We start from the raw sequence: 502,819 nt of genomic DNA on the forward strand, positions 1-502,819 counted from the left end.
CTGGAAACCATCATTCTCAGCAAACTGTCGCAAGAACAGAAAACCAAACACCGCATGTTCTCCCTCATAGGTGGGAATTGAACAATGAGATCACTTGGACACAGGAAGGGGAACATCACACACCGGGGCGTATTGTGGGGAGGGGGGAGGGGGGAGGGATAGCATTAGGAGATATACCTAATGTAAATGATGAGTTAATGGGTGCAGCACACCAACATGGTACATGTACACACATGTAACAAACCTGCACGTTGTGCACATGTACATACCCTAGAACTTAAAGTATAATAATAATTAAAAAAAAAAAAAAAAGCAGCCAAAACCCACCAAAACCAACATGGCTACAAGAGTAACTTCTGGTACCCCTCACTGCTCATTATATGCTAATTAGAATGCATTATCATGTTAAAAGACACTCCCACCAGTGTTGTGACAGTCTGCAGATGCCATGGCAATGTCAGGAAGTTACTCTATATGGTCTAGTAAAGGGGGGAACCCTCAGTTCCAGGAATTGTCCACTCCTTTCCCTGAAAACTCATGCATAATCCACCTCTCATTTGGCATATAATCAAGAAGTAACAATAAAAATGGGCAACCAGCAACCCTGGTCCTGTTTTGTCTATGGAATTGCCATTCTTTTATTCCTTTACTTTCTTAATAAACTTGCTTTCAGTTTAGGGACTAGCCTAGAATTCTTGATTGCCCAAGATCCAAGAACTTGCTCCTGGTGTCTGGATCGGGACCCCTGTCTGGTAACAGTCTTGTCTAGGGAAAAAAAAAAACACATAAATGAACAGCATGTGGAATATGAACAAGAACATAACTATTAATAGACAGATGAAGGAGAGTGAAAACCTAAGAGAATACAATATTTGTAAATGTGTAAGAATGTTATCAAAATGCTTCTGGAAAAATGCTTAGTAAGTCCCTCACGCTCACCTGTACCAGGGGTCCATATTTCTACCTTTGGAAGTGCCTCCTGGACATGTCCACGTGGATGCCTGGCCATCCACTCAAATCCAACCTCTCTAAAAAGTGATTCTCCCCTACTTCCTTCTCACACAATTGTGTGGCCAGAGCAGCCAGACCAATGGCGCCAAACTACCCCCAAGTGTACTGATAATAAGGAATTCATGCCATTTAATTTGGGCACATTTATCTCAAGATCAAGAACGCAGGTGTAGCCCTGGGCCAGGGGAGTCAGGGTGATACAGAGAGAAGGTGGTACCTCTGGTGTGGAGGCCAAGGACTTCGGACAGTTCAGCCACATCAGGTGGGCTCTTCGTGTGAATTAGATGACCTCGATGTTGTTTTTAACGCTCATGTTGTAATACATTGAAACCCTAGCTTCAATTCTTTAAAAAGTTCTTATTAGCAAATAAATTACAGACTGAACTCCTGAATCATTTGCAGCCATTTTTTATTCCAAACATGTATGTTTTTGTAAACCTGACATTTCCCAAACAGTGCAAGTGAATCAGAAGTGATTGCTTAGACTTTAATACACGTGACATTGTGAGGCAGTACACCCTCCCCCCACCCACCAAAATTCCTCAGTGGAAATGTACATGGATGCATCAGTAAAGTTCTGGAAGTGCAGATAGCGTGGGTGCCTGCCATGCAATTAATCACTCGTAAAGCTTTTAAACTCACTCTGCCAGTCACACCGTGCACATTAGAATTAAAACAACATCAACAAAAAAAAACCTTAACACAGTCTGAAACCTAGATCATTGTGCTATAAAGCATTGCACCATGTTGGGATATTTGTTCACTTATTCCCCCCATGTGCTGAAAATTCAGAAGACATCCCAGAAGTTTCATTTTGGCCCTACTGGCTCTGTGTTCTCCCTTCAGCCATTCTGTGTTTCAGAAAATATTCTCCACTGTGTATATTATTACTCTATACATATCAAAATATCAACTAAAAGTGTGCATACTAAAGCATTTCTGAAATGATGCTCACTTTCTGCCTTTTGTCTACTAAAGGCTCCAAGTGACAATCCTTTCCAGCACCTCTAAATTTTGAGAAGTTTGAGCCAAGTATACAGTTCACCAGATGTACGTTTCACACGTAACCCAGACATAACTGCAAGCACCTGGCCATAATGCCTTACCCCAAAATAAGTCATAACCTTTCAAAAAGCCACCATGCTAGGGTTCAACGGGTAGCATACAGCACGTGGATCGTTTGGGGATCTGCTATGCTTCCGCATGGAAAACAGGATGTTCCCAGGAGTGCTGTTGGGTTTTTGTTTTAAACCTCATTGCGTTTGGCTCAAGGGCAGTAGCTACATGATTTGGCGAAGGAGGACTTCCTATTGGATCTTCTACAAAGTCTACCTTACCTCTGAGTACCCACGATGCTGACAGAGGTTTCCTGAAGAACTGCCTGAGGAAACCTCAGTGCCGAGTGATTCGGAATGGATGCCTGTCAGTTGCCACTAAGCCAGTGGACCCTGCCCCTCCTGCTAGTGTCCCCTGGTTTCTAAACTTCATGGCCTCTTCTTTGTGACAGCTCTATAGCTCACGTGGGGGATGTTCCAAACTCTCCTGGGTCCTATGTAAATTGAGCATAAGCAAAACTTTTTTTTTACAAAAGGGGCACTGTTTTACTCAATTTTTACAAAGGTCCTTTGTCATATTCAAAAAGCATTTCAGTTCTCTGAACAGTTGGTTAAAACCACATTGAAGATTCAACTAAAAGCTGAAGGAAACTTAAATAATACTGCTCAGGAGAATATCTTATAGGATTCCACAGTGAACCCATGGAAGCAGGAAGGGGTGAAAGTAGAACATACTGTAGAATTTTCAAATAATATTCTGGAGGGGTAACACAGACATAGCAATCCACCCCATCCGCTTCCCCTGAGAGCATAGAGAGGGCTTTTGAGCTGGGAAGGAGCTTGTGAACTGCCCAAGTTGAGAGAGCGCTAATGATATGCTTAACTTCTCTATCACTGCGCAAAATGGTTAACTCCCCAGTCCCTGTAGCCCCACCTGCTACTAAGCATGATCAGACCAGCAGAGGCATCATCCTTCCCCAGACAGTTTCCTGGGGAAGCTTTCAGTATCTGCTCATGGTGACGCCAAGGCTGGTTTTCTTAAAACCTGCCTTTATAAAGTCTTAGTGACCTCCTGGGTATACAGCTCCTCATGTGGGTCCACCCATGCAGAATCAAGCAGAAGCAAATAGGTCCTAGCTCTGAGACTGCCCACAGGAGTCTGCCCTTCTCAAGCGGGGCTTTGCTGGCGGGCAGAACATGGGCCTGTGAGTCACCCTTCTACACTGTCACCAACACACCTACACCCCTGGCAGGAGACAACTTAGTTGCTCTAAGTGCATGTGGTCAAAGCTGTTGATGGTGCTGTTCCAGGAATATCACCTAAGAATCCTAAATGCTTCATTAAAGAAAACATGGCATTATGAACAAGAGTCCATCAAAGGAAAGCTGCAAATGGCATCCCATTCAAAAAGTCCACGTTTCACAGACCATTGCATTTTGCCACCCTGAGGCAAAATGTCCCTGAAGTGTTCTCTGGGGGGAACCTCCAGCACCTTGCGCAGTGCCTGACACACAGCAGGGGCCTCATAAATGGCTGTTAATAAGTGACTAAAACCCACTCAAGACTGCTTTTCTTATTGCTTTTGATAAAACTCATAAATGAAACTCTGAGTGAGAGTTGGTTTCTTTGCCTCATCCTGCTCCCTGTAGCTACCTCTGTGCCTTCATCCCACAGTTGGATGCAACATCCCTGATTTCTAGGATCAGCTTGGTTCATGCCATTGACTCTTGTTTTTTTTGGTCTATTCCCATGTTCACCGGGAAGAGAAGCATGAGGTTACATTTGTAACCTCCCTGCAGCAGAGTCAACTGCATAATAAGAAGAGACCAAAAGACACACCTGCTCCATGCCAGGTTAGTACCCACCCATCACCCTCATAATTTTGCCAAAACTTTAGATATGTTTGTGAGTATTAGCCAAGTATGTGTATTAAAAATCTATCTTCCCAGAAGTTTAGTTGGGTGTCCTTTTGACAATGTTCACAGACTCCCAACATGTTAGCTTCCAGTTAAAAAAGGTGCTATAAGAGAGATCCTTGGTTTTATAGATTGTTTCATCCCCACTGGATGCCATGTGTATGTAGCTGGCACTTTGGCAGGCTGTAATAAGCCATTAAGACTCTGTTAGACCCTGTTCTTAGCCCCATGTTTCCTGTCTTATTAGATGGTTATCCATCAGTAGGAACAGCAGCCATAGTTGCTAACAGTTATTGTGTGATCACTCTGGGCCAGGTCAGTGCTGAGTATGCTACATCCATCACCTTACCGCCCTTTCAGAAAATCACACTGCACTCAAAACTAGGCAGCACAGTGCATCTGACAATATATCTACTGTCAAACAGAGAGCTTGGATACTGAAGGCCATAACTCAGCTCTCACACATGCAGGGGGTGGGGAGGGGCCATGCTCTGCTCAGATCCCTTTGCATCATTTCTTTTGCATCATTTACCTGTGTTTCCCCTGGCTGAGGATGCACCTGTGGTTTTCCTTTAGAGGACTGCCCTGAGCTACTGGAGCCATTATGCCAGTAGGAATTGAGAACAGAATGTTTACACCTCCTCTGGGTGCAGCCAGCCCCTTGATTCAGGTTGGGACACCTCTGAGGCCTAACTTTCCCTCCGGAGTTCCCCTGATCAGGCTGAGGCTAAACTCCATGGAGCTCTCCCTGAAATGACAAACCTTTGCCTGGCTTTCTCTCCTTCCTTGTCCTGCTTCCCCCACTCCCTTACTGGTATCCCCTGGGAATACTTCCTTAATAAGTTACTTGCACACAAATCCTTGTTTCAGGGACTGCTTCTTGGAAACCCAACCTAAGACATTTTTTAAAAAATGGTTAAATGGTCCTCTCTGGGAAGGAATCTGTAATCACCACTAGCTGGGACAGCCAGGGTGGTAGGGGAAATGAAGATCTCTCAACGAAAATTACCAAAAAAAGGCAATTCCTCACAGCATTCAGACCCAATTCTTTGATTAGGGGACAATGATTTAGTCCTTGTGGTGTGTGAACTCTGATGCAGGACGTCCAGGATGATACACCATTCTGAGGTTTACCAGATGACCACATGGCATTGCTCCAAGCTTTCATCCATCATCTGTGTAGAAGGAGGGTGACATGTCTGCTATATAAAGGTGATACAGAGCAGATTTCTTGCTAGGGATCAGGTTTTCCATCCAAATTCTTGTTGGGAATCTTCCAATGAACAGTACATATGAAAAGACACTTACAGTTCTTTAGCACACGTTAGCACGTGACTCCACACTTCATCGAGGCAATAAAGATGTGAAATGTTCTTAGGGGTCTTGCCACATCCACAGTTTATATGCACCACTGCCAGCCTGGTGGATTCATTACGTGAGGGTTCTTCAACTTATATCATCTGTAAGTCTTTTTAAACAGCAAGTTCCAAAGTACAGTAAGATTTTCATCCTTTAAAATTTGTATTCATGGACACATACTTCCAAGATTTTAGGCCAGATATCAGTGCTTTAGTGAATTATATAACTATTTAATAGAAATAATAAAACATCGATACAAATATAAAGACATAATCAGTATAAAAGGCTTATATTTATAAAAAATACTTTAGGTAACAGTTTTCCCCTGAGGGTTGACCATGCATGTTGCATCCATAAATATTGCTCGGCTCTGAAGCTCACTCTCCAAAGTTCAGAGTTCATCTTTAAAGGAAGTGGTGCTGGCCCCGGTCGTGTGACCTGGCCGAAGTGGCTGCCTCAGGCTGGCACCTGGGCTTGATAGAATGAAGAAGAGAACAGCATCAGTGGGGCCTCCGAAAAATCTGGAGAAGATTTTTTTCTTCCAAATATGGAAGATACAAAGATCAAGGATGACAGGCTAGTGATCAGGTCATGTGACTGGTGTGGCAGCTCACTGGTTTTTCTGGACCCAGTCCCAACTGTCTTCATTCTCTTTCCGGTTCTTCTCAGCTTCAATAATTTCTTTGTACCTTCGGCGAAAGAAGCCCATCTGAAAGGCAGAAAGAAAGAGGAGAAGCTGAGTTAGACGTGCTGAAGAATCAGCCACTGTGACCCCAAGGCAGCCTGTCCCTGGGTAGGTGTGACCTGTACTCACAGGGCTGGGGAGGCCTGGAGGACCCCTCAGATTCGAGAAAACACTGGCAAGAAAAACATCCTGTGGAGACATTTTTCAAAATGCACGGACTTCCTGCAGGTGACATTAGGTAAGCTGTTTGTTCCTTGTAAAATGCATCTGGTGTAGTGTTTTCCAGACTGTGTGCTGGGGAATACTAGTTACTGAGAGCTGTTCAAAGGTGTTTGGGAGTAAAAAAAGGTTTCGTGGCTGGGCGCAGTGGTTCACACCTGTAATCCCAGCACTTTGGGAGGCTGTGACAGGCAGATCACTTGAGGTCAGGAGTTTGAGAGCAGCCTGGCCAACATGGTGAAACTCCGTCTCTACTAAAAATACAAAAATTAGCTGGGCATGGTGGTGTGTGCCTGTAATCCCAGCTACTTAGGAGGCTGAGGCACGAGAATTGCTTGAGCCCGGGAGGTGGAGGTTGCAGTGAGCCGAGATCGTGCCATCACTGCACTCCAGCCTGGACGACAGAGTGAGACTCCATCTCAAAAAAAAAAAAAAAAAAAAAAAAAAAAGATTTCATGGTCAAATAAGTTTGGGAAATGTGGCTTTTTTTTTTTTTTTTTTAAGAGATAGTCTTAATGTACAGTGGAAAGTAAAGGATCCATTACCATTAATTCCGGTGGGGAAAAAAACAGGGACCTGACATTTCCCAAGCTTATTTGGCTTTTGATAAACCTAGTATCTTGAGAGATCTTGGCCATCTGTGGAATAATTTAATAACTACTGCTCTCACATGAGAGGCTGTTTAAAGCATCTGCAGGTCTGCATTCTACCTTGCTGTCATTTACATCTTTCTCTCAAACCTGTGGAATTTGTGTTGTCTGTGCACCACAGTCAGCAGCACATTCTCACCTAGAACGAGCGTTTCATCCTGACCCAGGATGGCAATTTCCTCTAGCTTAGTTCTGAAAAGACTCTGCCCTTTGATGTTGCATTAGGTCTTACAACTTTTCACATATGGTAAGACAAGTTTCTAGTTTTTCTCATAGTCATCACCACCAAACAGTTAAGCAATGTTTGTAGCCCAAAGCTTACCTTTCCTCCCATGCTCTGAGAGACTCGGCATTTCTCATCCTTGGCTCACTAACATTGGTGGGCTCATTGGTCAGACATTCCTCTCTGCATCTCCCCTTAAACATGGCTGACTGTATTGGGTGTACAAATACCCCAGCTCCCTCTCTCCTTGGGTGGAATAACCCTGAGGTGCATGTTCTACCAGTTTCCCCATGGAGCTTGCCTGCAGAGGTAACCAGCTTGATGACACATCTTTTATTGGCTTCCTTCTCCAACAGTTTTTCCTGAGATCACCTTCCAAATAAATGACTTGCCCTCAAATCATTGTTTCAATCCCCTTGAATAGAGGAAATGAAACAGACACACACACTTGACCTGGTGCTGGCGGGCCTGCCACACTGCAGGTTTGTGGTACCATGGTATCAACAGCTTGCAATTCCCAAGTCATATTTGAAAACCCTCAAGACTCTCTCTGCAGTCTGCTGCCAACAGTGCACACACATACAAGACGTGTCATACACAAATCATGAAGCAAACCCAGCTGTCATGGGCACATCAAATGTCTTTGTTGTCTGTGTACTTGTCCTCAGGCTTCTTCACTATGAGCCAAACATCTACGGAAGCATCACAGCCACCCTGATGGTCACAAGCTCCCCCAGGAAGGGAAGGCAGGTGGAGCTCAGGAACTGTCTGTTGCCACCATCTTTCTACCTCCCTAAAGGGGGCTTACTGGCTAAGCCAAAGATGAGAACTGTCAAGGGAGCCACCGGGTATCTTCACCCACGTTGTCAAGGAGATCCTAAGCATTCACTGTGAGTGGAGCTGATAAGGTGGTGCAGTTTGAATGACTGGGAAAGAACAGAAGCTTTCTCAGAACAACTGGCAAGAGTCTTGTGTTCTGAGCTTCAATCCTCAAGGCCAGTTTTGTAAACAGACATTGAGTTCCTGGTGATTTCAGCCCTGGAGGTTTCTTCCCAGCATAAGACCACATTCATCAGAATGCCACGTTCTGACGCCCCCACACATATACTTTTCTCTCCTCAAACCTCTTCCACCTTCTCCTCTCTGCAAGAGATGTGGAAAAGTTGCTTGGCTAGAATTTTCTGGATAATTAAGAAAAAGTCATAGTTGTCATCCCCACAGCACACCCACAGAAGGCTAGAAAAACGGACCAAGACGGAATGGAAATCTAAGAAGCTACTGCCTGAAATGTCATTCTTTTGTGATAAAGAAGTGGTTGGCCAAGAAAACATGACCAGATGTGGCTGGTCACGTGCTATGAAGGAGAACGTAATCATGAAACTGTGGCTGGACGTAACAGGGAAATAAGATTCTCTAGCACATACCTTTGGCTGCTGATGTTGCAGTGTGTCAATAATCCCAGGTCACTCAGTTGTAATTCCAGAGAAGTCCTATTTCCCTGCCATGGCACTATCAAGCAGAATCTTTTTTTCTTTTTTTTTTTCTTTTTTTTTGAGACGGAGTCTCGCTCTGTCACCCAGGCTGGAGTGCAGTGGCCAGATCTCAGCTCACTGCAAACTCCGCCTCCTGGGTTTACACCATTTTCCTGCCTCAGCCTCCCGAGTAGCTGGGACTACAGGTGCCCGCCACCTCGCCCGGCTAGTTTTTTTGTATATCAAGCAGAATCTTAATAGTTTGTCCCCTAATTATATCCTGCATTTGTCTTAGGGCTCCTTGAAGGCAGGCTTTGTGCTTTCAATCCCCAGCACTCAGCATCTCACCTGTCCTTGGTACCGGTGATAAATTGCAAAGGATGCCTCCACACCCTTTACCATGTGACTCTCCAGCTCTTCCCATCATGAGGTGGAATCTATTATTCCAGCCTTGATTCTCTGCTGAGACTAGCTTTGACAATTGGATGAGATGGAGGAGATGCTGTGTCTGTTACACACTTAGTCCCTAAGGGGCCTTGCACACTCCCAATTACTTTCTTAGAACCCTGCCCTACTTCCATACAAATGCCTATGTCTAGCCTGCTAAGAGACCAGTTTTTTTTGAAGCCCTCCCAGGCTAGCCAACTCCCAGCTGCCTGCAGAGGCACATGTAAGTCCTGCTGAGCTCCAACTGCCCCACTGAGCTCAGTCCAAATTGCCAAGCCACAGAATTGTGACCCGCATAGATGGATATTGCTTTTAAGCCGCTGAATACTGGGGTGGTTTGTCATGTAGCATAAGTTAACTGGTAAAGACTCATTTTTTTTTTTTTGCTGACTTAATGAATCAGACAGACAGCTGATAGGGCTCTAGATTTAAAGAGCATCAGTCAGTGTGTCTTGCTGAACTGGACTTTTCACTTTTTTTTTTTTTTTTGAGACAGAGTCTCACTCTGTCACCCAGGCTGGAGTGCAATGGTGCCATCTCAGCTCACTGCAACCTCTGCCTCCTAGGTTCAAGTGATTCTCCTGCCTTAGCCTCTCGAGTAGCTGAGACTGCAGGTGTGTACCACCCTGCCCAGCTAATTTTTGTATTTTTAGTAGAGACAGGGTTTCATCTTGTTGGCCAGGCTGGTCTCAAACTCCTGACATCAAGTGATTCACCCACCTCGGCCTCCCAAAGCGCTGGGATTACAGGCATGAGCCACCACGCCCGGCCTGAACCAGACTTTTCTTGTTCATCTCTAAGAACAAAAGCTGGCTCACTTTCTCATAACTATGCTAGTGTAAGGATTTGATATAGACAGTGTGTAAACAATCTGGAAAGGATTTAGAGCACCTGAACTCACTCTTACACGTGGCTTTCATGTGCTCAAGTTTTTATGTATGCCATTCTTGCTAACAATAAGGTGAAGGCACTGTCATCTCTTGCAGGCACCCAGAAGCAAGCTTCTTTCTCTCAGTGGAGTGGTGTCAGCATCAGGCCTGAAAATCACCCCCACCCACCCATGACTGAAACAGCCTTGCAAGCTCTATGCCCCACTCTAACACTGCAGGGTCTCCAGTCCTGTTCCTAACACAGCCGATGCATAATTTCTTGGATGGGAGGTCAGAGTTACCACTGATGTATGTCTTCCTTTTTTTAAGAGTCCGAAGATCATATCTTAAAACATAATGCACTCTCATGGCTAGGGAGCTGTGGGTACAGTAGTGCAGGTGCTACACTGCATTTAAGGGGCTGGGAGATGGATACCACTCACATCACAGATATCAGACGTGTAAGTTTACTATAACTGTTTTCCAACAGATGGCAGTAGAGTGTCTTATTCTCATAAAATCATGGTTTTCTGAATTTTTTCTGACAGATGGAAGTAAAGAGTCTTTAGAAAGGGGTGCTATTTACTATTACAGTTTGCACAAATGTGCCCTATAATCTAGTGGTGGCTCTGCCAAACTAATATTGTTTCTTTTTTTGGGGGGGGGGGGACGGAATCTCCCTCTGTCATCAGGCTGGAGTGCAGTGGTGAGATCTGGGCTCACTGCTACCTCCGCCTCTGAGGTTCAAGTGATTCTCCTGCATCAGCCTCTCAAGTAGCTGGAATTACAGGCCTGCACCACCATGCTCAGCTAATTTTTGTATTTTAGTAGAGACAGGTTTCACCATGTTGGCCAGGCTGGTCTCAAGCTCCTGACCTCAGGTGATCCGCCTGCCTCAGCCTCCCAAAGTGCTGGGATTACAGGTGTGAGCCACCGCGCCCAGCCTGGGAAGGTCATTTTCTGGCTTTGAGCCATAGTGTCTTCGTCTCTGCCTAAGAGATCAATGGGATTCTCAGACCTCTTCCAACCCTGAAACATCATGACAGCTTTTTTTCTGTTTTCCCCCAAGTGAATTCAGGGCTCTAGCCTGTGGGCCACATAGCTCGGTACTCAGGACTTACACTAAGAGGGAACAAGGCTTTGTCCCGTCTCAATTTTTCTCAAAGATTTTTGAGAAATTTTTTGAAAATTCAATTTTCAATTTTTAAAACTTCGTTAATTTTTTTTTTTTTTTTTTTTTTTTTTGAGACGGAGTCTCGCTCTGTCACCCAAGCTGGACTGCTGTGGCCGGATCTCAGCTCACTGCAAGCTCCGCCTCCCGGGTTCCCGCCATTCTCCTGTCTCAGCCTGCCGGGTAGCTGGGACTACAGGCGCCGCCACCTCGCCCGGCTAGTTTTTTGTAGTTTTTAGTAGAGACGGGGTTTCACCGTGTTAGCCAGGATGGTCTCGATCTCCTGACCTCGTGATCCGCCCGTCTCGGCCTCCCAAAGTGCTGGGATTACAGGCTTGAGCCACCGCGCCCGGCCTAACTTTGTTAATTTTTGAAAGAAACAAATAAAACAGAACTTAATAATATTTTAAATGATTATGAGGTCTTTGAATTCATAAAACACATGCAGTTATGTTCACTTATCTAACTTTTATAGTCTTTTGAACTATGGGATTTTAAGGTCAATTTTACCGCTGAGGAAAGTAGGCAAGGCTTGATGGAGTTGAACACGTAGCTCTCGATCAGATGTCTTGTAAGTGTCAGGACTAGGGACTAGGGACTTGGGAAGTAAGTTTAGGACTCTTAACTCATGTAACATAGCGACTGCCTGATTAGCTCATCAAGAACGGAAAAATATTCGTTCTCTAAAAATAAAAACTCAAAATAAGCAACCCATAAGAAGAAGTCACCGAAAGTAATTCGCGAGAACCAGAAAAAAGCATGTCATCTTCTAAATGCCCTAGAGGCACAGTATTATTCCCAGCAGTTCTCAATAAATGCAAGTCAGTAAATAAAGAACAGGTCTTCCCAGCTAACATTTTCTAATAGAATGTCAATTAGGAATGAGGAAGTGAAAAACGAAATTTAGCAAGGTTTTTGTCATCCCCTTGAGTAAAGATAATGACTTCAACTAAAGATAAGGGCTAAAGATAAAATATAAAAACTAAAGACTAAAGATAAAGATAACACTAAAGATAGTGACTCTGAATTTGATGATCTAACAAGTACAAATGATCCCCAAATTACCACACCTCAACTTAACAGTTTTTTGACTTTATGATGGGTTTATTGGGGTATTAAATGCATTTCGGACTTAAAATACTATAAGGAGCACCTGTAGTTCCTTTGCTTAAGAGATACATGGTCTAAATCTGTAACTCTTCATACACGTGCCAGGAAATGCACGAGCACCTTCAGCCTGCTATAGTACTTCATAGTCGGTCCTACCTATTCCATTACTGCCAGGACCCAAAGTCCCCCTATACTCGGGAAATTAGCACGTCCCAAGGTTAAGTGGGCCTCCTTCAGACATACGCACCTGCTCATGTGAGCATGCATGGGTGCCTTGGGGAAAGCTTTGAGAAGCACTGGGCAAATCTCTGTTTTTGTTGCCAGCTGAGCCCACCCCGAAGGTGCTGTGAAATGATTAACGATGGGCTAAGCTGGACGCCCAGCAGCCCCACACTCACTTCCAAGCCAATGGAGTCAATGTTTTTCTGCATTTTTTCTGGAAACTTCCAGCACTTGCTTCACCATTTGAGGGGCAAGGGGCTCAGTTAATTGTTCTGTCTGTAGCAGCAGAAACATAGAAACCCTAGAGGAGGTGATTCAAGCCAAGCTTTGCTTGGCTGGAGGCCGAAGGAGCAGTGTGCTTTCTGGTTTTTGTGTCTGCTGGTCCTGCAGCTCCAAAGAGCAGCTCCCTGAACCCTCCTAACAGACATACACAATTTTCTGACATAACCATGTATTCAAAAGCAGCCAGAAAACTCCTAGGGAAACAACAGATTGCCCCGAACAGCCCTACTTAGATGGGTGCTGCATGAGGCATGAGGCCTGACCGAGTTCTGGGGTGTCCACCCTGCAGCAGCAGCCTCTTCGTCCCCAGCCCCCTGCAGGGTGAGAGGGGCCAGTTGGACGATGCCATGGCATCTGGTCTCTTGGCGGATCCTACCCGCTCCCCGGCCTTTGGGCTGCTTCCTAGACAGTGATTCTGAGGACCTGGGACAAATTCCTTTTTTGGACTAACTCAAGACTTCATGTTTATAGTTCTTTTCAGTTACTTGACTATTTACATAGCATGTCTCTGTCTTGAGATGTCGACAGTGCAACATCAGCCCAATATTTACTCCCAAGCATAAACAAGCCCCCCCTGAATGTCATTGGCACATGGTTCTAATTGAGGCAGTGTGAAGGGGGTGTGTGCAAGCACAGGGGCATGTGTCTGTGCATTTTCTTTTTCTTTGGAGGAGAAGTGAGGACGCCCTCCCAGCCCAGTTTTTGCAGGGAAGGTGATAACCCAGCGGCCTCTGGAGGGGTTGCCAGACCTGACGCATTCTCTGAGACATTTCACAGATTGATATTCTAAGTGTTTCTGCCTTAGGTCAGAAGTAATGCTCTCAAATAAAAACCATGAGCCCAAAGCCAGTCCTAAAGCAGCAGGCTCTTGGAACAGCCCCAGCTGACACAGGGTTCGAAGCAGCCCTTTTCGGAGGGCTGGCAAACATATTCTGCAGCCTGCCTCTTTGCCACTTGAGCAAGTAGGTCCTGGGCCTCCTGGGAAGAGAGGGCCATAGGGCTGGCAAAGCAGTCTTACTTGCCTTTGCTCCAAGTCATCTCGGTTTCCAAAGGGTCAAATGGGAGAGACAGGGTCTTTGGCAGACAGCAGTGAGGGAGGATGTGGGTCTCTCTCTTTCACTGAGTGGTGGCCTGTATGTTTTGGCAAACTGGAAACAAACAAGGACAGAGCTGGGGAAGGGAGGAGGGTGTGAGGGAGGTGGAGAGAAAGACAGGGAGGGAAGAGCTTGGAGTCCTAAATAAGGGAAGGGGGGTGTCTTTCTTTGAAACACCCCATCATCTTCATTCTTTCCACAGAAACCAGGCTGGCTTATATAAGCTGAAGGTATTTCTTAAAGGTGCAAGTCACACATAAAGTTATTATCCCTCCTGCACCTCTGAACAATTTAACTTTCTCCTCCTCAACAGGCCTTTATGATTGTCTTGAAGAGGTGCCAGGCCCAGGCATCTTCCAACCCAGTCAGGAGCTGAAGGAAAGGAGAGGGGACTCATTTGGACTTTTCTTCCTTTAAAAGCGTTTCATATTTCAAAGTTTTCTTCCCGCATGGTGGTTTGGCTGGCTACTGTAATCCTCGCACATAAAGTTTAAATTATGGCTCCCAGTGTCTGCTAACATCTCAGCTTTGGGAAAGCTGATTAGGATCCATTTCAGAATTTGAAGAGCAGTCTGGTTAGCTTGGGGCCCTCATTGTGGATTTTGTGTCAGAGCCAGGGCCTGCTGCCGCCAAGTGTGAGAGGATGCCAGAGATGCCAGCGGATGGGCCTTCTCGAAGGCCGCCGGGGAGCTGCGCAGGGTCAGAGGCAGATGAGGGGCTGGGATGGCTGAGTGCATCAGCAGGGAGCCTGGAGCTCAGCTCTGAAAAAGGCACTTGCTGATCCTGTAAGGGCTTTCTGTCTTAGGTAAACAGTTAGGGCACCACAATGTATGTGTAGGTGGGGCCAGGGATTGTTAGCACAGGCCAAGTCCTGCTCACCTTCAGGGCTTTGCTGAAGCTGATTTTCCTACAAGTCTTCAAGACTAGGTGAGGACTCTGTTGTTGAGGCCAGGCACAGTGGCTCATGCCTGTAATCCCAGTACTTTGGGAGGTCAAGGTAGATGGATCCCTTGAGGCCAGGAGCTCAGGATTAGCCTGGTCAATATGGCAAAACCCCGTCTCTACTAAAAATACAAAAATTAGCCAGTCATGGTGGCGCACACCTATAATCTGAGCTACACAAGAGGCTGAGGCAGGAGAATGGCTTGAACCTGGGAGGCGGAGGTTGCAGTGAGCCAAGATTGCACCACTGCACTCCAGCCTGGGTGACAGAGTGAGACTCTGTCTCAAAAAAAAAAAAAAAAAAAGGAAAAGACTAGGTGAGGGCTGTTGCTTCTCTGTCTTTGTCCCTTTACCTAGGGCCTGCCACCTAGTAGGGACCTACTACTCTTAGCCTAGTGAAGGTACTAGCCATCTTGCGAGCATAAAGCATGTAGACCCACAGGCCTGTGTGGTGCTTTGCATGTGGCGGCATGGCCAGCTGTTCCGCTCAGCTTTCAGTACCATGTCATGATTCACGTTTATGCAACACTTTTGGGAACAACCACTTTTGGCTCAGGAGCTCAAGGCAGCAGCAAGTGACCATAGGTGGCAATGCCAAGAGCTACTCTAGAAGGACATTCAAGAGCCACAGTTCTGTAAAGGGAAGAGGACTTCAACACTGTCTCCACCAACCACTGTCTTCAAAGGCCCTTAGTGAAGTGGGTAACCTGTCAGCAGTGGCAGCTGGGTAACACTCAGTGGCTTTCCCCTTGAAAGGAATGGAGGAAGTTACATATGGAATACGGCAATAAGCCCGAAACATTAAGACCTCCCATATAAGTCAAATATGAGGCTGGAGTTTAGGCCATCAATCAACAGGTCTTTGGGTTACTGCACCATACTGTCAGTGTGATACCAAATCACTATTCACTATACATAGTGTATCATTCTTAGGTTGTAGACATGGGAATCAGAGTTGACAAGAGGTCTGCCATTGAAGTTCTAGAAATACATAGGTCTTTAAAATAATCCTACATTTCAATTGCCCTTTTAACCTCGTATAAAGTCATCACTTAGTTAGCCTTTTAAGGAAAGAAACAATTTTTCCCTAAAGAAATCCCCTCCACCAAGCCCCTTATCACATTACAACATTGCCTGAACAGACTGCACACTGTGACATAAATGCTGCACCAAGATTTTCTATTTGCCTCCTCTTCCCTAAAGGAGTTCCATTGTGATTTTATCTATGCCACTATGGGAGAGAGACGAGTTTTCATCTACTTTAAAATAGAACAAAACTTCTAGTTAGGCAAATTTTCATTTGTCATAGTGACTTTTAAGCACTCTAGGAGGCTGAGGCAGGTGGATTGCTTGAGGCCTGGAGTTCGAGACCAGCCTGGCCAACATGGTGAAACCCCGTCTCTACAAAAAATACAAAACTTAGCCAGGTGTGGTGGCGGGCACCTGTAATCCCAGCTATGCAGGACACTGAGGTAGGAGAATCTCTTGAACCCAAGAGGTGGAGGTTGCAGTGAGTCGAGATCGCGCTACTGCACTCCAGCCTGAGTGACAGAGTGAGATTCTGCCTTGTCAAAAAAAAAAAAAAAAAAAAAAGATAAAGATTTTGCCCATATTTCGAACACTATGTGCATGACAGATAAAAGATAGCCACCAAGCCTTTGCCACTCCTCCCACTGAGAAGCAGTGTCTATTTCCCCTCCCATGAACCTGAGCTGGCATATGACTACTTTCACCAACAAAGTAAATGATGCTATGCCAGCTGTGGGCTAGCATTTAAGAGAACTGGCAGCTGTCACTGTGCTCTCTTGCAGCCTAAGCCACCACATAAAAAGTCAGACCATCTGCTGGAAGAACCACATGGAGAGGCCCTGAGTCGACATGGAGAGGGAGAAGGACTTGACTGAATTCAGCCTTCCAGCTGTCCCTACCAAGGTGCCAGGCATGAGAGTGACGCTGTCTTGGACTCTGAAGACCAGCTCAGCCAGCAGGTAAATGCCACTAAGTGACCTCACTCAGTGTCATATGGGGAGGAAGAATCGCCCAGCCAAACCCTTCCTGGATCCCTGACCCAGAAATGTGTCAGATGTAATGGTTGTTTAAAGCCACTCAGTTTGGGGGCAGTTTGTGGGACCAGGAATCAGAGGTGGCTGATCATTTTGCATCTGTGGCTAGCAGTCCTTGAGATGTAAGTTTGGAGGGGCTAGAGGCAACCATCTTCCTACGGTGTGTAGGGAAACATACAGAAAGCTGGTCTGCGGTGGGAGGAGAACGATGTGGATGTGTAGCCAAGTAGAGAAAAGGGGCTTCCTTCTGTTGTCCTTCCTTCTGCTGGGCGGGGGCGACAGGGAGTGAGGCAAGCCCAGCCTTGTCTCCTAGCCTCCTCTAAGCACCACTCACTCAGAAAGCCCAATACCAAGCTCCTCCTCTTCCCAAACTAATTCGAATCTTGCCTTCCCTACCCTGATTAAGGCCATCCATCCTTTGTCTGAACTTATCTCAAGGAGATACAGCTATTCTTTTTTTCTCCCTGACCTCTCAAGTCCAACTGGTCAGCAAACCCTGCCTGTCCTACCTTGACCCATGGCAATGGCCCTGCTCTCGTCCCCGCACTGTCCCCAGATCTCTCTTTCCTTTTAGAGACAGGGTCTTGCTCTACCACCTGGTGCAGTGGTATGATCATAGCTCACTCTAACCTCAAATTCTTAGGTTTAAGCAATCCTCCGGCCTTGGCCTCCCAAAGCTCTGGGATTACAGGCATGAGCCACTGCACCCAGCCCCAGATCTCTCTCTCCACACAGATCTGGTCATGCTACCATTCTGCTCACAGACCTCCCATGCTCCGCCTTTGCCCTGGTTAGTGGTGGCCTTCACAACTGTGGCAGACGGTCTTGCTGCAGGTCAGTGACTGCCCTCCAGTGACAAGCTTTACAAGCTGCTCCGCACAAACCCTGTTTATTTTCCCACCTCTTCCTTCCCTCTGGATGGAACCTTCATCTACCCTTCTCTGCCTGGAAAACTCAAACCACACTCAAGGTCAGACTCGAATGACACCTCATTTATGAACTGTCCTCTGGCTTCTGTGTGCTAAGCACAGTGCTAAACATTTTCCCTGCATAACCTCTACATACCGAACTGGAGGTGGTGGTCTCCTTTTTACAGAGGAAGAAACTGAGGGTCACAGAAGGTAAGCAACCCCCTTAAGGCCTCATGTCAGGCAAGTGAGAGAGTCAGGATTGCTGCCCACAGCTGTCAGCCTGAAAGCTGCTCTCGTCTACCACACTGTTCTCTGTGACCTTTTTTTTTTTTGGAGACGGAGTCTTGCACTGTCACCCGGGCTGGAGTGCAGTGGCACCATCTCGGCTCACTGCAAGCTCCGCCTCCCGGGTTCCCACCATTCTCCCGCCTCAGCCTCCCGAGTAGCTGGAACTACAGGCACCTGCCACCTGGCCCGGCTAGTTTTTTGTATGTTTTAGTAGAGACGGGGTTTCACCGTGTTAGCCAGGATGGTCTCGATCTCCTGACATCATGATCCGCCCGCCTTGGCCTCCCAAAGTGCTGGGATTACAGGCGTGAGCCACCACGCCCGGCCTCTCTGTGACCTTTTAATCCTCCCCCCTCCTTGGGGGCAACGGAAGGGGACTCATGGCGCCTTCTTCTCAGTTTCCAGAGCAGTTACTGTGCAGCACTCACCACCCTCCATTACGCCTGCAGGTCTACTGTTAGGTGGTGAGGTGGTCAAGGGCAGGGAAGGGCACAGTTATTGCTGCATCCCAGTGCCTAGTCCAGGCAAAGCAAGGACTGGGGCAAAGCAAACGTTCGAGAAATGTGAGCTGAAATGAGATACTGCTCTGGGTTGACTAGCAAAGCCGTTTTGACCCAGGTGACCTCATTCAACAGCCTCCTCAAAGTTTTCTTGCCACCCGTTAGTTACGGCAAGCCCTGGTCTGGGCACACAGTGTGTCCCTGGCGGCCGTGACTGCCCTCTCCCTCCCAGTCTGTGGCAGAGGGCAGAGTGTGCCTTCTCAGATCCTGGCTCTTTGGATCCCACAGCTGGGTGACCTCAGGGTTCTGCCCACCCATGACAGCATCTCCTGCAACCATGCTTTCTTTAAACAAACACAGCAAAAGCAAGGCAAAGCAGGTGGCGGGCTGGAGGAGGCAGGGGTTGTGCAGAGGAGACGGGACACCCCTGAGGGGCAGAGCCAGTTGGGGTGGCCTGAAGGAGGGCATGCAGGGCACAAGGGGAAGTGGGGCTCGGCCACAACACTCCCTGCTCTGTGCCCTGTCTGGTTCCACACACCCAGCCATAAAGGACACAGCTTCTCTCATTTTAAGAGCCCATATAAAGGCAGAAGGAAGTCTCACACACACATACACACACGCACACCCACACCCACACACACTCAGCACCAAAACCCTCAATCAGCAAGAAACCTCGTCTTTTCAGATCGCAAACACTGAGCAGGCTTTGTTCTCCACCCACAGACCAGAGGCTGTCTCAGCAGGAAGGAGTTGGAGCTGGAGAAAAGGGAGAATTAAGAATCTATCTGGCAATGTGGATTAAATAAACAACAAATTGGCAGATTGTTTTTAAAAGGCAACATCCATTATCGGCAAACAGACATTTCTGACACACTGCTTGTGGGAGGGTGAATCAGCATGACCTTTCTAGAGGGCAATTTGCAATAGTAATAAAAGGCTTAGGCCAGGCACAGTGGCTCACACCTGTAATCTCAGCACTTTGGGAGGCTGAGGCGGGAGGATCACCTGAGGTCATGAGTTCAAGACCAGCCTGGCCAACATGGCAAAATCCCATCTCTGCTGAAAATACAAAAAAAAAAAAAAAAAAAAAAAAAAAAAAAAGCTGGGCGTGGTGACAGGCACCTGTAATCCCAGCTATTCAGGAGGCTGAGGCAGGAGACTCGCTTGAACCCAGGAGGCGGAGGTTGCAGTGAACTGAGATCACTCCACTGCACTCCAGCGTGGGCGACGAGAGTAAAACTCCATCTCAAAATAAATTAATAAATAAAATTTTAAAAAGGCTTAAAATACGCATTCCTTTTGATGGTGATTCTATTTCTAGGCTTTCATCCTAACGACATAATGAAAGAGTTGTGCAATTGGCTCTAAGGATATTTAATATGGTGCTGTTAAAAGAAGTGTAAAACCAGGAGCAACCTAAATTCCAGTATCAGGGACTGGATGAGTAGACTGCAGACACTCTACAGCTTTAAGATGTGCTGGAAACGTGCTTTGAACAATATGGAAAGATGTTCGCAGTACTGTCTTCAGGGAAAAATAGGAATATGTTTTTCCCAGATTAATAAATCAAATCCAGGCCAGGTGTGTTGGTTCACGCCTGTAATCCCAGCTTTGGGAGGCTGAGGTAGGAGGATAGCTGGAGGCCAGGAGTTCAGGACCAGTATGAGAAACATAGTGAGACCCTATGTTTACAAAAAATAAAAAAATGAGCCAGGCTTGGTGCATGCCTGTAGTCCCAGCTACTTGGGGAGCTGAGCAGGAAAATGGCTTGAGCCCAGGAGTTAGAGGCTGCAGTGAGCTATGACTGTGCCACTGTCTTCCAGCCTGGGTGACAGAACAAGACCCCACACTTTAAAAAAATGGAACCCATTGCTTTTAAATTTAGAAGTACTTCACCTGAAAATATGTTGAATATATTACTGTGAAATTTAACTAATACACTATTCAAAAATAAGTTGATGCTATGAGAATGCCTGGCCTATATCTATATATGCGGAGAAAAAGGTCAAAATGAGACAACGCTATGCTCATCACGGTTATTTCTGGGATGTGATCTCCTGGTGTTTTAAGGGTTTTTTTGGTAATTGATATGTTATCATGTTTGGTCAATAAATATATATATATATTTTTTGTAATCCCAAATAAATTAGTTGTTTTATTTTAAAATATCCATCTATAATACTCTAAGAGGCTGTTTTCACCTACATCTGAAACTTGGAATTCTAGAGAAGTATGGACTTTGGTGTCAGGAAGTTGCAGTTATAGTCCCTGGTGCTGTTTTGGAGCTGAGGACATAGTGGAAACAAGGAAGAGACAGACCTTCATCAGCTAAAGCCTCTGATACCATTACTGATGAATAGAGAGGCTCTGAAGGAAAAGGACTCCGGGTCTCTGAAAGTAGAGTGTGAGGCAAACAAATCATCCTAGACATGAGGATGAGGACACCCCTTTCTCCTTGAGAGAGTGATGCTCGAGGCAGGACAGGTCTGCACCCTGGGCCACCTCCAGATGAGCCACCATGAGGTTGGGAGAAGTTATGATGAAGCTACTCTGGATTGTAACCCATCTCAGTTACTCAAGTTTTCTGGTCAGAAATCTTCCTCTTATTCCTTAGAGGAAAAGAAGGAAGAATTGCCTTCTGATCTTTCTTCAAGCAAATGGTAAATCTCCCTCTCCTGGCAGTTGCTCCCCAGGCTTCTGTTTTGGAGTTAGGTTCTCACCATCCTATGTTAGGACTCTAAGGGACGGTAAGAGAAGACTTACTGACAGTAAGTCTTACTCTAAGGGACGGTAAGAGAAGACGGTACTGAGACTTTTGCCCTCCCTCTGAAGTGCTCCAAATCCTTAGTTGTGAATGGCCTCAAGGGGAGCCAAGATTCTACTCCCTGCCTGAAGCGTCAATGTCCTTCGCTGTACCAGTGCCATGAAGGAAGGTCTAACAGGATACTCCTTCCTCCCTGGAAAGGCAGGAGAGCTGGGCATCCATGGGTGGGGACAATCGCCAGACTCACCTTCCAGAGCAACACAGCCAGCAGCAGGAAGATGAGGATTCCCACCAACAAACTGATGGCGATGATCCAGCCCACGACGTAGCCACGGGGCTCCAGATTGTGCAGGGCCTCGAAGACCACCTAGGAGGCAACACAACAGTGAAAACATTTCCTTTATTTTTTTGAGGCAGAGTCTTGCTCTGTCACCCAGGCTGGAGTGCAATGGCGCAATCTCGGCTCACTGCAACCTCTGCCTCCCGGGTTCAAGCGATTCTCCTGCCTCAGCCTCCCAAGTAGCTGGGATTACAGGTGCCTCGCTAATGTTTTGTATTTTTAGTAGAGACAGGGTTTCACCATGTTGGCTAGGCTGGTCTCGAACTCTTGACCTCAGGTGATCCACCCACCTCAGCCTCCCAAAGTTTTGGGATTACAGGCGTGAGCCACCGCACCGGCTGAAAACGTTTCCTAAACAGAAGTGCACAGAGCATGATGGAGCCCAGCCTGGGCTTGACATTTGGAGAGAACTACAGAGAAGTATCCAGACCACTGTTACTAATAAATAAATACATAAGCTCTGCTGAACGTTTTTCTGGTTGCAAACTGATGGATTTTTCACTGGCATCTGAAAAGGCACTTGAAATCCAAGCCCTAGGTCTTGAAAGGGTTGTAATGACAACAACCCTGATTTAAATATCATGAAGTGAACAAAAGTGTTCTGAAAAACTTAGAGGACACACTATGTCCTTGATTCAGAACAGATAACAACAATGTACCTTTTGTTTTAGCTTTGAAACAAAAAACACGCGAGTGCTCTGCATGTAAGGCAGCTCTTCTTTCCAAGTGTTCAGCTCAATGTGTCACTTACAGGAATTAGTGGATTAATGCTAGTTTCCCCAGTAGACTGTGGACCCCACAAGGGGTGGGACACAGTCTGTCTTGGGTCTCATGGTAGGGCCTAGCACATTGGAGAAACTCATTCAAGAGGCTGTACCGTGGTTTCCCATGGGAGCCATAGCAATTGGAGCCCATGTCCCAATGAGGCAAGCTTTCCCAACTTTTCCTGAAACTCAGTGGTGTGCTGGAGCTGGCTCATATTAGCTCATGAGAGGCAACTGTGCATCTCTTCCTAACTCTGTACCTAGTGACATTGCAATGGCAGTTTGAAATGGGCTATGGTGGGAGTATTTGGCAAACAAATCAGGGCACCCCTACCCTCCTGCCAGAGAACTGATTGTTAAACATGTATCAGTGCTCACCTCTGATTGTCCCCTTCGGCTCTGCTTTAGCCCCACTGGTCACAGTGGAGTTTGGTTTTGCAGAATGACTGGGCACAATACTGATGCCTAGCACTGCTTATTTAACCATTTTAGGGCCTGGCTCCCACCCCTCTCTAAATTTATTGAATACTGTCTGTGTCAGTTCTGTGCTTTTTTTGCAATCTCTTGTCTAAGTCATACAACAGCCCTATGAGGTCTTCAACACCCATTTTACAGAGGGGGACATGGAGGTCCAAAAAGGATATTTGCTCTAGACTGTGTAGTTCAAATGCACAGTCACGATTTGAACCCAGCTCTTAGCCAACCCCAAACCCCCAAATCTGAGCTTGTCATCACCACACCAGAGTGCCTGATTGACAGTGGCCTTCTTTATAGGCTACCTGTCAACTGAATGAATTACTTACTGGCTCTTCCCTGGTGATAAGGAAAGAAAATGAGACCACCTCTACCTCACTGCCTCCATTCCCACAGCTGGGGTAGGAGAGAGTGTGTGTGCGCCAGGGGGATGGGGCAAATGGACACACAGGCTGCCTCCGTTTTCTCATCTGCAAGACAGGAGCAGAACAGTACCTTGCCAGAGATTGAAAAGGGGTAATGCACACAGAGCCCCCAGCATAGCATCTGTCACAGAGCCTGCCCTTGACAAATGGAGTGTTCCTGTTAGCATCACTGTCATTGCTTGTAGGGAGTTTTTTGAGGTTGTGCATGGCTGGCTACTTTTTAGTTTTTATTTTATTTTTTGAGACAGAGTTTCCCTCTGTCGCCCAGGATGGAGTGCAGTGGCGCAATCTCAGCTCATTGCAACCTCTGCATCCTGGGTTCAAGCGATTCTTGTGCCTCAGCCTCCCAAAGTTCTGGCATGAGCCACCACTCCCAGCTCTTTTTACTTTTTAAAAATTACTTACTGAAGTTGAATATACATAGAGAAAAGTATAGGTATCCTAAGTGTACAGCTCGCTGAATTTTCACATACCAAATGCTAAATGCATGTGTGTAACCAGCACCCAGATCAAGAAACAGAAGGTGACCAGCTCCCTAGAAGCTACCTTCCCCCTTCCTTCCAGTCCCCACCCCCACCAAGGATGTCTAACAGCTTGGATTAGCATCACTTGCTTTTTTGGGACCTTGCTATAAATGGAATGACACTGTATGAACTACAGTACCTAGTTTCTTTTCTTTTCTCTTTTTTTTTTTTTTGAGACGGAGTCTTGCTCCATTGCTCAGGCTGGAGTGCAGTGGCGCAATCTCGACTCACTGCAACCTCTGCCTCCTGGGTTCAAGCAATTCTCCTGTCTCAGCCTCCCAAGTAGCTGAGATTACAGGTGCCTGCCGCCACACTTGGCTGATTTTTGTATTTTTCATAGAGACAGGGTTTCACCATGTTAGCCTGGCTGGTCTCGAACTCCTGGCCTCAGATGATCCACCTGCTTCAGCCTCCCAAAGTGCTGGGATTACAGGCAAGTATCTGGTTTCTTTCTCTCACTGTTACGTTTGGGAAATTGCTCCAGGCTGTGGCATGTCCACTCTCACTGCTGTATAGTATTCCTCTGTGTGGACATGCCACTATTTATTCATGTTATTATTGATGAGCACATGGAGGTTGTTTCCAGCTTGGGGCTTTTAAAAAGAGCAATTTTCAGACAGTAGGCAATTCTCAGGAAAGAATATTTATGGGTAGGAGGTGTGGGACAGAGTGAGCTCTGAAGTTTGTCATCCTAAATCCACTATTTTCTATGTAGTTCAAACGAGCAGCTCTTATCTTTAAAGGAGACAGATTCATGTCTTTGGGTTCCTGCCCCTAAAAAGCTGTGGATCAAATCACCTCCTGCATTCAGAATCTCTCATGGTGTCTTGTACAGATGAACTGTGAGGAACTGTTAGGAAAGATGCAGAGGGAGGAGTGCTGGCTTTAATCTGGTCCCGGTGCAACCGTAGGCAATCAACTTTCTCTTCCTCTCTGAAATGGGGGTCTGATAGGGAAATGTGGCAGTTCTGTGAAAGCACCTGGGTGTGAGAAAAGTTTGCTAAACCTTATTGTTGACTATGAATCAGACTGAAACACTGAGCTCAGTGGGGTTAGCTGTAAAGCCCAGCACCCTGTGCTAACCCAGATGACTTCTTAGGGACACTGATGTCTGCATACCAGCAAAGCCACGTTGGAGGTCTGGTTTTGTGGACACAGAGGTTAAAGTAGCAGCTACAGTTTAGTCTGGCAAGTTCCACAAGAATGCCCTGTCACTTCCCCGGAATGTGGGCTTCATCTCTTATTATTTTAAGGGATGCTGTCCATCCCCTTGGATGCATGCTCCATGCTTTGGCAGAGCCTGTTCTCTCACATCACAACTCTCAAACTCATCTGTGAGTGATGAGCTGAGCGTCCTGCAGCTCTAGGAAGTCATATCTTAGATTAAAAAATAAAACTCCAAGGAAGGAACAGCAACATGGACGACATGGAGAGGCAAGAAGCACTGATGATCAGGTCCCGTCGTCACCACCAATGAGCCAGATGATCCTGGTTAAGCCTCTACACCTTTCTAAACAACTTTTCTCTCCATCCTCTTGTTTCCATCCCAGGTACTTCCTGGCTCACATCTTGTCTTCTCTCACCAGCACTATCACAGGAGGCTCGGAAAGGCCTCCTTCCTGTTAGAGTTGTTTTTCTAAGGCACAGGTCTCACCACGTCACTTTTTGGTTTACAGTGTCCATGATTTTCCTTCAGGCTGAGCATCTAATTCAGGACACCAGGGCCTTCATACTCTGGTCTCCTTCCTGCCTTTCCAGCTGCTCCCAGGGCACATATTTACATTCTAGCCAGGTAGAGGCCTCTCCTCTGTGAGACTGGTGGTCCCCAGCCTCTCTGCAGGCTGCTCTTGCCTCCTGGAATGCCCTTCCATCCTTGTCCATCTGACAAGCTAATTATTGCTCATCTAAAAATCTTCATACTTGACCAGCCTGGCCAACATGGTGAAACCTCGTCTCTACTAAAAATACAAAAATCAGCCAGGAGTGATGGCATACGTCTGTAGTCCTAGCTACTTGGGAGGCTGAGGCAGGAGAATCGCGTGAATCCAGGAGGTGGAGGTTGCAGTGAGTCAAGATGGTGCCACTGCTCTCCAGCCTGAGTGAAAGAGCAAGACTCTGTCTTAAAAAAATAAAAAATTAAAATAAAAATGTTCATACCCTTTGATCCATTAATTCTGTACTTGAAAACTTTACTCAAAGGAAAGAAATACAAAATATGGAAAAAGTTTTATGCTCAAAGATGTTCACCGCAGAATTATTTATATTGGTGCTGAATTAGCAATATCCTAAGTGTCTAACATCAGGGCAATAGATAAATAAACTATGGTCAATCACAAAATAGAATATCATAGAACTATTAAAAATGATGACAGTAAAGCTGGCTGTCAAAGCATAATTTTCAAAAAGTTAAAAACATGATTCTCATACAAATATATAGTGAATACATGGCAAAGATTTATTTACGTTGTTATTGAGGAAGTCAGCAGGGTGGCAACACTAGTTTTAAAAAGACCAGAAAAAAATGTGTAGTCACAGGAAAAAAATTACTGAAATCAGATTACTAAATCAAGTACAAAACTGGCTAATATCCTACAAGGCAGTAAACTCTAACCTTTGGGATATTTTCAGTCAAACAGAAATCATTTTTGTCTTTACTGGCAAGAGTCATTTATAAATTATCAGCCTTCTATAAGTTAATATGTAACTTCACAGAATTTGGGCCCTGGAGGGTTAGGCAGGCCTGCGGACCAGTGCTTCTCAAATTTTATTGTGTGTAAGAATCACAGGAGGAACTCTGTTAAAATGTAGATTCTGAATTAGAGTCTAGAGTGGGGCCTGAGAGCCTAGATTTCAAATAATCTCCCCTATGATGCTGATGCTGCTGGTCCGTGGACCACACTTTGAGTAGAAAGGGGTGAGGGGATGCTCTAGTATGACACTGAAAGGATACGTAATCATTTTTTTACCTGATTGCCAAATTTTAGAGACTTTTGAAAACATAGTAATAATGTGGGAAAATGATGTTTATTATGTTAATTTAAAAAATAAGAAGATGCTGGCTCATGCCTATAATCCCAGCACTCTGGGAGGCCAGGGTGGGAGGGTTGCTTGAGCCTAGGAATTCAAGATGAGCCTGGGTAACATAGTGAGACCCTATCTCTACAAAAACACAGAAATTAGCTGACCATGGTGGCGTGCACCTGTCATCCCAGCTACTTGGGAGGCTGAGGCAGGAAGATCATTTGAGCATGCGATATCGAGGCTGCAGAGAGTCGTAAGTGTGCCACTGCACTCCAGCCTGGGTGACAGAGCAAGACCTGGTCTAAACTAAACTAAACTAAACAAATAAAATAAAATAAATAGGTTGGGTGTGGTGGATCACACCTGTAATTCCAGCACTTTGGGAGGCCAAGGAGGGTGGATCACTTGAGGCCAGGAGTTCAAGCCAGCCTGGCCAACATGGTGAAACCCCCATCTCTACAAAATATACAAAAATTAGCCATGTGTGGTGGCGCATGCCCATAATCCCAGCTTCTTGGGAGGCTGAGGCAGAGAATCACTTGAATCTAGGAGGTGAAGGCTGCAGTGAGCTGAGATTGTGCCACTGCACTCCAGCCTGAGCGACACAGTGAGACTGTTTGAAAAAAAAAAATTAAAAAATAAAAAATGAGAAGATTATCTAAAACATAGAAGACTTCGGCTTTGCAGAAATATAGTAGGAATTTTTAAAGTAAATAGATGTGTTTTGATATTATGAATATTATTTCTCTTTTCTACTTTTTACTATTTTTTAAATTGAGCATTTTAAAGGCAAGTAAAACCATTTTATTTTTTTAAAGGACAGACTCTGCTCCAATATCTCCTTTCCCAAGAAGTCTGCCTTGCTCCCCATCTTCAGGGGAATTAATCATTCTCTGAGCTCTTGGAAACATAGTAATTTTCAACCTACTGTAGCATCCCAATGCATATAAGTGGAGCTTCTTAGGTAGGCAGCTAGAACCCAGCTTACTCAGCCCCCGTTTGTTTTTATTTTTTGAAGACAGGGTCTCACTCTGTTGCTTAGACTGGAGTGAAGTGGCACAATCTTGGCTTACTATAGCCTCAACCTTCTGGGCTCAAGTGATTCTCCCACCTCAGCCTCCCAAGTAGCTGGGACTACAGGCACACACCACCACACCCAACTAATTTTTATTATTTTTTTTTTGTAGAGATAGGATTTTGCCATGTTGCCCAGGTTGGTCTTGAACTTCTGGGCTGAAGTTATCTGTGTGCCTCAGCCTCCCAAAGTTCTGGGATTACAGGTGTGAGCCACTGCACCTGGCCCAGCCCCTCTTTCTAAGCCCTGTTCCTCCCTAACCTGGTCTCAGCAGCCCCTAAACCAACTCAAGGGAACCCATGGCTCCAACAAAACAGTTTTAAAACCACAGCTGGATACTTCATAGTCCCAGTTCTAGGTCCTTCTCACTCTCCAAGGTAATGATGAATCTTCCTGTCTATGGACTCCAGTAAACTGTGAATTTGTATACAATAAAGACGTGAATGCATGCATTCCTGTTACCTGAACCAAGTCATTGATTCATTATATGATTCATGAATATATAAATTAATACATTCAACATCATTTCTGCTATAAAATCAGATGAAGTATGAACACGACTTAGTCTGCAACAAAAGAGATGGTAGGATTTGAAGCTGGAGTCTCTGAGTGTGATTATTTTCCCTCTCCTTCAAAAATATACTTGCAAATGTTATATGTTATATCCTTTGGGGGAGTCCTGGCCATCCATCCATCCATCCATCCATCTGCCCATCCACCACCTGTCAATCTGTCCATCTACTCTGTCAGTCCATCCATCCATCCATCCATCCATCCATCCATCCATCCATCCATCCATCCATCCATCCAACAGATGTGTCTGTAGTATCTTCTATGTGCTAGACATTGTGGAAATTCATTGATGAATAAAACAGGCAGTCTGCCCTCACAGTAATTCCAGCTTGTAGAGACTACTAACCAATTAGACAAATAAATGCACCATTATAACTGTGGAAGGGCTACAAAGGAGAAGTTCATGATGATAAAAGATCCTCATGATAGAGGCATGGGACTGAACAGAGTTCCCTGAGGAGCCATTTGAGCTGAAGGTAAAAGGACAAGCAGAAGTTAACCAGCTAAACAAGGGAGGGAAGATCATTCCAAGGAGAGGGAACATGATATGCAACCCCCCTTTGGCATGAGTGAACTTGGCAAGGGTGAGACACTGCCATCCGCCAGTGGACTGGAGCCAACAGGATGAACAAGAAGCCACAGGAAGATGTTCATGATGTGCTTGGACAGACAGGAGCTGGAGGTCACAGTAAGATCTCCATGCTTTACCTTAAGAGGAATGGGAAGCCACTGGAGGGTTTTGAGCAGGTACACTGCAAAATGAATCTAGATCAGAAGAGATAACTGCATGTGGGAGTACAAGGAAAAAGAGCCCCATGAGAGGGCTGCAGGGGAAATGGTTTCACCAGGATAGATCCATGGTTTCAATAAGAGAGAAGGTGGTGTGAAAGGAGAAGACTGACTGAGGAGAAGTCTGCTGGTTTTGGGGGAGTGGCTGTGAGGGTCGTAGCATGCTGAGCTGGGGAAGGCAGGAGCTCTGGCCAGTGAAGGGATGGCTGATGGCCTGGTGTGGACCCTGGCTGGAGGGCTCACACACTGGATGCTGACCAACAAAACAGACGAAAATGAGGAGTATGAGGATCTGTCTCAAGGGGGCCTCTGAGGAGGACAAACGGGCCTTCGAGGCAGGTCCAGACACTGGCACCCTGCCTGCTGCTGTACAGTTTAATGCACCTGAGGTTGGCAAGCTGGTGTCAGGGAGTGGCCAGAAGCCAGCTTCCAGTCTGAGGCAGTGGGTGAACCTAAATCACACTATTTGATTCACTTCTGTGTTTCTGGAAACTCTCATGTTCTGATCAATGCAAATATGCCTACTGTAACAGCTGGCAATGCCCATGTCTCCACAAGGCCTGAGAATATGACCACAATGGCTGTACATCTTGCCCAGGCTTCTGCTGGATGGAGGGCTTCCAGAGATGGGAGACAGCTCGGTCAATATTATCCAAGAGGAGGTTCAACTCCAGACCTAGGCCAGCTAAAGGTCAATGACAAGGGCAAGATGCTCTCTGCTGTCAACATCACACACTTGTCTCAACAGAAGGAAGGAATTTATATAAAATAAGAAGTGGAAAGAGAATAACATCTGTGACAGTGAGATGACACTTCCACCTGCTTCTGATTCCATCTAATAGCCAGTGGAGGTGTGGGGGAGGGAGGAGGGAGACAGGGTGGTTGGGGCTGGAAGAAATGTTTTCAGCAGAACCATGCCTCAGATGGCTCTCAGAACTCAGCCTAGAAAGCAAGCCAGTTCAGAGGCACAGGGAGACTTACAGAGATGACATAAATGAACAAAAAATAAACTGTGCATTCGGCAAGACTGGCACTGTAAGTCTGTGCTGTGATGAACGCAGATATCAAACATACCCTGTGCCTGCCAGGTGTCACGTTTCCGAAATCCCTTGCTCTGTCAGAATTTGCAGAGGAATGAGCTGGGCTCTGCTAATTTCTGTTATTGGTAACAGATCACATTTGTAGAGTACTTACTATGCTCCAGGCACCATGCTGAGAGGTTTCCGATCTACTACTCCCCATAATCCTCACATTGCTCTTTAGAGAGAGAGGAGATGGAGCTCATTTACCTGAAGCGATGGAGAATCCTGAGGAGCCTTCATTCACCCCTTGACTGCACATCTGTGCATCTGCTTAAGGATCAGGACACAATGGGAAGAGTTCCAAAGCCAACTGACCACCAAATAGTCTGAGCATGATGTGCTCCTGAGGCCCTTAGAGCCAAGGGTCACTCCTAAAACAGAAGATCAGCTGTCTACCACCCAGGAATGCGATTCCTCCCACCTGCTCTGTGTGTGGGCTCTGGGCTACGGGACAGCACAAGCCAGAGAGGCAAGGGGTCAAGGGAGACTCAGGGCTTGCCAACAGGCAGAGCTGTGGCCAGAACTGGCTCTTTCACTGACCGGCTGTGGGACATCCGGCAGGCTTCTTCACTCCCAAAGCCTCCATTTCGTCAACAGAAAATGGAAGTCGTAGTGCCTAGTTCATAGGGGCAATGTCAGACTCACAGGAGGTAATGATAGCACATGCCCAGCACTTCATAGGAATTGGGCAGATTTGAGCACACCTCACACAATGAGGTCTTTCATCTTAAGGGGACACAGACACACACACTGAGCAGAGCACGCAGGCTTCGAGTGGAGAACATTTCCACCTGTGGCCAAGACTCAGTTCTCTGCCCAGATCCTCTTGGGTCCCCTCTCTTGCTTCGGCCTGCACAGCCCCCAGGTTTTTCATGCCTTCACTTCTAGAGGCCTGCCTTACTTTTAGAGGGTCAAGTGCCTCGGGGTTACTACCTCTGGAGCAGCCCCAACCAATGACTGGCAGATACAGGAGTGTGAGAGCCCAGCTCCCCTGCTTCCAGGTAGGACCAGCTCCGAGGTCAGGATCAGGATGAGGCTAAGATGGTCCCTGACATCTCACTCTTGCTTCCCTTCTCCTCTTTCCTATCCTGTCCCATTTATTTCCAGTCTCATTAGGAGCACCTCTCCAAATAAACTACTTACATGATGCCCTCATTTCAGGGTCTGCTTCTTGAGAATCCAGCCCAAGATACCATCTGACTTCATCTTGAATGCCTGATCCTCCTTGTCCACATGGGAAATTCCTTCAATACTTGTTCAGGGGTCACTCCTTCTGTGAAGCCTGTCTTGACCTCTTCAGTACAGATACTCTGGGCACATATGCATACAGTGCTGCAGGGGTGTGAGTGTGTGTGCACGTGTGTCTATATGTGTGTTGACCTGTTTGGGGCTGTGGAAGTCTTGAGGGTAAAAATTTCATTTTGTTCATAGTTATTGGGGGTAGAACTAGTGTCTAGTGAAAGCCTCTGATGAACTGGGTAACCTTCTGAAAATACAACTTTCCATAGCAGTGGCTTCTTTAGAGCCCAGGGGTCCAGAGAGCGGGTATGGAAGCCACCAGGAGGGAGTTCCAGGAACCTAACCCCTGAGTCAACCAAAGCACGTTTCAATTTAGAAATGGGTTCTGTTGCCTAAAAATAATGATGATGATGATAATCATGATGATGACTGGAAACTTTGATTTAGAGTAAACTAACCAGGACCTGAGGATTTGGGGAGAAAAAGGCTCATTTTTCATGTGGTTCATCTCCTTGGCCATCTCTTTATGCAATGACAGCCACTATCAACAGAGTGCCCCTGTGGATGTGTCGTGCAAGAGGCTTTGCATTGAGATGACACTGGATCCCTCCCAGTCCTCCAGGATAAGCACTCCTTACATGTGACTGGCACCGGTCACTGCACCTTCAATGAAATAGACATACTGTCCACTTGCTCTATCTCCTCTGCCACCCTGACCTCTTGCCAGGTGATAGTCACAGCCTTCTAACCAGCTCCTTATTTCCACCCTTGCCCCTACAACCCACCATCCACACAATGGCCTATCATTTTTAAAGAACATACATTGGATCATGCCATTCCCTGCTCCAAACAGAAGCTTTCAATGGCTTTCCTTTGTAATGGCCCAGTGGTGTTACCTGGGGTGGACCCTGCCTAGGTCCACCATGGTTCTCTTCACTGCTCACCAGCTTCCTGCTACCTGGTCTTTCCGTGCCTTGAAGAGGCCAAGCCTTTTGGGGCTCCATACAACTCTCCTCCCCAACTGGGATACTCTTCCTCATGCTTGGCAAGAGAATTCCTTCTCATCTGCCAGTCTCAGCTTCCTGGGAGAAACATTCCTTGACCCCCAATCTAAAGCAGGCTACTCCCTGGGGACTAACCTCAACTGGAAATAGAATCCTTGTTTGCATCCTTGCTGACTGCTGCCTCTTTGGCCAACTCCGGGAGGGCAGGCCAGGGATCATGTCTCTTTTGTTACCTATCGAGTCTCCAGTGCCTAGCACAGTGCCTGGCTCTTAGCAAGCCCTCAATAAATATTCATCAAACAAATAAGCAAATGATGACCTTTAGAAAATATGACTCATGTGTCTGGCAAACTATACCGAGAGTTTTCTCAATTCTTGATGGTCAGAGCTTAATTCTCACATGTGGGGAGGTGGGTGAGGAGAAAGAACTGCCCACCACCCACTACTGATGGCATAGGTTGGGGTGGTGTTGAACCTTCAACAACCCTCCTCTTCATCCTACGTCTCAGCATAATGTGAGGTTCAAGGGGGAAAGATTATATTGTCATATGGAACATGATTGTAACTATAATTGGTCACATAAATGATAAATAACAAGTCACAGTCTACTTCATGACAGTAAAAGCGGTAAACTTTGCCTCTAGAAGCAGTACACCAAACGAATGGTAAGTGGCATTTTTTTGGAGTAATCTTGCTTGCCATGTTGAAAGATGCCTCTCTGGTTGAGATACCAGGCTTGCATCTTTGGTGGGGAGTGTTAGGGAGTGGTGTGAAGGGGCAAGTCACATGTGGGCAGGTCTGCAGAAGTGCTGTGCCACCCTAAGCAGCAGCTGTGCACCAGCCTTTCTTCTAGGAGCTTCATGCTGGTATCACCGAACTTTCTCAGCAACTCCAGGAAGTAGAAAGGTTTCTGCCTGACTCCAGACAGAGCACAAGGTGAAGAGAAGCTAGGGACAGCTGTATCCAGTGTCCAGGACACCATGCCAGACTTCCTGCGCCTGGACACAGCCTATGGTCCTCAGGTTTCCGGATCCCTCTGATTTTCGGTCTGGTTCTCCAGTCTTCCAGTGCAATTCTGAGCACTTCCACTGGATAGCCTTCGAATCTATTCTGATTCTGCTGAAATGCAACGAGCCAGTCTTTCCGGCTGGCACCGAAGACCTCAGTCTGGTGCACGCTCCACATGGCAGCAGCTTACGGACTCATCTGTGGACTTACAAGTTTATCATGTATTCTGCTATTTGAAAATATCAAGAAAATAGCAAGAATTCTTGCACGCTTCTCATACAGACTGAGATGGGAGTTTGAGGGGATGTCTTGCAGTAACAGAGCTGATTCCATAAAGTCTTGATTTGCCTTGGGGGAGTTCCTGGCCTCAAATGATGGGGTCCTTTCTTCTTCTGTGGGCCTCAGTAACCAATTCAGGGATCAGAGAAAGCGCCTTCACCCCTCAACATCATCTGATACCTTTTTATGGCTGCCATGAAGAGAGATGAACATCTCCAGAGCCTACTCATTTTCTTCCTGAAGGCCTTCTCAGAGATAAATTCCTTTTCTTTCTGCAGGCCAGATTTCCAGGGCATGATTAACTACATTTCTCCTGTTCTTCACCTTTAGAGTTTCTGTGGGCCTCAAACAACACTTTCTGAATTTTCCCCTCTCACCCCCTACTCACTCCCCGAAAGGTAAGTAGAGTTAGGTTGAAGATGAAATTCAACATGTACTCGGCACCTCGCAATCAGCACTTTGATTCTGCAGTCACGCAGGTCTCACATGGCATTCTCAGGTTTGGGTCTGTACAGAGCCAGGTCCGGCTGTGGCTGATCCTAGACATATGCTAACACGCTCCCTGAGAAAGGCCCTGGAGCCAGTCATTAGTGAACCAGGCAAAGCCTCAAGAATCTATGCCATATTTCTAGTTATTCACCCAAATGCTCTGTAAAACACAACTTGAACCATGGCATAAGAATAAAAGATAAAAAGAATCATAGGACATGTGTGCACGCTCCGGGTGCCCCGGAGGTTTCCTGCGCCAGTGTTCCCATGTGTGGCGTAAACCTGAGGGCCTCATGTTATGAGGAGATGGGGGCTGCGGTGACTCACAGGATCAGGCATTTCAACCTAGAGAACCGAGCGGAATGGGAAATCAGCAAGATGAAGCCCTCTCCCACTCCCAGGCAGTCCTCTACCAACAGCCTCCTGTGACAGCAGATTAGTCTCTACTCAGAAATTAAGGGAGAGACTGCTCATAAAGATGACAAGCTGCTGTCATTTCTAAAAGATGTATATGTTGATTCCAAAGATCCCGTGTCTTCCGCGCAGGTAAAAGCTGCTGAAACAACACGTCAAGAGCCAAAGGAATTCAGATTGCTGAAAGGTCATCACTTTGGTATGATAAATATTAAGAGCATTCCCAAAGGCAAAATTTCCATTGTAGAAGCATTGACACTTCTCAATAATCATACATTTTTTCCAGAAACATGGACTGCTGAGAAAATAGCACAAGAATACCATTTAGAACAGAAAGATGTGAATTCCCTTCTTAAATATTTCGTTACTTTTGAAGTCAAAATCTTCCTTCCTGAAGACAAGCAAGCAATACAATCAAATGAAGCAAATCACAAAAATTTCCTATGTGTACTCCTCATCCCTCATCCTGTATATTTTCTCATTTTGGGCATATTAAATTATGTTAATTACCAAGTGTTTAATGCTCTCATTGTGAGAGCATACTCTTTTTTTTTTTTTTTTTTTTGAGACAGTCTTGCTCAGTTGCTCCACCTTCTGGGTTCATGCCATTCTCCTGCCTCAGCCTCCCAAGTAGTGGGGACTACAGGCGCCCGCCACCATGCCTGGCTAATTTTTTAAAAAAATTTTTTGGTAGAAATGGGGTTTCGTCATGTTAGCCAGAATGGTCTCGCTCTCCTGACCTCGTGATCTGCCCGCCTTGGTCTCCCAAAGTGCTAGGATCACAGGCGTGAGCCACCACGCCCGGCCGAGAGCATACTTTTAATATTTATTGAGCTCCCAGACTTTTCAAGATTGCCATAGAATTTATTTTGTTTTCTTTTAATTTGCTTTAGGCATATTTCATATGTACATGTCAGCATGTCTAATCAGCACATTTGTACTTTTATTATAAGTAAAAGAGTTAATTTGTTATTTTAGGCACATCATACTAACTCTTAAATTGGTCATATGACCCCTTGGGAAGTGTCCTGAATCCCTTATTTAAGTTTTACTTTCCAAGTTAGGTGTTTAGTTCACTCTCCATATGTGATAGTGAAAGTAAAAGCGTTCCGGACTCGTAAGACTGATGTTTTCTTGTTAGGGAAAGAGATTCAATAGCACGGTAGACCAACAGTATTTCCCAAATAAAGGCACACAGGATAAAATAACTAATCAATAGAATCTAATTAAAATTACTACCCCAGGGAATAAGAAGTATTGAGTATTTTATTTTGAGTTGGTTTTAAGTATGGAATAATCATCTTTACAGCTATAAAAAAAATTAGTGATGTTTACAAAATGTTGGGAATTTCTGCTTTGACAAACAAATAGGTAAGTCCTGTGGCCTTCAGAGAGGCAGGCAGCAGTAGAAACTTTCGAAAAAGTAACATTTCTCTGCATTTAACATGGAAATAGAAAAATTTAAAGATTAAATAAAAAAACCATGGTAAATGAAATTTGGTGATTATATATAGTTTCAGATGTTAATGCTAGTTGAGAGAAGAGAGAAAAAATATCAAGTAGAAGCAGAGGGCAGGATCATTCGAAGGGACCTGAGAAATTGCCCCTTCATCCATTTTAGCACACTTATTAGCGTGGCATGTACCAATACTAGGATCTTGAGTGAGAGGGTGTGAGTTTAGCTCTGCCTAATATATTACTGCTTGTGGGATCTTTGGGAGACTGTATCCTCTTTGAGATTGAATTTCTTCTATAAAATGAGCATAATACTACCTTACTTAAATTTAAGGGTCATCATGAAGATAAATGAAACAGTAAAGGACTACAAAGGACCAAGCAAATATGAATTATTTTTTGCAGTGGAGAAACAAGCACCTGGTGAGAATATATGACCTAAGGTTCTGTAGTTTATGACCTAACCAGGCCCAGAATGCAGTTTTGCAAATCCTAGTAGTGTGTTTTTTCTGTTGTGCCAAAAAACAGCACACCTCAGAGAAGGGAAAAAGTGTGAATTGTGGGTATATTGGGGTTATCAGTGTGCTTCTAAGGGAAGACAGGCATCACTGCTTCCCAGAGATGCCCCGGAATGATATAGAAGATACTGAAGAATTCAACGTGATGATGGAATGAGGCATTTGTAGTAATGCTGAGAACAGAAAAATGGACTAAGTGGAAAATCGTACACATGTCTTTGAATATAGATTTGTTATGTGAACAAACTACCTCGTTTATTTTTAGTTCAATACAATAATTGTTTTAAGAAAACGTGAAATAACTACTCAATATAAAATGCACTTTAAAACTCCTGTTTAAAAAAATCACAGGAATATTGCTTGATTTCTCAATCAGTTAAATTTACCACCATGCACACGTTATGTGGTTAAAAATCTGATTGTTTTCCTTTCCACTCACACCCTGCTTGATACCAATATAAGTATATTTCCTGTTCCTTCCAAGGCCATAACAATTTGGTGCCTAACCTAAAATCTTTGAAACTTTGCCTGATTTAAATTTGGTGACGAGCCTTTATGGAAATTCCCCTTCAGACTGATGGTTGACAGAGGGCCAGGCATTCAGAAGAATCACGCAGGGAAGAACGTGTTTGTTCTAAAAAGGCAAACCTTCCTACTCAGAAAAGATTTTTTTTTTTTTTCCTGCCAGGAAAATTGAGAACAACAGATTGTAGAACTTCACTGTAGCTCATGGACTGAAAAGGCAAAGTCATGGAAAGGAGGGAGAAGGGGCATTGTGGGATTCTCATGTGTGTTAATTTTTTCTTGGGAGTGCTAAAAAAAACCCTCAGCCTCTTCCCAAGAACTCTTGATAATGAAAATATCACCATAGTGCTCAAAATGGAACAGTAATTAATGGAAGTGGTATTTTGGGGGAGTACAGATGACTTGGAATCCAACGAGATGTTAAGCAACATTTTCCTGGATCCCACAGTCTAGTCCTATAATGGAAGGCAATATGCCCAGTACTTTTTTTTTTTTCATCTACACAAGGGATTCCACATGTAGAAAACCTGTTAGGTATTTCCATTAGCTTCTACTTATTAACACTGTGGTTTACCAGAACATTCTAAACCTCTCATGTTGGGCATGTATTTAATGCTATAAAACTTTTAAACCAGAACTATGACAATGAGCAGGGAACCACTTTCCTCTTTCACTTCCCAGGTGGAGGTCTGAATTAGCAGTTAAATTGCCAAAAGGCAGGGAAGAAAAGGGAAACGCCAACTCCAAATATAGGACCTTCCAGAAAAACTGACCGTAAGTAGTAAATGACCCAGCATCATTCCATTTGGTTTCTATTATTAAAATTAGTGCCTGGCCTGAGCCGACAGGTGGAGGCTGCAGTGAGCCATGACTGCACCACTGCACTCCATCCTGGGTGACAAAGCAAGACCCTGACTCCATCCTGGGTGACAAAGCCAGACCCTGTCTCCAACAAACAAACAAACGAACAAAAATAGTGCTTGGACAACTTCTCTTGTGGGTAGAGCATAAAAGTCTGCATGGAACACTCGTTCCCCTCACTGGGTAGGGAATGCCCAACCCCTCACTCGTTCAGGAATTCATATTCATCCCAGGCTCACTGATGTTATATCACCTCTTACTCACCAAAAACGGGCAGGACTGACGTTTTACTGAGGTCCCTAAGCATCATTATTATTATTCCTAAGCATCATTATTATTATTGTTTTTTCTTTGTTTGTTTGTGTTTTGAGACGGAGTTTCACTCTGTCGCCCAGGTTGGAGTGCAGTGGCACAATCTCGGCTCACTGCAACCTCTACCTCCTGGTTTCAAGTGATTCTCCAGCCTCAGTTCCTGAGTAGCTAGGTTTACAGGAGCCCACCACCACGCCTGGCTAATTTTTATATTTTTTAGTAGAGACAGGGTTTCACCATGTTGGCCAGGCTGGTCTTGAACTCCTGATCTCAGGTGATCTGCCTGCCTCGGCCCAGCATTTATTTTCTACATGAACCCTTCCCAACCAGGGTCTTGTAAGAGTGGTCTTTGGTTTGATCCCCATTCTGACATTTCGACATGTGGTGTCTCCACTGTTGTCAGAGAGTAAGTTAACAACAGTTTCTTTTTTTTTTTTTTTTTTTTTTTGAGGCAGAGTCTCGCTCTGTCGCCCAGGCTGGAGTGCAGTGGCCGGATCTCAGCTCACTGCAAGCTCCGCCTCCCGGGTTCCCGCCATTCTCCTGCCTCAGCCTCCCGAGTAGCTGGGACTACAGGCGCCCGCCACCTCGCCCGGCTCGTTTTTTTGTATTTTTTTAGTAGAGACGGGGTTTCACTGTTAGCCAGGATGGTCTCGATCTCCTGACCTCGTGATCCGCCCGTCTCGGCCTCCCAAAGTGCTGGGATTACAGGCTTGAGCCACCGCGCCCGGCCAACAACAGTTTCTAAGCACATAATCATTATAAACTTGTCACTTTTGTAAATGTGTCACAGCAACACTGACTCTTGTAAGAAAGGGTAAGTTGCCCTTGAGAGACGGTAAATTCCACAGAAGGGGATGCAGAAAGGTAGCATCACTGCATAGCTCACTGGCAAAAGAAGTGCATCGGCTGCTGTCTCCTCCTCTACTCCCCTGGGATCTTAGTGTGGGCGTCAAATACAGGATGAACCCCCCTCAACCCCCCTGCTCCTGCAAGAACAACAATCAAAGGCAATAAAATTCCAAGGCCACAGCTTTCCTCCAGCCTCTCCCACACCTCCACAATAAGCCTCATGGTTTGCCACATCCTCCCGTGTCTCGGAGGCCTTGGTGCCAACTGCACTTTATGGAGGAGAAGGGGGTGGTAAATATAGGGTTAAAGAGTAGTTACTAGGTCTTGGCAATTTGGGTGTAATCTCTTTAAGTCATTCAAACAACTTGTTTTTAAAACACCCAATGTTTGCCTGGAAACCCAGTGTTTTGGGAGGCTGAGGCAGGAGGATTGCTTGAGGCCAGGAGTTTGAGACCAGCCTGAGCAACATCGTGGGACCCCATCTTGACAAAAAAATTTAAAAAAAATTAAAAATTAGGCATGGCAGTGCGCCTGTAGTCCTAGCTACTCTAGAGGCTAAGATGAGAGAATCCCTTGAGGCCAGGTATTCAAGGCTACAGGGAGCTATGACTGTGCCACTGCACTCCAGCCTGCGTGACAGAGTGAGACCCTGTCTCTTAAAAACCAAACCAAACCAAAAACACAATATTTACCCATGGAGTAATGTGATGGGTAAGGCAGATGTGGTCTGCCTTAGGAAAGGTCTAAGAAAGACATAAATAGTCCTGGCTCCACAGTGGAAATCCAACCCTGTTGAGGCGGGGTTACTTCCAGACCATTTCCATACAATCATAGCAGGAAACGTTCACATAATGATGGCATCCTAAAGGACAATGCTATCACAAGAACAAACCACAGAAGTTCTCCAGGGGGGCCTGGAAGCCAAGGCAGGCATAGTCTCGGGTTTGCCACAAACCCAACATCTTGGCTTAGAGACTGTCTTGACCCTCAAATTCCAGCTCTAGGTCTCCAAGTCACCCAGCTTCCCTTGCCCTCTGACGAGGGCTGTCCTGGGGTGGCTGACTCACCGTCACCTCTTCTGGGTTCCCATGAGCTATTTCCACCACCCTTAGGGCAGGATCCACCTTCACCTTGGCGCGGGACATGAACTGGATGACAGATGAACTGTCCTGTGGAAGAAACAGCACAACTTACTCAAAGATTTTTCTATGATAATAGCTGGGCCTTGAGAGGGACTGGGCAGAACTGAAACTCCATGATTCCATGTAGCCCAGACAAAAATTTTATCATTGAACTAGATACCTCTCCATCCCAGGCACCCACATAAACACAGACTTTCAGGGTCTCTCTTGAGAATTCTTTGCAGCTCATGGTGGATGCTGGGAAATGATGGAGTTTGCTGGGAAATGATGGAGTAATCAACACATGCAAGCTGTGCGCTGTGGTTTCCAAGCAGTAAGAGTCAGATATTTGGATATTGATATTGACATGTTCACAAAGAGTTGAGGATAAATAAAACTGCTTAATTGTGTACAGCAAATTGAGGCCTGGCATTCCACAGAAGGCATCTGATCTACATTTTATAGGCATCTTCCTGCCTTGACCACAACCCTCAAACCCTTCATATGAGTTGCTTTTAACTTTCTTTGCTCTTAAATGAAGTTGTTTGGGAATCAAAACCATTTAACATTGAAAGAGGGTGCCTGATGGAGAGATGGGGAAGGGGGAAATATCTGGCTTATAAATTAAGGAGAAAGGGGCAGGGGTATAAGGGAGCACATCTAAGACTCAGGAATCACCCCCCAGCCAGAGGCAGGCAGAGACCTTCCTGTGGGCTCAGATTCAAAGCCACTGATCCAGATAACCAGAAAATGGCGCCAAAGCAGGGATGGAGAATGAATTTGGAAGAAGACAGGGACTGGCAAAACTGTGGCCTGGTGAGGAGCCAGAACCTCAAGCCAGTGGGACAGGTTGATCGTGGAGCAGAAGGGAAGCCTGGCTTCTGTTGTGGAAACAGATAGCAGAGAACTAGTGCATTCAACATTCTACCTGTGGGGCAGCAGGGACTCCACAGGCAAGGTGTGTTGTATATCTACCCAGCTTGCCTGTCATGCAAGGAGCTCACACTTTGATGCCACCTTTGGCTAAACTCTCAAAGAACAGGAAGATAGAGGACTCCACAGAAAACAGTTCCAAGGGTACCCTTTGCTCATCTCTGCCAATGAAACCACAAAGACCTTCCTGGGGCACACAGGTAACCCAGTCTGTATATGTGACTTGGGAGTTACACATCAATTATCATTCTTTTCTTAAAACAACCATAAAACACAATTTAAATGCTTTTGGGAAGCTTGTCATTCAAAAGAGTTAGTCCAGTTAACTCACTTTAAGCAAGCAATAATTTTAAGCAACAAATAATCTTTTACCAATTTAACAGTTTTATAAAGGTGGGGTTTTATGTGTCAGGATATGCTGTATTTTCAATTTGGAATAATAATAATAATCTTGGGCCAGACACAATGGTTAAGGCCTGTAACCCCAGCACTTTGAGAGGTTGAAGTGGGAGGATCACTTGAGGCTAGGAGGTCAAGATCAGCGTGGGGAACATCCTATCTCTACAAAAAATTTAAAAAAATTCATCTGGTATGGTAGCACGTGCCTGCAGTCCTAGCTGAGGATTAGCTGAGGCAGGAAGATCACTTGAGCCCAGGAGTTTGAGGCTGCAGTGAGCTATGATTGCACCACTGTACTCCCATCTGGGTGACAGAGCGAGATCCTGTCTCTAAAAATATTTTTTAAATAAAAAAGTTAAAATAAATAAAAATAACTTTAGATGTTAATAACGATAATGATGATGATGATGATGATGATGATGATGATGATGATGATGATAATAATTGCCAATGTTACAGGCCAAGCAGACAAGGAGTCTGGCACAGGATGGGCCCCCATGGTTGGAGAATCGGTGGAAAAAGCCTTACGGACTGGAAGAATGTTTCCAAAGAAATCCGAATCCTACGGTGATTTTAAAAGTCAGATCCTACATTTCAAATGAAAACTTGTTGAGGTCAAAACAGTAAAACCTCAAATTCCCTTGTCTGGGGCCAGATCTTGAGGTGAAAAGGAAAATAAACACGACCGTAGGCCCAGGCAAACCACAAGGCTGGCACTGCTCCACATCCTTCAGGAGGCCTGGAGCCATGCGGGCTCAACTCCCCAAGGGAGGCTGTAGCGGGCTTTGGGGTGACTGAAGCTCCAGCAGCAGCTGGGGCCCCATCTGGCTTCCAGGTCAACTTTGTTCTAAGCTTTTCTTTGCACCTGGAAATGCTCCTGGTTTCTGCTGAAAGGGCACATGGAGAATGAGCCTTGAAGGCTTCATATGATACCCTACAGCTTTCAGTTCTCTTGCCTGGGGCTCTACTGGCCTGGCTGGCCCATGGGGACAATAGTCACTGGGACATGTTCCTTGGCAAAGGGTCACCACCAGCTACCGGGATAGAAGTGCAGAAGAACCAGGCTGCAGAGCTGTGCATGGTTAAGTGCAAACAACTGAAGTGCAAGCAGCGGCCATCTGGGTTGAGGATAAAGGAAACATCAGAGTGGCTTACAGCCACCAGTGCTGTCACCAGGGCTCTGTGGATAGTGGCAAGTATCGCACAGGCAATAAAACTGTCTGCAACACCATTTGTGAAGAATACAAATGGGACAGGTAAGTATGCAGAGGCATAGCCCTCCAGCCTGGCCTGGAGACACATTTCAGGAAGGTACTTCCCTAGATGTGGGGTTTCCAGGCTCCCTCTGGAATCAGAGGATGGCCAGTGGTGTGCTAAGTCATGCCTGGTCCTCCAACACTGTCCTTTATAAAGGGAGAGGTACAAAGGGAGAAGAAAGCTCTGCGGTGTGAGTCCAACTTACCCCAAACCAGTTTCCCTCCAGAGCAAACCAGAGAAACCAGAACTATGCACAGCTCTCTTAGGGTGTGTGAGGGCTGTAACAGCTACAGATTAAAATGGAAAAACATCCCCTGATGCCTGCATCCTCTCAGGTCAGTGTGTTACCTCTGTGCCTGTTCCACAGAATGACTTTTCTAAGGCTATTCATTCACACGCGGATAGGTTTGTACAGATTAACACAGTTAGTCTTTCTAAAGAAAAATAATTGGAATCTCTGTGACTAACATGCATATTTAGTTTTATCTTCACATGTAATTATTTTTACAGCATCTTGTTGGAAGTGGCCTCTCAGCAGCTCTCATCTTAAAATAAATCATAGGAAATTTGTATGATTCTTCAAGAGCCACCAATGCACTGGTTGAGGTGTTTTTTAATGAACCACCTGTGACATACTCATAATAGCAAAGTGACCTGAAGTTCAAAAGTTGGACTAAAACAAAGTGTCATTTAAACTAGGACTCATGAGTCAAATCTGGCCCTCTGCCTGTTTTTATAAAGTTTTACTAGATCACAGCCGTGCCCATTCATTTGTTTATGGCTGCTTTCACAATACAATGGCAGAGCTGAACAGTTGCAAGAGTCTGTAGGGCCTGCAAAGCCTGAAATATTTACTACTGGCCCTTTACAGAAAAGGTTAGTCCACCTTCATCCAGAGCGAGGTCCCTAGACCTGCAGGACTGGCATCACCTGGGTGCTTGTGGCAACTGGAGAGCCTCAGACTCCACCCCAAAGGAATCTGTGTTTGAACAAGATCTCCAGGTGATTCTGATGCAAGCTAAAGCATGAGAAACTTAAATGTGCAAACAAAATCCATGGGGAATGTATTAAAATGAAGATGCTGATTTATTAAGTCTGCGGTGGAGCCCAGGATTCTGCATTTCTAACAAACTCTCAGGTGATGCTGATGCTGCTGGTCCTCAGACCACACTTTGAGTAGCAAGGGTCTGGTATTTTACCCTGGCATTGTCTACCAGCAGAATTACCAATGGCACTTGCTGGAAAAGTTTCAAAAGGGGCAGCCAGACTATTACTAAACAGTTAAACAACAACAACAACAACAACAGATGTTAGTGAGGATGCAAAGAAAAGGGAACACTTATACACTGTTAATGGGAAGGTCAATTAGTACAATCAAAAAAGCAGTATGGAGATTTCTCAAAGAACTAAAAATAGAACTGCCATTCCATCCAGCAATCACACTAATGGGTATATACCCAAAGGGAAAGAAATATTGTATAAAAAAATACCTGCACTGGTAAGTTTATTGCAGCACTATTCACAATAGCAAAGATAGGGAATCAACTTAAGTGTCCATCAATGGATGACTGGTTATAGAAAATGTGTATATATATACACACACACTATGGAATGCTACTCAGCCATAACAAAGAATTAAATTAAATTATGTCTTTTGCAGCAACATGGATAGAAATGGAGTTCATTACCCTAATAGAAATAACTCAAAAATAGTCAAATACTGCATGTTGTCCCTTATAAGTGGGAGCTAAGTAATGGGTACCCATAGGCATAAACAGTAGAATTAATAGACATTGGAGACTCCAAAATGTGGGAAGGGGGTGAAGGTTGAAAAGTTACCTATTGGGTACCATGTTCACTATTCAGGTGATGGGTACACTAAAAGCCCAGATTTCACCACGACACAATATATTCATGTAAGAAATCTGCACTTGTATCCCCGAAGTACATAAAAATAAATACAGAGTCTCTTGTAGACAGCCAAAAGGGGGGGCAGCCGGAGTGTCATGAGGACACCAAATCAAATATTTTCCTTTTTTTCCCCAAAATCAGATGTCAACAATTCAAATGCTTCTAAATTTATCCTTCAAGTGCGGTTCCTTAGGGCTTACCTTTTTCAGTATTTCTGTGTTCAGCAGCATGTAAATGTCTATAGTACGACTTTCTTCTTTAGCAAGAGCACTAAAGTTACAGTGTGCTGTTAGGCAAGAAATTCCTGGTTTTTCACAGTCCTGAGAAGAAAAGTCAGAAAAATTTCCAATGGAATTAAGAACAAAGACAAATCCACAACAATTTATAGAGTAGTGGGCTCCATGAACTTGGTGACTGAGGCAATTTCAGGCAGAGGAAATCCATAAGAAGATGCAATCATTTTTTCTTGCCACCAGAGGGCATTCAAGGGATTTCCCACCCGGTAGGAACCAGAGCAGGCCTTTAAGTCAAGCAACTGGGAGAAAACAGCTCACTAGTTAATCCTACCAAGAATTGGATGAATTCACAAAGAGAAATATATATATATATATATGTATTTTTTAAAACCACACACTTAAATTTTGCATTCTGAAAGCATTCTTATGAGTTTTGAACACAGACACGTTTCCTACATTGTGTGATTTCCACCTGTGCAAATATACTTTCATGCCTATTTATCAGGTAGGGTAAATGAGAGGGCTAAGAAGTCGCGTGACTCTTGCTCAAGGAAACACAAAAGTTACAATAGAGACGTAAATCCGGCTGGGCGTGGTGGCTTATTCTTGTAATCCCAGCACTTTGGGAGGCTGAGGTAGGGGAGTCACCTGAGATTAGGAGTTCAAGACCATTTTGGCCAATGGTGAAACCCTGTCTCTACTAAAAATACAAAAATTAGCCAGGAGTGGTGGCGGGTCCCAGCTACTGGAGAGGCTCAAACAGGAGAATTGCATGAACCCTAGAGGTGGAGACTGCAGTGAGCCAAGATCACGCCACTGCACTCCAGTCTGGACGACAGAGCAAGACTCCATCTCAAAACAAACAAACAAACAAACAAACAACCAAAAACATAAATCCCAAATTTAAGGTACAAAAGTTTTCTTTTTTATATGATAGGTTCCGAAATGCATATACATACCTTGATGATGTTTCATCTATAGGGCAAAATTTTCAGCCAGAGTCATAACTATAAAATCACTAGGTATCACTACATCTAACAATCTAAGGGCTTTAAGCAATAAATGTATCATCCTCGCTATGTTAGTAAAAAGAAAAAATCCCAACCTTTCAAGTGGCAGTCATCCTTCTCAACAGGAGAAAAGAATGAGAAAGGAAATGATAAAGGTGAGATGTGCCAGGGCTGAAATAAGGAGCTTAGAGAAATGTAACCAAAGATAATAAAAAGGAGGCTTTGGAAAAGCACTGTCATTCCATCTTCAATACCTTCACGTTTTAAAAATGCAGGTATTAACAAATATAGTAAACAGAACAAATCTGAAGTGTATGTCTTTATAATTTTTTTTTTTTTTTTTTGAGACGGAGTCTTGCTCTGTCACCCAGGCTGGAGTACAGTGGCACTATCTTGGCTAACTGCAACCTCTGCCTCCCTGATTCAAGCTATTCTCCTGCTTCAGCCTCCTGAGTAGCTGGGATTACAGGCGCCCACCATACCCGGCAAATTTTTGTATTTTTAGTAGAGACAGGATTTCAACATGTTGGCCAGGCTGGTCTCAAACTCCTGACCTCAGGTGATCCACCCCCTCAGCCTCCCAAAGTTCTGCGATTACAGGTGTGAGCCACCATGCCTGGCCTGTCTTTATAAATTTTTACATGTGTTTATACCTGGAGGACCACCACCCTGATTAGGGTGTACGACATTTCCAGCATCTAAGCAGGCTCCCTCATGCTCCATCCCATCCATATTCCTCTGAAAGTAACCACTTTCCTGACCTCTATCACCATGATTAGTTTTTGCTATTTCTGAACTTTGTATAAGTGAAATATTACAATATGTGGCTTTTGTCTCTAGCTTCTTCCACTCAATATCATGAACATAGCAGTAGCAATTTTTCATTACTGTGTAATATTCCAGTGTATGGTTATACCACAATTGCTTACTTATTCTCCTGTTGATGGATATTTGCATTGTTCTCAGCTTTCACCTATTTTAACATTTCTGTGAGCATTCTTGTTCATGTCTTCTCTGGGGGGCACAAGTACTCATTTTTCTTGGGGATATACTCAAGAGTAGAATGGCTGTGTCACAGGATACATATATGTTTTGTTTTAGTAGATACTATCAAACAGTTTCCCAAAACGTTTGCACATGAATAATCACTCTTGCTTAGACTCATACTAGTCGAAGAAACATTTTACTTTGTGCTTGGTGGGTTGCAAAGATTTATCCCTTTCCCAGGTAATAGGATTTGGAATGTAAATTTAACATTTTGATTGAAACCTCAGACTGCAAATTAGGAGTTGAACCACAGTCTGTGCCTTTATAAGTCAATTGATTAAAACCAGATTTAGGAAATAATAAATATCAAATAGAAAACCGGTGTCTTCCGAGTGAGGACCACCCATGTTACCCCAGCCACTAAGCAAATCCTTACCAAGACTTTTCTGCCAGACTTTGTGAAAAAAGCAAATATTGTGTGGAAGATATTTTCTTGTTCTTGAGGGATGATGCAGGGAGTTGGGTTTTTCTGGAAAGAGCAGTTTCCTTTCTCTTGGCCCACCTGCAAATGAAAAGAGGCCTGTCAGAGGGTCAGTCTCAAGAATGAATCATGATGCTAGAGCCCCTTATTATAGAGGCAGGAGTGGTAGAACCCCAATTTACCTTTCCTCCTTGTCCATTTTGAAGTGAACAATGGCTGAAAAGCTGAAAGGCAGAAGTTGTAGCATCAACGGGGCCAAATAATAGAAAATGGGGATCTTAGGTCCCCCAATAATTGATGAGATGACATACAACATGCAAATGAGATCTGACTAGGAAATAGGAAGACTTAAGGAGTAAAATAAGCCTTATACTCCATGGTTTTGAAAGCACACTTAAGAACATTCTTATAAGCAATCCTTGTCTGAATGAGGAAAATGAGACTCAACTTAGGAAAATGAGACTCAACTTAGGTCACCGGCCAACGGCCATGAAGTCAAGAACCCAGGTCTGGAACTTGGGACCAAGCCTGATGGATGATCTACTGCCAGAGGTTTTCAACCATTCTAGAAACCCCCCAGGGTGCTGTAAAACTCCTTAGAGGTCCTCCTAGAGAAAGGGAATGGGCAGCAAGCAGGACTGCTCTCGGTCCAACTCTAAAGCCAGAGTTTTGCTACCAAAACACTAACTGAGCAGCCTCTGCCCTGAGCCAGACGGGGACCTGCATGCTCGTCGAGGTCTTGGTGAGTGATTTGATTTTGCTTCTGACAGCAATGGCAATGGTGCTGAGTGACAGCAACATTAGAAACAAAACAATGGTGTTTAGTATTTCGTGATGGTTTCCTTAAGAACAGCACTCTTTTTGATGTTTAAATTGAGGAACTGTTGAAAAAAATGAAGTCTTCTTTATATATCATCATCATATCACACGCTTGTAGCTGAAGACTGGACAGGATGTGAGGTCAAACCAGAAAATTAATAATTAGTAATTCATAATTTAGGATTGTGCTTACAATCCCATGGCTAACCACAGGCATCTGTTAAATTGCCCTATCTATAATGCCCTTGAGTAAAATACAGTTGTTCAAGAATGTTTCACTTTTTATTCATGGTAGGGAACAAAAACTTTTTTTGCTGTTTTTTTTTTTTTAACTTTTATGTTACGTTTGGGAGTATATGTGCAGGTTTGTTATATAGGCAAACTTGTGTCATGGAGGTTTTTTGTACAGATTATTTCATCACCCAGGTACTAAGTCTATACCCAACAGTTATTTTTTGTTACTCCTCTCTCTCCTTCCAACCTCCACTCTCAAGTAGACCCCAGTATCTGTTGTTCCCTTCTTTGTGTTCATGAGTTCTCATCATTTAGCTCCCACTTATCATTGAGATCATGCAATATTTGGTTTTCTGTTCCTGTGTTAGTTTGCTAAGGATAATGGCTTCCAGTTCCATCCATGTTCCTGCAAAGGGCATGATCTCATTCTTTTTTATGGCTGCATAGAATTCCATGGTATATCTGTACAACATTTTCTTTATCCAATCTGTCTTTGATGGGTATTTAGGTTGATTCCATGTCTTTGCTATTGTGAATAGTGTTGCAATGAACATTCATGTGCATGTGTCTTTATGGTAGAATGATTAATTTTCCTTTGGGTATATATACCCAGTAATGGGATGCTGGGTCAAATGGCAGTTCTCTTTTTAGCTCTTTGAGGAATAGCCACACTGCTTTCCACAATGGTTGAGCAAATTTATACTCCCATCAACAGTGTATAAGCATTCTCTTTTCTCCAAAACCTCTCCAGCATCTGTTAATTTTTGACTTTTTTTTTTTTTTTTTTTTTTTTTTGAGATGGAGTCTTGCACTGTTGCCCAGGCTGGAGTGCAGTGGCATGATCTCGGCCCACTGCAAGCTCTGCCTCCTGGGTTCAAGTCATTCTCCTGCCTTGGCTTCCTGAGTAGCTGGGAGTACAGGCGCCCGCTACTATGCCTGGCAAAATTTTTTGTGTGTTTTTAGTAGAGTTGGGGTTTCACCGTGTTAGCCAGGATGGTCTTGATCTTCTGACCTTGTGATTTGCTCGCCTCAGCCTCCAAAAGTGCTTGAATTACAGGCGTGAGCCACTGCACTGGGCCCATTTTTGACTGTTTAGTAATAGCCGTTCTGAATGGTATGAGATGGTATCTCACTGTGGTTTTGATTTGCATTTCTGTAATGACCAGTGATATCGAGTTTTTCACATGCTGGTTGTCTGCAGGTATGTTTTATTTTTATTTTATTTTATTTTTATTATACTTTAAGTTCTAGGGTACATGTGCACAATGTGCAGGTTTGTTACATACGTATACATGTGCCATGTTGGTGTGCTGCACCCTGCAGGTATGTTTTCTTTAGAAAAGTGTCTGTTTACATCCTTTGCCTTCCTTTTAATGGAGCTGCTTTATTCTTGCAAATTTAAGTTCCTCATAGATGACAGATATTAGACCTTTGTCAGATGCATAGATTGCAAATATTTTCTTCCATTCTGTAGGTTGTCTGTTTACTCTGTTGATAGTTTCTTTTGCTGTATAGAAGCTCTTAAGTTTAATTAGATTCTATTTGTCAGTTTTTGCTACACAAATAAACTAACAATGCTAATCTATTAATAATGAATTATAAAACAAGACCACCAAAATTTGCTAAATTGATCTCTATTTTACCTTTGATCCGAATACATTCCAGGATTTACTACATATATCTGAAAATAAATAAGATGAAGTTTTATATCCTCAAGTTAAACTATTAGAAAAGAGGATGTTGCCTATAAACGTTTCTCACAGTTTGGGACTTCTTGTCCTTTAAAAGTGTCTAATATTTTGGAAATTACTTTAGTTTTTTTTTTTTTTTTTTTTTTTTTTGGAGACAGGGTCTCTGTCTCCCAGGCTGAAGTACAGTAGTAGTCCAGCTCACTGCAGCTTCAACCTCCTGGGCTCGGGTGATCCTCCTTCCTCCGCCTCCTGAGTAGCTGGGACTATAGGCACATGCCACCACACACGGCTAGTTTTAGTTTAGTTTTGTTTTTTGTTGGTTTCTTTTTTTCTTTTTTTTTTTGGTAGAGATGGAGTTTTGCCACATTACCCAGGCTGGTCTCGAACTCCTGAGCTCAAGCAATCTGTCTGCCTTGGCCTTTCAAAACCTGGAATTACAGGCATGAGCCACTGCACCCAGCCTCAATTACTTGATTTGAACCACAACCTTTGGGGAAAACACACTAGCCTGAAATGATCTCAGTCAACATCGGGACTGGATGATTTTAGAGGTCACTAGAGGGAAATAATGGGGAGCAGGTAATGAGCTTTAATGAAGATTTGATAATTATTCCTTGGGTTCAGCTGCTGAAAGTTGCGATAAATATTGGAAAGCCCATTTTAGAAAGCAATACGTAAGCTGTTGATGTGGGAAGCAGCATGAATATTCACTTGCAAGATAAATGAGGAAAACAACGCAAGTGGGCGTTGGTGTGTGCCAATCAAATTCCAGAACCAACATGGATTCAAGAAGTTCTGCATTTCAAATAAATTAGGCAAATTGTAGATGATATATTCTCGTAAACTGCTGACTAAAAATGTGGCTTAGAAATGATATCCAGCAATCTCAGAAGATGTACACTTGGATAAAATTATTTTGTGAAACATAAGAATGGAGAGTATTATAGATTAATATATCATTCTTATAAAATTTTAAGCATTCAACCACATGATTAAGTTAAACATTATAAGCAGATAGTTGATTATTTCATTCATTTCCCCTAACTTCTTTTTATTGGGGTAAATTTACAGGCATTACAATCCACAGATCTAAAGGGTGCAGTTTGATGGATGATGTCACCCAGTAACTACTACCCCCATGAAAGTACAGAACTTGTCTATCGCTCCAAAAAGTTCCCACCAGTCCCTTGCCAGTCAATTCCCACTGTCCACTCCCCCCACCTCAAAGGCAATCATAGTTCTGATTCCTATTAAGTTGGCAAAAAAAAAAAAAAAAAAAAAAAGAGGGTTAAATTTACCTAATTAGGGAAACGGGGGATATGCTATTTGAGGCTTACCCTATATTTAGGTGTATATAGTACATGTGGATGGAAAATATTTATGCTTATTGGGTGTTTGAGAATCTGAATGTATGTAGTTGTGCTCTTAATATCCATCACTTTTTCATTCGGAAGCCTGCAGGTCTCTACATTCCCTGTCTGTCTTCTGGAGTGGACATCTGCTGACAGACCACTGGAAACTGTTTTCTGCAGTCCTGTGGCACGCACATTCCTCTGCTGAGATTACGAGACCTGGCCACCCAAACACGTTTGGTATGGGTTTAGAGAAACAGAACCTCTGAGCCCTGCAGGATGCATCCGTCCCTCATTAAAAACAGGCGTGGGAGCAGAGTTCCTCCTTGCTCTGCACATCAGTGCTTCAGGCTTCCAGGCAGGGAGAGGAAGCTTGGGAGCAGAGCTCCAGCCCAGCCAGCGTCGCTAATGTGTTTCAGGTGTGAAGAGCTGGTGCTGTCATCTGGCCACAAGATGCCAGCAGAGAGGGGTGGGGAGCTGGGAAAGGCAGGGCAAACGAGTGAGAAACAGCCAAGCCTCAGTGTCAACCCCAAGGGGCAGAGTCACAGCTCAGAAGTTAGTTTCCATCTCCCGCTGGGAGTTTCTGGGGTGGCCTGTGAACAGGGTAATGGCAATGGCGTGATGTGATGCAATGTGACACCTAGTCTGCCCCTGGTGGGATCTGGAAAAGGGAATGAGGACTGAGTCTGCGGTGAATGAAAATCTTGGCCAGTTGCGCTCCGACTGTGGTTACATGGGAATCACTTCAATTGGGGAAAGCAACGTTTTTCTGGAAGGTTCAGGGTGGTCCCCTTTCAAAACGAGACTGAAGGTTGCCTGGTGCTACATAAGTCTGATTCAGACCAGCTAATCCTATTGCAGTCACACCTTCAGTCCTCAGCTAAAACTCAGGAACTCAGTACCTACTCAGGGTCATCAAGGTTGGGGGCGGCGGTCCTCTACGTGTGTTGAACAGGTACCGATGTGACAGCCATGACAATAGTACCTAACACGTGCACGGCCCTTACTGCACGCCAGGCTCTCAGTGCTTTCCACACATTAACACCAGTCCTCACAGCAGTCCCCTGAGGCAGGTGCTATTACTGTCCCCACTTTTTTTTTTTCTTAAGATGGAGTCTTGCTCTGTTACCCAGGCTGGAGTGCAGTGCTACGATCTCAGCTCACTGAAACCTCTGCCTCCTGGGTTCAAGTAATTCTCCTGTCTCAGCCTCCCAAGTAGCTGGAATTACAGGCGCATGCCACCATGCCTGGCTAAGTTTTTTTTGTATTTTTAGTAGAGATGGGGTTTCACCATATTGGTCAGGCTGGTCTTGAACTCCTGACCTCAGGGGATTCACCTGCCTCAGCCTCCCAAAGTGTTGAGATTACAGGTGTGAGCCACTGCACCCAGCCTACTGTCCCCATTTTATAGATGGAGGCAAACTGAGAGGCAACAGGAGGCCCAATGACCACCAGAGGTCCCCCAGGTAGCAGGCCACAGAACTAGGCTGGGACACACATCACACAGATGCAGACATCTGCTTGTCACCGCTTTCCTGCACTACCTCTTAGGTGGAAGCTGGATGGGGCTGGGGCAGGAGTCACAGAGGAGTAGAGGTGGACGGAAAGCTTCCTCTCCTCTTACTGTGGTCAGAGGAAGAAACCACTAGCCTGGAAACCTCAGCATTCTCCAGCCTGACCCATTTCCACCACTGTGGCAAAAAAAAAAAATGACTCCTGCTTAGACCATGGGAGATAAAAGTGCCTGCTGACTGAGAAGAGGCCTATTCTGTACGGCCTCTTGGGCTAGAAGGGGGAACAGAGCATTCTGGAATGTTGTTTCTGGAAGGCAGCTGCGAGATCATGCAGTCCTTGTGGCCTCAGCTGACAGATAAGGAAACAGAGGTCCCCGAGTTCAGTGACTTGTCCGAGGTCACGTCCGGGCCCCAGTGAAGGAGTTCTGTGGTACAGACGCTCTTGATGAATACTCAACAGTCTTGGCTTCAGCCCTAGCTCTGCCTGCTAACAGCTGTGCCAGTTTGGGTCTCCAGGGCCTCAGTTTCCTCATGTACCCATGAGGATGTTGGCCTGTGTAGTCACTCAGGTTGTCCTCAATTGCTAATTCCTCACTTCATGAACTGTCTGTGCATTTTCATTACAGCAGGGGGCTACCTTATCTCATCACACAGATAAACAATTACTGACGATCCATCCCCTACAACTCGGTTTTAACTGCCCTCTTTGCTCAAAGTCAAGGGGATATGATGCTTTTTTGTGTGTTGCAGACAACCCAAGCATCCTCGGCCAATGACCAACAATGTCATTTCCTTGGCTGGCCAAGGACTCTGTGGCCATCGCCCCCTTGCTCTTCTCTGCCCACTCACTCCTCATTTATTTCCCAGGCTATCGGAGTCCAAATGCTTCTCATGACATGGCTGCTTATCTCTCAGGGCCTCTGGGAGCTGGCAGAGGTCCATGGCTATTAGAATTTGAACAAAAGGACTTCACCAGGCACCCAAACAAGGACAGGAGGATGCAGGACATGGTGAAAACACTGTATTCTACCAAGGCTGGTACTGAGGGTTTTCTTTTGGCATCTGCCCTCCTCCTAACCCCAAAGAGGACATTGTGCAAACTGAAACCATGGTGACTGGGGAAACTGTCAGGAACCCTGGCTGCGGGAGTCCAAGGAGTGACCATCACTTGGTGGCAGAGTCTGGGTCAGCCTCAGTCAAGGGAGCTGTCATGGTCAGAAGCCACCGTGGTGCCGGGCCTCTGAGAGGATAAAGTGTCCCCTGTTCACTCTAGGGGATCTGGCAAGACCTCGCTTCATGAAGTACTGGGTTTGAAGTGTGAATCAGGGCTGATTCCATAGGTGTGATACTAAGAAAGACAGCAGATCCTTTGTTTCAAACGTTGTTGTCATCTGATCCCAGGTGGAGAAGGGAAGTCAACAGCTTTTACTCCCCAGGCTGAGGTGGTCTGATAAAGGGCTTGGAGGAAACAGGGCATTTCTATGTTGTAGGCTCGGGAGAGGGAACTCAATCAGGCACTTCTAAGAGTTGTCTGTTGACTCAGAGCAAGAGAGAGGACACAGGTTTCCCTCAACAGGGCCCAGAAGAGAGCAGCCAAACACATTCCCTCTGCCTGGGTCTGAACACTGAAGAGGTAGAAAAGTCCTCTGATCTTTCCTCTAAGTGCCATGCTCCAAGCACATCACCCTGGGAAACTGCTTATGGTCCCATCTCTACACTGAGTTCAGATATCAATGGAAATAATACTAACATTAGGCGCTGTTCTAAGAGAACGGCATATGCTGAATCCTTACGGCACCCATGTGTGGAGGGTACTACTCTGAGGAGGGTGACCATACAATTTATTGTCTCAATTGGGACATTTTTGAGGTTCAACCAGCTAGAATAGCAACACAGAGACATTTATCCGAGATGTGACAGGTAAGCTTTAACTTCTGGTCTCCTCAATTTCCACCCCTTTTTACAGATGAGGAAACTGAGGCCCAGAGAGGTTAAGTAACCTGTCATGTCTGAGAAGCACATCTCCAAAGTCCCCGCCAGGATGCTCTGTCCCACTCCATCTTCCTTGCACCAGGCTGCATAGTCGCTATTCCACATACTGAAGCCCAAACAGGCCCTGACCACCACCTCACTGTTTATCCATTCACAGCCCGTCAGAGCACAGCTCCTAATGAGATTATAAATCTTGTCTACAAATTTCTCCCTCTACCAGGCAGTCAGCCCCTCTCATGATCTGACTCAGAGGAGGTGGCATTGCAGGTGGATCTCAAAGGATAAAGAAAACTTCTCAAGGGTAAAGGGAGCAGGGAGAAAGGAATTCCAGGAAGAGAACAGCATGTGCAAAAGCATAGAGGGGCAAACTTGAGACCTGAGTCTAGAGAGCCGAGGAGTTCAATACAGGTCAGGGACTGAATGAATGCTGGGTAGCGGTGGCCAGAACCGAGGCAGGGGAGATGGGCCTGGACATGGAGGAGGGGATGTGACAAGTCTTACATGTGGCGTGGACGGAGGTAGTTACCTAGGAGGTTAGAGGAACCAAGGAAAGCTTTGAAGCAGGAGAATGTGTGAGAATGTATGATTTAGATTATGTAGATTAACATCACTCAAAATTAAAAAAATAATTTGCAGCTTTGGTATGTGATATTATTAGTTGTTTGTTTGTTTGTTTGTTTTAGACAGAGTTCTGCTCTGGTTGCCCAGGCTGGAGTGCAATGGTGCAATCTTGGCTCACTACAACCTCTGCCTTCCGGATTCAAGCGATTCTCCTGCCTCAGCCTCCCGAGTAGCTGGGATTATGGGTGTGCGCCACCATGCCCGGTTAATTTTGTATTTTTAGTAGAGATGGGGTTTCACCACGTTAGCCAGGCTGGTCTCAAACTCCTGACCTCAGATGATCCGTCTGCCTCGGCCTCCCAAAGTGCTGGGATTACAGGTGTGAGCCACCGCGCCTGGCCTATTAGTATATTTTTAACAGGCAGAAGCACAGATGCCTCTACCAGTTTGCCATTCTACCAGTATCAACCTCATCAGCTGGCTGGGGTTCCAAGGATAGGGAGGGTCACCAAACTGTCCATGGCTTGATGCCCCTTGAATGCGTGCATCACCAATAAAAGGAAAACAGAAGATCACATTAGCAGAGGAACAAACCCAGTGACAGTAGTGCTCCCCATGAGCCACGGCTGGAGTCATCCCCAATGTGGTTTCTGGGTAAAAAAAACCCTAAAAACTATGATCTAAAAGCTATGTTTGTTGAATTGGCTTGGATTAAAGGGGACCTAGGTTCATTTTGGAATAACATATGTTTCCTGTTAACTCACGTTTCTGTGTTATTCATTGACTTTATGTTCTCTGTTACATCCCTGGGCCACTTTTCCATATCGTATTACACCAATCACAGCTGATGGCAATGGGGTAAACATGACCCACCCCCTGACTTATCGCCTGCTTCTCTGAAGTCACACGCTCCTTGAGTTTGAAAACTCAGAGAATGTTTTGAATGCCTACTTTGCTAATTCAATTACCCATTGCCTACTCTGAGAACCAAGGCATCAAAAGACAGTAAGCCTCTATTCCAGCACAGGAGGCTGAACACATACCATAATGGCTGTGGTGACATTAATTTTAGGACTTCGGGGTTTGAAATAAAGATAGTACTCATATAATAACTGAGAAATGATACCAGCTGGTTGATTAGCCTGACCTAAGGTGTCTAGTTCTAGAAAGATAAATAAGATAGTTTCGTATTATCCATCTAGAAAAATGCAAACCATGATTCATAGTTGCTTACCAGCCTTAAAGGGCTCTTCAAATTATATCTCATGTTAAATCATGTTGCTATGATTTACTATTGTTTCTTCATATTGACCAAAGACTAAAATATGATAATATTAATGAATCCTAAGACAAAAACTTTCATGTATCACCATTCATTTCAAGACCCTGTACTAACGCAGACTCAGGATAACCTACAAACAGTGAATGCTCACAGGCTCTGTTCATTTACTCAGATTTTTCAATTGCAATGACACTGTTTAATATAAACCAGAGAAACAGCGATAATGATCTTAGATTGCTCCTTAATATGAACATGCCTAACTTCATGTTACTTGCACGTGCATCATCCCATTTGAAAGTAATGAGGAGTTTTCAATGGCATTCTTCGGGAGATCCTTCTGAAGAATGATGGGTTCTTTTGCTTTGTGAAAAGAGACTATGTTCATTAGTGCACCAAGTTCGGACTTTCTGACATTTTCCCCTCTGTGTAGCTAGTGGTTCCAAGGTGTTTATACAAATAGACAAAAGTCCAAAAAAAGAGAAACAGTCTGATAACCACAACAACATAAGCTAGGCTAATGTGAGGCTCTGGCTTTGGACAGTCCCTGCTAGCTTCAGTGTTCAAATAAAGAGTTCTATCTTTGAACTGAAACGGGTAAACAAAATCACACAACAGCCCACTCCAAACCTGCAGAGCTGGGGATGGAGCAGGAGGAGCAAGAAATTAAAGAATGACCTAGTATCACTCAAGCACAGAAAGGAAAAGAGAGTAACTATAGATGTCTTCTCTCTTTCTAACTGAAAACTGTCTTCTAAATAAAATACTCGCTTTCTTTAACCCTTTCCCCAACCCTTAAGGCAATCATCCCTGTGAAAAGTGGTATGGGGTCTGAAAAGGTCAGGGTGTTACTGAGATCAAACCTGAAACTGAAAATAAAGGGGCAAAGCCTCCAGACCAATGTTTCAGAGGAAAGGTTGAGTATAATCCATTACACAGTTTTGACTTCTGTATGAGGCTGCTATTAGTTCTTCAACAATTTTGCTTCTCATGATAAAAGCCAGAGGATTTCATTTCCATCAGCTTTATGGTTTGGCTAAAACAATGCCCCTGCATCCTCCCTTCCTCCCTCTTCCTTTGCGTTTGACAGGCCAACATGCTGGAAAGTCAAGAGTGCAGGCCACCACCACCAGGCTGCCCTGTAAAATGGGATGGCCTTTAATTAATTTACATGTAATCAGAGAAAGACAAGTTCCCCAGACGAAGCCCATTTCCCAGGCATGGGGATGGCCTTTTATTGGCGTTAAAGCAATACAGATGGGAAGTAGTCTCAGAGAAGCAGTGACACAAAAGAATTTCCAGATGTGGTCAGATTCTCTTAAATGAAAAAGCGATACATAAATATGTTATCTGAGCACTTGACATGCATACCAAAAATGTTTTCCTTCCACAGATAATGAAATATTTTGGAAGCAGAATGGTCTGTTGATTTGGGTAATAAATGAGTCAGTAGCCCCCATATGAGACACAACATGGTCCTTGGAATTGTATCTGCTTGTTTAAATTCTGGTTCCAGCTCTTGGACCCATCTTAAGGTAAAGAACGAAGCTCAGACCCATCTTCCCTTAAAGGCCAAAGCAGCACACCTATTGATTCACTGGGTTGTTTCTGCATTTCCTGCATATATTGCTTTATTAGTTCCCTTTTATCAAAGGGTAAATCACACTCATTTGCTGGATGCCATGATTCCTGCATCACCATCTGTCTAACCTCTTCCCCTACGTTTCTGAGAGTACATACACCAGAGCAGTGAAAAGTGAAACCTCGGTGTCATTCATTAAGTCTCAAGTTTCAAGGACTTCATGGGAGGCCTGAAATACGCTTTAGGTCATAAGTTTAGATTAAGGAGAAGTAAGTGAGGTTGGCTCCCTGACAACTGGGGAGATCATTACTTCTCAGCATCTAACAATGTTGAGGCAGTTTCTTTTGGTCTGAAGAAACTTGGGGTGTATGTCAGAAAAGTGTTTTCCTGTTTTTGTGCTTCCGAAGCACACACAATTAGTCCTTGGAAGGTTAAATGAGAACCATGTGCTTCTCAGCAATGACTGATGAGCTCTGTTTATCCTCAGTGAGACTTCCTGTTACCGACTTTGGTAACAACCCATCACTCCTGCCACGGCAGGGCTCTGTGTCATGTTGCTTTTAAGGAATGAACGCAAGCAAACTCCTCATCACCAACTTTTAACGCCTATTCATGTAGCAGACCAGAGAACACCAGGCACCTACACATCGGCATTCAACCGGCCCACACGCTGGCAACGAAGCATTAATGCTTCCAGATGTCACAGCAGCTGCGAGCACAAGACATTTGGGCTCCTTGATAAGGCCGGGCGCCTTCAGTCAGCAGGGAGACAGCACTGTGGGCTTGATTTATTCTCTCTGGCCACACAGGTTAAAGGGCAGCCTCTGAACCACACTGTGTATGGACAGCCAGGGCTGAAGCTTACCCCCACCTTCCAGAGGGTGTGTGTTGAGTGTAACTTGTGCACAGAAACACACACGCTTTCTCCCTCTAGCCAAGCTCAAATTAACCAACAGCCTAGGAACGTAACTCTTGTTCCAGAATTCAATCAGCCATCTCTCTTCTTTGAAGTGTTTGGCTTCTGTTAAGAAAAAGATTTAAGGCAAACCTAATCCTGACCCATTTCAGGAACTTGACTATTCAACTTGCATTCATACATGTGCAGAAAGAAGAAAGTGCAAAAGAAAAACAATAGAAAGTTTAGGGCCATTACTGAGATCAGCAGTGTCTGTGTGAGAGAGAGAAACTGAGGGGGAAGGAAATATGTATGCACATCCCTGACCACAGCTTGTAGGGTTGAAATTTGCTCTAAGAAGCCTTCATTTCTGATAAGTAATTCAATCTCTTATTTCAAAATTTCACCTTCCTATTCTCACATTGAAATTAAGGCAACCTCTGCCACGGGTTAAAGGAATTCGTCAAAATATTCCTACTGGGGGATCTCAAGTAGAGATGGGGGAATGTCCTGAAGCCAATCCCCAGGAGATACAAGGGGTGACTGTGCGTCTGAAGATGCCACTAACAGAGTGGAAGCAGCCATTTCTTTCGTTTATGTGAGCACTCACTATGGTCTTGGCACCAAATGTTGGAGATACACAGAGAATAAGGACCTTACCCTTTACTCTCATGGTGTTTTTAATCTCGTGGAAGAAGACTGACGATAAAAGAGTAATTTCACATAGTGACGAGTGCTACGAAGAAAACAACATACAAATGGGACACAGCGTAATGCGGGTTTGCAATTTTAGGTAAAGTGCTCAGGGAAGACTCATTGAGAAACTGAACTCTGGGCTCAGATCTGCATAATGAGAAGGAGCCAGCTATGTAAAGATTGGAAGGAACAGTGTTCTCAGCAGAGGCAGGTGCAAAGGCCTTGAGGCAGGACCACCTGCGAAGGCATCTGGTAAGGCTTGACAGAGAGGACATATGAACTGGGTCTTGAAGAATGAGTGAGCTTTCCACAGCCAGAGGGGAGGAGAAGCCACTAGCAAGGGCAGGGGGCCCAGGGAAGTGCATAGTGAGAGCCTTCAGCGGCCTTCATAGTCCAGGGAGGCTGGAAGACAAGGTCAGGGGCGAGGGGACATTGGAGAAAATGGCCTGGAAAGGTGGGTGGGAGGGAACGCGGGGTTTTGGACCTCATGGCTTTGGCCATTAAGATTACCTTAACTTTTTTTTTTACTGAGAATCTCAGGAGTGTTTCTAAGCATTATACAGATAAATTATTAGAACTAGAAGTTGGCGTAGAGAATTATTAGGGCTAAAGTTCTCAGATGGTAAACCAGGTCCTTACTGCTTGAGTGATAATGATTCGTGATGAGGAGGGGTTGGATGAAGAGGCATGGGATTTGCTGCCAGTTTTGAATTTTTATTTGGAGAATATGGAGAGAGCAAAGAGGACACTCTAGGATGGGAAAGAAACTTAAAGGAATTGTAAACTTTTTTGGAAGAGAAGGGGGAAGTCAAGGTCATAGCTCAACTTCTCTATAAGAGGGAACTAGGCAACTGTTTTTCATTTTACTAAGGAAAGGTCATGGGGCATGGAGAATTGTGGATAGTCATAACAAGGGATTTGAGGGATACCAGAATGGCTTAACAAAGAGAACTTGCTGGAAAAGTGGTCCTGTTGTACTGGGGAGACGTCTTGATTGTATTTTGTCCAAAGGTAGAAGGTTGGATCATATAGTCCCCCAAATCCACCTGTTCCTACATGAGAGAGGTTTCTAATCCTTGCTAGAAGGAACCTCTCACCCAGAAAGCTGGCTTGGTACAGTCAGCCCTTGACTTTCTACCAAAAAAAAAAAAAAAATTGAGGGTGAAGGAGGGGAAAAAAAGAGGCATGTGTTCACGATGGTGAAGAGCAGCAGAGATAAAATGTGCATTGTTCAGTTTTGTTTTGGGTGATTTGCTGGGTTGTTTAAAGTGCCAGGTCTGGCTCTTATACAAGTCTCAGCTCCAATAAGCTGGCTGCAGGGGAGACTTCTTGTTGCAATTATCGTGCAAGCATAGCTAAGTCATAAAATCCAGGACTTTTCTGATGTGAAATGTGCAGGCTTTAAAAATCAGTATCACTGTCAACTGCTGTTGCCAGCAAAATAAGTGATTCACATTGTGGCAGAAAACTCCCCCAGAGTGAAAGCTAATGAGAACACACACGGAGGCTTCTGGATGTCCAGTCGGAATCCCACACAAGGGCAGCATAGGGGCTGGCATTTCAAAGGTCAGAAATCAAATAGGCTAAAATCAAGGGGGAGAGAATTCTCAGGAAAGACACAGACTTGGCAAGGACTTCATGGGCAAAGAAGATCTCATTGCAGACTCCTGTAAGATAGCTTTGGTCCCTGCAACTTCTGAATAAAGGTCTCCGTGAAACTGCCCCTGACCACTGCATTTAAAATTACAACGTTTCCCAATCCCTATTCTCTTGCTTTTTAAATTTTTCTCCATAGCATTCACCATCACGTAATAAACTATATGCTTTACTTATTATTATCTTTCCCCACCAGAATGTAAGCTACATGAGGGCTGGAAATTACTTTTTGTCTGTTTTCCCCTCTGCAGTAGGTGCTTAGCATATGCTGGGTGCAAAGTATTTGTTCAAAGAATGAGCATGTGGATAAAAATATCCCCACAACAGCCTCTCGTGGTGAGGACTGTCATCACCATTTTACAGACAACAAAATGGGAGAGCAGAGATTTAAGTCTCATGCTTTAGACCAGGGCTTCTTAAATATGAACAGACAAAGGAATCCCCAGGGATCTTGCTGAAGTGAAGGCTCTGACTCAGCAGGCCTGGGTGGGGCCTCAGTTCTGCATGACTGTGCCTCAACTTCCAGGTGGTGCTAGAGCTGCTGGACAGCTACACACCCAGACAAAATGACAGCACAAGACCCTGCAGGTAGCTGAAGGAAATCAAAATGTTTTATCCAAAATAGGTTTCTTTGACATCGTTTGAAATGGCTGCTGCAGGGCTAGCAGACAGAGGTGGCTTTGCAAAACTATCACTTGTGGGGAAATTTTGCATCTGTAGAGAATCTCCTTGAATGCAGCCAGGCCTTCTCTTTCTAGGCCTTTCCCAGATCTAGGACAGATTTGAGTCTGACACCTTTACAAGTCTGAAAAGAAATTCACCATCTACTCTCTCTAAGGATTAAGACCTGGAAGGTTTCATCTACATAACAACGTCACCGTTGCTAGCCAAGCCTCCTTCGTTCTCTCCCTCATAACATGTCTTGCCATTAAAACCTGGTTGTGGTCATGCTCTGAGCATGCATTCTTTCTATAACCTCAAGATGGTATATAAGCTTCTGTACCTTACTAGGGGGCTGGGTCTTCATTCTGAAGCCTCCCCTGTATACAAGTTAAATAAATCTGTGTGCCTTTTCTCCTATTAATCTACCTTTTCTGAGTTGATTTTTCAGTGAAAAGGACCAAGGTTTCCACACTGTACAGTTGTGGCAGGGTGAACCCCCAAATTGGGGTTTGGCCTGGGAGGGCCAGTGGGTTTTGGCTTCCTAAGGGAAAGAATTCAAGAGGAAGCCCAGAGAGTAAAGCGAAAGCAAGTTTATTAAGAAAGTAAAGAAATAAAAGGGTGGTTACCCCATAGGTAGCACAGCCCCAAGTGCTGCTGCTTGGCTATTTTAATGGTTATTTCTTGACTAAATGCTAAAAAAGGAGTGGATTATTCATGAGTTTTACAGGAAAGGGGCTGGGAATTCTCAGAACCCAGGGTTCCTTCTGTTTTTAGACCATATAGAGTAACTTCTATGGGTTGCCATGGCATCTGTAAATTTTCATGGTGCTGGTGAACTATCGTTAGTGTCACCATCTTGATTCTGGCTGGCTTCAGCTGGCTTCTTCACCACATCCTGCTTTATCAGCGGGGTCTCTGTGACCTGTGTCTTGAGAAACAATTCCTGCTGAACTCCTATTTCATGGTGAACCCCACTGTTAAGAGTGAACATCAACTTAACCACTTACCAATTTACCTTGGCCTTCCCTCTAACTCTTCCTCGCCTCAATTTCCTCATGAAATTATTATGAAGATTAATTTGTTCTTGTAAAGTACTTGATACAGTATCTCTGCACTATGCCTATCTGTAATAAGTTAGTAAGAATTCATTACTTTTTGGTCTGAATCTAACAACTTTCTCTCAGAATCCTAACGGAACATTATTAAAGTTATGTTCTACTTTACCAAAATAGGAGAAGTCAATATTTATGCTAAGAACCATGATAATATAAACCTACCATCAGAAAATTAGAAGTTTCTCCCGGATATATCACGTAAAGGTTTTGAGACAGGTTCCTAAAAGTGGAATTGTTGGCATTCGTATTTTAAATGTTGGTAGTTATTGTCAAATTGCCTTTCACACCAGCAGTATTTGAAAGTGCTCATTTCTCTTCATCTTAACCGACAATGGATCTTAACAATTTTTTAGATTTTTGCCAGTTTAATGAGGAGAAAAACCTCATTTTAAGTTTGCATTGCTCTGATTACCAATGAGTCTAGGCATCTTTCTATATGTTTATTTGCTATTAAAATTTCTTCTTGAACTCCTGGCCTCAAGTGATCTTCCTGTTTCAGCCTCCCAAAGTGCTAGTATTACAGGCATGAGCCACCATACCCAGTCCCTAAAATTTCTTCTATGAATTTCCTGTTCATATAACTTCAACCATTTTTATAATTTTTGGTCTTTTCTGTATTATTTTGTAGAAGTAATTTATATATTATCTATTTGTTACCCATGTTGCAAATATGTTCTCCCAAATATCTTTTCCCTTATGATGTATTTTGATCACATAAAAGTTTAACGTTTTTATAGATTTAAACTTGTTAATCTTTTCTTTATAGTTTCAGGATCCTATGACTTGCTGAGGAAGAAGAGCTTCCCATCTAAATATTTTTTTTTTTTTTTTATTATACTTTAAGTTCTAGGGTACATGTGCATAACGTGCAGGTTTGTTACATATGTATACTTATGCCATGTTGGTGTGCTGCACCCATCAACTCGTCAGCACCCATCAATTCATCATTTATATAATGTATAACTCCCCAATGCAATCCCTCCCTCCTCCCCCCTCCCCCCTCCCCATGATAGGCCCCAGTGCGTGATGTTCCCCTTCCCGAGTCCAAGTGATCTCATTGTTCAGTTCCCACCTATGAGTGAGAACATGCGGTGTTTGGTTTTCTCTTCTTGTGATAGTTTGCTAAGAATGATGGTTTCCAGCTGCATCCATGTCCCTACAAAGGACGCAAACTCATCCTTTTTTATGGCTGCATAGTATTCCATGGTGTATATGTGCCACATTTTCTTAATCCAGTCTGTCACAGATGGACATTTGGGTTGATTCCAAGTCTTTGCTATTGTGAATAGTGCCGCAATAAACATACGTGTGCATGTGTCTTTGTAGTAGAATAATTTATAATCCTTTGGGTATATACCCAGTAGTGGGATGGCTGGGTCATATGGTACATCTAGTTCTAGATCCTTGAGGAATTGCCATACTGTTTTCCATAATGGTTGAACTAGTTTACAATCCCACCAACAGTGTAAAAGTGTTCCTATTTCTCCACATCCTCTCCAACACCTGTTGTTTCCTGACTTCTTAATGATTGCCATTCTAACTGGTGTGAGATGGTATCTCATTGTGGTTTTGATTTGCATTTCTCTGATGGCGAGTGATGATGAGCATTTTTTCATGTGTCTGTTGGCTGTATGAATATCTTCTTTTGAGAAATGTCTGTTCATATCCTTTCCCCACTTTTTGATGGGGTTGTTTGTTTTTTTCTCGTATATTTGTTTGAGTTCTTTGTAGATTCTGGATATTAGCCCTTTGTCAGATGAGTAGGTTGCAAAAATTTTCTCCCATTCTGTAGGTTGCCTATTCACTCTGATGGTAGTTTCTTTTGCTGTGCAGAAGCTCTTTAGTTTAATTAGATCCCATTTGTCAATTTTTGCTTTTGCTGCCGTTGCTTTTGGTGTTTTAGACATGAAGTCCTTGCCCATGCCTATGTCCTGAATGGTACTACCTAGATTTTCTTCTAGGGTTTTTATGGTATTAGGTCTAACATTTAAGTCTCTAATCCATCTTGAATTAATCTTCGTATAAGGGGTAAGGAAAGGATCCAGTTTCAGCTTTCTACTTATGGCTAGCCAATTTTCCCAGCACCATTTATTAAATAGGGAATCCTTTCCCCATTTCTTGTTTCTCTCAGGTTTGTCAAAGATCAGATGGCTGTAGATGTGCGGTATTATTTCTGAGGACTCTGTTCTGTTCCATTGGTCTATAGCTCTGTTTTGGTACCAGTACCATGCTGTTTTGGTTACTGTAGCCTTGTAGTATAGTTTGAAGTCAGGTAGCGTGACGCCTCCAGCTTTGTCCTTTTGACTTAGGATTGTCTTGGCAATGCGGGCTCTTTTTTGGTTCCATATGAACTTTAAAGCAGTTTTTTCCAATTCTGTGAAGAAACTCATTGGTAGCTTGATGGGGATGGCATTGAATCTATAAATAACCTTGGGGAGTATGGCCATTTTCACGATATTGATTCTTCCTATCCATGAGCATGGTATGATCTTCCATTTGTTTGTGTCCTCTTTTATTTCACTGAGCAGTGGTTTGTAGTTCTCCTTGAAGAGGTCCTTTACATCCCTTGTAAGCTGGATTCCTAGGTATTTTATTCTCTTTGAAGCAATTGTGAATGGAAGTTCATTCCTGATTTGGCTCTCTGCTTGTCTGTTACTGGTGTATAAGAATGCTTGTGATTTTTGCACATTAATTTTGTATCCTGAGACTTTGCTGAAGTTGCTTATCAGCTTAAGGAGATTTTGGGCTGAGACGATGGGGTTTTCTAAATATACAATCATGTCATCTGCAAACAGGGACAATTTGACTTCTTCTTTTCCTAACTGGATACCCTTGATTTCTTTCTCTTGCCTGATTGCCCTAGCCAGAACTTCCAACACTATGTTGAATAGGAGTGGTGAGAGAGGGCATCCCTGTCTTGTGCCAGTTTTCAAAGGGAATTTTTCCAGTTTTTGCCCATTCAGTATGATATTAGCTGTGGGTTTGTCATAAATGGCTCTTATTATTTTGAGATACGTTCCATCAATACCGAATTTATTGAGCGTTTTTAGCATGAAGGGCTGTTGAATTTTGTCAAAAGCCTTTTCTGCATCTATTGAGACAATCATGTGGTTCTTGTCTTTGGTTCTGTTTATATGCTGGATTACGTTTATTGATTTGCGAATGTTGAACCAGCCTTGCATCCCAGGGATGAAGCCCACTTGATCATGGTGGATAAGCTTTTTGATGTGCTGCTGAATCCGGTTTGCCAGTATTTTATTGAGAATTTTTGCATCAATGTTCATCAGGGATATTGGTCTAAAATTCTCTTTTTTTGTTGTGTCTCTGCCAGGCTTTGGTATCAGGATGATGTTGGCCTCATAAAATGAGTTAGGGAGGATTCCCTCTTTTTCTCTTGATTGGAATAGTTTCAGAAGGAATGGTACCAGCTCCTCCTTGTACCTCTGGTAGAATTCAGCTGTGAATCCATCTGGTCCTGGACTTTTTTTGGTGGGTAGGCTATTAATTATTGCCTCAATTTCAGAGCCTGCTATTGGTCTATTCAGGGATTCAACTTCTTCCTGGTTTAGCCTTGGGAGAGTGTAAGTGTCCAGGAAATTATCCATTTCTTCTAGATTTTCTAGTTGATTTGCGTAGAGGCGTTTATAGTATTCTCTGATGGTAGTTTGTATTTCTGTGGGGTCAGTGGTGATATCCCCTTTATCATTTTTTATTGCATCGATTTGATTCCTCTCTCTTTTCTTCTTTATTAGCCTTGCTAGCGGTCTGTCAATTTTGTTGATCTTTTCAAAAAACCAACTCCTGGATTCATTGATTTTTTGGAGGGTTTTTTGTGTCTCTATCTCCTTCAGTTCGGCTCTGATCTTAGTTATTTCTTGCCTTCTGCTAGCTTTTGAATGTGTTTGCTCTTGCCTCTCTAGTTCTTTTCATTGTGATGTTAGAGTGTCAATTTTAGATCTTTCCTGCTTTCTCTTGTGGGCATTTAGTGCTATAAATTTCCCTCTACACACTGCTTTAAATGTGTCCCAGAGATTCTGGTATGTTGTATCTTTGTTCTCATTGGTTTCAAAGAACATCTTTATTTCCGCTTTCATTTCGTTATGTACCCAGTAGTCATTCAGGAGCAGGTTGTTCAGTTTCCATGTAGTTGAGCGGTTTTGATTGAGTTTCTTAGTCCTGAGTTCTAGCTTGATTGCACTGTGGTCTGAGAGACAGTTTGTTATAATTTCTGTTCTTGTACATTTGCTGAGGAGTGCTTTACTTCCAATTATGTGGTCAATTTTGGAATAAGTGCGATGTGGTGCTGAGAAGAATGTATATTCTGTTGATTTGGGGTGGAGAGTTCTATAGATGTCTATTAGGTCCGCTTGGTGCAGAGATGAGTTCAATTCCTGGATATCCTTGTTAACTTTCTGTCTCGTTGATCTGTCTAATGTTGACAGTGGAGTGTTGAAGTCTCCCATTATTATTGTATGGGAGTCTAAGTCTCTTTGTAAGTCCCTAAGGACTTGCTTTATGAATCTGGGTGCTCCTGTATTGGGTGCATATATATTTAGGAGAGTTAGCTCTTCCTGTTGAATTGATCCCTTTACCATTATGTAATGGCCTTCTTTGTCTCTTTTGATCTTTGATGGTTTAAAGTCTGTTTTATCAGAGACAAGGATTGCAACCCCTGCTTTTTTTTGTTCTCCATTTGCTTGGTAGATCTTCCTCCATCCCTTTATTTTGAGCCTATGTATGTCTCTGCATGTGAGATGGGTCTCCTGAATACAGCAGACTGATGGGTCTTGACTCTTTATCCAGTTTGCCAGTCTGTGTCTTTTAATTGGAGCATTTAGTCCATTTACATTTAAGGTTAATATTGTTATGTGTGAACTTGATCCTGCCATTATGATATTAACTGGTTATTTTGCTCGTTAGTTGATGCAGTTTCTTCCTAGCCTCGATGGTCTTTACATTTTGGCATGTTTTTGCAATGGCTGGTACCGGTTGTTCCTTTCCATGTTTAGTGCTTCCTTCAGGGTCTCTTGTAAGGCAGGCCTGGTGGTGACAAAATCTCTAAGCATTTGCTTATCTGTAAAGGATTTTATTTCTCCTTCACTTATGAAACTTAGTTTGGCTGGATATGAAATTCTGGGTTTAAAATTCTTTTCTTTAAGAACGTTGAATATTGGCCCCCACTCTCTTCTGGCTTGGAGAGTTTCTGCCGAGAGATCTGCTGTTAGTCTGATGGGCTTCCCTTTGTGGGTAACCCGACCTTTCTCTCTGGCTGCCCTTAAGATTTTTTCCTTCATTTCAACTTTGGTGAATCTGGCAATTATGTGTCTTGGAGTTGCTCTTCTGGAGGAGTATCTTTGTGGCGTTCTCTGTATTTCCTGAATTTGAATGTTGGCCTGCCCTACTAGGTTGGGGAAGTTCTCCTGGATGATTTCCTGAAGAGTGTTTTCCAACTTGGTTCCATTTTCCCCCTCACTTTCAGGCACCCCAATCAGGCGTAGATTTGGTCTTTTTACATAATCCCATACTTCTTGCAGGCTTTGCTCATTTCTTTTTCTTCTTTTTTCTTTTGGTTTCTCTTCTCGCTTCATTTCATTCATTTGATCTTCAATCGCTGATACTCTTTCTTCCAGTTGATCGAGTCGGTTACTGAAGCTTGTGCATTTGTCAACGTATTTCTCGTGTCATGGTTTTCATCTCTGTCATTTCGTTTATGACCTTCTCTGCATTAATTAGTCTAGCTGTCAATTCTTCCACTCTTTTTTCAAGATTTTTAGTTTCTTTGCGCTGGGTACGTAATTCCTCCTTTAGCTCTGATAAGTTTGATGGACTGAAGCCTTCTTCTCTCCTCTCGTCCAAGTCATTCTCTGACCAGCTTTGATCCGTTGCTGGCGATGGGCTGCGTTCCTTTGCAGGGGGAGATGCGCTGTTATTTTTTGAATTTCCAGCTTTTCTGCCCTGCTTCTTCCCCATCTTTGTAGTTTTATCTGTCTCTGGTCTTTGATGGTGGTGACGTACTGATGGGGTTTTGGTATAGGTGTCCTTCCTGTTTGATAGTTTTCCTTCTGACAGTCAGAAGGACTGTCTGTTGGTCTGTTGGAGATTGCTTGAGGTCCACTCCAGACCCTGTTTGCCTGGGTATCAGCAGCAGAGGTTGCCGAAGATAGAATATTGCTGAACAGCGAGTGTACCTGTCTGATTCTTCCTTTGGAAGTTTCCTCTCAGGGGTGTACTCCACCCTGTGAGGTGTGGGGTGTCAGACTGCCCCTAGTGGGGGATTTCTCCCAGCTAGGCTACTCAGGGGTCAGGGACACACCTGAGCAGGCAGTCTGTCCGTTCTCAGATCTCAACCTCCACGTTGGGAGATCCACGGCTCTCCCCAAAGCTGTCAGACAGAGTCGTTCGCGTCTGCACCGGCTCCCGCTACTTCCCCTGTTGGTCTTCAGCTGTGCGCTGTCCCCAGAGGTGGAGACTACAGAGACAGGCAGGCTTCCTTGAGCTGCTGTGAGCTCCACCCAGTTCGAGCTTCCCAGAGGCTTTGTTTACCTACTTAAGCCTCAGGAATGGCGGGCGCCCCTCCCCCAGCCTCGCTGCTGCCTTGCGGATAGATCGCGGCAGACTGCTGTGTTAGCAGTGAGGGAGGCTTCGTGGGCGTGGGACCCTCCCAGCCAGGTGTGGGATATATTCTGGTGTGCCTGTATGCTTACAGCGCAGTATTGGGGTGGGAGTTACCCGATTTTCCAGGTGTTGTGTGTCTCAGTTCCCCTGGCTAGGAAAACGGATCCCCTTCCCCCTTGCGCTTCCAGGTGAGGCGATGCCTCGCCCTGCTTCAGCTCTCGCTGGTCGGGCTGCAGCAGCTGACCAGCACCGATTGTCCGGCACTCCCTAGTGAGATGACCCCAGTACCTCAGTTGAAAATGCAGAAATCACCGGTCTTCTGTGTCGCTCGCGCTGGGAGTTGGAGACTGGAGCTGTTCCTATTCGGCCATCTTGCTCCGCCCCTCCCATCTAAATATTATGAAAACATTCAGTTCTGCAAATACTTTTTCTTTTAACATCAAACTTTAATTCACCTGTTTTTTGTTTGTTTGTTTGTTTTTCTGTGAGGTACAGGCTTTCTCTAATTTCTTCCCAAATGGATAGCCAATTATCTTCAAATCATTTATTGAAGAGTCTATAGACTGCCACTGTTTTGGAATGATATTTCGTCAAATTTATTTTTCTGCCCCCTTTTCTCTGTCCCCTTTCTCTGCAACTCCAATTGTGTATATCTTGAAATACTTCATGGTATCCCACGAGGCACATCAAAGGCCTCTGGGGCTTCAACCATTTTGCTCATGTTTTATTCTTTTTTCCTTCTGTTCTTCAGATTGGATAATTTGTACTGTAATCCAGCTTCAAGTTCACTGATTCTGTGTCAGCTCAAATATGCTATTGAGTCCCTCTAATGAATTGTTCATTCCAGGTGTTTTACTTTTTTTTTTTTAATTGAGACAGAGTCTCACTCTTTTGCCCAGGCTGGAGTGCAGTGGTGTGATCTCGGCTCACTGCAACCTCTGCCTCCTGGGTTCAAGCGATTCTCTTGCCTCAGCTTCCTGAGTAACTGGGATTCCAGGCACATGCCACCACTTCCAGCTAATTTTTTGCATTTTTGGTAGAGACGGGGTTTCACCATGTTGGCCAGGCTGGTCTTGAACTCCTGACCTCATACCTGCCTTGGCCTCCCACAGTGCTAGGATTACAGCCATGGGCCACTGCACCCAGTCAGGTGCTTAACTTTCTTTTATTTATATATTTTTTTGAGATGGAGTCTTGCTCTGTCATTCAAGCTGGAGTGCAGTGGCACATCTCGGCTTACTGCAATCTTGCTTCCCGGGTTCAAGCGATTCTCCTGCCTCAGCCTCCTAAGTAGCTGAGATTACAGACACCTGCCACCACGACTGGCTAATTTTTGTGTATTTTTAGTACAGACAGGGTTTCACCATGTTGGCCAGGCTGGTCTCCAACTCCTGACCTCAGGTGATATGCCCAGCTCAGCCTCTCAAAGTGCTGGGATTGCAGGCGTGAGCCCCCATGCTCGGCCCATGTTTTACTTTCAATTCCAGAATTTCCTCTTGGTTCTTCTTATAATTTCCATCTATTTTATTATTCATTTATTTAATTGCCACTTATTTTAATTTATTCACCGATGTTATTACTGATATTCTCTATTTGATGAATTACTACTGTCATACTTTATTTAAACTGATTTTAGTTCTTTAAACATTTATAATAGCTGCTTTGAAGTCTGTTAAATCCAATATCTGGGTTCCTCAGAGACAGTTTTTCTTAACTTTTTTTTCTTCCTGTACAGCACATGAGAAATATATATGATATATACAGTGTCTGTGTGTGTATTTAAATTGGACATTTTAGATAATATATTGTAGCAATTCTGGATTCTTACCCCTCCCATTTCGGGGTAGTTGTTACTCTTTTTGTTTTGTTTGTTTAGTGACTCGCCTGGACAAACTCTTTGGAGTCTTGTTTTTCCTGGGGTGTGCAGCCTCTGATGTTTCTGCTGGCAAAATACATATTGCATACACACACACACACACACACACACACACACACACACACACACACACTTATCACTTGTTTTTATTTTTAAGCCTGCTTTTGTAGGGGTTGTCCTGGATCAGCCCAGCTTAGCGATCAGCAAATGACTAGTCAGAGGTTGTATGTAAACATCTTGATCTAGGAAGGATTTCACTCTCTCCTGGTGTGTCTGTGTGCCTCTGGGGAAAGCATTTGAAGATCAGGCAGTTTACAGTCAGCTTCAGCTCTTACCTTCTGTATTCACAAGTCCTCAGGGCCAATCAGTTGATTCTCTTGGATTTTTTTTTAGGGAGACAATAACAATTTTTACAATAGGGATTTTTTTTTTTTTTTTTTTTTTTTTTTTTTTTTTTTTTTTAGAATAAAGGCTATCATTTCTTTTTATTAAGGCCTCCAACACAACTAAACAGAAGAGACACTAGCAGTGACTCATGCTTGTTCCTCACTTAGCTTCAAGTTTCCTATAGGTTTCTGGCAAAGGGTCTTTGTCAAGTTAAGGAAGTCTCCTTCTATGCCTTCCTTACTGGAAATGTAATAAAATATCATAAATGTTGAATTTAATTGTTCACTTTTTAGAAGCCCTTATCAAGATTATCATTTGGTTATTTTTCATTTAATCCTTTTAATATTAATAATAATATATAATGAGTTATATTAATCAGTTTCCTCATGGAGAACCAACTTAGCAGTCCTGGATTTCATCCTATTTTACCCAGAATATATTATTCTTCTAACAGGAATCAATTTGCAATTTATTTAGAACTTTTGTATCTGTTTTCAAAATGAGTTTGGCTCACTGCTTCCTATTTTTGTGTGAGTGTGCCCACTCTCCATTTCTGGTTTCTGTACCAGGGTTATGTTAGTTTTCTAGAATGAGTTGCTTTATCTTTTTCTACTCTCTGGAACAGCTTATGTAACATAGGAATTATCCATTCCTTGAAAGCTTACTAGAACCTGCCAATATAGCTATCTGGGTCTGTGTTTTTTTTAAGGTATAAGTCTTTGTCTACTTTTACATTTTTTTTCTAAGATAATCAGTCTAGTTGGACTTTTTTTTTTTTAACCTCATGCATATTTTCTTAAGATTTTATCTTTGTGTGAATAAAATTTTAAAAAGATATTTTGTTGTTGTTTTTGTTTTTGTTTTGAGACAGGGTCTGTCATCCTGGCTGGAATACACTGGCGTGAACATGGCTCACAGCAGCCTTGACATCCTGGGCTGAAGGGATCCTCCCACCTCAGCCTCCCAAATAGCTGGAACCACAGGCTTGTGCCACCATGCCTGGCTAATTTGTTTTTTATTTTTTGTGGAGACAAGGTCTTACTTCCTTGTCTAGGCTGGTCTTGAACTCCTAGGCTCAAGGTTCTTCTTGCCTTAGCCTCCCAAAGTGCTGGGATTACAGGTGTGAGCCAACCGTGCCCAGCTCAAAAGATGTTATAATTTTTAAATCTTCATACAAGTATGGTACTTCTTTAAAAAGTATTTATAGTGTTGTTTTTTGGCATCATCACTCTTCTTTATTTCTTGTTGAAGCTTGCTGTAGGTTTGTCTATTTTTTGGACGAAAAAACAGCTTTTGATTTTGCTAATGTGGAATACTTTTGTTGTTGTTATTATTATTTTTTCTATTTCAGGATATGCTTTGTCTTTCTTTTTTTTTAATTTTTTTTTTTATTATACATTAAGTTCTAGGGTACATGTGTATAATGTGCAGGTTTGTTACATATGTATACTTGTGCCATGTTGGTGTGCTGCACCCATCAACTCGTCAGCACCCATCAATTCATCATTTATATCATGTATAACTCCCCAATGCAATCCCTCCCCTCTCCCCGCTCCCAATGATAGGCCCCGGTGTGTGATGTTCCCCTTCCCAAGTCCACGTGATCTCATTGTTCAGTTCCCACCTATGAGTGAGAACATGCGGTGTTTGGTTTTCTCTTCTTGTGATAGTTTGCTAAGAATGATGGTTTCCAGCTGCATCCATGTCCCTACAAAGGATGTAAACTCATCCTTTTTTATGGCTGCATAGTATTCCATGGTGTATATGTGCCACATTTTCTTAATCCAGTCTGTCACAGATGGACATTTGGGTTGATTCCAAGTCTTTGCTATTGTGAATAGTGCCGCAATAAACATACGTGTGCATGTGTCTTTATAGCAGCATGATTTATAATCCTTTGGGTATATACCCAGTAGTGGGATGGCTGGGTCATATGGTACACCTAGTTCTAGATCCTTGAGGAATTGCCATACTGTTTTCCATAATGGTTGAACTAGTTTACAATCCCACCAACAGTGTAAAAGTGTTCCTATTTCTCCACATCCTCTCCAGCACCTCTTGTTTCCTGACTTTTTAGTGATTGCCATTCTAACTGGTGTGAGATGGTATCTCATTGTGGTTTTGATTTGCATTTCTCTGATGGCGAGTGATGATGAGCATTTTTTCATGTGTCTGTTGGCTGTATGAATGTCTTCTTTTGAGAAATGTCTGTTCATATCCTTTGCCCACTTTTTGATGGGGTTGTTTGTTTTTTTCTTGTATATTTGTTTGAGTTCTTTGTAGATTCTGGATATCAGCCCTTTGTCAGATGAGTAGATTGCAAAAATTTTCTCCCATTCTGTAGGTTGCCTGTTCACTCTGATGGTAGTTTCTTTTGCTGTGCAGAAGCTCTTTAGTTTAATGAGATCCCATTTGTCAATTTTGGCTTTTGCTGCCGTTGCTTTTGGTGTTTTAGACATGAAGTCCTTGCCCATGCCTATGTCCTGAATGGTATTACCTAGGTTTTCTTCTAGGGTTTTTATGGTATTAGTTCTAACATTTAAGTCTCTAATCCATCTTGAATTAATCTTCATATAAGGAGTAAGGAAAGGATCCAGTTTCAGCTTTCTACTTATGGCTAGCCAATTTTCCCAGCACCATTTATTAAATAGAGAATCCTTTCCCCATTTCTTGTTTCTCTCAGGTTTGTCAAAGATCAGATGGCTGTAGATGTGTGGTATTAATTCTGAGGACTCTGTTCTGTTCCATTGGTCTATATCTCTGTTTTGGTACCAGTACCATGCTGTTTTGGTTACTGTAGCCTTGTAGTATAGTTTGAAGTCAGGTAGCATGAGGCCTCCAGCTTTGTCCTTTTGACTTAGTATTGTCTTGGCAATGCGGGCTCTTTTTTGGTTCCATATGAACTTTAAAGCAGTTTTTTCCAATTCTGTGAAGAAACTCTTTGGTAGCTTGATGGGGATGGCATTGAATCTATAAATAACCTTGGGCAGTATGGCCATGTTCACGATATTGATTCTTCCTATCCATGAGCATGGTATGTTCTTCCATTTGTTTGTGTCCTCTTTTATTTCACTGAGCAGTGGTTTGTAGTTCTCCTTAAAGAGGTCCTTTACATCCCTTGTAAGTTGGATTCCTAGGTATTTGATTCTCTTTGAAGCAATTGTGAATGGAAGTTCATTTCTGATTTGGCTCTCTGTTTGTCTGTTACTGGTGTATAAGAATGCTTGTGATTTTTGCACATTAATTTTGTATCCTGAGACTTTATTGAAGGTGCTTATCAGCTTAAGGAGATTTTGGGCTGAAACAATGGGGTTTTGTAAATATACAATCATGTCATCTGCAAACAGGGACAATTTGACTTCTTCTTTTCCTAACTGAATACCCTTGATTTCTTTCTCTTGCCTGATTGCCCTAGCCAGAACTTCCAACACTATGTTGAATAGGAGTGGTGAGAGAGGGCATCCCTGTCTTGTGCCAGTTTTCAAAGGGAATTTTTCCAGTTTTTGCCCATTCAGTATGATATTGGCTGTGGGTATGTCATAAATAGCTCTTATTATTTTGAGGTACGTTCCATCAACACCGAATTTATTGAGCGTTTTTAGCATGAAGGGCTGTTGAATTTTGTCAAAAGCCTTTTCTGCATCTATTGAGATAATCATGTGGTTCTTGTCTTTGGTTCTGTTTATATGCTGGATTACGTTTATTGATTTGCGAATGTTGAACCAGCCTTACATCCCAGGGATGAAGCCCACTTGATCATGGTGGATAAGCTTTTTGATGTGCTGCTGAATCCGATTTGCCAGTATTTTATTGAGGATTTTTGCATCGATGTTCATCAGGGATATTGGTCTAAAATTCTCTTTCTTTGTTGTGTCTCTGCCAGGCTTTGGTATCAGGATGATGTTGGCCTCATAAAATGAGTTAGGGAGGATTCCCTCTTTTTCTCTTGATTGGAATAGTTTCAGAAGGAATGGTACCAGCTCCTCCTTGTACCTCTGGTAGAATTCAGCTGTGAATCCATCTGGTCCTGGACTTTTTTTGGTTGGTAGGCTATTAATTATTGCCTCAATTTCAGAGCCTGCTATTGGTCTATTCAGGGATTCAACTTCTTCCTGGTTTAGTCTTGGAAGAGTGTAAGTGTCCAGGAAATTATCCATTTCTTCTAGATTTTCTAGTTGATTTGTGTAGAGGTGTTTATAGTATTCTCTGACGGTAGTTTGTATTTCTGTGGGGTCGGTGGTGATATCCCCTTTATCATTTTTTATTGCATCTATTTGATTCCTCTCTCTTTTCTTCTTTATTAGTCTTGCTAGCAGTCTGTCAATTTTGTTGATCTTTTCAAAAAACCAACTCCTGGGTTCATTGATTTTTTGGAGGGTTTTTTGTGTCTCTATCTCCTTCAGTTCTGCTCTGATCTTAGTTATTTCTTGCCTTCTGCTAGCTTTTGAATGTGTTTGCTTTTGCTTCTCTAGTTCTTTTAATTGTGATGTTAGAGTGTCCATTTTAGATCTTTCCAGCTTTCTCTTGTGGGCATTTAGTGCTATAAATTTCCCTCTACACACTGCTTTAAATGTGTCCCAGAGATTCTGGTATGTTGTATCTTTGTTCTCATTGGTTTCAAAGAACATCTTTATTTCTGCCTTCATTTCGTTATGTACCCAGTAGTCATTCAGGAGCAGGTTGTTCAATTTCCATGTAGTTGAGCGGTTTTGATTGAGTTTCTTCGTCCTGAGTTCTAGTTTGATTGCACTGTGGTCTGAGAGACAGTTTGTTATAATTTCTGTTCTTGTACATTTGCTGAGGAGTGCTTTACTTCCAATTATGTGGTCAATTTTGGAATAAGTGCGATGTGGTGCTGAGAAGAATGTATATTCTGTTGATTTGGGGTGGAGAGTTCTATAGATGTCTATTAGGTCTGCTTGGTGCAGAGATGAGTTCAATTCCTGGATATCCTTGTTAACTTTCTGTCTCGTTGATCTGTCTAATGTTGACAGTGGAGTGTTGAAGTCTCCCATTATTATTTTATGGGAGTCTAAGTCTCTTTGCAAGTCTCTAAGGACTTGCTTTATGAATCTGGGTGCTCCTGTATTGGGTGCATATATATTTAGGATAGTTAGCTCTTCCTGTTGAATTGATCCCTTTACCATTATGTAATGGCCTTCTTTGTCTCTTTTGATCTTTGATGGTTTAAAGTCTGTTTTATCAGAGACTAGGATTGTAACCCTTGCTTTTTTTTGTTCTCCATTTGCTTGGTAGATCTTCCTCCATCCCTTTATTTTGAGCCTATGTATGTCTCTGCATGTGAGATGGGTCTCCTGAATACAGCAGACTGATGGGTCTTGACTCTTTATCCAGTTTGCCAGTCTGTGTCTTTTAATTGGAGCATTTAGTCCATTTACATTTAAGGTTAATATTGTTATGTGTGAACTTGATCCTGCCATTATGATATTAACTGGTTATTTTGCTCGTTAGTTGATGCAGTTTCTTCCTAGCCTCGATGGTCTTTACATTTTGGCATGTTTTTGCAATGGCTGGTACCGGTTGTTCCTTTCCATGTTTAGGGCTTCCTTCAGGGTCTCTTGTAAGGCAGGCCTGGTAGTGACAAAATCTCTAAGCATTTCCTTATCTGTAAAGGATTTTATTTCTTCTTCACTTATGAAACTTAGTTTGGCTGGATATGAAATTCTGGGTTTAAAATTCTTTTCTTTAAGAATGTTGAATATTGGCCCCCACTCTCTTCTGGCTTGGAGAGTTTCTGCCAAGAGATCTGCTGTTAGTCTGATGGGCTTCCCTTTGTGGGTAACCCGACCTTTCTCTCTGGCTGCCCTTAAGATTCTTTCCTTCATTTCAACTTTGGTGAATCTGGCAATTATGTGTCTTGGAGTTGCTCTTCTGGAGGAGTATCTTTGTGGCGTTCTCTGTATTTCCTGAATTTGAATGTTGGCCTGCCCTACTAGGTTGGGGAAGTTCTCCTGGATGATATCCTGAAGAGTGTTTTCCAACTTGGTTCCATTTTCCCCCTCACTTTCAGGCACCCCAATCAGACGTAGATTTGGTCTTTTTACATAATCCCATACTTCTTGCAGGCTTTGTTCATTTCTTTTTCTTCTTTTTTCTTTCGGTTTCTCTTCTCACTTCATTTCATTCATTTGATCCTCAATCGCTGATAGTCTTTCTTCCAGTTGATCGAGTCGGTTACTGAAGCTTGTGCATTTGTCACGTATTTCTCGTGTCATGGTTTTCATCTCTGTCATTTCGTTTATGACCTTCTCTGCATTAATTAGTCTAGCTGTCAATTCTTCCACTCTTTTTTCAAGATTTTTAGTTTCTTTGCGCTGGGTACGTAATTCCTCCTTTAGCTCTGAGAAGTTTGATGGACTGAAGCCTTCTTCTCTCATCTCGTCAAAGTCATTCCCTGACCAGCTTTGATCTGTTGCTGGCGATGGGCTGCGCTCCTTTGCACGGGGAGATGCGCTCTTATTTTTTGAATTTCCAGCTTTTCTGCCCTGCTTTTTCCCCATCTTTGTGGTTTTATCTGCCTCTGGTCTTTGATGATGGTGACGTACTGATGGGGTTTTGGTATAGGTGTCCTTCCTGTTTGATAGTTTTCCTTCTAACAGTCAGGACCCTCAGCTGTAGGTCTGTTGGAGATTGCTTGAGGGCCACTCCAGACCCTGTTTGCCTGGGTATCAGCAGCAGAGGTTGCAGAAGATAGAATATTGCTGAACAGCGAGTGTACCTGTCTGATTCTTACTTTGGAAGCTTCCTCTTAGGGCTGTACTCCACCCTGTGAGGTGTGGGGTGTCAGACTGCCCCTAGTGGGGGATGTCTCCCAGTTAGGCTACTCAGGGGTCAGGGACCCACTTGAGCAGGCAGTCTGTCCCTTCTCAGATCTCAACCTCCGTGTTGGGAGATCCACTGCTCTCTTCAAAGCTGTCAGACAGAGTCGTTTCCGTCTGCAGAGGTTCCTGCTGCTTTTGTTGTTGTTGTTGTTAACTGTGCCCTCTCCCCAGAGGTGGAGTCTACAGAGACAGGCAGGTTTCCTTGAGCTGCTGTGAGCTCCACCCAGTTCGAGCTTCCCAGCGCCTCTGTTTACCTACTTAAGCCTCAGCAATGGCGGGCGCCCCTCCCCCAGCCTCGCTACTGCCTTGCGGTTGGATCGCAGACTGCTGTGTTAGCAATGAGGGAGGCTCCGTGGGCGTGGGACCCTCCTGGCCAGGTGTGGGATATATTCTTCTGGTGTGCCCGTTTGCTTAAAGCACAGTATTGGGGTGGGAGTCACCCGATTTTCCAGGTGTTGTGTGTCTCAGTTCCCCTGGCTAGGAAAAGCGATTCCCTTCCCCCTTGCGCTTCCCAGGTGAGGCGATTCCTCGCCCTTCTTCAGCTCTCGCTGGTCGGGCTGCAGCAGCTGACCAGTACCGATTGTCCAGCACTCCCTAGTGAGATGACCCCAGTACCTCAGTTGAAAATGCAGAGATCACTGGTCTTCTGTGTCGCTCGCACTGGGAGTTGGAGACTGGAGCTGTTCCTATTCGGCCATCTTGCTCCACCCCCGGGAAGCCCTGCTTTGTCTTTAATAATACCTTCAATTTACGTTCTTCGAGTTGGGTTTATTTCATTGTCCCTTGTCTAGCTTTTATGTTGTCAATTTAGTTCACTTATTTTCAGTCTCCCCTCTTTTCCAGAGGTAAGTAGTGGCATTTTCCTCTGTGCTGGTTTGGCTAAATCCCATTGGTTTTGACATGAACAACTGTTCACTGTCGTTCACTTCTAATTTGTTTGTCCCTTCAACTTTGATTTCTTTTTTATCTAAAAATTTCATTTAAATGGTGTTTAAAACTTCCCAAGTGGATTTGTTTTCGGTTGTTTGCTTGCCTAACCTTTTGTTTTTAGCTTCCAAGTTTATTGCATTGTGGTCAGAGACTGTGGCTTCTATTGCTTTGACTTTTAGAATTCTATTGATACTTATTTTTGTGTTGTTGTACATTGAATAATTTGTAAATGTTCACATCTGAAAAGAATGTGCATTCCCTTCTGTTAGGATCTCTGTTAATTACTCCATATAAATCCGTTTCTTCAGTCCTTACAATGTGAGATAGGCACTACTATTAGCTCATTTTACAGACGAGGAAAATAAGATTGGGGAGTTTAGGTAACTTCCTCAAGGTTGTCATAGCTGGTAAACAAGGGAGTAGTAATGAAAATCAGACATTCTGACTCATTCCATCTTGGTCTCTATATAAATGATCACAACTCTAGTTGCATTATTCAAATACTCATTATTTTACTCCTACTTGTGTGATGATTTTTGAGGGGAAAGCAATAAATTTTCTTGCAATGACTGTGAATGTGTCGGTTTCTTTTGGTGTTTCTGTGTCTTTCTATGTTTAAAGCTATGTCGTTGGTTACATAAAATTTCATTTATGTTACAAATTCTTAGTGGACTAAATCTTTAACACTCTGAAATATATTTTCTTTTGCCCTGTTTAATGTTTGTGGGTTTTGGACTTTAATTATACTTCATTTGCTGTTAATATTGCTATACTTGATTTCTTTGGGTTAACATTTGCACATTTGCCCCTTTTTTTTTTTTTGAATGCCTTACATTCTGGGTAACTTCGAAGGTGTATTTCTTACAAGTTATTTGGTGCTTGGATTTTTAAAATTCTAATCTGAGAGTGTCTTTCACTAGGGCATTTAATCCATTCATTATTATTTTGATTATTGAATATTAGGTTAATTACTTCCATCTTATTATACATATTTTTTTTCTTCATAAATTCTTTCCTTTTGGATTGTTTTGAATTTTATTATGTTTTAAATTCTTCTTCTTTCGTGGTTTGGATGTCTTCAATTGTTTTTTGTTGCCCTTAAAATTTTACATATTTAAATATTTATTTTATAAAAGCCTTGAGTTAACTGGTACATAAACTTGTCCCACCAAGACAAGAATCTTGACTTGCTTTCATTTCCATCTCTCTTGACTTCTAACTCTTATATTATGATCATCTGATATTTTCATTCCAGATTGCTATTTAGAAAAGGAATAAGTTTAACTGGCTTTTTTGTTCTTCTTGCAATACATTCCCAGAAAATCCAAGTTTCTAACCCATTACTTTATTCTTTTATATTTATTCTACTATATGGCTCATACTGAGGTTTCATTTGAATGATCAAAATTTTGAATTTACAAATCTCCAGTTTATTCTGTTTCATGGAAACACTGTCTTTTTGCATTGCTCTGAAGACATCAGTCTTGCTTATTGAGAAGCCTTCTGTTGGCCTTGTTACTGCACCCTCTGGTATTGGTCGTTTTGATTGCAGTTGCTGCCTCTCCACCCTGGTTGATGCTCCTCCTCTGGTGGGTGATTCTTGGAGGTCTACTCATCATCTGTCTGTCCTATCGACTGAGCCTGCTTCTGGTGATTAGGTAGTGGGCAGCATTTTCAGGAGCAGTGTGCAATTCAGCACAATGGGAAGCACATGAACCTTGGAGTCAGACAGACCTGGTTACAAACCCAGCTCTATTTTTTAGCAGCTGTGTCAGGTTGGGCAAATCTTTGAGGCTTGGTTCCTCAACTTGGGATAATGACCTTACCTGCCATAAGGATTAAATTTGACAGCACATGAAAAAGGCTATTAAAGCCTTGGGACAGCAATAAATGGTATTCATTTTTTGAGGGGGGGTCAGTTATTCAGGAGTACTTTCTTCCCTCTTTAGCCTTGGATTATATCGACTGATTTGATGGCCCCAACTTAGGAAGCTCCTCCAGGTCATCCTTGGGGAAAGCAATTCATTCCTCTATTTATGTCTAATTTTAAGCTCCTGTTATGGTCAATGACATATCAGGTGCATATTTTCTTCATAGGGATATGAACAGCCCCACTATAAATTAATTGAAGTTCCCACATCAACTGACTCATTGTGGGATACCCATCGTACATCCTGGGTAGCCCTGTCTAGTGTACGTGCATGGGGAGGGACAGTTTTATAGTTTACTAAAATATGAGTCCTGGCACCGACCTGGAATATTCTAACAGATGCTCGTATTCATGTCATATTGAAATCAATATCCTAATGGTACCCTATGGCAAAGACATTGATGTAACCCCTTAGAAAATTATCATTCATCTCTACAATTTTACCTCCTGGAAATGAGGTCAGTTCTTTAGAATCACTGCCCCATAGCAAGAACAGAACAAGCCAGAGAGGCCAATATTTTCAATTGGTTTTACAGGAGGAGGAAAGAATGGTATGACATTTATTTTATACCTCTTCTAGACTAACACTAGAGTTCTTTGAAAAACCCAGTACTTTCACCTGGAATAAAAGTTCTAGCCCTTCACTCCCTGTTAGCTATCATTTCTGACTTTTTCCCTTTTTGCATATTAACAAGAGCCAAATCCCAAAGCCTTTTCCTCCAGTGTGAGAAAGCCGCTCACAGATACCGGGTTTTAGCTCCATCAAGTGAAGCTTGCAGTGTGAGATAAAGCTCTCATCTCTTCCCTTGAACTTTCAGGCATTGTGAGTCAAACTTAACTTTGGAAAGACTACTACCCTCTTCCCTTCATGAGCCATGAAGCTTGTGACAGATGTATTATCTTGATGCAATCTTAGACCTGCGCTCAGGGGTTATGCTACATGGCTTGCCTCTGCAGAAGAATGGCAATAAAGTGAAGCGGTTCAATTTTTCAAGTCAGTTCTGAAAAACTGAGAAGAAGATATATCTTCACTTCAAAACGAAATCTCTAAGGAGCAAGTGGCCACAGCCTGCTTCCCACAAGCTGTCTGGCTCACTCTATTTTATTCCTGGAAATCAGGTGAGTTTTTTAGAATGACTGTCCAATAGAAGGAAAAAAGTAAGCTAGGGAGGTCAATAGCTACTGGTCATTGCAGCAGGCCAAGGGTGGTTTGCTGACAATGTCCATGACATATAGTTAGACTCTAGTATCAAACAGGGAGCTTGGCCTTCTCCATGCTTAAGTCAGCAGATAGGAAGGTTCAGGTCTACAGCACACACACAATGTACCCAAGAGGAGTGATTAATTTACAAACTGTCAGAGGAAATGACTGTGGTTTAGTACTCTCTGTCATTCTGCCAAAATATCTATCTGCTGTACATCTGCAGAAAGCACACAGAGTACCTACTCTTGCATATTTGTATAAGAGCGAGGCAAACAGAATGGAGAACTAGGTGTAGCTCCCAACACAGCAGATACTCATCATACACTCACACATGGTGACTGTTCCTCTATCTGGAATGTTTTCCTCTTCACCTGTTCTCTTGGTGAACTCCACATCCTCTAAGCCCTGACTTGAAGAGCTTCCTTTGTGAAGCACTGAACCTTTGTAGCATCCTTGGGCCTGGGCATGCCTCCGTTATTGCATTTGTTATATGGTATTACAATGGTATTTTATGTATCTGTTTCCTGCAAGACAGTAAGTTCTGGGGCAGATGTGGGACTTATTCCTCTTCTTGGAGCCTGGCATGTAATAGGTGCTTGCTGAGTCAGTGTTTGTGAACAAATCAAGAATGATTTGTTATTGGTAATTTTGCTATTTTAGATAAACTAGAAAGGTCTGTCACTCTTCCCCTCTATTATTTTCATGATCATTACAATCTGGCTTCCTGATGGACAGACACTAGGTCCACAGTGATCTGTTTCCTTTTTTTTCTGTGCTGTGGGAAGTCAGAGTAGGGTCCACACAACCCCAGTGGGTGGGAAGCAGTGGAAATTGATAGTCTTTCCTCAGGCCACCACTGTGGCTCTGTTTTTAAGTTAAATACAAGCACAGCAGAGGGGCTCAGAGACATTTGCTACAAGGAAAGAAGATCATGAGCCAAGGCTGGGAGTTTGGAGTGGTTACACTTCATTAGGCTCCCCATAAAAACCTCGCATATATAAGCCAGACACTCTCCACTTACAGACAGCTGGACCTCAAGAAATCCTTTGGGCAAACACAAAAGACTCTCTGATGAAAGCTAGAGGCAGGTTGGTCCTGCCCAGGGACCCCAGAAGCAGCCCAAGACTTCTAAATGAATTCTGAACCAACAGTCAAAAAACTGTGCCACACGTGGGTCCATAGGTAGGGTGACAGCCCAGAGCCCACAGGGCCAGTAAGCCTACCCTCAGTATGCTCTATGGATGATAATCACAGGCAATACAGACACCAAGGGCACTGTTAAAGAGGGAGAAACAATATAAGGGTCCCAAGGGTGTGGAAAGGAATGACAGATGAGCCTTCCCTCCATGCCTATAATCTGTTTCTGCTTCAGTCAGCTTAATATGTCCAGCTGGTGCCCAGCTGTTCGGTAGCCTGTTGGAGGCTGGGGAGTGGTGGTGGCTGAGAGTGGGGGTGGGGAGGGAATGCCACCAGGCCAAAGGGTCACCTCCTACTGCAGTACAGAGAATGAGTGCTGGTTTCTCCTAATAGGACTGAATTTCACTTGCACCAAGCCACCCAAATCCCCAGAATGAAAGCCCTGCTCCATTCAAAGTCCCAGAAGGCCAAAGTGGAAACTATCACGAGCTCTGAGTCACACCTGACCCAGTGAGCATTCTCAGGCCCTGCTGAGCAAGGGAAGGAGCCACAGGAGGCCCTCGCTGAGGGCTTGAAGGCAGAGGGTGTGCCAGCCCCAGATACTGAAAAACAAGTATCTGGGGACTCTTGCCTCTTCACTACAGCACCTCATGCACTTGCTTTTATGTTTCTACTCTTGTTGTCATTCTGGACTCAGTGGTGATCGTTTATAAGAACACAGAGAGCTTTCCTACTTGCTTAGTGAGATGTGCCAGTGAATTTACCTTTCCATACCATGAAGATGCCCACAGCCTTTGATCACAGGCTGGGCTATCCAGATGGAGACTTGGCCATCCTAGGAATTCTGTTACAGACTTTATGAAAATTCTAAATATAGTTTTGAAAATCCAAAGGATTTGTTTCTCAGGCCCAAAGAACAGAGTGCAGCCAGCTCACACCACTTAGGTATCTGAGGGTCCACTCAGCCAGACCGATAGCCAGGCAGTTCTCCAGGTCTTCAGGAAACCACTTCTAATGCCTTCCATGCAAGTCAGCTATTTGTTAGTGTAAGCCAAAATCCCTTCCAGTGGCTTTTCCTTGACTCGATGATCAGTTAAGAGGAAAAGGGGTCTCCTTGGTTTTGGGGTACCTTCAGAATCTGAGTGACTTAAATGTCTTGCTTTGGTCAATAGATGATTTTGCCCATAGGAAAAAAAAGTCCCTCTGCAACACTGCAGATGTTCATGTGAACAACTCAGAAAGCATGCTTGAGGAAGAGAACACTCCTAGCTGCTGGGGAAACGGTGGCGTGGTCAGTATGGCTAATAATATTTAAGAGGGTAGCCAGGAGCCTGTGTGGTTTGTTCACCTCATGCTGAGTTCCAACCACAGTACCTCATAGGTACATAACACTGGCGGCTTCTTCTGCTGGGTCAGCAGAGCCCACAGACAAGGGGATGCTGTGGAACCGGAATGGAACATCATGAGGCATATTAACAACTGAGTCGGCATCTCGGGAGGATTGACCTGTTCCACATTCAACATTCACATGCAACTGGTTTTCAGCCCACATGACCTAGAGGGCAGCAATGCCAGAAACTATTGTCACCATCACACAATATTTTCTGAACCTCCACCCTGTGGGCTGTGTCCTCTTCAACTCTGGGCTCAGATGTGTCACCTGCTATGGGCCTTGCTGCCCCGATTTTCAAGCTATCTATGGAGAAACTGTCCCTTTGGCTGAATGTCCTCCACGTGCCTCTATAGAGAGCAATGCTTTCACGAGCTTCTCAACATGGACTGAAGGCATTTTCCCTGTGCAAAATGCACTCAGCAAAGTGCATTCAGACATATGCAACAGCAGACAGCTGCTGGGGGTTCCCAGAGCCAGCAAAGTCCATCCCAGGAGATGGTTCGTAATCAACCCTTCCCCGCCCCCAAAGAGGTCTTCTTATGGCATTAACCAAACAGTCTCAATGTAGAAATTCAGGTATCACACGTCCCCTGGCCTCTCCAGATACGTCTCCAAAGGATAGAATGGGTTAAATTTTCTGAGCCTTCGGGGTGGATGTCAGGGTAGGGTGGAATACAAAATTTAAATGGGCTGGCTCAAAGCTGAAAGCAATAGTGAAAACAAATGGAGAACTCACCACCATTTCCTGGACGTGAAATATCTCTGCACCACCAGATGAGAGTCGATTAGGGAAAGAGATGCTGACAGATGACCCTGGAAGGGTGCTCGGGCCAGTGTTGTAGACCTGTGGGTGTGGAACACACACAGCAAGTCTCAGTGGAAAACAGCAGACCTCCATTTCCTGTCATGCAATATACATTCTAAGATTCTCTGAAATCACATACAGAAACTCTAAGGTTCGGATCTAGAAGGTCACGACTTGAAATAAAGTGAACTACTGAAAATTTCAGACAGGAAATTTAAACAAAATAGAAACACTTCTAATATGTATCTAAAAATCCCAAACTTTGAAATTACCATATTCCCTTTCAACATTTTACTGTCTTCTTCCTGCTAAAAATTATTTTTCTTTTTACACGCATAGGAATTTACTCATAGACTATTACACTTGGTGAAAACTCAGACATCATAATCTAGTCCAGTGGTTCTCAAACATTAGCATAACATCAGAATCATCTGAGGGACTTGTTAAAACACACATTGGTTGCAGGGGGTATGGAGTGGGGGTCATGCCCAGAGTTTCTGACTCAGTAGGTCTAGGGTGGGGCTGGCAGATTCACATTTATAACATGGTCCCAGGAGATGCTGACGTTGCTGGTCCAGGAACCACCCCTTGAGACACACTGATCTGGTCCAACCTCTTTCCTTTGCCAGTTTGAGGTAACTGAGGCCCTTAAAGACCAAGTGGGTCATCCCAAAACCAAGTGATTGAATATACAGAGAGAGCTGTTTTTACTACACTAGCCAGCTGATTTGGTTTCCAGGCAATCTGCAGCTCATCCCTTGCACAACTGCACCTCTCTTCTGTCTCCCCTCTGTCTCAGCATTTGGTTCTATAAAGCTTTGTCTCTCTTGTCTTAACTAGCATTTCTCCATTTTCTGTCTTCAGAAGTCAATCATTTCCTGAGAGATGAGGAAAAAGATGGAGGTCATAGAGACCAAAAAGAGCAAAGAGGGAGAAAAAAGCTGAACATGAAACTTGAGGAAGAAACAGAATATGCAGAGGAATAAAAAAGGTGAGTAGATCTCTAGAGACAGAAAGTAGATTAGTGGTTGCCTAGGACTGGGGAGCAGGAAGAATAGGGAGTAGGACAGACAGCAATGACAGCGCCCCCCAAAGATGTCCATGTTCTCATCTGTGGAACCTGTGAATGTTATGTGGCCAGGGGGAATTAAGGTTGCTAATCAGGTGACCTTAAAATAAAGAGGTTATCTTGGATTATCCAGGTAAGCATATTGTACTCACAAGGGTCATTATATAGGGAAGAGGCAGAAGTCAGATCAGAAAGAGATCCTAAGACTTGACCAGCCATTGCTGGCTTTGAAGATGGAAGGGGGCCATGAGCCAAAGAATGCAGGCAGCCCTTAGAGGCTGGAAAAGGCATGAAGTAGATTTTCCCCTGGTGCTTCTGGCAAGAACACTGGCCCCAACACTTTTGGGCCTGGCAAGGCCCATTTTGGACTTTTCTTCAGAACTATAAGATAATAAATTTGTGATGTTTTAAGCCACAAATATTGTAGTTTTTTTTATAGCAGCAACAGGAAATTAATACAAGAAGCTATGTCAATGGGTTTGGAATTTCTTTTTCTTCTTCTTCTTCTTCTTCTTTTTTTTACAGTCCAGAGGTCTTTCATTTTTTTAACACCTATTATGCCATGAATTCGTAGGGAATAGGTTCCAGCAGTTCAGGCTCCTTTCCATTGGTTCTCACAAAGTGTGCTTCTCTGGGTGGTGCAGGCTTGCGCTTCAGTTGGACCAAGGTATCTTTCTCTTTGGCTTCCTTCTTTTTTTTTTTTCCAAGACAGAGTCTTGCTCTGTTGCCCAGGCTGGACTGCAGTGGCCTGATCTTGGTTCACTGCAACTTCTGCCTCCTAGGTTCAGGCAATTCTCCGTGCCTCAGCCTCCTGAGTAGCTGGGATTATAGGCGCCTGCTACCATGCCCGGCTAATTTTTGTATTTTAGTAGGGATGGGGTTTCACCATGTTGGCCAGGTTGGTCTTGAACTCCTGACCTCAGGTGATCCGCCTGCATAGGCCTCCCAAAGTGATGGGATTACAGACGTGAGCTACTGTGCCCGGCCAGCTTCCTTCTTTTTCTGATCATTTTCCTTCACGCATTTCAGGAAGCGATCTTGGCTCTTAGAGTGCTTAATGTGCTCAATATGCACATTAATTCTCTTGGCAAGAATCTTGCCCTTAACTTGTGTTTACAACAATGCCAACAGTATGCTGGGTAACACTGTAGACTCTTTCAGTTTAGCCATGGTAATACTTGCAGAGCATTCCTTTTTGAACAGCACCCATTCCCTTAATGTCTACAATATCACCTTATAGATTCGCATACACGCAGCCAAAGAAACAACTCCATGTTTTCTAAAAAGCCTAGAGAATATATATCAGGTGCCTCTCCTCTTTCCCTTTGTGTGCGACATTTTGGCAAATTACTGGAAGATGGTGGTTCTGTTCAAAAGGCTGGAATTTCTTTTGGGGGGGGATCAAAATGTTCTAAAATTTTGCAACAACAAGGATGGAACTGGAGGTCATTATGCCAAGTGAAATTCGCCTTGGGAGGCTGAGGCAGGCAGATTGCTTGAGGCCAGGAGTTCGAGACCAGCTGGGCAATGTGGCGAAACCCCATATCTAAAACATTAGCCAGGTGTGGTGGTGTGTCCTTTTAGTCCCAGCTACTCAGGAGGCTGAGGTGGGAGGATTGCTTGAGCCCAGGAGGTTGAGGCTGCAATGAGCCGAGACTACACCACTGTACCCCAGTAGCCTGAGTGACAGTGAGACACTGTTTCAAAAAAAAAAAAAAAAAAAAAGGAAAGAAACAAGCCAGGAATAGAAAGACAAACATCACATGTTCTTATTTGTGAAAATCAAACAAAACTGAACTCCAACAATTGAACTCAAAACCAAAACAATTGAACTCCTGGAGATAGAGAGCAGAGGGATGCTAACCAGAGGCTAGGAAGGGTATTAGGGGGATGGCTGTGGTGGGGGGAGGTGGGGATGGTTAATGGATTAAAAAATTGAAAGAATAAGACCTGGTATTTGATAGCACAATATGGTGACTATAATCAATAATAATTTAATAGTACATTTTAAAGTAACTAAGAGAGTATAATTGGATTGTTTGAAACACAAAGGATTTCTTGAAGGGATGGATACCCCCATTTTACATGATGATTATGCACTGCATGCCTGTATCAAAACACCTCATGTACCCCATAAATATATACACCTACCATATACCCACAAAAATTAAAATGAAAAAATTTTAAAAATATTTTACAACTAGATGATGATGATGGTTTCACAATTGTGTAAACATATTAAAATAATTGAATTGTATGCTTTAAATGGGTGAACTTTAAGGCATGTAATCACATCTCAATAAAGATGTTATTTTTAAAAAGATGAGTAAAAGATATAAGTTTTATTTGTCAATTTAAAACTAAATGTTTAAAAAGGATGAGTAGGAGAGAGGAAGGAATGACATGCTGCTTGGTGGCCTGGGGCCTAGAGAGAGAATCCAGGGAAGCTGCAACTCTGAAGTTGAGGTCAGAAGGGCAGAGCCAACAAAAAGCCAGAAATCTTACCAGGTCTTCACACATGACAGGATGTATGAAGATCTAGCTCCAGGCAGCTCTTCCCTAGAAAACTGTGTCTTTGGTTTTCTGCAATAGTTGGTTCTGCTTCAAAGAATAAATAGATAAAAACTGATAGAGCAGAAGAGTGGTTGTTGCCAACTCCTGATTCAAAAATGAACAATATTCAACAAAACAACCTGAAGACATAGAAGAGGAAGGAATATCTGACCATAGCTGAAATAACTAACTTGAAATGAAACATGAGTGCACAGAATTAAAAAGAAACCTCCTGGCATGGCTGGGAAATCCCAGTTCAAGCATGAATGGGGGTAAGCAATGAAGAAAAAGATGCTGATTTATACTATTTCACTCATCAGAGCCAGGAGGACAGGAGAGCTTGTATCACCATCTTTATTTTTAACAAATGTCTTTATATTGGATTCTCTGAAAATGTTCATGTGCAATATCCGCATTATTTTTGGCCATTGTTTTTCAGGTGGGGAAATGCTTTAAATTTTGATGCCAAAAAAAGCCTCTCAATTGTCGACGAATTAATGTGTCTCTGTTTAAAAACTGTGATGAAATGTAGAAAGCAGGCCCAAGACTAGTATTTCTGCCTTTTTCCTGTGTGCAATGGCAGTGGAGCCTTTAAACAATTATGTACCTTGTTGAATAACCGATTTTTAAAAGCACAGAAAAATCTGTTCATATGGAAAGTCTTATGTTCTCCTTCAGGAACAATATTACTGGAATAAGGAAATACAGAAACATTTTCTCCATATTTCTGGCCGCCTCCCACAGTATTTTCACCTTCTGGTCATTGCCAACCTGGTTAGTGACCTTCCTGCAGGACAACCACAATAACAACCATTATACCAATAAATAAGTAGTCAGACAATTCTCAAGGAAAAAGTGGGATTTGCTAACACAGAAGGATCTCCTTCTAATCAAAGGCACACACTATCAATCTTTCAAGACCCAAGCCTCTCAACCCTGGATTGAATGCTGTGCACTTCCTCAGGCAATGGATCATGGAGGAGTTTATCTAAAGGACATGCCAATCACTTATTCCCCAGGGCTGGATTCTCTAGCCTGAGTCCTATTTCAGGTCAGATGTGAAGAAAACTATTTGCCTGAATACCAAACTTTAAGCTCCCTGTAAAAATCACCTTCAGAGAAACAACTGGAAGGATAAACTGCATACTCTCAGATTTCTTTCTTTCTTTTTTTTCCCAGAGGGTGATAAGAACATTTGGTATCTTCTGTGCAACCCCTGTTCTTCTTTTCCTTCTTTCAACACTCATATCCTCTTCATTACATGGTCTGTATTACTTGAACCCTTCTAAATAATTTTCTGAACTGCATCTTTAATTGCAAGATACCCCTAAAACTACAAGAGTAGGAAAGAGTATAAACAACTAAAATGAAATAAACCCATCTGGTCTTTATCTATTTCATACCCAATTATGAAAAGCAAAGGAGAAAAATAAAATCACTGAGAAGCAATTCAGAAATGCAGAGGTCCTGTTCACAGCAATCACTGTACTGTCTCAACAGCAAGCTCTAACCCCATCCTTCCCTTTTTCCCCTGTAAATCAAGAGTGGGGTGTGACAGCGGAGGCTTAGCTGGTCAGAAGGCACATCCTCTGTGAGTTGGGGACATGTGTTATGTATCATGGTTTTGGGGTCTGTTGCTGGGAGAATACTCTGGAGAGAGGAAGACCATTGTTTGTCAGAGCCCACAAATGTTTTACTGCCACATTCTCTAGACCCTCACCCTGTCATTATTTGTCATTCCCTAAGTCCACCTAGGAGAGGCCACAAGGAAAGAAAATAATTGTTATTTAGCCACAGCAGTGAATGCCAGAGTGGGAAACCATCTCTCCATGGGGAAGGATGCAAGAGGCAGAGAAGAGTTCTGGGAGGTAGAACCAGAGAGTGAGGAGATATGGACTGCAGTGTCCTATGGGTGAGCTGGGCCCATCTCCTTCACTTCACCCACACAGGGTCCAGCCAGTGCCGCCAGGTCTTGGCCCCAGCCCAGCTTCTCCCAGCTCTGGCACCTTCAGCACATCCTTTCTTGTTTGGGCCTATACTTCATGACATGAACATTATATGAAAATCAAATTTCATTGTCTATAAGGAACTAAAGTTTTGTTTCTGTGGTATCTATGGCTGCCTTTGCACTACAGAAGTATGGTTGAATAGATGCTGCAGAGGCCGAATGGTCCACAAAGCCTAAATTACCCCATGGCTCTTTTCAGAAAAAGTTTGCTGACCCCCAACTAAGAGAAGAAACAGGGTCCTTCACGATGTCCACAGTCTACACCAAGTGGACTTGCTGGAAACGATGCCTGTGTGCCCGGGTGAGCCAGCCACGGCTCAGTGAGGGAGCAGCGTGCCTCCTGAGGGGCTCACAGGGGCCCACACTGCTCTGCTTTCACAAAACTGCCCTTCCAAAAGTCTGTTCCCCTGTGGGAGGAGGAGGCTCCTGGATAAGTTGGCAAGAAAATCTCAGGAGGAAGGGACAAAGCAAATCCAAATCCTCTGAGGCAGCCCTGCCCAGAAGGTGGGGAATGATGGAGAACAGAAAGAGGTCCTCATGGGGCCATCTGGGCTAGGACATTGGCTAAGGCTCCACCACGCAAAGGACTTCTTGGGGAAAACTGGTGTTCATAATGTGGACCTTTCCTTCCAAGTCTTGAAAAGCAGAGGGGTCTGCACCGTAGAGTACCAGGCATGGAAGGGACTCATTCTGTGTGTGGTTAGAGATCACACATACACCACACGAGCCAACCACAGAAGGGTCTCTCCTGACAAGAGCCTAGCCCTCTGTAGGAGAGACATCCCACGTGCCCTTCCTTTAGCCCCAGGGACAGAGGAGGTTGCCAGGAGTGGGTACCTGAAGGGTGATATTGATGGGCTGAAAGTGACACTCCAGGTCATCCAGCTGAATGAAGTTGGCTGCATCCACGGACTCACCATATACAAAGGAGGTTGGAGACATGATTCTGAAAGAGGAAAGCATGAAATCTGTCATCCCCACCCACAGTCAAGCACCCGTGATCACTGCCATTCTGAGAAGCACACATTTGTCTCCATTTAATCCAGTGTCTTGTACCCAGTGCTTCCCTGCTGGGTCTGTTACTTCTCTCTCCCATGAACAGACATAGCCAGGCTATGCTTTCTGATAAAGCATGAATAGTAGTGTCTTCTCATCTTAGGTTACATCAATAAACTGCCACGGGTGAGCCAGCCACGGGAGAAATATGCACTGGGATTACCTTTCTGAAATGACAAGATTATCATGGCTTTGATTTTTTAAAAACTGGATTATAAAAGTATACATTTTCTGTTTTGTCATTCAAAAAATGCTTTATAGGTTGAAGAAGATGATCATAAGCTTTTAAAAAATAAATATAAATGAATTATATATTTGGCATCCTAAACTCCACTCTATGACAAATTCACTTAAAAAACTTAAATTTGTCAGCCTGCCAAGATGACTAGAAGTTAGGCATTTGAAAGCTGAGTCCATTCATTTACAGCATTTTCCCTTGGATTGCAAAGGCTACATAACAGGTGAGAAGAATTCAAGCTCAATTTGCAGCAATGCTTTCAATGTTGCTTATATGAACACATCCCTGAGAAGAAACAAAGCTCAGACTGACACTCCCAGACAAATATTGAGTTCTAGATGCTGGAGGCCACTCACTTACCTAAACACAACAACGGAAGATTTTTGAGACTAAGTCCGAATAGACAACAACTCATCCATTTTCAACGTTTAGTGCATTATTTTAGTAAGGTAGTGAGTTCCCAGCATTACCAAATGACAAGAACTGTTTTAGATTCCTGGAGAGATCAGAGGTTGACTCATTTGTTTAACTGATGGCTTCATCAGGGGCTGTTAACACCTCCCAGCAAGGTCCTCTAAGGCCTGATTACATGATCAAGTGTCTGGGGATGGTGGGGAGAATGTTTTCTCTTTGTCCCCAAGGATAGGGCTTGGTTCTGGGTATATTCTTGCTGTGCCTTTGATGAGACAAGTAAATAAATGATACAGTTAAAAATAGAGCTGTGAACAGAGGCAAAAATATGCTAATTTGCAAATATATTCCACCAGTGCCTCATGTTTAAAAAACATGACCAAAAATGCCAAGAGCTCAGGAGCAGGAATGCTTGGAGACTCATTCCACTGGCTCCCAGCAGTGTGGGCTAGTGCAGGGATTGCTCTCCCTGCAAGGGATCAACATTTCCACTGCTAGTCAAGACTACGACCCACAAGCACTTGAAAACCGAAAAATGAGAAACTGTGAACCTCCAGAAAGTTCAGCTTGCATTTAGGTCAAGGGTTCAGTGGGTCCTCATCTGATCTAAACTAATTGTGTAAATCTTTTTTCCACTATGAAAGAGGTATGCGTTCTGTTTTCTGAAGCTGGAAAGAAGCTGAGTTCTCATTTTTCCAGGCCAGGGCTTTGGCTGAAAACTGACCTGGGTTGTTTCAGGTCTCCATAGACTGCAGCCCAGGGTCCTGCTTTCCAACAATGCCAGCGGCACTCAATGGCCGTGGACTTCACCCAGATAGACGGTGTGGCTATTGGGATGGTTCCCTGCCCATTCCAGACCATTATAGACATCCTGAAGAGCCACCTCTGGCTCTGCAGAGGGAGTTAACAGAAACAAGCAAAGCCAGCGCTGACTGTGGAGCTAATCAGAAAGCAGTCCTCCTGTGAGCTAGGACTGGAGACACATCTGGTGGTAACCTCTGGCCCAGCAGCTTCCAGCTGAGATTTTAATCCCAGGATCCATGCTGCCTGTTACCATACGGCATTCTGGAGGGACTGGGGTGGATGGGAATATATGCATATAAAGGTATATGGAATGTTCAAAGAAATTATGGGGCTTAAACTCCTCATCAAACTTCTCAGGTTATCTAACAGGTGGGTGGGTAGGTGGGACAGAGGAGAAAATAAGGAGGGAGGAGGGTATGAGTTACTGCAGCTAAAGCTTCATCCTGCTTTTCAAGGCTGGGAGGAAGTGGAGGTGGCACAGCCTCTGGCTCCTGGCTGGCTATACATGCAAATATGAGAAGCACAGTGTTCCACCGGAGGGCACCCCTGTGTTGTGGCAACCCAGGACCAGGCTACTCACCCGGTGATGGACGTGTCCACCTCGTGCATCAGCGGCACCATCAGCACGAGGGTGTTGTCATGCAGGGATTCAGAGCGCTCCATGTTGCCACTGTGCAGGGAGAAGAGAATGAATGAATGCTGGCCAACACTAGCTATCTGGCAGTGGGCTTTCTCTGTTCCACTTTAGAGCTGAATCTCTACATTCTCCAAGGGCAGGTGGCACCTCATTGTCCTCAGTCTGTTTCTGGTCCCTGTACGTATCTATCAAGGGCACTCTATTGTCTTGGCTATGTTCCCCACAAAGACGTGATTGTAAGTAGTTTATTCGGGAGGTGGCCCCAGGAAACACCAGTAGGAGTGGAGAGTGGAGAAGGGCGACAGCGAAGGAAAGAAGACAATAAAGGCAAGCCATGCAGGAGGGTCGTGCTGTCAGCAGCCAGGGCCCAGTCTCCTGGGGACTCTGTGAGGCAGAGTCAGTCTTCCTAGCTGAGGGCACGGGAGCCAGGCCTTTATCCACTGACTCCTGAGAGGAGTTGCTGCTGTGCTGGGGGCGGGGGCGGGGGCGGGGCAGAATGAACCCCCTGGCAGCTGCCTGTCAGGCAAGTGAGTGAGCTCTGGCCAGAGAAAGCCTCAGCAAGGGTGGCTGGTGCTGGGAGCTGGAATCTGCCCGGTTTGTGGATAGTTTGGAAAGGGTGAGGGCTGAGGGGTTATGGGCATGGCACCCATTGTATGTGCTACTTCTATAAGTGCCTGTTCCACGAACAATGGACCAATGAAGTTACGGCACTTCAGCCAGGAAGGGGTTGCTAGACTTCAGCAGCTATGTCTCACCTGAAGGGACTGCCCATCATCCATGGACAGCCAAGCCCAGGAAAGAGGCCCTGACCAAACCGACCACCGTAAACATCATGGAAGCTCTCGCCATAGACCTTGGCTATAGCAGGTCTATGGGGGTAGATCAGGCATCGATATTTTTTAAAGCTCCCCAGGTGATTCTAATATGCATCCACATAAGGCCTCCCACTCTGGGTGAGAAAGCACAGAAGGGGGATTCTTGTGAGATCATTTTGGAAAGGTGAACATGAGGGAACTGATGCTGTTAAGCGGCTACTATGTGCCAGGCACTATGCCGGGCATTTCTCAGCATGGCCCTACTGAGACCTCAGAGCAACCCCAGAGGGAGATGGAGCACCCACCTTTGACGGGTGAGGAGCAGCTCAGATAGGCTGGGTAACTGCCCAAAGCCCCCTGCAAATCAGAGCTGAGATTCCAATCAGCTCAGTCAGACTTGAAACCCGGGCTCTCTCAGCTGTGACTCCCACGCCTGATGCCAGATTTGGGGGCAAGAAGGAGGAGGGGCAAAAGAAGAAGGGAGGAGAAGGAACAGGAGGAGGAGAGAGAAGACCTAGTTTCTCTTAATTACCTTACTAAATTTCTAATATGAATTGTGATCATTATTCCTTGGGAAAATGCGTGGCTCTTGGGTACATGTTCTTGAACCTACATTCACAGTTGGTTCCCAAGTTCACCCTGCATGGGCAGAACAAGAGTCCCCCAGACCTGCTGAGGCTGGGCTCAGCTCATCCTGACTGTTCCCCACCATGCCGTTCCCTGAACATCTGCTGAGTTCCTGTCTGCTCTGTGCCCTCTCTCTGCCCTCTCCAAGCCCTGCCCCACTGCCTTCCTCTCTCACCCAGCAAGTGCTGAATGGCAACAGCACTGAAATAGCTCTCACATCCCCTCTCCTTCTCCCTCCTATTGTTCTGAAACAATGGTGCTGTGTGACGCTGACCCCACAGGGCCACAGTCTCTGCCCTGGCTCCTCATCTGTCTTCCTACATGGGGTGACATCAGTCCCTCATGGGCAGCCACAGTTTGCAAAAGCAGCAGGATCAGGTACCCACACAGCCTGACTTCCTTGTCCTTCCTTTCCCAAGGGGTGATAAAAGCCTTGGGATCACTGCTGTGGGCAGGCCAAAGGCGACTCCCCTGTGGATGGGTTGACACCATCCTGGCCTGCTCCCGCCCCCACCCAGCATCCTGCCAGGTCTTGCCCTGCCCTTTGTTTGGCCGGCTGAGGCCCAACCGTCTCATCTGTCATCGTGTGACTGCTCCAGAATGAGCTAAGTTGAAAAGTTGAGATAAAGACGTCAAACATCAAAAGGCTTCCCGTCATTCCAAAAGCTCATGAGCTGGGATACTTTTCAGTGGTCTGCAAAAGCCAGGCTGGTGGCTGCTGAGAGGATAGGTCTCAAGAAACTGCTCAGTCTCAACGGTATGTCCCCCTAAATCTACAAGCCGGCAAAGAGCCCTTCAAAGGGTGGTGATGGAAGAAAGGAACGACTGAGATTTTAACTGTAGTTTTCAAGATAAGGGGCTTTAAGGGTCTTTCCATCATAGCAGGGAGTCAAGTGCTGTGTGTGGGTGCCCTCTGGGGCAGTCAGACCATATCTTCACCAATGCCTGAAAAGAAATGAGTGTCTGAAATATTCTGGTGTGTGTTTAAAAGATAATATCGTCATCTTAACATTTGTGATTTGAGAAATTAGAAATTTTTATATTATCGAAGCTACAGATCCTAGGGCTTCCTGAAGCTATGCAGCACTGTTAATGTACATGGGGGGTGTTCTTGAATTGAGTAGGTTACTGTCATTTTCTCCTGTGCCCAGCATTTAGGACTGAACCTGGTAAATAGAAGGTACACAATAAATATTTGCTGAGTGAAAATGTGCCCAGAACAGAGTAAGGGATTATAAACAGTGGTTCTTAGCCTTGGCTGCTCATTAGAATCATTTGGTGAGCCCTTTTGAACACTCCATTGCCCAGGTCTCACCCCAGGCAGAGGAAGGGTCAGGGTCTCTGGGGGTAGATCAGGCATCCATATTTTTGAAAGCTCCCCAGGCGATTCTAATATGCATCCCAAACCGGAGCACTGCTGCTGTGTGGACATGTTATTCTAACAAATGAACCTTTCACAATTGCAATACTGGCTCCCTGCCCTCTCTGACTGTTATGATTAGCCCTGAATGAGGTGGAGGCAGGAAGTGTCTTCTTTTTTGACAAGGGAAATCTCCTCCATGTCACATTCCTTTCCAGGCACACAGGCTGCCTCAGGTGTGGAAGGACCAAGAGAGTACGTTGATGGGTCTGCCCAGCAAAGGCGAGTGTTCTGTGGATCCAAGAAATGGCAAGAGAATGAGAATTTTCAGGTTCGAATGGGCATCTGCTGCCCCTCATCAAATTCATCAGCCTCATGCTCTGGGGTCAAGCTGTTGCACTGTGCCACTCCCCTTTTCAAAAACTTTCACTGGCTCCTCAGTGCCATCAGGATATAGTTCAGATTTTCTAGGTGACCTTTGTCCCCCATGGTCTAGCCCAGGTTCCTCTTTCAGCCCTGCCTCCCACTGTGCTTGTGTGTTCCCCATCCTTCTGAGAAGGTGCACAAACCCCCAGTACACCCCGTGCCCACCACCTACACAGGTGTAACAGGGCTTCTTGCCCCATGGACAGCCTCACTGCCATGTTCATGTTGCTTCAGCCTGAAAACAGATTCCTCTGTTTAAATGCTACCTGCTGACTGAAACGCTTCTGGATTTTATGCAATGGGAATGAAATCTGCCCTCTCTATGCTTTGCATAAGTTTCTATTAGCTCATGGTCATGTTTTACGTGAATGTAAATTACGTGATCTTGAAAATAGTGTGAATAGAAAATAACTAAGTCTTGTGGACCAGTAAAAAGAAGGGGCTAAAAAGACATTATTGGAATAATTGGCATAATCAGAACATAAACTGCAGATTAGCTAATAGCATAGTGTCAATATTCAATTTCCTGAATGTGATAACTATATTACAGTTTCTTAAAAGAACAGCCTCATTCTTGGGAATGCACACTGAAGTATTTATGAATCAAGAAGCATGATTTCTGCAACTTTCACATGGCTAAGAAAAAAAATTATATAGAAAGAGGATGATAAAATAGATGAGACAAAATGTTAACACTGAGTGAATCTCAGTAAAGGATATATAGGAATTCCTTGCACGATTTTTGTAACACTTCTGTTAAGTTTAAGATCATTTCCAAGTGAAAATGAAAAGGTTGCCTTGGGTGTCCAATCATCACCCCAATCAAAGCTTGTGTCTCTCTGTTCACCCACCTGAACGCCCCTCCCTCCACTGGAGCCGCCAGCCAAGTGCTACCTAGATGCTGCTTCAAGGCATGGTGGATCTGCCCTGGAGAAGGCATCTGGTAACTCCCCAGAGGCCCCCACAGGCACCTGTGGCTATCCTGGAGAGGGGCAGGCACATGCTCCTGAGGGGAGAAGCTGCCAGCCCACGATCCCCTTTCCTATCCATCCACTTGGCTTCCAGGTTAAGCCCTCTCTTGAGTAGCATCTCTTGGGACCTCTGTCAACAGGCCTGGCCAGGCCCTCAGGCTGCAGGTGCCCTGCCCACTCCATCAAGGGATATAGCGCCATGTCCAAAAGCAGCAGCGGGCCCAGTCTGACAATTTGCAGAGGACATCTGTCTGATCTGGGAAATACACAGCTGAGTGGGAACTGACCTTGGACTAAAGCCTCTCCCCCCTGGGCCTGTCTCTCCTCAGCTGTAGAATCATCACCTTGGAGTGGCTGATGCCCAGTTCCTCTCAGCTCAGTCTGCAGCGGTGGCTATGCAAGCAGCACTAGGCAACCACCATCCCCAAGAGATCCAATTCCACTTAGTGGCTCAAGGCTTTATCACTGAGTAACCATTTCTTCCTCCTCAGCATCCTGGGATTCATCAAAGCTTAACCAGGACACGTCCTTTCCTGGTCCCATAAATCTCTTATCTTTGAAAAAAGTGTTTAAACCCCCCTTACCTCTGAGCAGTAACAATGAAGCTGAGAACTTCCTCTTCCCCAGACAGGTGGCTTGTATCAAAGATCACGCTGAATTCATACTAGGGGAAAAGGAAGTGGTATCTGGCATCAGCAGGCATTCCAAACTTAAACTGTTCTCTTCCATCTTCTGCAGTTGACGACCTCTGGAAGCTCATTTGCATGATAAGCTTTATGTTTTATGCATAGCTTTCTGACTATCAGGCCAAAGGCACAGTCTTAACAGTAAAACCAAGCCTGATACATACTCTGGCCAGAGACCTGCTGCTCCTGGTTCAGCCCCCGAGGCTCTCTTTAGGAAGTGATGCATTTACACTCTTAAACCGGGACTTACTAAGTTTCACTCACATCCCATCTTTTCAATTTCTGCCACATCTGCAAATTACATCACCTGGGATATTTGCTTCATAGTATTACTGTCTTACTCTTTTAGTTTAAAGATTATTTTAAAAGAACAATTTATATCACTATCATAGATGGGAATCCAGGATCACTTGCCAAAAAGAGAGGGTAGCTGTAAAAATGAATACAATGAAAACAGAGCAACGTTGAATTCTGTTGCCTGTGGAAGCCTTTGAGCCTAAGGTCTACTCCATCTTTGCTGAAAAGGGAGATTCGCTGGTGATAGAGAAGTGTTAAAGATATGCTAGCAGGATTGGAAATGTTCTCCTGATCTGTGTGGCTAGGATTAAAAGACTGTTGAAAAGTTTTGTGAGCTGAATGTTTGTGTCTCCCCCACCCACCACTCCTCAAATTAATATGTGGAAGGCCTAACCCCCTATGTGATGGTATGTGGAGGTGGGGTCTTTGGAAGGTAATCAGGTTTAGATGAGGTCATGAGGGTGAGGCCTCCATGATGGAATTAGTGCACTCAGAAGAGAACACAAAGATCTCTCTCTCTCTCTCCATGCACACACACCAAGGAAAAGCCAGATGGGCATACATAGAGAAGGCGTTATTTATAAATCAGGAAGAGAGCTCTCGCCAGGAACTGAATCTGCTGGGACCTTGACCTTGAACTTCTCAACCTTAAGAACTATGAGAAATACATGTCTATTGTTTAAACCACCCAGCCCAGGGTAATTTGTTATAGATGACTAAACTGACTAAGACAAAAAGGGTCACTGTTAGGGTCAATGTTGTTCAGTGCTGTGTCCACGTATTGCCCAGGATAATCTCATGAACCATCTAAAATTATCGAGTGTACCCCTTAGTGGTGAACATCCTGTGATTTGGGGGGCACTGCCCTAAGTAAATGGTGTTCATCATATACATGTCAGGCATGTGTGAGAATGTGGGAGGAACCCTTGGGTAGGGGTTATAAGACCAGGTTCTACCACAAATTGTGTGATCTTGGCTAAAATACTGTCTCTGCATTTCAATAAAAAGAGGAGGTTGGACAAAATGGTTCTTAAATTTTATCAAACTCTGAAAGCCTACAACTTATATAATATCTAAACCTTTGGGTTCCATTATGGTGAATTCTAGGCAGTGGTCTAACATTTGCAACACTGGATTCTACTGAATGCTTCCTGAAAGCAATGGACATTGGTTCATTACAATGGACCATCATCTACAGTGAACACGGACATCTCTTTCTAGACAGAAATTTCTGTTACTGTGGGACTTGTCAGCTTACAGTGGGGTGGGGGGCAGGCACAGAGACAGGGCAGGAAGAGGACAAGAAGGAAGGGAGAGGCAAGGTCTTGCCTGGTGTAGAGTTAGCACTGGGAGGAGACCTGAATTCAATTAAACACACTAAAGAGCAAAGTGAGATGACAGGCAAAAGAATTGGGTGAGAAGCTAAAATCAGGGATGGAGGCCTGGAAGAACAGAACGTCAGAAACTGGGCAGGCTGTGAGAGACAGAAACATATGGCCATCCAAGGTAAGCCAAGTATAGTCATGAAGCTTAGCAGGTGGCCTGGAGCCTGAGGACCCTCAGGGTTGGAAGGACATGGGAATGCACACTGGGCTGCAGACACGGGGAGCCCCATCTCTGCTAGGTGACTTGTTGGGCTTTCTCCAGGGAATCACCCTCTGCTCCCATGCCCCCAATACCCAGGTTTAGTCAGTCTTGGTACAGGTCCCAGCATCTGTATGTGGGAGGAAAGTGGTGGCATTACCAGCTGGGAAAACAACCAACATTCCAATGTTCACATTTCTGTGGGCTCTATCACGATTTTGAGGGTTTTAACAAATGTTGGCTGGGCTCAGTGGCTCATGCCTGTAATTCCAGCACTTTGGGAGGCCGAGGCAGGTGGAGTTCACTTAAGTTTAGGAGTTCAAGACCAGCCTGGCCAACGTGGTGAAACCCCGTCTCTACTAAAAATACAAAAAAAAAAAAAAAAAAAAAATTAGCTGGGCATGGTGGTGGGCACCTGTAATCTCAGCTACTAGGGAAGCTGAGGCAGGAGAATCACTTGAACCCGGGAGGCGGAGGCTGCAGTGAGCCAAGATTGCACCACTGCACTCAAGCCTGGGCAACAGAGAGAGACTCCCTTTCAAAAGCAAACAAACAAAAATTTGACAAAAGTTAACTCTCTACTAGAGAGAGAAACACACATCTTAGGTATGATATGTGATATAGGCTGGAGTTTAAAATGAAATGGAAACTGTCACAAGTTTTTCAATTAAGCCTATTATCTGTTACTCAAAAGATTTTATTTAAATTTGTGTGCGGAGGTGCCACATACATTACCAGAGGCAATAGTGTCCATGGATTGGGGTCGTCCTTCTTTATCTCCACCCTCACCCTACCTGGAGTCTAATGGGACTTGGCCTGTACTCTGTCAGCCACATGTAATCCATTTTCCAAGGGCAGTCACTTATTGAGGCTTCCCTCCTCCTGGGGTGAATGTGGACAGAATGAGGAAGACAGGCAGAAAAAAATCCGAGGAGTCATGGGCGTAAGAGTCACTGTGGTTTTGCCAAGATCACACAGTTTGTGGTAGAACCTGGTCCTATAACTCCTACCCAGGGGTTCCTCCCACATTCCCACATGTGCCTGACATGTATATGGTGAACACCATTTGTTTGGGGCACTGTTTCCCAAATCACAGGATGTTCACACTGGGAGTGGTACACCAAGATTATTTTAGGTGGTTCATGAGATTATCTTGAGTGATACATGAACACAGCACTGAACAACACTGACCCTAAAGTGAGAAAGTTATTACCTTTTTGCCCTAGTCAGTTTGGGATTCCATCACAAATTACCCTAGCCTGGGTGGTTTAAACATTAATTTCTCACAGTTCTGAAGGCTGCAAAGTCCAAAATCGAGGTGCATTCAATGGGGCTTTTATGGGTCCAAGTGATTTGCTAAGAAATGACCAAGTCTTCTCCCTCACCATAACATTCTCACCATTGGTTTACAAAACAGCTACTAGATACTGGGACCAAAGAGCCTTGGAGATTAAAATGATCTGATTGTACAACCCAGGTAGGACAAAAGGATGAAGCTTTCGCTTTTTTTTTTTTTTTTTGAGACAGAGTCTCGCTCTGTCGCCCAGGCTGGAGTGCAGTGGCATGATCTTGGCTCACTGCAACCTCTGCCTCCCAGGTTCAAGTGATTCTCCTGCCTCAGCCTCCTGAGTAGCTAGGACGACAGGCGCGTGCCACCATGCCCAGCAAATTTTTTGTATTTTTAGTAGAGATAGAGTTTCACTACGTTAGCCAGGATGGTCTTGATCTCCTGACCTCATGATCCACTTGCCTTAGCCTCCCAAAGTGCTGGGATTACAGGCATGAGCCACCACGCCCGGCCAGCTTTCACTTTTTTAAGGGAAAAAAGGTAGACAAAGGAATATGAGATTTCCTTCAAATCATGGCAGGGAAAACAGCTTCCATTTCCAAAGGCAGACTTGGTCTTTTAGATTCTAGTTTTGGCTCCAACCACCAAATCTTTCTACCTATGTTTGTATCTCCTTACAATGATGGCACATACTAGAATGTTCCAAGAATGTCTGAAGATTCTGTAGTACACTATTTGAACTTAGAAAATCTGTCTCCACACCAATACCAAAGTGACTTAACTTCTTTACTCTTTCTAAAAATAAAGTGGGATACAGGTATTTGTGTTTTGGGAATTTTGAGAGGTCTCTTCAGAAAACTGTGAGCACCCAAGGGAGTAACAGAGTCAGGACTAGAGGTGACAGACCACATCTTCTCCTGTGTTGCCTAGGGGACTCAAAGAGGCACAGAAAGTCCCAGAAAAAAAATTATTTTAGGAAGCCCAACTAAATGGCACTTGCCAAAGTGCAGAGGCCATGGTGTGTCCTTCACTTTCACATTTGGGGTACATCATGTGCATCAAAGAGAAAGACCACGTGGCGCAGCCCCTCTGGAGTATACCCCGGTGTACACTGCCAGCGAAAGGAGTGTGGCAGGGCTTCAGTGGCCACCCCAGCTGCTATGGGAGGCAGGGGGGTGGGAGGACTCCTCACCTCAGGGAGGCAGTGGCGGAATCAGTGGCTGGTGGGAAGGGCTGGGGGCCTGCTGCCGAGGAACGGTCCCGTCTGTGTCCCTTACCTTTGACTTTGATCTCATGAAAGGAAATCCCACGCTGCATTTGAGGAAGTCCGATTCCAGCAGCTCACAGGAGATGCCCATCTCCTCCTGAAAGAAAAAGCACCAACAGATGGGTCAGCTGCACGAAAGGCAGGTGTGCAGGAGCAGGCTCCAAGGGGCAATCGAGTCCTTCGGAGCAGTGCTCAGACGGTAGGCACTGGTAGGACGAGGTGCCCTGACCAGACCGTCTCCAGACCCCTTCTAGCTGCCCACCTTTCCCATGGGTTCCTGGGGAAGACAGGTAAGAGGACAAAACCGGCCGGGCACGGTGGCTCATGCCTGTAATTCCAGCACTTTGAGAGGCCGAGACGGGTGGATCATGAGGTCAGGAGATCGAGACCATCCTGGCTAACACTGTGAAACCCCGTCTCTACTAAAAATACAAAAAATTAGCTGGGCGTGGTGGCGGGCGCCTGTAGTCCTGGCTACACGGGAGGCTGAGGCAGGAGAATGGTGTGAACCCGGGAGGTGGAGCTTACAGTGAGTGGAGATAGCACCACTGCACTCCAGCCTGGGCGACAAAACCACTCTTTATCCCTAACTAATGCTTTGGGTTCAAACCCTAGGGTGGTCCTGGTGAGGTGGGCTGGACCATGGGTGAACTGGAGACCTCCTAAAGTTTGGATGAAAACACAACCCTGTCATCTTCCTGGCCCCTTTCTCCTAAGCCCACACCCTAATCCTGCCTTTTCAGATCTTGGTGGTTTAGGAAAGACAAACTCTAAGAAAATCGCCCTAAGAAAAGAGAGGGTTTCTTCCTAAAACCTGAAACAGTGAGGGCTGGGCTGTCCACAGGCAAGTCTCCCCAGGGTGTGGGGAGGGTACAAGGGTGAGGAGAGGTTTCCAAGCGTAGCCAGCTTTGGCTGGACTCTGCCCACAGTGGCTTGAGAGAACCAGAAGAGAAAGGCTGTAGGGAACTGCTGTCTTTCCACCTGGGCACATGGCTTCCAACCAAGGTGAAAGGAAAGCCAAGAGGCTCTTCACAAGCCACAGGACTTCTCAGAGTCACTGAAAGCAAATCAAGACTTCCAAGTGGAAACAGCATGTTTACAGATTTTGGAGGAGAAGGTACAGAGGTCCTCCAGTTTCCAAGACTCCCATCTCAGCTCAGACTAACATTTCAAGGCATGTGGACAGGTGGATGAAAAATATTTTTATTGTGTGTCCAACTGGTAAAAACATATGAGCATTTACCATAATATATCTACTTAAACTATCCAATTATATATATCTTTTATTCTAATACATTATGAACATTATCAAAAGCACCAAAAATAAAGGTGATAAAAGGTAAATAATCTATGGGGCTAGAAATCAAGACAGTAATTGTGGAGTAAGTGGAAGGAAGGAAGTTCTGAGTGCAGGTTACACAGGTTTGATCCTTTTGTGAAAGTTCATTGAGCTGGGAACTTAATAACTTGTATATTTTTGTTTGTTTGTTAAACATCAATACACCCTTACTTAGGAAATAGCAATGAAACAAAACCCCCAAAAGCCCAAATACAATTAAACAAAAGATAAGAGATATACAAATATAAAACTAAACTCTAATATATCTTTTTAGCATCCAGTCTCGGATATAACTGATCTCAATGATGATTAGTTTTCTAACAGCTCTCTGTGCTTTTAGCAAGTGTTATTCGCACAGAGACCCGGGATCACCTGCGTTAGTATCACCTTGGGAGCCTCTTTAAAAATGCAGATTCCTGGACAACACTCTAATTGCATTGCATGAGTCTTTTCTGAGTAGACACAGAGACTGCAGGGTCTGGAATGAGCATTTTCAATACATAGTGAGCGATAAAATTCATGATTTCGCCGGGTAATGATGTTTGGTAGCTGCTGCTATGAGCTTTCCTCCCCCTTCAGTCCATTCGGCTGGCTGCCAGAGGAAGCTTCTTAAAATACGTCTCTCCCCAGTGCAAACAGAATAAAGTCTCAAATCTTAATCCCAGCTTCCATTTTGGCCCTTCCTTTTCTGTTGTTGTTCTTCCACCCCTGCCCCATGGCACATATACTCTACTATTCTACACACACCCTGCCTGCTCTTACGTCCACACCTCCATTTAAGTTGTCCTCACTGTCAAGGAGCACCTTTCCTCAGCCCTTCCTCTGAGGTTTTCTTCCTCCGTCTTCGTCTTGTCCCCCAACACTCAGGGATGGAAGCTCATGTATGTAATATGCGAATGGCACAGAATTCAGAACAGGTACTGAGCACGCACTGAGTAGCTGAGCTATCGTATCACACACATTTCAGCACTGAGGGAACTGGTCTGAAAGATGTTAGTCACTGTCCTTGTAGAGCTCAGAGTTCAGAAGGGGTGGGGACCTCCCAGCAGAGACACAGATATTTACATGGCTGTGTGATGGCAAGTGTGAGGGCTGCTCTTAGAACCTAGAGAACAGGCATTGGCAATTTCAAAAAGGAAAACCAGGGAATAATTTCTCAAATGCTATTCCAAGAACTGCATGGCATTAATGATTCACCATAGGTGGCCTTTCACTACCATATTCTTCCCCATATTCCTCCTGCCAGAAGCAACACCCACAATTGTCCCAAGTAGATACTACCCTAAATCCTGGCTAATCGGCCTGTTGACATCAGAGGCATCAGGCCAAAGTCTTATACGACTTTAGTTCTCTTGGTTTCCTGGGGACGGTCCTGGTTCATGTTTGTCATTCTGGTATTATTACTCTAAAGAGTGTCCCAGGATAAACAAATATATATATATATATATATGTAATATATATGTATAATATATAAAATATATATGTATAATATACAATATATATTTATTTTATATACACATATATATTACATGCTTATCTAACTCTGTTCCCAATTTCTCTTGTAATGCCCAATACTCCACTGGGAATTCCTTTCAAACCAGGAGAGAAGGTTTAGTTTTAAGTCAAAGGCCTATCTGTTCTTGAAGTAAACATTTATTGATCGGGCGCTGTGGCTCACACCTGTAATCCCAGCACTTTGGGAGGCCGAGGCAGGCAGATCACGAGGTCAAGAGACTGAGACCAGCCTGGCCAACATGGTGAAACCCTGTCTCTACTACAAATACAAAAATTAGTTGCACGTGGTGGTGCATATCTGTAGTCCCAGCTACAGTACCTGTAGTACCAGTAGTCCTCAGGAGGCTGAGGCAGGAGAATTGCTTGAACCGGGGAGGTGGAGGTTGCAGTGAGCCGAGATCACATCACTGTACTCCAGCCTGGTGACAGAGTAAGACTCTGTCTCAAAAATAAAAATAAAAATAAAAATAAAACAAAAAGATGTATTGCCCCAAAGACTTCTTCAGTTTTTGCATGTGTGAAATAAATGTCTTCAAAAATTTACTCTGGGACTCGAGAAAACCTCAGTTTCATTAGCTTTGACCTAAGACAACGGTACTTCTGATCATTCAAAAACTGCTCAGCAACCTTATTTTTGTTAATTCCCAAATGCTGGAAAATAACATTTATATCAGCATTTATTTAACTATTCCTGGTCTCTCTTCCACGTTACTCAGTCAAGTAAAAATTTCAAAATTCTGGTCGGATCTTGGTGAGGAAAGGCCAAAAGAGTAAACCAAAGACATCATCTCTAGGAACAAGAGAGCTGAGCTTATGGTTCATGACTCATGCGCTCCGGCATGGTGTTACAGGAAGGAATGTCACGGATTACCCTTCTGCCGCCTGTCAGCACCAACATAGCTGTTTATACTGGCCATGTAAACTGCCCTGACCAAATGTTTTTAATTCTATACCCCTCTCTTCTACTACTGTGATTTCCAAGGAGGCCCAGAGGTGTATCAGAGCATGGGCTTCGGCAAGCACTACCACTCCTTGTGTGGATGCTGGCAGTGCTCCACTCAGAACCCCCTTACTGGATAGGTACAACAGCTTGAAAGGAATTGCTTTGCCTGGGAGGTTATGACACCTTCCCCAAAAGCATTCCATAGCCTCTGACTGACGTGGGTACCCAAGGATGTCCCCTTTGCCTCAAGAAAGGACCAACTCTGTTGTACAATTAATGTTCCAGAGCTCCCACGGGACTGGGTGAAGTAGACTCCAGCTGAGCCCACATGCCTGTTTGGCTCCTTCCCTTCATTCTGCTCCCTTCGCTCCTCTTGCCCCAATAAATCCCTTTCATGAGAATCCATCTCGGGTGCTGCTTCTGGTGAACCTGACCTCAGAAAATGCTCTTCCCTTATGAGGCGATTGGTACTGAGAGCCATTGGAAAGTACTAGTCATTTGCTCCCAGGTGGGGAGAGCAATGAAAGGAGGATGAGGAGAAAGCTCACGTTTATGATTCTTGTTTAAATCCATCCTAAGGAAGAGAAAACATCCCTAACTGCAGTTTATAAAGGCTGTAAGGCTTCCCCATTAGGGGAGCCCTTCATTCAAGGCAACACCAGTACCCACTTTGTTCTCCTGGTTTCGGATCATGCCCAGGGCATAACCTTAAAAAGCAGAGTCATCATGGAGTCACATGTCTTCTTGGTAGCCAGGCAGGTACCCAAGAGTCACAGACATACCCACAACGTAATTCTTTTAAATGAAAATAAAATCTCATATTTAAAATGGATTCAATTTTTAAAACCAATTCAATTAAAAATACAAATTTTGGGGAGATATGGCTAATCTAAGCTGTCCCCAGCTCTAGGCAACATGGCAGTGGAGAGTGCTCTGGTTGGGGGTTGCCTATGACCTCCACCAGGCACTTGGTATCCACCAGGATACATATGGGAGAGATTCCAGGGACCAGGCTTCTCCTGTGCTCTGATTGCTTCCACGTTCCAATCACTGCCTACACTGGCTTTAACTTAGAGAACTTAACATTAGCATTTATCAAGGCTGACGGTTATGAGACGCTCAGCTGACTGGGAACGTGGACCAGTGAACAAACTGTCTATCTAATGTACCTGATTGCCAGTGTAGACATCTCATTATCTGATTACAATACAATGCAAATCAAATACAGACTGAAACAGAAATCTTGCTCTAAAAGATGCAGACTTTCATGAAATCAATGAAAGTGATGTTGAAAAATGGATAAAACCACTGCAAAACCACTGATAAATCTGGATCTGGCAGAGTTAGATCAGTTAACTGTTGAAAGAGTCAAAATTCTCTTGGATACCACTTTAAGATGCTTCAGAAGACAAATATTTAATTTAAAAAGATCAAGAGAAGTCCTTAGGAAAAACTGGCCATTGTAAAAATGATCCTTTTGTGATTGTACCAAAAACCAGACAAAATATGAAGCAAAGGATGTTATCTTATGCAACAGCAGGAAAATTCACATCCAAAAGCTGCCTATCCAGCACTCAATTCCTTCTTTTGTTTCAGAAGTTAGGGCACTGTTATTTTAAAGACTCTAATAAAGCAAATAATCTTTTGCCTTGGGTCTAAGGTATCTTTGACAATTATAATTACAATGTTTCGAGTGTCATTGAATAAATGCAGGATAAAATAAACCTAATTTCATAATTTTTAGTTGCACATTTCAAGCAAAGTCTCAATCAAAACTTTAAAAAAATTTTTTGGCCAGGTGCGGTGGCTCAAGCCTGTAATCCCAGCACTTTGGGAGGCCGAGATGGGCGGATCACGAGGTCAGGAGATCGAGACCATCCTGGCTAACACAGTGAAACCCCATCTCTACTAAAAAATACAAAAAACTAGCTGGGTGAGGTGGCGGGCGCCTGTAGTTCCAGATACTCGGGAGGCTGAGGCAGGAGAATGGCATAAACCCGGGGTGCGGAGCTTGCAGTGAGCTGAGATCCGGCCACTGCACTCCAGCCCGGGCGACGGAGCGAGACTCCGTCTCAAAAAAAAAAAAATTTTTTTTTGTTATAAAATTTTATACCCTATTTTAAGAGGATTCACATAACTGGCCTTTTCCCCAGTTCCACTTTTCCCTGTCTGGCAAGGATGTTCAATACTCTCCAGGGCTTCTCGCCGAAGATTATGGAAGATTCAATTAAAAATTTCTACTAACATACAGATGGCCCCTGACTTGTGATGGTTCTACTTAGGATTTTTCAACTTTCTGATGGTGCAAAAACAATAGGTATTCAGTAGAAAGTGGTAGAAAACTGTACAATACTCTCAGGATGCTGGGCAGTGCAGCGAGCTGTAGCACCTTGTCTGCCACGTCATTATCAGGGTAAACAACCGATACTCTAAGGAGAGCTGTGTTGCCAGATGATTCTGCCCAATTGTAGGTTAATGGAACTGTTCTGAGAATGTTTAAGTAGGCTAGGCTAAGCTATGATGTTTGGTAGGTTGGGTGTATTAAATACATTTTCAGCTTATGATATTTTCAACTAACTATGGGTTTATCAGGACATAACCCCAACATAATTCAAGGAGCATCTGCACATTACTCTCAGGATCAGGAAATCATCAGTTAACATTTTAAAAAACACAGTGATGAAAAGCATACTTGATTTATGCATACTCATTTCTGTATTCTCAGTGCCTGGCACTTAGCCTAGAACGTAGTAGCTCCTGAGTTTGCATTTATTAAATGAATAGGCCTTGGCTTGTGGAAGATTCCAAAGAAGGGGCTGCAAGAAGCAGCTCATTTGCTGGTCTGCCTGGCACAAGAGATGCTTGCCTTGGCAAAGACCTTCTCTCATCCAGACATACCCTGGCTGCCCCAGCCCTGGAAGCTTGGCCAGCAGAGCCAGGCTCCAGCCCTGTTTGTAACGTGCAGTGGTTGGAAGAATCGAATAATGAAATTAGTAAGCCTCTTTGGCCTTCGGGCTCCTTCCTCCCAATCATACAAGCATTTGATGTCAGTCTAGACTCAGGCCTTACTTGACCACGAATGCAGTGCTCTTTGGGAACAGAATATCTTTGTGGTCAGTGACCTGTTTATGCTCAATGCTAGGTAGAGTTTGAAGTCTGACTTCCAACTTCCTAATTCTCACATGTGTTTGTTAAACTGAAGACGACCCTGGTGTCTCTACATCTGACTGTCAGTCTGGCAATTTAGTGTTCCTCTAAGACCCTTTCCTTCTTCCAGACACAACAAGCATGACCCTTGTGGGCTGGTAAAAAGGGGCCCCACGTTAACTCACTTAATTTAGAATTCAGGTAAATTTTGGAAGCACTTAATCCCAAATTCTGTAATCAACTGAGGTGTCAGAGATGAGCAAAGGTTCTCAATAACCTGGCTCAATGAGTTAACAGAAAACATTCTCAGCAAACACTTTATTAGCAGCACTCAATGATGAGTCAGCTTGAACCTTACCAGAACAAATAGTCGTATTCCCAGAGGGGAATCCTTTGGGATTGAGCCATAAAGTTCCTACCCATGAAGAAAAACACGTGAGCTTGCAGCATAGAAAGTGTACAACCTTTGGCATTAGCGTCCCAATTTTTATTACTGACTCAGATATGTACCAGCAATGTGCTGTCAGGCAAATCAGCCATCCTTTCTATAAGCCTCGAGACCCTTACCAATAAAATGAAGTCATAACAGGTGCCTTATAGGAGTATTGCTGGACTACCACTGCTGATGCATGTAGGATGGAGTACGTAGCCTCTACTTAGTGACGATTTACTGTGTGCCAGGTAGTGTTTTAAATCCATTATCTAAAAACTCTATGTATAGCTTCTCTTTATTCCTGTTTTATGAGGAGGAAACTGGAATGCGAAGTTTTATCACTTGCCCAGGGTTTCCCAGTTGGTAAATGATGGAGCCAGGATGTGAGCCGGACACATTCCTTCCCAAAGCTCCTCTGCATGTTCTCCTTCAATCTTAACTTGCTTTCCTGACCCAACTTCCCTGCATATCTCCTTACAGAACATGACATGGTGTTTTGAATACACATGGGTGTGGGGAAAGGGCCTGTCATTCGAACAGCTTATGAATTACAGACCCCAGCCATCAAAACACACTCTTCCATGTACTAGATTCACACAATACCTTGTCTCCTGCCACTTGCTCAGGCCCTGATGATACACTCTTGGCTGAGGGTTTCTCAGGGATAGTCCTGGAGTCAGAACAAACACAAGTCATGCTACTCTTGAATCAAGGAAGAGTACACAATACATAACTATGAAAATATGAACCTCCCACTGGAATGAAGCCACACAAGCAAGCACTCCTGTTGATCCCTGAGCAGAGATGCAGAGGGTGAACTGTTTTGTCGATTCGCTAGTCAAACTTCTGAAAGAGGCTCATGTAGTCAATCCATAAGGGGTCAGGAAAAATCAGAGGCAGATGGGATCTGAGAAGTCACAGAGAGGGTACTTTTCTTTGTATCCAGAATGTTGGCAACATGAAGACCAAGTATAAGCCTTGCTGGGGTCTTAACATACTCAAAGTTTCCCTCTGAAAGGACTTATACATCATCCATCTGTACATTCATTCATTCACTCACCAATCATCTAACAAACACCTACAAGATGGGAGACACAGAATGGGGAGAATATAAATGACAGGTAAGAAGGGATCTCGGCCAGGCTCGGTGACTCACGACAGCAATTTGGGAGGCCTAGGTGGGTGGATCACCTGAGGTCAGGAGTTTGAGACCATCCTGGCCAACATGGTGAAACTCCATCTCTACTAAAAATACAAAAAAATTAGCTGGGCATGTTGGCAGACGCCTGTAATCCCAGCTACTTGGGAGGCTGAGGCAGGAGAATCACTTGGACCCAGGAGGCGGAGGTTGCAGTAAGCCGAGATTGCGCCATTGCACTCTAGGCTGGACAACAAGAGAGAAACTCTGTCTCAAACAAACAAACAAAAAAAGAGACAGCATTTAGTAAGCAAAGACTCCAAATTAACACATTTTAATAGAGGAGGAAAGACTATTGGTTTAATATGATCCAGGCTACAAGGGACCTAAATACATTGTTCCAAGAGCTCATAGCAGGGTGCCACCCTCTTTGCCTGGTGGAGTAAATAAAAAAGCACATATATCAAAAAAGGTGACTTTAGGGTGGGCCTTGAAAGGATAAGAATTTGCCTCATTTGGGTGGAGCACTATGATGGGAGAGGCAGTGACATAGTAGCAGAGAGGGTCAAATGAATGGGGTAGACGTTTCAGGACAAGGCTAGTACAGGGTAGCACCAAGAGAGACAGCACCAGAGCAAGTGGCAGCTGTGTGCCCAGAGGCTGAGTGGCATTCCTTCCCTTGATGTGAGCCCGAGGCTTCCAGCTCCACAGGCTCTGAAGCCAGCTTCTGAATGACACTGCAGATCTAGCTGTGAAGAACTTCCATCCTCTGCTCCTGGGAGAAATACCGAAGTCAGAGGGCAGATGAGAAATACTGAAGTCAGAGGGCAAACGTGTAATTTCCAATAAGTGATATAGTTGCCCTGTGCAACATGGGGCTTCTATCAGCAGGGCCAGAGAATTCCTGTCTTGGAGGTCAAAAAGGGAAAGCAGTTGCAATCAGAAGGTTGCTTAGTGAGTTAAGGAAGAATTTTACATTTTGAGTACCCCTTTGTTTATTCATTAACTCGTTGAAGAGCTAATTCACTGACTGCTGCCCCATATCAAGCCCTATTCTAGGGGATGGGGCTACAGTGGCAAACATGGTCCTGCCGAAACAGCACATGTAGCCTACAGGGGTGATGGCAAAAACAAAAAACTCAAAAGGAAATGAAAAATAACTGGCCGAGCACAGTGTCTCACACCTGTAATCCCAGCACCTTGGGAGGCCGAGGCAAGGGGATCACTTGAGGCCAGGAGTTTGTGACCAGCCTGGCCAACATAACAAAACCCTGTCTCTACTAAAAACAAAAAAATTAGCCCAGTTGTGGTAACACACACCTGTAGCCCAGCTACTTGGGAGGCTGAAGTGGGAGGATCGATTGAACCCAGGAGGCGGAGGATGAACCCAGGAGGCGGAGGTTGCAGTGAGCCAAGATCGCACCACTGCACTCCATCCTGGGCGACACATAGAGACTCTGCCTCAAATAATAATAATAACAACAACAACAACAACAACAACAACAGTAGCAAAAGAAAAACTGGATAATCTGGATATCATCAAAATTTAAAACTCATGTGTTTCAAAGGACACCATCAAGAAAGTGAAAAAATCCACAGGATGAGAATATTTTGAATAATATGTCTAATAGGAACTTCAGGATATAATTTTTAAAAGTCTTGCAGCTCCATAATAAAAAGATAAGTAACCCAACTAACAAATGGGTAAATGATCTGAATGGTTTTTCCAAAAAATACATACACATGGCCAATAATCACATGAAAAGATGCTCAACATCATTAACCTTCAGGGAAATCTAAATCAAAACCACAATGAGATACTACTTCACACTCATTAGAATGGCTACAATAACAAACGCTGGACAGGATGTGGACAAACTGGAACCATTATATACTACTGGTGGGAATGTAAAATAGTATGGTGGCTTTGAAAAGCAGCCTGGCAGTTTTTTAACCGTGAAATATAAGTTACCATGCAACCCAGCAATCCCTCTCTTAGATATGTACCCAAGAGAAATAAAAACATGAGCCCACACAAAAACGTGTACACAAATATTGATAGCAGCATAATTTGTAATAGACAAAAATTGGAAACAACCTAATGTCCAGCAACTGATGAATGAATAAACACAATATGGTATATCCATACAATGGAATATTATTCAGCCATGTAAAGGAATGAAGTATGACACATGCCACAAACAAATGAACTCTAAAAACATTATGCTAAGTGACAGAAGCCAGTCACAAAGGACTGGCTCCATTTCATATAAATGATTCCACTTATACACAATGTCCAGAATAGCCACATCTAGAGAGACAGAAAGTAGATTTGTGGTTGCCTTGAGCTGGTGGAAATAGGGGAAAGGGTATGACAGCTAAGAAGTATGGGGATTCTTTTTGAGGTAATGAAATGTTCTAAAATTGACTGTGGCATTTCAGATGTACAACTCTGAAAATATACTCAAACCCACTGAATTGTATACTTCAAAAGGGTTAATTGCATGGCATCTGAACTATATCTCAATGAACCTATTTTAAAGTAATCACAGTCTGTGAGAGGCATTCTGAAGGAGGCAAACAGCATTACACCTGGTATAGGTGGAGGGAAGACTCTTTTGAGGAGGTACCATTTAGCTGAGATCTGCAAGCTAAGAAGGGGCTAAGCACATGAAGGGAGAGTGAAGAGTGTCCTGGCAGAAGAACCAGCATGTGTGGGGAAGGGAATGGTGAGTTCCAGAAACCAACCAGAGGCCACATGTTTGGGAAGCGACAGATGAAAGGCCAGGCCATGCGGAGCCCTGCTGCTCATCAGGAGTTTGGACTTGGATCCAAGTACAGAGGGAAGGGACTGGAGGGTTCTAAGCAGAGGAGTCATACCATCTGATTCACATTTTTAAGAATATTTTTAGTTGTGATGTAAGAATAGATCAGAGGCGGCCTGGGGTGAGGAACACGCAACAATGAGCAGAAAAGGTTTCTTCCTCACCTCTTCCAAAACGTTCATGGAAATGGAGTCTGAACAGGTGGGGAGCACAGATCAGATAAACTAAAAGTATCCTTAAGGAACCGGAGCACACAGTGACTCCAGCACAGATGCCAAATACGGATGATGGGCTGGCAAGGCTGGGAAGGAGCTGGCCACGAACACTCCGAGGGAACCAGAGGTGATTACCCATGCACATGGGGGATTTGGAGAATCAGGGCAAAGAAAGCACTACAAAGCCAGTTGCTTCCTTGAAATTTTGTCAAAACATCCATTTGGAAGCTATGGCCTATACTATTCTAAGTTTGTTCTTTCCAAGCTTAAAAAAGTGAAACAAGCAAAAACTACAGTCACAACAAATGTTGGAGGCAGATGAACCATGTAACTGCTAATGCAAACTTCCTCTCCCAAGTTAGGTAGTGAAATTCAGAGGGCAGGTATGGGTGGCTCACACCTGTAATCCTGGCATTTTGGGAGGCTAAGGCAGGAGGTTCACTTGAGGCCAGGAGTTCGAGGCCAGCCTGGACAACATAGTAAGACCCTGTCTCAACAAAAATAAAAATTAGCCAGATGTGGTGGCACACATCTGTGGTCCCAGCTACTTGGGAATTGAGATGGGAAGATCACAGGCACAGGAAGGTTGCAGTGAGATATGATTGCACCACTGCACTCCAGCCTGGGTGCCAGAGTGAGAGTCTATCTCAAAAGAAAAAAAAAAAAAAGAAAAGAAAAGAAAATAAATTTGAAGTGCACAGGAAATAATCCTGTGCCAGGCACTGGCAGTTGCAGACTGGCTGGCATCAGAAGCAATTATGTGATCAAATGGAGACGGCGAGGTCTCATCCCAAACAGTCCACTTGGCCCTGAGGAAAAAAGTGCCTTGAAAGATTTAAAATGAGTAAAAATAATCTTACATTTTAAAAAACGAATACAAATTCAAAAGCACTTGAACAAGCTGTCTCGTTCCTAACACATCCCTCTGTAGTGTGGTGAATCAACCCTGTTTAGGACTAATCATTACATTTTTTCCAAAGTGAAGACAGACAAAAACACTCCCCTAAATCCTGGTGATTGTCCTCTTCAGGACCACAGGATATGAAATTAAGAAGCTAAATAAACAAATAAATCTAAGTAACCAGTGGTTAACAGAAAGCCCAAAGTACAAAGACCAGCAAGCCATCCCTTCTAAAGCCTAAGAAGTAATTAAAGCATTTGATGTTCACTCAGGAAGTTTTTCCTTCTGTTAAATAGTCACAAACGAATTATTCTCAGATTTTTAAAAACTGGTTTCTCTTCTTCAATTAAAAAAAATGTCCTCAGAGGCTGCAAATTCTTAGTCAACAAACTAAGAATTCAAAGTTGAATTCCATCTAAGGAATTAATTTTTTTTTTATTTTCTATCACTCTTTTCCTTTGTCTTATAGGCTGACTGAAAACTCAACAAGTGGGGACCTCCCCTGAAATGACAGGAAATAATTTAACCTCGTGGCATAAAAACAATTCATGAATGGTGTTTGGATGAAAAGGTTATGTAGGAGTCAAGTGTTTGAAGGGGCTCAGGTACTTACTAAAATCCTGGCCAGAAATCTTCATAGAAATGTACTCACGGTGAAGAGTTCCTTCTCACCTGCAAACCCCCTTCTACTCTGCTCATTCAAAACTGGTTTGCAACTTGAAGTTGTGAAGGCCTTGCTACTCAAAGTGTGGTCCCTGGACACGCTCACTGTTAGAAACGCAGATTCTCAGGCCCCACCCCAGACCTGATGAGTTAGAAGCTAACCTCTGTGAACATGGACATTTGAGAAGCACTGCTCCACGTCACTGAGCCCTCCCTGGAAGAAACATGATATTCACCGCATGAAGACCACCTTCCTCATGATACCCTCTGCCCTCCAGAAAAATAATATGTATACTTTCCATGTTATTTGAGAGATATTGTCTGTGTGAGTACTTACTTTTCTGGAACTGAAGACCTATCTATTCACATGCCCCTTATCGAAGCAGACTTTAGGACAAGCATTGGGGTGTAATTAGTTTGTTTGGGTGGTGATCTCAGGGAGATCCACGAGAGAGTAGTGAAGTGTGTCACCAACAGGTGAGAAAGCTGGGGCATCTACCCATCTCGCTGGTCTCTCCTTGGTAGAAAACTGTACTGGGGACGTTGACTATCCTGCACTTCCAGCCCTCCTGACTCTTGGGTGCAGCACACTCCTGTAGCCAGAGAAAGTTGCTAACCAAAGAGACACAGGCAGGTCTCAGCCTGCAGAGGGACTGTTAAAGGCGGCCTCCAGGGTGGGTGGAGGGGACATGGAGGGTGTTGACAGCATCTCTCCACATCCTCTCCCTCTGCACAAGCAACTGGGCTGGTGAAGCTGTGGACTGAGAACAGAGGCCGGGGGCAGCTACTGCTGAACTTCCTTTGGCTGCAGATGAAGGGATGGGGCGTGAGAGGACCTCTTCCTAGTCTAGCACCCTTGGAGTGTGTCTCCACAGCTCAATCTGTCAGCTCATGGAGCCCTGTTTCAGGGGGCAGCAGCTTACTAATCTCTTCCCTCGGGTTGGCACATCCACTTTGCTACTCCTGGGTACATCTCAGGACTCTTCTTAAAGAACTGGTATCCACTTTTAGGATGAGCCCTCCTCCCTTTCTATTTGTTGATTCAACAGGTCAGCTCCAATCTCCTCTTACCCAGACCAGCACAAAAGGGCCTCCTGGTGGATGCCTTGCTCTCAGCTCTCTCCCCGATGTGTTCTGCAACCTGCCACAGATGAACCCCAATATGATACTTTGTTTTTGCTAAAGAGCCTTCAAAGGTTGTTAACAAGCAACATTCTTCATTGGTTCTTAACTGGAGGTGTGCACTAGAACTACCTGGGAGCCAGAGATGCCATGCCCAGCTGTACAGGCTGAACACTGCATAGAAGTCCTGGCTGCTCTCAGCAAGCCCTTCGCCTTGGCATGAGTCTCTCCAATTTCCATAACAGTGCTGGAAAGGTGATGATGATGATCCTATGAAAAGCTTTGTAAAATAGACCCAGATGCAGGCCCCTCTGTGTGGCCACAGACTCAATGCACGCGACGTGGGCATGCATGTGCTGAAAGCTTCCCAGGTGGTTCTGATGGACACCCAAGTTAAAAACCTTCAAAAGTGAAACTGCATTGAAATTCTCTGGTAGGCTTGTTAAAGATGCAGATTGCAGGCCCCAGCCTCCAGAGTGGGATTCTTTACAGCAGAAGCAGTCAAAAAACCTGGATTTTGAATCACCCGAGGCAAGTGTTCTACACTAGCCTTCGAAACACTGGTCCCAAGGGCTAATGTAGCCATTGCCATTTTTGAAGTTAAGAGATTGAGACCTAGAGTATGTGACAAAAAAAAAAATGCCTTCCCTGGGATTCTTATGCTGGTGAGGACTGAGGAACCCTGGTATTATGGTCCTCTCTGCCTTTGAGTCAGGTGTCTGGAGCCTCCTGTGTCATGTACCCCTGGGGCAGGGACTCAGAGAAATGAACTCTGCAGACCATGGCTGGCTCCAACACGGGTGCCCACCTGCTGTGCTCCCAGAGGAAGCCCATCTACTCGTTCAACAAGTGTTTATTTTGTCTCAAATGGGAAACAGCTTCTACAGAATAATTCTCATGTGTGAGACATGTATGTTTTCTGTTACTTCTCACATTCCTTTGTTCATGCTCTCATTTAATAATTACTGAGTAGCCTCAGTGTCCTTCACTGGGCCATATGCCTTTGTAACACAGTTCCTGCTGTCTCCAAGCAGAAGTTCCCAGCCTGGGAGGAAGAAGAAGAACCAACTGGTTCAAGGAAAGATGCTTATCATCTCACATGATGAATGCATAGGGGTGCGGTTGCACCAGGGGCTGAAATCTGGCCTCCCTTTACCAGAGAAGCATTGGCTGTCCCCATTCCCACGCCACATGTCCTATTTTACAGCTCATTGTTACTACCATTGTTTTACCTTTCCTTTTAACTAACTAAAAGGTCTACTAGCGCTTTAAATTATGGAATCCGATACTGGACTACCATATTCATACTATGTACCATACCACTGCCTACTTTAGTGGGAAAATTAGCTCATCATTTGAACACTGATATGGTCTGGATTTGTGTCCCTACCCAAATCTCATGTCAGATTGAAGGAGGGACCTGGTGGGAGGTGACTGGATCATGGGGGTGGATTTTCCCCCTACTGTTCTCGTGATAGTGAGTGAGTTCTCATGAGATCTGATGGTTTAAAAGTGTGTGGCACTTCTACACCAGCCCCTCTTCTCTCCTGCCACCATGTGAAGAAGGTTCTTGCTTCCCTTCACCTTCTGCCATGATTGTAAGCTTCCTGAGGCCTCCTAGTCATGCTTCCTGTGAAGCCTCTGGAACTGCGAATCAATTAAACCTCTTTCTTCATAAATTACCCAGTCTCAGACAGTTCGTTATAGCAGTGTGAAAATGGACTAATACAAACACATAGGTCAAAAGCTATTACAAATGACAATAACAAAAAATACCATTCATAAACTGCCTGATGTAGTTGAGGGTTTACTTATTCAGAACTTCATCAGGTTTAAAGACTGTGAATAGGCCTTTGTGGCTGCAATAGAACTTCTGCTCTGTCACCAACTTATTCAATAGATAGTGAGCTCATCTACTGTGCCAGGTGTGGAGGTATGTGAGTAGAGCCCCGTCCTCAGAAATTTTTCCATTAAATACCAGATATAAAGTAATTGCCTTGGCAGTTGATGTAACAGAGAAACATATACCAGCTTAGGGCTGAAGCTTTAGGAAATGCCCATGAGGACAGGAAGGGGCACACAGCCTGTCTCTTAGTGTGTTCTGAACATGCACACATCAAGGAAAAGCCCGATGCCAAGAACCTCGGTGTTCAATACGCAATTAGAACAAGGGCAAGACAGTTTTACAAGAGCACTGAATGAAGGACCTGCTAATATAATTAAATGATGAAGTTATGTGTTCCTTTTGTATTTTTAAGAACAATATAGGGAGACAGGCTTTGCCTTCCAGGATTACCTTAGTTTTCTCCCATATTTGTTTTTGACATTTTTCCGTTAAAGGGCCAGTTGTTTAAAATGACTTGCACATACAAATAGTAACGGTTGCTTTTGGTTATGGCAATGGATACGTTCTAAATTCAATCTCAATAGAGTCATTTTTTGAAAATTAACTTCTTTAAAAAAAAGGATGAGCTGCAGGGCCATGAGATTGCCTTAAGATCTAGTATGCTTGTTCTGAACTTGTTGGAATATATTAAACTTCCAGTTATGTTAGCAGCTGGTTTGGCTGTGAGGGAGGGATAAATTGGTCATTTACTGATTAATTCCCATGCTTTGACCCTGCAGAAGTAGTTGACTGAGCAACCTTTTCTGCGTCTGTATATGTCATTTTCAATGTCTCTCTCCTCTACAGGATAGTTTTGCTCATTCTTTTTCTCCCTTTGAAAATGTTTTACGGTGTCTTGCTTTCCATACTGTTTTTCATTCTGCTTCAGATGGCTGGACTGGCTGCACACCATCTCTTTCACAGCAGAGTATGGGCGGGCTGTAAATCCCACATCACGGAGCTCCATCCAGGGGTCTCTACCAGGCACAGCCAAGCACACTGACTCCCCAGATGCCAGCACCTCTGTGCCTTTTGTTGGAGGATGGCCACAGGGCTGCTGGCACCATCTTTGCATGAACAAGGAGAGATGGAAGTGTTTGGGAATTCACATCCCCTTGGAGGAAACCTCAGCCATGCTCTTTTGTCCCTGACCGGGACACTGAGATGTGACCTATACTTTAGATGGTGCCAAAGTCACCCACCTTCTTTCTCCCTCCTGGGGACTTTGCTTGATATCACATCCTTGTTTGACCTCCCTCCCTTTAAAGCTCTACTTCCCATTCCCCTGAGAACACTTCCTAACAAATTATTTTTACATGATGTCTTATCTCAGGATTTTGTTTTAGGGAACTCAGCCTAAGACAGCAGGAAAGAGACTATCACACAAAAACATCTAGTCCCCCTCTTCTCCTTTCTGGCATAGAGATGCCAGTCAGAGGCAGTGTAAACATTTCAGACTCTGAGCAAGTGGTCTTCCAGGTCCTGGGAATCTCTTTTCCTATCTCATGTTTCACTGGGGCAGCCAGTTTCAAGCAAACCAGGATTTTTTAAACAAAGAAATCCACCCACCAAACATTAAGGATGGCTTAGCAGACTTACATGACTACATATTGATTTTAATCTACTTAAGTGCCCCTTAAACATGGACTCGTTTAATTACCATTCCCATGTGTTTTCTCTTTGTCTACTTTGGGAACGATGCCTCTCACACTGTCCACACCAGGCTCCAGGGCTCTTTACAGTTTCCTAGGGGATGGAACTGGGACCCTGAAGATGTCTCAAATTGCCATTGCACAATGATTACATTTTTTTCAAACTGACTTGGCTCTACCACTTACCAAGTAGTACCTTAAGTACCTCCCTGTAAAAATACAGATAGTAACTCCTAACCCACAGTGTTGCTGGAATGATATAATGAGTTACTCTGGTGGCTGCCACCACGCTGATGGTTATTGCTATTAGGCTCTAAGAGAAACTTTTCAAGAGTTTTCTTTGCTCTGCCACCTACAGTTGTGGTAGGTTCTCAGGCTGTTCAAAGCCACTCTCAGAATGAGACCCTTAACCTGGGTGGGCTGCCTCAACATTAACAGGATAGAGCCTAACTGTCCTGAACTCTGACCACGTGACATTTTGCCAAGCATTTTGCATTTTGCTAGGATGAACAGATGGATACTTCTCAAAAACCCTACCAGTATTATGATCGTTCCATTTTGCAGATGAGGATACAGAGACCCAGAGAGAGTGAAGGAACTTTCCAAGGTCACACAACAGCTATATAAGGTAGAGCGATCAGGTCCCATGCTGCCTCACAGATGCCCGTATGCAGTGGGGCCTTCAGAGTGCATGGTGCAGAGGAGGTTTTCTTTCCTTTGCTCTGGGATAATCTGCCCGTAGCACAGTGGCTCTTCAACTGTGGCACACATTCCAGTCATGGAGGCTTGCTAAAACACAGACCTCTGGGACTCCCCGCAGAGTTTGACTCAATAGGTCTGGGGAGGAGCCCACGGTTGTTTTTTAAGCAGGCCCCAGCTGGTGTGGATGCTGGTGGTCAGGAGACCATGCTCTGAGTGGCACTGATGTAGATTGTAGAAACACTGGTGGCTTCGTTCCCTTGGGAGGGAAGCAGCTTCCTGGGTGGGACCCACATGGAGGACGGTCTCATGGGAGAGGGGAAGAATCAGCCTGCTGAGCCCATGGACTCTGAGAGCCCCTTCTGAGCAGGGGATGCTGAGAAGTCTGCAGGGTCCCTTGCCCCTGGCCTGTGGACTCCTCACCAGCCACCAGCTGTCACTGCGACATCCAGATGTTACCTCCCTCTAAGCTGCCCCCAGTTCCCCTTCTAAAATAAACAGAGCTAGAAAACTTTAGAATGGTGATGTGGTGAGGAAATGCTGAAAAGGAACCCAGAGGAGGAGGAGGGAATGGACATACATTTACAGAGTACCTTCATCATGTCTGCCCTGTCTTATTTAACACTGACACCGTGAGATAGGTCTCACACTTTCCACCTTACAGATGAGGAACTCAAGCCTCTGAGAACTCAGGCAACTTGCCAATATCCATGCAACTATTAAGTGGCTGAAACTGGGATTCTAACCCAGTTCAGTTTGGCTCCATGGCTCCTGCATTTGCTCCACCCCGTGACTGTCCTGATGCGGGACATCCTGCTAGGTACATCATCACACAGCCACTGTTCCCTTGGCACTGCACAGGTTACAGGGGGAGGACTGTGGCTCAATGCAGCATTTCTGCCAGGGTAGGAAATGTTTTGCATGCAGCCTTTTAAACCATGAGACAGACTCTGGTCTGTGTGGGGTTTCCCAACCAGAAATAAAAAGATTGGAGGGAATCTCATCCACCTGGAGGGTTACCCTCAGCTCAGAAACAGCCGTGTGGCTGCAAGCAGAGCAGCCCCAGGCCTTTAGGGCTGGCCAGAAGACCCTTGCTGGCAGGCAGCATGCCCGTTTGTGAGTCCCCACCAGCAGCTCCCTTGTGAAGAAAGCTCAACAGGTTTTTTATAAAAGGCAAAGCGAGTTTTCTTTGGCAGCAGGTTCAGATTGCCTGCCCTGTTCCATGATCTCACGAGGGAGTGCTGAAAGTACCTCCCATACCCCCTCCCCAGCTCCAACCAGCCCGGTTCCACGCTCAGACTTCCTGCTTATTTGGGGAAAGCGTTTGTTTCTTGTCTTCTTAATTTGAGACCCTCCTCCCTCTGTGGCTTAATCCATGGCCCCAGTCTGCATCTGGAGACAGCATCAGTCCCTTTAGTTGAACCTTCTAGAGGAGGGAGCACCAAGTTTGTGTGGCCTCAGCTGATGAATTTTTAACTGCTGAAAAATGACACATGGGAAAAGAATGCTGTGCTTAAATCTTACACTTAGGCAGCACTAAAAGGTGAAAGGAAAGGTCACATGAACTTCTAGACAACAAAAGCTCCCACTTTTGTCCAGACAGCTGAGTTCTTCAAAGGGCTTCTGAGAGGAGAGACAGAAATTCTGTCTCCCATCAGCGAGTCATCGTCCCACGCCACTGTCTTCAGCCATTGGGGTTGTAACTCAGTCAATTCCAGAGCTGCTGGTCTGTCTTAGAGCTTTAAGGGAAGATGGCCACAGAACACTCAGGACCAAGGACTGGAATGGTGAGACCCTCGTCCTTCATCAACACTAGCAGGACAGGAGGATGAGGGTCTGCACCTGCTATTATCTATGAGACTCTGGCCAAGCTACTTGCCTGCTCTGAGTGCCAACACTTCATTGGTAAATGAAGACAACAATACCATGGCAGACATGTTTCTTGCCACCCATATCCATCATCCATCTACCCTTCCCTCTGGGGAGTCATCCCCTCCCCACTCCACCTCACTCCCATCCCATTAAGAGGTGGGCATGCGACCCAGGCTTAACCCAATTGGACCAACGAGACTCAATGACATTTTTGCAAGAACTTTTAGGAAATGAGATTATTTATTCACTGTGGCCTGGCAACCATTTTGCCACCCTGAAGGGACAGAGAGCCTGTCTGAGAATGAAGCCAAAACAAGGAAGACAAGCTGACAGATGGAGACAGAGAAAGAGACACTGTGACAACTTTCGGAGGTCCAACCAGAAGCTGTGGTCGAAGCCTACCCCAGGTATTTTCACTTTGCAAAACCCTACATTCTTTTACCCATACCAATTTAGGTTTTCTATTGCTGTCACTAGAAAAGTTAAAACAGATACAGATACCTCACAGTGCTCAGAGAAGCAAATTTAATCAAGGCCACAGAAAGGACAGCTCACAGAGTAGGCCTCCGAGCTGTAGTTCTGAGGCTCGGTTCCCTCAAGTGGGAAGGATAATGAGCCACCATGGCTCCAGGCACCAAAGGGTGGGTGGGGATGCTCACCAGAGGGTTTCAGGAGGATACACGGAAATGTCCATACTGAGGCGGGACCCTCTGTGGTCACCTGGAGCCCCCTGAGGAGTGTCCCACATCTGGGGGAGCCTCAGAGCCGACCTAACTTCCTCAGGCCCCAACTGTAAAGGTGACTTAGGCTCATTTGTATTTGCAGGGCTTCTCAGGCTGACTGGACATCAAACCCCATCCATGCACCAGCATTCAGGAGTGCAGCTGCTGGACGCTGGAGGGCCAAGATTCCGTTTTTAATGGGTGCCAGGTACTGTTGCACTTTACATATGGTACTTAACTTTTAAGTGTAGAACACTGATCATAAGTACAGTGGTTTTAGAATATGTTCACAATTATTTGACGCTTCTCCCTTTGAAAGGTGAAGCCTAGGCAAGGTGTACTGGCTCACACCTATAATCCTAGCATTGTGAGAGGCTGAGGTGGGAGGGTCACTTGAGGCCAAGAGTTTGAGGCCAGCCTGGGCAACACAGCAAGACACCATCTCTACAAAAAAATTAAAAAATGAGCAAGATATAGTGGCACACGCCTACAGTCCCAGCTACTCTTAAGAGTTCAAGGTTACAGTAAGCTATGATTCCCCTCCCCTTGAATGTAGGCCAGACTTAGTGGCTCGCTTTTGAAAAACAGAACGTGGCAGAAGTGATGCTGTGTGACTTCTGAGAGGTCATGAAAAGGTGAGCGTCTGTCCAGTTCTTGCACTCCTGGATGGTTTCATTGGGGAAAGTCAGTCACTATGTGGTGGAACACTTCAGCTACCTGTTGGAGGGACCCATGTGGAGAAGAACTGAGGCCCCCTGCTAACAGCAGGTGCAGACCCGCATCCTCCTGCCCTGCTTGTGTTGATGAAGGACGAGGGTCCCACCGCTCCAGTCCTTGGTCCTGAGTGCTCTGTGGCCTGTGGCCAACAGCCAGCCAAGCGAGGGGCCACAAGGGAAGCAGATCCTCCAGTACAGCCTTCAGACAGCTGCGTCCCCAGCCAACATCCTGACTGCAGTCTCATAAGAGACCTCGAGCCAGAACCACCCTGGAGTCCCCGACCTGCTATGAGGGCTAATCAACGTTGTTTTAAGCTACCAGGTTTTGAGATGTGATTTGTGACACAGCAACAGATAACTAACACAGTGGGTGTTAGGGCTGCTATCCCGATGAGGAAGCAGAGACCCAGAGTCAGACAGTGGGGAGAGACGGGCCCCCTCAGCTGGCTGTAAGGCCAGAGCCTTGCCCCTCATTGCCTCTTCAGGAAGCTGCAGAAACACTATGCCTTCCTTGTATTTTGGCTATAAGTGGGGTCACCATGTGTTTTAACTGCCTGGGGCAGTCCCGGTTTATGCCTGTTGTCCTAGGGCTAATTACTCATACTGTCCCTTTCAGCTCCTAAAGAATCCCAGTCTGATAAAATAAAAAGTAACAAATGGTTAAATTATGTAGTCACTCCCCAAATAAAGAATCTATCTCCGATGTTCGGGGCTCAGCTCCTCTGAAAGGTTACCGTGAAGCCAGGATAATTGTCATGTTCAGCGGAGAGCCCTGCGAGCCCAGGATCAAGACGCCCTCCCACACAAACCACGCTCGTGGGTTCATCCTCTGACGTTACCTTTTTATTGTTCTCTATTTATGTGTGTGTGGGGGGGATATTTATTTCTTGACAACACCATCAGTTTCTCGATGTCAGGGATCAGGTCCTACCCCATTTAATTGTGAGGCAGAATAGCCAAAGAGGAAGCGTTACCATTAGACAGATGGGGGTTCCAATCTCAGCTCTGCTACTTACTAGCTTTGTGATCTGGAGCAAACTGCAAGCTTTCTGAGCTAAGCTGTCACCCCTGTAAGATGGGAATAACAATTCCTGCTCCACAGGGCTCACATGAGTATCCCCTGGGATGACGCACGTGGCTGTGGCCAATACAGCTCCTGTGTTCCTCCCCTCCCTGGCACATTCTGAGCTGAATATTTGTGAAAATAAATCCAGAAAAGTAAATACAACACTGAACTTGGTTTGGCCTATCACAAGGAGTCAGCTAGAGTCTTTTCCTCTTCCTACTGTCAGAATGAAAGTTTCACGGAGGTTCGCTCTCGTCGCCCAGGCTGGAGTGCAGTGGCGCTCTCAGTTCACTGCAACTTCCGCCTCCTGGTTCAAGCGATTCCCCTGCCTCTGCCTCCTGAGTAGCATGGAGAGGGTATTCTTTAGAAACCCTGGATTCATGCTGTCTACTCCAGACTTTCCAAAACCTATCTTCTCACTAGAATGTGCTGTTTCCTCCCACATAAGCTTCCCAAATTAAAGACGAAGCATGAAGGTGATGATATCTCCATACAAGGAGGCCTGACGCCTTCTCCTGAAAGCATGGGTTTGTGTGTGAGGGCAGGCATCCACCCAGTCCAGTCACGGTGAGCCTCAGTCACACCCGCCCACCTGCCAATCAAGGGCCCCCACTGCTGCCACTCAGCTCCCAGCTCTCCCCTTCCTCACATCCTCAGGTCATCCTTTCCAAAGCATGGACTCACTTATTTGGTCCCTATTTAGTCCCCCATCTTTATGCCCTTGCAGAGGTTTTGAAAGAAAAAGTGATGCTCAGTGATGGCTTCCATGGTTCAGGGTTGGCCTTGGGACACTTAAGAGAAAGGATCTCTCCTGTGTGCCAAGCTCCCCAGATGGATGAATGCACGAGACAGCCTGTTTACTACTGTGCTGGGAGAGAAAAATCTCTTTCCTCTCAGTCAGCTTCACATGCCAGGTCAGCACCATGACTGGGGGTTTACAGTGGGCACTGTATCAGGGAAAGAAGAATTAGACAAAAATATCTAATGGTTACTATGTCTCAGGTATGGTCCTAAGTACTTTACATGAATGTCTAATTTAATCTTTGCAACAAATTTATGAGGTCAACATTATTCTTAGCTCAGTTTCACACATAAGAAAACTTAGGCATCTGTTCTGTAATTGAGGCAGCATTAAAAAAAAAAAAGAAGAAAACTAAGGCCATGGCAGAGACATCACTGAACTTGCCCAAGGTCCAACACATATTAAGTGGTGCTGGGATGGGAGCAGATTTAAGTCAGAAAGTCCGGTGACAAAACCCTACTCTTAATCACTGTATTGGACTGCTTTGTAGACAAGTTGAAACTTAAATGGCATCATGCTAAAGTGGCCTGACATATCCAAAAGCCTGAGAAGGATGCTAGAGCAGTGAGTGCTGAAGAGTATGGAAATGGGATTAAACCTGGGCTCTACCACTTATGACACCTGTAAGACCCTCATCTCATGTGCAAAAAGGGATAATCCAGGGTTTCTCAGCCTCAATGCTGTTGACATTGGGGCTGGATAATTCTTTGTTATGTGTGTGGAGGGGGCTGTCCTGTACATTGTTGGATAATTCTTTGTTGTGTGTGGGGCTGTACTGTACATTGTTGGATAATCCCTTGTTGTGTGGGGAGCTGTCCTATGCACTGCTGGATAATTCTTTGTTGTGTGGGGAGCTGTCCTGTGCGTTGTTGGATAATTCTTTGTTGTGTGGGGGGCTGTCCTGTACATTGTTGGATAATTCCTTGTTGTGTGTGGGGGGCTGTCTCCTATGCATTGTTGGATAATTCTTTGTTGTGTGGGGAGCTGTCCTATGCATTGTTGGATAATTATTTGTTGTGTGGGGAGCTGTCCTGTGCACTGTTGGATAATTCTTTGTCGTGTGGGGGCTGTCCTCTGCATTATTGGGTATTTATCAGCATCCCTGGCATACCCACTAGATGCTAGTAGCACTGCACTAGTTGTGGAAACCGAAAATGCTTCCCAAAATTGTGAACTGTCTCTCAGGAGACAAAATCACCCCTGGTTGAGAACCACTGGGATAATTATACCTACTGCTCAGAGGCTGGGGTAGACAGTTTGCAAAAATGCCCACTCTCCACCCCTCCCTTTAACTACATCCCTTGCAGTTTTGACTTTGCAGCTACTCCCATCACGAGGTGCATTTTATTCCCCCACCTTGAATTTGAGCTGAAATCATGACTTGCTCTCACCAACAGAATGCAGCAGAAATGATGCTGTCTGTTCCAGGCCTAGATTTCAAAAAGCCTTGGAGCTTCTACTCACTCTTTTGGAACGCTACAGGAGCCTTGGCCAGCCTGGTGGGGATGAGAGCCACTAGCTAAATCACTCCCCTTGTCCCAGACGACATTTGGGTTCCAGCTGACCTACAGCTAACCACAGAAACATGAGCAAGGTTGGCCAAGAATAGCCGAGCCTGGCCCAGAACTGAAAAACTGTCTAGCTAACCCCAGAGTTATGAGCAAATAGAAATGGTTGTTGTATTAAGCCCACTAGATTTGGGGGTGGTTTGTTATGCTAATGAATCCAGAGCTGCTGTGAAGAACAAATGGGAACACCTTTGAGCTACCTAGGCCCTGCCTAGCCCACAAGAAGCACTCAGGAAGGGGTAGCCACAATGATGTGGTCACTCACCCACCCTCTTTGCAGAGCCTGTGCTGCCAGTCAAGGGCAGGGCAGCCCCAGCCTGTCCACACACCACTTTCTAAGAAGCAGCAGCCAATTCTTCCTTTTTAGTTAAAGCCCCAAGGAGAAGTAGAACTGATATCCATAGGTGAAAACCTTAGTAGAGAGAAAGAATGAAGGAACAACTGCAGAACAGTAGCATGGATTTTACTAGGCTCCAAGTGGTGAGATCATGTGCTCAAGCTCATCTACTGGAAAGAAGAGAACCAGAGCCTGGAGAGAAGTGGAATGTACACAGGTGACCCTGACATCGCCTCATTTCACTTTGTACTTGTGTCTCCTGGGGGCTGAAGAATGACATTCTAAACACAGAAAAATATACCAATTCAGAAGATGCATGACAAAAAAATGGCCATCAATTTTATTTACTGTCCCAAAACCTTCAAAGTACTTGAGGGTACTGCAAATAAAAAGAAATATAAAAAGAACACAAACATAATAAAAACAAGGGAGGTGTTTCATAAACGTCTTCAAATAAATTTTTTCCTTGCCTGCTGAAGGTACAACCACTTCTGAGAACCCACTTAAACAGAAAAGAGCTTGTTGAAAAAATTACTAAACACTACTAAATTACTAAATCCTTAAGTAAATATTTGCAAATTACTGAAGTATATTTTTTTTATGTGAATTGCACTAAACTTTGTTTAGAAATTTTTTAAAAATTTCAGTATGAATCATTTTGTAAGCAGAAGGAACTTGTGATTAAAGTAAATCAGTTCCTTATTTACCTTTTCAAAGTCTGGATTTTATTTGCTTAGCTGATAAACTTCTTGTACAGTATAGGTTAAATGTCCTAACTTTTTAGACATTTTTAGATTTAACATTTTTCTTAATTTATATCCAGTGTCAAGGACAGTGATCAGAAAGAGACAAGGTCTAGATTCAAGCCCCCACCTCAAACCCCTCCAGAACACAAACCCCTCCAGAACACAAACCCCTCCAGAACACTTGTTCATCTGTACTTAGAACATAGACTGTCTTTTCTTTGAGCCTATGGAAAAATCCTAGTAAACTGATTGTGCTAGTGAGAAGAGCTACTGATGCTTTTGCTCAGATGTCAGAAAGCAACTACAGGTTGAACTGTTCTGGGATCCTGTTCTGGGATCAGGGTTGGAAATGGTTTATGATATGCCTTAGATGTTCTGTGTCACTTCCTTCTGGCCCAACTCTGATGATTTCAGCTTTGTACCATCTTCAGTAGCATTCTGAGGGCACCCAAACTCAATGACGCCCCTGGCCAGGGCAGGACAATCCATTCCTTGGAGGTAGCCCTTAACCACCTGGGATTGGAGCTGGGGGTGAGTGCTCCAGTCTCCTGTCCTGTAGGTAAGCATTTCTGGGTGACTTTCTATATGCTTCTCAAAAAGTCTTAGCACCAATGGCAGTTACCTCAAAGATATACCCTCCTGCAGGCTTTTCTTCCTTCTTTCTTACTTCCTGGGGCCACTACTCAAATAAACCACCTGCAACCATGCATTTATGGTTTCAGGCTTTGCAACTGACAGGTATCATTTAACCTTGAGTCATTATATCTCAGGAAAAACAATGGTCTGAAAACAGCACTCTGGGAAGAAGCAGAATCAAAAAGTCCAGAGAGTCCAGCTGAGACCAAAAGGGAGAATTCCAGAGGGAGAAGATGGAGAGAGGGCATACTGATAGCTTGAAGGACTAGCAAGGAAGAGTCAAGGACACAGGGTCCTCCTGGAGCTGACTCATGTGTGCAGGAGGGAGGAGAGGGAACCAAAGTGTAAAAAACGAACTTGCCTGGGTCCTCACTCTGCAAAGCCAAACTTCCTCAGTTTCATTTCCCCCGAGATGGCACACCCACCCCACAGAGCTGACAGACTATCTACTAGTCTTTCCATTTTTTGCTGCCTCCAACCTTAAGTCCCCACCAGGAAGAGAATGAATGGATGACTTCAGAAAAGGAAGATACCACATGGGGCTTGGCCCCACCAGAACATTCCTTCTTTCCCTATGAACAAATGGGAGGACTGAGCAGTGAGTGAGAGTTTGCTCGGTCTGGGCCAGAGGAAGTTTTTTATACTAGAAAGCTGGGTGAATTGTGGCTTTAAAAAAGCTCAAATGCTCAGTATGCATGCTCTTTCCTCTCACTGCCCTATTAATTCATGAGGCACAAGAAAAATAAAACGGTTGCTGTGTACTTCCAGCCAAGTCAAAGAAACCTCATTTCCCAAAGCCAAAACTAATACTGCACACTGCAACTGGCTAGAAAGCTGATACAGAAAGCAGGTAGAGCATTTCACGGAATACACATGGTAACCCTGAGCTGAAAAACGAGGAGCTGCTCAGAGCTCTCCGGCACCAAGCTGCACTTTCAGAGATGTGGAAGAAAGAAGAAACTATTCTGAACTTAGATTTCGTTTTCTTAAACAAGGACCGAAAACCTGGTATGCCATTTGGCCTTGTGACTTTCAACAGACCGTTTTCTTTCTCAGGGCCTTGTTCCATATATAACATGCAACCTTTTAGGCCGTTAACAACTTGAGCTTCCATCCTCCTACGACAAGATTCAGATTTAAAGCTTGGATCTATCCACTAGCTAATGACCGTCAGCAGTGACCAAATGCGCAAATGGTACTTTCATAATGAACATTCTGATCTTAATTAGAAATCCTCTATTTTCATTAAGGTCAAATTTTTTGGCTTATTTTCTAAACTAAGGAAAAATGATAACGGTGTATTTAATACCTGTTAACACATAACTTTGCTGAATGAGAGTGAATGCCATCGTGATCCCACTCATGATCAAGCTATTCAAAATTCATGCCATTCTAAGCATCCACTTTCCCATTTGTAAGTCTGGTGCTTGTAGGAGGGGAACTAACTTTTTCAGACCTCTGAAATCAGAGTAAATGGTTATATTTGCAATGCCTAGTTCTGAACCATGCAAACAAGGGACTTCGTGTTATTCATTCAGTCTCTTATTGGTAGAAATTGCCTTTGACTTAAAATAAAACAAAACAAAAATAAGGGCTTTTATCCCATGAAAATCACAGATGTTCTATAACCCAGCATTGCCCACATGGTACTCTGCACGCTAGGAAACTAGAACATGTCACAGGATTCCAGCTAATACAGGATATAATCAATCATTCCACAACCTACCAATTTCTTTGGTGTATACAAGAGTTTCAGACCCACCATGCCAATAGCACAAAGCCACCAGCATCTAGCAAGTCACTCGTGTTGTATTTCTGCAGGGGATCTGGGTTTTTCCCAATGATGTTGGGCCTGAGTTGGATGGTGGTGGTGGAGTTGGAGACTGTGTGTGTAGACAGCCCAAGCCACCTGACTCACAAAGGATAAGACTTCACATCGTACTCCACTTCCAATCGCTCAATGCTCAACAGACTAATGAGAAAACAGGATAAACCATGCTATTTCCACCTTCCCAGCCCCATTCAAAGGCAAAGCTCTCATAGGTGCTCTTCCTTTTATTTGAGTTCACTTGGGGACAAATTAATTCCAGAGAGGAAAACCCAAGAGTGAGGCTGCTGCCAGCTTTCCAGGACCCTGAGTGGAGATATGCGGGCACCTCAGGAAAGCTCACTCCAGGCAAGGCTGGTGAAGAGCTGGGTCTGTGTGCCAGAATCCTTGGGTACTGAAGGAAAAGCCTTGTTTAGACAAATCGCAGCTGTCTCAGAAAATTCATCAATGCTTCCTTGCCCATTGCCCCCTCCATGAAAAACTGGCCATGATGTAATGAGAAAGTTCTAATTCACAAAGCACCTGGCACTCCAGAGGGTAATATCTACAAAGCCACGTGGGCAGCCAGCATACCCCATCAGACATGTAAATAAGCCTCTTTATGCAAAGAAGATGCATTAGAGCACACTGCAGTCAGCCTGCCTGTGCATGAACCCCAGACCCAACACTCACCAAAGAAGCTGGTATTTGTAGGAGGGAGATTAAGTACCAGCCTGCCTGTGCCCGAATCCCAGCCCTGCCACTCACTAAGGAAGTTGAGTCACTTCCTTAACCTTGCTAAGCCATGGTTTCCTCATCAGGAAAACTAAGATGGTAACTGCACATACCCCACGGGGTTGCTGTGAGGATTAAACAAGTTAATAAAAGTTAAGTGTTGAGCAGCCTCTGGCACATAAACAAGCTCTCAGTAAGGGTCAGCTCTCACTGCCTGCTGTTGCAACTATGGTGGTTGTATGTTTTCAGAGAACAGAGAAAAGTGCAAGCTTTCTGCTTATTTTTGCAAACACTAGCAGAAGTCTGACACCAAAACCTGACAAAGAATACACAAGAAAGAAAATTACAGATAAATCTTGTTTATGACTATAGATACAAATATACTAAATAAAATCTTAGCAAGTTGAACTCAGCCAGATATTTAAAGAATGATACACAATAGCCAAATAGAAGGTGAAACTTTGAAGACATAATTGACCTTTTTATAGATCAAAAAAGAGAAGATTAAAAACTTAGCATGTCAATATTTTAAGTACTAACAGTTAATGAAAAGGAAAGTTGTAATCTCAGCAACCCAATTGATCAAGAACTTCAGATTTAACTGAACTGGATTGGGCCTCCTTCAGAATAAATAATCTCTCAGAACAAATCCTTACGAAGTAGACTTATATTAGGTTGTATTGCAGAGATGAGAATCCAAACAGGTTCATTTGAAGGAAAAGACTGTGGTCACAAAAAAATTAAAATATATCTAATTGGTCAGATTGGTAATTTGGGAAGTTTCTGCTTTAATAAACCAAAGTTACTGATTAAAAAAGGGGGGGACCTATCTGTTTTAGGTCTGGTTAGAAGCAGACCCTGAGATGAGAATTCATGAGTAAAATATGTTCAAATATGTCCCCAGGGAGACCAGTAAGGGAGTAGAGGTAGCAGCGGGATCTCTATTTACCCCAACACCTGGAACTTTCTGGGAGGCAGAGCTCTTTTCCTGTGCATTCCCCAGGGACAGGGTAACCATGTGACCCACCTTTGGGTTTCTGGGTCTCTAGTTTCTAGGTGCTCAGTGAGTGTCAATGGAATTCTCACATCTCTTTTCAGAGGAGAGCTGGGCTGCATTTAGAAAGACTGAGCTTTTATAATGAAGATGCCCTGGTAAGGAGGCACCCTGAGATTACACATTTCCCAACTATGATTGTCAAGAGAGTGATATTCTTAAGAGGAGGGTTAGCAACTCCTCTCCTGCAGCTAACTGTACCATGAAGTCTCCTGGGCCACTCCTACCCTTTCAAATATAGCCCCACCTCTCCTGCCTGATGGTTTTCTCTGCTTAGTCCCTGAGAGCAGCCACCTCATTTTTTTTCCCCTTTAGAGAAAAGCTTTTTGGTAAAGCTTTAGAGAACTGCATTTTGCCTTTTGAGGGGAGTCACTGCAAACAGAACAGAGCTCTGTATTCAAAGGCCATGGGCTTTGCAAGGTCCTTCTTTAACTCTCCCAGAGGAAAACTGATACCTTGGAGAAGACCTCTCAATGCACAGCTCTAACCACCTTGCCAATAGGCAGGAACCCATCAGAGGCTGCCACTGTCTCACACAGACATTCCCCTTGGATGAAGGCAAATCTTCATCTGGGAGAAGTGCATGCATAGTGGACAAAACACAGGCTCAGTGTCCAGACAAGCTGGGCTCAAATCCCAGCTATGTTATTTCCTGGCTACATCGTCCTGGGGCTGAGAAATCTTTCTGGAGCTCCAGTTTCCTCATTTTTATAACAGCTCATTGTGAGGCTATAGTAGGTGACTGTAATTACCACGACTATCACCCAGCTTCATAGGTAGAGCTGTACCCTCACCACCCTAAGCCCTTCTAAGTGGCTCATGCATGTTGGCAGCCGTGGCTACAGCCTGTTTGTAGCTCCTCCAATGCTAAATAACTCACCTTTTTCCCAATCCACCCTGGGCTCTGAGCCACACTCTGATGAACCATGTACATCTGTTCCTGAGACTCTGAGAGCTCCCTGAAAGCAGAGATGACCTCGCTGTGTCCCCATCTGGAGGCCAAACCTTCCAGATGGCCTGTATGGTTGGAGGCCTGTATTTAATCTCCTTAAATGCTATAGCCCGTGAACTGCTGCTCTGTATTCTGTATTTTGTCTTAGTGAGGACCAGAAAGAAGAGTGAGTGAAAAAGAGAGGTGTGGCGCAGTTGCTGAGGAGCCAGAGGTCACCTTGTCTGTGAGGTGGTCACAAGTTGTCGCAGACCCCACTGGTGTTCCTCCAGATCCACTGCCCTGTGTCTCCAGCTGCTGACACCTGCATTTTTTTCACTTGAGGACTTTTCTAGTCATAAAACTGCTCTGGCCCCAGCAAACAGCAGGTAAGAAGTGTCAAGATCTTAATGGCTTCAGGAGCAACCCTCAATCAACAGCTACTGGAAGCGGGTGGATAAAGGCCCCAGACTCCTCACCACTCAGGCAGAAGAACCCCAAGGAGTTTGCTCTGTGGACCCAGGGTTCCCCAGCGGGAGTAAGCCCGGCTGCCCATTGTTGTGGCTGGCTTGACACCCTGTCCTTTTCTGCTGCTTTCTTTTCTCTGTCTCACTTCCTAATATATCTCCCTACCTTCACCTCCCAAACAAACTACAGGTACTTACACTTGAATTCTTATCTCACGGTTTGCTTCTGGGGATACCTAACCAAGACATGGGTGTTACTTGGGGTTATTTTAAAGAACCCACAGCATAGATGATTTCAAGCTTATAGGATTATAGCTCACACTCCAGCCCTGCCAAGGGCCTGCAGACCTGGGCTACTGCAGAAACCCATGTGGACAAAGGACTGCTCCGGCAGTAGATACTGGCTTCGAATGAGGGGTCCAGGGAGGAATGTGCAGGCATGGCCTTGGCCCACTGTTCTGTCACCCCTGAAGGCACAGACATAGGCTGCTCCTCAGTGATGAGTTTCAGCACCAACAGACTTAACTCACTTTTCAGGCCTGATCCCGTACAGCAAAATGTGATCACCAGGTGGGGGAAGCATTTCTCCATTTCTCTGATTCCTGATGGTTTCCCTTTTCAGGGAGATAAGGAATTAGCATATTTCTCCAAACCCCTACATTGTTTACTAGTTTTTAAACACTACTTAAAAATTACTGGTATAATATAATACAATAATTGAAAGAGTGCTCATAAAGTACAGAGAAAGATAGACATACCCATCTTCTATCCATTTATCTGCCCACCATCCATTAGTTTATTCAACAAATATTGAGATCCTACCACATCCAGGCACTGCTGTAGTTACTAGGTATGAATCAGTGAATAAAAAGTCATTCCAGGCCAGGTGTGGTGGCTTACTCTGTAATCTCCAGCACTTTGGGAGTCCGAGGTGGGTGGATCACTTGAGCTCAAGAGTTCAAGACCAGCCTGGGCAACGTGGCAAAACCCCATCTCTACAGAAAATACAAAAATTAGCCAGACATGGTGGTGCATGCCTGTAGTCCCATCTACTCCGGAGGCTGGGAGGATCGCTTGAGCCTGGGAGGTGGAGGTTGCAGCAAGCCACGATCATGTCACTGCACTCTAGCCTGGGCAACAGAGTGAGACCTTGTCTCAAAAAAAGTCACTGCATATTAATTATATGGAGAAACCTAACCTAATTCCAGCAGGAGGACTAAGATAACCAGCAACAAATAAATAGTATGTCTGGCTAGGTGCAGTGGCTCACGCCTGTCATCCCAGCACTTTGGGAGGCCAAGGAGGGAGGATCACTTGAGGCCAGGAATTCGAGACCAGCCTAGCCAACATGGTGAAACCCCATCCCTACTAAAAAGACAAAAAATTAGCTGAGCGTGGTAGCATGCGACTGTAATCCCAGCTACTCGGGAGGCCAAGGCAGGAGAAATGCTTGAACCCAGGAGGCAGAGGTTGGAGTGAGCCAAGATCACAGCACTGCACTCCAGTCTGGGTGACAGAGGGAGACTCTGTTTAAAAAAACAAAACAAAACAAACACACACACACACACACACACACACACACACACACACACACACACACACAAACAGTATGCCAGATGGTCATAGGTTCTATAGAGAAAAGCAGGATAAAGAGGACACATAGGGTGTTTGGAGTAGTAGGATATTTCTAATCAGGTGACATTTAAGCAGAGACAAGAAGGAAATGGGCGAGCGGGCTATGTGCCTATTTAAGGGAAGAGCCAGTGTCAAGGCCCTGAGGCAGGGATAAGCTTAGTGTGTTTCAAGGAACAGAAAGAGGCCACTGTGGCTACAGTGGAGAGGACAAGGGAGAAAGGGATAGGATGCGTGTTCAGAGAGGCAGCAATGGGATCAGATCTTCTAGGGCCTTAGATATTATAAAAAACTAACCTTTACGATGAGATGAGAAGCCACTGGAGACTTCCGAGCAAAGGAGTGTAAGAGGTAAAGGTGGAAGCATGGAAAACAATCACGAAAGAGGCTATTGTGAATCAATAATGAGGGAAAAGACGACAGTGACTTGGACCAGGATGGAAGCAATGGTGATGGTGAGAAGCAGCTGGATTATGAGATACTCTGTAAGATCAGCCAACAGCGTGTTTGAGAAATAGATGTGGGGGTATGAGAGAAAAGGGAGAGCCAAGAAGGATGGAGTTGCTGTTTCCTACAAATGGAACAGGTGTCAGGAGGATTAGGAACTCATTTTGGACATCTTAAGTGTGAGAAACCTGTTAGACAGCAAGTGGAGAGGCCTAACAGGCAATGTGGTACCCAAGGCTGCAGTTCAGGAGTGAGTTCTGGGCTGGAGGGGAAAATCTGGGAGTTGTCAGCATGTCCGTGATATAAAGTTATGAGACTGGACCAGTTCATCCAGGGAATGCGTATACACAGAAGAAAAGGATTCTAAGGACCACACCCTGGGGCTCTCCAATGTTGAAAGGTTGGCAAGATAGGGAGACCCCAACAAAGGAAGCAGCGAAGGAGTGACCAGTGAGAATTGGGGTGGGGAGTGTCCCACAGCACAGGAGAAGAAAAGTGTCCCCAGAAGAAGGGAGTGCAAAAGACTTGAACAAGGATTTTATATAGTAAGTGTCACAATGGCTGAGGGGCACATGAAAAGGTATTTATTAGCCATATGGGAGATGCAGCTCTAAACCACAAAGAAATACAATGACACACCAGAATGGCTAAAATAAAAATGACTGACAATACTGAGTAGACAAGGATGGGGACCAACTCAAACTCTTACACATTGCTGGTGAGGGTGTAAAAGGAAGAACCACTTTGAAAAGCTATTTGGCAGTTTCTAATAAAGTTAAACAGTGACCCTTTGATCTAGCACCTACACTCGCTGGCATTTACTCAATAAACAAAAAAATACGTACATGAAAACTGGTATAAAAATGTTCTTAGTATCCTTATTCATAAAAGATAAAATCAGAAACAACTTCAATGTCCATCATCAGGATAATGGAGAAAACATATTGTGGCATATTCATATGATAGAATTCCACACAGCAACAAAAAAGAACACACACTGATTATACACACACACACACACAAACACACACACAATATGCATTAATCTCAAAACGAGTAGGTTAAGAGAAGCTAGACAAAACAAAGCACATATTAGATGATTCTATTTCATATAAAATTTAAAAACAGGAAAACTAATCTATGTTGATACAGTCCGAATACCCCCTCTGGGAGGGGGAGCGGATATTGCCTGAGAAAAGGCATGAGGGAACCTTCTGTACTGTCGGGAATGTTCTGTTTCTTGATGTGGGTGGTGGCTACAGGGGTTTAGATATACGTAAAAATTACTGATCTGTACACTTATGTGTATGCATTTTAATGTATGTAAATTACACCTAAATTTTAAACATGCTGTTAAAGACCTCCCCAACCCCCACCAAAAAAAGCAGTCATGGTTCCAAGATGGCCAAATAGGAACAGCTCCAGTCTGCAGCTCCCAGCATGATCGAATCAGAAGATGGTGATTTCTGCATTTCCAACTGAGGTACCTGGTTCATCTCACTGGGACTGGTTGGACCGTGGGTGCAGCCCACGGAAGGCGAACTGAAGCAGGGCAGGCCATCACTTCACCCAGGAAGCACAAGGGGTCAGGGGATTTCCCTTTCCTAGCCAAGGGAAACCGTGATAGACTGCACCTGGAAAATTGGGACACTCCTGCCCAAATACTGCACTTTTCCAATGGTCTTAGCAAACGGCACACCAGGAGATTATATCCCATTCCTGACTTGGCGGGTCCCACACCCACGGAGCCTTGCTCAATGCTAGTGCAGCAGTCCGAGATCAACCTGCGAGGCAGCAACCTGGCAGGGGGAGAGGCGTCCACCATTGCTGAGTCTTGAGTAGATAAACAAAGCTGCCAGGGAAGCTTGAACTGGGTGGAGCCCACTGCATCCCTGCAAGGCCTGCTACCTCTGTAGACCCCACTTCTGGGGGCAGGGCATAGCTGAACAAAAGGCAGCAGAAACTTCTGCAGACTTAAATGTCCCTGTCTGACAGCTCTGAAAAGAGCAGTGGTTCTCTCAGCACGGTGTTTGAGCTCTGAGAACGGACAGACTGCCTCCTCAAGTGGGTCCCTGACCCCTGTGTAGCCTAACGGGGAGACACCTCCCAGTAGGGGCCGACTGACACCTCATACAGGCCGGTGCCCCTCTGGGACGAAGCTTTCACAGGAAAGATCAGGCAGCAGTATTTACTGTTCTGCAATATTTGCTGTTCTGCAGCCTCTGCTGGTGATACCCAGGCAAACGGGGTCTGGAGTGGACCTCCAGCAAACTCCAACAAACCTGCAGCTGAGGGACCTGACTCTTAGAAGGAAAACTAACAAACAACAAGGAATAGCATCAACATCAACAAAAGGGACATCCACACCAAAACCCCACCTGTAGGTCACCAGCATCAAAGACCAAAGGTAGATAAAACCACAAAGACGGGGAGAAACCAGAGCAGAAAATCTGAAAACTCTAAAAACCAGAGTTCCTCTTCTCCTCCAAAGGATCACAGCTCCTCACCAGCAATGGAACAAAGCTGGACGGAGAATGACTTTGATGAGCTGACAGAAGTAGGTCTCAGAAGGTCGGTAATAACAAACTTCTCCGAGCTAAAGGAGGATGTTCAAACCCATCGCAAGGAAGCTAAAAACCTTGAAAAAAGATTAGACGAATGGCTAACTAGAATAAATAATGTAGAGAAGATTTAAATGACCTGATAGAGCTGAAAACCATGGCACGAGAACTTCGTGACGCATGCACAAGCTTCAATAGCTGATTCGATCAAGTAGAAGAAAGGGTATCAGTGATTGAAGATCAAATTAATGAAATAAAGCAAGAGGAGAAGTTTAGAGAAAAAAGACTAAAAAGAAACGAACAAAGCCTGCAAGAAATATGGGAATATGCGAAAAGACCAAACCTACATTTGACTGGTTTACCTGAAAGTGATGGGGAGAATGGAACCAAGCTGGAAAACACTCTTCAGGATATTATCCAGGAGAACTTCCCCAACCTAGCAAGGCAGTCCAACATTCAAATTCAGGAAATACAGAGAACACCACAAAGATACTCCTCAAGAAGAGCAACCCCGAGACACACAACTGTCAGATTTACCAAGGTTGAAATGAAGGAAAAAATGTTAAGGGCAGCCAGAGAGAAAGGTCGGGTTACCCACAAAGGGAAGCCCATCAGACTAACAGTGGATCTCTCAGGAACTCTACAAGCCAGAAGAGAGTGGGGGCCAATATTCAACATTCTTTTTTTTTTTTTTTTTTTGAGACGGAGTCTCACTCTGTCGCCCAGGCTGGAGTGCAGTGGCCGGATCTCAGCTCACTGCAAGCTCTGCCTCCCAGGTTCACGCCATTCTCCTGCCTCAGCCTTCCTAGTAGCTGGGACTACAGGCACCTGCCACCTCGCTCGGCTAGTTTTTTGTATTTTTGAGTAGAGACGGGGTTTCACTGTGTTAGCCAGGATGGTCTCGATCTCCTGACCTCGTGATCCACCCGTCTCAGCCTCCCAAAGTGCTGGGATTACAGGCTTGAGCCACCGCGCCCAGCCACAACATTCTTAAGAAAAGAATTCTCAACCCAGAATTTTATATCCAGACAAATTAAGCTTCAAAAGTGAAGGATAAATAAAATCCTTTACAGACAAGCAAATGCTGAGAGATTTTGTCACCATCAGGCCTGCCTTACAAGAGCTCCTGAAGGAAGCACTAAATATGGAAAGGATAAACCGGTACCAGCCACTGCAAAAACATGCCAAATTGTAAAGACCATTAAGGCTAGGAAGAAACTACATCAACTAATGGGCAAAATAACCAGCCAACATCATAATGACAGGATCAAATTTATACATAATAACATTAACCTTAAATGTAAATGGGCTAATGCCCCACTTAAAAGACATAGACTGGCAAATTGGATGAAGAGTCAAGACCCATCAGTGTGTTGTATTCAGAAGTCCCATCTCACGTGCAGAGACACACATAGGCTCAAAATAAAGGGATGGAGGAAGATCTACCAAGCAAATGGAAAACAAAAAAAAGCAGGGGTTGTAATCCTAGTCTCTGATAAAACAGACTTTAAACCAACAAAGATCAAAAGAGACAAAGGGATCAATTCAACAAGAAGAACTAACTATCCTAAATATATATGCACCCAATACAGGAGCACCCAGATTCATAAAGCAAGTCCTTAGAGAACTACAAAGAGACTTAGACTCCCACACAATAATAATGGGAGACTTTAACACAGCACTGTCAGTATTAGACAGACCAACGAGACAGAAGGTTAACAAGGCTATCCAGGACTTGAACTCAACTCTACACCAAGTGGACCTAATAGACATCTACAGAACTCTCCACCTCAAACAACAGAATATACAGTCTTCTTAGAACCACATCACACTTATTCCAAAACTGACCACATAGTTGGAAGTAAAACACTCTTCAGCAAATGTAAAATAACAGAAATCACAGCAAACTGTCTCTCAGACCACAGTGCAATCAAATTAGAACTCAGGATTAAGAAGCTCACTCAAAACTGCACAACTACATGGAAACTGAACAACCTGCTCTTGAATGACTATGGGGTAAATAACGAAATGACGGCAGAAATAAAGATGTTCTTTGAATCCAATGAGAACAAAGACACAACATACCAGAATCTCTGGGACACATTTAAAGCAGTGTGTAGAGGGAAATTTATTGCACTAAATGCCCACAAGAGAAAGCAGGAAAGATCTAAAATCGACACCCTAACGTCACAATTAAAAGAACGAGAGAAGCAAGAGCAAACAAATTCAAAAGCTAGCAGAAGACAAGAAATAACTAAGATCATAGCAGAACTGAAGGAGATAGAGACACAAAAAGTCCTTCAAAAATTCAATGAATCCAGGAGCTGGTTTTTTGAAAAGATCAACAAAATAGATAGACCACTAGCAAGAGTAATAACGAAGAATAGAGAGAAGAATCAAATAGATGCAATAAAAAATGATAAAGGGGATATCACCACCGATCCCACAGAAATACAAACTACCATCAGAGAATACTGTAAACACCTCTATGCAAATAAACTAGAAGGTCTAGAAGAAATGGACAAATTCCTGGACACATACACCCTCCCAAGACTAAACCAGGAAGAAGTTGAATCTCTGAATAAACCAATAACAGGCGCTGAAGTTGAGGCAAGAATTAATAGCCTACCAAATAAAAAAGTCTAGGACCAGATGGATTCACAGCCAAATTCTACCAGAGGTACAAAGAGGAGCTGGTAGCATTCCTTCTGAAACTATTCTAATCAATAGAAAAAGGGAATCCTCCCTAACTCATTTTATGAGGCCAGCATCATCCTGATACCAAAGCCTGGAAGAGACACAACAACAATAAAAGAGAATTTTAGACCAATATCCCTGATGAACATCAATACGAAAATCCTCAATAAAATACTGGCAAACTGAATCCAGCAGCACATCAAAAAGCTTATCCACCATGATCAAGTGGGCTTCATTCCTGGGATGCAAGGATAGTTAAATATATGCAAATTAATAAACATAATCCATCACATAAACAGAACGAATGACAAAAACCACGTGATTATCTCAATAGATGCAGAACAGGCCTTCGACAAAATTTAACAGCCCTTCATGCTAAAAACTCTCAATAAACTAGGTACTGACGGAACAAATCTCAAAATAATAAAACCTATTTATGACAAACCCACAGCCAATATCATACTGAATAGGCAAAAACTGGAAGCATTCCCTTTGGAAACTGGCACAAGACAGGGATGCCCTCTCTCACCACTCCTATTCAACATAGTGTTGGAAGTTCTGGCCAGGGCAATTAGGCAAGAGAAAAAAATAAAGGGTATTCAATTAGGAAAAGAAGAAGTCAAATTGTCCCTGTTTGCAGATGACATGATTGTATATTTAGAAAACCCCATAGTCTCAGGCCAAAATTTCCTTAAGCTGATGAGCAACTTCAGTAAAGTCTCAGGATACAAAATCAATGTGCAAAAATCACAAGCATTCCTATACACCAATAACAGACAAACAGAGTGCCAAATCATGAGTGAACTCCCATTCACAACTGCTACAAAGAGAATAAAATACTTAGGAATCCAACTTATAAGGGATGTGAAGGAACTCTTCAAGAAGAACTACAAACCACTGCTCAATGAAATAAAAGAGGACACAAACAAATGGAAGAACATTCCATGCTCATGGATAGGAAAAATCAATATTGTGAAAATGGCCATCCTGCCCAAGGTAATTTGTAGATTCAATGCCATCCCCATCAAGCTACCAATGACTTTCTTCACAGAATTGGAAAAAACGACTTTAAAGTTCATATGGAACCAAAAAAGAGCATGCATTGCCAAGACAATCCTAAGCAAAAAGAAACAAAGCTGGAGGCATTACGCTACCTGACTTCAAACTATACTACAAGGCTATAGTAACCAAAACAGCATGGTACCAGTACCAAACAGAGAGACAGACCAATGGAACAGAACAGAGGCCTCAAAAATAACACCACACATCTACAACCATCTGATCTCTGACAAACCTGACAAAAACAAGCAATGGGGAAAGGATTCTCTATTTAATAAATATTGCTGGGAAAACTGGCTAGCCATATGTAGAAAGCTAAAACTGGATCCCTTCCTTACATCTTATACAAAAATTAATTCAAGATAGATTAAAGACTTAAATGTTAGACCTAAAACCATAAAAACCCCAGAAGAAAACCTATGCAATATTATTCAGGACATAGGCATGGGCAAGGACTTCATGAGTAAAACACCAAAAGCAATGGCAACAAAAGCCAAAATACACAAATGGCATCTAATTAAGCTAAAGAGCTTCTGTACAGCAAAAGAAACTACCATCAGAGTGAACAGGCAACCTACAGAATGGGAGAAGATTTTGCAATCTACCCATCTGACAAAGGGCTAATATCCAGAATCTACAAAGAACTTAAACAAATGTACAAGAAAAAAACAAACACCACCATCCAAAAGTGGGCAAAGGATATGAACAGATACTTCTCAAAAGAAGGCATGTATGCAGCCAACAGACACATGAAAAAATGCTCATCATCACTCGCCATCAGAGAAATGCAAATCAAAACCACAATGAGATGCCATCTCACACCAGTTAGAATGGCAATCATTAAAAAGTCAGGAAACAACAGATGCTGGAGAGGATGTGGAGAAATAGGAACACTTTTATACTGTTAGTGGGAATGTAAATTACTTCAACAATTGTGGAAGACAGTGTGGCGCTTCCTCAAGGATCTAGAACTAGAAATACCATTTGACCCAGCGATCCCATTACTGGGTATATACCCAAAGGATTATAAATCATGCTACTATAAAGACACATGAACACATATATTTATTGTGGCACTATTCACAATAGCAAAAACTTGGAACCAACCCAAGTGTCCATCAATAATAGACTGGATTAAGAAAATGTGGCACATATACACCATGGAATACTATGCAGTCATAAAAAAGGATGAGTTCATGTCCTTTGCAGGGACATGGATGAAGCTGGAAACCATCATTCTGAGCAAGCTATCACAAAGACAGAAAACCAAACACTGCATGTTCTCACTCATAGGTGGAAATTGAACAATGAGAACACTTGGACACAGGGCGAGGAACATCACACATGGTGGCCTGTCATGGGGTGGGGGGCGGCGGGAGGGATAGCATTAGGAGAAATATCTAATGTAAATGAGGAGTTAATGGGTGCAGCAAATCAACATGGCACATATATACCTATGTAAAAAACCTGCACGTTGTGCACATGTACCCTAGAACTTAAAGTATAACAATAATGATAAAAGTAGTCGTTATTTGTGCTAATAGATGCTGACGGGTCCAGAAAGAAGACTGAAAAATGACTACTGGATTTAGCCATGTGTAGGTCCGGACTGTCCTGTATATTACCTGTTGGTAACACAGCAAGTCTGAGTACAATCGACTCTCTAGCCACTCTCTGGCCCAGGGAACCTTTTCTCCTTTTCTTTAGTTGTATACGGACATGTTCTCTTTGTTTCAGTCTTAGGCCATGGTAGCCTCTGAGTGACTTTCTCATCTCTAGGAAGGGACCTCCTTGATCGTTTTAATCTGAGATTTTCCTCTGAGGCCCTGGATATCTTGCCCTGCTTCCAATTTTTCATTTTCATACAAATACCCAACGATCTTGTTAAAATGCATATCCTGATCCCGCAGTGCTGGGGCCTGAGATTCTGCATTTCTAACACACTCCCAGGTGATGTCGCACTGCTGGTTCTTGGACCATATTTGAGTAGCAAGGCTATAAATGACATGATTACACTTCCAAATAACACAAAAAGACTACGAAAACACAAGAGGGAATGCCTCAAGAAAAAATAGAATTGTGCTGTGGCTACCACATTAACAGAAATACCATGTTTAGACTCGGGACAATAATAACTAAGCTGGGCTGGTTGAATTGCAGTTCAGACCTGGGTTCTATTTTAAAAAGGAAGATGCCAAACTAGAGACAGCACAGGGAGTGACAAACAGAACAGTGAAGAAGGGCCTGGAAATGATATACACCAAATGGTCCAAAGGACAGGGGTTCTGAAACTTGGTCTTTATTGCATGGATTGACCTAGTTTGGAGCTGTGGCACCTCTGTTGAAGGACAGAAATCCAAATACATTGACAACATCGTTGAAATGGCTTCACTTTGTGAAAATAAGAAATACACGTCAGTGAAGATAGATAAGCTGGACAGATAAAGATCATCTTATAATTGATCAGGGTCTGACACATACTGAAGGGAGTGGACTCACTGGGCAGTCCTTCCCCAGTTCTGCTACGAATCTCAGGGATATATACTCACAAACTACCTCTCTCAGGTCTCTGCCCTGCTGACTCTGCTGGTGCTTCCCAATGGCCGCTCTTCCCTTCCTCCCAATAAACACAACTCTGATTCTGTCTAGAGTGGCAATGTGTCCGGCTGAGAAAATTCATTTGCCACCCCGCCTTGTGGCATGGTGCTGGCCAATGAGATGTATGTGGAAAATGTCAAGTGGAGCTTTAGGAAAGCTCTTTAAAAGGGGGCAGACCTTTTGCCCTTTGTCCCTCTCCTCCTTCTTGCTTGGAATGCAGTTGTAGTGTTGGAAGCGGAAACCAAAAAGCAGCATCAGGGAAAGCCCAGCCTTGGAGTATGGAGATGAAACCCCCTATGAAGACAGGCTGAGAGGAAAGACAGAAGGAATAGGGTTCCTGTGGGCACCACACAGGTGCATACTAGCCCTGAAATGACCATTTCTCAATTTATTATTACCAAAGAAAAATAAAAGTCTCACAAAGATCAGCTGCTAAAAAAGGTGGCTTTTCTGTTACATGCAGCCTAACATATTCCTAACTGATTTTAAACACAGACTTGCTTGGGAGAGCAGGACAGCCTCACTAGTTATGCTCAGGTACCTGAGTTAGAACAATGCCAGAGGCCACCACACATCACAGGCAGAGCATGGGGGCAATGGAAGCCCAGACTGTCTGTAAGCCTGGCCTCAAAAGGATGAAATGACAGCCCTGGCAAGCTGGATGGTGATGGACTGTAGCTGTACATTCACATTCTCTGTTAAATTTCACAGGCATCTGTATATGTCAATTCTCCAATTCAGATGCTGGTAGAAACATCACATGTGCAACTGCACAGAATATCATACAAACACCTCAAGAGTTCAAAGACTTTTGTCAACATGCTTTAATATATCCTTCAGAACAAGAAGGAAACCAGTTGAAGGTAAACCGACCATAGTAAACAATTGCAATGCCCCACCCGATGCTCCTTGGACTCCCTTTATATGCACACTGTGGCTTCAGTCTTCATTTGCCTCCAAGAGCCAGAACCGTGGGTCTTCTTCTGCCCTTAAGCTACTGGAGCCCCACTGTCTACACTTCACCCCTGGGTGGAAAGTACCTGGGACCACTTTCCACCACTTATTCCTCCCTAAGTGGCCCTTCACCAATGACTGGTGTTTATGGGAGAACAAAACCCAGCTTCCTAAGCTGGAGATGGGACAGTACCTTGGTGTAACTCACATTTCTGATCCCTCTTGCAGGATCAGGCTGAGGCCATGCTCTGAGGGACTCTGCCTGAGTTTCTGTCCTGCCCTGTCCTGCGTCTCTCCACTCCCTACCTGTCTTCCCCCTGGAAACACAACCTTTATGAACCACTTGCATGTGAGCCCTTCTCTCAGGATCTGCTCAGGGAAACCCAGACTAGGTCACCGAAGTTCTCAAGTTTTAAAATTTTATTTTATTCGCCTTAGTTTAGTAGTCTTTCATGGCTTTCTCTTCAAGAGATGCTGTGCTGCTTTAGGAAGAAGATTTAAAATCCAAGACTCCCCCCTTTCCCCTTAAAAGAGGAAATTATTAAATTGCTGTTTTGCAGTTAGTTAGAAAAAAAAAATCCAGAGGTTTAACACATGTTTTCTAAATTCCCCCCACAGATTCACTCAAGTCTTGCGGCTCTGGGAAACGTCCTTCTTAATTGATCCTTGTCGTAGCTACAGCTCTGTTGACATTTCTAAAGCAAAACATAGCCTTCCTTCCAAACGCAGTGAATACACAAATGAAGCTTTTCATATACGTGAAAGCTGAGCCCCGCCGTGGAACACTGAAGCCGCCTTGTGATTTGAAATGGACATCTGCGTTTCTCCACCACTTCCTCACTGCTGACTGCCGCAGGAAGCGCCCAGCCTCTCTTCCAGGCAGTTTCACTCAAGGTTGGGCTCTCCCTGATGCAAGGGCCACAGGTAATCCAGGTGAGGAAATACAAACAAGGCTGGGGGTGCCTGCTCCCCACCACCTTCTCTTGTCCTCTCAAGGACGAAGGGAAAGGCCTGCAGAAGCAACTGAGAAACACTGAAAGGTCTCTGAGGAATGCCGAGTTTCAATCTGATAAGCGGATGGGGAAGACCAACAAAACGAAGAGCTTGCTGTTGTGTTGGAGCCTCAAGTGGGCTTCGAGCCAGGTGAGGCTTTTCTACCTGGTGTTATGCAGGAAGTTCAAGGTGAAGTCACCAGGGGGCTTGGGGCACTGGATTAAAGACAGGAAGGGGGCGGAAAAGACTTACTATTTTCTAAGTACTGGCATCCACCCTCAGGGCTCTCTTACCAGGGCAAGCAGCGAGTTCATTCATCATCTTAATAGCTGGGCCAAGATGACTATAAACATCTAAGGGTTGCATTTTACTTGAGGCTACTATTAACTTGACAAGAGACAGCAGAGAAAACAGAACACAATGAAAATCAGTCCCTGCCCTGAATGAAAGCCACAGAGTGAAGGAAGGCTGTTTGTAATCTGTCCCAGCACAGAGGGATGAGGCTCACTTCTGCCTAAGAACCATTCTGTTGCTTAATGCTTGGTTTCCTGGCTCTGCTAACACAATTTGCTTTGTTTGCCTGCACAGATGCAGTTTCTGCATGGAACCTTCTGTCTAAAAACAGGCCAAAGCACTCCCTCAAATAAAGGTACACAAACACATAAGTGTTTAAGTCCTTCCTGCTCTATCCAGATTAGTAAGTGGATCTGTTTTATCACCTGGCACCATCTTGAGCTGTCTGCCTTGAAAGTGAAGAGAGAACCATTCCTGAAAGAAAGGGACCGCCCTTTCTGTGGTAAAGGTAGACACAAACTGAAGAATCACTTGATAAGAAAAACAAACTTACAAGCCCTTGATGCCTCTTGTCATAAAGAATAAGCCACTGAAAGCCTTGATAGTTGACTTGGTGCTTTACTGCCTCCAAAGCCCAACTTGGAAGACCAGTTTAACTTGGAACTCAAATTATACTCCTTAGAAATAGCAAAAATGAGCTTCCCTTAGAACACCATCACCCCTCCCACAATACCCTGTCATGGAGGAAATAAGGATCTAGGGCCTATCCAGCTATCTCAGTCTCTCAAGGAGATCAGAAGATGATGCGACGTCTTATTAGCCAAATTCAGTGATTTATGGCCAACTGATGCCAGGCATGAAGCACATTCCTCATGAGCTTACAGTACTCTGTGCGCTAGAGCATGATCAGGAGTAGAGGATCTGGGTTCTCCCCGCTGAGTTCACAAGCATCCCTCTTCCTCACTTGTCTTTCTTCCAGCAGTCCCAACACTGAGTCTCTGACTTTCCTGGCCTGTCAGTGCTATTTCTTTGTTCTTCCTCTAAGATGTCTCTAGCCTCTGTTCTTCCTTCTCTGTTCTCTCAGTCCAGACCTCTCAAAAATCCCATAAATGGCTCATCACTGCCTACCTGATAAAAAGTCTGAATCCCATACCACATTCCTCCAGCCCTTTGGGCCAGATGCCTCCCTGCCCAGTCTGAAAGACTCGGGACCTAGTCCCCTGCCTTTGTTTTTGGAGGGCATTATTCTTCTCATTATCTAAACTTCGCTATTATGTATGACATGCATCACATATTTGAACAATTATATATCTTGGGTTTTAAAAAGTCAATATCCCTAAGCCAAAAACTCCAATACTTAAACAAATGGTAAGTAAACGGAAAAAAAGTCAACAAGCATTATTTTTAAAAAATCAGGAGTCACAAAAGCCAACACAGACATTTATTGAACTGACCTCTATTTACTACTTCACATTAATTTTCATGTAATTTTATTTTCTTAAGTACAAGCAACTCATTAAATTAAAAAATGTTCAGTTTAACACTGTCTCTATTTTTACAGTATGTAGACACAGACAGACACACACACACACACACACACTCTCTCTCTCAGTCCTTCATTAAGACAATGACTGATAATTTTTGTCTTAAAAGGAAGAGTTATCACCGCCTGATATACATTCTATGTTCTATATTCTTGCCTTATTTTCCTCTTCCCCCTCAGCATTATTTAATCTTGGTCTGAAGTAGGTGATCAGTATATCCCTTCTGAGTAAATGAATGAGCTATAAAGTATAAGCTCATGTATGGCAGAGTTGGGGCTACCATGGTAGGTACCCATCATGTACAAGTGGGACTGTACATGATGGTGTAGGACTCATTTATCCTTGGCACAATCCCACTTTAAAGAAACTGAGGCACAGAGAGAAGACTCCTGACCCAAGGCCACACTGGCCATCAGAAACAGAGTTGGAATCTCAACTCTGCATCTGCTGGTCACCGAAGCTACACTTTCCCTCTATTTCACACTAATTGCCGGTCATTTTACTTTTAGCAGCTTCAGCTTCTAAAATTCGAACTCCAGCTTAGTTGCTTCTTGCAATCACTGTGAAGTACAAATATTCCAGCCAGCAAATAGTTTTCAAAGCATCATGAGTTCTAAAAACTCCATGGACACTACGTTCCGGTTGACCCTCTCCACTCCTCTCCTTCCCCAGACACTCGGACACTTGAAGCCCCAAACTCTCATCTCTTTGACTAGTTTATCTGTTGCCAAGGGGAGAACATGAAACACAGTAAGACTGCAGACAGACAAAGTTCCACTAGAAACGCAGATCCGGACTAGAACATAAGGAAAACAGCCAGGCTGGAGGTCACAGGCTGGTGGCCTACAGGCCGGATGCAGTCACTGGACATGTTTTGTTTGGTTCATATGAAGTTCAGAAAACATTTTAATTAGCTGCCAAAGTCATAAGATCTCTGGGTTATATTAGAAAATAGAGTGTGCTAGGCCTCACTCCCATCTGGCAACCACTGAATGCTGCTGGGAGCCCGCTGCCCTGTGGGTGAGGCTGGAACCCTCCATCTTCCCACTGTCTTCACTGCTTCCTCCTGCCCCACTCTGGTCCTCTTCATCCACATACCACACCTGCCTCACCCCACTCCTGCACACTGTGAGGTGTATGCTACTAGATCTTGTATGAGAACCTCAGCGAAGCTCTATCAGACCAACCTACAACTTCTAAGAGCCTAGAAAGTGAGGTGCTAAGGTTAGAGATACTTCTAATCCTATGGGCCTCTCTAGCAGAGGCTGGTGAGCCCTGACCATATGACTTGCACTCTCAGGATGCTCCAGCCCACTTCCAGCTGCCAGGGGCTATATTACGGCATCTCTGCACCCAAAAGCATTTTTCCAAAACCATGTAGGTCTCTCCTGCCATGCCTATGGGAAGTCAGGAGTACTGGAGAATATAAATAGCCCCAGGAGACCTCAATTCTTGACTCTTGGGGAAAGGAGTATAAATCCCCCAGCTCCCTTACTCTTCCTAGAGTTGCCCTGCAGGAATAAACTCCATTGCCCACTGCAGTAGTTGGTTTAACAGCTCACTTTTCATTCACTGCCTCCTGCCTGTGTCACTTCACCTCCCTACCATATCGCTTCAACCCCCTACCATTGTTTCTTGCATCTCCCAAATAAAGAAATTTCCCTGAATTCCTAGGCATCTGGGAGACCCCAACCAAGACAGCATATCACATTGTGTAGAAGAGTCAGGCCAGGGTGCCTGCCCCGCTTGTTCTCCCTTCTCTCCTACCATGGCCTCCTCTGTCACTCTGTGGCAAGCTGCTGCGTCCTCTTTGTACCCAAAAGTCAGCTGGGAGCCCTCATGCACCTGGCTTGAAGCTTATCCTTTCATGTCCATGTCTGTTTCCATGCATGCCATACAGTCAATATCATGAAGATGTACACATAACCCCAGCCCCTTCTTTGAGTTTTTCTCCCTGCCTACCCCTGTTCACATGAGGCATTCATGAGTGCAGAAATCCAGAATGGGCTAAAAACAAAACAGAATGAGGTGGGGAGGGGAGATTTCTTAGAACCAATGAGTGGTGAAATCCTGACAGGCCTATAACAGCAGGCAAAAATGTCCTGACATCTCCCTGCCACCAGAAATGTTACTGGCCCTTTGTTCAACATGGGCAGCCTCTTTCCATCCTACTGGGTTCTCTCCTCCCCCTCCTCCTTTGTTCTGTTCTCATCCCTGCTCCAACCTAGGTCCCTCCTTCACCAGCCAAATAAACTGACCCATTCCACCCACCCTAGCTCTGCAATGTAGGAATCAGCTGACACCAGATCCTCTGGAGGCTCATCCATGTACCTGAAGCACTCATCCAAGGATTCTGTCCAACATGGCACTAGCTACTGTGGTAATGACTTGCTTTACCTTGTCATATCTATGCTTCAAACAACTTTTCAGTACCTCTGTAGAGCAGCTGGCACCTTGTGCTTTAATTGCTTACTGACATGCCTTTGGCCCCATTAGGCTGTGAGCTCCCCGGGAGCAGGGACTAGATCTTTGTGTCTCCTTGTGGCTGGAACAATCCCTGGCATTTAGCAGGTATTCAATAACTGTTGTCCAAACAAATCCATGGCTGTTCGACAAAGGCAAGAAGAGCCAAATCCCTTTGTGCCAAATGGCTCCACAGCAAGAAATTAAAACAAGGCTTTACCTTGACTCCAGGGCCACAGAGCTGTATATCTCCAGGGACACCACTCACATTATATTCTGTGGAGGTATCGTTTACACGGAACCCAGTGTGAATGGTGACCCTGGTGTGATGCAGTGGTTATCTATTCTTCCTTATGCTCCTTTTTAACCATGCACCCCTCCCCTGCCCCGGGGCTCCCTCTCACTGCTCCCACAGGGCACCCCAGGAATCTCACTCTGTAGTGCTTTGCTGGTTCCTTACCCAGCAGGCAACACGGTACACGGGGCCTGCCCTGAGGAAACCCAGTTGCCGATCATTATACCCTGAGCTCTGGCTGGACAGCACAAGCCAGCCAGCAGAGTAGCCACCAACGAATTAAGCCCTCTTTTATAATGTGTTTTCAAGTTAGCTTTATTTAGGAGAGAAAAAAGCCAGCAGATGGTCATCCATGTGCATCCTATGTTTTTATAAGCAGCGTTCTCTCAAAGGAAAAAATAATCCAGAATAAATCTACGAAAGTAGCCTTGCCTTAGAAGAAGACAGAAAAATCCATTGCAGGGGAAATTTTGTATTCAGTCTTAGAAGCTAATATATAACTAATTGACTGTGTGATGACAGAGAAGATAGGTAACCTTGGAGGCCTGGGCCTTAAGTCTCTCTAACTTTGGACAAAACGAATTACCATCCATCTACCTACCTACCCACCCATCCACCCAGCCAGGCATCCACTCACACACCCATCCACCCAGCCAGCCATCCACTCACCCATCCACTCATCCACCCAGCCACCCATACACCCACACCCATCCACCCACACACCCATCCACCCAGCCAGTCATCCACCCACATACCCACTCATCCACCCAAACAGCCATCCCCAGTCACCTATCCACATAACTATCCACCCACTCACCCACCCAGTCACCCAGCCAGTCATCTACCTACCTACCTACCTATCTATCCACTCAGCCATCCACCCAGTCATCCATCCATCCATCTATCTATTCTGTGGACAGATCCTGTGCAGCCAGGTGGGGAGCCTGCACACGGGGTCCCTGATCTGAGATTTAAGGACAGAGTAGTTCATTAAACAAAAATGGGGTGGGGGTGTTTCCTGGGTAAAGGCAGCTTTGGTATTAAGTGGCGACTGATTCAAGTGAGTATGTGGGGGCATGGTGAGCCAGGAGTCTGAGGAGAAAGGAAGGCAGGCAGGACCAGGCTCAGGAGCTGAGGAGTCTGAACTCCTTCCTGAAGAAAGTGAAGCAGAGCAGTCACAAAGTCAACTTTCTTCTCAAATTGTTATTGGTATAACTGAGATTATGGGATTATTTTTTATTTTTATTATTCTTTTAAATTATGCATTTACCATGGCAATACTTTTTTTTCACATTTGTTTACTATCATAAATATTTATAAAAATTGTTTTGCTTCATTCTATGCTTATTTGACTGTGGCACACTTTTTATTCAACTACTTTTGTATTCTTGAGTAGTAATCTGTAAATAACTACTTTTCAGGAAGCTCTCATGGTTACTATAGCAGATGCGGCCAGCACCTCGCTCATATTCCCCAGAACCAGCCAGAGTCCTGGTCACCTGAAGCCACGCCCCTCCAGGTCAAAGGCTTCCCGCATCTTTCTGCCCGAGTTGAGTTGCTTCCCTGCCCCAGGGAGTGTGGGCCTACTTAGAGAAGGCTGGAAGTGCCGGAGAGTTCACACACAGTGAGCAGTTCTCCATGATTAATGACAGGAGCAGGGGGATCAGTCCTCCAGCAGCTTCCTCATCCTGGAGGGGAATGGATCTGAGGTTTGTTACACACAGTCTCTCAGAGGGTCTGAGGAAGACAAGCCCAAGGTGCCCACAGCAGTAACCCGCTTATAAATGCACGCTTTCCTGTCTTTCCTCTTTCCTGTCTAAACTCACCACTGAGATCCCCCACCCCCAAATAAACTATCTGTACCTATATCACTGTATCAGGGTATGCTTTTGGGGAAATCCAAACTAGAAGAGGTAATAACCTAGGAATTCTCATATATCTGAGTATATCTTTATTTTGACTTCACAATGGAGGGCAAGTTGGCTGTGTGTCGAATTTAAAATTCACGATGGAATATACTGTTCTAACTTTGGACATTAATGTTACAGAAAAGTCTGTAGAAACTGGTTTCTTTGTTTTCTGCTGTTAATAGTATCATTTTCATATCCTTAAAATTAAAAATTTCATGAAGCTATTTGTAGGCATTAAAATGTTTTAAATATTTTAGCCGGGTGTCTGCTGCACCCATTTTAGGAAATGGAGATCCTCCTTTGCTGTCTAAGGAGTGGCTTCTGTTCCAATTATTCTGGAACCATTTTCTCTTTGCTGTTTTCCAGTTTCTACCTTCCACAATATAGTCCTCACTGTCATCCTTTTTTATTGCTTCGTTCTTTTTCTTCGAATTCTCAGAGCTTCTCAAAAACACCTCCACATCATTAAATCAATTTTCTGTTCTGCTGATTCTGCTCTTTCTTGAGTATAACATATTTTAATTCTGCTGCTGATTTCCTGGTTTCATTGTAACATTTCTTTATCCCATCCATAACATGTATTTTTGCTTGCCTCCTAGTTCATTCCATTTTCTTACAGTCTATTGTTCTACTATCTGATCTTTCACTGTGTTCATTTTTTTTGACTTTCATCAAGAACAAAAGTAGATGCTCTGTAAAATTTAACTTTTGTTTTCTATTAATAATCTTTTTAAAACTTAGGCTTTCCCTCTGTATCTTAGTCAAGCTGTTCTTAGTTTACCCATTAGAATCTTTTCGCAGGCCCATGTTGGTCCTGTTAGGCCTGTGGGTTGTTAAGCAGGTTTAGTACGCTCTCCTGGTGCCCCTAACTCGCCACTGGGTACTGTCAGAATCCTGCTTGGGGCTGGGTGATGCCATTTACATCCCCTGTTTATCAACCTTGCAGCATGGCTGGAGTCCTGGAAGGGTGGTTTCTGTTTCTTTTCCCTTCCTCTTCCTGCCACCCTGAGGGTCATCTTGCCCATCTGCTTTTCTGGCTGGCCCTGCCTCCACAGCAGCTACAAGACGTCTCCGTACTCCATCACCATTCTGGAGCTAACACTCAACACATCCCGAAGAGCCCGATACCCTGTTAAGTTTCTGTCAAACTGAAACCTAGGGTTCCTTGTGACAAAGGTTTCAAAGGTTGCTGGAATTCAATGGCAAAGAGATCAAAATGATGTGCTCCCATATTTCCCATGGCCAGCTATAGTAGTCAATGGCTTGTACCTGTGGCCTTCTCAGGCACGTTGTCTTTGACTTCCTAGAGCCTCCTTGTCCAGTATGCTTGGGAGGCTACTCACCACCCCTGCGTCCCCCCAGTGGCCAGTGACGATACAGGGGTAGAAAATGATGCTATCCCCAGCAGCTTCAAGGGGGGACAATTCTGCAGAGTGATTTATGCTCCAGGGTTTCCCCACTTCTTCCCAGCTCATAAATCAGACCAAGGCTAGCTTTGACCCGACAGCACACCCCTCCCAGCCCTTCCCCTGCCCGCCCCGATCCCTCGCCCCTCTTCTCCTGAGAGTGCTCCTTCAATAAATCACACACATTGGGCCTCATGCAGTGAAGAAGGGACGGGAATAAGAGTGCAAAAAGTCCCTGGTGTATAGTAGGTGGTCAAAATTGTGACTTCACATCCTCTGAAAAGTTACAGAGCTAAGGTTATGACCATTTACTGGTACTAATCTCTGTAAAAGACATTCATCACAATTTTACTTAACATAAAAACTGGGAATAATCTAAACACAAAATAAGAGGAATTTTTTAGGTAAATCCCTAGTATATCCATATGGTAGAATATTATGCAATCTCCAAGTTAAAAAGAAAAACATGGTAAAGGGGGAGCAAAGCAAGATAGAGAGGGCTACTGAGTTTATAAAACAGTAAGACTAAATCCGATATACTGACAGAGTGGGGTCAGCTCTGAACTTTCTAGCAGCCAATAAAGAGAATGAAGCCTAGTCAGTCACAAGGTAAAAACAAGCCAAAATGCTCAGCCAAAGCACGCTATTTCTAAGTCTGAGGCTGGAAAGAAATTTCTTGCATGGGTCCTGAGTGAGAGAAATCTGTGTAACGTAATGACCCAGTCGCCAACTACATCTTTTCAGTTACCATAGAGACGAGTTCCACAGGTCAAATCCCCAAGGAAGCCCCTCTCCCCCACCTACCATCCCACCCTGCACAGGGAGATGGCATCACAGCACATGTGATTCTGTAAAAGATACTCTGTGTGTGGCCAGTGATACTTGAACCTTACAGACACTTGGTTCTCTCTTGACTGGGCTTAATCCAGGGATAATTTTTAGGGTATAGAAAGTGGATGGAAAGCACACCCCTCCTGCAGTCCTTGATTGCTTTTGTGGCCTCCCTCAACCCTTGAGCTCCTGAAAGCTACGAAGCAGCAGGGAATCTGAGATGATTTCTTGGAAAGTTTTGGAGTGCCTCTACTGTTGGTGGCTCTGAGCATTTCAGCTGTCCCCTAAGCTGCGCAGGCTTGGCACAATCCTGTCAACACTATTGAGCCCACAGAATATGTGCCTGAACAAATGCCATTAACCTGCTCAATGTATGCCCAGTGCTCATCAGTGGGCAGAGTGAAGGTTTTCCGCAGAAAGTGATTGTGGTTCCCTTTTAACATAAAGAACAAGGCACCCCTGTTCAATGCTGTAAATATTAAAAAGCTGCAAGCAGTCCCAGCTGAACAGCTATCAACAGTTAGAGCAACGCTGGGTAGAACGGTGTTGACTTTTGTCTACTTGTTCCCCCTTGTTGTCTGCAGGGAAGCCTGTTCCACTTCCTCTGAGAGGTAGTACACTCGGGGTGATTACAGGTAGGGGAGAATACCAGCACTGTACCTTTGAGTCACACTATATAAACTTCACTTCAAATTAATTCACTCTAAAAAAAACTCACTCAATTTGTGGAAATAATTTAACTACCTCAATTCATTCAAATATGTTAGGAAGGCCGGGGCGGTGGGTTACACCTGTAATCCCAGCACTTCAGGAGGCTGAGGCAGGCGGATCACTTAAGGTCAGGATTTCGAGAACAGCCTGGACAACATGGCAAAACCCTGTCTCTACCAAAAAATACAAAAATTAGCCAGGCGTACACCTGTAGTCCCAGCTAATTGGGAGGCTGAGGTGGGAGGATCACTTGAACTCAGGAGGTGGAGGTTGGAGTGAGCCGAGATTGTGGCACTGCACTCCAGCCTGGGTGACAGAGCGAGACTTGTCTCCAAAATAAATAAATAAATAAATAATCCAAAACACAGGCCAAAGCAGTGACCCTCTAGTAGAAACATCAAGTACATCATATATAATACCTAGCACAACAAGCAGTGATCTGCCCTTACTTTCACAACTACTGACCTAAAACTGGAATTCTCTAGAACATGTGTTTGCTGGAGACAGCAACTGTACCATCTCCAAGAAGGGGCCAGATGTAAAACCATAGGGAGAGGATTCCACAAGAGAGAAGGGATGGGAGACTATGTAACTACAGACACTTCTCTGGCACTCTATGGGTATTTACAGCTATACCAACATATTTCTAAGGGTATTCATGGCTATACCAACATATTTTCTAAGTCCAGGACGAAAAAAGTTCTAATCATTCTAAATGATAGTCCACAGAAAGCATTAGTGTTTGTAGAATCATTGCCTATTCCAGGCTATAATGAAAGCCGGCAAGCGTACCAGATGGAACAACCGCTCTTTACAGGGATGCCCTCCTTACCTTCTGCCACATGTTGATGAAGAAGAGCTCCCGGGAAACATTGAAGGACACGTTGGCGTCATAGGCATCATCCCCGAGGTTGGAGATAGAGATGTTTAGGGAGATGTTCTTCACAGCCCCCAAAGCTAGATACAGGGTTTTCTCATCCATACTGTAATGAAAAATAGACAGCAATGAATGCCCTGAGGCCTACACTAATATAACATGAGGCACAGGCGGTAGTTGAAGGTGGGGGGCAGAAACTGAGATTGGAACTACAAGTTCCAGGAGCCCCATTAACCAGCCATGGGTCCTTGGGCAATCAGTTAGCTCTAGGGCCTCAGCTTCCTCATGTAAAGCACAGGGTTCTACTTTGCCTAACTCACTAGACTGTTTAGAGGCTCACAGGAAACCTTGTACATCAAACTTCAAAAACTATAAGGCATTTAATAACCTAAGCGTGGGATTCATTTGTACATGAATTCATTCGGTTATTTTTGAGTGCCTACCACGTGCCAGCCACTACTCTGTGCTAGGGAAGAAGCAGCAAAGAAAACAGAGTCCTTGTCGCTTCAGGGAGAGAGAGAACACACACAAAAAGAAGCAAATATGTGTGTCAGATTGTGATAAGAGCTGTGGAGAAAACTTACAAAGGGTAAGGAAGACAGAAGGTGCCAGACTTGCAAGGGAGATGGGGTGCAATTTACAATAAGGTGATCAGGGAAGCCTCACTGATGAGGTGACCTTTCAGTACAAGCCCAAAGAAAGAAAGGGAGCAAGAAACACAGGTATGTGGGGACTAGCAAAGGAGAAGTCCCTGAGGTGGGCGTGTGCCTGGCACATGCAGGTAACAGCAAGGAGGTCAGTGCAGCTGGAGAGGAGTGATAAAGAGAGCAGGAATGAATGAGCTCACAGGGGCCAAGGGATTTGAGGCAGCAGATCCCACAGGGCCTTGTGGGCCAGCATGGGGACCTTGGTTTGACCCTTGGAAGCCCCTTCAGGACTCTGAGCAGAGCAGCAGTGTGACTGGATGTTCATGTTTAAAGGAAGCTTGCACTGGCTGTGATGTGAGCAGTCTGTGGAGTGGCCAGGAAAGGAACAGGGGGCCTGGGTAGGAGGCTCTTGTGACAATCCAGGTGTGAGAAGATGAATGTGAAGGCCAGGGTGGTGGCAGCCAAGGGGATGAGATGGGGTCATATTCTGGACACAGTTCAAAGGTCATGCCAACAGATTTTCCTCGTGGACTGGATGAAGGGTGTTAGGAAAAGAGGAGTCAAGGACTGCTCCAAGGATTTTGGATTCAATAACTAGCAGAGAAAAGTTGTCATTTATTGAGATGGGAAAGACTGGGTCGAGAAGGTTCAGCAGAGAAAATCCAAATGCCTATTGGATTTTAAAGGAGATATTAAGGCAGGTGGATGCATGAGTCCGGAGTTGAAGGAGGAGTCTGGGCTAGAGATACATTTGGGACAGACTAGATACGATCACTAGGAAATGAGTAGAGATAGAGATGAGGACTCACATTTACGAGTTGAAGATGAGGAGGTATCAGCCAACAAGACTGGAAAAGCATGGCTAGGGCAGGAAGAGGAAAATTGAGAGAGAAGGCATCCACATGGTCACAGAGGACAATCTCAAGAAACGAAGGATCAATTTTGTCCAATGCGGCAGACAGGTCACAACAATGGGAATAATTAGAACTGGCCATTGAAATCAGCCTTCTGGAGGTCACTGGTGACCTTGATAAGAACTGTTGAAGTGGCATGATGGGAGGAAAGCCTGACTTGAGTGAGTTTCAGAGATGTAAGAGGAGAACAAATGGACGCAATGAGGACAGACAACTATTTGGAGGAGTTTTTCTCTAAAGGGGAACAGAGAAGTTGGATGGTAGCTGGTCGGGGAAGTGGGCTCCAGGGAGCTTTTTGGCTTTTTTTTATTAAGATGGGAATTACCATAGTATACGTGCATGCTAATGGGAATGATACATTAGAGAAGGAACAATTAATGAAAACATGACAGGAGACAATTGCTGGGGTCTGATGAATGACTGGAAGGGCTATTCTCGCCTGGCTGGAGGTGAGCTGAAGATGCATTAATAGATAGGTGGTAGGAACATGCGGGAATTCCTCTGTGATTGCTTCTATTTTGCAGTGAAATAGAAGTAGGGTCAAAGACTGGGAGTTGGAGGAGAAAGAGGTGAATGTTTGAGGGGTGAGGAGATGGAGGGAAATGGGGGCCCAGGAGAGGGGTGAGTGAACGGGGTGAGGATGAGAACATTGATAAGGCTGAGGCTGAAGGTGACAAGGATGAAGATGCATGAGAGACTGATGGTTATTATGTGATGTGACCTTTGAACAAAATAAATCCATGTGAGTGGCCAGTTTAATTGGACAACCAGTTAATGGAAGACGTAATTAAGGATACAAGGGTTTGTATAATGAACGGTTGTTATTTTTGGCCACTTAGCATCCTGACATCCTATCATTTTGGGAGAATCTCAAGATAGGTGGGAGGTGCACATTAGCAGAAAGGGGACAGATCCTCTCTTTCCTCTCTTCTTGACCACTAGGGTGTGGGTACTTGCCTAAGTGAAATCATGTGATCTAAAGGTGATCAAGTGGCAGTGATGTGGTAACAGATGCTCCCACCCAGGGCTACAAATTTTGAGGGTTGCACAGAGACACTAGGGATCATCTGAAGTAGCTACAGAGCAGTAGAGAGCCCAGAGGTGGAACCCTGGGCTAAGTCTTGCCTCTTCTGTTTCCTGTCTGTGTTGGTTCCCCAGTCTTCTTGCCTATGCTCTGAACCACCCCACATCCTTTTAATAAATTCCTTTTCTGCTTGAATTAACCAGCATATGTTTTTGTTGTTTGCAACCATTAATACAGCTAATATACCATGCAAAAGAAGAGAACTATTCAAAATCTCCATAGGCAAAAATATTTTGAAATACTAATTTCTGGGGGGTGGAATCCTCATTACCCATCCGTGAAGAGAGGACCTCACTCTCCTGCATGTCTGGCACATCAACAAGAATAACATGTGCAATGAGAAATATGATGGCCTTCCTTTGGCAGCACGGGCTCTGAGGATCCAAACAAGATGTGAAAAATTAACTTAAGAGTTGCAAATTCTTGAATGGCCTCCAATAAATTAAGACCCTGATCTCAAGCTATTGTGGCAATTATTTATTATTGTTGGCCATTTTAATCTTAAACAGAGGATAGGTTATTTCTGTCCTTCTGTTTGTTTTTGGAAGATTAAAAGAATAAACCTCAGGCTTGAGTTATGAGAGAGCACTAACCTAGTTTTATCTCAAGAAGGAAGTGGACAGGCATTCACAAGTATCCCTGACATCAGACAGTGTCCAAGGTTTCCATGGAATATTTGGCAGGGAGACAGTATAGACGAGCCCAGGACCATGGAGGAGGGGCTGCCTCTTCATTCCAGTTTAGTTGTTCATGTGATCAGCCTCCTTTCCTTGTATATAAAGGGCAAGGGATCAGGCCAGGGACATCTAAACTTCTGCCAATCCCCAAACCTTGGGCCTCTGTCACTTAATCACACAGCAAAGTCATTCCCGGGATTTCAAAGTCAAGTGATTCAAACATGGCTCTGTGATTAAGGGAAGCAGCCAGGCAACTTCCAGGGCAGAATGTGAGCTCAGATTTTTTTAGAGGAGGCTCAAAGCTGGGGTTTCATTCTTTCTCCAAAGCTACAAAAAATCTTTGACTAAAACAGCACATCTCTGCTTCCAAAGTTATTTTTAGAAATGAAATGAAAATGTGATGTGCCAGCATGATATTGGGTGTTGTCAAATATGCCATCCTTCTGAAACCTCACAACACTGTGAAAGGATCTCGATGTTAGGCCCATATTTGAGAGATGAGGAAATTGAGATGCGGAGAGAGAAGATGCTGTGCTGGTATGAGAACCCAGCATCTCCTATCCCTTCAAAACTCGTTCCTCTCCACCATAACCCACATTTCTCCAGCCCCCTGACTATCATGTCCCCAGGGGGTCCTTCCTGATCTCCCTGCCTGGGTGAAATAAATCCTCCCATTATGAGCCCTCCCCATCCCCATGTGCTCCATCAACCCTTCATGGCACTTACTGAAGTTGTGATTACGCATTTGTTTGTGGGGCTATTTTGGTTAAGGACTGACTATCCCTCATTAGAATCTAAACATCAGGGGCAGGACCCTTCTCTGACTTTGCTTATCACTGAACTCCTAGTGACAGAGTTGTGCCTGGCACAAAATTTCTCAGGGAATAAAGTTCCCTGAATATCAGAGAGATTCTTCTTCAATAAATAACTAAGCACTGTGGAATGTTCAGCATAAAAAACCTGTGCCTGATTGTTTCCACCTTTCAGCAGGACTGTCAGAGAGGTTGGTCTCTCCTAGCAGGTGTTCAGTGAACACTTGAATGAATGAATATCCATGACATCCCCACAACAGATCATTAGCTCCCCCTTCACATTTTACAGACGAAGAAGTTGAGCCCCAGAAAGGGGAACCCACCCAACTGAGGTCACCCAGCCATGTAGGGTCTGAGCTGCAACTAGCAGCACACCTCCTTTGGCATGAAGGTTGTCCCAGCTATGGCTCTAATATCATCTCCATCTCAGTCAGGAAGGGCTTTGGCAAGAAAGTTTACTAACACCTGAAAGGAACAGGACTCCACAAAGACCAACCTCTCTGACAGTCCTGCTGAAATAGTAAAACGATCAAGCATAGAGTTTTTGTGCTAAACACTGCAGGGGTGCTTATTTATTGAGAAAGTGTTTCTAATCTTCAAGAAATTTTATTCCCTGAGAAATTTCCCCATTAATTTTAATTTGCTTGTGCAGTCTTTTAAGTGGGTTATATTACTTTGTACATGGATCGCTTTGCTGTGCTTTTATATGAAAATCCTTATTAGTAGTCAACATAAGATACAAAGTGTACTGTTTCTATAAAGCTTATCTTACAGCATGTATATAGCCTGCTGGAAATATATTGCTCATTTGTTATTAAAAATCCTACCCAAGTACATCTCATAGCAGTAGGATTTTTTTGACTGTGTTATTGGGTTTGCACTTAAGTTTAGCACCAATTCATTCACTATACTCAATGGCAGATGTTACTCATGACATCTTGGCAGCTGTGTCAAGCCAGAAAATCTCTGTAGAACTTGTTCTCTGCCCTCATTCATCACTGTACATTAGGATTACCATTCAAAGTTCCTTGTTAGGTAAATGCAATACATTTCCATATCAACCACATGTGCTGAATCACTAAGGCCACTAAAGCAAAATTTTCCCCTTCTATCCAGATAATTTTTTGGGTGATGCTTAATAATTTTCTATTGGATCATTTAGATTTTCCTTAAGTCTCAGACATAAAAACCATGACCTTTTCTTTTGCTGCCATCATAAATCCAGTCTGAGTAAAGGCTAGCACAAGTGTTAATCAAATGCATCCAACTGTATTTGCATTAAAAAACTTCTCATTACACCATCATTATTATTATTGGTATTGTATCTACCAACCACAACTATATTTGACAACGATGACTAGGATAATAGTGTAGGGTAGCCAAGTCTGTCCATCCGTCCATCCTTTCCTCCTTCCTTCTCTTATTTCTCCTAGTTGTTTATCCATCTACTACTTTTTAAAAACCACTTTTTCCCACTTCATGCCTATTAGGATGGCAACTACCAAAAAAAACAGAAGATAAGAATTGTCAAGAATGTGGAGAAACTGAAACCTTTGTGCACTGTTGGTAGGAATGTAAAATTGAGCGGCTGCTTGGAAAACAATATGAATATTTCTCAAAATAATTAAACATAGAATTGTCATATAACCCCAAAATTGTACTTTTGGGTACATTACCCAATGAACTGAAAGCAGGAACTCAAAGAGACATTTGTTCCCCCATGTTCATAGCAGCACTATTCACAGTAGCCAAGGGTAGACACAATCCAAAGTGTCCATGGACAGACAAGTGGATAAACCAGATGTACTACACATACAATCCCCAGTTTTCTCAATCATGGAAATCATACCAAAAAGGACATTGTGAAGCAGACTGTATTCTTCCTAGGAGCAATATCACAACTGGGGGCAGCATGCCCTTAGCAAGGATTCAGCTTCCAAAAAATCAGATACTCTCAACAATGTATCATAAAATCAATAATGCAAAGCACACATGTAAATAGCCCTTGCAATGTGAAATCACAAACAATGCTTCCCATTCTTAAAAAGGGCAGACATCATAAAATCAGACATGGAATCTGACAGCTGGAAGGGGGCTCATTTAGGTCACCATTTTGCAGATAAAGGCAGACAGTTAAGCGACTTCCTCAAGGTCACTCAGCAGACAAGGGCAGAGCTCTAACCCCTGGTCCAGTGCTCCTTTGCCTTTCCCATTGCTCCTAAAGCATATAAAAATGCAATTAAATAGTATACAATGTACATGAAACTTACTTGGCTATAATATTATAAATAAAATTGTGTTTATTTTTCTTAGCATTTAGAATATTTTAGAATACTAGGAGAATATTTCAAATATAAGGTATGATCTCTTTACAAATGCTACTGAGGTGCTTAATTTTTCTCTTGACAGTTTTCTTTGATATTTGTGGAGGCATGTGAGATGACTCTAGATGTCTTTAGCCACTCTTGCGGGCAACCTTCTTTCTGGGTACTTTGTTGACAGCTATCAAAGCTTTTCAATTTTCAGAGTTTAAAATTACAAACATGAGTAAACCAAAAAACCAAAATTGCTTATCTGATGTCTTTCTATGAGGGATACAAGCACAAAATACCAAATAAATTGATTATAACATCAATAATTAAGGGATGGTGTTAATTAAGCTACAGGGAATAAGTGAGGACTGTCAGGCACCTCCTGAATGCATGCTGGTAAATGAATTACCCAGGAAATAAACCATGAATTTGGTAAGACCTGCCAAAGGAACAGGTAAGATCAAGGGGCAAGAGAAACTCAGGGGAAAGAAATCACTGTTGACTGAAGTTATTACATGAAGCTTCCGGAGACAGGTAGCAATTGAACCACATCTGAAAGAATGATCCTAAAAGTCACTTGCTTGTAAAATGCTCTGCCTATGGATGGGCAGAAAAACAGGGAGTATATTCCAGCCAGAGAGAAAAATAAACATGATCAGAGGATGAAGGTGGGCAGAAATAACATGGAAAGGGGCAGGAGAAGGACGTTCTTAGCAGAAAGATTAGCAAGAGGCAAGTAGATATGTGTAGGGCACATCCAGATTCTCTTAGATTTTGAAGACAAAGATTTGATGTTGATCTTCTAGGCCAGTGAATTTAACCAAGTTTTCTTGAGTGGCCAACTTAAGATATATTATTGCAAGTAATTTGACAATAATAAGGCACCAAAGTGACAATATTAAAAAATGTAGTTGGCTATTAGTGGTTCCACCTGAGTCTTATCACTATAACCTGCACAGGCTGCAGTTCTATCTAGTCAGTATTCCCATCTCTTTGTCAGAGGGCTTTCCTCTGCAGGCCAGGAAAGTGCCTAAGAATTAAGCTTCTGACATGCTCTGCAGCAACCCTCAATGACTGATGGGAACTGGTGTGTAATTACCCCAGCTCCCTCGCCTATTGCGTGGGACAACTCTGAAGTTCATGTTCTAGACCAGTGCCACATGTGGCATTTGAGCACTTAAAATGTGGCTGGTCTGAATTAAGTTAAAATACACATGAGTTTTCAAAGACAGCACACACACAAAGATGTAAAAATCTCCACAGTTGTTTTAATATTGATTATATGCTCAAATAATTACTTTTGGGATATACTGCATTGAATAAAATTTGTTTCACCAGTTTCACTTTACTTACAATATAATATGGTTGATTTGTGATAAATCTTTAATGATACACGCTTGCTTGTGTTACCACTTGTGAAGAAGAGGTCCAGGGTAAATAAATTTGAGTAAAAATAAAAGTAAATAGTTCTGGGCTGGGCGTGGTGGCTCATGCCTGTAATCCCAGCACTTTGGGAGGCTGAAGCGGGTGGATCATGAGATCAAGCGATTGAGGCCATCCTGGCCAACATGGTGAAACCCCGTCACTACTAAAAATACAAAAATTAGCTGGGCATGGTGGCGCACACCTGTAGTCCCAGCTACTTGGGAAGCTGAGGCAGGAGAATGGCTGAAACCTGGGAGGCAGAGGTTGCAGTGAGCCGAGATTGCACCACTGCACTCCAGTCTGGGGAAAGAGCGAGACTCTGGCTCAAAAAAAAAAAGGTAGTTTTAAAAAATTGATAATAGGCCGGGCGCGGTGGCTCAAGCCTGTAATCCCAGCACTTTGGGAGGCTGAGACGGGTGGATCACGAGGTCAGGAGATCGAGACCATCCTGGTCTACACGGTGAAACCCTGTCTCTACTAAAAAATACAAAAAACTAGCCGGGCGAGATGGCGGGCGCCTGTAGTCCCAGCTACTCGGGAGGCTGAGGCAGGAGAATGGCGTAAACCCGGGAGGTGGAGCTTGCAGTGAGCCGAGATCGTGCCACTGCACTCCAGCCTGGGCGACAGAGCGAGACTCCGTCTCAAAAAAAAAAAAAAAAAATTGATCATATTTAGCTCCTACGACTCACTTGCTTATAAAATGCTTTAGTGAATATTATGAAATGCTAAAAAAAAAAAAAAAAAAGCATAACATATGTGCGCTTTTCTTTTTCACCAAGTAATTTTGAGTTTCACCAAAATCTGATGTCCAAAGTTGTATGTTGTACAAATGAACCTCATTCATTACCTGTGATGTGGTGGGAAAAAAAGTAGCAAGCCACACAGATCTAGGGAATAAAGAATGTCAGTGCAGGCTCCCCCAGATGCAGAGCTGGAGACAGGTTTGAAAGCAAGTTGTTTATTCCAGAGGTGGTTCCATAAAACACCAGTAGGGAAGGCATAGAGTGAGACACAGAAGGACAGGCAACCAGCAAAGGCAGCAACATCAAGCCAGTCAGCTCCCTGAGCATCTGGAACTTAATCTTGCTGGGGAGCTCTGGGAAACCATGCAACACATGAGCAGAATAGAGTTATCCCATTGGTGGGATGAGGGAATATTTACATGCCCACTCTAGTCAGTCATTTGTTGAGGGCTACTGCAGAGGCGGCGAGCTGCACATCTACTCCCAGTACCTCTGGCAAGATACTTGGTAGGCAGAAAACGCAAAGAGATATAGTTACTGGTAGCTCCATACCAGTATAGCACATAAGTATAAAAGGGATGCAGCCAGCACTGATCATTCCTGCTACAGGATCCTATGTCAGCTTTCGGAATGGGAGAATGGTCCAGTGAGTGAGGCCTGTCATTGGCTGGAGACCAGATCAGTTAATCTGAATATCTCTGAATTACAGGGGCCCAGGCTCCTTCTGGAAAGAGCCTGGAGAAAACATTCCCAACCCTTGGGATCCACATTCTACTCACTTTCCTTCTTGCGCACCTGTCACAAGGAGGCATCCCAGGTGCCATAGTCTCAATTTCTACTGATGTGGTTCAAGTCCCAGACCTCATAGTCCTGCCAAATGTGGGTGTGGGTGACCAAAGATACCCCTGGTCCCAGACTGACCATCAGTGGGTTGTACCAGGGGAGCTGCACCAGTTCTTTATGGCTGGCAACTGTTCTCAAAGATAGGTGTGCTCATGCTGTGCAGGTTCTTAACTATTTTAAACACTGCCCCTGCCATAAACTGGTACAACTTAAAGGAAACACACAAGATACCACCCTTGTTGAATCTGAGGGGTGTATATTTCTGAGTTTCCCCAGTGCAATTCACTTTGGATAGACTCACTAGGGACCAATTCAAGAAGATACACATGTCAGCAAGCACAAGTTCCTGAGCCTCTGTCTACAGGGCATGCACTCCTGTAAGATGCTGCTCTCAGCTTCCCCACCTAGGAAGGCAGCTGCTATTGTACCTCCAAGGTACAACAGCATTCATGCTATTTTGCCCCAGAATGTTGGCAAGGTATTTACTCCTCAGCCTCTGCTCACCTCTATGGGCTGGGAGCTTTTACAGTCAAGTCTACTGCTGCATCTGAGAGTTATTCCAAAGTCTCCTGGATTTGTTACAGAAGAATTTGCATTCAAAGTGCCAGTCTGGGGGCCTCTCCTTCATGACACAGGTAACTGCTCTTTAGTGATCTATGCCAAACAATATAAAAGCCCATTCTCAAAACCACAACATTTCTATGTCTCCTAAGCATAATGCCACCAACATCAGCCTTTAGTGGAATGATGCCAGGGTAAATCATGAAATCTGTAAACAAACAGTATTATGAAGGCTAATACCATGTCCTGGAAAGCAAATAATAAAAAACTATCTCTGTAATGGAGCTAGAAAAATGTAGCCATTTCATGAATATGTATTATGAGACAAAAGTTTAGAGACTCATGGATTTTCAAAGCTTCAAGGGATCTCAGAATCCATTACAGACCAACCTCCTCCCGTTTTGCAAAGACATTGAGGACTAAATAAGGTAGGCCACTTAATAACTTATTTAGTAACTAGTGGCAGTACCAGGATTCAAACCCACTGTGTATCAGTCAGAGTCCAGACAGGAAAGCAGAACCCAGGCCAAGTAGTTCATAGAAGGGATTAAAATGGGGAACCAGGTACAAAGGTGTGAGAAGAACCAGAAGAGCAAACAAGGTAAGATGAGGAAAAGCTGAAATCAGAAGCAACTGCTGACACCCTTAAAGTTGGAGGGACCAGCGGAGGAGGTGTTGTGATTATGACTGGGACTGGGACTGCCAAGAGGGAGCTAAGACCGTGGAGGAGAAGTAGCTACTGCCAGAGATGCTGCTTGAAGTGACTGGAGTTGGGGAGAAACACCCTGACTTTTCTCCTACTCCCTTTCTCCAATCTCACACCAGTGATCCCATTGGCTGAACTTCAAAAGAAGTCTATCTGCAAAGGAGCCTGGGAAATGTTTTTTTGAGTCCCACAGGGGAAGGTGGGGAATGGATTGATGTGTCATGTTTTCAGATTCTCAGTCCATTACTCTCAGCTTGGAATAGGTTGTAGTTGGAGCTCACTGTCATGTGTGAGAACTCTGGACAGGGAAAGCCTGAAGTGCAATGAGGTACTAAAATGGAGTCGGTTTTCATGCAATGAAAGCTCCGAGATTTCTGTTTCCTACAGGGATAGGAAACTATTTGTGTCTTGCTGTCCCATTTTAGTTAGTGACTGCCTGTTGTTTTGGATTCCTGCAGATTTCATTGAAACATCGAATTATTTAGAATATAAATACCAATTTTCACTGCTGTGAAAGTCATTAAAATTTCCTCATTTAGAAGACTCTAGAGATTGTTGCAAATATTAGGGATTTATTTTACTAACCAAGAACACCAAGAAAGGTATTGCTCTACTTTTTGTTGTAAAAAAATCACTAAGAAATACTAAAAAAGGATATTGTACCAAAAAAGGTTCAATTCTAAATATATCAGAGAAACAAAATCTAATTTTATTTTATATTTTAATCTATTCTAGAATAATAAAAATTGTTATTTCTGTCCAACTACTAGTCTTGTCCTGTGGTTATCCTGCAACTGGCCCCAAATAAACATAGGTAATCCCCTGTGGTTTACAGCCTCAGCCCTAAACCACCTGCTCTAGCCCATTGGATGCTCCTTATCCCAACCAGTTCAACATCCCCTATGACAAGCTTCCCTCTGTTCAAAGCTTACCATCTTATCTGACCCCGGCCTCCTTCCCAGGTGTGCCTATCCTGCCTGTATTAGCCTGTTCTCATGCTGCTAATAAAGATATACCTGAGACTGGGTAATTTATAAAGGAAAGAGGTTTAATTGACTCACAGTTCCACATGGCTGGGGAGGCCTCACAATCATGGCGGAAGGTGAATGAGCAAAGTCACGTCTTATGGTGGCAGGCAAGAGAGTGTGTGCAGGGGAACTTCCCTTTATAAAACCATGAGATCTCGTGAGACTTATTCACTGTCACAAGAATAGCACAGGAAAGACCCGCCCCCATGATTTATTTACCTCCCACCGGGTCCCTTGCACAACATGTGGGAATTATGGGAGCTACAATTCAAGATGAGATTTATGTGGGGACACAGCCAAACCATATCACTGCCCTACCTCGGCACCACTCAGCTTCTCCTCCAGCAGTCCTGCCCTGGTCTCTCTAGATACACAACCCAGTAGTCTGGCCCAGCTCCAGTGGAACCCTGGGTTGATACCCTTACATAGCTTGTCTCAGACTTCCACTAGCGTCTATCTGGACACTTGTCTGCATTCAAATACACTTGAAAAAAATCTAAACAGCAACATTAGTTAAGTTCTGCTTTTGTTTTAAATCCACAACTCTACATAGCTTTATATTCATATTTATATATTCAAATACTGCATAAACCAATAATATCATTAAACAGAACATTCCATATGTATGTGTACATGTTTTAACTTCCTCTGGGAATGAGTTATTATGCCATGTACTTGGAGTTGCGCTTCCCCATCTCATCATGCTTTAGAAATCCCTTCTAATCAGGCAAAACAGATCCATATGGTTATTAACTCCAAAGAGAGATCATAGGGCACCCCTGTAAGGCACCTCAATTAAAATTTACAGTGGGTCAGGGAAATCGTTCCTGGGACTGAACTTCTGATTTGAAAAACTCACTTATAGGAAGTCAGAAATACCTCTACCTCCCTCATAGGTACCCACCTGGGCCAGTTTTATGCTCAAAAAGTGAGAGAAAGAAAAAAGCATTTACTAAGGTGATCTGAGCCAAAATAGTGGTTTCCCTAGCAAGAACATTCAGATAATTAAGGTAAATACGTATTACTTAAAAAAAATAGCATGTCCATGTCCCTGCCCAGCTGACTCTGGCCCCAACTCTGGCTCTTGTAATAACTCATGCAATGGTGGAATCGATATTTGCTTCAAAGGTCATCCTCTTTCTAACAAGGCATATAAGCCAGTCAGAGGGCTCCCCCGTCCCTCCAGGCAGCTCAGTCTCCCTCCTCCTGCCCCATCTGTTTAACTGTGTAAAGAACTGCTGGTTCCCAGCTAACAGAGGAATTCAAATCCTCATCAGCCTTGACTTTAGGAATAGTTTCCGGAATCACTAAATCTTAGGACATCTGGAACAAATCAGGTTCACTCACTGAAACAACTGGATAAAAGACAAGGAATACTTTAGGGGGCAGAGGAATTCCCAAGATCTGCAGGCTGCTCGGAGGTCCAACGTCCTAAGACAACGCTGGTGTGCAGCGATGTATGACTTGACCCAGCAAGGTCCTGCTGCCACAGTCTGCCACACATGCGCTGCCTGTTACACTTGGCTATTGCACAGAAAATGCAAGCAGTATATGTGCATTTCATCAAAGTTGGCAGAGCAGACAGCTCAAGAAAGCCCAGGTTAGCAGGGTCATCATGGTTCCTTGACAAGTAATTCTGTCACGGTCATAACTTTTCTGTTTCTAGCTCAGGAACCAAATGGGGCCATAAATAGTCACAAGCAATGGAATATATTGAAATTATGAATCTCCTAGATTTTGAATCTTTTCTCCCAGGAGGTGAGGTAGCCCTATGGGAAAGGGGAGGGCACAAATGTGCAGTTTAGCAATATGCTTTAAAAAAATTATTAAATAAAAAGATCTGGAAGTAAATCTAATAGCATAACTCTGAAGGAGGGATGAATGTAAATGGTAGTTTGAAATACCTGCAATAACTCTAACTTGATTTGACAATACCTGTGATTTCTATTTGGGACAGAGTCACAGGTCCTGGTAATATTACTGTAGTCTGTTTCCTACATTCATAATTGAATATAATGTTAAATTTCAGTGTGCAGTTAGTGAAAACAAAACACAATCGTTTTCTTATCTGGGTTCACAGATCAGCAAGAGGACATAGACTCCAGGTAAGAGCACCTGTCCTATGGGAAGGTGAGTGGTATGGACTGAATTAATAACCCTAAGGAGAGGCTGTGATGGACAGAGGGAAGGAGGGATGGCAGGCTCAGCCTAGGACAGCAGGAGGAAAGGTGAGCAGGGCATTTCTGAAGGCATATAAGAAGACATTAGAAACCATGGTTGATTTCATTCACCTCAATCCTGCCACCTCAGGACTGACAAGGAGCCACCTTTAAGCCTGGTGGTTTAGATGAGAATTTTTTCCTTCTTGGCTTAGGAAGTGAAATTGTTCTTTTGCACCAGGAAAAAACAAACAAACAAACAAAAAACAGTTTTAACATTTGTCTTTCTTCTCTTGAAAGAAAACACAACTGTTAACTGAAAGAACAGCATTTCCTCCAGTTCAAATCTCATTATCACAGAAAACTTCTTCTTCTTCTTCTTATTTTGTTTTTGAGACAGAGTCTCGCTCTGCCGCCCAGGCTGGAGTGCAGTGGCCAGATCTCAGCTCACTGCAAGCTCCGCCTCCCGGGTTTAGGCCATTCTCCTGCCTCAGCCTCCGGAGTAGCTAGGACTACAGGCGCCCGCCACCTCGCCCGGCTAGTTTTTTGTATTTTTTTTAGTAGAGATGGGGTTTCACCGTGTTAGCCAGGATGGTCTCGATCTCCTGACCTCGTGATCCGCCCACCTCGGCCTCCCAAAGTGCTGGGATTACAGGCTTGAGCCACCACACCCGGCCAGAAAACTTCTTAAAACAGAGTCCAGTGCTCCTGGTGAGAAAGGCTTATGATTGCAACTGAACATCACCTGTCCCCTTATGCAGTAAGGACTGTACCTGTCTTCACTTCCCCACCAGTAAGGACTTTGCATGAAAGCCATTTCTCTTAAGGGAGCCCCCTTCCCTTCCCTTGGGTCTGGAAAGTCCTCTTTAAAAACAAAGCCTCAGGGGAAGACACAAGGTCCCCTGGACCAGCCTGAAGTGGTCTCCCACACTTTATTCCACAAGTCTGGTTTTTAAAAATAAAAATAACAAAATCCTCTGCAATTCCAAGAGGGCAAATAAAAAGCCAATGAGCAACTGTTTTTTTCCCCCTCTCCCACTAATGTCTGATAAATGCATTGGATCTGATTTCCTTTTGAAACTTGGAATCCTAAAAAGGAATCAGCCTGCCCGGACAGAAGATCTAAGAGCAGATAAAGAAAACATGAGGTTCTACCGCATCTCAGGACAGGCTCCCTTCCCTGGAAGCCAGAGCCTGTGGCAGAGATCCAGGGATCGGTTGGGAAGCCAGGGAAGCAGGCTGGGGCAGGGACAGGGTCAGGAGTGGACCAAGGCTGTGTGCACAGGGGGAATCTAGCCTCAACCAGACGCCAAGGGGAGCTGTGCAGCATAAACTGCACCAGGGAGTTAATCCACATCCCACATCAGCCAGACATTGGCTAACAAGTCACCCTCCCAGGGAGGGTAAGGGTGACTTTCCAGACCAAAGGAGGGGCCGCTGTGAGCAGCTAGCAGCCAGCACAGCAGCTGGGAGCAGTGCACCTGCACAGCAAGGGATCTGGGTGTGACATCAATGGCATCCACCCAGCCTTGTCATTTTTGGATCAAGATCACCTGGAATGGAGTCAGGGCAGCAAGCTCATAAAATCTAGAGGTTCTCTACATGGTACCTTCCCTCTCACTGCAATTTCAGCAAACTGATTTATGGGCAGGTCATGTTAAACCCAAGTCTCACCCATGGCTTTGGAATGGAGTCAGGGCAGCAAGCTCATAAAATCTAGAGGTTCTCTACAAGGTACCTTCCCTCTCACTGCAATTGCAGCGAACTGATTTATGGGCAGGTCATGTGAAACCCAGGTCTCACCCATGGCCAGTGACCACTGGGGACAAAGCAAAGCCACAGCTGCCTTTGGCTTTTCATCCGTGGAGAGCCACGGGGCAGCCTTCTTGTTCACCTGAGGTTATATCAGGTGGCTCAGAACAAACTTGGGAGGGATGCTGATGAGAGGGTGTGTGCAGGACAACAAGAAAAGTATGTGTTGGGGAAGACTGACTTCAGACAACAAACAACTGCAGTGCTTCAGAATTTGGCTTGGCCCACAGTCACAAGCCTGTGCTGGGATGGGTGAGTCTAGGATTAGTGGCAAGGGACCAACACACACAGCCACACAGAATAAACTGCAAAAATCTTAGCGAGGAAACCACATATGGCTCTCGGTCTGCTCCAAGTTGAGAGAAGGGAGGGATTCAGGGCTACATTCCCTTGATAGGTCCTTTCCTTGAGTCCAGTCACAAGGGAAATAGCCATGTCATTGTGCCTGCCGGAAAGATGCTTCCGCATAAAACCTCCAAAGGATGTCTATGTTTGGAAGCCCAGGAAAACACTGCCCCCAAAAATTTTATCAGGCACACCTGTGAGGTAGACTCAGCCTTCCCGGGTGTCTCAGGAGGAAGGCCGCTACGAGCACATGGGCAGACTCTTCTACGGTCGCCACAGTTTACTGCCTCAGTCTTGCCTTCACTGCCCCTCTAAGCATCCCCATCCTCTCACCATCTAGAAAGTTGAAGCTGGAAAATGTCAGCCAGTGTCTGCTCAGGAGGGAAGGGGCTGTCTCTGAAATATGGTATGTGTGGGGACAGCTATCTGCTGCTCATGTATGGTGGACCCTGAAAAGCTCCCCTCAGCGCTTTGAGTCTGCCCAACAGAGAAAAAGGTTAGTTCTTTGGATGGCGGTCCCTACACCTGGAGCCTCGCATTCAGGAAACTGCAAATCAGATGCTTTCTGCAATATGAGGAATTTCCAAAAGTCGTTTCCACCTAAAGACAGGCCAGGTTCCCCAAGCTGCAACGGTTATTTAAAGTCAGGGGCCATGGGTCAAATTGCTAGAATATCAGGCTCCGGAGCCTCCCACCAGGTGTTTCTCCTGCCTCTGCTATTTACTTTTTTTAACCTCAGATAAGTGACTCTAATCCCTGCCTGTCAACTACCTATTCTGCACCAGAAATGCTCTGGCTCCAAGTACACACATAAAATCCACCAACCTGGAAGAACTTGTGTGCTGGGCTTGTCTCTACCCCACAGCGATGCCTGAGTTACTTCGTAAGACAACTGAGGGGCATCCCAGAGTCATGGGTTGTGCTTATGCCTGAGCTGGGCTGGAGTCAGGGCTCCTAAGAAACGCAGAGTTCCGCTGCATGGCTAGGCTTGGCCCACATCACTCCCAGGATCATGCAGGGCTCAGGGGGCTTATCCTCTCTGCCTGGGACATGCTATGGACACATCCCTTATCTGCCTTTGCTGCTGTCCTCAGCAAAATGGGAACAAAACTCGGAGCCCTATAGATGGTTCATAGGTTTGCTGTAAAGCCAAACGCCCTTCTGCATGTGTGCAATATATTGTTATGCTTGCTAGAGAAGGGGAAAAAAAGATGCAGACAAATGCAATAGAGAATAGTTATCATAGTAATGGAGAAAGCTGGGTGTTTGGTAAGACCTGAAATGAAAGTATTCCGAGGAAGCTAATGGGAAGAAGCCTCCATGTCAAAAGGTGATACGACACTCCTGTTGGAATTTTTCAGAATAAATTCATCAACTGAGAGTCTGTAAGAAAGTGGGTACAGGAGACATCATCCATGTCCCTGCCATCCCCTCCCACACTCCCCACCCCTGACCCCAAAGCTTTTGCTGACTTTCAGCTGCCAGTGTCTGCATTTTTGTATCTGAGGGCCTTTTCCCATAGCTAGACAAGGATGCAAGTGCCAGGGAGCTAACTGTCCCCACCCACCTAACCCAGAGTAGCTCTCAACCAGTGAATCTCAGGAATTGGGATACAAACACCCCAGCTCCTTCACCTCTCAGATATAGTCATTCCAAGAGGTATGTTTCCCTGCAGGATGAAGTGCCAATCATCCACTGTGGGAATGGGGGATGATGCACTGACTGACAGCCTCTCTGGTTCACACCCTTTGCCATGTGACTTTGCAGCTCCTCCCATCAGGAAGCAGAGTGTATTTCCAAGCGACCCGTGACTTTTGCTTTGATCAACAGAATGTAGCAAAAATGAGAATACATCTGTTCTGGAACTAGGCCTCATGAGGTCTTGTGCACTGCTGCTCTCCATTTTGGGCCCTGGCCACACTGTAAGAGTAATCCTGGGCTAGCCTGCTGGAGGAGGAGAGACCATGTGGAGGAACGCCAGCGAACCACAAACCAACAGCCAGGCATCCAACCAACCCGAGGTTGCCAGTAGATGCAGGAGGGAGCCCAAATGAGACCAGAAGACCTGAACAGCCGAGCCTAGCCTCAACAGCTGACCACAGAATCAGGAGCTAAACAAATGGTGGCTGGTTTAAGGCATGGAGTTCTGGGGTGATTTGTTATAGCAATAAGTAACTGATATATTAGTGCTATGGTGCATCCTCACCGCAGACTTCCCTGTATACTTCCTTACTTCTTCCCTTCATTTGCTGCACTGCTCACTCAATTATTTGCACTCAAATCCTTGTCTCATGGTCTGCTTCTAGGAGAACTCAACCTTAGACCATGTAGAGTGCTGCTTCCCTTGTGCTTCAAGGCAACTCCCTCATATTCCCATCGTGATCATGACTACAGTTAATGATACCTGTTTTCATGTGTGTCTCCCCTTCTAGACTGGGAGCATTGTGATGCAGCAGTGTGTGTTTATTTCCACCAGGCCTGGTATATCCATAGCAAGTGCTCCATCCACATTTGTCAAACGAATGAACACAGTAGCACTGTGTCACCTCTCATCAGGTGAACAGAAGCTGGACTCTCTGGAAGGGCATGTCACCCCTCGATGTCTCTCCCAGTGTGTGACTGTCCCTTACCCTGCTCATCACCTTCCCTGGGGCCTAAATCCCACCCTCCACCAGGTAACTCCCACGGAAGGCACCCACATGTCCATTCATCCTTGATGTGTGGTTGGGATGTGAGGAGAGGCATCTGCTGCTGCCTCTTAGAAAGCCCACATCAGGCTGGGTGTGGTGGCTCATGCCTGTAATCCCAGCACTTCGGGAGGCCAAGGCAAGTGGATTGCTTGAGGTCAGGATTTCCAGACCAGCCTGGCCAATATGGTGAAACCCTATCTCTACCAAAAATATAAAAATTAGCTGGGCATGGTGGCGAGTGCCTGTAATCCCAGCTACTCGGGAGGCTGAGTGAGGCAGGAGAATCACTTGAATCTGGGAGGCAGAAAGTGTAGTGAGCCAAGATAGTGCCACTGCACTCCAGCCTGGGCAACAAAGTGAGACTTGGTCAAAAAATAAAGGAAGGCCCACATCAGAGCAAAGGCAACACTTGTTCTGAGAAAGGAGGGCAAGGATGAGCAATCTGTCAACTCTTATTCAAAAGGTTCCATTTGCTTGAGCATTTTGCCTTTCTTTCAAGAATATACTATTGAGAAATCCATTCCTATAGCCAGAGATTCCAGAAACAGCAGCCATTAAAGACAGCTAGGCCAGGCACAGTGGCTCACACCTGTAATCCCAGCACTTTGGGAGACCAAGGTGGGTGGATCACCTGAAGTCAGGAGTTCAAGACTAGCCTGGACAACATGGTGAAATGCCATCTCTACTAAAAAAATACAAAAATTAGCTGGGCATGGTGGTGGGTGCCTGTAATCCCAGCTACTCGGGAGGCTGAGGCAGGAGAATTGCTTGAACCCAGGAGGTGAAGGTTGCAGTGAACTGAGATCACACCACTCTACTCCAGCCTGGGTGACAAGAGCAAAACTCCATTAAAAAAAAAAAAAAAAAGCCAGCTACTGCAAACCAACCAATTTGTACATTTTTTCTTCAGAGCTGGTGCAGACAATGAAGGGGAAAAAAATCACATGGCTAATGTTCTGGCAACATTTTCCAGGTTTCTGATGAGTTCCTATTCACCTTCCCTCATATCATAATAGTAACAGTGATGATATTACATTTTAGGAAACTGCTGGCATGCCAGCCATAAACCCACCATTGAATCTGAGGCTCTCCAAGGACAGAAAATACAACCTACACAGATAAAGGATGTGCTGACTTGTCCAGGCATGGTGGCTTATGTCTGCAATCCCAACACTTTGGGAGGCTGAGGTGGGCGGATCACCTGAGGTCAGAAGCTCGAGACCAGCCTGACCAACATGGAGAAACCCTGTCTTTACTAAAAATACAAAATTAGCCAGGCGTGGTGGCACATGCCTGTAATACCAGCTACTCGGGAGGCTGAGCAGGAGAATCGCTTGAACCTGGGAGGCGGAGGTAACGGTGAGCTGAGATTGCACCATTGCCAGCTTGGGCAACAAGAGCGAAACTCTGTCTCAAAAAAAAAAAAGAATGTGCTGACTCAATGCAAGGACTGCCACTGATGATGCCACTGGATATCAGCCACAGTGACGCCACTGTTTTTTCACCTCTCTTAAAAGTGTCCACTGTGGCTACTGGACACAGCAGGACAGATTGCTTGTGTCTCCAGGGGGAAAAGCTATTGAACAGAGCCTCCAGGTCAGACAGCACATGGGGAGAATGGAGGGGAGGAACGGCAGCTATCTTTGCTAGTGGAGTTTTTGCCCATCTACCTCCTCTCTGCAGTGGGGCTTTCACAGAGAGGAAGACTTTTTCCCCGAGGTCTCTAGCCTTAGTACCTCTGGTCCAGAGTCAGCTGATAGCTGAACCCAGAGACAACAGAAGACAATATACAGGAGATGAGCAGGACGTAGAATCAGACCTTCCAAGCTTTACTTTTCCTCTACAGCATGAGCCTTGAGCAAGTAACCTGGCCTTCCTGAGCCTCTGCACTACCTCAGTAAAAAGAGTATAAGAATATTTATTCTCAGTGTTGTTGAGGATTAAATGAAATAAGGCCGGGCGCAGTGGCTCAAGCCTGTAATCCCAGCACTTTGGGAGGCCGAGACGGGCGGATCACAAGGTCAGGAGATCGAGACTATCCTGGCTAACATGGCGAAACCCCGTCTCTACTAAAATATACAAAAAACTAGCCGGGCAACGAGGCAGGCGCCTGTAGTCCCAGCTACTCAGGAAGCTGAGGCAGGAGAATGGCATAAACCCGGGAGGCGGAGCTTGCAGTGAGCTGAGAACCGGCCATTGCACTCCAGCCTGGGCGGTAGAGCAAGACTCCATCTCAGAAAAAAAAAAAAAAAAAGAAAGAAATAATAATGCTAGTTTTCACTACTGAGTGTTTGCTTATATGCTAAGCACTTTTAGAAGCACTTGAATATGTATTAATTAATTAATATGCAAAATAACCTTATAAGGTGCTGCTGTTATTTTCCCCATTTCGCAGAGGAGAAAACAGGCAGAGATGTTAAGCAACTTGCTCAAGGTTATGCAGCCGGTAAGATACTTCAGTGCTTTTATGTATATGGAGTACTCAGTGGGGTATCTAGTGCTTGCTCAGTGCTCACTAAACAAGGGTGTCTTTCGCTTTATAAAACAAGACAAACTTCAGTTTTGACCTAGGCTGTGCAGTTGATGATTCTAACCATTCTGCCACTTTTGAGAAGGAGAACAACTTGTTTCAAACTCAGAATAGCTCTCTGGGTTTGGGGATCCCCCTCTGGAAGACTGCTTTTCATGGATGGAGCTCCCATCCCTCAGCTAGCCAACATTTTGGGAAATGCACTTCACCCCACCACCCAACCCCCATGGCAACAGCATTATCAAGGCTACAACCATAGGACAATTATATGTTGCCACCAGATGGTTCTAGCTTTACAGATATCCTGCTGTGTTTTTTCATCTCCCTTAAAAGTCCTTATTGTATCGGAGTTGGCTAACCAGACAGCACTGAAACGTTCCACTGATTTCTGATAGAATGCATCAAAAAAAGAATTTTTTTAAAGCTCACCTGCCATATCTTTTTCTCTATCATATGTGATGCTTTCTTAGGTACTGTGAGTATTTAAAAAGACAAAACATAGTTGCATCCTTTTACAAATGGAATTTCCAGTCCTGTTTAGTAGAAACTTTTAAACAAGTTTCATCCCTGTTCCTAGACGTTTTGACAATGGCCTGTTTTGGAACTGGGCTCAAGCCCATTAAAGATCATGAACTTCTAATTGAAGAGTTGATTGTTTTAAGAGATCACAGGCCTGCCAGAATTCATGCTCTCCAGAGAGGAAAATAAAAACATCCATGAATCCTGGTCACAGACAGCATTTCCTATGGCTTGATCTCTGGCCACTCTGGGTGACCCAATCACTCCCAGATGTCCTTCCCTCTGTCTTAACACAAAGGCTCCTCAGTCTGGTGGGTATTCAGAGGCCTCCAGCCACAACACCGTGGACCAACTATCTACACAGTCATCAGAGAAATCTTTTTCTGTGACCCATTTGCTTCAACTTTTCATACAGTGAGTAAGGTCACAGCTAACAGGAGAGCTAAGTTCTAAAGAAATCACAGAAAGCAAACATTGTGTCCAAGTTGGCCTTGTGAAGCCCTTCCGGGGGCACCATGGTGGAAATCAGCAAAACATCTCTCATAAGTCCAACCCTGACAAGGCTGCTCCTGCACTGGGATGAAGGGTAGCTGCCCCACAGACCTACCCAAGGCAGGGAAGCAGGAACTGAGACATATGGAGAGAGGAGCAAACTCAAAACTCAAGCTGGAACATACTTTCATTGAGCAGAATAGAGGGCCATATGACCTATACCATCTCAATGTTCTCCTCTCCCTTCTCCACCCCGGCTCCTGGAGTGTGCCTGGCTGCATTTTTTTCCCCCGGTCACCCAGGCTGGAGTACAGTGGTGCCATCTCAGCTCACCGCAACCTTCACTTCCCAGGCTCAAGTGATCCTCCCACCTCAGCCTCCTGAGTAGCTGGGACTAGAGGCGCCTGACACCATGCCTGGCTAATTTTTGTATGTTTTTGTAGAGATGGAGTTTTGACATGTTGCCCAGGCTGGTCTCAAACTCCTGAGCTCAAGCAATCCATCTGCCTCAGCTGCCCAAAGTGCTGGGATTACAGGCAGAGCCACTGTGCCTGGCCTCCTGGCTGTATTCTTGTTAGGTTAAATGCACTTACACTACAACTTGGCTGTACTCCCATTGGCTTCAAGATGAAGTCCAGACTCATAAGTGTTCCACAATCTGGTTTCTCTCCCTTTCTCCTTCCCTGTCTCTCACTGTGTTCTCCTGACTGCCTCCTTCATTCCAGACACCTGCAGATCTTCATGGCAGTCCTGTTCTCCATACTTCTGCTCACATTTTCCCTCTGTCCAGAATGCCTGAGTCCTCATTCCTCTCAACACCACCTCTTGGAAGCTGCTGCAGAGCCCTGGAGTAACCCGCCTAGCACTCACGTGTGGTACCACCATCACCCAGCCTCTTGCTCTGCTCACAGCAGGAGAGCAGGGCCCACATACTGCTCACTTCTGCAGCCCAGTGCCTAGGACTTGCCCGGCTTGAACAAGGAAGGAGGGAACATTCCATCCCAGACAAGAATGAATCAAGAGAGTTCAATGATAACCAAAGCAGCTCACCTCTGCTTGGAGCCACTACGCCTCTGCCAACCAAATTCAGACCCTGATTTCCACTAGCACTTAACTGATTGTACCTTCCCTCACATTGTCCCTGGCTCTGAAGAGTAAATACCAAAGGTCTGGATAAATCCCATGTAATTGAACCACAGGTTCGTTATCCAAGTATCAATGAACATTTCTCCGATGGCTCCTGTGAGAACAGCTATGGGCCCAAAAGTATAATGAAGGTTTCTTTAATGGAGGATTCAGTCAAAAGTCTATTTTGAGAGGCCAGGGGTCCTCTGAGAAATAACCCAGCCTAAGACAAGGCTGAGAGCTTCGGTCCAAAGGCATTGTTTTTGAGGTTCAGAAAATCTTCTTACCCAGTCTCCAGCTCTCATGTCTGAATTCCAGGGAGATGGAATTGCAAGAAAGACTGAAATAGCCCTGATAACAACAAGGCATCAAGATAAGAGACAGGGCTACCTCACTGTTTATATAGTGTAGTAGATTGCGTTATGGGTCCCAAGTCTTCACCTCCTCCTTATACTCAGGCCCTTTGCTGTGTGGCTTTGTAATTCCTCTCACTAACTTTATGTCCCTTGACTTTGGGTTTGGCCATGTGACTTGCTGTGGCCAACAGAATAAGGCTGCAGGAAAAGTGCACCAGTTCTAAGCCCAGGCCTTAAGAGTCATTGCACGTTTCTGCATGCCTTCTTATACCTCTGCTATGCTGTGAGAATATGCCCAGGCTTGCCCACTGGTTCCAAAGGAAAAATGAAAGACACAAGGAGTAGAGCTGAATGGTGTCACCCAAGCCTAGAACCTACCCTCTGCTGAACCTAGATGCATGGATAAATCAGCCAAGGTCCAGCGGAATCCAGCCTGGGCCAGCTGACCTGAAAATCCATGAGAATCAGTGATTGCTGTTCATACCATCGAGCTTTGGGGTGATTTGTTATGGAGCATTTTTTGTGGCAATTGGTAGCTGACACATATGGGGGTCTGGGTCCTGGCCACCATACTAGTTGTTCAAGCATTACTGATTACTGGGCCCACAGAGCATAACTGGTTCTGACCACACTTGAAAGGCCAGACTGGGGCAGTGGAGGCAGCTTTAGCCACAAGGTGCTTTACTGAGCCTTGAATTTTACATCTTAATATTAGAAAAGCACAATTCAATAGAGATGGATTTGATCATCCACTGATGGGTAGCAAGAACGTTAGGACTTTCCCAACTTATTATCTGACCTTGGAGCAGGAGAACATTTTCCTACCACATGAAGGTTTTCTATGATCCAAAATAAATTTCCAGCATTCCCAGTCTGCCTCAAGACAAAAAAAATCCATATATTTTTGTTTCTTGTTATTTTTTCCCCAAAACACTTTTTGGAAGGCCTATTTAAAATTTAAGTTAATGAGCTGCAAATTTATGAACCTTCTTTAAAGTCAGTTTCTCTAATAATCCCAGGAGGTCCTTCATACTAATGTGAAACAATTCCAAAATCTATTCCATGAGTTTTAAGTAATTTCGTAAGGTTGGCAAAACGTGCTATTTTAATCTACCACTATTGCCCTAAATAAAAGTAATGCTAATTAATATTTAAGTGGTTTGGAGGAGCATTTGTGTCTGTGTGTGTGTGTGTGTGTGTGCGTGTGTGTGTACATCAACTTCCTCCAGTAAACTCAAACTGAAGAAAAGGAATCTTAGTATTACTTTCCTTTGGTGAATGAAAGATCATGTTCCATAATAAGTTAAAATGTCCTAGTATACTTCCATACAGAAACCCCATCTGAAAGTCACCAACATCAAAGACGAAAGGTAGATAAATCCCCGAAGATGAGGAAAAACCAGTGCAAAAAGGTTGAAAATTCCGAAAACCAGAATGTGTCTTCTCCTTCAAAGGATCACAACTCCTCGCCAGCAAGGGAACAAAACTGGACAGGGAATGAGCTTGATGAATTGACAGAAGTAGGCTTCAGAAGGTGGGTAATAACAAAGTCCTCTGAGCTAAAGGAGCATATTCTAACCCAATTCAAGGATGCTAAGAACCTTGAAAAAAGGTTAGAAGAATTGCTAACTAGGATAACCAGTTTAGAGAATAACATAAATGACCTGATGGAGCTGAAAAACACAGCACAAGAACTTCACGAAGCATACACAAGGATCAACAGCCAAATCAATCAAGCAGAAGAAAGGATATCAAAGATTGAAGATCAACTTAATGAAATAAAGCATGAGGACAAGATTAGAGAAAAAAGAATGAAAAGAAATGAACAAAGCCTCCAAGAAATAATGCGACTAAGTGAAAAGACCAAACCTACGTTTGATTGGTGTACCTGAAAGTGATGGGGAGAATGGAACCAAGTTAGAAAACACTCTTCAGGACATTATCCAGGAGAACTTCCTCAACCTAGTAAGACAGGCCAACATTCAAATTCAGGAAATACAGAGAACACTACAATGAGACTCCTCGAAAAGACCAACCCCAAGACACATAATGTTAAGGGCATTATGTTAAGGGCAGCCAGAGAGAAAGGCTGGGTTATCAACAAAGGGAAGCCCATCAGACTAGCAGTGAATCTTTCTGCAGAAACCCTACAAGCCAGAAGAGAGTGAGGGCTAATATTCAATATTCTTAAAGAAAAGAATTTTCAACCCTGAATTTCATATCCAGCCAAACTAAGCTTCATAAGTGAAGGAAATATTTTTACAGAGAAGCAAATGCTCTGAGATTTTGTCACCACCAAGCCTGTCTTACAAGAGCTCCTGAAGGAAGCACTAAACATGGAAAGGAAAAACCAGTACCAGCCACTGCAAAAACATGCCAAATTGTAAAGGCCATCAACACTATGAAGAAACTGCATCAACTAATGGGCAAAATAATCAGCTAGCATCATAATGAAAGGATCAAATTCACCTTTAACAGTATTAACCTTAAATGTAAACGGGCTAAATGCCCCAATTAAAAGACATAGACTGGCAAACTGGATAAAGAGTCAAGACCCATCAGTGTGCTGTATTCAGGAGACCCATCTCATGTGCAAAGACACACACAGGCTCAAAATAAAGGGATGGAGGAATATTTACCAAGCAAATGGAAAGAAAAAAGAGCAGGGGTTGCAATCCTAGTCTCTGACAAAATGGACTTTAAATCAACAAAGATTAAAAAAAGACAAAGAAAGGCATTACATAATGTTAAAGGGATCATGCAACAAGAAGAGCTAACTATCATAAATATATATGCACCCAATACGGGAGCACCCAGATTCATAAAGCAAGTTCTTAGAGACTACAAAGAAACTTAGACTCCCACACAATAATAGTGGGAGACTTTAACACCCCACTGTCAAATATTAGATCAATGAGACAGAAAATTAACAACGATATTCAGGACTTGAACTCAGTTCTGAACCAAGCAGAACTAATAGACATCTACAGAACTTTCCACCCCAAATCAACAGAATATACATTCTTCTCAGCACCACATCACACTTATTCTAAAATTGACCACATAGTTGGAAGTAAAATACTCCTCAGCAAATGCAAAAGAACAGAAATCATAACAGTCTCTCAGACCGCAGTGCAATCAAATTAGAACTCAACATTAAGAAACTCACTCAAAACTGCACAACTACATGGTAAGTGAACAACCTGCTCCTGAATGACTATCAGGTAAATAATAAAATTAAGGCAGAAATAAATAAGTTCTTTGAAACCAACGAGAACAAAGACACAACATACCAGAATCACTGGGACCCACCTAAAGTAGTGTTTAGAGGAAAATTTATAGCACTAAATGCCCACAGGAGAAAGCAGGAAAGATCTAAAATTGACACCCTAACCTCACAATTAAAAGAACTAGAGAAGCAAGAGCAAGCAAATTCAAAAGCTAGCAGAAGACAAGAAATAACAAAGATCAGAGCAGAACTGAAGGAGATAGAGACATGAAAAACCCTTCAAAAAAATCAATGAATCCAGGAGCTGGTTTTTTTTGAAAAGATCAACAAAATAGACCACTAGCCAGATTAATAAAGAAGAAAACAGAGAAGAATCAAATAGACACAATAAAAAATGATAAAGGAGATATCACCACCAATCGCACAGAAATACAAGCTACCATCAGAGAATACTATAAATACCTCTACACAAATAAACTAGAAAATCTAGAAGAAATGGGTAAATTCCTGGACACATACACCCTCCAAAGACTAAACCAGGAAGAAGTTGAATCCCTGAGTAGACCAATAACAAGTTCCAAAATTGAGGTAGTAATTAATAGCCTACCAACCAAAAGAAGCCCAGGACCAGGCGGATTCACAACCGAATTCCACCCAGAGGTAGAAACAGGAGCTGGTATTGTTTCTTCTGAAACTATGCCAATCAATAGAAAAAGAGGGACTCCTCCCTAACTCATTTTATGAGGCCAGCATCATCCTGATACCAAAACCTGGCAGAGACACAACAAAAAAAGAAAATTTCAGGCCAATATCCCTGATGAACATCGATGTGAAAATCCATAATAAAATACTGGCAAATCAAATCCAGCAGCACATCAAAAAGCTTGTCCATGGCCAGGCACGGTGGGCTCAAGCCTGTAATCCCAGCACTTTGGGAGGCCGAGACGGGCGGATCACGAGGTCAGGAGATCGAGACCATCCTGGCTAACACGGTGAAACCCCCGTCTCTACTAAAAAAATACAAAAAACTAGTCGGGAGAGGTGGCAGGCACCTGTAGTCCCAGCTACTCAGGAGGCTGAGGCAGGAGAATGGCGTAAACCCGGGAGGCGGAGCTTGCAGTGAGCTGAGATCTGGCCACTGCACTCTAGCCCCAGTGACAGAGCGAGACTCTGTCTGAAAAAAAAAAAAAAGCTTGTCCACCATGATCAAATCAGCTTCCTCCCTGGGATGCAAATCTGATTCAACATATGCAAATCAATAAACATAATCCATCACATAAACAGAACCAATGACAAAAAACACATGATTATCTCAATAGATGCAGAAAAGGCCTTTGATAAAATTCAACACCCCTTCATGCTAAAAACTCTCAATAAACTAGGTATTGATGGAACATACCTCAAAATGATAAGAGCTATTTATGACAAATCCACAGCCAATATCATACTGAATGAGCAAACGCTGGAAGCATTCCTTTGAAAACCGGGAGAAGCCAAGGATGCCCTCTCTCACCACTCCTATTCAACACAGTATTGGAAGTTCTGGCCAGGGTAATCAGGCAAGAGAAGGAAATAAAGGGTATTCAAATAGGAAGAGAGGAAGTCATATTGTCTCTGTTTGCAGATGACGTGATTGTATATTTAGAAAACCCCATCATCTCAGCCCAAAATCTCCTTAAGCTGACAAGCAACTTCAGCAGTCTCAGGATACAAAATCAATGTGCGAAAATCACAAGCATTCTATACACCAATAACAGACAAACAGCCAAATCAAGAGTGAACTCCCATTCAAAATTGCTATAACAGAATAATATATCCATATATCCAACTTACAAGGGATGTGAAGGAGAACTATAAACCACTGCTCAAGGAAATAAGAGAGAACACAAACAAATGAAAAAACAGTTTGTGCTCATGGATACAAAGAATCAATATCGTGAAAATGGCCATACTGCTCAAAGTAATTTATAGATTCAATGCTATCACCAATAAGCTATCATTGACTTTCTTTATGGAATTAGAAAAAAATACTTTAAATTTCATATGGAACCAAAAAAGAACCCATATAGCCAAGGCAATCCTAAGCAAAAAGAACAAAGCTGGAGGCATCATGCTACCTGACTTTAAACTATAATACGAGGCTACAGTAAACAAAACAGCATGGTACTGGTACCAAAACAGAGATATAGACCAATGGAACAGAACAGAGTCCTCAGAAATAATACCACACATCTACAGTCATCTGACCTTTGACAAACCTGAGAGAAACAAGAAATGGGGAAAGGATTCCCTATTTAATAAATGGTGCTGGGAAAATTGGCTAGCCATAAGTAGAAAGCTGAAACTGGATCCTTTCCTTACACCTTATACAAAAATTAACTCAAGATAGATTAAAGAGTTAAAGGTTAAGACCTAAAACCATAAAAACTCTAGAAGAAAACCTAGGCAACACCATTTAGGACATAGGCATGGCCAAAGACTTCATGACTAAAACACCAAAAGCAACGGCAACAAAAGCCAGAATTGACAAATGGGATCTAATTAAACTAAAGAGCTTCTGCACAGCAAAAGGCCTAATATCCATAATCTACAAAGAACTTAAAAAAATTTACAAGAAAAAAACAACCCCATCAAAATGCAGGCAAAGGATATGAACAGACACTTCTAAAAAGAAGACATTTATGTGGCCAGCAAATATAAGAAAAAATGCTCACCATCACTGGTTATTAGATAAATGCAAATCAACACCATAATGAGATACCATGTCACGCCAGTTAGAATGGTGATCACTAAAAAAGTCAAGAAAACTGATGCTGGAGAGGATGTGGAGAAATAGGAATGCTTTTACACTGTTGGTGGGAGTGTAAATTAGTTCAACTATTGTGGAAAACAGTGTGGCGATTACTCAAGGATCTAGAACTAGAAATACCATTTGACCCAGCAATCCCATTACTGGGTATATACCCAAAGAATTATAAATCATTCTACTATAAAGACACATGCACACATATGTTTATTGCAGCACTGTTCACAATAGCAAAGACTTGGAACCAACCCAAGTGCCCATCAATGATAGACTGGATAAAGAAAATGTGGCACATATACACCATGGAACATTATGCAACCATAAAAAAGGATGAGTTCATGTCCTTTTCAGGGACACGGATGAAGCTGGAAACCATCATTCTCAGCAAATTAACACCAGAACAGAAAACCAAACACCACATGTTCTTACTCATAAGTGGGAGTTGAACAATGGCAACACATGGACACAGGGAGGGGAACATCACACACTGGGGCCTGTCGGGGGCAGGGGGTTAGGGGAGGGATAAAATTAGGAGAAATACCTAATGTAGATGATGGGTTGATGGGTACAGCAAACCACCATGGCATGTGTATACCCATGTAACAAACCTGCACGTTCTGCACATGTATCCTGAAACTTAAAGTATAACAATAAAAAAAAAAATGTCGGCCGGGCGCGGTGGCTCAAGCCTGTAATCCCAGCACTTTGGGAGGCCGAGACGGGTGGATCATGAGGTCAGGAGATCGAGACCATCCTGGCTAACACAGTGAAACCCCATCTCTACTAAAAATATAAAAAACTAGCCGGGCGAGGTGGCGGGCACCTGTAGTCCCAGCTACTCGGGAGGCTGAGGCAGGAGGATGGCGGGAACCTGGGAGGCGGAGCTTGCAGTGAGCTGAGATCGCGCCACTGCACTCCAGCCCAGGCGACAGAGCGAGACTCTGTCTCAAAAAAAAAAAAAAATGTCCTAGTGTAGGCACTGGTTCATAATGGTATATTCATTTCATTTTATCCAAACTTAACTCTCATAGTTTTAAGTAAGGGACATGCTATGCATTTTGAAAAATAACTATCAAAACTGGTGACTGCTTTTCAGAAATGGTAATAAATCTCATAGAGGGGTTTCTGGCCCCAAGGCTAAAACAGTCTTTCAGAAGGAATTGTTTCAAAAGGAAGCCATTCTGTGAAATGAGGCTAAATGATCAGGACCAGCACCTTCATCCTAAAAGAAGTCTAAAATAAAAGGTTGGCAAAGAGGAAACAGAAGGCTGCTGTACAGCTCACCTTTAGCCTTGGGGGATTCATGTAGTGTGGGAAGAAACCCTGAAACAATAAAGAGACTGTCTGTTCACTTGGATCAGGACAGCCTGCCCCTCTCCTTCAGCCCTCTCCTGCCACAGATGAAGTGTGTGTGTGTGTGTGTGTGTGTGTGTGTGTGTGTGTGTGTGTGTGCGTGCGCATGCGCGCACGCATGCACGGAGACGGGGGTGGGGATAAACCTTTATATAATAATAGGTTGAATCACATGAAATTGTCCAAAAGGTCAAATATTGGCAATTTCATATGATTCAACTTAATACAATCAGCAAGCATAAAATAGCCACCCCCCAAATAGTCACAGAAATTAGAAATATAAGCTAAATTGTGAGATATGTAGAACTGCAAACAAAACCAAACCTAAACAATCTTCCCAACAAAGCTTTTGTTATAATTATTTTGTAATATACATTTTTTTTTTTAAACCATGAAATATTATTGTAACCCATCAACTCTGTTTATCCTCTTCAGTGGGGAAATCTGCACATTCAGGTTTGGGGCCTGGGATCAAGGAAAAGGAGCTCCTGAGAGCAACGCTGTGAAGGAAACACCGACATACCTAGATAGCAGCAGTTTACCCCGAAGCTGCAGGTCCGCGGCACAGTCCTCTGAATGGCAATTCCTTTCAAAAACAGTCTGTGAGAGAGACAGGAGAGGAAGGTTAGGGCAGGACTGAGTGGCAAACGAGTACACAGTGGCCAATTTCTTTCTTGCAAATCAGTGGGAATTCTTCCCCTGAGCACCTCAGGGCCTCTACTCCCACCTCCAAGAAGCCAGCTCTCCAGCTTGGGAAGGGGTTCTTCCAAGCTCCAAGGAAGCCTAAGTCAACTGTGGTCTTGATTTCGTGAGTGCATTACTTATTTGATTCATTCCCTAGTCTACTGAAGTGCTTTGCCAAGCAGTTTTTTCAAGAGAGGTGCGTGGTGGTGGATGTCCTTTCGGTCTTTGCTTGTGTGAGACTGTCTTTCAGATGTTCTTAGATGAATGATAATCCAGTTGAGTAAAGAACTCTCAGATTATAGTTTGGTCATTTCCCCCTATTTTCTCTGTCTTGGGGAGGCAGGAAATTTACATTTGAAATCGGTTCTGCCTGAGGAATGGGACTTTTTGAATTTGAATTTTCAGTATTAACAAGAAAAGTCAAAGGCAATTAGGCTATCAGGCTGAGGGAATCACAACAGAGTCGGGGAGATTCTTTCCAGTTTCTTGGTGGGGCAGCCAGCAGTTAACAGGGACACAGTGCCTTTTCTCTAACCAAGACTGGGCCTCAACAGCCAAAGCCCCACCCAGTGCTGGGGCCAAGGCTTGGCGTGCCAAAACCCAAATATTTCCAGAGAGCTTGCTGGCTGTGCCTGGTCCTGGGCCTATCTGTGGAGATTTGCCAGGAGATCAGCAGCAGTGTCTGGAGGTGGGTTAGGGCTTTCTTCTATGGTCCATGGAGGGCTTGTTAATCTTCCCCTCGATTGGTCTCAACCTCTCTGATATTTCAGATCTATGGACAGTAGCTTCCCTAAGCTCCAGATGACAGAGACTCTTCACTACTGTTCAGTGGCTTTGCTCATTTCAGTGGAATTTGGAGAGAAGAGCCTGTTGACAACTTTTAGTTGTAATTTCCTCATTATTAAACTTCTTCCTTGTCACTGCTCATGTTTGTGAGTTTTTTCCCCAAAATGTAGTTCCAGGTTATTTCTTCCCTGCCTACAGAATAAGTCCAGGCAGCACCTCAGAGTGCCAGCGTGGGCTCCAGCAAACATGCTGGCCAACGAACAGTCTAGACTCGACCAGACAAGAGTAATTTCGCCTATGGAAATTCATATTCCCCTGCCACATTGCCAAAAGAAAAAAGTGTCCCAGCCAACACTCCCTTCCTTGATTATCAGGGAAAATATCATGGAAGTCTTGGACAAAAAGAGGAAATTCCCATGTTCTTTTGGACACTACTGGGGTCAAGGAGAGAGCCAAATTTCCAGGAGATTTCAATATATTTGTGCTTTCTTTTTTTTCTTTTTTTTTTTTTTTTTTTAAGATGCAGTCTCACTCTGTTACCCAGGCTGGAGTGTAATGGGGCAATCTCGGCTCACTGCAACCTCTGCCTCCCGGGTTCAAGCGACTCCTCTGCCTCAGCCTCCCAAGTAGCTGGGACCACAGGCACACGCCACCATGCCTGGCTAATTTTTTTTTTTGTATTTTTAGTAGAGACGGAGTTTCACCATATTGACCAGACTGGTCTCAAACTCCTGACCTTGTGATCCGCCTGCCTCGGCCTCCCAAAGTGTTGGGATTACAGGCGTGAGCCACCACACCCGGCCAATTTGTGCTTTCTTTGCCATCTCAACTAAGAAGAAAACAGGAGGAAGTGGGTGTAAGGATGGCATGAACGTCTTAGGCAAGATGAAAAGTGGGCTTTATGAGCTTTGAGGACAGAGGGAAGGTGACAAAGAAAGCTTCCCCACCCAGCTAGTGAAACTTCAGCTTAGAAGTCCCCAGCTGACATGGCCCCTACAGAAGCCTTGCACAAACTTTGTTTTCATAATTTCACCTTTTTTTCCCTTCAAGACCCACCCTCTACTGTATAAGCCTCAGGTCTCACAAAACTCGGATCGGCCCCTAGGGTACTGTCCCCTCATCACACATGCCTTTCCTGTCTCACAGGCAAGACAGTCTGACTTTGTGAGGCATGGAGGGGTGAAGGGGTGGAGATGCAGGTGGAAGAGGTGAGAACGGAAGAACAGGATGTGACCTAAATCCATCTGGTGACATGCAGGCTGCCAGATCTGGCATGTGCCCTCCTCACCTCTGTCACCCTGGCTTTCTCATGCCAGCTATCACTCAGGTTGGCCTTACAACTTCCCACCCAGGGCCTCCCCACAAGCGGATCCCCAGATTCCTCCAGCTGGTTCACCTAGTACATGTCCTCTCACCCTTCAACGAGCAAATCTAGTTCTCTGAGTACCTGTGCAAGTTCAGGCCCATCGTGAGCTCTCACAGTTCCACATACTTTTTCCTTCTACTACTCATCTCAATCATAACTAACCAATTTTACCATTACATGTTCAGTGGTAGTCTCCCCTGCTAAAATGATGTCCCAAGAGGATTGTGGGGGCACTGTATTGGTCTTGCTTGCCTCTGTGCCCGCCCTCAGGGTCTGGCATGTAATTGCTGCTTTATCAACACCGAAAGACCACACATTGCCCTGAGAGACAGAGTGACCACTCAAATGGGGAGCCAAATGGTGGACGCCCCAGCTTAGAGCCAATACTAGCACGTTGTTCATCAAGACCAAAGCTCCAGCCCCCTAACCAAAGTACTGTCCCTTAGCCATGTGAGATGCAAAGACTTCGCATGAGGAATTGGTTGCTTTGTAAAGACTCTTTTTCCTTGTCCTAACTCTTTCCTTGAACTCTGCTATTTCCCGTCCCTGAAACTGGCTTCTTTAGCTGTCTAGTCCTCCAATGCTGCTGAATTTCCATCCAACAAAGGCAAGCCCTGAGTTTGACATATATACACACAGTGTGTGTGTATATGCACACATACAAATGTACACACATATCCCTACAGCTTATACGAGTGCTTGTACTGATCAGATAAAATTAAGCACAATCGGCCAGGCGCGGTGGCTCAAGCCTGTAATCCCAGCACTTTGGGAGGCTGAGACGGGCAGATCACAAGGTCAGGAGATCGAGACCATCCTGGCTAACACGGTGAAACCCCGTCTTTACTAAAAAACTAGCCAGGCGAGGTGGCGGGCGCCTGAAGTCCCAGCTGCTCGGGAGGCTGAGGCAGGAGAATGGCGTAAACCCGGGAGGCAGAGCTTGCAGTGAGCTGAGATCCGGCCACTGCACTCCAGCCTGGGCGACAGAGCGAGACTCCGTCTCAAAAAAAAAAAAAAAAAAAAAAATTAAGCACAATCATGGAAAGATAAAATACTAGTTAAGAAATAAGGAAATTGAAAGTTTAATCCTATTTTAACTGTGTTACATTAAGAAAATTGACTTTTCTTCCTTCCATGACTCAGTTTCCTCATTTATAAAATGAAAATAATAGCACTAGTGACTGTCCTATAAATCCAGATTAGCATATAGCCAGGGGTAGGAGCTTGCAGTGATAGTGATTTTGTCTTAGGCACTGTGCATCACTATTTACACTGGCAAATGTGAGCAACAACAGTGTGCCTGAGTGAACACCATGAAGCTTAATTAGTGGATGGTGGGGCTGGGTGTGGATGGCGGGGCCAGGCGTGGTGGCTCACACCTGTAATCCCAGCACTTTGGGAGGCTGAGGCGAGTGATCACCTGGGGTCAGGAGTCTGACCATTATTGAGAGGGGGGTACTGAAATCTCCTGTTATTATAGTGCTATCAATTTCTCCTTTCAGATCTGTCAATGTTGTATATACTTAGGTGCTCTGCTGCTGGGTGCATTTATAATTGTTATGTCTTCCTGTTGAATTGACCCTTCTGTCATTAAGAAATGACCTTCTTTGTCTCTAGAGACAGTTTTTGAATTAAAGTCTATTTTGTTGATAGAAGTATTAACCACTCTTGCTCTCTTTTGGTTGGCATTTGCATGGACTACCTTTTTCCATCTCTCTGTGTGACCTTGAATCTAAAAGTGAGCTTCTTGTAGACAGCACATAGTTTGATCCTGTTTTTTTTTTTAATATATATATATATATATATATATATATATATAATCTATTCAGTCATGCTGTATCTTTTTATTGGGAAGGTTAGTCTATTTACATTTAAAGTAAATATAGAGACAGATTTACTATTGCCATTTTGGTAACTGTTTTCTTATGTGTCTTGTTCTTTTGTCCCTCTTTTTCTCCCTTGCTGTTTTCTTTTGTTTCTTTTTCTTGTATTGATAGGTTTTGATTCCTTTCTTTTTTAAATATAACTTCTATAGGTATTTTGGTGGTTACCAGGAGCTTACATAAAATAACTTGTAACTGTCATTATAAGTTCACAATGTAACTTTACTTGCATAAAAGAACTCTGGTTTTCCCTCTGCTCCCCACATGTTATATGCTATTAATGCCTCAATTTATATCTATTTATATTATGTACCCATTAACATAATTTAGTTAATACTTATAATGGTTTTTAAAATACTTTTGTCTCTTAACTTTCTTCATAGACATAAAAGCTATCTACTCATCACCTTTACAGTAATATAGCGTTCTGATTTTGTCCATATACTTACCTTTACCAATAAGTTTCCTTCTTTATTATGCTCTCTTGTTGCTATTTAGTATCCTTTCATTTCAACTTGAGAAGCACAGGTTTACTGGGTATATTATTGTTGGCTAGCAGGGTTTTTAAATTTTATTTTATTAATTTATTAGAGACAGGGTCTCACTCGGTCACCCAGGCTGGAGTGCAGTGGCATCATCTCGGCTCACTGCAGCCTCTACCTCCTGGGCTCAAGTGATCCTAACACCTCAGCCTTCCAAGTAGCTGGGACTACAGTCACATGCCATCATGCCCGGCTAATTTTCTGTTTATTTTTTTGTAAAGACAAGGTCTCATTATGTTGCCCAGGCTGGTCTCAAACTTCTAGGCTCAAGTGATCCTCCTGCCTCAGCCTCCCAAAGTGTTGGGATTACAGGTATGAGGCACTGTTTCTGTCACCCCACTCTCTTCTGACCTGCAAGGTTTCTGCTGAAAAATCCACATCACTAATCATCAGGGAAATTCAAATCGAAGTCACAATGAAATATCACCTCACAACAGTTAGGATGGCTATTATAAAAAAGAAGAGATAAAAAGTGTTAGTGAGGGTATGGAGAAAAGGGAACCCTTATACATTGTTGGGAGGAATGTAAATTAGTACAGTCATTATGAAAAAAGTATGGAGGTTCCTCAAAAAAATTAAAAATAAAACTACTATATGACCTAGCAATTCCTCTTCTGGGTATATACTCGAAGATAATGAAATCAGTACCTTATAGAAATATCTGCATTCCCGTGTTCATTGCAGCATTATTCACAATAGCTAAGACATGGAATCAACCTAAGTGTTTGTCAACAGGTGAATGAAGAAATTGTGGTGTGTATATATGTATATATACTATACACACATAAACACATACACACACACACACACACACACACACACAAGGAATATTAGCCTTTAAAAAGGAGATCCTGCCATTTTTGATAACATGGATTAACCTGGAAGACATTATGCTAAGTGAAATAAGCCAGACAAAGAAAGAAAAATATTGTATGATCTCACTTATGGTGGAATCTAAACAAGTTAAATACACAGAACCTGAAAGTGAAACTCTGGTAGTTACCAGTGGTTGGGGAGGGGATAGGGAGTGGGGAATGGGGAGATGTTGGTCAAAGGTACAAAGTTGTGGTTAGGTAGAATGAAAAAATTTAGAGATTGAATGTATAGCGTGATGACTATGTTAACAATATTGTATTATATACTGGAAATTTGACAATAAAGTAGATTCCAAGTGCTCTTACTGTCAAAAAAAAAAAAAAAAAAAAAAAAAAAAACTATGTTAGGCAATGGATATGCTCATTTGCTTGACTATAGTAACCATTTCACTATGTAAATGTATATCAAAACATCATTTTATACACCTTATATACATTAAAAAAAATAAAATTCATGAACAAAATAAATGCTGTTAAGTTACTAAATTTCAGAGTTTGTTATGCAGCAATAGAATACCAGAATACTCAGCCAACCTAATGACCTTCCCTAACTTGGGCAATGCTATGAACAAAAATGGGCCGCACAATCCCTGGCAAAGTCTTGGCTTAGGTAAGATCCTCCATAGGCCAGGAATGCAATTGTTTAATAGGTAAAAAAGCAATAAACCATGGAATCAAGAGACCTGTGTCATGCACTGGGGAGCCTGATGTTGAAACTCAGTTCCTGTGTTCTAGACCTGGATTAGTCTCTTTGGGCAAATGGCCAATTTGTTTTCTAAGGAACTGAAAGGCATCTCTCTGGAACAGAAGGGTAGACAGACTAAAGTCTTGGAATACTAGATGACAACACAGTTTCAAAAACCAAGTAGAAATGACTTCTCCTTTGCACAAAGTACAAAAAGTACAGGTTCTCCATGAAGCCAATGGCCCAAACTCCTGATTTTCCTCTGAAGGAACAATCCCAATAGCTCCAACTTGGGCCTTTAAGAAAAGTCCTCAGCCTGATTTTATCCACATTCCCCCAAGTCCTCTGGCAAACACAAGTTTGGCTGCTTGAATCAGACAAATCGGAACCCAGCTTGGAAGCAGTCTCTTCCACCTCCCTCCAGACTCCACCTGCTAGCTGGCCAAAGCCCTGTCTAGTTATTTCCCTGGCAGAAGTCTTTCCAACAAATGTAAACAGATGTAAGAAGCCATCATCTCTTATTCCTCCCTGGTTAAAGGAGGTTCAAACCTTTCTCTCGGGAGACAATTGTTTCCTGTCTCAGGCTTCAGAGAGCTGAGGACTGGACATCCAGTGGCCTCCTCAGCCTCATGGACTCGATTTCTCTGCTGGTTCCTTCCTCACCTTGGTCTTCATCTCAGGTTTCCCTGGGGAAAAAAATATTTTTCCCCAGTTGTCTTTGAAAATATTTTCTCCAGCTTCTCACTAAATCCTTACTCTACTTCTTTTAGAACAGGACTGGCAACTTTTTCTGAAAAGGGTGAGACAGTATATGTTTTGGGCTTGTAGGCTATACGGTCTCAGTCACACTACTCAACTTTGCTGTTGTAGAGCAAAAGCAGCCATACATAATACGTAAGGGAATGGGCATAGATGTGTTCCAATAAAACTTTATTTACAAAAACAGGCAGTGGTGGATTTGGCCTATGGACTGTTTGTTGAATCCTGTTCTAGAATATTTGGCTATGTTTCTTCATTTCCTTCAAGCCAGGAAAAAAAAATTCAATGAATCCAGATCAAGTTGCATTTTCCTCTGAGTCAGAGTAAGGAGGCTGGGGCTGGCTGTGCTTCTCTTACAGTGCCATGGTCACCAAGGCCAGGGCAGCTTTGGGGACATGTGATTCAGAAATGGCAGCTCAGTGTCTGCTGCTGGCTGAGGTGACTTCACAGAGGATGTCATCCAGGTGCTAAGGCCTTGGGAGGGGTAGCTCATTTCTCCCACCCAAATCTGTACCAGAAAATCTTCCCTTCTGATCTAATAGGAAATAGGATCCTTAGCCTAGTCCAGCTATCTTGTTCAGAGGAGGATCAGTTTCTTGGACTTGGTGATATTTGCTTTAAAAAAAATACAATTATTGACATGGATTCAACACTGTTTATAGGGTTGATATGGCAACCAAATCCCATGCTGAAGCCTGAAAATACGAGAACAATTGGACTGAATAATCCCACACCAAGGAGAGGAAACAAGAAAGCTATTTTTAAGCTGATTTGATCGATGTTGTTTTTTTTTTTTTTTTTTTTTTTTTTTGAGATGAGTCTCATTCTGTTGCCCAAGCTGGAGTGCGGTGGCATGATCTTGGCTCACTGCAACCTCCACCTCCCAGGTTCAAGCCTCGTGCCTCAGCCTCCTGAGTAGCTAGGATTACAGGCACGTACCACCACACCTAGCTAATTTTTGTGTTTTTAGTAGAGATGGGGTTTCCCCATGATGGTCAGGCTGGTCTCAAATTCCTGACCTCAAGTGATCTGCCTGCCTCAGCCTCCCAAAGTGCTGGGATTACATGTGTGAGCCACCGCGCCCAGCCTGGCAATCTATTTCTTGATATGCAGTATGACTTAGCAGAAGGTCTCTACCCCTATGGTGAAGCATCCTGCCTGGATGACAGGAGTGACATTTCCGAACTGGTGTTCCTTCCATAGCCCCACATAAGTTTCCAGAGCCACGTAATTCATGCTTATAACCCCCAGCATCTAGCACAGTATTTAAACTTTTTTGTATTCATATAAATGCCATGACCTGAGAGTAAGAGGTTTCTCCCTCCCAATTCTGTTTCAATGGGCTGTTTTCCCAGAATCCAAAACTGCCCTTCATGTGGCATGTTATAAGAGTGGAGGAATTTCAGCTCCATTCAGCCCTGTGCCTAAATGAAGGAAGGTAAAGGCTCATTGCCTCTTAAAATCAAGGCATACACTGTTGCTTTATAAAAAAATTCATCAAGAATCAATGAAAGGCAAATCATTCATGAAATTAAAGCTGAAGAATTCCTTCTATCTCAGGGTCTGTACAAATTGTCCAGATTTTGAAACCATGGAAGGATAAAAAAAAACCCTCTTGGTTTCCCTTTAAATACAAACCCAGCACCTATTTTGCTTTATGGTCCTGTGGAAAAACTAGAAATGACAAGCCCTGCTGTCTTGGGTGTCTTTTACTCCATGGCTCTGCAGTTTGCAGAATTATCCCCTTTGCCTAAAGGCAACATTTTTAAAAACATGGTATATATTCATGGGATACAAGTGCAGTTTTGTCACACTGATAAATTCTGTCATGGCAAAGTCAGGGCCTTTGGTGCATCCATCACTGGGCCAATGCACACTGCACCCAAAAAGCAATCTCCCATCATCCACCTGGCTCCATTGTCCATCATTCCACAATCTGCTTCCATGTGGACACATTATTTGGCTCCCACTTATAAACGAGAACATGTGGTATTTGTCTTTCTGTGTCTGAGTTGTTTCACTTAAGATAATGGACTCCGGTTCCATCCATCTAAAGGCATAATTTAGGTGATCCAGTTCAACCCCTGTGGTAACTGAACAGGGCTGACTGCTTGGTGAGGCCCTGGCCTCATGGGACTCCCAGCCCAATGCTCTTCTGGATCTGCCTGGGACTAGGTGGCCTTTTATGGGACACATTTCATGTTTCTCTATAATCACAACTTTTCATTTCAGCTCCAAACTCTCTTCTAGGGACTTTTGCAACCCAAGACTGGAAATTATCCTCTTTTTCACCCTGGAATTATTTCTTTTTCTTTATGTTTTTATACTTTTAAGTTCTAGGGTATATGTGCACAACGTGCAGGTTTGTTACATATGTATACTTGTGCCATGTTGGTGTGCTGCACCCATTAACTCATCAGCACCCATCAACTCATCATTTACATCAGGTATAACTCCTAATGCCATCTCTCCTCCCTCCCCCCTCCCCATAATAGGCCCCGGTGTGTGATGTTCCCCTTCCTGAGTCCAAGTGATGTCATTGTTCAATTCCCACCTATGAGTTCACCCTGGAATTATTTCTGTTCTATGTTTCATTTTTCTTTTTTTAGTTGCTGTTAATTAATCAGAAGAGGCAGAAAACAGCCAGGAAGTTCAAATAAAGGAGCTGGTGCTGTCAGAGAAAAGAAAAAAGGATGCCAGCCACGTTTCTAAAAGCTGCTAAACCAGACATGGGCAGGCAACTGGGATTGAGAAAAAAAAAATGCCTTAAAGCCAGAGAAGATCCCAGCAAGACTTCTCCCTATCTACTGCAAGAACATCCGCTAAATAAGGCTCCAGGTGTAAGTGCACACAGCAAGGGCCTTGTACGTGATTTCCTAAATTATCTCAGAAGATAAGAAAAGAGAGGTTAACGTTTCCTCCCCAGCCAGACACTGTCCACTGGATGTGTTTAAACACCCCTCACCCCACACATGCTTTTGCACAAGGTTTTCAATAGGACAGGCTAATACAGAAGAAAACTCAATGAGCTTGAAGAGTTTGAGAAAACCATGATTTTCTTCTAAAAAGAGTTTCAGAAGCTTAGAACGCATTTTCCCCCACAAACTGCAAAAATAAAACATAACACTGAAAAAGAAGTTTTGCAAATTCAACAGGTTGCTTCAGGACACGGCCTAACCTTTGATGGGTCCCCTCTCCTTTCCTGTTGGGGTTAACCTTGAAGAAACCTGAGACAGCGAGATAAGGCCAGACTCTCCACTGGTCAGTGAGAAGGGTGAATTAGTTGTTTTTCTCACACATACTTCAAACTAGATAGTTTTCACATGTGTTCTGCCATGGTGCCCTCTTTGAAAAGAGTATTTACCCAGAAACTGATACCCATAAAAGTAGGGTTGATCTGGGTGATACAAGGTTGGAGGGCAGAAGCCTTTTCCTCTAACACCCCTTTCCCCTCCTGCTGAGCCAAACTGCTGCCATTACTCCAAGAATGCAATCTGAAATCCCCCAGTTTGCACTGTCTCAGGAGCCTGTCTGGTTCTGATGTCTGGAGTGACTCTTCTCCCTCTCCTCTTCTACTCTCTGAACCCCTTAGCCTTCCATTCCTTCTGCAGAGACATTTAAATAATGAAAATAAACCGTAGAGCTGTAAATAATGTCATGTTAAGCCAGCTGGGCACCTCAGCCGGGAAACTATTACCTAATGTCCAGGCTGTGCAAACAGTGGGTTTCCATAGCATGAGCTATATTCCTATACGCATGCATTGAGGGGTGTGGGGTGGGAGGAGCCGTGGTGACGATTTCCAGCACAATGGAGACCCAAAGTGTATGACTTCAACATAGTTAAAAATTACCATTAGACTAAAATAGCTCACTTTTCACTTGAAAGACAACAAAGTAATACTTCTCAACAAAGCCAATACCTTTTCTTTCACCAGCTGTATTTCCTCCATCTTGTCTTCTGAAAAGTAGTCACCACAAACATACTGTAGTGTAGATGTGTCACTGCAAATCACACACCACGCTCTCGCGCCCGTGGGGAATTCCCAGAGGGATTACAGAACATATTTATTTTCATTTTACAGCTCTGCTGAATCTGCCAGTGAAGCTCTGATATGATGCCCAATCTTTGCCAAAGGAACTAGCCTTGTGTTCTTCCAGAAGGGCTCTTTCAACTGAGAGTTACTAAGCATCCACTACAGGCCAGGTACTCTGCCAGGTGTTGGGGATCAACAGCAAAAAAGATAAAATAGATCCCTTCCCTCACTGGGCTTCCATTCTAGAGAAGGAAATACAAAAACAAGTAGACAAAATAACACGTTCTGTTAGATGTCATGAAGGAATCAAATAGGCAGCTAAGGCCACACATGGTGGCTCATGCCTGTAATCCCAGCACTTTGGGAGGCTGAGGCAGGAGGATTCCTTGAGCCTAGGAGTTCAAGACCAGCTTAGGCAGCATGGGGAGACCCTGTGTCTACCAAAAAAAAAATTTTTTTTTTTTTAAATAGCCACGTGTGGTGGCACACACCTGCGGTCCCAGCTACTTGGGAGGCTGAGGCGGAGGATCACTTGAGCCTGGAAGGTCGAGGCTGCAGTGAGCCATGATCACACCACTGTACTCCAGCCTAGGTGACAGAGTGAGACCCTGTCTCAAAACAAAGAAAGGCAGCGACTCAGGGAATACAGGGTAGTGGGAGAATGGTTCTCTGAGGAGGCAACATTTAGGCTGAGACCTAAAAAATGAAGACCTGGCCATGGGAAAAGCATGGCAAAGTGCTTTCTAGATGAGGTATCAGCATATGCAAAGGCCCTGAGACAGGCAGAGGCCTGGTAAGTTTGAGGGTTGTGGGAATGCAGTATGTGGGTGGCGCTAGAGAGACAGGAGCCCCATCGTACAGGCTCTCATGGGCCTTAGCAAGTGTCTGGATTTTCTTCTGAGGGGGAAGGGAGCTCCTCAGTGGCAGGAGGTTATGCAGGGACGTGACCTGGTCTAGGTGACAAATGATGGTGGCCTGGCCTAGGGAGTGGCAGCAGAGATGGAGCAAAGAGAAGGGACTCATGCTGTCTGGGCTCATGGTGGTGCGGCTGGCTCCTGAGTTCTGGTTATATGGGTCCTCCCCAGATCTTCTCCCTCTGCGACAAAGAGGCATCTCTGAGCCTGACACATGAGGGTCAGACACCCTAAAGATCTAGAGGCTCGCCTGAGAGCCTGCCAGAACCCCCAGACCAGTGGTCCCCAAGCTTTATGGCACCCGGGACCAGTTTTATGGAAGAGAATTTTTCCATGAATGGGCGGTGGAGGGGGCGGGATGGTTTCGGCACAATCTAGACCCCTCACATGTGTAGGGTTCGTGTTCCTGTGAGAATCTAATGCCACTGCTCATCTGACAGGAGGGACGCTCAGGCAGTAATGCTCGCTGGCCCGCTGCCCACCTCCTGCTGTGCAGCCCAGTTCCTAACAGGCCACCACACTGGTACTGGTCCAGGGGTTGGGGACCCCTGCCTCAGATGGCGCCATTGCCTCCCACCGGGGAGCCCACCCCTGGGCCCGCAGAGACGGGACCCCCTCAAAGGAAAGGACGTGGAAAGGCAGCGGAGCACCTGCTTCCTCAGACCCCAGGTCAGACCCACTCCCATGGCGGCCTCATCCTCTCCTCACAACACCAGGAAGCCGGCTTCCCAGGAAGGCAAGAGCAGGATCCAGTGCTGCCTCATCATTTCCGGGCTTCTCACATTTCTCTCATGTAATCCCACAGCCACCCAGAGGCAGGCCAAGCAGCCCAAGGCACCCCCAGTGACAGGTGAGGAAACAGGCTCTAAAGGGTGAGTTATCTGGGCCGGGGCGCTGATCTCACTGCACAGCCTGTGCTCTTTCCCCAGGGAGCCCAGGGAGGAAAGAAGCCCCGGAGTTCTGGAGGTGTGGGCTGTATTATGTGTGTATTATTTTCTATCGCTGCAGTAATAAGTTACTGGAGTTCAGCTGCTCCAAATAACACAAATCTATTATCTCACAGTTCTGCAAGTCAGAGGGTCGGTGGGTTGTCTGGGTCTGCTCCAGGTTCTATGGGCCGAAATCGAGGTGTCAGCTGGTCTGGGCGAGTATCTAGAGGCCCTGGGGCAGAATCCACTTCCAGCTTGGTTCGGGTTGTTGGCAGCACCTGGTTCTGTGTTGTTGTAAGACTGAGGCCCCGTTTCCTTGCAGACAGTCACCCGGAAGCCTCTCCCAGCCCCTTAAGGTTGTCCACATTCCCCTCACGTCACACACTCCATCTTCAACACCAGCAAAGGCATGCTTCAAGTCTCTCTGACCTCCTATTCCGCCTCATTCCTCCCACCTCCAGCTCGAGGAAGTTTGCTGCTTTTAAGGGCTCGTGTGACTAGATTGGACCCACCTGGAAAATCCAGGCTCCTCTCCCCATTTGGAAGTCCATCACCTTAATTACAACTGCAAAGTCCCTTTTGTCATGTAATGTACCCAAATCACAGGCTCCAGAAATTAGGACATGGAGATCTTTGGGGGCCATATTCTGCCTACCACAGTGAAAGACTTGGAAGCGAGCCGTAGCCAGGTCTCTTTGGGGGCCTCCTGAGAAAGCATGAGAAGAGTTATAATTTTCAGAGCCCTATTCTGTGTACAGGGATTGAAGACAGGGCCTCTGTCATCACCATTGCTATGCTCAGCTGAGGAGGAGGGATAAGGGACCTTGAGGTGACCTGTCTAAGGACAGCATTGCTCCTTTCCCAGCACACAGACCAGCCAGGACTTCCCGTGATCGTTTCATTTAGTTCCATGCTCTGTTTCAGCAGCTGAGACCAATTAGCAATTAATTATGAGTCAACTCTCTATCTCCAGGGGCTCACCTGCAAAGGTTCCTGCAACAACCTCTTTCTTAACTGGCCTCCCCATACCCAGGCAGACCAGTCTCCCTGAGGCACATCTCTGACCTCCCCAAACTCCAAAAGATGCCATGGTCTGTCCACCATAGAATCACATCCAACTCCTCAGCCAGTGAACAAGTGGCTTCAGACTACAAGACTGAATCTCCAGTCCAGATGGCCTCTCCCCTTTCCCTCACTAGATATTCAGCCATGTCAGACACCTTTAGCATCCATCAGCCCCTCCATTACCTAAGGACCCAAATCCTACTTCTCCTTTAAGGCTTCTCCCTTAAGGCTCTGGCCAATTCTCCCTTTCCCCATAGAACACCTCCTTCTCCTCAGCCAGAAGTGGCCTCTGCAATGAAATTCTTACGCAGTAATCTAAATCTCACTTTGTAAATTATTCCTGGACTGTCTGTGAGTCCACTGAAGGCAGCAATGATTTATTTTTTCATCGACGTCTTACATAAAGTAGGCACACAACGGACTTGCTTCCAGCTTTATGGTCTTTTTAAATACTTCTCTGGTTAATGAAAAAAAGGTTGTCTTTTTCCTAGTATCAAATAGCCCCTGCCTTTTTTTTTTTTTTTTTTTTTTTTGAGGCGGAGTCTTGCTCTGTCCCCCAGGCTGGAGTGCAGTGGCCAGATCTCAGCTCACTGCAAGCTCCGCCTCCCGGGTTTACGCCATTCTCCTGCCTCAGCCTCCCGAGTAGCTGGGACTACAGGCGCCCGCCACCTCGCCCGGCTAGTTTTTTTGTATTTTTTTTAGTAGAGACGGGGTTTCACTGTGTTAGCCAGGATGGTCTGGATCGCCTGACCTCGCGATCCGCCCGTCTCGGCCTCCCTCCCCCGCCTTTCTGATGAGGCAGATGCAGATCTTTGCTTTCCTTAAATTTTGAAGGTGAAATGTGTACCCATCAGACTGTCCTACGAAGGCCTGTAGTATTCAAGCTCCACCATCCCCAGAGCGCCCAGAATCCCAATCCAATCTCAGCATGAGCGGCAATCCCACTATTCACTCAGAGCCTGGTGCCAAAGCCCTATCCTGGAACCCGTCTTCTCCCAGGACTATATACCCTACAGAGGGAAGGCTTGGTCTCCTGCCTGTCCCGCACATTCCTAACTCATAGCAAACAGCGTCAGATTAATCAGCAAACCTGTACTTAACATGTACTGGTCACTGTCTCCATGTTACTCACACTGTCTGTGCAGTGATTCCACTTTAATTAGGCCATCAGTGGGGGCAGACCCCAACTCTAAAAGGTCACCATGATTTGATCCACCCTTCTGTATAGTCCTGTGTACCAACATGGGCTCAATGAAGAGATTAAGGCGTTTAAAGTAGTGAAACCCTAATGTTATCTGGCAACATGACCTAGAGAGTTCTGATGTATTTATTCCTTCCTATGAAAGAGGTGAGATGCTCTGTGTCAAACTGTTGTGTAGAAAGATCAGCTCTGCTTCCTGCAGTGGGCCTCTCTCTCAGAAGCTTTCTTCCCCCTCAAACTGAGCCAACATCTGAAAGATTATATTTATTTTATTTTATTTTTTTTCCATAATCAGGAAAAGGACAATAAGCAAGAATTGCACTCTCAAAACTTTTCTCAGGCTCCTGGACAATCTTCCCAATCTAAGAACAATATTTTTCTTTTATTTTAATTTCAAACAAAGAATCACATGGTTAGAAAAATAATAACCCCCTGACGCACACCTTGCCATAATGAGTCCTCCTCTCCAGGGGCAACCATTATTACACATGTCCATTTATGTTTCTTTTGATGATTATTTCCATATCTCTAGAAAACATGCTGATAATACTACTCTTTGATTTATCAGATCTAGACATTATTTTACTAAATTCCTTCCATGATAGACAGGAATTTATCTCACATAATGATCCCCACTCCTTCACCTCCATAATTTTGATGCGCAAATTATTAGTTTAACTCCTCTACTGTACCAGTTCTCAAACTTTAGCTGCATGAGAATCACCCAGCCATCTTGTTAAAACACAGATTCCTGGCCGGGTGCAGTGGCTCACACCTGTAATCCCAACACTTTGGGAGGCCGAGGCAGGCAGATCACCTGAGGTCAGGAGTTCAAGACCAGCCTGGCCAACACAGTGAAAACCTGTCTCTACTAAAAACATGAAAATTGGCCAAACATAGTAGTGCACACCTGTAATCCTAGCTACTCACAAGGCTGAGGCAGGAGAATCACTTGAACCCGGGAGGTGGAGGTTACAATGGGCCGAGTTCCTGCCACTGCACTCCAGCCTGGGTGACAGAGCAATTCTCTATCTCAAAAACAAAAACAAAAACATAGTTTGCTGGGGCTCACCCCATGAGCTTCTGATTCAGTGGGTCTGGGGTGGGCCCAAGAATTTTCATTTCTCACAAAATCCCAAGAAAGGTTGATGCTGCTGGCTCAGGAATCACACTTTAGGAAGTGTTGCTCTACTGATAACCTCTGCAATTTTAAGTAAATGGCAATGTCTTGTTTCATCAAGTTTTGCAATCTCTTGACTCACCAATTTAAAAGATTAAGATATTAAGAAAACTTCTCTTATTCTACTTTTACCTTTATATATTCAAGTTTAATGACATTTGCATTTTATGCTATCACCATAGCTCTGATTTTGGCTTAATTATAAATATTGAAAACCAATAAATAGTGCTAATTTTATTATGGCTTCATGATTATTGCTCATAGTTGAACCAAGACAAGTGTCATGATTATGTATCCTCTTCTACAGTTGCAAAGTTAAAGTCCAGGAATACTCAACTTCTACTTCAGATAGAACATTTCTAGGATCAACATTCTTATCTTCTTTATACTCTTCTACTTACTCAAAATCCTACCACATTTTAAGTTTTTGTATGCTGTGTTTCCATTTTCATTTGCCCTAAGAAATTTTTAAATTTCCCTTTGAATTATTTCGTTAACCCAATGGTCATTCAGGAACATGTTATTTAATTTCCATGTATTTGTGAATTTTCTGAAGTTCCTCCTGTTAATGATTTCAAGTTTTATACCATTGTAGTCAAAAAAGATACTTGATATTTCAAGGTTAAATTTATTAAGTTTTATTTTGTGGTCTACTATGTAATCTATCCTGGAGAGTGTGCCATGTGCAGTTGAGAAGAATGTGTATTCTGCAGCTGTTGGATGACTGTTGTGTATGTCTGTTAGATCTATTTGTTCTAGAGTGTAGTTTAAGTCTGATGTTTCCTTATTGATTTTCTGTCTGGATGATCTGTCCATTGCAGAAAGTGGGATATTGAAATCCCCTAATATTAATATATTGCAATCTATCTCTCTCATAAGATCTATTAATATGTGCTTCATATGTTTTTTCTGGTGTTGGGTGCATATATATTACAATTGTTATGTCCTCTTGCTGAACTGACCCCTTTATCATTGAATAATGATCCTCTTTGTCTGTTTTTACAGTTTTTGACTTAAAGTCTATTTTACCTGATATAACTACTCCTGCTCTGTGTTGGTTTCCATTTGCATAGAATTTTTTTCATCCCTTTGCTTTCATTTTATGTGTGTCCTTACAGGTGAAGTGAGTCTCTTACAAGCAGCATATAGTTAGGTCTTTTTTTTTTTTTTAATCCAGTTAACCACTCCATGTCTTCTGACTAGAGAGTTTAATCCATTTACATTCAAGATAATTATTGATAGGTAAGGACTTACTACTGCAATTTTGTTGTTTTCTAGTTGTTTTGTAGATCCTTTGTTCCTTTCCTCCTTTCTTGCTATCTTCCTTTGTGGTCAAGTGATTTTCTCTAGTGGTATGGTTTGGCTCTTTGCTTTTTTATTTTTATTTTTTGTATATACTATAGGTTTTTGCCTTGTGGGTTACCATGAGGCTTACAAAAAACATCTGATAGTTATAACTGGTTATTTTATCACATTTTAATTTGTTTTCTATTTTAACCATGACGTAGAGATGGTCCCTAACTTATAATGGTTCAACTTAACGATTTTTTGACTTCACAATGGTGTGAAGGTAGTATGTATTCAGCAGAAACCATACTTCAAATTTTTTATTTCAAAAGCTTTTCCCAGGGTAGCAATACGTGGTACAATACTTCTTGTGATGCTGGGCAGTGGGAGTGAGCTGCAGGTCCCAGTCAGTTACAGGATTACAAGGGTAAACAACTGATAGCTTTCTACAGACCACCATGCCTGCTAAGCCATCAACAAGTGTCAATACCCCAGTGGCTTCTACCAGATATTCTTGAGACTCATCAGAAGAGAGAGAAATGCATGACCCTGTTAGAGTAGTAGCCCCATAATCCAACAGTTAATTTTAGTTCAAATATTCTTTAGGTTCAGTGTGCTTTCAGCTGTGTGTGTTAATGGTGAGTACCCATACAACCATTTTGTTTTTCATTTTCAGTATAGTATTCAACATATTACATGAGATATTCAACACTTTATTGTAAACTAAGCTTTGTGTTAGATGACTTTTGCCCAACTGTAGGCTAATGTAAGTGTTCTGAGCACATTTAAGGTAGCCTAGGCAATGATATTCAGCAGGTTAGGTGTATTAAATACATTTTCAACTTACAATATTTTTAATTCATGATGGGTTTATTGGGACATAACCCCATCATGAGTCAAGGAGCATCTGTACAGGTAATTATCTTATTTCTATTTTTCTGAGAGGTCTTGATTGCCTTTATTTTTTTCGTATCCATAAAAGAAACATATTCAATCTGCACTGTATCCTGAATATCTGCCACTTTCTCATCATTCTATTGCTTAGCTTCATTCTTCTGGAAGTTAATTGATCTCCTCTTCTCAATTGACTTGGCTGCTCTTTAGACTTGCTTCAGTTTATCATCCTGGGATTTCTTGTCATTACACTTTTAAGAGTTAGTTCCAGAGTTTCTTGTATCCCACATCTTGGTCCTTCTGGTTGTCATTTTTGTTTTGTTGAAGTACAAGATAATTCTCTTGGAAGAGTTACTAGGGAGGTAAACTTTCTGAGTCCTTGCTTATCTGAAAAGTGACTTTATTTTCACCACATACTTTGATTGTGTGGCTGAAAACAAAATTCTAATTTCAAAATCATTTTCCCTCAGAACATTGAAGCCTATACTTCACCATAGTTTAGTTTCTAATCTTGCTTATAAAGAGTCTAATGGACTACTCAATCTGATTCTCATTCTGTTGTAAGCTGACTTATCCTCCGTGATCAACATTCCTGCATTCGTCGCCCTGGAAACATTTAGAATTTTCCCTTTGTCTTTGGAGCACTGACATTTCAAAATGATGTGTCTATGATAATTTCGGTTTATCTTAACTGTAAATTGTTGTTTACACCAATTTTAAAAAATAGTCTCGAAGATGGCCGAATAGGAACAGCTCTAGTCTCCAACTCCCAGTGCGAGCGACACAGAAGACCGGTGATTTCTGCATTTTCAACTGAGGTACTGGGGTCATCTCACGAGGGAGTGCCAGACAATTGGTGCTGGTCAGCTGCTGCAACCCGACCAGCGAGAGCTGAAGCAGGGCAAGGCATCACCTCACCTAGGAAGTGTAAGGGGGAAGGGAATCCCTTTTCCTAGCCAGGGGAACTGAGACACACAACACCTGGAAAATCGGGTAACTCCCACCCCAATACTGCGCTTTAAGCAAACAGGCACACCAAGAGATTATATCCCACACCTGGCTGGGAAGGTCCCATGGCCACGGAGCCTCCCTCATTGCTAGCACAGCAGTCTGTGATGCAACCGCAAGGCAGCAGCAAGGCTGGGGGAGTGGCGCCCACCATTGCTGAGGCTTAAGTAGGTAAACAAAGCCGCTGGGAAGCTTGAACAGGGTGGAGCTCACAGCAGCTCAAGGAAACCTGCCTGTCTCTGTAGACTCCACCTCTGGGGACAGGGCACAGCTAAACAACAACAACAAAAAAAGCAGCAGAAACCTCTGCAGACGCAAACGACTCTGTCTGACAGATTTGAGGAGAGCAGTGGATCTCCCAACACGGAGGTTGAGATCTGAGAAGGGACAGACTGCCTGCTCAAGTGGGTCCCTGATCCCCGAGTAGCCTAACTGGGAGACATCCCCCACTAGGGGCAGTCTGACACCCCACACCTCACACGGTGGAGTACACCGCTGAGAGGAAGCTTCCAAAGTAAGAATCAGACAGGTACACTCGCTGTTCAGCAATATTCTATCTTCTGCAACCTCTGCTGCGGATACCCAGGCAAACAGGGTCTGGAGTGGACCTCAAGCAATCTCCAACAGACATACAGCTGAGGGTCCGGACTGTTAGAAGGAAAACTATCAAACAGGAAGGACACCTATACCAAAACCCCATCAGTACGTCACCATCATCAAAGACCAGAGGCAGATAAAACCACAAAGATGGGGAAAAAGCAGGGCAGAAAAGCTGGAAATTCAAAAAATAAGAGCGCATCTCCCCCTGCAAAGGAGCGCAGCCCATCGACAGCAACGGATTGAAGCTGCACGGAGAATGACTTCGACGAGATGAGAGAAGAAGGCTTCAGTCCATCAAACTTCTCAGAGCTAAAGGAGGAATTACGTACCCAGCGCAAAGAAACTAAAAATCTTGAAAAAAGAGTGGAAGAATTGACACCTAGAATAATTAATGCAGAGAAGGTCATAAACGAAATGACAGAGATGAAAACCATGACATGAGAAATACGTGACAAATGCACAAGCTTCAGTAACCGACTCGATCAACTGGAAGAAAGAGTATCAGCGATTGAGGATCAAATGAATGAAACGAAGCGAGAAGAGAAACCAAAAGAAAAAAGAAGAAAAAGAAATGAACAAAGCCTGCAAGAAGTATGGGATTATGTAAAAAGACCAAATCTACGTCTGATTGGGGTGCCTGAAAGTGAGGGGGAAAATGGAACCAAGTTGGAAAACACTCTTCAGGATATCATCCAGGAGAACTTCCCCAACCTAGTAGGGCAGGCCAACATTCAAATTCAGGAAATACAGAGAACGCCACAAAGATACTCCTCAAGAAGAGCAACTCCAAGACACATAATTGCCAGATTCACCAAAGTTGAAATGAAGGAAAGAATCTTAAGGGCAGCCAGAGAGAAAGGTCGGGTTACCCACAAAGGGAAGCCCATCAGACTAACAGCAGATCTCTCGGAAGAAACTCTCCAAGCCAGAAGAGAGTGGGGGCCAATATTCAACATTCTTAAAGAAAAGAATTTTCAACCCAGAATTTCATATCCAGCCAAACTAAGTTTCATAAGTGAAGGAGAAATAAAATCCTTTACAGATAAGGAAATGCTTAGAGATTTTGTCACCACCAGGCCTGCCTTACAAGAGACCCTGAAGGAAGCACTAAACATGGAAAGGAACAACCGGTACCAGCCATTGCAAAAACATGCCAAAATGTAAAGACCACTGATGCTAGGAAGAAACTGCATCAACTAACGAGCAAAATAACCAGTTAATATCATAATGGCAGGATCAAGTTCACACATAACAATATTAACCTTAAATGTAAATGGACTAAATGCTCCAATTAAAAGACACAGACTGGCAAATTGGATAAAGAGTCAAGACCCATCAGTTTGCTGTATTCAGGAGACCCATCTCACATGCAGAGATACAAGTAGGCTCAAAATAAAGGGATGGAGGAAGATCTACCAAGCAAATGGAGAACAAAAAAAAGCAGGGGTTGCAATCCTAGTCTCTGATAAAACAGACTTTAAACCATCAAAGATCAAAAGAGACAAAGAAGGCCATTACATAATGGTAAAGGGATCAATTCAACAAGAAGAGCTAACTCTCCTAAATATATATGCACCCAATACAGGAGCACCCAGATTCATAAAGCAAGTCCTTAGAGACTTACAAAGAGACTTAGACTCCCATACAATAATAATGGGAGACTTCAACACTCCACTGTCAACATTAGACAGATCAACGAGACAGAAAGTTAACAAGGATATCCAGGAATTGAACTCATCTCTTCAGCAAGCGGACCTAAGAGACATCTATAGAACTCTCCACCCCAAATCAACAGAATATACATTCTTCTCAGCACCACATCGCACTTATGCCAAAATTGACCACATAATTGGAAGTAAAGCACTCCTCAGCAAATGTACAAGAACAGAAATTATAAGTAACTTTCTCTCAGACCACAGTGCAATCAAACTAGAACTCAGGACTAAGAAACTCAATCAAAACCGCTCAACTACATGGAAACTGAACAACCTGCTCCTGAATGACTACTGGGTACATAACCAAATGAAGGCAGAAATAAAGATGTTCTTTCAAACCAATGAGAACAAAGATACAACATACCAGAATCTCTGGGACACATTTAAAGCAGTGTGTAGAGGGAAATTTATAGCACTAAATGCCCACAAGAGAAAGCTGGAAAGATCTAAAATGGACACTCTAACATCACAATTAAAAGAACTAGAGAAGCAAGAGCAAACACATTCAAAAGCTAGCAGAAGGCAAGAAATAACTAAGATCAGAGCAGAACTGAAGGAGATAGAGACACAAAAAACCTCCCAAAAATCAATGAATCCAGGAGTTGGTTTTTTGAAAAGATGAACAAAATTGACAGACCGCTAGCAAGACTAATAAAGAAGAAAAGAGAGAAGAATCAAATAGACGCAATAAAAAATGATAAAGGGGATATCACCACAGACCCCAGAGAAATACAAACTACCATCAGAGAATACTATAAACACCTCTACGCAAATCAACTAGAAAATCTAGAAGAAATGGATAATTTCCTGGACACTTACACTCTTCCAAGACTAAACCGGGAAGAAGTTGAATCCCTGAATAGACCAATAGCAGGCTCTGAAATTGAGGCAATAATTAATAGCCTACCAACCAAAAAAAGTCCAGGACCAGATGGATTCACAGCTGAATTCTACCAGAGGTACAAGGAGGAGCTGGTACCATTCCTTCTGAAACTATTCCAACCTATAGAAAAAGAGGGAATCCTCCCTAACTCATTTTATGAGGCCAACATCATCCTGATACCAAAGCCTGCCAGAGACACAACAAAGAAAGAGAATTTTAGACCAATATCCCTGATGAACATCGATGCAAAAATCCTCAATAAAATACTGGCAAACTGGATTCAGCAGCACATCAAAAAGCTTATCCACCATGATCAAGTGGGCTTCATCCCTGGGATGTAAGGCTGGTTCAACATTCGCAAATCAATAAACGTAATCCAGCATATAAACAGAACCAAAGACAAGAACCACATGATTATCTCAATAGATGCAGAAAAGGCTTTTGACAAAATTCAACAGCCCTTCATGCTAAAAACGCTCAATAAATTCGGTATTGATGGAACGTACCTCAAAATAATAAGAGCTATTTATGACAAACCCACAGCCAATATCATACTGAATGGGCAAAAACTGGAAAAATTCCCTCTGAAAACTGGCACAAGACAGGGATGCCCTCTCTCACCACTCCTATTCAACATAGTGTTGGAAGTTCTGGCTAGGGCAATCAGGCAAGAGAAAGAAATAAAGGGTATTCAGTTAGGAAAAGAAGAAGTCAAATTGTCCCTGTTTGCAGATGACATGATTGTATATTTAGAAAACCCCATTGTCTCAGCCCAAAATCTCCTTAAGCTGATAAGCACCTTCAGCAAAGTCTCAGGATACAAAATTAATGTGCAAAAATCACAAGCATTCTTTTTTTTTTTTTTTTTTGAGACGGAGTCTTGCTCTGTCGCCCAGGCTGGAGTGCAGTGGCGTGATCTCGGCTCACTGCAAGCTCCGCCTCCCAGGTTTACGCCATTCTCCTGCCTCAGCCTCCCGTGTAGCTGGGACTACAGGCACCCACCACCTCGCCTGGCTAGTTTTTTGTATTTTTTAGTAGAGAGGGGGTTTCACCGTGTAGGCCAGGATGGTCTCAATCTCCTGACTTCGTGATCCACCCGTCTCAGCCTCCCAAAGTGCTGGGGTTACAGGCTTGAGCCACTGCGCCCGGCCCACAAGCATTCTTATACACCAGTAACAGACAAACAGAGAGCCAAATCAGGAATGAACTTCCACTCACAATTGCTTCAAAGAGAATAAAATACCTAGGAATCCAACTTACAAGGGATGTAATGGACCTCCTCAAGGAGAACAATAAACCACTGCTCAGTGAAATAAAAGAGGACACAAACAAATGGAAGAACATACCATGCTCATGGATAGGAAGAATCAATATTCTGAAAATGGCCATACTGCTCAAGGTTATTTATAGATTCAATGCCATCCCCATCAAGCTACCAATGAGTTTCTTCACAGAATTGGAAAGAACTGCTTTAAAGTTCATGTGGAACCAAAAAAGAGCCCACATTGCCAAGACAATCCTAAGTCAAAAGCACAAAGCTGGAGGCATCACGCTACCTGACTTCAAACTATACTACAAGGCTACAGTAACCAAAACAGCATGGTACTGGTACCAAAACAGAGATATAGACCAATGGAACAGAACAGAGTCCTCAGAAATAATACCACACATCTACAGCCATCTGACCTTTGACAAACCTGAGAGAAACAAGAAATGGGGAAAGGATTCCCTATTTAATAAATGGTGCTGGGAAAATTGGCTAGCCATAAGTAGAAAGCTGAAACTGGATCCTTTCCTTACTCCTTATACGAAGATTAATTCAAGATGGATTAGAGACTTAAATGTTAGACCTAATACCATAAAAACCCTAGAAGAAAACCTAGGTAGTACCATTCAGGACATAGGCATGGGCAAGGACTTCATGTCTAAAACACCAAAAGCAACGGCAGCAAAAGCAAAAATTAACAAATGGGATCTAATTAAACTAAAGAGCTTCTGCACAGCAAAAGAAACTACCATCAGAGTGAACAGGCAACCTACAGAGTGGGAGAAAATTTTTACAATCTACTCATCTGACAAAGGGCTGATATCCAGAACCTACAAAGAACTCAAAGAAATTTACAAGAAAAAAATAACCCCATCAAAAAGTTGGCAAAGGATATGAACAGATACTTCTCAAAAGAAGACATTCATACAGCCAGCAGACACATGAAAAAATGCTCATCATCACTGGCCATCAGAGAAATGCAAATCAAAACCACAATGAGATACCATCTCACACCAGTTAGAATGGCAATCATTAAAAAGTCAGGAAACAACAGGTGCTGGAGAGGATGTGGAGAAATAGGAACACTTTTACACTGTTGGTGGGATTGTAAACTAGTTCAACCATTATGGAAAACAGTGTGGCGATTCCTCAAGGATCTAGAACTAGATGTACCATATGACCCAGCCATCCCACTACTGGGTATATACCCAAAGGATTATAAATCATGCTGCTATAAAGACACATGCACACGTATGTTTACTGCGGCACTATTCACAATAGCAAAGACTTGGAATCAACACAAATGTCCATCTGTGACAGACTGGATTAAGAAAATGTGGCACATAAACAGCATGGAATACTATGCAGCCATAAAAAAGGATGAGTTTGCATCCTTTGTAGGGACATGGATGCAGCTGGAAACCATCATTCTTAGCAAACTATCACAAGGACAGAAAACCAAACACTGCATGTTCTCACTCATAGGTGGGAACTGAACAATGAGATCACTTGGACTCGGGAAGGGGAACATCACACACCAGGGCCTATCATGGGGAGGGGGGAGGAGGGAGGGATTGCATTGGGAGTTATACCTGATATAAATGATGAATTGATGGGTGCTGACGAGTTGATGGGTGCAGCACACCAACATGGCACAAGTATACATATGTAACAAACCTGCACATTATGCACATGTACCCTAGAACTTAAAGTATAATAATAAAAAATAAAAAAAATTAAAAAATTAAAAATAAATAAAATAAAATAAAATTCAGGTCACACAGAAGATTAAAAAAAAAAAAGTCTCTCTCTTTAACTCTGAAACATGCTATTCTATTATCACATAATTTCCTCTCCCTTGTTTCTCTTTTCTTATTACTGATATTCTTACTTTCTAGTATTCTTATTATTTGGAGATATAGGTCCCTGTATCTTTAGCCTTCTTTTCTATGTGACTTTTAGCACTTCCATTGGGAAATTATGTACCATTACCTAGTAATACTTTCATTGATTTTTTGGTGCTGTAAATAAATTTTTAATTTTTAAGAACCCTTCCCTTGACTTTCATTCCTCCCTTTAAAAAGGAACAGAATCCCATCCATTAGAAAATGAAAAGAATGGAATATATTCCTAATTCTCCTTTTGTCTACTGCATAGACTTTAAGGTGCTATGTTTTTAAATTTTTGTTTTCAATAATCTCTTATATTCCCTAAATCATTTGCTTCCTTTTAAGTTAGTTATTCTACTGGTTTATTTTAGCCTTTCCTTTCATGCACCAAATTTTCCTCAATCTTGGGTTCCTTGGTTGTCCATTCATATTTCCAACTAAGGCAAAAGGACTGAGTAGAAAATCTGTGAAAGTATTTGGGTGGATTGTGGAAGAGAAAGCTAGCTCTTACGTTGGTGACTTTAAATGCCAGAAGTAAGGCTTTCTTTTCTCTGAGAATGAGGCCGCCCACACTGTCTTAAGCAGTTTATTCAACACTTTAGAGAAGACGATGCCTGGCTGCTTGCTATTCTGCATGCCTGAAGTATGTAGGGGTGGGGACAAGGATGAAAAATCAACTCTAACCCTTCTTCATACCAACCTTCACATTTCACTGACCTCCCCCAATACCACCACCACTTTCAGCCCCTTACTCACTTCTTACTCTGGCCCCCTCTGTAACTATTGGTCTGGCTGTGGCTACAGCTTCTCTGTTCCCTGGGTAGGCAGGAAGCCAGCTCTTCTATGTATAGTTCAAGTTCACCCACTAACACTCTTCCATTTACTTCACTCATAGCAGAAAATTATTGGACTCTTTTATTAGCTGATGCCCTTTCTTTCACAGTGTTGTCCTCCCTGTTCCGATCTACTCATTTATAATCATTGCAATGGGGTCCCAGAAGGCACAGACATCAACATTTGTGCTTGGTTGGCCATCATGAACCAGAAGTGACCAAGAACATCATTTTGATACTAATCTGTCCCTCCATCCCTGGCTTTGACTGGGCTACTTAAATCTAAAAATGTCGGTAAAGTTTCCAAGATGCTTTTCACTAAAGAAAGTCCACATCTGTGCCACTGACAGACTTGCAGGAATGAGAGTTAAGTTCACTGTGGAAAGTATGTCCAGGCTAGCAAGATGCTGGACAGAGTAGATGACTACCTCACTGGGTCAATTCAGAAACAAACAAGCACAGAGGACCCTGAAATTCTTCCCAGGACCCCAAGTCTGGGTAACTTCCATAACCCAAGTATGGGTAAGTTTATCAGTCCAGTAAGATTTGACTTTAGAAAGCAGAATAATTCTAGGACTAGAGGCCAATTACCTAGGAGTTACCATAATACCATGCTTTACTGTGTCCCCAGGCCAACCTCTTCTCCCTACTTCCCTGTCAGGAGGGGACCTAGGTCTGTACTTCCCAGTCAAGGCAGAAGCCATCAGCTTCCTACCCTGCCTCTTCATCTTATCTTCTACTCTTCTGTAGCCTTCTCCACGCCTCAGCCTAAGGCAAGCCCATCTACTCTGCCCACCCGCTTAGACACCACTTGTCCTCCCCCAGGGCCTGTTCCAAGTATCAATGGCCAGTGGGACTTACAGGCCACTCTCCTGGGGCACTTGTGTTGTGAAAGAAGGTTCATGTTTTAAATTAAAACCTCTTGGCAGCATTCCCCAGAGGGTGTGTTTTGATGTGTAGTGGGCACTGTCAACTGTGGCCCATCCCCTGGCTGATGTGTGTGTAGGCTGCTTATGGCTCACATCTGCATTCTCCTCTAGAGAACCATCCTCAGCTGAAAGGATCCCCTTTCAAAGAGGGTTACACTCCCCTTCCACCCCACAGTCAGTCAATGGCTGAATGATATGGGGCATAAAAGGGAAGCCCTCTTGCCTCAAGGCGAGGACAACTCTTTGGTATAATTTTTGTTCCAGAGTCCCCCAGCCAGACTTTATTTGAGACCACAACCATGTTGAGCCCCCTGCCTTTCCTTTACTGGTTTTCCCTAAGAGCACAGCATCATTAAACCAAGTGTTCCCAATTCCCTTTCTCAGGCTCTGCTTCTAGTGAACCCCACTTAGGATGATTGGAGAGAGGCTTTGGGAGATAATGGGATGCCTTGGTAAAAATCTCAGCACTTACAGGAACACCTGGATGGATACCTCAAATCCCAAACACTCTGTGGTTCAGTTTACAACTGTAATCTACAAGGCACGGGTCACAGTCTGCTAGTTTTCCCCTATACTCAGAGTGGTCTGAAGCACTGTGAAAGGTGGTCCCACAGCTTTGCCCCCATCCTGCCTAGGAGGCTGGGTTAGCCCACAGTTTTTCCTGATCTTCCACAGGGTTCTGAATCTGTGGTGATCTTGGGTTTCAAGAAAAGATTTGAAACAGACTTGAGATTGCAGATTCCTTGCATATTTCCTGCACTGCACTCAGTGCTGCACGCCTCAGAGCTGGCCAGCGCTGCTGCACAGAATCAGGCACAGGCTCACTCCTACCTCATACGAGTGATGCACCCAACATTGCACTAAAGCTTCTCTACACAGCAGCACATCCCGGAATCTGATGGGTGTGGACCACCCATCTGTACTTGCCCCAGTGCTGTTTCCAGGGACTCTTGGGTTGAGCATTCTGTAACTCAACTGCCAATTCAGCAAGTTACCATTCTTGCCTCTTCACCTCACTCATTCTCCCACCAATAAAACATTCATTAAGCACATTAAGCACCTGCTATCCACCAATCTAAGCTCTGAAAACAGTTTAAGAACAGGGGCAAGTTCAGGAGTTCAGGGACCAAGTGGCCAGCCAGTTCATGACCTCGAGGGGATTGTAACTTCTAACAACCTGAGAATTGTCTGAAAGTGTTTAAGTCCCATAGTAGTCACAAGTAACCCCTAAGATCGTTTATTTTATCATTTTGCAGATCAGAAAAGGGAGACCCAGAGAGGAGGTGTGTCCTGGCTGTGGTCTCCCGAGCAGCCAGGTCCACAGCTCTCTCAACTTTTGGGCCATTATTTCTGCTGTGTGCAGCTGCCACCTTGGGTGCTGGGTATGAGCTTTAAGGTTCTGACCTGATTCTTTTGGGCAATCTTTTGTCCCTTTTTCCAGCGGAGAACTGGTGTCAGAGGCGGCAGTTCCCTCTCCTCCTCTCCAGTCACATGCTCACCGAGGCTGTAGGCTGCTTCAAACACGATCGGGCTGATGACGTCCTGCACCCTCCGCTGAAACAATAAACAAATGCATGCATTAACTACTAATCCTGGCTGACAGTCATAGAGCATTTCACAGTTTACAAAGACCTTCCACATGAATTGCCTCATATGATCCTCACAGTCACCCTTGTGAGGTAGGGTTTTATGACTTTCATATTTTAAATGAGGTAATTGAGGCCTAGGGCAGCTAGTGTCTTGTCCAAGGTCACTCTGCTGATGGGTGGGGGCCCTCCTTCTCTACCTTGCCTGGTGCTAAATCATCTTCTCTTGAGCATATGGAAGACATTACTTTACTCATCCTCCAAATATTCTTAGAAACCAGTTGGCAAATGGGAGAACATCTGCGCTCACTCTGCTAACCCTTTGCATTCAGTGTTTTGATGATCAAATCTCTTTTGCATTGAGATAAATACGGATTTTGTGTTAAGGCAGGGAATCCAAAGACTGAGTGGCCCAGCGTCATCCCAGAGTTAGACATCAGTGGAGCCAGGGATGAAAGTCTGACTCCTGGCCCTGTGTTCTTTCCTTGGGAATCCAAGAATCTCAAGACCCAAGGGAACAGTAGATTGACAGGCACGATGGGAAAGGAAGGGAGGCGAGCAAACATGCCCTGAACATATGAGATGCCAGGCACTGTGCTAGGTGTTGCAGGGAGATGAGAAACACACCCACGCCCTGTGTGAAGGCTTATTATCCTCCATTATACAGAAAAGGAAAGGGGAAATGCAAGGCTCAGTTCCCCAGGGCGCATGGCTGGTAAAGATTTTCAGTCACATCTGTTCAGCTCTGGAGCTCTCTTGGCTTTTCCGCACACAGCGTCACCGTCTCCTGGGGACTCTGGCCCCCACAATCTCACAAGTTAGAGTTAGAGGTAGGAGTAAAGCTGGTAGGTGGTCCCACATTCTGAGACAGTGAGCTTGGCGGGGGTGGGTGTAGACTGCTCCAAGAACTTCCAACTGGAGCAGGGCAAGTCTGAGACATGTCAAAGGAAAGTGGCGCAAACAGCCAAATCCCTGGAGAGAGACAGGAGAGTGGCAGCAGGGAAGAGTGAGAAAAGAAGCTGGGCAGGCAGGCTGAGGCCAACCTCAGGGCCACAAGTGCAGAGCTGAGGACTTCATACTACTCTCTATGTGAAGATTGGGGGCGTTTGGAGCAGAGTAGCACTGTGTTCAAAGGAGTAGAGGTTCTAAAGGTCCTAGGAGGCACACGGGGAGGACTTTGCTCCCACCCCTCCCCGACATCCAGCCCCCTTCCCCAGAGGCAGATGTGCCTGCCAGTTTGGGGGTACTTAGGTATCCATCCAGTCCAAGCATCTGCAGCACATCATGGCATCTCATGCTGCACTTTGCTTTATTCACTTAGCATATATTCTGGAAACTGTCCATGTCAGGAACATCTCCTTTTTGATGACATACAGCATGTCACTGTATGGATGCCCTTGCTGACCAATGTTTGGGATCAAAGCTACCTGAACCAGCAAATAGGGAGCAGCCCATCCACAAACTGTAGCAGCATTCACCTGGATTGGTCCTATGAACCTCGGTTCCCTAGGAGCGGGGTAAATAAGAATCTGAAATTAAATAGATTGCGGGGGACACCAAGTTAAACAAAGTTAAAGAGGATTTTATTCTGTTTTGTTTGTTGTTTCTACTTTTACTGCCATTGCCTCCAAGAAGTAAGTGGTGGTAGTCCTAAGTGTATGGGGCCGCAGAAGCTTGTGTTTCTTCAGAGTTCTTCGGGGCTGGAGGGGAAAGGAGGTGAGTAGAATGCATGCAGAGACACTGGAGGGCAGACTGGGAATCTCCCACAGCAGCCCCGGAGAGGAGATGGCCGAGATGAAGTGGAGTGGCAAGGGCCAGGGAGGCAGATATGGCCACGCCTGTGGCTGCTGAGCTGTGGGGCATGGGAGACCAGGCAAAGGGGACAGATGACTCCCAGGGTGGGGGCCTGAGTGACTGGCAGATGATTTTTACTGGTGTTCAGGAAAGCATTCAGCAGGGAATAGATTCAACCATTCAGCATAAATAAAACAAGAGAGTGATGGGGGAGCCTTTGGACAAATTATTTCCAGGAAACACCTCTTGAACTCCAGATGTCAGGAGCAGACCTTTGATACTCATGTCCTTCTGTGAGCAAAGCACACAACCCTGGGATCCAGATCCTCCCTGCCTGCTGACTATGCTAACCAGAACTTGAAGACTGCCAGTGGTGTCGAGAGGGATGAATGAATGCAATCTTTATGTGTTTAAAAATAAATTCTTCAGTGTTTCCCTAAGGCTGACTATCTTAAGGTTCTGCATTTAAATCCTTAATGATGAAATAAGTCAGTTATGATGTTGTTATTCTAGGGGAGGAGGTGAAGATGGGGGTAGGGAAACAGAAGTCATTTACTATTTCCTGGCTACCAAATGTGTTCCAGAGACTGGGCCAAACTCTTCATAGACACTGTGTTTCTTAATCCTTACAATACCTGAGCTGGTAGATTATTGACCTCCACTCCTACTTTTCTTTTTTTTTTTGAGACAGAGTCTTGCTCTGTTTCCCAGAAGTGGGACAATCTTAGCTCACTACAGCCTTGAACTCTTAAGCTCAAGCAATCTTCCTGCCTCAGCCTCCTGAGTAGCTGGGACTACAGTTGGATACTACCATGCCTGGCTAACTTTCATTATTTTATTTCTTTTATTTCTTTTTTTATTTTGTAGAGATGGGGTCTCACTATGTTGCCCAAGGTGGTCTTGAACTCCTGGCCTCAAGTGATTCTTCTGTCTCAGCCTCCCAAAGTGCCGGGATTAAAAGTGTGAGCCACAGCACCAGCCATTGCCCCCGTTTTATAGACAGGATCACAGAGGTGCAGGAGCTCAAATAAACTGCCCTCCATCCCAAAGCTAGCAAGTGAAACCAGAAGCAAAACTACTTTCCTTGCTGTCCATAAAATACTATTTTAAAACCATCCCAACTACTTTAGGTTCTGACGTCATCCTAAAAAATTATTTGTTTACATAACAGCATATAGGGTGAGGGGAAAAATGTTTCACACACAAGGATGAATGTGAATAAGTGACAAATAATTAAGAAATAGGGGCTTGAAGTAAGGGCTGTTTCTAAATGCAGCCATTCAAGCCATGGTGACTGAGGGGGCAAACCTGAGTCGTGCCATATCTTATTTTGGATGAGGAATGCGTTTGGAGATGTAGGGGTGCGAATGATGCTTCCTGGCAATAGCTGCCAGAACCTATTTTAATTAAGAAGTCTGAAAAGCAGCTTCTTATTACATGTCCCAGTAGCTCCAGGCAGAAGGGACCCAAACCACACTGAGGCATGGGTGGAGGCAGAGGAGAGTGTAGCAATTAGAAACAGGCCAACACCCCCAAAAGGACAGCCCCTCCTTCCCACACTGGGCCTGTTTTATCTGAGCTGCAAAGGAAAAGTAGCAGCACCATTTAGTGGTTTCCTTTTCATTTTTGGAAGCGCAGCTTTCCTGAGCTCAGCACTGCAATTAAGCAGAGGAACTCCTTAAGATGGAGAAAGAGGCTTACAGCTCTGGCACAGACCATGGTCGCTAAAATTTTACTGCAAAAAAAAAAAAAAAAAAAAAAAAAAAAATAAGGAAAAGAAAAGAAACCTCTACAAACTGAAAATTCTAAAGTTGAAGCTTCTGGAGTTCTAAAGCATCTAATAAAGTGTCATTCTGACAGACTAAAAGGCAAGAATCTACCTTTTCCTGCTAAAAATCTATGGGAGTCTCTTGTCTCGGAAAACTGACGGAGCCCCCACAGAGGAGAACACCCAGGCTGGTGGCAGAATTTGCAGCAGCTGAGATTTTATAGGGAACTTAACATATGCTCCATCTGAAATTTATTGGGTGCTTACTTGATGCCAGGCAATGTGCTGGGCCCCAGGGAAACAGACGTGAAAGACCTTCAGGGAATAATGAGTCTCAGGGGAAACAGACAAGGTATGACAACGCAGTTCAACACATACCAGGAGGGGAGGCTTTGGGGACCCAAAGATTCGGACTGAGGGCTGGCACGCTTCCCAGAGGAAATGCCCCTGGGCACAGTTGAAAGACAGTAGGACATTAAGGCAGACAGCAGGTGCGAGGCGGGGCTGTTGTAGCTGCGTGGAGAGGGCATGGGCTGTCCAGCGGAGTGCATCTGACTCCCAAAAGGGAGAAGTCAAGTTGGTAGGCAGCAATGGGGGAGAGTAGATTCACGCAGAACAAGATCGAGGGGACTTTGCAGGTTATGTGATCTTAAAAGCTAGGGAGAGCTGGGAAGGGGGTAGCATGACACTAGAGGCTGCTATAGAAAAGTCCCTCTTGGCTGGCCATGGTGGCTCACGTCTACAATCCCAGCACCTTAAGAGGCTGAGGCAGGTGGATCACATGTGTCAGGAGTTTGAGACCAGCCTGGCCAACATGGTGAAACCTCATCTCTACTAAAAATACAAAAATTAGCCAGGCATGGTGGCACACGCCTGTAATCCCAGCTACTCAGGAGGCTGAGGCAGGAAAATTGCTTGAACCCAGGAGGCAGAGGTTGCAGTGAGCCGGGATTGCACTACTGCACTCCAACCTGGGTGACAGAGAAAGACTCCATCTCAAAAAAAAGAAAAAAAAAGAAAAGAAAAGAAAAGAAAAGGAAAACCCCTCTGACGGGGGCAGCGAGATCAACATGGAGGCAGCAGGAGGCTGTGTTCTAGAAAGGTCCCTGTAGCTGCCACGTGGAAGTGGACTGATGGGTGCAGGACTGGGGAGAAGCAGTCCAAGGAGGGGCTGCCACACGGGTTTAGTGGAAAGAGAGTAAGGGCCTGCACCAGGATCCGGCAGCAGAGATGGAGAAGAGGGGACCCCATCTGCCCAGCCAAAGGAAGATATACATTTCAATTTGGGAGAAATACCAGAATGACTTGGCACCCCTAACTGGCCACCTGACCTAGAAGCCTACCTAGTTGCTGCTTGTCTCCAAGAAAAAAAGAGGGTTTTTTCCTTCCTTAGCTAACCAGCAGCTGCCGGGATAAATTAAATGAAAACAGGAAGGGTTGGCCCCACTTCAAATTTGTAAATAATGCAGAAAGTCAGCAAATAAGCAGTTAGCATTAAGCTAGATAATTAGTTTGGGAAAAATCTTCTAAGTGTTTTTAAAAGAGGATTCAGTGGCGGAGCAAGATGGCCGAATAGGAACAGCTCCAGTCTCCAACTCCCAGCGCGAGCAACACAGAAGACCGGTGATTTCTGCATTTTCAGCTGAGACTCCACCTCTGGGGACAGGGCACAGCTAAACAACAACAACAAAAACAACACCAAAAGCAGCAAAAACCTCTGCAGACGCAAACGACTCTGTCTGACAGCTTAGAAAAGAGCAGTGGATCTCCCCACACGGAGGTTGAGATCTGAGAAGGGACAGACTGCCTGCTCAAGTGGGTCCCTGACCCCTGAGTAGCCTAACTGGGAGACATCCCCCACTAGGGGCAGACTGACACCCCACACCTCACATGGTGGAGTACACTGCTGAGAGGAAGCTTCCAAAGTAAGAATCAGATAGGTACACTCGCTGTTCAGCAATATTCTAACTTCTGCAGCCTCTGCTGCTGATACTCAGGCAAACAGGGTCTGGAATGGACCTCAAGCAATCTCCAACAGACCTACAGCTGAGGGTCCTGACTGTTAGAAGGAAAACTATCAAACAGGAAGGACACCTACACCAAAACCCCATCAGTACGTCACCATCATCAAAGACCAGAGGCAGATAAAACCACAAAGATGGGGAAAAAGCAGGGCAGAAAAGCTGGAAATTCAAAGAATAAGAGCGCATCTCCCCCTGCAAAGGAGCGCAGCTCATCGCCAGCAACGGATCGAAGCTGGACGGAGAATGACTTTGACGAGATGAGAGAAGAAGGCTTCAGTCCATCAAACTTCTCAGAGCTAAAGGAGGAATTACGTATCCAGTGCAAAGAAACTAAAAATCTTGAAAAAAGAGTGGAAGAATTGATAACTAGCATAATTAAGGCAGAGAAGGTCATAAACGAAATGACAGAGATGAAAACCATGACACGAGAAATACGTGACAAATGCACAAGCTTCAGTAACCGACTCGATCAACTGGAAGAAAGAGTATCAGTGATTGAGGATCAAATGAATGAAATGGAGTGAGAAGAGAAACCGAAAGAAAAAAGAAGAAAAAGAAAAGAACAAAGCCTGCAAGAAGTATGGGATTATGTGAAAAGACCAAATCTACGTCTGATTGGGGTGCCTGAAAGTGAGGGGGAAAATGGAACCAAGTTGGAAAATACTCTTCAGGATATCATCCAGGAGAACTTCCCCAACCTAGTAGGGCAGGCCAACATTCAAATTCAGGAATACAGAGAACGCCACAAAGATACTCCTCAAGAAGAGCAACTCCAAGACACATAATTGCCAGATTCACCAAAGTTGAAATGAAGGAAAGAATCTTAAGGGCAGCCAGAGAGAAAGGTCGGGTTACCCACAAAGGGAAGCCCATCAGACTAACAGCAGATCTCTTGGCAGAAACTCTCCAAGCCAGAAGAGAGTGGGGGCCAATATGCAACATTCTTAAAGAAAAGAATTTTCAACCCAGAATTTCATATCCAGCCAAACTAAGTTTCATAAGTGAAGGAGAAATAAAATCCTTTACAGACAAGCAAATGCTTAGAGATTTTGTCACCACCAGGCCTGCCTTACAAGAGACCCTGAAGGAAGCACTAAACATGGAAAGGAAAAACCACTACCAGCCATTGCAAAAACATGCCAAAATATAAAGACCATCGAGGCTAGGAAGAAACTGCATCAACTAATGAGCAAAATAACCAGTTATTATCATAATGGCAGGATCAAGTTCACACATAACAATATTAACCTTAAATGTAAATGGACTAAATGGTCCAATTAAAAGGCACAAACTGGCAAATTGGATAAAGAGTCAAGACCCATCAGTTTGCTGTATTCAGGAGACCCATCTCACATGCAGAGATACAAGTAGGCTCAAAATAAAGGGATGGAGGAAGACCTACCAAGCAAATGGAGAACAAAAAAAAGCAGGGTTGCAATACTAGTCTCTGATAAAACAGACTTTAAACCATCAAAGATCAGAAGAGACAAAGAAGGCCATTACATAGTAAAGGGATCAATTCAACAGGAAGAGCTAACTCTCCTAAATATATATGCACCCAATACAGGAGCACCCAGATTCATAAAGCAAGTCCTTAGAGACTTACAAAGAGACTTAGACTCACATACAATAATAATGGGAGACTTCAACACCCCACTGTCAACATTAGACAGATCAACGAGACAGAAAGTTAACAAGGATATCCAGGTATTGAACTCAGCTTTGCAGCAAGCAGACCTAATAGACATCTATAGAACTCTCCACCCCAAATTAACAGAATATACATTCTTCTCAGCACCACATCACACTTATTCCAAAATTGACCACATAATTGGAGTAAGACACTCCTCAGCAAATGTACAAGAACAGAAATTATAACAAACTGTCTCTCAGACCACAGTGCAATCAAACTAGAACTCAGGACTAAGAAACTCAATCAAAACCGCTCAACTACATGGAAACTGAACAACCTGCTCCTGAATGACTACTGGGTACATAACCAAATGAAGGCAGAAATAAAGATGTTCTTTCAAACCAATGAGAACAAAGATACAACATACCAGAATCTCTGGGACACATTTAAAGCAGTGTGTAGAGGGAAATATATAGCACTAAATGCCCATAAGAGAAAGCTGGAAAGATCTAAAATGGACACTATAACATCACAATTAAAAGAACTAGAGAACCAAGAGCAAACACATTCAAAAGCTAGCAGAAGGCAAGAAATAACTAAGATCAGAGCAGAACTGAAGGAGATAGAGACACAAAAAACCCTCCAAAAAATCAATGAATCCAGGAGTTGGTTTTTTGAAAAGATCAACAAAATTGACAGACCGCTAGCAAGACTAATAAAGAAGAAAAGAGAGAAGAATCAAATAGACGCAATAAAAAATGATAAAGGGGATATCACCACGGACCCCAGAGAAGTACAAACTACCATCAGAGAATACTATAAACACCTCTACGCAAATCAACTAGAAAATCTAGAAGAAATGGATAATTTCCTGGACACTTACACTCTCCCAAGACTAAACCAGGAAGAAGTTGAATCCCTGAATAGACCAATAGCAGGCTCTGAAATTGAGGCAATAATTAATAGCCTACCAACCAAAAAAAGTCCAGGACCAGATGGATTCACAGCTGAATTCTACCAGAGGTACAAGGAGGAGCTGGTACCATTCCTTCTGAAACTATTCCAACCTATAGAAAAAGAGGGAATCCTCCCTAACTCATTTTATGAGGCCAACATCATCCTGATACCAAAGCCTGGCAGAGACACAACAAAGAAAGAGAATTTTAGACCAGTATCCCTGATGAACATCGATGCAAAATCCTCAATAAAATACTGGCAAACCGGATTCAGCAGCACATCAAAAAGCTTATCCACCATGATCAAGTGGGCTTCATCCCTGGGATGCAAGCAAGGCTGGTTCAACATTCGCAAATCAATAAACGTAATCCAGCATATAAACAGAACCAAAGACAAGAACCACATGATTATCTCAATAGATGAAGAAAAGGCCTTTGACAAAATTCAACAGCCCTTCATGCTAAAAACACTCAATAAATTCGGTATTGATGGAACGTACCTCAAAATAATAAGAGCTATTTATGACAAACCCACAACCAATATCATACTGAATGGGCAAAAACTGGAAAAATTCCCTTTGAAAACTGGCACAAGACAGGGATGCCCTCGCTCACCACTCCTATTCAACATAGTGTTGGAAGTTCTGGCTAGGGCAATCAGGCAAGACAAAGAAATCAAGGGTATTCAGTTAGGAAAAGAAGAAGTCAAATTGTCCCTGTTTGCAGATGACATGATTGTATATTTACAAAACCCCATCGTCTCAGCCCAAAATCTACTTAAGCTGATAAGCAACTTCAGCAAAGTCTCAGGATACAAAATTAATGTGCAAAAATCACAAGCATTCTTATACACCAGTAACAGACAAACAGAGAGCCAAATCAGGAATGAACTTCCATTCACAGTTGCTTCAAAGAGAATAAAATACCTAGGAATCCAACTTACAAGGGATGTAAAGGACCTCTTCAAGGAGAACTACAAACCACCGCTCAGTGAAATAAAAGAGGACACAAACAAATGGAAGAACATACCATGCTCATGGATAGGAAGAATCAATATCATGAAAATGGCCATACTGCCCAAGGTTATTTATAGATTCAATGCCATCCCCATCAAGCTACCAATGAGTTTCTTCACAGAATTGGAAAGAACTGCTTTAAAGTTCATGTGGAACCAAAAAAGAGCCCGCATTGCCAAGACAATCCTAAGTCAAAAGAACAAAGCTGGAGGCATCACGCTACCTGACTTCAAACAATACTACAAGGCTACGGTAACCAAAACAGCATGGTACTGGTACCAAAACAGAGATATAGACCAATGGAACAGAACAGAGTCCTCAGAAATAATACCACACATCTACAGCCATCTGATCTTTGAGAAACCTGAGAGAAACAGGAAATGGGGAAATGATTCCCTATTTAATAAATGGTGCTGGGAAAATTGGCTAGCCATAAGTAGAAAGGTGAAACTGGATCCTTTCCTTACTCCTTATACGAAGATTAATTCAAGATGGATTAGAGACTTAAATATTAGACCTAGTACCATAAAAACCCTAGAAGAAAACCTAGGTAGTACCATTCAGGACACAGGCATGGGCAAGGACTTCATGTCTAAAACACCAAAAGCAACGGCAGCAAAAGCAAAAATTGACAAATGGGATCTCATTAAACTAAAGAGCTTCTGCACAGCTAAAGAAACTACCATCAGAGTGAACAGGCAACCTACAGAATGGGAGAAAATTTTTGCAATCTACTCATCTGACAAAGGGCTGATATCCAGAACCTACAAAGAACTCAAAGAAATTTACAAGAAAAAAAAAAAACAACCCCATCAAAAAGTGGGGAAAGGATATGAACAGACATTTCTCAAAAGAAGACATTCATACAGCCAACAGACACATGAAAAAATGCTCATCATCACTGGCCATCAGAGAAATGCAAATCAAAACCACAATGAGATACCATCTCACACCAGTTAGAATGGCAATCATTAAAAAGTCAGGAAACAACAGGTGCTGGAGAGGATGTGCAGAAATAGGAACACTTTTACATTGTTGGTGGGATTGTAAACTAGTTCAACCATTATGGAAAACAGTATGGCGATTCCTCAAGGATCTAGAACTAGATGTACCATATGACCCAGCCATCCCACTACTGGGTATATACCCAAAGGATTATAAATCATGCTGCTATAAAGACACATGCACACGTATGGTTATTGCAGCACTATTCACAATAGCAAAGACTTGGAATCAACACAAATGTCCATCTGTGACAGACTGGATTAAGAAAATGTGGCACATATACACCATGGAATATTATGCAGCCATAAAAAAGGATGAGTTTGCATCCTTTGTAGGGACATGGATGCAGCTGGAAACCATCATTCTTAGCAAACTATCACAAGAACAGAAAACCAAACACCGCATGTTCTCACTCATAGGTGGGAACTGAACAATTAGATCACTTGGACTCGGGAAGAGGAACATCACACATCGGAGCCTATCATGGGGGGTGAGGGGGGAGGGATTGCATTGGGAGTTATACCTGATATAAATGACGAATTGATGGGTGCTGACGAGTTGATGGGTGCAGCACACCAACATGGCACAAGTATACATATGTAACAAACCTGCACGTTATGCACATGTACCCTAGAACTTAAAGTATAATAAAAAATAAAAAATAAAAAAAAAGAGAAAAAAAATGTGGCACATGTACACTATGGAATACTATGCAGCCATAAAAAAGGATGAGTTTGTGTCCTTTGTAGGGACATGGATACAGCTGGAAACCATCATTCTTAGCAAACTATCACAAGAACAGAAAACCAAACACCGCATGTTCTCCCTCATAGGTGTGACTGAACAGTGAGATCACTTGGACTCGGGAAGGGGAACATCACACACCGGGGCCTATCACGGGGAGGGGGGAGTGGGGAGGGATTGCATTGGGAGTTATAGCTGATGTAAATGATGAGTTGATGGGTGCTGACGAGTTGATGGATGCAGCACACCAACATGGCAGAAGTATACATATGTAACAAACCTGCACGTTATGCACATGTACCCTAGAACTTAAAGTATAATAATAAAAAAAAAAAACTCAGTACAAAAAAAAAAGAGGATTCAGTATTTTTTTCTTTTTCCAAACATGTGATCTTTTTGTCCCTTCCATCTTCCATCCTCTCTTACTATTTCTCTGCAAACCCTACTTTCACCTATGATAACCTTGTAGACACACCTAAAAATGAGAAATCTTCAAAAATGGGATGGCTTTTCCTTTATCTCTATACTCATAACAAATAGGATCACAGTTAAAAAAATTGTGTTAAAAATGGTAATGATCACCATTCATTACTTGCCTACAGTATGCCAGTCATTGTACAAGGTATATTTTATAATTATAAATATTATTTGTAAGCTACTTTAAAATTCTCATCAGCTTGAGGGTTGTTTTAAAAGCAAACTGAAGATTTTGCATTTCCAGTAATGATAGAGTAACTTACTGAAACTGTCCTCCCACGGACAACTCGAAAAGCTGGACACACACACACACACACACACACACACACACACACACACACACACAGCGCTGTTTAAAATTATCATGGAATTTATGTTTGAAATGCCAAGTTCATTTAAAAAATTAAAAATATATAAAGTTATCAGGGAACCAACTATCAAGACAGCCAGGACTTCAAAGTCTAGGGTCCCGAAGAGAAGGAAAGAATGTGGAGGTAACCCCAACATTTATGGGCACTTTTCCCTTGAGGTGTTTCCAGATTTGTAAGCAGTGTGGGATAAGAGGCTATGAAACTGAAAGTGAAGCAGTGGCTAAAAGGCTAGGTTCTTGAGTTTCTGAGCTGAATTTCTGGAAGTCTTATGACTCTGTGAAGATAACACTTAAGAGCTCAGGGCTAATAAGGCAACCAGGACTTGAGGGGCCAAAATCCCAAACAGAAAGAAGTATATTGAGGTATGTTTACTGTACACCACATTTATCCTCAAGGCATCTGCCGATTCTACAGCAGCATGGGCCTGTGAGACTAAGAAACCAGGCTGAGGACAGTGGTTAAAGTGCTGAGAAGACAAGATATATTTGACTGGAGATTGAACACAGCAGAAAACACGACCAGCGACCCAGAAGTTGTTTGCTTTTTAATCTAGAAATCACACTTGGCCTCAGTGTATTCTCTCAATAGGAAATATCCAGATCAAAGCATGGATAGGAAAAAGGAAGGAAAATTCATAAATAAACATAAGAGACATACAGGACACAGTGCAAGGTATAACATATTTGTAATTAGATAATAAATAATATTTATAATTATAAAATATACCTTGTACAATGACTGGCATACTGTAGGCAAGTAATAAATGGTGATTATTGCCATTTTTAACACAATGTTTTTTTCACAGAGTTTCACTCTTGCTGCCCAGCCTGGAGTGCAATGGCACAATCTCAGCTCACTGCAACCTCTGTCTCCCAGGTTCAAGTGATTCTCCTGCCCCAGCTTCCTGAGTAGTTTGCAGGCACACACTACCACACCCGGCTAATTTTTTTGTATTTTTAGTAGAGATAGGGTTTCATCATGTTGGCCAGGCTGATCTCGAACTTCTAACCTCTGGTGATCTAACCACCTTGGCCTCCCAAAATGCTGGGATTACAGACATGAGCCACTGCACCCGGCCTTTAACACAATTTTTAAAATGGTAACTATTAGGCCAGGCGCGGTGGCTCAAGCCTGTAATCCCAGCACTTTGGGAGGCCGAGACGGGCGGATCACAAGGTCAGGAGATCGAGACCATCCTGGCTAACACGGTGAAACCCCGTCTCTACTAAAAAATACAAAAAACTAGCTGGGCGAGGTGGCAGGCACCTGTAGTCCCAGCTGCTCGGGAGGCTGAGGCAGGAGAATGGCGTGAACCCGGGAGGCAGAGATTGCAGTGAGCTGAGAAGATCCGGCCACTGCACTCCAGCCTGGGCGACAGAGCGAGACTCTTTCTCAAAAAAAAAAAAAAAAAAAAAAAAAAAAAACTGGCAACTATTATATGAAAATCTATAAAAAGCTCCCTATTATGAAATAAATCCTTATAAACTATACCTGTAGCAAGAACCTATTTCCCAGAGAAAAAAACTGAGGTCAAGTGTGGTTTCATTTACAATCCTATAGATTAAAAAGTAAACAAGACCAGGCGTGGTGGCTCACACCTGTAATCCCAGCACTTTGGGAGGCTGAGGCGGGCGGATCATGAGGTCAGGAGATGGAGACCATCCAGGCTAACATGGTGAAACCCCATCTCTACTCAAAAATACAAAAAAAGTTAGCCGGGCATGGTGGCAGGCACATGTAGTCCCAGCTGCTTGGGAGACTGAGGCAGGAGAATGGCATGAACCTGGGAGGCAGAGCTTGCAGTGAGCCCAGATTGTGCCACTGCACTCCAGCCTGGGCGACACAGCGAGACTCCGTCTCCAAACAAACAAACAAAAAAGGAAACAAACAAAAATTTAAATTAAAGCCAAAGAAGAAAATTCTAAAATAATTTTAAACAAAACTTTATGATAAGCACAGCTGACTACAACAGTCTTCCAAGACAGAATTTCAACCAGGAAGAGAAGAGACAATGCTTTGACTGTTTGAACTAGTTCAGTTATAAATATTGACTAGACAGAACTCCAAAAACCAGCTGAATTCAAAGAACTCCAGAAATTCTGTCATGAGAGCAGGAAGTAAGTGATGAGAAAATCAGTGTATCTCGTTTCTGAAAATTTCTCAATGAGATTAGAGAGTACATATTAGTTTATAAGCAATTTCACATATAGTAATGGATGTCATCATTAATCTGAAATGTATAACCCTTTGGCAAGCATCAGTGCTCAGGAAGGTCAAGAAAGCATCAATTACTCTTCCATTAACATATCTGCATAAATTATTCATCTATGAAAATCATATAACTCCATTGATACTTTTTTCTCTTCAAAGTTAAAACAATATGTAGCTGGATATTTGGGAATGGTTTGCTTTTGCATTGGAGAGTCTGTGTGTGTGTCAGAGGTGGGGGTGGTAAGTGTGGCTGTAGGAACTGGATCTCAGCTCTGTTTTGAGCTTCCTGTGTCTCCTGGACAATACTGAGCATGCTCTTGTACAAAAGCACGGAATATAGCAGCAATGGCCAGGTACTGGCATCAGGCAGGGCCAGGGATGGCAGATCTGTGGGTGTGGGGGAACAATGAAAGAGTGCATGGACATTTTGTTGACTCTCTGGAGGAACCTCAATTGGTGTGTTAGTCTGTTCTCATGCTGCTGATAAAGACATACCTGAGACTGGGTAATTTATAAAGTAAAAGAGGTTTAATGGACTCACAGTTCCATCTGGCTGGGGAGGCCTTACAATCATGGTGGAAGGTGAAAGGCACATCTTACATGGCGGCCGACAAGAGAGAATGAGAGCCAAATGAAACCATCAGACCTCATGAGACTTATTCACTACCATAAGAACAGTATGGGGAAAACCACCCCCATGATTCAATTATTTCCCACCAGGTCCCTCCCACAACACACAGGAATTATAAGAGCTACAGTTCAAGATGAGACTTGGGTAGGGACACAGCCAAACCATATAATTTGCCTTCTGCCAACACTTGGTTGCTGTATGCCTTATGCCGGGTGCCATGAGGCACAGGGAAGCTGAGAAGAGAAAAATAGGAGGAGTGTGAGCAAAAAACTGTGGTACAGAGAAGAAGGTGCCTTTACAAGAATGGTGGCAACCCAATGAGGGAAGAATAGCTTCTGACCCAGAGTGGGTAGGAGTGCAAGTGTCAAGAATCCTTGGAGAGGGGTGACCTGGGAGTTCCTCAGGCTGACGGGGCCCCTTCTCAGTTGGTGAAGATAATATGGAGGTCTAATAAACACTAGATATCTAAGGAAGAGAGGTATAGGACCAGGAAAAGCAATGACTTTGATGTCAGCCAGTCCAAGGTCAGAGGGGGTCCCAGCTCCATTTCTTGCAAATTGTGTAACCTTGGCCACTTTACCTACTCTCTCTGAGTCTGTTTTCTCAGATGTAAAATATGATGACAGTATCAATCTTGCATGCTTGTGAAGATTAGAGAAATGGATGTTGAGCACCTTGGAGAGCTCCTGGCACTCTTAAAAAAAGCCAGTTGCCCCTACACCACCACCACCACCACCACCTGAGAAGGGTCTGTGGGGCAAGATCACAGGGTGGGGGGCAGGGAGGGACTATGGACAGGGAAGGAGAGCAGGTTGGAACCAGGTCACAGGGCCTCAGTGCCCTAGCTGCTACAGGCATTGCCTACGCCTATAACTTTCTCAGGAGAACTGCCCTTGGGTGACAGGAGCCATCTCCTCCAGAGAAGCCTACAAGTCATGCCCTGTGACAGGAAGAATCCTAAAATGATGCCAGTGACCCATGGCCCTGTATAATCCCCTCCCTTTGAGGGTGGGAAGGACTGGACATATGATGGTTCTCACTCCTGTGATGTTACATTAAATGGGAAAGATGAGGGGAGTCTGCAGATGTAATTAAAGTTCTGAATCAGCTGAATTGAATGAATCAGAAAGTATGGCCTGAATTGGCCTACTCAAGTGACCCCTTTCACAGGGAGGAATAGCTTCTGACCCAGAGTGGGTTGGAGTGCAAGTGTCAAGAATCCTTGGAGAGCGGTGAGCTAAGAGACTGGAAGCAGCAGAAAGAGTCTTCTGCTAGTCTTGAAGAAGCAAGTCACCCTGGGCTCCACAGCTGCAGGAGTGAATTCCACCAACAGTCATGCGAGCCCAGAACAAGACCCCAAGCCACATAAAAGACCTGGCTGGCACCTTGAGTACAGCCTTGTGAAACCCTAAACAGGCCATGCTCAGACTCCTAACCCATAGAAACTGTGAGATAATAACTTTATGCTGTCTTAAGCTGCTAAATTTGTAATTTTTGAAGTGGCCTAGAAAACTAATACCTGTCCCATTCCCCCAGCTGGCAGATGCAGCAGGGTAACGGCCCAACCCCCTTGCTGCTGGGTGGGATAAGCTCTGCTCCAGAGCTTCTTCATGGGATCAGGCTGAGGCTAGACTTTTCCTGAGACCACATCCTTACTCAACATTTTTTTCCTGTCCCTTTCTGTTTTCCTCATTTCTGAGAGCACTCCCCCAATAAATCTCTGGCAAAAATCCCCATCTCAGATTCTGCTTCTGAAATGCAAGATACCATGTAATAAATTCCATACTTAATTTGTTGGCTTAAAATTCCTAAAGAGGTGAGAAGAGTTGGATATAGTGCTAGGGTCACCCTAGCACTACAGGGTGATGTGGACCAGGCAGATCCACATCAGTAGTGGAGAGGCATGGGGAGTTACATGTAGACTCTCATTTTGACCCTTACTCACCATTAAGTTCAACTTGGACTTTTACTTTGTCCTTCTAAAATTTATTCTTAAAAAGAACAGCACCAGGTCCCCACAAATAAGTCTTAAGGCTCAGATCAGCCTCAGGCCTCCTCAGGGTTATGTTTTGCCCCCATTTTCAGAGCCACTCACAAAATATCTTTGTCTGATGTGTGTGAGGGACTGTGATTTACAAAAGGAAAAGGTCAGAAAGAAAAGGGCTGGGATTTGGACTATCCACAGATCAGTAATGAGTTCCTCAACCCTGAATTGGTAATTTATTACTGCACGTCACATAAATGGTCAACTTCTTTTGTCTTGTTTTACTACTGTCAACCAAAAGTATATCTTAAACCAGAAGTTCTTAACCTAGAAGAGAATTCAGGGCATATGTGGATTTATATGGAGGAAAAGAATTTTCCATCTTTATTTTTATTAACCTCTAACTGAAATTTAGCATTTCCTTCCATTATAAAATGTAGGCATCAAACTACAAAAGTATTAGAAAGACCTGTAACTCTACCATCAATAGAAATCTGAGATATTACATACCATATTACAGTTGTAGACACCTGGAAATATTGTTTATGCTTAACAGTACTCAAAATGTCTCTAGATCTTATTATTCCATGCATTAAGAAAAAGCTGGTGAGACCCGGAGCAAGATGGCCGAATAGGAACAGCTCCAGTCTCCAGCTCCCACCGTGAGTGACACAGAAGACAGGTGATTTCTGCATTTTCAACTGAGGTACAGGGTTCATTTCACTGGGGAATGCCAGACAATCAGTGCTGGTCAGCTGGTGCAGCCCAACCAGCAAGAGCTGAAGCAGGGCGAGGCATCGCCTCACCTGGGAAGCACAAGGGGGAAGGGAATCCCTTTTCCTAGCCAGGAGAACTGAGACACACAACACCTGGAAAATCGGGCAACTCCCACCCCAATACTGTGCTGTACCAAGGGTCTTAGCAAACGGCACACCAGGAGATTATATCCCACACCTGGCTGGAAGGGTCCCACGCCCGCGGAGCCTCCCTCATTGCTAGCACAGCAGTCTGCTATCTGACGGCAAGGCAGCAGTGAGGCTGGGGGAGAGGCGCCCGCCATTGCTGAGGTTTAAGTAGGTAAACAAAGCCGCTGGGAAGCTCAAACTGGGTGGAGCCCACAGAAGCTCAAGGAGGCCTGCCTGTCTCTGTAGACTCCACCTCTGGGGACAGGGCATAGCTAAACAAAAAGCAGCAGAAACCTCTTCAGATGCAAAAGACCCTGTCTGACAGCTTTGAAGAGAGCAGTGGATCTCCCAACATGGAGGCGGAGATCTGAGAACAGACAGACTGCCTGCTCAAGTGGGTCCCTGACCCCTGAATAGCCTACCTGGGAGACATCCCCCACTACGTGCAGATCAACATCCCACACCTCACACGGGGGGGTACACCCCTGAGACGAAGCTTCCAGAGCAAGAATCAGACAGGAACATTCGATGTTCAGCAATATTTTATATTCTGCAGCCTCTGCTGCTGATACCCAGGCAAACAGCGTCTGGAGTGGACCTCAAGCAATCTCCAACAGACCTACAGCTGAGGGTCCTGACTGTTAGAAGGAAAACTAACAAACAGAAAGGACACCCACACCAAAACCCCATCAGTACATCACCATCATCAAAGACCAAAGGCAGATAAAACCACAAAGATGGGGAAAAAGCAGGGCAGAAAAGCTGGAAATTCAAAAAATAAGAGCGCATCTCCCCCTCCAAATGAACACAGCTCATCACCAGCAACGGATCAAAATTGGAAAGAGAATGACTTTGACGAGTTGAGAGAAGAAGGCTTCAGTCCATCAAACTTCCGGAGGTAAAGGAGGAATTACGTACCCAGCGCAAAGAAACTAAAAATCTTGAAAAAAGAATGGAAGAATGGATAACTAGAAAAATCAATGCAGAGAAGGTCATAAACGAACTGACAGAGATAAAAACCATGACATGAGAAATACGTGACAAATGCATAAGCTTCAGTAACCGACTTGATTAACTGGAAGAAAGAGCATCAGCGATTGAAGATCAAATGAATGAAATGAAGTGAGAAGAGAAGTCTAAAGAAAAAAGACGAAAAAGAAATGAACAAAGCCTTCAAGAAGTATGGGATTACGTAAAAAGACCAAATCTACGTCTGATTGGGGTGCCTGAAAGTTAGGAAGAAAATGGAACCAAGTTGGAAAACACTCTTCAGGATATCATCCAGGAGAACTTTCCCAACCTAGTAAGGCAGGCCAACATTCAAATTCAAGAAATACAGAGAACGCCACAAAGATACTCCTCGAGAAGAGCAACTCCAAGACACACAATTGTCAGATTCATCAAAGTTGAAATGAAGGAAAAAATGTTAACGGCAGCCACAGAGAAAGGTCAGGTTACCCACAAAGGGAAGCCCATCAGACTAACAGCAGATTCTCAGCAGAAACTCTACAAGCCAGAAGAGAGTGGAGGCCAATATTCAACGTTCTTAAAGAAAAGAATTTTCAACCCAGAATTTCATATCCAGCCAAACTAAGTTTCATAAGTGAAGGAGAAATAAAATCCTTTACAGACAAGCAAATGCTTAGAGATTTTGTCACCACCAGGCCTGCCCTACAAGAGATCCTAAAGGAAGCACTAAACATGGAAAGGAACAACCGGTACCAGCCATTGCAAAAACATGCCAAAATGTAAAGACCATTGATGCTAGGAAGAAACTGCATCAACTAACGAGCAAAATAACCAGTTAATATCATAATGGCAGGATCAAGTTCACACATAACAATATTAACCTTAAATGTAAGTGGACTAAATGCTCCAATTAAAAGACACAGACTGGCAAATTGGATAAAGAGTCAAGACCCATCAGTCTGCTGTATTCAGGAGACCCATCTCACATGCAGAGACACAAATAGGCTCAAAATAAATGGATGGAGGAAGATCTACCAAGCAAATAGAGAACAAAAAAAAGCAGGGGTTGCAATCCTAGTCTCTGATAAAACAGACTTTAAACCATCAAAGATCAAAAGAGACAGAGAAGGTCATTACATAATGGTAAAGGGATCAATTCAACAGGAAGAGCTAACTATCCTAAATATATATGTACCCAATACAGGAGCACCCAGATTCATAAAGCAAGTCCTTAGAGACTTACAAAGAGACTTAGACTCCCATACAATAATAATGGGAGACTTCAACACCCCACCGTCAACATTAGACAGACCAACAAGACAGAAAGTTAACAAAGATATCCAGGAATTGAACTCAACTCTGCACCAAGCGAACCTAATACACATCTACAGAACTCTCCACCGCAAATTAACAGAATATACATTCTTCTCAGCACCACATCGCAATTATTCCAAAATTGACCACATAATTGGAGTAAGACACTCCTCAGCAAATGTAAAAGAACAGAAATTATAACAAACTGTCTCTCAGACCACAGTGCAATCAAACTAGAACTCAGGACTAAGAAACTCAATCAAAACTGCTCAACTACATGGAAACTGAACAACCTGCTCCTGAATGACTACTGGGTACAAACCAAATGAAGGCAGAAATAAAGATGTTCTTTCAAACCAATGAGAACAAAGATACAACATACCAGAATCTCTGGGACACATTTAAAGCAGTGTGTAGAGGGAAATTTATAGCACTAAATGCCCACAAGAGAAAGCAGGAAAGATCTAAAATGGACACTCTAATATCACAATTAAAAGAACTAGAGAAGCAAGAGCAAACACATTCAAAAGCTAGCAGAAGGCAAGAAATAAGTAAGATCAGAACAGAACTGAAAGAGATAGAGACACAAAAAACCCTCCAAAAATATCAATGAATCCAGGAGCTGATTTTATGAAAAGATCAACAAAATTGATAGACTGCTAGCAAGACTAATAAAGAAGAAAAGAGAGAAGAATCAAATAGACGCAATAAAAAATGATAAAGGGGATATCACTACCAACACCACAGAAATACAAACTACCATCACAGAATACTATAAACACCTCTATGCAAACAAACTAGAAAATCTAGAAGAAATGGATAATTTCCTGGACACTTACACTCTCCCAAGACTAAACCAGGAAGAAGTTGAATCCCTGAATAGACCAATAGCAGGCTCTGAAATTGAGGCAATAATTAATAGCCTACCAACCAAAAAAAGTCCAGGACCAGATGGATTCACAGCTGAATTCTACCAGAGGTACAAGGAGGAGCTGGTACCATTCCTTCTGAAACTATTCCAATCAATTGAAAAAGAGGGAGTCATCCCTAACTCATTTTATGAGGCCAACATCATCCTGATACCAAAGCCTGGCAGAGACACAACAAAAAAAAAGAAAATTTTAGACCAATATCCCTGATGAACATCGATGCAAAAATCCTCAATAAAATACTGGCAAACCGAATCCAGCAGCACATCAAAAGCTTATCCACCATGATCAAGTGGGCTTCATCCCTGGGATGCAAGGCTGGTTCAACATACGCAAATCAGTAAACGTAATCCAGCATATAAACAGAATCAAAGACAAAAACCACATGATTATCTCAATAGATGAAGAAAAGGCCTTTGACAAAATTCAACAACCCTTCATGCTAAAAACTCTCAATAAATTCGGTAGTGATGGAACGTATCTCAAAATAATAAGAGCTATTTAAGACAAACCCACAGCCAATATCATACTGAATGGACAGAAACTGGAAGCATTCCCTTTGAAAACTGGCATAAGACAGGGATGCCCTCTCTCACCACTCCTATTCAACATAGTGTTGGAAGTTCTGGCTAGGGCAATCAGGCAAGAGAAAGAAATAAAGGGTATTCAGTTAGGAAAAGAAGAAGTCAAATTGTCCCTGTTTGCAGATGACATGGGTGTATATTTAGAAAACCCCATCATCTCAGCCCAAAATCTCCTTAAGCTGATAAGCAACTTCAGCAAAGTCTCAGGATAATGTGCAAAAATCACAAGCATTCTTATACACCAGTAACAGACAAACAGAGAGCCAAATCAGGAATGAACTTCCACTCACAATTGCTTCAAAGAGAATAAAATACCTAGGAATCCAACTTACAAGGGATATAAAGGACCTCTTCAAGGAGAACTACAAACCACGGCTCAGTGAAATAAAAGAGGACACAAACAAATGGAAGAACATACCATGCTCATGGATAGGAAGAATCAATATCGTGAAAATGGCCATACTGCCCAAGGTAATTTATAGATTCAATGCTCCATCAAGCTACCAATGACTTTCTTCACAGAATTGGAAAAACTGCTTTAAAGTTCATATGGAACTAAAAAAGAGCCCGCATTGCCAAGACAATCCTAAGTCAAAAGAACAAAGTGGAGGCATCACGCTACCTGACTTCAAACTATACTACAAGGCTACAGTAGCCAAAACAGCATGGTACTGGTACCAAAACAGAGATATAGACCAATGGAACAGAACAGAGTCCTCAGAAATAATACCACATATCTACAGCCATCTGACCTTTGACAAACCTGAGAAAAACAAGAAATGGGGAAAGGATTCCCTATTTAATAAATGGTGCTGGGAAAATTGGTTATCCATAAGTAGAAAGCTGAAATTAGATCCTTTCCTTACTCCTTATATGAAAATTAATTCAAGATGGATTAGAAACTTAAACGTTAGACCTAATACCATAAAAATCCTAGAAGAAAACCTAGGTAATACCATTCAGGACATAAGCATGGGCAAGGACTTCATGTCTAAAACACCAAAAGCAATGGCAACAAAAGCCAAAATTGACAAATGGGATCTAATTAAACTAAAGAGCTTCTGCACAGCAAAAGAAACTACCATCAGAGTGAACAGGCAACCTACAGAATGGGAGAAAATTTTTGCAATCTACTCATCTGACGAAGGGCTAATATCCAGAACCTACAAAGAACTCAAACAAATTTACAAGAAAAAAGACAAACAACCCCATCAAAAAGTGGGGAAAGGATATGAACAGACATTTCTCAAAAGAAGACATGCATACAGCCAACAGACACATGAAAAAATACTCATCATCACTGGCCATCAGAGAAATGCAAATCAAAAGCACAATGAGATACCATCTCACACCAGTTAGAATGGCAATCATTAAAAAGTCAGGAAACAACAGGTGCTGGAGAGGATGTGGAGAAATAGGAACACTTTTACACTGTTGGTGGGATTGTAAACTAGTTCAACCATTGTGGAAAACAGTGTGGTGATTCCTCAAGGATCTAGAACTAGATGTACCATATGACCCAGCCATCCCATTACTGGGTATATACCCAAAGGATTATAAATCATGCTGCTATAAAGACACATGGACACATATGTTTATTGCGGCACTATTCACAATAGCAAAGACTTGGAATCAACCCAAATGTCCATAAGTGACAGACTGGATTAAGAAAATGTGGCACATATACACCATGGAATACTATGCAGCCATAAAAAGGGATGAGTTTGTGTCCTTTGTAGGGACATGGATGCAGCTGGAAACCATCATTCTCAGCAAACTATCGCAAGAACAGAAAACCAAACACCGCATGTTCTCACTCATAGGTGGGCATTGAACAATGAGATCACTTGGACTCGGGAAGGGGAACATCACACACCGGGGCCTATCATGGGGAAGGGGGAGGGGGGAGGGATGGCATTGGGAGTTATACCTGATGTAAATGACGAGTTGATGGGTGCTGACAAGTTGATGGGTGCAGCACATCAACATGGCACAAGTATACATATGTAACGAACCTGCACGTTGTACACATGTACCCTAGAACTTAAAGTATAAAAATAAAAATAAATAAATAAATAAATTAAATAAAATAAAATAAAAACTTTATTGCTAAAAAAAACAAACTAAAACAACAAAACCAAAAAAAAAAAAAAAAGCTGGTATATTATTATATCACAAAGTGGTCTTCAAAATTTTTGATAACTCCATTTCAGTATAATTGAATTTATTTGTAATTCTATGTATTTTATTCTATGTATAGAAAAGCATGTTCTGAGAAAGGATCCACATGCGCTTCCCAATGGCCAAAGGGGTCTGTGTACAGAAAAGGTTAAAAACTTTTGTCTTACTAGTAATGCCTAATGAGAGAGACCATCCTCTGGTTTTTGAAATGCTTCAAAACTGCAGAAAGAAACATTATGTTGTTTCACTCTTCATAGGTTATGTGAACTCCCTGGTCTCAGCAGTTAAAAATATACCATCCATTACATTTTATGACAGGTTCAGGGCCTGGGCTCAGAATCACCCCAGGGCCCCTGGGGTTTTAAGAATTTGGTCCTGGATACATGTTTCAGCCAGGGCAGAGCAAAGCTGCTTCAGTGCTCAGAGTTATAGGAAAGCATCTGTTCCCCGTGTGAGCCCATAGGAAGGTAAGAGCGCAGAGAGTGGGCTCTCTGGGCTCCATGTAGTGTTCTCTGCTTTTACAGAAGACTCCTGACCTTCCCAGGGCAGGCCTGCCGCTTCATGAGCCCTGAGAGGGTATCCAGAAAGCTGAGAAGCTTCCCCTAACCTTAGTGGTGTGTGAAAATCCTGAACCATGACCAAAATGAAGAGAGTCAAAACACTGACCCCACAAGATTTCCAGGTTACTCAAACCACAGTCGGCCTGTCTTCTCAGCTTGGGGGCTAACTAAACCAGCACAACTGCCCTGAAAGATTTGCAGGTTAGAGAGTGAAGAAAGTAGCTGCTCCCAAACTTGTAATAAAAAAGGTCATCAAAATTCCAATACTTTCATCAAAACTCGTTCTTTCTTTCTTTTTTTTTTTTTTTTGAGACAGAGTCTCGCTCTGTCACCCAGGCTGGAGTGCTGTGGTCGGATCTCGGCTCACTGCAAGCTCCGCCTCCCGGGTTCCCGCCATTCTCCTGCCTCAGCCTACCAAGTAGCTGGGGCTACAGGCGCCCGCCACGTCGCCCGGCTAGTTTTTTGTATTTTTTAGTAGAGACGGGGTTTCACCGTGTTAGCCAGGATGGTCTCGATCTCCTGACCTCGTGATCCGCCCGTCTCGGCCTCCCAAAGTGCTGGGATTACAGGCTTGAGCCACCGCGCCCGGCCATCTCGTTCTTTCTTTAATCTGTTCTACTCTCCTTCTTGCCACCCCATTCCTACTGGTTTTAACAAGGTCACTAATGGCCACCATATTGGATCCAAGGGACATTCTCTCTCTGACCTCATCTTTCTTGACTCCCCCAGGAGATGGCTCACTCCTCCTATCCCCACTGCTCCTTTTCCTTCTGAGATAACATCTAAAGCAATAAATGGCATTTACTGGCTAACATATTTATCTCCAACCCCCAGAATTAGACTGAACTCTTTGGTGCAGAGGCCACTCACACTCATCTCATCATGTCCAGCCTTTAGCACAGTGCATGAAACAGAAGTGGACATTCATCCAATAGGAAGGCACTGGTGCATTTTGAGACCACCATTCCTAAGAAAGGCAGCTTTATTCAATAGACCAACCCTACACCTACAGTCAATATACATGTATAAACATTTTATTAAATATTTACCTGATGCTTTACTTTTTTTTTTGCTCCACCTTACTTCCTTTCAGTGTTTACATCTCACATCTAGTAACGTTTTTCTTTTAAAATCTTCCCTCATTTTTAACCTTAGCTATTTTAAGCATCTTTAAGCTCAAAAGAAATGATGTCATACCTATCCACAAAACTTTATTAAAACCACTTAATAAATACCACTTATTACATCTCTTACCTAGAGCATTTGGGTTTACTGGATAATGTGAGATCCTGATGCAGTAACAGAGACAGATACTGAGCTCCTCTTTGCGGGAAAGGGTGGAAACACTGGCAGATGGATACCTGAGTGAGGTTTTCTTTTGTTCCTTTCAGCATCTGCACTGGTAATACTTGGATTCAGCTAACATAGATTGATCACCAATGTGCATGACCGTGCTACATGCTTTTATAGGTTATCTGGTATAATCTCGACATAGGTATTATTTTTCTCCAAACACTGAACCTCGGGCTCAGACAAACTAAGTCTACACTTGTATCATCTCAGAGTTTGCCAATATGATCCCAGGAGATTGTTTAAGCTGTTAGGAATCATAGCAGAACACTCTGAACCATCATTACATTTCCAGAGTCTTTGCAAGTAGGAAGTAAAAAGAACAGAAATCATTGATTTTACTTCCTTTTCATTTCTCCCTCTTCTAATTTGGTAAGTTTTCTTTCCTTTACAACCTCACCATTAGATGGAAACTTTGAACAAATTTAACATGAACTATGAGTTTTAATTAAACAATTTAGAGAATGAAAAAAAAATCATCTTCCTCTGGGGTAAATACAATATTAAACAGCTCTGCCCTCAAAAATGTAAAATCTAATTTAGGAGACACAACGAGCCATGTCACCCAGCCAGCCATTCTAGGTCTTTCCCTCTCTTTCCCCAAAATAAGGCTGCTCATTCCCACTTACCCATCTTGCCTTGGTCCCCTCATCCCTCCCCGTCCCCCAGGAGAGGTCAAGGTAAATCCCAGCATTTCCTCCCTCATGACATTTTCCCCACATGCCTCTCTGTCACCCAGTAATAATCAGTGTTGGTGCCACTCATCTGGGCATTAATTTCAGACTGTATTTTCCAAAGATGCTTGTAAAATATCTCCGAATCCACATGCTCTTCTGCAACGTGACCTTGCTAATTCTCCCATCAAAAGGTAGGGTCCAATTCCCCAACCTTGAAGAGAATGCTGGGGATCTCAGGCCCAGCTAAGCCCAGCCTTCTAGGCCATGCTGCCAAGGTGCCAGGCATGTGAATGAAGAAGCTTAGACATGGATTCACCAGTCCCCAACTGTTCAAGTCTCTCCCAGCTGAGGTCCTAGGCATCATGGAGCAGAGTCCAGCCATCCCCAATGTGCCCTGTTCCGAACTGCTTGCCCACAGTGTCTGTGAGCATGATAAAATTGCTGTTGTTTTACATCATTAAGTTTGGAGTGGTTTGTTCAGCAGCACTAGATAAGTAAAAACAATGCATCACAAATTACGGATTTAAGAGTGTCATGGGTGGGGACCGTGTCATTCCTTGATAAATCTTTCACTGTGCTTGTCACAAGAATGTGCACATAGGTGTTAAAAAAAAACTCTACTTCAGTCATTCAACAAACTCTTATTTACATTGTACTGTGAGCAGGGCAGAGTGTGATAAGGTTTTCAAAGGTAAAGAAGATACTGTCTTGCCTCATGGGGAGCTTACAATGTTTCTTTAGATAAGCCAAGACCTGTTTGCAAATAGTTCCAATACAAACCTAAAGAGACATAAAGTGAGGTAAAAATTCATAGGAAGAAGCAACCCTTCCCTGTTGACACGTAGAACATTCTATAGGAGGGCAGGTGTGAGGGGCAGCAGATGAGAGCGGGGTATGTGAGGAGAATGACTGTGTGAGTACTCCTGATGGAAGAGGCGGACAAGCATAGAGTGTGGCCTGTCTCACAGGCAGGGCGGACAAAGGACAATGGTGTGATTCTCGTGAAGAATGTGATGTTCAGTGGAAGAAAGGCAAGAGTATGACACCACTTATTTTGAGGGAGTCACACATTTTGGGGATGTTGACCCATACGTTAGTGCAGCATGACACAGAGGGCAGAGCCTCTTCCAAACACAAACACCAGCTTCTAGTGCCAGGAATCTGGAGTTCTGGGGTCCATCAGTCCACCTAGTCCCCCACCTCCCTGAGACAGATAACACTAGGACTTAACATCCTCCACTTCAAGGACTACCCTGATCTGAAGTTTCAAAGAAAACCTCAAAGAAACAACAACAAAAATCCTCTAGACATATAAAACACGCCATAAAAGAGTTGGTCCTGCTTACTATATAAAACAGTATTTATGTCTTCAACTTTATGTCACTGAAAAGTCTAGTAAAAGCCTTTTATTGGAAGAGAGAAGTGTCTCCAAGAACTTTAAACACAGCACGATTTGTACTGAGGACAAATGCATCTAAAATGATTCACAAATGCCCATGTACTGTCTGGGGCCCAAGGACAAACTTGTTTAAAATGATTCACACAGTTTCAGCGAACTGTCTGGAGTTCATGAACCAGCATTCTTCATAAGACTACAACCAGGCTGGGCGTGGTGGCTCACGCCTGTAATCCCAGCACTTTAGGAGGCCAAGGCGGGCGACTCATGAAGTCAGGAGATCGAGACCATCCTGGCTAACACGGTGAAACCCTGTCTCTACTAAAAATTAGCCAGGCATGGTGGCGGGCGCCTGTAGTCCCAGCTACTCAGGAGGCTGAGGCAGGAGAATGGTGTGAATCCGGGAGGCGGAGCTTGCAGTGAGCCAAGATTGTGCCACTGTACTCCAGCCTGGGCGACAGAGCAAGACTCTGTCTCAAAATAATAATAATAAACTACAACCAAAGATGATGAAAACAGTTTTGTTTGTTTGTTCTGTAAATCTTAGTCGGTTGAGTCATTTTCCACTAAATCTGTTTGTTTGCATTGGTATCCCATACACTCACTTTCTGTTAGTAGAAATAGCTGAATTTTATGTTCCTGAAATAGTATTCATGTGTGTTTATGATCTCTTTGATCTTAACGTTTTAAGTGGTAAATTATTAACACTTTTTATATTGGAAAGGGAAACATAAATGTTTGAGGTCTGTATAAGTCACTATCTTCCCTAACCAAGGTAAATGTGACCACAGTCTTCAGAAGTATATTCTGGAAATACAGCCATAAAGAGCACACAGATGCCCCCATCCATACCCAGAGTACCTGTTTATGTGCAGACCAGCTCAAACAAGGCTGCGAACAAAGATATGCCCTGTAGAAAAAGCCCTGGCTGCAGATGGGATACTCACCTGAAACTGAAAATCCCTGCTTGGCTTTCCCACGTCCGGCTATCCTCCACAGGAATGAGAGTAGCTTTGAAGAACAGCCACTAATGGTGAAGACAGAGCTACCCTCAAATTAAAAATGGTTCCTGTTCAATTTGAATTTTTAAGGAAGAACTTTCAGTCCTTTTGCAGGACCACATCTATCAGGTCCCTGCCCCCTGATATCACTCTGAGGTCTGGGCTGTTTCTGGGCATGATGTTGTTTCTTCAAGGTTCAATAGGCTTTGCACAACTCAATACTGTGAGAGATGGCACCAGACATTCCAACCCCTTTCTTCCCTGTAAAAGTTATATTCTAAATCTACACCATGCAAAAAACCAAGTTACTGGCCATGACACATTCATCTGTTATCTTTCAAGTGTCTTTTGCTGTGTAGAATGTTAATTACTCCCTCTTATACTGAATGCTGGTGCCTTAATCTGAGAGGCAGGATTTGCCCAGACACTGGATTCCAGAAAAGAACAGAGTTACATGCCATTCACAATTAACACTCATCCTACCAGGAAGCTTAGGCACACTGTCAATATTTTTTTCCTCATCTGTAGATAGAGAAACAGTTTTTGTTCTTACACTGTTTCCCTATCTGCACTTGAGTAATGTTCAACTTTTTCCTCCATAGACAACTGAGTTACCCAATTTCTGACCACAAATCCAAGCATCCTCCTGAGATAGGATGATGGATGACTATTAGCTCCTCCATCACCCAACTGCCACTCATCAAAGGCCTTCCGAAAACACTCATGTTCCTAAGGAAATGGACAAGCACTGAGAGTTCCTTGCTGAACATAAAGGGAGCCACATTAGCCAGGTGTGGTGGCACATGCGTATAGTTCCAGGTACTCAGGAGACTGAGGCAGGAGGATTCCTTGAGACCTGGAGTTCGAGGTTACAGTGAACTATGATCACTCTATTGCACTCCTGCTTGGGTGACAGAGTAAGACCCTATCTCTTAAAAAAAAAAAAAAAAAGAGCCATGAGCCCTGCTATTGTTATGGCCCCTCACACAAGCCAAGACATGGGCATGCATCAAGAAACCATTGGCTTTCAAGCATCTGTGCCAGAGGGATGATACTAAACACCAAGAGTAGGAAGTGACAAATACCCTCACTGGGGACTTGCTGTTCTCCACAGCCACAGCTGAGGGCCCAACAAGATCAAACAGAAGAAAGCCCATGCTCGGAGCAGTGGTCATTGAGGGGGCCTGATCCCCTCTGTGGACAGCCTTCTAATGACCCCCATTCAACATCACCGTAATCTCATACTGAGGACAGCGATGAAATGCTGAGAGGGCAAAGGCCATCCCTCACAACTGTCCAACACAAAGTATGCACCACAGCATTCCCTCAAATCCTGGTGATGATTTTCATGGGCGTTAGGGGAGTCTGTGAGCTCATGGATCCACAGGACCCCTGGGGCCCAGAGTTGGGGTTTTCCATGAGAGAAAAACATCCTTCTACAGCTGTGCTGTTCAATACAGCTGTGCTCTTTAAATTTAAATGACTCATAATTCAATATATTAAAAATCGGTTCTTCTACCCTGATAGCCACATTTCAAGGGCTCAGTAGCCATGCAGTGGCTGCTGTATTGAGCAGGGCACACACAGAACGTTTCCACCATTGCAGCTCCGTTCCAGTGAACATTTTTCAATTGGTCTCTCTGGGCACCTTGAGGCCCTCTTGGATGACAGGGCAGCAAAATTCAGTATCTGCTGAGATGCCGCAAAGAAAACTGCATTTGAAACAGTGTATTTCCTCATAACATATGAATTCCAAATAACCCATACTATGATGAAAAATAGACTTGCTTTGTTCAAAGCCATATAAGACTTAGGAAACTTTATCCTAACAACGTTGTGGTACAGGGTGCAAGAATACAGCAATCTGCCGGACCAGCAAGCACCACTGACCGGTGCTGAGAGCATGTGGCCTTCTGCCTGCAGGGTGGTTTCGTGGGTCCCCCTCTGGCATTCCTCACACTCACAGCAGGTCACACATGCACACTATATCATACTCATGCTCCACCTACAGATGGAGAACAGAGACATGAAGCTTTAAAAAAAGGGTTCAATCATTTCAAGTTATTGCCCCTATAAATGCCCACACCATGTGATTTTTAACCAGCCACCCTCCCTTAGAGAGACATTGATGGCAATAAAGAAACAAAAGCATCTTTTTAGCCTTGGACTGTAATAACATGTTCCTTACATAGGGGCAGCTAAGTCGTTTTCCCAACATTGCAGGAGTCCCCCTCCTTTCAATATGAATCATATTATAGCTCAGATAAGCATATGGCCCAAGTTTATAGAGGACTTTATGAATACTTATTTCTCCTAGAAACCACATGAGAAAATACTTGTCCTCATTTTATGAGGGGTGAACAGTTAAGAGCCAGAGACATTAGGAAACCTGCCCAAAGTTGCATAGGAATGAAGTAGCAGAGGCAGAATTAGAATTCACTCCAGCCTGTTAGGAGGAGAGGACATTTCTTGCGCCTCAGACTCTCTGCTTGCTCTCCTGCTCCATTCCTGTCCATTCTCCACACAAGAGCCAGCGTTCTCTTCTTAAGATACAAGTAAAGCCACATTCCCCATTGCTGGAAGCCTTCCTGTTGCTCGTCTAATGAGACCTCCCACTGAGCATGGCCCACCAGGCCCCTCAGAGAACTGGTTCTATAGACCTTCCCACTATCTCCTCCCACTCTCCCCGCTCATCCTCCAAACTGTAGTCCTGAGCCTCCCTACTACTCTTGGAACACCATTCCTGCCTCCAAACCATGTGCATTTGCTGTTCCCTCTGCCTTCAATGCTTCCCTGACCAACACTTACCAGTACTGACCCCTTCTCCAATATGTCACCCTGGCTATTTCACTCATAGTACCCATAACAATCAACCCCTAATTATTTACTTATTATGCATTCACTTGCTATCATTCCTATTAGATGGTAATTGTTACACACTCACTTGCTATCATTCCTATTAGACGTGTGAAGAGTACTCATGTCTATTTCATTGACTACTGAATAGCCGGCCCATCAAAAGCCTCAGAAATGAGCAGAATAAGCTAGTGAACTTTATAGACAACTGACATGCCTTTCTTAGGCCTCATTCATGAGCCTTAGAACTTTCATGAAAGGGGAGAGGAAGCCTCTCTGAACATCTGAGAACCTCTGCATGATTTTCCTCAACCTTCTGAAACTATTAATAACTCTCCTTTTAGGGTCTTAAAGGGGTGAGTGAGAAATACTGAACCCTACAAAGGACATCTGCCAAAAACTATATCCTTTGGGTTCCTGTTTGACAGTGAGTAAAGAAAAGAGAAGGGACATTTAGTAAAGGTGAATCATAATTCAAGACTAAGCACATGATTTCTACACCATTCCCAAAAGCAACACGAGGCCCTCAGTGTGGAAACCCTTCAGTTAAAGATTTGATTCTGTAAGGTTTTCCTAAATGTTTAGCTCATGTGTCTGATCTCACAAGGAACTTGTTTTCTACTACCCTCCAGTTATACACAATAGCCTACAGATTCCCATGAACTGCTTTTAAAACCCACCCAGAGGTGTGGCTTCTAAAATTCACCTGATGAATGGAAGGATCTATCTCCATAACTGAGTTTGACACAAAGTGTTCTGAAGGGTAGAAAACTAGAAAAACTAGAAAAATGTGTCTGCCTAAATGGGAGATTCAACTCATCACTACTTAGTTAGCATCTCTCTAAGCCTCTTATCTACACTCCACTGTCAGTTTCTCCCCATTCCTTCTCCATTTAAAGCTCAGATACTTTCTAACTCCAGATGCCTCAAACAACAAGCTTCTCCCTGTCTCTGCAGAAGGGCTGTGGGTTGTGATGAGGAGCAGGAGGTGGAGGAACCTTGATGATGTCTTACAATAGAACCAGCATCTGATAGAAGTGCTTGCCCATCTGTATCCTCTGTCTGCTTCCTGGTTGAAATAGGTAGCCTGCTTTTCAGTTCCATTATAAGACCTAAGGAAGACTTGAGCAGTTAGGACTGGGCTCAGCACACCTCAAGTGGGAATGTAGCTGCTTCCTTCATCCAGCAGTGGGCACCCTCTTTGCCCTTCCCCAGCCCAACAAGACATAATGGCAGCAGGGTATGGGGGAAAGAGCAGGACTCCAAGTCAGAAAACTCTGGGTGAGGAATTGAACCTTTCTGAGCCTCAGTTCTCTCATCTGGCAAGGGAAGAGATATGTGAAAGGATGTGCATCTCGTGATGATGTCTGGCACACTGTGTGTAGGGGGCTCCATCACTACATGTTTGGTGAAGCAAGAGCTCTTGCCACATGGCCCTTTGTCTGATTACTTTTTGGTAAGGAGACTTAGAAATGCTCCATTTAAAGCTTAATAGCATGCCTCAGTTCTCAGGAAAGATCACACATCCCTTCCCTCTTATGATAAACTGACTGGAGAACCACTTCTGTTGGGTAGGAGAAGCACAGTCATTCCTCGATGTCCATGGGGAACCGGTCCCAGGACCACCCTGACACCAAACCCCAAGAATGCACAAGTCCTTGATATAAAATGGTGTAGAATTTGCACATAACATACATACATCCTCCTATATACTTTCGTCTCTAGATTACTTATAATACCTAATACAATGTAAATAATACGTAAATAGTTGCTATACTTTATTGTTTAGGAAATAATGAAAGAAATCTGTATATGTTCAGTACAGATGCAACCATCCATTTTTTTGGAATATTTTCATGCCACAGTTGTTCAAATCCATGAATGCCGAACTCATGAATACAAAGGGCGGACTGTACTGAGTGACCAAACCCCACTCAATAAGGCCTAGACCTTAAAGATACTTGAGTGGCTGAAATATATGATTCTTTATGAAGTAATAAAGGAATTGAAAGGCTAGGGTAGGTTGGAGAGTGCTTAGTGACTTTGGCTGTATCCAGATCATTATATCATAGGTCCAGAGCAAGACATGCCATCATGGGGGATGAGTGATCCACAAGGAAATTCGAGATTAGGTGTTCCACCCTCACAGAACATTAGAGGATAGTAGCCAAAATCACAAGCTTTGCATCAGTATAGACCTTTGCCCCAGCTCTGTCAAACAATGGCTGTGTGGTCTTGGACAACTTATTTACCCTTTTTGAACCTCAGTTTCCTCCATGGCAAAAATCACAGGAATGGTGGCACCCATGATACAGAGTGCTGGTTTTAATTAAATGAGATAATGTATACAAAACACCTGATATCAAGCGAGGTCTTGGTAATACAAAATGCCATTATTAAAAGAAAAAGTGTTATTTATAATGACAGGATGAACCCATTTACTCTGTAACTGACCTCACTTTGAAATGATCAATAAATGAAAAAAAAAAAAAAAACTAGAAAAGTATATCTGATTTAATAAAAATAAATAAAAAATTCAAATGAATCTTTTAAGTATGATGCTTATTGTGGGTTTCTGGTTGATACACTTTATTAAATTAAGGAAATTTACTTCAGTCCCTAAAGTTTGCTGCCTGTATTTTAGCTCTTTGGTATATGTGCCTCTGTTATCACAATACAATGGCCAGGAACCTCACTGTTTCACTCAGTTTTGTATCTCCAATTCATAAAACAGTTACTGCCTTATAAAAAGTCTACAATGAATGTTAGTTGAATAAACTGATGGGATATAAGAACAAACATTTTTGTTTTGCTTTTGAACAATGTTTTGGAGATATTTTCCCATTTTTAGAAAAATAAAGCCATCAGTTTTATTTTAAGATTCTAATCGCTATGGTTTGAATACGATTTGTTTGGCCCCACCACGACTCACTTTGAAATCTGATCTCCAGTGTTGGAGGTGGGTCTGATGGGAGGTGCCTGGGCATAGGGGTGGATCCATTGTGAATGGCTTGGTGCCATTCCTTAGGTAGTGAGTCAGTTCTCACCATGATCCTACAACAGCTGGTTGTTAAAAAGAGCCTGGCCCCTCCACTTCCCACTTACTTCCTCTCTCACCATGTGATCTCTACACACGATGGCTCCCCTTCTCCTTCCACCATGAGTGGAAGCAGCCTGACACCCTCACCCAAAGTGGATGCCTGGCATCATGCTTCTTGTACAGCCTGCAGAACTGTGAGCCGAATACACATCTTTTCTTTATAAATTACCTAGCCTCGGGCATTCCTTTACAGCAACACAAATGGATCGAGACACTGACTAAAGGAAAAAACATAAGTTCTGATATGTATGTGAGAATTTCATTGAAGCCCATGCTGATGGTGTTCAAGTTTGATTGATGTCAGAGATAAAGCCTAATACTGCTTATGTTGATGATGAGCAGAAGCCATGGTGTCTGAAAATTATCAATATTCTTTCTGGAATTCTCAGAAAAATGTCTAAATGTAAGTTGCTTCTGGAGATCCTATGAAGCTACCTCAGGAATATGCTGCTTCTGGGGAATTACCAACAGTTCATGGAGTGTTCAACAGCGAATTCAGATGTTTCTACCTCATCTCCATTTTCCCTTGTTGCCCTCAGGGAATAACACCTCGGGTGACAAAGGACTCTCTGCTCTCTCATTAGCTTTATTCCTCCTGACCTCTGTGTTCTTTGTGGCTGAAGGAGCTCTTTTCCTGAGACTTGCTGTCTCTGTTCACACTGCACCCCTCTGCATTCAGGGAACAGATAAGATCTGGTTTAAGAGTTGTTCTGTTCAGCAAAGATGTCACGAAGGGAGAAGTAGGAGTGTCCAATGGAAGATGGAGGCATGACAGAAAGAAAGGAACTATTATTCCCTCTTTTCCATCCAATAAAGCTAGGAGGTATGAGGGAAAGGAGTCTAGAATCTCACAAAGTCACTGGTGGGTCTTAAAAGGAGCGGGGTGGGGAAGAGAGGGATCCCAAAGGCCCACCATGGGCGCATGGGGAAAACCACACTCCAAGTCTCCCTCCCACAGCTACATGACTGACATCCAGGGACACTTCAATGTCTTTGTGACATTTACTAAAGTAGCATTTGCATTTTACTATATCCTACTCTTCTTACCCAGTAATTGTAGGTTAAAAGAAAAGGATGGAGCAGACTATGTAGCCTCTCATTCCCCACACATGTGGGAATGTGTATATGTGCATACATGGGGTTGAGGGTTCCTGTCATTGCCTGTGTGGCTCCTAGGAAGGGGTGCATACTGATGGGAGGAGGATGTTGTAGGCAGAAGAGAGAGTGCTTTCTGCCCATGGAGCTCCAGAGGAAATAAGACTGATCCACAGACCATTTTTTTTTTTTTTTTTTTTTTTGAGACGGAGTCTTGCTCTGTCGCCTGGGCTGGAGTGCAGTGGCCGGACCTCAGCTCACTGCAAGCTCCGCCTCCCGGGTTCACGCCATTCTCCTGCCTCAGCCTCCCAAGTAGCTGGGACTACAGGCGCCCGCCACCTCGCCCGGCTAGTTTTTTGTATTTTTAGTAGAGACGGGGTTTCACCATGTTAGCCAGGATGGTCTCGATCTCCTGACCTCGTGATCCACCCGTCTCGGCCTCCCAAAGTGCTGGGATTACAGGCTTGAGCCACCGCGCCCGGCCTCCACAGACCATTTTTAGGCTGCCTCTGAGCAGTGGTAGATCACAGTGAGTCATGAAGGGAAGGGAGGCATCAGTAAAGGCTTCTTGAGATGGAGGTAACAGTGACATGTCTCAATGCCGAACCCCTGCAGATGCTGGCCACATCCAGCTAGGCCTCCTGCTCTGCCTGGCTGTTCTCCACCACGGGCCCTGCATTGTGGAGTCCATTCCTTCTCTGGGCCTGCTTGGAAGAATGGAAAAGCAAAGAGTATGTGTGGGGCTAGGGAAGAGTCCACCTAGGCTTGAGTGTAGCACAGGAATAGGCCACAGAGGGAGACTAGGACAGCAGGTTAAACTGAGATCCTTAGGGAAGGGCCTTGACATCCCACTTAAGAATCTATAACCAGAGGCGATGGGTGGTTCTCAAAGTTTTCTGGACAGGTAATGAAACTGAAATCCTTGAATATGGGAGAAATACCTTAATTCCTTTTTCCTCTGAGTCTCTGACTCCTAGAACAGAGTTTAGTATACAATAAGTGCTTATTTTTTTATTGACTAAGTAATTTATAAAATTATTGTATTTATAATGTTAGGATGTTAAGGAGGTCTTGAGGAAGGCTCAGTAATGAGAAAGGATGAAATGCCCATCTTCTGTTTACTGAAAGTCTCATTTTATGGCGACTCCTGCAAGGATAAGAGTTCCACTTTCCCACCTAGTCCGTTTCCCTTTCCCAAATTTCCAGTGTAGATGACTATGCATTCCTTACTGCTTTACAAATCTCAACTCCTGAGTTCATAATACACCATTACAGAGGTGATGGTCTCCCCTACTGCCTCAGGGAAGAGTAAACCTACAGAGACTACACTTTCCAAACTAAAAAATTAGAATACATAATCAGCTTATGAGAAACATGCAAAATACATAAAATGTTATTTTCTACTGAGAATGTACTATGCATTAGGTATATGTGCATTTACCTCAAAATGATCTTGTGAGATAGATTCTATCAGTGTTTCCATCTTATAGATGAAGGTTAAGTAAAGAATCATGGCTTGAGAGCCCCATGTGAGTCCAAAGCCCATGGGCTCAGTCCATGGCATATGGCCACAATGTTCTACCTCTCCCTATACATGTGTCATGAAAAGATGATACAGTAGCTCCTCCCATCAACAGGAAGAGGCCATTTTCCCATCTCTTGAACTTACTTTGGCCAAGAGAATGTGTAAGAAATGACATCATGCCACTTATGAAGCCCATGCCTCAAAAGGCCTTGCCTACTTCCACTCTCACTTGTAGAACCTTCCTAACCATGTAAACAAGCCCAGGCCAGCCTGCTGGACTATGAGAGGCAGTGGCCCAGCCACACTGTCACCCCAGCCAACTCTAAAACATCTGAGTGAGCCAGCCTCCAGCCAGCCTGCAAGCTGAACTCTAGCACAAGTGACCCCGCCAAAATTAGCCATGCCCCACCCAGATCAGCAAAACCATCCAGCTAACCCAGAGACTTATGCACAATAATAAATAGCTGTTGTGTTAAGCCATTAAATTTGAGGGAGGTTTGTTACTCAGCAAATGCTAACTGATACACTATGCCGTGCACCTATGTACTTCTGCTGCTCAGGGAAAGAACTGAATCCTTCCTACAAGAATGAGGTTCTTAGCAGCAGCCATTCCTGCTGACTTCTCAATCTCAATGCAACTCTGCTTCTTACCACATTTGCTTGCATTTCGTGGTATTCTTTATTATAATTATTGACAAACTCTTACCAGATGTCTGCATGAAAAGTAACAAAGGAAAGGCATCACCCACTGGGCTTCACTGGTCACTGGTGCAGCCCTCCCCACAAACCCAGGGATCCTTTAAAACACCCATGCCAAAGTGTCCAAGCCTTAGGTTCAAGTGGAGAGATTCCTGGTGGGAAGCACCCTCAGAGACTTCTGAGCTTCCCCTACCTCAGTTGCTTCCTCCTCAGCTCATCATTATGAATCACCTTTGGTTATGAAAAATAAAGTTTTGTAAGCAGAGGGGGCTTCACACACTTGGGGCCGAAGGGTAGGTCCTCTGCTTGTGAATGAGGGGCAAAACCCCATAGAGGAGCAGTGTATCTCAGGGCTAATACCCCTGGCCAACCAATCTTGACCTCTCTCTCTCTGACCTCATTCTGTGCCAAGATCTTCCTGACGAACCTGACTCTCCCACTGGACTTTGATTAATCACTACTGTATCCCTAGCATCTTAAAGAATACCTTGCACATCACAGGTGCCAAAGAAATGTTTGTAGAATAAAATAAATCTCTCCCTTCCTATAGAATTTTCCATGGCTCCCCAGTGCCAGCAAAATACAATTAGAGCTCCCTGGCACCATCCCCTCCCCCAGGGCAGAGAGGCTTCTGCCCACCTTTCAGCACACTCACCTCTTCACTCACACAGCCTTTGAGCATGCTCTTCCCTCCACTCAGAATTCCCTTCCCTTCCTTTGAGTTCTCTTTCATGTTTTCATAGTCTTTTTTATTTCTACACCTGCATCATAGGCAGAAATTATTTACCCTCTCAGGATGGTATAGTTGGAAGGAGATGTTATTACTGTTATGTAATCCTGACTACCCAGTGAGATAAATTTTCCTAGCCCCATTTTACAGATAAAGACATTAAGCCAAAAAGTGTAAAATAACTCACTGAAGATCACATGATCAGTGACTGTTGCAAATAGGATTCAAATCTACATCTACCTCTGTGTTAGCATGATCTCATCAAGGCCCCAGTTCTGCCTTCTCGTGCTTCTCAGTCTCCATGTGAATATGCCCAGGCTGGCCTGTTGGACAGTGAGATATGCATGGAGTGGAGCTGAGTCGCCCCAGTCGCCCCAGCCAAGGCCAGTCTAGATAACCAACAGCCAGCTGACCCCTAGCTATATGAACAAGCCCTGCCCAAATTAGCAGAGCCAGCTAGCCAAGCCACTGCTAATCTCAGTGGCACAAACTATATGCTTTGTATTATATACCACTAAGGTTTTGAGTTTGTTCTGCAGCATTATTATTGTAACACATAACTGAAATAGACTCCAATGCTCACTTTTCCCACTATATAACTTATTTAAGACACATTCATTTGCCAGTCGTTTATTGAGTACTTACTACGGACGGTGCACCTCATAGGTCCTAGGTAGGAGAGAGAAGCTAAGTTAGACCCTGATTACTATGTACAATAGAGATGAAGAGACTATGGGAGTTCTACCTCGCTGCATCCTGCCTTTTCTGCAGCCTGCCCTCTTCTCTTCACGTCCACCATTAGACCACCACAGACTTCTCACCTGGTCTCCCTGCCTCCACATTAATCCTTTCATACCTGTCACCTATCCTGCAGTTTGGATGATCTGCTGAAATGCAACACTGATCGTACCCTCTTGCATGCCCTTACCCCTTAGATACTGAGGTTGGCCCTTTCTCCCTGGCCTCCTGGATGAAACCTTGAGCAGGTCCCATTATCTCTCGGATCACTCTTAGATCACGAAAAGTCTTCCCATTGGTTTAATCTCCAGAATAATCCCGGGAATTCAGTATCAAAATGACCAGTCCTGTGTATTAGTGAAAAACTCCAAATTTCATTTAAAGTTAAACTTTCTTGCCTCTTCCAACTTGGCCCTATTTCAGGCTTTGAAGGCTGCTAGAGGGTGGGAAGTGGGAGATAATAAAGCTGCAGTGACTTCCTCTCATCCCCTTTCCCAACAGCTGCTTAGGACACCTTTTGAGGGGAGGAGGAGAGGGGAGGAGAAGCCACACCTAGTTGGAACTGGTGTCTTTGGGTGTTGGCTTTTCTCTGGCCATGGCAGATGATTAAAGCTGAGTCTCTCTAGACACTTCTGTGGCTTTGTGGCATTCCATGCGGACCTCTCTCAGCTTGGTGGGTATTCTAGGTTGACTTTTTTCAGGCACATTGAAGGTTCCCTGGAGCTTCCTGTGCATTGGGACACTCCCCTGCAACTTGCTGGCCCCAGAGCACTTTTGTTTTGGGTATGGTCCCATCACCCCTCCCTAGGGTCACCTAAGGTACAACCCCTTTTAAATAGCTCCTAGCCAGCTTTTTCCCTGTGATGCACTCACATGTCCTCCTCCAGGGGAGCAGGACATTCTCAGGGCTCCATTAACTCCCCTTTAAGCTGTACATCAACACACATCTGTGTGCTCTCCAAAACTCTGGAAGAAACCAGGCTAGCTCTCAGGAGCTAGACCTGTCTGGTTTCCTTCTTTCTCTGAACTGGAGGAAGCACACCCTTTTCTCTCCTCCAAGGGGCTCAGGTCAGAAAACACCTCCCCAGCCCATCAGCCTTTTCCAAAAATGCCTCTCTCCAATGTCAAACTTCCTGGGCCTCTCTGATGTCAATCCCTTTGTACCTTCGATGTTGGTAAGGGACTAAGGGTCCAAAACTGAGCTGTAGCCTTTCTCTTTTCAAGTCCTAATAGGTGGTCAAGCATCTTGACTCAGGATTCAGAAAGACTCACCACCTCTTTTGCACTCAGTGGAAACCAACAAGAGAATGTCACATGTGAGTATCTGGTTATACTTTAATAGTAACATGTTTCTTTATGGCAGGTATCACAGCAGGAAGGGGACATTGTTCACAGAGTTATTTGATTTTTAGTGGAACTTTCAGAAGGTTAAGGACCATGTCTGCTTTTCCTCATCACTGTATTCCTATACCTTGCACAATGCTGGTCCCAGTGGGTGCTCAGTAAATGCTTGACTGATCTGATGAATCAATGAAGAAACCATTTCCAACCAGGGAGCAGCGGTTTGCCCTTTCTGCCACGCTGGGACACACGAATGGGGCTTCTAATGGGCTCTTGGGCCTAGGCACAGAGGCAGACAAACACACAAGGCTGGCGGTCCTGGCTGAGGGCTGGATTGCCTTCTGCTGCCACACATGGGGCAAAGAGAATGTTCATAAAAACTAGGTGACAGGAAACTGCCCCAAAGCTTTCTTTGTGCATACATGGCCATCCTGCCTACAAACCCAAACACCACGCCGGGAAAGGAAAGGAATGGAAAAGCAGACTTAACAAGTTGTTGGAACATGGAGGAAAAGCCAAGTGAGGTCAAGAGGATCTGAGTCAAACTCCACTGTTACCAGCATTCCCAGTGCCACCTCTAATTACTAAAATAAAGAGATTAAATAGCTGGATTTGTTTTGCAGTGTTTATGCTGTTCTGGCATTTTCTGAATTGTATGCTCTGGATAGGGAGAACAGGTTTCTCAACTCAGAGTCTGTTTGCTTTGAATTTTGGTTGTTTGCTCTGTGTAGCTTTCGGACTCCCATCTGGTCCCTGGCCACCAGAATCCCCTGCCATCTGCACTTCTTCCCCGTGTGGCCTTTTCTTCCTGGGTTTTCTTCTCCCCCAGCCTGGTCCACAGGTTGCCAAGGGTACTGTCTGACCTGGCGGTGGAGCTGGCCATAAGAGAGCTGCTGACACTGCCCAGCTAACTGGGAAGCTGAGGTGGGAGGATCACTTGAGGCTGGGCTGTTGAGGCTGCAGTGAGCGGAGACTGTACCACTGCACTCCAGCCTGGGTGTCAGAGTGAGATCCTGTCTCAGAAACAAACAAACAAATAAACAAAAGACAAGGAAGCAGATCTTCCAGGAGAAGTAATTGGGAAATTCTTGAGGGAGACGACTAGGGAGAACCAGAAATTATCACCACTCTGGTTTCTACTCACTCTTCAACAAGACTTAATTTTTAAAAATTTAGCTGGGTACAATGGTACACGCCTGTAGTCCCAGCTACTTGGGAGGCTGAGGAAGGAGGACTGCTTGGGCCCAGGAGTTGCAGGCTGTAGTGGGCTGTGATTGTGCCTGTGAATAGTTACTGTCCTCCAGCCTGGGCAACATAGCAAGACCCCATTCCCCAAAATATATATTTAACACCCACCATACAGCACTTACTAAGTGAAGTCTTGTAAGTACTCTTATTAAGTGTTGTTAGCATTCTATCAATGTTAACTCATTTAGTCCTCATAAAGACCTTAGGAAGGTACTGTTATCACCATTTACAGATGGGAAACTGAGGGCTGAGCAGTTCAGGGACCTGCCCAAGAGTTCAGATTCAAATCCTGGACCTGGGGCTCCCAAGTCTGTGCCCTTCACCTCTGTTATGCAGCCTCTCAGACACTCCAAGCTTTATTTAGAAGTTAAAAAAAAATACAAACTTCATTAACATTGACCCCTGCCTAAAAAACTCTATCTGCTCCTCACTGTCAAGTATTAGTCCTTATTGTTGAGTCTTCTCCTTATGCTTTACTAGAAGGAAAGGAAGAGGCAGAGGAGCTTGCTGAGAGCAAGGGGAGATGTCAGCTAGAAAGCAGGCCATACCTTCCTCACTCTGCCCTGCTTCCCCCACAGACGGAGATGTGAGTCCCCTCCCCAGCTCCACTTGCTCCTGGTATAAACGTACATTAATGAAGACTGCCAGTCAGGCAGGAATGACTGACCCCTATCTCAACAACCCCCACCTGAAAAGCCTCCCCAGATCCCTGCTCCAATGACTGCTGCTGACACAGAGCTCAGATGGCCCCTGGGACTCCGATCCCAGGTGTCCTGGCAGCCTTGTCACCCTCGGCCCCACATGTGGCAGCAGCAGCGTGGGTGAGCCCAGTGGCAAAGTGGCCTGTGGCTGCAGCCCAAGGTGTCACCCTCAGCTGGTTCTCCCTTTCTGGGAAGGAGTAAGAGGCAGCCTGCTTACCCCTGGTCAGACCCCTGAGTCATGCCAAGTTTCCAGCCTTTCTGGGCATCATATCCTAAAGCAAAGAGGCCGAGGCCAAGGAGAGCAGAGGAAGTTGTGCCCACATGAGGACAGCAGGCATCCTTCTCACCCGAGGTGGATGGGCCAGGACACCAATCTGCTGCCTTCCCTCTCCCTGCAGCTCAGAGAGACAATACCCAACACAGAAGAGGGCTCGACGCCTGGGGAGACATCACCACTGGATGCCGTGGACTGAAATTGTGTTCTCCAACACCACATTCATATTTGGAAGCCCTAACTCCCATTGTGATGGGCCTTTCAGATATAATTGGGTTTAGAGGAGGTCATAGCCTTCGTGATGGGATATAAGAAGAGACACTAGAGAGCTTTCTCCCTCTCTCTCCCTGCCATGTGACGACACAGAGGGAGGGTGGCCATCTCTAAGCCAGGAAGAGAGCCCGCACCACACACCAACTGTGCTGGCACCTTGATTGTAGATTTTCAGCCTCCAAAACTGTGAGAAAATTAATTTCTGTTGTGTAACCCACCCAATTTATGGGATAGTCAGCCCTCTGTATCCATGGATTCCACATCCATGGATTCAACCAACCGCAGATCAAAAATATTCAGGAAAAAAAACAATAAAAATAACAATACAACAAAAAATCCAAAATACAGTATAACAACTATTTACATAGCACTGACATTGTAGTAGGTATTGTAAGTAATCTAGAGAGAATTTAAAGTATACAGGAGGATATATGTAGGTTATATACAAATAGGATGCCATCTTATATCAGGGACTTGAGCATCTATGAATTTTGGTATCCATTGGGAATCCTGGAACCAATCTCCCACACATACTGAAAACAACTGTATTTTTGCTGCAAGGGGTTGGCAGAAGGGACTCAAGATCATTCACTACCGTTTCTCCTCATTCCTGCATTCACAAAACGTTCTTACAGCACCCACCCCTGCTGGGCACTTGACAGACGAGCCTTCCCTGTCAGCATCGTCCATCTTCCTGTCAACTCCATTACCTTCAGCGGCACCATCCACCACCCTGTTCTCCAAACCAGAAACCCGAGGGTGTCCTTGGACTCCTGGCTTCGTCCCCGCACATATACTCAATCCACTCTGCTGACTTGACCTCGCCGTTTCCCAAGTACACCCCCTCCTCTCCATCTCCCACCACCGATATGTGGAGTTATCATCAAGGTAGTGCCCAGCCTGGACCCACATTTCCCAGCCTCCTCTGAGGCTGGCTGTGGCCATGTGACTAGTTCCCACCAATGGAAAGTCAGTGGAAGGGATGTGGGTCATTTCTAGGCTGTAGTGTTTAAGGGGTGGGTGTGCCTTCTCCACTGCCTCTTTCTCCTCCTGCCCCCAGGAGACAGAAATCCTGGAGGTCCTAAGGGTTTGTAGCAGCAGCGATAGAAAGCAACTGGAGTCCCAGAATCACCACATGGAGGAAGCTACTTCCAACGAGGAACAGCCTTATTTGACTGACACATGAGCAATGAACAAACATCTAGTAGGTCAAGTCATTGAAAATTGAGGGTTTGTTGCAGCACTTAGCATTGTGTTAATCTGGGTATACACAGGCTTACTTTTTTCTTAATGGAGGCTAATAAGCATGTTTAAGTAAAAAACTGGTATAAAGGGAGATGTCTCAGTCCATAGAGGGATGAAAGAGACAGGTTGGAGGAAGGAAAGGGTTCTCTACCATCTCAGAATATGGGGGCGTGGGGAGGGACAGCAAAGGTTGCACCCCCTCCTCACTCCACCCCTATCCACTCATGACTAAGTTCAGGGCTCCAAAACCCACCCTATATATTTGCCTTCTTTTAAAACCCCAGGCAGACAAATGTCCAGGCCCTCATAACTTAGAAAAACATCCCATCCTTTGTCAAAGTAACTCCATGCAGACCCAGGCAAGGCTTCTGAGTAGAAACCAAAGGAGCTCAGGCTGGGAATCAGGGGTAGAAACATGGCTGTCAAGGCCAGTGCTGCTGGGGGTGGGTCGGAATGTAGAGACAGGTTCTACAGACAGCCAAGAAGGAAAGTGACAGAGACATTTCCCTAATCCGGCCAAGGCTTAAGCAGTGAGGCTTAGGCTTTTGGCTAAGGTCCACAGATAGGCTGATGGGAAAGACCTAGGCTTTGTGTGCAAGGAAGCTCCGGACCCCCGAGGTCTACAGCTGAGGAGGAGGAGACAGCCCCAAAGCAGATCTATGAATCCAACCCCCCAAAGAAATCTTCCTTCTGACTCCATTCTAAATGCTGCCAACTCCTTCTCTATCACTCCAACTCCCCAGCTCCCCAACTCTGGCAGCCACAGAGGCAACTTGAATATACAGCCAGGGGGGCAATCACTCCATTGCAGGAATGGCTAAGGGTGGGGTACACTAGGGTCCCCAGATGCCAATGGGATTTGTTCCATCCCAGGTTACATAACCTCCCTACTGCAGCCAAGGTCTAAACTGAATATGAAAATGGAAAATGCTCCAGCAAATAAATTCCAGGGACATTAGACAAATGGTCCTTTCACATAAACAATAGCTTTCATTTTCACACAGACACGATGAAAAGGAGGTGGGGAAAAAAATGAGGAGAAAGGGATCCTTCCCAGATCACAAAGCTTATCCTTAGCAGAGCCCAGCACAGCTGTTTACCCCAAAAACCGAGAGCCCTGGAGCCCAGGGGCAGGAGGGGCAGCATGGAAGTTTCCTCCAGGCCAGCACTGCCCAGTGGAGGCAGACTCTCCCATGGGCAGGGCCCCCCTCTGCAGGACAGGGCGGGGCAGAGCAGGACAGCAGAGGCGAGGACTTCCTGCATCTGAGCCACCCTGATAACCCCTGGGGCTGCGCTAAGGACATGGGGTTTCCACTGGCAGAGTTCCTCCTGAAACAAAGCTGCAGGGTGCCCTGCACCTACGTAGAGTAGGGGTGGGACAGTGGGCATATCGGCTGGAAGCTCTGACTCAACAGGAAGCCCGCTGACCTAGGGGCCACCCTCATCTCTGCGCCTGGGAGCCGGGGGTGAAGCATGCCTTAGCCCTCTTCCATCCCCCACGAGGGCTCACCCACTGAGTGGCAAAGGGGGACGTCTGAACTTTGGCAAAAAACCCAAGAGAGTCTTCCAGCTCTAGGCAAGGCCACTCAAGCCAGTGCCAAGGGGCAGGGTGGGTATCTCTTGGAGGGTGTCTGGACTGATGTCTACACCACAGTTATAAGCAGAACAAGGGCTGGTGTGGCCGTAGCTAAATATTTGGGCTTAGCTACACCATGCACAGGAACAATGAGTCTTCGGACTGAGCTGTGAAACCCCATGGGAGAGCCATGACTAGGAATGGGTCAGAGAACAAAAACCCAGCCCTCCTTCCTGTTGGCTCCCTCACGCACACCCTCACACAGCTCTACTCCACCCTGACTCTCCACCCAGCTCTGGAATATCTTCCTCCCATCTTCCTGTCCTCTATCCCACTGCTCAGCGGGATAAAGCCAGCCAGGAGAACAGGGGGCTAGGGTGGCCTGAGGACACCATGAGGCTCCATGGGGAGCAGGGAGAGCCCAGTAGAGTCAAGGCTCATAAAAGGGTGGCCACAACCTGCTTTTTCAGAAATGAAGCAAGCACCCCCAGGCTTCCTGGGTCCTGAATTCCCACAAGCAATGTAACTCCTTTCTAAAAAGGGGCTCCAGAATACTAAGAATCACATCCTTGGCTGGTAATACAGCTGGAACTTGAGGGAGTGGACCCAGGGCACACCTCTACCTGTTAGGGGATGGCAGCTGCAGGTCGGGAGGGGTGTGCAACATGGATGGGGGCAGAAAGCCTGGGGCAGGAGGCAGGGAGGACTAACAGTGCAGAGGCAGTCTGCGGGCCCAAAGCATGGGAGGAGATGCAGGTCATGTCTTTTTCCCCCTTGGTACTTTGCAATGAGTAAAAGCCAAGTCCTTTCAATGGTCTACTAGGCCCTACAGGGTCAGGCCTCTGTCATGTCTCTGACCTCGTCTCTTAATACCCACACCCTCATTCTGCTCTAGACACACTGGCCTCCTGACTGTCCCTGGAACAACAAGCACTCCTGCCTCAGGGCCTTTGCACTGGCTGTTTCCACTGCCTGGAATGCTCTTTTCCCAGATCCCTCCACATGGTTCTCTCCCCTTACCTCCTTCAAGTTCTTGATTAAAAACCTCTTTCATGAGGCCTACCCTGACCACCCTATTTAAAACTACAGCCCACCTTGGGTTGACCAATCCCCTTTCCTTTATCCACTTTTTTCCACAGTACTTATCAGCTTTTGCGTTTCCATACTCTATATTCCATATGTTCTATATCTCCATGTTAATTAGGTTTATGGTTTATCTCTGCCTCTACCTTTTAGGATGTCAGCTCCACTACGGCATGGAATTTTGCTTCTCTTGTTCACTGGTGAGTCCCATGCTACCACAGTAGCACTTGCACATGACAGGCACTCTACGAATATTTGAGTGAGTGAGTGAGTGAATGAATGAATGGAGCGTCTTCTCAGTGGGGTCCAGGGCACCTGGTGAACAATAGTAGCAGCTCCAGTCACAGTGGCTGCAATTCACTAATATACCCTTTGGGAAAGCCAAGTGCTGTATGAAGATTTCTACAAACATCTCATCTCTACCTACAGATACCATTTGTACATACAACTCTACCTACAGACACCATTTTATCTCCAGTTTCTAGATGAGGAAGCCAAGGCTCCAGCTGAACAAAAATCACCAAGCTGGTCAGTGGGACTGCTAAGATACGCACCCCAGCCTGTTTCCAAAGCTACAGCTTTGTATAAACATGTTCTGTAATCCTGTCCCTGCAGCAGAGCCCGTGTACATAACTATAGTTATCCACTCAGACTCAGCCTTGGGTCCCCATGCTTCAGAATGCCAAGAGGATGATGCTCAGAAAGGCAAAAGCAGGACAGGACAAATACTGGGGAACCAAGGACCCAGGGCTCCAGCCATCACTGAGATTTACCAGCCATGCTCACTCTCCCTAAAATGACGGAGGTGGGTCATATGGCTTCTGCAGTCCCTTTCATCCTCTGACTTGGCAGAAATGGTATCACCCTGGGTAAGACCCAGGCAAGAGGGGGCCTTACTCTGAACCCCATGCTCAGGAGACCCTCCTGGTTATTTCTTTGCAAGGGGCAATGAGTTTGTGAGGCCAAGGTCAGTCCCCATATCTCCCTCTTTCAGATATGCTCTGTGTGCCCAGGACAACAGAATTCCCTGCCCCAAAAGCCCTGAGTCCTCCTTCAGGGTCCATGTTGGGCTCTGCTCCAGGGTTCGTCTCCTCCACTGTAAACTGCACCAAGAGTGAGTGTACCCCACCTGAGGTCCAAGGGCAGCCTCGGTGGCAGGGGCTGGATGAAGCTTGGATGGGTGTCCACACATGCATGCACAGAAGGCCCATTACCATGCAGGATGGAGCCCGATGGAAAGAGAAGTCAGGGGTGGGCTGGGGGCTGGCTCTCCCCAAGCCATGCATTTTTACGCTAAACTCTGAGGGGCCTGAGAAATCAAAATTCAACCCAGGTCTTCCAAGTTGTTATAAAGGTATATTTGTCAAGGTAGGATGGAACAGAGTTTACTGAACAGTTACCTTGATTTGTAATCTTTAAATATTTAGATATTCGCTAAGTGGACCTCCATTTGTACTCCTGCACCATCAGATGACAGGGTGAATCCAGATAGAACTCGAGTTTCTAAGAGGCTGTAAAGAGCAAAGCCAAGAAACAAGAGCTGATCCCTCTCCTTTTTTCACTGATAGCAGGAAGCTATCCCAAGGCGAGAAGACAACAAATGAGGGCTGTTCCAGCTCTGACTCTGCCACCGCGTGCCACTCACTCTACATGCTAACGTGGGGCTGGGTCCAGGCAGAAGAGTCCGTTTAACATAAAAGAATGAAATGTTCTGGTTCTAATGTTGCAAGGATGCCTCAGGCCTGCTCCGCCTTGACTGCCTGGTAACCCAGGCAAGTACATTAGCTTCTGTTCTCTCATAAAACGGAGAATATAATTCCTACCTCACAAAACTGCTTTGAAGATTGGAAACTGCTCAGCACATAGTAGGTTCTCAATAAATGATGGTTATTATTATTACTAGACTTTATTTTTACAACCTAGCATATAAATGCAGTACTCAGTACCTGGTAGGAATTGGTAAATGTTGAAATGGATGGGTGAATGGATGGATGGGTGGGTGGACAAATAGAGAGATAAATGGTGAATGGATGGGTGGGTTCTTGGTTTGGTTTTTTGAGGATATTACAAACTACGCAGCATTCAGAAATCTTCCCATCAAATAACAATTGACTCAACATTGTCCTTAAAATACCATGGCATAAAATTTCCTTTGTCTTTCAGGAAGAAAAACAATAACAAGAAGCTTGAAATTCATTACTGGAGTTAGGACCTGAACTTAACTGTATTCTCCTAAAGCCTGTGCTGTAAGGTCGAAAGCGAACAGCTGCATGCTCAGTTCTGGAGAATGCATGTTTCAGGGTCTATGGCCCTAAGGTCTTAAATGCCCACCATAGCCTAATCTCTGCCCTGGGACATACAGACTATTTTTAATATAATAATTATTAGTTCAATTAATTGAGGCTCGAATGTTACTAGATGCTATTTTAATTCAGAATGAGAAAATAGATATCATGCTACTTTCCCAGATACACAATGCAATATAGGCTAAACCAGGGATGCTGAAAAATCAACTTCAACCCAAGGCATCCCCACGAATGAGGGAAACATGCCAACACTAAAACATGTGGGCATCACAGCTCTCATCCCTCCAAGTCCTTGGGCTTGTATTATTCATTCAACAGTTTCATAGATTTTGCAAAAGACAAAAGAAAGGGTGTGGACTGGGGATGGAAAGGAAGAGAAGGAGCTAAATGTCCCAAACAGCAAGTATTGGACAACAGAAAAATGGAATAGTCCACATTCTGAGTGAACTCAGCTTTGCCAGCAAGACATTTCCTCAGTGAGCCTCACAGGCAATAACCAGGTGACCTGTAAGTTAAAAGGTAGCCCAGGCTGCCCAGCAACTCTAATTAAAATTCAATAACATGATGTTTTCCCCAATGCAATAATTAATAAAGTTTGGAATTTCCCCCAAAAATTCTCAGAGCACAATCACAATGCATTTGATACTGAAGGCTGCAAAGTCATCTGGTATCAGAGTAATTACAAATTTTCTAGGCATGGCTTTCTGCAGAACTGCTGCAGAAACTTGAAATGGCAAATGGCATTCCTAAAGGGAGACTTCCTGACCTGTAAGAAAGCAAGGCCAGCATGTCCTTTTTTAGGAGGCAACATCTGTGTTCCTCTCCAGAGAGCAGTTAGTCGGGGCTTCCCCCTGCCTAGAGCCATCTGTCAGAGAAAGTCCTTTGCAGAGCTTTCTAGAAACACCTCTTTCATGACCCAGGCATAGGGCAAAGTTGAAAGAATCTTATCAAGAAGTCATGTAGTGGTTCTCAAAGGTGGGCTAAAGGCTGTCTGCTAGGAGCTTTCATGTTTATAACATGATGGTTTCTATATCTTTGCTTCTGGTATCAATTAGAACATCTAAAAAAATCTGCTGGTACCTTTCTTTCCATTCAGTTCTGGTAAAATATGGTTGGCACAGGCAATATTAGACAAAAACAAGCTCAGAAGGAATATATGTAAAACCTCAGCATCCAGTTACAGTATTTCTAAATGTGACATGCTCTTGTCTGCCACCATCACTATCATCACTCTCATCATGGCACTTCTCCTCAGTCACAGACCAGAACGTGAGAATCATGAACAGAGCCCAGTGCTTCCACATACGACTATATCAGTTACTCAGGATACACGTTGAAAACAGATTCCCAGGCCCAACTGGATCTGGATTAGTGGGAATCTGAGTTTTTAACAAAATACCATCTTCACTAGTGAAGCTAGGGAAATACACCATGGTTTTCAAACTCATTCAGGAAATTAAAATTTGGGGGCCCCCTTCTTCCTGCTTAGAAAAACCAAATACACTGCTCTATGGAGTCAGGCACATTAGTGTTCACCACTCCTTTGCAAATAAAGTGAGGCAATTACTATTGTTACGTTTCACCTGTAGTTTCCTTGTGTTGAGACTTCTTTAGCCACAAACATTCTCCATGTTCCTTTCTTGAAAGTAATATGGCATAAATCACATCTGGGAGATAAAACCCCCATAAGTGCTAGAGAAAATGTAGTACTTGAAAGAATCCCTCAATAATTGTCCCAAGGGGCACGCTAAGAAATCCCAGAGAAGAAAAGTAAAACCTTACTTATTTGAATTCGCTCTGATGAATTTACTCTGCCAGGTTCTTGGGAGAGGGATGGTGGTTGGACAAGTTATGGGGAAAGAGGGAGGGATCCCCAAGCTGACATCCCATGGACTCTTCAGGCTAGAAGTGACCACTTAGTGATGTAGAGGCCAGAGGAGAGGAAAAACAAGGAGGCCTGATAATCAACCATGCACTTATTGAGCACCTACTGTATCCATGAGGGTGCTGGCCAGGAGCAGATGTTTCCTGCAAACAGGGAGACGAAAAAAAAATCACTGAAGGGACTATTTACAACAGTAAGGGGGGTCAGTTTAAAAGAGGCCCCCATGGCAAAGCAAGGAGCTATTAATGCCCTAGGTCTGAAGGAGCAAGGTAGGGAGTGGTCACTGGAACCCCTAAGTTATTAGAACTAACTACCTGGCAGAAGCTATGGCCTTCTGTAGAAGGCCATGGTCACTATGGCTGGCCACTCTTCTTTTTTCAGTGCTCCCCTCTGACTGAACCCAACTAAAAGGCAGAGGGGAAGGTCAGTCTCCAAGGGCACAAAGCAGGAGGGATAATGGTGGAGAATGGATCTGGAGAAGGGACATAGAGAATAGCCAACACAGCCACTAAGAGCTAGATACTCTATGCTGTATGCCCAACCTTAAGGTCTTCAAATAATTTCACTGCCTGTGATTGACTGCATTATTATTATTATTATTATTATTATTATTATTATTATTAGAGATAGAGTCTCACTCTGTCACCCAAGCTGGAGTGCAGTGACGCAATCTTGGCTCACTGCAACCTCCATCTCCTGAGTTCAAGCGATTTTCCTACCTCAGCCTCCCAAGTAGCTGGGACTACAGGCGCATGCCACCATGCCCAGCTAATTTTTGTATTTTTAGTAGAGACAGGGTTTCACCGCATTGGCCAGGATGGTCTTGATCTCTTGACCTCATGATCCGCCTGCTTAAGACTCCCAAAGTGCTGGGATTACAGGCTAGACTGTATTACTTATCAGCTGCCCCCTACCCACCACCTCGTACTCCTACCCTTTGTCATTGACTCTAAGGTTCCTCTCACTAGAGGCTAATCTATTTCTACTCTACTTCCCCACTCTACTGATGGACTGGGCCTCATGACTTGCTCTGGCCAACAGAATGAGGGAAGAAGTGATAGTGCCAATTCTGAGCCTACCCCTTAAGAGGCCTCACAGGTTTCTGCACCCCCCTCTTGCATTTTTGCCATCACCCTGAGAAGAACCTGCCCCAGTAACCAACTGGTTCTAGAAAAATGAGAGACATGGAGAACAACTTCCCCAGCCAATGTGTAGACCTGCAGAAGAACTGTCCAGCCATCCCACAGATCCATGAGAACATAAATGCTTCTTGATGTGTGCCATGGAGTTGTGGGGCAGTTTGTTACGTGGCAATAGCTGACTAATACAATCAGTCTACCCAGGGAAATAAGCCATCCCATTCTGTAACAGAAGTTACAGGTTATCTAGATTGAAGGAAAAGCATGAGCACAACTGATAGAATCAAGTCCAACGTGACAATGAAAAGTCAGTAGTGTCCAGAAGGGAAAGAGAACACGTGAAGTACCAAGGCTAAGACATGAAACCTGTCCTGATGTGGAGGCCTATTCTCAGTGATTATAAAACCTCTCAGAGGAATGGACGCTTGGTTTGTTTTTTAATTTACACCCAGCCTTGTTCCAACAGGATTTAAGGCTGCTTACAATAATGCTCACAACAAAATAAGTGAAAACAGCAGAGAAGCAAGGAAATTATGGCATGTAAAACCAAGGGATCAACAAATCAAATCCAAGTCCTCCTGCTAGACATGAACTACATAGTTGCCTCTGAGCTTCTGCAAAGCTAGTGCAAAGATAGAAATAAGACTGCGGGCATAAGTAAGGTACAGATGAACCAGTAATTTAGAAGAAGGACAGCTATTTTCTGGAACTGAGATCTGACAGACATGTCTTTCATGAGGCCTCGTAAGACATTGGGTTATGTCATGAACAATGTCCTTAACAGAACCCTCAACAGAAAATACATTGAACATGATGATGATGATGATGATGATGATGATAACAATAATAGCTAATGCTTACAAGACACTCATCATGCACATGCATATGTTTTTTAGGTGCTCAACAAACAATTTATTTAAACCCTTTCTTACTATCCTCAAAGAAAATACAGTGGCTATTTCTCATCATGACCCACAGGTAAGCTACTCTGGGAGGACAAGGACCTATGCACAGCAGTCTGGGGACACCTCTCCAAAAAAGAAATCTAAACCAAGAATATATCTTAGAGCAACCCAGGAGAATCCAGAAATAAAGATTTGTAAACAAAGTATCCCAGTTTTCCAATATTGGCAATTGTATAGGTTAACACTGTGCTAGGCAAGCAAAGCATGACGGTGAGGAAGACTCAGCCTGTGGGCCACTAGTTTTCAAACTCTGGCCTACAAACTAATGGATGGCAATAACTTCACATGCTTCACCATAAACAGAATTCATTTTCACCAAGGTTTCAATAAATATTAAAGGGCAGGAGGCTTGAAGGCTGGTTGACAAGTTTTAAGATAGTGACATTCCAATGTTAAGTATAGAGGCTTGAGGACTACTTAGGCCAGAAGTGGGACAGACATCTCTTATGGGTTCTGGAACAGGAGTAAGACACTATCCCTGACTAGAAATGGGACAAAGAGGGTCCAAAAATCAGCCAATCGGTCTTGGAGAAGTCACACTGTTATTTCTCCAACTAAGGGTTTATTCCTTCAACTTAATGGGATTGTACATAACCCACTAAGACCAAATAGTTAGTCTACCCCCACCACTCCTTGGACTAGGAGTCATCAAATGTGCCATCAATAAGTAACATCATCACTACCATCCAAAATCCTGCCACCTAGGCAGTCACTACTTTACTGAGAAAAACAAACTCTCCTTCCTTTTCTTAAGAGGAAATTTGGAAGGGGGTTGGAGGTAGGAAGAGTAAGAGTAGAAAACAAGAAATACCATATACATTCAGCCATCTTCCTCCCCTTAAAAATCAATCCCTATTTGGAAATGTTTGCTGCCCCTTCTTAAACAAGACAAATGACCTCAGGGCCGGAGAAATAAAATCCCCTGCCCATCTTGACTCAACAGGTTCTCTGACAAGCTAAACACAGCTGCACTTCAACTGCTATTTTTAGATTCTATAAATTCTGACCTCTCTTTTTCTCCTGAAATATGCTTTAGAGACTTGCCAAAGACTTTTATCTAGGCTCTAACTCCATGACAATAATTTCATGAGTATGAAATCACCACTATGGCGTTTGTTTGCTGCTATTGTCATTATTAGGAATATACTCATAAAACACGTGGAGGGTTTCTTTCTCCTTGGAGGGGAGGCTGCCTGCCTCTAATTGCCATCGTAGTCTGAATTATGGACAAGAAGAGGAGATTTTGCCACCAAACTGATTTCCTTTTTAAAAAGTGGAAGAAAAAGAACCAGAACAGGGGCCACTTGCCTCCAAGACAGTGTTTCTCAAAGTGGTTTAAGACCCAGATTTCCAGGTGAACACCTCCCACCAGATGTATCCAATTTAATTTTGTGGAAGTGGGGTCCTGGCCCCACCTGTAATGGTCATGCCACTACAGCACCCGGCTTTGAGAATGCTGCTCAGTTCCAAAGCACACCCCAAGTCCCACTTTGAGTTCGCTCTCACTTTGTTCTGACAATTAAAGCAGACGGCTGCAGGGAGGGCACCAAACTCATCTATGGTGTTAACAAGGTAAATACCAGGGGTCCTGACACTTTCGAGACATTGTCTTGCTTTCCAGACCTTGTTCAAAACTGACCAGCTTGATTCTTGAAGCTGCCATCTAAACAGGGCAGATAATTGGAACACAATCTCTTCAAAGCAAGAAATAGAACTGGGTCTGTCTCACTACATTCAGCATCCAACATGGCCCAAGAACACGCATTCCCTCTTTCCTCCAGATAGTCATGAATCCAGCAGCCAGCTAACATCTTGTGCATCCCCATGCACAGTCCTGGGCTACACTGTCAAACAGGCCTCACCAATTATACACTCAAACCCCAACCTAAGATCCATGTTTGAGTGTTCTCTTTCCCTCCCTTTTTCACATCTAAGACTTCAGCTATTTCTGCCAGGTGTGGTTGCTCAAGCCTGTAATCCCAGCACTTTGGGAGGCCGAGACAGGCGGATCATGAGGTCAGGAGATCGAGACCATCCTGGCTAACACAGTGAAACCCCGTCTCTACTAAAAAATACAAAAAACTAGCCAGGCGAGGTGGTGGGTGCCTGTAGTCCCAGCTACTTGGGAGGCTGAGGCAGGAGAATGGCGTCAACCCGGGAGGCAGAGCTTGCAGTGAGCTGAGATCCGGCCACTGCACTCCAGCCTGGGTGACAGAGCAAGACTCCGTATCAAAAAAAAAAAAAAAAGAAAGAAAAAAAAAAAAAAGACTTCAGCTATTTCTGCCGTCTTTACCTCCAAAAGTTCTCAAGACTCATTGCTTCCCTCTGTTCCCTCTAGTGACCACACTAGTCCAGCCATCTTGTCCACTGTTCTTGCCTCTTAGCTGGGCTGCTTCTACTCCAACTCCTATGCTCCATTCACTCTCCATAGGCCCAGAGTGATTTTTTGAAAATATCTACAATATCAGGTCACTTCCCTGCTTCCCAGAGCACTGTAAATAAAATACAAACTTCTTGGCTTAGACTATGTTGCCCAGCACACTCTGCTCTTCATCCCTCTCTCTGGGTTTTCTGTCCTACATTATTTTGTTCAATCTTCCTAACAACGCTTTGAAGTAGGAATTAACCTCGGGTTCCAGGTGAGATTCTAGAGAGTAAAAGAAGTAAAGCAACTCGTCCAGAGTCACAGAGCCAGTAATGGTAGAGTCAGAATTCATACCCGTGTCTTTTGGACACCAAAGTCCAAGTTCTTTCTACTCGACCTCTTAGTTCATGTTAATCAAATTCAAAAACAGAAATACAACAGGAAGCCCCTAGGATTCCTTAATATTGTATGTATTTCCAAAGGTCAGACCTGAGTTGATTTAGAATGACTATCCAGGATAAAAAAAGAGAAAAGGTAATAAAGAAGAAAAGGAGGGAAGAGGAGAAGAGAAAATGAGGAAGAACAATGGATGCTCTGGCGAACATTTAAAAAAGAATTACAAAACGCAGCTCAAACTTCCATCTGCTGTGGGCCAAAGCCCTGTTAAGCTTCCAGTGCCAGAGGGTGGGGCCAACAGTGATTTTTCCCCTCTCCCTAGAAGTTGCAGTCCCTGGTTACATCACCTCTCCCGAGACTTAGTGGACAAACTGAATCAGCCAGTCACATGGTAAGGCTCACCAAAGACACTTTCTGACTGAGAAGTCCGGCTGTCAGAGTTTCCTTCCCTTCCTGAGTAAAAGGGAAAGCCCCTCCTTCCAGCCATCCACTGATTTTTCTTGTGGTGGAACATAAATTTACATAACTAGATTTTCAGGATTCCCTGTCCTTTTATGAACACGAAGTACTGACACAAGTTTTCTCAGACATCTCCCATCTTTCCACATTGTCAGTTCAAACTTGAAAAAAAGAGTGAAAAGTGGCATTTTTCATAAAGATTTCTCCCCAACAATCTACTGATACTGACTAGTGGTGAAACTCTTCTGTCTCGTTTTCCTAATATCTGGAATCAGGAAGTACATAGTATGTACTTCATATGTACCATACCGCTAATTTTTATGCTGAGAATTACTTTTCCAATGCTATTGATAACTCTTAGATTCTTTGTCATTAACAACACATTAAACAGTTATGTAAAATCTCTCTGGGAAGAAGTTAACCTTTTAAAAATGCTTAACAAGAAATCATTTATAACTGCGTATCCATGGTAAGGGATACGGGAGGCAAGGGCTGAATCTGAATCAATTGAACAAAGATAGGCTATAACCCCAACATGTGGGCCTCTGGGTTGATACAAAGAGGAGAGGATAAGCTCCTGGCTTCCAAATGGCTTAAAATCTGAGAGGAGGATTAGATACGATAAACAGAACATTTGGCAGAATATATTAAGGTTCACACACGAGGTTCTTCATATATACTAGACCATGGCAGAGACTATATGCCTAACCAATATCTATTCTCTACTTTTCCCTTTTAACCAAACTCAATTTTATTCCAATCTACAATATGCCTACCTAAAAGACAATTTCTAGTCTCCCCTGGAGAAGAGGTGGTCAAGAAGACACAAGCAGAAACCATAATGTGAGGCTTCCAGGAAAACTCCATAAATAAAGACAAGTTAGCTGGGAGATAATTTTCTTTCGTAATCTTCTCTCTTCCTTCTTTTTCCTAGCTGGAATTTGGATGTGATGGCTGGAGCTCCAACAGCCACACTGGGCCATGAGGTAACTTTGAAACTGGAAACCATGTTCTGAGGATGGTGGAACAGAGAGAGAAAAGGATCCTTGATCCTTGATGTCCATGGAGCCACCATACCAATGCTGAATTACTTCTGTGTAAGAACAATAAACCTCTACTGCATACACTTATTTGGGTTTTCTGCTACATGCAATTTGACTTGGCTTGAAAGAGTGGTGGCACCACGTGACCATCAGGAGAGAAGTCAAGAGAAGGATGGGCTGATGAGAGGGCTTCCCTGGGGCTATGCACACTGCTGGGGAGGCCATTTCCCAGATACCAGAGGACAGGTTCTCAAAATCTCTCTTGGGAAGGATGAGATATTAAATCATGATGGAGGGCACAAGCCTCCTATCCTTAACATGATTTAACTTCCACTAATCAATTACAAACCATCTCATTTGGCTTCTTCCTCCTCTCCCTCTCTGCTTGCTCCCCTTTCTCAGCCCTAGGTGACTGGCACATGACTATACATGGCTAAACCTTACAAGGAATAGGAAGCAAACATCTTAGGACTTTACCTTCTTTCTTCCCTCCCACCATGATGAAGTTTTCCCTGTAGCCCTCTTGGGGACCTGGACACAGAAATAGTTAGGGACTTGCCAGGAGCCTGCTGAGATTATGACTTATGGGAGGCAGATTTCTCTCATCATTATTTTGTTTAAGGCCAAAAGGATTCCCAAAAAAATTCCTGATCTCATCTAAATGCAAATCAGAGTGGTGATCCAGGCACAATGGGAAAATGGTCTCTCTTGCCCAGTTAGTAGATGTAAGTAAGCAAGACTGTTGAAGCCGAGGGACCACTGTGGCATGGCCAAGCCATGGGGAGCAAAAGATGGGTGAAAGGAAGGAACTCCTTAAGAGAGTGGCAAGTCAAGACTGAAGACGGACAGCTGTTGTCTTCCTTGAAAATTCATCCAAAAGCTGACTGGCCTTTACGTTTCCCACCAAAAAGCAGGGGTCATTCCATATCCCTCTAGGGACGAAGACCCTTCCGAAGGAGTTAAGTTTCTCCATCCCTTACCCCACACTGGCCCATAAGGCACATAAATCCTTATGAAATTAGCTCATCCAAAACTTCCCAGCAATGAACTAAACTTTAGCAACATCACGCAGTACACTTAAAACTTCCAACATCAAACCTTTCTTTCAACAAAACACAAGTTTTCAACGAGCAAATGGAACCACAGTAGAGTGTCTTCCCCTCATTAAACATTTCTTGTACCTCTCAACTGCAGCCTCCCACCCCTCAAAACAATTCTTTCTGGAACTAAAATTATCAAACTTTATTAAGTATCATTTCCTCACTAGAAACCATGTTTAGGCTTGAGATTAAATAACAAGAATTCTTTAAAACTACATTATTTTTAAAAAAGGAAATAATGACCAAGGGAAAAAGAATCTCAGATTTTTCCAATACAACATAAAGATGACAGCACGAGATAATACTGAAGCCCTCCAGGAAGAAAGACCAACACACGAATCATAAAGGGCTCTATTTATACTCCAAGTGACGCTCACAACTAAATAAAAATGTGTTTCTGTTTCCACAAGTCTACTTAAATTTCACATGTTCTCCGCACTTAGCCATCATCACATGGGAAGAAGTCACGGAGTTTCACAGTAGATGTGGAAATGGAAGGTTTTATTAATTGCTCCTCTTGTACCAAAACCTAATTAAAAACAGAACAAAAACAGTCCAGGAGAAGTTTCTAATGCATGTAGGGGGGCTGAAGGAAGGCTGGTTATTCCAAAATTAAAGAAGCCACCAGAAAGAACTTAATCTCTCCAGCCATCATCTATGCCACTTCTTTATGCCTTTTAAGGCAGAAGATGGCTGGGAAAACCCATTTGGATGATACACCGGAAGCAGCAATAGCTGGTTCCACTGTTAGTGTTTGGGCTTGGAGATCCATTTGATGTTAGCTATGAAGGTGCCAACACCACTCTCGGCTCTGATGACGTCAACAGCATCATTTAGGTTTTATGATTGTATTCACTCAATGCCCAGCCAGGATTCCTTTTATACTCAAGAAAACTCAAACAATTAACTGAGGCTCAAGGCATTCCCACCCAAGGAAGAAACTGGAAGTGGGGCAGAAAGGCTGAAGGGTTCAGCCATATATAACTAGCAAACATGGGAATCCCCATTCATCCACAGGGTGGTGTCACGGCTGTACCACAGGAAGGAAATGACTTTTGTGGATGTGGCCCTCATCTTTCTGTTCTTCCCAGCCCCGCTGACCACCTACACCACATCAGAGGAACAGAGCCCAAGGACTGGACGACCCCTAGAATGGGTCCTGAGGGGAAGGGGTCATGGTGTCCTAGCTGCACATGGCTCTGAATGAGCACGGTGACTTGATTCTACCATTTCTGTTTCACTCTATTTTCATTTTTTAAAACAAGAATTGTGGTTGGAGGTGGAGTGTGGTGGCTCATGCCTGTAACCCCAGCACTTTGGGAGGCCGAGGTAGTTGGATTACTTGAGTTCGAGACCAGCCTGAGCAACATGGCAAAACCCCTGTCTCTACAAAAAATGCAAAAAATTAGGCAGGCATGGTGGTGTGCGCCTGTAGTCCCAGGTACTTGGGAGGCTAAGGGAGGATGGCTTGAGCCTGGCAGGCAGAGGTTGCAGTGAGCCAAGATTGCACCACTGCATTCCAGCCTGGGCAATAAGCCAGATCCTGTCTCAAAAACAAATTATGGTTGGGACCTCCATGCTTGGCTGAGGCAGGCATAGCACGCCTGTCATGCTCCATGGAGTCTTCCCCCTCACTCTCTTCCCACCTCAACCTCTCCATCAGGACTCTTCTAGGCAAAAAGTGAGCCCGGGGGAATGTTTCCCGACCACCCACCTCACACTGTTGTAACTGAAATCCTTCATAACAAAATGAAGATCCCAACATTGACATATAAATTATTCATCAAAAGCCTGGTTTTCTCTTATTAAAGAAAAAAATATATCAAGACTCCTCATTCACAGGAAGTGCATCTGCAGGAAAGTTATGAGTGTTTCTATTAAAAGGCTGCTCCAGGCCAAGGCCAAATTCATCCTTTTCTCCTCTCAGCTCCCCTAGCCCTGTGTACCCAGCTGCGAGAAGGCGCTGGCTCACATCTTGTCATTACCAGCTATGTCCTCCCTGGAGGATGAGGCCCTTGAGGACAAGGATGGTGACCTGCTTACCCCTGTGTCCCTGGAGACCAGCAGCATCCAGGGAAGAATTAAAGCCACCTGAAGCTCCACTGGCTCCAGGCTGCTGGCCAGTGAGCTTTCCCGGGGGTACAGCCGAGCCCTTCACGGCTTCTTCTGAGAATCATCAGTTCCAAAAGCATCCTTTTACTTGACTCCAGGTTTTGTTTCTTGAGACTGATTTTCAGAAAGTCTAAAATTAGCGCCCTAAAATTCAATTATGAAAATCTTGACCTATTATCAGAATAATAAATGTTTTGAGTTGTAATGACTTGTTTCCACAGTTTCAAAGCATTTTGCAGGTAGCTCCATTTTTGGCAAGCAGATACTCCAGGGTGGATGATGCACAGCCATGCAGCCATGCATCTGTAGCCATCCTTTTTCACCCGGCTCACTGTCTCCCTTCGACCAGGATGACCTGGGCATTCAACAAAACAGTCAAAGAGTAAGAGCATTGAGTATTGAGTCCCCAGTCAACACAAACTGGGCGTGGGTCCTGTCTCAGAGCTCTCTGCTTATAACACCTTGGGCAGAGCTGCTTTCCTTTCATAGTCTCAGTTTCTTCATGGGTGTATAACAGCATACACTTCACAGGGCTGTGGTGAGGACTAGCAGAGACAACTTGGGTAAAGAGGTTAGAATGGTGCCTGAGTATAGTCAGCACTCAGGAAACACTAGTTGCCATCATTGATGTTATTTTTGTGACTCTCACTACCTTTATTTACCCTTAAATAGGAGATAGCAGAGAAAGGCAAAGTTACACAGCAGCCTGAACAAAACACTAGTAGGTGAGCGCCTGGTGGAATATGCTGTTAAATGCCCGCTGAAGGTCAACCGGTGATCTGGGACTTCTCCTCCTTGCAGCACTCTGCAGCCCCCAAACCAGAAAACAGGACAATCCAGAATCTGCTACTGCCAAGCAGGAATGCCCTAGGGTGAGTGGCACCAGCAGCACAGGGCAGAGGCACCTTGGGGTGAGAAGCAGCTGTGGTCGTGTAAACTTCCTCACCACCAAGACGCTCACCAATGGACATCATTTTATCATCAAACACTGAAATGCAGCTGTGTATAGCTGCTCCCACCCTATTACCCTTAGCTCAAGGGGCCTTTAGCAAAGCTACCTCCAAGGAAATATATTCTGTACACAGATGAAAAAGACCCTTGAAAGCAATTCCAGGGCAGGGTCTTCTGGAATGTTCTGAGAATGAGTTCCTGCTCCAGAAGTCTGGGTGAAGTTGTTCTGATCCTGCTGGAGCCCCACTCCCAACATGGACCTGCTCTCTCAGTGTGACCTCAGACTTTCACCACCCGGAAGGGTTGAGCACAGCCCCACCCAAAGAAACCCCCCTTCTGCAAAGCAGGAACACAGCTGCAGCGCCTGTGACCTTAAGTGGTTTGCATAGTCAATATTCCCCACTCTGACGGGAAATGGCTGTGAAACGGCAAGGAACTTTCCAAAGGCTCAATAAGAAATCAACTGTGGGGCTAAAAGGAGACAACTCAGGAAGTTTAGGAAAAGGTAACCATATCCCAGTGGGAGTTCAACAGCTTTATAGCTTATTGGTTAAAACCGTAAGTTTTAATTTCAGATTGGATCTTAATGTAACAATCCTTGGCTGCAAGACCTGCATGAATATGGAATAACAGGAAAGAATAATAGGAAAAAAATCAGCAAAGGTGACTCTTGGGACTGATATTTTATTACACCACACTTGATCCTAACCCAAAGGTCAGAAAGCAATAGGATTTTACTCTCTACTTAACCTGGAGCGTCTCCAACCATTATTTAAAGTTGGACGTTCTGAAGATATGGAGCTGATTCAAAAATAAAAGAGGGTTTATTTTGGTGGGGAGTGGCAAATAAAAAGGAAATACACTATTAACAGTCTTAAAAGAAATATCTACCCTATGAAGAATATCAGGACCAAAAATAAACTTCACCTAAATGTAAAATAAACTTTTACAACCAATCTTCTCCTGGTGTGGATTTTTTTTCTTCCCATCCGACTTAAACATAAGCAAGACAGGACATTGACTGGGATGAACTTTTCCCTTTTTAGATAGTATATGGGACTTTAAAGGCCTGAGCTAAAAATAAATAAATCTTTAAAGGGTCAAATTTTCAATGGGATGAGAACATAATATGGAGTCCTAGGCTTCCCATGTGAAGTGATTATCCAGAAGAGCCACTAGATTGGTGCCCTGCTCATTCTGCCTAGCTCAGAGACAGATGGAATATTTGTAGGGTGAATGCATGACCCAGCATCCCTTGTCCTTGTCCACTCCCGCCACTGTGTCCACACTGACCTAAGCCTCTACTCAGAATTTTCACAGGTGGCTCCCCATACCTGGCACACATGGCTCATATTCTCTTCTTTCAATGTAAAAATACATTTCCTTCCTTGAAGCTATTGCTAGATCACAGAAGTGCCAGGCACCTTCACCGCACTCTCAGAAATCTCACTAGGAATCAGGTTGCCATGCTCTGAGGAAACCCAAGTCAGCCCAGGCAGAGAGACCACAAAGAGAGGCCACATGTAGGTGTTCTGGCTGACAACCCATCTGAGGTCCCTGTCCCAACCATGCACCTGTGGGACATGTGGGCAAAGACACCCCAGGTGACTCTAGCTCCTGTGGTTGAATCTCCCCTGCTGAGGCCCCGGATGTCATGGAACACTGAGTATTAATAACCCACAGAATCCACGAGCAAAGTAAAATGATTATTTCACAGCCCCAAGTTTTGGAGTAATTTGTTACAGAGCTAGAGTAACTGGGACATCAACTCTCAATAAACAGAATCATAAATATGAATGAGAGCCCAAAGTGAAAAACCAGCCAGGTGTTTAAACATACTGGGAACAAGGTGGTCCCTGAAGCAGCAGATGAAGTTAAAATCCCAGTTCTGAGTGTTACGGTTCTTTTAGAATTTGTCTAGCAGGTTTTCTGGTCTTTACCAGAAAAGTCTCCCCTGCCCCTCCACAAAAAAATCCCAGCTCTGTCATTAATCGCCTGTGGAGCCTCGGCCAGTTACTTCTCTGAAGTCTCCACTGTACAAACTGTAAAATGGGACTAACAGAAGCTAATGAGACCACTGCAGGGATTAAATGGGACAGTTTACGTAAAGTGTGAGGCCAGGTATGTAAGGTATTGTTATTAACATCACATGTGAGGTCTTATCAAAGTCATATACATCTTCATTTTACAGACATGATTTATGACTCCATTATGCTTTTCAGGCTTATTGGAAAATTAGAGTGAGAGGTGATGATGAAAGCAGTAACAAGTAAAAAATTAAACGAGGCTTAAAGAATTTTAGAACTATACCATTTTCCTCTCCACAGCTGATTTTCTCTAGAATGTACACTACTGTTAGCATCTACAAAACATAACCTTGAGTAGGTAGGAAAACTAAGGATTATATTCCTTAAAAAATATATACACAAATATCACACTTTACAGTATGAGATGTCTTTGGATGTCTCAGTCTTACAGTAAGAACTAAAATGTACTGCCTTCTTTCTGTAAGTGACGGGTCCATTTCTAATTGCATGAGCTGTATGATCTTATTTGGTCCTTACAGCAATCCTACTAAATATGTTCTAGTATTATCCCAACTTTACAGGTGAGGAAACTGAAGTGCAGGGAGGTCACATCACTGGCTTAAGATCACACAGTGATGAAGTGACAAAACAAGGATTCCCAATCCAGGCATTGCAAATCCAGGCCATGCTCCTAACCACCCCTTCCTAAGGTCATTTTCTTAGGCCTTCCTAAGGTCATTTTCTTGAGGGTAAAATGTGAACTCCCATTCTGTTCATTTCCTATCTAATTGTTGGGAACTTAAAAAGTACTCTTAATAATAATCCTGCCACTCAAGCTCCCTCGAAGAAACACAAGGGAAAGAAAGAAAAGACTTTCACCAGAACACAGGAAAAAAACAATGCTTTCCGTTGTCTCTAACACACTTGGTGTGTGAAGGACACATGTCCATCCTCAGAGACCCCCGGGCATGTTTACAGGGCAGGATCCAGGAGGTGGCAGCTCAATGTTAATGGTCCATGTCACATGTCTTGGATTCTGCTGAAACCCCGAGACAAAACTCAACAGGCTACCAAAATAATTTACAAAATCCCCATGATCCTCAGTAGCCCAGAATTCACAGAGCAGACAGTTCAGTTTCCTTCTTTCTTTAAGCAAAAATGCAGGGTCATAAGCTGCCTTTTGGAATTTCTGAGACTGAGAGCAAGCAGAAGGGCAGGATGAATAAAGGATGACAGGCCCTCAGATGGTGAGACATGACAGACAAGGACTCCTCCCTTCCATGCTCCCCTGCCACCTTCCAGCCCCAAGTATCTCCTTGCCTTCCTAGTGCCTAGGAAAGCAGAAAGCAGATTCCCTCCCCAGGATCCAGACCTCCTTTGTGGTCTAGATTACTGTATCTCAGAGTGTGGTCCCAGGATCAGCAGCATCAATATCTCCAGAAAGTGCTTAGAAATGCACTCCTAACCCCAGACCCAGACCCACTGAATCAGAAACGCTGGGGTGAGGCCAAGTAATTTGTGCTTTAGCAAGTCCTCCAGGTGATCCTGATACCTGCAGAACTTTAAGAACCACTGGTCTCAAATGAAAGCCACAGGCCTGAATTATGGGACCACAAGAGGGCTCTAGTTCATCGTGTCCAGCCCCACTTTCAGCTAATGTCCAGACAGCGTGTCTGGCCACTTGAATCACTTCCCACTCAATACCCACCCAAGACGGCCCAGCCTTTTTGTCCAGTTGTCTTATCTTAATCATCATTTCATTTATTAAACATAAACCATGGGCAGCACAGGTGTAGTTTTGTGAGACTCTGAGTTTCCCATAAGCACAGCTCAGATTTTGCACTCTCTCTCCATCTCTTGGACAACCAGTGTGTGATATGCTGCCTCCAGTAGACCTCCCTGCCCTGAGTTGGACCCTAGCCTGGGAACAACAACTCTGGGCATGCAGTATTGCTATGCAATCCCTCCTGCCCCGCAAAAGGGCCTCTGCTGAGATGCCTCCCATAAGGGACTATCCACTGGGCCTGTTCTTCTCTTCTAAATTACCATTCCTAAAGTGAAAGTTCCTTCTCAGAAAAAGTGGATCATATGTTTCTGGCCTGATGGGCCTCAGTGTCTTAAGCAATTGGAGAATGGCAGGCTTAATTTATAAAAGGCCCACTGTTCCTGGATATATTTCTACCATGCAATACAAACAGCCTCATCTGAGCCCTGATTTAGAACCCTGAATTTGGGCTTTTTATTTCTGTATGTCTCTCATCAGTAGGTTCTCATAACTTGGATTCTCATCCAGCTCTACTTCTGTACTATTTTTTCTAATGTTTTCTCATCTCTCTACTCCCTGCAGTTATTCTATCCCAATATTATTTTCCTTCTGCAGTTAAAAAGAAAAAGGATTAAAATAAGAATCTCTGTATTTCTGGAAACTCTCACATGTCAAAGTTTGCCACAGTGAAAGGTGCAAATGTTCCCAGTGGTCCTCACCCAGGTCAAGTACAGAAGTAGATCCTCCTCCTCTGGGAATGCCACATACTCTTTTATTAGATGCATAATGAAATACTCTTAAGTGAGTCTGACAGATGAGACCAGTGGGCAACACACTGGAAAAGGAAGCCACCTGCTAGACAGAGGCAACCCAAATCCATCCACTTCCAGCAATATCAAGCCTATCTGTTGTTCAAAATAAACCTATAAGACAACCTGGTCCCCAAACTCCTCTTTGCAATTAATGACTGCATTATTCCCCCACTTCTCTCCCAAAGGGTCCCACCCAGCTGAGACACAATTCATGAATCTTTTGGACACTCAAAATTTAAGAATAGCAACAACCAGAATAACCCACAGGACTCTAAAGCTGTCCAGCAAAAGCTGCCAACCACTTGAGAGGTGCATCCTACTGGGTCTTTGCTGCATCCATGAGAAGTCAGGCAAGGTCAGGGGTGGCCAAACCCAGGGCAGAAATGCCGGGGCTCTGAGGGACCAAGGCAGCTGCTTTGGTGTGTGGCAAAAATCACTGACCAACCCTACCTATTTCAGGGGAGCTGGGCTCTCACAGTTGTATGATCTTCAAATAGTTTAAAACCTCCCACTAACATTATTCAATGACATGCATTCTCAAAGCAGCTGCAGTAGTACACGTTGGATATCCCTTAATTGAAATGCGAGGGACCGGAAGTCTTTCAGATTTTAGATTTTTTCAGATTTTGAAATATCTCCGTATAATAAAGAGATATTTTGAGGATGGGACTCAAAGCTAAACTTGATATTCATTTATGTTTACACACACCTTCTACACATAGCCTATAAAGGTAATTTTATACAAATTTGAAATAATTTTGGGCATGAAATAAAGTTTTGACTGTGACTCATCACATGAGGTAAGGTGTAGAATTTCCACTTGTGGTGTCATGTCAGCACTCAAAAAGTTTCAGATTTTGGGGCATTTCAGATTTCAGATTTTCAGATTAAGGATGCTCAATTTGTACCAACATTCTGCCAACAGCAAAGTAAGCTGGTGGCCAAGTCTAATTCAGCTTCATGCTCAGCCATTACTTTGCACCCAGAAACCTATAGTCTTTCATACCAAGGTTTATCAATATCTCCTTTACATATAAAGGCCACGCCACAGGACCTTTGCATGTGCTATTTCTGATCCCTGGAATGTTCTCTCCTTCCCTCAACTCTAACCACATGATATGGTTTGGCTGTGTCCCCACCCAAATCTCATCTTGAACTGTAGCTTCCACAATTCTCACTATCATGGGAGGGACCCAGTGGGAGGTAACTGAATCATGGGGACAGGTCTTTCCTGTGCTGTCCTCATGACAGTGAGTAAGTCTCATGAGATCTAATAGTTTTATAATGAGGAGTTCCCCTGCACAAGTTCTCTCTCTTGCCTGCTGCCATCCATGTAAGACATGCCTTTTGTTTTCTACCATGGTTGTGAGGCCTCCCCAGCCACATGGAACTGTGAGTCCATTAAATCTCTTTTTCTTTATAATTTACCCAGTCTCAGCATCTTCATCAGCAGTGTAAAAATGGACTAATACAGTAAATTGGTACCAGGAGTGGGGTATTGCTGTCTTTATCAGCAGTGTGAAAACTGACTAATATAGTAAATTGGTACCAGGAGTGGGGTGTTACTATAAAGATATCTGAAAATGTGGAAGCGACTTTGAAATTGGCTAACAGGCAGAGGTTGGAAGAGTTTGGAGGGCTCAGAAGAAGACAGGAAAACGTGAGAAAGTTTGGAACTTCCTAGAGACTTGTTGAACAGCTTTGACCAAAATACTGATAATGATATGGACAATGAAATCTAGGCTGAGGTGGTCTCAGAGGGAGATGAGGAATTTGTTGGGAACTGAGTAAAGGTGATTCTTGTTGTTTTAGCAAAGAGACTGGAGGCATTTTGCCCCTGCTCTAGAGGTTTGTGGAACTTTGAACTTGAGGGAGATGACTTAGGGTATCTGGTGGAAGAAATTTCTAAGCAGCAAAGCATTCAAGAGGTGACTTGGGTGCTATTAAATTCATTCAGTTTTAAAAGAAAAACATAATATTTAAGTTTGGAAAATTTGTGGCCTGACAATGCAATAGAAAAGAAAAACCCATTTTCTGAGGAGAAATTCAAGCTGGCTGCAAAAATTTGCATAAGTACTGAGGAGCCAAATGTTAATCGCCATAACAATGGGGAAAATGTCTCCAGGGGATGTCAGAGGTCTTCATGACAGGCCTCTTCATCACAGGCCTAGAGGCCCAGGAGGAAAAAAATGGTTTCATGGGCCAGGCCCAGGGTCCCTCTGCTCTGTGCAGCCTAGGGACTTGATGCCCTGTGTCCCAGGCACTCCAGCCATGGCTAAAGGGGGCCAAGGTACAGCTTGGGCTGTTGCTTCAGAGAGTACAAGCCCCAAGCCTTGGCAGCTTGCACAAAATCAATAATTAAGATTTGGGAACCTCTGCCTAGATTTCAGAGGATGCATGGAAATGCCTGGATGCCCAGGCAGAAATTTGCTGCAGGAGTGGGGCCCTCACAGGGGCCCTCATGGAGAACCTCTGCTAGGACAGTATGGAAGGGAAATCTAGGGTCAGAATCTCCATACAGAATCCTTGCTGGGGCACTGCTTAGTGGAGCTGTGAGAAGATGGCCCCCGTTCTCCAGACCCCAGAACGGTAGATCCACCAACAGCTTGCGCTGTGAACCTGGAAAAGCCACAGACACTCAATGCCAGCCAGTGAAAGCAGCCAGGTGGGGTGCTATACCTTGCAAAGCCATAGGGGCAGAGCTGCCCAAGTCCATGGGAGCCTATCTTTTGCATCAGCATGACCCAGATGCGAGACATGAAGTAAAAGGAGATCATTTTGGACCTGTAAGATTTGACTTCCCCACTGGGTTCTGGACTTGCATGGGCCATTTAGCCCTTAGTTTTGACCAATTTTTCCCATTTGGAATGGATGTATTTACCTAATGCCTGTACCCCCATTGTATCTGGGAAGTAACTAACTTGCTTTTAATTTTAAAGGCTCATAGGTGGAAGGGACTTGCCTTATCCCATATGAGACTTTAGACTGTGGACTTCTGAGTTAATGCTGAAATGAGTTGACTTTGGGGAACTGTTGGGAAGGCATGATTGGTTTTGGAATGTTAGGAGATGATATTTGGAAGGGGCCGGGGTGGAATGATACAGTTTGGCTGTGTCCCCACCCAAATCTCATCTTGAATTATAGCTACCACAATTCTCACTGTCATGGGAGGGACCCAGTGGGAGGTAGTTGAATTATGGGGATTGGTCTTTCCTATGCTGTTCTCATGATTGTGAGTAAGCCTCATGAGATCTGATGGTTTTATAAAGAGAAGTTCCCCTGCACAAGTTATCTCTCTTTGCCTGCCGCCATCCATGTAAGACATGTCTTTCGGTTTCTGCTATGATTGCGAGGCCTCCCCAGTCATGTGGAACTGTGAGTTCATTAAACTTCGTGTTCTTTATAATTCACCAATCTCGGGTATGTCTTTATCAGCAGTGTGAAAACAGACTATACATCCCAAATCTTCATTAATCTAGCAGACTCCAGCCCCTTTTCTGTGGCCCAGCTCCTCTCTCAAACTAATGAGAGCAGAACCCAGGAAGGTGAGCATTTTGGCAACTACATCAACATGGAATGTCACATGACTCATAGTGTAATCAATGTCAGCCACAAACTCTAACAAAACAATTGATGGAATCACAGGATTTTTAAGGAATAAGACACTCAGGGAACATATGGTCCAAGTTCCCTCTCAGTGCTGTGGACTGGGATTCCATGGCTCTTGCTTAAATATCTCTGGTGACAAGAAACCCACTATTTCATGAGACAGTCAATTCCAAAGAACAAGATGATCAGCCACAAGCCACAGGCGATGACCATATGAAATCGGTCCAGTTTAGATCTTTCTCTTCTGTAGCCAAGCTCTGCTGAAGACTGCAGTACGCCCACCATAGGAGCCCCAGTACTTATCCCACCTGGCTTTGCCAAAGTGGGGCTGATAGTAGTTGAAAAATAGATTCCTAGACTTGAGCTGAGCACTCTTTTAAATGAATGTATAGTATTAAACCAATAACAGTCTCTACTTTTGATGATGTACTATGTATATGTAAGATGTTATCATTGGGAAAACCTGGGTAAAGGGTACCTGAATCTTTCTATAGAGTAGTTCCCCTCATCCTCATAAGTTTTAAATTGCATGCTCTTCTGAGTAGTGTGATGAAATCTCATGCCATACTGCCCAGGATGGTAATCATACCTTTATCCAGCATATCCATGCTGTTTACACTACTACCCATTAGTCTCTTAGTAGCTGTCTCACTTATCAGATTGAAAAAACAGCAGATAACGGGTTCAGGACTAACCACACTTTCAGGCATCTACTAGGGGTCTTAGAATATATTCCCAATGGATAAGGGGGGACTACTGTACTATTTTTGACTTTTTAAGAGTTAGAACTTCTTATGAGTTATAACTTCTTATGAGTCTTAAACTATTTCAAGATTAAAAGTTATTAAAATACATATGGAGAGATAGAGACAATAGGAGCCAGGGTCACTGCCCTCAGGGCATGTGCTCATGGAGGAACTCTTTGGGCATGGACATAGTGAGATTTTTCTGAGGTCTTTATCATCTATAAGAATTATCATACTGAAAGATATAACCAATTCCATTACCACTCAAGGGTCCCCAGTATTTCTGGCTAAACAGTTCCCAATGTCACTCCCAATCCAGTCAGCAAGGGTTCCACACTGTGGTCCCTAGAACAGCAGCATCACCTGGGTATGTTACAAATGCAGATTCTTAAGGTCCACCTCAGAGGTACAGAATCAGAATCTCCAAGGAGTAAGCCTAACAATCTGTCTGTGATGGGGTGGGGAGAGCAATATAAGACGTATCACTTTCACCATTTTCAAGTGTCCAGTTCTATGGTATTAAGTACATTTTTGTTATTCTGCAACCATCACCACCATCCACCTCCAGAACTTTTCATCTTCCCCACCTGAAATGCTGTACCCACCACCCCTGATCTGTTTAAACAAGCCCTTCAGGTGATTCTATGCCCACCGCCCCTCCCCCATCTGTTTAAACAAGCCCTTCAGGTGATTCTATGCCCACCGCCCCCCCCCATCTGTTTAAACAAGCCCTTCAGGTGATTCTATGCCCCCCTGATCTGTTTAAACAAGCCCTTCAGGTGATTCTATGCCCCCCTGATCTGTTTAAACAAGCCCTTCAGGTGATTCTATGCCCCCTAGTGTAAGAACCACTCTACAATCACACGATGTAGGGGCATTGGCTGCATAACATATATGGCAATTATTTTTCTGTATCTTTGACCTCTGCAGCCTTGTCTTCTCACCCAATGCTTGTCTTGAGAACACAGAGTGATCAGTTATTTGCCTGCCCCCTAACACCACCCCAGCCCAGGACAACACTATAGGAGGCATGTGTGCTTGCATTTGTCAACCAAGCTTTTAACCAGAAGCCAAGGTAACACTCCACGTTCCCTAAAAAAATAGGCAAGGGAAAGTAATGGATCCACAAGAAGCTCAAGTATGTGCTAAGCACCCGCTGGAGCATTTCAGGTAAATGATCTCCATTAATCCTCATTACAATCCCATGCTGCCTCCATTTTACAGAAGAGGAAACTGGGAACCTGATGTAAGAAATGTGCTTCACGTCACCAGGCTGGCCATGCAGAGGTGGAAGTCATACTCCAGTTGGGTCCTCCCTCACTACCAGAGAGCCACAGGCCCTCAGTTCGGCAGTTACACTATACAGGACTTCAGAAGCCCGAGATCAGGCTGACTTTGTTCAAACCCTTTAACCTCACCTATGCTTTGAATTCCAATTCCCATTTCTACTCCTCTCCTGAGGGTTGGTGTTTCAGAATGTCTGTTAATCCCATGGGCTTCTTTTAGCCCCTTTCTCCAGGTAGGGATGGTTGTGGCTACAGTGGTAGATGAGCCTGGCTGGGAGTTCTGCTCTGAGCTCCAAGGGGTAAGCCCCAGGGCCCAGCCCAGCATGATGTTTGCACGCACAGGCATTCAACAGGTGCCTGTTGAATTAAAGGGGCAAATATATCCATCTTGATGATGTGTCACAATTTTTAAAAATACACCCACGTATGCAGTGGCTGCTTCCTCTGGTCACGGATTAGTAATAATTTAATGACAAGGGAGGAAGAGAAAGGATCACATTTTCTTCCATTAAGACCAGCAATCAATCAAGGCTGTTAAAAAACCAGCTAAATTTAGCATGAGATATGGGCTTTCAGAAAGTCTTCCATAGTGTAGGAGGCCACTAAAAATATAACAAAACAATTAAGTCACCACAGGATTAATGGAAGTCTATAAATGGTGAGGACCCCAGAGATCAGAACTAGGGCTTGGCATATCTTGAAACATGTCTTATCGATGCGAAGGACCTAGAGAAAAATCTCTAGATATGAAACATCACTAAGTTCTTCCATTATTAAAATGTGAAGCTAAAGAAGAATTTCTACATGAGTAGAGAGAAAAGGCATATGAAGGCATAAAGCCAAATTATTCACAGAAAACTTATCTATATCATAGCACCATTTCCTAAACATCAGGAGAAAAAACGTGTTCTGTGGTCATGTACATTTGGGAAATGCCAAACAGTGCATCCTCCTTGTGTGCCTGGGCTTCTAAAGCTCCATGAAGTCCTGCAACAAAAAGCCTGTGTTAAACACAATTATGTTCCAAAATTAATTTGAACTCAGAATTTTGTTTTGTTTTTTGACATAAAAGTCGTTACTATCCTTTGAAAAAAATGCTTTGGCAAATGGTGGTTATGAAGAACAATATTCTTTACGTTGTGAAGTGATTTAAACAGGGATCTGGGTCTCATCAAGGAAGGACTATCCCATAAAAATGATCAGCTGGAGCACTGCCGCTGCCACGCAGGATGACAAAACACGAGGGACTGAAAAAAAAAGTATGAGAAACCAAGCCACACCCAGTATCTGCTGCCTACCAGCCCGGACTTCAGATGGGTGTGATGGAGTAACAGCGCAGCACCCAGGACCAACCCAACATCTGAGAGGACATAAATGGCTGTAACATTGACCCAGCAAAGCCACAGCTGGAATCTGTCGTCCCGAATTGATAGTTAGGTACCCCAAGATGCTCACTGCAGCATGGTAGTGACAGGAGAAAATGAGAAAGAATTTAAACATTCCACAACTGGGGATGAGTAGAAAAAGCGCTAGTGCATCCAGAATGGGGAAGTGGGATTCTCCACCCACGGACGCCTTTGCTCAGAGTTAAGCAAAGTGTGGGCTGAGTGCCAGACGAACCAAATCTCCTGAGGAGGGCTGGTTAAAAATGTACTGCTTCAGTCCAAGATTTCATTAGGACAATCCCAAATTTAGGGGATTGAGAGGAGTTGCTGGCTGCTCCCTCTGAAGCCAAATTTAAAATGTAGATAGGCAATCTCATGTGACCAACTGTTTCCAGCTGACTATCGGGTTATATGATCTGACAGATATTAGTCTACTCATGATAACCATCAAACCGAATTGTTTTTCACAACTGTTTAAAACTATCCTGGACAATTCACAAAAATTAACTCAAAATGGATCACTAATCTAAATGTAAAAGATAACATTGTAAACTTCTAGTAGAATATCTTGAGCATATGTTCATTTTGGAAATACTCCAGCTTCTCCAACATTCAGTGAACATTTATTGGGCAATTAGTCAATGTCAATTACTCTGCGTGGTGCTGGGGATATGGAGACAAATGAGACAGTTCCTGATGCCAAGCATCTTAAAATATTTTGGAGTTCTTTATGGCTTTATCATTAATAAAATTATCCCAAACCTCTTTGAATTCATGTATATTTCTTGCCAGACTACCTTGGTTGTAACCTAAGTTTCTGGACTGTTTGGCTCATTAATTAAACAAGGATACATCTGCCACATGGTAACATTTCTCTAACACAACTGATGGAAAGAAGGGTATCATGCCCAGGGAAGTATAGGATGAAAGAGGAACAAATGTCAGATTCAGGAGAGCTACGGAATAAATATCACTTTTAAATCCAGACCAATATATAATTGCCAAAGTGGCAGAAGAATCTATCCAGCTATCGCTCCAAGAGGCAGGATTATACTGACCAATTTGAGGAAACTGGCTACCAGGAAGGAATGAAAACAACCACTGAACTTCCATGCTACCACTGCTGCTGAAGAGGAGCAAAATAAGGGTTTGAATTTCTTCTTTATTTTCCCTGACCTTTTGGGGCAGTGGGGAAGGGGGCATGGTTAGAAAAGTGTCTAAAAGGTCAACTAAAGAGGAATAAAGGCAAAAACCAAAGAATATGGATAATTCAATAGTGGAATAAGTTCCAAAATGACATAGAAACCCAAAGGAACTCAAAGTGCTGAGTCTAGAGGAAGTAGGCAGTGGGGATGCGGGACAGACAGACAGATGTCTGTAGGTGCTCAGGGGCAGAAATAGGAGGGGAGTGTGTGATTACATGGAGGTAGACTCTGGCACAGCGTAAGAAAGGGCTTTCAGGTTGCTGATGCCATCCAACGCTGGATGGGCTGCCAGATACGGCAGAGTCCACTCACAACCAGAAGGCCAGAGCTAAGGGATGCCTGTCATGGCCCCCAGTGCCCCATTCGTGGCTCTCTGCTCTGAGAATAGGAGGAGACCCTCCAGCAGAACAGCTGTAGGCAGAGAAGCTGAAGAATGGCCAGTGTTGCATTTCCCAGGCATTCTATACAGGTGGGGAGCATTATTTGTGGCACACAGGAAATTCTTGCTCCCTGACTTCAACACAGGAAGCAAAATAGCGCTTGCTTACCTCATCTACCTCTGCACCCTCCAAAGCCCTGAGAATAACAGGGCTGACAGATGAGTCCCTGGAAGGCTTGTACTCGAGCCTGTAGGTGAACTGTGGGCCATCTCTCCAGGCATGACCCCAGTAATTCTTACAGTGTCATAAAAAGCCACCTGGAAAGTTTGATCAGCACAAGGTCACCAGAAAACTGTACTAAAATGCCAGCTGAAAGCAATGATGCTGACCTTGTCAGCAGCTAGATGGCAACCCCTGTGATCCCACCAGGCTTTCTGAAATGCTGGAAAGATTTTGCAGGCCACCATCACCATGCTAACGGAGCTTGGGCTCTAGAAACCCCAGTTTAGGAAAGTCAGAACCATGCTTCTTAACTTTTCTAAGTATGAAAGCAAACTTTATAATACCAAAATATTTACCAGAACCTCACGTGATAAAAGGTATGCTTTTACTTATTAGTTAATTCAGGAACTGCATATGTTTTATGAATTCACTCAGGCTTCCTTACGACGATCCCAAGGTCTCCCAAGAGATTAGGAGGTTTGACACTAGACCTGTACTGTCTGATATAATCACCACTACCCACATGCACCTAATGAGAACATAAAATGGGGCTAATATTCACATCAGATTTCAAAGCCCTAGTGCAGAAAAGAAGGCAAATATTTCATTAACATTTTATTGATTTTATGTTGAAATAATAACATTTTGGCTATATTAGACTAAACAATATACATTCTTATGGGCTGAACTGTGTTCCCCCAAAATTCCTGTGTTAAAGTCCTAATTCCCAGTACCTCAGAATGGGACTGTATTTGGAGACTAGGCCTTTAAAGGGGTTGATTAAATTAAAATGAGGCTCTCAGGGTGTGCCCTAATCCAATCTGACTGGAGCCCTTAGAACAGGAGGAAATGTGGACACACAGAAACCCCAGAGACCAGAGATATGGTTACGGAGGAAAGACCACGTGGGGACACGGGAAAAGGCAGTCGTCTACAAGCCAAGAAGAGAGGCCTCAGGAGAAACCAAACCTGTGGACACCTGATCCTGGACTTCCAACTTCCAGAACTGTGGGCAAATACATTTCTGTTCATATAAACCACAAGTCTGTGGTTTTCATTACCGCAGCTCTAGCAAACCGATATATGTTACTGAAATTAGTTTTACCTGTTTAACTTTTTCAACGTGGCTACTAGAAAAAAAAATGCTCATCATCACTGGTCATCAGAGAAATGCAAATCAAAACCACAATGAGATATCATCTCATGCCAGTTAGAATGGCAATCATTAAAAAGTCAGGAAACAACAGATGCTGGAGAGGATGTGGAGAATAGGAACGCTTTTACAATGTTGGTGGGAGTGTAAATTAGTTCAACCATTGTGGAAGACAGTGTGATGATTCCTCAAGGATCTAGAACTAGAATTACCATTTGACCCAGCAATCTCATTACTGGGTATATACCCAAAGGATTATAAATCATGCTACTATAAAGACACATGCACATGTATGTTTATTGTGGCACTATTCACAATAGCAAAGACTTGGAACCAACCCAAATGTCCATCAATGACAGACTGGATTAAGAAAATGTGGCACATATACACCATGGAATACTATGCAGCCATAAAAAAGGATGAGTTCATGTCCTTTGGAGGGACATGGATGAAGCTGGAAACCATCATTCTCAGCAAACTATCACAAGGACCAAAAACCAAACACCGCATGTTCTCACTTATAAGTGGGACTTGAACAGTGAGATCACTTGGACACAGGGCAGGGAACATCACACACCAGGGCCTGTCGGGGAGTGGGGGCTGGGGGAGGGATAGCATTAGGAGAAATACCTAATGTAAATGATGAGTTGATGGCTGCAGCACACCAACATGGCACATGTATACCTATGTGACAAACCTGCATGTTATGCACATGTACCCTAGACCTTAAAGTATAATTTTTAAAAAAAGGAAATTTACAATTACAGATGTGGCCCTATTATATTTCTATCAGACAGTGCTGCTCTTGAGTTTCCACTGTAGGGACAAACACCTCAATTCTGGGCAGAAGGAAGGGAGGCACCACTGCCTTGGGGGCCCCCCTTCACCCAAATCAAGTGTCTCGCTGCTCACCACCAGGCCTCCCAGGGAGCCAGGGAGCTGCCTTTCAACACAAAGTAATGGCTCCGTGTGGTTTTCCTTAAAGGTTACATGGCCTTGAACCATTTCCTGAAATTGTTTGAGTCATTCCCTCATTCTTTCTGACATATTTTAAGTAACCTGGACAGGCACGTGCAACAGAGTGTATCTGAGCCTCCAAAATTACCATCTGGCAGGTCTTTGTTATTAAACAAAGAATTAACTCACAAAAGGCTAACAAGAGGCAACAAGGACACCTGCCTGGAAATTCCAGCTCAATGGAATTTCAGAGGACTTTACATTTCAGAGTCTAATTTCAGAGTCATTACAGAGGACTCTTCCAATGCATTTGCATATTTTTCAGTGGGCTGAGCTTAGCACTTTACAAGCAATGCCTCATTTTATCCTCACACCAACCCTGTGGGGTAAATATCTGACCCCTGCCCTTTCACCACATTAGATTTATACCCAAGGAGCGAGATTATCCAGAAAGCAATTCCTTATTAAATGACCTCAAAATGGTTATGGTGTGTGAGAGAGTGTGTGTGTGTGTGTGTGTGTGTGTGTGTGTGTGTGTGTGTGCGCGCGCGCGCGCGCTCACATAGTCTCATCCATCACTTTTCCAGATTCAGAAAAGTTTGATTTATTACAAGAGGGAAAAAAAATCTCTCCTTTCAGTTAACTCTTTACTCATCCTTCAAAATGGACAGCAAGGAAGAAACAACGCTGGAACCTACTCCATCATTTATTTGATAAATAAAGTGTTTTGGGGGTCCTATTTCCAGGGTGACAGTGTTGAATGCCATAAGCTCCCTGCTTTAAAATAACCTGTGCTCCAGTATAGAAGATAAACGCAAATATCCAAGTAACACAAATACAGGCGGAAAGAAGGTACTAAGGTCAGATGTGAGGGAGCTCAGGACCAGAAGGCCCACAGCCCACCCTGGGGAGAAGGGTGAGAGGAGTGTTAGCAGAGCGGAATCGCAGATCAGGGTGGTGGAAAGTCAGCCCAGGGGAAAAAGCCTGGCAGCTGGCTCTGGAAACAGAGTACATTTCACACAGATAGAGCCAAAGCAAGGAGTCTGGAAGGCATGGAAATGCTTGACTTGCCAAGTCATGGCATTCAGAACGGATGCCCCCAGCAGACCATCTCCTGGGAGGCAGCGGATATGGCTTACTAGTCTCCATCTGGCCGGGGCCCAGCACAGTGTCTCGCATACAATGAGCACTCAATAAATAGGGTGCCATCCAAATCAGAACACTTGAGAGTGAAATAGAGAACTATTAATGATCATGCTGGGACAACAGGTATAAACCAGGACTGTCCCAGGCATACCTGTGCATAGGACACTGTATCATTGATGTGTGTAGAAACAGAACCAAATTAAAAATAGAGAAGCAAAAGGTGGGAGGGGCAAGTGTGGGACTAGGTCAAGTAAGACAGTGCCCCAAGTGCAGGTGTGAAATAACCTGAGCTGTTGGAGGACAGGGCCTGGTCTTTTTCATCTTTGTTTCCCTTCCACCAGACACACAGCTATGTTCCCAACCGGTACTCGACACATGCTGGTGGGCTGAACGCATGGACCAGACTTCAAGCTCTTCAGAAGAGGGTTAAGTGACAGTCATTGTTTAAACTGCAGAGGCCACAGACAGGCAGGGAAGATCAAACACAAGCACAGAGAACCTCCAGTCCCCAGGACTCCTGCCTGCCCTGGACTCACTGACCCACACTGAGCTTTCCTCCCACCACAGAACATGGACACATGTGCACAGGAGCGGCTGAAAAGTGCAACCTCTCCCAAGAACAGGAGAAACCTAGCACCAATCCTCCCAGAAACGGACCATCCAGAATGGAGTTTTCTCTTTCTCAGACTACCTAGGTAATAATAATGAGAAAAGCCATCATCTTTTGTGTTCAACGTTATAGAACTAGTTGGTTGCTGGATGGGATTCAAACCCAAGACTTGGCTGCTTACCAGCTGTGAGATCTTAAATAAATGCTCTAAATCTCAGATCTCTCAATGGTAAAATGAGATTTTATTTTATTTTTATATATGTAGATATAATTCTGATACAATTTTCTGTATACAATCATATATTAATTACCATATGTAATTGTATTCTTTATAAGGACTTCATGTACATGTAAAACATGTAGCACATAGTAAATGCTCAATAAAAGATAGCTATTATTGTTACTGTTACAACTTAATTTCTTCTTTTTATTTATATAGCCCTTAATATATTTTTTTAAAAGAAGCAACTCTCTGTCACCCTCTTCACACAAATCTCCTGGGATGCATGTGAATAAACTATTCGTCCACCATTGGACCCACCATTGTTCCAAGTCCCATGAAGTGGGGCTAGGGCTGTCTTGTGAAAAGACGCCCAGGCTACCTATGGATGGCTGCTTCGAAGGGGTGGGTTTCCTCAGCCTGGGAGCTTCCCTAGCTCTCTGTAGGTGACAGAATCCTTTCTGCCACACACAGCATACTCACTACAATCAACAAATTCCCCATCTGCAAAACAGAAGTCACCAAGGAAGCTGGTGGCCCACAGTAACCTGTCGGAGAAGAAATACAGGAGGCCACTATTTTCTCACAAAATGCAGGAAGGACCCATGCAATTTCTGAGCTTCTCGTATTCTGTTTGTCCCAAGAAAGCAGACCCAAGAAAAGAAGAAGGAAAACCACTTTAAAATTTTCTGCTTAATAAGAGCTTGTACTTCAAGAGCTTCCTGGTCTCTGGAAAGGGGAAATAGATTTCTGACATAGCTGTGTCCAAAAACACTGCAGTGAAGTTTAAAAAACTGCTGAAAAGTCATGCTCAATCAGTTGACCGCTGACAACACTGTCCTTTAAGCAATAGGCAGAGAATGCAGAAGCAATTGTAGCCCATACCACCCTCCTATAAGGGGCACCCCCTCCATTAACACACATCAGCGTCGGCTGGAGAGCTGCACAAGATCACATAAAGTCAGTGCTGCTGACTCAAGCCTGGCCCCACATTGTGGATGAGGAGCACTTGCTCTCACGGTCAGTGTGAGGAGAGAGGCATCTGGCCCCTCTGAGGCCCACTTGCTTCTGATACCTGCATCAACTGCCAGCTGGTGGTCTTTGTCCCTCTTCCCCTATCACTTTTGGTATCTATGTCTTCGAGCTCCTTGCTTTGTGGTCTATGGACCAGCAGCACCAGTGTCACCAGGGAGCTTGCTAGAAATTCACCTCAGACCTGCTGGATCAGCATCTGCATTGAAGAAGGTCCCAGGTGCTTCATATGCATGCTAAAGTGAGGAGTCCTTGTCAATCAGCCCGTGAAGATGACTGAGAGGCTCTGTCTTGCTCTGGTCCAGGGAGAATGAACGTGCCAGCTCCAAGAGCTGCCTTACCAATTGCCCTCTTCTCTTCCCACATTTCTTATTTGCTCCGTACTTTCTATTTTCTTCTCACCATCTGCTTCTAATCCTTTTTTTAATCCCCCAAAAAACTATGAAACTAGTCTTGACCCCTTCCAAATGCAGAGGCAGTTAGAAAGAGGAAAAGATGTGCAGGGTAGAGGAGAAGGAAAAAGAGGCCCGGTGTTTACCAGACCCCTACTAAGAAGTCAGTATTCTGCTCCCCGTTTCAGCTGAGGACACTGAAGCTCAGTAGTTAAGGTGAAGCAACTTGCCTGAGACCACGTGGTTGATCAGAGCAAGACCTGGTCCACCCCGGCCTGGTCCGGCCCAGCCTCTGCCATGCTAAGCAGGAAGAGCGCTTCAGTTCATGTGCTTCACACATGTTGAGTTGAAAGGGAATCTTTCCACTCAGCACTAGCAAGAGCATCAGGAGGGAGGGCTTTTCTACACTACAAGGCAGTACTGTAATATGTCTCAAACCTAAAATGCCTTCCATTTCCCACCGAGCAATACCACTTCCATCCTCTGCACTGCCACCTTTTATCTAGTTCTATGCCACTGAAAACAGAAAACATCACATCCAACATGGTGACATCCTGTGAAGGACCCACTCAAGGTGAACCATCCAACCTTCTTCTATTCTGTTTCCCCCATTGTATACAGGGTGTGTATGTGGATATAAACATTTGTGTGTGATTGTTCCAAAACACCAGAGGGAGAGATTATGTTCCATGGCACACTTGCAACTCAGGTTTTAATCAGCATGTCTAAGTACAACGTGAAACAGTCAATGTGACCTCAATCTATTATTTATATTTCCATTTGGCTGTGGGGCTTGATCTGCGTGACTAGTGCCTTGGGAGGCTCCGTGCGGTACTGTGGCAGGAGCTGTGAGTTGTCTGTCCAGTGTTCGTCCCTCTTCTTAAAAATCAAACTTCAATATCTGCACTGTCCAACATGGTAGCCACCAGCCACATGTGTTATTCCAGTTTGAATTTATATTAATTAAAATTATAGAAAAGTAAAAAGTCAATGCCTTAGTGGTACTAGCCACATTTCAAGTGCTCACAGTCATACGTGGTCAGTGGCCACCATTTTGGATAGTGTTGATACACGGAACATTTCCTTCATCACAGAAAGTTCTGTTGGAGAACAAAACTCTATAGTGATAGGGTTTATAAGATGTCTAGCTGGTACTTAGACATCTTCCAACCTCTTTGAAAAGATGGATGGTCAATGAGTTGTAAGCAGAAGTCACTGGAGGCTCATTACAGGGGCCTCAGAACAGATTACAAAGAGCCCTTTTGCACTTCCCCCTACTTCCTGCATGAAAAACACATACAATGGCTGGAGCCCTAGAGCCATTTTAGGGGTAGGAGGAAAAGATGCTCTTAGTGTTGGAGTGCCCACAGCTCAGCCCTTGGTTCCCCCGCTCTTCTCTATCTCCCCTCACACCCTGGGTGATCTCATCAAATCTCCTGGCATTAAATGCCATCCGTCTGCTGGCGACTCTGAAATTGATACTTCTTACTCAGACTATGACTCAAACTGAAGACGCATACATATGCATCCACACTTAAACATCTACTAGTGTGTCTAAAAACAAACTCCAGATCTTCCTCTTTAAACCTGCTCACCTGCACCTTCAGTTGAAAACAACACCAGTGACAACTTCATCCTTTTAGGTACTCAGGCTGAAAAGCTTGGAATCACCCTTGATATCTTATTCCCTCACAACTGACAATCAAACGCTCAGGAAATGCTGTAGGATCTCCCTTCAAAATGTATGTAGAATTTGACCACTTCTCACAATGTCACCATTATGACCTCAGTGGAGTCACCCTCTTCCCTGGATAACTCTCACTGTCTCCTAACTCTGTTCCTGCTGCTCTCCCGCCTCCTACAGGCCTTCCCAACACAGCCGCCAGCAGGGGCCTGTAAAAATGGAAGGTAGGCCAGGTCACCGCCCTGTCCAGATCCCTCGCACGCTCCCATCTCACTCTGAGCAAAGGCGAATCCTTCCCAAGGCCTAGGAAGCCCAAGATGACCCTCTCACAACCATCACTGCCACTCTGACCTCTTTGCCCACACTGGCCTCCCTGCTCCTCCTCAGACACACCAGACACTCAGACAGCGGTCTGAGCACCTCCTCCAGGAACCCGCTGTGCTAACTCCCCAGCCTCCTTCCAGGCTTTGCTCAAATCAAACACCTCCTCAGTGAGGTCACCCTGACCCCCGTAACCCCACGCCTGCACTCCCAAACCCGCTTCACTGGGCTCTATTTTCTTTTTTTTTCCATAGCCTCATCGTCTTCTAATGCACCTGGATTTTCTTCTTTATTATATCTATTGTCTGTCTCCCCCTACTGGGATATAAACTCCCAGGGGGACAAGGATCCTTGTCTGTTCGCAGCAGAGCAGGGCCCCCCAGCCTGCGGCATAGTAGGTATGGAATGCATATTTCCTGAATAAGTGAAAGGTCAGAGAACTGCATCCCTGAGCCACTGAACCAACATCAGCAACTTCTCTTCCTCTAGAGGAAAGAGAAATTATCTTGATGTGCTTTAGCCCCGTCATCAGGTCTCGATTCCTGGAAGCTGAGTGGAATTCCTGTCTGATACCTCTGTGAAGACCAAAGATACTATGTTTTATTCTCAGACTGCAGTAAGAACTGGGAACTCCCTGCAGACACCATGGTACTCAAAGCCCTACTAATGACCCAAATGATCACCTTCCCCAGAGCTGAAACTCGCCTGTGCTCCCGGGAGCAGAGGTAGTGAGCAAGTTATCGTACTTTCATAATCACCTCTCTCAGTGACTAAAAGCTCCCTTTTGGGGATGGCAACTAACTTTGGAAAACCACTTTAAAGAAGGAGTTAAAAATACATACCTTCAGTGATGTTAGATGTATATGTTTTTAAATACATAGGACACAAGTATTCTGTGGTATTCCTGCAGAAAATATACATCCTGAATCTAATTATGATGAAACAGACAAACTCAGGGAGGCCTTCTATGAAATAACTGACCTGTACTCTTCAAAAATGTCAAGGACATGAAGGAGCAAGGCTGAGTGACTGTTCCAGACTAAAGAGACCTGACAGCCAAATGCAACAGTGCAGGATTTTCTTTTGCTACCAAGGACGTGGAGATAACTGGTGATATTTGAGTGAGTTCTGTAGATAAGCTAACAGTAATGTATCACTTAATTTCCTTATTTCAATAATTGTGCTATGGTTACATAAAAGAATGTCCTTGTTCTCAGGAAATATCCCTGATGTTAGGGATAAGGGGGCATCATGTCTCCAACCTACTCTCAAACAGGTAAGAAGTATGAATAGATAGAAAATTACAAAACAAACGACATTTAGGGAATCTGGGTGAAGAATTTACAGCATTTTTTTGTGCTATCCTAATGACTTTTTTGTAAGACTGCTATTATTTCAAAATAAAGTTTTTTTTTTTTTTTTTGAGAGGGAGTCTTGCTCGGTCTCCCAGGCTGGAATGCAGTGGCACAATCTTGGCTCACTGCAACCTCCACCTACCAGGTTCAAGCAATTCTCCTGCCTCAACCTCCCCAGTAGCTGGGATTACAGGCACCCACCATCATGCCCAGCTAATTTTTGTATTTTTAGTATAAACAGGTTTTCACCATGTTGGCCAGGCTGGTCTTGAACTCCTGACCTCAGATGATCTGCCTGCCTCAGCCTCCCAAAGTGGTGGGATTACAGGTGTGAACCACCACACCTGGCCCAAAATAAAAATGTTTGCTGTGAAAAACGTGTGTGTGTGTAATATACACAGAGAGCTGGAGTACATGCATGCACACACACATATGCCCAAGAGAGAAAGAGAGTGCTATTTGTCAAAGTTTCCTCAAGTCCAATACTTCCATAACTTTTTTACACCTACCCATTTACCTTCAGGCCAATCAAATATTTACTGAGAAAATGACTCTTTCATTAAAAGGTCTAAAAGTATTCCCCTTCCAAAATGAGAAGAAAAGAGGCCGTGATCTTAATACTAATATATTGACTAAAAATAATATTTTCTCTAACCATATAGGCATGAATAAAATCTATACTTTTATAAAATAAGAAATACGTAATAATTTGCTGGTACAACCACAGAATATATTGGTCCCCTTTCCCATGCCATGAGGCTTCAGGAGCCAGGCTTCCTTTCTTTACAAGGGGTCATCTAAAATGGACTTAGGCACACGTGACAGAGGAATAAGTGTGACAGTCTGAGACATGACAGGCCCTCAGAAAATCTTAGCTGGCTCCGAATCTTTCCTCAAAACAGGAATTCTCTGCACCGACACGTCACTGCCACCTTTACCCAGATCCAGCTGTAGCCATCTGCTTTTGCATCTGTGTCCTATCTTATTGTGATGCACAACACGAAGGGAAGCTGGCTCCCCCACTTCCCCTGCTTGTGACTGCCACCGAAACACATGACTTTCATTATCAGTCTTGCCTTGAAAGCCACTCACTCCAGCCTCTGCAGCCAACTCTGGATGCCCAGCAAGTTGGCCCATGGTCTGTTGCCTTCACGAGAACATAGTGTGGCTGTGTCCACCCAGCTCATCCATCTTCATTCAGAGGCTCCCTTGGGCCTGTCACTTGGAGCTGGATGTGTCTCGGACACCCAAGCTCTATGTCAGAGGACAGAGATGGCAAGGGTTCCTTCCAAATCTGGAGTCTGTATGACCGGGAGGTGGGGAGGTCTGGCGAGTCAGCTCTTTGGTGTAGACTGAAGGACCAGCTACTACTCAAAGAGTGATTCCAAGGCCTGCTGCTCCTTGAGCCATGTGGATCCCACTTATTGAAACAGAGAATTCTCCAAATGATCTTAGGAATGGATGTCTTGGGAACGGGTGGAGAAGACAAAGGAAAGAATAATGACACAACTTGGGCCACCTTGATATGTTATTTCTGATTAAAGCAATTGATAAGAAAAGGGCAGGTCAGCCCTTAGGTCTCACATGATCAAGGCACCAAGTAAGAAAACCAAAGGTTGTTCACAGCTAGTTCACTCTGTACTAATTAGGACTAAGTTCAGTTGCAGGAGTTTACTTTAAACTTCCAGAGTTTAAACAGTCCTATGGGAGGTAATAACCCCCCGTCCTCTCCAAGCAAGCCCAACAGTCAGCAATTCGTGCATCTTCAGAGTGCAGAGGGCTGCCGAACAGAATCCTAAATGTGCATGGAATGAGGGTAAAGAATAAGATCTCAATAAATTTAAATGAAATCTTTTCCATTGTTTTAAGTGGAAACAATTACACTATCCCGTAAATCCAGTCAAAATACAGAGTACCTCTGAACCCAATGTACAAACATAAAAGCTGTTGGCTGGTGGTTTAACTGACCCCACAAATTTACTTTCCTATCATTCATCAACTTAAAAAGTCACAGGAAACAAGAAAGAAAAAAGACTCGGATAATGAAACATCTGTGTATCAGGCAAGACCTGAGTGATATGACCAACTTATTAACAAACATGCTAGAAGCCCAACACTCACCAGTATGTGATACACCCATGGAATAAACAAACACCTGTACCCTGTGAATCTAAAATTAAAAACAACAATAACAACAACAAAGCCCTCAACATATTCAGTTGTGTGCTGGGGCTTGCTGCAGTGGGTTTCCAAAGGCCAACTGTTAAATTTTCAGAAAGTTTATGAGCCAGAGTTGTTAAACACAGCCATTATTAAAAGTTAAATTGAATAAACTTAAAAATAAGTAAATTATATTAAGATAAAGGTAATAAATACTCAACACTCATAACTTCCTAATTATTTTACCATACTTTACCATCATCTATGCTCTTAAAGATATTTAGAGCTATTGGAAATACTAAACAACTGTGTGCTATTGTGTGTCTCTTCCTAACTCCACATGCAGTGATGTCTCATTGGTAGCTTGAAATCAGACATGATGAGAATATTTACACCAAGGAAATTTGCAAAATGCTACAAAAGTCATGCCCCCTCTTTCCAAGAGTTTGTTGTTAAGCATTAGTCGCACACCACTGCTCTAGAACATAAATCCCCAAAAGCTGTCACCTCTAGGGGCCATGCCATATGCTCAACATAGAGATGGTCCCAGGACTCTATTAGGAAGAGGCAGGGAAGTCTCTCACTAGCTTAGAGGCTGAGTCAGGTTACTTAACCACTCTTTCTTCATGTAAAGCCTGTAGAAGAGTATCTGGCATATAATAAGTACTAGTTACTAATAGTTCTAGCTTATACTTATGAGGGGTGTTACAATGCAGTCGTTTAAACCCAAGTCTTAGGAGCCAGACTTGCGGGTTTAAATCCTATCTCTGCTACTTGTCAACTATAAAGTCGTGAGCAAGTTCCTTAACTCTTCTATGCCTTGTCTTCGAAACAGTAAAATGAGGATTAAAAACAGTAACTATCTCACATGCAGTGACTCACAGTAACCAGCTCATACTAAATGCTAGATGAGTGTTAGCTGCTTTCATCGCTATTACCTGAATATTACGGGTATTCTTCTTTTAAAATCATTTTCAAAGGGAGTTCAATTACTACATTCTTTAATACTAATTCCTGTTGGCGTCCCTTTTTGCCAAACCCTGCAACATTTTTTTTTCTTAGCTATTTCTTTGACTTCTCAAGATGACCCAGAGATTTAGCATGTTATTTTTCAGATAAAGAAGAAACTTTCGCTGTTTTTCTTTCACCTCTTTCTCAGAGTTCTTATTACTCCAACTTAATCTCCCTTTCTTAACTATCTGTTTCTTAAACAAGAAAAAAAAGAAGCCTTGATCATCTCTGAAAACCAGCATCCAACACTCTATAAACTCACAGCACGTAATGTGATTAAAGCCATGGTCCCAAGGCACTTTGTTGGATATGAAAATGGAAAGAGGCCAAAACACCTGGGAAGATCACAGGGTGTGATCTCTCAGGAGACCTGGTGGCCAGGGTGATGTCCCACCCTTCACCAGGCCAGGATGAGCATCTGCCCACAAAAGCAAGGAAGGAGCTGCAGTCACTTAGGTTTCAAAGTTCCTTGAAAAACCCTTCAGGAACATAAAAGAACAATCTCATGAACATCTGCAGCTTCTCAGAAAAGCCAATGTGCATATTCCCTTGTCTCGTGTAGACTGTTTTGTTTTTAACAACAATCCTGTTATTGGCCTTCTTGACAGTGTCTGACACATGGTTCTGTTCAAAAACAGTTCCCTGAATGCCTCTAGAGGGTGTCACTGATCCTCACAGTAGGGAATGACGCCACTGCTCCCATACTCTGCCTGGGCTTCTCTGCCATCCCCGCATCAGACTCAGAACTGTTGCCATCGTTTCCCTGGTCCTGAAGAGCCTGCTTATTTGCCTGTCATGCATAGGCATTTGATCTCAAAAAAGGCCTGTGCTCTCAAGGTATTGTGCAGGATTAGAGGATGTAGCACAGCTGTCATCCAGGTAAGAACACATAAACCAGAAAACGATGGAGTAACAACAGGACACCCACATTTATTCTTTGGCACAGGCCATGCATCCCAAACTCTCTTCTCCATCATCTGAAGCCATCACTTCCCAGCAGTCGGTCCAGACAGAGGCGAGCAGGCCCCACTCCATATCAGAAGCCTTTGGGAGTCCACACTCCAGCTAACCCAATTAGTCACTCCAACAAGGTTCCACCTGACAAGTAGGAGTCAGGCAGCATGGAACAAGCTCCAAGAAGTCAGGAAGATGACAGTGGCAACCCCAGGGCCTAGGACAGTGGCTGCCGCTGAGGATGTTCAAAACCTGTGGACTGAGCTTTGAACAACAGCAAGCCTTCAGCAGGCAGGATGGGACAAGGTACATCTGATCAAAGCGGAGCATGGCCAGGGTTTCCCAGACTGGGCCCACAAGGTGGATTTCCATGGCACATAGGCATGACTCCGCAAAATAACTCTCGTATTTGAAATGTTGTTCTCAGTCAATTCCCCTGCAGTCCTGGTTGCATCGGGAAGGAAGTTCCAGTGTAGTGCCCATATGTCTTTAAGCCTTCCCTAGAACTTGATCATTTCCCATTCTAACACATGAATGGAGTGGGCGCTTTATCAGCAACTTTGACAAACAATGAAATCCAGCTAGACTTCCAGGACACTGTTATGTCTTCAATGTATCTGTTTTTACAGTTACTTTCTGTTTTGGGGACATGTTGCATGGTTTTCTGCTTATAGAAAGGTGAAAGTTTCTGTTTTAAATTATTTTATTTGAGACCAAAAGTTGGCTGATTTAAAGAGAAAATATGAAAGAAAATACTACAGGAAGTATGAGTTTAAGACCAAAAAAAACGTAAAAATCATTCAGGTAGTGCATGGTTCTACATGAATACGACAAAAACCAGGTCTCTGACTTCCGTGAGCATAAGAACTAAGGCAAAGAAGTGTCAGCAGCAGGTTCCAGGAGGAAACGGGCAGGTCATGACAAGAGCTGGGGCCCAGGGGATGTGGTGGCAGAAGATGGGTCTAGAAAGGTAAGCACAGGCAGGGCATGGGGAGCCTGATGCTGAGGGGAGGTGCTGGGCTTTCACCTGTGACTGTGAGATCCACTAGAGGCCTCCAGTGGATCTCACAGTCTAGTGGGAGGGGCCCCATCCCCAAAACTGTCTAGTGGGAGGGGCCCCATCCCCAAAACTGGGCTGGTCTGGGGGAAGAGGGAAGATAAGCTGGGGTGTGTGAACTCTGAGGCAGAGAAGCCAAGGAAGCAGCTGGAGCTACCTCAGCTCTGCTGACCACAGTGAGGCCCTGAGAACGTACCTGCCCGCCCCCCCAGGAGGATATGCTGCCTTATCACAAAATCCTATACCCTCCGGAGGTGCCCCTCAAGACGGTGAATGGAACAAAGCCTGGTACAAGACAGCCTGGAAAACAGGTGTTAGCCCACAGGGTATTCCGTGATAAAGTCACTTATCACCTTATATGGAAAGAAAACTTCCAGGGAAAAGGAGAGGGAGAAAAAAAAATTGGAATAGGCTTAAAGAAAAAAAGAAAAAAATACGTAAAGATAGCCTAAACAAAGCAGGCCCAGCCCCTCATGCCGGCCCCACTGTCTGCTAGCCATATGGTGTGTGATAAGCCAGAATGCTTTTATTTATCTTCTTTGATTTGTCCATAAAGCTGGGAGCTGGCTCCACTGAGAAAGCTCCACTTGCAGTAGAGACTGCATCCTGCTCTTAACCCCTGACCAACACCCCCTAGGCCCCAGTTCCTGCTCCAGGAGGCGGCCTGGCTGCCGCTCCCGTTCCCCCCATCCTTGCTTCCTGCCTCAGCTTCCATAGCTGTGTTCCCACAGCCAGTAAGCCAGGGGCGGTGCCTGCTGCCTCCCCTGTGGACAGCTAGCCAGGCCATTAGCACTCATCCTACGGTTGCACTCTGCCATTTGCCCAGTCCTCTGCTACAGCCCAGACAGTAACTGGCAGAAACAAACATTCTCATGGCTATAGAGTATGGCTATAAAGTATCAGCCACCTTGAGTGTTCCTTGGCAGCAATGTTGCCTCTTGAACCATAAAGGCCTCAGAGATATGTGTCTATCTGGTGTATTTCTCCGCTCCCACCTCCTTGCATGAGAAAATGGCCGAGCAATCACTATATCCAAATAACTCTAGGTCCCAATTCACTAAAGCAGGCCTGCTCTTTTGCTCTCCTAGAATGACCAAAATAATCACATCAAGGTCTGTGCTGCATCTGCACTCCAGAGCCCTGATCTCAGCCTCCAAACTCTTCTAACCATCATCTCAATCTCTCTTGGCAGCCAGGTTTTGCTTGAGTGAAGAAATGCCACTGGTTGGGTACAGCAAGATCAGCAGAGTTGAATCTGCCAACAGGATGCCAAGTTAAATTTAAATGTCAGATAAACAACAAAATGTTTTTAGTATAAGTATATCCCATGCAATATTTGGGACACACTCATACTAAAAAAATTATTCATTGTTGATTTGAAATTCAGATTTAATTAGGAGTTCTATAGTTTTATTTGCTAAGTCTGGCAACCCCAGATATCAGGATGTAGCAGGACCAACCCCTTGCACAGCCCTGATCCTCCCCAGTAACCCTCAGGGCCACCATAGAAAGAGCCCTGTCTCTGGCCTGCACTTCACTATTGCCACTCCCTGAGTGCACTTTGCAAAGGCCTGCAGGCTCTATGTGGCATCTCATAGCCAGTACCTTTGGTAACTAGGAACAAAGGATGACTTCTCAGCCAAAGCAAGAAGTTGCAAAGAAACCTGAAGGAAAGCTTTTGTGAATAGATCTAGCAAGAAGCAGCCCGAGAGAAGATGCCCTGTCCCCAACAGGTATAAAAACACCAAGAACAGGCATTCAAAGGCCTGACAGTGTTTGCATATGAGCCTGTACTGCGCAGCCTCACACCCCACCAAAGGCACCAACAAGCCAATGTCATCTAAGACTGAGGGGGTGAGGCTGTATGGCTTAACAGGCTCAGGAGCAGCTTTATAAATGGCCAGCATCCCAAGCTCTCAAGCAGCTGGTCTGGGCAGGCCCCTGCAGGAGTCCTGGCAGAAGACATAGCCCAGCCCCACTGAAAAGCATCTGAGAGGCATGGACTCATGGGCTCTAGGCCAGGCCAAGTGCCATGGGTGTGTGGGGGCATTTCTCTATATACAGCCCTGAAGCATCTAGAAGCAGCTGTTATTCTTCTGCTCTGGTACTAACAGAAGGACACTTCATCTCTAATCTGCAGACTTTTCAAACTATCAGTCAGAAATCCAGTGGCTAATAAATAATATTAGGTTGAACTACATGAAATTTCCATTTTTGTAAGTCAAAAAGAATATTAGCAATTATATACAGTCCAACCAAATAATAATAATTGGGTTGCTTTCTATTTATCAGACACCATTCAAGGTCCTTTAAGTAAATTCATTGTGTAATGTTTAATCCTGATGACCACCTTTCAAGGTAAGCATTACTGTGTCCATTTCCGAGATAAAGAAACTGAGACGGGGGAAAGGTCACTATATGCGTCCAGCTGGATACACACTGGATCTATGTGTCTCAAAAACCCACGCTTGTTCCACCCACCATGTGGCCTGGATTAAATGCATTCTTCCACCTCCTCCACTCTCTGACCCTGCCCCTGGGTCAGTGTCTGGCCATTCCTGCAGCATCAGGCACTGCCAGGACTTCCACCCTGCCAGCGTCTGCTGCAAGGGCCACTATGTAGCTAATCAAAGCCTGGCCTCCTGAATTAGCAGCAAAGTGTATTTAACAAACAATTTCAAGAGGAGAAAAACATTTGCAAGTTTATTTAGAGTGCGAGGGGAAAGGTTGCCAAAAAATGCATTCCTAAAATAAATAGAAAGTAGTCAAAGGGGAAAAATCTAGTCCAACCAGTTTTTAAATGTCTTAACTGTGACCATGAGCTAATTTGTAGTAGACCACTGAGAAAGGCATCAGGTGCAGTGTTGATCCAGCATCACTGCAGACCCAGAGGCATGTGCTTCCAAGGCTCTCTTCTGAAAAGACTACTAAGCCTTATAGAGGGGAGAGGATGAGAAACCTCTGAGAAGAACAAGTCAAAGTCAGGGACCATTACTGGTCTCCTAGACTACCACAATCCCCCTTAAAGGCTGAAATCAACACAGTAAGATAAACAGAAGGGCTGTCAGAGGCCAACTTTAAAAGAAAAGAAGAAATGGATACGCTCCTCCCTGTGAAATAAAATTTTGGAAGAGCATACATAATACATAATAAAAATAGTTTCTACCAGCTCCAAATGAACATCTGCAGAGATCAAAGTTTGAGGACAAAAAGGAGAAGAGGACTGACCTTCACATGGGCCACGTAGTGATGACACGTCTCCTCCATGTAAGTCAGCTGCAGCTTCTCTGTGACCTGACCCACGGTCTCTCCCAGAAGCACAAAGTAGACCCTGGGCAGCTGGCCCTTCTCCTTTTTGGCCACGTCAGCCGTCAGAACATAATTCAGGCCTGCCAATAAATGAGAGGTCAAAATGTCAGCAAGGACAGACACACTGTCATGAGGCCACCTCTTTTCCTTGTCACGGGATCACATGCACATCTCATACGATACCTACCCTTCCATGGCAGGAGACTGCAGCCCCAAGCCGAGACTTGCTCAGAGAGCAGCACACAGCCAGAGTGCTCAAAGAATCAAGAGAGAAGCAAGATGTCCTCTGCCTTTCTAATGACTCTCTGTGTGTCATACTTCACGACTCTCCCTGATTTAAACCTCATGCCATCATGAGGTATCAACTGAGCCAGCAATATGCACATCAACAATGAGATGTATCCAACACAGGTTAGTGTCCTGACAAGCAAAACATCATGACAAACGTACAGAACATTACCAGAAGCTGTGAAATTATCAAGGCTTTGTGTAATACTGACTTCTATAAAGCACATGGTTTATGCCCAACACAAGGGAACCATCTCATCTGATAATTTTAACTCATCTCAACAAAGCTGAGTCATGCTCTATAACCAGTACATGGACTGGACCACGTGTCCGCCATCATTTACTGAGCACTGACTCTAGGCGAGGCACCGCTGAAGGTAGAGGGGATACATCAATGAACAACGCAGGCATAAACTCCTGGCTTCAGGTAGTTTACATGCACAGGAACCCAGATGAAGGCTGGAGTTGCCTTTATTCCCAGGTAGCCGAGTATGGTGATCAAACATTTTGTAGCACCTATCCTTTTAACAAAACTATGACCACGGTAGGGCCTGTACTGAGGTCCTCTCCTGCGAAGAATAACTCACTCACTATACCTGAATGTGTAATGCCAGATGGCAGAACTTCTGTAACACAGTCTTGAATTAAAAAAAAAAAAAAAAGAAACAAAGAAAGAAAAGATGATCACAGTATCAAATGCATGCTAGCGCTAGATAAACCTGGAAGGATCTACCTCTGTTATTTCAGAGTCAATAAGTAAATAGATAGGTATGTATTTCATTATAGAAACACGACTTTAGTGTCAATACACCTATTTTACTGCTTTTCTGTGCCAGACGTCATCCCCTCCGTAACCCTTTTTATTTTTTAACTCTTTTGGGGATTCAAGGAAATATGTTATTTTTAAAGTAAGAGAACAGGAATCTCTGTACCCGGAATGACCAGGTGAGATGGCTGTGCCACAGAAGGCGGATGACCCAGCCCCGCCCTGTCTCCACACACCTCTCTCTTAGAAGCTGGGGGCTTTGCATCAGTAACAAGCAGCCCCAAGCCCACTGGCATTTAAGTAAGTGAAGTCAGGCATTAGGGAAGACTCCGGCTTTTAGTGACATCAAAGGGATCAGCCACCAGGGGAGGTATGAACAGGGAGAGAGGAAGGTGACCTGAATGGCATTCTGCACCTGCCGCAGGGCATATTTTTGATGCTTCTAATGGCCTCCCTGGGCCTCTGCCATCTCAGGGATCTTGCCATGCCAAGCTGGCAAATTCCTAGTCAGCAGAGCCGTCTGCCCCAACTTGTTTAACGCCAGCAAACAGTTGACTTACAAGGCAAGGCTGTGTCACCAGAAGGGACCTGAGACCTGGATATTCTCAGGAGGTGCCATTATTAAGAAGAAAATAATGCATATAGGAAAGTGCTCCCACACAGAAAACACTGGTGCCTGTGCAAGTGTCACACACCAACTCCAATGGGGACAACAGCAAGAAAAGGGATAGATTCAGACTGGCAAAGCTTTGAGGCAATCCTGGAGACCACTAAGCTCAAAAACCTTCATTTTTTAAGATGAGGGAACTGAGGCCCCAAAAGGGAACAAGACTTGCTCCAGGACAGAGAACCACCCACCAAAGAGCTGAATCCAGAACTCCCTTAATCTCTGGTGCCAGGCTATTCTTGCCACACTTGTTCTTGCTGCATGTTGTACATTACTTGACCAAAACCTCCCATTTTTTTGAATGCATGGATAGCAGGTCCAAACAAGTGCAGAGATCTGGCCAATTTACTTTCTACTGATCACAACTTCCCTGAACAACTGCCCAGAAGTAAGAAAGGTTAAATTTAAACGAAGAGAACTTCCAAGTTTGTTTAAGCAAGGTCATGGCTAGAGATGCACATTGCTGGAAGACAAGCCAGAGGCCACAGTTGAGTGAAGCAACGTGGTGGAGGCAGCTGCTGAGCAGACTCTCCTCGGGGTCCCCTGACCAGCCTCCTTTCCAGGTGAAAGAACCACAGCTGCCTTCCCTCAGGAAGGGAGACAATGGAGAGAACAGCGAGACTGGACTATCTTGCCAGAGATGAACTAGCTGAGCTCAGAGAAAACCTGGGTGGAAAGGAACACAGGAAGATGGAACAGATGGTATTGTTCCCCCACCCATATCCTCTTGGCTTTTATCATTTCTCTGTTGTCCGGCCCAAATTGCAACAGCGAGTGCCTGCCTCTCTTCTCCTGAGGGCTTTCTCTAGTGGCTCTGTCCATGTGCATGGCAAGCCAGGAGTGCCAGGGTACTCCAGTCCCCAGAGCAGCCCTCCATAATGCAGGGCCCCAGCTCCCTTGCCCCTTGATGGGGGGTAACTCTGGGGCATGGTCTACACTGACTCCCAGGGTTCTCCAGCAGGATTGAGCTCCAGCTGCCCACAGTGGTAACCTGCTCGGTAATACACCCTCTATTTGTCTGCTCAATGGTTAATTTTATGTGTCAACTTGGCTGGGCCACAGTACCCAGAATTTGGTCAAGCAGCAATCTAGATGTTACTGAGAAGGTATTTTTTTAGATTAGATTAACATTTAAATCAGTAGACTTTGAATAAAGTAGATTACCCTCCAAAATGTGGGCAAGCCTCATCCAATCAGGTGAAGACTTTAAAAGACTAAGGTTCCCAAAAAAACAAACTGCTTTCAGACTTGAGCTGCAGCATCAGCTCTTCCCTGAGTCTCCAGCCTACTGGCCTGCCCTGAAAAATTCAGACTTCCCAGACCTCATAATCTCCTAACCCAATTCCTGAAAATCAACCAACTAATCCATTTCTTTCTCTCTCCATTCTGTTTCTCTGGAGAAGCCTGAGGTCTGTAGCTGCCTTCCTTTCCTGTCTCACTGTCCCATTTCTTGACTGGTACTTCTTGGGATCATTTGTGTATCAACCACATGCACTCAGATCCTTGACCCAGGCTCTGTTTTGGGGAGAACCCATATTAACACAGGGTAAATCAGGAAAAGCGAATAAATTCAACCTGCAATGTGTGCCAAGCACTGTGCTAGGCAATTTACAAACACCAACTTTACTCCTCCAAAGTTTCATCTCACTGCAGAAGTACTGATCCGGAAGTACTGATCTCTTGCAACTCAAGGGAGAGAGAAACAACCCACAGTTCACAGAAACCGAGCTGAGGACCAGGCAACTGCTGCTCCACTCAAGCAGGGTGTGTGCATGCCAGCACATTAACCTTTCAGATTTCTCTACAATGTTAAGACATACAGTCACAGACATAACGAATTCTCCAATTCACCAAGTGCAATCATTCTGGAAGCATTTCATCTCTAGAACTGCCTACTTAGTACTTTTCCTTGATTTAAATTTTGACATTTTAAATTACCCCAAAGGAAGTTAGTTCTATATCAGACTCTCTCCTCTAGAAGAAGGCAAGAGTCACAATGAGAAACCCTGCCTGAGGAGGCAAGAAGAAATGCTGACCACTCATTCCAAAGCCCTGAGGGCAACAGGTAGTTTTACCAGCACCCACTGGTAAAGGGTCTAGTGGAAAGCGAAGCAGAGGACATGTTCGGGAAGCAGCTGATCAGCTGCCTGGGCTCCGCGGTCAGGGCCCTGGGAAGGTGGGTGCATCAGGCTGTCTGAGCTGCCCACAGCCAGCCCTGATGCAAGCCAGCCTGGCCAGCCCCCGTCTGTCCCTGGGAGGGTGCTGGTTCTGATTAGGGCCTGCTCCAACAGCACATTTCACATCTTTAGGTTTTTCCTTCTGGCAGCTTGTGTCCCTGCCATGTCGAATGATGTCATGGTGATGGAAAAGCTGATCAGCCCCGAGTAATACTTTCAGCCACCTCCCTGCCCTGCCCCCAGCTGCTTCCCGAGGGGACCCCCTGCACGGGCCTGGGCCAGGAGGGAGCCAGCTGTCTCTCATCAACTCTGGCTCTGGTCTCTCCCAGCAAGTTTTGATTAATTCCCGCTCTCCATCAGAACAAGATTTCAGCTGTGAAATTCTAACAAATTTTCCTTCCCGAGTTACTCTGAGCTTCCCTTAGAGTTTCCCATGAGAGGGGGAAACTTTACTAGCTTTCCTAAATTCTGTCCTGCAAAAGAATGAGGTAGGAATTATTAGACTAGGCTACCCATTCCTCACCTCAAATGGATTTACCTCATTATCCCATTTCGATGCTACTCAAGAGACCAGAAGGAGCTCAGAATGCTGTGTGAAAACATGCTCCCAAGCAAAAATGCACCCCTAAAGACAGAGGAAGGCTTTGGAAACAAGTCACCTGGTTTCAACCCTATTTCTATTAGTGCGGATGACCTTGGTGCCATCTCTCAGGACCTGGGCTCAGTTGTGTGTCTGGAGGCAGGGCAGGTATTCCACTTGCTCACAGCTTTTTCAGGCTGAGAACCATGGAAACACAGGAGCACTGGGTCAGGGTGCAAAATGCAATCACTCAGAGAGCGTCCCTTCCTGGTTTTCGTTTCACACTCTGGTGAGTGCCCAGAACTGCCAGCTTGATTCCCAGCCTCCAGAGATTGACAAGCAAGTTTAGGCTTCAGCCTGGCTAGTGAGTAGGTACAAGCACCGCCCATGGGTGAGGGGCAGGGTCCCCTTGGGCAAAGCATTCACCACCTTCACCTGTGCTAGCTAGGAGGCTCCAAGAGGCCACAGGCTGTTCCCAGGCCAAGAATGAAGAGATTAATAATACTATTAGGGAGAGGCAGAACTCCTATTTTAAAGTGCTTTATGAAATATGTTGTAAACCTACTCCTGGAGGAGCCCACAGTCAGAGGGAGAAGTCTGTGTCTGTGTCCCAGTGTTAAGCACAGTGCATGCCACACAAGGCGCCCGGAACTCATCTAGAAGAGCGAGCAAGGGAGCAGCTGGTTGTTTTTGTCCAGTCTGCCTGCCCCCCTCCCACTAGGATGCCAGCTCCATGAGGGCAAGGACTTTGCCTGTCCTGTTCACTGCTCCATGCCCCAAGCTAAGTAGGGTGTCTGGCACTCTGTAAGACCTTGATTATTATTATTTGATTGAATGACCCAATAGGGATTCAGCAACTCTATGTAACTGGATGTTCGCTGTGCTGGTTTATGAAGCTGTTGTCCTCAGCTCCAACCTACCCTTCCCTACTCTGCCCTGTGACACTGGGACTGGAACCCTGCAAACCTCATTTGTTTTGCCAGAGGCTCCCTGTGAGGCTCTGCTAATATGGAGCATCGGAGGGAGCCTGCAAGGCTGGAGGAGGGCAAAGGGACTCGCTCCTTCCTTCCTGCTTCCTATTCCTAGCAGTTTATCCCAGCAACAGTTTCTCATGGCAGCTGGTCCCAACAGCAGTTAATTCTAGTTTTCAGACTTCCCCCATCCTCCCAGAGCCAGCCTCATTGCACCCCCTCAGAGAGATCAGCAGCACCAGCCCCCTCCTCAGAGGGTCAGGTCCTAGCTCCACAGGGCCCCTTCTCTGAGCTCACAGGTTCTGATAACCCCAAGGAAGTGGTTAACCCCACGTGTAACCTTGACCAGCGTTCTCAAATGGAGGCTTGTAAAAAACACAGATGCTGCGTCCCACCTTCAGAGTTTCTGGTCAGAATTTGCATATCTAACGAGATCCCAGGTGATACTGATGCAGCTGGTCTGGGACCACACTTTGAGATCCACTGGTGCAGACCTGGAGGCGGCAGCTGCTTCCTGCAGTTACTCCCAGGTCCTCCATGACCTGTTTAACCCATTCCCAGTGCTAAATGTCTTCTGTTAAAATAACTGGTATGGTTTCTGTTTTCCTGACTGGATTCTGCCTGTTTCAGAGGCCAAGGCAGATTCACCTCCTACAGAGAAAGTCTGTATTTCCTACAGTATTTCCAGAGGCCACAGCAGCTTGTGTCCCGTGAATGAGCTGGTCCTGAATACTCCCATGACCAAGTAGGCACTGTGGTCTCCCATTTCTAAAGCAGGAAATGAAGAGGCAGTTGGTGACCCTTCTCTGTACATAGGCCTGAACCCTGCCAGGTAGAGAAGAAGAAACTAAAGGCACAAGACTAACATTAACTGCTTATGGCTCTCAAAACCATCCTCAGAGGGCAGGTCATGTGGCTGAAGATGGCAGCAGATAAATACCACAGAAGATACCACTTCTAACAGTGGTACCTAGCCCACCACAGGTATCTGTGTATTGCTCTGCCCAAATGCAACCATTCTGCTAACAAACTCGGCCCAGGATATGCAGCCATTGAGAGGTGCCTGGAAGGCCTGCCCAGGGCTGGCACTCATTCACCAGGCATTCCATGGACAAAGTCATCATCCACATGGTTCCTCTGCAGCTGCCAGCACAGAGAGTAGGAAGGCTGGTAACCTGGTGTCCCAGTTGTGGGTTCCTGATGCGGAGGCCTGGAGATGACACAGAGTTGACCAGCATCCTCTGCCGAGCCTGGAGGGGAGTGGAGGGTATCTGTGTCCTGGAAATGCCCATCCTTCCTCCATCTGAAGACTGACCTTCCCAACTGTGCAGAGCCAAGAGGTTGCCTTCCTTGCTGAACTCTAGGACACCTCACCCACAGCTGGACCCCCACAGCTACCTGACCTTTCACCTCCACCTCATTTCCTATCACATTTCCATAAGGCCTGCCCACTTTTCCCTCCCCAAACTCTCCATTTCACTGCCAGCATATTTTTTGGCAGATTTCTGCATTTCTCTTTCTACTGCAAAGATTGAGATATGAATGCCAGAGAAAGTGACAGAAACATGTTGGTGATGAGTAATTTTCTGCATTGCCTTGTTGTACTGAGATACCAAAATTCTCCAGTTACCATCCCCTTTAAGTCTGATTGTTGGGGAAACACACCCTTAGAGTGTAAAGGAATGTTTGACTTTATCTATGAACGCATGTGGCAGATGGAGGATAGGGAAGGGAAATTAATGGGAGGGTGCACGGGTGCTGAATGGGCCCCACCTCACGTCGGATATCAGCCAGGTTGCTCCGCATTGCCCACAAGGTACAGTACAAGATGCCATCGAACTGCCTGCCTCTGCCACTTTGCCCCAACATTTCTGAGGCTATGGCTAATCCTAGACCTTCATTCTAATTGTGCTTAGCAGTCTGTGAAAGGCTCACACTAGATGGGGCCCCAGAAAGAGCCATTGGTCAGGAACAGCATGAGGAGGCACCCACGCCTCCTCTGCACTCAGCTCATGAACCTTCAAATCAGAGTTTGCTCCACCACTTGCCTCATGCTCTGATGCTCTAACTTGCATCTTGGTTTCTTCTTTGCTTCAGTTACACCAATTTACCTTCACTTTCACAGCAGCGAGAAGTGAAAGTTGTCTAATACTGCTTCAAGGCCAAAATAGTAGAAACTCTTTTTAACTCCCTTTAGAAGCTCCATGAGGACAGGACTGTCATCTCCAGTGCCCAGCACATGTGGATACATAATAAGCATTTGTCAAATGAACACACACAGAAACGATCAATCGTTTGCCCTTTTTGAGAGTTCTAGAATAGTTCTCATTCTTATGTGTATCAAAATTCACCTTCATTCTTTAAAAATGTTTTTTAATAGAGTCCAACTATATCATGAGCTGGCATTGGACAGAAGACAGACCGCCTAATTATGTGGAGGACACAGGAGTCCCAGAACTATCAGAAAGCTTTTTTCCTTAAGACTGTAGTATCTTAAACAATTAGGGAGGTGGTGAGAAACAGTTGTTAGAAAGCAAAAGTAAGTATCACAAAATACAAATTCAACTCCTGGCTTCAACAACAGCTGTGTGATCTTGAGTGAGCTGCTCTTTCTCACTGAGCTACACAAGAAAATGTTGTTAATCCTCCCTCACTAACCAATTCCCAAGCTTTATTGTATGGTTTCATTCAATGTCGAAATTTCTAAGCTCTTTTTAAAAAATGATATAAATAAATATGTTTAATCGTTGAGCTTATTCAATACACCTAAAGATCAAGAGAAATTGCCAATGAGACAGTTAGCCAAGAAGGATGAACATATTAAATAAGGTAGAACATTTGAGGTGTGGCTGAGGAATGAACTAGCTCATGTAAACATTTTTGCATGAGTGGGCGTGTGTGCACACGTGTGCTCCAGAGCAGTGCTTCTCACAGGAATCTTGTGGGGCTCTTGCAAAAATGCAGATTCTGATTCAGAAGTCCAAAGTAGGGCCCAAAGTCCTGCATTTCTAACAAATTCCCAGTGAGGCTGACACTGCTAGGCCAGGGGCTACACTGTGAGTAGCAAAAGGAGTCACTCACGACATTAAAAATATCTAAGAACATCAGTAGGTCCAGGTCCCTGCTGATGTTTTTGTTTGACTGGAGTTTTTCTTTCTATTATTAAATCAGCCTTTTAAATAAAAATGAAGCACCTAGTAATATGCATAAAGCTCCAGATTCAGTTTCTTCAGGTGACCACATGCTCTGAATTCTAATCAACACTGGCCCTATCTTGTTCTGGGGTTTAATCCAGCCTCTAGAGCTAGGCTAGCAAGTCAGTTTTCCCCAGACAAATGGCAGGGACAGTTACCAGCTGTCAGGACAATGCCGGCATCTTTTCAATTCTGAGCTGCCAAAGCAGCACCCCTCTTTTAGAAACCTAAGCCTCTGTAACACCAGAATCCCAATCCCACCATCCGTCATTAGAGACCATCTTTGGTCTCTAATTCCATAGTAAATGTTATAAGCCCCCTGACATCTGGCTGATGCTACAAGCTCAATGAGGAGCCTCAAAATTCCTGTCACTTCTGCTTTCTGACTGCTCGAACATTCCATAAGGGCCAGGCTCCGGGCACTATAGCTCCGCCAGTCCCATAGAACCTGTGGTCCAATGAGGCTTCAGTCTGGCCCTCATAGTTGGAGAAAGAATGGGGTCCAACATTATTTGTCCTAGAGCTGGAGGTTGTGTGTTATTAGAAACGTTGAGGCCGGGTGCGGTGGCTCAAGCCTGTAATCCCAGCACTTTGGGAGGCCGAGACGGGCGGATCACGAGGTCAGGAGATGGAGACCATCCTGGCGAACACGGTGAAACCCCGTCTCTACTAAAAATACAAAAAACTAGCCGGGCGAGGTGGCGGGCGCCTGTAGTCCCAGCTACTTGGGAGGCTGAGGCAGGAGAATGGCGTAAACCCGGGAGGTGGAGCTTCCAGTGAGCTGAGATCCGGCCACTGCACTCCAGCCTGGGTGACAGAGCGAGACTCTGTCTCAAAAAAAAAAGAAACACGTTGATAAGCAGGAAAGAGAAGGGGAGGAACCTCAGAGGGAAAGGATGTCCAGCCTGTGTGCCTGCTGCCTGCAAAACCAGCTGGGAGGAACAGCGACAGGAAACATCGGAAATATCCCATGAGCCCACTCCAGCTAAACGGGTATCCTGAGCCCTGACTTGGTGGCTCATTACCAATCTCTCCTGGAACGTGTTTGCCACGGAAGCTGAAGCAGGTGGTGACGTTCAGGCAGTTCACAGGCTGCTGTCCGTCGTGACACTGAGGCGCCGTGATGTTGATGGAGCCCGGGAGGAAGATGGCGACATCCATCGTAATGACAGGCCTTGCTCTGCAGGGCAAGAGAGGAAGGTGACTTAGGCATGGTAAGGAGCAGCTCTCAGAATCAAACAAGAACTAGACCAACAGGATAAATCCTAGGCCTTCAACCCAGGATTTACTTAAAGCATGAAATATCCCAAGAGAGAAGGGCTAGTATGTTCTGTGAGCATTTTTTTCTGATTTTAGAAGTGGCATATGGCCTAGTAAATTAATAGTTAGCTTCCCAATAATAAAAGCAAGTTTATTGTTAATAAAACACATCTGGTTGAAGCCATAAATGAACCACCAGATGCTGGATAATTATTTAAAATTTTACCAATTAAGTTCTGATTTCCATTTTATTAGGGAGATAAGAATACATTTAAGAGGATTTCCTAAAGCAGATGCCATGATTCGAGAAAGAGATGCATACTCGAGTATTCCCTCAAGCATTTGCTGCCATTATGAGCATGAACTGCAATGTTCTAGCCCCATCCAGTTGGTCAAACCTCCTCCTTCATTTACCTCCACCAATTCATTGAGTATTTTTCTAAAAGAACTTCATTAGTAGAGTCGCAGCTGGTAATAGCAAAGTGCTTCAGAGCAGAAGAAATCAACCTGCCCAGTCTCAAAACCAAATGAAACTCAATAAATAGCTACACTCTCCTCCTTGCCATGGACCATCCCTCAGTGCTTGATGAATGGACAGCACCCCTGGGCTCCCCAGGGACATCCCACAAAAATTAAGAGTAAATAACACCATTCTGCTCCCACTGCAGACACCTGCTCAGGCAGCATTCACCTAAGCTACCACTCAACCTTTTCCCTCCAGGCCTCACAGAGAAACCCTTTTATCTCTAAGGAGCCCCAGCCTTCACACCACTGGGGTGACATAACAAGATTAAGGGGCATTCGTGGCTTGAGAACAATGACCCCCCTGTGTACAATGATCCCTCAAAGAGAGCCCAGGGTGACAGGGCGGATGGGAATGATGACCCACACCAACTCCAAGGGAAGAAAGCGTTAAGGAAAATCTGGGTGAACAAAGGAAGTGAAGAGACACAAGGCATAGATGGGGTGAGGGGACTCCACTGCTGCCACCATGCCGGGAGATCGGGTCAACAGAGAGTAGTGGTGACAGATGCAGTGGAACTGCAGGACTCCCAGAGCAAATCTGGCCGCAGGACAAATGGAAGTCAGACAATAGCAGTGCCAACACCTTAGTCTTTCCATTTGCTTCTGGGTTCATCCTTATAGGATACTAGAAATAAATCAGAAAGTGGGTATCTTACCCCTGGCCAATGTGATTGTGCAGATGCCAATGGACACCCTATAAAACCCCATCGACCTTTCAACAGCCAGCTCAAATGTTCCCACCCCGAGGAAGCCTTCCCTAGTACCCCTGACAGTTAGGCATCCTCCCTCTCTGTGCTTCCAGCTCTATACACACACCCCGGCCCCCGCTTACTAAGGTGAAGAGTTATTGTCTATTTCCAAACCTGCCCCACCAGGCTGCAGCACCCCGCAAGGGCTGGGATCCAGTGAATTCATCCTCTCGTTCCCATAATAAATGTGCAAAAACCCTTGTTAAATAAGTACAAATTTTACTCCAGCCCAGGAGACTGAAAACCACAAGTGTCCAAAGCCTCACAGATGGACAGAGGTACCGTGGAGAGCCAGTCTCCACCCTGCTTGGTCCCTCACGTGCCTGGTCATGGTACAGAAGAAAAGCCTAGCCTACCCCATCATCCCCAGGGGCCACTCATCAGGGAGGAGGCCAAGTCCTCCTCTCACAGAAGAGCTCTGCAGAAGACAGTGCAGCAAGCAGGAAACAGACATGGGCAGCCCAGACACAGTGACCTCAGTGGAAGTTGGAAAAACAGTATCCTTTGAAATGGACCACAGGGACCCTCACTGGTACATCTCCTTCCCACAGCTGTCAGATCAGTTCCCTTCAACCTTTTTGTTTCAACTCCAAGTATTGTTTTTGGATGAAGAAAAGCCCAAAAATCTTTCAGAGACCTCTCTGATCACTTCCTGTGACCTCCAATGGGAGAGCACCGTGTGCCTATCACCCTGACACAGGACCTGCCCCGGAGCTAATCTGAGGGAAGCAAACTTCCTGAGGGCAGAGTGGGCCAGCCACACTCCTGGGGGCAGGAGAGACTGCATCTCACAGTCCTGCCTACAAATGTGCCAGCCTCTGAGATAAAAGCAAAGGGGCACCCAAGGACAGCACCACAAGTGCTTTCAGGGCTTTTATTTTTTTTAAGAAGCTGGTGGCTGGAACACTTCTCCCTGATAGCTGACAGTTCAAATCCTGACACTTCACTTCCAGGTAAATAATACAACCAGTTGGGATGCCCTTTGATACGTTGCTCAAGGTGCCTTGGCCTTCTGCAAGGCAAGGACAGATAAAGAGCCTTTACCCCTGGTGACATTGTTAGGCTACTAAGCCAGCCCTGGGGCCACCTACCTCCAGGGAGCTAATTTGGGGTCATACAGTTGAAAGCTTCAGTCAGGTTTTCTCTTAGCTGCAGCCCATAGCATTCCTAACCCACGCACCTCTGGCCTCCTGCCCTTAGGAGGGTTAGAAACGATGGGCAGTACGTATCTCTGTGTCCATGGACATGCATGGTCTCCTAGCCCTCCCTGCTTTTCTAGTCCCACCCAAAACCTAAAGTAACTCAAAATCTGTCAGTTAGGCCAGACTGAGCCAAGCCCCTACTTAACACAGTCAGCTGATGCCTCCAGGCCTTCTAGTTCACTGTTGCTCAGCTGAATCCTGGGACTTTATCAATGGCTGCCCCTGCAGACACCCAACCTGCTGGGTGTCTCCCATGCTCCCATGCAGCACGCTCAGCAACCCCTTTGCCTGCCCCACCTTGCTTCCTCTCTGAGGGGCTCTAGCTTTTCTTTGAAGCCTTCCCTGCTCTCCCTGATTCCCTTGTCCTCCTGGAATAGACCAGGGTGGTCACCCTCTGCTTCATCCTCATCCACATCCCAAAGTGAACCTTGCCCTGACCTTATTCCTATCTTGGGGCCTGTCTCAGAAGATGAGGGCCCCTCATCCTCAGCCTGTGTACTGAATTCTATCACTCTCACCAACCTCATCCCCCCATCCCTCATCCCTGGAGCAGCCTCCCACCCTCCCTCTTGTCTCTTCAACCTCTCCAGGACCCTTGGGGTTAGGCATAGGGTCAGGGCATCAGGGTTCACATAAATTAGGGTGAAGCTGAGGGTGAAGCCCCTCTGATCTCTTCCAAGAGGGCAAGGGACTTGGGAGACCAGAAAATGGCTCAAAGATGTTCTTGGCCTAATCACTGATCCAGAGCCTCCCATCCTTAAAACACCTCCCTGAACTACCTGCTGGTCCCATTTGCTCCTTTGCAGCCAAGCTTCTGGAGAGGCAGTCAGGAGTCACTCTCTTTTCTTGCTTCTTCTCTCACCCACCTACTGCCATCTGGCTTTTGTCCCATCACTTCTCTAGAGCCACCATGGCCAATGGCACCCCTGACCTCTCCCTGACACCTCCGACAAGTCTCAGGCCTCACTCTGCTTGGCCCTTCCTGCTCACTTTGACGCCACTGCCCGACCAAGTAACCCTGCCTTATAATCCTCACAGCACCTACCACCATGTGGAATCACCTTCCCTTTTATATTAATAAGAACTGCATGTCCTTGGTCTCCTCACCCATAAAATGGGGATAACAGCCCCATTCATGTCATGGATTGTTAAGAAGACTAAGAGTTATCATGTGTTCCGTCAACAAGAAGATGGATGAACAAACTCAAAGATATTCAGTCAATGGAATGCTACTCAGTAAGGGGAAAAACAAGCAACACACCAACATGAACAAATTTCAAATGCATCACACTGATTGAAAGAGGCCAGAAACAAAAGAGTCCATACTGTATATTCCCACCAATGTGAAATTCTAGAATGGGCAAGATGGATCTATGGTGATAGAAGTCAGAACAGTGGTTGTCTATCAGGAGAGGGGTCTGACTAGACAGAGGCACAAGGAAACTCTCTGGGGTGATAGAAGTATTCTTTATTGTGGTGGGGTGGTAGTCACACAATGTATGCAGTGGTCAAAACTCATGGAGTCATACACTCAAACTGGTGCATTTTATTGTATGCAAATTCTACCTAAATACAGAAAGAAAACAACAACAAAGAATGAACACACATGAAGTGCTCACACCGTGCCAGGCAGGCAGTAGGAGCTTACCAAACATTAGTTGCCTATGGCTCCCTGGCTATAATCTAAGGTCACAGCCTAGGTCAGGTTCCCCATCAAATCCCTAGGATCTGATGCACGGCAGCATCTCAGCAGGTCAATGTACCTTAGCTGAATGAATAAGAGAATGGATGATTGTGACCACAACATCCCTGCATGCTCCTCTACAGCTGTCATGGCCCAACCACTCTTCTTGGGCCTTCTCTTGGCCTCTTGTTCAGGGTAGGGCTCCCCAGGCTCCTCTCCTAGGTCTCTTCTCTTGATATGTGCTCTCCCTGGAGTTCTTCTTGAAGAACTTTACATTTGTCCCTGTTGAGCTCCAACTCACCAGATTCAACCCTCTATCCCAGGCTGGAGTCTGGGGTCTCCCACCCATTGTGTAACTGCCTTACTTTGCTTTACCTCCATATGTGAGCAAACTCCTGGAGAAGGCTGTCCCTCACCATGAAGAAGAGAAAAAGAAAATCCCCTTTGGATTGAAGCTCACAGCAGGAAGATTTAAAAATACAAGAATGATGAGAAAGCAGAGTCTGTATGATGGACCTTCAGCCAGACGGCCCCGGTTTTAAGAGGGCCTGTTGGACCGGGTGTGGTGGCTCACGTCTGTAATCCAAGCACTTTGGGAGGCCGAGGTAGGCGGATCACGAGGTTAGGAGTTCGAGACCAGCCTGATCAACATGGTGAAACCCCATCTCTACTAAAAATATTTTAAAAATAGCCAGGAATGGTAGTGTGCACCTGTGATCCCAGCTCCTCAGGAGGCTGAGGCAGAAGAATCACTTGAACCCAGGAGGCGGAGGTTGTGGTGAGCAGAGATCACACCACTGCACTCCAGCCTGGGTGATAGAGCAAGACTCCGTCTCAAAAAAAGAAAAGAAGAAGAAGAAGAAAAAAAGCCTGTTTTCAACTGTGAAAAGTTGAGGAGTGTGTTTGTTTTATTTGAGAAGAATCCTGACAAACCAAAGTAAGACGCTCAGGATAATGAAGAGAGCAAAGATGACATCATGAAAGCACTAACTAGAGCAACCAGCTTCACAAATCTAACCTCAATCATTTGGAGCCACAAAAGCTGTTTTATCCAGAGGAAGGGCTGATAAAGAAAGTGAAAATCCAGTCACATGGGAAATAATTACAGGAACCAAGGAGGCCTTATCTTAGTGAAGTCACCACTTGGGGGACACAACTGCCCCCTTCAGATACTAAAGGGCTGCTATGTAAAAGACACAAGACTGAGAAGCAGAATTTTAGGGAGGCAAATTTAACCCAATTTACATCAAACTTGCTAAGATTTATTAAGCAGTTAAACCAGGCACTGTTCTGAACATTTTACACATACTGCAGGTGGTCCCTGACTATGATGGTTCAACTTACGATTTTTCAACTTCACAATGGTGCGAAAGCCATAGGAATGCAGCACACTCCTTGACTGACCATAAGGCTACATCTGGACAAACCCGTCCTAAGTTGAAAATACCGTGTTTTGACTTTGAATGGGTTTATCTGGAAATAACCCCATCCTAAGTCAAGGAGCATCTGTATTGCTGTCCTGGCCAACAGAGGAGCATCCTGAAACAGAAAGGTCAGGGGACTTGCCCAGGAAACTTACCCAGGAAGGGCAGAGTCAGGGCTGGAACCTGGCCACCTGGCCCCTGAGTTCACATTCAACCTCAAGGCTCTTCTGCCTCTTTAATAATTCAAGATTTAATGTTACCCGGGGCAAGTGGGTTCCCTTAGAAGTAACTGGGCTCCCACTCGTGGGGCATCTCACTCAGAACAGGAGGCTGTGTGGCCCCGCAGTGGAGACCAGCAGAAGGTACTGCTGAATAAGAAGGATCTGGGGTATGGAACTACATGGCCTCTGGGATCCTTTCCAGCTCTGAGATCCTACTAGTCTATTTTAGAAAGTTCTGCCATCAGGTTATTAACAAAACCTAAGAATTGGCTCTCACTCCAAAGTGTAATTCTGCCTCCTCTGACTCATACAGCTAGAAATACTTGGAGAGGGTTCACGGGTGGTGGCGGCGGCCCCCTGGCCTTTGTAGGAGAGATCCAGACTGCACGGGCCTCAGCAAGCTCTGGGCCTCAGCTCATGTCCCTCACCTCTGCTGCCAACAGGGAATGACGTGCTGTCTAACGGGCAGGAGGCTCCCGGTCCCCAGGGTGTTGTGGACTGACTGGAGGTAAGAATGCAGGGTGTACAGATGAAGAGATAAAATGAACAGTGCTTCCCAGCACCCGCAGGAAATAATAAAATATTTGTATGGCATATTATGGAAGGTTCTTGGCCAAAGGCAAATAGCTTTAGGGCTTCAGAGAGTTAGGCTACCCCAGCCCCTACCTGGAAGCTCCCAGGATGCTATCCGTCTCATACCTGCAAGCCATTCAAGGCCATAGATAGAAACTCTGGGATAGAGAATAATTAGAATGAGAAAATAAGGTAGCATTTCAACTTACTAAGCACCTCCAGCCTACAAGGAACAGGACAGAGGAAAAAGCCCATGAATGGTGAATGGCTCCATCCCTCACCCTGAACAGCACAATTCAAGGAGCAAGAGTGAGGCCTCTCACCTGAGGAGAACCACGCTGTCGGACATGAAGGCTCCAACAGTGACATCTGAAAATGAGAAGTTTACAGCGTTCAGAAACTTGCTGAAGCCCACACCCAACAGGTCCCTGGGAATGAGCTCACAAGAATGGAGGCCCAGCCTGGAGGCCAGAGAGCCCTCTGACGGCCACCATCTGGGCTACAAAATGATCTTGTAAGAATGGAAGCCACACTCTCCCATGTGGCAGCCAATCCCTACGCAGGCTACTGGGGCCTTGAAATGTGGCTGGTCTCAGTTGAGAGGTGCTGTGAGTGTAAAATACACACCACATTTCAAAGGCCTAGTACAGAAAACCATTAACTACCTCACTCATAACTTTCATATTGATGATATGTTGAAATGATAATATGTTGGCTATATTGGGCTAAAACAATTAATAAAATTAACTTCACCTTTTTATCATTTTATGTAATTACGGGAATATTTTAGATTATACATATGGCTTATACTTCTTTTGACGTCAGTGAATTAGAGAAAGACATACCTAGAATTCAGTGACTCTTGGAAAATTCTCTAGGTTCTGAAGAACATGGAATCGTCACCCTCCACCCCTCACTCTATGTGACCTGAGTATCTCATGGTATCCCTGTCTGTAAAATGAAGATAATTATCCCCACGGCCTTCTTCAAAGGCTGATAATATTTCATTACATTTAAATCAGAAAATATTTATTAGTCATTATATAATATTCATTAAGTACTCACTAGATTTATAGTAAATATTCACTAAATATATGAAATCAGAAATTAAAGTCAGTAAATTCATGAAAATACTTGGTAAGCTATAAACAAGACCCTGGTTTAACCAGTAATGTTTACTCCTAAATAACTTTAACTTAGGAAGTACTTACTCTTCCAGTGGTTCTATGCCTTTCTCCCTACCACCCCAACCCGGCAATATAAATCCCTGGCCCTGGGGTTCCCACTACTACTTCACAGAACCAAGTATCTCAGTCTAAGAGGGTCCGAATCTGCACATCACTAAATGCATTGAGCATCTATATGATGGCCTCATTAAGGAAAAACAAATGGCAAATCCATGAATTATAGTGTTCCTAAAATTTCTCCACTTGGGTGTATTTATCAATTTTGTTCTTCAATAGTCTTTTTAAATGAGCTATATGTTTAAAAATAAAATAATCTGATGAATTTGTCAGTTTCCCTTATGAAAAACACAAGATCAGAAATTCAGATCCATTGTGAACTGTGAACACCTTGCTCACTTCACATTTGCAGAAAAGCAGCTGAACCACTGGGAAGGGTGGATCCCCGTGCACTGCAGGCTGTGGGCAGCCCCTGACATTGAGTCTCAGCATCCTTGTCTATAAAGTGGGGAAAACACCCTATCCTCCTTCCCCTCCGGGGTCACTGTGAGATGCATATTGCATGTGGAAGCATTTTGTACATATTAAATGCTAAACCCATATAAGGTATTATTTGGGGACGGCCACAAATTGCCCAGAACAAGAACTGCTTTCTCAAACTTACAAAGGCCCAGGAGGGTCTTTCTTGGGACAAAAGCTTCAACACTGACTTCTTTCTATTCCCACACTTCCTCCTGGCTCTGCAGTCTTAAGGAATTTCCAAAACTCCTATCTGTACAAAAGTACACAATGTGGTGTCCTCATACAAGACTGTGTTAGTTTCCTTAAATTTTAGTGGAAAGAAATATTTCTCAAAAGCAAGATGACTACAAAATTTAGAGAAATGTTTCCTGAATTCCATGACCATTCTGGATTTTTTTCAAATTCTTACTGTTGTTTCCCCACCTGACCCCACTCCATCTTGAAACACCTGAAGAACCACTACTCCACTACCCAGGCAATTTGACCTAGGCCAGATATCACTTGGGATTGGGTTGGAAATCATGTATTTTTATCCAGTTAGCCACAACTACCACAGGCATTAATTAACCCTAAAGTCAAGCCAGCCAGCCTTGAATGGTGAAGGTCACCTTTGTCCACACACAAGAGGACGTGGTTTTCTTTTCACTCCAAGTCTTTCTCTACCATTTTCTTTCAAGAGTAGGGGCGGGGGGTGGGGGCATGTGGAGGGGTGGGGGATGCTGCTCCTTTTCCCGCCCAGAGTAAGAAGCCTTTGAATGTGGTTAAAAACAAAGGAAAACATGAGGTTTCACTATTCACCATTTTAGATGTGGCCAGTGCGATTTTTCGTCATTAGAATCACTGCCACAAAAACCACTATAAAAATCCACCCTCCTGGTGCTAAGCCCTTCAGAGTAGATCATTTTAAAACCCCAAAATAAATGTCAACATTATTTTCACCTTAAAATTGAACACCAGGCAAAACACCCTATTCTATCGTGTGAATTGTCGTAATTCTAAATAGATGTGATGATTGCTAACCAGACAGAAAATTATTCTACTTCATGCATTTATCTTCATTTATCTCACATGCCTTTAAAGAAAAACAGCTTACCAGGATAGCCATTTCCATCCATATCAATGCCTCCCGATATGGACTGACCAAACATCCGGAGCACTGGATTTATCTTCCGCCCAGACAGTTTCTGAAACAGATAATAGAAAAATGGAGTCACAGGAAAAGACCACTGTCACAAATAAGAACTGTGACTGCTTTATTCCAGCTTCTCTTGACACTCGGTCTTAAAGTTGTTGAAAGAAAAAAAAAAAAAGTAATCCTAATGTGATCAGCAAGTCTTTAGCAGACAGTTGAAGACCACACACTCCTTTATTACCACTTGCCTTGGCAAATGTCATCATTTAATTTTCTTTCTAAGTTCTGTGCTAATGAAAAAAATCCACCTAGACTACCATGATAATGTTTTGACATGCTGAAGTTCAAAATGGATACAGTTTAACTTCCATTCCTAATGGAGGTTCTGTTTGTTTTTACACAGGTGTAGCTGGCTGAAATTCTAAGAACATATTTAGCTTATATCTTTCTTCCCAAATATGTACTAAAGATTTAATACTCTCCTCCTAAGAGGCACACATTACAGAGTCTTTCCCTAGACAGACAGGTAATTAACATGTCTAGCTGGAAAAGATGGCCATGTGGAAACTACCTCTCCGTCCAGTCAACCAGAAGATCTATAGATTCTGGAGCTTCACAGACAGGAGTGAACAGTTTTACCTAGTAAATCTAGAACTCCATGGTCCTGAACCTTCTTAAACTGTAGGAAATCAAAACAACTCGGCTAAAGAAGATGCCCTCCCCTCTAGAAAACAGCCCCCTCAACCAACCGGAGTTCGCAACTTCACCATGGGACACGCTAGCATCTATGCTTACTTTATATGTTTTTTAAAAACGAAACTTTCTCTCTTTTTTTTTTTTTTTTTTTTTTTTTTTTTTTTTTTTTTTTTTTTTTTTTAAGAGATAGAGTCTTGCTCTGTTGCCCAGGCTAGAATGCAATGGCACAATCATAGCCCACTGCGGCCTCAAACCCCTGGGTGTAAGTGATCCTCCTGCCTCAGCCTTGCAAGTAGCTGGGACTACAGGCATGCTCCAATATACCCAGCCGTTTTACTTTTTTGTCAGACGGGGTCTTGCCATGTTGCCCAAGCTGGTCTCAAACTCCAAGCCTCGAACAATGTTCCTGCCTCAGCTTCCCAAGGAACTGGGATTACAGCCACTACTCCTGGCTGTGCCTACTTTTTATTCACCATTAAGTTCATCACACATCCACACAGGCAGCACTGATTCAGCAATATTTATTGTACAAACAGCCCTTGTCACACTGAAGCTGTGCATCAACATTCATGTGGCGCAGTTCCTCACAAAGATACTGAACTTCTTGAATCAGAAAAGTCCCATCTTCTGGGATCTGACCTACTCTTTCTGCCTTTATCTGCATGGTCCCCAGGGGAGGCTTACTTCCTGATGCCCTCACTGTGGAGGACAAGAGAAATGCTTTGTTTTCGAAGTACAACAGAACCAGGTTTACCAGCTATCTAGGGGCTCCCTTTGACTTTCTTTCCTTATCCTTCTCTTTCCTGAGTCATCCTGCAGAGAAGTCACGAAGGCAGGGAGGGGGTACTTTCCACAGGATCTACAGATGGAGGCACGAAGGATGCCCCCTGACCCCCAGCAGCTGATAACTGCAAATTACCCTCCTAGAAGTGATCAGAGAAGGCTGTTTGCCATCCTTGGTTAAGCCATCCAACAGGAAATGTGCAAGCACCAAAGTACAAATCAGAACACTGTAGGAAACACTGAAGAGAACCCTACATCCCACGTGGCTCTGTCTAAACAAACACGTATGTGTGTCTGTGCATTTCTTAAAAGCCACGTTTTGAAGCAGACCCTCTCAGCTCTGGGGTCCAAGAACTTTAGCAGCAGCCTGCCCCTGGATCTACATTTCTAAGGTATGCTGTGGCTGGGACGAGGGGGAGAGTGAAGGGGTGGTCCATCTGGGGGTGGTGATGCAGGCTTAAGTTATCCCACAGACATCTGCAGGCCATTATGCTATAAAGCCAAGAAGATAAGTCTGCCCAGTGCTAATAACCCTAAATGAAAACCAGGAGCCCTGGAAACCTCCGCTTGACCAGGTTTCTATGCAGTGTCCCTTCCAGCAAGAGAAGGATCACAGGAGCCGCCATATGCCCAGAGGGCTCTTGCATTGGGAAAGGCACACAAGGATCTTAAAATCAACACTCTCTGTGGTAAACTCGAGAGAGAGTTAAAGAGCAATGTGGAAGAAGTGTGGGCCCTGATCTCACAATTTACCCAGCAGAAATAATACCAATCTGAGCCAAAGCAAAGTGATTCCATTGCCCAGAGTTCTTTCTGATTCCTTCCTCTAGTTCACCCACACAATGCCTGCTCTGTCCAGGACCTGGGCCTGCAAGAATCTGCCATTAAAAGATTTTTTTTTTTTTCCTTTTAAATCACTGCCCTTATCATACACATATTAGCAGCTTGGGAAAGTATAATCATAGTTGCTTCTTTCCCTTTTTTTCCTTAAAAGTCCCAAACCACTTCTCTTTGTCAAAGTAAAGGAGCCAGCCTGCATGCTGACAAAGGCAGGCTGGTCCAGCTGCTATCCCTGCTTCCTACTAAAGACACTCCATGCTAACCACAAGAGTTATACTGTGGTTCTCTGCAGGGATTCCACCCAGCAACCAAACAAAACACTGGAGGGCCCCGGAGGAGGGGAAGCCAGGGTCTCTCACAGGTTGTCTCACTGTGTGATTAGCTTCTGAGGTCCAGGAAAACAAGCTTCCCGGAGGATGCATGGAGAATGACCCTGACCGCTGCCCGAGCACGGGGCTCCTTGGGTGACTTTTAGCTTGTCACACTGGGAAGAGCATCAACGCCCCAGCCTAGGGCAGCTCTTGTGACTCAGATGTGGCCCCCAAACTGTGCCTAAAGCTCTCTTCCTCCTGCCTTGTAGGCTGAATCACCAAAGTTTATTAATCCCCTGTTATGTATTTCTAATGAAAAGAGGATGATCTGGATAGATAAATGCCCCTCAGAGAATGTACGCCTCGTGGCAAAATAGTTTCCATACTCGTAAGTTTTCCTACTGAGTTTCTGAGTGTTCCTTTTTGCAATGTGGAGTTGAGGATGGTGGTTACGATACAAGTTTCAGGCATCAGACTGGCAAAGATTCTGTGGCCATACTGCCACTTACGACCTTGGGCAAGTTAAATAACCTCCTTGGGGCGTAGTCACCTCATGGATAAATGGTGGATAATAAACGGACCCATCTTATATGGCTGCTGTGAGGATTAAGGGTAAAGAAAGGGCAGAGTAGGCACCCAAAAAACAGTCCCTCCTCTTCCCAGTGCCTCCCAAAGCCCTGTCTCCTGCAGGTGAGGCACTGAGCTCAGCAGGAGGCCAGCAGACAGGGGATCTGAGGCACCACTGACAACCAACCAACCCTCCACCCTTAACTAGTTTATCTCTATCTGCCACAGGACAATTATTCATGTAGAAGTTGTACTTGCATTTACATGCTGCCTCTTAAAATTAAAATACAAATATATACATATGAGTAGGAAGTAGTTAGCAAGGAAGTAGTTAGCATGTAATAAGTGTTCAATAAATAAATATTTGTTGATTAGAAATTTCTCAGTGTGTGTCCCCTTCTGTCTCTGACCCACTGGGAAAAGACCAGAGCCGGTGCCACTCCACATGCAGACATCCACAAATATCCTGACAATGCTTCTGCTGAGAGCATGACTTCCTTTTTTCCCATGGGCTGGGCTTGACACCATCAGCAAGATTGAACACCAAGCTGATACAGCAAAAAACAGAACTCACCACTTCCATGTTCCCAAGTATAGGGAGCAAGGGCAGAGTCCTAACTGGCTCCTAGTTTTGAGGCCAGCTGGGATGACAGCCTGTGATCAGTTTCAGGCCCCTCCACCATGGACCATTGTCCTTCTAGATTATATATTAAAACATATCCCTTTGCCTTAGCATAGATGGTTGACAAAGTAGTCACCAAAAAGAGAAAGCTTCCTTTCCTTTCTTTTTTTTTCTTTCATTTCTTTTTTTTTTATTATTATACTTTTAAGTTCTAGGGTGCAGGTTTGTTACATATGTATACATGTGCCATGTTGGTGTGCTGTACCCATTAACTCGTCATTTACATTAGGTATATCTCCTAATGCTATCCTTCCCTCCTACTCCCTCCCCACAATAGGACCCGGTGTGTGATGTTCCCATTCCTGTGTCCAAGTGATCTCATTGTTCAATTCCCACCTATGAGTGAGAACATGCAGTATTTGGTTTTCTGTTCTTGCGATAGTTTGCTGAGAATGACGGTCTCCAGCTGCATCCATGTCCCTGCAAAGGACACGAACTCATCCTTTTTTATGGTTGCATAGTATTCCATGGTGTATATGTGCCACATTTTCTTAATCCAGTCTGTCACTGATGGACATTTAGGTTGATTCCAAGTCTTTGCTATTGTGAATAGTGCCACAATAAACATACGTGTGCATGTGTCTTTATAGCAGCATGACTTATAATTCCTTTGGGTATATCCCCAGTAGTGGGATGGCTGGGTCAAACAGTATTTCTAGTTCTAGATCCTTGAGGAATCGCCACACTGTTTTCCATAATGGTTGAACCAGTTTACAGTCCCATCAACAGTGTAAAAGTGTTCCTATTTCTCCACATCCTCTCCAGCACCTGTTGTTTCCTGATTTTTTAATAATTGCCATTCTAACTGGTGTGAGATGGTATCTCATTGTGGTTTTGATTTGCATTTCTCTGATGGCGAGTGATGATGAGCATTTTTTCTTAGATAAATGGCTCTAATTCTGAGTAAGAGTTGAAAATCTTCTTTAAGAAAAATGCACCCCTGAGTGTGAGCAAATTTGGGATTCTAAGAATTTTTTTTTTTTTTTAGTATTTAATAAGCAATATTAATTGTATCTTTCACAAAAGGGTAGGAAGGCCAAGGCAAGAAAAATGTTTTTCTTTGTACCTCCAGGGCATGGTGCATAATGAAGGTTCCAAACATGTTTGTTGAATGAATGTATGAATAGTTGCCATATCACTCTCACACCAATTACCATTGAGTACTGCGGGACTATCCCACTGGCATCACCATGATAGATATAGACCGCCCCTGCGAAGTCGTCCTCCTTGGGTGCACCAATGGCCACATCTGAGGGTAGAAAAACAGCTATGGGTTAAAAAGCCACATTAATAATATAAGTGCAGTTTCCCTAATTCTGGTTATCATGTCTGAGTCCCTGGATACCAGAAATTATTAAGTTGTTGATGGTCAAGCATTAATTTAGGCACATGATCCCTTAGCAGAAAAAAAAAAAAAAAAACGGCCAGGTGTGGTGGCTCACGTCTATGATCCCAGCACTTTGGGAGGCCGAGGCAGGCAGGTCATCTGAGGTCAAGAGTTCAAGACTAGCCTGGCCAACATGGTGAAACCTCATCTCTACTAAAAATATAAAAATTAGCTGGGCATGGTGGCGCACGCCTGTAGTCTCAGCTACTCTGGCAGCTGAGGCAAGACAATTGCTTGAACCCGGGAGGCGGAGGTGGCAGTGAGCTGAGATTATGCCACTGGACTCTAGCCTGGGCAACAGAGTGAGATTCCATCTCAAAAAAAAAAAAAAAAAAAACAGTACAGTGAAAACTATAGAAGCTGATTGAGAAGAGTTTAGTTCCAAAAAAGTTTCTACCTTATGCTCATAAGAAAAACCACTGACCCATCCAATAAAAGAAATGCAAATATAAACTACCTGCTCTAATTTCCGTCAGGGAGAATTCCATAGCCAATATAGTTATGGCTATTGCATAACTGAGAAAGTCTGAGGTCCTGGATAAAGGACTATTCCTTATTATTACTTGATAATAAATCCATTCCTGGATAAAGGAAATGTACAGAGGGCATTCACTTCACAGACAAAAAACAACATTACTCTCACAAACTGGCAACTCCTAGAACAAAGCCTAGATCTTTCTAACTTTATTTCCTTGCTTCTAACAAAGTCATGTGTCTGCAGAAGTGAGGCCAAGCGGGAGGAAAATGAAGCCTTCTGTAGCCAGTGGTAGGAGGATCAAAGACGTCTGGATGGCTGGCCTGGGCAAGGGTTGCCCCACCTCCACCACCATATACCCTGGTGACATGGCTGCTCCACCTCCCGATGTCCTTCTGCTGTGTATGCAGGGAGGCGAAGAGGCTCAAACAAGCCAGAGAGAGAGGCCAAGAGGCTGTGAGGAATACTGCTGTCCAAACAGACCTAAACATTAGGTACATATGCCTCCATGCCTCCCAAGACACACACACACACACACACACACACGTGCACTCGCAAAAGGCAACCCAGCTGCTGCTATAATCAGGCAGAAGATGTCTGGGTTTCTAATTCTCTCCTCACTCATTTCCCCATCAACGTGGTAGAGCATCATGGAGCATCAAAGGCTCAGAAACAAGGAGAGTTGATGGCAGGATGAAGCTGTTCAAAGTTCTCTGCCATAAGAAGTCCCAAATGAACCAGCCCCAAGGTTTGCTTCCACTGCAAACAACAAAGAACACTGAGCTGGTGAGAAGGGGTTATGCAGAGACAAAACTCCAGTGGGCTGGAAGCTTGGCCCTATGTGTCTACACAGAGAGCACCTGTAAATGTGTCCTCTCTCCCTACAGCACACTGATGGGCCTTGGGAGTGGGCCAGTAGACCCAGGAGCATGTCACTAGAGATGGACAGTCAGCGGGCAGGCTGACCCTCTGAAGCAGAGCAGCATGCTGCACCTGGAGGGGCTCCACGCACCAGGAACACTCACTCACCTGGGAACCCATCGTCATCCAGATCGTCTAGGCTGGCAATGCTTTCTCCAAAGTGCGCATTGTAGGCGCCATCCCCGGTCAGAGCCAGCTGCTCCTCGAGGGCTCCCTGGGAAACAGGATGGAGGAGAAAATGGAAAACAAAACAAAAACAAACAGAACAAACAATAAAAATCAATAAAAAACCAGAGCTTGAATGCTGCCCTGCTAGAGCACACTCATCGACAGGAAACATCTGGGCAGAATTACAGGAACCCAAATTTCTCTCTCCTGCTGGCAAAATGAGTCCCTTTTACCTGCTTAGCAGGATGGTCTTCCATAGCCTGAGATGCATTTTTGAGGGAAGGAGAATGTCACGGTAGCCAATGACTACACTCCCGCTTGTCCTAATGCTCTACACACAAGCAAACCTCCCTACCCACCTGTCCCCGCTGTGCTCTCCGCATCCTTAAGGTATAGCAATTTTTCCCCAATGTTGTTTTAAAAGGGTATATATTTTTCTATTTTTTCTTTCCTGTGTCTTTTGGTACAAGTTTATAAAGCTGTTTTGCAAAGTGCGTGTATGAGTTATCTTGATAGAGGGAGTCATGGTTCAGAAAATCCAAGCACCCAGTCGTTCTTGGCCAGGGGGTGGCTGTGGTGGCAGACGTCACTGTGCCTGTTATTCATGCATGGCTCAGGTATGAATTTCCTGAGAAAATACTAACCAACAGGGGCGGGGGTCAATGGTGTACAAAGGCAGGAAAAGTCATCTGACTTTGGGGGAAAAAGTCATACCCACTCTCACCCCAAATCACTGACACGTGAATACCAGAGTGATACAACGCAATCTGATGTCTTGAGGCATGAGAAGATTTATGCATTCCCCAGTCCAGAGGCAGTCTGGGCCCACTATATCCCACAGGCCATCCTGCGAGTGTCTGGCTTTTATCATGACCAAGTCTTCTTTCTCACTGTCAACACAATTTACAACTTGAAAACAGTCAAGGTGAGATTTCTTGGGTGAATGAAACCTCCACCCCAAAACACAAATATGCATTAATTTCTTTCTTTCAGTGTCGTGGGGAAGAGGAGAGGAACACCAGCAACTGATTCCTTCTATGTACCAGGCACTGTACAGCCAGCTCCTCATTCAAATCACACAATGACTCCATAAGGAAAATCTTATGATGCCTCTCACTTCACAGATGAGGAAATTGGGCCACCAATTTCAAGCCATTTGTCCACATCACACAGGCTAGCACATGGCAAAACCAAGATTCAAACTCAGGTCCACCTTGCTCCAAAGTCAGCACTTTTTCCTCTCCTCCACGCTGCCTTCTGATCTTTATTCAGATGGCTACGTTCAACAGAAATGAGAATACTCTGGTACTTAGAATAACCACACAACATCAAGAAACACTGGTTGGCAGGAGAGGGTGTAGGCGCATCATGCCCAGTGGAGGCCTGGGGCAGTTCTTGTGCTTCAAGAGTCCACCTCCTGATTTAGACACACAGTCTGGCTGTTGGACCTGACTCCTACACAAATGTCTCAGTCTCCTGCAAATATAATGGCAGACACCACTGAATGCCCACGGCACTCATCTATTTAATGTCCCCCTGATTTCTCCCTGCACCCTGCCCTGACCTCCTAGAATGTCAGTGGGGATGCAGGTGCTAAGGGTTCCTGCAACAGGTACCAATAAGCACCTTCCCTCGCAGGTATTTTATTTTTTTTAGACACAGAGTCTCGCTTTCTAGCCCAGGCTGGAGTGCAGTGGTGCAATCATATCTCACTACCACCTCAAACTCTAGTGCTCAAGGGATCCTCTCGCCTCAGCCTCCTGAATAGCTAGGATTACAGGCAACCACCACTGCACCTTGCCTGTTGGCAATGGTGACTGATTGACTAACTGATTGACAAGGTCTCACTCTGTCACCCAGGCTGGAGTACAGTGGCTCACTGCAGCCTCCACCTCCTGGGCTCAAACAATCCTTCCACCTCAGCCTCAGCTGGGACCACAGGCAAGCACCACCACACCTGGCTAATTTTTTGTGTGTTTTTAGTAGAGACATGGTTTCACCATGTTGACCAGGCTGGTCTTGAACTCCTGGCCTCAAGTGATCCTTCTGCCTTGGCCTCCCGAAGCCTCCCTGATTTTAGATCTGCCTTCCTGAAAAGCCTGAAAACCTCAGAGGCAACATAAGGCTCTAACAGTCCCTGGCTCTCCTTTCACTGTTTCCTTCCTTTCTGGCATCTGCTCACTTAGTTATAGTTAAACCTCTGCCCTCTCCTAACTGGGATACCTAGCATCTCAGTCACTGCTTAATAGTATACTTTGACTGATTTTTTTTTTAATATGAGATTATATTCTTACTATTTGGATAAAGATAAAACTAAACATCTACCCAGAGAGCTGTCACTCATATTCTCTATGTATTTGGCATATTTCTGAGGACTGGTTATACATGCAGTTTTCATCCCATTTTCCACTGATTATCTCATAAGCATTTTCTCATGTTAGATAAAAGGTAGGCGGCACCAGAATGTTTTCATTGAACCACCTCACTCTTGTTGAATACTTGCACTTGAATACTGGTACTTCCAGATCCTGAAAAGACTGCTTTCTCACTGGTCTCCTGCCTCCATGATGCACTGCTGTCCCCCAACCCAGCCCCCACTCACCCACCCTCCATTAGCTACAGAGGGCCAGAGGCACCTTTCTGTCCATGTCACGTCCCTTTCGTGGTTCTGCAGAATAGGGGACATCAAGATTATTGGTCGAGAGTGGTGGCTCACATTTGTAATCCTAGGGAGGCCAAGGAGAGCAGATCACTTGAGATCAGGAGTTTGAGACCAGCTGGGCCAACATGGGGAAACCCCATCTCTACTAAAAACACACAGAAAAGTAGCCGGGTGGGGTGGCAAGCACCTGTAATCCCAGTTACTTGGGAGGCTGAGGCAGGAGAAGAGCTTGAACCCAGGAGGCAGAGGTTGCAGTAAGCCGAGACTGCGTCACTGCACTCCAGCCTGGGTGATGGCGTGAGACTCTGTCTCAAAAAACAAAAAACAAAAAAGAAAACAAGATTATGGCTCCCATGCAGTCCCTCGACCCCCCATGCTGAAGTGAGTGGTGACACCACCTCACACCCCAACCCACTTGCCCAGTTTCGCACTGGGAGCTCTGCTCCAGCCCACCCTGCCTGTCTGCTAACTCCTACTCCTTCTTCAAGATTCCCCAGCCATTGTGTCCTCCTCTGCTTCCCTGGGAAGATGTGCATATGCTCCCAGAGAGGTGGCATAACCTTGAGACACAAAGCATGCCAGCTCTGAAGCCAGCTTGCCTAGGTTCAAATCCCAGCCCCACTTCTTAGCTGTGTGGTTTTGGACACATTACCTAACCTCTCTGGGCCTCAGTTTTTTCACCTGAAAAATGGGCACCCTTGATACCATGTGTACATTGCATTGAAATCTCTCACAGAAAGCAGGAAGAAGAGACCCTGGTACATAGTAAGCACTCAAAAGACAATTAAGATTCCTCCCTGGCCCTTGGGTGTGTGCAGTTGTAACTTTGTATATAACTTTCCATTAATGGACCATTGAGCTTATTCAAGACAGAAATCACATATTTTCATCTCCTCTGGGTAACACGGCCCCCAGTGCCCGCCTAGAGGGGTGCTCAGCCACTACTGGTTGGACAAATGTCCCTACCCCACACCCATCCACACGTTGTCCAGTATTGTACTCACATTTCCTCTGTTGATGTAGACAGTGACCTGTCCCTCGTCCCTGATCTCAGAAAACATGGGGGCCCCCACCAGCAGGTCAGAGAGGCCGTCCCCATTCAGGTCAACTGCGCACAAGGAGGAGCCGAAGTAAGAGCCCATCTGCAACCAAGTTGAGTTGCAACAAAGCATTCAGTGTCTGCTCTCACACAAGGATGCCCTCGCTTTCCTCCACCCCATTGGCTTTAGAAACATCCCTGAGAGGCTGGATGGCTATGCTGCCCCCTAAACCAGAATGCCTAGCAAAGAGTGGAATACCCTACTTCCAGCAGCAAGGCAGGGCCCCAGTCAGTGTGACCCAAAGTCCCCCATTCCTGGAGTCCTATCAAGGGGAAGATAAATAGATTGATGCCCAGAGAATGAGGTGCTGTTTTTAAAAACGCAAGCCGAGGATTCAAAGTTATGTTACAACCATAATAAAAATGCCCCTTATATCAGACATTTGACAAGGCCAAGCAAGTAGGAATATGAAATCTCACAACACAAGAAAGGCATGAAAATAAATGTTACATGGAGAAATAGGTTATTTTCTCCCGGTCCTATGCATAGCTAAAGGTTGGTTAGGAAGGCATGAGCTGAAGTGACAGAAAAAGGTACAACTTTTAAGACTGTTTGACTGATGAGGGAACAGAGCAAGATAATATTGACTTTTAATTATAGCTTAATTAGGAGTCTCAAACCCATATACCAACAGGATACAGGCAGCTGATATAACAGGCATAAGAAAAAAAAATTCATGTGGCAAGTGACACTTGTCTTCCATGTCTACATAACAATAGGGACTGGTGGAGACTATGGCAAACTGAAGCCCACAAGCCTGGCTAAAGCAGCAACTTCTACCCAGGTGCAGCTAACTGCCACCAAGAGGAAGGCTGACCCAGAGAGGAGCAACCTTTGCATTTTCCAAAAGAAGCCAAAAATTTAAAACTTTATTTAAAGTACCAGTGTTTTAAATGCTCACAACTTCTTCATGCGTAAAAACAATAAACAAATGCTGCGCAAGCCAAACAAAATATATGTAGGCTGAATTCTTTCCAAAGGCTGTCAGTTTGCAACCTCTACTTAAAACAAAAAAGAAGAAGAAGGAGGCCGGGCATGGTGACTCACCCCTGTACTCCCAGCACTTTGGGAGGCACATGGATCACAAGGTCAGGAGTTCGAGACCAGCCCAGCCAACATGGTGAAACCCCGTCTCTACTAAAAATAAAAAAATTAGCTGGGCATGGTGGCAGGCACCTGTAATCCCAGCTACAAGGGAGGCTGAGGCAGAAGAATCGCTTGAACCTGGGAGGCGGAGGTTGCAGTGAGCCAAGATCGCGCCACTGTACTCTAGCCTGGGTGACAGAGCAAAGACTCTGTCTCAAAAAAAAAAAAAAAAAGAAAGAAAGAAAGAAAGAAAGAAAGAAAGAAAGAAAGAAAGAAAGAAAGAAAGAAAGAAAGAAAGAAAGAAAAAGAAAAAGCATTATTCTTTTAAAATAAATGTTTTCTAATAACAGGCCCCTGGCTTGATGGACATGAACAAGTCTTTTCTTTTACTGTTGGAGTTTGTTGGCAGCTGACCCAGGGAGTTTGAGGGAAAGAGGTAAAGGACACTCCAATCTATTTCCTGCAGCTAACAGGATCACAGGAGGGCTTTGTAGTGGCCGCTCAGATATCCTTCCCCAGTGATATGCCAAGGCCATCTCCCTCCCCTCCGACTACCCATTCTCAAAGGAGAAAGGAACAGGAAAGGGTTGACATCACAGAGGGTGAGGAGGCAAGACATCGAGTTACCAGTCACTATTTCAGTGGCCTTGCCAATCTCCCCATCTGAGCTTTGGTAAAAGAAATCAGTAAGACACAGGCAAAGACCCAAAGAGCCAAGCTGCTGGCTGCACTCACTGGCTGAGCCCCAGGGGAACTGTTTGTTTCATTCCAAAGGACTATTTAATTTGGCATCTTCATCAATGTTAAATTAGAAATCTCTGTATGTGAAGTTTCCTACCTAAGTTTTGAAATACAAATGCTTCACATACTCCGTTAATTCAATACAACTTCAATATGGCAATGACATGCTTTGGCGTTAGCATCCAATGATCAGAGTCCCCATCAGCCTGGAAATGTGGAGATGTGTGTCTGTATTAACATCTGAACTGCACACATGTTGGTGATTTCTTATATGTATTATTTGGAGAAAGTCAACCAATAAAGACAAAAATCAGCTTTTTTTTGTTTTGGTGGGGTTTTTTTCTTTGTTTTTTCTTATGGGAAGCCAGGATGCAGAACTATCTGACCAAATTCCAGCCAAACGGAAGCAGAAGTGAACCGGTGGTTTGCTGAGTTAGAACTCTCCTGTCTATGTGGCTCTGGACATAGGGATAAAGCTAAAGGCATCCTTTGAAAGCCTGGGGTCATGTCCTTTTGTAGGAGGTAATAGAGAAGTCAGAAAGACATGAATGTCTCATTTCTTCTGGCAAGAAGCAGAATATGTTGTATAAAGAAAGGTCATGGCCTATTTCAAAAGCAGAACGATGATGACAGGATAAAGCTACTTGGAGATACTAGTAGAAGGAAGTGAAGGAAAGAGGGCTGTGAGTGAGTGGCAGAAAGAAGGGTTGCCTATGGAATGGTGCAAAGGTTAGGGCCAAAAGAGCCCTAAATAAAGAAAAAGTCAAACAGCTACGAAGCCAGGAAGTTGAATACCTGGGCCCCTCTGTCCCTTCTCAGGGAACCTGATGTATCTTGGTATGATAAGGACATCCAAGCAGACATTCAAGCTTGAACCTGTCCTGGAACTCAATGGCAGAAGTCTTCAGGAAGTTTGGACAAGTGGGTTCCCAGAGGTTAATCTCATCCTCCTTGCACCATCCACTCTCAGATCTACCCCACAAAACCTGATCAACTTGAGCACAGGTTGTCATCCAAATCAAGAGGTTTTCAAGGAGGAGAGAGGGCACAATTACAGACTGTTAATTACTTGAGGGCAATAGGCATTAACTGGGCCTCCCCAGGGCACAGACAACAAGGAGTAGGGCAGGGAAGGAAGAGCAGTTTGAGGGGCACAGCTACAGTTGAACACAAAGATACTCAGAAAATAGGGTGATGGGCACGTTTAAGTTCCACAATTCATTTTAAATAATCCTTGGCCAGGTGCGGCAGCTCATGCCTATAATCCCAGCACTCTGGGAGGCCAAGGTGGGTGGATCCCTTGAGCCCAGGAGTCTGAGACCAGCCTGGGCAACATGGTGAAACCCCATCCCTACAAAAAAAAAAAATTTGCTGGGCATGGTGGCGCATGTCTGTAGTCCGAGCTACTTGGAAGGCTGAGGTAGAAGAATGGCTTGAGTCCGGGAGGCAGAGGTTACAGTGAACCAAGATCACGCCATAGTGAGACTCGGTCTCAAAAAAAAAAAAAAAAAAGGAATCCTTTACCTTTAGGCTTTCAAACCCAGGTACATTTGAAGGGAAGAGGGAGATTGTTTCCATGCTAGATACATTCACCCATTTCTTATCTTCTGCAGAAGATCTAAAATGTTAGCCTTAGTTCCACGCACATCCCACTTGCTCTTTAGGACTCTCTTCTGTAAATCACAAATAGCACGGAGTTATTTGTTTTCTAACTTTAGGGGTACTTGGAAAACCTTTTTGCAGAATGGCTCACAGTCATTTTCCAGTGCTGTTGCTTTGGGGTTTTGGAAATGTTAAAATAACACAAGCCAGCAGAGTTCTCAGGGGAAGGCAGAGCCATTCTGAGGAAAAATGCAAAACCAAGTTTGGTGATGCATTTTTCATTCAAAAGATAATGACAATTATATACTAAGCATACCTATTTGGATTGTTAAAATTGCAAAAAGGTCTACTTGAATGGGATTTTTGGAACTCGGAATATGATTCACCATTGGAACAACATGGAAGGATCCCAGGCTGGCATACAGCAGTTCTAACTCAGCAGGAACAGAATTGAGGAGGCACGTGGCCTCCTCCCATGTCTCGGACATCCTATGCTTCTTCCCAGATCCCACTAAGGCCTCTACCAAGACCAGCCTCCAAATTACCCCCACAGCTCCCAGCCTAAACTTGTGTCCCTTAGAGTAGTCAAGCTCAGCCCAACAGTCCTGCTGATCTAAGCCACACAAGAAGTGCATGACTGATAAGCTCATGAAAACTGTTGCTTATTAATAGCAGGACTCTCTAATTGGCTTAATTTTAGATGACAGGACAGTATAATGGAAACTTTCAGAAAGCAGAGAGAGGATTAGGGACAGGGTGGGGAGGACCCAGGCAGAGTAATCTCACCCAGGACTAACTTTAGGGCAGCACCCTGAGCTATTTCTGCTTCAAGGTTCTAAGAGGAATCAGGCAACCTGTGTTTGGATTTTCTCTGTGTGGCAACAGTCATCTTGGCAATGACAGTTGAGGGCTGAGGATTCAGGAAGTGGGTAATATTGGACTGGTAAGACAGGTTCAGTGAGAAGCACTTCTTGCTACCTGTACTCAGAAAGATCTGCTCTCCCTGGAAGTGGAGATATGTTGAGAAAGGATAGAGGCAGAGAAACAGGGCATGCAGTTGATGACAGTCTGAACTATGGACAATCTCTTAAAACTCTGTGCTGTAACTTGGCCACATATAACTCATCTTGCTACAGAATGTCTCCTAAAGCGAGTATGAATCCCATGAATGTACAGGTTACATGCACCGCTGAGAAGGTAAAGACACCAACAAGCAGATAGCACTGCCATATAAACATAGGGCACAGGTAGGGCCTTCTAACCAAGTTTCTAAAAAGTACTGACTCCCACATGATCACATCTCTCAAATAAAAAATAGTCACTTATACCAAGAACCTCACCTTTTTACCTGATGCTTGAAAGATCTTAATTAAGGTGCCTGATCTTCGGTCAGCTCTGAAAATATAAACCTATGGAATGAAAAAAAAAATCTAGTTAGGATGAAATCAATGATCAAAGATATTTATCAGCATCCTCCTGGGAGTCCTATTTAAAAGCTTAAGGGCCAAGTGCACAGCAGATGTACTTATGTTAGCTGACGATCATGAAGAAGTCAGCTGTCATTTTACCAACACTGCAAATAAAAGGGTTCTTCAACCCTGAGGCAGATATCACCTCCACTGCTCCTGAACCACATTGCTTATAAAAGCCATACACAATAAGACCCAAGGAGCTTCCAAATTACAAGTAAACAATTCAACTCTGAGAAAAAGCTAGTATTTTGTTTCTTGAAATATTTCCTTTATTCCTTTTTTTAAAATTAGTTGGTGGTATGGATTGGACTTTACTCCCAATAGGACTTTAACAGGCATTACAACAGAAGACAAAGGGATGGGTGGAGGTGAATACTGTAGACAAAGCAGTTTCCCAAAGCGATTTCACGTAATATTAGAGTTACGTGATCTGCCTAGGTAAATATGAGTTTCGTTTGGGAAATGTGGAGTTAAACATCAAGTAAATTCCTTGACTGTGGAACTTTTTAGAGCCTTTAGCATGTTCATGTGAACTATGCGTCTCCACTGCAAAGATGATCACTGACATTTAACTTCCTAAATGTACTTGACTATGGAAGTTCTTTTTTTCGGATTACAACTCGTGGGAAGAGTGTCTCATGAGAAACAGTGTAAGTAACCTTCCCATGAGATAAGGAACTGCCATCTTAGTGTAAGTGCTTTTGTGCCCTGACACTAGAATATCCAGCAAAATCCTGAAGGCCAGAGGTCTATTCTGCTGTCCTTGGGAATCAAGTCTGCACTAGCCCCAATCCCTGGGAATGTGGAATTGTCAGCAACTTTGTCACTATGACCAGTTTCCCCCATGCCTCTCAGGTGGTCTAACTGAAAGAGAAGCATTTTTATGTCCTTTATTAACTGGGTCCAGGATTCCCGCTGTCTGGCTCTATCAATTATAAGTACCATTCTCATCTTTTTAACTTTATCCCCTGCACCCCCCAGATAGCCAATGAGAGGGGTTTGCAGGGGGGTCGTCTTAAGACTTGACAGGGACTATGAAGTTCATCACAGTCATCTGAAGGGAAAACTACAAAACCAGAAGGTGTTTTCCGCAACTAGGGAGAAAAGAAAGCTGCTATCATTAGCATAGAGGCACCCGCATTACTGTGAACTAGAGGTAGGCATTTTTGCCATTTCTACAGAGATGCCTGGTAGCCTGCAGCCCCTCCCCAAGAAGACAACATCAATGCGAACAGCTCTCAGTGTTTCTTTCTCTACTATTAAGAGAAATTCATGCAACTCGGAAAGAACCACCTCCTTCTTGAGGTGATCGAAGGTCACCTGCTTGATCCCTCCTCCCTGCTGGCTCAGGGCCCTGGTTTATCTGGTTTCAGTTTCGGAGAACCTCTCTCCACAGCAACAATGTTAGGGAGGAGGGAGGCACATGCTCCAGAAAAGTGAGCAGTAGCTCCTAACCTCTGCCCAGGAGGATCCACAGAAATTACCCTTAGTCAAGCCTAGTCAACTGGAAAGTTCGTCAGCTCCCTGATCATCCTGACCTCCTGGCTGAAGGCTCCAATTACCAGTGGTCTCAGCTCATCTGGGCCAATCCAGAATTCAGATCTCACTTCTCCAAGCTCTGGGAGATGCGACCAGACTCTATCACAGGTCTACCCCTAGAGGCTGAGATCCAAAGTTCATTCCTCTGTTCACTCAGTCTTTCCCATCAGGCAACCTATGGAGCTTCTTAAAAATGCGGGTTCCTCGGGAGGCTGAGGCGGGAGAATGGCGTGGACCCGGGAGGCGGAGCTTGCAGTGAGCCGAGATCCGGCCACTGCACTCCAGCCTGGGCGACAGAGCAAGACTCTGTCTCAAAAAAAAAAAAAAAAAAAATGCGGGTTCCTGATCCATCTGTACCCACTCAATCTGGATTTCCTGTACCTTCATGATAAAGAACCAATGAGCACAGTTCACAATTCAGGCCCCTCAGAGGTCATTTTTTCCAAAGGAATTCAGACAGCCCTAGATCCAGGGGGTGGGTCTTTTGGCAGATACTGTAGTTTAGCGAAAGCCAGACCCACATATTTCCAGTCCAGCCTTTGGGCTCAACCAGTCTTGGGAACCCAATGTTCCTTCTAAAACACTGGGGGAAAAAATATGAGAATAATTTGGGGCATGAATAAAGCCTCAAAGGTATCTGGGACTAGACCTAGCTCCATTAAATCAAAGCCAAACTTGGGAAGGGTTTGGGATCTGAAGTTGGACAGCACTAAATGCCATTCTTTTGAAGGACACCATAAGGCCAGAGCTCAGTCTTAAAAATTACACGCACACACACGGTCAGCTGTGAAAAACCTCAGATGAGAGTGTGCAGGAAATGGAGAGTGTGAGTAGTACTCACACTCTAACTGAGCTTTCAAGGGAAACTTTCCAATGGAGTGGGGCAGTCAGGGGATTCCTCATCACCTGCCTACCAGCCACCCAGTAGAATGTTCAGGTCAATGTCAGCTGGTAAACCTCTGCACCAGGGACAGCATGCTCCCCTCTTCTGTCTGACCCCAGCTATTCCACAGACATTTCTCCTCACCTTGCCGATGCCTTTGTCCTGTGGGGCACCTCCTACCACATCAGTGGTGGACGCGTGAGAGAAGTGGCCAGCGGTCACTGCGTAGCCTGAACAGGATGGGCGGAAACCAAGCACAGGGTTGAAAAAGAAGGGAAGGGAAAAAAAAAACATCCATCAGAGGAAAATGTTTCTCAAGCATGCCCCCTACTCTTGGAACATAAACTACCAGGAAAAAAATGGCAGCTGTCAGCCTTCTCACGATTAAATGGCTCTCATCTCACAAAAAGTCATGTTCACAAGGACATCAGGGCAGGAAAGAGGGCTTTCTGAGTGTCTTCTTTGGGACAAGTACTGTATTAAATACTATATATCTGTTTTCTTCCTTTCAAGGCATAGTTTTCATACAGTAAGTTCACATATCTGACGTGTAAAACTCAATGAATGCACACATGAGCGTAGCCATGCAACCACCACCCAGATCAAGGAAGTGACTATAACTACAGAACCATAACCCCAGAGGGTTCCCTCATGCCCCTTCCCAGTCAGTACACCCCACACAGGTAGCCACTATTCTGACTTCTATCACCATATATTAGGTTTGCCTTTTCTTGAACTTCACACAACATAACATCTGTGACATTCATTCACATCGTTGAGTACAGCAGTGGTTTGTTTCTTTTTATTGTTGAGTAATATCCCGTTATATAAATATGTCATATGTTTATTCTGTTGCTGGGCATTTAGGTTGTTTCCAGGTTCGGGTTATTATGAACAAAGTTTCTACCAACATTTTTATGCATGTCTTTAGGTATCTCTTTCAGTCTGACAGCTTTATGAAGAAGGCATGACTGCTTCTTCCATTTTACAGATACAGAATTAGAAACACCTGTTAAACCACATGCCAAAGATCACACAGCAAGACTCAAATCCAATCTGTGTCTGCAAAGCCCTTGCTGTTAACCACAATCCCTTCTACAAGAAGGCAAAAGAAGCTGTCAGTGGGTGGGTGAGTAGATGCATGGTTGGGTAGATGCATGGGTGGATGGGTGGGAGGGTGGTCAGTGAAAAAATACACATGCAAAAGGAACCTAGAAACAAAGGAAAAGATTGCCTAAGCTTAGCCTCAATGTCTCCTGCTTTCTGAGAGCCTGGCTAGCAGGCTGAAAGCTCTCCTCCGGCCAGCATAAATCCTATACAGGCCGGCATATAATCCCCAAACTTGTCATCACCCTCTAACCCTAATGTGATTGCAAGTTGTTTGAGTTTGGCGATGACATCATATCATGATCAATTCTTCCTCACCATGTGCCTGATTTCTCTGACTGGAGATTGATAGTGCCTAAGAGTATTCTGAGTGAGATCAAAGCCTGAACTGATCCTTGATAATCCCTGCAGCTGATAAGAGCCTCTAATGTGTATACAAGGAGAAACCACAGGCCCTAAGCTTCAAAGGAGCTGTCTTAGACCCCAAACCCATCATCCAAACTGGACTTTCTTCTGCCCTCTCTTCATTCCCTGATTCAATAAATATGTGTTGAGTTCCTACCATACACAAGGCACTATACTATACCAAGTCTGGGAAATGTGAGACAATCTCACATTTTGTGCTCCCAGCCCAGTGAGAGGTACCGTACCAGTGCTAGGTGCTCTCTCAGATGCACCCACAGGCAAGGCAGCTCAGCATTTAGACTCTGCACTCAGAAACCACAGGTTCATACCCCAATTTTGCTACTTAGGAGCCATGTGACCTTGGTAAGATGTATAACTTCTTTGCTCCTCAGTTTCTTTATCTATAAAATGTAGATAAAAATAGCTACTTCATAAGGTTGTTTCAGAAATTAAAAGAAATAATATGCAGAGCCTGGCATAGGGTAAATGCTTAATAAACAACAGTATTAGGCAGCTGAGTGCCTACAGTAGCAAACACCCCAAAGTAGAAGGATTGTTGGGTCTATACTACCCAGCAAAAAACTTGCAATTAGAAGGGAAAAGGCAAGTCAACAACTCCCTAATCCCATTTAACAAGAAGTTCCCAGTGATGCTATGCAAAAATGGAATCAGGGCCTTTCCCTGTAAGTTACGTGTCATGAGCGTGAAAGAGCATTGTGTGTCATCAATAGGCCTTCCTAAATTTAGCTTCATTTTCAATCCGGAATTATAGCATTTAGGGCATGAATTAAAGAAAATGGTCTTGTAATTGTCATCTACACAAGCAAAGACAGCCTATGTCTCTTCTTAAATTGGCATGGACCTTGCCCCAGTGTCATTCTGCCTGATAGCTAAATTAAATTGTGTCTATCTTCTTTCCCGAAGATTGAAAGACTTAAGAAAATAAGAGATATTTTTCTGAGCCTTTAATTAACCTTCAGCATTAGGTTGCCATCTGTCATGATAATTTCTAGTTCTTATCTTTCTATTTGCAACCAGTTTTATGATCAGAATGCAAGGACTCCTTCCAAAGGGACACCCAAGGAAAATCAAGACTCCATCACACTCATTTGTACCTGACCATCTGAACTTCGACAATTGATAAAATGAGAAAATAAAATGTTTATTTCCCTGGAGGTTCAACTGTCAGCTCTTCAATTAAAGCATACAGTTTTAATTCAGTTCCCTCCTTGGTTTTCCTCTCTACCTTCTGTGTGTGGAGCTAGATGTGAAGATGCCCTGGCTAAAGATGTAAGTCATTAGAACAACAGGCGTCAAAGCCAACTAACTCCTCTTTCCAACAATAAAGCAATAATTTGTGAATCTGGTGGGAATCACACCCATTTCCCCTTTCTTACCTGTTCTCTCCCCGAGTACTCACCCAGGTAGGTGTACCGCCTGTTCATGATCACTTCATCGTTCAGTTTTAAGTACGTGTTGTCAGTAAGGTTCAGCACTTTGACGGTTCCAGCCCAATAAAATGACCCTGGGGCACCCATCACCACCAGCTCCTACCAAAAAGAAATCCAATGGTAAGCAGAGAAGGAAGTGAGGAGGGGAGAGGAGGGAAGTGCAGTGAGAACCACAGTCACAACAAAGGAAAAATTCCTCACACCAATAACTTTTTTTCCCCCGCTAAGCAACAAAAACACATTTCACCAGATTCACCAGCATTATGGAATCTATTATACAGATGGGATTATCAGAACTAAAGATGTGAAGAGACTGAGCAAGGTGACAGAATTCACAACAGGCCAGGCCCCTATTCTATCCACAATGAGACCACACACATTTCCTCAACTTTACATCAGGCTCTAACAAAGAAATGACAAACAGCTGACATTGACCTCAACCACAGACTCTGGGGAGCACCACTCATGAAAAGCAGCAAGCAATACCGCACCCTGCCTGGACTTCAGGCTCACCATCCAACAACTCCCCCGCCCTGATGCGTGGCAAGAGGACACTGTGCACTAGTACTCCAGGGAATCCCCTCCAAACCACACTCAAGACCCTCTCAGGGACGTTCTAGAACATGGTTTTCCGATCATTATGGTCTACTGTAAACTTGGAAGAACAAAACCAAGAGACCAGAGAGGTCAACTAAGGAAGGACACAAACTGGAAGAGAAGACCGCAGGCAGCAAAAGACATATCACTGTTAAAAATGGACTCAAGGCCGGGTGCAGTGGCTCACGCCTATAATCCCAGCACTTTGGGAGGCCAAGGCGGGCGGGTCACTTGAGGTCAGGAGTTTGAAACCAGCCTGGCCAATGTGGTGAAACCCTGTCTCTACTAAAAATACAAAAATTAGCCGGGCATAGTGGCACATGCCTGTAATCCCAGCTACTCAGGAGGCTGAGGCAGGAAAATTGCTTGAACCCAGGATGTGGAGGTCTCAGCGAGCCAAGACTATGCCACTGCACTCCAGCCTGGGCGACAGAGCAAGACTCTGTCAAAAAAAAAAAAACCCCAGACTCAAGAACATAAGAGGTTCAACATACAGCTGTCTTCAGCATTTAGATCAGTGGAAATGGTCAACAGGCCTGACAGTATGTTGGTACCGCAGAACCATCACCAATGCTGATGATAACCCTAAGTTCCCAGAAATGATTTGGTTACCCAAGGAAGTCAGCACAGATATCTGCTGGGGTTTTCCCCTGGGTGATAAGATAATGGGAACCAATCAATGCATCCCCTGCACTCTCATTCCTAAAGTTTATTTCCTTTGTATTTTTCCAAATTCTAGACCAGACTGTTTTCCAAGAGTGTAGGACTCAGACAAAATTCAACACTACCCACTCTTTCAACCACATTAGGGTCCTCTCCTGCCACTGCCTCCTCAGACTGCATGCCTAGGACACTCTAATTCTGGTCTTCAGAGCTCCCTCTGCTCTTTTTATCTACATCTGTGCAATGCCCTCATACTTCCTCTGCTTGTGTAACCCTTTCGCAGTATTCAAAACTCAGTTGAAATATAGGTGAATCCTAGACCAAATGTTGATGAGAAAAAAATGACTCAATTCATAGGAAGTTCTAGAATCAGCAAAACCAATCCACAGTGATGGAAGTCAGATCAGTGGGTGCCCAGAGTAAAGAGGAGGAGCATTGTCTGCAAAGGGGCATGAGGAACTTTCCGAAGTGATGTTCTCATTTTCATTCAGGCAGAGACAACATGGTATACACATTTGTCAAAACTCATCGAACTCTGCATTTAAAATAGTGTATTTTATTGTACGTATTAATATTTTTAATAATCTTCATTTTTTTTAAATTCCAGAACAGGGGGTGGAGCAAGATGGCCAAATAGGAACAGCTCCAGTCTCCAACTCCCAGCGCAAGCGACACAGAAGACCGGTGATTTCTGCATTTTCAACTGAGGTACTGGGGCCATCTCAATGGGGAGTGCCGGACAATTGGTGCTGGTCAGCTGCTGCAGCCCGACCAGCGAGAGCTGAAGCAGGGCGAGGCATGGCCTCACCTGGGAAGCACAAGGGGGAAGGGAATCCCTTTTCCTAGCCAGGGGAACTGAAACACACAACACCTGGAAAATCGGGTAACTCCCACCCCAATACTGTGCTTTAAGCAAACGGGCACACCAGGAGATTATACCCACACCTGGCCAGGAGTGTCCCACAGCCACGGAGCCTCTCTCATTGCTAGCACAGCAGTCTGCGATCTAACCAAAACAGCAGCAGCGAGGCTGGGGGAGGGGCGCCCGCCATTGCTGAGGCTTAAGTAGGTAAACAAAGCCGCTGGGAAGCTCGAACTGGGTGGAGCTCACAACAGCTCAAGGAAACCTGCCTGTCTCTGTAGACTCCACCTCTGGGGACAGCCCACAGCTAAACAACAAAAAGGGAAGCAGCAGAGGCCTGTGAAGACGCAAATGACTCTGTCTGACAGCTTTGAAGAGAGCAGTGGATCTCCCAACACCAAGGTTGAGATCTGAGAAGGGACAGACTGCCTGCTCAAGTGGGTCCCTGACCCCTGAGTAGCCTAACTGGGAGACATCCCCCACTAGGGGCAGTCTGACACCCCACACCTCACACGGTGGAGTACACCCCCGAGAGGAAGCTTCCAAAGTAAGAATCAGACAGGTACACTCGCTATTCAGCAATATTCTATCTTCTGCAACCTCTGCTGCTGATACCCAGGCAAACAGGGTCTGGAGTGGACCTCAAGCAATCTCCAACAGACCTACAGCTGAGGGTCCTGACTGTTAGAAGGAAAACTATCAAACAGGAAGGACACCTATACCAAAACCCCATCAGTACGTCACTATCATCAAGGACCAGAGGCAGATAAAACCACGAAGATGGGGAAGAAGCAGGGCAGAAAAGCTGGAAATTCAAGAAATAAGAGCGCATCTCCCCCTGCAAAGGAGCGCAGCTCATCGCCAGCAAAGGATCAAAGCTGGTCAGAGAATGACTTTGACGAAATGAGAGAAGAAGGCTTCAGTCCATCAAACTTCTCAGAGCTAAAGGAGGAATTACGTACTCAGCGCAAAGAAACTAAAAATCTTCAAAAAGAGTGGAAGAATTGATAGCTAGAATAATTAATGCAGAGAAGGTCATAAATGAAATGACAGAGATGAAAACCATGACATGAGAAATACGTGACAAATGCACAAGCTTCAGTAACCGACTCGATCAACTGGAAGAAAGAGTATCAGCGATTGAGGATCAAATGAATGAAATGAAGCGAGAAGAGAAACCAAAAGAAAAAAGAAGAAAAAGAAATGAACAAAGCCTGCCAAGAAGTATGGGATTATATAAAAAGACCAAATCTACGTCTGATTGGGGTGCCTGAAAGTGAGGGGGAAAATGGAACCAAGTTGGAAAACACTCTTCAGGATATCATCCAGGAGAACTTCCCCAACCTAGCAGGGCAGGCCAACATTCAAATTCAGGAAATACAGAGAACACCACAAAGACACTCCTCGAGAAGAGCAACTCCAAGACACATAATTGCCAGATTCACCAAAGTTGAAATGAAGGAAAAAATCTTAAGGGCAGCCAGAGAGAAAGGTTGGGTTACCCACAAAGGGAAGCCCATCAGACTAACAGCAGACCTCTAGGCAAAAACTCCACAAGCCAGAAGAGAGTGGGGGCCAATATTCAATGTTCTAAAAGAAAAGAATTTTCAACCCAGAATTTCATATCCAGCCAAACTAAGTTTCATAAGTGAAGGAGAAATAAAATCCTTTACAGATAAGCAAATGCTTAGAGGTTTTGTCACCACCAGGCCTGCCTTACAACAGACCCTGAAGGAAGCCCTAAACATGGAAAGGAACAACCGGTACCAGCCATTGCAAAAACATGCCAAAATGTAAAGACCATCGAGGCTAGGAAGAAACTGCATCAACTAACGAGCAAAATAACCAGTTAATATCATAATGGCAGGATCAAGTTCACACATAACAATATTAACCTTAAATGTTAATGGACTAAATGCTCCAATTAAAAGACACAGACTGGCAAACTGGATCAAGAGTCAAGACCCATCAGTCTGCTGTATTCAGGAGACCCATCTCACATACAGAGACATACATAGGCTCAAAATAAAGGGATGGAGGAAGATCTACCAAGCAAATGGAGAACAAAAAAAAGCAGGGGTTGCAATCCTAGTCTCTGATAAAATAGACTTTAAACCATCAAAGATCAAAAGAGACAAAGAAGGCCATTACATAATGGTAAAGGGATCAATTCAACAGGAAGAGCTAACTATCCTAAATATATATGCACCCAATACAGGAGCACCCAGATTCATAAAGCAAGTCCTTAGAGACTTACAAAGAGACTTAGACTCCCATACAATAATAATGGGAGACTTCAACACTCCACTGTCAACATTAGACAGATCAACGAGACAGAAAGTTAACAAGGATATCCAGGAATTGAACTCATCTCTGCACCAAGCAGACCTAATGGACATCTATAGAACTCTCCACCCCAAATCAACAGAATATACATTCTTCTCAGCACCACATCACACTTATTCCAAAATTGACCACATAATTGGAAGTAAAGCACTCCTCAGCAAATGTAAAAGAACAGAAATCATAACAAACTGTCTCTCAGACCACAGTGCAATCAAACTAGAACTCAGGACTAAGAAACTCAATCAAAACCGCTCAACTACATGGAAACTGAACAACCTGCTCCTGAATGAGTACTGGGTACATAACGAAATGAAGGCAGAAATAAAGATGTTCTTTGAAACCAATGAGAACAAAGATACAACATACCAGAATCTCTGGCACACATTTAAAGCAGTGTGTAGAGGGAAATTTATAGCACTAAATGCCCACAAGAGAAAGCTGGAAAGATCTAAAATTGACACTCTAACATCACAATTAAAAGAACTGGAGAAGCAAGAGCAAACACATTCAAAAGCTAGCAGAAGGCAAGAAATAACTAAGATCAGAGCAGAACTGAAGGAGATAGAGACACAAAAAACCCTCCAAAAAATCAATGAATCCAGGAGTTGGTTTTCTGAAAAGATCAACAAGATTGACAGACCACTAGCAAGACTAATAAAGAAGAAAAGAGAGAAGAATCAAATAGACACAATAAAAAATGATAAAGGGGATATCACCACGGACCCCACAGAAATACAAACTACCATCAGAGAATACTATAAACACCTCTACGCAAATCAACTAGAAAATCTAGAAGAAATAGATAATTTCCTGGACACTTACACTCTTCCAAGACTAAACCGGGAAGAAGTTGAATCCCTAAATAGACCAATAGCAGGCTCTGAAATTGAGGCAATAATTAATAGCCTACCAACCAAAAAAAGTCCAGGACCAGATGGATTCACAGCTGAATTCTACCAGAGGTACAAGGAGGAGCTGGTACCATTCCTTCTGAAACTATTCCAATCAATTGAAAAAGAGGGAATCCTCCCTAACTCATTTTATGAGGCCAACATCATCCTGATACCAAAGCCTGGCAGAGACACAACAAAAAAAGAAAATTTTAGACCAATATCCCTGATGAACATTGATGCAAAAATCCTCAATAAAATACTGGCAAACCGGATTCAGCAGCACATCAAAAAGCTTATCCACCATGATCAAGTGGGCTTCATCCCTGGGATGTAAGGCTGGTTCAACATTCGCAAATCAATAAACGTAATCCAGCATATAAACAGAACCAAAGACAAAAACCACATGATTATCTCAATAGATGCAGAAAAGGCCTTTGACAAAATTCAACAGCCCTTCATGCTAAAAACGCTCAATAAATTCGGTACAATGGAACGTACCTCAAAATAATAAGAGCTATTTATGACAAACCCACAGCCAATATCATACTGAATGGGCAAAAACTGGAAAAATTCCCTTTGAAAACTGGCACAAGACAGGGATGCCCTCTCTCACCACTCCTATTCAACATAGTGTTGGAAGTTCTGGCTAGGGCAATCAGGCAAGAGAAAGAAATCAAGGCTATCCAGTTAGGAAAAGAAGAAGTCAAATTGTCCCTGTTTGCAGATGACATGATTGTATATTTAGAAAACCCCATTGTCTCAGCCCAAAATCTCCTTAAGCTGATAAGCACCTTCAGCAAAGTCTCAGGATACAAAATTAATGTGCAAAAATCACAAGCATTCTTATACACCAGTAACAGACAAACAGAGAGCCAAATCATGAATGAACTTCCATTCACAATTGCTTCAAAGAGAATCAAATACCTAGGAATCCAACTTACAAGGGACGTAAAGGACCTCTTCAAGGAGAACTACAAACCACTGCTCAGTGAAATAAAAGAGGACACTAACAAATGCAAGAACATACCATGCTCATGGATAGGAAGAATCAATATCGTGAAAATGGCCATACTGCCCAAGGTTATTTATAGATTCAATGCCATCCCCATCAAGCTACCAATGAGTTTCTTCACAGAATTGGAAAAAACGGCTTTAAAGTTCATATGGAACCAAAAAAGAGCCCGCATTGCCAAGACAATCCTATGTCATAAGAACAAAGCTGGAGGCATCACGCTACCTGACTTCAAACTATACTACAAGGCTACAGTAACCAAAACAGCATGGTACTGGTACCAAAACAGAGATATAGACCAATGGAACAGAATACGTGTGGTATCAGAAATAATACCACACATCTACAGCCATCTGATCTTTGACAAACCTGAGAGAAACAAGAAATGGGGAAAGGATTCCCTATTTAATAATGGTGCTGGGAAAATTGGTAGCCATAAGTAGAAAGCTGAAACTGGATCCTTTCCTTACTCCTTATACGAAAATTAATTCAAGATGGATTAGAGACTTAAATGTCAGACCTAATACCATAAAAACCCTAGAAGAAAACCTAGGTAGTACCATTCAGGACATAGGCATGGGCAAGGACTTCATGTCTAAAACGCCAAAAGCAACGGCAGCAAAAGTCAAAATTGACAAATGGGATCTCACTAAACTAAAGAGCTTCTGCACAGCAAAAGAAACTACCATCAGACTGAACAGGCAACCTACAGAATGGGAGAAAATTTTTGCAATCTACTCATCTGACAAAGGGCTAATATCCAGAATCTACAAAGAACTCAAACAAATTTACAAGAAAAAAACAACCCCATCAAAAAGTGGGCAAAGGATATGAACAGACATTTCTCAAAAGAAGACGTTCATACAGCCAACAGACACATGAAAAAATGCTCATCATCACTGGCCATCAGAGAGATGCAAATCAAAACCACAATGAGATACCATCTTACACCAGTTAGAATGGCAATCATTAAAAAGTCAGGAAACAACAGGTGCTGGAGAGGATGTGGAGAAATAGGAACACTTTTACACTGTTGGTGGGATTGTAAACTAGTTCAACCATTATGGAAAACAGTATGGCGATTCCTCAAGGATCTAGAACTAGATGTACCATATGACCCAGCCATTCCACTACTGGGTATATACCCAAAGGATTATAAATCATGCTGCTATAAAGACACATGCACACGTATGTTTATTGAGGCACTATTCACAATAGCAAAGACTTGGAATCAACCCAAATGTCCATCTGTGACAGACTGGATTAAGAAAATGTGGCACATATACACCATGGAATATTATGCAGCCATAAAAAAGGATGAGTTTGCATCCTTTGTAGGGACATGGATGCAGCTGGAAACCACATTCTTAGCAAACTATCACAAGAACAGAAAACTAAACACCGCATGTTCTCACTCATAGGTGGGAACTGAACAATGACATCACTTGGACTCAGGAAGGGGAACATCACACATCGGGGCCTATCATGGGGTGGGGGGAGGGGGGAGGGATTGCATTGGGAGTTATACCTGATATAAATGATGAATGGATGGGTGCTGACGAGTTGATGGGTGCAGCACACCAACATGGCACAAGTATACATATGTAACAAACCTGCACGTTATGCACATGTACCCTAGAACTTAAAGTATAATAAAAAAAAAAAAAAGAAAAAAGAAAAAAAAAATTCCAGAACAGTGATTAAACACTAACAAGGAAGTCATCACATCAAAACACAAAACCTGCTCATGAGATGATATTTGACAAGCATTAAGACGAAGCTCCCATTGTGCAGAGGCTGTGCTGGAGCTAGAAGGCAGGCTGTGCTTGTATCCATTAGAGGTCCCTGGCTTTCAGTCCTTCCTTCCCCCAACAGGGAATCCCTACTTTTGGATTACCTACATTTTCTAAAGTTTCGACACTGCACTAAGAAATAATCAGAATTATTTTTCCAATGAAATCAGTAATTTTTCACTCAATAATACTTATTGAGCACCTACTATTATGTCTCAGAGTTCACACTAGATATAAAGATAAATCGAGTCCCTTTGTAAATCATTCTTGGGGTAAGACAGCATGGTAATGTGCAAAGTATTTCAGAAAAAAATCTATGAAAACAGTTTAAAATCAACAAAATTTCTAGTGGAAACCCTTCAGCTATAGACAAAACTCCAAAGATACTAGTAGGTCATGAAGGCTCATGGGGAGAACAGACGCTGTGCAGGTCAAGTCTCTCACTGCTGAAACCCACCTGACCTTCCCCTGAGCCTTCAGAGTTCCCCCGCACCCTGCCCATTGGTCACCCACATATATTTCAGAAACAGATCTTTTCAGGTTGATCTCCCTCTGCAGAGATGACCCCATGCACTGGCAGAAGCTGCTGGCTTCTGACAAGTCCTTGGAGGCTAGATCCTGCCACAGAGATTTAGAATTTCTGAAAACAATTCATAAAGTCACCACCGAATTCTCAGGGAGCAAGCGTCTGCAAAAGCCAGAAGTATCTAAAGAAAAAGATAGAGAGGAGGATAGAGCCTGCAGACAAGAGGACAATGCTTTAAACAATACGTTTTATGGTTAATTTGGGGAAGAACCTTAACAAAGCGTAGGGCAGGAACACAGATGGAAGAAAAGCCACTAGATTCTCAACAGAATGGTTTGCTTTTTGATAATTCGGGAGGGTGAAGAAATGACTGTTGAGGAGCACTTCATTGTAAGGTTTTGAGATCCTACTGCCCTTGAAGGAAGCTGCTGATGATAAGCCAGATGTTCCCAGGGGTATCTCATTGTTTTACAAAAATTGATGGCTTTCTGCAGTCAGGACTCTCCACTGGGAAACACAGCAGAGCATCCATCCATTCATTCTTTTTACACTCATCTGTCCTGCATAAGAGACCGGGCTAGTTCTAGAAAGAGTATAAGAAACACAAATGATAAGTTCATCAGAGGAGAGAGACTCTTTTTCCTGGCCTTGAGCTTGGAAAGGAATTTGTAATAAGCATCCAAATAGAATACAAAGGGCACCGAAGAACCTAATGAGCAACCTCCTGAGCCCCAGATGTATCCACAGTGCAGAGCTTTCTCCACCTGCGCCTTTGCACAGGCCAAAGCTTTGAGCATCAGCCCAGGCCTGCAAAGGCTCTCCGGGACATTGGGGGCGGGGATGGGATATGTTGCTTTCTGATGACTTAGACTAACCCAGGATAAAAGTTAAAAAATGTATGCCTACCGGCCGGGCGCGGTGGCTCAAGCCTGTAATCCCAGCACTTTGGGAGGCCGAGACGGGCGGATCACGAGGCCAGGAGATCGAGACCATCCTGGCTAACACCGTGAAACCCCGTCTCTACTAAAAATACAAAAACTAGCCGGGCGAGGTGGCGGGCGCCTGTAGTCCCAGCTACTCGGGAGGCTGAGGCAGGAGAATGGCGTAAACCCGGAAGGCGGAGCTTGCAGTGAGCTGAGATCTGGCCACTGCACTCCAGACCGGGCAACAGAGCGAGACTCTGCCTCAAAAAAAAAAAAAAAAAAAAAAAAAAAAAAAATGTATGCCTACCATACCACTGCATCCCCTCTCAAACATTACAAACAGGGTAAGATAAAGTCATTCCTCTCTTCAAAAACCTTTAAAACCAACAGCTCTTGTTTGTACCGCTCCCCTCCATCCCACCCCCAGTGCTCACACCCCTCTCCCTTCAGTCCATACTAAATAAAACAGGGCCAAGCCTGCGACCCTCAGAGCTGAGGCTGAAGGGAGGGACAGTGCCTTCCTGGAAATCCCTCATATTTGTTTTTTCTGTTCACTATGGATGATGCTTGTGACCTTTCTGGTGCTGTTCACAAGTGCTAGGAAAAAGTGACCAATACTTAGCTACCCACCACCCAGGAACAGCCAGTGTCAATGTCACACACACAAATGAAAGCTGCCCCAAGCAAAGGCCACCACTACCTAAATCACATTTGTGGAATCCCATGTATAAGCAATGCACCTTTTTCCCAAGACGCATTTATTAGCAGAACCCCTAGAGGGACCAGGGCATCTAGGTGTGCCTGGGAAAAGCCATACATTTCTTCTGTGTACTGCAAGTTGGCATGAGCAGCTGGGCAGGAGAGTGCCCAGGATCTACAACAGAAGTCCGTGCTGAACAAACTGCCACCCAAGTGTCTCCAGGCTTCTGCAGCAGGCACGAACGCCAGCCCCGTTGGTCCAAATTCTCTCTTGCTGCTAAGCAGTATCTACTACCTCTGTTAGCCTCATCTACAAAAATAAATAAACTTCCCAGGAAATTCTCTCTAATCCTCAATGACAGGCTAAAACTCAGGTGGTATCCGTAGCTCAGAGGGCTTTGTTAAGCTCAGGGTCACTGACCTGCAGGTCAAGCAGGTACCTTAGGCCAAAATACTTTGGGGCAACATAGCTATTGTGTCCAGAAGGACACAGATCCATGTCCAGTTTGGGCAGCAGCTGTCTGCCCTGTGAGGGGACATCAGCTCACAGAAAAGACAAGCCCAAGTGACGAGGTCAGCAAGCGGGCAGAGGAGGGGAGCCATGCTGGCCTGGCCCCTTCAACCACATTTCCTGCTCAGCCACAAACAGCTGAACTTCCAGAAACAAGGCAGGCAGTGAGTTCAAAGACCTCTTCTTTAAGGAGGCCAAAAGCCTGGGAACCAAAGCGGAGGCCAAAGTCCAAAGTGGCCAGGAGACAGCAGGCCGGGGTCAGAGGACACAGTGGCGCCCAGAGGGGCTGCCTTCCCACTCACACTGCCCACCCTCCCCGGCCACTCTGTACACCCACCATGTCCCCACTTTGCTGTACCATGAGAGCACAGCCAGCACAGGCTGACACCCCATGGTTCCCTCGGGCTCTAAATCCCAGAGCCTGGATTTCAGCAGGTCTTCTGTTCTTCTGGTCACCCTGAGCTTGCACAGGGTGGACTTCCCCTCCACACCCCTGCCCCACCAGCTCCTCCTACCACTCCCTGCCTCCACCCAGCCCAATGTCTGACTTGCCAGCAGCTGCGGCTAACATAATGACACTTCCCTCCTGGGAACACTTTCTCTCTCGGCTCTCTGTCAACATCTCTGTTGAGTTCTGATGTCTCCCATCAATCTAGCTTCTCCTCCCATCTAAAGGGAGGGGTCTCCCCCACGCCCCACACTAAGCACACTCATCCCCTAAGAGAGTCATGAGCAACAGCCAAATCTAAGTTTCTACCCCAGGCAGGACTCCAGTCCCTAAGTCCAAATGTCCTCTAAAAACATCACACACTCCATGTATCTGAAAGCAGACTCGGCAGTTTACATCTCCCATTGGGTTCTTTCTCAGGCAACCCCTTTCCACCAGGGGCACCACGATTCTCCAGAAGCCTGGCTCAAACCCTCCTTCCTCTACCCCACAGCTCCCTGGCCACCCAGCCCCTTGACACCTCCTTCATATTCTCTGCCTCCCCCAATCATTTTGATTCCTTAAGCTTCCCCCTAGCCTGTCCCATTGCTTCATGGCTGGACCACATCATGGCCTCCTACCAGGCCTCCCTTCAGGCCCTTCCACTCCCAAGGTTCTGGGCAAACCCAGCCCAAATAGCCTTTCTTTCAACACTGCCATCTGCCAGTGTGTCACCTGCTTGTGAACTTACAGTGGTTCCCTACTGCCTATTGACTCAAGTCACACGATACTAGACAGGTCTGTTGGAGGAACAACAGCCATACTTGTTACACGATCTAAATGTTTACTGAGATGGAAGAAGAGTGAAGTTGCCACATGGCAGGATGGCATTTCAACGGGGAGAGGAAAAGTTGTTTAACAAACCAGTATCAGAACAACCAACTATATATTTAGAAAAATAATGTAGTTTCTATCACACAATGTATATAACACAAATTCCAGAAAGATTAAAGATAGAAATCTTTTTTAAAAACAACCTATGAAAGTGCTATTAAAAATATAAGTATATTGAAAATATAAGTATAAAATATGGGAGTTTGTTCAGCCCAGACTTCTGTTGTAGATCCCGGGCACTCTTCTGCCCAGCTGCTCATGCCAACTTGCAGTGCACATAAGGAATAACCTTCCTAAGACAGAAGTTTAGAATCTGGGGGAAAAAAAGACTGATAGATTTGACCAACTGTGTATGTTTATTGCCAGGATGATAAAGACACTATTGGCAAACTTAAAAGATAACAAAAAGGCTGATGAAAAAAATTGTATATCAGGTGAAAAACACATATATCAGGTAAGAGATTAGTGTTGAAAATATGCAACAAGTTCCTAAAAACCAGGAAAACAACAACAACAACAAAACAGAGTAACATACTAAGAACATAAACAGGCAACTTCCAGGAAAACAAGTACAAATGGTCAATATTTTAAAAGAATATTAAAGGACATTAATAATCAGGGAAAGTGACATTAAAACGAGATGTTTTTTCATAACAAAAATTTAAAGTCTGAGGGAGAGAAGATAGAGACAGCCGCAATGCAGGGGAGTGTCAACTGGTAAACATGTCTGAAGTGCAATTTGCCAACATGTATCAAATTCAAATCTGAGTGCCTTTTGACCCAGCAGTTCCTCCATTAGTGTCTCTTCTAAAGAAACACTTGTGTACAGAGCCACGTGAATGGATCTCCAGTGCAATGCCACCAGTGGGAGTCCGGCATGTCCTAGCAGCAGCTGAAAATACCACGTAGTGGGTGAGGTAGGAGATGAGCCTGGAAAGGCAGGAAGGCTGGGAGGCCAAGGGAAGGCATGTGCATTTCATTCTAAGTAGGATGAGAAGACACTAGAAAGTTCTGAGCAAGGGTGCACCATGATATTTTTCTTGTTTGTAAAAGGTGGTTCTGGCTGCCATATGGGTATCAGTCTGTCCAGAGGCAAGGGTGTAAGCAGGATGGTAGAAGGGTTCCACAGTGGGTTGGGAGCAAGACAACTGTGGCTTAGATTTGTGGGGTGGCAGAGGATGTGGAGAGCAATGGATGTCATTGTTAGAGGTTTTGAGAGCATAGGAGGTAGTGGGACTTGCAAGGTAGCTTAGAAGTAGGAGAGTGAGGTGAGAGAAGAATCTTTAAATTTGGCCTCAATGGCTAGGAATGGTGCCATTCCCAAGGCATAGAACTCTGTCGACTGTCATAAAAATGATTCTCCAGTGAAGTAAGAATCACTGAGGGTGTGGAATGGGGATTGGAGGGTAGCATCTCCTATTTATTGGTTTGAGAGTGAAAATAATAAAACTTCTGACTTTCTGCCTTTTCTTGCTTGCTTTCTGGATCAGACATTATGAATTTGCCAACTGTCTATCTTCTCTTTGGATTTAAACAGCAGTTTCTGAAATGCAGGTGGGCAGTCTTGCTCCTGACTCAGGAGGTGCCCTCATTTTGGAAGCCAGAGGGCACCCTTCATCCTCCCTCCATCCTCCATGTCCCATGCCCTCCCCCAGCTCTCTGCTGTCCTGGAGTGAGGGAAAGAGAGAGATGGCCTCAGGGAGCCAAGTCCAGGGGCCAGGATGAGGAGCTTTAGATTCTAATCCTCCAGTGACTGGGAAGCCTCGGAGTCAGAAGGATGGGTTTCATTTGAAGGCCCCTGGGGCTGGTATGCAGAAAGCACACTGCACAGGTCAGAATGGATGCAGGCTGGGTGATAAAAGTGTTCTAACCTAGCCCGTGGTGACGGGTGCACAACACTGAATGCACTAATGCCGCTGAACTACACTTTAAAGTGGTGACTTTTATAACACGTGTATTTTACCACAATTTTTAAAAAAGCATAATAGAGGTAAGAAGACCAATCAGGGCCAGTGTACCTCCAGGCGCTGGTGGTGGCCTTTCTAGAAGCATGATGGTGATAATGGAGGCGATTGTATTGGTAATAAAAGCTGTCATATTTGGGATGTGTTTTAGAGGCTAAAACAACAGGATTGCAGATGAATTAGAAGTAAAAAGGACTCTTGTTTTGGCCTGAGCGACCACATGGATGGACAGTGCCAGCAGGCAGGCATGAAAGTGTTTGAGAGAGGAGGAATTGATATGAAGGGCAAACTTACAGTAAGTAAGAATGACACAAGAAAACAGTCCCTAAAAATGTACTACCAGCCAAAAGTCATGATACTACCACAAGGGCCCATAAGCATGCAGGTGTCCTGTCCTTCAGAATCTGGTAAAGGGAATGGTTAGAGTTGTGTGTAAAACCAAGTCTCTCAGGGCAGGTGTAGTGGCTCAGCCTGTAATTCCACCACTTTGGGAGGCCAAGGCGGGCAGATCTCCTGAGGTCAGGAGTTCGAGGCCAGCCTGGCCAACATGGCGAAACCCCATCTCTACTAAAAATACAAAAATTAGCCGGGTGTGGTGGTGGGCACCTGTAACCAGGAGGCTAAGGCAGGAGAATTGCTTGAACCCAGGAGGCGGAGGTTGCAGTGAGCCGAGATCATGCCACTGCACTCCAGCCTGAGCGACAGAGCGAGACTCTGTCTCAAACAAACAAGTCTCTTCACTAAGGAGAGAGGGCCACTAGGAGGGGATGCTTACATGCTTCATGTATCTGCACAGCCGCCAACAATGGGGCACAACCTGACTGAATGTTGTCTCACTCACACATCCCTGAATCGACTCCTTCCCCAGGTCTCAGAGTCAAGCGGACTCCTATAGAAATCATCAAATGGGGGTAGCCTCCAGATGAGCCAGCCCACCTCCTCTGCCCAGTGGTCTCTGGCCAGCTGGTGCCCTCCTGGCAGGTTGAAATAGCCTCCTCCGGTGTAAGGACCAGAATCTGCGCCCTCGAAGCTCATGTATCTGGGACTCCAGAAGTCCCACCTCTAAGAGCTGCCAAAATTACATAAGCAGGGAAATGAACACCCACAAGAGAACAGAAATGCCCAGACAGCAGACACCCACCTCGGTGAAGAAGCCCGCTATCCCAGCCTGGCAGGAGCCGTGTTCCTCTCCGTATTTCTTCTTATACTCTAGGGGGAAGGAAGGAGAGAGAAGCAAACCACAGCCATGTCAGTGTGTGCCAGCTGTGCGTGGAGCCAGCAGAGCCAACCGGCCACTTCCCGAGAGTACCGCAGCAGGCTGGGCCCAGGGATGCCGTCCAGACTGGGGTGAGGAAGCAAAGTCTCAGGAATCCACCAGACCTCAAAAATCCACGCTGTGGTGCCATCGGGTAGGGAGGCTGCCCAGCACCCCAGCAGACTTCCTCCCCTCGTGTGCGAGAAAGAGGAGCAGTAGCCACAGTCATTAAGTGGGAGGCTGGTAACAATTATTTCATTTACTTCAGAAGGGACAGAGATCCCTCGCAGGCCCAAGGAGCTGAAAACATGACCCAGAAATGGAACGATGTGGCCATCCCAGTGTGGAGTCTCCTGGATGAAGACCAACCCTCCCTAAAAGAGGCTTTGGATGCCTCCTACCATCCAAAAAGAAACAAGCTGTCGGCAGAGGACTGCAAGAAGAAGGGACTCCTCTGGCATTCGGCTGCACTATTGTTGTGTGGAAGGAAAGGGGGAAGATCTCTCCAGGTGGAAAGAAAACTAATAGATAAGCTCTTCTCCTCCTCCATCCCCTCAGCTCACAACACTGCTACCCAACAAATGGGGGCATTCCGCCGCTGCAGTTTTAATTTTAAGTTGGCAAGGAAGAGGGGGAGGAAACTTTTGACAAGTGCTTAGCATGTTCCAGGCACTGTGTTAGCTGTCTCCAGGCATATCATTTCACTGGTCCCTCATCCCTAGGAACCCATATGCCCATTGGTTAACAGGTAAGAATACTGAGGCTCAGAGAGGTTAAGTGAATTGTCTAAGGTCACGCAGCTCTAGTAAATGGCAATGCCACGATTCTACCTCAGCTTGGACTTAGAAACCCATTCCTTCACCTCTGTAGCCCATCAAAGGTTCTGCAAAGTGAGTGACTAAAAATACCCAGGGAAGTGACTGGATGTTGGAAATCATTTCATGGGTAAAGTCAAGGAGGTGGAGAGATGTTCAGAGTGACTCAAATGAATCACATGTGAGGCTGACATTGCTGGAGATCTTCCACAGGCCACCCCTGGGCACCCTCAGGCCAGGGCTACCCAACAAATAACCCAGTGACCCTGTACCACCCCCTGGGCTCCTGGCAAGTCTCTGGTGCCATTAAAAGCAGTATCATTATTTTTGAAACGCAAAATACAAAGGGACAGTGAAACTATGATTGCAACACAGTGCCACTTCCTGCAGTTCTGAGTGTCTACTCCAGGCAAGGGGAAAAAGGGCCCTGGGGAAATATACAGAGTAATTCATTTTCTAACAACACTCACCACAGAGCCTAGTAACATTTTCCAGTAAGTGGCCATTAACCGACTGCTAAATGACAAAGAATGTCAATTGAGTTACTCCTCTTCCACGCAGGGCAAAATCAGTTCTCCCGCCTTGTCCTGTTATTATAAGGACAACTGCTAGACCTGCCAGAAAGCAGCCCAGTAACAAAAGGACCTTGTTTGTTCCCTGCAGAATCTTGCACCAGGGCTGGGAGTGAGACTAGTGCAAAGCAATGAACAAATCCTGCATCAAATTGCATAATAGCAAGAAATAATACAAATTAATAATAAGTCCTGCATCAAATAGCACAATGGCAAAAAGGATCAAAATGTCTCAACCTAAACAAACTGTTACATATTAAATGTGAAAAGTCTGGCTAAAAGCATATCCATCCACTGACTCTAGAGACTAAACACCCAATTGTAACTCTTGAAAAAATGAAACATACAAAGGAAATTCAGACCCCATGAGCTGAATGAAACTATAGTGCAAGATACACCACCAGTTCAGACTCATACATTTCTGACATGAATAGGAATTGTGTGGGACTCTTTGATCTTTTAAAGCAGTCTCAAGGTCTCTTTATGACAAGGCCTCCAAAAAACAGGAGATTTGAGAACTTCGGTGCCTTTCTCAACTTCCTCCCTAAACTGTATTTGATCTGGTCTATGTTCGGAGCACGACCTGGGGTTTCTGAGGTGGCGACGGCCTCACTGGAAGCTAGGAGTACCCCACTTCTGGCCCAGGCTAAAGGCCAGCAAGGGGAAGCCCTTAAAGGCACCCCTGTTTCAGGCAGCATGAAGTGCTGTTTTCAGGCCAGCCTCCGCCTCCCCAAGCTGGGACTGCCCCACCAGAGGTCTGAGGGCCTGGGACACACATGGAAGTGGGTACCATCACTGACTTTCACATTTCTGAAATCCCAAGTCTAACCTGCCTTCTCAGGATGCTCTAGGGTAAGGAATCAAACAATGGGGCCCCCTGACTGGCTCCTATAACCAAGTCCAGATCGGAGGGTAGGCCGTGTCTCAGCGTCCCAGAAACTTCTGTGACTCTGTCATTAATCCCTTCAAGGTAGAGTAGGATCCGGTTCTAAACCTTCTACCACCTACCCAATCCCTGCCACACACACTTTGGGGGTAGCTGTGGGGCCTGGCAAGTCTAGTCTAGGAAAGTTAGTGGGTGTTATTGGATTGGACAGTTTCACATTCCATGCCTTCCATGGCCTGGCCACATGCATGCTTTCCATTGTTTTTACTCCTTTGAATGCTACTTCTGTGATTTAAGGGCACCACTATTATTTTAACCTGATTGCTTCATATACATGTCAAGAGGGCAGGTTGAGGTGTCTCCCTAATCTATCTTCTAAATGTTCATGTATGGACCTTTCTTCCCCCAAAGAGTATGTACATAGGGTTATTCTGCCATACTCATATCTAAAAAACTTAAAAATACAACTTGATTTTGCTTGTCTAGACCTGAGATGGCAGGACAGCCTATATCACAAAGCTATGGGAAGGGAGGTAGGTGCAGAGAGAGGCAAGCAGCTGCCCCCCAAACAACACCCCCAGCAAGCCCAGGTCACACACCCTCCCTCCATTGACAAGTGCAGGAAGTGCAGGGTGGAGGGACCTGGGAGGGGTGGGGGTGACCTCCAGTCTTCTGTGTTCCCGGGAAGAACTTTTCCTGCACAAACACAAAGGCTGTGGGGCCCAGCAGTTGGCTGCTCCTGGGCATGTCCACTCGGTCTCCAAATGCCCCCAGGTACATGGCCCTGCAGAGAGAACTACAACAGCTAGTGCCCTCTCCACTACCGAACAAAACATTTATCCACCTCAAAGAAGCAAGGGAAAAGCAGGCTTTGCCTGACAACAGCTCACAGGCACTGTAACAAACCTAACTCTTAAATTTGGGGAAGCTGGCCAGCATGGTGGCTCACACCTGTAATCCCAGCACTTTGGGAGGCCGAGGCAGGCAGATCACTTGAGTCCAGGAGTTGAAAATCAGCCTGGGGAACAAAGTGAGACCCCCATCTCTACAGAAATACAAAAATTAGCTGGACGTGGTGGTGCACACCTGTAGTCCCAGCTACTCAGAAGGCTGAGGTGGGAGGATGGCTTGAGTCTGGGAGGCAGAGGTTGCAGTGAGCCACGATCACACTGCTGCCCTCCAGCCTGGGCAACAGGGCCAGATCTGGTCTCAAAAAAAAAAAACAGGAGAAGCCAAATCCGAGACCCAAAATATAGGGTTGAACAAGGGGACTTAGAAGTCACTTAGAGAAGCTGGAACCAGGTTATAGAACTCTTTCTGCCATGGGTGGGATTGAATTACTTGGCCTGCATTACAGGCTTTAATTCATTACGTTGTATGGCTCCTCCATTCTAAAAATGGGAGTATTTTCCTTGGTTTAGCTGCTGGTTTTATTAAGCCCTGTCTAAACAGAAGGCAATTCAGAGAGGAAAAAAATACTGGTTTCCAAATGTTCACAATCCGCAACTCAATGCATGGAGCCTACATTAACGAATGTAATTCAAGTAGACCACCAATCGGGTGGGATCACTTCCTGCACCCTTTCCAAAAGGCCAGGATAAAACCATTCCACAGAAAGATCAAGATTCACATACAGCATAACATATATTTTTCCTAATAATCTCCCTGCGTATTACCCATTTGAGAAAGTTTTGTCTTTCAAAGCTTAACACATCAATTTTACAATTATTTTTCTGTAATTCTTTAGCTTAGCTATAAAACAAAATATTGGGGGGAAAATAGCTTGCCAATCTTTATTCTGATTTTCACCATGGAGTTGTTAGATATACGAACTCCAAGTTTCTCTTCAAAGAATCAGTATGTCACTATGTTCAGCTCTCTTATTCTTTGATTCTCCATTTTAAAGTTTAACTTCCTGATTCTCTTCAGCTCCCTTGCCTCTAGTTTCAGTAAACAACTTTCCCATCAGTTCTCATCAGTAGTTCACATCTGTTCCCCTGGTCCCCTGCTTTGACCTGAGTCACCCTGGTTACCTGCTCCATTTTGAGTCACCCCTGGTCACCTGCTCTGACCCGAATCATCCTGAGTCACCTGTTCTGTAACCACCCTTCCCACTGAACTACTCACCCCGCCACTCAGGATCATACTCCTACTCTCTTTAAAAGAGCCAATTGGAATTAGCTTAGACTGTGTGGTCCAACCCCAGGAAACAGGGGAACGACACAGCAGTAGGGGCTACCTGCATCACAAATAAGAATCCCTGCCCCTCCCCTGTCCAGGTGTGCTCTCACCATTATTCCATCCACGAATCACATCCTTCTATAGAAGTAAAAATTGCCTTACTGAGAAAATTAAATTTACGTTTGAGTGCTATTTCATTGTGGCACTGAGGAACAAGCATTTTGCTTCTAACAAAGTGGCAAATCTAAATAACTGATAATTATATAATACAGGAAACAATGCATTTGGGCAGACAGAGCTCTAGTAATTAAAAGGGCAATTATACAGAAAAATGAAGAAAGAATAAAACTACCCTCAGTTTACAAGGGACCACCTGTAAATGGGGGAAAAAACCATAAATAAACTAAACAGCTAGGTTAAAGAGGAAGGGAGAACATTTTATGAAAATAATTGATGACTAAGCTATGGTGTGCATTAAACACAAAGTGCATAAAGCCAGAAACTCAGAATTAAATGAGAGAAAGATTTTAAAGGGGGAAAAGATCTTCAGGGAATGCCTAGTAACTCTAACTCTATCCATTTATTTACAAATGGAATATTTTTGCTCAGAAAGAGCAAGTGGTTTGTTTAAAGCCATACCGCTGATTAGCCTCAGCGTCAGGACCCAAGAGCCAGGCTCCCAACTTCCAGTCTGCTTCTGCCACTCCCTTATGCTTCACAAAGCACATTTCCAGTGAAAACATTCTTAGCATTCAAACAAAATGTTTTATAAACAGATAAATAGATAAATGTGGGGCACATACATACAATGGAATATTATTAAATATTCCTTCCTTTGAAAAGGAAGAAAATTCTGACAGATGCTACGATGTGGATATACCTTGAGGACATCATGCTAAGTGACACAAGTCAGTCACAAAAGGGCACATATTGTATGATTTGTCTTACATGCGGTGTCTAGAGTAGCCAAATTCAGAGACAAAGTAGAATGGCGGTTGTCAGGGACTGGGGAAAGCAGGGAATGGGAAGTTCATGTTTAATGGGTACAGAGTTTTAGTTTGGGGTGATGCAAAAGTTCTGGGGATGGATGGTGGTGATAGTGGCATGGCAGTGTGAATGTACATAAGGCTACAGAACTGTACACTTAAAAATGGTTAAAATGGTAATTTTTATGTTATTTATTTTTTAAAATAATTTTTTTTTTTTTTTTTGAGACAGAGTCTCATTCTGTCGCCCAGGCTGGAGTGCAGTGGTGCAATCCTGGCTCACCACAACCACCGCCTCTCGGATTCAAGTTAATCTCGTGCCTCACCCTCTCAAGTAGCTGGGATTACAGGTGCACACCACCACGCCCAGCTAATTTTTGTATTTTTTAGTAGAGGCAGGGTTTCACCATGTTGGCCAGGCTGGTCTCGAACTCCTGATATCAGGTGATCTGCCAGCCTTGGCCTCCCAAAGTGCTAGGATTACAGGCGTGAGCCACCGTGCCTGGCCAATAATTTTTTAATATTACCAAAAAAGGAGTTTTGTAATCTTTAAAGCATTCCCTTTACCCAGAACTTAGCAACCCATTTTGCCAACTCCCTACTTCAGCAGCAAGTAACAATACAGGCACATAATAATGTATATATAGACATTCAATTTACTATGCATTGCGTCATGCTCTACTCTCAGAAAAAAAAAAAGTGACCATGAACATGGGACAGTCACATTTCAGTGAGAAACCCAGCTCAGAACTGAGCAGAATTCAATTTTGGGACCTAAGCTAAAAGACTCATGAAATAGGGAGCCGCAGTGGCTCAGGCCTATTGTCCTGGCGCATAAGGAGGCAAGGCTAGACGTTGGAGGTGAGCCTGAGCAACATAGAAACCTCTTATCTATATAACCAAAAAAAAAAAAAAAAAAAAAAACGACTCATGAAATAATTGGCACCAAAGCACAAAAGCACAGACAGTCAAACTCCTGCACAGATACCCAAACCAAATGTTTCCAGTAAGCAGCCACTCCAGACTAGAGCAGACTGGTCTCCTGGCTACATTTTATCAGTCTAAGGGCCCAGGTCTCCCTCTGTACCTGCTGGGACTTGTCTACAGAGTGTATCTATAATTGCAAAACTGAAACATAGCTTAACAAGTCTATAGTATAGTGTCCAAAAAATTCATAAAATTATGCTATTGAAAAAAATATGAATTTTTTTTCTGTGATAGGCCACAGCACCCAGTAATCACCAAGAAAACCAGGATCCCAACAGAACAGGCAGCTACAAAGAAACCTACTACACACTTAAAAGCTGTCAACCCCTCCTCTGACTAATAAGCCTGTGACCTTCATCAAGCTCCCTGGGCCTCAGTTTTCTCATCTGTATAACAAGGGTAAGAGTACTTATCTGAGAATGATGTGATTACTCAGTAAGATCATAAATGTTAAGTACCTGGCACCAGGTAGGTGCTCAATAAATATTAGGTGAATCTGAATCTGTGAATTTTTCTGAGAGGAACAAAAGATGCAGTTTAGGTAGTCGATAATTCCATGTAATACATGGAAACACGTTTGAAGTATAGGAGATAGGTTTGCCCAAGATTAAAATTCTTGGCTCCAAGAAAAGCTGGAAAGCCCCAGAGAGCTGCTGCTGGAGACCTCTGGCCTCCTCCTTACAGCCCGGGCTGTCCTCTGGGGCCACCCTCCCTTTCTCCCCCTCAGAGTCCCTCTCTGTTTAACTGGCCATAATGTAGAACTGTATCCTCTTTTCTTTAATTTGCTGTATTTATTTAATATGATAATGTTTATTAAAGCTCATTGGAAACCATAAAATCCTATGTAAATGTAGAGGTCTTTATTTAATAAAAATTTATGAGGTCTGTTCTTGAATTTTTAAATGGATCAACTTAGCCTTTTATGAGTCTCTCCAAAACAAAAACAAAACAAAAATACAACACAACAAAACCCCAATTCCTTTGCATTTGTAAATGGATCTTCATTGATTTTTATCCCCTGTAGAGACCACTTTTAACATTAAAGGGGAAAAAAATCTTCACCTCTGAATGGGTAATCTATTTCCTTCCCTGGAAATGATCACTGTCCTGAGAAATGCAAACACACACTAGGAATAAAAGCCAGTCATTCCCTGATAATAGAGTGGTACAGAAATCTCTGGAATCGACAGGAAGTTTTTCCGTCACAATTTTAAAGCACGGTAAAATTCAGACTCGAACAATTCCAAATTTAAGAACATTTAAACATGGCATGAGTTAAACTTTGAGGTCATCTACAAAAAAAGGGAAGGAACGCTTACCAACCAAATTGTCCCAATATGATCTTCAACAGTATTTGAGAAATTATAATCTTGCCAAGGGCTCTTAAAATCATTTTAGGAATATCCAGTTTTCTACCCTTCATTATCTAGTCACTGAAACAGGATATGTTAGACACCTTCTGAGAATATTGAAGAATATTATTATGCTGCTTGAAAATTAATTAGAAAATTCACATTTTCTAATTGAAGACAATGAGCAGCATTCACTCTCGACTGAGCAGTGTGTTAGGCACTTCATACCTCATATACTTCTTAAGTAGATCTTAATCTCCCCATTTTATAAATGAGGGCACCAAGCTCATGGAGCTTGCCTACGGTCACCAAGTCAGAAAGTAGGAGCATATAGGTTTAATCATAGCAATAAGTGAGTAGTAAAGCCAGATTCCACAATTTAGGTCTAATATACGATGGCATCATAATTACCTCTTGCATTTCTTTATCAGAGTTTAGTCTTGAACACGCTTTGTCAATGTGCCAAGCTGCTACCAAGTTATTCCACAGTCACTTTTTCTGTCACAATAAAAAGACAACTTGTTTGCAGCCTCACTCCTGCTAAGTTCTGACTTCTTGCCTCAGTGGTCTCAAGGGCAAAGGATAAAAGAAATCTCTGTACTTGATTTTATCACATGCATTGACTTAACATTTTGGAGTCCTAAAATATCACAGCTTGGTTAATAGTAACTAATGTTTTATAGTGCTTGCCCTTTAATTTACAAGTAGTTTCCCCCATATATCGTCCCACCAAAGCTCTCATTTTCTCACACATTCTGATAAAACCAAAGAACATATGCTAGTAATGATGTTCTCACATCAGACAAACACAAACTAAACTGACTGAAGGATATGCTCCATGAGTTTATGTCCCAAATTCATTTTTATTTCCCATTTCTTCTGTATTTCCTGGTTCCAACAGGATATTCTGGTAGCTTCTCCCATCCAACCAGAAACAGGAAGCACCTGAGAAGCCATGTCCTAGTACCAAACCAGAGACCTTTTTTTTTAAGAATTCAAAAGCTTGAGACATTTTGGAAAGATCTCCACATATTTAGAGTCTCTGCAACCAAACTGATCTTCCAGTGTTGTAAAGGGAGCACAGCTGGCCCATATGGAGACTTACAATGAGGCCACAGTTATAGAACAATGGGTGGTCTTGCTGAGCACTTTCACCCGAGTTTTATTGGGAGCTCCTCACCATAACTCAAAGACAAAAATGCAGTGGAGGCATCACAGCGTCGACTCCCACCGAGAGGCCAACTGACAGGCCTGAGGCCAGAGAGGCGGAAGTGTGGCAGAGCCGACCTCAACCCACAGCCCCTCCTATGGTCTTTCCACCATCCCACAAGAAGTGGGTTTAGAGGCAGCTGTCCCCCTCCTCCCTTGCCCTGTGCCCACCACCGTGACAAGTCTCGAATTCCCACCATCCCTCTCTTCCATAGTCTCAACAGCCTGCAGACTTTAAGTGGGTTTCAGTTTTTCCAATTGTAAAATGAAATAATGCCACCTTGTACTTGGATGCAGCTCAAGGCCTTGGGGACAGGCTCCAGCAGGACACACACTGGCAGGAAATTCTCTCTCCACACGGCCTTCCCACTTTTAAAACACCACGTCCCCTCTCTGTTTTCCCCTGTAGTTGGGAAGCTTCTTGATAGCTGGAACTGTGTCACTTGGGTTTTGTCTATCTGGCAACTAACAAGTACTTAAGATTAAGTGAACTCTATTCCCGCTACACAAGTCAGTCAGCCTATGATGATTAGCAAACACTTGCTCAGAATATAGTATGTTGTACGTGGCATATTAGTATATATATGCTTAGCATGCATTAGCAAGTATATGCCAGACAGTGTTCTAAGGACTTAGAAGCATTAACTCAGTCCTCTTCATAGACCCTTGAGGTTGGTTAGGCACAGAGAACTTAAATAACCCATCTGAGATTACACTGTTAAGAGGAAGTGGCAGAGCCAGGACTTGAACTCTGGCAGTCTGGGTCCAGAATTTGTGCCTTGGCCACCAAGCTACTTTGCCTCTCCATTGTGTGGCATGTGAATAACAGATTAGAAAGAAAAACTCAGGCCATCACCTCTCTGGACCTCATGAAAGACTGCTCTAGGTGGTATGTGAAAGGTCCTGTCAAACTCTTAAAATCCTCCCATTGTCTTTAACCACAATGTGACCCCCAACCTGGAACAGAGAACTTGCATCACTGAGTTTTTCCACATTGAGGAAATAAGGGTGGCCTTAAAAGCCAAAGTAGGTCTAGTTTAAACCACAAAACAGGGAGGTGGAAATGCCTAAAGCCAACAGAGCACATACAAGAGCCCTCTCACTACACCCAGCATCCTCCCAGCCACCTGTCCAGTCCAGTCTTCTAGAAAAAAACTCAGCATCTTCTACCCCTCTCCTCTTACAGGGCTAAGAACTATAGAAACTTTCAGTTTAGTCCCCCATTTTTCTAAGGGGCTGCTCTTACACCCCAATACTCCACATGTCAGACCCATCCATCCCTCATTTTCCACCCTAAGCCAATGAATGGGTTAGCATATAAAAGTGCATGTGCGCCCATGGGAAGGAAGACTGGGCAGGGGCATAATCATTTTGCTAATTTCTTCACTAGTTCCATTTAACCGTCATTAAGTCCATTGTATTTTTGGGATAGTTCAGTCACCCTTTCTTGTTTCGTGAGGGTTGTCGACTGGCTTTTACTTCTCATTTAAATTAGAAACCCTAAAAAACAAACTAACAGAAATCACCATTAATTACCAGGACACAAAATGGTTTGCTGAGTCAGACAGATACCAGCTTCAAAATCCTGCTCCACCATTTACTGTTTGAGTGACCTGGGACAATTCACATACACTCTGAGTCTCCGCTTACTCCTCTGTCACAGGAGAATGGCAACACAGAAGCTGGCCTTTGGGTATCCCACTTGTCTCCTGGCCCCAGCTCCTACCACCGTTCCTGTGATGTGGCCTGACTGCCACCTGCCAGCACCCACACCTCTGTCCTGGAGGCTTTCCCAGCCCACACACAGGACAGGATGCCAGGTGGAGGCAGCCCCTTCCCCTCAGCCCTCAGGAAGGAGGACTCTAGCTGTGTACTCCACATTGGCCGCGGCACCCACCCCAGAGACTGCACCCACTCGCCCACGTAATGGCTGAGGAGCACATCTTCGATGGGCTGCCTTCCTTTCCCATTCTTACTTCCCCCTGCCTCACTGATGTCTTCTAGAACAATTTCCAAAATAAAATACCCATCATTAGACCCAAGAAAAAAAGAAAAAAACATTTTTCACAGCTTCTGGGAAGATTAGATGAGAGAACGTGTAAAGACCTTAGGTCAACACTGGCCTACTGATGATCCACAGTTACTTAATAGAAAGTAATGCAGAAGTGTGAGCCACATGGACCTGCATACACAGGGACATTGAGCTCCACCTCCCTCTTTGGAGGGCTGTCCTTGTGCTTGTGGTGTATACAGAGGAATCATCGGGGACAGCCATGTGTCCCTGTCACAGCATGTCATCTTCTGGGAAAACCAAAGTACTGGTCCTATGCATAACTAGTGTGGTTCAACAATCACTGCCTCCGTCACCCTGCTGAGCCCCTTGCTCCTTCCCAGCCTGAAGAGTTGCCCCACTGGTTGTTCCAGAGGCTTTTCCTTTTTCTTCCTTGGGAAAAAGGAGAAGTAAACTGGGGCAGTGGAAACCCAGGCTTGACACATGCTTTGTGTTTCTGAAACCAACGATTCCTCCACTCTTGATTGATTATATCATCATCTATTTTTAAAATAAAGTTTTTCTTCTGTTTGGGACAATACAGATATAAACACGGCCAGAGTTTCATTCCCCTACATGGCCCAGTCAGAGCTGATCAAATGCTGATACAGAGGAGAAAGAAAAAACAAAGGAAGGCTCACTCTATAGGGAGAGGGTTTGTGCCTCCTGCAGAGATCTTGCTGGCTTTTCTGTGGGGGACGTTTCCCAGAGCACCCTACCTGGGTCACCTGAGTCCCCAGAAGGGTCCCAGTGTCCATATAGTGTTTCTCATGAATCCTTTTTAGTGTCCACAAAATTTGAAACCTAGGAAAACCCAGGGAGGCCCAAAGACAATGTGGACACAAGCCAGTGAGACTTCTGTCCAAATAAAGTAGGAGGGGAATTAAGAAATAAATAGTCCAGAACTTAGAGAAGGAGTAGGTTCCAGCTTACCCAAAATTAGGCTGAGAAAACTGGAAACTACAAGCTATCAAACTGAAGAAAACAACCGTGTTTTCTGAATGCTTAAAGCTCAGATTCGACAGGGCTAAATAGTGACTGACTCAATCACTATTAGGGATTGTCCTCGATGCCCAGGCATTTGAAGGTTCTAAGTCTGAAAGGATACATTTTCCTTCCAAGTGCACCTTGGCAAGGAGCTCTTAAAACCGCATTCAGGATGCGCCCAATTCTCCAGCATCTGCCCGGGCTGCAGGACCACATGGGAAGGAAAGTCAGACCTCGAATGTTATGAAATGCTGAGAGTTCAGAGTGTCAGGTTTCTGTCCAGCTGTTGCTTTATGAATCCTGGGTCTCCTCTCCCCACCACCTCAGGACATCCGTCCACAGTGCAGCCAGGAGCTGTGTGGGAGCCTAATGACTGACTGGGAGCTGCCTGGGGCTGTAGAGATCATCTGGGCCAACCACTGAATATTCAGACAGGGAAACTGAGGTCCAGAGAGAGAAGGTAAGTTTCCCAAGGCAACACAGCACCTGGCATTACCAGAAAGCCAAGGCAGCTGTTAGGTCACTTGGCTGAGGCTTGGTGCATTTCGGTCCCTGAGACTTCATGAAGCTTAGCAAGCACTGTGGGCTCTGCGGCCGAGTCAGATAAGGGTTGGAAAGGCCTGGGACTGCTGCCCCCTTCGTACCTGCTTCTTTTCTGGGCAGGGCCTTGGGGACCAAGAGACCATCTGGGGCAAAGAGTGCTGCCCTATCATGAGCATGTGGAAAGCTGGGGAAATGTTCAGTTGGTGGTACGCAGAGGTGGGGAGCTGGGCTTAGGGCATGAGGTGGGTAGGGGGATGAGGAAATATCAATCCATGCTCACCTTCATAGCAAGGGATCAGCGTCCTGCCTTTGGCCTGGAGGTTGGAAGGGATGATGTAGCAGAAACCATGGGGTAGGATGTGGTCAGCTTCATAGTAGATGTTCTTCCAGCGATGAGCACAGGCCTAAAGGGATACAGAGCATTTGAGAGCAGGAAAGTTGGCCCCAAAGGATCACAAAACAGACTCCTGTCAATGCCAGGTGTTTCTTTCTGTGGGAGAAGAGAGGAGCAGAGGGGCCAGAAAGCCACACCTTCATAACAGGCACTGCTCTGGGTATCAGAAAACTGTATGAACAGGAACGAGCCCCTGGGAGTCCACTAGGAGACAGGAGATAAATATATCAACAAATGAGGATTGTAGCTAGTCCTGAGCATTGGGAAGGAAAGAAACAGGGTTATAGAATAGAGAATCTGTGAGTGGGAAGGACAGTTTCCACTGGAGGTCAGGAAGGCCTGAAGCCTGAGGAAGAGCTAACCATACTGAGCACATGGGAAGAGGGTTCTGGGAGGATTCAAAGGATAGCAGAATGCAAAGGATACATCGTCAGAAAGGCTCAGAGGCTCAAGAGAAAGGAAGGGTGGTCTGGAGTGACTGTGGTGGGAGGAAGATAAGGTCAAAGAAGGGGCCAAGGTGGGACCACGGGGGTCATGGGAATGGCTGTGACTTCAGCAGATCTGCAATGGGAAGTGGTGGAGAGTCTTACACAGGTGAGAAGCATGATCCAAGTGACAGTTTGGAAAGAACATTTGGCTGCCGGGTGGAGACTGCCGGAGGGCAAAAGTGCAAACGAACACCAAGTGAAAGATGATGCAGGTCTGGAGCAGTGGAGATGGGTGAAGCTGGTGGCTTCAGAGCTGACAGGCCCAAGGAAGTGAGCTGATGTGGAGACAGCAGGGAAGGGAGGAATGGCTGATATTCAAGCATGTTCCTACCCACAGAAACACTTCAGCATGCATCTCATTCACTAGAAGTAAATGTGTGTAGAGAGTTGTTTTTCTGATGGAAACTTACATACAGCAAAATGCACAAATGAGCTTTGACAAATGTGCACACTCATGTCACCAAGGCCCTAGCAAGACAGAACATTTCCATCTCACCAGAAAGTTCCCTCATGCCAGGGAGTGGCCGGTTTTGCCAGGCAGGTCAAGGAAGGCCTCTCTGAGGAGAAAGCTGAAGGAAGGTTCACAGCCAGGGGTCTTGGGGTGGGTGAGAGCTCTGCATGTTGGGGAAGAGGATGGACAGATGCATTGGCCAGCTTTCCAGAGGCACCTCTGAAAACTAGGGTCGAAACTACGCAAGATGCCATGAGGCAGAGCAGCTCTGCTAACAGACATGGGAGCAGTGCCAGGAGGAGGGAGGCAGGCCTGGATCATCCTTCTGCCACACCAAACATGCCCCTACCTGCTGCTTGGACATGACAGTGGCCCCAGTTCACGTGCATGTCTCTGTACATCCGGATGTCACCGCAGCGCTGATGAAGAGCCGACCTGCTTACTCAGAGGCACACACTCTACACTGCCCAGCCCGGTCCACTTCTCCCAGGCATTCACTACTTACTTCTAATCTCAGTTCACTTCACCCTGGCCAGTGAATGCATTTTCTTAAAATATTGCTTTTGAGGTAAATGTCCCTGTCTGACAGCTTTGAAGAGCAGTGGTTCACCCAGCATGGAGGTTGAGATCTGAGAACGGACAGACTGCCTGCTCAAATGGGTCCCTGACCCCTGAGTAGCCTACCTGGGAGACATCCTCCACTAGGTGCAGACTGACACCTCTCACTTTGCATGGCTGGGTACACCTCTGAGACAAAGCTTCCAGAGCAAGAATCAGACAGCAACACTTGCTGTTCAGCAATATTTTATCTTCTGCAGCCTCCGCTGCTGATACCCAGGCAAACAGAATCTGGAGTAGACCTCAGGCAAACTCCAACAGACCTGCAGCTGAGGGTCCTGACTGTTAGAAGGAAAACTAACAAACAGAAAGGACACCCACAGCAAAACCCCATCAGTACGTCACCATCATTAAAGACCAAAGGCAGATAAAACCACAAAGATGGGGAAAAAGCAGTGCAGAAAAGCTAGAAATTCAAAAAATCAGAGCACATCTCCCCCTCCAAAGGAACACAGCTCATCACCAGCAACGGAACAAAGCTGGATGGAGAATGACTTTGACGAGTTAAGAAGGCTTCAGTCAATCAAACTTCTCAGAGCTAAAGGAGGAACTACGTACCCAGCACAAAGAAACTAAAAACCGTGAAAAAAGAATGGATGAATGGATAACTAGAATAACCAATGCAGAGAAGTCCATAAACGAACTGATAGACACGAAAACCATGACACGAGAACTACGTGACAAATGCACAAGCTTCAGTAACTGACTCAATCATCTGGAATAAAGAGTATCAGCGATTGAAGATCAAATGAATGAAATGAAGTGAGAAGAGAAGTTTAGAGAAAAAAGAGTAAAAAGAAATGAACAAAGCCTCCAAGAAATATGGGATTATGTGAAAAGACCAAATCTATGTCTGATTGGTGTGCCTGAAAGTGATGGGAGAATGGAACCAAGTTGGAAAACACTCTGCAGGATATTATCTAGGAGAACTTCCCCAACCTAGCAAGGCAGGCCAACATTCTAATTCAGGAAATGCAAAGAACGCCACAAAGATACTCTGCGAGAAGAGCAACTCCAAGACACATAATTGCCAGATTCACCAAAGTTGAAATGAGGAAAAAATGTTAACGGCAGCCAGAGAGAAAGGTTGGGTTACCCACAAAGGGAAGCCCATCAGACTAACAGCAGATCTCTCGGGAGAAACTCTCCAAGCCAGATGAGAGTGGGGGCCAATACTCAACATTCTTAAAGAAAAGAATTTTCAACCCAGAATTTCATATCCAGCCAAACTAAGTTTCATAAGTGAAGAAGAAACAAAATCCTTTACAGACAAGCAAATGCTTAAAGATTTTGTTACCACCAGGCCTGTCCTACAAGAGATCCTGAAGGAAGCACTAAACATGGAAAGGAACAACTGGTACCAGACATTGCAAAAACATGCCAAAATGTAAAGACCATTGATGCTAGGAAGAAACTGCATCAACTAACAAGCAAAATACCAGTTAATATCATAATGACAGGATCAAGTTCACGCATAACAATATTAACCTTAAATGTTAATGGACGAAATGGTCCAATTAAAAGACACAGACTGGCAAACTGGATAAAGAGTCAAGACCTATCAGTTTGCTGTATTCAGGAGACCCATCTCACATGCAGAGACATACATAGGCTCAAAATAAAGGGATGGAGGAAGATCTACCAAGCAAATGGAAAACAAAAAAAGGCAGGGGTTGCAATCCTAGTCTCTGATAAAACAGACTTTAAACCATCAAAGATCAAAAGAGACAAAGAAGGCCATTACATAATGGTAAAGGGATCAATTCAACAGGAAGAGCTAACTATCCTAAATATATATGCACCCAATACAGGAGCACCCAGATTCATAAAGCACGTTCTTAGAGACTTACAAAGAGACTTAGACTCCCATACAATAATAATGGGAGACTTCAACACCCCACTGTCAACATTAGACAGATTAATGAGACAGAAAGTTAACAAAGATATCCAGGGATTGAACTCATCTCTGCACCAAGTGGACCTAATAGACATCTATAGAACTCTCCACCCCAAATCAACAGAATATACATTCTTCTCAGCACCACATCGCACCTATTCCAAAATTGGCCACATAGTGGGAAGTAAAGCACTCCTCAGTAAATGTAAAAGAACAGAAATTATAACAAACTATCTCTCAGACCACAGTGCATTCAAACTAAAACTCAGGACTAAGAAACTCAATCAAAACCACTCAACTACATGGAAACTGAACAATCTGCTCCTGAATGACCACTGGGTACATAACGAAATGAAGGCAGAAATAAAGAGGTTTTTTGAAACCAATGAGAACAAAGATACAACATACCAGAATCTCTGGCACACATTTAAAGCAGTGTGTAGAGGGAAATTTATAGCACTAAATGCCCACAAGAGAAAGCTGGAAAGATCTAAAATTGACACCCTAACATCACAATTAAAAGAACTAGAGAAGCAAGAGCAAACACATTCAAAAGCTAGCAGAAGGCAAGAAATAACTAAGATCAGAGCAGAACTGAAGGAGATACAGACACAAAAAACCCTCCAAAAAATCAATGAATCCAAGAGCTGGTTTTTGGAAAAGATCAACAAAATTGATAGACTGCTAGCAAGACTAATAAAGAAGAAAAGAGAGAAGAATCAAATAGATGCAATAAAAAATGATAAAGGGGATATCACCACTGACCCCACAGAAATAAAAACTACCATCAGAGAATACTATAAACACCTCTACACAAATAAACTAGAAGACCTAGAAGAAATGGATAATTTCCTGGACACTTACATTTTCCCAAGACTAAACCAGGAAGAAGTTGAATCCCTGAATAGACAAGTAGCAGGCTCTGAAATTGAGGCAATTATTAATAGCCTACCAACCAAAAAAAGTCCAGGACCAGATGGATTCACAGCCGAATTCTACCACAGGTACAACGAGGAGCTGGTAGCATTCCTTCTGAAACTATTCCAATCAATAGAAAAAGAGGGAATCCTCCCTAACTCATTTTATGAGGCCAACATCATCCTGATACCAAAGCCTGGCAGAGACACAACAAAAAAAGAGAATTTTAGACCAATATCCCTGATGAACATCGATGCGAAATCCTCAATAAAATACTAGCAAACCGAATCCAGCAGCACATCAAAAAGCTTATCCACCATGATCAAGTGGGCTTCATCCCTGGGATGTAAGGCTGGATCACCAAATGCAAATCAATAAATGTAACCCAGCATATAAACAGAACCAAAGACAAAAACCACATGATTATCTCAAAAGATGCAGAAAAGGCCTTTGACAAAATTCAACAGCCCTTCATGCTGAAAACTCTCAATAAATTCAGCATTGATGGAACGTATCTCAAAATAATAAGAGCTATTTATGACAAACCCACAGCCAATACCATACTGAATGGACAAAAACTGGAAGCATTCCCTTTGAAAACTGGCACAAGACAGGGATGCCCTCTCTCACCACTCCTATTCAACATAGTGTTGGATGTTCTGGCTAGGGCAATCAGGCAAGAGAAAGAAATCAAGGGTATTCAATTAGGAAAAGAAGAAGTCAAATTGTCCCTGTTTGCAGATGACATGATTGTATATTTACAAAACCCCATCGTCTCAGCCCAAAATCTCCTTAAGCTGATAAGCAACTTCAGCAAAGTCTCAGGATACAAAATCCATGTGCGAAAATCACAAGCATTCTTATACACCAGTAACAGACAAACAGAGTGCCAAATCATGAATGAACTCCCATTCACAATTGCTTCAAAGAGAATAAAATACCTAGGAATCCAGCTTACAAGGGATATGAAGGACCTCTTCAAGGAGAACTACAAATCACTGCTCAGTGAAATAAAAGAGGACACAAACAAATGGAAGAACATACCATGCTCATGGATAGGAAGAATCAATATCATGAAAATGGCCATACTGCCCAAGGTAATTTATAGATTCAATGCCATCCCCATTAAGCTACCAACAATTTTCTTCACAGAATTGGAAAAAACTGCTTTAAAGTTCATATGGAACCAAAAAAGAGCCCCATTGCCAAGACAATCCTTAGCAAAAAGAACAAAACTGGAGGCATCACGCTACCTGACTTCAAACCATACTACAAGGCTACTGCAATCAAAACAGCATGGTGCTGGTACCAAAACAGAGATATAGACCAATGGAACAGAACAGAGTCGTCAGAAACAATACCACACATCTACAGCCATCTGATCTTTGACAAACCTGACGAAAACAAGAAATGGGGAAAGGATTCCCTACTTAATAAATGGTGCTGGGAAAATTGGTAGCCATAAGTAGAAAGCTGAAACTGGATCCTTTCCTTACTCCTTATATGAAAATCAATTCAAGATGGATTAGAGACTTAAATGTTAGACCTAAAACCATAAAAACCCTAGAAGAAAACCTAGGTAATACCATTCAGGACATAGGCATGGGAAAGGACTTCATGTCTAAAACACCAAAAGCAACAGCAACAAATGCCAAAATTGACAAATGGGATCTAATTAAACTAAAGAGCTTCTGCACAGCAAAAGAAACTACCATCAGAGTGAACAGGCAACCTACAGAATGGGAGAAAATTTTTGCAATCTACTCATCTGACAAAGGGCTAATATGCAGAACCTACAAAGAACTCAAACCAATTTACAAGAGAAAAACAAACAACCCCATCAAAAAGTGGGCAAAGGATATGAACAGAAACTTCTCAAAAGAAGACATTTATACAGTCAACAGACACATGAAAAAATGCTCATCATCACTTGCCATCAGAGAAATGCAAATCAAAGCCACAATGAGATACCATCTCATACCAGTTAGAATGGCAATCATTAAAAAGTCAGGAAACAACAGGTACTGGAGAGGATGTGGAGAAATAGGAACACTTTTACACTGTTGGTGGGATTGTAAACTAATTCAACCATTATGGAAAACAGTGTGGCGATTCCTCAAGGATCTAGAACTAGAAATACCATTTGACCCAGCCATCCCAGTACTGGGCATATACCCAAAGGATTATAAATTATGCTGCTATAAAGACACATGCACATGTATGTTTATTGTGGCACTATTCACAATAGCAAAGACTTGGAATCAACCCAAATGTCCATCAGTGACAGACTGGATTAAGAAAATGTGGCACATATACACCATGGAATACTATGCAGCCATAAAAAAGGATGAGTTCATGTCCTTTGTAGGGACATGGATGCAGCTGGAAACCATCAATCTCAGCAAACTATCACAAGAACAGAAAACCAAACACCACATGTTCTCACTCATAGGTGGGAATTGAACAATGAGATCACTTGGACACAGGAAGGGGAACACCACACATTGGGGCCTATTGTGGGGAGAGGGGAGGGGGGAGGGATAGCATTAGAAGATACACCTAATGCAAATGACGAGTTAATGGGTGCAGCACACCAACATGGCACATGTATACATATGTAACAAACCTGCACGTTGTGCATATGTACCCTAGAACTTAAAGTATAATATATATATATATATATAGCTTTTGAAAATAATCAGTTTTTAACATCTTGGTTTGCCTCCCTCAAATGCAGTTTTCGCAAGTGATAACATTGAGTGTTGTTATGGCCTACCTCTGACCTCTTCTGCAACCCTGGAAGGTGAGCAGAGGTGTCTTTAGAATTCCCATTTGCTGTACGAGAGCACTGCGTATCAGAGAGTGCTTTGCCTAAGTGGCAGAGCTAGTAAGTGCTGCAAACAGCACTGGAATCCATGAATGCTGAGTCCTCCTTGTTTCACTATGAAGCATTTTCCATCTTAAAACTTCTCATTCCTACCTGAGAGGCCATCAAAACCCACACCCTGGGGCAGGCCTGGTGACTTTATCCTCTTTACAGCCCCACTGCCACAGGTCCCAGGACACTTGAAATAACTACTCAGGGGTCGAATGGAATGCCCCAGGTCACTGAGTGAGTGAGGGGGCTCTCGGGGCTTGGTTCTCCCTGACATCATTCTATGATAAGATCACAGCCTTCTAAGCTCTCTGCTCTTCATCCTTCAAGCCACTGCCACCAAGGCCCTTAACAAGGCCACTTTCTGCCCAATGGCTAATGAGGACACACTCAGAACAACTCTCGAAACCTGAGCTTGCCCACATTCTGCCTCTTGTCATATGGCATTAAGCTATAGAAAACAATCTATCTTTATTTTTTCCGCTGCAAACCACATTCATTCCTACTGGATACTGTTTTGTGCTGAAATAGCAGGTTTCTAAATAGACTGAAATGATATGAGGCAAAGAACTACAAAAAATATATCACTAAGTAAATAATTACTCCATACTGCTAAATAATTGATTTTTTAAATTCTGACTTAATTCTTATGGCTCGCAAACTTGAATCACCTATTGTTATCTAATTTGTGGGTAAATCAGTAATGTTTTGGTTTTGCTAAGTTTTTGGATTTAGCAAAGCCCTTGGCTTCAAGGGCTGACCATGTTTTATTGTATTTCTGAGTTGGAGGGGCTGCGAAAAGAGGCGGATGTTTATCACAGTGCTGTCTGATAGCCAGCTGCACACTGACACTTATAGGAAGGCTTTGCTGTATTTAATATCTGGTGTATTGTCTCATTTTTTAAGTGCTGTAAACTATTTAAGGGGTGATCTTGGAGAATTCCTAGAAGATCCAAATATTGCATTTCATACTAAACTAAAATTAAAGCATTCTGGGAAGTCAGAGATCAAACTGTCAAAGGAAGGATTCATGTAAGAAAACAATGCAAAGTGTCTCTGAATATAAATTACAGAAAAAGAAGACTGTGTTTAGCCTTGATTATCATTATACATACACACATGTCAATCTGACCACTACATTTTAAAAAAATTCCTAGGGAGTGTCTCCAAAGCATTAGTAATTCCATCAATCTCTCCAAATGAGTTCGGCTGTGAGGGAGGAATGGGGACCAAGCAGAGAAGAAGAACAGAAGAAGGAGAGCATTCTCTGAAAACAGCAAGACTTGCTCAAACTCAGATTTCAATTAATCATAAGAAAGGGGGAGGATGACCTTGTCCCACTCCAAATCTTAGAATCGGACACATTTCTAGTTATAAGGATTGTTTTTCCTCCCAAAACAGGAAAAAGAGAAAGAAAATAAACACTTTTTTTCAAAGGCCTTTTTTGTTGTATGGAAAAAACACATCCCTCCTAGAGGTGGGTACTGGCACTTTCTGGGTGTTTCGGCCACAAAGGTACATCCTGCCAACACTCCTACATTCCCACCTGCCATAGAGATGGCCAAAGCCTTTGTCACGCATCCAGGTCCACAGTGCACGGCCACAACTGGGCCTGGCTGCTGAGAAAGGTGTGAGGTGGGGAGCAAGATCACAGCGAGGCTGCGATGCCATGAGACTCCCCCAAGAAGCTCCCCAACTGAGAAGGAAGAAATGGCCAGGAGGGGCATTGAGAAGGAGCTGCTGGAGTGTGAAAATGTTATTCTGAGGATGTTCACCTAATGAAAATTAATTGAGGTGTACATTGATGATTTATACCTTTTTCTGCATGTGTATTACAGCTCAATAAAAAGTTCACTTTTAAAAAAAAATCAGGAAACAGAGCAACAGAAGTAAATGCAAAAATGTACCCTGTGACTTCGAAAAAAAAATGGAGAGATGGGAAGCACCGAACAGATAAGGACAGCCCTGATATTTAGAAAGGAAATGACAAAGAGAACCAGAGAATACTGCTCCTGCACAGAATCTAGAAGCTTAAATTATTCGTTGTCTGAGCCTTGGCAAGTCTGATGAAAAGGGGCGACATTAGAGTTGAACATTTTGATTGCCCTCCAAAGTCTCAGAGCAGCAGTCAATGCCTATACAGAGTTTGTTCAGTGGTTATTTCAAGAAGTGATTCCCCTCCCCGCTCATTTTTTAAAATGTCATCTGCACACGGGGAGCTCAGGCTGAGAGAGTGAGAAGGGAAGGGGCTTGCCTCTAATCCTGATGCTATCTTTACATGCAGTATCATTTGTTTCTGGGGAAAACCTGGGAGATGCAATAGTGTCCATGGAGCTGAGATGGGCAGACACTAAGCTAAGGTCAACCTGCCAGGCCAGGCTGACAATCTGGTTCTTGCCAGAGCTGGTTGCTGGGTCCATGGTCCACATAATGCCATTGGTCACTGAGACATTTCACGCCCCACTGCAGCTTTCAATTCTCCATTTGTTCTTAGCTTTTCTATCAGCGCCAGACACCACTTTCAAAAAAGCCAGTCCACCTCTCCCTCTTTAAATCCAACCTTGGAATCCAATATTGTGCTCCTTGGGGATACTGGTCTCTTGCCTATACCCCCAGGCACCTCTCAAGTTCTCAAAATGCATCTGAACAACATACATCCCTCCTATTTTTAATTTAAAAGTAAATACTTGCCTCCCAGAAAGCTCTGACAGGTAGGACTGAAACATTCAAGAAAAAGCAAATGGCTTTGAGGCCTCCAAATGTAAATATGGACTAGGTAACCACTTGCTGTATCTTGTTTTTGCCTGTCATTCCCAAGGAACATTTTATAGAATTTTTCCTGGTGTTTCCATCAGCCACTTAGAATCAGCCACCAAGAAAAGAAGGCAACTAATTTGGTTTCTAATTGTTTTAACATTGACCTTCTGTCCCTGTGTTATTCAAACACACTTTCAGATGCCATTCCTTAGAGAGATGTCCTCCAGATGCTGAGAATGAAACTGGGTAGAAGATCTGGTCTCTATCCCCAAGTGGCTTCCATAAAAGGGGACACATGGCCACAAAATAAATTATACACACAATATAAGTAATGAGATGATGTTGAGTTCCTAATGACACAAAAGATGCTCAGCTTGTTCCAGAAAACCCTTAACAGGCTTCATGGAGGAGGCAGAGCCTATATACAGGGGAAAAAAGAGGAGTGCCGAGGACAGAGTGGGACTGGGGCAGAGGGGACTTAGGACAAGCCTTTCCTAGCAAGACTGCCCATGTGCAAAAAGCCATGAGGATAACTCAACAACAATAAAAACGAAACAATCCAATTTAAAATTGGGCAAAAGACCTAAACATTTCTCAAAAAAATATATAAAATGACCAACGAGCAGATGAAACACTGCTCAGTGTTACTAATCACCAGGGAAATGCAAACCAAAATCACAATAAAATATTATCTCACACCCATTAGGAGGGCCACTATTAAAAAAAAAATACAGAAAACAATAAATGTTGGCAAGGATGTGGAGTCATTGAAACCCTTGTGCACTGCTGGTGAGAATTTAAAATGCTGCAGTCACTTGAGAAAATAGTATGGAGGCTTCTCAAAAATTAAAAATAGAAGTAACATATGATCCAGTAACCCCACTTCTGGGTGTATACCCAAAAGAATTGAAAACAAGATCTCAAAGAGATATTGGTACACATTTATAGCATCATTCATCACGGCAGCCTGGAGACAGAACCAACCTAAATGTCCATCAACAGATGAATTAAAAAACATGGTAAATTCACACAATAAAATATTATTCTACCTTTAAAAAGGAAGGAGATCCAGTCACACGTTACAACATGGATGAACCTTGAGGACACTATGCTAAATGAAATAAGCTCGTCACAAAAGAACGAACACCACATGACTCCACTTATATGAGATCTAAAGTAGTCAAACTCTTAACAGAAATACAATAGTTGTTGCCAGGAACCAGGGGAAGGAGAAAAAGGAGAGTTGTTGTTCAATGAATGTATGATTTGCAAGATAAAGTTTAATGGTTTGTTGCACAACAATGTGCCCTACAGTTGCCACTACTGTACACTCAAAATGGTTAAGGTGGTAAGTTTTATGTTATGTGTTTGATCACAATTAGAAAAGCAAACAAAAGGCACAGGAAAGCAGATGGTGTCAGATGCTCCTCTTTGCCTAGCACCCATATGCAGTGGCTTACTGAGTGGATGATGTAATTATTTCATAAAACATTTAAAAAATAGCCCTGCATGCAATTAATTAGACAGGACTATCCATGGCACCATTATCCACAAATGCTCCAGCGATGCCTTCTTGGCTCCCTTTGCTAAATCTTCCCTGTGGTCCTCATTGCTGTTCACTGTCCCCAGAAATGACTCCTTCGTGATACTGATCTGTGGGAATACAGAATTCTGTCTTGCCCCTCTGGAAACAAGCCCTCAGCCACAGAGAGGTTATCCTTCCTTGCAGAGAGGAAATATTTTCACAGGAGCAAACTCTGACTCTAGGCTCGATGTCCTTAAGAGTATTTTGTGTTGTGCTGCCATGGGGCCACCACCTCCTCTTTGTTCTGATTCAGGACCTCGGGCTACCCTTTGATTTATAGATGAGTCAGCTTCTTCCCTTTCTTTCCCCAGAATGGTAGACAAGGGTTCAGCCCCTCTGGGGCCCATTTGTCCAGTCAGGGTCAGGCCACCATGCCTGGAGGAATGTTGAAATTTGGAAAAGGTCCAGGGCCGGCCACCACAGTGATGAAAGGACTGGAAACCAAGGCAAACAGCGGGCTCAGGGAGCCTCTGCAGGACCTACAATGGCTTCCAGGAGGGAGGCTCCCATGATGCTGGCGACAGCATCCAGCTGCTTCCTCCTCTCCTGAGGGGCCCAACAAGGGGGAGATGCTTAATTGTGCTGAGGATGGAATTCGGATTAACAGCTTATGCCATGAAGAAGTTTACCACAAAAGTGGGCTCCTTAGAGAGGCGACAAAAACACTTTGCCTAGTTCCTTAAGGAAAACCTGTTTCCCCTGGGATAAAATACACACGAAACCCTCAGCTTTGCAGCATGTGACCCAAAGGAAGCCCTCCATAAGCGATAGCTAGTATTACTTTCCCTTCTTGAGCTTACGCTCTTATAATAAAAATCTTCATACAGTTTCTGATAGAAGTCAAGGAAAAGAGAAAGCCTATGAAGTCAGAACAGTGGCTCACTCACCAGGGCAGAGGAACTGACTGGGAAAGGGTGCAGGGGTCTTTCTGGGGTACTCGCAATGGGGACGCATAAGTGTACATGGGTGAAAAAAAAAACCCACCAGGCTGTACACTCACAGCTGGGTGTGTTAAGTGCTTCAGTATTATACCTCATAGAAAAGTTTAAAGGAAAAATTGATAAAAAACAATATCTCTGCAGCAGTTAGAAATTCCTTTTGTGTTGAGTCTGATAAAACTTGCTGTGATGATGAAAATATTCTCTCTCTGTGCTTTCCAATAGAGTAGCCAGTAACCATTTGTGATTATTGAGCCATTTAAATGCGGCTAATATGACTAAAAAACTGAATTTCTAGTTTAATTTTGATAAATTTGAGTTTAAATAAGTACACAGGGCTGGTGGCTACCTTACTGCACAGCATAACTCCAGGATCTCAGGAGTCTCAAAGGCAAAGACTTCTCTTTTTATCTCCCTCAAAGCACCCACGGATCAGAATATATCATAGGCACTTTGGAGGTCCAATAAATGACTAGTTAAAAATAACATTTATTTCATAAAATGTAATCTTATGTAGAGATAAACGGGAATGAACTACTGATACATACAACAGGGATTAATTTCAGAAAATATTATTTTGAGTGAAAGAAGCCTTATATAAAAGAGCATACACTGTAGCATTCCATTTATATGAAATTCTAGAGAAAGTAAAAGTAATGTATAATACAAATCACAGCAGTGGCTGTCTCGGGTGGGAGGAGTTGGCTGGAAAGAGACACAGGAGACTTTTGGGATGATGGAAATATTCTATATTTCGGTGGGCATAGGGTTATACAGGTGTGTACAATTGTGAAAAATCAAGACTGTGATTTTAAGATTTTTGTACTGTAAATTATACCTTAATTTAAGACACACACACACACACACACACACAAATACCTATGTAATGAACGAGATGTACAAAGCACTTTTCACATATGTTTTATTTTTCAATAGCCACACTTTGGGACAGACATTATTCACATTTGACAGATAAAGAAAATAAGAAGATAAGCCATTTGTCTAAGCAGTAGTCCAGAATAAGCAACCTCAAAGCCATGCACTTGTCACCATGCCCTCCAACCTTCCTAACAGATCACTCATTCTCAGAGTGCCACCCCCCTTCCCACAGCACCCCCAGGAGGGACTTACCAACACGCGGCCATCAGCTTTCGGCTGCCGGGCCAGGCTCACCCCCATCCACTCATCATCGCGGTCTTCCCGGCAGGTCTTTCCACAGGACGTGCCCCGATTCTTCCCTGGAGAAAAAGGAGAAGAGCCAGACTTGGGTTGAGGAGTGATGTTCTGCTGGCTGCTTTTCAAAGGGTGATCCACAGCCCCATGTTTATTACCCATGAGGAAATAAGGAACTTTACACGAAATGTAAATCAACTCCATCACTATGTACTATAGTTTGATCCAGACAACTGTTTTTTCACATAGCAAGGCTTTCTTTCTCTTTTTCTTTTTTTTTCTTTTTTTTTTTTTGAGACAGTCTCTTTCTGTCGTCCAGGCTGGAGTTCAGCGGCACAATCTCAGCTCACTGCAACCTCTGCCTCCCAAGTTCAAGCGACTGTCCTGCCTCACCCTCCCAAGTACCTGGGATTACAGGTGTGTGCCACCACATCCCACTAATGTTCATATTTTTAGTAGAGACGGGTTTTCACCATGTTGCCCAGGCTGGTCTCAAACTCCTAACCTCAAGTGATCTGCCCACCCCAACCACCCAAAGTGCTGGGGTTATAGGCATGAGCCACTGCGCTCAACCACATGGCAAGGCTTTCTCAAGGAAAGAGGCAGGGCTTTGATTTATATTATGAAGCAAGCTCCTTAATTTGTTATGCACCAGTAACAAACAGTTCACAAGCCTCTTCTTCTGCTAAAGAAAATCACAATAACTCTTTATTTAAAAAATAATTAGAAGATCTTGGCCGGCACGGTGGCTCACGCCTATAATCCCAGCACTTTGGGAGGCTGAGGTGGGGTTTAGGCCAGAAGTTCAAGACCAGCCTGGCCAACATGGCAAAACCCCATCTCTACTAAAAACACAAAAATTAGCCGAGGGTGGTAACATACACCTGTAATCCCAGCTACTTGGGAGGCTGAGGCAGGAGAATCGCTTGAACCTGGGAGGCAGAGGTTGCAGTGAGCCAACTTTGAGCCATTGCATTCTAGCCTGGGCGACAGAGCAAGACTCTGTCTCCAAAACAAACAAACACAAAAAGCAAAAAAACTAACAAAAAAAAATTAGAAAATCTTGATGCAAAAAGACTTCAGAGAAAGAAATGTTTGCAGTGATGATTATAACAAAATAGCTCCTTTGTACTGATGTGCCAAGCACAGTTCTGTGTACTCACCTGTATTATTTCACTGAAACTTCTCAAGACCATCCTCGTGAGGTAAGTATCTCAGTCCTGATTTTGAAGGTGGGAGAACTGAGGCCCAAGAAGCTATAGGACAATCCCAATCAGTCCCAGCTAGGCTTTGAACCCACTCAGAACCATCTGATTCCAAAGATCTTGTATTTTCTGCTAGATCAAAGTGAGCTTTTATTTTTTATTTTTTTATCTTTTTGGAGACAGAGTCTCAGCTCTGTCACCCAAGCTGGAGTGCAGTGGCACAATCTCAGCTAACTGCACCCTCGACCTCCTGGGCTCAAGTGATCCTCCTACCTCAGCCTCCTGAGTAGCTGGGTCTACAGGCATGCATCACCACATTCAGCTAATATTTATATTTTTAGTAGGGATGGACTTTTGCCATGTTGCCCAGGCTTGTCTTGAACTTCTGGGCTCAAACAATCTGCCCACCTCAGCCTCCCAAAGTGATGGGATTACAGGTGTGAGCCACCACACCCAGCCCAAAGTGAGCTTTTAAAAACATCCATCTGATCATATCTTTCCCTAGTTAAAATGTAACACCTAAAATTGATTTCAGTGACCTCACCACTCAAACACAGAATAAAATTCCAGCACCTTCCCACATGGCCTGGCCCCAGCCTGCCTTGCTGCCCTCCTGTGCTCCACTCTCCTGGCTCCCTCTCCAGCTGCACAACCTCACTCTGTGCTTCCAAACGGCACCTCTGTTTGGAGGTTGTGCTTCCTGCACCTGCCCAGCTAACGACTATGCATCCTTCCAATCATGTCAAAAGGTCCCAGACCTTTCTTGAACCTCCAATCTAGATTAAATCAAATACTCACCTTCCCTCTGGTCTTTTCTCTCTCAACTACTTGTCTTAATATCTCTTTCACTCACTAATGTATGGGGCTCGGGATGGCAGGACCCTTGTTTGTTTTGTTCATTGGTGTATCCCAGTGCTTAATAACTATTACGTACTCAATACATGTTTGTTGGAGAGAGGGAGGGAGGGAAGAAGAGAAGGATGGATGGCTGGGTGAATGATCAGGCCATCCTGGGAAGAAGATGAGCAAGGTGTAAGGGTACAGAACCTATTTCTATCACAGCAGTAATGGTCACCCACCTCGAGCCATGTCCAGTTCGGTGCATCTCCGGTCAGGGTTGGTGTGAACACGGCACTTAAACACAGCCCCAGGAGACTTCACTGAAGGGCTGTATTTGGAATCTGCCTTTGGTGCACCCACAAGGACCCTGCAGCAAGAGAAAAAGGCATTCTGTGACAACCTAGGATAAGAAAATAGGAGGCAGATGGCTAAGTATTCACCCAACCACGGGTGGGCTCTCTGAGCGCTCACTTTGAAAATCATATTATTATACTTTTCTGTGTAGGCTTGGGGGAGAGGTCCTAAAGTGAAACCTGTTAGATCTTCCCCAGGCACATTAAAGCTTAAGGAGGCTGAGTGTGGTGACTCATGCCTGTAATCCCAGCATTTTGAGAGATTGAGGTGGGTGGATAGCTTGAGCCCAGGAATTCCAGACCAGCCTGGGTGACATGGCAAATCCCATCTTCACAAAAAATACAAAAAGAAAACTGGCCAGGCATGGCAGTGCATGCTTTTAGTCCCAGCTACCCAGGAGACTGTGATGGATGGGTGGGAACACGTACAACCAACAAAAGGTTCCTATCCAAAATCTATTTTAAAAACTCCTCATTGATTAATAAGAAAAATACAGACAAGTCAATAGAATAGGCCAAAGACAAGCATAGATACTCCACAAAAGAAGCCAAATGGCCAATAAATGCATGAAAAGGTGCTCAACTATGTTAGTTATCGGAGAAATTCAAGTTCATATCAACCAGAAGGCTCAAACCAAAGAGACTGAAAATGCCAAGTGCTGACAAGGATATAGAGTAACTAGAACATTCATACACTGCTGGTGGGAGTATAAGCCGTTAAAGCCACTGGGAAAACTATTCAACAGTTCCTAATAAAGCTGAACATGCACCTACCCTTTGACCCAGTAATTCCATTTCTAGGACTATACCTAATAGAGATGCATACATTTCTACCAGGAGACATGCAAAATGTTCAAAGCTGCATACACAATATCAAACAAAACAAAACAAAACAAGAAGAAACCCAAAGGCCCATCAGTGCTAGAGTGGATAGGTAGGTAAACCATGGTACAGCAATACAACAGAATTCTATGCAGCACTGGGAGGTCGAGGTGGGCAGATTGCCTGAGTTTAGGAGTTCAAGACCAGTCTGGGAAACATGGTGAAACCCTGTCTGTACTAAAATACAAAAAATTAGCTGAATGTGGTGCAGGTGCCTGTAATACCAGCTACTAGAGAGGCTAAGGCAGGAGAATCGCTTGAACCCAGGAGGCAGAGATTGCAGTGAGCTGAGATCATGCCACTGAACTCCAGCCTGGGCAACAGAGTGAGACTCTGTCTCAAAAAAAAAAAAAAGAATTATATGCAGCAATGAAAACAAATGAACAGCATTCAACTGCAACCACAGACATGAATTTCACAAATACAATACTGAACAAAAGATGCCAGATACAATAGCATACTCACAATCTGATTCCATTTATCTAAAGTTCAAAAGCAGATGAAATTTAACTATAGTGTTAGAAGGTAGGATAATGGCTACCTCTGGAGAGGAGAAAGCGAGGTTGTAATTAGGGAGGGGGATTGCTGGGGGTGCTGATAATGTTGTCATTCAACCTCAGTGACATTATACAAATTTGTGATAACTGTATATGATATGGACACTTTCCTGGATGTGTTACATTTCAATAACAAATAGAAAATTTAGAGATGCTATTTCTCTTCTGTCTCCCCCTCCTCCTATTCCCCACCACACACACAGCATGGACATTTAGGGGCAAACAGGAAGAAAAATAGCAGCAGTGTGGAATTATAAACTATCCTCTCTCCCACTGCAAAACAGGAGCAAGAATAAACCGCTGTATCCTCCATCTTGAACTGAAAAGCTGCCGAGGTTGGGCCATCCCCAGCAGGAGCATCCCCCGGCTACAGGAGAACAGGGGCAAGACCTACCCAGAAGACAGAAGAGGCAGGTTTGGGCCTGTGTGAGTGCAGAACATGAGGGAAATGGCAGTAAGATCCCCTCCAGATGTTACAAAAATAATTCTGACCTACAGTTTTGTGCATTGTTTCTGGAAAGTAGTCAACAGAAGATCTATAGCAAAGAATACCAAACAATACTAATCAGGCACGATTTGTGCTGAGCTACAAGCCATTTGGAAAATGTCTTGAACGATGAGACTTTAAACAAAATCCACATTGATGTTCAAAAAGTAGAAAATGCCAAGCCACTGCTCAGTGAGAACGGGCGTTGTTCCGTATCTCCAGCAGCCTAGAAAGGAGAGGGAATTCACCTCGCAAGGGTTTCGTATCATGAAATAGATCATCTCCCATATGCCTTGGCATAGAGTGCATTATATATTATGTATTTGTGGAAAAGGTGTTTAGCAGAAGTTAGGATGACCCTGCACAGCTTCCCTGGGGATGTGGAAAGCTGACCCAGACTCCCCTCCCTCTGCCCTGAAAGCCACCTTCATCTTGGGATCTCAGTCACTCACTGCACCCTGGTCTTAGAATGCTGCTGCTCCTGCTGCAACACTCCAGCTAGGCAAAGGGGCAGACAAACAAGGCCTCCACATCATACAACAGAAGTCTGAGGCCCTCAAAGGGGACTCCAGCAAAGGCTGGCAGATATCACAAGGGACATCGTCACTAACCTGGCTCAGGGACATGGTGTCAAGGTTCATGGGATGTGTGTGGGTCCCATCCTAATTCCCACTGCTCTGAGTTCAACACCTAGAACCTGAAGAATGAGAGGGTACAAAGAGCCAGGGAGACCCACCCTCACTGGAGTGTCTCCTTCCAGGTCAGTCTTGGAGCGTCTGTATCTGATTCCATGAGGAAGATGCCCCACTGGGGAGTGAGAGAAGCAAGGCTCCCAATGGTGCAGGTACCCAGGCTGCCCTGTGGCCCCTCAATAATGCCCTGGGATGCTCCTCCCCAGGTGTTTGCTGGGCACAACTGCAGAATTCCCAAGCAGAAGTAGGGCTGGAACCCACAGCCCTTTGGAAATAGAAGCATGCACTTTCCCAAACACACCACATCGCCTCCCTCACCCACACAAGAGCAGTTTGGCTGGTGCCTGTCTGCTCTAACTCAAATGCACAATGACATACAAAACAAAACTCCAGTGAGAAGAAAGCCACATTAAGGGATCAATTTTCCCCCTTGCTCTGGGGGCTGAGCTTTAGAGCAACTGGGGTAAGTCAAGGATTGCACTCTATAAGACCAGTTGTTTTCACAGGTGAGAAGAATTAGCAGTTTGCCCTGTCTAAACTGCTGAAACATCCTCAGCCTTTGCACAGGTCAGGTTCTAAGACCTGAGGAGCATAAAATACCTCTTCCACTCAAAAACCCCAGGGCCATGGAGCTGTGTCCAAAAATTCTCACCAACTCCAAATTTATATCAGCACAGTGACTAATCGCCACTTGTAATTTATTTTACAAAAATCACAAAAAAATTAACAAGAGTGAGAATTCATCATGTCCAAAGGAAGGGAAATGGCTGCAAGAAACAACAGGTCCTCCCTCCACTGGGTCCCCCAAACTGGCATTGGAACCCTGGAAATTTCAGATAATGCCATTGCTCCAAATTCACAGACACAGATTCATAGGCTATATAAGCAGGAGGGGACCCTGGAGAGCTTAATTCACAGGCAGTGCTTCCTCCAGTCTACAGCCAAGACTGAGAGGGACAAAGTTTACACCAGAACCTAAAGTGGAAAGGAACCTGCTGAATTATTATTTCTTTCCAAGCCCAAGGTACTCAATGGTTCTAACAACAACGGCTGATTCAAACCCTGATAACAACCTTTCCGTTCAAAACTTCTGATCAGCTGGTCAGACGAAAGGTTTTTCCCAAATCCTGTGCAATGGAAAATGAGGCTAGAGGTAAGGGGGCATGCACACACACATGCATGACACTCATGGGTGGCACACAGGAATGTGCTTGTATCTATGTGTGTACAGAACATCGTGGCTTCCTCCACAGCCCAGCACTGCTCTGTACCTAGGCCACCGTCCAGCAAGACTGCACCGCAGGCCAGCCCATGAGTGAGTCTTTTCTGAAGTTAATTCAGCTGGCTGTTTACCAGGCTGATCCCAAGGGATAAAGAGATTACTGTGGCCCAGAGTTCAGAACAAGCCACTGAAAAGATGCCATCTGCAGAGTTATAAAAAGACATCCTAGGCACTTCAAACATCGCCCCAACTCTCCTGGTACTCTTGACAAGACAATGTTCCTTTCCACTATAGTTACCACATAAAAGGGCCTGAGTGTCCCCACCAACAGGCTGCCATCAACAAAGCATCAAGCTACTTCTCTGCTTTGCTTGCTACTTCAAGTGTGGTCCTCAGACCAGCAGTATGGAGAACACCTGGCACTTGTCGGAAATGCAGAATCTTAGGCCCCAGCCCATTAAATCAGCGCATTTTAACAAGCTCTCAGGTGATTAACAGTTTAAGAAGTACTATGTAACCACCTAAACTGAGTAAAAATAACTAGGTTCATTTGGAGCCAGTAGAAGAGATTGCCCTTCAGAAGCAAGGCTCTTCTTCTATCCCATCCCCAGTTAAAGATGCCACAAACTTCAAAGGCCCTTTTTTTTTTTTTTTTTTTTTTTTTGCTTTTGAGACGGTGTCTCACTCTCTTACCCAGTCTGGAGTACAGTGGGGCAGTCTCCGCTCACTGCAACCTCCACCTCCAGGGTTCAAGTGATTCTCCCGTCTCAGCCTCCCTAGTAGCTGGGTACTACAGGCACACACCAAAAGGTCCAGCTAATTTTTGTATTTTCAGTAAAGACAGGGTTTCACTCTATTGGTCAGGCTGGTCTTGAACTCCTGACCTCAGGTGATCCACCTGCCTCAGCCTCCCAAAGTGCTGGGATTACAGGCCTGAGCCACTGTGCCCGGCCTCATGTGCCTTTTAAAGTCCTCTCATCAATGCAAGACTCTAAATTTCTAATTAGGGCAACCAGCATGTAGCAGGCACATAGAGTGTGCAGGTGCTGGGTAAAGCTCATTATGGGCAGGATCAAATTTAGTCTTCACAGCAACCCTACGGGAGGTACTAATATTATCCCCATTTTACAGATAGGGAAGCAGGTGGCCAGAGGAGGTTAAGATGGTTATTCATGTTAAATGCCAAGCTGTAGCATGCACCCCAGTAGTCAAATACATCACCCATGCCCTATTCTACCCACCCCACATCAGCCTGAAAGGAGGAAAAGGGAACCAACAGGTACCCAGTGCCCCCTCTGGTGCCAGCTGCTCACATATGTAATCCCCACCTGAGAAAGCCCCAGTGAGCCTTTGAGGGCAGCTCTGAAGTGAGAACTGTGATGTGAAAGCTCCGTCATGTCAAAGGGCATGCTGCGGTTTGGAAGTGAAAAGAAGAATTTCTCCTCCCCATCAGGCTCAGGTGACTCAAAAGGTGAATTTCAATCACCTTGCTTTTCCAAAGCACTGACACTGCTGTCATGGTGTTAACCAGAAGTTTGCCTCTCTTAATAAGCAGTGCTTTGGAAGTGTGGGTGCATCGGTTCATCCACCAACACTGGTTATGTTCACAAGGGTGCTTTCTTGCTCATGGCCAACCTGTCAGGCAGCCTCTCATGTGTTTTCCACTTGGAGATGCTGGGTCACACCGCCAGTAAGTGGCAGAGCTGGGATTTGAACCCAGAGTGTCTGTGTCCAATGGCATGGTCTTTCCAGCCTCTCCAAACTCCCTCCTGGTGTGGCAGTTTAAGTGCCCTGCATTTTTCCAACAAAGCCGCTTTCTGAGCTCCCTGTGTGTGGTCAAGCTGTCTGTGAAGGCTCCATTCCAGTTGCCCACCTCGCTCTGAACCTGTCTCACGTTTTGAGGGTAATCTGCAGGTAAATTCTCTGGAGAGCGGGTGACAGAGAAGGACTGAACCGCAGCTGCCTCCTTGGGCAGGACTGAGAACTGACAGTGTCTCAAAGATTCCCTCCCTCCCCACAAATGCCACAGCAGCGATTCCACAGGCGAAATTATAGCCAGATCGAGGACAGCAACTGGGGATTAAAAACTTTAAACCCATTAGGTTTGCTTTCGGGCATTTGATCCCAAAGCCAAAGCTTCCCCAGGGGCCTACGTTTTGGTTACATGAGTCAAAGTCTTCACTGTGTGTCCACCACGGGGAAACCCCAGGAATTGTCCACATCCCTTACTGGGCAGAAAGCAGCCCAGGCTTGAGTAAAGGAAGAGCTGGTGTCGGGAGAGCCACCTCTGACCACACCAAACTCTTCATTTCCAGAAGGAGGGGACTCACTAGGGACCAATGCTTGCCCAATGGAGCCATGGGACCTGAAAGGCCTCATAAGCTCTTCTTATATTTGGGGAAACTGAGGCTCCTAGTGTTTAAGCAGTGGATACTGACTGCTTTCTATGGTTTTAAGCCAGTAGTTCTACCTGGCTACTAAGCTTTGTGGGAAAGTTATGCGTGGTGATAAAGTGTAAGAAGCACAGGCAGTAACACAGTTTAAATCCTGCCTCTACTGCTGACAAGCTGTGTCTCTTAGACAAGTGTCTTAACCACTCTGAGCCTCAGTTTTCCTCTTCTGTAAAACAGGAGGAATAAAAGTGTACCTAAGAAGGTTTCTTGTAAGGTTTAAGCAAAAGACTGTTTATAAAGCACTCAGCAAAGTGCCTGCTACAAAGTAGGTGTTCAAAGAAATGTTAGACTGCTGGGCAGTAGTAGACCAAACACCTTGACACCAAACTCATCCCAGCTCCAACTCCTGGCAGCACCCAAGAGCTCACAGATCCTTAGAATTGCAAACGTTGTCAGAATCAAAATGGAGTCACTTGTGTTCAAAAAAAAGCCCCTGATAAATAGAGCCGTGGGAAGCCATGAAGGAAAGGTTTTCATGCATAAATAACTGATAACAAGAACTAGCACAAAAAAAAATCTGCAAAAACACAATCTTGCACAAAGGCCATCACAACCATACACACACACACACACACACACAAACCTTCTGTGAGGAAATCTACCTAGCAACTTTCTGTCCAACCTTAAACTGGTGCCACCCTTGTTACTGATCATTGTATCCAAGGATAATTATCTCAAAACAATTAAGTAATCCTCATTTTTCCTTTAAAAGCCTTTGTTTTCCTTTACCTCCCTGAATATGCACGCAGATTACTGTGACACATGTATTCCCACTGCAATGCCCTATTCCTGAGTAAACATTTTCCTTTAGAGAGCCTCTCTCTGTGTTTGCTATTTAGGTTAATAGAACCTTGGTCCCTTTTCTGGTGTGCTGGGCAGGAATTTATTCAGACTGTCACAGTAATTCAGGGATGGCCAGGATGCTTTCACCGCCAGTAATATATTACAAAAGTGGCCACAATTCCCCACCCTTCCTGTATCCCTGCTCTTTTCAGTGTGACTTTGCAGCTTCTCTTGTCAAGATATGAAATGTGTTTCTGCCTCCTCTTGATGTAGGCTGGCCCTGTGGCTTACATTGGCCAACAGAATGTGGCAGAAGGGGCATGGTTCAACTTCTGAGCTTAGGCTTCAAGAAATCATGCAAGCTTCTGATTGTTCTATTGGTACTCTACCCAACCACCATGTGTACAAGCCCAGGCTAGCTGCAAGAGGATGAAAGACACATGGAGCACAAATAAGTCCTTCCAGCTGAAGCCATCCTTTGTCAGCCAGTCAGCCAACCCAGAAGTTGACCAAAGATGCATGAGTGAGTCCTGCAGAGAACAGAAGAACCACCCAGCTGAACCCAACCTAAGTTGCCAACCACAGAATAAGCTACAAGTGGTGGTTGATTTAAACCACTAAGTTTTGGGGTGGTTTGTTATGCAGCAATATTGTGGTGATAGAAAACAGATACATCATCAAGCTAAGGCATGCCACTTCTGAAGGAATCTGGACCGTGGTAACTGCATCGCCCACTAATTCCTGCTAAGTCCAAACCAATTATCCAACTATGCAGCTGACAAATACTGCTATGGCTCCTCTAGCTACCTGGTCTCCTTTCCCTCCCTCAAAGGAATCTCACCACCAACCAGGACCACAGACTTTTACTGGGGGCCCTGAGATGGGACAGGCATGGTGGAGTGGTAGAATAAGCCCTGAAGAGTGTACCTGAAGTCACACCCAGGAGTGTGCCAGCTACAGCTATGTGACCCTTGGACAAGTCCCCTGGCCACTCTGACCCTTCCTTTCCTTTTCTCTAAAACAAGGATAATACCAAACGCATGATCCCCCTCCCAGGACAGTGATGAGGCACAAAAGGAAAAGGCAGATAAAAGTGTTTGGGGGACCATGCACCCCAGGATGGCCTGACTTGCAAGAGTAGATTATGGTATTTTATCTGCAAAGCCAAGAGCAGATACAAATGCTCTCTAAAGAAGGCCTTTTCCTTTCAGGGCCCTTCTCTTTTTTCCTTAGAAACCTGATAGCTTGGACAGGGCCTTGATGGAGGTAGAGGTAGGGAGGGCAGCATGGCTAACCCTGAGAACAGTCAGTTTATCATTAAATCAGTCCCAGCTTGGTTCAAAGCACAACTCTGTAATTTACTTACTTGCTGGGTAACCTTGGACAAGTGACTTGGCTTCTCAGTGCTTCAGCAGTGGTAGCCCCCTCTGCATAAAGGGGACTATGAACACAGTGCTTCTGGCATATAGGAAGTATTCATAAAAGGCTAGCAATAATAATTTTTATCCTGGAGAGCCTAGGTTAGAGTAAATAAATGGAGGGAGAGGGGCACAATCCATACCACATAATGCTAAGTTAGAGAATGAAATAGTTGGAGCCCATGCCCGGCTGGGAAAAGCAGAGGCACGGGGGCAGGGTCCCACCTTGGAGTGACATTGGTCCCCAGCTTGTGATTCACAGAGTGAAGGGTCAGAGGCTGCTGCCCTGGCCTGGGACTCAGGTCTTGACAAACACACTGAGGGGAGACAGCTGGAGAAGGAGGTAAGGGAAAAGGACTGAGGTTTCCTTCCACATCTGAAAGCATCAAGTGAACACTAAAGTCCAAGGGGCAGAGTAAATTACAGACTTCTGGCAGATCTAAGAAAAAGCCTTGATATCTTCTTGTTGGTTTCTTGTGATAATTTTTTTCAAGAGAAATATGGCAATATATTTACTTTTTTTTTTTAAAAGTACCCCACCTTGGAACTGTAGACCTACCTCCTAGACTTATCTGCAGCCTGGGGTGGGAGCTGGAGCTCCCCATAACAAGGGTGGCCTCCCATCTGCTCCTTGGCTTTCCAAGAGCACAGAGAAGAAAGAGGCAGGCAAAATTCTAGAATTTACAATCCCAAAGATCTCCATTTAAAGTAGCCATCTCAGATCCTTTTTGGAAGCAGACAGGGTGTAAATGAAAGCACAAAAATGCAGATTTACGTAGAGCATAATGAAAATATTAGAGGCCACACATAATGAAGAGTGTGTCTATGTTAGAATATCTCATTCATTTCAGTGTTGAGTGTCAACACTCAAAGTTTGGTGAATAAATGAATGAATCAACAAAAACACTGAAAGAAAACTCAGCATCTCAAGTCAGGATGAAAAAGACCATTCGTTTCATAAATCAGATCAAGTAAAAAGAGAAATAACTACTGGCATCTATCAAGGGCTTACTGTATGCTGTGTTGTGCTCTGGGCTTTGCAGATATCATCTCATTTAATGCCCCCACCAACCTAATGAGGGATGTACCCTTATTACTCTTTGCAGAAAAGGAAACTGGGGTTCAGACAGCTGAAGTAGGTTCAGACAGCTGAAGTAATTGGCCTGGATCACACAGCTCCTAAGCAGAGGGCCGAGTAAGGGAGGCTGGGGGCAGGGCTAATGCTGGAGCCCACTCTCTTGGCCACCAGGCACTTGTGCATCTCAGCGGTGCCCCCTTTTATGGCACAAAAATCGTGGATCTGGTTGTTGCTGTGGAACCGGGGACTCAACGAAGGTAGAGACAGGAAGAACACCACTCAGCTTTATCTGGAACATCCACCCTCTAGGACCCATCCTGGTGCAAAAGACATGCCAAGACCCTCTGCAGTGCTGCCTACTGGTGTGTACTGCACAACACCAAGTTTACTCTGGGGTCCGCATATATCACAGCACTTTGACACTAGATAGGATGGGGTAGGAAAGGGCATCTCCAAGGTGACCTTAACACACCAAGAGATCAGCTAAGACGAAGGAAATTTGTTTCATACTTTTTTATTTTTTAAGAAAATTTGGGCACATAGGTTGGGCACGGCTCATGCCTGTAATCCTAGCACTTTGGGAGGCCGAAGCGATGGATCACAAGGTCAGGAGATCGAGACCATCCTGGTTAACACAGCGAAACCCCATCTCTACTAAAAATACAAAAAAAAAAAACTAGCCGGACATGATGGCAGGTGCCTGCAGTCCCAGCTACGTGGGAGGCTGAGGCAGGAGAATGGCGTGAACCCGGGAGGCGGAGCTTGCAGTGAGCCAAGATCGTGCCACTGCACTCTAGCCTGGGTGACAGAGTGAAGACTCCATCAAAAAATAAAAATAAAAAGATTTGGGCCCATAGTAGGTACATATTTATGAGGTACATGAGATATTTTGTTACAGGCATGTAATACGTAATAACCACAGCAGGGTAAATGGGGTATCCATCACCTGATGCATTTATCCTTTATGTTACAAGTGATCCAATTATACTCTTTTAGTTATTTTTAAATGTACAGTCAAATTATTGTTGACTATAGTCATCTTGTTGTGCTATCAAATACTAGTTCTTACTCATTCTTACTCATTCTTTCTAGTTTTTTGTACCCGTTCATGCCTTTTATTAAATGTTCAAATATTTGGGGATACAAATCATCCTCTCACATATTGTTGGCCACTGGTGCAGCAAGTTTGACTCTGTGTGGGTTTCTTTAATAAAGTTACAAACCCAGGAGTGATTCTGAAACACTGGCCACCATGGCTACCTTCCCCAATTCAGAGCTTCCTAAACAAGTGGTGGGAGCCAGCAGAACTCAGAGTGGATGGGGAGATAGTAACAAAGCAGCCCCAGGAGGTTAGGGGGATACATGGAATACTGCAGAGTACTCCATCTTTCCTAGGACACTTCTGTCTTAATGTTAGACAGACTTGGTGTGAGAGGAGGCCCTTCAAATGTCCCTGGCAGAATCATTGGGTCCCTGTTCACTCAGTGATCAAACACCTCCAGAAAACAGAACCCTTGCATCCCCCCAAGAGTAGCCAGTGGGTCATGAATAAGCATCCCAAAAGGGAGCTGCAGAGAAGCTACTACTATTGCAATTCAATAACTTTTCCAGGAAAGCAGGCAGAACAGAAATTCACAAGACAGATGTTTGAGCTCCCTGAGTTGGGGACTTCCTCCCAAACTCAGATTCTTGACTTCCTGAGAGGCAGTCAGCCTGGGTGGACAAAGGCACAGGCCTGTGCTCAACAACTCATTAGCCATGTAACTTGGGCAATAATGCCTCTGTGCCTCAGCTTCCCCTCCATGAATGGGGATAAAATGATAGCCAGCTGCTACAGACTGAATGCTTATGTTCCCTCAAAATGTATATGTTGAAATCTTCACCCCAGGGTAATGTTATTTGGAGGTGGGGACCTTGGGAGGTGATTATGTCATGAGGATATAACCTGTGAATGAATTAGTGCCCTTACAAATGTGGCCCCAGAGAGTTCCCTCACCCCTTTCATCGTGTGAGCTTAGAGTGAGGACACCACTGTCTATGAACCAAGAAACAGGCACTCACCAGATAGCAAATCTGCTAGGGCCTTGATCTTGGACTTCCAAGGCTCTAGATCTGTGAGAAATAAATTCTGTCATTTATGAGCAACCCAACCTATAACAGTTTGTTATGGCACCCCAAATGGCTACCAGCTGAAAGGACTGTTGGGAGTATTAAATAAGCTAATATGAGTACCTATGTAGATAGCACTTGACATCTACTAAATATTCAAAGATACACTGTTGCTGCTGGTGGTGGTATTGTTGCTTCCGTTGCTAATTTAAACTCAACACAGAAGTCCTTTTTGCTCAGAGCAGACACTGATGGACCAAGTGAGCCTGTGGTTTCAAAGACTGTAGATTTTTCCCAGTCTTGGACTTATATTGGCTTCCTAGGACTCCCTCTGGCAAAAAGGAAGGTTGGGATAAAACCTTTTATTCGGCTTTGGTTGATCACCAAATCCACTTGGCTAAAAGGATTTGCAGTTCAGAGAACTCAGTGGCTCAGTGTAAAGCAGAGCTCCTTTCTTCTGAAATCCATCACCTGTGACTCCTCCGACATCAGAAAGAAGTACCTTATCAGTCAGCTGGTGGCAAGATTGCTCGGGATTCTGTTTCTGGGCCAGTTCCAATGGCCCTACTGTCAATCCTAACACTCCACACACTGATTACAGAGGTATGAACAAAGACAGATGACTCCCAGCCACACTACAGGCCAAGGAGCACACCTCACACCCTCCCAACACAGTGATTCATGCGTGGCGGGCTCCAGGGCATCAACCGAGGCGTGGGTCACTTCATGCTGTTCAGCTGCAAGGGGGACCATCAGTGACAGCCTCCAGCTGCAGCTTTCCTGGGATCTGCTGCAGGATTCCAGCTGAGGCTGTGCTCTTTCCAGACAGCTCCAGCCAATGCCTGACCCTGGCAGAGGATAGCCATTTCTGCCCAGTGGTCCCTGTTGGGTTGACTGAGACTTTAATCAGATCTGCACAGAGTCAGAGGCTCTCTCTGCCCCATCCAACTGCCCCATTTCTTTTTTTTTTTTTTTTTTTTTTTTTTTTTTTTTTTTTTTGAGACGGAGTCTGGCTCTGTCGCCCAGGCTGGAGTGCAGTGGCCGGATCTCAGCTCACTGCAAGCTCCGCCTCCCGAGTTTACGCCATTCTCCTGCCTCAGCCTCCCGAGTAGCTGGGACTACAGGCGCCCGCCACCTTGCCTGCAACTGCCCCATTTCTATTTCACAGGCACTACCCAGCCCCAACAATTCTCCCACACTCCTATCTCTGTCCTAGCATCTGCTTCCTAGAGGATGCAAACTGACACAAGCCCCCAGTGAATGTGCATTGATCTCTCAGGCTGGGGTGGGCCTTGAACAAGGCGTGTAACTCTGTAAGCCTCAGTTCCCCAAATAGCAAACTGGAAACCACTCACTGGGATGTCACAAAGACTATGCCTGTGAAAGCATCTGACCTCTTGTAGATACCCAGCAGATACTATCTGACGAAACTCACTTTGGTTGTTAAAATTACATGCAACCCATTGAAAGCAAGGAATTTCAGAGAACACTATGGCTGCTTTTAACAAATGTAAAAACAACATTTTCCCTGGACAAATCACAATAGAAGTTATCAGGAGACCATTTCCTGAACAGCAGCATGTCACCAGGGAATCAGAGCTGGCTGGGGCCCGGCCCTTCACACTCTCACACTCAGGGCCATTAATGACAGGTTGAGACAAGACTGTCTTCTTGCCCTGGAAGGTTCTCCACTGGGTAAGACAGCTGCCTCTGCCCCCAGCCAGCATTCAGCACTAGCTCAGAAAACAGCACCCTTGCCAGCTTCTCCAGATCTTCAGAGAAATTTCCCAGAAACCCCGAGAAGATGCTTTTTGCATCCCCTTGGAACTCAGGCCTCATATATGTGCTGTCCCTTCTTGAGAGCTTGAGAAAGCAGGCTCTGCAGGGTGAGTGAGGACCAGGAACAAGGTCTGAAAATGCCATTTCCCCAGAAAAATTCCAACAAGGAAGCGGACCTACGCCTTCCCCTAGAGTCTGGCACAGGACAGAGGAACTCTGCAAAGATGCTCACCACTGAGGTTATGAGAAGGCAGGGCTCCCACCACCATTTCTGGGTGTTTCCTCAGCAAGACTGGCAGGGCTGGGGGCAGCAGGGCCTATGATCCCAGGGCTCCCCTTCTAAATGTTTTCCCTGCACAGGAGTTTCTCTTCTGCCCCTCTGAATAACCCATGCCTGCCTGAGGGCGAGCCTCTCCCCTATCAGAGCCTATATCTTAAATTTCATTTGAGACACACAACTAGAACCCCACAATTTTCTCACCTACCTGTCAGATTGTGAGCAAAAAGTTTTCATTCTTGAACCCCCAGCCCTAAACACAGATCAGGCCCTGCGGTGTTTTACGAGTTGAAAGACAATTCAACCTCTTCAGCAGGCAATAATTTTTAGTTAGATGTAAGCACCTGTTTCAGTTTTAGTACTCACATATGCTATGGGTTGCTTTTTTTCTTTTTGTTTCTTACCTCTCCTTTTGATCCTTGTCTAGCCCTTTAAGACTTACATCATTGCTCTAAACCCACACTGCCCAGTAGAACTTTCCATGATGATGAAAATGTTTTCTCTGTGTTGTGTCCAATACAGTAGCTACTAGCCCCATGTGGCTATTGAGTACTTGAAATGTGGCAAGTGCAACTGAGAAGCTGAATTTTAAATTTTATTTTTAGTTAATTTGCATAGCAATATATCTGGCTAGTGGTGACTACATCAGACAGCTCACCAGAACTGTCTAGCTCGTTCTTTTAATTCTCGACCTTCATGCAAATTGAGGATGTTATGTTCTCCTTGGCTTGGAATTGCCTCCTATTCCTCACTGAACAACACTCTGACAACCTTAACAAAGCAAAAAGCCCAGCACATCTTCCATTTCCGAGCACTCCTAAGCACAGCCGTCTTGATGCGTCCCAGGAGAGGGAGCAGGAAGCACGTCTCCAGAAAGGAAGCCAGTGCACCCAACCACTTTGGACTCCGGGGCGTCTGGGGCAGAGAAGGAGGAGGGGACGGGGCGGAGTGTGAAAGACGTCCGCTCTGGAGGCTGCACACCAGCCAGGCCGCATTTATTTATATCACAGGGTGTTACAGTTGTCAGCCCTGCAGCTGAGGAACTGGTCCATGTCTAAAGGAAGGGGACAGAAATCGGCTTTGTCCATGTTCCCTGGCACTTACTGTTGTTGTTCAAAGGATGCCAGAAGACTCAGGCAGTGGGAGCTATAGGAGAGGAAGCTGGCTCTGGACCGGCAGACACACTCTGGGTGTTATTAGAAAAAAAGAAAATTGAGTAACTTGCACGTTTGTATCCCAACTGATACAAACGTCACCTGGAACACTGTCCGGGATATTCTAGTCCATATAGCCATGGGGACAGTTCTCACTGCCCAGAGCACAGTGACAGCAGGACCACTCAAGCAGGTATACTGAAAGAAGCTGGGTCTGGGGCTCTGTGCTCAGTGTGATATGGCTACAGAGCTGAGTTCAATCACCAGGGCTGGGAAAAGCAAGATCACCCCCACACTTATACAGGGATCTAGGATCCTTCCATTAGTGACAATTTTGGTCTACAAAATAATTGAGAGAAATGCTCAGTTATGGGATTAGAGAAGTGCTAGTTCCACCAATAGAGCACATTCACATGCTTTGAGATGTACACCCGCGGGTCCGTCAACATGGGGACGCTCTGCTCTGCTGCCTGCAGAGTCCATGCTGACTTTGGGGTCTGGGCTCTCCCCCTATCACTTGCAGCACATTCTTCTCCCTCCCTTTCCCTAGAGACAACACATTTTTTCACCTGTAAAACAGGTGGTTAATTAGCATGAATCAAACATCTTAGACTGCAAAATATTGAATTAAGTAACAAAGAATAATTTCTTTGAGAAGAGAGACATAAGATACAAGGCTTAATTAACATGTCTTCTTTTCCTTTATAAGTTTTGCTATACTACTTTTCCCTTTCATGTCTATATTTTACTTTCCTCACTCATTTTGATGAGTGTTTGTGATCCTTTTAAGTCACCCCCATGTAGGTTCTATACTCTTTCACTGCACTAGAGCAGCCCTTTGCAAAACTACTCCAAGCCTCCAGTGTCTGAATAAATTAATGTATTTTTCTAAAGTACACACACTTCACTGGCACTTTGGTAATACATAAAGAATGCCCTGAAGCTTCCGTCCTCTCTGACCCACCAATTCTAAGTCCAGGAATTTATTCAAAGGAAATAATTAAGATTGTCCTCAAGGGTTTCGTTAAAGGTTGTTTACCCCTGCTGCTGTTTGCAATCACAAATAATTGAAAATGACTGACATGTCCCTCAAGCAGGGCTAGAAGATTCAGGGCTCGGGTACTTCTTAGTAGTAAGCAACCAATAACCAGTCACCAAGTCAATCAACCAACCCTAGAGTTGAAGTTAAGGTACAGACTGAGGACAGATCCAGAATTCACAGGACCTGATCTTATAAATTTAGGGTGACTAACTTTAAGAAAATTAACACAAAATTATAAAATTGGGAACAGGGCATTAATAGGGGTCTATGCAAGCAAGAACCCTTTGGGTTAAGTTTCAGCAGCCTTGCGCAATAAGTCTGGCCTCTAGAGGAAAGAAAAAGGAGAAAGAAGATGCTGGAAGTCACTTACCTCAAAGGCCATAGTTTACCAAGCCTGGGTAAAAAATACATTCGAGCACACATACAGCAAAAAATACATTCAAGGTCTAAGACAAAGAATATTGGGAAAAAGGGAAAGAGAAAAAAAGGATGGGGAGGAAAATACTTGAAAACAACAGCATGAGAACAGAAATCAAGGGGAGAACAAAATCTAAGAAAAAATTAAGTCCATGTGGTGGGTGGGGGAGTAAAATGAAGCATTATTTTTAAAAGATTTCAGTAAAGTTGAACAGCTACAGGGACAAGCACTCCAGTACAAAAAAAGCAGCCAGCTTGTACCACAACAAGAGAGGGCACTTTTGAGCCCAGCAGCCCAGCTACATGGGTTCCCAAGGACCCCTGAAATACCAGTCCCACATCTCAACTGGCAACAAGGATATGCACAGCATTATTGCCAAGCTCCACATCCCCTCCCTACCATTTACCCTGGCTACCAAGTTGAAGGCCAGACTGTCTTTTCCTACACTGGCCAAATCTGCTCACAACAGCTTTTCTTCATCCCCTTTTTAAATCAAAGCAGGCTGAACACCTTTTCTCTGTCAGATCTGCTCTCATCTCTACCCATTCCTTTCCCAGGTAGGGTGACTTTGACCTGTGGCCCATGCAAATCCACAGTGACAGTGGCTTGGCCTTTCTCCCTCTAGCTGTCAAAGAGCTCCAAGGCACTTGAGCCAGCCTCAGCGTGCAGATCACACACAATGCTCTGGCTGGCTTGGCTGCCTGCTCAGCTGCTGGCCCTTTCTCAGCAGCCCCCTGTCCTCCCATTTTTGACAGTGCTTCCCATGTGCTTGGTGCCTAGTGTGGGGATCTGGGATGTGTTCTTCAACCTCAGACCCTGAGTCTGCAGGACACAGAAAAATGTTCAGCCTGCTCTGCTTTAAAAGGGGAATTTGACAAGTGTAAGAACAGACACGCGGTCTTAAACCCAGCAACTGGAGTGAGAGAGGGGGATGTGGAGCTGGGCGAGAGCTATGTGAGGGCTTTGAAATCTGGTTCTCTTGGAGGCTGATCTCCTGAACAACATTATTCTTAGTGGGCTGGTCTCGGAGTCCCCTTTTCCGGGAATGCTTGAGTACTGCGATCCACAAATCACCCTTTTCCATCAGTCTCTGTCCAATACAGAGCAGTGACTCTCCTGCATAACTACATGCACCAGCAACAGTGACCTCGACCTCCCTGCCTGCCACCCCTAAGGATGCTCAGACTGGTGACTACACAATAAAATCAACCCCGGCCTGGCTGTCACCTGGGCCCCCACTGAGGCATGACCTCGAACGAGGGAACTTCCTGCAGCCTAACTCTCTCTCCTATCAAGAAGTGATCACTATGTGGCTGTTCATTCCCTCGGGTCCAGAGGAAGTGGCCAATGAGGGCACCAACCTCCCCTTAGTGCTTCTCTGCTGGGGTTGGGCACAAGGTCTGTACCACTCAGTTTATGGTGCTTCATGGGGGAGGGCCGCCCCATTCTTCAGGCCCACCTCTTCGGACTCAGGAGACAGCTGGACCCCTTGGCCTCTATAGAAACACGTCTCTCTCTTAAGGCTTCTAGTGAAGGTCTCCAGGTCGAATGGCCCATATGAGATGAGACTCAGGCTGCCGCAAGAAACACCTACCTGACCCACTGGCGGTGTCACTCGTAGGTGCTCCCTCACCCTCCTCTTCCCTATATCCCAGGAACTTCTCCGCTCCACTTCCACCCAGGGTCTTGTAGAGGCGGGAAGGGGGGCTCTGGGCTCCAGTGCGCCCTAAGGGATCCCAGACACCCTGTCCCTGGGGAGCCCCACCCCGCGCAGCGGCGCTGTAGAGGCCATACTACTTCCTCAGGGGTTCCCCAAAATCGGGGAGGGGTGCAGCTCCAGTGCCCCAACTCCACCAGGCCCTGCGAGGTTCAGGAAGCTCACCCGGCCCACGGCGGCCACTCGGAGGCAGAGGAGCCAAGTTACTTTGCAATCCAGAGAGCGGCGGAGGAGACAACTCTAGCGGCTCTCCCCGCACGCGCCAGGCTGGGACCCCAGGGAGGGGCCCGGACGCCCCAGTCCGCCTCCAGGCGCCGACCCCGACCTCAGAGGGCCCCGGACGGCGTCCTCCCTTCTCCCGCCGTCCCCCCGGCGGCCGAGCCGCGCGCAACAGAGACATTTAAATCGCCTCCTCGGGACCGCAGCATGGAAGAGGCCGGAAAGGCGGCGGCGGCGCTGGCCTGGGGACCGGGGCGGTGGCCGCGCGGGCCAGGGTCGCGGAGCTGGGCGGGCACTCACCAGCGCGTGTTGTCGTGGAAATGCTCCAGAACCGCGTAGCCGAAGAACGAGTCGGCGGGGCCCTGGAAGTGCACGGGGCGCTGCGGGTCGAGGTTGTAGGCGCCCGCGGGGATCCCCGCGACCACCAGCGCCAGCAGCAGCGCGCGGAGCCCCCCGGCGCCCCTCGGCGCAGCCGGGCCGCCCATCCCTAGCCGGCCGCCGCCGCCTTCCCCTCTGCCCGGCGAGCAGGGCGCCGAGCGCGCGGGCCGCGGGGTCAGCCGACAGCCGGGAAGCTCCCCGGGGCGGGAGCTCTGCGCCTGGACACGGGCGGGATGCGGGCGTCGGGCCCGGCACCGGGGCGCGGACGGCGGGCTGACCCGGCGCTGAAGGCGAGCACAGAGGCGGCCCCGAGCGGTGGGCGTCCTCAGTCCGCCCAAGAAGTCTGCGCGAGCGGGTCCCGGGCCGGGCGGCGCTGGACTGCGGAGGGGCGCGCCCGCGGGGTGGGCGGCCCGGGCGACAACGCCTGGACGGCGCGGCAGCGCCCCCTGCGGGCTGCGAGCCCTGCGCGCACTTCCCGGGCGGGAGTCAGCCTCGGGGACCCGCCGAGGCGCCCGAGCTGCCCCCTCCCCGCCGCGCACGGGTCGCTCGGGTTCCCAGAGATAAAGCTGCTCCCCTCCGCCACCACAGGCTCTGCTGGCCCTAGTGGGCCTGTCTCCCTGCTTTTGTCTCTGTTTCCCTCCCTGTCTCACGATCAGTAAGATCCAAAGGAACCCCGGTGAAAGACGAGTTTAGACTCCAGATTCTAGCCCTGCGCATCCTTTGCTCCTTCACCCAGTTGTGAGAAAAGCTGTAGGAGCAGTGCTCAGTAAACGCCCGCTGTTGTTATTCATAACAATAGTAGCCACGTGGAAGCGAGCAGAGCACCCCTCCATATTCTAGTCACTTGGTCTCATACACCAGTGATTCCCTAAGTGTGGTCTCTGGACCAGCAGCATCAACGTCATCTAGGAACTTGTCAGAAAATGCAAATCCTCAGGTCCCACTCAGCTCTGCTAAATCAGAAGCTCTGTGGGTTGGAATCCAGCAGGGTCTGCGTGCACTCAGGGGTGTGTGTGTGTACTTGTAAATATGCCTAAGAGAAAGTCTACCATCTTAACCATTTTTAACTGTGCAGTTTGGGGGATTAAGTATATGCATGTTATGCAACCATCACCACCATCCATCTTCAGAACTCTTCATCTTGGAAAACAAACTTTATACCCTAAACAATAACTCCTCTTTCCCCCTAACCCTACCCCCATCCCCACCACCAGCCTCTGGCAACCACCTTTCTACCTTCTGTCTCTATGAACTTGACTACTCAAATTCAAGATTCCTGCTGAATTGACTGCTATCATGTTGAAGTCTGACCACACTATTGTGGTTTCCCTGCCTGTGTTCTCTTCTTTCCACTTTTTAATTCTACAACAGAGTTTGGATAATGGTTTAAAACTTCCTGTTGCCCCCCACCAGCTACTCCTGCCTATAGGATGGAGCCAGATCTCCTTAGCATAACTTCAAATGGAGGCTCCATCTGTTTCCAGCCCCATTTTATGCCCCTTTCCTGACTCACTTCCCACAAACCCTACAATGTATCCACACACAACTTCTAGCTGTCCCCTGAACGTGTCCAGCAGGGGTTTTCACACACATCTGTGCCTTCTCCAACACTGTTCTTTCTTCCTGAAATGTGTCTACCTAGGATTTTCAACTGGCAAAATCCTATCCATCCAAGACTTCCAGTCCAGTTCTCGCCTCACCCTTTCTGTGCCACTTCCTCTGCTCCTTTCTTCTCTGGGCTGCCAAAGAGTGTCCACATGCCTTTATCTCGTCACTTAGAACATGTTGATCATTTTGGGGGCTTTCTGTCCCTCTCTATAGATGGTACGGCTCTCTAAGGAGAAAAAAAATCTTAGATATCTTTGTAGCCCCCAAGGCCCAGCTCAGTGCCAGGCTTAGGTAGATGCTTAAACATTGTTGAAAGAATGAACTGGCAGGGTGTGTTGGCTCACTCCTGTAATCATAGCACTTTGGGAGGCCGAGGTGGTGGATTACTTGAGGTCAGGAGTTCAAGACCACCTGGCCAACATAGTGAAACCTTGTTTCTACTAAAAATGCAAAAAATTAGCCGAGCGTGGTGGCACATGCCTGTAATTCCAGTTACTTGGGAGGCTAGAGGCAGGAGAATCGCTTGAACCTGAGAGGTGGAGCTTGCAGTGAGCCAAGAGTGTGCCACTGCACTGCACTCCAACCTGGGTGACTGAGCAAGACTCCATCTGATTTAAAAAACAAAAAACAAAAAAACAAAAAAACGAATGGCCAGGCACGGTGGCTCATGCCTTTAATCCCCGCACTTTGGAAGGCCAAGGCGGGCAGATCACCTGAGGTCAAGAGTTCAAGACCAGCCTGGCCAACCATGGCCAACATGGTGAAACCCCATATCTACTAAAAATACAAAAATTAGCTGGGCAAGATGGCGCATGCCTGTAATCCCAGCTACTTGGGAGGCTGAGGCAGGAGAACTGCTTGAACCTGTGAGGCAGAGGTTACAGTGAGCCGAGATCATGCCACTGCACTCCAGCCTGGGCGACAGAGTGAGAATCCATCTCAAGAAAAATGAAAAAAAAAGAATGAACTGCTTAAAGAAAAGCAAGCTTAGTAAGGGAACAAGGCACTATGGGGGAGATTTTGAAGGAGACTTTTTTAACTTCCTTTGTATTTTGGTTGTGTGAGAGTGAAAAATGATAAATTCTCATTGCAGGACACAAAACACAAGATTTTCTTGTGGTTTTTGTTTTTATTTTGTTTTGTTGTTGTTGTTTCTTGAGACAGTGTCTCGCTCCTGTCCCCCAGGTTGGAGTGCAGTGGTGCAATCACAGTTCACTGCAGCCTCAACCTTCCAGGCTCCAGCAATCCTCCCACCTCAGCCTCCCAAGTAGCTGGGACCACAGGCACATACCACCATGCCCGGTTAATTTTTGTATTTTTGGTAGAAACGAGGTTTTGCCATGTTGCCCAGGCTGATGTCAAACTCCTGAGCTCGAGTGATCCACCTGCCTTGGCCTCCCAAAGTGCAGGGATTACAGCCATGAGCCACTGTGCCTCGCTGAAGTTTCATCTGTGGTAGAGATCACTAGTATCTTCCCAATATTTATACTTCCCATTTTCCTTACTAACAAAGCCCACAGTTAGTGGAGTGTTAATATGCCTAGCTTTAAAAATAAATAAAGCTATGTTTCCCAATCTCTTTTGCACACAGAGTGGCCATGTGCAGTGTCTGGCCAATGAGATATGAGCATGTAATTTGGGTGGTAGGCTTCTCAGGTGGTTTCCTAAAGGAGAGCCAACTCAGAGCTGACTTACAGCTTTCATCCTGTGCCCTTTGCCCCTCTTGCATGAAGCACAGAGGTCATGGCTGGAGATGCAGCAGCTATCTTGAGGGCCACATCAAAGGAAAGGCCAGGAGGATTGCAGGGACTTCAGCCGTCACATCCTAGAACTGCTGCACCTGACGTGGACTGCCTTCCGGGGGACTTCTTACTACCAGAGAAAAAGTAAACACCTAATTTATAAGAGCCACTGCTTTTAAGGATTCTGCTATTTGTAGGCAAACAGAATTCCTTGCTGATTTAACATCTAGAATGAATGGAATCTAGAACAGATGCTCCTAACCTAGAGTTCATTCATTTTCCATGTTGCTTCAGAGGTCCTAAGATCACCTGTGGTTGGTAGACTAATGTTCCCCCTCCTAATCCCTGGAACCTGTGAATACGTCACCTTATATGGCAAAAAAAGGATGCGATGTGATTAAGGTTAAGGGTCTTGAGATGGAAAGATTTTCCAGGATTATCTGGCTGGGCCCAGTCTAATTATGTCAATCCTTAAAAGCAGAGAACCTTTCCTTGGCTGTAGCCAGAGAAAGAGATGTGAAGTGGAAGTGGGATCAGAGAGATACCACATTGTTGGCTTTGGAGATGAAAGAAGGGACCCACGAGCCAAGTAATACAGGCAGCTTCTAGAAGATGGAAGAGACAATAAAATGGATTATCTCCTAGAGCCTCCAGAAAGGCAACACCTTGAGTTTAATCCAGTGAGACCCCTGTCCCATTTCTGACATCCAGAACTGTAAGATAATAAATATTGTTGTTTTAAGCCACTATCCTTGTGACCATTTGTTATAGCAGAAGCAGGAAACTAATATAGCCCTCTAGAATTGTATATAAAAGTGTGTATGTGTGTGTTTGTGTGTTTCTTAGGGAAAGATCCGTAGATTTCAACAGATTCTTTAAAGGTAAGGTAGGTTGTAGAAGGTAGGAAACCACTGATCTAAAACACACTGATTTCCATCTTCATAAACCAAACCCTAAGCATTGGTCTTTGATTTAACTAAACAGTAGCTGTCAATCCTGACTGTATATTAGATTCCCAGGCAACTATTTAAAAATACAGATTTACCAACAACACTCTGGGTCAGAATCTAGGGGCAAGGCCCAGGAATCTGCATTTCAAACACCCCTTGGGAGATTTGTCGAGTAGCCACGTTTGGGAAGCACCATTCTACAGGAGAGAAATTCAGAGCCCTGCACTATATTCCTTAGCCTGTGGCGCCATGATGTGGTAAGAAAAACGTAGGATTTGGCATCTGGTGAAGAGAATTTAACTCCCAGGCCTCAACAGCTATGTAATTTTAGTAAAGCAATAAAACAAGGATACTAATAACTAATAAACCTATTGATGAGCTTCTCAGGACAGCATTTCCTAATCATAAAACTCTAAACATGTATTAGTTATTCGTATAATCTGACCTCAAGAGTGAGCTCAATTTCCTCGTTGCCAGAATAAGCTGTTTTACAGAGACTTGACCTGAAGTGCATGTCTCCAGGGTCACTAGCTGGAGGGGAGCGGCATAGTATTTCAAACCTGGACATACAAAATGCAAATTTGCTTTATGGGATAGAGGCTTTTGAAAAACTGAACCCCTTGTCCAATTTCCCAACTGAAATGGCAACCAAATGCCCTCCATTCCTTTATGCTCTCACTTCAAGAAGAAATCTGAAGATTTTCCACTAGCCTTAGTGGCTGCAGACTGAACAGCATGCTCTATCAGCTCACCTATCATTGGCCTCTTCTGTAGTCTGTGCAAAATTGCTCTCCACGGTTACTTTGTTAAACAGTTAAACAGTTACATACATACTTTGCTAAATTGTTACAGCTACTGTAACAATGCAAAAGAAGTGATGGTTATACTGCTCTACTCCCTCCTGCCCCACTGCAGAGAGGAATACTGGAATGATTAAATGTCAGGGTGAAAACAACATTGGTTTTTCAGAAGCCTCACAAAAGTCTTGGAGGCCAGACACAGTTGCTCATGCCTGTAATCTCAACCTTTGGGAAGCCAAGATGGGAAGATTGCTTGAGGCCAGAGTTTGAGACCATCCTGGGCAACATAGTGAAACCTCATCTCTAGGTGGGAAAAAATGACCAGACATGGTGGTATGCACCTGTAGTCCTAACTACTTGGGAGGCTGAGATGGGAGGATCACTTGAGCCCAGGAGATGGAGGCTGCAGTGAGCTATGGTTCCACCACTATGCTGTAGCCTGGGTGACAGAGAGAGACCTTGTCTCTAGAAAGAAAAGAAAAAGGAAAAACTCTTAAGATTAATTGATCTTTTTAATCCTTCCTTTCTCTAATACCTTTTTTTTTCTTTTTGCTTATACATTTGTAGATTTTTATCTGCCTCTCATTATTTCCCAAATGCTTAACTACTAGGTCAAAAGCTAGGTAGATTTCTAAGGCTCTTAATACAAGCTAATTGGCTTAGCAATCTTTAGGTTTAGAATATAATTTTTCATTACAAATACTTTAAACTATAGCAGGAAATACACATAGTTGCTCCAGGTGAGTATTTCCGGACCGTGTCTTGAGCCATACTTTTTCCTGTGCTCTTTTTTCTGTAGTGCCCTTCCCATGGTCTCCGATGAGAAATGCTAATTTCTCCCTGACAAAGCTTCCCAACCATAACTCTCTAACATCTTCCTTGTCTCCCCCAAGGGACTGCTTGCATTTCTGGGGTCTGTGTGAGTGTACCCTAGGAGGACCCTAAATGGAGGCTTAGACACTCCCCAGTGATTATGAGACCCCGGTTTGTAGAGACCTGATGGGTACAGACACTTGAGCAGATGTTGCTGTAAAGTGACAGAACTGCTAGCAGCAAGGAAGGCTCACTCACTATGTGTCTTGCGTTGCGCTGAGCATGTTATAGATCACTTTATCTTATGTAAACCTCACAGTGATCCAGTTGGGAAGATGCAGGCTGAGATTTTATCTCAGTTACCATAGAACCATGTGAAATGAGGACGGACCATATGATGGGTTCACAATCCTTGCCCAAAACTCTTAGGGCCAAATGTGTTTCTGCAGTCACGTTTTTTCAGTTTAGTAGAGAAGACAGCATCACACACCATATATTACAAGATAATATACCATATATTACATAACCAGCCCATGAACACTGCATTCCCCCCAAAAGTGATCTCTGTAGTTCTAATCCCTCCAAAAAAGCAAGGCCCATAAAGTCAGTTGATCCTCTCTCACTCTTGGGGCACGTGGCATCTAATGCCAACTGTCAGGTTTCCTTTGGAGTTAGCCCTAAAGAACTTAGCCGCTTGGTTCTTAACAATGCACAATCCAGCCTATACAATCCACTATTTGGTTGAATCAGCACCTTACACAGCCTTTTACAAAAGGTTGGCATGCAACTTTATACACTGACAAGGAACAATCCCTGCAGCATATGAAGGGTAATAACTCAAGTTCCTTAAGGACATGCCTACTATAATCTGGTATATGTAAATTTCTATGCATCTGTATGTACATATGCACAAAGAAAGAGATTTGGAAGTTTACCCTAAATGTTGATAATGATTATGGTTGAGATTATGGGCTATTCTTGCCTATCTATCTATCTATTATCTATCTATCGCTCCTTTAGTACTGCTTGAATTGTCTACAGAAAGACAGTGGATGTCTACATCCAGCAGTGGATGCAGACGATGCTACCTCCGTAAAGCCAAAGTCACTAATCACAGTTAGAAATAGGGAAGTGGATCAAGAGCTGTGCACACAAAGCTATCTGATCTCCAAATGAGGAGACAACTTGACCTTCACATAACAGAGAAAGAAAGAGAAGCCAAGGGCAGCCCTCATTCCCATCTATTGACAAGCCCTGCCCTCTGCCCCTGGCCTCTGTTGAGGGGACTTTGCCAACTGAGGTAGGTAGACCAGCCACCATGTGGAAGGAAGAAGTGGTCAATAGCCAGATGGCTCCTCACAGTATTTTCAAAGGAGGGAGAAAAAAATAAAAAGGGTTTGGATCATTCACATACCAGATAATCGTTCTCTAAATGATTGACACAGCTAAATGTACCTCTTAATGGCAATTCTTCAAAAGTTGCCTTGCCCTGTTTTTCATACATAAGACAAGCTATACTTCCACGTGGTTTTGAAATCCAGAAAGTTCAGAGGAAGGGCAAATACTATCGCCAAGCCTTCAACTATAATAGCAGGCAAAGATTTGAGCAAATACTTTCCCACTGAAGTATTTCATAAGCCAAAAGTTAAACTGTTATTATTGGGTGCAATATTTCCAACCTGTTTCCATGCTCAAACACATTTTTTTCCAGAGATCTAAATTTAGTGAAACGGCTTGAAGCAACAACCATCAATGTTAGAATAAAGCTGTACAACATAATGCCAAGTTTTAAAAACACTTCTCACTTCAATTGAAATATTAAAACTAGCCTATTGCTTATCAAAACATAAAAATGTGAAAATGATGATATTTGTTGGAGGCAGTTTAGGGTGATGAGTAACAGTGAGTGCTCTGGTGCTCGTAATCCCAATGTAGTGGCTTGTCAGATATATTAGTCTAGTAGGGCTGCCATAAAAAAATACCTCAGACTGGGTGGCTTAAATAACATAAATTTATTTTCTCACAGTTCTAGAGACTGAAAGTCCAAGATCAAGTGCAGCAGGGTTGGTGTCTGGAGAGGGCTCTTCCTTTGGGTTGCAGATGGTCACGTTCTTGCTATGGACTCAATGACCTCTTTGTGCTTGCAGAGAGGGGGAGGTAGGGGAGAGCGAGAGCAAGAGAGAGGATGCTAATTTTATCAGATCAGAACACCACCCTTATGACCTCAATTACTTTCTTATTCCAAATACAGGCAAATTGTGGGTTAGGGCTTCAACATAAGAATTTTGGAGGATACAGGCATTCAGTCCACAACATCAGATATGTGGCCCTGAGAAGTTATTTAAGTTCTCTAAGCCTGTTTCCCCATTTGTTACAGAGAATCATACCCAAAGGTTTGTTATGAGGATTAAATGTAATGAGCCACTCTGCACATCACAGCATGAGGGAAGCAACTGGTAAATGTTAGCAATTTAGTGCCATTATTATTGTGTCATTTATTCCACTCTTTTTAAATAGCTATTTTTATTTGGAGTAAAAGAAAAACTCAAAACGCTTTTCTCAAGGTGACTGCATGTTTCAGTGGGCCATTATAGAGCCTTCCTTTGTCTAAGAGTTCGAGCCCTCAAACCTCCAGGTGCTTCAGGTGCCCTGTGAAGGGCTGGAGAGGTGAGTCACGACCCAAGCACCCGTGACCTCACTCTCACATCAGCGGCCGGCTGGCCAGCTCCTTTTTCAGCACCCTCTCTACCTTAGCTTTCGTAAATAGTCAAATCCACGTCTCTCCAGGGCTTCCCAGACGTGGGCCATCAGATGAAGACCCTGAAACATCTTCTTTGGTGATTTCCTCAAGGTCCCACCCACTCATGGTTTACATGCAGTGGGATTTTAAGGTGTTGATCTTGTGTGCATGTGTGTGTGCGTGTGCATGTGTGTGTGCGCACGTGCGTGTGTGTGTCCACGTGTGCGTGTGTGCGTGTGTGTGTGCATGCACACACATGCAGGCAAGAGAGGTTCACTTCAATATCATTCAGATGCAATGGAACATTCACAAAAAAATGAGTACCTGGAACTGAATGTATCAGAAGTTGTCTGCCACGGTGGAGTGTGTCTAAAAACTATGTATGGAGAGTTATGAGTGGGGGAGTGAGGCAGGAGATGAAGCTTTGTAGGAAATGGAAGGGCAGTTCTAGCTTCTACCCTGTCTTCTTTTAGGCAGCCTCAGTGTACCCCAAACTCTAAGCAAATGTCTTTAGGGAAGGGTAAACGCTAAACACGTTTTGGGACCTGTTCTGCTGCTTAACACGCTTACACAAGAAGAGCCTTCTTATGCCTTCCCCTAGAAAGTTTTTAAGTTGAAGCCTAGGACCTCTTATACTTGAAGCTGCAAGATACACATGTTATACCTTCTGGGTGCATCAATTTTATTCAAAGAAATGACGGGGGGAATAAATAATACGCTGTGAGATTGGGATGACTCCGAATCAAATTCAGTGACAGGGAAGGCCCCAAGGTCCCTGATATAAAAAACAGGTGAACTAGCTCCTACAGGAAGTTGGGGTTGAGGAGGCAAGAGTGATTCTGAGTCCAGGAGCTGAGAGAGCCAGCCTGGGTGCAGCCATCCTTCCTGAAGGCAGGCTTGCACCCTGGGCAAGGGCTGGGTGCTGTGTCTGAGTAGTGATGCTGGAAGCTGGCCACATCTCCTGAGGGCAATGGGGAGTCGAAGATGGGTCCTCCCTTGACGTGCCCCAGGGTCTGCTGCGACTGTGAAAAGGTCTGTGCCAGCAGTTGCGGAGGTGGCAGAAGCAGGACACTAAGCCCTGATCACGCTGCCTGGGATGCCAGTGGGGAGATACAGTGCACATGACATTGGGGCATCCTCTGGCCTTGGATGGAAGTTCTGACTACCAAGGCAAGGTGGAAAGGACGGGGACTGACATTTTGGATATGACTAAGCATCTTGGGGTCTTTCCTTGGAGGAAAGCCTGAGGCATTTCTCAAGGTGATAAGGGGAGGGCTCGAGCTGTTTTACTGAGACATTAAAAGCTGTGACGTTATTTTATTTTGTACCTCAAAACAGAAAAGTGGCTACATTAGTATGTTGAGAATGGACTGCCTTCCTGCCCCGCCTCCCTCTCAGAGTCCCCTGATGGACTCAGCCCACTGTCCTTGATCTCTAATCATAGGTTGACTTTTCTTTTCCCAGAATCCTCTTCTGACCTCATCTGCCTGTGGGATCCACACACAGGGTCTCACACAAGGGAAACCACACAGAATATTCACAGCCCTGGTGGGGCAAGAAGGGGTAAGGGGAGCCCCACCACTATGCTGGGATGTGTACGCAAGTAGCAGGAAATGTCACCCTGTGGTGGTTTTAAAATATATCCACACGTTCTCTTGACACTCCTTCCTCCAAAAGGCAGAGACTAATTCCCCTTCCCTCAAACAGGAGCTGATCTTAGTGTCTCCCTTCTAACAAATAGGATATTGTGGGACTGCTGTGACAGGCCACGAAAGGCATTGCCCCTTCCCCTTCCACCTTACTGTCTCAGGTTGCTCAATCCCGGGAAAGCCACACCAGCCACCACGTCGTGAGGACACTCAAGCAGCCTGTGGAGAGGCCCATGTGGAAAGGAAGTAAAGCCTCCTGCTAACCGCAAGCACCAATTTGCCAGCCATGTCAGGAGCCACCTCAGAGGCAGACCCTACAGGTCCAGTCAAATCTTCAGCCTCAGCCAATAGCTTAAATGCCATTTATGAGAGACCCTGAGCCAGAAGCACCCAGAGGAGCCACTTCTGGATTTCTGACTAACAAAGACTGTGGTATAATTGATATTGTTTTAAGCCATTATGCTTTGAGGTAATTTGTTACACAGCAATAGAAAACCAGTACAAATTTGGGGGTAATTTATGACCCAGTAATAGATAACAAACACATACCTCTTCACCTTGGTGGTGAGCTTATGGGGATGGTAGGTAGAGCCACATAACAGATCTGCATTGCCATAGCTGCCTTTTTAAATCAGGACACAAGGAAACCTTGCCTACTGTGGGATGGCTCTGTGGTGGAACCATTGACCTAGGTATGGTCTCAGACTTAAGACCTGAGTCCAAACCTTGATCTGCCACTTACCAGCTGCCAGACATAGTGTTAGTTGCTACACCTTACACGGGCTCCATATCTCATCTAATAATAGTATCCACCTCATAGTCAGGAGGACAGATTAAATGGAAATAAGTACACCAAAGTAACAGCCAGATGGGGGGTCAGTTGAATCCAATAGAAGTTATACAGTCATGTGTCTCGTAGTGATGGGAATACATTCTGAGAAATGTATTGTTAGGGCCAGGCACGTTGGCTCAGGCCTGTAATCTCAGCACTTTGGGAAGCTGAGGCAGGTGGATCACCTGAGGTCAGGAGTTTGAGACCAGCCTGACCAATATGGCAAAACCCCATCTCTACTAAAAATACAAAAATTCACCAGGCATGGTGGCAGGCACCTGTAATCCCAGCTGCTTCAGAGGCTGAGGCAGGAGAATCACCTGAACCTGGGAGGCAGAGGTTGCAGTGAGCTGAGATCATGCCACTGCACTCCGGCCTGGGTGACAGAGTAAGACTCCATCTCAAAAGAATAAAAAAGAAAAGAAAAGAAATGTGTTGTTAGGCAATATTGTTGTGCAAACCTCATGGAACATACTTACACAAACCTCGATGGTGCAGACTACTAAACACCCAGGCTACATGGTGTAGCCTATTGCTCCTAAGCTACAAACCTGCACAGCACATTACTGTACTCAATACTGTAGGCAATTGTAACACAAAGGTAAGCACTTGTATATCTAAACAAAGAAAAGGCGCAGTAAAATATATACTATAAAAGATTAAAAATGGTACACCAATGTGGGGCACTTACCATGAATGGAGCTTGTAGGCCTGGAAGATTGCTCTTCACTCGGTGAGTAAGTGAACATGAAGGCCTAGGATGTTCGTGTACACTAATGTAGACTTTATAAACACTGCAAACTTAGGCTACACTAAATTTATTTTTTTTTAATTTTCTTTCTTCAGCAATAAACTAAGCTTACTATAACTTTTTTATTTTTCAAATGTTTAAATTTTTCTAACTTTTTGGCTCTTTCATAATAACAGCTTAAAACACAAACATGTTGTATAGCTGTAAAAATATTTTCTTTCTTTATAGCCTTATTCTGCAAGTTTTTTTCTATTAAAATTTATTTTGACTTTTTAAACTTTTTGTTAAAAATGAAGACATAAACACACACATTAGCGTAGGCCAACATAGGCTCAGGACCATCAATATCAATCTTCTACCTCCACATCTTGTCCCACGGACAGTCTTCAGAGCAGTAACACACATGGAGCTGTCATCTCTGATGATAACAATGTCTTCTTCTGGAACACCTCATGGAGGACCTGCCCGAGGCTGTTCTACAGCTAACTTTTTTTAATAAGTAGAAGAAGTACACTCTAAAATATCAATAAAAAGTATACTATAGTAAACATATAAGCCAATAACATAGTCATTTATTATCATTATCAAGTATTATGTTCAGCACATAATGGTACATACTATGCTTTTATACGTGGCAACATAGTAAGTTGGATTTTTTGTTATTTTGTAGAGACAGGGTCTCGTCGTGTTGCCCAGGCTGGTCTCCAACTCCTGGCCTCAAGCAACCTTCCCACCTCAGCCTCCCAAAGTGCTGGAATTACAGACAAGAGCCACCTTGCCCAGCCTGATACACCAGCATCACCACAAACACGTGAGTAATACGTTATGCTACAACATTATGACAGCTACATCACTAGGCAATAGGAATTTTCAGCTCCGTCATGATCTATGGGACCAGCATCTTATGATCCATCACTGACCAAAATGTTATTATGTGGTGCATGACTGTATTTAAAGACACTTTATTTTTACTTGTGTTTTTTGAGATAGGGTATCACTCTGTTGCCCAGGCTGGACTGCAGTGACATGATCTTGGCTCACTGCAACCTCCATTTCCAGGACTCAAGAGAACCTCCAAACTCAGTCTCCAGAGTAACTGGGACTACAGATGTGTGCCACCACACCCAGCTTGTTTTGTTGGTTTTTGGTTTCGTGGGGGTTTTTTTGTTTTTGTTTTTGTTTTTGTTTTTGCTTTTCATTTGTTTGTTGTTGTTGTTGTTTGTTTGTTTGTTTGTAGAGACAGGGTTTCACCATGTTGCCCAGGCTGGTCCCGAAGTCCTAGGCTCAAGCAATCAGCATCTCAAAGTGCTGGGACTACAGGCATGAGCCACCGCACCTGGTCTAAAAAGACATTTTAAACATGAATAGCTGGCACTGTAGCTATGTGTCCAATCAGCTGCCCAATTCAACTTCATATCATCAGGAGTCATTAAATCGGACCCACACGGGCCTGAGAGACAAGGCAATGCGGTCCTCTCTTTTGGTTCTTAGCTTATCTAAATTACATTCTAGATTGTGACATTCTAAGATTATCTCCATATTCCAAATATGCTTAAGAGATAAACTTGGAATTAATGTAGAACTGAAAGCATTTTGTGGGAAGTATCTAGATAGGCCAATTCATTTTGTTTTTCTGTCTGTGCCTGTGAGCATCCATTCCTTCCCACAATCATGACAACAATTCATCAGCCTCCAGCTCTTTAATGTATACCTCTCCTCAAACCAATTAACAGAGAGGAGGGAGAGTAGAGAGTGAGTGGATTCAGTGTCTTTGGTTGTCCTGAGGCAGCCTCCACCAAGTCTGGCTCCCTGGGTTGGATCCCTGTTCCAACAGCCCCCACTGGCTCTCCTTTCCTTCCCCTCTTCCCCCAAACCTCCTATTCTCTAATAGCTCTGTCCTCTACAAAGTATGTGAGCAAAAGCAGACATGACCCATACCAGAGGTGACAGAGCAGAAGGAAAGAACACAGCAGGAGCTAGGCCATCAGAAGACTTGTGTTCAAATCCTAGCTCTGCTCTTGACCAGTCATGGAACATGGAGCTTTTCTCTACCTCTTCAGGCTGTTTCCTCATCTTTAAAACAACCTATTGTAGTGGGTATTTGATAGTCTTGTTGGCTGCCTGAATCATTCCTCACTTAAGTCCACCCACTTGTAAATGGGATTAGCGCCCTGATGAAAGAAGTTCAAGGGAGTTTATTTGCCCCTTCCACCACGTGAAGATACAGCAAGAAGGCACCATTTACGAACGAGAAAGTGAGCCTTCACCAGACACTGAATCTGTCAGCACCTTGATCTTGGACTTCCCAGCCTCCAGAACTGTGAGATATAAATTTCCACTGTTTCTAAGCTACCTAGTCTGCAGCAATCTGTTGTGGCAGCCCAAAGGGATTAAGATACAGATGATGTAAAACTTGAGGCATGTTTTCAAATAACTGCAATATATCATGCATCAACACTCATTTTTCCCTAGGAAACCTATAGTACAGTGAATTTAGTGACTAACAGGTTAGCTTCCTGAGTAACTAGGACCTAATGGCCAGGTGTCCCAATTGGAGGCTTATCACAAAAGGTGGCAAATGACCATAGGCAACACCAAGTAGCCACTCCCTCAGTGCAGCATAGGCCCTCACAATGTTTACATGGGCAACCCCAAGGGTTCAGGGCTTTCTGTTCTGGTTTCCATCCATCTCACTATATAAGAGGGAATATAGTTTTACCTCTCTCAAATTTGGATGCTGTTAAAATAGTATGTATTTTGCCGCTGAAGTTATTTTTTAAAAAAACAGGTATGTTATCTTATTCTGTGTGTGGTATGGATATTATGCAATTTGATATATTTTGACTATAAACATGGATACTTAAACAGAATGTAAATGAGATCAGTCATCTATGATCACCTAAGATCAACTGAAACTCTTTGCTTACCTTGCGGTCTCCGCGCACTGATTAAAAGGCAGACAAATTTCATGAGCTGTGCAAAGAAGGAAAGAAACTTGTAGCGGATGCTGTGGATGCCCCATGCAGATGCCACCAGCATGTGATATTTCTGTGCATGTGACCTGACTTCCAACAGCCAGCATCCATGACTCTTTGTCAGAAGGCTTCCTGATCACTGGACCCTCTCTGCCCACACACATGGCAGGCCAGAAATGCTAGAGGATGAACACTTCCCTGGAGCAACCCTCAACCAATGACTCCCTTTGCTCCAGTGAAAAAACTCTGAGCTGTATATTCTACACTGGCTCCCAGAGTTCCCCAGAGGCATTGAGCTCCAATTGCCCACAGTGGTAACTTGCTCAATAACACACTCTCCATTGGCTTCCCTCCTTCCCTGTCTTACTTCTCCAGTCCCTGAATGGTGATCCCTGAATGACTATTTCTCAATCAAGCCACTTGCACTTGAATCCTTGTCTCAGCCACTGCTTCTGGAGGATGCAAACTAAGACAGGGATGTGTGAAATTCAAATATCAAAAGGTCATTGGAAAAGCAAAGAAATAAATCAACAAGGACCTCCAGTAGTTGTGGACAATGCTATTCTGATTCCTCATTTCCTGGTACCTAGTCCTTTTACTTCTGACATCCCTTTCACCAGACTTTTGCCATCTTCCACCAACATGACATTTTGGACCTTGGCCATGAAGGTTTGTCATTCTCAAGTCCATTTGTTAATTACCCCAGCTTACCCAAGTTGAATTACAAAGGAAACTCACTAATTGAGCAGCTGTTGGGAGCTGTCCCCTAGTTTCATCCAGGGCCAGATCTCTTGGCTCTGTGTGACATGCAAACTTCAGTCTCCTCAGAGGACCAGGCTTTCAGAGGACAGAGTCAGTCTACCCAAGAACCAAGAGGAAGAAGGCCCAGGCAGATGCACAGGGACAGTAGGAAGAGCAGCCTGCACAGGACACAACTTTCCCGGTGAGGGAGCCATGCCTAAGACTAACTTGCAGGTCAGGAAGTTGCTTATTTAAAAAGAAAAGAACATTTCTGAGCAAACGTCTCACTGCAAACCAAGTTCACTGTAGTTGCTGTTTAATGATCAGCACCTTCACCTCTTTAATAAAACCCTGGTTCAAAACAGGGCAGGGAGCCAGGCATGGCAGCTCACACTTGTAATCCTAGCACTTTGGGAGGCCGAGGTGGGTGGATCACCTGAGGTCAGGAGTTTGAGACCAGCCTAGCCAACATGGCGAAACCCCATCTCTACTAAAAATACAAAAATTAGCCGGGCATGGTGGCATGCACCTATAATCCCAGCTACTTGGGAGACTGAGACAGGAGAATCAATTGAACCCAGGAGGCACTTGCAGTGAGCTGAGAGCCCACCACTGCACTCCAGCCTGGGCAACAAAGCAAGACTCCACCTCGAAAAATAAAATAAAATACCAAACAGGGCAGGGACACACACCTCTATGCACTACATGCTCCTTTAGGCTAGATCATCTGTATTCTCTTAAATATGTTTGGTTAAAAAATGTGTATATATATTTGTGTATCAGATGGCATGTATAAAATAATCAGAAGTCCCTCTAACTCAGCTGACTCTAAACCATGAAGCAGAAGAGTTTACTAGAAGGATATGGGGTGGTTCACAGAATGTGAGAGGGAAGCTCCAGGCCAGGCTTCCAAGAGTAAGACCCCAAAGTTGACCAGTGTGCTGGTGTGTTTGAAGCTGCGTCTGCCACCGTGAAGCACTACAGTACATAACCACTGCACGCTACAGCAGGAAACAGCACCACTTCTGTCAGGAATTTGACCTTGCAGCCCCCTCTGCCAGATAGAGGAAATGCCCTGTCCCCTCCCACCGAAGGTGATTTAACAGGGTCTTTGTCATGGCCTGTGCTGCAAAGGAGGCTGGAAAGTAAGTACAGCATTCTCAGATCTGAGAGGGGGTCTCTGCCCCCATCCAAATTGAATGGCCAAAGTCTGCCTCAAGCCCCAACTCTCCTCCCCAGATGTAACCACTATTAAGACGGTGGATGTGTCCTTCCAGCCCTTTTACACATACAGTTTTGGAAAACTGTTTTTGTAAGAATGAAGTTATACTATAAATATCATTCTGCAATTTAATTTTTCTACTTAATATAAGTCATAGATACCTTTCCATGTTCATACGTACAGGTCTAACTTGTTCTTTTTGAGTACAGCAAAAGATTCTGCAGAATGAAGTGCCATCATTTAGCCAGTCCTCTGTGGATGATATACAAGCTGTGGCCGCTATCTTACTATAACAAACCACACAGGGAAAGCATCCCAGGGTATGTTTGTCATTGCTGCTGTTTGCACACGCATGTTGTCATTTTTGTAGGAATGGGTTCCTAGAAATGGGCAGCTGGGTCATACAGGCCATAGGGTCTGTGGTCTTTATCCTCATTGCAATATAAGGATGTTGGGTTGAACTGAACTTCTCCACTTTGGGGACATTTCTATCCCACGAACCAAGATAATTCTAGAATCAGGATAGCCCCCAGCCCAGCCAGTGCCAGAGCAATGCTGACCCAGGGCTCTCCTAATTCTGTTTTCCAGGCATCCCCGCATACCAGGTGTGCTGCTCCATTGCAGCCTCTTCCTCTTTTCAGTCCATCCAATGCTGTGATTCCACTTGAGAAGAGACACCTGCGTGGAGCAATGGAAGGCTGGTTTGCAGTCCCAGATCTGCCAGCAGCTGGGATTGAGTCAGCCCGCTCCCTTTTCTGAACTCCAGTTTTCTTACCTTTAAAATAAGAGACATGGGTTAAATTAATGGTTTTCTAACTGTGTTCTGCCAAGACCAGCGTTCCACAGAGGCATCAGGAACGGCTTCAGAACTTGGGGGATGGAGGGCAGGAGAGCAGGGCCTGGTCCTCATGAGCTCTGCTATTAACCTTGCTGTGTAATGGGGTTCTGTGTGAACATTCATTTGAAAAAGGCGTTTTGCTCCTAAAGGGAAATTGAAAACTATGCAGTGTGAGTGGAGATTTTATGCTCCACATCACAGAAATCCCACTCCATAGTGGTTTGAGGGGAAGAAATAAGGGGGAGGGTGGTTATTGGTTCATATAATTGAAATCCAAGGGATACTGACTTCAGGCACAGCTCAATCCAGGGGCTCAAATATTATCAGAACCCAGTCTTGTTTCTTCTCATTACTTTGCTGTTCACAATGTTGGCTTCATTCTCAGGCTCAGTGTGGCACCAGAATGACTGCCAACAGAGTCAGGCCTATATCCTCCCAGGTTGAGGTCCAGCAGAAAAGGTCATGTGCCTCTGTTGTGACAGTCACAGCAAAAGACAACACATCTTATTGGCTTAGGCTGAGTAGTGTTCCATCCCTGAGCCAATCACTGTAGCCAAGGGAATATAATAACTTGATTGGCCTGGCTGAACTCATGTGGTCAGTGGAGCTAGGCGTGAAATAAACCTTACCCAACATACATTAACTAAATGTGGGACAGGGATGATTCTCCAGAAAATTGTCTTATTATTTCCCAATGCTGAGTAGCCAAAAATCAATGCATGTAAAACGATGTACATGTGTTTACTCAATGAACAACCAAGATACTGATAAGACAGGATCTGGCTTTTTTCCGCGCTACCTACAGAGGGGTCCATACGGCCTTGTTCTGGATTCCCGTCGTAACTTAAAGGGAAACTTTTCACAATGTCCAGAGCCCTTGATGTCCTGCAAATGAAGGAGGAAGATGTCCTTAAGTTCCTTGCAGCAGGAACCCACTTAGGTGGCACCAATCTTGACTTCCAGATGGAACAGTACATCTATAGAAGGAAAAGTGATGGCATCTACATCATAAATCTGAAGAGGACCTGGGAGAAGCTTCTGCTGGCGGCCCGTGCCATTGTTGCCATTGAAAACCCTGCTGATGTCAGTGTTATATCCTCCAGGAATACTGGCCAGAGGGCCATGCTGAAGTTTGCTGCTGCCACTGGAGCCACTCCAATTGCTGGCTGCTTCACTCCTGGAACCTTCACTAACCAGATCCAGGCAGCCTTCCGGGAGCCACGGCTTCTTGTGGTTACTAACCCCAGGGCTGACCACCAGCCTCTTACGGAGGCATCTTATGTTAACCTACCTACCATTGCTCTGTGTAACACAGATTCTCCTCTGCGATATGTGGACATTGCCATCCCATGCAACAACAAGGGAGCTCACTCAGTGGGTTTGATGTGGTGGATGCTGGCTCGGGAAGTTCTGCGCATGCGTGGCACTATTTCCCGTGAACACCCGTGGGAGGTGGGAGAAGCCTAATCTCTACTTCTACAGAGATCCTGAAGAGACTGAAAAAGAAGAGCAGGCTGCTGCTGAAAAGGCAGTGACCAAGGAGGAATTTCAGGGTGAATGGACTGCTCCAGCTCCTGAGTTCACTGCTACTCAGCCTGAGGTTGCAGACTGGTCTGAAGGTGTACAGGTGCCCTCTGTGCCTATTCAGCAGTTCCCTACTGAAGACTGGAGTGCTCAGCCTGCCACGGAAGACTGGTCTGCAGCTCCCACTGCTCAGGCCACTGAATGGGTAGGAGCAACCACTGAATGGTCTTAAGCTGTTCTTGCACGGGCTCTTAAGCAACATGGAAAAATTGTTGATGGAAAATAAACATCAGTTTCTAAAAAAAAAAAAAAAAAAAAAAAAGACAGGATCTGCACCATACACTGGAGATGCAATGATAAATTAATTACAGTCCCCATGCATCTTGTGATGGGCCAGGACCACTGCAGGTCAACAAGGTCATCAGCTGGGAGGAATACCAGGCCACAGAGTGGAGGACAGCAAGAATAAATGGAACCCGCTAGCACCCTCTGCATCTGTCTGTCACATCTAGCCCTGACAATCTTCAGAGAGTAATGGTGGCTGCTTCACTTCTACCTTGCAAACGTTATGCAAATTATTCTCTGGACCAATTCTAACTTGAGACCACTCAGAGAAGGGGATTCTGGGAAATGTAACTCCAGCCTAAGCAAGTTGATGTAGTTCAAACCACAACAGAATCCATTTGTTGCTATCTCCAGAGCTGAACCATCCAATACTCTGAATAAAGTATGTTTGTCAACTTAGCATCTAGCTAAGTGTTTTGTATGAAATCACAACATAATGTTGGGGTCCTCTTCTATCTAAATACTCAGAATAATTTTAGATAGCCACCAAACACTTGCTGTCATTTGTAACCACCTGTAATTATGAATTAGGATCTACACAAATAAAAAGTGTGCAAACCACTTCAGAATGACTTGTTGTGAAACAGATATATCCAATAGACCCAGATATAGAACTGTAAAGGATTAACTTCAAATAATATTCCCCATTACTGATATGAAAATGATTAATAAGTTTAAGATATTATGCTTTTTTTATTTCTAAAAATTTGATGACTCTTTTGAAACATGTACCTAAAATTGGCGGTGTGCTTGCCCACCTAACATCCATTCAGTTGCCTATGGACGCTGAACTCAGGAAATACTAGTCTAAAGTTCCTATAAAAGACTCAAGAAACTTGGTCACATCTTTGTTCTAGAATTTTAAGATGTAGGAGAACTGTTTGTCTTCCAGCAACTTGCCATCCTCCTTCCGTATATAATTGTTTTTTGTCTTTTCTTTCCTGTCCTTTCTTTCTTTCTTCTATTTCCTTTGGCTGTGGTTGTTTACCGTGGTTTGACTTTGTAATGGAATGTCTCCTTTTGCCCTATTCCATCACAGCTCTCTAATTCAGATGGGGTGAATCCCATCAGGAGCCTCAGCTCTCAATCTGTGAAGCCATGAGAGCCGAAACTTTAGGAATGCATGATCTGCTATGATGCCATAACGACTGCTCGGAACATACCTCTCCCCCCTACAGTGCTGATTTTTCACTGTAGGGTGCGGTGGGTGTTTTTCGTGAGCAAAGGTGATAAGGAGGGAGAGTGTGTTTGGTATAACAAAGAAGATGCATTTTGAACCCAGCACATCCATGTGGGGAGCTGGAGGCACTTCTAGGCCACCAAGACACCAACAGTCACATTTAGGAAGGAGAGCATAGGGAATCAGGGCAAATTGCCTATGCAAAGCTCATTGATTGTTAAAAAAAACAATAAAGCACAATGTGTATCAAAGCCCAAAGCCAATACCAGAGGTGAAGTGCTTCCCAAAAGGGCTTCATTGACCCAGGAGTCAGCTTCCTGGGTTTGAACCTCAGCTCCAATATTGACCAGTAGTAAAACAAAACAAAACAAAACAACTTGCTTAACCTCTCCAAGATTGTTTCCTCAACCATAGGATGGGGATAAGAATACCTACTCATAGAGTTATTGGCAAGATTCAAGTAATGTGAATAGAACAATTCCTAGCATATAGAAAGCTTTAACCAATGGTGGTGGTGTTAGTATCAGAAGATGTTGTTGTTGTTTTTGTTGTTGTCAGCCAATGAGGAAGGAGAGCTGCAGAGATCGATGTGCCAGTACCCAAGAGGGCTAACTGCTTGATCTATTGTAATGAATGTGGCATGCCCTTGCAGAGGGCAGTCTAGCAAGGGAAGCTGATGATTAACCAGTTAATCACAGTATGAAAGGGGTTGAAATGGGGGAGAGGGTCAGTAAGAGTGCTGTAAGACTACAGAGGAAGGATGCTGTGTAGGGTGGGAGGAGGTCTCTAAAGACTTCCTTGGGCTGGGCGTGATGGCTCACATCTGTAATGCCAGTATTTTGGGAAGCTGAGGCAGGTGGATCATTTGAGGTCAGGAGTTTTAGACCAGCCTGGCCAACATGGTGAAACCTCGTCTTTACTAAAAATACAAAAATTAGCAGGGCGTGGTGGTGCACGGCTGTAATCCCAGCTACTCGGGAGGCTGAGGCAGGAGGATCGCTTGAGCTTGGGAGGCGGAGGTTGCAGTGAGCTGAGATTGGGCCACTGCACTCCAGTCTGGGCGAGAGAGTGAGACCTTGTCTCAACAACAACAACAACAAAAAAAAGACTTCCTTGAAGTGGCAACATCTCAGCTGAGCCCTGAAGAGTTAAGAGTTTGCCAGTTAGGGAGGCTTCCAAGATGGCCGAATAGGAACAGCTCTGGTCCGCAGCTCCCAGCAAGACTGATGCAGAAGACGGGTGATTCCTGCATTTCCAACTGAGGTACCTGGTTCGTCTCATTGGGACTGGTTGGACAGTGGGTGCAGCCCACAGAGGGCAAGCCGAAGCAGGGTGGGGCATCGCCTCACCCAGGAAGTGCAAAGGGTTGGGGGATTTCCCTTTCCTAGCCAAGGGAAGCTGTGACAGTCTGTACCTGGAGGAACAGTACACTTCTGCTCAAATACTACACTTTTCCCATGGTCTTCACAACTGGCAGAACCAGGAAATTCCCTCCCATGCCTGGCTTGGCAGGTCCCACACCCACGGAGCCTTGCTCACCGCTAGTGCAGCAGTATGAGATCCACCTGCAATGCTGCAGCTTGACCGGGGGAGGGGTGTCACCATTGCTGAGGCTTAAGTAGGTGGTTTTGTGCTCACAGTGTAATCAAAGAGGACAGGAAGCTCGAACTGGGCAGAGCCCACCACATCTCAGCAAGACCTACTGCCTCTCTAGATTCCACCTCGGTGGGCAGAGCATATCAGAACAAAACGCAGCAAACAGCTTCGGCAGACCTAGACATCCCTGTCTGACAGCTCTGCAGAGAGCAGTAGTTCTCACAGCATGGCATTTGAGCTCTAAGAACAGACAGACTGCTTCCTCAAGTGGGTCCCTGATCCCTGTGTAGCCTGACTGGGAGACACCTCCCAGTAGGGGCCGACAGACAGCTCATACAGGCAGGGGGCCCCTCTGGGATGACGCTTCCAAAGGAAGGATCAGGCAGCAAGATCAGCAATATGGGCTGTTCTGCAGCCTCCGTTGGTGATACCCAGGCAAACAGGGTGTGGAGTAGACCTCCAGCAAACTCCAACAGACCTGCAGCTGAGGGGCCCAACTGTTAGAAGGAAAACTAACAAATGGAAAGAAATAGCATCAACATCAACAAAAAGGACATCCATACCAAAACCCCATCTGTAGGTCACCAACATCAAAAACCAAAGGTAGATAAAACCACAAAGATGGGGAGAAACGAGACAGAAAGGCTGAAAATTCCAAAAACCAAAGCACCTCTTCTCCTCCAAAGGATCGCAGCTCCTCAGCAGCAACGGAGCAAAACTGGACAGAGAACGAGTTTGACAGGTTGACAGAAGTAGGCTTCAGAAAGTCAGTAGTGACAAACTTCTCCAAGCTAAAGGAGCATGTTCTAACCCATCGCAAGGAAGCTAAAAACCTTGAAAAAAGGTTAGACAAATGGCTAACTAGAAGAAACAGTGTAGAGAAGACCTTAAATGACTTGATGGAGCTGAAAACCACAGCATGAGAACTTCGTGATGCATGCACAAACTTCAACAGCTGATTCAATCAAGTGGAAGAAAGGATATCAGTGACTGAAGATCAAACTGATGAAATAAAGCAAGAAGACAAGATTAGAGAAAAAAGAGTGAAAAGAAATGAACAAAGCCTCCAATAAATATAGGACTATGTGAAAATACCAAATCTACATTTAATTGGTGTTCCTGAAAGTGACAGGGAGAATGAAACCAAATTGGAAAACACTCTTCAGGATATTATCCAGGAGAACTTCCCCAGCCTAGCAAGGCAGGCCAACATTCAAATTCAGGAAATACAGAGAACACCCATAGATACTCCTCAAGAAGAGCAACCTGAAGACACATAATTGTCAGATTCACCAAGGTTGAAATGAAGGAAAAAACGTTAAGGGCAGCCAGAGAGAAAGGTCAGATTACCCACAAAGGGAAGCCCATAAGACTAACAGCGGATCTCTCGGCAGAAACCCTACCAGCCAGAAGAGAGTGGAGGCCAATATTCAACATTCTTTAAGAAAAGAATTTTCAACCCAGAATTTCATACCCAGCCACACTAAGCTTCATAAGTGAAGGAGAAATAAAATCCTATGCAGACAAGATGAGAGATTTTGTCACCACCAGGCCTGCCTTACAAGAGCTACTGAAGGAAGAACTAAACATGGAAAGGGGCAACTGGGTACCAACCACTGCAAAAACATGCCAAATTGTAAAGACCATTGATGCTATGAGGAAACTGCATCAATTAACGGGCAAAATAACCAGCTAACATCATAATGACAGGATCAAGTTCACACATTCACACATAACAATATTAACCTTAAATGTAAATGGGCTAAGTGCCCCAATTAAAAGACAAAGACTGGCAAATTGAATAAAAAGTCAAGACCAATTAGTGTGCTGTATTCAGAAGACCTGTCTCACATGCAAAGACACACATAGGCTCACAATAAAGGGATGGAGGAAGATCTACCATGCAAATGGAAAAAAAAAAAAAAAAGCAGGGGTTGCAATCCTAGTCTCTAATAAAACAGACTTTAAACCAACAAAGATCAAAGGAGACAAAGAAGACCATTACATAATGGTAAAAGGATCAATTCAACAAGAAGAGCTGACTATCCTAAATAAAAATGAACCCAATACAGGGGCACCTCAATTCCTAAAGCAAGTCTTCAGGGACCTACAAAGAGACTTAGATTCCCGCATAATAATAGTGGAAGGATCGGGCGGAGGAAGATGGCCGAATAGGAACAGCTCCAGTCTCCAACTCCCAGCGCAAGCGACACAGAAGACTGGTGATTTCTGCATTTTCAACTGAGGTACTGGGGTCATCTCACTGGGGAGTGCCGGACAATTGGTGTTGGTCAGCTGCTGCAGCCCGACCAGCGAGAGCTGAAGCAGGGCAAGGCATTGCCTCACCTGGGAAGCTCAAGGGGGAAGGGAGTCCCTTTTCCTAGCCAGGCGAACTGAGTCACACAACACCTGGAAAATCGGTTAATTCCCACCCCAATACTGCGCTTTAAGCAAACGGGCACACCAGGAGATTATACCCACACCTTCCCGGAGGGTCCCACGGCCACGGAGCCTCCCTCATTGCTAGCACAGCAGTCTGTGATCTAACTGCAAGGCAGCAGCGAGGCTGGGGGAGGGGCGCCCGCCATTGCTGAGGCTTAAGTAGGTAAACAAAGCCGCTGGGAAGCTCGAATTGGGTGGAGCTCACAGCAGCTCAAGGAAACCTGCCTGTCTCTGTAGACTCCATCTCTGGGGACAGGGCACAGCTAAAAAACAACAGAGGAAGCAGCAGAGGCTTGTGCAGACCCAAATGACTCTGTCTGACAGCTTTGAAGAGAGCAGTGGATCTCCCAACACGGAGGCTGGGATCTGAGAAGGGACAGACTGCCTGCTCAAGTGGGTCCCTGACCCCTGAGTAGCCTAACTGGGAGACATCCCCCACTAGGGGCAGTCTGACACCCCACACCTCACAGGGTGGAGTACACCCCTGAGAGGAAGCTTCCAAAGTAAGAATCAGACAGGTACACTCGCTGTTCAGCAATATTCTATCTTCTGCAACCTCTCCTGCTGATACCCAGGCAAACAGCATCTGGAGTGGACCTCAAGCAATCTCCAACAGACCTACAGCTGAGGGTCCTGACTATTAGAAGGAAAACTACCAAACAGGAAGAACACCTATACCAAAACCCCATCAGTACGTCACCATCATCAAAGACCAGAGGCAGATAAAACCACAAAGATGGGGAAGAAGCAGGGCAGAAAAGCTGGAAATTCAAGAAATAAGAGCGCATCTCCCCCTGCAAAGGAACGCAGCTCATCGCCAGCAACAGATCAAAGCTGGTCAGAGAATGACTTTGACAAGATGAGAGAAGAAGGCTTCAGTCCATCAAACTTCTCAGAGCTAAAGGAGGAATTATGTACCCAGCGCAAAGAAACTAAAAATCTTGAAAAAAGAGTGGAAGAATTGACAGCTAGACTAATTAATGCAGAGAAGGTCATAAATGAAATGACAGAGATGAAAACGTGACAAATGCACAAGCTTCAGTAACCGACTCGATCAACTGGAAGAAAGAGTATCAGCGATTGAGGATCAAATGAATGAAATGAAGCGAGAAGAGAAACCAAAAGAAAAAAGAAGAAAAAGAAATGAACAAAGCCTGCAAGAAGTATGGGATTATGTAAAAAGACCAAATCTATGTCTGATTGGGGTGCCTGAAAGTGAGGGGGAAAATGGAACCAAGTTGGAAAACACACTTCAGGATATCATCCAAGAGAACTTCCCCAACCTAGTAGGGCAGGCCAACATTCAAATTCAGGAAATACAGAGAACGCCACACAGATACTCCTCGAGAAGAGCAACTCCAAGACACATAATTGCCAGATTCACCAAAGTTGAAATGAAGGAAAAAATCTTAAGGGCAGCCAGAGAGAAAGGTCGAGTTACCCACAAAGGGAAGCCCATCAGACTAACAGCAGACCTCTCGGCAGAAACTCTACAAGCCAGAAGAGAGTGGGGGCCAATATTCAACATTCTTAAAGAAAAGAATTTTAAACCCAGAATTTCATATCCAGCCAAACTAAGTTTCATAAGTGAAAGAGAAATAAAATCCTTTACAGATAAGCAAATGCTTAGAGATTTTGTCACCACCAGGCCTGCCTTACAAGAGACCCTGAAGGAAGCCCTAAACATGGAATGGAACAACCGGTACCAGCCACTGCAAAAACATGCCAAAATGTAAAGACCATCGAGGCTAGGAAGAAACTGCATCAACTAACGAGCAAAATAACCAGTTAATATCATAATGGCAGGATCAAGTTCACACATAACAATATTAACCTTAAATGTTAATGGACTAAATGCTCCAATTAAAAGACACAGACTGGCAAACTGGATCAAGAGTCAAGACCCATCAGTCTGCTGTATTCAGGAAACCCATCTCACATGCAGAGACATACATAGGCTCAAAATAAAGGGATGGAGGAAGATCTACCAAGCAAATGGAGAATAAAAAAAAGCAGGGGTTGCAATCCTAGTCTCTGATAAAATAGACTTTAAACCATCAAAGATCAAAAGAGACAAAGAAGGCCATTACATAATGGTAAAGGGATCAATTCAACAGGAAGAGCTAACTATCCTAAATATATATACACCCAATACAGGAGCATCCAAATTCATAAAGCAAGTCCTTAGAGACTTACAAAGAGACTTAGACTCCCATACAATAATAATGGGAGACTTCAACACTCCACTGTCAACATTAGACAGATCAACGAGACAGAAAGTTAACAAGGATATCCAGGAATTGAACTCATCTCTGCACCAAGCGGACCTAATAGACATCTATAGAACTCTCCACCCCAAATCAACAGAATATACATTCTTCTCAGCACCACATCACACTTATTCCAAAATTGACCACATAATTGGAAGTAAAGCACTCCTCAGCAAATGTAAAAGAACAGAAATTATAACAAACTGTCTATCAGACCACAGTGCAATCAAACTAGAACTCAGGACTAAGAAACTCAATCAAAACCGCTCAACTACATGGAAACTGAACAACCTGCTCCTGAATGACTACTGGGTACATAACGAAATGAAGGCAGAAATAAAGATGTTCTTTGAAACCAGTGAGAACAAAGATACAACATTCCAGAATCTCTGGCACACATTTAAAGCAGTGTGTAGAGGGAAATTTATAGCACTAAATGCCCACAAGAGAAAGCTGGAAAGATCTAAAATTGACACTCTAACATCACAATTAAAAGAACTAGAGAAGCAAGAGCAAACACATTCAAAAGCTAGCAGAAGGCAAGAAATAACTAAGATCAGAGCAGAACTGAAGGAGATAGAGACACAAAAAACCCTCCAAAAAATCAATGAATCCAGGAGTTGGTTTTTTGAAAAGATGAACAAAATTGACAGACCGCTAGCAAGACTAATAAAGAAGAAAAGAGAGAAGAATCAAATAGATGCAATAAAAAATGATAAAGGGGATATCACCACGGACCCCACAGAAATACAAACTACCATCAGAGAATACTATAAACACCTCTACGCAAATCAACTAGAAAATCTAGAAGAAATGGATAATTTCCTGGACACTTACACTCTTCCAAGACTAAACCAGGAAGAAATTGAATCCCTGAATAGACCAGCAGCAGACTCTGAAATTGAGGCAATAATTAATAGCCAACCAACCAAAAAAAGTCCAGGACCAGATGGATTCACAGCTGAATTCTACCAGAGGTACAAGGAGGAGCTGGTACCATTCCTTCTGAAACTATTCCAATCAATTGAAAAAGAGGGAATCCTCCCTAACTCATTTTATGAGGCCAACATCATCCTGATACCAAAGCCTGGCAGAGACACAACAAAAAAAGAAAATTTTAGACCAATATCCCTGATGAACATCGATGCAAAAATCCTCAATAAAATACTGGCAAACCGGATTCAGCAGCACATCAAAAAGCTTATCCACCATGATCAAGTGGGCTTCATCCCTGGGATGCAAGACTGGTTCAACATTCACAAATCAATAAATGTAATCCAGCATATAAACAGAACCAAAGACAAGAACCACATGATTATCTCAATAGATGCAGAAAAGGCTTTTGACAAAATTCAACAGCCCTTCATGCTAAAAACGCTCAATAAATTCGGTATTGATGGAACGTACCTCAAAATAATAAGAGCTATTTATGACAAACCCACAGCCAATATCATACTGAATGGGCAAAAACTGGAAAAATTCCCTTTGAAAACTGGCACAAGACAGGGATGCCCTCTCTCACCACTCCTATTCAACATAGTGTTGGAAGTTCTGGCTAGGGCAATCAGGCAAGAGAAAGAAATAAAGCGTATCCAGTTAGGAAAAGAAGAAGTCTAATTGTCCCTGTTTGCAGATGACATGATTGTATATTTACAAAACCCCATTGTCTCAGCCCAAAATCTCCTTAAGCTGATAAGCAACTTCAGCAAAGTCTCAGGATACAAAATTAATGTGCAAAAATCACAAGCATTCTTATACACCAGTAACAGACAAACAGAGAGCCAAATCATGAATGAACTTCCATTCACAATTGCTTCAAAGAGAATAAAATACCTAGGAATCCAACTTACAAGGGATGTCAAGGACCTCTTCAAGGAGAACTACAAACCACTGCTCAGTGAAATAAAAGAGGACACAAACAAATGGAAGAACATACCATGCTCATGGATAGGAAGAATCAATATTGTGAAAATGGCCATACTGCCCAAGGTTATTTAGAGATTCAATGCCATCCCCATCAAGCTACCAATGAGTTTCTTCACAGAATTGGAAAAAACTGCTTTAAAGTTCATATGGAACCAAAAAAGAGCCCGCATTGCCAAGACAATCCTATGTCATAAGAACAAAGCTGGAGGCATCACGCTACCTGACTTCAAACTATACTACAAGGCTACAGTAACCAAAACAGCATGGTACTGGTACCAAAACAGAGATATAGACCAATGGAACAGAACAGAGTCCTCAGAAATAATACCACACATCTACAGCCATCTGATCTTTGACAAACCTGAGAGAAACAAGAAATGGGGAAAGGACTCCCTATTTAATAAATGGTGCTGGGAAAATTGGCTAGCCATAAGTAGAAAGCTGAAACTGGATCCTTTCCTTACTCCTTATACGAAAATTAATTCAAGATGGATTAGAGACTTAAATGTTAGACCTAATACCATAAAAACCCTAGAAGAAAACCTAGGTAGTACTATTCAGGACATAGGCATGGGCAAGGACTTCATGTCTAAAACACCAAAAGCAACGGAAGCAAAAGCCAAAATTGACAAATGGGATATGATTAAACTAAAGAGCTTCTGCACAGCAAAAGAAACTACCATCAGAGTGAACAGGCAACCTACAGAATGGGAGAAAATTTTTGAAATCTACTCATCTGACAAAGGGCTAATATCCAGAATCTACAAAGAACTCAAACAACTTTACAAGAAAAAAAACAAACAGCCCCATCAAAAAGTGGGCAAAGGATATGAACAGACATTTCTCAAAAGAAGACATTCATACAGCCAACAGACACATGAAAAAATGCTCATCATCACTCGCCATCAGAGAAATGCAAATCAAATCCACAATGAGATACCATCTCACACCAGTTAGAATGGCAATCATTAAAAAGTCAGGGAACAACAGGTGCTGGAGAGGATGTGGAGAAATAGGAACACTTTTACACTGTTGGTGGGATTGTAAACTAGTTCAACCATTATGGAAAACAGTATGGCGATTCCTCAAGGATCTAGATCTAGATTTACCATATGACCCAGCCATCCCACTACTGGGTATATACCCAAAGGATTATAAATCATGCTGCTATAAAGACACATGCACACGTATGTTTATTGCGGCACTATTCACAATAGCAAAGACTTGGAATCAACCCAAATGTCCATCTGTGACAGACTGGATTAAGAAAATGTGGCACATATACACCGTGGAATATTATGCAGCCATGAAAAAGGATGAGTTTGCGTCCTTTGTAGGGACATGGATGCAGCTGGAAACCATCATTCTTAGCAAACTATCACAAGAACAGAAAACCAAACACCGCATGTTCTCACTCATAGGTGGGAACTGAACAATGACATCACTTGGACTCGGGAAGGGGAACATCACACACCTGGGCCTATCATGGGGAGGGGGGAGGGGGGAGGGATTGCATTGGGAGTTATACCTGATATAAATGACGAATTGATGGGTGCTGACGAGTTGATGGGTGCAGCACACCAACATGGCACCAGTATACATATGTAACAAACCTGCATGTTATACACATGTACCCTAGAACTTAAAGTATAATAAAAAATAATAATAATAATAGTGGGAGATTTTAACACCCTGCTGTCAATATTAGACAGATCAATGAGACAGAAGGTTAACAAGGATATCCAGGACTTGAACTCAACTCTGCACCAAGTGGACCTAATAGACATCTACAGAACTCTCCACCCCAAATCAACAGAAATATACATTCTTCTCAGAACCACATCACATTTATTCTAAATTTGACCACATAATTGGAAGTAAAACACTCCTCAGTAAATGCAGAAGAACAGAAATCACAACAAACTCTCTCTCAGACCACAGTGCAATCGAATTAGAACTCAGGATTAAGAAACTCACTCAAAACCTCACAACTACATGGAAACTGAACAACCCGCTTTTGAATGACTCCTGGGTAAATAATGAAGTGTACCAGAATCTCTGGGACACATTTAAAGCAGTGTGTAGAGGGAAATTTATAGCACTAAATGCCCACAAGAGAAAGCAGGAAAGGTCTAAAATCAACACCCTAACATCACAATTTAAAAAACTAGAGAAGCAAGAGCAAACAAATTCAAAAGCTAGCAGAAGGCAAGAAATAACTAAGATCAGAGCAGAACTGAAGGAGATAGAGACACAAAAAACTCTTCAAAAAATCAATGAATCCAGGAACTGGTTTTTTGAAAAGATAAACAAAATAGACCATTAGCAAGACTAATAAAAAAGAAAAGAGAGAAAAATCAAATAGACACAATAAAAAATGATAAAGGGGATATCACCACTGACCCCACAGAAATACAAACTATCATCAGAGAAAACTACAAACACCTCTACGCAAATCAACTAGAAAATCTAGAAGAAATGGACAAATTCCTGGACACATACACCCTCCCAAGACTAAACCAGGAAGAAGTTGAATCTCTGAATAGACCAATAACAGTTTCTGAAATTGAGGCAATAATTAACAGCCTACCAACCAAAAAACGTCCAGGACCAGACAGATTCACAGTTGAATTCTACCAGAGGTACAACAAGGAGCTGGTACATTCCTTCCGAAGCTATTCCAATAAATAGAAAAAGAGGGAATCCTCCCTAACTCATTTTGTAAGGCCAGCATCATCCTGATACCAAAGCCTGGCGGAGTGGCAGAGACACACACACACAAAAAGAGAATTTTATGCTAACATCCCTGATGAACATCGATGTGAAAATCCTCAATAAAATACTGGCAAACTGAATCCAGACGCACTCAAAAAGCTTATCCACTACAATCAAGTCCGCTTCATCCCTGGGATGCAAGCCTGGTTCAACATATGCAAATCAGTAAATGTAATCCATCACATAAACAGAACCAACGACAAAAACCACATGATTATCTCAATAGATGCAGAAACGACCTTTGATAAAATTCAGCAGTCCTTCATGCTAAAAACTCAAAAAACTAGGTATTGATTGAACATATCTCAAAATAGTAAAAGCTATTTATGAGAAATCCACAGCCAACATCATACTGAGTGGGCAAAAACTGGAAGCATTCCCTGTGAAAACCGGCACAAGACAAGGATGTCCTCTCTCACCACTCCTATTCAACGTAGTGTTGGAAGTCATGGCCAGGGCAATCAAGCAGGAGAAAGAAATAAAGGGTATTCAATTAGAAAAAGAGGAAGTCAATTTGTCTCTGTTTGCAGATGAAATGATTGTATATTTAGAAAACCCCTTCGTCTCAGCCCCAAATCTCCTTAAGCTGATAAGCAACTTCAGCAAAGTCTCAGGATACAAAATCAATGTGCAAAAATCATAAGCATTCCTATATACCAGTAACAGACAAACAGAGAGCCAAATCATGAGTGAACTTCTATTCACAATTGCTACAAAGAGAATAAAATAACTAGGAATCCAACTCACAAGGGATGTGGAGGATCTCTTCAAGGAGAACTATAAACCACTGCTCAACGCAATAAAAGAGGACCCAAACAAATGGAAGAACATTCCATGCTCATGGATAGGAAGAATCAATATTGTGAAAATGGCCATACTTCCCAAGGTAATTTACAGATTCAATGCCAGCCCCATCAACCTATCATTGACTTTCTTCACATAACTGGAAAAAACTACTTTAAAGTTCATATGGAATCAAAAAAGAACCCACATAGCCAAGACAATCCTAAGCAAAAAGAATAAAGCTGGAGGCATCATGCTACCTGACTTCAAACTATACTACAAGGCTACAGTAAACAAAACAGCATGGTACTGGCACCAAAACAGAGATATAGACCAATGGAACAGAACAGAGGCCTCAGAAATAACACCACACATCTACAACCATCTGATCTTTGACAAACCTGACAAAAACAAGCAATGGGGAAAGGATTCCCTATTTAACCAATGGTGTTGGGAAACTTGGCTAGTCATATGTAGAAAGCTGAAACTGGATCCTTTTCTTACACCTTATACAAAAATGAACTCAAGAGGGATTAAAGACTTAAATGTAAGACCTAAAACCATAAAAACCCTAGAAGAAAACCTAGGAAATACCATTCAGGAGATAGGCATGGGCAAAGACTTCATGACTAAAACACCAAAAGCAATGGCAACAAAAGCCAAAACTGACCCATGGGATCTAATTAAACTAAAGAACTTCTGCACAGCAAAAGAAACTATCATTAGAGTGAACAAGCAATCTACAGAATGGGAGAAAATTTTTGCAATCTACCCATCTGACAAAGGGCTAATATCCAGAATCTTAAGAACTTAAACAAATGTACAAGAAAAAAACAAACAACCCCATCCAAAAGTGGGCAAAGGATATGAACAGACACTTCTCAAACAAGACATTAATGCAGCCAACAGACATGAAAAAATGCTCATCATCACTGGTCATCAGAGAAATGCAAATCAAAACCACAATGAGATACCATCTCATGACAGTTAGAATGGCAATCATTAAAAAGTCAGGAAACAACAGATGCTGGAGAGGATATGGAGAAATGGGAATGCTTTTATACTGTTGGTGGGAGTGTAAATTAGTTCAATTATTTTGGAAGACAGTGTGGTGATTCCTCAAGGATCTAGAACTAGAAATACCATTTGACTCAGCAATCCCATCACTGGGTATATACCCAAAGGATTATAAGTCATGCTGCTATAAAGACACAAGGACAGGTATGTTTATTGTGGCACTATTCACAATAGCAAAGACTTGGAACCAACCCAAATGCCCATCAATGATAGACCGGATGAAGAAAATGTGGCATATATACACCATGGAATACTATGCAGCCATAAAAAAGGATGAGTTCATGTCTTTTGCAGGGACATGGATGAAGCTGGAAACTATCATTCTCAGCAAACTATCACAAGGACAGAAAACCAAACACTACCTGTTCTCACTCATAAGTGGGAATTGAACAATAACAACACATGGACACAGGGCGGGGAACATTACACAGTGGGGCCTGTTAGGGGGTGAGGGGCTGGGGGAGGGATAGCATTAGGAGAAATACCTAATATGACAAGTTGATGTGTGCTGTAAACCAACATGGCACATATATATGTATGTAACAAACCTGCACATTGTGCACATGTACCCTAGAACTTAAAGTGTAATTAAAAAAAAAAAAAAAAAAAAAAAAGAGTTTGCCAGTTAAAGAGCAGCATGGTGGAAGTAAGAAATGAAGATAAATCAGTCATTGGAGGATTATATGAGGTCAAGGAAGGGTTTTTCTTCATGCAAGTGACATTGGGCTTACCAATGGGGAAAAAGCTTCGAAATGGGGGTAAAGAGATAAAAACAATGGATGAAGAAAGAAAAGAAATATCAAAAAGTTGAAGGTTGCAAAGGAGCAGAGGGTGAAGTAGGGGAAACATGCTATGTACCTACACCAGAAACAGGATGTGCCCCTGGAAAGTGTCCACTTCTACCTTTATTTTAAAATGGAGGCTGGGCACGGTGGCTCACATCTGTGATCCCAACACTTTGGGAGGCCAAGGCGGGCAGATCACTTGAGGCCAGGAGTTCAAGACCAGCCTGGCCAACATAGCGAAACCCCATCTCTACCAAAAATACAAAAATTAGCCAGGTGTGGTGGTGCATGCCGGTAATCCCAGCTACTCAGGAGGCTGAGGCAGGAGAATCACTTAAACCTGGGTGGCGGGGGTTGCAGTGAGCTGAGATCATGCCACTGCCCTCCAGCCTGGGCAACAGGTTGAGACCCCATTTTGCAAAACTAAATAAATAAAATAAAATTTTTAAAAAAATGGAGAAATGGGGCCAGAAGGTAGGTCCAAGGTTATCCATGGAGATGATGACAGAGGTAGAATTAGAAATGTTTGGGCCAGGTGTGGCAGCTCACACCTATAATTCCAGCACTTTGGGAGGCCAAGGCAAGAGGATTGCTTGAGCCCAGGAATTCAAGACCAGCTTGGGCAACACAGTGAGACCTCACCTCTACAAAAAATTAAACAATTAGCTAGGCATGGTGGCACATGCGTATGTTTCCAGCTACACAGGAGGCTGAGGTGGGAGGATTACTTGAGCCCAGGAGGTCAAGACTGCAGTGAGCTGTGATCACACCACTGCACTCCAGCCTGGGTGACAGAGCGAGACCCTGTCTCAAAAAAAAAAAAAAAAGGTAGTACAGGGGCTGTTTGGTGTGATGTCCTTTATGCAGAAAGCAGATGGTAAATAAGGACTTATGAGGTTTTTAGCAGATGAAGGCACACTGTGCACCAGATGGAAAAATAAGTCCCAGCATTGCTAGGAGAATCTCAGGAGCAGAGACAGAGGAAGTCATAGAAGGTGGGATCAGGAGAGTAATCTCTCAAACTTGTATACTTTTACGTATTGATCCTGGGTAATGAAATTTGACATCAAAATTCTCTGACCTGTATCTATTAAGCATTTATTATATGTCAAGTGTTTCGGTTATCTATTGCCGCATAACAAACTGCCCCAGAACTTAGTGGCTTACAACTACTTCAATTTTATTTATTATTTATTTATTTATTTATTTTTAGAGAGAAACTCTCGCTGCATTGCTCAGGCTGGACTAGAACTTCTGGGCTCAAGCAATCCTTCCACCTCAGTCCTACTTTATGATATCTTACACTTACGTGGGCAGTAATGTGGACAGGGCTTGGCTGGGCAATTCCTTTCTGTTTCATGTGGCATCAGCTGAGGTTACTCAGTGGTAGCCAGCTGGTGGCTGGGCTTTTTTGGAGGGCCTAAGCCAGCCTCATTCACATGTCCGGTACGTTGGAGGGAATGGCCAAATGACTGGGTTCAGCTGGGACTGCTGATCTTGGCACCTACACGGGGCCTTTCCCACATGGTGCTCTTAGGTGAGTCAGACTTCTTATGTGGTGGGGTAGGGCTCCCAGAGACCGTGTGCCAAGACACCTGGGTGAAAGCTGTGAGGTTTCTTAGGACTCAGTTTCAGAAGTCCCAGAATGTCATTTCTGCTTTACTCTACTCACCAGTCAAGCCACCCAGGTTGGTCCAACTCAAGGAGAGGGCAGCTAGACTCTAACTCTCAAGGGGAGGAGTAGCAAAGAATTTGCACCATCTTTAATCCACCACATCAAATAAGTGCTGTGCATGTGTGACCTTGCATAATCTTCTCAACAGCCCTATGGTAAGTGCTCTTATCACCCCCATTTAAGAGATGAGGGAATTAAGATACAGTGAGTTTTGGAAACCTGACTAAGCTCATGCAGCTATGAGAAGTGGATTCAACCCAAGCAGCCTGGCTCCTGGACATGTTATGTACCAGTATTCTATGGCAAGCAAGACAGATACTGCCTGTATCCCACCATCAAGTTTGAAAAGAACTGTCTCTTTAGAATGTTACAGCAGGAGGTACCTTAGCAGTCTCCTAAGGCAAGCCCTTCATTTACATGATGAAGAAATGCATGCCCAAGCTGCCTAAGTAACCACTCTTCTGTGCAGCATCCTGTCCTGGTGGAGATCCTTTGAGTCACAAGAGCATCTGTTGGCTTATCTCCTTTTGGCAAACAAAGAAATGGCCTCAGAAATTTTAAATGACTTCTGCTAGACTGCACAGCAGGAGTATAACTAAGCCAGAATCTTAAGACCCATTCCAAATTCCATGTTCTTCCCACTATTCTGAGCTGCCTCAACATAACAGATTAGAAGAGGCCCTAGGATGTCCAGAAATGAGGATGAAAGCTTGGATTTTTCCTAGGATCCAAATGAAATTGCGCACCTCCTACCAGACAGTTACTACCTGGGGTAGGGTTCACTGAGATCTTCTTTCCAGATCTACAATTAGCAATTTTGCCCCCTGGAAAACCACAGGACTCTAATCCAGACTATAAATGGCTTAGCTTGAGTTCCTCTCACCCCCTGAAAATAGAGCCTAAGACAAGGAATCAGGTATAGATGGTTTATCTGGGATCTGATCCCAGGAAGAAGATGCTCAGGACGGCGAGAGAAGGAGGAACAGGCAAATAAGGACCCATCGACAAGGTCACAAGTGTGGATGTGGGGGCAGATCCCATCAGAACCTTCTGCAGAGCGGATAGCATGACTCAGAGTGGTCCATTCAAGTGCAGCAGCCACGGCTGCAACTGGAATCAGAGGTGAGGTTCTGTGGATGTGAGTCAGGACCCCAGAGATGTCTGAGCCTCCTGAGAAAGGAACCTTTAATCCGAGACCAGAAGGATGAATCAGAATCAGAGGAAAGGAAGCAGGGAGAGAAAGGCGAACGTTCTGTTCAGAAAAAACAGGAAGTTCAAGGGTAGGAAAGCAGGGCCCTTTTGTAGAACTAGGGGAAAAAATTACCTGAGGCTGGAATAGAGACAGCAAGAGAGGAGGTGAACAAATGGTGGGAAATGGAACTTGTTGGGGGGTGGGCCTGTAAAGCAAGTTGAAGCTTCATCTGAAGGGCAACAGGAGCCACTGAAAAGTTTTTAATAGGGGAGAGAATGTTCAGATTTTCATCTCTAAAAATGGTTATAATGTCCCCTCAGCAGGTGGACCCCCTGCTGCTTTTCCAAAGAAAATGCAAGCATCAAAGTGGCAAACCAAACTTTTGTGGCAACATATAGCATATATGGTCTGCACACATGGGGCCTTCAAATACCAAGAGATTCTTCTACAGATGCAAATATTGCCTACAGATTCTGTTAAGATTGGAGGACCTGAGCCCAAAGCCTCTCCCAACACAGGTCTCTAGAAATGAGACAAATGTGGTTTTGATCCATGACAATGTTGGGAAGCTGGAAGGAGTTTCCTTGTGAATAAGAAATCTTGAAAATTCCCTGAAATATGGAAGCCAGTCAAATCAGAGTTTAAAAGGATCCCTATACTGAAGCTCATGTGGGCAAACACTTTTGCATAAAAATGGGAGATGGGAGGTAGCTCCAAGAATACTCAAAGCCTTGAGGTAGGCCAGGCGTGGTGGCTCACTCCTGTAATCCCAGTACTTTGGGAGGCCAACGCGGGTGGATCACTTGAGGTCAGAAGTTCAAAACCAGCCTAGCCAACATGGTGAAAACCCCATCTCTACTGAAAATACAAAAATTAGCTGGGCGTGGTGGGACACCCCTATAATCCCAGCTACTCAGGAGGCTGAGGCAGGAGAATCACTTGAATCCAGGGGAGTGGAGGCTGCAGTGAGCCAAGATCACACCACTGTACTCCAACCTAGGCAACAGAGTGAGACTCCGTCTCAAAGAAACCAAAACAAAAACAAAAACAAAAACAGGGATTGCTGGGTGCACCCCATGAGCTTCGGATTCGTTTGGTCTGGGTTTTCATTTCTCACAAGATCCCAAGAGAGGTTGATGCTGCTGGCTCAGGGATCACACTTTTAGAAGCATTGCTCTACTTATGACCTCTGCAATTTTAAGTACTAAACAGCTATTTCTCGTTTCATCAAGTTTTGCAATCTCTTGACCCACCAATTTAAAAGATTAAGATACTAAGAAAACCTCTGTTATTCTACTTTTACTTTCATTTAATCAAATTTAATGACATTTGCATTTTATGTTATCACCATAGTTCTGATTTTGGCTTGACTGTAAATACTGAAAATCAATAAATAGTGCTAATTTGATTGTGGCTTCATGATTATTGCTCACAGTTGAGCCAAAACAAGTGTCATGATTATATATCCTACTCTATAGTTGCAAAGTTAAAGTCCAGGAATATGCAACTTCTACTGCAGATAGAACATTTCTAGGATCAACATTCTTTTCTTCTTTATACTCTTCTACTTACTCAAAATCCTACCATTTTAAGTTTTGGTATGCTGTGTTTCCATTTCCATTTGCCTTAAGAAATTTTTTAGTTTCCCTTTGAATTATTTCATTGACCCATTGAAGGTCTCACACTGAAGGTCTCACATCATCAAGTAAAAGTTCAGTCCTAAAACTATACACATCATAAGTTCTCAAAACTCATGGTCTAAAACTGGTCATGTGACCGGGCGCAGTGGCTTACCCCTGTAACCCCAGGACTTTGTGAGGCTAAAGTGGTCAGATCATCTGAGGCCAGGAGTTCAAGACCAGCCTGGCCAACATGGTGAAACCCTGTCTCTACTAACAATACAAAAATTAGCTGGGCGCGGTGATGGGTGCCTGTAATCACAGCTATTTGGGAGGCTGAGACAGGAGAATCACTTGAACCTGGGAGGCAGAGGTTGCAGTGAGCTGAAATCACTCCACTGTACGCCAGTAGCAACAGAGTGAGACTCTTACTCCAAAAAACTCAAAAATCCTTGAGGTAGAAGAGCCTGGGAGCAGTAGTAGCTCTGCATACCTAAAGGGAAATGAGCTGGGGCACCAAAGTAGCAACTGTGAGGTCAACATTGCCCTTTGGACTAAGCAGCAACAGAGCAATAGAGGTGTCTGCCCCCATGGAGGAGCCAGGAGTATGAGCCTTTAGGACCCAGAGCTAAAATAGTGTTCCAGGGGACTGGTGACTTCAAGAAAGAATGAGGAGCTCCCTCCCCATGAAATGCCTCCCTGGCCACTCTATGTCTGACTCATACCCTGTCTCCTGTAGGTAAACTGCAATAAACAATCAAAGACATGCTAACAGGGATCCCTCAAAACAAAGATGATCCTTCAGTTAAGACTCACTAAGCAATTGTGGAAATCTATCTCTGTGCAATAGACATCATCCTCTTACCAAATGCGGAACTTGCACCTGAGGAAATAGAGCTGATAGCTGAGCTGGGCTGAATAATTAAATTATCAGGGAGATGTAAGATTACCATATGCAAACACTGTGAATGATTATTTATTTATTTATTTATTTATTTATTTATTTTAAACAGGGTCTCACTCTATCACCTGGGCTAGAGTACATAGATGTGATCACAGCTCACTGCAGCCTCAACCTCCATGGCTCAAGCAACAATCCTGCTTCAGCCTCCCAAGTAGCTAGCACTACAGGTATACACCACCACACCCAGATAATTTTTGTATTTTTTGCAGAGAAAGGGCTTTGCCATGTTGCCCAGGCTGATCATGAATTCCTGGGCTCAAGCAATCTGCCTGTTTCAGCCTCCCAAAGTGCTGGGACTACAAGAGTGAGCTGCTGCAGCCAGCCATGAATGATTTCTATTTGGGAAGTTAACTTAAAATTTGGTAATTTAAAACATTCAATATATAAGCTGAGTAGTAATAGAATGAACTGCCAAAGAGAAAATGTGTGAGTTATAAAATCAAGCCAAGAAAACTTCCAGAATGTAACTAAGATTTTTATTTTTTCATATTTTATTTATTTATTTATTTATTTATTTATTTATTTAGAGATGAAGTCTCACTGTGTCGCCCAGGCTGGAGTACAGTGGCATGATCTTGACTGCAACCTCCGCCTCCTGGGTTCAAGTGAGTCTCATGCCTTAGCCTCCCAAGTACCTGGGATTACAGGCGCCCGCCACCATGCCCAACTAATTTTTATATTTTTAGTAGAGATGGGGTTTCACCATGTTGGCCAAGCTAGTCTCGAACTCCTAACCTCAAGTCATCTGCTTGCCTCAGCCTCCCAAAGTGCTGGGATTACAGGTGTGACCTACAATGCCTGGCCAGATTTTTAAAATGTAAAACAGAAGTTAAAGTGATATATAATATAAACTGGACTTAGCCAGAATTTAAATCTTCTGCTCTTCAAAAGACACTGTTAAGAAAATAAAAATACAAGCCTAGACTTGGAAAAAATGTTTGCAAAACATGTATCTATTAAAAGACTTGTATCCAGAATATGTAAAGAACTCTCAAAACTCAATGATAAGAAAAAGAAACAACTCAATAAAAAATATGCAAAAGGTATGAATAAACACTTACCTAATGAAGATATATAGATGGCAAACAAAAACATGAAAATATACTCAACATTATTAGTTATTAGGGAAAAACAAATTAAAACCATAGGAGACTTAATACCACTACATGCCTATTAGTATGACAAAAATTAAAGAGACTGACCACACCAAGTACTGGTGAAGATGCTGGTGAACTGGCACTCTCATACGCTACTGGTAGGAAGGTAAAATGGTGCAACCACTTTGGAAAACAGCTTAACGGTTTCTTTAAAAGTTAAACATGTACCTACAATATAATTTAGTCATCTCATTCTTAGGTTTTTATCCAAAAGAAAAGAAAATACACGTCATACAGAGACTTGTCTACAAACATTCACATCAACTTGATTTTTAATAGCCCAAAAGTGCAAACATCTATAGATGTCCATATGTAGATGAATAGATAAATAAATTGTGGCATATTCATACAATGGAATAACTACTCAACAATATAAAGGAATAAACAAGCAATAACATGAATGAATCTCAAAATAATTTTGCTGAGTGAAAGAAGACAGAAAAATAGTCCATATTGTATTATTTTATTTATATAAAATTCTAGAAAATATAACAAATCTGTAGTGACAGAAAGCAGATCAGTGGTTGTCTGGGATCAGCAGCGGGAGGGACAGGTAGGATGGCAGAGAGGAATTACAAAAGGCAAGAGGAAACTTTTGAGAGTATTAGATATGCTCACCATCATGATTGCAGTGATGGTTTCCCAGGTACAGACATATGTCAAAACTTATCAAATAGCATCTTTTAAATATGTACAGTTTATTGTATATCAGTTATACCTTAATAAGGCTATTACTGTGTAAGAGTGTGTGTGTGTGTGTGTGTGTGTGTGTGTGTCTGTCTGTCTGTCTGTCTCGGTATGTCTCAATTTTATTTGGCCATGACTCTTTTCCCTGCTCACCTGTTGCCCCAGTTTGCAGAGCCATGACATATGCAATGAGACAGACCAAGGGGTGATCCTGGCTCCACTGTCATTCTGGCTGTGTGCCCTTCAGTAAATGATTTACACTTTCAGAGCCTTCATTTTTTTCCTTCAAAATGGAGTAGTGGTTGGCATTATATTAGTGAATGTCAAACGCCTTTCACATAGTAGGTTCTTGAAAACTTTAGACCACTAATCACCCCAGAAACTGAACTAGCCATATTTATGATTGCCCCAAAAGCATTAACTTTATTTTTAGCTGAAGACACCAGCATGCAATCACCTTGAGTCCGAAGGTCCAGGGGGAAAGATGTTGAAATGCTGAGCACTGCCCTGCAGGCCCATCTGCTCTGCATTAGCCAGCCTTCCTCTGTTTATTATTCCATGTGTTAAATCTCCTCCAATTCTTGTGTGAAAAGTTCGGGCGCACAATAACCTCTTTATCACATTTTCAAATTCTGGGCCTGTTCTGGAAAGTTTACACCTTTTTCTTGTTGCCATTGTTTTCATGTGGATTCAGATTTCTGAAAAAGGCATTTGGAGCACTTTGCTGAAAATATTTGTGTGTAAAGCTTGATGAGACAAACATTGCCCAAAAGTGAGAATTAGATGTCAGAGGAATGAGAACCATACCACATGGGCCATGTGGTACAGCTGTGGCTGTGTGAGGAGAATCTGAGGCTCGGGGTGCGGGTTGAGAGCCTGTGGCTAGGCAATACTCTTAACCGCTCTCCTTTGGGGAATAAATTAAATAATACTGAAAAGAATAACAGAAACATGCCAATGTTGGAGGAGAGAATAAAAGGGTCACAAAACTCTGTAAAAATAAATGCATCATAACAATATTGCTTACCATTCATTGAGTATTATTTGTGTACCTTGCTTCACTAAGTGCTATTTTATTGAAACCTCACAACACACCTTGAGTTAGGTATAGAATAAGCAAGGGTTCTTTTAGCCATAAGTGACAGGAAGTCCACCTCAAACTGGCTTACCACATAAAGAACTTTTTATTGGATATGTAAATTTAAAGTGCAGATTTAGTTCTACCTTCAAGTGAGACTTGATCCAGCAGCTCCAAAAGATATTTTCAAAGACCAAGACTCTTTTCCTCTTCTCTCTGCCTTCTTATTAGCTTTCTCTTCGGGCTTCATGGAGTCAGTTCAGATGTCCCAGGTTTCACATGGTGGCAAAATGGCTGCAGCTTTTCTAGACCTCACATCCTTACAGAGAAAGAATAAACCCTGAAATTCACTCTCATTGGTCGCAAATGGGTCATGTGTCCATTCCTAAACAGATCACTGTGGTGGGGAGGGGGAGGTGAGTAAGAAAGGTTGATTATATCAAGTCTTTGGGGTAGGGGATGGGGAGGTAGTCCACACCCAGTAACTAGACGTCGGTTCAATCCCAACCAAAGCCGCAGGCTGAGAAATGGGGAGAGGTAGCATCCCAAGGGAAAAAAGGGAAAGGGCTAATTCCAAAAGGGAAATGGATGCTGGGGACACATCCAGTGAATGCCCACTATAGGGTACTCATTCATTCATTCGTTCACTATTTAGAAATTGTCAAACAGTATTTAGGAGCTGGGGCCACATCAGGAAATAAAAAGCAAAAATCTCTATGGTAGATTCTGTTGATGCCCCCACTGCATGCCCCCTTGACACACCTGCAACTGTGTTGGATAGTTCCTATGCACAGGAACTGTGTCTACCTCTCTGCTTCTTGGCCAGAAGGCTTTCTCTGCACGGGGCAAGCTTGCTCAGCCCATGCACAAGTCAGTCTGAATGCACCAGAGATTTAAGCCTCCCTACATTCAACAATGGGCAGGAGTTGGGGACAAGACTCCAGTTTTTCTATCTCTAGGTAGGAAATGTATGAGAATTTCAGCTCAACAGGGCTTCTCAGAGGATCTCCAAAGAATTGTCCACAGCACTAATAAGTTTACTAATGCCTCCTTTATTGATTTTATTTTCTATGGTTTTTTCCCCCAGTTCCCTTTCTTATACCCTTCAGGATCATCTCCCAAATGAACAGCCAACCCCATATCCCCTGTCTCAAGGGTCAGCTTTCAGTGGAACTCAAACTCAGACCATCGCTGCCTTCATGGGCTTACATTTTGGTGGCAGGAGGAGATGAATAATAAAATAAATGAGCAAACTATGTGATGTTATATTAAGATAGGTGTTGTAGATGAATATAAAGTAGAGAAGGGGGTAGAGTGATGGGGTGGGTATGGGTGCAATCTTAAAGCCTTGAGGAAAACACTACAGGTAAGTCAAGATCTAAAGAAGATGTAAGGTTAAGCTGTGTTAACAGTCAGGTTAGGCTGTATTATGCTAAGATAACAAGCAACTCACAGACAACAATGGCTTAAACAACAGAGGTGTATTTCTCACTGATACCACATGTTCATTTCAGGTCAGCTGGGACATTGCTCCACATGCATTCATTTAGCAATCAGCTGAAGAAACATAGCTAGTTATCATGGGAGACAGAAAAAAATAATTCTAGAAGGTCTCATCTCATCAAGCAAAAGTTCAGCCCTAAAGTTATACATATTGTAAATTCTCAAAACTCATTGTTTAAAACTGGTCATGTGGCCAGGCACAGTGGCTCACTGCTGTAATTTCAGCACTTTGGGAGGCCGAGGCGGGTGGATCACCTAAGGTAAGGAGTTCGAGGCAAGCCCGGCCAACGTGGTGAAACCTGATCTCTATTAAAAACACAAAAATTAGCCAAGTGTGCTGGTGTACATCTGTAATCCTAGCTACTTGGGAGGCTAAGGAACAAGAATTGCTTGAACCTGGGAGGCAGATGTTGCAGTGAACTGAGATCGTGTCACTGCACTCCAGCCTGGGCGACAAAGTGAGACTCTGTCTCAAAACAAAAAGTAAAAAATAAAATAAAACTGGTAATGTGGCCCCACCAATCACAAGTGATGAAGGAGGTACAACTTACCAAGTGTCTGGTTGACAGAGAGATAAAAATAATCTGTGGACAGACCTACTAACACCACAGTCCACCCTTCTGGATCACCAAATATTCTGACAAAATATACACACCATCTCCTAAGTGGAGAAAAACAACCAAATCCAACTCAAAGTCCATGAAGGATAATTTGTCTCCACATCAGGTTTGGTTATGATTTACTTGATCCAGAGACCTACAAACTAAAGACAAGTTGCCTGAACCCAACATGCAAGACATGAGATCTGGGTTTCAAAAAACAAACAAACAAACAAACATGACAAGCCATACTAAAAGGCAAAAACACAGTTTGAGGAAATTAAAGCATCAGAACCAGACAAACATCGCATGCCCTCACTCATGTGGGAGCTTAAAAAGTGTATTTCATGAAGATAGAGAGTAGACTGGTAGTTACCAGAGGCTGGGAAGGAGAGAGGGGGCACAGAGAGAGGTTGATCAATAGGTACAAATACACACTTTGATAGAAGAAATAAGACCCAATGGTTAATAGATAATTACAGTGACTATAGTTTACAATAATCTATTGTATATTTCAAAATAGCTAGAAAAGGCCAGGTGTGGTGGCTCACGCCTGTAATCCCAACATTTTGGGAGGCCAAGGCAGAAGGATTGCTTGAGGCTGGGAGTTTGAAACCAGCCTGGGAAACATAGTGAAACTCTGTCTCTACAAAAAAAAAAAAAAAAAAAAATTGTAAAAAGTAGCCCGGCATGGTTGTATGCACCTGTAGTCTCAGCTACTCAGGAGGCTAGATGGGAGGATCACTTGAACCTGGGAGTTTGAGACTGCAGTGAGATATGTTACACCATTGCACTCTAACCTGGGTGACAGAGTGAGACACCATCTATAAAAAAAGTTTAATTTTTTAAAAAAATTGCTAGAAGAGAATAAATGTTTCTAGCGTAAGAAAATACAAATATTTCAGATTACAAATGTCTTAATTAGACTTATTTGATCATTACAAATTGTATGAATGTATTAAATTATCACATATATCCCCAAAATATGTACATCTATGTATATATTTTTTAATCTTTTTTTTAAAAGTGAAGGACAAGAGGTGCCCGGCCATGCTGGGCACCCACCACTGAAGCCTGGGACATACCATCTGCCTACTCACCCATTCCCTCCACAGTACATGCCAGGTGCCCTAAGTCAACTACCCTCCTCCCCTCAAGATAGCACAATATTGGGCTAGCCTGCTGTGTTCATGGCCACACTGTTGATTGTCCTGCTGCTGATGGTGTGTGATGAGGGGGGCATCCACCGTATTTTGTATGGCATCTTTTTAAAATCTAAATTCAAGTTTCTGCAAGAACTGATGGGAGACATAGAACCCCAAGACGGAGATCAGGAGCATTCCGGGTCTGAAACCGAAGAAGACACTTCATTCTCTCCACATCTGAATGATCAGATTCATTCACCAAAAAAGGGCACCTGCTGATGAAGGCCACTGTCCCCAGACATAGTCTGTTATTGGTGAATGATGAAAGAAAATTGCTAGCCTCTGTCTTTAGTGACTTGGCTTTGAAATTTACTAAATGACTGAAGAACATTTATACTTGGATTTTAAGTCCAAAAAAAGAAAAAAGAAAGAAAGACAAATACAGACTCAAAGACATTCCCAAACAAAAATTGAGAGAATTTGTTACCAGTAGACTTACCTTGCAAGAAATTTTAAAAGAAACTCTTCTGACAGAAGAAAATTATATAGGTCAGAAATTCAGATCTATATAAAGAAAGGAAGGACATTAGAGAAGGAATAAGTGAAGGTAAAATACAAAGTTTTCTTTTTCTTTCTCTCTTTTTTTTTTTTTTTTTTGAAACAGAGTCTTGCTCTGTTGCCCAGGCTGCAGTGCAATGGTGCAGTCTCGGCTCACTGCAACCTCCGCCTCCCAGGTTCAAGCAATTCTTCTGCCGCAGTCTCCCAAGTAGCTGGGACTACAGGTGCATGCCACCACGCCTGGCTAATTTTTGTATTTTTAGTAGAGACAAGGTTTCACCATATTGGTCAGGCTGGTCTCGAACTCCTGACCTCATGATCCACCCGCCTCAGCCTCCCAAAGTGCTAGGATTACAGGCCTGAGCCACTGAGCCCGACCTATTTTTCTTATTCTGAATTGATCTGACAGATAACAGTTTGTTCAAAATAATAATAGCAAGGAGGTGGGGCAAGATGGCCAAATAGACGCCTCCACCAATTGTCCTCAACACAAGAATATCAAATTGAACAACTATCCACATATAAAAAAAATGCACCTCCATAAGAAACAAAAATCAGGTGAGTGATTACAATACCTGGTTTTAACTTCATATCACTGAAAGAGACACTGAAGACAGTTGAAAAGACAGTCTTGTGTTGGCTATGCCATTCATCCCCCATTCTCCAGCTCCAGCCATGAGGCATGGAGAGATAATCTGTGCACTTGAGGCAGGAACAGCACAGTGATTGTGGGACTTTGCATTGGAAATCAGTGCTTGCCTGTCACAACAGAAAACAACAGCAGGCAGAACTCAGGCGGCGACCACAGAGGAAGCGTTTAGACCAGCCCCAGCCAGAGGGGAATCACCCATCCCAGCACTCAGAACTTGGGTTCTGGCAAGTCTTGCCACCATGGGCTAAAGTGCTCTGTGGTTCTAAATAAACTTGAGAGGCAGTCTACACTACAAGGACTGCAATTTCTAGGCACATCCTGGTGCTGTCTTGGGCTTGGAGCCAGAGCACATGGGGGCCATATGACCTAGTGAAACACTAGCTAAGGGTGTCCAAGGGAGTGCTTATGCCAACCCTCCCTCAACCACAGGTAGCATAGCTGGCAGCTCAGGAAAAGACTCCTTCTTTCTGCTTTAGGAGCAGAGAGAGAAGAATAAAGAGGACTTTGCCTTGCAATGTGGATGCCAGTGTAGCCACAGTAGGACAGGGCACAGGCAGAGTTCTGAGGCTCCCATTCCAGGCCCTAGCTCCTGGGTGATATTCCTAGATACTCCCTGGACCAAAAGGAAATCCACTGCCTTGAAGGGAAGGACCCAGTCCTGGCAACTCTCATCACCTGCTGAATAAAAAGCCCTTGGGCTCTGAAAAATCAGCAGTGGTAGCCAGGCAGTACTCACCACGGGACTTAGGTGAGACTCAGAGATGTGCTGGCTTCAGGTGTAACCCAGCACATTTGAAACTATAGCGGCTATGGGGAGAGGTTCCTTCTGCTTGAGAAAAGGAGAGGTAAGAATAAAAGGGACCTCATTTGTGGCTTAGGTACCAGCTTGGCCACAGTTTGGTAGAGCACCAGGTAGGCGCGTAGGTTTCCTGATTCCAGGCCTTGGCTCTTGGATGATATTTCTAGACCTGCTCTGGGCCAAAGGGGAGCCCACTGCCCTGAAGGGAGAGTCCTATGTCCAGAAGCATTCACTGCAAGCTGACTGAAGAGCCTTTGGGTCTTGAGTGAACATCAGCAGTAGCCAGGCAGTACTCACCTGGGACAATGGTGGCTATGAGAAGAGACTCCTCTACTTGTAGAAAGGGGAGGGAAGAGTGGGATATCATCCTGTAGCCTGGGTGCAAGCTCAGTCACAGTAGAGTAGAAATCCAGGCCCCGACTCCCAGGAGACATCTCTGGACTCACCTGGGAACAGGGGGAATGTGCTGCCCTGCAGAGAAGAACACAGGCCTGGCTGGCTTTGCCACCTGCTAATGGTAGAGCCCTTAGGGCCTTGCACAAACATAGGTGGTAGCCAGGCAGAGGTTACTGAGGGCCTTGGTTGAGACCCATTGCCATGCTGGCTTCAGGCCTGAGTCCCAGTGTTTGTAACCATAGGGGTACGTATGTCACCCCACCCCCAGCTCCAGGCAGCTCAGCAGAGAGAGACTCCATTTGTTTGGGAGAAAGTAATGGAAGAGAACAAGAGTCTCTGCCTGGTAATCCGGTGAATTTTTCAAGATCCTGTCTAAGAACACCAAGGCAGTACCTCCACAAGTCTGCAAACGTCACAGCATTACTGGGCTTGGGGTGTCCCCTCATGCAGATATGGCTGCTGTGATCAAAAATTTAGATCACAACACCCAAGTCCCTCTGAATACCTGGAAAGTCTTCTGAAGAAGGATTAGTACAAACAAGCCTTGACTTCGAAGACTACAATAAATACCCAACTCTTCAATGCCCAGATACCAACAAACTCCATAGCAGCAAGACCATCCAAGAAAACATTACTTCACCAATTGAGCTAAATAAGTCACCAGTGACCAATCAAGAAGAGACAGAAATATGTGACCGTTCAGACAGAGCATTCAAAATTGCTGTTTTGAGGAAACTCAATGAAATTCAAAACAACACAGGAAAGGAATTCAAAATCCTATCAGATAAAGTTAACAAAGAAATTGAAGTAATTAAAAAGAATCAAGCAGAAATTCTAGAGTTGAAAAGTGCAAGGAACATACTGAAGAATAATATATCAGAGTCTCTCTCTCTTCTTTTGTTTTGTTTTGTTTTGAGACAGGGTCTCATTCTGTCACCCAGGTTGGAGTGCAGTGGTGCAATCTTGGCTCACTGCAACCTTTACCTCCTAGGATCAAGTGACCCTCCCACTTCAGCCTCCTGAGTAGTTGGACCAGAGGCACACACAACTATGCTTGGTTAATTTTTTGTATTTTTGGTGGAGACAGGGTTTCACCATGTTGCCCAGGCTGATCTTGAACTTGTAAACTCAAGTGATCTACCTGCCTTGGCTTCCCAAAATGCCAGGATTACAGATATGAGCCACAGTACCCAGTCTATCAGAGTCTCTTAATAGCAGAATTGATCAATCAGAAGAAAGAATTAATGAGCTTGAGGACAGGCTATTTAAAAATGCATGGTCATAGGAGACAAAGTAAAACATAAAAAAGAATGAAGCATGCTTAGAAGACCTAGAAAAGAGCCTCCAAAAGGCAAATCTAAGATTTATTGGCCTTAAAGAGGCAGTAGAGAGGGAGAGATAGGGATAGAAAGTTTATTCAAAGGGATAATAACAGAGAACTTCCCAAACCTAGAGAAAGATACCAATATTCAAGTACGAGAACGTTACACAACACCAGGCAGATTTAATCCAAACAAGGCTACCTCAAGACATTTAATAATCAAACTCCAAAAGGTCAAGGAGAAAGAAAGGATCCTAAAAGCAGCAATAAATAAAAAAGAAATAACATACAATGGGGGCTGGACACTGTGGCTCATGCCTGTAATCCCAGAACTTTGGGAGGCTGAGGCAGGTGGATTACTTGAGGTCAGGAGTTCCAGACCAGCCTGGCCAACATGGTGAAACCCCGTCTCCACTAAAAACACAAAAATTAGCTGGCAGTGGTGGTGGGCGCCTGTAATTCCAGCTACTCAGGAGCCTGAGACAGGAGAATCGTTTGAACTCTGGGGGCAGAGGTTGCTGTGAGCTGAGATCATGCCAACTCACTCCGGCCTGGGTGACAGAGTGAAACTCCATCTCAAAAAAAACAAGGCCGGGTGCGATGGCTCACACCTGTAATCCCAGCACTTTGGGAGGCTGAGGTGGGCAGATCACGAGGTCAGGAGATCGAGATCATCCTGGCTAACACTAACCATCTCTACTAAAAATACAAAAAATTAATCGGGCGTGGTGGCAGGCGCCTGTAGTCCCAGCTACTCGGGAGGCTGAGGCAGGAGAATGGCGTGAACCTGGGAGGCGGAGCTTGCAGTGAGCCAAGATTGTGCCACTGCACTCCAGCCAGGGCAACAGAGCAAGACTGTCTCAAAAAAAAAAAAAAAAAAAACAACATACAATGAAGCTCCAATATGTCTGGCAGCGAACTTCTCAGTGGAAATCTTACAGGCCAGAAGAGAGTGACATGACATATTTAAAGTGCTGATGGAAAAAACTTTTCTCCCAAAATAGTGTATCCAGCGAAAGTATCCCTCAAACATAAAGGAGAAATAATATCCCAGACAAACAAAAACTGAGGGATTTCATCAACACCAGAGTTGTTCTATAAGAAATGCTAAAGGGAGTTCTTCAATCTGAAAGAAAAGAATGTTAATAAGCAATAAGAAATCATCTGAAGGTACAAAACTCACTGGGAATAGTAACTACATAGAAAAGCACAGAATAGACCGGGTGTGGGGGCTCACACCTGTAATCCTAGCACTTTGGGAGGCCAAGGCGGGTGAATTACTTGAGGTCAGGAGTTTGAGACCAACCTGGCCAACATGGTGAAATACTGACTCTACTAAATTACAAAAATTAGCCAGATGTGGTGGCACATGCCTCTAGTCTCAACTACTTGGGATGCTGAGGCAGGAGAATTGCTTGAATCTGGGAGATGGAAGTTGCAGTGAGCCAAGATCATCCACTACATTCCAGCCTGGGCAACAGCAAGACTCCATCTCAAAAAACAAAAAAAAAGAAAAAGAAAAGAAAAGAATATTATAACACTGTAATTGTGATGGGTAAACTACTTATATCTTGAGTAGAAAGACTAAACAATGAGCCAATCAAAAGTAATAACTACAATAACTTTTCAAGACCTAGACAGCACAATAAGATATAAATAGAAACAACAAGTAGAGGGTTGAAGTAGAGGGATGAAGATAAACTGCTGAGTTTTCATTAGTTTTCTCTTGTTTGTTAGTTTGTTTCCTTGTTGATGCAATCAGTGTTAAGTTGTCATCAGTTTAAAATAATAGGTTATAAGATATTATTTGCAAACCTCTTGGTATCAACTCAAAAAACATACCACAGATACAAAAGCAAGAAATTAAACATATCACCAGAGAAAGTCACCTTCACTTAAAGGAAGACAAAATCAAGGAAAGAAGGAGGAGAAGACCACAAAACAACCAGAAAACAAATAACAAAATGGCAGGAGTAAGCCCTTACCTATCAATAATCACATTGAATGTAAATGGACTAAACTCTCCAATCAAAAGAGAGAGTGACTGAATGAATTAAAAAAAAAAAATCTATTGCTTACAAGAGACACATTTCACCTATAAAGACTCACACAGACGGAAAATAAAAGGATGGAAGAAGATACTCCACACCAATGGAAACGAAAACACAGCAGGAGTAGCTACACATATATCAGACAACATAGATTTCAAGACAAAAACTGGCCAGGCACAGTGGATCATGACTATGATCCCAAGCATTTTGGGTGGCCAAAGTGGGTGGATCACTTTGGATCGCCGGTCGAACTCCGAGGTCAGGAGTTCGAGACCAGCCTGGCTAATATGACAAAACCTCGTCTCTATTAAAAGTACAAAAATTGGCCAGGCATGGTGGCACATTCCTGTAGTCCCAACTACTTGGGAGGCTGAGACAGGAGAATTGCTTGAACCCAGGAGGCAGAGATTTCAGTGAGCCAAGACATTACCACCGCACTCCAGCCTGGGTGACAGAGTGAGACCTCATCTAAAAAAAAAGATGTCAAGACAAAAACTATAAAAAGAGACAAGGAAGGTCATTATATAATAATAAAGGAGTCAATTCAGCAAGAGGATATAACAATTGTAAGCATGTATGCACTCAACACTGGAGTGTCCAGGTATATACAGCAAATATTAAAGCTAAAGAGAGAAATACACCTCACTACAATAATAGCTGTAGACTTCAACACCCCACTTTCAGCACTGTACAGATCATCAGACAGAAAATCACCAAGGAAACTTTGGACTTCATCTGCACTATAGACCAAATGGACCTAATGCATATTTACAAAACATTTCCTCCAATGGGTACAGAATGCTCATTCTTCTTCTCAGGAAGATAGACCATATACTAGACCACAAAACACGTCTTTAAAGTTAAAAAAAAAAAAAAAGAATCTTCCTAGACCACAATGTAATAAAACTAGAAATAATAACAAGAGTTATTTTGGAAACTATACAAACACATGAAAATTAAACAATATGCTCTTGAATGACCAGTGAGTCAATGAAGAAATTAAGAAGAAAATTTAAAAAGTCTCCCAGCCAGGGAAATCCAGGGACCCGATGGCTTCCCTACTGAAGTTTATCAAATATTTAAAGAAAACTAATACCAATTCTATTCAAACTATTCTGAAAAATAGAGGAGGGAATACTTACAAACTCATTCTATGAAGCCAGTATTACCCTGATACCAAAACCAGATAAAGACACATCAAAAAAAGAAAATGACAAGCTAATATCCCCGATGAACAATGATGGAAAAATCTTCAACAAAATACCAACAAACTGAATTCAACAACACATTAAATTCATCATTGATCATTCATCAAGACCAAATGGGCAAAGATGGTACAAGATATGCAAATAAATTAATGAAACACATTATATCAAAAAAAGAAGGAAAAAACCCATATGATTGTTTTAACTGATGCTGAAAAAGCACTTTATAAAATTCAATATTCCTTCATGACAAAATCCCTCAAAAAGCTGGGCACAGAAGGAACATACCTCAACACAATAAAAGCTATATATGACAGATCCACAGCTAGTATCATACAGAATGGGGAAAAATGGAAAGCCTTTCTTCTAAGATCTGGAACACAACACAAGAATGCCCACTTTCACCACTGTTATTCAACATAGTTCTGGAAATCCTAGCTAGAGCAATCAGACAAGAGAAAAAAGGGCATCCAAATTGGAAAGGAAGGCCAGGCATGGTGGCTTACGCCTGCGATCCCAGCATTTTGGGAGGCTGAGGCAGGCAGATCACTTGAGGTCAGGAGTTTGAGACCAGCCTGGCCAACATGGTGAAAATCTGTCTCTACTAAAAATACAAAAATTAGCTGGGCATGGTGGTGGAAGCCTGAAATACCAGCTACTCGGGTGGCTGAGGCGGGAGAATCGCTTGAAGCAGAGAGGCAGAAATTGCAGTGAGCCGAGTTCATGCCACTGCACTCCAGCCTAGTTGACAGAGCAAGATTCTGTCTCAAAAAAAAAAAAAAAAAAAAAAAAGGAAAGGAAGAAGTCAAGTTATCATTGTTTGTAGATGATATGATCTTATATTTGGAAAAACATAAAGAATCCACCAAAAAACTATTAGAACTGATAAACAAATTCAGTAAAGTTACAGGATACAAAATCAACATACAAAAATCAGTAGCATTTCTATATGCCAACACCAGATAATCTGAAAAAGAAATCAAGAAAGTAATCCCACTTATAATAGCTACAAATAAAAGTAAATACCTAGGAATTAACTTAACCAAAGAAGTGAATGACCTCTGCAATGAAAACTATGAAACACTGATGAAAGAGATTGAGGAAGACACCAAAAAATGGAAAGATATTTCATGTTCATGATCTAAAAGAATCAATATTGTGAAAATGTTCATATTGCCCAAAGCAGTCTATAAATTCAATGTAATCCCTATCAAAATGCCAATGACATTTTTCACAGAAATAGAAAAAACAGGCTGGGCATGGAGGCTCACGCCTATAATCCCAGTACTTTAGGAAGCCAAGGTAGGAGGATCGCCTGAGGTCAAGAGTTTGAGACCAGCCTGGGCAAGATGGTGAGACCCCATCTATACAAAATTTTTTTTAAAAATTAAAATTAGAAAAAAAATGCTAAAATTATATGGAACCACAAAAGATCCAGAATAGCCAAGCTATATTGAGCAAAAAGAACAAAACTGGAGGAATCACATCACCTGACTTCAAATTATAGTACAGAGTATATAGCACAGCATAGTACTGGCATAAAAACAGACACATAGACCAATGGAACCAACAGGCAGGATGAGATCACTAAGGAGACATACATAAGAAAGAGGAAAGGCCTGGAGCCTGAACCTTAGGGCCCTCCAATATTCAGTGGTCAGGGAAATGAGGATGAATCAGCCAGCAAGAAGAGAGGAGAGGGCCAAGTGAGTGGAAAGTTTCTCAAGGAGAAAATGACCACCTGTGCAGAATCAGACAGGGACAGAGAATGACCATTGGCCTTAGCAACTGACCTTGCCAAGAGCAATTTCAGAGGAGGTGAGTAGGAGCCCTGATCAGAGAGGCTTTAAGGGGAAATGGAAGCCCATATATTGGGAGAGTGAGTATAGTTATATTTTTTAAGAGTTCATCACTGAAGAGTAGTGGGAAAAGAGACATGGAGTCAAGAGAAGATCAACATTTTAAGATAGGAGAAATGATAGCATGTTTGTATGCTGATGGTCCAGTAGCGGGACAAACTGATGATAGCAAAAGTGAGTCTTATCATATAATTTATAAATATGAGGGAAATGATACTGTGGGAGGCAGTTAGGAAAAGTTAAAACTGTTGGCCAAGGTATTAGAGCAGGATGTGACCCATACCTCCATCCCCACCACGTCCTAGAATGAGCACAGCATGTCTCTGGCTCTGCCCATCAATAGCCACAGACCTGTGAGCAGCTTCTGTCCCAGCCACTGGGGAGACAGGCTGCCACAGAGGGACAATAAAAGTGAAACCACCTCCATTAATCATTGTACAGGATTAGATATGAATGGCTGAAGCCTTGCCAAAAAGCTCCAACTATGACAACTGACCAGGAAAATCAAAAGGCTTTTAAGCAAAAACATGTCTCTGAGAGCTTCTATGAAGCCTGACTGAAAAAACGGTCACAGAGCTCACAGACACAGCTGTCTAGTCCAAGGGCAGAAAGCAGAGGTCTCCACAGAACCCACTACTGCTGGGAAAGAGAGGAGCAGACCGAGGGCCTACAAAAAACAGGCCCCTGGATGAAGACATATCTCTCTCCTTTCTCATTCATAGTTCTGTGGTTCATACGCTAGCCTTTGTGACAACTTGTTTTGACCAACAGAATGTAATAGATGTGATGGAGTTTGGGATCTGAGCTTAGGCCTCAATAAGTCATGCATGCTCTTATTTGCTCCCTCAGAGCCCTGTGGGGCTGCCATGAAAACAAGCCTGTGCCAGCCTGCCAACTATGAGGGACCACACAAAGTAGAGATAAGCCATCCTGGACCTAGACCAGCCAGCCTCAGCCAACACAGAAGTTGGCTGCAGTTGAACGTGTGAGCCCAACTGAGAGCAAAAGAACCACCCCACTGATCCCAGCCCAAATTGCAAACCCACAGAATTGTGAGCTCATAAACAGCTGCTATTTTAAGCAGCAAACACTAACTTACATACCCAACTAATATCCACAGGTGAGCAAGTAGAATTCAGTGACTATTGGTTTACAATATATCTTTGGTTAAGATTACTCAGTGAGACTTTAAACCTCAATTTTTGGCATTGGTACAATAGAGTATGGGCTGAGGCCAGTCTTGGGGATGAAAGGCAAAGCCTCAAGGATGGAAACAGCAAGGGTGGGAGTATGCTCAGAGATGAACATGAAGAATGACATGCTGCTATGTTTGAATGTTCCCTCCAAAACTCATGTTGAAATTTAATTGCCATTGTAACAGTACTAAGAGATGGGTCTGTGGAGAGGTGATTGGGCCATGATGACTCTGACTTCGTGAATGAATTAATGCCATGATTGTGGAAGTACGTTAATTATCGTGGGAATGAGTTCACTATAGAGGAACACATTTGTTCTTGCCTCTCTTGTGTGCACTTTATCTCTTGCCGTCTCCACCTTCTGCCATGTAATGATGCAGCAAGCAGCCCTCATGAGATGCCAACCCCTTGATTCTGGACTTAGACTCCAGGACCATAAAAAATAAATTTCTGTTTATTATAAATTACCTAATCTCAGTTATTATGTTATAGCAGTACAAAACAGACTAAGATACACACCCAGCACCATTCCATGCCACACTCTGGAAATCAGGCTTGTGATCCTCATATCTCCAGAGACCCACTAGCTCCAGTGCACAGAGTCCAGTCTTCCTAGGGGTCTGTGTGACCCTCTTCGTTGAGGCAGGACCTCCTTGAACCTCATACAACAAATGCATACCCCTCCTCAATGCTTACATTTCCTTACCTTGTCCACTGGATTCTAGCCAGCATGATCCTGCCTCTGTCCACAAAGGCTCACAGCAAGCACAAGCACTTCCTGCTTCTGCAAAGGATGCATTCTGAGGATGTGTACCAAGAAGGAGAGTGCAGAACTCGACATGACTCCCTTACATGTTGGGGAACATGCTGAGCTGCTTATCCAACATCCTCATCTGTTTCTCCTCTACAAAGAGAACAGGTAGAAATGTGCCCAGATAAAGACTACATATCCCAAACTCCCTTACAGTGAGAGGAGTCATTCATTCATCCCTCTAGAACTTATTGAATACCTACTGGGTTTCAGGCAAGTTCTGGAGATGCCCCAGTGAACATAACAGATTAAGTGTTTGCCCTCATGGAGTCACATGGTAGTAGGGAGAAAAGGTGACAATAGGCAAATGCCCAAGAAAATAATGTAGAAAGAGTGTATCACATGGTGATGACTGTTTCAAAAATACATACAGTAGGGTACAGGAAATCGAGTTTGCACAGCAAGAGTGAGAGCACTATTTTTTGTAAGATAGTCAAAGAGGACCTCTCTGAAAATGTCTTTTTTTTTTTTTTTTTTTTGAGATGGAGTCTCACTCTGTTGCCCAGGCTGGAGTGCAGTGGCATGATCTCAGCTCACTGCAACCTCTGCCTCCCAGGTTCAAACGATCCTTCTGCCTCAGCCTCCTGAGTAGCTTGGATCACAGGTGCCCGCCACCATGCCTGGCTAATTTTGTATTTTGTAGAGATGGGGTTTTGCCACGTTTGCCAGGCTGGTCTCGAACTTCTGATCTCAGGTGGTCCACCCACCTCGGCTTCCCAAAGTGCTGGGATTACAGGCATGAGCCACCATGCCTGGATGAAAATGTCATATTTGAGCAGATATCTGACAAAGATGTTGGAAGCACAACACATAATATCCAGTGCAAGAGCATTTCAGCTGGAGGGAACAGCAAATGCAAAGGCCCTGAGGTAAGAACGTGCCCCAAGGTACTGCAAGAATAGTGTGGCTGAGTAGTAGGAGCAAGCAGCAGAATACCAGGCAATCAGAGAAGTGTCCCACAGGGCTTTTCTGGCCACTAAAAGAATGAGATGGGGTCTCCTGTGGCAGGGGGTTGAACAGAAGGTGACATGGCTTGACTTCTGTTTTAGAAAGATTACTCTTACTGGCACATTGATAAAAGATTTTAAAGGCCAAAGGCAGAAACAGGAGACAGTGCAACAGGCCATTTTCTTTTTTTTATATTATTATTATTATTATTATTTTTAGATGGAGTCTCGCTGTGTTGCCCAGGCTGGAGTGCAGTGGAGCAATCTCAGCTCACTGCAAGCTCTGCCTCCTGGGTTCATACCATTCTCCTGCCTCAGCCTCCCGAGTAGCTGGGACTACAGGTAGCTGCCACCACGCCCGGCTAATTTTTTTATATTTTTAGTAGAGACAGGGTTTCACCAGGTTAGCCAGGATGGTCTCGATCTCCTGACCTTGTGATCTGCCTGCCTTGGCCTCCCAAAGTGCTGGGATTACAGGCGTGAGCCACCGCACCTGGCCACAAGAGGCCATTTTCTTAATATAGTTTTAAAATGATGATTATTTGGATCAGGGTGATGGCAGTGAAAGCAGAAAGAAGCAGTTAGAATCCACGTACGTTTTTAAAGCAGAGACAGAAGGATTTGCTGGTGGACTGAAATGTGCAGCGAGCAAGAAAGAGGGGAGTATAGGGTTTCAGCCTGAGCACCTGGAAGGATGGAACTGCCATTCACCAAGAAGATGAGGTGCCCACTGGACATCTGTTACAGACTGAATTGTGCCCTCACCAAATTTTTTTTTCAATTTTCATATTTATTAGGCTCCACAATGTACAATATTCCAACAGTTATAAAGGCAATATGTTGGTAGTCTGAGGAGAGAAGACAAAACAAATCACTGTATTTCAAATGCTTATGATCTAGGTAGGAGAGGAGATAAAAATGAATCAATATATAAATGACTATACTCTGACATGGAATGTGATAAAAGCAACAAGAAGAACTGTCACAATATAGAGAAAAAAAATTACTTCTAAGATAATCAGAAAGAGATTCAATTGTAGGATGTAGAATTTGAACTGTTCTTTGAAGAAGGTGAAATTGAACATCAGAAAAAAAAGTTGCATAGCTTTGAATGAAGTATTAAACAGATTGTCTCATTGTGTTGAGTGCCTCCAGACCAATGAGTATATCATCAAGACTTTGTCCAGTACAGAAAAGACCAAGAAATAAAGCTCCCCTCACTTATCTGTACATAATGGCCTCGGTATTGCATAGATCAATCATTAAAATAAAATAAGCCTTCAAAAAATAAACACACTGTACTATTCCCCTAGACAGTCATTTTCAAATAGTGGTTCTCAGAGACACCAGGACATTTCTAGGAGTTGGGTAAGAGTTGAGGACATGGCTTGAGGAAATTTTATGTTTGATTACTATAAAGTTTTGATCAATTACATTTTTAGGTTAACTATAAAGCACCTGTTGTTTACAATCTTATTGACGAAGATCTCTAAAATTAAAATTTAGAGTCGTAAGTGACTTCAGATAATTAAATCCCAACCCCTCATACTACAGATGATGTATGAAGCATGAGAAATTGGCCAGTAATCACACAGCTAGGAGTGAGAGATCTCACACTGATTCATAGTGCCTTGATCATATTATGTTTCTAATGTTTGAATCAATTTTCTAGTATAGTTTAAGCTACATAATCTAATCTCTTTCTTTTATAATGAATCTCAATCAATAAGCCTAGAGATTGAGATGCAGCTGATAAAGGAGATTTTCCTTAATTTGGCTTGACTAATATTTTGTTTACAAAATAGTTACCATACTTCAGATGAGACCTGACCTGACCTCGAAATCTACTCTGGGAATTACTATTTTGACTACATCTCTGATAGATTTTCTTTTCTTTTTTTTTTTAATTTATTTTTTATTTTTTATTATTATAGTTTAAGTTCTAGGGTACATGTGCATAACGTGCAGGTTTGTTACATATGTATACTTGTGCCCTCACCAAATTTTTATGTTGAGATCCTAGCTCCCAATGTGACTGTATTTGGAGACAGGGCCTTATCAAGGTAATTAAGATTAAATTAGGGCCAAGTACAGTGGCTCATGCCTATAATCCCAGCACTTTGGGAGACCAAGGCAGGAGGATTGCTTGATGCCAGGAGTTTAAGACCAGCCTGGGCAATATAAAGAGACTCCATTTCTACAAAAAAATTTAAAATGTAACTGGGTGTGGTGGTATGCACCTGTAGTCCTCACTACTCAGAAGAGTAAGGCAGGAGGATCACTTGAGCCCAGGAGTTCAAGGTTGCAGTAAGCTGTGATTATATCATGCCACTGCAGTCCAGCCAGGGCGACAGAGCTAAAGCCTGTCTCAACAAATAAAAAATAAAAAATAAAAAGGTCATGAGGGTGGGGTCCTAATCCAATATGAAAGAAAAGGCCACACAGACACATGGAAGTGGCCATGAGCAAGTCAGAAAAAGAGGCCTCAGGAGAAAGCAAGACTGCCTAAAACCTGATCATGGACTTCCAGCCTCCAGAACTGTGAGAAAATAAGTTTCTGTTGTTCATCATGGTTTTTTGTTATGGCAACTTGAGCTGACTGATAAAACATTCAAGTGGAGATGTGAAGTCAGCAGTTACATAGACACGGCTGGAGTTTGGTGGCGAACTCTGAGCTGGAGATGTATAGCTGGGAGTTGTCAGCCCTTCAGTGGTCTCTGAAGCCATGAGACTGAATGAGTTCATCTAGGGAGTAAGTATGGGGACAGGCTTCAGCAGTGATCCTCAGGGCACTTTGCAGAGGTTGGGGAATGAGAGGTGGCAGCAAAGGAGACTGCCAAAGTAGCAGCCAGTGAGGAGAGGTGAGAAAGAACACCCAGAAGCTAAGAGGAGGGAGTGGCAAACTGTCACATGCTGATGAGAGTTTGAGCAAGATGAACACTGAAAACCAATCATTGGATGTGGCAAGATGGAGGTCACTGGTGACCTGGAAAAGAGTCATCTTAGTGTAATTGTGGAGTGAATCCCTGACTTAAGTGGTTCAGAAAAAAAGGTGGCAAGAAAGAGTCTGGGGACAGACAGTGCAGGCAACTCTTTCAAGAAAGGCCTAATACAAAGTAAATCAATGAAGCGGGTGTTGAAAGGTATGTGGGGACAAGGCAGAAATGTGTTATTGTTCATTTTGTTTCGTGTTTGAGTGGGAGCAATTACAGCATGTTTATAGGCGAGAAGATGCAGGCTCCGTAGAAAAGTGAGGCGTTGGCTTCAGATAAGAGCATTAGATTCAACTACAGAAACAGCAGGGATGGTACAGTTTATGGGACCAATGAAAATAAGTTTGAAGGCCGGGCCCGGTGGCTCACGCCATAATCCCAGCACTTTGGGAGGCCGAGGCAGGCGGATCACAAGGTCAGGAGATCGAGACCATCCTGGCCAACATGGTGAAACCCTGTCTCTACTAAAATACAAAAAATTAGCTGGGCGTGGTGGTGGGTGCCTATAGTGCCAGCTACCCGGGAGGCTGAGGCAGGAGAACGGCGTGAACCCGGGAGGTGGAGCTTGCAGTGAGCTGAGATGGTGCCACTGCACTCCAGCCTGGTGACAGAGCAAGACTGCATCTCAAAAAATAAATAAATAAATAAAATAAAAATAAGTTTGAAGAAGTGGTGGGGAAATAACCTTCCTCTTCTCCAATTGCCTTTACCTTCTCAGTGCAGTAGGACTTGGACTTCAGAGGAGTGAGGTATGAGGAGGAGGTACTGGAGGTGTGAGGAAAGACACACATCATGTATGTGCTGTGAGAGTGCAGGGACAAGCGAACATGGGAAGTTTCAGGGCCACATGAAGGGCCCCATTTGAAGTTAGTGGTTGTGAATCTCAAGTGGGCAAGTGAGCACAATCCAGCAGATTCTCCAGTCTCCTCCAGCTGCCAGGCAAGGAACGAGTGGAGGTTGGATGGAACCAGGATAAGGGTTTTGTCAGACGAGTTCGATGGAGGGAGACAGGCATGGCAGCTGAAGATGTGTGACAGTAATGCTGGGCTAGGGAATCTGGGATGGCCAAGGAGAAGTGTGAGGAAACAAGCAATAGGGATGAGGCTGGTGGAAGGACAGGAGTAGGAACAATACATCTTAAATTTGTCCTTCAGTGTTGAAAAATGTTGAGTCATGCCAAAAGAGGGAAGTAGTCAGTTGGAGAACAGGAGGCACAAAAATTACAGACATACCTTGGAGACATTGCTGGTTCTATTCCAGACCACTCCATTAAGGTGAATATCACAATAAAGTGAGTCACACAAATGTTTTAGTTTCCCAGTGCATATAAAAGTTGTATTCATACTTTACTATAGGCTATTAAGTGTGCAGTAGCACTATGTCTAAAAACAGCAATGTGCATACCTTAATTTAAAAATACTCTATTGTTAAGAAACACTAACAGTCATCTGCACCTTCAGCTAGTCAGTGTTTTTGCTGGTGAGGGGTCTTGCCTTGATGTTGATGGCTGCTGACTGATCACGGTGGTGGTTGTGAAGGCTGGGGTGGCTGTGGCAATTTCTTAAAAAAAGACACCAGTGAAGTTTGCCACATTGATTGACTCTTCCTTTCACAAAAGAGTTCTCAGTAGCATGTAATGCTCTCTGACAGCCTTTTACTCACCATAGAACTTCTTTCAAAATTGGAGTCAATCTTCTCCAACCCTGCTGCTGCTTTCCCAACTAAGTTTATGTAACATTCTAAACTGTTGTTATTTCAACAATGCTCACAGCATCTTCACCAGAAGGAAATTCTCGCTCAAGAAACCACTTCTTTGTTCATCCATAAGAAGCAACTCCCCATCCATTTAAAATTTGTCATGAGATTCCAGCAATCCAGTCATGTCTTCAGGCTCCACTTCTAATTCTAGTTCTCTTGCTATTTCTACTACATCTGCAGCTACTTCCTCCACTGAAGTCTTGAATCCTTCCAAGTAATTCGTGAGGGCTAGAATAAACTTCTTCCAAACTCCTGTTAATGGTGATATCTTGACCTCTTCCCATGAACCACAAACGTTCTTAATGGTATCTAGAATGGTGAATACTTTCCAAAAGGTTTTCAATTTACTTTGCCCAGATCATTCAGGGAAATTACTATCTATGGCCACTATAGCCTTATGAAATATATTCCTTAACTATTGAGACTTGAAAGTCAACATTACTCCTTGATCCAGGGGCTGCAAAATGGATGTTGTGTTAGCAGGCATAAAACAACTTAATGACTTTGTACATCTCTATCAGAGCTCTTGAGTGACCAGGTACATTGTCAGCATTTGAAAGGAATCTTTTTTTTCTGAGCAGTAGGTCTCAACAATGGGTTTCACATATTCAGTAAACCATGCTGTAAACAGATGTGCTGCCATCCAGGCCTTGTTTCATTTCTAGAGCACAGAATAGAGTTAGGGTAATTCTGAAGGGCCCTAGGATTTTTGGAATGGTAAATGAGCATTGGTTTCAACTGAGAGTCACAGGCTGCACTAGCCCCTAACAAGGGAGTCAGTCTGTGTTTAAAGCTTCGAAGCTCTGCGTTGACTTCTCCTCTCTAGCTATGAAAGTCCTAGATGGCATCTTCTTCAAATAGAAGGCTGTTTCATCTACATTGAAAATCTGTTGTTTAGTGCAGCCACCTTCATCAATGATCTTAGCTAGCTCTTCTGGATAACTTGCTGCAACTCCTACATTTTGCTCCTATTTTCTGCTTCACCTTGCACTTTTATGTTATACAGATGGATTCTGTCCTTAAACCTCATAAACCAACCAGTGCTAGATTCCAGCTTTTCTCCTGCGGCTTCCTCACCCCTCTCAGCCTTCATAGAATTGAGGCAAGTTAGAGCCTTGCTCTGGATTAGGCTTTGGTTTAAGGGAATGTTGTGGCTGGTTTGATCTTTCATCCAGACCGCTAAAACTTCCTCCATTTCAGCAATAAAGCTGTTTCACTTTCTTATCATTCATGTGTTCACTGGAGTAGCACTTTTAATTTCCTTCAAGAACTTTTCCTTTGCATTTACTACTTGGCTATTTGGCACAAGAGGCCTAGCTTTCAGCCCATCTCAGTTTTTTTTTTTTTTTACATGCCCGCCTCACTAAGCTTAATCATTTCTAGCTTTCGATTCAAAGTGAGAGGCATGCAACTCTTCCTTTCACTTGCAGGCCACTGTGGGGTTATTAATTGGCCTAATTTCAACACTGCTTGCATGTCAAGGAATAGGGAGGCCTGAGGAGAGGGAGAGAGACTGGGGAACCACAGGTCAGTGGAGCTGTTAGCACACACATAACATTTATCAATTTAGTTTGCTTTCTTATATGGGTGCAGTTCGTGGAAGCCTAAAATAATTACAATAGTACCATCAAGAATCACTGATTATAGATGATGATAACAGATATAATAGTAATAATGAAAAATTTGAAATATTGTGAGAAATACCAAAATGTGACAGAGCACATGATGTTGGAAATACGACACCAATAGACTTGCTCAATGCAAGGTTCCCACAAACTTTCAATTTGTAAAAAACACAGTATCTGCAAAATGCAATAAAGCAAAATGCAATAAACCAAGATGTGTCTGTACACTGTGTAGGAATGCAGATGCCAAGAGTTGCAGAGCTCAGAGATTTTAGGAAAGGAGGAAATAGCAGCCTGGAAACTGCAAGGTGGACATTGGCACCATGAAAGAGTTGCTTTGATCCAAGAGGGATGGGAATAAAAACACAACCCCTTTTCCTCTCCCTGACACACCACCTGGAACAAGCTGCAGGGGAATTGGAGTCTCAGAGGCATAAGATTTTCCCTTAAATCAAGAAAGAAAAAGAAAGTTTAGAGGTGGAGAATTGGAGAGATTTTGCTTGTGATTTGGCATGAATTTGAGAGGGCGCAGTGGAAACTTTTGGAATCACTAAGTCTAGGACTCAAATCCTACCTTCCCAGTTATTGGCCATGTAGCTTTTGGCACACTTATTGACCTCTGGGATGACCCAGGTTCCTTGCCTATGGCTGTTGTGAAAGATGAAGAAAACAAGGCATGCAGAGTGCCTGGTATAAAGTGGCAGTCAGCCAGGGCCACACTTCTGATGCTCAAACATGTTTCAATGACCATCTTACCAGTTGTCTTCAAAGCAAAAGCTCTTTCTTCCTCCTGGCTGCTCATGCTTGCACTCTTTTGCCCTCTCTCTCCCAACTACCTCCTCCTCTTCTCCACACCCCAACCATAGTTAAGCAATTCTAACATATCCCATTCTCCGAAGGAAAGAATCCAGTTGTATATTATCACAAGATCACAATGCACCTGATGTTTTCTGATCTTTAGGCATTTTCTTGAAGCATCTATACTACTTACTGTGGCTCAACAAAACTCAGTTTCAACTTTTTTTTTGTTTTTTGGAGACAGGGTCTTGCTCTGTCACCCAGGCTGGAGTGCAGTGGTGGGATCATGGCTCACTGCAACCTTGACCTCTCAGGCTCAAGTGATCCTCCCACCTCAGCCTCCAGAGTAGCAGGAACTACAGGCTCATGCCACCATGCCTGGTTAATTTCTTTTTTTATTTCTTTCTTCCTTTTTTGTTGTTGTTTGGGTGTTTTTTGTTTGTTTGTTTGTTTTTTGTTTTTTTTTTTTTGATGGCGGTGGAGATGGGGTCTCATCATGTTGCCCAGGCTGGTCTTGAACTCCTGGATTCAAGCCATCCTCCCACCTTGGCCTCCTAAAGTGCAGACATTACAGGTGTGAGCCACGACTCCCTGCCTCAACTTTTACAATAGCTATTGAATGTGGTTAAAGGTGAATCCTAATTAGTAAAATGATGATGACAATACCTCCATCCTGGGGGGGCTTAAATTAGCCTGTATGAGAAGAGTTATTTATGCTGAGCCCAAAAGGAGCAGATGCTCCATAAATGCTCCTTTCTCCTCCTTCTCCTTTCTTCTATGTCTCTGATATGTTTCAGGTTGCCCCTGTAACGTGAATTGGGAAAAGGCAATAGCTATTTCATCCTCAAAGTGCATCTGATGTCTCCTCCCTGTGTCCCTGCTCCCTGGCTGTCTGTCCATTACTGGCTCTGTAGGGAGTGCCTAGGGCTGCCTTGGCACCTCGTTCGTGACCTCGCCATCTATGCCTTGACCTTGGCATCACTCCAAGAGTTTAACTTCCAGCTGAAATTTGTAGAGCAAATCTTCCCTCTCACCACTCCTATTCAACATGGTATTGGAAGTCCTAGCCAGAGTAATCAGGCAAGAGAAAGAAATGAAGGGCGTCCAAACAGGAAAAGAGGAAGTCAAACCCTCCCTGTCTGCAGAGGACATGATTCTATGTCTAGAAAACCCTACAGTCTCAGCCACAAAGCTCCTTCAACTGATAAACAACTTCAGCAAAGTTTCAGGATACAAAATCAATGTACAAAAATCACTAGCTTTCCTATACATCAACAACAGCCAAGCCAAGAGTCAAATCAGGAAGGCAATCCCATTCACAATTGCCACAAAAAGAATAAAATACCTATGAATACAGCTAACCAGGGAGATGAAAGATCTCTACAGTGAAAATTCCAAAACACTGCTCAAAGAAATCAGAGAAGACACAAACAAATGGAAAAAGAGCCCATGCTCATGGATAGAAAGATTCAACATCATTAAAATGACCACACTGCCCAAAGAATTTATTTACAGACTGAATGCTACTATTTTTATCAAACTACCAATGAGAACTAGAAAAAACTATTTTAAATTTCAAAGGGAACCCAGAAAGAGCCCAAATAGCCCAGGCAATCCTAAGCAAAAAGAACAAAGCTGGAAGCATCATGTTACCCGATTTCAAACTATGCTACAGGGCTACAGTGACAACAACGACAACGACAAAAACCATAGTACTGGTACAAAAACAGACACATAAACCAATGGAACAGAATAGAGAGCCCAGAAATAAGGCTGCACACCTATAACCATCTGACCTTTGACAAAGCTAACAAAAACAAGCAATGGGGAAAAGACTCCCTGTTCAATCAATGGTACTTGGATAACAGGCTGGTCATATGCAGAAGACTGAAGCTGGATTCCTTCCTTACATCATATACAACAATCAACTCAAGATGGATTAAAGACTTAAATGTAAAACTCAAAACTATAAAAACCCAGAAGACAACCTGGTCAATACCATCCTGGACATAGGCACAGGCAAAGATTTCATGACAAGATACCAAAAAGCAATCTCTACAAAAACAAAAATTGACAAATGGGATCTAATTAAACTAAAGAACTTCTGCACAGCAAAAGAAACTATCAACAGAATAAACAGACAACCTACAGAATGGGAGAAAATATTTGCAAACTATGCATCGGACAAAGGTCTAATATCCAGCATCTATAAGGAACTTAAACAAATTTACAAGAGAAAAACAAACAACCCCATTAAAGGATGGGTAAAGGACATAAACAGACACTTTTCAAAAGAAGACATACTTGTGGCCAACAAAACAAGCATAAAAAAAAAAGCTCACTATCACTGATCATTAGAGAAATGCAAAGCAAAACCACAATGAGGTACTATCACTTACCAATCAAAATGGCTATTACTAAAAAGTTAAAAAGTAACAGATGCTGGTGAGGTTGCAGAGAAAAGGGAATACTTATACACTGTTGGTAGGAGTGCAAATTAGCTCAACCATTGTGGACAGCAGTGTGGCAATTCCTCAAAGAGCTAAAGGCAGAACTTCCATCCAACCCAGCAATCCCATTATTAGGTATATGCCCAGAGGAATATAAATCATTCTACCATAAAGACACATGCACATGAATGTTTATTGTATGCTATTCACAATCGCAAAGACATGGTTGACCACTGGGTACTGGGCTTAATACCTGGGTGATGAAATAATCTGTACAACAAACCCCTGTGACATGAGTTCACCTATGTAACAAACCTGCACATGTACCTCTGAACCTAAAATAAAAGTTTAAAAAAGAAGTTGATAGCCTAGATATATGCCCAAGAGAACTGAAAACATATGTTCACATAAAAGCTTGTATAGCAATGTTCACAGGAGCATTATTCACAAATAGCCAAAAAGTGGAAGCAATCATATATGTCCATCAATTGAAGAATGGATGGATAAAATGTGGTCTGTCTGTACAAAGGGATATTACTGACAGTAAAAAGAAATGAAGTTCTTATACATGCTACAACATGGATGACCCTTGAAAACATGGTGCTAGTTTAAAAAGTCAGTCACAAAAGGCCACATATGATTGATTCCATTTCTAGGAAAGCAATGGGGAAAACACTCCCTATTGTCCAGAATAGGCAAATCTACATAGATAGAAAGTAGATTAATGGTTGCCCCAGGGTGAAGGGGTTAGGGAAGGAGGGAAATGAGAAGTGACTGCTAGAGGTTGCAGGATTTCTTTGGGGGTGATGACAGTTTTCTAAAATTAGATTGTAGTGATGATTGTAAAACTGTGATTATACTAAAAACAATTTAATTGTATACTTTAAATTGGGACACTGTACGGTATGTGAATTACATCTCAATAAAAAAATTTTATAATACCTTATTAATATCTGTCATGACCCTGTGGATTGACTGGGCACAGCTGAGTGATTGTCACTTGGGATTTCTCATATAGTTTGGTCAGATGGTGGCTGGGGCTGGGTCTTGGGAAGGCTTTATACTTCCTAGGCTGAGAGAGCTACGACCTCTCAGGACTGACCAGGCATCTCTCTCCACATGGCTAGCTTGAGTTTTCTTACAAGTATGGCAGTCTGAGAGCAGTCAGACTACTTATATGATGGTTAACTCCTCTCAAAGTGAACCTTCCAGGAAAAGGAGGTAGAGTTTGAGACCAGCCTGGCCAACAAGGTGAAAACCTGTCTCTACAAAAAATACAAAAACTAGCCAGGCACATTTGAATTTAGGTGAGTAATTGATTACTTTGACCAATAGAATGTGGCAGAGTGACAGTGAGCCAGTTTCTGGTTCCAGGGTCTAAAAGACTGAGACTTTGAGATTTATAAATAAATAAAACAAGAAAGAGTGGATTAGCTCTAAGTGAGCAGGAGAACCCAGCACTGTGCCTTTTATCCTCCCCCTCCTTCCATCACCCCAGTCCCTGCAGAGTTCCCTGAAGCACTCCTTTGGAACTGAAGGGCTACACAAAACCTAGCTTGAAAATTGTGTATTTAGAGTTGTAATGGCGAACAGCTTCTATGTGGTGTCTGAACTCAATCAATGGGCAGCAGCCGTGGAGGACTGCATTGAAAAGTGTTTTGGTAAACTGATTGCTTTAAGTGCCCCAAATCTTCACCCCTCACTGTATTCACACCCTTATAATGTGACTTTTGGGCTCCTCCCATCGAGAGATGGTGTGAATCTCCCCCTTCATTCTGAGTTTGGCCAAGGTTGTGACATGGCAGAAGCTTCAGAAATGCCAGCAGGTTGCCACTTCTGCTCTTGCATGTCCACCTTTGCCATGAGAACATGCCCAGCCAGCCTCTGGAAGGATGGCAGAGTTTTCCAGAAAGTTTTCCCTGCACAGCCAAGGCTCCCCAGCTAAGCCCCAGAAAGGTGACCCCCAACTGACAGCCCGCCACCCTGCAGGTCACATGAGGAAGCCTAGCCAAGACCAGTCATCCAGCCTGAATCACTGACCCAAAGACTCTCTTGGGCTAAACAGACACTTGTTATAAGCCACTGAATTCTGGGTGGCTTGTTATGCATTGATTGTGGCAATAGATCACTGAGACATGTGTTGATAGTTATGTCTGCCACGGGCACAGGAAGGCAGCCAGCTGCATCCCTGCCAGGCATTCTGGGAGAACTGACGGACTGCCTGGGCTTCAAAGTATTCTCCATATCCCACCATCTCTGGTTTTTTCACATATTACACACCACGGGCAAAAGTCCCATTTCAGAGATTCACCTAAGATCACCCTCCCTGTGGTAGTGCCTGGGGGTGGGTCCAGTCATGAACCTCCTAAGAGATGCTTGGGAAGTCAGCGGGCGGAAGTGAGGCTGGGTTTGGCACCTGCTACTTAGCCATCATTCCACAATCCAAAACTGGGCAGAGGGAGAAAGGGGGAGCCGACACATCCTTGAAAGGCAGAGATAATACTCTCCCTCAAGATCAATCTCCAATCATTTAGTTGGCTTGACTGCAGTCATTCACACCTTCAGGCTGGACGTGGAACAGACTTCCCAACTTGTGCCTGGGATCCATGTGTGGATCTGCTAAGTAAGAACTGAGCAGTGGGCCAAGGGGCCTGGGGGCTGGTCCAAGTCCTTGCCTGTGAAGCTGTTTAGACTGTGGGGCTTGGTGGCAAAGGCCAGCTGGCTGTAACCTCATTCTCCTGGGCCCAAAGAGCGAGCAGCAGGGTGCACACAGCTCTAATAAACAAACTTGACTTCAGACAGCAGCTTCTTTTCCCTTCCTCTGAGAGACCCAGATTACTTTATGCATTGCATTCACCTTAAGCAATGGAACACCCCACATACATTTCATTTTTCAGAGTCCATACTGGCAAAAGCTGCTGTTGCAAGAGTCCGGTTGCAAAACTGGTCCTAAACTTTCAAGGAATGGCTTTCAGCTGAAAAACATCGAAGACTCTTTTGGAGTTGTTTCTTGTTACAGTTTAGGATGAGGTCTAAGAAATTAAGCCAGACACAGGGGTGTGCACCTGTGATCCCAGCTACTCAGGTGGCTGGGGCAGAAAGATCAAGGCTGAGGCAGGAGGATCTCTTGAGCTCGGGAGTTCAAGGCCAGCCTGGGCAACATAGAAAGACTCCATGTCTTACCAAAAAAGAAAGGAAAGGAAAGGAGAGGAGAGGAGAGGAGAGGAGAGGAGAGGAGAGGAGAGGAGAGGAGAGGAAGGAAGGAAGAAGGAGGAAGGAGAAGGAGGAAGGAAGGAAGGAAGAAGGAAGGAATGAAGAAGGAAGGAAGGAAGAGTTAAGGAAGGAAAGAAGAGAAAGCAAGAAGAAAGAAAGAAAGAAAGAAAGAAAGAAAGAAAGAAAGAAAGAAAGAAAGAAAGAAAGAAAGAAAGAAAGAAAGAAAGAAAGAAATTAGCAAGATGTACATGGCTTTCAACTTCTGGCCCCTATCTGCCTGTAGCCTCATCTCCTGCACTTGCCTCACACTTTCTTTGTCAGCAGCTGTCACTTGCTGTGGACTCATGTTCACGCAAACTGGACTATTTCTTGCCTTTTGCTGGTCCTTTTGCCTTGGAAACCTTCCCTGACTTCACTGGCCCTCTTCTACTCCTCCTCTAAGCCTAAGACCAGGTGTCACTCTCTCGGTGATCAGTTAGGTGCTCCTCCTCTTGGCTATCATGACACCTGCACTTTCTTCTGTGCACCTATGTTAAGGTTTCTTTCAGATTGTTTTATCATCTCTCCTTCTTGGGGGTGCAATCCCGTTTGTGCATCTGTGGCTGCTCCCTCTCACAAGTTCGTTTCCTCTCATGGCTTGGAATCTTTCCCACTAGCTCGTCTTCAGCAGGGTGATTCTCCATGGGAGTTTCAGCACCCTGGGATATGCAGGCATCTTTTAGCTTCCCATCAGCTTTTGCTGGGATCCTGTGGGCTTCAGGGCAGTGTTTACATTCCATTCCTTGCTTGGAGTTCCTGCATGACTTCACACACTCACACAGTACAGGCTCAGCCTCGAACTGCTCACAGGTAACTCTTCTTCTTTCCACTGACCTGGGCAAAGTGCAGCTTCTGCTTTCCCAGACCGGATAACAGAGGGTTTGGGGTTTTGGTTTTTGGTTTTTTTACTTCTGGTTTAATGGATGGACAGTCTTCAGTGCCTCCTGGGTTTATATAAGAAGCTCAAGTCTAACTTCCCACCTACAGGGGTCTGAAAGTTTCCAGCAGACTCATCTGGTGCTCTACTCACAAACTCTTGGCCTCACCTCTGATTCAGCCATGGCTGGGGTGGACAGTGCCATGTGGGCTTAGGTTCATTATACATGACAGTGTCAGCCTCACGCATATAACCAGGCCCCAAGAACCAGCTCCATTCCCTCCCCAACCAGCCTCAAGAGCCTGTGATGGGGCAGGATCCAGGGATTAGGTCTGGACCAAACAGGATGATTCCTTGGGACAGCTGGGATCAGGCTTTGTCCAAGGGTTGGTTGTGAGTAATAGTTAGGGAGGCCTGGAGGCCAGAATTAGGGTTAACTCTGAGAGAATATAATCAAAGGTCGGGAATGAAGGGCAAGTTCGAGACTGAGCAGAGTTGAGGTCAAAGGAAAAGGCCAAGAAGGTTAGACCCAATGGTTAAGACTGCAAAGCTTGCTATGGTTGACATAGGCAGGAACAAAGTGAGCATGTGTATTCTCATTGAATACTGGCAGTAGGATTGCTGGGCAGCTGTTCACCTCACAGACCTAGGGTAGAGCAAAACAAGGCTGGATTATCCCAGGGTAATGGAGTAAGGTGGTCACTAATAGACTAATAGAGCACAAATAGGACTAATAGAGCACCTGATGGCAATTCTGGCTTCAGGTTCAGGAAATCCTGAGTCTTCTCCAACAGACTGAGAGCCAAGGTTAAAGCATGGGCCCCCTCCTGAGCTTTCCTTCGGGCCTGCCCCAGAGAAGCCCTGGGTGCTCCAAGTGACCATTAGCTTTGCAAACACCAGAGTTCAGCCTGACACAGCTCCTCAAGGATCCCTGCAGGGTGAGGGCAGCAGAGAGATGAAATAGACCACTTAGAGTGGGATGCCTCTGAGGTCAGAGAGGGAAAGGAAGGAAATCTTCCTCTCAAGGCAGGACAGCGTGTGAGAAAAGAACAAGGGCTGGAAAGTACAGCCAGATTGGTGAAGCCCCTCCCTGCGGTCTTTGCTTGTCTTTGTTAATGAGTCATCCCTTTGCCAATGTCCAGGCAGAATGTGGGCACCCTCTTTTGGCTTAGGTTCTTCTCTGTAAGGTCTTCCTGGCATTGGCAGGGATTGGTTCTGGGCAGTTGGTGACCACAGTCATCAGCATCTTGCCTATTGTGGCCAACCACAAAAGTGCCTGGCTTTAGTTTTGTTCAACTTGCATTTTACCTGGCACTCTTGCATGTTAATAGTTAATAATTAATAATTTCAATCTTACAAGGTATTAACAGGCTGGCAATAGCCAATTTTAACTGAGCTCTTACTGTGTTTCAGACACCATTCTAAGTACTTTATAAGTACTAATTCAATCTACAGCCACCCTTAGAGGTAGATGCTATTATTATTCCCATTTTATAGATGAGAAAAATGAGGCTTACAGATTAGGTCCCTTGCCTAGTGAGTAAACGGTCAAGCCAGAACTGGAGCACTGGCAGACTGGCTTTCCTAGTCTGTTTTGTGCTGCTGTGACACAATATCAGAGACTGAGTAATAAATAAAGAACAGAAATTTATTTCTCACAGTTCTGAAGCCTGGGGAGTCCAAGATCAAGATGCCAGCATCTGGTGTGGAACTTCTTATTGTGTCCTCACATGGTGGAAGGCAGAAGGGCAAGAGAGAAAAAATCCATTCCCACAAGCCATTTTTATAGTGGCATTAATCCATTTATGAGGGCGGAGCCCTTAGGATCTAAACACCTCCCCAAAGGCCTCACTACCCACCACTGTTGTGGGTCTCACAGCGCACCACTGTTGCGCTGGGGATTAAGTTTCCAACACATAAATTTTGGGAGACACATTTGCTCCACAGCACTGGCCCCAGGGGTTACACTCTTAACTAGTAGACAATGCTGCCTCCCCAGGAGATTAGGAAAAATTAAACTCAGAGGACAGAGTCTTCTTCTGGGCCTATGCTAAATTTTAAATCAAAGAGGCTCAAATCCCAAAAGAAAAACTTATCTAGAAAAGAAGGAATGCCCCAGGGTCTGTTGTTCCCCTTTTTGTGTTCATGAGTTCTCATTATGTAGCTGCCACTTGTATGTGAGAACGTGTGATATTTGGTTTTCTGTTCCTATAGTTGTTTGCTAAGGAAAATGGCCTCCAGTTCCATCCATTTTCCTGCAAAAGACATGATCTCATTCTTTTTTACAGCTGCATAGTATTCCATGGTGTATCTGTACCACATTTTCTTTATCCAATCTGTCATTGATGAGCATTTAGGTTGATTCCATGTCTTTGGTATTGCGAATAGTGCTTCAGTAAACATTCGTGTGCATATGTCTTTATGATAGAATGATTTATATTCCTTTGGGTATATACCCGGTAATGGGATTGCTGGGTCAAACAGTAGTTCTGTTTTTAGCTCTTTGAGGAATCACGACACTGCATTACACAACGGTAGAACTCATTTACACTCCTGTCAACAGTGTATAAGAGTTCCCTTTGCTCCACAACCTTGCCAGCATCTGGAGAGGATCAGAAAAAATAACTATCGAGTACTAGGATTAGTACCTGGGTGGTAAAATAATCTCTACAACAAACCCCTGTGACATGAGTTTACCTATATAACAAAGCTGCACATGTACCTCTGAACCTAAGATAAAAGTTTTCAAAAAAATTTATAAAAACAATAATAATAAAGTAGGAATGAAAACAATAGAGAGCTTCTTTCCAGCTGTACTCATTTCCACTTGTGTGTCTTGATCAGTTGTGAATTGTGTTATAAGTAATTGGTTCTTTAAAATAGCAATCTTTGTGATTAATTGGCTTATAAAATAAGAGTCCATATTCTGCCCATAACTGCGTTTCTCATACTCCCTTGCATTTCCATGTGCCTTCTCATTGGAGAAAGAGGTGATATTCTCAGTCTTTTCAAAATGTTTTGTTTTTAATTACAGAGAAAGTACTGACACATTTTATCCCCTTTCTTATTCACTTTTTCATTAATTTATTCACTTAGTACACGCTGATGGAGTGTTTACTACATATTTTAGGTGTTAAGGATGCAACAGTGAGCAGGATGGATAATGTTCCTGCCTCTTGGAGTTTTCATTCTAGTATGAGGAAAAAGACAATAAACAAATAAACATACAACATGAGGGCAGGCAATACTAGAGGCCATAAGAAAAACTAAAGAAGTGTGAGGAAACAGAGACTGGGTGGTAGTGATCAGGGAAGATCAGTTATAAACACTATGGTGAATTAACTATATATTCTTCCAGGTTATATATGCATACATTTATTAAAAGTATGTATACCTGTAACAATACATATAACTTTTCAAATTTACATAAATAAAATCACATTGTATTGGAGACTTCTGCTTCTGGGAAGATAGACATACTTCTCCCTATTCCTCCCACAGAATGCAACTAGAAACACTGGACGTTATATATAAAACAAATATAACACTCTAAAAGATGAAGCAAAGGCAGACCGGCTAGAGACCTTGGGACCTAAGGAATACCATGGTAGTGAGTTCCCTGGGTTTTCTCTTCACTTCATAGATCCCAGACTTGGAGCTGAAGAAGCCAGCTACCTGGAAATGCTGAATTCAGACCAAAAAAAAAAAAAAAAAAATCTCCAAAAAAAGACTCCTCTCTCTAGCCAAGAAACCAGGAAAGAGGCAGCCTAGCAAGACAGAAAGCTTTCAGACAACTGTCTACTCCAGCCAAACACCACAGAAAATACCGCAGGCCCACCCCAACTCATGCCAGCAAATACAGAGTGGGGAGCCTAGACCTCTAACATCTGCCAAGCTGTAAAGGAAGCACACTCTGTCCAGGGTGATGTCAGAGAAGGCCAAGTAGGGAGCATCCCTGGTGGGTGGCAGTGAGACCTTCCCACCATATCATGTCCCCACATCAGTGGAGAGCATATGGAAAGTCTGGATTTCCACCCCTGTGAAGGGTAAAACAACTTCATCCTGGATGCTAACTAGCCCCAGTTGTGGGGATGCTTCTGAGATTTCTTTCACATACTTACTAAATCCTGCCCTTAGGTCAAACAACCTTAATGTTATCCTGTACCATCATATTTGGGATTAAGAAAAAAGGGGGTGTGTGTGTGTGTGTGTGTGTGTGTGTGTGTGTGTGTATACATATATGTAATCAGTGGAGGCCTACTGGGCATCAGTGGAGGCCTGCTGGGGAACCCTAACTCTACATCTCCACCCAACAGTAATAAGGAGACCCTCCCCGACTCTGGATGTTAATGAGGGCCAAGTGGAGAACCTAGACTTCTGCCCTCACCTGGCAGTAATGGTGTGCCCCCAACTAGGTGCCCTTCCCCTGCCAAAGTGTGTCAAAAAGGGCCAGCTAAAACAGAATATCCAGAGTCTCATAATATCCAAAAGGTTCATGTTTCAGTTGAAAGTCACTAGACATACCAAGAACCAGGAAAATCTCTACTTGAGTGGAAACAGATAATCAGTAGATGCTAACACCAAGATGACAGAGATGTTAAAAACATCTGGCAAAGATTTTAAAAACAGCTATTCTACCGACACTTCAATGAGCAATTACAAACATGCTTGAAACAAACAAAAAATTCTCATCAAAGAAATGGAAGATATAGAGAGCCAAGTGGGAATTTTAGAACGAAAATACACAATACCAGACAAAAAAAAAAAAAAAAAAACAACAAACCCTGAATTGATGGGTTCAATAGCAGAATGGAGAGTTCCAAAGGAAAGAATCAGTGAACTGGAAGACAGAACAATAAATTGCACAACCTGAGCAACACAGAGAAAATAGGCTGAAAAAATAAATGATCAGTGCCTCAGAGACTTGTGGGACTACAAAAAAAAAAAAAAAAAAGGTTCTAACACTGTGTCACTGGAATCTCAGAAGCAGGGTAGGGCTGAAAAAACACCTAAAGAAATAATGACTGAAAATAACCCAAATCTGGCAAAAGATTAAAACCTACAGGTTAAAAAGGCTGAGCAAACTCTTAACAGGATAAACCTAAAGAAATTCATAGCAAGACATATCATCGTCACACTTTTAAAAACTCAAGACATTATCCTGAAATTTGTTTTTGTTGTTGTTGTTGTTTTGGTTTGTGTGTTTATTTATACAACATAGTAGCCATCCTTCACAAGGTTATTATTCTACAGTAAGGAATTATACCCAAATCTCAGTGGCTTACAATAGTAAGTGTCCATTTCTCACTCATGTTACATGTCTGCTCCATGTATCTTCATTCTTCCAGTGCACAGGCTGAAGGAGCAACCTATACCTCAGTCTCATGGCGGAGATAAAAGAGCAAAGGCAGACCAGGGCGCGGTGGCTCAAGCCCGTAATCCCAGCACTTTGGGAGGCTGAGGAGGTTGGATCATGAGGTCGGGAGATTGAGACCATTGTGGCTAACATGATGAAACCTCGTCTCCACTAAAAATGCAAAAAATTAGCCAGGCGGCGTGGCAGGCGCCTGTAGTCCCAGCTACTCGGGAGGCTGAGGCAGGAGAATGGTGTGAACCTGGGAGGCGGAGCTTGCAGTGAGCCAAGATTGCACCACTGCACTCCAGCCTGGGTGACAGGGCAAGACTCCGTCTCAAAAAAAAAAAAAAAAAAAAAGCAATGGCTGAACTATGCAAGGTCTCTCAAAACATCTGCTCAGATATGGCATATGTTCTATCCACCCAAAACTCACACAGCCAAACCCAGTGCCAGGAGAGAAATGGACTCCATCTATTCTAACAGGAGATACTGCAAAGTCATATAACAAAGTATGTGGCTGCAAAATCCAAACACAGGGAGAGAGTGAAGAATTGAAAACAAGAATCCAGTCTACCATGATCTGCACACTGGATCATAAATATTCATTTCCTTCCTGGCTGCTGGGAAAAATATATTCATCCTCTTCCCCAAGACACCCCAAAAGACTTGTCCAATGATTACATTGACATTATGTCCAAGATCTCATGATCAATGCCAGATCTTGATTCAACTTCTCTTGGATACCTGTGAATTTTAAAGACAAATTATCTGTCCCACCCACTACCAACATAACAGTAGTGGAACAGAAACAGGAACAGAGATAGGAAACACACTGAATACTCCTGTTTAAAGGGGAAAGAGTACCTAATCTGGTTGTGGGGCAACCAAGAAGTCTTCCAGAAGCAGGGGAGTAAGCCACTGTAAAATTATAAGGAATAAAACCATATCTGCATTTTAGGCTAATCTGGAGGAAAATCTTTAAATTTTTTAATGGTGGCATTGTTTACAAAGCGTCATTAAGACAATGTTCACATGCTTGGAGTTTGAACATATCTAAAGAACATAACAACGACAACCACCTAACCAAAGAGGATCCCAAATTAAGGTGAGAGAAAATTGATTGTTATAACAGAAACAAGCAGCTCAAGGATGGAAGGCATGCTGCTGCTGCCTTTCCTATACCCTCACCTATCACCCACCTACTCCAGCCACAGAAAGTATGCTTTAGTCATTGCTATTTCCAGTCTTCTTTGACACATCAAGTTGAGCAGAGCCCAGTTTTGAAAGGTGATGTTCTAAGAGCATACCAACTCAGAATGTTGACCCGTGCATTGCGATTTAGAATGTTAGGGGATATGGCACCAAACCTGGCACATGATAATCTGAAATGTATCCACTCGTTTGGCACCAAAGGCTACTTATGGAAAGACATGTTGGTCCTGACTGTTTTTTCAAGTGCTTCTACACTACAGAAAAGTAAGAACATCATGGAGTACTGAATGAAAGTGACTGCATGTAACCAAAATGTTCAACAGCAGAGAAATGAGCTAAACAACGGTATATTCATAGGATAAAATATTATGCAATTAAAGATGGTTTCAAAGAAATTTTAATGACCCAGTATAAATAGACATATAAATTTATGTACATACACACAGCCTGTTGTTCCATCATCCACTCACATATTAGAAAAATACTCTATGGGCCAGGCTCATGCCTGTAATCCCAATAGTTTGGGAGGCTGAGGTGGGAGGATTGCTTGAGCTCAGGAATTCAAGACCAGCCTGGCCAACATAGACCCTGTTTCTTCGAAAACATTTAAAAAGTTAGCCAGGTGGGTGGTGCGTACCTGTAGTTCCAGCTACTCAGGAGGCTGAAGTGGGAGGATCACTTGAATCCAGAAGATTGAGACTACCATTGGCCATGATTGCATCACTGCACTCTAGCCTGGAGGACAGTGAGACCGTGTCAATAAAGAAAAGGAAAGAAAAGAAAAGAAACAAAATGCTATTACTGAATGTACCAAAGTGTAACCAAAATGCAGCTGCTTGCAGAGTCCAGTGAACAAGAGTGAGGTCTGGTATAAAGAAAGTGACCTTTATTCCAATGCTAACTTAGGAGAACATATGCCTTAGGGGTAGCACTTCACTTTCGGAGCAGAAAGTGTGCGCTTTTAAAAGGGGGCTTTGCATGAATGGCACACAGGAGAGGAAGTGAGCAGCTGGGGGTCCACATAACTTGCTTTGGTGCCTTATCTAGTGGGTAGCCGAGCTGGTGACCTCTAGTGCTTTTGTGGGCAGAACTATATTGTAAAGGTGGCCAAAATGCTCCAGGTGGGACAGAGTTTTGTAGTGGGCATACTTTGAGATGTACATTAACTGTTGTCTCTTAAGACAACCTCCTGGCTGGAGACAGCTTCACAGCAGAGCTTCTTAGGACAAAGTTAGATGCGCTTGCCCTGTAGGGAGTGTCTGGTGAAGGGGAGGTAAAAGGTTATAATTGCATTTCCAAAGAGCTAAGTAGGAAGTGGGGAAAAGGGGGAAAGAGAAGAGAAAAATTTTTTTTAATTATTCATTTTATCTCTTAGAAAAATGGATGTACTCTGTTACAACTCCTCGCTGCCAAGTTCCATTCCATTTCTATGGGATTTGGGCACTGTATTCATTCTAGCTAAGTACTTACTGCAAATGGAGACACAGCCACTGAGCACCAGAATGGAACTAATCTACTTGGGGTTGGAAATATTCATGAGTACCTGGACTTACAGATATTTGTTTGAGCATTATGGTGCAAGATCTAGAAAGTTTCTGGGAAAGCCCACCTTGCATTCTTTCAGAGAGGGTGCAACAACAGTAAAATCCACAACGCGTAAGTCTGCTTATTTTTGCACAAGGACCAAAGTCATAAGTAGCTTCTGCCACCAAAATAGTCCTGACCTGAATCAGGATGATCTAGCAACAATGTTGGATCAGACATAGCTTTGATTTGTTGGTTCATGTCTTGGATGGTGATATAGTTTGGCTCTGTGTCCCAACCCAAATCTTATGTTGAATAGTAATCCTCAATGTTGAAGGAGGGGCTGGATCATGAGGGTGGACTTCTCCCCTTGCTGTTCTCATGACAGTGAGTTTTCGTGAGATCTGGTTCTTTGAAAGTGTGTAGAACTTCTCCCTTCTCTCTCTCTCTCTCTCTCTCTCTCCTGCGGCCCATGTGAAGATGTGCCTACTTTCCCTTCGCCTTCTCCTATGACTGTTAAGTTTTCTGAGGCTTCCCCAAAAGCAGAAGCCTGTACAGCCCACAGAACCATGAGCTGATTAAACCCCTTTTCTTTATAAATTACCGAGTCTCAGGTATGTTTCTATAGCAGTGTGAGAACTGACTAATACACACGGTTATCAAGACATCTCCTGAATTATCTGGGATGTATATGCAGCATTTAGTCTTAATAATTAAGCCAACTGCAATGGATATGATGACAGGTTGGCTAAATATATATTTACCAAGTTACAGGAAGAACTATGACTACTCATGATAGTGGTCATAAGCCCTGTCTAGTTCTTGAGAATAGATCAGTTTAATTAGCTGTGTCCCATCCAGGAGGTGGCATTGCAGATGGGTTAGGCCTCTGTATGTCATGAAGGCAGATTTTCAATAAGAGCCACTTCTATGAAAACAGAAGAAAAACAAAGGTTAACGTTGGGCACATTTTATCCAGATGTTGGACTCAAAGCACCTTTAGTTACAGAGGAGGAAGGTGGCAGCTGTTTGACATGTTTTTCTTGCCTATGTTACAAGGAATAATATAGTAGTAATTCATTGAGCCTAGATTTTAAAAATGGAAGAAAAATTTGAAAACATTAGCTTTGGGATCTGTAGCCTGTAAAGAATTCATCATCTAGTCCAAACTGCAGAAAGAAAAAAGATTTTCCAGACTCTGAAAAACAAATGAATTAGCAATGTTTTAAACAAGTCTTAAAAATATTATTTCAGTCTTCCATCAGTTCAGTCTATGTAATTAACATGTTCTGCTCAATATTCATGAACACATTAGCTCTCTATGGGAACCCTGAAAGTTTTCCCCTCTATTCTAATGTCAAAATCTTCAAAGTTGGCCGGGCGCGGTGGCTCAAGCCTGTAATCCCAGCACTTTGGGAGGCCGAGACGGGCGGATCACGAGGTCAGGAGATCGAGACGATCCTGGCTAACATGGTGAAACCCCATCTCTACTAAAAATACAAAAAACTAGCCGGACGAGGTGGCGGGCGCCTGTAGTCCCAGCTACTTGGGAGGCTGAGGCAGGAGAATGGCGGGAACCCGGGAGGCGGAGCTTGCATGCAGTGAGCTGAGATCCGGCCACTGCACTCCAGCCTGGGCGGCAGAGCGAGACTCCGTCTCAAAAAAAAAAAAAAAAAAACTTCAAAGTTATCAGAAACCTGCATTCAAGAGCATCTGTCAGAGTGCTAGAGCTGATTATAACACTGCCTGTGAAAAACATTAAAGTAAAATAACAATTATGGAAGACAAGTCTCAAAACAGTCACAGTTAAAGTCTGGTCATCTCTGTGGGACACAATAATTTGACAGAATAGCTCTCTCTTGCTCGCTCCTGCTTTCGCCATGTGAAGTGCCTTCTTCCACTTCACCTTCTGCCATGATTGTAAGCTTCCTCCTCAGAAGCTGATGCTGGACTTATGCTTCCTGTAAAGCCTACAGAATTATGAGCCAACTAAACCTTTTTTCTTTATAAATCACCCAGCTTCAGGTATCTCTTTACAGCAGTGCAAGGGTGGCCTAATACAGAACATTGGTACTGAGGGGTGGGGCATTGTTATAAAGATACCAAATGTAATCCCAGCACTTTGGGAGGCCGAGGCAGGGCGGATCACGAGGTCAGGAGATTGAGGCCATCCTGGCTAACATGGTGAAACCCCGTCTCTACTAAAAAATACAAAAAACTAGCCGGGCGAGGTGGCGGGCGCCTGTAGTCCCAGCTACTCGGGAGGCTGAGGCAGGAGAATGGCGTGAACCCGGGAGGCGGAGCTTGCAGTGAGCTGAGATCCGGCCACTGCACTCCAGCCCGGGCCACAGAGCGAGACTCCGTCTCAAAAAAAAAAAAAAAAAAGATACCAAAGATGGGGAAGCAGCTTTGGGACTGGGTAATGGGCAGAGGTTGGAAGAGTTTGGAGTGCTCAGAAGACAGAAAGATGAGGGAAAGTTTGGAACTTCTTAGAGACTGGTTAAAGGGCTGTGACCAAAATGCTGATAGTGATATGGACAGTGAAATCCAGGCTACTGAGGTCTCAGCTGAAAATGAGGAACTTATTGGGAACTGGAGCAAAGGTCGTACATCTCGTAACCTTAGTGAAGAGCTTGGCTGCATTCTGTTCATGGCCTAGGGATCTGTGGAAATCTAAACTAAAGAGTGAAGACCTAGGGTATCTGGCAGGAGAAATTTCTAAGCAGCAAAGCCTTTAAGATATGGCCTGGCTGCTTCAAACAGCCTATGCTCAGATACAGGAGCAAAGGTAAGACTTAAACTTGGAATTTATATTTAAAAGGGAAGCAGAGTGTAAAAGTTTGGAAAATTTGTATCCTGGCCATGTGGCAGAGAAAGAAAAAGCTTTTTGGGGGAGAATAATTCAAGCAGGCCATAAAGCAACCACTTGCTAGAGAAATTTGCACAACTAAAAGGGAGCCAAGTGACGCTAGCCAAGACAAAAGGTCAAAGGCCTTGAAGGCACGTCAGAAAACTTTGTGGCAGCCCCTCCCTTCAGAGGCCTGGAAGCCTAGGAGGGAAGAATGGCTTCTTGTGGGGCAGGCCCAGAGCCCCATTACCCTGTGCAGCATTGGGACACTACTCCTTGCATCCTGTCCAGTTCCAGCCTCGGCTTAAAGGGCTTCAGATACTATTCACGCCACTGCTTCAGAGAGCACAAGCCCACTCTAAGCCTTGGTGGCTTCCATGTGTATTAAGTCTGCAGGTGCACAGTGCAAGGTGAACGAGGCTTGGCACCCTCCACCTAGATTTCAAAGAATGCAAGAGAAAGCTTGGGTGCCCAGGCAGAAGCCCCCACTCTGTGGTGGGGCCCCCACAGAGAACCTCTACCTAGGGTAGTGCAGAGGGCAAATGTGGGGTTGGAGGCCCCACACAGAGTTCTCACTGGGGCACTGCCTAGTGGATCTGTGGGAAAGGGGGCCACCATCCTCCAGGTCCCAAAATAGTAGATCCATTGGTAGCTTGCACTCTGCACCTGGAAAAGCTGCAAGCACTCAACAACCTGTGAGAGCAGCAACAGGGCTGAACCCTGCAAAGCCACAAGGGTGGAGCTGCCCAAAGCCTTGGGAGCCCACTCCTTGCACCAGTGTGCCCTGGATATGGGACATGGAGTCAAAGGAGATTATCTTGGCACCTTAAGACTCAATGATTTCCCTGCTGGGTTTTTATCCTGCATGGGGTCTGGAGCCCTTTTCTATTGGCTGATTTCTTCCTTTGGGAATGGGAATGTTTACCCAGTGCCTCTACCCCACCTTGTATCTTGGAAGTAAATAACTTGTTTTGATTTTACAGGCTCATAGTGGGAAGGAGATGAGTTTCAGATGAGACTCTGCATCGGACTTGGGACTTTTGAGTTACTGCTAGAATGAGTTAAGACTTTGGGGAGACTATTGAGAAGGAATAATTTTATTTTGAAATGTGAAAAAGATATGAGATTTGGGAGGGACCAGGGGTGGAATGATATAGTTTGGATATTTGTCCTCACCCAAATCCCATGTTGAATTGTAATCTCCAGTGTTGGAGGTGGGACATGGTGGGAGGTGACTGGGTCAAGGGGGCAGATTTCTCATGAATGGTTTAACACCATCTCCTTGGTGCTGTTGTCATGATAGTGAGTGAGTTCTCGTGAGATCTGGTCGATTAAAAGTGGGAGACACCTCCCCCTCCACTCTCTCTCACTTCCTTTTGTTTTTGCCAAGTGAAGTGCCTGCTCCCACTTCTTTCTGCCATGATTGTAAGCTTCTTGAGGCCTCTCCAGAAGCTGATACCTGTACAGCCTGCAGAACCATCAGCCAATTAAACCTCTTTTCTTTATGTATTAAAAAATAAATAATTTAACATAATCATATTTACTGACAACATATACTGAGACATACCAGAATTATAGGAATCATATACAATTTTGGAACACATGCTAATAACATATTTACATGAATATAAGATGAAGAGTCAAACACCATTTTACATTTGACATTTTTTCCTGTATGGTTTCAATACACCAAATAAGACAAATATGTCTCTTTTGGACTACAGGGTATCTAATATCTAAAAGAGTTAACTAGATTTTTTAAAGGGCTTAATTTAGAATTTGACTTTAAGATGCTCAGAGGTTAAGCATTTTAGAGTTTAAGATGCTCAGGGGTTTAAACATTTAATATCATAAAATAGAATCCCAGGTCCACTATAAGTCATTTATTTAGCCAAAACGGTAATTCGAAAAATTTTTAAAGGCAAAAATCTTTACTTGTTGATAAAGGAGAGATTCAGCCTTCTAAACAAGACCCAATATATACAGCGTGAGACCAACTGAATCTCTTTTCTTTCCCCTGTCACTTATTTAAAAAGCAAACAAAAATCTTTCATTATCTTTCACAGAAATCTTGTTGAAAAAAGAAAGCAAAATTCACCTTTGCATTAGTGTACTACTACTGTTAAATCCAATTCTTGATAAAACCTCATAAATAAATCTATCCAATCTTACTTAATTTGACCATAAGGTAAAATTTCCATAAATGTTTTATAACCCTTTTGCAATTTTCTGTGAAAGAAGAGATCAATGCTCTAAGAAAACCCTGCTATCCAGACAGATGGGCCAAGATTCTGGCACTGCATCACTGTGCTTTTATTTTAATGTTTAATTTACAGAAAAACTGAATAATCCCCTTCAAATTTTAGCCAACTGGCTCATACTCACAGAACTTCTTTTACAAGATCAATCTTTCACAAATATTTTAAAACTTGTTTAAACCTTCAGTTTTGTCCTATTAGTCTTCTAGGTTAGGACAATCCTTAAAAACTTCTGAACTAAACAAAACTACATTCCCTTTAACAAAAACCGTATTTCCATGCCTTCTTGTAACATTTTATCAAAAACACATTCGACTTTCCTTATACACCTTGCATGTAAAACTGTTTCTCCAGTAGTCTCAATTACATGTTACAGTGTCAACTCTCAGCAACTTTTATTTTTGGTGAAAAACCTGGTAAGCAAGCAAATTTAACCATATATCAGATTATAGAGTCCAGGACAAGGACAGAGAGCTGCAGGCAATGTGTGACTCTTCCCAGCCTAGGCTGAGGGGCTAACTCTATATGTCCCTAGGCTTTATTTAGAATCTCATAGCCATAAGAGACAAGTCAAATAATTAAGTCATGGAAGCAATTTATGACCCTAAAGCATCTAGCAAACAGTATCTGACCTGCCTAATTTAGACCAAATGTCTACATTTTGAAGACTTTATTGATAATCTTTAAACTGTATTTACCAAAGATTTAAGTCACATGAGCATTCAAGTTGCCATTTTTCTGACAATATATTTGAGTTAAGCACTTATTATTTTTCAGCCCATTAATTAGAACCCTTTCATAAGTTTTGGTAGTGAAACATTGCACATGACCATAATGAATAGACATACATAGACATACAGAAGCAGATCTGGTAGGGGGTGATAAAAGGTTAGATACAAGAGGAATGAGAGCCAGACAAGAGTAAATGAAGAATCAGACAGAATTCTATTGACTAAGAAGTTTTTAGAGGGAAAGCAGGGGCCTTAAGACATTATCCATACATATAAAACGCAAACACCAGTCTAAATTGATTTCTAACTACGGAACTCTCAAAAGAAAAGTATTTTAAAATCCTCGGCAGGGTGTGTTGGCTCACGCCTGTAATCCCAGCACTTTGGGAGGCTGAGGTGGGCAGATCACCTGAGGTCAGGAGTTCGAGACCAGCCTGGCCAACATGGCAAATCTCCGTCTCTACAAAAAATACAAAAATTAGCCAGGCATTGTAGTGGGCATCTGTAGTCCCAGCTACTCAGGAGGCTGAGGTGGGAGGATCAGGTGAGCCCAGGAGGTTGAGGCTGTGGTGTGCCATGATTATGCCACTGCACTCCAGCCTGGGTGACAGAGTGAGACCCTGTATCAAAAAAAAAAAAAAATCCATTATTATCAGATTTTAGCCAGGACAAACAGCTGATTATTTCCGGCTTTTGAAAATATATGTACTGGCCTTTTTTTTAAATTAAAGGTAACCTCCTATGTGAA

General features: G+C 44.2%; 2 protein-coding genes, 1 non-coding gene and 2 pseudogenes across 4 annotated transcripts; 3 read left to right on the plus strand and 2 right to left on the minus strand.

The window, feature by feature from the left end:
- Window positions 1-1,399: 1,399 nt before the first annotated feature.
- On the minus strand, window positions 1,400-416,972 carry ITGA9 (integrin subunit alpha 9). Its single transcript, XM_030930740.1, has 28 exons — window positions 416,534-416,972; window positions 397,833-397,960; window positions 395,507-395,613; window positions 381,735-381,858; window positions 368,773-368,840; window positions 353,491-353,620; window positions 350,703-350,788; window positions 348,005-348,073; window positions 343,140-343,277; window positions 339,414-339,519; window positions 337,677-337,771; window positions 332,605-332,695; window positions 330,129-330,174; window positions 323,193-323,347; window positions 313,444-313,604; window positions 220,860-221,009; window positions 191,771-191,847; window positions 160,035-160,185; window positions 104,885-104,971; window positions 100,337-100,416; window positions 95,497-95,586; window positions 93,245-93,353; window positions 86,709-86,816; window positions 47,565-47,690; window positions 45,096-45,215; window positions 40,342-40,443; window positions 21,502-21,621; window positions 1,400-6,051 (listed from the first exon to the last, which is right to left on the minus strand). The coding sequence occupies exons 1-28, from the start codon at window positions 416,716-416,718 to the stop codon at window positions 5,953-5,955; spliced, it is 3,108 nt and encodes a 1,035-aa protein (XP_030786600.1). The 5' UTR covers window positions 416,719-416,972; the 3' UTR covers window positions 1,400-5,952.
- Window positions 34,647-36,884, plus strand: LOC104657457 (annotated as a pseudogene).
- Window positions 284,617-284,679, plus strand: LOC115892139. Its single transcript, XR_004052027.1, has one exon. It is a non-coding gene; the product is annotated as a U7 small nuclear RNA (small nuclear RNA).
- Window positions 416,973-433,922: 16,950 nt separating the features above from the next.
- On the minus strand, window positions 433,923-465,046 carry C1H3orf35 (chromosome 1 C3orf35 homolog). The gene is given in 7 exon segments (XM_010376629.2): window positions 433,923-434,209; window positions 458,727-458,751; window positions 458,753-458,967; window positions 459,494-459,666; window positions 463,094-463,158; window positions 463,728-463,911; window positions 464,901-465,046. Coding segments are annotated over 3 exon segments (513 nt in total). The 5' UTR covers window positions 458,954-458,967; window positions 459,494-459,666; window positions 463,094-463,158; window positions 463,728-463,911; window positions 464,901-465,046.
- Window positions 435,083-436,118, plus strand: LOC104672766 (annotated as a pseudogene). Its single transcript, XR_749439.2, has one exon. The product of XR_749439.2 is annotated as a 40S ribosomal protein SA-like (transcript).
- Window positions 465,047-502,819: the final 37,773 nt, after the last annotated feature.

Source organism: Rhinopithecus roxellana, chromosome 1 (assembly GCF_007565055.1).
Source record: "Rhinopithecus roxellana isolate Shanxi Qingling chromosome 1, ASM756505v1, whole genome shotgun sequence".
Classification (NCBI taxonomy): Eukaryota; Metazoa; Chordata; class Mammalia; order Primates; family Cercopithecidae; genus Rhinopithecus; species Rhinopithecus roxellana.

What these genes read in the sequence shown, in the direction of transcription:
- ITGA9 (XM_030930740.1), bottom strand. Translation starts at nt 416,718, where the DNA reads ATGGGCGGCCCGGCTGCGCCGAGGGGCGCCGGGGGGCTCCGCGCGCTG. An exon ending in AAGCTGATGGCCGCGTGTTG is followed by an intron (nt 381,859 to 395,506) that starts GTAAGTCCCTCC and finishes GTATCCCTTTAG; the next exon opens with GCCTGTGCTCATCGCTGGAA. An exon ending in TTCAAGCATCAGGTAAAAAG is followed by an intron (nt 343,278 to 348,004) that starts GTGAGGTTCTTG and finishes ACTTGGTTGCAG; the next exon opens with ATGGGCTCTTACTTCGGCTC.